The 576716-nt window shown below is 35.8% G+C and overlaps 1 protein-coding gene, 4 long non-coding RNA genes and 1 pseudogene across 9 annotated transcripts; 2 read left to right on the top strand and 4 right to left on the bottom strand.

The window, feature by feature from the left end:
* Positions 1-104850: 104850 nt before the first annotated feature.
* On the top strand, positions 104851-443683 carry BRINP3 (BMP/retinoic acid inducible neural specific 3). 5 transcript variants are annotated; one of them, XM_032466774.1, is made up of 10 exons: positions 109946-109956; positions 114873-114877; positions 120800-120809; positions 126506-126791; positions 268932-269122; positions 285763-285953; positions 316807-316912; positions 322036-322272; positions 379841-380063; positions 442149-443683. In XM_032466774.1, the coding sequence occupies exons 4-10, from the start codon at positions 126556-126558 to the stop codon at positions 443263-443265; spliced, it is 2301 nt and encodes a 766-aa protein (XP_032322665.1). In that variant the 5' UTR covers positions 109946-109956; positions 114873-114877; positions 120800-120809; positions 126506-126555; the 3' UTR covers positions 443266-443683. The 5 variants fall into 5 exon arrangements, with proteins under 5 accessions (XP_032322666.1, XP_032322667.1, XP_032322664.1 ...); XM_032466775.1 differs by lacking the exons at positions 109946-109956; positions 114873-114877; positions 120800-120809 and adding an exon at positions 104851-104981; XM_032466776.1 differs by lacking the exons at positions 109946-109956; positions 114873-114877; positions 120800-120809 and adding an exon at positions 106572-106655.
* LOC116659332 lies at positions 168667-174961 on the bottom strand. The gene is made up of 3 exons (XR_004314654.1): positions 174894-174961; positions 170139-170149; positions 168667-168676 (listed from the first exon to the last, which is right to left on the bottom strand). It is a non-coding gene; the product is annotated as an uncharacterized LOC116659332 (long non-coding RNA).
* On the top strand, positions 170907-193090 carry LOC116659331. The gene is made up of 4 exons (XR_004314652.1): positions 170907-171322; positions 191162-191169; positions 191925-191933; positions 193079-193090. It is a non-coding gene; the product is annotated as an uncharacterized LOC116659331 (long non-coding RNA).
* Positions 385044-386882, bottom strand: LOC102504394 (annotated as a pseudogene).
* Positions 391386-401770, bottom strand: LOC116656674. Its single transcript, XR_004314653.1, has 3 exons — positions 401565-401770; positions 397774-397776; positions 391386-391395 (listed from the first exon to the last, which is right to left on the bottom strand). It is a non-coding gene; the product is annotated as an uncharacterized LOC116656674 (long non-coding RNA).
* An 80357-nt stretch (positions 443684-524040) lies between the features above and the next one.
* LOC116659306 lies at positions 524041-541064 on the bottom strand. Its single transcript, XR_004314625.1, has 3 exons — positions 541055-541064; positions 537133-537138; positions 524041-524124 (listed from the first exon to the last, which is right to left on the bottom strand). It is a non-coding gene; the product is annotated as an uncharacterized LOC116659306 (long non-coding RNA).
* Between the last annotated feature and the right edge of the window lie 35652 nt (positions 541065-576716).

The raw sequence follows: 576716 nt of genomic DNA, 5'->3' as shown, positions 1-576716 counted from the left end.
AACTCTTTACTAGAATTCTTCACTTCCATATCCCAGAAATGCTCAAATTCAGCACATCTGAAAGCGAATTCATTTTCCCCTTATGCGATCTCCTTAGGAATACTGATCAGAACATGGTACTTTTTTCCCACTTAATTATACTTTAATTAGGGTTTCACCAGTCATTGATACTCAGGGTATCACTTTTAAAAGAGAACTCTGAGCCCAGACAATTTGAGTTCAAATCCCAGCTCCCATGTCTTTTAGTCTCAGCTTTATCTATATAATAACTACTATGAAAATTAAATATAAATATATCTAAGTGCTTTTAACTATGCCTGTAACATATAGGTGTTCAATAAATGTTAACTATGTTTGTTATCACTTAATACAGGTAACTTAAAATTTATATCAGAACCCTGGTTATATTGATTATAGTTTACTGGATATTTAATCATGCTTTAGTTAATTACATAATAAAGTAATCTGAAATTAACAGGAAGCACATTAACTAATGGTGAAATAATTAAGACATATCCCTTAAATCATGATGACTATTAAAATGCTTATTCACATTATTACTATTTAACATTTTCTTAATAAATGCTTGACCCTGAAATGAATAATGCAAAGAGGATGAGGTGGGGAAAAGGTACATATTGGAAATAAAAAAGGCAAAACTAACACTATTTGTAGATCATGTAATTATTTATATAAAGTAAACAAAAATAGCTAGAAAATGTAAAAAAAATGAGATTATATTAAAGTAATTAATTACAAGTTTTAAAACTAAAGTTTTATATATACAAGGAATATTCAAGTAGAAAAATAGGATGAGAACTCTAAAGCAGAATTATGCTACTACAAGAAGTTATTTTATTTGAGTAGAAAAAGTGGGTATTTTTATAAAAGATGTTGATACAAATGATTAATTTACTGTAAAGAGAAACATCAAAAACACTGAACTAATTTTAAAATCAAATGTTTTAGTAAAAATACAGGTTATACATAATATATATATACATATGGAAATAAGTCAATCTTGACTAGCAAATGACCTAAGAATAACATTGAAAGTGTGAATTAAGAAAACATAAAAATCAATAATTTCAAATACACATTAAAATTTGTTGTCACATGCAATACAGATGATGTTAAATAACACATCATCTATGGCACATGTTTCAGTGTCAACACTAATAATTCAGATTTCTTAAAGATTAATAAGAAACAGGAGGATACTCAAGTAAAAGTTACAAGCAATTAACAAATACACATAAAACTTAGACAAAAATATTACTGAAACACAGAACTGGAAAAGTGTGAGGAAATAGCTATTACTTAATTGCACTGAGAGGAGTATCAGTACAAGAGGGTTTCTAAGCAGAATTTTTGCTGATATGCTTTATAGCCTAAGTATACAAAAATCCTTAGGACTCAAAAGTATTAACTGCTTTTAAAGATTACCATTTTCTGGCCATACTGCCCAAAGCAATCTACAGATTTAATGCAATCTCTATCAAATCACCGAGGACATTTTTCACAGAACTAGAACAAATAATCCTAAAATTTATATGGAATCACAGAAGACCCAGAATTGCCAAAGCAACATTGAAGAAAAAGAATGAAGCTGAAGGAATAACCCTCCCAGACTTCAGACAATACTACAGAGCTACAGTAATCAAAACATCATGGTACTGGCATAAAAAGACATATGGATCAATAGAATAGAGAGCCCACAAACAAACCCACACACCAACAGTCGAATTAATCAATAAAGGGGGCAGGAATATACAATGGAGAAAAGACAGTCTCTTCAGCAAGTGCTGTTGGGAAAACTGGACAGCAACACGTTAATCAGTGAAGTCAGAACACTCCCTCACTCTGTAGAAAACAAACTCAAAATGACTTGAAGATTTAAATGTAAGACAAGACATGATAAATTTCCTAGAAGAAAACATAGGCAAAAACGTTCTCTGACATAAATCTTAGCCGTGTCCTCCTAGGGCAGTCTACTCAGGCAAAAGAAATAAGAGTAAAAATAAATAAATGGGACCTAATTAAACTTATAAGCTTTTGCACAGCAAAAGAAATCATAAGCAAAACAAAGTAACAATCTATGGAATGGAAGAAAATATTTGCAAATGATGCGACTGACAAAGGCTTAATTTCCAGAATGTATAAACAGCTCATACAACTTAATAACAAAAAAAGAACTCAATCCAAAAATGGGCTGAAGACCTAAACAAGAAATTCTCCAACGAAGGCATACAAATGGCCAATAGGCATGTAAAAAACATGCTCAATATCACTAATTATCAGAGAAATGCAAATCAAAACTACAATGAAGTATCACCTCACAACCATCAGAATGACCATAATTCAAAAGTCCACAACGATAAATGCTGGAGAGGGTGTATAGAAAAGGGAACCTTCTCATAGTGCTGGTGCGAATGTAGTTCGGTGCAGCCATTATAAAAAAACACTATGGAGATTCCTCAAAAAGCTAAAAATAGACTTACCATATGATCCAGCAATTCCACTTCTGGGCATATATCCAGAGGGAACTCTAATTTGAAAAGATACACGCAAACCAATGTTCAGAGCAGAGCTATATACAATAGCTAAGACGTGAAAACAACCTATATGTCCATCAACTGGATGAAGAAGTTGTGATATACAAAGGTATACTACTCAACCATAAAAAAGAATACAATAATGCGATTTGCAGCAACAGAGGTGGACCTAGAGATCATCATTCTAAGAGATGTAAGCCAGAGAGAGAAAGAAAAACACCATATGATATCACTCATATGTGGAATCTAAAAAGAAAAAAAAAAGGACACTCATCGACAAAACAGAAACAGACTCGCAGACATAGTAAACAATCTTATGGTTACCTGGGAAAGGGGATGGGAAGGGATAAATTACAGAGTTTGAGATCTACAAATGTTAGCCACTATATATAAAAATAGATTTTAAAAAAAGTTTCTTCTGCATGGCACAGGGAACTATGTTCAATACCTTGTAATAACCTTTAATGAAAACAAATATATGTATGTATATGCATGACTGTAACACTGTGCTGTGTACACCAGAAATTGACACATTGTAACTGACTGAACTCCAATTTAAAAACGTTAGAATACGCAAAACAAAATAAATACACAAAGATTACCATTTTCTCCTGAAATGGAATAGACAGCAGCCATTGAAATGATTATGTCGAACTACCTTTAAAAATAAAAGAGTACTTTTCACATCACACTAGTTAATTAAAAATCACATTCTAGTGAACTATATATAGGCAGAGTATAAACACATTTTTGTGGGGAAAAAAATATATGCATATAGAGAGAAGTCTTAAAAAACCTTCCCCAGCAGTCTAAACTTATTTGTCTATGGTGATAAAATTATTATTTATGTTATGCATTTCTTTATATTTACATCGGTCTTTTCTAATTTGTTTTGCATAGTGGACCCATTTCACATGGATTAAATTAAACTAAATTCTACAGTAAATAATTTTTATAGTATTTCCTCAGTCATTCTTACTTACACAGTACATTCTTACATCTTTTCATTGTATTGTAAACTCCTTGGATAAACAATTCTATTATTATTATTATTATTATTATTATTATTATTATTATTATTATTATTATTAATAAATGTTTCACAGATTGGGCACATTGGAAACTGATAAAAGTTACAGTTCCCAGTGTAAGAAGTACCTCTTTTATGTTTTCATTAAAAATGACTTATTCCTGCCTGAATGTGACACAATTTGTCTTTAAAGAAACCTAGCATTAAAAAAGCAACTTGAATGTATTTTTTTAAAAACTTCAGAGGACATTTTTCTATGTAATTCAGCATTTGGCCATCTATAAAACCACTGCCTTCCCGACTGTTGATTACATACTTCAATACTGGGCTAAATTACCAAGTGGGGTAATGATCATCACAAGAACTGTGAATGCCATGACTGGCAGAATCTATTTCCTATTAGTCTCTGAGTTTCATGACCTCCTACACTGCCTAACACCCAGCTAACACTTATTAAATTATTTGTTGAATAAATAAGGACTTCATGATTTTTGCAAGAACAATACAGTCACGGTTCATCTGCTAGTTCGTAATGCGGATTGCGGACTGGTACTTCAAATGGTTTCAAAGCTGCATTTTCAGAAAAAGCCATAATTAGGATATTCAGTGTGAAGTTACTAAAAATGTTTGTTTTTCTTTAAAGGAGGGGTATTTTTATTAAAAAAAACACCAATCCCTACAGTTCTGGTGACAGGAAGCATATCAAAAAACAACAACTAAAGTTATCTTAGTCAGCTTAACCAGGGTGACTCAGAGAACACCCTCAGTGCTCTCGTTAGAGGTACCACACAGATCCTCTCTACACTGTGTCTCCAATGGCTTTCCAGTAGCTGTTTAAATTAATCTGTGTGACACCATACCCAGGCATGTCATTGACATAATTTGGGCTTCAGGTCTGTAAATGATGTGCACCTCAGTCCTGAACCATGGAGGACATTCTGACCTCACTTTATGTAGGTTAGGTATTTTCCCCTCCAATGCAATATTTTAAAATGCTCTTCCAATTCACATCTCCATCACTTCTATCACATATTAAACTGCACCGTATAATTAGCAGTGGGTTTATTATAGAAAACAAGTTATTATTTTAATAGAACATTTTTCCAGTGGACCCCGTTGGTTCTCTTCCCCCTACCTCCATCCCCTTGGATGGCTTTATTCCTTTGATAACTATAAGTTTCAAAAGCTAAAGCTCTAACCTGTTCTTAGAAACAATGAACAGTACATATATGAAAATTTTAAAAATATGTGCAGTATATTGTATTTATATTTTTACATGCAATATATTATACATGTGCAGTCAAACTGTACCAATTTAACCTAATAAAATTGAAAACAAAAAAAAGAAATGCTATATTTTAATATTTTAATGATATCTAAGAGATATCCAGGTTCAATGTTCTCAATGTACCTTAGAAATCATAGCAAAAGATATGAATTTGTCAATCATCAGCTTGTCAATGGTATGTAAAATGTAAAGTGATAATCACTTCGGAAGAAAAATTTGGAAAATGGGGACATGTTTGAGCCCATATTCAGGCCAACATATAGAGAAGGAGTCAGCAAAGAATTTTGGAAATACTGGCCAGAGAGATGAAAAGAAATACATGGTTATGGGAATGTCAGAGGAGACAAGGAAAGGAAATCTTTAAGAAAATAAAAGCAGAACATAGTGTAGGGTGAGGCTAGAAATGTCCTTGGTTTACCAACACAGAAACTGTTAATTACCATAAGATGATGAGTTCATGGCAAAAGACAAACTGCAGTGGTTGATGAATAGGAAGGCATGAAGGGAAGGAGAGCCATGCAGTGGCAGCTGAAAGGGTATGTGGTTTTAGGAGAGGTTTTTAGATGTTTTGACTTTGCCTTTGATTTTGTTTGGTTTAGTGAAAGTAATCAAGCATTAATCTACACTCTGGTGATTTTTCCAACACAGTCTTTTCCTCAACCTCAACTCCTGAAATTGATACCTTATCCCTCAGCCAGACCTGAAATGCCTTACCCTCTCCCCGATAAGGCTCTTCAATTCCTTATCTAAAAAGTTCCTAAGTTATAACAGGAAGCCATAGGCCATAAATAATTTTCACAGAATTCATTCATTCTTTAAAAATGTTTCAGTTCTGTGATACTACAGTGCAGCAAGGGGCACAGGGAGGGGTTGGGGCGTCAAGAGGTCTATCAAATTGCTCTTACGCTCAGGAGCTCAGAGAGAAAAATACATAAATCAAAAATTGTAATATAATATACATAAAATAGATAAACAAGTTTATGCTGTAGAGCACAGGGAACTATATTCAGTATCTTGTAGTAACCTATGGTGAAAAAGAATATGAAAATGAATGCATGTATGTTCCCATATGACTGAAGTATCGTGCTGGACACCAGAAATTGGCAACATTGTAAACTGGTTATATTTCTATAAAAATACATTTTTAAAAGTTGCAATAGAATCTAAGCACCAATAGTAGCATATTAAAGTTTTTAAGGACGTGCAATTTTTCTTGGAGTTTCAGCAAAGGTTCACTAATGCGGGCACATCCTTGACAGAACAGGACTGAGCCACAGAGAGAGCACAGGGGGAGATCCCTGCCAGAGGGAGTGGCAGCGGTACCGGGACGTCTACACGAAAGAGCAGAGCGTACTCATAAATTCTGGATTAAAAGGCCTGGAAACTAAGGTTGCAGTTTGGAGGTTGGAAAGTGAAACTGAGACCAAATATGAAAAACCTTAACAGCTAAAAATAACGAATCTGACTGGCAGGTGAGTTGCGTAGAAGTTTGTCTGAAGAGGGAGTAAAGGTACGAGGAGGATCAGTGTTGTGTTTCTGCCCCACATCTAAAGTTCTAAGCAGAGGAGTAGAACGGCCACGCATTCAGTTTAGAAAGGTAATTCTGACAGCAGAGCTGAGAATGTATTATGAGGTGAGAAGACTGAAGGCAAAAGACTAGGAGTTCATTTTATCAAGTAGATAATGAAAGCTCAAAGCATTGGCAGTGGGAATGAGGAGGAAGGTGACATTTGAGAGATATTTATGAACTAGATTGAACAGACCTGTGTGACAAATGAATAAGATGGTGAGAGTGAGAGAAGTTGAGAATTCAGTAAAATTTAAGAACCATCCATCTGTGAGACTGATGCTCGATGTTTTCACACACGTGATCTCACGCATGTCCTGGTGCCTCTGTGATGTACAGGTTATCATCCTCACTTTGCAGGTGAGCACACCGAGGTCTGGGAAGGGAAGCTCATTTGCTCAAGATTTTATGGTCCACAACTGCCAGAATCAGTACTTGAACCCCACTGTTTCATTCCCCTCTACCTAGCTTGGTTCTTCTTTCTACTTTGAACTTCCTGACTTTCTCAAGGGCTACAAACCCGGATGGCTAAATAACACTGAAAGAGTAGTTCAATATATTTTAAGGAATAAAAACATGTCTATAGACTCCAAAGATGACTGAGTGCTTTGTTAATAACTCGCATCTGTACAGTGGGTGGCAGTACTCAAAACGCTAACACGCAGATTACCTAATGTGAGCCTCTGCACAGCCCGGTGGTTAAGTGAGGCAGAGGCTGGCTGAGGACACCACTCCCTGACCTACTTCTCAGCTCCTTCATCTCCATCACGCCTCCCCTGTTTTAGTCCATCACCCTTGGATGTTGACATTTGAATGACAAAGAGCTTCACAATTTTCACGGAATTATCAAATCTGAGAGCTGGACAGAGACTTAGAAGGTATCAAGTCCAAACCCCTCATTATAGTTGAAGAAAATTTGACCTGCTGAGAAAAATGATTCACCTAGATTCACAAACCGAACTCAAATTTTCAAATCTGAATCCCTTTTCATAAAAAGTATCCCTTTTTATAGTGAGCTGTCTCATTAAAATTATTCCTTCTTTTGCTTTTAATAGCATTGCTAATCAATTCTAGAATTTTTCCTGTTGAAGATATGTCTCTTAAAAAGGGGGCAAGCTTATTTTAGTAAAAGAAATTAAATGTTTTCATTTTGAGAGTAAAACTATTTTTTCCCCAAAACACAGCATTATCATTTTGTTCCATAAAAAATGTGGGTACTGCCTAGTAACCTGCTAAGGATTTGAAATACACTAATAACTAACAAGTGATTATCATCCAAGCCCAAGAAAATACCAATTAGTCTATAAACCCACATTGGTTGCTGGGGTAATTATACTTATTTGCATCTTTCCCTGTTTACACATTTGACTTAGCTTTTTGAAATTAGCTCAGTTTAAGTTTATTGTTTGAGATGGTCTGCACACACATCTAACTAAATTACAACTTTTGAAGCTTTCTCATTTTAAACTAGATAAAGCATTAACAAGGTAGATAAACTAATGAGGACCAACATACACAGCATCTAACAGAATGATTTCATTTCTCCTGAACAAAAGTTTAGTAGAAAATGTATATCGATTTAACCCAATTGCTTATTTAAATGTACGAGTTTGTCAGCTCTAGTTATATTTACAGTAAAATAACTTTCTAGGCTGTAGTTTCGATGGGAATATTTCCATTTGTAATTAGATATTACTAAAGTTTGCATTTGTTTTTATTCAGCATTGTTGATCACTTCAGGGAAATATGCCCTTTTTATACCGGTAAATTAAGGAAATAAATGATTTTAGGAGCAATCTTTCTCCCATCCTCCACTCATTCAGCAAGAGTCTCATTAAAGCAGTTCTGCTGACTGGTGAGAGAACACCAATGCCACTGTACTAAGGATCTAAAATATTAATTTGAATTTTGAAAAAAGGATTTCATACACGAACTACCCAATTAAACTGTCTCATTACAGACTGGATATTTTTTATGCAAGGATCAAAGTGACAGTCACTAGCAGCTAGGTGAGTACAGAAATAGTATTCCGCAAAACCAGAGCAATAATGATGTAGAAAACCAGAGGGCAAGAGAGTGAAAAGGTCTAAAGCAGCTCAAGAAGGTTTGTTTTCAGTCTCATTTTAGATTTCAACAAGACTCAGTACGTGTATGAATTTCTTTCACAAACAGCCTTTTTCTGAGTGAAACTGACTTATGTGAATAGTTGTCAGATGTGACATTTTCTGCCATTTTGCAAAAGTGGAAATTGCTCACTAGGGATGGAAGAATCCTTGGTAAGTTAAAGCTCAGAAATCGGTGTGTTAGAATCAGGCCTTCGATGCATGTCTTGGGAGAATTAGTTTAAGGATGTCTGAGAACTTTTCCTTCTCATGAAATAGGAAGATTAAAAAAGTTTCTAAACATCTTTTCCCCTATCTTAGGTGACACACATATTTAAGCAGCTTTTCTCATTTATTTCTAGGAAGTAGGCCATCTAAACTACACAGCTGCTCTATCTTCCTGCAGCAGTAAACAGGTTCTTCTAATCACCTTTGATTGCCTAAGTTTGCTGAAAAGAGATTATTTCTTTTCATTTACAACACACCATTTCTGGTCTGTGTTTTTATTACTTTACGAACTCTTTAAAATATTGATCTATCTTCATAAACTAGGATTTCAGATTAGCAACACCATAAAACATGTAATCTACTCCACTATCAACTAGTAAGTGAAAATTGTGACTAAATTTATATAATAATGTCCTTCTGACAATATATAATTATGATTAAAACTTAATACTTAAGGATGATCATTGCTATACTATTCATAACACAGAGGGAACACAAAGGTTAATGAAAAACATTAGCTGAAGTTAAGTATTCATATACAATAGACTATCATACAGTCATTGAAGATGATTAAATACAATTTAAAGCAAAATTAGTTGCAAAATTTGTATATTCTGTGACTTCAAATAATTAGAGAAACAAAATATATAAGAAAAATTTAGAAGAAAGCATGCCAAAAATGTAGTAGTATTCACTGCTAAGGGGTGGGATTATGAGTGATTTTTATGTTTCTTTCTGTATTATGGAATGATTATAATCCCTTGAAAATCAATCAGAAGTCATAAGAAGTTTTTAAATAATGAAAAAGGAAAATTAAAATATAACCCCCTCTCCCAAAATCAATGCCTGACTTTCCTTTTCATTTTCTGATTCAGACTCACAGCTTTAGATAACATCTATAGACCAATAAATGTCCAGTTAGAGCCATCTCTGAAATCCAGACAACCAATCTGGCACCTCAACTTGCATACAGAACAGACATCTGATATGCAACAAACACAGACCTGAGCTCCTGGTATCCCCTCCACAAAGCCTTTCTCAGTTAATGTCAACTCAGTTCTTCCAGCTGCTCCAGCCAAAATATTGGAGTCAGTTGTTTCTACACGTTTTTCATATTCTTAACCCAGCCTATCAGCAAACGTTCACTGCTCTATTGTTAACATTTAATGAGGATATGAAACCTCCACACCATTCTCAAACCACCATGGATTATAATCTAATAAATTTCCATCGATTTTTGTCTTTGCTCCCTTTACTCTAATCTGAACACAGTAGCCAGAGTGATGACATAAAGTGTAACTCAGTTCATATCAATGAATGAAATGTCTAACCATGTCGCTGAGTAGAGCCCAACTTCTTACCGTAACCCATAGGACCCTACCTACATAAACGTGGCCTCTAGTTATCCTTATGACTTTGTATCCCACAACTCTGTCTCATTCACCCCTACACAAGACACAGTGGCCCCCCTGCTATTCCAATAACTGGTAGACATGCTCCTTAAAGAGCTTCACTGACTAGTCCTTGTACCTGGAACTTTATACCCACAAGGTGATGGTCAGTATTATGTATCAGCTTGGTGGGGCTACACTTCCCAGTTAGCCTAACACTAATCTACATGATGCTGTGAGTGTATTTTATAGAGGTAATTAAAGTCCATAACCAGCTAACTTTAAGGAAGATTATTCTAGGTCACCTGAGTGGTCCTGATTCAACCAGTGCAAAGACGTTAAAAGCAGAGCTAAGATCACCCAGAAGAAGAAAATCTGGCTGTGGAGAGCAGCTTCAGCTCATGCACAGAAGTTGCAGACTGACCTTTCTAATGATCTGCCATACTGATTCCAGCTTTTCCTAGTCAGGCTCCACAATGACATATACCAATTCCTTCCAATAAGTATTTTAATACCTATCTCCTTCTGGTCTTTTTCTCTGGTTGAACACTGATTCACCAATTATCCACATAGGTATCACTCCTTTCATGTTTTTACTTAAAATATACCTTTTACTAAGATCTTGGCCACTCTTTGTTATATTTAACCTTCCCTTCCTCTGCTTTATCGTGATTCTTATCACGTCACTATTCATAATAAATGGTTTATTTTTCTTATGTCTGATTGCTCCACTAGAATATATACTCTGTGAGATGGAGATTTGTCTATCTGATTTGTTTCCATGGCATTTCTGTTACTTACAATGGTACCAAACATATAATAGTTGCTTAATAAATATTCCCTTAATGAATAAATCATGACAATGAATTTATACTTGATTACTCATTTCCACAGGTAGATTTTTTAAGTTTGCTTTCAGTCAATACACACTGTCACATTTTTCTGCTTTGTATCATGTATGCTTAGTAATACAGTCTCTATCTGTATGTTTGGTCATCCTGTATGAGGTAGTATTAAGGGCCATTTAAGTAGGTGACAGAGGCCAGGATTATTTCCTAATTTTCCTGGATCTGAATTAACTTCCTAAAGACTGCTTCTCTATTGTGAACAAAGTTGCTGTGGTGAGTACATAACACTACATGGGGCATTTTATGTAGTACCAAACGTTATTTTAAAAGTACTAATAATTTAGGGATATTTATAAATATTTAATTCAATAATTAATCTCATAGTATAACTCATAGCAGGCTAGTTTAAAATTGGATAGATATGCCATCTATTATAAAATTTATAATATGTCCGCTATGAATAAAAATACACTAAGTACTCGAAGTTCACAGTTGAACATATTTTTAATATAAGCTTTGAGATTATTAATACAAACGCTTTCTATTTTAAAGCTTTCCATTAAATGTGGCTTGTGTGGACAAAATGTTTTGTATGAATCCTAGCAAAAGAGTTTTATTCACAAGATCTATACTGGAATAATGGAAACAATGCCAAGTCAGAGTGTCACCATCTGCTGAACCATCTTCTTCTCTATTGTTATCTGATGAGACTTTGACCATTGTCAAATCACCTTCATTTCACCATCTTATATTATTTCCATCATTTCCCTATGAATCAATTTCTGTCTTTCTCTCCCTTCCCCCCCCACCCCTTTCACTCACACACACACACACATACAGAGGCACGTAATACCAAGTCACAATTTTGCATATATGATTATAACACTTGCTCTAGGCCAGAAAAAAACAATCATGAGCCTAATTCAGCTTAATGGCAGAATTTATAAATACATCTCACATCCCGATAATGGTTAAGTGTTATTTTGCAAGCACAAGTAGTTTCTGTGATTACTGTAACTCTAGCCTGGAAACAAAAATCATAAGTGCTTTAGATGTTCTAATTCCAGACAGTAATACTGGGAAATATGTTTGTGAAACAAGATATTCTAAATTATGGAGGAATTTTTATATGTAACTCACAATCAAATTTTGAAGTAAACGTTAAGATTGCACTTCCTAAACATGCATAGGGAAAAAATGTGAAATTATTCAAACTAAGCTATAATTCAAAATCCTCCCCAGATTTAGGGTCAATAAAATAAACCCTAGACAACAGCAGGACAAAATATACAATGGCAAAATACAGACTTCTTGGCCCAGCCCTAACTTAATTGACTGCTTTTTGACAGCAGAGAAATGCTTGCTGGAGCACTTTTCTTGAAAGTCTCTAAAATAACCCAAGTTTTGTTGTGTAACATTCAGTTTATTATGCTTTGAATTAGTTTAAAAAGAATATTTTATATTAATATTAAGAGAACTTCTTTTCCTTCTTTTAAGACCTAGAACCACCTCCTAGTTACACGTCCTCTGCTCAACAAATCCACACCCTTGGAGGCGAGGTTAGAATCTGAATGGTCAGAGCTTAAGGCATCAATCAGTTTGCACTCACAACTGAATGGCATGACTGGTTTTAAAAGAAGAATAAAATGATGGTAATATGTGGAAGGGCCCTCTCAAGGCCCTGTCATCCTTCTCAGCGTGGGCATCCCACAAAATGCAGGGCAACACATAGGTTATCTGGCGCAGCACCGAGGAGAGAGTAAAAAGGCCATCCCTGCTCTTGAAACCTAAATCTGACAAGAATATTTAAGCAGACGAATACACCTGCAATTCATCTCCTATCTGATGCTGTTATCTAATGTTTTCTGTACCAGGGACAGGTGGGATGGTCAAGACACAATTCACATATTCCTCACTGCAAGGAACTAATAGTAACATTCAAATTTTAACCTTATCCATTTACAGTAATTTCAAACACTAAGGGTATTTCTCTAACCTTACTATATTGGTTAGCTATCTTGCCAATTTTGAAGACAGATCTGTTACATATATTTTTTTAACATGGATTTTTTAAAAATTTAAATTATAGTAGAGTTCATATCATAAATATCATTTTACATTTTAATATAATGCATTTAAAAAAATTTTAAGCCCATTTATCTCCTTAAACATATGTTATGGCAAAAGAGGCCAGAGTCCCTTAGAGTTATCAGTCCTTTCAAAGGCCAGGCTATAAAGATAATGGTGACATAAAAATCAGAGGTGTCATAGAAAGTTTAGTGGGCTCAAATTTACTACTGGGAATTCTAAAGTAGAACTGTAACTCCTCTTTCTGAGTTATGGACAGAGAACTAAAAATATACCTTCTAGATAAAGGACAAATGTTTAAAGCTGACTAGAAAGGCTTTGCATGATACTGTAGCCCACTGGTTAAAAACCGCCGAGCTCCTCTTCCAGAGAATATGAGATAGTGTTACGCAGTGTATAATCGGAAATACATTCTCATTTACACTCCAAGAAGGAAGTTTATTCTCACATTCAAAGGAATTTGAAAATGGCACCACCAGTGAGCTGGCTCTGGTGATAACACAGATCCGGGGTCCTCGGGTGAGATAAAGAGACAGCGCTGCAGCTTCCAGTGGCCCTGACACTGAATAAATCCAGCGAGCAGGAAGTGGTCTCTAAGAACCCGAGTGACTTAGAAGTACATTGAAGAGAAAAAGAAAATTCAGACAAATACAAATTAGACAGAGTGAAAAGGACCTCCGGTTAAAGCAAATGGTACTTCGCCCTCGTGCAGAGTCGGCTGTGAAAAGCGCAAGCCCAGGAGCCACGCGGCTCGGGTTCTGATTCAGGCGATGACATCTGATAACTGTATCAGCCCAGGTCCCAGCAGGAATCAGAAAGCAGGCGCTAAAGGGTCTCACTGAAGGGAGTTTAGAGGAAGGGTTACTTTCAGGCGTGCAGGCCAGGTTAACCAGCGAAGACGGCAAGGCGCCGCTGGGCGAGCAACAACGGAGAGCAGTTACCGCCTCAAACCCGAAGGGAAAGCTGGACAACCCAATGCAAGATGTTACCATAGCCCAGCCAAGTCTGCAGACGTCACAAGCAGGCAGGGAGAGGCGCTCTGGAAGCACGTGGCCGCTGCCAGACCGACAGCCAAGCGGGACAGGCGGGGGGAGACGCAGCCACCCCACTGTCTCCTCCCCCCCCCCCATTTTCCTACCAGTTGTCACCGACAAAGCCCATGAGCAATTCTCAGGAAAGAAAAATTGGATCTGGGTGATAAAATAAAATCTAACCTTCTCCTTTTCCTCGGTGCTCAGTCTGGTTTCTGGCTCTCAGGGTACCCCGGGCGGGAGGAGGACGCGCGCCCCGCCGCGGGCGGCACGACGCCCAGCCCAAGATGGCGCCGGGCCCTGCGCGGGGACGCGCCGCCCGACCAGGTGATCCGGAGCCCGAAGCAGCGCAGCTGTGCCTGCCCCGCGCGCCCCCCGCCCCCTCCCTGCCGCCGAGATGCCTTAAAGCAGCCCTGCCCCGGGCTGTTGGAGAGGGCAGGTCCTTCAGAGCCCCAGCTTGTACCTCCAGTTTTTGATCCAAGAACGAAGCCTTCCATTGCATCTGAACCAAACTCTTCTATTAGCTCAAATGACACTGGGCAGAAGGACACTTGCTGGGGACCGACGTGGGAGGGTCTGTAACAAAGAGACTTTCATCAGTCACAGCAAACTGAAAGCCAGAAGCCAAGAGATTCTGACTGATAACAGTCCATGGCGATTGGTGGCCTGGGCAGAAAAAAAAAAGTGAATCTGGAGGGCGGCTCCTTGTTGGATGCTGGGTAGGGAACAGGGAAGTTCAATAAGTCTCTGTTTTAAGGAACAATGTAGTGCCTTCACCTGAAAGCAGAGACTTGAATTTAAACCTTCTCACCAGGGAGTCAATCACTTGTTTTCATTTCATCTTCTTCAGGACAAAAGCAGCTGCAGATTATTATTGTACAAATCCCGCAGGCCTGTGTTTCTCTCTCCAGATTTTTCTCATAGTTTATCAGTTGCAGACTAGTGAAATGGCTTTCTTGTAGCGTGTTTTTCACCCTGATTGAATTGAGTTTAAATTTGTAAAACTAGATTTTCCTTAAGCGATCCTTTATTTCTAAAATCTTGCCTCTTAAATAGTTTACAGAAAAGCCTTGCATCTTTGCAGAAAAGATAATCTTCAGGTGAGTCGTCTGGAAGAGGGAGAAAACAGAACCCTAACTCTTGAGAACACAAAATTGAGTCTAGGATAAGAAGCCAGAAAAGTAAGAGAAGGTGGACAAATCTCATGAAATCCAGGCCAGTCTGAAGGCTTGTGCCAGTCTGGGTTTAGACACTCATGAAACCTGATGGGTCTTTCCCTGGCCTCTTGGCTTTACTGCTTGCATTTGCTTTCAGTGGTGCTCGCCCAACGCTCTGCTAATGTTTAGTTCAGTATTAAGACCAATCCTAGTGTTAGGCAGTTAGATAGACATGAGCACCAGGGAAAGGGGAGAGAAAGAGGGAGGGGGCAACCCAGAAAATAACAGTACGCCTGCACTCAGGATCAGGGGCTCCAAAAACTTCTACTTCCTCTAAATGCAGGCCAGCAAAGAAGCCAGCTAGAATTGAACGCTGTAGCTGTGCAGTAGAGAGAAGGACCTGGTTTAACTAGACCCAATGCTCATTATACTGTAGTTATCACAGTTTGAGCCCCCTCCTGTAGGTTTCTCTGTATGCATCATAGGTAAGAACATATGTAAAAGAGATGGGTGTGCCTGAGCACAAGGAATGTGAGCTGTCAATCAGCCTGAGCACTCAAAAACCATGAGCTGTCAATCAATCAGTCCATCATGAAAATGCCCCCTAAGCCAGGATATAAGAACAGGAAAAACAAAAGAGCAGCACCATTTTTCCTCTCTCCAATGGACCCGCCCCCAGGTCTCAGGGGGCTGTACTGTATTTTACTACCTGTTTATTTCACTAATAAAATCTGTTTATATCACATTCTGTCTCTTGTTAGGAATTCATTTTTTGGTGTAACTAAGAACCAAGGTAACTTTTATTCCCCTCCTCCCAGTAACACTAGGAATGAAAAGAACGCCTTCTCTCACTCTTTTAGAGTTAATGAAATTAGACACTACCATCAGGATGTCAACAATCCTATTTATTAGTTGAAAAAAATCAAGGAAAACTCCATGGCTTACTCCCTCATTTTTTCTTGTCCTAAATGGGGCAGGTTATGTCTCTGGAATACATTTCTCTCCTCATTGTCATGTGTTGATAGTACTGATACCAGATTCCCCAGAAAGAGACCTGCCTATATTGTGAATTATCTGATCACTTACTTTGGGGAATTATGAAGATATAAAGTCAATGCACATCTTCCAAAATGAGTAGAATGTACCTTCTGTTAAGAAACAACATTTAACCAAGCAAATTTTAAGGATCTTACTGGCTTTATTCAATGGTTCATGAGGAGGGCATCATCTCAACCAGCAAAAAGGAAGGAGCTGTGAAGAGCTATGCAAAATGAAAGGCTTGTCCAGACAGAAGGAGGCAGGACAAGGAAGTTACTAGCAAAGAGTGACGGTTTCAGGCAAGGTCGCCTGCCTTTGGCGGATGGCAGAAATCTATCAGGCAGATCACCTCACTAGAGCCAACCAGCTAATTTCAGATTGACTGGTTTAAGATCCCACTCCTGGGAGAGGTTGAAACTATAACTTATGCATTAATTTGGTTTGGTCATATAGGTTTAGCATAGGTGACTCCATTTGGGGCATCTTGTATCTTAAACACTTCTTTCTTGCCTAATACTTTTGTATATCTTTGCTCAGTGTTTATGCTTAGTCTCCAAGACTCATGTCATAAATAGAAACAAAAGACTTCTATAATATGATGAGAAATCTTTTTCTGCTCTCACTAGGGGAAGTGATTCCTTTCTTTATATTGACTAAAATATCTGCATTTATTTAGTCAAATAATTATATTAATTTTAATAGTTTAAAAGGTTATTTTCTGTTCTTGCTTCTTCCCCAGAAATAAAGAGCTAGAAGGAGTATCAGTGTCACACTTACAGTGAAATAAGCCATGCTAAGGGTGGGAAGAATTCTATGACGCGTCTGTTATGCAGTCAAATGCTCTACCCCTGAGCTATACCCTCAGGTCTGATGTGTCTGTTATGGGGCAGAACTTAGGGGGAGGAGCAGAAACCACTTGAGAGGGTCTAAGTCTCTGTCTGAATCCTACTGGGCTAAAAACAAAAACCTTAATCTTGGCATTGGGAAGAACAATAAACACTCTAGTCCAGTGTAATTCACCATTTTAACAAAGTAAAGAAGAAAAGCAATATAATTATATCAATGGGTATAGAATAAGCAGTTGAAAAATTCAAAAATATTCATGGAATGAAGAAGAATTTTCTTAACTTGATAAACAAAAGCTACCTAAAAACTACAGCTGACTTCGTAACAGGTGAAAAACAGTGATTTCCCCATAAAAACAAGAACAAGGCAAAGATACCCACTCTCACTACCCCTATTTAGCACAGAATTAGAAGTTCTAGCCAGTGCAACAAGGCAAAAAGAAGAGGTGCAGGTACTGGGAAAGAAAAAAATGAAAGTGTCTCTGTTCATAGTTGGTGTAATTGTTTGTGCCGAACTCTTCCTTATCTTAAAGATGGTACTTTTTTCAGTTTCTGGAGAAATAACAGGCCCAACTTCCCTTCTGACTATGGTTATATTAAACAGATCACGTCAATGATAAATGTCACTACTATAAAAACTACTTAATTTGTAAGGAAATTCTGTTTCATAGATTAAAAATAATTGTGGTTGGAGGAGAAAAAAAATTTTCTAGAACAATAAATGAGCGTAGTAGGAATGCAGGATGCAGTCAACATAGAAAATCAATTGTATTTCTCTATATTAGCAAAGAATAATTTGCATTCAAAATTTAATAAGTGATAGCATTTGTAATAACATCAAAACGGAAAAATGTAGTTATAGATCTATGAATCTATTTTCTCTTACCTTTTCTTTTTCCCCTTTTTCTCTGGAGAACATGAAGTCCCAAGTTTTATGAACTGTATTTCCATAGTTTCCTTGGTGTATCATCTTGTTTAGTATTACGTCTAAATGGCCCTATAAGTACATTTAGTTGTTAGTATTGAAAATACAAACATCCATGTCAGTTTGTTTTAAGAGAGCTGTAGTTGATTTTATAATATATTTTATATGATGACAACTGCAAACCACTGAGAAGGCAATTTCATGAGAATTCAATAGGCTGCAAGTCAGTTTTTCTTGGTCTCTTTGCAAATATAAGTTCCTATTTATTTTGTCAGCCTTGTTTCTTTCCCATGCACAAAATAAAAACAGCATGGAGATTTTTAGGTGACGTTTGTAAAGCACAAACATTAAGATCTGCTGGGTGTAAAAAAAGGCATCCAAGTAGGCAGAGTTCAGTTCTTGTGAGCAACTCTTCAGTTTGACCAATATCAGCTGTCAGCCTTTTATTGTCTTTCTCTCTCACATATTTCTTCTCAATGTTTTCCAGCTGAAAACAATGCTTTTCTCTGGCATTCAGGTTAGACCTCCATCGAGAACAATGAAAAGGCTGGTATCTTTTGCTAGAAGAAGAAATAAAAGAAAAATGTTAGCAACAGGCCAAAATTGTGAATTGCATTTTCTATATCTGTTAAAAAAAAAAAAAAGGCAAGAAAGCAGAGAGAGATATAAATACTAGAGAATAATTATCCAGCAAGCCCTCTGCATCTAAATCAGCATCTTGTGACATTCAGCAATAAGGAATTTCAAGGTGAGAGGGTAAATGTGTAAATTTCCCAGATGGAAATAGGATAATACAAGAAGTGGGTTTAGCACAAAATGCTACTTTAAATACTTAAACCCTGAGAATTCTTGACTTCACAGGAAAACAGATCTGGATGATAAATATGGAAATCAAAAATGAAGCAAAGGGAACAGATAATACAGAAAGAAAAATAGAAGCAGAATCGTATAGAAAAAAATTATAATAAGCAAAAACGGTAATAGGGACTTAAGAAAATTTGAAAAGATGAAAAGTGAAAATTCAAAATAAAGGGACAGGAAGCATTTCAAAATGTAGACAGAAGTAATCAATCTACATAAATAATAATTTCACCAAATAATGTGTCAACAAAACCATGGCATGTCTTTGGGGGAAAAAATTCCTTTTTACTGTCACAGCACTTTATTCAGGAAAGAATTATTATAGTTTATAATGGTCTTAAATCTAGAAGAAGAATACTGAAAAAGAAGAGCATATGTGAACAAAAAATCACTGCTACATCCTTAGTAATACTACCTCATTAGTATCAAAGTTAAAAATAAGTAAATAAATGGAAGTGAACTTAAAGGACCTTTTGATCATGCCTACTAAACAAATAATGGAAACAACAGCAGAAAGCATATTTTTTTCTTCGCTTCCATTTCTCTTTAAAATGGGGCACAAACTCATCTGCTTAATCTGGGGGAAATCAGGGAAAAAGCCGATACATGCCACCATCAAGATATCTAGTAAAGCAACAAAATAATTTTATTAATTAAATGCCTGACGTGCCTTTATCATTACCCCCAAACATACATCAAATTTAGATATAAATCCCTTAAATACATCCCATGATTATGATTTTATAATGAAAGAATAGAAACTTGCTCCAGTCTCTCCTGGCACCGTGGACTGTAATTTGTTTTTGTTTATAATAGTTCAGAAAATTTCTTGTAGTATAACTACACTGTATTGATAACATAAATTTTAAGGCTATTGTCAAATTTGGGGAAAAAAAATCCTACATAATTCTATAAATTTTTTCCTTAAGGTCTTAGACATGATAATATTTTATAGTACTGCTCTATGTTGCTGCCCGCAAAGTAAAATTTTTGATACATTATATATCACATGGTTCCTGTATTAACCCAGGTGCTCTGAGAAGCAGATGCCAGGATAATAGTGCTAGAGATTTATTATGGAAATGCCTGTAGGGAAAAATGAGGAGGCAGTCAGTATCAGACAATGATGCCAGTCTGATCCCAAGTGAAGGAAAGGAAGAGAGCAGAGGAAGGTGGGATAGAAGTGACGCTGTAGTTCTAAGGAGAGTTCCACGAGGCTGCTAGCGAGTCATCCATCAGAGAGAGGAGCTCTGTGTCTCCCGGGGATGCACTTGGCCTTGACACCCCTGTCACACTCCGTCATTGGGAGGGAGCAGCCTGGGGAAAGTGAGACCTCAGTTCAAGTCCTGGGATGGATTTAAAGATGCAACCACGGAGCCATTCAGTCAGTCATGCCCCCTACAATTGGAGATCAGAGAGACACATTCTCATGGCTACCAAAACTCCTATCAAAGAAAAAAAAAGGGAAACGGATGCATGGTTTGTTTTTAATTGTTCTTTGTGTTCTATCTATTCCTGAAATGAAAGGACTTCTATTTTTATTATGCATCAATCAGAACCAAATCATGGTAACAGAAATATTCCCAGAAGCAGATGCTACACTAGCACAAATAGCAAGTTAACCACACATGTGAAAGAGATTGCAAAATATAAACATGAATATATGCTACTAACCCAAATTAAAAGTAAACTAAAATGTCTATTGGCAGCTTCTCCCAAATTCTCAAGGCCAATCCAGTATCACCCAATAGGAAGGAAATTTTGACAGAAGGGAAATCAAAGTGGAAAGAGATAATAGATCAAGATGAAAATATCTTACTTTTGTAAAGTTGATAAAAATATCTGACCATGTGAACACTTTCTTAGGGCCACTCACAAGGTCTTGGAAGGGAGCCTTGAAAATGGGAAGGCCTGAAGATTCATCTTCATTAAATTCATAGTTAATCTATCCCTTGAGCAGGTTAAATGTCTAACTAAATTCTCTTTTGAATTTAATTTTTAGAGGGAGTAAAATATGAGAAGTTAGAGTACTCAGAAAAGGGCAAAGGATCACTAGGTCATTGCTATGGGAAAGTGACTTGAGAGTCTCCGTTATCCAGTTCCTGATTTATGGAAAGCAGCAAAATATGTTGCAATAGTGAGATAAGCCTTGGAAGAACAGAAGGACAATAAACCGGTTCATGTGACTGCCAGGGCGTGAGTAATCATACAGTGGGTTTTAATTGCGTGTGTGCATGTGTGCGTGTGTGTGTGTGTGTGTGTGTGTGTGTGCAGTGGAATCTACAAGTTGTTCTGAAGCTCCTGCAGTAGGAACATCAGTTTTAACTGTGCACATTTAAATTTCTAATTGAAACATGAGTATTTCAATCCCTTGGTATTGTCCCCAAACTTTCCTTACTGAGTATTTTTATTACCCAGGATGTTATGACGTCTTCTGCTACTACATTCTACATGAAAGAAAAAAACTGAAGAAATAGAAAAGCTATGATAAGATGACAAAGACTGAAAGAATAGAAAGCAAATATTAAAGCAAAAACAGTGTTTTAATAAATAAAGTTATTTTATCATTATATAAATGTTTTCAAAATAATTATTGGAAAAGCAAAAGCTGTAAAATAATGGGTCAAGAGAAATTACACTGAAGAGAATCTCATAAATTAATAGGGTTGTGTTGGAACGGAATTTAGCAGTAATCAAAACCAAACTCTTCCTTTATACAGCAATATCCACTACTTCTCTTTGAAATTGACATAAACTCTTCATGAGCTCAAAATAACTTTCTGAATACAAGGGTTACCCATCCCTGCAGCAGTTTGCTTTAGGAGAATGTGGAATAAACTCTCAATATTAACCTTTAAGTTGATAGAAAACCATCTTCTTGTGAAAGTTTAAATAAAGTCTTTCTTAGAGACAGAGAAATAAGGTGGCTGACCCTGCGAGGCTTCTTCTAACCCCAGGAGTGTAAGCAATAAAAGAAGAAAAGATCAGAGAATTGTGAGTGCAAAATCAAGAGCTTCACTTCTATGCAGTGTTTCCATGGACAAAGTTCAGAAATAGAGTGTAGCTTTTAAAGGAAATATCTATCAAAATAAGGCATCTTTTAAAAAGATGTAAAACACGTATAAGACAGACATACGCCTCTCCAGTTTTATTCACTCTCACTAGAAAAGAATGCCTGACATACCTGTAGATCTTGGTAGCTTGTGACTGCCCATCCACATGTATGCTAGTCACTGTGTTGGTTATTATTTGTAATAACCACTTATGTTAAGGTAGCTTTTTTCCCTGAAATATCATAAAACATTTAATAGCTAAAGCAAATTAAATTTTATAACTTGTGTGGACATTTTTTTTATATAACCCAAGGCTTCTATTTCCATGAAGAAGTCTTATCCCAAAACCAAAAAAGCTGAATGAGAATGAAAAATTCGTGCTGTACCCAGGGCTCTTATTTCTTCGGTTATTTTATCACAAGGGGAATAACTAAAACAGTCCTTAAGGTACTCAAAACCCTAGTGGAAGATAATTTGTCTATGGGACAGAGGATGAATAGAAGAAAGATACGTTACTTCATCAGGCTCAGTCAATACCATGTTGATGGATTAACAGGTCCACTGAAAACACTGAAGTATTAAAATACAAGATTTCCAATGTATGTAGGTATTTCATAATCACAGAACACAAACCAAGGATTTTGAGTTCCACTCTGGTTAAGTTATATTTATTTGAGTATGCAATTGTTTCATGTTCTTCCAGAGCAAATGCATGCCTTGGTCTAACTATAATAATGAAAAGTTAAGAGAATTTACACTAGATTTTCCAATAAAAAATTACGGTGATAGATAAATTGACAGATTGAGATAGATAATTGATTGATAGAAAGAGAGACACAGAGGGGTAGGTGTATATTTAGATGGATATGTAGATACGAATGTAGACACTTAACCTAGATACATACACACATACATGCATAGAAATTATAAGTAGTTTCTGGATTAATTTAAATAGTTAATACCAGCCAATTTCAATTCTACCTCTTCCATTCAATTATATAAAGCATTTATTCTTGCCAGAATCTTGTAAGTGGGAACAAAACCCATTCCCTCACTCCAGGATATGGCCTCATACTCTATGCAGCCTTCATCAGCATGAATGTAGCTGGTAAGAGGTGAACGACTCCTCCTGGACTGGTAATTTATTCTTTCTATGCACTGCCCTCCCCCACCCCAATTATTATGTGAGATGAGCAGTGGGACTTGAAGTTGGGTCTCAAAACATCAACTAAACAAACAGAATTGCAGGGCAGCTCCCCATACATGGCCTGGTAACCAGCACTCTTTACAGAGTCTCTCCAAGCTCCTGTCCATCATACACATACACATGGTGAACCCTCCATCTCCTCTAGTATTATTTCCCCAAGCTATTTCATCAGATGCAGGGGATTGCTTATTTCTCATTAGCTAAACTATTTTATCTTCCATGGGGAGAAAAATTGGCAATATCAGAGGATACAGTATTTCTCTGAAAGATTACTCTGTCCAGGACAAACATTGCTTTTTCTTGGTAATTTTACGGCATTACAGATTTCCTTTCTGAACAGTGAACACTGCTATCACATATGCCTTTTTTTTTTCTTCAGTGTGGGTGGAGAAGAGTTGAAACAATACTCTGCAAAGAAAATGCTCAACACACAGACCAAAGTTAGCTTTATCTCTGATGAACCAAACCAAGTTTATATAATCATGACAACTTTAACACATGTCTTCTACAATAGAGAATTAACCCATTCTATCATTTTGGCAAAAAATGTTTTGGAGGAGTAATGTGTTGAGTAAAGACTACAATGTTCAGCTTAAACAGAAAGAAGTGTCCACAAAATAAAATAAACTGTTCCAAATGATTTCAGGTCAAACATCCAACAGATGCAAGACTAGAAAGTCTTGTGAATAGAGAACTCTGAAATGTGTATCTTGGTTTCACTTAAGTATTGACTCTACAAAAAAAAAATGGAAGGAAGAAAAGAAAGAAAGTAAATTAATCAATCACTGGTATCTTGATATCTAAACCAAAACGTGTTCGATTCCCAAATCTATCAGCTTAAAGTAAAAGTTTATTTGGTAAGCACGTCTAAAAGATGGTAGCTGTTCTTTCTGTTTTAATATTGTCAAAATATCCACTAAAATAATTAAGGAACAGACACGACATAGAGATAGTGATATATCACTTGTAGAGTAAATTCTCCGAGAAAGCGAAAAGAGGCCTACACAAACCTAGATGTGTCTGTGAAGAATCTACAAGTTTTAATAATAATGTAAGTCTAAATTAAATTCGCATTTTACCTATAGATTCAAATGCAGAATTAAACCTGATGGAGCAGGGCCTTTAGAAGAGTAACTGGGACATAGCACGCCTTTAATACATGTTAGCTATTTTTGATATTATTGTTATTTCAGGTTTGAAATCTTTATTTTTCTCATATTCAATCTATTTTGAAAGAAAAAACTATTTATTGTGGAATAAATTATTCCGTGTGCCTAAATCTATCACAATGTATTCATTTAAGCCAAAATACATCTTTCCTATGTCATTTATTTATTCATTCTTCCTTTTGTTATTTTCTTCTTTCTTTCAAACTTATACTGATCTGTTCGGGAAAGGCAATTTTTCTTAGCTTATAAGGATAAAAAAATAAATGTGACTTTTCAGCTTTATATCAAATAATTTACAGTTAGAAAAGGGAAATGTAGCAAGAGGAACACAAAGATATGGTTTTAGAATATGAGACAATTTATTAGCAATGCCTTATTTGATCAAGTCTTCCTCATGGTAATAAACGTGTCTCTTTTTATAATGGGAAATGTTTTATCTTCAAATTCCTCACTCTTTGTTTTGCAAGCGCACAGTCATATAACTGAAACAGATAGAAAAAAGAGATTTCTCATTAGGTAGCATCATATGTTAGGAGCTCTACATGACCTAGTTCATTGTTTCTGTCTCGATAAATAATCACTAGCGTTCTCTTTCTTCCAATGTTTCATGAAATTAATTCTGAATAAAGCATCCTTTCGTATTAATTAGCAGAAAGTAGGACCAGCTTGTTAAGAGGCGGAAGCAAAACTAGACATAAGAATACAGTTGGAAACCATCATTCATTAATTATTAACTTTCTAGTCCTGGACAGTTTCAAATAATAGTTTGCTCTCAATTACCTGGTTATTCTCATCTCTTAAATCCATATTATGTATTAGAGTGGTCTCTTCACTATAAAATACATGTATGACAGTGGCCTTTATTTAATAACTGATAATTGAACTTCATGTATTAATCATTCCATATACAATTACAGCACAGATCAATAGAATTTAATGAGCTCTATTCAGTCAGTGAAATAGCTATAAATTATTCATGTCTGAAAATGAACTGTATTAAGTTAATCAAGCCATTAGGATCATTTTCTAAAATAAATTATGAGACAAAGACAATATATCTTAAAAAATGAGCAATCTCTGCAATAAGATCTGGCACTCAGGTGCAGTAAGGACATTAGATCAAGTAGAAAATGTCAAATATGTTTTTCAAGTGCTTTAGTTCAAATCTATCACACAAATACAAAATACATATTATTTTTGTTAAATATTTTATGAAATATGTTTAGTATTTCTATTCCAGTTTCACAATTTTTTAGAGTGAGTTTGTAGAAGACAAGACCTATTTTTCAAATTTATACCCTATGTGCTTTTTAAAAGGCATCTAGAAAATATTAAAGTTGGTAGAAAGAATTATTTTTACTTAAAAAATTAAATTAATTCAAATAATAATGTCGTATTGTATCCCTCTTGTTTTCTATTTTCCACTTCACTCTGGGTAAATCTTCTAGATCTATCTTAAGATCTAGAGAGCTCAGGTTGTGACTGGGGTGGTCAGGGAGGGAAATAGAGTTAGTTTCTAATTACGTAGAAACGGGGAATCTAGTGAAGTTTTTTGAGCACGGGAGGGGTGTGTATAAAGTAGTTGTGTATTAGAAGACTTACCTGGCCAAGTTGTGTTGGGTAAATTAGAGGGAACAGAAATCGGACGAGCAGTTCAGAGACTGTTTAGATATGAATGAGGGTCTAGAAAGTAAATCTATTGCTACCTCCTAAGAAAAATCACCAAAAACAGCCATGTAAATAGATCAAACTAGATATTTAGACTGACGGAAAGAGGGAATATATTTCCACAAAGTAAAAAAATGTATGATCCTTGAATTAATTAAAAGTACTGAAAAACAATTAAAATGTTTTGAAGACAAAAGATAGTAGTTAAGCATTTTTTTTTTCCTTTCTTTTCAGGGAGTCTCTTTCGAAATCCCTTCCTCAATGGAAATTACTTCCGTTTCTCAAAATTTCCATTGGACACATCTTAAGTTTTGCTCTTGACATTCATTTCACATTTTATATAGTTAACTATTTTCTCTATATTTTATTTATTTTAATATTATTTTTCAACTTAAATATTTCTTTACATCATTTTTCCTTAAGATTTTCATATTAGTTTTTTATTTCTGATTACTTATACACACTCATTAAATAAGCTTTGTATGTTTTCAAATATGTTTGTAGAACTGTAAACTCTATACAATGTTCACAAAAGGAAAAATCTATATCCTCATCAATTTGAAATCAGGGTTTATTTTTTATTACTAATTTATTGGTTGGCAAAATGCATAAATGAATTAGTTATTAGAAATGTATGCATTTCTTCCTTAACTGATCATTTATTTTATCATTTGGTGTCTTCTGAACATTAGCAAAGAATCTCAGAACATGACATTTTGGTACATTTGATAGATCGTGAACTGCTTGCAGCATCACATAGGGTATGTTTCATCACCCACACATAATAGAGCTCATGCTAAATCCAAAGACAAGATCAGTAAGTCTAATTACCTTCAAAAAGTGGCCTCTGATTGTTTTTTATCGTGCTCTGTACAATTTAAGAAGGAAACAGAGCTGGTGTGGATACTACAGTGCCACCAACTCTTGCAGATCTGCATTGATTGTTTGTGTGAATAGAACTAGTATTCTCAAGGCATCTTAAATGCAAAGTAACAGAAACCAACTCTATGTTGATCAAGAAAGAAAAGGATTTCCAGTCAAGATGGTGGAGTAGTAAGACCACAAGCTCACCTCTTCTCACAACTACAACAAAAGCATAACTGACTGCTAAACAACCATCAAGATGAAAAAAGACTGGAACCTAGCAAAAAGATCTTCAACTAGAAACATAAAGAGGAAACCATAGCAGGACGGTAGGAGGGATGTTCTTGTGGTATAATTGGGCTCCATACCGCCCAGGTGGGAGACCCACAAGCTGAAGAATAATTAAGTTGCAGAGGCCCTCCCACAGGAGTGAGAGTTCTGAGCCCCCAGTCAGGGTCCCCAGCCTGGGTTTCTGACATTGGGAGGAGGAGACCCCAGAACATCTTGTCTTGAAGGCCAGCAGGGCTGAACTCAAGGAGCCCCAAGGAATTGAGGGAAACAGTGACTTCACTCTCTTGGGAAGCACATACAGAATCTTATGTATGCCGGGTCCAAGGGCAAAGGCAGTGATTCCATAGGAACCTGGGCCCAAGCAGCCTGCTGGTTTGGGAAGTTCTCCCAGGGATGTAGGGTGCAGCTGTGGCTCACCCTCGGAACATGAAAGCTGGTGGCAGACTTTCAGGGAGTGCTCATCTACATGAGCTTTCTAGGAGGCTGATATCTTGCTTGGGTCATTAGCACCAAGGCCTAGCTCCACCCAAAAGCCAGTAGGTGTAAGTGCTGGGAAGCCTCAGGCCAAACAACATACTGGGTGAGAATGCAGCCCCACCCATTGGCAGACTTCCTAAGCCACAGCCACCTCTAGACATGCCCTTAGACATGGCCTTACCCACTAGAGAACCAGGACCAAGCTCCATCCAGCAGTGGGCAGGCACCGATTCCTCCTGCCAGGAAACCTGCATAAGCCTCTAGTCCAGCCTCATCCACCAGGGGGTAGATACCAGAAGTGAGTAAACAACAATCCCAAAGCCTGTGGAAAGAATCCACAAACGCACTCCAGACTCTATCACGGGACCATCTGGACACCGGCCTTTGTGTACTGCTGGGACGCATAGGACATATCCCACAGAGGGCCACTTCTCCACGGTCCAGAAACATAACTAACCTACTTAAAAATACAAATAGAAATCTAAACAATATGAGGCAGCAGAGGAATATCTTCCAGGCCAAGGCACAAGATAAAATCTCAGAAGAAGAAATAAGTGATGAGAAGATAGGCAACCTATTCGAGAAAGCATTAGAGTAATGATGGGGAAGATGTTCAGAGAATTTAGGAGGAGTATAGATACACAGAGGGAAGTTTTTACCAAAGAATTAGAAAACATAAAGAATACCCGAACAGAGTTGAAGAATACAATTACTGAAATAAGTAATACACTTGAAGGAACCAAGAAGAGACCAAATGAGGTAGAATAGATAAGTGAGCTAAAAGACAGATCAGTGGAAATCACTACCACAGAACAGAAAAAAAAAGAAAAAAGAATGAAAATAAATAAGGATAGTTTAAGAGAACTCTGGAACAACATGAAGAACATTAATATTCACATTTTAGGGTTCCCTGAAAGAGAAGAGAGACTGAAAAGATCTGAGAAAATATTTGAAAAGACAGTAACTAAAAAATTCCCTAACTTGGGAATGGAAACAGTCACCCAAGTCCAGGAGGTGCAGAGAGTTCCACACAGAATCAACTCAAAGAGGAGCACAATGAGGCACACAATAATCAAAATGACAAAAATTAAGGATAAGGAGAAAATATTAAAATCAGCAAGAGAAAAACAACAAATAACATACAAGGGATTCCCATAAGGTTATCAGATGATTTTTCAGCAGAAACTCCATAGGCCATAAGGGAGTGGCACAATATATTTAAAATGATGAAAGGGAAAAGCTTACAACCAAGAATACTCTATCCAGCAAGGCTCTCATTCAGATTTGATGGAGAAATCAAAGGCTTCACAGATAAATAAAAGCTAAAAGATTTCAGTACCACTAAACCAGCTTTACAACGAATGTTAAAGGAACTTCTGTAGTCATCAAATCACAAGATGAGAGACACATGCACCCCAATGTTCATAGCAGCACTATTTACAATAGCCAAGACATGGAAATAACCTAAATGTCCATCAACAGATGACTGGGTAAATAAGTTGTGGTACATTTATACAATGGAATACTACTCAGCCATAAAAAAGAATAAGATAATGCCATTTGCAGCAACATGGATGGACCTGGAGATCATCATGATAAGTAAATTAAGCCAGACAGAGAAAGAAAAAGGAAAATACCATATGATATCACTTATATGTGGAATCTAAAAACAAAAACAAACAAACAAAAAAACTTATTTAAAAAACAGAGATAGACTCACAGACACAGAAAACAAACTTATGGTTATGGGTGTGGAGAGGGATAAATTGGGAGTTTGGAATTTTCAGATACTAACTACTATATATAAAATAGATAAACAACAAGGACCTACTGTACAGCATAGGGGACTATATTCAATATCTTGTAGTAACCTTTAATGAGAAAGAATGTGAAAAGGAATGTGTATATATGCATAAGCAAATCACTCTGCTGTACACTAGAAACTAGCACAACATTGTAAATCAACTGTACTTCAATTCAAGAAAGAAAGAAAGAAAGAAAAAAAGAACAGGATGTACTATAGTTACATAGAGGTTTAGACACAGTGCAAGTCAAGGATACAGTGGGGCCACAATGGACACTATAATAGTGATAAAAGAAATAAGTTGCTATTTCCCACCTATATTTCTTTCTGTATCTGTTTTTTTTTTTCCCTTGCTCTAAATGGATCTCTCCAATTCCAAAACACATGTTGAGAAGTGATCATGAATATCTTATAAATTTATGTCACTTCCATTCAAGAAACTATCTAATCTGAGGCTAGACTCTCACATTCTAGAATACAAATTCCAAGCAAAGAACCCTAATTGGCACAGCCTCCAGAGACTGGTTCCTTAGGCTGGTAGGCCTAACTCAAGGCTAAGTTACATTGTGCTACCCAGGCTTCCAAGAGCTGTTACAATGATGTGTAAATCTGCAAATGCAGAGACAGCCACAGAAAAGGTGTACATCAAAAAGGCCTGGATAGACCATCCACTAGTTATGTACTACAAAACTAAGTAGCTTCAATAACTTTCTCATTTTGGGGTATTTTTCAAGGAACCATTCCCAGATTGAGGTTGGTAGATCTTTATTTTATCCTGTTGAGACAGGAGGGAAAGGGGGAGGTCACAACCATTAAAAGAATGACATACAATTAGCACCAAGATGGCAGAAAATTCAACTCCCAGTAGACCTTGAGCTTCAGTGTATGCTCATTGTAATACAACAGCATGCTAAATGGCACTCCCACAGGTGCCATGACAGTTTCAAGGTTGACCACAAATGGTCAAAAAGTGGGTAATGGCAAAATTCCTGGGAATTCCAGCTGCTTCACCAAAGTAGTTGGAATAATCCTCCCACTTGCTAGCATATGACGTTACCGTAAAACCTAACAACCCCACAGCTTGTGGTCACTCTCTCTGGCCTTCTAGGATGACCTGCACTCTGCTATGGAGTATAGAACATAAGTCATCTGAATAAATCTGTCTTCACCCTACTATGGCTCACTCTTGAATTCTTTCCTATGTGAAGCCAGGACCCTCACATGTCCCAGGGACTCACCTGGGACCTGGGACATGGCCCTCCTCTCCTGCCCCATTTTTCCTGTATCGTTACATTATCAGCGTGAATTCTTGGTGCAGTGAGAAACCCAACAGTTAGGTGGATATTTCACCAGAAATCAGAAATTCTCAGAGAGCACTCAGATGTAAGTAAGCAACCTGGGTCCCTTTCCTTTCAAATTCAAACTAAATGTATAAAGGTAAATGTGAAAAATGTATAAAGCCTATGTTCTAAAACCCTTTGCAATCTAGGTATTTTTCTATCATATGATCATTCATTTTGAAAAATATTTTTAGAAAGAATTCAAATATTAAAATAATTATAAAGACAAATGCTTCCAGTAGTTTAGTACAGGAAAAATAAACTATGAAGAATAAAATTCTAAAATCAACTTGTTCTTCTTGATAAAAAGAATTTATGTCTAGGTTTAGGTAAGATCATGGACTCTGGGGCTGGACTTTCTAAGTTCAAGTCCCAGTCCAACACATACTAGATGCATGAATTTGAGGAAACAGGACAATTTGTGTCTCAGTGGTTTCAACTGGAAAACTAAGATGGCAGTGATATCTGTTGCACAGGATTATAGCAAACATTAAATATTTCATAGAGGGAAAGAGATATAAGTGGTGTCTGGAATATGGAAAATGTTCAATAAATGTTAGTAATTTCATTATGTTACTCTGATGAATTACAAATACATATAATCACCACTGATTATTTATTTAAGGTTCATTTCCACATATGTGTCCTTATGACATTTAAAAATAATCCTCAAAACTAAATATAGTTTATTTTGTCTTCCTCTCCCAAGCAAGCTGTCTTCCTCAACGATGCCAACATCGTGTCTGTCAGTACATTTCAAACACCAGAGTCATATCGTCATGTTTGTCTCTTCCTTTTTCCTTGATCACCATGTCATATGAATTCTATGATGATCACAGCGATCTTACATAGTACATGATACATCTAAGGTGATCAGGAAATATTTACCTAATGAATTGAGAAAAAATAAAAATATTTTTTTCCTCATTGTATCTTAATGCCAGTTTCCTTATGTAGATCTTAAAATTGACCCCAAAGAAATTAATGACACGAAGAGCAAGGTGGCCCATTTCCAATCAGTCTGTAAAAAACAAAAGGCACTTTCCAGAAATTCAATTTTGGTAACAGCTAATCCAAGAACTAAAGGAGGGGAAACAAGAGAGGGAGAACATCTCTGTCCGTCCCTCACTTTGGGCTTTGCCTGGGTTTCCACACAGATGACAAAAGACTGGTGACCATGCTGTGTTTCGTGGTGATTACAGAGCCTAATGAATGACAGACGGACGGGACAGTGAGAGCTCTGTAATGAGGGTATTCAGGTGACCGGCAGTCAAGCAGAGCCAGAAGCCCTCCCAGGAACTGAGTGCCACAAGGGAAGATTTGTCAGAAGGGACAGGGTTTTTTTTTTTTTTTTCTTTACCATTTCATTAAGTAATTATAAACCACCATTGTTTCTTGAACATTTGAACATTTTTATAGACTAATTTTTAAAAAAGGGTTCATCACTTTTGTTAACTGAAATTTGGGAAACAGAGTCCTGATTAAAATAAAGAGGCATGTATTTATTTGAGGTTTGTCAGCAGCCCAGCAGACACAGATTCAAGGAGCACTTGTATGGTGTTCCGCCCAACTACAAAACAGAGGAGGCTTATCAAACAAGGCAGAAACCATGACGGTGACAGTTAGTTCCATGAACTGTTGTATCAGGGGATTATAATTGGAGCTGGCAAGAAGGATGCTTGGTTAAGTAAGGATTGGCTGGGGTTCGAAATAGTTGAGTAGTTACAAAGGTAATAACCTTGAGACACAAGGTTGCAGCTAGCAGATGTTTTAAAAACTGGCTGGTGTCCTTGGGTTAGGTATAGTTCACAGAAAGTTCAAGTTCTCAGTGGTGCAGGGACGTGCCTGAGACCAGGTCTTCAGTGACCGCCCAATTCCATCTTCTTGGTTTGAACTGTAATTACTCCATTGTAATTTTAATTTATTATCACTTTCTATTCAAAAGACATTTCATGGATAATTATGTATCTAGTAAATACATATGTAAACTTAAGGAAATATAATTAATTAGGCTGGAACTATGTATCAATTATTCCACAGAGACATTAGTTGATACTTATTTAATTATAATGAATTAACTACTACAAAAATTAAATCATTGACCTATACAATTTTATAAGTTGTTCTAAGGGAACCAAGAACCAAGCATCGTAGGGGTAAGAAAGAGAGACATTCTCAATCTTTCAGAAGGTCTTTCTATAAGCAGTGACTGCCTGGGAAAGAAGATTATAATTAGAAGACTCTAACTTTAATCACAGGAAATTAAAGCCTAAATATTCTGTGTTCCATGCATGTAAATGGCAAAAAATTTTTTAAAGGTATGGTCCAGTTGTTTCACACATTTTAATAACCCACTGATCCAGCTAACAGGTCCATCCACACCCCTAGACTGAATATATTTGTAATTCCTAGGCTACCAATATTTTCACTGAGGCTTATTGAAAAATATAAGGAAGAATTTGAAAGAAATTGCTTTTTAAATTTTAAATAAATTGCAACAAAAATGTTAAGGAGGAGTATTTACATGTGATGTATAACACCTTATACACAACCTTAGGGAAAGAACTTTATGGGTGTATAAACCTTAGCTCAAACATGGGAGCTGGTAGAATTTTATAATACCAACAAGGACACATAAACAATGTTAAACTATTAGCTGATTCTAAAACATATGGTGCGTAGTACAGGAAAATTATCTGAAATGTAACTGTCGCACTCTAAGGAAGAAAAATTATGTCAAATGGGCCCAAATAGACAAGAAATTAGACATAAGTTTCAAGTATAGTTTGGTGGCAAAAATCAAATACTGTTTCAAGAAGCTTATCAAGCATCACAGTAACTTTTTAAAGGGTTTGTTACTTTAAATGAAATAGTCACACAAGGAAATAGACTAGCACACTCCTGACTTCTTTTTATCTTTATTTCCAAAAGGAATTTCTTTCTTTAAAGGAAACAGAGAACCAAACAAATATAGTCTTTTTCAGATGCTTCAGATTTGAATCTCTTCATAATGTCAATAATACAAGTTTTGAAATGAGTCCACACATTTAAATTCCTTTCGAAAAACACTGTGCAGGAGCTAATATGCCCTAGTAAAGCAGTCATCAATTTTATTCCTCCTTCTGTTTATGTACTATAGGCAATGCAGAGGAAATGTGAAAATTGAGATGCATTCCTCATGCTCTAAAACTAAAATCAACATGTTAGATTCTTCGACAAAAGAGTTGCCAACATTTTTACAAAGTTGAAAAGTTCAAAGCATTCATATGAATGCTGGAAATAATTTAATTAAACGTATCCCATAGTGAACAGATACAACAGTAACTTCAATAAATGCTTTCATTTGGCTTAGATATAGATTACCCCATTATCCAGCTAAATAAAAGTACAGTATATTCTCATAGCATTTTTATTTTTGTGTACATGCAATTGTGACAAAGGTAAACTGTGGCAAGAAATGTGCTTGATTGTTGGAAGAACAGCAAGGAGGAGAGGGAAACTGGACCAGTGAGAGCTGTTAGCTTTCAGGACCTTGATGGCAGCCTGTGGAAGGAGGGGATGACCAGTAGATTAAGAAGACCAGAGCCTTACGGAGAAAATTCAGCTTTAAAAACCACACAGAGTAACTCAATGCCAACTCTCCCACAAGAGTTTACAATTATGTCTTCATATAGAAACTGATTTGGACCAAATCATAAGAAACGCTTTCAAAATTACATCATTTGAAGTATTTAGAAGTTCTTAAAGGAAAATATGTGTAAAGCCAACCTCCACTTTCCTACATTTTTTTAAAGCTCACACATATGGCTCAGTCAGTTTATCCAACTCAGGCTTCTGTCCTTAAATCTGAAAGGGTATATTCACATGCTTACTAGGTGCCTTGTGCATTTGGCATTGATTTACTCCTCAAGTCTACTTCTTCCCTGGAATGTTCTATCTCTGAAACTGGTAGTGTCATTCATTTAGTTGATCCGGCCCCAAACTTGGAAACATTGTTGACTCATATCTTTCTCACATACTTAACAACTCACATAATCCAGCCTAAATGAATCGTAGCCTAAATCAAGTTCCACCTCCCCTGCAGCAAGAGGCTTCTCACTGAGTTCCCTGCTTCTGCCTCATTCCCCCAACCCCACGACCTGCCCAACTGCACACCAACCAACCCATTCTCCAGGTGAGATTATTTAATCTCCTGCTTGATATGCTTTTGGCTTCTCTTCTCACTGGGAATGTAATGGACATTGCCAGTCATGGACTTTAAGTCTCCACTGTGACCCTGCCTAATCCTGCTCACCTCTCTGACCTCAAATTCTACTGCTCTCACCCTGTCTTAGCAACTGCCAGTCTCCTTTCTGAAGCTTGAACACGGCCAGCACGCTCAGCACACTCAAGGATTGGTGAGGAGCCCCCCCTCCAGCAGATGTTACCACACTCGCAACCCCATCACATCAGGCCCCTGCTCAGGTGCTGTCTCCAGGAGAGGCCTTTCCTGATAATCCTTTCTACAACAGCACTCCTCTTACCTCCTTTCCCTTCATCCAAATGGATTTTCCCTCATGCGACCCTCATTGTCTGCTGTCATGTTGCTTTGTTTATTTGTCTATTGTTGCACATTTTCCCTCCAGGAGGACAAGAACATTGTCTTGTCTCCTGATAATTACTGAGCTATGATGGCTTAAGAGGTACTATAGATTGAATTGTGTTCATAAAAAAATTCATATGTTGAAATTCTAACCCCTGTATCTCATCGAAATGTGATCTTGTTTGGAAATAGGGTATAATTAGTTAAGATGAGGTCATACTGAAGTACAATGGGCCCCAATCCAATGTGACTGGTGTCCTTACAAACAGGAGAAATTTGGACACAGACAGACATACAAGGGAGAATGCCATGTGAAGATAAAGGCATCAGAATGATGCTTCTAAATGCCAAGAAATACCAGATATTGCCAGCAAACCACCAGAAGCTAGGAAAGAGGCATGAAATAGTTTCTTCCTTACAGCCCTCAGAAGAAACCTATCCTGTGGACATCTTGACTTCTCTCCACCAGAACTGTGAGACAATAAATTACTCCTGCTTAAGCCACTCCACCTGTGCTACTTTGTTATAGCAGCAAACTAATATTAATACTAACACCAATGAAAACTAATATATAATAATGGTCTGAGGTTTCAGTTTAGATCCATCATGACCTCTTTTCCACTGGCATGGATATATCATAAGGGGAGCTACATGACAAGTGGAAGAAAATATTAAACACGCCTAATAAAATACAAGACATTCCAATCTGGAGTGAACAAATACCTAAAATTTTCCCAAGTAAAGTAATAAGTCATTTTGTTTGTGTCCTTTAGAGGAGGTTATGTTTACCCTCATAGTTTCAACAGGAAGAACTGGAAATACTTTTGCCTTCAGGCAAGAGGAAGGTTAGAAGCTGGTGTTTTTTCAGAGGAGTAGAATGTTCTAAAATATATGTTATATCCTCAGCGCCCCACAGTCAAAGTGAGAAATAAAGAAGACCAATACATTGTTTAAAGGCCGACAGTAATATAAGACAATTACTCTTTGGTTACAAATTTTGTGTAACACAAAAAAGAAATTAATTACCTTTTCAAGCATAAAAGAAACATAATCATTTTGGAAAATCTAGAAATGAAGAGTATACAAATATTGCATGGTATAATAATAAATCTCACTGCTCATAGACAGTGTGATAATAATTGAATAAAAATAATATTTAATTGTTTTAACTATTGTATGACATATCTTATAATGTATGTTTTAAATGTAAACAATTTCTTTAAACATATGCCTATGAGTTTACATTATAATTATTTGAATTTTCCATAATGTGGATAAAGGTTATTTTAATATCAGGGCACTAAAATAATTGAAAAAGTGTATCAATTATTTTACATATCTGACCTGAAATTGCATAATTATTAAATTTGCTTTATTAAAAAAATAGAGCAAAAGAAAAGAAAATGGAATAAATATCAGACCCTGAGGGTTAATATTTTTAAATCATTATTTTTATGTAAAACAGAAATATTTTCCTACTAAAGGCTGATTAACTTCTTTTGGAGCAATAAGAAACAAGGGATACTCACCCTTTAAAGGACAGTAAGTACCGTGTCACTGTGAACAACTGTCTCAGTGCATCACTACAATGTAAGTGAAAAAATTAACAGAATTTAGATAAAACAAGAACACTGACTTAGAAGCATGACACACTATGGTTTACTGAACAAGTATGACTGTTCCCTTATTTTGGAATATATCAGATTACTCATTTTGAATTGAGAATAACCTGTATATTAGCAGGTAATAGAGGTCATAGTTTAGAATCTTTCATTAACCCTCTGAAATATTACTTCCATCAGTTTTCATTTTTATTAGCTTGAGTTAAATGCTTATTGACTTTTTCAAAAATAAAAATGATTCCATTTTATGTTGTTTCTCCTGAACATAAGCATAGTCAAATATAGTAGATATTCCTCAAAATTTAATCTAAGTCAAATTTTTATTGAAGTCAAAATAAACATCCCAATTAAACACTAAAGCAAATTCACATGGTGATGATATCCTTATGAGTATATATTCAATATATATTTAAACAGCAGCAAGTTTTCTGAGAGACAAAACTCCTTCAGTAAATGCTCAGTTTTCTACTTTCTGTCTGATTTATTTGTTATAGAGTTAGAGAGAAGCTCTCAAAATGAAACTCACGCAAACCCATAGACACACACCTACATCCAGAACAGAGCACTTTGGATAATTTGTTTTTATTTAAGGTTTCTTTCAAGAATGAAAAAAAAAAAAACCTTGAAGCTCTATCTTTGAAAATTTAATGGCATAAGATTTTTTCCTCATTTATTTCAATGTGTGTATTTTTTATCTGGCATCTTGATTTGTGATATTTATTGATGAGGTATACATATTGAAAGAATCAAAACAGAAGATGTGATTATTTTTATACATATTTCAAATAATAAGCCCCAACTAAAATACAATGACATTATTTATATTATTTAAACTATATATTTTGAGTTTTTTCATATGTAGTTAAAAGTGTATTATGCAGTGAAAAATAGATGTTTTGAATAATAAAATTACCTGTTTATTAATTTGATAGTATTGGCTAACTTAATATTTTAGTAATATATTTTTATCTGTAAAATTAAGGTAAATTGAAGATTATAGCAAGAATTGTATATCAGTTATTGTTGGCAGTAGTTTTATTAACATTAGCTTATCTACTCCATAAAATTTTTGTGTAATTCAAATAAAATCCTACCTAAGAATGCATCTTCTAAACTGTACACATTTTAGAAGTATAAAGCACAGGATTCAGTATGGACTGATCTGTAAAATCAAAATGATCCATATGACTTGGTCATTAATCATCACACTTTAGCAGAGAGTAAATGTACTAATGTTCTTCTTGGGCATGAAAGCATATTTAGGATGTGGTCCTCCCAACATTTAAATGCTTCTGTTAGCCAGAAGTGAGACCCCTAAATGAGGAGGTCCTCTAAAGTGTGGGTCCTTGCCTGCTGGCTGGAAAGCATTCACAGCTGAGGCAGAGGGACAGAGCAAAAACTGCTTTTTTATTTTTCAAAAGAGGAAAAGGAAGGAAAGTGCTCTAGCAGGGAGGAAAAAGGAAAACGCACTCAAGCAAGACAAAGGCGCTCAAGCCAGAGCTGTCAGCCAAGGTCAGCGGCAGGGACAACTCCAGCCCGGGTCGGGCCACGTGGACTTTTGTGGGACGCTTCCACCATCATGTCCTCCTTCTGGGTGTGATGGAGCCAATCAGTCCTTGTAGGGACTTTTCAGTTCTTATATGGGCTGTCCGTCATTGTCATCATGGCAACTGTCAACTGTCACATGGCGCTGGTGGGTGTGTCACTTACCATGCTAATATATTACAATAAGCTGATAATGAAGCTCAAGGTCCACTGAAAGTCAAATCTTCCACCATCTTGGACTGCCAGATGGTTTCCTTTCTGCAGCTGCCTCCTGAGACTTAGATAAGCCTAAACTGGTTTCTGGCTGAGGGAGTGGCAGCGGTACGATCCTGGGGGCAACAGTCTTAGTAACAAAAAGAAAAGTTGTTTTTAACCAGAATGGCTGCAACCTGGTGGACCCGGCATTTCCCCCAAAAAATATCTCCAAAGATTTTGTTCAGCTATTAAAGTCTTAAAGGGAAATCGGGGAATAATCTCAATTAATCATTGAGACAGGTGGTCCGAGTCCTTGCCATCCTCCAGTGCCTGCAGGCTTGTCTTAATCAACGACTTGAGTCTGTTATTCCAAGACTTAGGGAGGCCTGGGAGACCAGCTTTTCTATAAACAAGAGGCAGGGGTTGGGGGGGGGGTGGGCACAGGTCCTGCTCCCCTTCACTTCTGCAATTCATATGCAAAGACTACTGTTTTGTCGAGAAAATTCCCACTTTTGTAATGTTTGTCATAGGCCTTATATTTTCGAGGTAGATTTAACCTACTAAAACTTCTCACAAGTAATATGTTATTTCATGCTCCTAGAATATTCCCAAGGTAGGTAGGGAAAACATGGTGTGACAGTAAACGGTGGGTTATAGCAAATTGCTCCCATATATTTCCAAGGGCTGAGCTATTTGCAGAACTAATACGTGTGAAAGACTGTTGAAGAGCCTAAAGAACTTGGAACTCCTCCAGGTTGGCAAGAGTTCTTTCTTTCATATTGAATATGGGGGAAAACGTTGTGATATAGTCAGTCCAATGAATTCATACCTGTGAAACGAAGATGTTAACAGAAGCCAACTGCATGCTGGGAAAAGGGGAACCATATTCTGAGAATTTAAGAATGTTTTTCCATGATTGGGAAAAAAAAAAAAAAGATACTGAAGAAGTTAATCTGGGAATGCTGGTTACTAAACTGTTGATTCCACATGACTGGAGTCATCCAAAAGCATTTTCAGAGCATTGATGAACTACCTTTAATTCTATCTGTTTGTCTGTCTATCTATTTATCTACCATCTATCTCTCTATCCACTTGCCTTCAAATATCTATTTATTCAACAAATTGCTGATTAACTATTTCACTTCACAGATACCTTTAAATTATACAATCCATCATTGTAAATTATGATTTCTTTAAGTTCTTCTGGATATTTTCTAAGTTTGGAATGGACTGACAAAATCAAATCTGGGGACTTTAAATCTCATGGACATTCTGTATTTAATTTTTATACATCCGGGTCTCGCCAAACTGCATATCCCACCTGAACTGACACCCCCAGGTCTGTGATGGATCCATTTTATTCAAAATTGCAGAGCTACCATCTAAACCACAGGTTCTATGCCTTTTCTTCTGCATCGTATTGACTTCCGTAAATTTTACCATTTTTATCTGCTGTTTCACCCACACTGAAGTTTCTTTTAGCCCGTACTTGTGGTGCATAACTACATATTGGAATGTTGCTGCTTGCTGCATCTGAAATATATATGAGTGATGCTAGAGGTGCAGTGCCTTCAAATAAATGCATGCTCTCTGTGGATGTCTTATTTTTATAAATGGTGTTTAGCTTTACCATAAACTCTCAGCATGCTCCCTACCTAACTCCTTTCCTAATTCTAGAGGAGTTCATGTTTTATAAGTGTTTTACCAGCCCTGTTTGTATCAAACAGAAAGATCTGAATGAGGCTGCCCACTTTCTTCTTTTAAAGTGTTTCCTTTTTAAAAAACATTAACCCAAAGACTTAATAGTACTACTCATAAATCTATAATTCATGGTACTTCCAAAGACTTAATATGTTAATGTACTTTGATTAATTTTGATATCTTACAGGTAAAATAATCCTTTTGCTTTCTAGCAGATATTTTGCATCCAGTTAGGATAAACTTTAAAATTTTAAAGTGGTGATTCCATTGTTAGGGAATTTTAACCCAATAATCCAGATTATAGCCATAAATATTAAGAGAAACAATCACCTTTACAGGAACAGGTTGACTGAACATCATTAAATGATATTCTATGTAAAGATAATTTACAAGTGAATGCAGTTTAAAGAAGCTTCCCCCAAAATGGTTGTTTCCCCAAGAAGAGACTAATGATCAATTAATTTGCATAACTGCATAAGGGGGTTGTCCCATATCTTTTAAAAACTCATCCTGAAATGACTTTTAGAAATCAAATTCCTCCTTATAAAGGCTGTCAGATTTTTAATCTCAATTGAGTTTAGGAATAAAAACCCAGGGAGATTATTCTGCTATGATGTTATCTACAGAACTAGAAGGTGCCCGCTATACCATAACTTTTATCAACAAAAGTGTCTTTAGAGTCAATAATTCTGACTCTTTACTTTTCTTTTAAAGAAAATTTCGTATTTCTTTTACATAAAATGATTTTCTGTAGACATTTAACTGAATGTGCTTATCATAGTTAGACCTTTTAAAAAACTGCTTTGAAACAGACTTCTTTGAATAGAGTTTTAAATCAACATTTTATTAATATTTTTCAAAGTTAAAATTAAATGTAAATACTTTGTATCTTAAATAGTACATTAAGAAGAACACTGACAAGGGAAGGAAAAGGATGTTGCTAATTAAAATGAAAATAAAATGAAAAAAATTAAGGTATTGCAACTCCAAGGAGACTGAGCACAGAGTATTTATTCACGGCAGGACCCAACTGGCCATCATATTAGATTCTTCGCTACTTCCACTGCTGTAGTGAGACAGTCCTCAAATCACCATTTCGCTCTCTCTTTTTCCTCTTTGCTACACAACTAACTCTTGGTTGTAATTTCACTGAGAAATGATCCAAGCAGTACTTCAATGTGTGGAATGAAATCTGAAGTTGACATTCACTTCTCACTATGGGCCTACTTAGTGAGGTACTTGCTTCTCTAAGTATAATCGTTTAATAATTTGGAATGTGTCATTCTGTTTGTTTATCTTATAGACAGACATATACATGAAGAATACAAATGTACTTCTTTATGTATAACTATTGTCTACATTTCTCATACAAATTAATTTTGTTTGTGTGTGCTTATTTTTTTTTCTTTTTATAATCCACAGTGCTTAGAATTGAATTAATAGCACCAGTCCTATAGTAGGTAGTCCATAAAATTTATTGATGGAATTAATACTATCTAGTGAGTTCAATTGTTTTTAACTTGATAATACATCTTGGATATCTTCATATACAAGCATCTATAAATGCAAATAATGTTTTATGAATGGTTTGGGATTTCATGGTTATAAGTAATAGTTTATATTACCTTTCTGCCATTATTTATGAAGTGCCATACCATAATCCTGACATTATATAAGGCACTGGAAACACAGATGCAGACACAGACATGTTTTATCATAACACTCATATTCTGGGGAGTGAAATAGATAATAAGCAAGTAAACAAATAGAAAAAAAAATTCAGAGTGGATAAGTGCTATAAACAGAAAATAAACTCATTTTTTAAAATTCAAACATATTGCGATTATTTGACCTCCTTTTTCATAATTTTAAATGTAATATCTGTCCTTGCTTATCTATTTTGTCATTAAGAAAAGAAAGGTAAAGAATTGAGTTAAATAATAAGTCATGAACACAGTCATAGAGCAGGACACTCAGGCAACAGAGTTTCTCTGAACCAAGTAATCTGATGACTCTTCCGATATATGTGAATTACAATCAAAAGAACAAAATTTGCCTTTAATCTTCTTTACCGTATAAACAGCAGTATGAAATTAGCACACTGGGAACTCAGACATCACTAATGTAACCTTCAAACAACTATAAACATTTGACATAGTGTTAGAGTTTTATTCTAATTACTTTTTCAATGAGCAACATTATTAGAAAACCATGTCCATTAATATTTCACTTTGAAGATCACAGTAGAAATTGTATTCGCATAACACTTTCCCATAAGTGTTTGTATTTACACAACATCCATTATTTTCTTTCCGAATAAGCAGATTTACTGCTACCAGCACGCTCTAACTGTAAATAAATTTCAGTAGGGTATACAGAAACAGGAAATAAGATTCCTGGAACTTGGCCATTGTTTGATTTGGTCTCTTGTTAGAAGTAACATTAATTTGAAAGAATAGATTGATTGCTGACTTGTGGAAAATATTTTAGAGAGAAAAGTGGGCCGTAATGCAGCATCAAACTCTGCTGAATATTCACTGAAAATGAAAATGTGTATGCAAATGTGTAAAATTAATTATAGCAATTTTGATCAATTCCTATACTGTTTTCAAATTATCTAAAGTTAATTACATATGCTGTAAAATGAACAATATTTTAGTTTAAGCCAGCGAATTGAACATATGCCTAAGTTAACTTCCACCTCAATTCTCTCATTGCAATATTTTGTAGGTAATGGAGTAGCTACTACATTGCACACATGCCAGTAAATAAAATATTCTCAGAAAGGAACCTGGGACTTTTAGGGGGGTTTCTCAAAATATAAATTTCATTGTATTGTAATTTTTAAATTGGAGCATTTGTAAAATAATTTAGCAACAATTCATTTCCTATAGATTTCAGTCCACTTCTTTGATTAAAATATATGGTGGTAGGCAAAATAATGGCCTCCCAATCTTGTCCACGCCCTGATCTCTGGAACATGTGAAATTGTTACATGTCAAGAGAAATTAACATAGTGGGCAGAATTAGGCTGCTAACTGGCTGACTTTAAAACAGCACCATTATCTTGGATTGTCTGTGTGGGTCCAGGGCAATCACAAGGACCCTTAAATGTGGAGGACTGAACAGAAGACTGGGCTGTCAGAGTGATGTTGTGTGAGGTGAGGTAGATTCCGCCAGCCTCTGGAAAGACTTCACTTGCCATTGCTGTTTTTGAAAATGGAAGGTGGCTAGGAACAAAGAACACCAGCAGCTGGAAAAGGCGAGAAAGTGGATTGCAGAAAGGAACACAGCCTTGCCAACACCTTGATTTTAGCCCCGTGAGACTCATCTCAGACTTTTGACCTCCAGAACAAATAGCAAATTTGTATTATTTTAAGTCACCAAATTTGTGGTAAGTTGTTATAGCAGCAATCGGAAACTGATGTGCACGTGAAAATATTTAGTAAATAATTTTGAGAGGATAGATTTCATAGTTGATTTCATATTTATAAGATATGAAAACATAATCAGTATAGCATCAGATATCCTAAAAGTACAAATACTTGGTGGGGGGAATGAATAATCAAAAAATATTTTTATGCATGATATTACCTAAAGTAGTAGGGCACTTTGATTTTATAACATCTTATTTAAGTGTTTCTCAAAGTCCAGAGAATAACTTCTTAGACTGTATGCATATTAAAGAAAAAAATCATAACTTTGGAGTAAAAACACATCAGTTATTTTAAGATTAAACTCCACAAATACTAAATTTATGCAAGACCTCTCAAATAGGGAAAACACAGCCAATTTTTAGCATATTTGTGAAATAGGTTTTCCCGTAAACAAATATTGCCCCTTCTCTGAGAAGTTCTTTGAGTTTAAAACTTAATCCTGGTTCTTGAGTTGCATATCTGACTCATTGTACTGTATGTAGAAGGTGGCGTGAGAATATTTTACAGAAAGTCTAAATTCTTATTTTAGAATGACATAAGGACAATGTAAATGTAACTTTTTCTTATTTCTATTTAGCAGTTAGGAGATTTTGGACTATTTTTACAGTAAATATGTCTACACAAAATCTTTCCCTGCACAGAAGACTCTACTATGATGAACTCAAAAACATCTGCCTGAGTAAAAATTGGACTCCTTTATTCAACAGGTTTTTTAAACATACACAAGAAATATGAACAGATTGGACAAAGCACCTATATACTTGTGAAGCTAGTTCAAATATAGACAGGTAGTAAAGCATTCTAAGTTTAAGTAACAACAATGATTTAACGATGCAGGAGTTTGCCAAGTGCCTTTAAATCCAAGAACAGGCAGTTAGTTACTGGTGTGTAATACCCGCGAGGTCACTCCATGATCATCTGAGAGACAGAGCACGTTTATGTATGCGTTGGAGTGCGTTCAGATTTGGCGGAAGCCTCATCTGTGGCTGAGTAACAGACAAAATGCAATTAAATAAACAAGTCAAATATTGAGCCCATGGAATTACAAATCTTTAAAATTGTGGGAAATTGGAAGGACTCCAGATGAGATTGTATCTGAATTTACTCTATATACGCATGATCTTGGTAGCCGAGGAAAAACAGCTAATACCAGTAAATTAATTTCTTTCTCATGTTAAAGGTAGAAAAAAGGGAGTCTTTGGACCTAATTTTTCTTATGTGTAATATTAATTTCCGAAATCCTTTCAACATTTATAATTCAATGATGTATGGAGAAGGAAAGTGAAGACAAGATAGGAAAAATCATGTTTGACGTTCTTTTCAACAGCTCTTTCTTTTGGCGATTCTCTCATACGACAGTTGTTCTAGGCAGTGTGTAGCATTTACGAGGAAGAAATTATTAGGCATTTCCTATTGATAAGAAGGTAAAATTGTCTGACAACAATTTAAAAAGAGACCATGTGTTTTAAGAAAGAAAAATTGTTTGGCCATCTTCCAATAAATAATAAAAACATAGACCCTCTGTGACCCGTGGAAAACTTCCTCTCTCAGGGACAGAGAAGTGAACACCAGCTCACAAAACCCTGGAGACTCCCCCTGACCAGCAGTAACTGCACTTGTGTTAGGGATGACGCAGTTCACCGCCACTTTATCCTGCCAACGTTATTTGAAATGAAAGAAAAAACGTAAGTCAAGAAGTCTTAGCTATACCAGAAACTGACACAATGTTGTAAACTGACTATGCTTCAATAATACACACACACACACACACACACACACACACACACACACACACACACACAGTCATAGCTATAGGTTTTGGTAAAATAACAGAAATTAAGACCTTACTTCTAAGACGATTTTGAGACTAGGAAGGCAAATTCATTCCATCACTATTTCTCTGTTAACTACCATGAAGTAGGCTTCTTCTGTTTTGTTTTAGTTCTATTGGAAAGAGTACTTTACACTGTCAAGAACTTCCTTAAAATCTCTTGAATAGCAAAGGGAATGAACTTAAGTCAAAAATCTACATGCATGACCAGTTTTGCATGGGCTCAGAGGAGCCATGTCAGGCCTTGAACACACGAACGTGTGACTATCCATACCACATACTCTTTAATGTTCTCACTGTTTCTCATTTAGTCTACATGCAGCTACCCACGTTTTCTCCCCTGCCCTGTCTCCTCCCTTGCACATCCCTTTCAGTTATTCACTCAACAAATCCTTATTCAGTGGCCACAGAGAGCCGGACATACTTCCAGGCACTGGGCTACAACAGTAAAGTCACTATTAACAAACGTCACAGTAAATTATTGCAGGCAAGAATCATCCACAGTTGCTAAAATCAGTGGGTAAAACATGATGAGAAAGAGAATATTGGCATAGTTTCAAAGTACATCCTCAGAAGATACTAATTTGTTATAAAGGGGAAAATAGCAATTACAGTGAACAAACCTGGCAGCAACCACTGTAATCAAGTGATCAAAGCATCAACAGCAGTAACAAAAGGTGCTGGTATCAGGCACACTGTGATCTGATGCACTGGGGGGGTGGGGGGGTGGGGACATCATTTCAGCGACACCCTTGGCCAAACTGCACAACCTCAATCTATTGATGCAGAGACATCAGACAAACCCAAATTGAGAGACAGCTTGCCAAAAATGCCTGATTAGCGCTTTCAAACGTGTCAAGATCATCAAAGACATTCACACAAATACTACACGTCGCCACAGAATAAAAGTGACTTAAGGAGATATGACAACTTAGTGGGATCCTGGACGGAAGGAAGGTGTGAGTGGGACAACTGGTGAAATTCAAATATGTGTTGCAACATAGTTAATAGTATCGCATTCGTGTTACTCTCCTACTTTCTATAATTGTACTGTGATTGTGTAAGAAGATAACAGTTGGAGAAGTTGGGACAGGGCTGTGAGGACCCTCTGTGTAATTTATGCAACTTGGAGCAGGGGTTAAGCCTAAAATTATTTCAGAATAAAAAGTTAAAAAGAAAAAAAAGACAGCAACAGTGGATATCGAGCATTGACCAAGACAGCCTTAACATCTCCTTCAACTTGACTGCACTTTTTCAACAGACTTCCTCCTGACTCTGTGCCCTAACCTCCCTTTCCCCTTTTCTTAAATCATTTCCTTGAGAAAACTTTCCATTGTAAATGCTTGCTCTGCCCCTTTGAGATGTAAACTTTCTCTCAACCTCTTCCCAGTTTTATAACCTGCTGACCTGAAACAAATAGACTGCCAGTTATTTCTCCAGCAAAGATGGGTTTATTTGGGATCAGCAGAGAATTGCCACTCGGGGTCTACAACCGTGGCGTGCAAATTCCTACAAGGCAAGGGAAGGAGCCTGCTTTTACAGGGAAGGAAAGGAAGCTGGGAGGGCTATAGTAAATAAACAGTCTATGGCTTTCCTTTTTCTTTCTTTTTCTTTTCTTTCTTTTTTTTTTTTTTTTTTTAATGGAGGTACTGGGGATTGCGCCTAGGACCTCGCGCATGCTAAACATGCAGTTCTCCTGTTGAGCTATACCCACCCCACTCTGTGACTTTTCATTGCTGAATTCTTTTCAGGAAGGAAGAGTTTTTCTTCTTCCTGCTGGGCTCTGCTCTTGTCTCAGGACCTGAGAGCACCCATGTCTGGTCTCTTGAATCTATTTAATTGAGGTTTCTGTGTATTAATTTTTTACAAACTCAAGGACGTGGGAGGCATTCCTTTGAAATGTAGCCATCACAGGCAGTAGCTCCCCTGTCTCCTAGTCCCTGTGCGAGGGTAGGAGCTTAACTTCCCTAAAGGACACTTCACAAACTCAGGATGCCTGATCCCACTGACCCACCTTCTGCTAGGCCTTCCTGTGCTTGTCCACCACCTCACCCTAGTGCTTTAAAACTCCCTTGCCTTTGTTTAATGGGATTTGAGTTCATTCTCTCTCCCCTCTTGTAATAGTTTTCGATAAAGCCTTTCTTGTTTATTCAATTTGTCAGGTACATTTATTCTTTGACATTATTCAAGATTACCATTGAGTCTCATTTTATAAAACCATGATTTTATATAATTTTAAGATTTTAAGGGATGATGTTATTTAATTAATCTGGCATATAAATAATGTTTTATTTTAAAATTAAAATCTGAGGGGATAGGACATATGAATTTAATTTATTCTGTTTTTGTTTTAGGATTATTCTAGTGGAAATGACAGAAAAACAGGCTTCTAAGTAGTTCAAGATGTTTCACAATTTACAACCAGCACCCACCTATGTTAGGATTTTGTCCTAACAAAAATATTCTAACAGTACCTCCCTTGTCCTTATTTATCTTATAAGTGTACGTTTGTACCTTTGGACCACCTTCATCCAATCCCCACTCCTGACGCCTGCCTCTAGCAACCACAAATCAGATCTCTTTCTATAAGTCTATCAGTTTTTGAAGGAAAATTTACCTATAATACTACGCTAGTTCCTGTTACACAACATAGTGATTTGATATTTCTCTGCATTTCAAAGTGGTCACCACAATGTCTAGTTCCCATCTGTTACCATATGAAGATGTTACATAATTGCAGACTATCTTCTCCACCACCTGCCCTTTGCCTCCAACATCATTATTAACTGAGGAATGGCATTTAATATTCCTAACCCCTGTTTTCTTCATTTGTGAAAGGGGATCACACTGCCTATGTTGCAATATCATTTGAGAACACATTATACAAGTAAAGTAAAAACAGCACGATACCGATTTATGTATTTAACACATTGCAGTGTGATGCTTCCCTTTCTTAAGCTCTTGGAGAAAATTCAAGGCACATAGTAATTGCCCTTTGAGAATTGCTATTCCCACTGAAGTAATTATTTTTTTCTGTGTTTAGAGAGGTGACATTAGACTGGAACTTAATTAAGTAGAAAATTTTGGGGAAAAAAACCAGTCACTACATTATAGCATTGCCATGGAAAGTAATCTGGTAAATACCATTTATTGGTCACCATTAAAGAAAAACAATAAATTTAATAATTAAAATTTTGAGAAAAATGACAGTAGTGAAACAAACAAAAGCTGCTTAAGATACAAATGTTTGTTTCCATAAGTACCTATTCTTAAATGAGTTTTTCTTTTCAAACTTTCACAGTTATTCAGCATTCCTATAGTCCTATTACACTCTTACCAAAGTGATCCTGGCATTAACAGCTTATGAGGTAAATTTATGATTGACTTTATTTTGAAGTAATGCAAACATTCAATAATATGACTTCAAGGAAGAAAGTGCATTGTTTAGAGCATATTGGGTTCCCTCAGATCCTCATGGTTGTTAGAAATAGAAACAAAGCTATCAAGTCAAATTAATATGAGCAAATTTATAGAAATACGCTTCTGTGAAGATTAAAAAATTGCTTTATATTTCTAAGATATCATCACAGATAGCCTGCTTCCATTTCTATTTATTTAATTATTTTCTTACAGAATTTTTGTCTAACCAGGTAACAGGTGCATACAATGAAAGTCACAAGGAAAATAAATCATTCTATTTCTAAAAATGAATTTTCTTTATAAAATAAGGCACATAAAACCTGCAAGTTTCAGGACTGGAAGGAACATTTCCCTGTGTGCACAGCAACACCCTCAGGCGTGGGGCAGGGTATTTTCCATCTTGGGCTTTGATAAACTTCAACTTTGGAAGTCTTAAATCTAAACAAAGTCCAGATTTTTATATGCTTGGTACAGCTGTGCCAGGCAGGAGTTTCAAAACTACTTCCAGAAAAACTTGAGTGAAAGTAGAATAAAAAGAACGTAAGTAGCCTGGCTTATAAAGAAAGTGGTTGTGATGAAGCCAGGGAAAAAGGGCTTCCAAGGCTTTCTGGCCCATTCTACATGAGATCGCAAGAAGAGAGCAGATATGCGTGTCCATAGCTCTGTGGTGATCCTTCACTTCCCGGTTTTCACCCTAGCTCCTGGCGGGGAATACCAGCTTTATGCCAGAATATAATTTATCCTTTGATCTGTTCATTGTTTAAGTGACAAAAAAGTATCTTATCCCATCAGCTGATAGCTTTAGTTCCCTTCCTCTCAATTCTATTTTTTGCATGTAAGCCCTCATCTATTTCTGGATGAATGGCCCCAGAAATGATAAAGCCTCACCTTTATAAGATGAATGGCACAGAAATACACTAAAGCATCAATAAAAGCTTGCAATATTCTTATAAAAGTGTGCGTAGAGCAGTATTGGGGGAGGCAGGGATTCCTTCCCACTGTTTCTACCACTTAACTAGTAGAACATTCTTTCCTTTTATATTTATTATTGTTAATATTACATTTATGGTTCCATAAAATATCATATTTGAGGATTATTATCCATGACAATAAAATTTAAATAATTTCTAGCCCTTTATTGAAGGATTAATATTTTCTCAGTAAAATGATGGAACATTTTAATGCATTGTCAGCTTAGACATCTATCAGTGCTGTCAAATAAAACTATCTGCAATGATGGAAATGTTTTATAACTGCAGGGTCCAACATGGAGCTACTACCCACATGTGACTATGAGATATTTGAGATTTGGACAGTGCAACTGCAGACCTGAATTTTTTTAAATTAAATTTAAACAGCTACATATGGGTAGATGTTACAATGTTATACAGCATAGACAAGATCATTTTATGGGTTCTCTTATAATTTCTAATCTTTGAAACCCTGTCACAGTTTTACATTTATTTTTCTACTTAGGGCAAAATATTCTGTGTCCTAACTGTGAAATAAAATAACTTGTCTTTAAAAGTTTGACTTTGATACAAACAACTAAGCAAATAATTATAACTGAACAGTCAGAGTAATTTTTCTTTTATCCATATGAGGATACAAACTAAATTTCACATCCTCAGTTATTTGATTTATTAAAAGAAAGACTTTGTGACCTACTTTTCAATTTGCATATTGGGGGGAAAATCTTCTAGATGATTCTACCATATACTAGGACTTTTAATATGGTAGATAAGAACATAAAGATTGATTCTTAATTTATATATATATTACTAATTTGAATTGCTCCAATTTTATTTGATTGAGAAGTAACTTGAAGTCTGTGGTTTAACAGTTATTTTATTATGATCAATAGTTCAAAGGACTTACAAACATCTAAGTTATAAATATGTGCTCTATTATTTTACTGGTTACTGAAAAAGAAAATGAATTTTTAAAATGCAGAGATAACAAAAATCATTGTGAATAAAATAACAAGCTCTATACATTTAACATGTGCTTATACTCAAATACTGATAGAAAAATGTAAAAAATATAGGAATTGCTTTTAAATTTATGTTATTTAAATGAAAGTTCTACTTAACAGCATTGGTCCTAAAGCCTTCACCTTCAGTCCTAAACAGAAAAGTTGAATCATATCAACTCTTATCAGCCAGAAACATGCTAAAAAATATAATTTCTGCCAGAAAATGAAGAATGATGCATCCCTTACAACTTTCTCTAAACCGTTTACATTTATACAGCAGAACGCAAAAGTGAAAGGAGGCGGCCCTCTCTCCTGGCCCAGCCCACTTGCTCCGTTAATAGTTTTGTGGTCCTTTTGGACTTTCTTCTTTGTTTAATTAATTATCTATTTATAAATGTCAATCTAAGGAACGTAACTTGTATTATTTCCACAACTAAATACTATCTATTGTAAACCCTAATTCTGCTGGGATAGCGGAACCTTAAGTTTTAATCAGTTCTCTGTTCTGGGCTGAGTCTAAGCTCTTGGGTTTACTCTGTGTCAAAGTTCTGGCAAGATACCTCTATTGCCCCATTCTGTTCTCATTCCCAGTAAGCCTGTTCTTTCCATTCCTTCAATTTGATGGCACCACTGGGTGCGCGAGCATCACTGTGTCACACCAGGCCGTGCTTTGCTGTGACATCTGTGCCGTCCAGGACAGGAGCCACTCATCATGTGTGGCCACTGAGCACTGGAGGTGTGTCCAGCTGGATCTGAGCTGTGCTGGAAGCATCAAATATGTAGCAGATTTTGAACATGGAAAAAAAAGTAAAATAGCTCATCAATGATTTTTAGATTGACTACTTAGTGCTCTGAGCAATGATTACATTTGGTTATGTTGGGTTCAATGAAATATATTATTAAAATTAATTTCACTTATTTCTTTTTACCTTTTTAAGTGTGGTCACCAAAAAGTTTAAAATTACAAATGTGGCTTATATGATATCTCCACTGAACAGTGCTGAATCAGGTGCTGTGAGTCTAAATACACCGCACAGCTGGCTCCAGGATCTTGATGCTTCTATAGAAAACAGATTTAGGTCTACTCTGTTCTCAGTTTTCAGCATCTTTCTAAGCATCCTACTGTGTGTTTCTGGGAGCATCAGCCTGGGTAAGGGTGGAGACATGTACATCCACAAACAACCGGCTTGTCTTTACAATCTGTTCATGATTTGGTGAGTTAGGGTGAGAGCCCTGAGAAGGTTCTGTGTTACTCTTTATGTGTTCTCTCAGATATTTCTACCAGATTTCTTTCCAAAAACTGCCTAGGCTTTTACAAGTGAACGAATGATTGAATGCATGAATGAATACATAAATAAATAGCTTTGTTCTTCTATACTTTGCTTTATGTTCTTTCTCCTAGACTGAGAATGATCATACTGAATGGACGGGAGAAAGTGTAAGGAGAGAGAAATAATATGCCAGGAAAGTAAAATAGTTAACTTTTAAAAATCAGTAAGAACATTAACATAAAATGGGTATATAGCAAGGGAAGAAAACCAGGGTGTTTATAATAAAACATATAATAAAACCTGGGTAAAGCAAAAATAACAAAACGAAAATCTACAAAACACTGTAAATATTTATATATGTATTTTCCCCCAAATGCTATCATTTCATATACCTTGGTATACAATTAATTCCCTTTCATTTAATCATATGCTGTTGACATCTTTTTAAAGTCACTATTTATAGATCCAGTGTATTCTTCTCAACCACTATTTTTAGTCCATAATACGTGCACATGCACACCGTGTATCTTAGCATTTGGGAGGTACACATTGTTTCTACTAATTACAATCAATGTATATATTTACTGTACAAATAGTATTACACACATATTTGAACAGATTAAAAAAATTTTAACAGGCGACACTGAACAGTGTGAATTTGGATATAAAGGGTTTGGAAAACGAATTCCAACCCTTTCCATTCTTGAATTGAGCTACATTCCCAGTATTCCACTGGTCCAAATATTTTGTCTGGCATAGGTTGACAAAATGTGTGTTAACTACTTGGAAAATTCCTGCCATTACTGCCAATCTTTGAAAATCTTATCCAACCACAGAGTCCCAGAAATTTCTCCAACCATATATTGAGCCAGAATTGACAATTACTGTCAGCTGGCATGTGCCAGCTCACAGCCAGGACCCGGGTGGATTTGGACTGGGCAGCTGGGTCACTAGAACTTCAGGCCAACTAGCTGGGTATGTTTATCCTGGTCATTTCATTAGCCACAAAGTTAAGCTGCTCCCTGTCATTGACTTTTCTATACACCACTGATTGTATTAGGATGGGGTGTCACTGTATTTCTAGAAGACGTACTTGTGAAAATGAGATTGTAGGAAAATTGGTATCCACTATTGAATTTTGATAGATTAAAAAAACTGTTCTCAAAATATGTCTATAAATATTACTTTTGCTTACCAAACTTTTCCTTTCCTCCTCGTCTGCACATAATTGTATTTCTCAGTTTCCTTTACATGGGCCTGGCCACATCACTGAGTTCTGGCGAAGGAAATACGCACAAAAGGAACATGCATCGCTTCTGCAGATGAGCCTCCATTATATTTCCAAGTCGAGGCAGATTAAGTCATGGTAGAGTGGGTAGCAAGGTGGAAGGATCTTGGGACTGGAACAGCCATGGGGAAGACCACATGCTGATTGGATTTTATATATATAAAAAATCAACTTTACTGAACTACGGAGATTTTGGAGTTGTTATAGAAGTTAGCCTTTTGATGCAATAGAATGAATTTTCCACAATATTTCACTGGCCTTCCCTACACCACGTGAAGATAATCAAGCTAGAAATGCAGCTCAGAAAAAGAAAGAATCTGGTCATTTTAGTCTCCTTAGGTGAGACAGTACTGCTCTGCTTCCAACAAAACCTGTAAAGAGGGATTTATCTACATATGTGGAAAGAGTGAGAAAGGGAGAGAGAAAAAACTTCACTTTCTAAATGTTCATAACATACCTATTTGTCGGCACATAATTGACAGGACTGTATGATACCTATTAAAAGCAGTGTAACATGTTGATCAGAAATTTTGAAAAAAGTTTCCATTGGAAGACCTCTTTACTCCTAAGTCTGAACATTCTTTCATGTATTATTATTAAATTTTTTCTAGTGGATGATTTTTATTAATATGTAGGGTTTATTAGGTTTCATTCATTTGTTCAACTAAGATGTATGGTGCACACAATCTGTTCCAAATACTCTGCTAGCTGCTGGCGACAGGGCTCAACAACTCCAGATTTGTTCCCTAGTCACGTAGAGTTTACTGTCAAAGGAAGGAATGGAAAGAAGGGCTCAACTATTGCACTTCCTTAGTAAATAATCACTGAACATTATTCTTTGTGCTGGAGACATGATAGTGACCAAAACAGGCAAGGTCCCTGCTCTTACAGGTCTTTCATTCTAGTTGTGGTAGAAAGAAGATGAGCAAGTAAGCAAGTAAGTGATAAGGTTATTTCCGAAAGTGATCATTGTTAGGAAGAAAACCAAAGCAAATAACGTACTAGAAAATGATGGCTGGGGTGCGCATTATCAAAAGACTGATCAAGACAGACTGTTTGAGGATTTGGCATTTAATCTGAGGCTTCAAGACCAGAGGCAAAGACTTTGTGAAGATCCAAAAATAGGGTCTTTTGGAAACAGCAGACAATGAGCACAAAAGTTGTTCAGTAAGTTGGAAGTTTAGGAAGTGGTAGACCAGCTGAATTAGAAACTCATAAATAAAAAGGAGAGACGAGCAGGAGTTGACAAATAATTAGGAAGAAGACAGATCATGCTGAGACATGTAATCCAAGAGAAGGATTTTGGACTTTATTCTATCTTTCTTTTCCTATTTTCTATATTTCATTTATTCATAAGTTAGTTCTATATACCATTTGTTCTACTTTAAGTCAGGTCAAAATTTTAGAATATTTGTTGAAGTTTACAAAATTAAATCTAATTCGGTAGTTTGCATTAGGTGCTCCTGAAATTTCTCTAAGAATGTAGCTTCTAAATGTTTTATATTCACTAATAGTGCACATAAATAAAAATTCATGTACACAACTTATATACAATATACAAAATCTTTATATAACAAATAAAAAAACACATGTAAATGGATCATACTTGAAAAGGGCCTGGAAATATTTGAGTTTCAAAAAGTTTGGCTTCCACCATACCTTTCACTCACTTATAACACACACACACAAACACATGATAGATGTGTACATTTGTAATATATACATAAACTTACTGAAAACAAATGTAACATTCGAATAAATAATAGGAAAATCTATAGACGTTATTACCTAGCCATCTTCTACTGAATGCACATTATTAGTTCTATCTGGGATAAAGCCTGCTTGAATAGCTGGACCATTTTAGGGCAACAGACTTCGGATATCGGGCCTGTGGATGGGAATGATGAAGTGTGTTGTAAAAAAGATTTAGTAAGTCTCTGGGCAAAAGGATGAGTGGCCATACAATGCATCGGTATCTTCTACCAGCTGTCCAAACGTACGGGGAGGAACATATCACCCACGGTACTGACAGGTGCTGTAAAGCTAAGCTGCCCTTTACCAGTGAATGGAAAATAAGCCAGGCTGAAGAACAGACAGTGAATTTAAAGTATGTTTAGAGAAAGTCTATGAAATCTATATTTGTTTAACAAGCAAAATTACAAAGAATGTAATCTGTTATATTTATAGACTAGAAGAAGACTTTAATCGGACAAATATTTCAAACAATTTTATTGTTGTATTTATTAATGATATTCTTCTGTAATTCTTCTCTGAGAAACATCCAAAATACATTTATATACCACAAAATCTTTTCTGTGTATTGGATAAGTCTGAGCCCCTTAGCACTTAACTTTTCTATACTGAAGCCTGTGTCTACCAAGCATCTCTGTTTAAAATGGTCCATATTTAGTGTTTCAAATTAGCAGTCTGGCAATATATGTGTAAAATGCTTACTTTCTCAAATTTTATTTTTAGCTAACAATTTCACAATCATACAGGCATTATATTGGGGGAATATGCGCATGTTACATGTTGAATTTCCTGGAAACGTTTATGCAATAGGAGAGTGATGAAATAATGAGGAAGAGATCAGGGTTAACGATCTCAGGCTTTGTGTGTTTCACAGTGCTTGAAGAGGGGGTGAAATACCCTTCACCCCTAAAAGAGAAGCATAAAATTGTTCTAAGTAGTTTATTACAATGGAGCCAAGTTTTCTTTCCTTCAAAGTCAGTATCTCCAGAAAAGCAGGGGATAATGATAGTATTCATGCAATAAGTGATGGTAAAAATAAACAAAATAAATGTAAGAAAAATATAAACCTAGGTGAAAAGAGTATTTAAAATAAATATGAGCCAGGGGAAGTACAATTTGTGAGAGTGTAAGGATTCATAGATAAGTGGGTAGAAAGAGTAAGAGATGTGTAAGTCTCAAGACTTGACATTTACACTGTCAGTCTGTCCAGAAGACATCATTCAGGAGGGAAGGACACCCAGATTGTTGTAGCGGGCACTCTTTTGCAGCATTTGAACTCACAGAATGTCTAGAAAATTCTTAAACAGATCATTATTATCTCGCCTTAGGGAAGTATATAAATACATTGCTCAATTATTAAGTATGGAACATGACTCAATGAGTGAAATAAAAATTAGATGAATTTCAAGGTCATTTTGCTGGTAGATCATGGTTCTCAGAGATTAGGGAGTTAAATCGACGACACTAGAAAACGCTAATGTGATCGTGAAAATAGTAATATTAAAAAGTGCTCTTTAATTTCAATTGTAATGTTAGAATTATGACTATTAACATGAAACTTTATCAAGAATATTGTTTTATATCCCCAAATCAGAGAAGTATAAATAGACTACTAAACTGAATTGTTAAGGAGAATTTCTTAATTGAAAACTCATTCCGTTGACATGAAACAAGACAAAGGTGCTTTTTCATTATATATTAGCTTATGCTCATTTTTTTAAAACTCAGTTGAGAATGTTCTAGTACTATGCACAACGTACGGAAAGTGAGCAGTAAAGCCTTTCAGTGGGAAGCACACAGTTTCAAAGTCTTTATCCTAGAATCAGTAGTTTTGATCTGTTTGAGTCCCAGAGTCTAGAGGCTTAGCCAAGAGGCAGCTGGATCAAAGCCTGTCTCCCTGAACTATGTCAAAAAGAGAATGGTTAATCGTGTTTACTATACATGGGCAAGTAAGACACCAATAGCTTATCTCAAACTGATGAATATGAAATCTCTACAAGAACATGGTGAGAGAGGATATCTTTTCAAATATGATTTTTAATGAAACTGCCCTAGTATGGTATTTCAGTGCTCTCTGAAAACAAAGGGTATGATTTCAGTTTTATCTGTTTATTTGAATTCACCAAATATAAAATGGTTGTATGTGTGCAGATATTACAAATGTTGTCCAACTTAAATTCCTTTTTCTCAAAACCCTAAGATAATGTGTTTTTTGAAAAAACATTTTCAATTAAATCATTGAAATGGACACCTGCAGTTATAAATAAAATGTTTAATTTAAAAGAGTATAACATTGTCTTCTTAATTGGCAATAAATATCACATAATGCGTAATGCTCAGATTAAGTAGTTCTTATTCACAACACTAGTGGTTCTCTAAGAATGATATTTCATGGAAGCAAGTGAAGCAATTAATTGGTTTCTATTTATTAATCCACTTCAGATGTAATGAAAACATAACAGCAAACAAAATGTATTTCCACTTTAATCTCTGAGTGATGGTGATATTATTGTTGTATTCAAAGTCGTCTCGTATTTCTAAAAAATGTATGCAAATACAAAATAATGATTTAGATAAAAGTCCAAATTAAATCACCAGAGACTTAAACAGAAGGAATTATTTGTTCAGTGGAAATATATTTATTGATCTCATACTGTGCTTCAGACTCTGGGATAAGTTTGGGAAAAAAAAAGGTTGAGATAACGAATGTCCTAGCACTCTGAAAATTTTATTGTGGCAATTTTGAAATAATTTCATATCTATATTTGCTCAAATCTGTATTTGCAAAAGCTATTACAGGCTTTGTTTTGTTTGTTTCAACATTTTCCGTGTTTGTTTCACATTTGGAAAATCTTCCGTATTGTCACTGCTCTTTTCTCCCAGTAATTTGTTACAGGGAATATTTTTATTTATATTCAAATGACTATTTTTGTTTTTAAAATAACTTCATTGTGACAAAATTTACATCCCACAGACGCTTCTCATTTTATTTGTTCATTTCAATGAGCTTTAATAAATTTCCACAAACTATTCAGCTAATCCCCACTGTACAGTTTCCTATCATTCTCTTCACTCCAAAATGATCTCTCATCCCCTCCAGCCCCAGGGTGCCACCAAGCTGATTTTTATAATTTTGCTTTCTCAAGAAATTTCATAGAGCTGAGCTCACCCAACATGTACTCTTGGTTGTCTGCCTTCTAAATGAGGTTTGTTCACGTTGTTGCATGTACAGCCTGTTTCTTTGTATTAACAAGCAGTATTCCATTTTATTTCAGTAATGTTTTATAGTTTTCAGTGTATAGGAGTTGCATTTGGTTCACTAAAGTTTTGTTAAATGTGTTAAATTATTCCTAAGTATTTTATTCATCTTGATGTTATTGTGAAAGAAAATTTCATTTCACTTTTGGAAAGTGTAAATAGTAGATAGAATTGCAATTGATTTGTGTATAGCAATCACGTACCCCTGTTAAAGTTGCTTATTGGCTAATAGGAGGGTGATCGATCGATCCTTCCTAAATCCTTAGAAGTCTCCACATACAAGATCATGTTATCATTGAATAAAGGCAGCTTTACTTCAGCCCTCCCCATCTGTAGGTCTTTAATTTCTGTCCTGTGCCTTGCAGCACTGGCTAGCACTTCCAATGAAATATTGATTAGAAGTGGCAAGAGTGAATATCCTTATCCTTTGCTCCATCTGAGGGGAAAAGCACTCAGACATTTCCCTCTAAGTGTGCTGTTAGTCATGCATTTTTACTGGTATGTAGTTTCCTTCTCTTTACCTGGTTGTATATCAAGGTAACACCGGTCTCATGAAATGAGTGGGGAAGCATTTCTCTATGGACAGATTTTTCTGCACTAAATCAATTTGTTTCCTTGATGTAGATTCATAAGTCTTTCACCTACCAAATAAATTCATATTTGTGTGTTTCTAGGACTTTGTCTTTCTCGCTATATTTGCTGACATTAAGTTATTTGTCACAGTAGCATCTCATCCTTTTAAATGCCCTGGGATCCGCACTGATGAACCCTCTTTCATTCCTGATTTTGATCGTCTGTCCATCTTTGTCTCTGTCTCTCTCCTCTCTCCATAGCTTTTCCTGTTTTCTATTTTATCCCATTGATTTTGAAACTGATATTTCCCCCCTCCTGTTTAGTTGCGTCAAATTTGAGTTTTTCATTTTCTAGATTCATAAGGTAGAAGCTTAGATTAATAATTTTGAGTCTTCCTTTTTAATGTAGGTGTTTAAAGCTGAAATTTTTTCTCTGAACATTTCTTTCACTGTATTCCATTATATCCATATATTGTAATCTTTCATTTTCATGACTTTTTTTGGCAACTTCCACCTAGATTATTTAGTATTCAGTTATTTAATTTTTAGATATTTGGAGATTTCCCAGATTTCTTTCTGCTACTGAATTCTGATTTAAATCCATTGAGATTTGCATATTTTTCATAATTTTTAATGTAATAGATCTGTTTTATGGTTTACCATTTGACTTACCCTGGAGAATGCACCATATGCACTAGATAAGAACGTGGAATCCACAGCAACTGGTTTGAGTCATTGGTTGAGAAATTGGTTGGTTTCTTTTTAGCATTTTAAATATGTCATTCTACTGCCTTCCTTTTTTTTGAGAAGGCAGTTGTTTTTAATCACGCTGCTATTCTTTATACATTAGAAGCTATAAGCTTTTCCTGATTTCTCTTTGGGTTTCAACTGTTTGACTATTATGTGTCATGCTTTTTGTGTTTCCTGAACTAGGTCAGTAGATTTATGTTTTTCATCAAATTCTAGAAGTTTGAAATCATTATTTTATCAAATAATTTTCCTGCCATTTTTAATGTCTCTTCTCCTGGGACTCCCATTAAACTTATGTTGGAATGCTTGATTGTGTGCCATAGGTCGGTGAACCTCTTTCAATTTTTATTTAAATTTTTTTCTCTCTTGTTGAATTGGATATTTTCCACTAATCTATTTCCAAGCTGATTGATCCATTCTTATACCATTTCAAATCTGCTATTAAGGATACCTAGAGAATTTTTCATTTAAATCACAATATTTTCAATCTGCAGAATTCCATTTTGTTCTTTTTTCACAATTTCTATTTTCTGTTGAATCTCTCTATATGTTGGATCATCTTTAACATAGTTTATTTATTTTATGAAAATATTTATAATAACTGCTTTGCAGTCTTTGATAAATCAAACACCTGGAACCCTTCATGGTCCGTTTCTTTCGACTTTTTTAAATCTAAGTATTGGTCACACTTCCCTATGTCTTTACATGTCCAGTAACTTCTGTTGAAAACTGAATATTTTAGATAAGATATTCAGCAACTCTGGGTTTTTTTAAAGGTTTTTTTTTTTTTTTTTTTGAAGGTTGCTTTTTTTTTTTTTTTTTAAAGTAACTTGTCTGCACTTAAATTTCAGAATCTGTCTCTCCCATCGTGTTCAGGCACTTACTTAACTACATAGATTTTTAAAAATCTACTGTGATTTTTTTCAGCCTATACAGGTTGCCACTGTATTTGCATAGCTAGCTGGTCAGCCAATGATTTTGACAGAGATTGTGCTCAAACATCTTCTGCACAGCAGCCTTCTACCCTCTCCTAACCAGGTGTGAGCAGGGCAACACATTCAAAGTTGCCACCAGTTCACAAGTTTTCCTTGACTTCCACTTTTCACCATCTTACCTGGGGTCTCGTCTGCTCATGGGGAGTTTTCCTGTCAGCCAGGAGCACACAGGGAGTTTTGCTGAGTTCTCCTACAGCTTTCTCTTTTCTAGGATCTCCCTTTAAATGTTCTGCCTAGTCCATGGATTGCCACAAACCAAGACTGCAGTATATGTTGACTCGAACTATCTTCATATTGGTTAAATTATATTAGTTGTGCTTTTCAAAAGGAGGAGCCATAAGTCCCTTGAGGACAGAGACAACATCTCATCCATTTTTTTTGTAACAGTCTCTTATGACTACCCACCACCTTGGTACCTGACACTGAACTAGACTGTCTTGCTCAAATTTCAAAAAGGCTTCAGTGAATTCCTGTAACAGGAACACACTGATGCATGATAGATTCCTCATGTTTATCAAATTACGAATTCATGGACTTTTACTCTTTTTCCCCCCAATTTTGAACTTTGGAACCAGTCCCATGAATTTCAGAGACCAAGACTTATGGTCTCCAAACATTCATTCTCTATTTTAGTGTGATTGTGTTATACCAATTTTATATCAAGGAAACACTATCAATTAACTGGAACTTTCTAAAGGGCCAAGACTCTCGGTAAATTGTAGTTTCTCTGGATTGTGTGAAACCAAAGAATATCTACCTCTCACTGCCACCTAGTACCATGGAGGTCCCTGCTTATCCCTCACCAAGGAAAGATCCTGGTTTTCAAGATGCTCTCAGATAATAGCATTTGGAGAGTGATGCTTTACTGCTGCTGGTCGCCCGCGGGCTGTCTCCACACACAAAAGGTGAAACGAAGTGCACGCTATGGTTACACTCCTTAATCATAATTAGATACAAACACAACAGCAATAATAATTTTGCTTTCAATTCCTAATAGGCTTTAAAGTAAAGGTCATCCAAATTTTAGTAATCAATCTCAAAAATTTGCATATTACTTGGAATATATTCAGACAGATAGTACGCCTTTTATTAAGCCCAATCATTAAGGCCTCTCTGAAGATCATTATGAATACATAACCAACAATCTATCTTTCACAATACTTTTGGATTCTTAGAACCCAAGACCCAGAACTCAGACGTACACGAAAATGACAACAGAACTTCCTGAAAACTACAATGTGGAAAAAAATTTTTTCCTCATTTTTACGGTCAGCAACGGAATTCAGCACAATGTGGAATACTATTAGGACCAGCTACATGAATAGTTATAAATGATCGCAACAGACATTGTCAGTTCTCCATCCAGACATATCCTCTCCAACCCTCTTTACATCCGAGGCAGCCCTTTCTCTGCTTTGATGTGCTTTTCCTTGTGGTGGCTACTACCTGAGCACCTTAGAGCCCTGCTCTTGGGCTCCTAAGTGCCTGGAAATTTCAGTTACCTTAGGGCAGTCTTTAATAAATGGCTTCCGCACATTTCAGAACTCCCTTGCAGGATGAGCGGATGTGGCTTGAAATGAGACACTTGCGTGGCTGTGGCTTCTTCCTCTCTATTGTCCAGCTGTCCCTATACTATTACCAATTTTTCCTGGGAGCACTTCTGTGTAAGTTACATGCACAATCATCTGCTTCTTTGAGTTTGCTTTCCGGGACCCTGGCAATGATGTGTAATCATTCACAATGCGTATGCACTGGATGTTGCATAAACTCCAATTCATCCTCACATAGGGTATGTAGATCACCCACAACCTGGAGTTTCAAGAGCACAGTGCAGAATTTTTATCTAAACTTCACCATTTCCCATAAACCTGACTTTGCCTGTGTTCACATGCTGGGTGTCTGCTTCTCTGCTTCTCTGCTTGCTCCAAGTATTGCCTTTGAGCACAATCTCTGTTGGGTTTTTGCAAGGCTTTGTTCCTTCCACTATGTTACAGCAAGTTTTGTCTGTCTGCTTATGGGTTGCACATGATACTACATCTCATTTCTTCAAACTCTCCAACTAGAACATTCCAAGTCTACTATTTTTTTGTGTCAACATCTCCTTGCCACCCTTAGTTTGCCTTCTGCCTAACAGCGTAGAGGAGCTGTAAATCCCTTTTTGAGTATAATTATTTCTGCATTTAGGCAGAGCAGAAAAGGGATTCCCCCAATGTTTTTGAGCTGTAATCACTTTTCCATAAACATCTTCCTAGCAGGCTCCTCCCATGAACATTTATTGATGAAACCCATCATATCCAATATTTAAGGTAATAATGATTTTTATACTCTGAGACCATCACAGCATTATTGAAAACCTTTCCTCTAATTATCATCGGCAAAGTTAATTTTTATTAAGGTGCAACTTTAAGTTCTTTTGGGGACATAGTCTGTGTAAAAAGGTAATTGCAGTCATGTGTTTGCCTTGCAAATTTTCATGCCTTTCCACTCGTGTCTATTTCATATCCTTAAGATGACTGTGTGAACGTCTGCTTTCTCAAATTTGGTTTTTGACTCTGCAACCTCGTTGAAGTTTGAAATTACTAATGTTGCCACAAGACATTTTCCAACCTGGCTTCTCATTTACCCCACTTTGTCTTCTTATTCTGCCTCCCACTGGTCATTTCATTACTATGACCTTCTCTTCAACTCAACCTATAGCACATGGCAACGATTATAAAAGAGTGTTAGAAAGATAAAGATTTGGATTGGTATATATTACCAAATCTAAAATGATCACAATCAGAATATGTCTTCACTTTCACTATGTGTAGTTCAGTCAGAAACAGACGAGGCTGAGGTGTTTGAGACTTTACCACAGGTGTAGGTAGGACTGCCTCAAACACATAATTTAAGAGAACAGGGGCACTGGAGATAAGATGTTGAAAGAAAAAAACTCTAAAATAAAAAATTTATAACACAAAGTAAAAAAATTAGACATACATATTTAAAGATTTCTTTGGTTCTTTCTGCTAGAAGAGAAATATAAACCTCACTGAGTTTTCAGTGACTTATTTACATGTATACTTGTGTTTATTACACTGAGTAATTCAAAATGTACTTGTGGTGGCTTACAAAATTTAAAAAATATATAACCATTAAAATAATTATAAAACAGTGACTATCTATTTATAATGATGATATAAACGTATCAGAAACATAAGATACATTAGCATATGTTTCCAACATTACAGTGATGTGATTTTTTTACTTAGAAATCTATTTAGAATTCAGTGATCTTTAATTTAAAAATTTTAGAATTATGACAATAATTTTTTCTGATAGTCCAGATAGAGTACATCTGAAGATTACTTGCGTATGACAAATAAAGGGATTTTTTTACATAGACTTCAACAAAGTTGATTAAAAGAGAGTTAAATATTGAGAGCTTTAAAAGCAGAGGACATTTTGGAAAATTCTAATTTAAAAATTAATAGTCTGCAAAACTTCTAAAAGATAATAGGGGAGAAAAGTCTGGCTTTCATCTTTAGCTAAGCTGCTAAACAGACTAGAAGAAAAAAATCAATTTGAAATAATTCTTGAACTATACAGACTACGGCATATTGTCATTTAAGTGTGGAAAGTCCATTTTTGGACTCTCCTATTTATTTCCATTCCTTGTAAACACACACATAATGTATTTTTTAAAGAAATGTCTCTAGTGTGAAGATGAAAACTGCATATCCTAGAGACTCTTACATTATTAGAATAAAATCATTTAAATATCATAAAAGAGATTAAAATTGAAACCCACAAAAAGATTTCAGTCCCACAGAGCAGGAGGTGGTAAGTTTTGATATTTATGGCGCTCCCATAATGACTTCGGTGCTGAAATATATTACTACACTGTGGAGAGCCTTTTCTTATTTTGGTTTCTTTTACTCATTTACTAGAAACCTTCATTACAACTTGTCTTGTATTTTCATAATATGAATAATTCCCTAAAATGGAATTAAAACGGCACTTTACCAATTATTTCCTGATTACTTACTCAGTTAAGGACACTAAGGTAGACAACATGATAAATAAAACCCCTGTCCTGAAGGACTTATAGGACAAAGAGGTAGATTCATGTATCAATGAGATTTATGAAAAAGAGCTAACTTCCTAATCATGCAAAAGTGTTCATGTTGTTTTTCAAGGAACACATTTTAAAAATGTCAGTGGTATTCTTTGTGGAAGAAGATGAGGAAAAAGAAAACTTTTGTCAGGTGGAGGCTGCAGCTGGGGGGAATGGGGTTGCTGGCAAAGAAAGATAATGTAGGCAAAGATCAAGTGGGGGAAAATTCACAGCCCACAAATACTGAGTCAGATTCAACCGGCATCTAGACTACAGAGACGTGGTATGAAATGTACACACTATCCAGAGAGCAATGCACACTGCTCCCTCTCAGGGCAGCGGCCCCACCAGCACTGCATTCTGCCGTGGTCTCCTCTCATCCGCACTGTCTACCTGCTGTTCACAAACTGGATAGTGGTAGAAAAGAAAAAGTCGATGGAACACGAAAGGCAATGTATCCATTTAAAATTTTCTAGGGAGAAATAAGCACTGGATTGGAATAATAGCTGAAGTCATGGGAAAACATACAGCTGTTTAGGGACGTTGTAAAAATATAAGTAGGAATTTGTCATAGATTGGGCAAGGTGGGAAACTATGCAAATATGAATGAGCTCATGATGCAAACAGTGGGTAAAAATATTGGGAAAATTACATTGAGAACTGTATTTCAGAGAAAGTTAAGAAAGCAGAGATACTAAGGATTATTTTAATTTTAGGTATGATATATTTGAGATAGCACCTGGATATCAGTCAGTCTATGTACAGTGAAAAGGTCGAAGTGTGGGAGAGAAGTTGGAAAGGGAGAGTAAGAGGAAAATGTATTTATAAATATTGGGGAAATAATGTATGTCAGGGACAATTCTAGGTAATTCCAAATACAGAATCTCATGTGTTCTCGAAGCAGCCATGTAAGTGAGATGAATATCACTGTTCCATTCTTAATGTTGAAGAGGCTTTAAACTTAAAGTGGTAACTGATTTTTTCTAAAACATCAGGAACAGTAGCTGATGGAATCAACTCTTCAACCTATTTCCAGTTCCAACCTATTTCCAAGTCCATATTCCAACTGAAATATGTTTGAAATACATAGATTTTTGAATCATCTACTAAAGAGAGAAAATATTAAACTCCTGGTAGTAAATAAAGTCACCTTCAAGTTAATTAAAGGGTAATATAGAGAAGTAAGTGTTTGCAAAACTGTTATAATGACTGAATAAATGGGTTCCAGGGTGGACTTTTAGAAGCAACTTGCAGAAACACAGAACTCTCAAAAGGATGTGCATCTGAGGGTGACACTAGATCTATTATTCATCAAGATCACACCTGCATTCCAGGGATCAGAAGATGCTTCTGCCATCATGTCACCATCACAACTGCCTCTCAACAGCAAATAAGCTGTATAATAGACCCTGTAATGACACCACAGATAGCCACTATGTTTCTAAAATGTTGTTTCTTTATACATTTAAGAAGGGAAGAAAAAAGAGAAAAAAAAATTTAAAAGAGTGAAAAAGAAAGTAAACAACAGTGCTGCCACAGGTCACTGGGGGTGGCGGGTTTGAGATGGAAACAAACTTCATCTGTAGTTTACATGGTGTCATTTGTTACAGAGAGATTATATTATTTTTGCAAGTTTAAATCATCAAAAAAAGGTGAGTATGAAGAAAGTTTAAATATTATTATCCATAATTGTAGTTGAACAAGATATATAGTAAAGCACAGAAGTATTAACAGGAGAATGAATTCAGAATCTTGGCCGTAATTTTAAAGAATAATATAATGAAATGACTTTTACAAGTAAAAGATAAAAAATTATGTTTGTATTTAAATATTTATAGAATGTTAACTAGAAATTTAGAAATCATATAGTTAGGCTCTAAAAATCAACTCAAATCATGTAGGGAGCCTCCAATTTGCAGTTAGTTTAATAGTCGTGAGTTTCTGAGATTATTGGTACAAAAGCAACATTTTGTGCTCTGTGACTTGGCATTTTCACATAGGATTCTCTGTTCTACCATCAATAAAATGAGAATGATACTCATCTGTCTCATGGGGTTGATACAAGGATTAATTGGATAGTGTTTATAAAATGTTTTGAAGATTAAATGTGCTGAGCATTATTATGCTTATTACTTTACCACTGGCGCATCTGTTCCTCAAGGACTTGATCCATTACTTGGCGAGCAATCAACGCTTCCAATCATCCAGCCACGGAAAATACCTTAACTAGCAGACTGAGTCTAAAGTAGTCTCCTTTGAAATCGTCTTACTAAATAACAAGTCCTTTTACTGTATTTCACCCAATTTATACCATCTCCTTAGAATATTATTTATTCAGATTTCAAGTACCTTAAATTATTTCTCCAGCCATTATTTTGTCTAATTAATATTACTTTAGCATAATACTTGAGGAAGCATAATCAGAAATTTCAAAGGATTTTCAAGGAAATTTGTGAATATTAAAGCTGTCATTTAAAAAAATAATGCATTTATTCATTATTTTACTACAGAGATATTTCAAGTAAGTTCTTCAAACTTTTAGACAGAAATCCTGTCTTCATTCCCAAAGATAACCATGTCCACTTAAAACCTCCCTAAATTATTCTCATATTCATTCAAATATATATATATAATATCTTAATTCTATCCTAGGCATTGTTAGGTAGTGGCTTTACACAATATTTTAGAGACTACATTAACGACAAGAAACTGCACAAAGTTTGGAAAGCATATTGCAAAAACTGTAAAAAGAATGATATAGACAATATTCAATAGTCTCTCATGTCATGTAAGAAAATGGGGTCAAACTGATAATACATTTATATCAGCTGCCAAAAATAAATCCAGGTTTAAGACTTTTTGAGATTTTTTTCCCTAAAATGAAAATGATTCAATATAAATCTGTATTAATTATGATCCATAAAATTTCTGCTAGCCTCTTAACATAGCATCCATTTTCAGAGCATCCATATTCATTTTAAATGAAAACATAATTTATTCCATTATTTCTGTTTGAGTTTTCCACAACTTAAAAATATTATGGAAGAAGAAACATAAATACTGACAATCTCTTCAATACTTTTCTTTCTATTAACTCAAACAACTTTCTCATACATTTAATTTAAAATTGTACTGAAGTGGTGAGTACATGGTAACTGTGTATTTGTTAAAGGAATATTTGCTCATCAGCAAATACCGTTCTTCCCTCATGTTCTGTTGCACTATTAGATTTGCTTAGTAAAGTTTATAAAACTACTATTAATACATTTGGGGTACTATATACTTTACTTTCACAGCATGCAGTAAATAAATATACAGCCTCGTGTTTACAAAGACAGTATCTGTTAATAGAATCTAAGTCTACAATGGCATATAAAGTAGAAGACAGGAATTCACATCGACTTTTTATGTTAATCAAAAGTTTTATGGATATTGATTGTTAAACTTCTATAATGCAAAGCAAAAGTGACTAGTATATAAGATCAGAAAATATGTGGCTATCGCTCTTAGGATGTGCATTACAAAGACTTGCATACAAAACAGGATATGTTATTTAGGGTACTGTAATAGGCTTTTATAGATTTTAATAAGCTCTCCAGTTATATTTTATGTTTTTTCCTTTAAATGAGGTTACAGTGTTAGAAAGCCTTGGGAATATTGTTAGGAGGGTAGAATGTTCAGGGAATGGTAGGCTATAAAAATTCGATTAAAGATTCGCGCAGAATATGTGTAGACTAAAGGACAGACATCAGCCTTTAAGGGGAGAGAACAGAAGAGAAGCTAATTAAGGAGAATGAGAAATAATGGCGTTGTTGTTGAATTCGTTACCACGAAGATGCCAGAAAGGAAAGTAATTTGAGGGAGTGAGGAGTGGTTAACAGTGCCTAATGGTCCAGAAAAAAAAAAAAAAAAGAAAAGAAAAAGCCAGTCACATTATCTATAAACAGATTTTTAAATGAAATGTAATTGGTGACTTTGCAGTAAACATTGCATTTTGAAGTGAGGAAGGAAAGGGAAAGAGGAGTATGGCCTAGGAAAGGGAAGAAAATATAATGGACAAGAGAGCTGAGATACAGAAGTGCAGAAGTGGAGGCAGTGGGCAGAGACCACTTACTTTTCCAAACCATGTCAGCAAGCAGGAGAGGTGAGACAGTCTGGTCGTAGGCATGAAGCACTGCACGTAATGGTTCATTTTATGTGTCAACTGAACTGGGCCCCAGGATGGCCAGATGTCTTGTTAAACATTATTTCTGGGCATGCAGGTGAGGGGGTTTGTAGAAGAAATTAGCAACTGAATTGGAGAACTGAGTGAAACAGGCAGCCCCCTCCAAAGTGGAGAGGCCACATGGAATCCACCGAGGGCCAGAACAGGACAAAAATGAAGGGCAAGGCTGACTCGCTCTGCCTGGCTCCTTGAGCTGGAAAACTGACCTTCTCTTGACAGCAGCACCCCTGGCCTCGGGCCCGCAAACCCTGGCTGAAATCTACACCCCCCTGGCTTTCAGGACTTCAAACTGCACCCCGGCCTTCCCGGTTCCCAGCCTGCAGAGGCAGACCGTGTGGTCTAGCCTCCATACCTGTGTGAGCCAGTACCTTGGCAGATCATGAAAGTGTGATCGGGTATTGTTCTGCTCTTAGGGGAACCCTGACTAATGTAGAGTTGGGTATTGAGAGTGGTTCTAGAGAAGGAGAGTTTTGAGGATGAGTTTTCCAAATTGGCTCTGGAGTTTCTGGAACTGGTTCTCAAATGTATCTCCTAAACTCTGTTTCTCTGTAGAACCCTGACTAATATACTGAAGGTAAGCGGTGAGATAAGTCACTGAATCTGGGGAGACCAGGAAACTGAGCCGAGGGCGTTGAGTGGGCCAGCCACACAACTGTGAAGCCACCCTAAAGACCTGGTAGCTGGTCTTTTATTAGCGAGAAAGACAGAGCCCAATAACAGTGTCTTTAAAGGGTGACCCCTGGGAGCAATCAGGGTAACGCAAAGGCAGACATGTTTCTGTTCTGGTTGTGAGACTCAAAAAGGCACACTTACTCCAAAAGGAGGGTTGTGAGCTACAAGCATGTGTACTAAATCTCCAAATGCTAGAGTTCATGGAGTTTGGGGAGAGAAGAGAATCAGCTATTATTTTAAAAGACCAGGAAAACATTCTCCTCAAAAGGCTGCCACACTTAGTTACAACAAGGAGATTAATGGAATATTTTGCATCTAAGTTGAAAAAGCCAAAGACTTTTTTGTTTGGTTGGCTGCTTGATTGTGTGGTGGTTACCTGATCTCCAGCCTTGTTTCCCATGAAATAAGGATCCCAGTATGTGAAACAGAAAGGCTGATAAGCATGTGTTATCATAAGACAGTCTGGTTGATCCAAAATAATACTAGCAATTTGTGTGTGTGCATGTGTGTTGTACGAGAAAAATCAAGGAAAGTTATCTTCTTTGTCCAGAATAAGTTTAAAAGTGAGACAAAGGAGGTTCTAGCTGAGAATAACAGCTGATGTTGACAAACTTTGACAAAATATGCCCACAGAAGTGGGGGGAGGGGCAGAGGAGCTTACAAAAGTAAGAAATGTTTTTCAAATTTTTAATTATGTTGATACAAGCTCAGGTTTTACCACATAAGGAATCAAGGCCGTCGGTTCTGTTTCTCCCTGATTGTCTCTCTAGGCTAGCTAGCACCATACTGTCAGTGCTGGTGGTGACATTGTAATCTCTAGACCCTCATAAATACGTCCTGACTTTTTTGAACCTCCACAACTCAAGTAGAAGTTTGGGAAGGATGGAAATGGCAATAAAACCACTACATGGGTTTGACTCGTTCCATGGAAACAGACTTGTGCTCATCAGTTCTCAGTTGTAAATCTGATAATCGGCAACTTTGCTGGTGTCTTTGTGCCACAGTGACATTAGGGCAACAAAAGTGAGAGCGGTAAAGGGCATTACCAGTTAACTATTCCTACATAACAGATCACTCCAAAACTCAGTGACTTGAGACCATCAGCATTTATTATTGCTCACAAGACTACAGGTTGGCTGGGTGTTTCTTCTGGTCTTGCCCAGGCTCACCTCTGCATCTAGGGGCAGCTGCAACGTGGGGGGATGGCCCCACTGATAGTGACTGGGCTCCCTCTTATATTTTGAAATCAGCAGCCGTCTGCCTGGTCTAGGGTGACCTTGGCTAGGGTGGATGGACTACGTGATGTCTTATCCTGCAGCAGACTCACCTGGGCTTGTGCATCTCGTGGTTACTGAGGTCTGGAAGAAATACAGTAAACACAGAAAACTGCCTAAATCCTAGGCTAGAACCAACACATCTTCACTTTGGCCTCATCCGATTTATTCCAGCAATCCCAGAGCCAGACTCAAGGGTTACAGAAATAGCTCCCCACTCCTGATGGGAAAGAGTGGCTTCAATAACAAACAGAAAGAGATAAAGCATTAGGGACTTAGTTGGAGTAAGTCTTCTGTAGGGATTTAAGGGTGTTAAAGGCATATTAAACATCCTAAAAAGTTCATTGGAGCAAAAACCAACTGCAGTCAGGCAGCAGCAAACTGGGAGTGGTTGGAAATGCTTTGGCCCAGAGAAGGCAGGGGAAGGGCTTACACAGAGAAGATGCAGAAGCAAAGAAAGGAAATTGATTGGTCAAAGCTTAAAGCCTAGTTGACTGTGATTGGCTGTCTTTAGTGTTTTGATTTTGTAAACGTGGGGCAATAACAGGCTTAGATTTTCTTTTTCTTATGTAGTCTCTCATGGCATGGAACCCAGTCAATCTGATGGCTTCCTTGTTTAATTAACACAAAAAGGGGCAGAGTAAATATCCACCAACAGCTCTGGGTCAAAGCAGAACACAAGAGAACAGTCCACTCCACAGTGTCCAACAGATAAAGGCACAAAGTTAGCAGAGAGGAAGCTGGTAGACCCGTGGCAGTGTTTGGATAGCAGACAACTGTCCACACAGCAGAAAATACGGTATGAATGACCCTGCTGCGTTTGAAGGAAGCAAGGCTGCATTCTAGAATATTGCCATAAAGGCAAGAAAATGCCCAAGGTTCAGATGAAGATGATTACACCTCAAATGCCGTTAATATAGCATCAAAAAAATCAATAATGAGTCTCCTCTATTCTCCTCCCTAAATGTGAGTGGTATTTTCATGAGACAATAGACACTTGGCATGAAATTCAGAAGGGCGAAAGTATAAAGTGGAAATACTGCTGAATACAACTGGAGTGATAATCTGGTATGACTGTGAAATAATTGAAAATAACACAACTTAACTGGAAATGACCAAGTTTTTGTGTCACTGTGCATCCGAGAGAATCAGGTGCATAAGATATAAAGCGAATTCAGTTATGGAAAAAATAAGGTTACGCTTTTTAAGGCATCTGAGTTTCACACTGCAAAACCTTTATTTCACAATTCCACCAAAATTCTTATAGAAAGGAATCATTCATAAAATTGGTAAGGAATCTGGTGGAAGGATCTGCTGGAACTAGAAATGGCCAAACAGCCGTTTCTATTTCAGAACTTAAAAGAAGAAAATCACCCTGGAGTCTCAATCTTGGTCACAGACAATCTCAACTCGTGCACAGTTTTATTTATCTCTGTCATAGCTAATCCCAGTTAACAGAAAGAATCAGATTCAAAAATGACCTGGTGGAGAAGGGAGAGTGGGATGTAGCCATGCCACCAGCAGTTCAAACTAGTGTGACAACCCCAGGACTTGTATTAAGGTTTTTTTTTTTTTTATATAATTATGTAAAACACGTTTAGAGGGAGGTGTAATAATCCGTTTGTGATTCACCTACAATAACAGAGAGAGAGAGAGTCCCTGAGGTCTCCATCCATCCCTGTGGAAGCTCCGAGTGACACACAAGCAGCCTCTTGCAGCCTCTGCCATCCCCGCGTGTGTCCCGCGTCAGCGCAGAGCGCAAGGCTTCCCGGAAGTGCGGAGTGCATCTCCCCTGGTCCCTTACTTTTGCATGTTTTGTTCTTTTCTGTTACACAGTTCTCAGTCGTCGTCCTTTCCCATCTCTCTGTCGTTTAAAATACAATCTGATCGTTTGCATTTTACTCTAATAAAGACCTACTTATATTAATCTAAACTCACTTCTATGTTCAATTTCCTGTGATCTCCCTTGTTGTGTGCTATTATCAACCATATATTACTGTAGAAATTTAAGCCCATACCAGGCACAGAAGTACTGCTATGACATTTGCAATAATCCATTTATTTACCCTCCAATTTCTTAAGCATCAAAATAACCCTACAATTTAAGAGTAAAGGAAATCAAATTGGGTTATTTTCCCTTATTTTTTTCCCAGGGGAATGAAAAACTAACCACTTAGAAACAGCATGTGAGCTAGCTTATATGGCTCACAATTTGCACAATTTTATTAAACATCACTTCAAACCCTCATTATTTCCATGGATTTCAAACTATCAAGTGACCAACATCCTCACTGTTTCCATGGATTTCAAACTCTAAGTGACCAAAATTGCCAGGTCAGTGTTTTGGAATGGCCCTTAGGCAGAGAGCCATGCAGGTTATCAAAGGTAAAATGGGAACACAGAAAAGTCACTAAATTTTGACTGATTAGCCCATACTTTTAGGATGCATGTTTGCAACTCTAGCTGGAATCAAATCCCTGTACCTGTTCATCTATTCAAACATTCATCTTACCTCAGACAGCGGAGGAAAAAGGGGCTGTTGTTTTCTTTCATGTCTTTCTTCTGTCTTTTTTTTTTTTTTTTTTCCCAAAATAACACCAAGAATCCCTACAGTTCTGTATTTAAATGACTTGAAGAAAGTATGGAGAAGCAAGAGGTTCTCCTGTGCTTGGAAGAGGGCAAATTTCCAGAAAACCTCCACTAACACATTCACATACTCTCACCACATTCAGCGCCCTGGGGCTGTTTGTTCCTCTAAACAGTGGCATGAATCTGTCACACCTCAGAGCATAGAAACCAAAGTCTAAAAGCCAGTAACTCTGCCTTCCGACAGTGCAAAGTCAGTGGCAAAAAAAGGGGTGGATGGGAAGGAATCTGCGAATTCAAATGCTTCAGAAATGCTTCAGAAAGCCAGCAATTGGGTGGTGAGAGACTAGTGATTGCTGCTGCAAGCTGGGCTGAAAACAGTCTATGGTCCGAGTTTAATAGCCACTAACACATGACAGTTACATTACAGATCTGAAAGATGCCACTTAAAATACATGTGTTGAAACTGAGCTACAAATACTGTGTTTTATTACAAAATGTGTACATGTGTTTTATTTATAAATATATGTAGGTGATACTTACACCCTGATTTTTTTTCTTCTTTCTCTTTCTTACTTTTTCCCTTCCTTCCTTCCTTTTTCTTCTTTGTAGGAGGGATTTAAACACCAAACACAAAAGTAAAAACTTAAATCTATTCCTGAAGTGACAGGAAGCTATGTATTTACTAAAAATAATACAAACTTAATGTACGTTCCATCACAATGCTATGAGGGAGCCATCTCTGATAACTTAGATGGGAAAGGAGGCTAAAGAGTTTAGGAGTCCACAACTCTATAATACATTCCACACAACTCTGTAACAAAAGGGTTCAGGAATCCACAAACTCTCCGATCAGTTCTGTTCAAAAACAAGCGCTCAGCAGTTGAGAATGGGTTGAATTTGGACTTGCAGTTTGATAATTTGTAATGGGAAACAATGAATGAAATTCACATCTGAATGACTTGCAAACTGTGGAGAGTTGTCCTAAGCTCTCAAAGACAAGTTTTGTCTCTGAGAATTTCTGTCTTTCAATCTTCTGTCCTCTCAAGCCAGGTGAATACACACTGCGTCCTCCTGGCGACCTACCATTTACACAATGGTTTACGCAGCCCTGACTGCCTGCCAAGGTTTCACACTAAAGCTCCCCTCAAGACACCCCTTACCTAATTTCTAACCCACACGCCGTATCTCTGTTGGTTCTTGGTCTTGCTGTAGATTTGAATAAGACAGGACCAAACTGTTTCACAAAACTGTATTTTTCCCGAATCGTTCCATGTATCCATTCTTGTAGGAAAACTTACAGGATATAATTAAAATGAATATTTAATGTTTTTAAAAGAAATTTCCACTTATTTCCAGGTACCATAGAAAATTACAGAAAAATACCAGGATCCACATTTTTGGTAAAACTTTTAGAGCCTCTCATATCACACAGTACAGGGAAGGATGTTATTCGCAGTTACCATAGCACCATATGAGTGATGTATGTGTTTCTACTTGAGAGTTTATACAAAACACAGAGGGAGCAAACAAATTGAGGACTAGTGCTGACTGGATGTAAGGCAGTGTGCTGTGAAGAAAAAGCATAGATCAGAAGTATCACCAAGAGCATGTTTAAGGACTGCATGGAACACTCTGCAGGTAAAGTAAGATGATTAGAAGGATGCAAGCAGACAGGTGTCATGATAGTATTGCTACACAGTGGCTTAAAAAACCAGAAAAGTGTTTCCCTGAACCTGGCTTAGAAATGTGCAGAAAAACAGAGAATATGAAACCAGGATAATAATCAAAAGTATGTCACAGTGTTAGTAAATGCGGAAATCAGTGCTTGGCAAAAAGAATTTGACTTTGTTCACTGAGCTTTGTTAATGATAGAGAATATGTACTATCACACATATTTAAATATATACACATAAGAGAAAATGAAGACAAACCAAAAAACCATACCCCAGATGTCACTGTGAATAATTGCCAGACTATATCCACTATATTCTATATTTTTCATACCTATGGGGATAGAAATGCCAGTAAAGATATATAAAGTGAAATATAGATATGATTTCTTATTAAATTAAAAAATATATATACACATATTTTAATATAAGAAATATCTGATTATCTCATAAGTATATAGTATGGATACATCATTATGATCACATAATAATTTTTTAAAAATCTGATAACATTGCTTCTCAGCAATTATCCAAAATATGCATAACTAATTGAACTGGATTACCCAGGTATTTATTTGTGTTACTCTACTTGTACCAAACTATTTCTACTATCAATTTGAAAATAATGAAATGAAGTATTTTCTTTACACTAATATCATGCTTCCAGTCAGATAATTTTTTGCTGGGTGTTACATTTCAGCTCAAGATAATATTATAGTAAACATGAGAAACCACCAGCTATTCATAGAAGGATCTCCAGTTTTGGTCCATGCCTATTAAGTAAGCTAACATTTCTAGTCATCACTAATAATGACTTCTCAAGTTGATATATATTATGATTCCATTTAAACTTATAAATAGATTTTACAGGAATTATCTCAATTATTGTCTTACTCACTTTAGCCAATGGCCTTGGTACATCCCAGACACCATGGGAGAAGCATCTCTAATTCTACTTGAGGCCAGCCTTCCCAGTCTCCCCCATGGCAGGGGCTGTTCTTTGTGGCTTCAATGTCTTGTTATATACTGGGCTCTTCTCATCACTATGTGAAAATGTTTCCTTCACCAGCTGTGAAGGTGGATCTCACTGACTCTGGAACTGGGCTGCCTCTGCTTGAATCAGTTTCCCGACAACCACCTGTGTTGCTTTGTCTAGGCTAATTAAGAGTTCTTCCTCTTCCTCCTCCATAAACTGGGAAAACAGCCTACCTTTCAGGACCTGGTGTGGGTTAAATGAACAAATACATACAATGTATTTAGAAAATGCATGACGAATGGTAAACATTCAAAAAATTACTGAATGTTATTTATTACTATTTTTTAAATGGTTCTCTCTATTCATGTAATTATCATTTTGTTTGTCTTCTTTCCTTCAAAAGTAATTTTTAATTATTATGGCATACTTATCATGTCTACTTGTGTATCTTAGATTTGGTGTTTCTTTATTTTATGATCATTTCAAACGCAGAGAAGAGCAGCAAAAGTATTACAAAAAACATTCATGCATCCTTCACTTAGATTTACCAGTTGTTAACATTTGGCCAACATTTACTTTAGTGCTCATTCAGCCTCTTTCTCTAACATACACACACCCACCCCTGCACATTTTTGACTAACTTTTGCATGATCACACACTCTCTTTTTCTAATTGGGTTGAATAGGACAAAATTGCCTATTTTGTTCCTGGCTCTTCCCACTGAAAGAAACTTGAAACAATGATGCCCCAGTAGTAATGAGCATATCAAGTCCTTTACAAAATCATAAATTCAGAAATCTCCAATGCCCTACCTCACTCCGTATTTTTATCCTTTTCCCCCACAACACACAATACATTAACCACATGAGTGAACTATACATTGAGTGATGTATAAACACATATTGCTATAATGTTGATGTATGTTGAAATCTTGAATTTATACCGCTATATCTGATTATAAGCTAACACCACAGCATCTTTTCTTGCCTTTTCTTATTCCATCTTTTTTACTCTCTTGTATAGTGAGATCCCTGACTCCTAACATCAATATACTTACTCATTTGCTCAATCCTAGAGTACTGCCCAAATTCCCACACCCCAAGTACTATGAAAAGCAAGCTATCAAATAGAATTCAAGCTTGTTTACCATTATATTTTTTCTTTCCACTGAGAATAGTATTGGGTTCAAATTTTCTTGGGTTAGGCTTTTTTTTTTCTACTTTGATATAATGATATATTCACAGCAAATGGCAAAAATACGACACAGATTCCTGTATCCTCTTCACACAGTTTCTCCCAAAAGTACTTCCTTACAGAACCAGAAAATTCACATTGGTGCAACACTTAACTAGACAACAGGCCTTATTCAGATTTCATCAGTTTTTACATGCGTTCACTTTACACATTTACTTTTAACACAATAGCCACTTGACATCTAAACTTACATGCAATTACTTCCTCCAGGGAAGGCCATTCCTACCGTTGCTTGCTGGGGACAGGTGAAATGGATAGAGACTTTTCAGCCCCTATTTAGTTGACATTTACGTGATACTGGATATTCTTGACAATCCTCCTTTTCATCCTGCCTTTCTTTGGTTTCTGAGACACTGCTTTCTCTTTTTCAGTATCTCTTTCTCAGCCCTTTTCTAAGCATCTCTTCCTTAACCCTTCAAATGTCAGGATTTCTTCAGTATGCGTCTTTATTCTTTTTTTTCCTCCTCACATCACTGGCACAGAATAGAAACTCAATACATGATTATTGAATACATTGAAGCATTCGCTCTCGTGGAACACTGTTTTGGCACATTTACAGTTACAGTTTAAGTTTTTCAATAGGTGTTTTGAACACTAGCAACTAACAGTCCTAATATTAAAATTCAATTCTCAAAATTAGAGATGATGGGATAAATACATGCTGGAAGTGATTTTTTTTCATATAATAGTTCCTTTAATTCTGAGCTTTGTTCATAGAAACTTGATTATACAGCCGTCTGAAATGGGTTTGAATTCTCTCAACATTACTGTATTATTAAGGGTCCTGTTATTCTGGTTAAATAAAGCCATTGGTTTCCAAGTATCATCTGTCTGAATTCTGTCTTATTCCATTTATAGTACAATGGAAAAGGGTCTGAATGAGGTAAAAAATAGCAAAGTGAAGAGCTAGGAATTCAAAAACCCATAGAGACAGGAAGCCATCTTTGTGATTAGTTCAGAGTCAGAATCATTTCTTATTCTGAAAACTAACAACTCCCTCAAAATATGCAGTAAACTATGTGATTATGTACGTACTTAGAGCAGGTACTATGCGTGTTACTACTATTATCTACTTCATTTAAAAATAGCATTGCATCTTAAATATTAGAACATTATTAACATAATTTTTAAAATTATAAAAGATCTCTTACTGATTTAAAATAGACAAGGCATGCTGATTTACTAGAATGATGGAATTAGGCCCTGTGGTGCTCACATAATATATTTTTAATAAAGTATATAGTTTGCTACACAAATATACAAGGAAACCATTTTGTATAGTCATTCAAGGGGAAATCAAATCTACATGTCAAAATTGATGTATTTCTTTCTTCTCCATGATGGCAAACAGTGGAATATGAGTTGGAATACCCACGTATGCAGCTCTACACAAGTGAAGCGAAGGCATTAATTAATTGTAAGTTTCTTATTCACCATTGGGTTTAAAAAGTGAATGATGAAAGTAGGCATATGAAACAATATGAGCAAACATTAATTCTGATGATTTTTAAAATGAAAATATGTTGGAAAGAGGCTTAAGTCACTTAATATAAAGGGTTTATTAGCTCAAAATGCCCAAATACAAGGAGCTTTGTAAAAGTATATAAAAAAGAAAAAAAATTTTGATAAAGCTTTACTACAGGAAAGGAAAAGTTGATTGGCATTCTGTTCTATAACATTTTTTTTATCATATGAATTGGCTTCCATACATTGTGTAAATAAGAGGGTGATATCAGTGAGCACATGCTCATTTATATGCAGTCTTTTCCCAGCTAATGTTTTGAAGCAATCCTTAAAAATATGGAAAATCCCACAGAAGCCCTTTCCTTTTGTGTAAGAAGTAGCTAGTTGATGGGTTTGAACTGCTAAACTCCCTGAAGTCTCCTGGGAATGTTCATGTGCAGAAGAGATGCTTAAGGGCATGTTGCCCTTTATTTTGAAATAATGATTCATAAAAATTGCTTCGGCTGGATTTTGTTTATTAACTTTGATTAAACTTTTTTTTCCCATACAGGGAAACACAAGTCTCATATGTAAAGCTACAAAAGAATGTCATTCCAGGTGTAAATTCCAGTAGAGATTTAATTTGACTAATATTTGTATCAGGATTGTTAACTGCCTTTATTAAGGCCCTAATTACAGGGTACTGGGTTTTAAGTTATTGGCACTAACTCTATTATTCTCACAGTCCTATTTCTTGTAATGAATGATTTTTACACTGGAGGGTGTTCAGGAACTCATATGTAGCAGAAAATCCTGAAACATCTTAGGTTTGTCACATGTTTTAAATTACTAATAGGTGAAGACAAGATGAAGGGTCAAAAAACATCCACAGTGTCAAAACATAAGTATTCCAAGAAACATGCTAAACAGAATTAAAATGTTTATTACTGGCAAGATTAAAAATTTTAATAAGAAGTAAATAGCAGAAATGGTCATGAACTTCTTGAACTTTGACAAAATTGAAAAGTTGTCCTTTCTTTAAGTTGTAGCGTTCTAGCTCGCTGAATCAATTTCAGATTCTTCAATGGCAGTACAGTAACCATGAGTTTTCTTTCTTTCCTATCTCTGGACATTTTTCTCCCATTCTGTGCATTAAATAATTAACAGGTGCTCATTGTTTGACCAAGTTTCAGTTTACTTATGAAAGGAAAGTTATACAATAATAACTTGTTAGCAACTATATGTTATTAACTATAACTTGTTAGTTACTATATGCCAAATTAATAAAATATTTGCTTGTTCAAATGATGATTATAATATACCAAAATATTAAATATTTTTAATATCATGGAGACAAAGCAGTATATCAGATGGTATCATGATGATATATAGTGTAATGTATTTTGAGAAAATGCAAAGATAAAAATGCAAAAATTAAAATGTTTTTATGGTAGAATTATTTTAATAATTCATATTTTAACATTTTTTTCTATATTGTGTTTTAAATAATTTAAGAATAAAATGCTAAAATAATTTTAAGTTGCAAAGTCGACATTTTGTCAGCTTTGACTAGAGCTCATCTGCTCTTTAGAAGATTTTTTAAATCCAAAATAAAATGTTATACTGAACCATATTTGACATTATGCTAGCTACTAAAGAGATAACCAAATATAATAGATCTGGATAGATGAGAGATAATTCTCCGTAGGTAATGTTTTCTAAATTCTTTACGGATAATGTACTCATAGATTTTGAAAATGTACAGTTTATTACATATAATGATAATTATCAATATAAATAATGTTCTCAAGAGATATATCTTTTTCTGTATTTTCATGAATAGGCATTTTGTAAGGTACCATATGACTAAAGGCTTGTTTTAATTATTATAACAATATACCATTTGAATCAATGCCTTAAATGATGCCCTTTTAAATTTATAAGCGTTATAACTCTTTCTTCATATTTGATATTTTGGAAACCCCATTTTTTGATCTCTTGTCTGTTACCCATTCTTTTTGGTATAATTTTAACAACCCCTTGTCATTTCATTCATTGTGTAGAGCATACAAATTTATAATTCTTATATACTATTGGTAAATTAATTTACATCTATAAATTATCACTTAATTCCTTAATTTTTTTGTATTGATTTAAATTCTAATGTGGTAGATATTAACATAGTTATGTCACTTTCCTTTGGCTCATGTCCTGTGTGGTACATCTTTTTTTCATTATTTTATTTTCAAACCTTTTGAAACTTTCTGAAGGTGTATTTCAGCTATCTCCCTGTAAGCAGCTTATATTTGAGACTGCTTTCTTTAGATGATTTGTGTATTTTCTGCTCTGTAGAAATAGTTATGACGGCTGTCACCCATCACGCTCTCCTTGGTGGTTATCCTAGAAATTATAATGTACATACTTGACTTACAAAAAATTGACATTTTTACTTTTACTTTGTCAATACAGATTACCTTAGAATATGTTAACTGCTTTTTCCCTCTTAGTTTATATGCTCTTGTTTTTATTATACACGTATGTTCAGAATAAGACATCACACACACTGTTTCATACACTGATTTATTTAGAATCACCTGCAAGTTTTTATTTTCCATTCCTTTTCATTTCTATCTGCATCTCCAAGATTCCATCTGTTGTCATTTTCCTTCTGCTTAGAGAAGACACTCCAGGTGTCTCTGCAGGTCAAACATTCACTTAGTTTTTGTTTGAGGGATACTTTCAAGTAGGCATTTATTTCTAAGTTGGCGTATGTTCCTGTGTTGTGAGTGGCCATCTATTCTGGTTCAGGAATTTTACCCGTCTCTCTGTGTTTCTTTATGTCTGTCTCTCTCTCTTTCTGTCTTTCTCCCCTCGTCTCTCTCTCTCCCTCTTTTTTTGGCAGACTCTAGACTCCATGTTTTCCCCCTAAGAATTTAAAGGATATAAAATCTCTGGATAGTTTCCCATTTTTCCACCTCCTAGTCCAGAACTGGCAGATGATCTTGTAGAAAAGGAAGCCTCAAGTGCTAGACATTTCTCTCTTGCTTTTCACTTTAGTGGATGTTGTCCCTGTACTTTTCACTGCTTGTTAGCTCTCAGTGTCCTCAGGCAGATCATTACAGCTTTTCTAGCTGTTCTAAGTGGGAGCATTGGTCTGAAACAGCTAGTCTGCCCTTGCAGAAAGAAGTCCTTTGCCACTTGTAGTATTAGGTTGGTAAGATTTAGCCATGTTTCTAAATGTGGATGGAACCCATTAATTTTTACTGCTGTATTATTTGCCACTGTTTCTTTTTCAATTATCCTGGCAAAAGGCTTTTTAAAAAAGGGTTTTCTGTTACAAAGAGTGTGATTCTAAATATTTTTATAGATGTCTACTGGTGCATGTGGGCAAGAATTCTTCTACATAGCAAGCTTACTCTGTGGGAACACATGTGACTCTAGCCTCCAGAAAGGGTTTGCTTCCGCTATGTCTAGCAGCCAGAATGGGCTCCCAACCGCAGGTCATTGGGAGTTTCAGGCTCAGATTATCCACACTGGTGTCCCCAAGCTTTAAAATCTCACAGCAGTGTTCCATGTCTTGAGGAAAATCAGCCCCTTTGGATTCCCGCAGTTCTAGAAGGCTTGCCTGCACGCTGGCCCTCTGCTGCTCTGACTCCCTGCCACCATCTTCCTTCCCCACTCCTCAAGCCTGGAGTTCCAAGTATCTTGGCATCCTCCTCCACCAGCTCCTGCCTTTGTTTCCAGCCACTAAAGCCTTATCCCTTGATCATGAAGGCCTCACTCTGACACCAACCCTCCCCACCCCCTGCAGGGCACAGATCATGTTTGTTTGTTTTTAGGAGAATCCTTAGAGATCTTTCCTACCTTCATTATGACCTGAAAAATATGTCCAGTCTAGGTCTGGTTGTTGTGGAGAAATCCATAGGCATTTTTTCTATTATGATACTCCAAAGAACTGGCCCAATTAATCATCATCTTTACAAAGATTCCTTTTATACACACACACACACACACACACACTGTTCATCTCTCAACACAGCACACAGTTACATGTTTGTGACCAGGTCACGCAACTGAGCTATGGAAGAGCTATTTTTCAAACCTGATTCTTCTGATGTCTATACTGTCTTTCTGCTTCATAAATTCTGTGCTCTCAACATAATTCTTACATATTAAGTTCTTCAAATATAAATTTTAAGAATAAGCTCTGCTAGAGAGGTCAATAAACTCAATGCCTTAAGATTGCTGATTGAATTGATAAGGGAGGTTAGCAAACAGACATGAGGAAATTTCAATATCATCCTATTTCATTCTTTAATGACTTTGCAACCTTGGTAAATCCAAATATCTCAAGGAGTTTAACTAATTGCTTAAAATATTATATCCATTGTAACATTTGAATCACTGAATAGAGTTAAATTGTCTAGGCAAATCCCAAGAAATTGGATGAATAAATTAAACTACTCATATGCATAGCATATTTCAGTTGAAAGGCCAACTTGCAAATAGGATTTTATATATATATACATATATATAATATATACACACACACATACATATATATATAATTTATTTTAAAAAGGAAATATGTAACATTTAATAACTGACATTTTTCTGGTCTAGCATGCTTTGATTCTCTCTGAGTGCATCTTTTTTTGGTAACACTCATGCTAAGTATAGAATAATGCATTGTTTTGTCCTATATGGGATCAAGGTACTAATTCTATTAAATTGGTTAATATCAGGCATGTATTAATTCTAAAAGCTTTGCCAACTGAAGGAAAGTCTAGTGTTTTTTTCTCAGAATATAAACACTATCCTGAAGTAGAAACCACTGTCTGCTTCAGGAACAAAAATCCAGAGCCCTGAACATGGAGTATTTATGAAGAAACACATTATGGTCAGATGACGCATTCTTTCTCTGTGTAATGTTCCGTGGGCACCTGTGACTATTAAGCCCTGTATGGATTGTGAGTTCAGGAGACACAGCAGCAACTGAGAAGCCCCCATGTGCTTCAACCGACCCTTGCCCTTAATTGTAAACTCTAAGTGGCATATTAGGAATCTTAGGAAGTGTCTTTGCTACACAGGGAGAAAGGATGATGGGAAAGATAAGATGCAAGATGAGAATTCACGGCTAGCCCATAAAGTCAAGGGATAAGAACATTGTGGTTGACTGTGTGCAAGGCCACTGTTAAATTGAGCAGAATCAAGACTGACAGAAGACCCTGGGGTTGGCAATCAGTAAATCACATTGTGTTACATGCATAAGCATCAGAATATATTTTATGAAACATGCAAAAAAATAATGAAAAAATTGAGAGACACTGTGGGGAAGAAAGAAAAATATTTTTAAAGTATTTTGGAGTTAAGCTTCCTATAGTTTAAAGAAGATAAATGGCAAATATATTAATGTCAATAACAGAAAAAAATTTGTGATCTATATTGTGTTATATAATGTTATACATATGTATATACCCTGACCAAAATACAAAGATCAATATCCTTAGGTAAAGGTCAATATCCTCAGATAACATTATATGAGGTATAGAAATAAATCTGAATCTTCAACTCAGTTTTTGAATAATGACACTACCAATAGATTTTAAAAATAGAATTATTATGATTTCAAAAGGAGTCAAAAAAGTAGAGTAAAAGCAATAATAAGTCATAAGTCTATCTTTTAAAATGTTGTGCTTCTTAATAGGTTCACAGAAAAATTTACAGATGTGGAAACCTATAGTTTATAATAACAGAAAATTATTTTAATCTCTGAAATCTCTACAGAAACCTTTTTGTTCCAACAAGCATTTCATAAATGTATGGATCAAGTAACTTTAATGTATCATTTTACACTTATGTAAAGTACAGAAATATTTTATATTAGAATCATTTAATGGCCTAAAGCCATATTAATGTGATTTCCATATTTGTCTCCCAGACAAATTTTGATATTCCTTATAATTAAAACTGTTCTTAGTAATTTTTCTGACTTACATGAACTTAAAGTGTCTTTCCTTCCCAAGAAATAGCCTCTCCCCTTATTTGCTCACTTATTCATTTATAACTAATACCATCTTCTTGTTCTGCTGCTTATACAATAGTGGGTAGGTCCTGCTTCATGCTCTTAAAGGTCTCGAATCCTAGTGAAGAAGAGAGGGATACAAGCAGTCAACTGGATATCACAAGAAATAGATTAAAGGCAAGTAAAACACATGTCATTGGATAACCTAGCCTGGGAAGGATTTAGAAGTCTTAAAGAATGTAGAAGTGAGCCAAGAGAACATAGGTGAGACTTTCAGCAGAAAGAATACCATAAGATAGGAACAGAGTTAGAAACATTATCTGATGTTCAGGGGGCCACAAGGGATTTCCTTGTTAGTGGAACACAGAGTACTAAATAGTAAGCAGTCAGACCAGATGGAATTACCCTAATACTGAGATAACTACAGACTAACATCCTTTGTGAACATATATGCAAAAATATCAACATATTTTCAGCAATCTACATCCAACATAAAATTGATCATGAACCATCTATGAAAGCTTATTTGTGGAATGCAAGTTCAGTTTAATATCTGAAAATCAATCCATGCAAAACAGAATAAAGGAGACTCAAACTGACAACAAATCAAGGATGTCTGCATTTACCATTTTTATGTAACTTAGTACTGTAGGTCCTAACTAGTACAATATGACAAGAAAAAATAAATAAAAGTACACAGATAGCAAGAGAAGAAGTAAAGCACTCTCTGTTCAGAAATGGCATGACTGTGCATAGAGAAAATCTTGAGAATTCTACAAAAAAAAATTTAAAAATAAAAGTTCAGTAATGATTACAAGATACAGGACCAAAGAACAAAAATCAATTGTAAATCTGTATGCAAACAGTGAACAATGGGACATTTATTTAAAATTTTAATGCCATTTAAAGTGGAATCAAAACCATGGACTATTTGGGGATAAAATTAATAACAGATTAATATATAGCTAGAGAAATCAAGATAATTTTGTATTAACATAAGGACAGACATACAGAGGAATGGAATAAAATAGAGTTCAGAAATAGAGCCGCACATACAGGGTCAACTGATTTTCAATAAATGTACCACTATCACTCAGTTAACAAAGAGTAATCCTTTCAAAAAATGGAAATTAGATAGTCATATGGAAAAAATTGAACTTAAACTTTTACCTTACACCATATAAAAAATTAAATGGAAATAGATCATAGACCAAAATATAAGAGCTGATTTATAAAACTAAGACAACATAAGGGAAATTTTTTGTGATTTGATTATATAACTTCTTAGATAGAATGTAGAAAGCATGAATTAGAAAAAACTGATAAATCTGACTTTATCAAAATTAATGTTCCTCTTTGAAAACTATCATGTATGTGTATACATGTGTGTATGTGTGTAGCTGTATGTATCTGACAAAAATTTTGCGTTGAGAATTCTGAAAAAAATTACAATTGAATAATGAAAACAACAAAGATGAAAAAAAGAATTTTCAAATGGACAAATTATTTGAAAGGCCACTCAAGAAAACAAGATAGACAAATAACCAATTCACTCTTGATAAAGTGTTTGTTATTATTCATCTAGGAGATGAAAAATAATCCACAATGAAATAATTATTAGAAGAGCTAAAATTAAAAACACTAACAATACCATGTGTGGCTAAGGATATAGGTTTAGACACATTTATGCTGCTGGGACTATGAAATGGTACAAACGCTTTGGAAAACAATTTGACAGGTTACAAAGTTCAACTAAGAAATGTAGATCAAAAGCCAGTAATATTTCAGACAAAACCAAAAAATTTACAACCATATTCATCAGCTCACTTAATCCTGTGTAATTAGACTTTTTTACTAACACTTCTATATAATCAGAGTTTTCATTAGACTTTTAAAATATCGTACCCAGCTCAGCGGTATGATTTAAAAAGAAACCTGTACTCGGCAAAAAGTCCCTTTTATAAATCTTCTTGAACGTGAAGCAGTTTCGCAAAGCATTGGCTTAACTCTCTGTGAATGACAAAAGACTCCAAAAGGCAGGGTAAAAGATCTGATTATAATACTTTTGACAAAGAAGCTTAATTAAGTTGCTGTGACATACAGCATCTCAAGATAACCGGGACTATGACTGATAGCATTATACCGGGACATAATGCAAATCTCAGAAATTTCTAGACTGTCTATACAATTTCTAGAATGTCCACATTAACAACAATTTATCCATACCACAGAATCTGAGGAGGCTCATCACTTACTCGACAATGCTTCCCGTGCAATTCAACAAACCAACCAATCCTAGTCAGCTTAATATTTTTATCAGGGACCCTTCAAAGCATCTCAAAGTTGGCTAAAGGCAAGAGAATTTTAGTTAGAGCTTGATAGGAAATTGGCCAAAAATAATCAAAATTTTCACACAATCTGTTATTAGAAGCATGCTAAGTAAAGTTGTTCTTTTAACAGAGAGGAAACAAATCTCGTCCTTGCGCCAGCCTACTTTTAATAATAAAATCCATTTACCTAATTAAGTTTAATCTAATCTTAGTCGAACCATGCACAGAACACCTTTATTTAGGGGTCCCCTTTTACAAACCATCCACAATTTTCTGTATCCATATTAGTTTGTCCCTCTTTTTCCCCCATCTGGAAACAATCAGCTAGAGGACCAAATCACTTTCTTTTCGCTAAACAAAATGCAATTCCAAGCCTCATACTTTTTCACTCAAAACATATATCCTAATTTCCCACTGTATACTGAAGTGTTCCCCCATTATTTTTATTAGCTTCAATTACATATTTAAATTAGAATCCTCAACACTTAATTTCTAGTGAATGTTTCAGTGTCTTATTTCATTTGGGAATGACCTCACTATTCAACTACTCAATAAACTTCCATCATTCAACTTAATTTAGCACAACTCTAAAATTTTTCAAGTTCCCAAATATCTGGAAGGATCATTTTAAAGTACACATTCTTAAAACACAATTATTTCTAGAGTTTACCCCAAAGCTCTTATCTCATTTGCATTTAATTCACTTATAAGAATTTCATCATACCAAGTTAATTTTTTTTCTTTCTGCTGACAGATTCTGTAACAGAAAGAACATGAACTTACTGGCCTTCGGTAAACCTAGGTATTACAGACAATAAAAGACTTGTCCGTATTGATTATACCAACAAGCTTAAGCTAGCTTTAACATCAGATAGTAATTCAATATTGAATATTTTCTAGATCACATGCGCCTGAAATTTGTCCTATCTTCTTATTTATAATTAAAGTATATAATTTGTAAGCACTTACTTTTAAGTCAGTGAAATAGAGCTTATTTACAAGTTAATTTTTTCCCTAAAGACAGACAGGACCAGAGATCTCACAGTTGTTCCACTTGTTTTATGAAAAAAAAATTTTTTTTTTGAGAGCCCAAGTAGATCATCAAAAGCACAGGAAGAGAAATGCAAATTCCTCTTCTAACTGCTTTTACAAAACCACCTTGACTATTTTCAGGGATTTTTTTTCAGTTCCCAATTATCCATTAGACAATAATGTATGTGTCATTCCCTCACATTCCCATGCCTCACTTTCAGCAAAACCAGGAGATGATTTGGACTCAGGTACCAATGCGCGCGTGCGCACACACACACGCACACAAGATATAAACCAAATGGCAAAAGGCCCACCTTGATACAATAGCAGAGCCATCATGGGCCATTTCTCCAGATCTCAGAGAGTACTGAGCCTGCACAGTGTTACAATAAAAAAATATTTTCTTTCATTTATGGGAGCATAGCTGAAGTACCCCCAGTTTTACAAAATGTACCATAGGGGGTCTATCAGATGGAACAGAGCTCTGATCATCCACACTTAATTATTTATGGCTGATAATATCAAATACCAAGAAAACAATTCAAAATGGTCTCTCAAGGTCACAGCCCCAAAAGAGATTGCCAAGCAACACCCCATCAGTCAAAAAGGGAGAACCCCAATCAATACCCAATCAAAGATGAAGCTGAATGAGTGACCAAGGCCAGAAAGGCAAAATGCCAATCACTGCTCCACCCAAGGTGAAGTCCACACAGTAGGGAAGGACACCTGGTGTCATCACATACAAGCTCCGCTACTCAAAGACATCTCAACCGGCCAATGCAATTTCTGACACACACATACCAACAACAAATATGGCCCCACAAACAAAAGATCAGAGGAGATGTAGCCCCCAAATTCCACTTCCGCTCCCAGGCAGAGGCTTCCAAACAGATGGGTCCAGCTCTTGAAAGAGAACAGACCCAGAGTGGCTCCCAACGAGCCCAGAATAGCTCACTTCCCAGAAGGGAATGAGTACAGGCCGAGTGGGTAGAACCTTCCCACCGGGCACAAGCTGGCGTGGCTCGCCCTGAAAGCATGCACACAAAAACACAAACAACAGATAAGCTACTATCGCACAGACAGAAAAATCAGAGAAGGTGTCATCTCAAAGTTCCACTTCCACCCCTAGACAGAGGCCTCCAAACAGATGGGTTCAGCTCTCAAAAGAGAACAAACACAGAGTGGCTCTCGATGAACCCAGAGTGACTCACTTCCCCGTGGGGATGAGCCCAGATGGAGTAGAGAGAATTCCCAGCCTATGCGAGCTGGAGTCACTCACCTCCAGGCGACGCCGAGTGTGGATGTGGCTCCTGATATTCTGGCTTCAAACAGCCTCAAGCTCTGGCGGCCACGCCAGTCTGGGAGAGTCAGTCCCACCCAGCTCCCCAGGGCCAAGTGAGTTCCGGCAGCTGCTAGGATCCAGGGAAGTGGCTGCCCCTGGCTAGCGTCTTCCTGCCACGGGCACAGACTCCTAGGCTGGCTTTCCCCAAATTTTCCCAAACGCAAGTTCATGTGTCTGACACACAGTGAGACCAAACAAACTGAAATGTCAGAGTTTGGAGCAGAGAAATGTTTATTCCAGGGTAAGCAAGGAGAACAGTCACTCCTGCCCAAAAATCCCTGAATGCCCCGGAAGTTTGAGCTGACTCTTTTTAAAGCTGAGCCTTTTTAAAGGCCACTGAGGGAGGAGCGTCCCAGGGTCTGGGATCAGCTGTGCACAATTCTTTGATTGGTTGATGGTGATTAGTTCTTAGGTGCCGGAAGGTCTGGGGGCTACGTGCTCATGATAATCAAGTAGTTAATTTCTGCCAGTTGGTGGCAGCTTTTAGCATCTGAAAAACTCACGGAATCTGGGTGAGATCCTATTATCTGGGTCCTTCAGAGAGGAGCTACAGCAGAGGATCTAGGAGTGGGGTCTGTCCCAGGAAGTCCCCATAGGGTCCTGCTCGCTTACAGAAAGATGTCACTGCCCTTGTTGTAATCCTATTATTGTGTATTATTTTTAACATTTCAAGTCCTGTAAATGTTTAATCATATATTCCCATTGTGCATTTCATTGTTAAGAAATGCGTTTTTGCACTAAAAGGTTGGACAGATGACTGTGAGTCTGAGATACTAAACATGATAAATAAATGAACATTCTGTTCTACCTGAGTATTGAGGGTAGGACAGAAAGTTGTGAAACTGGCTTAGTAAATATATGCCAGTTGTTTCCTAAGCCATTTTAAAATGAGTAATCTACATAGCAGTTAAATATATATATAACAGTTCTGTGACTCCGTAAAGATTTTCCTGCAATCAATCAGTCAATCAACCAGCCAGTGAAATATGCTGCTGTAAGGAGTTAATTAATACAAAGACTACTTTAAAGCATGAGAGGACACTCTTGCTATAGCCCTACATAAAATAAGCAGAGTAAAATATTAGATCAAACTTTTTGAAATTTACATAGTATGAGAAAGAGGAAGAGAGAAAACAATGCAAAAAGAGCCAAACACATTAATTCAACAAGTTATTTATTCTGTGGCGTGTCATGCGTGAGGCAGTCTACGAGGCGCTGGGTACACAGAATGAAAAGGATATTTCCTCATATACTCTACGTTGACTACATTCAAGCTTAATTAACTTTCAGAAAAAAAGTACATCTTAAGTTTTCATTCTCATTCTGTATTTTATTCGTTATATATTTAAATTGAATATCTCAGAATTACAGGATTACCAAAAGAGAGGGCTATTCAATTGTGTTCGGTCCTGATGAAACCTGATACCTTGTGTGGCAGCAGTTTAAGTCTTGAGTGTCTTTTTGTCATGTAATGGTCACAAATTAAGAAGGCATAAAATCATATATTTTTAAAAACAATCCGCTGGACAAAGCAGCAATAAAAGAGGAGGTCAGAAGATGAAGGCCAGACTGGGAAGCTGAGTAATAAGATTCTGTGCAAAGGTTAGAAAATAAATTTACGGTAACTGGGGGGAAAGGGGTGGGGAGGGATAAACTGGGAGTTTGGAATCTGTAGATTCTAACTACTATATATAAAATAAACAACAGGGTCCTATTGTATAGCACAAGGAACTGTATTCAATACCTCATAATGTCCTATAGTGAAAAGAATATGAAAAGGAATATATATATATATAAAAATGAATCACTATGCTGTCCACTAGAAATTAATACAACATTGTAAATCAACTATACTTCAATAAAAAAGTAAAAAAGAAAAGATTCTATGCAAAGATAAACCTTAAACTAAGTAAATGAAAACATGAATTTACGGTATTAATAAAAATTAGCGATGATTGTACCACAAAAAATATATTATTTAATTTACAGAAAGAATCATTTTAAATCCTAGCTGGCTCAGTGCTTTTATCTATTTATTGTTGGACCATAAAGAATGTCGTCTCCTTTATTTCTCATAACAGCCTTGAACTGGGTCATATTGTTTCATTTTACGTACGATGAAACAGAAGCTTTAGAAATCCAAGAAACTTGTGCAACATCCCATAGCTAGGGAGCGGTGGAAGAAATTCCACTCTGCAAAGCTCCGTCCTGGACTTGGAGTTAAAACAGTTGAGATGCAAAGTTCAAGGTAACTGACTCAACATGGAAGTGCCTGGAGGACGTGGAGCAGGGGCTGAATTCCACCAGCCTTCTTCTTATTCCTCACACCACCAATCCTCTCCTCCCCAACTCCCCCCACCCTACATGGCTGAAAAAAAAATCATGACAGGTGTTCTTTTTCTTTTCTGTATGCTAACATTTAGATACATATATAGCTGTTTATTAAACTTATTTAATTCAAATGCCATCAAATTAATTCTTCAAAAGTATATAATTTGATGTTATAAATGTACTCAGAGTTGTGCAAATACCACCACTATCTATTTTTAAAAGCTTTTTATCACTTCAAAAAGAAATCTCAAACCCGTTAGTGGTTATACCCATTCCCCTATATATACAGCACTGTAAATAATATAGCATTATGCACCAAAAGGTTGAGATTTATTCATTTAAGTATTAGTTATAATACTTGAAAGATGTAAATACTACGTTATTGAAAAAATATATGATATATAAATATCTACCACTAGAGTAAGAATTTGCTTTTTTAAAGTTGAGAGCGTTAATAACGTTGAGATTTTTATAGATTTCAAACAATCTAAAATCCAGAGGGAAATATACATTTTTCTTTAGACAAATGGTAATAGGATCTTCATGCCCCCAGGGCAGATGTGAAGTCACATAATTTACATATTCAAATGTTTGAGTCTGAAGAAAACAAATAAGGTTAAAGTCTATTTGAAAAAGAGATTCGTGAAGAATTTAAACTTTATTCTACCTCAGATATTTTATATAAGATTGTATATTAATAGGATAGGAAAGATGGGAAATTTCTAGGATGGTGGAGAAGGAAATGCAAAGAGATAAAAAATATTATGACATCATTTCCATTAAGATTATAAATGGTATTGAAAATACAGATTACTACGGTAATTAGAATTACTTCGAACTTTATCATTTTAATTATTTCCGTGAAAAGTTAGTGTTTACTTGACCAAAACTGATCTCCAGGGAGCTGATCTCCTGGGAATGAAGTTGGCTCAGACACAGCCCTGAAGAAAGCCGACACAGTCTAGTGCCCAGACCGAGGCCTCTGATCCTGCCAGTGAAAGGCTTGTGCTTTTCCATCCAAAAATACTGGACTGGCAGGATAGGACTGGAGCCAAGATTCTGGCCCTGTTTTATTGCTATTGTGTTCTGAACCCAGTCCCACAGCAAGGGGGCACTTTAGCCGTCACCAGCTTAAAGGATCATGTGGCCCACGGATGAGCATCCCTCTCCTGGAGTGTGGCGTCAGGCCCCGCTAGACGAGGGTGCATGCCAGGTGATCAGGGACCCAGCCACCTGCTCAGTACACCTCCCATCTCTGTGAGTTTTCCCAGTGAGCACTCTTCCAACAGGACTGGCATTTGAGAACCTGACAATTTGCTTTTCTTTTTGGGAAAGCCAGCTTCACAGTCAAGTTAAGAATAAGCTATATCCACTTCTTTGAGAAAACAGAGTTTGTTTGTTTGTTTAGATCAATTTGGCTGTTAGAATTGCCAAAACATAAATGTTATAGTGTGTCTTGTTATTCCTTTTCTTCTCAACATATATATGCATTAGGACATTTAATTCTTATTTTATAACAAGCTATTTTTTATTAAAAATAAGAAAAGCTGCAAAGATTACCTGTTAATATTATCCTTTACTATGGGCACGCTGGTATTTAATACTCTAGTATGAATGTTAAGGACTGCTAACTCAATGCCAGGTTTACACTGAATTGAAAACCTAATTCTGCCCTTTATACACAATGCCTTTTCTCAGTTTTTAATTGATTATATTGCTTTTCCCTCTATGTCATATAACTAAAGCATAACTAAATCTGGAAAAAATGAGTGTATGCATTATTATATTTAAGAAATCTTTAGGGTCTCTAGTGTTGTCTATATAAATAATATTTACTTAAAAATATTTTGTGTCTTGCCTCTAAGGAATATCAATTGATTCCTGAGAGAATAGCAAATAAACTAATGATTCTATAGCACATATGTACAAATTTTTTTAAACATAGTATTTTGAATATTGTTAATGTATATTTATATTTTTAATATTTAGGAAAATTATTTCACTTACTTTATAATTTTCAAGAATTATTTCCTTTTACAACCCAGACTGAAAGTTTTTTCTAATAATTAATAATATCAATAATTAATAATCTCAAATATTTCTTAAATGTTTAATTATATATTAATATATATTAAGCAATAATGTGGGTAAAAGCATGAATCTTTATATTATTTCAATTACAGCTTTTCCTAGAACTCAATTAGAAGTTATCAAAAAGGAATAATTGTACGGACAATGTTCATAGATTTTTATGAACTGAATATTTGGTTTGGAAATTGAGGAAAAGCTGTTGAAAAGATAAAATTTACATGGGAAAAAATTAGACGATTACATTTCAAACCTCTTTCAAATATATTTGCATGATCATTTAAACCAACAAATAAGCTATGATTCTACAAGAAATTTACAATAATTTGTCAACTAAAATTTAATTTTAGATAGTCATTATTTTTCCTTAATCATCTCTTCATGACTATGAAGGTCATTACCTTCTAACTGTAGAAGCAATACACAAATTGGTAGATATTTTCAATGTATTGTAACTTCCTTTCATGTTCTCTACACTCTTTGAAGGAGAATTTCAACCTCAAACTTACTTTCCTCTTTTGCCTTTTTTTTTTTTTTTGTAGAATGGGCATGTGGCCTAAGTCTCACAATTCAGGCCTAATTTGAGATTTGAATTTAAAATAATTAAGAAAAGAAGCAGATACTTGGCAGAATCAATATTCCGATGAGAACAGGAATGGTGGCATCTGGCTTTTGAGGGTGGAAATTGTTCAGAGTCAGATGTTGAGCACCTACTAGGACATGGTAGATGGTGTCCTAGAGCATCACAGAGAGGACCACAAAGGGATATTTGCACTGAAATAAAGCACATTCTTGCGTGGAGAAGGATTCAATCTCATCACATAAGTCTACTATTTTTGGTCTAATGCAATAGGGTAGTATTTGTATATTTTATATGTATAGTATACCTTAACTCAAAAAAAACCCTTCTTTTTTAAACTCAGGAATTATTTCCTCTTTTCTCACTTAAGGGAAAAACAACGCCAATTTAAGTCCTGAATGTATTTCTTCAGTCTCAACTGGCTACATGGTGTGAAAGCAAAGTGCTTTTTGTTTGCAAGAGCTAAATATTAAAGAAAATGAATTTTAAAAACTTCCCGTTGAGAGCCAGATCTCAGTGGATTCACAGTAGAATCTTTCTACTTTAGCAGAGAATTTTTACTGTAATGTTTAGAATATTAGACATAAGGGCAGTTTTTTTTTTTACTTATGGGAAGTTAACAAAAGCCCCCTTGGCCATGGCTGAAAAGGAGAGGAAGCAAAGAGCAGAGCAAGATGGAGGACGCGTGTGAATAGAGACAATTAGAAATCTCAGAGGGGACGAATTCCTGGTCCACTTTTCTCCTGGAGTCTTGGAAGAGAACAGCTTTTGTTGGGAGCTGTGCACAAGGCAGCAAAGATTGCACTGCAGCATTTTGGGGAAAAAAGGGGCCTGAAGTAGTATCACCTTTGTTTCTCATGAACAATGTGTGTCATAGAGAATATCCAGCTTTTCCAGAGGGAGTTCATACTGAGCAGCTGCTCTGGAACCCAAGGAGGCCTGAGATTAGGATCAGCCAAGATTAAAATGGGGATTCTTCTCAATATGATGGCCTAAGGAAGGAGCATGACTTTGCAATGTCTGCAAAGACGAAAAGGTGGCTGGAGAAGAGTGACCAAGGATATAGTAGTAATAGACTAGGAAATAAAGAAAGATTAAATATTCTAGGGTCTTCTAAGGTCTTAGGATCCATGGTAATGATTTTGGTGTTTATTCTAGATAAATGGAAGCCATTGCACATTTTTAGTAAAGGAATTGCATGATCGATTTTCATTTTAACAGGATTACGATATTCTTGGTGTTAGGATAGAAAGACATGGTACCAGGGGAGGCAGAGCAAAGAAGATATTGTTGCAATAAGCCAAGTTAGAAATGATGGTAGCTTGGGTTGTAATGTTAGCAATAAAAGGGTTTGAGAAGTAGCCGAAGGCTGGATGTGTTTTGTACATGGGTTCAAGACGATTTGTTGATTATTTGGGTATGAGTCTGAGAGAAAGAAGTTAAAGCTATGTTCAATTGTTTTTCCCCCTATCTGTAAAGATGGATTTTCATTAACTGATTTGGGAAAGAATATAGGTGAAACAGGTTTGAGAAGGGGTTGGAGTACAGCAGCTGAATGTTGGACATGTTCACTTAGGATGATGATGATTACACTTCCAAGTGAAATTGTTAAATAGGAATTTGTACAGACTCTGGAAAGTCTAGGGGAAAAGATCAGCCTGAAAATACAAATTTGGGAATAAGTCAGTAGACAGATGATATTGGATGCCATGGAAATAAATGAGTTCTCCAAGAGATGGAGTGTAGATACAAATGTGAAAACGTTCAAAGACTCGATCTTAGGGAATTCAAATTTAAAATTTCGAGATGATGAGAATAAAGGAGAAAAAAATGACTGAGAGGCAGCAACCAGAGATATAAAAGGAAAATCAATTATTTTTTTGTCCTGGAAGCATTGATCACTGGTTTGAGACAGACATCCCGTGTGTTCCATTTATTTATCTCGTCCTCCCCCCACAACCCCCACCCTCAAAACCAAGCATTGATCAATCACTTACTGCTTTACCGTCTCTGTAGTTTTACTTTTTCCAAAATGTAACACAGTGCAAATCATACAGTACATAGCCTTTTCAGATTGACTTTTTTCACTAAGAAATTTGAATTTAAAAGTTTCCTCCAAGTCTTTTTGTGGCTTAGTAGAATACTTATTTTAATCACTGAATGATATTGTATTGTACGAATGTACCACAGGTAGGTTATCATTTTCCTTTTGAGGCACAATCTGGTTGCTTCTAGTTTAGGGCAATTAAGAATAAAGCTGCAGGTATTTCCATGGGGTTTTTAACTCATCTGGGTAAATATTAAGGAGTGCAGTCGATGAGTCATATGATAATACTGTGCTTAGCTTTGTAAGAACCTGCCAAACTTTCTTCCTAAATGGTTGTACCACTGTATTCCCAGCAGCAATGAATGGGAGTTCCTGTTGCTCCACAGCCCCTGACAATTTGCTATTGTTAGCTTTCTGGAGCTTAGTCATTCTAACAGGTGTGCAGTGCCATTTCATTTTTCTAATTTGCAACACATGATGTTGAGCTACTTTTCCCAAGCTTATTTGCCGTCTGTAAATCTTTAGTGAGATCTCTGTTCAGAGCTTTTGTCCATTTTTAATTTTTTTTTTTATTGTTGAGTTTTAAGAGTTCTTTTGGATGCCAATCCTTTATGAGATGTGTGTTTTGCACAGATATTTTCTCCCAGTCTGTGGTGTGTTGTTTCACTCTCTTAACATTGTCGTTTGCAGGGCAAAAATTTTTTAATTTTAATGAAGTCCAACTTACCAATTTTTTTCTTTCATGAATTGTACTTTTGGTATTGTATCTAACACAACATTTCCAAAGTCAGGGTCACCTAGATTTCCCCTTTGTTATTTTTTAGGAGGATTATAGTTTTGCATTTTATATTTAGTCTATGATCTATTTGGAGTTCATTTTTGTGAAAAGTATAGGTCCATGTTTAGATTTACTTTTTTGTGTATGGATATACAGTTGGATGCCAAATTTGGGCATAGGGATATTTGATAGGACCACCCAACGTCACAGGTGTTCATTCATTAACAACTATTTATTAAGTACCAGCCAGGTACAGAGGCCATTTTAGGTACTGGCAAGGACTGGAATTCCCCACTACCTTGCAATGCCCCACCCATTAAACTCCTTCATCTAATTTCTTCCCACAGGCAAAGCTGAAGTGTGCCCTGCACTGAACGTGCGGTCTGATGTTTAGTCCTGGATCAGAATGCTGTGGTTTGAGAATATCAGTGCAGCAGATTGCCCCCCATGGTCTCTTCCTCTTCCTCAACACAAAGATCGACTTCATTTTACAGCTTCCTTTGCAGTTAGATGTGCTCATAATAACTGTTCCGGTCAATGGAGTGTGAATGGAAGTGGTGTGAGCCACTTCGAGATCTGGCCCATAAAATCTCCTAAGTGATCCTCCACAATTTCTCTTTCCCACATTTGCCAAATGAATAGAGAACATCTGAGGACTTAGTGGAATACTGGGTCATGAGATGGAAGGCGTCTGGTTCCCTGAATCACAGTGTATCAGGTCTCTACAGCCACCCTGCTGACTCAACTGAATGGTGCATGAGCACAAAATTTAAATTTTAATTGAACAACAGGACACAGGACTTGTTAATGGCCACTTTAAAATTATACTGTAGAAAACATCTATCCTCCAGAAACTGTTGACTCTTAGCTCTAAGCAAACTCCTTCTCCCAGCAAGTGCAGGCAGTAACAAACTTCCGTGCTTCCAGAAGCTGTTAAATAATGGAAATAAGTGAAGCATATTGCTGAAAGGATCTCATGCCCAGGCTAGATCACCAGCCATTATCCAACTCTGGGTGTATTATTTTCTTGTGTTGTTGCTGTTGTGATACTGTCAATATTTGTAAGATGCTTGGGGTCCATGACTTTGGTCATCTTATGCTGCGCATCATCCTAAGGAGTCCTTGGCTTTTAGATGACAATTTGTTTTGTCTTTTATTAAAAGGATGATTGATTATGTGAGCAGAGTGTGGGATGGAGTCAAAAAGACCTTTATATTTATTACTAGACTCCCCTTATCCTCCTCCTAGGACATAAAAACTATAACTTACTTATTTTTATATCCTTATAACATTTAGAACCTTGCTGCTTATATATAATACCACCAATAAATGATTGTTGAATAAATGCTCAATAAATATTTGTTGAATTGACTTTTAGGCTTGGTCTCCTTCCAGTAAATACAAAATGAATTCATTTTATACGGTCTTTTAAAATTGCTTTTGTCTGTAAATTCGCATTTTCTCCTCAGAGGCAAAACTCCATGATCAATGAGAAGGACTGTTTTTCATCCTCCTACAAGGTATGTATTTTTTCAGAATAGGAAGTACAAGCATTAGAGAGATTTAGAGATACCAAGAGAATTGGCAATCAAGTAGCTTAGTTTCTTTTTATTTTCATTAAAGGGGTTAGAGGCCTTAGGAGTTCATGAGACACTAAAATTAATGATGCATCCTAATTAAGTAAATGTTCAGTTTCTTTTCTTGATCGCAATACTGTACAAAATAAAAGGAGAAAAAGATCAAATTGCTTCATATCAATCTTTTCATGAAAATAAAAATCCTCCCACTCGTTGTCAGTCATTCCCTTGTGGTCCCATTTTAGATCTCACATTTCTTTTCATACTTTTTCTAATTTTCATTGGCTTCTGCAATTAATCTTGTGCTTAATGCTTTTTCTTCAGACCATATATTTTTCATATAATCTTCAAATTTAGTGATTTTTATTCACTCTCTTACTCCATATCTGTATTTTTAAAAACCAAATCAGTCTGTATTGAGTGCTATTATGTGTAAGATTAGGCTCAGTAGTACATTCTAGATGAATACAACTACGTAATGTTGTAAGTTTTTAAGTTATTGGTTTATTTCTGGAAAACAGCGCTATGTCTGGTCCCCCACACCTTGGTTCCTTCCCATTCCCTGTATAACCAAGTTGGAAGAATCAACTTTGTTCTTGATGAAATCAAGTTTCATCCTGATGAAAGAAGATGAGTTGTTCAATAACTGGAGGAACGGACTGGCCATGAAGCAAGAGTTTACTGTTAAATCATAACATGACTAGAGAGGAAATAATATGCTACTTTTTTTTTGAATTCTTTGCTGAGTGACTCAGTTTCTTATCGCTGCTGTTTTAAATGACCTCAAATGCAGGTAGAAAATTTAAAAACAGAACATAGAGGAGACAAGATGGAGTATGATCTTGTAGGTGATTGGAATTATCTACAGTTTAAGTCTGTATTGTGTGGTTGAAAATAGTTTAGGGAACAACCCGATACACATACAAAAAGAACACTGAGAATCCTTCCTGAGAAAGTAAAATTACCTCTTGAAATGTTCCCTGATCATGGAGGGCAGGGGTGGAGGGGGGAGGGGAGGATAAAACAAGGCCCGGAAAGAAAAACGTTCGACAATGAAGAGAGTTAATTATCAACAAAATAACTCTGAGGAGACTGCAGTTTATTCATCTTTGTAATACTTTCTCTCTCCTTCATTTATTACCTGACTCAGTCTCAAAACCACTACTTGTTTTTTTGGCAGGTACTAATAGAATTTAATTGATTTAGAATGAATACCAGCTAAGAATTTAGGAAAGACACATTTAAAGTCCCTTGGGTTACTAGTATGGTATGACTACACTGATCACTTAATCTCTCTCGTTCTCAATTTCTTTATCACGATGAAATTAGACTAAACCATCTTTAAAGTCCCTTCAAGTTCCAACATACTTTTTTGAGATTTGAATATGTTGATCAGTTTAGCCACATATTGATCTCATGGGGTAGGCTGTGAAGATGCTGGCACACTTAGGTACTTAAGAAGTTTTAAACACTTTTAAAGAGAAATCTCTAAAACCAAAATTAGCACATAGCCAAGAGACTAAGATGAATAAATTTAAATATTCTAATGAGGCCATTTATATATGCATAAATGTGTGTATCATATATAACCCTTTTTTTATGCAAGGACCAGTTTGAATTTACTTATCTTACTGTAACCCATTTTTGTTATAAATTTGATTTAAGATTAAAATAATCTGAACGTATTTTTCTTCACAAGCAAATTGCTTCACAATTTCTCTAATTCTTTCTCTGGTATCTTGAACATTGCTTTCAGATTCGAAGTCTTAGCAGATTAATAGGTAAGAAATCTATTAGGTGGTACCTGTATACTTAAAAAGAAGGAAGAGCCGGAGTAGCAAACAAAAACATTACCCATAATACAAAATATGCTAAAATACCAACTGCAGATGTGCACAGATGTTATCCAAGAAAATACAAGCTCAACATAAAATTAAAATGTATAACTTTTGAGGGACATCTCAATGCAAACTGATTTGTACGTAAGGTAAAAACCAGCTAAAAGATATAAAGCCTATGGCTCTATTTGGGGTTTGATCACATGTAATCATATGATTTAATGTAGTATTCAAATGCTTATGTTGTTTAATAAACTTTAAGTGCTGTAAACTATTTTAAACTTAAGGAACCATGAGTCACAAAATTAATACTTTTTTATCCTGTACTGTTTTTCTCCAAATATTTAAAAGAACAGCAGCCTCACATTTTTTTTTCACAAATATGACTAACATCACATTTTGTAATTTAAATCAAGTTGGATCCTCAACAAATAATTCTATTTATTTGAATAACGAATTAGGTAAGTAGGTTTAGGGAGCATGTGGGAATTTTTGTATGACAAGCATACCATCTCTTTTTTTTAAAAAAAGGTTTTTCTTGTTTGTTTGTTTTTGAGTGAAGTAATTAGGTTTGTTTATTTACTCATGTATTTTAATGGAGGTACGAGGGACTGAACCCAGGACCTGGTGTATGCTAAGCACACGCTCTGCCACTGAGCTATGCTCTGCCACTGAGCTATGCTCTGCCACTGAGTTATACCCTCCCCCCAAGCACACTATCGCTGTATCACAACTATTAGGGCTTTTGTTTGTAATGAATGTAATTGAAGATAGTCATGCTCTTTATGTGGGTAGACCTCAGATCCTCCCAGCAACATCTGTCTCTCTAAAACACAGAGACATACACAGAAATCATCCTTTTGGTAAACTGAGATGTCTGGAGAAAAAGTTCTGCTCTGGAACATCATTAGGAATGGAATTCAGTCTGAGGAGAGAAAAAAAAAAAAAGTGAAACAAACATGTCCTTACTGAAATATTTTTCCTTTGTCAATTTGGATACTAATTTGCACAAATGCACAGTTCGCCGTGCAATTGTAATATCCCACCTGGCTATCTCTCTTCTGGAATTTTATACTAGTGATTTCTAGAAAATTGATGGCCTGAAATGAAATACTTCCTTATCAGTGGGATTTTAAGAACAGATATTTCAGAGGTCAGGGCCATCCTGTTTGGCTCAGGAATACATTTTGTGACAATCGGTTTATCCGTTATCATTAAAATGTGGGGGTCAGGGGTTTACAGTGGAAGGAATGACAAGGAAGGAAAAAATTTAATATGAATATTTCACCAGTAAAATCTATTCCATAAATCAAAATTGCAATGATTTCTCTTACAGCAAGTCTCCTGTAGCTGTTCACATCCCAAGAGGTCAGCTTTTACACTTGAAAAACCAAGTTCACACAGTTTGAAAGATTTGTTATTCTGCTAGTGACACATGACGTCAGCACAGTCAAGAGCACTTCGGGTTTTCCCCACTCCTGCACCTACCCTTCCCAGAATGGGGGTGCTATAGACTCACAACCACCAGGGGGCTTTATAAATTTATGGGTATCACCACGACATGCAGATACCTACTTTGGACGCTATGAATTTGTACCTGGTGCGAAAGCTGGAACAAGGGTGTACATGTTAGTAAGAGATTTCTATGGCTTTAACTTTCCGGGCCAAAAAAAAAAATGTGAAAAATACACATCCTCATTTCTGAAACTGAAAAAACTATACTCTATTTTAGAACATAATCAATGCATATGAAAAGCATAGGCATGGAACTACGACCCCAAATTATCTTCTTTTTTTCAGAAAGGAAAGAGAAGAAATAAGGGAGATGCTTAAACACCCGTTTGGCCAGCAAGCAGGAATCAGCTTTTTCTGTGTTTGGATTTTGTACGTGGGAAATTTAGGACCTTAGAGCCTTCATATTGCCTCCTTAAAAGTCCCCTACTTCAAATTCACTCTTACGTGTTACTGCTCTCCTCGGAAGGAGGAAAAGAAAATTTCCACTGACCCAGCTCGTGATTTACATACAGAGAGCAAATAAATGAATGGAGTGGGGGATGGGGCAGTGAGAAGCAATGTGTTTCCTTTTCAACCGCAGAAAATAAGATTACTTACCAAGAACATTTTTATCCAGGGCAAATGTTTATTCCTTCTATCACTCGGCGCCTCATTCTCTGCAAGAAATCAATTTCCACTCTACCTTTCCCTCCTATTTCTAAAAAAAAAAAAAAGAAAAAGAAAAAGAAAAAGAGAGAGAGAGCGCTCAGATAATGCTCAAGCTTCAGGGTCCAGAGGAAGCTAGAGCAGAGGGCAAAAGACTCCCGCGGCGCTCTTTACCCAGATCCTAGCGCCGAGAGCGAACCCCTGGGGAGGAAGGGAGCCCCTCTAAGAAGGGTGCCGGGGCTGGCGGCGAGGGGTTCATTTCACAGCTGAAATGTGAATCATCTGCAGAGAGAATAAGCAACCCCTCAGGCACACAAGCAAGTCCCTAGGGGAAGTAGGGTTCAAAGAGAAAAGGGAAGTTCCTGAATTGAATGAGTGAGAGAAAGAGAGAGAGAGAGAGGGAGGCGAGACTGGGATTTGGGCTTGGAGAAAGGATGGGGTCGTAGAGGAAGGAGGAGAAGGAATCAAACGAATCTTACCGATCGAGCAGGCGATCGTTTGTGCGGTATCGGGCTATGAAAATGGGAAGATAGCATTTGGCAGCCAAGCCGTTTCTGGCCCACTCTCCCTCGGTAACTGTGCAGGACGGAGGGGAAGAGGGTGCCGCACAGCCTGCCACCTGCTCCCCCGGGGGCGGTCCTCAGAACCTCCAAAGCTCTAGCTTCTACAGCGAGGCATTTGGAGCTGAGGTTTCGGACGGAAGTCAGTTGCCTTGAGTCACGGGCAGCAGGATTCGCCGAGGAAGCAGGACCTGGAAGGACTCCTGCCGCCGCCGCCGCCGCCGCCGCCGCCCACGGTCCCCCGGCCCCGTGCCTAAGCCTCCCGGCGCAGCGCCCCCGAAAGCGCCTGGCGACCCGCCGCCTCCGCATCTTCAGCCCCCAATGCAAATCGCGGATGATTTGGTCATCCTAAAGTGACCATAGTGGCTTATTTGGGGGGTGGTTGGTTGTTTTGGGCTTCCTTACTACGCCTCCCTCGGTGGCTGCGAGTGAGAGGGTTCAAGGGAAATCCTAGTGAAATGCACTGATGGAATACTATTAATCCTAGTAATAATGTTCCCAACGCAGGTAACTCTCAAAGAACTGAGAGTGGGAAGATCAGAGCAGGATTTCCGAAGCGGTGCCCTCTTGAATTCTCATTGGATCCTTCCCAGCAGCCTAAATCACTCTCGCTGCTCTATCTATCACGATGACTACAGCCTTGCTCACTAGTTCTCTCTTTATCTCGCTGTCTTCAACACATCCTTTTACTTCTCTTTGCAGATTTATCTGTACTCCACCTCCTGGTCTCTGGGGTTACCCATCTTCTATTTTTCCCTACTGTATGGGGCTGTACCGTCCATAAATTTTCACTTTGTCTGCCTAAGGATCGCCACAAATAAGCCCCCCCCCTCACCCCGCCCCTCCCCAAATGAAAAGCACCTCTTTTAATTTTGCTTCCCTTCTTTGGGGGTTCGTGGTTCTCCATGTAACCGGTTTTCCTTGGTTACATGCCACCAGGAACTGCTGATTATTTCAAAGTTCCACCACCCTGCAGCTCATCACTGTACCTTGATTTGGAAGATCATGGAATATCTGTTTGAATCCTGGATGTATTTTTCTCACAGTCACCTCGCTTCCTGAAATTTCCTCTGGTGAGTTACTCTCTTTATATGTTTTAGAAACTTATTGCTAGTGTTATTTCTAATAAGCCTTGTTTGTTTAAAAATGTGTCATTTCTTACATTTTTTGTCACTTTCAGAACTCATAGCTCTATGCAGCCGTGTTTATTAATCAATGTTATTTGCAATTGTGCTCCTAAGACACAGCCCATGTAATGAATTACCCCATCACCTTTTATATCCTTTATTTATTTCTGCCCTCATTTGTATTTCAGGGTATAGGAGATATTAACCCCCCCCTTCCAATAATGCTTCTTGGCACACATTCTTGTGCCATTTGAAAGGTCAAATTTTATATGTTTATCTAAGAGTGAGCTTAAAAGAGAGCTTCTGACAAATGCAGGGTCTGAGAAAGTTCACTTGTCTCTGATCTTCAGAAGGTTGTTCAGGTCAGTATTTGTTTATTGCAAGCAATTACATGGCTGAGGGAGGACTTTGTAAAGTGTATTTTTATGGGTTTAGCAGGATACTAGGCACTAAGCCACCGTATGGTAAGAGGAGGTGTGTGAGTTTTGAGTGCACCATTTTTTAATTTATTTTTTATTTTTATTTTTACAATATCCCAAATCACACATGGACACATTATTTTGGGTGTTGTACTTAAATTCAGGCATCACATTTGGGAGTATGTTTTGGATTTTGTGAATTGAGCTGGTGAACAGTTAATTGGACATGGAGTGCCCATTTCAGAGGAAGAGAGCTATCAGAAGAAAGCACTCATTATCTTGGTACTAATAATTGAAATTCAGGGACAGACTATATGAAAAATTTAATTGCCTCACTCTTCACACTTGTTCAACCCCCGCACTCAATTTTAATAAGTATGTTAATACGTCAGTGTTTTTGGCTTTTATGGATATTCTTCTGGGCTTAACTGACAGTTATGATTATCACTCCCCCTTTAAGTATAGGTATGTTGAGAAACATTTAAATCGTAGCTTTTACTTCACACATTGACAAGGACACAGTATTTAGTAAATGCCAACCCAAATGTATCCGTAATCTCTAAGTACTGAGGTTTGGAGTTTTTCTCTATGAACCTTCCCCCACCCCTCCCCATAAGAACAAGTTGCTGGTTTCTGTATTTCTGGTTATTGGGATGGATGGAAGTGAAAAACCTATACTGTTCAAGCTTTTCTTTCTTTCCTTTTTTTTTTTTTTTTTAAATTCGCGTAAAGAACTATTTCTGTCGTCATCGGTGGCTGACCTGACCACCTAAGTCATGCTTTTTTAAATTCAAAAGCCCTTTTCGCTTCCAGAAAGAAAAGTACTCCAGCTGCAACGTCACCCCATCCCCCAGTCTCGGGCTTCAAGGGCTTTCCCCCTGGGCTCCCAGCGAGAGAGCAGGGCTGCCCGCGGTCCGCGCCCCTCGGTGCCTCTCGCCCGTCACTAGTTTCCACCGGGTCTCCTTCCCAGTCTGGTCGTCCTGCCTGGCAAGTGCCATCAGCCTCCGAGACTTCAGCTGAAGAAACGAGGGCTTAGCATAATTCACCAATTCAAACATCCCCTTTGGAGGACTGCTGCCGTTGCGCAGGAGTGGAGGGAGGGAAGTGGGGGGTGGGAAAAAAAACCCCAACTTTCGGGGCAGCCAGATCTTTCCTTCTTAACCTAGTCTACTCCGGGAAGGCACAGACGAACGGTACGTAGGTGAGTGCGTTTTTCTCTGTTATAACCTGAAACTCAAGTTTGTGGAGGGGAGATGTGCTCCTGGGAGGCGTTAAGCAGACGGCTATCAACAGGCGACCCTGCCTGGAGGTTTCTCCGCAGCTCGTGGCAACGCCTAAGCTACCTGGGTGCAGGGAGCGCGGAGGACAAGGTCCCCGGTTGACCGGATGACCCTGGGCTTGGCGCCGGGAGTGGGAATGACCCGCCCCGGGAGGGACCGTGCCCCCTGCCCGCGCCCCGCAGCGCAGGCTCCGCACGCGGCCCCTGCAGCGAACGTGCGCCCGTGCGCCCGGGGTGGGCATTTGCAGCCCCGGAGCGTGGGGCGCGCCAGGGGGCTTCATCCTTGCTTGACGCTCTATGTCCAGCCTTCCCCCGCCGAACTTGAGCAAAACCCCTTTTCTGTGCGAGAGGCCAGATTTGGAATCCCTGATGAACACCCGTCTGCATTTGCATTTATTTACTATTTTTTAAATGAGCTGTACCTACGGCTCAGAAATGACGGCTCTCCGGCATGCCTGCTTTATAAAAATCTCATCGCGGTATTCATCCGTCTCAGCTGGGTTGCGAATAGCTAACTGACTTCTCAGGCTCCGTGTTAAAGTACTGCTGACCGTCACACCCTCTCTTCCTTCCCCAGCTGGCAGGCATCAGGAGGGTGGTGGGTGGGGGAAAGAAAGAGTTGGATATCAACTTGGAGCCAGAGGTTGGTCTGTAAGGTGGCTAGGAGCCGTTCAGCTTCTATACTACCCCCTTGCAAGTTAGGCTTTTATTTCTCCGTCGCCCTTTTCCGGAGGTGGGTGGGTGGGAGGTAGGAGGGTCTAGGACTGGGAGCGCTCTCCTCCCGCGTCCACGCGAGAGGGGGTGGTGCTTCTTGGCCGCCGGTTACCTCTGGTTCTGCAGCCAAGCAGTGGCAGAGAGTTTAAGTCTCTGATGGCTGTTCTCCTAGTCTCCAAGAGTTGAACCGGAGAACGTTCTACTTTGCACCAGGTCAGGAACGTGATCAGCCCTTTAGAGCAGGGACTTCCTTCTAATGGGCATCCGGCTAGGAAACGCTGGGGAGCTTCAGCCTCCGAAGAGAAGAAGCATGTTTCCAGCTGTGTGAGATGCTAACCCGGGGCTCGAAAAGAGAAAGAGGGGACAGGGGTTGCAAAATAACCCTACTGTTGCTTTCAAATAGTCTAGCCAGTCAAATATATGTAAGCAAAGAAGAAAGCACCGGGGCATAAAACTGTCACAGCAGCTTGGAAGACAGATGATTCCGATCTGGGGGACTGTTTCTTTTGCGTGCTGTTTAGATTTGGCATCATGCAGTTAAACAGGTAAGGACTGAATGTCTCTATTTTATTGATAATAGTATAACCTGTGGACCTCTCCTATGATAACTTATCCCTGTTTCACGGGCTGGAATATATGTATTTTCAAATGGGTCTGCTATGATGCATAACTTCTTAATATTCATATTCATGAACTATTAAACCATGAACATGCATTTATTTAAATGTTCAAGGTACATTTATTTAACTGTTTAACGGTGTTAGAAAAACCATAAGCTGGGCCAAGGTGAGAGGCAGAAATGGGGAATGGTAGAAGTCAGAGATAAGGATGGGTAACCCTGATGAAGTATGTAACATAGTTGTTGCAGAAATGCCTTAAAACATTGCTTATTGTTAAGGTCACAGACCTGTCTATATTAAGGACAATTGGAGAACTCGTTCAGAGCATCTTCACTTAGCAATTTAATTCTGACTTCTTGAGAGAAATGTTTTTTGGGAATTTTCATGTTATTTTCTCAATTTCCCCTCCCAAAAAAAGAAAAAAAAAAAAAAAGAAAGAAAGAAAGAAAAGAAAAAAATCCATGGGGTGGAGGTGGCTTGGGTTGTCAGACAGGATGAGAAAAGACCTTGCCTTAAGGCAATGCTATGTATGACCCAAGCAGAGAAATCTTTGGGCTTAGGAAACTAGTTGGAAACTGAAAAATAAAATCTAAACAAATTCTTAAAATTATGGAAAAGCTCCCATAAGTAAAGCTTTTAAAAATTCCAAGTTTTGTAGATGTATACTGTTGCCAGCCAACAGATTTCTTCCACTATCAGATTTAACATTCAACCACCCCAGAAGCAATTAAAATAACAAAACAATTTTATTATTTTAAATTGTTTTGTTATTCAAATTGTTTTGTTATTATTATTGAATTGTTAGGTTTTGCTTACAAGTTGAAGGAGTCTGGAGTCCCCACAGTGAAGCAAAAAATATTAATAAGATACAGTCTTAAAACAGTTCCATTTATTTCTAACAGTTTCTCTTCTCTAAGAAATTGTATTCTTTAATACAAGAAATATTTTTAGTACTTACGTTTATTGATGTGGATCCCTGATCAATAATTCTTCTGCTTGTAAGGCTCACTGGTAACATCTTGAAGAAATAGGAAAGATAACTGCAACTTTGGGTCATAAAATTGCAAAGTTACAGTGCTTTCCTTAGTTTGATGCAAGAGGTAGTTTTTACTCCACTGGAGAATAATTCGCCAATAAATCCAGTTCCTCAATTCTTTTGCATTTTGCCCTCTGGAGTTCTACTGCAGTGAACATGACATTATTATATATTATATTACATATGTATGTCCATTTTGGGGTGAGTGGAGAAGGTATTTATTTTAAATGACATTGCTTTGATAATGTTTTCAGATGAAATAGACATGATGCCATGTATGATTGATTTCATGTATCATTTAATCCGATAATATGTGATTCTAGCTTCTCATGAGGGATTTTCTTTTGGTAAACTCAACATTATCATGGAAATGTACATTTTTATAAAATACAGTCCATCTTGATTTTCTTCATGCAAAATGATTGGTATATTATGGTTAAGTAAATCTAATCTAAGTAAGAAGAAATCATTGAGACTCTAAGGGTGTGTGTGTGTATGGGTATTATATACACACAGACATATATGAAATTAGCCTTACTCCTAGATTTGTATGTTCTTTCAATAAAAATGGAATTTCTTTTCAGAATAGTGCCTTTGTGTATTTCTCTCTTCAAGTGCAAAGAACTCAACTGATAGGACTTCAGAACTTTGATGCTTTGTTATCAGCCTGTGCTTCAGTTTCCTCTATTACCTGTTATTTTGATTTTTTTCATATTATCTCCAAAATAAGCATAGTGACTAGAGTAAGCGCCTAAAATTTTAATAGTTTAGAAAACTGGATATTAGTATTCGAAGTTCAAAGTTCAGACACAAAGAGAAATGTAACACTAATCTTTGGCAAGTTTAGCACAAGGTTATCTTTTATTAAAATATCCCAAGGGTATTTGCATATTATGATTAATACTTATGATTAATGAGGCACTCTTCTAAGATTCTCAGTATTTTTCTCTTTACCTCTTAGTTGTGGATTATTGTGAAAAGTAGGGAGAGAGGGATCTGGAATTCCTTCCTCAGTTTCAGTTCCAGATCTACCTCACTAACGTGGTCCTAGTCAGATTTCTTGTCTACCTTTTATTGTCCTCATCTCTCATGTGGTTGAAAACCACTTCTCTTCATGGTGTTGTCATAGAAAAAAAAGGACATAAGAGATGAGGATGCTTTAAAAACACAAATGGTATGAAAACAAAATATATTTTGAGAAAGATACCGTTTATGTTTGATTTCTGTTGTTGTTGTTGGTTTGTTTTCTGGATAAAATTTTCTTTCCATGAAAGAGGTAATGTTGACTCTACTGATTTTTTTTTTCTATTTTGGCATCAAATACTTTTGGTCTATGTTGTTATGGTGTCTAATAAGTTTATGTAATATTTCTTTTGTTTTGATATTTTGTAGTTAAAAACAACCTGAGAGTACACTGCTTAAAGCAAATTAGTTCTTATTTACCTTATGTTTACCTTGGCATTAATGAAGTTCTGGGAGATTAGTTACTTTTACAAAAATAGTTGTTCTTGATTGACTTCGCAGTGTCGTTTAGTGAAAGTCTGATTTCTTCACAGATTTATATTATTAACTGGCTGATCTCTGTCAGTTTAATTGAAAAGAAGATCAACACATTCTCATGTAATACCTTTCATAATGAGAAAATTTGAGAAAAGTTAAGACTTGCAATTTCTAACATTTATCAACTCATATTGAGCTTACCAGAATTAATTAGGTGACATCTAGCATTGTTAGTGTTTTAATTTAGCAACTACTTGGGTAATTTCATTTAGACATTTAGTAGTGTAACTCTGACCACTTTCTCCAAGCACTGCTGTATGGTTTTATGACTCTAATATTTACAATCTATGAGTTCTAAAAGAGACCAAAAGGAAAAAAAATGTGTTTAATATCACTGATTGCTAATGGATGATCTTGGTTCTTAAAAGGAGGGGATAGTGTAAAGATGTTTATTCTATTCTATGAAAGAGTAAAAGATTCTCTGAAGGTGAAATTTAATCATAAACACTAATGGCCTTTCTACTGAAAATATATCTGCAAGTTCTGGCCCAGCTTTTTTTTTTTAATGATATCAAATGGCCACTCTAACCATTTTATATTGGTCATCAAATATCCTCATCAATAATGTTTTAAGGCTTTTATCACTATCATTTCAAGGCATATTTGATGGGTTATTAAGAATATTTATATCCAATTACTTATTTGCAGACCTATCTACTTACAAAGTCTCCATAGATAATTATTTCATAAGCTATGAATTAGCTCTTCTATACTTAATGTTGGAAATAAAGTATTCATGCAAACAGTTCTGGGATATTTCTCAATTTTGTGTTCAAAGCAACAAATCATGAATAACTAGTAGACACTCTAATTGATATAAACACAATTACAATTCTCTAACCAATTTCTTTTCCCCTAAGATTGAAAGATATAACTAATACACTTATAATGAGCTGATTGGAGTAGTAGGTATTTTATCTTGACATAAATAGTTGTGTTAATTTTTTAAAATGTTTATTTTATTTTATAGAGTTATAGTCAGTTTACAATGTTGTGTCAATTTCCAGTGTAGCACACAATTTTTCAGTTAGACATGAACATCCATATATTCATCGTCACATTCTTTTTCATCGTGAGGTCCCACAAGATCTTGTATATATTTCCCTGTGCTATACAGTATAAACTTGTTTATCTATTCTATATATACCTGTCAGTATCTACAGGTTTTGAACTCCCAGTCTGTCCCTTCCCAGCCCCCTCCCCGCGGCAATCACAAATTTGTATTCTATGTCTATGAGTGTGTTTCTGTTTTATTTTAAATGTTTATTTTTAATCAAGAAAGCATCAATTCAGATTTGAAAAAATGACATGCAGTCTAATAAGTTGGGAAGTCTTATAGATTCTTTTTTTTTAAATATTCATTGTTATTTCTTACACATAATGATTTATCAAAATTTTTATTTTTTAAGCTTAGTTAAGAATAGTATTTATCCTCAGTGTAACCTATTTTTACTTATAATTATTTTTTAGGAGGATTTATATTAATGTCTAAACCGTAATTTACTCAGGTGTGGATGCCTTTAAAAGCACCCAAGGCATGACAAATATCTTTTAATAGCTAATAAAGAAGCTACCATGTTATAGTTCCAGCAAATTAAATCTATAAAATACACATTTATTGATTAAATTAATAAATATGTTAACATTACATTCAAACGTATGGTAGCTCTCTGCTCTGTAAGAATTATAGTCTCATAATGGTGTGTTTCATTTAAATTCCATTATAGATTTATAGTGAAAGAATACTTATAGATAGACTTATTCTTCCTGATTTCTGTGAAGACCAGCCAACCTCATCAGGATTGAGCTGTTTTTTATTAACTTTTCTGGAGTCTTGCATTTTGTTAATTTTAAAAGCTATCTCTAGAATATTGCACTATTAAAAAATAATCTAGCCTTGGGAAGACCAGAATTAAGGAAGCATGCATTTTAGATTTTCAGTGTCAAACAGTGGCTGTACATACACACACTGCTACTTAATAGATTCATTAAACACTCACCCTCACAACTGAAAAACGTAATCTATAAAACATTTCAGATGATCTCCACAAATAGAAGCCAGTTTGGGAAAAGTGATGAAATCAAATCAAGGCGTAAATGTTGCAGGAGTTCGCTAATGTATCCTAAAACAAATCACATATGTTTACACAGGTTGCCTATCATGTGTTTTTGTAATTTGTTATATCTTTGATATGCATGCATTTTAAAGATGCAAGTATTTGTAACTGCTTTCAGATAATGCAATTTAATACTATGTGGAGAAGCGCCTCCTGTTGTAGCTAAAGTAAATATAGAACAAAAGTTAATTCAATCAGGAAGTTCCTGGAGTAGACAATATATTTAAGTGGCCTTCCTGTCTTTCGTGTGGTAACATTTCTGATGGTTTGAAAAACCATCCCTGTAAACATATATACAGAGATGGTAGAACAGTCTTTTTCAGAAGTAAACATCTCTTAAACATAGTAATGAACAAAATCTAAATACTTAGAAGAAAATCATCAAAAGTTGAATAAAATATGAAAGTTGTAAAAAATGCTCCCTTAAGGTGATTCAACCATACTTGTCTCAACATTTTCTTATATAACACCAAACATATTTTATATATATATATATATATATATATATACACACACACACACACATCAAGTCTACCTTACTCAAAACAGTTAAATTGAATGGCTTTAATTGAATTTACAGTAATAGCATTTCTGATTATTTATTCAGGCCTGTCACCGATATACACAATTTCAATACATTCTATAAACATGATAAGTAATATTTTCAAGATTATACTATGGAACAACGTGGAAGAAGATTAAAGTTTCCAAAATTGAATAATTTAGAATAAAAATGAGTAGCCAATCATGAATTGTCAACAGCAACAACTAGAAAGTATAGTTTCTATATTTTCTATTCCTTATTACTAATTTCACTCCAATGACGTTTTTAAGCAACTTGTTAATTTTAATTCAAAACGTGTCTTGAGGGGGAAGGGTAGACCTCAGTGGTAGAGTGCGTGCTTAGCGTGCACACGGTCCTGGGTTCAATCTCCAGTGCCTTTATTAATAAATAAATAAATAAAACTAATTACTTCCCCTCCAAAAAAGTCAAAAAATAAAATAAAATACCCCCCCCCCAAAACCTGTCTTGAGTAAGCAATTATGATGGAATGTGAATTTTTTGAATTTGTAAGATAAACTCTTCCCTACTTACTGGAAGTTTCACGATCACGCAAAAACAGCACCTTCATTTTTTAAAATATGACCTCAGAGGAATGCACCCAGTCTTCTCTGTGAATTGAAACTTAAAATTCATAGCTAAGAAAAAAGCAGTTCTGAGCAATTTAAGAAACACTCTACATGTCTTTTAAAATTATTCTTGAAGTTTCTTTTTTGACTGAAAGTACCAGTTTTAAGCATCTTCTCACCTTTGAGTGGAGACATAGCTTATGGATTTCCATCCCTCCTTCTCCGCAACGCACACACACACATTTTTGCAATACTTCTCCCCTTACTTGAGAGCTTTTAGATCAAGGACAGATTATTGACATTTTAAATGTATAACTATCTTTATATTTTTGCTAAAAGGTAACAGTATGTTTGAACAGTGACAAAACTGGAAAAAAATGACTTCGAGCATTCATGTTTCTTCTTAGAGTGAATTCTAATAGATTTTACTTTATATCTTCCATCTACCCTTGAAATGTGAACTTTTTTTTTTAAACACATCTCTTGTATAGCCAATGAAAAAGACACAAGAAATTACAATCATACGATGATAGGGCAGAATGAATGTGAAAGATCACTCATGTCATGATAACTTTTTAAATCTATCCTTAACAGCTTCTATTTAAGGAAATGAATTCTGATTTATAGTACGAAACAGCAACTCTGATATAAACTGCTGTGATGAACTATTAAAAATATTTCTTTCTCATCAACAATATTAACTTAGCAAAGGTAAACACAAGTTTAACGTCACATGATTCTTTCATCACAAAAGGGAGAACAATTTGACCTGCTTACTGTCTTTTACAGATAGATTTGCAAAGATCTAAGCTGAAGATAATTTATTTGCTCAGGATTTGAAACTGGAGAATTATTAGATGTTCATTAAAAATTTATCTACTACCAAATTTTGGTCTCTGATAAGTCCTGCAATATTGATTTCTATGATTATTACTTAGAAGGTATTTCCTGACCAGTTCAGATACATGATTTTAAAAATTACCATTAGTGTGTCCATGACGTGCTGGGTTATTAGCTCATATTCAACAGTCTTTATACAGATGTCCAATTTATGCATTCTTACAATATCCTTCAAAATCTGGCTGTTTCTTTTTCTTTGTTAATGGAGGTTCTGAGAATGGAACCCAGAGCCGCGTACATTCTAAGCACGCGCTCCGCTATTTTAGAAGTTAAAAGTACTGTATCGACAAGAGTGGTCCTTGACAACATTAAATGTTTTCAAAATTCTATGTTGGGAAATAATGGGGAAAGCAGGTGTTTATTGTTAGAAAAAAGCTTATTTAGTCAAGCTTGACTATATTGCCAAGACCAGGCATTAGAAGGGTAAGTACCATGGGAAAATATGTCAAGCCTTGCAAAAGTCCATTGCTAAGGATGCGTTCTTCAGTTAGAAACACCCCAAGTTCTAATGTGCTTTATTAGATGGTGGTTCAGAAGGCTTTGGAGAACAGCAGATAAAGAAATAACTACTTGCTGCTTGATTGGTTTGCTTGCTGTAGATCATGTCTTTTTGTAACGTTTGGTCTTTTTTTACAAAATATTTATTGGATGTCTGATCAGTGGTGTGTACTGGGTTTAAATCTTGGGAATATAACAATGAAAAGACATAACAATTGCACTTAAGAGGCTTATTTTTTTGGCTATTTGAAGTACGCTTTGTTGTAATTAATCCATTCAGGCAAATTTAATGCTTGGCCACTCATTTTATTTTCACACAAGGCCAATTTTGATAGTGTAAAATAGGATTCTCTTTAAGAGACGAGGGTTGTCAAATTCCTCAGTATAGAGATGGATCAGTAAAGAATGTATTTTCTACGGAGAGTATTAAAGGATAACTATTAAAGAGAAAAGGAGGAATCAGTATAGTTCCACAAATAAAGTCATAATAATTCTCAGGGTGATGATTTCATTGACATCTGATTGTGTGGTTTCCATTTGTTTATTTGTTTCAATGTTAGTTTTTTTTTTTTTTTTTTTTTACATGGAAACATTTCCTATGGGCTATACCTTTTGATTTTTAGGAATTAAAATTAATGAATAAAAATCATACTAACATTATAAGAGTGCACTTTACAAATTTAGTTTTCGTATTTTATCATGTATTTATTGAGAGTCTTCCCTGTGCCAAGTTCTTTTGTTGGTGTTACTTGTGTCTTCTTGGTGTTACAGACGTCTTAGTGGATAAAACAGCACAAATCCTTGCCATGTGTTGCTTATACTGGAATTAATTAATGTATCGTTACAGGAATTTCAGGAATTATTGCTTTATTACAGAATTATTTTCCTGTAAATTGTATGATCTCTGTAACCAGAATTAGCTGACAGTGTTTATAACCACACACTCCTACTTTGAAAAGTTTGAACAGTTTCATATCCTTACAAACAGATAAAAAGAAACTGAAGATTATTATTATGAAATTTTAGAAGTTTTTCCTGTGGCCTAAATAATCAGGATCTTTTAAAAACACTTTTAAATAATTTTACTAAACTTTCTTTTAAAGTTCTTTAAATGTATTATTTTCTTTGTATGGGACTTGAGAAGGTACACTCCTGTTTGTGTTTCTCCACCTACTAACTTCTAATTAAAAAGCTGATTTCACCTTCTAGGCCTGCTGAACTCCAAAGTAAGTTTTAGTCCCATTAGAGATCAAGAGATTTATTGTGCATTTGGTTTCTAAACTCTAAGATTTCTGAACTTTACCCCAGTATCATGTCTTATTCTTAGAATATGTCAGTGAGCCTTTATTTACAGTCATATAAATGCCTTGGCTGAGCAACAGGCTACTTGCTTTTCAGCTTTTACGCAGGATCATTAGAAATTAAAACAAACAAACAAACAAAAAAAAGCATTTCTAAAGCTTTGCCAAACTGTGAGGACATTGCCCATAGAAGTTGGGGTAAAAGGTTTATTATCTTTGTACTTACATGGATTTGTACATAGTATGTATTTTCAATTGACTGTTTCCTCAGATTCCCTTTAAATTTGTATTTATGGGACAAAATTCTTTTCCTGAGAAGAAGTATTTTATTCTCCTCACAAACTAGAATGCTTTTTTATTATTGGATCATGCTAGAAAAATTAGAATCATACTGCTGGTTATAGTAACTCTGTTAAATCTTGGTGTTAACATTATTTCCACTCCATCCCTGTACATAGATTATTTTAATCTTTATTTTAGGCTGTCTTCTGTTTCTCTGCTTTGGTGGTCAAAAATATTAATTATAATAGTTTTTTGAAGCATTCTTCTTATTTTACTTCAAAATTAGACTTTGTCATCTAAGTATACTAGTCTAAACCTCCTGCATTTGAACTTTGTTCTTTCATCTCTGACCACTCTCCTTATGAATTAAAATTAAGTATAACTTGAATCTTACCAAGATTTTTTTTTATATTATCACTTATGTTGAAACACTGAAATATTTTGTATTTAAAATGTAAAGAAAGCCTACGTGACTCTTGAACTTTGGGCTTTTGAGAATAATTTCTCCTGTGTTCCGGACAGAATTAAGAAATGGAACTCACTTTCTCTTCATTTTTTTCTAATCAGTTCCACCATTTAGGTAGTAGCACTTAACTTCCTCTTTATTGGTAGGACAAGATTGTATTGACAGCATCAAGCAGGAGATTAGTTCCCTCTGCAGTATATATTCCTCAGAGGAATACTAACCCTCATTAAGATGGAAAACACTTAAAACTGTAATTCAGAGGTGCTGTATTGCCTGATCAGCTAAATAAAATAAATAATGAGGAGGGCCCTCTGGAATTCAGGTTTAGTAGAGTTAAATGACTAAAAAGATTCACTTCTAAGGCCAGTTTTAACCTATACAATATGATTTAAAATTGGAAGCGCAGTTTTTTTTTTTTTTAAAGAATAGGGAAAGTGAAACAGGATAATAATAATGCATTACTAACGTGTTAGTATAATGACAATCTCTTGCTAGTGTAAGCAGACATCATGAAGCCTTCCATAAAGTTAAAAAAAAATAAAAAGGAGTTCAATTCATTGCATGTTCCGAAACCTTACTATGTGCATGGCAGGGTTAAGCACAGAGGCCGGCAAATCCTTCATAATCTGGTTATATGAACAAAGGAGTTTAAGAGGTTAGTAGTAGTATATTGTAAAATTTTAGAAGACTAATGGTTGGAAATCCATCCAGTCTGTAGTTATTTTAATAATTTTCAAACCACCATATTGAAAAGAATTTAAGATAGTTATTAACCCCCCCAAACATGTATCTTTAAAATTCAGAAAGAATTGCTGATTCAAATTAAAAGTGTGTTCTATTCTTTCTATGGTTTCTGCGTGGGTAACCTCAGGTTTCCGTGATGCCTGGAGTTGAGTGGTTTTTTTTTGCTTCAGGAATTAGCTCTACTTTTCAGCTTTTTATAAATTTGTTTTACTTTTTTTTTTTTAAAGAAAAAGTACAAGAATTATCAATTCATAAGGAAAAGAGAAACTTAAATTTTGTTTCAATTCTTAGATAGACCCAGTGGTAAACAGCATAGCTAAAAGTCAGAATGACTTTCTTTCCGTTTCTACATGTAACTCTCTATTTCAACAAATGCACGAAGATAAAGCAATCACTTCTCTATACTCCTGGTGAAGTACAGGAATGAGAGTGGCAAAATCCTACCTATATATATGGAATATGTTACATATTGCATAACATATGCAAGATTTTATAACTTGATGGATCTCTTGACATCTTTATATAATAAAATGCCAAATTCTACTCCATTAGGCTATTTAAAAATTCAGTACCTTTAAATAAACAATGTCTAGATTAAGTAAGAGCAATTTTAGGTCATTTGAAGTCTAAAATTATAGATTGTAACTAGAATTTAACTAAAGCCATAAATTATCATTACTAAAGTGATGATGTAAATTGTTGAATACTGGAACTCTCACTCTTTTGTATAATTTGACTACGTACTATACATAGGTTATGATCATTCAAAGATGAAAATCCATGTGTAAATGCATATAGGAAGATGATGTATTATTACGTTAGCCATACGGGTTTGAATATGTTCATCAAATTTAATAACTTGAGTTTAACGGCTGCCCTTGGAAAGCTCCACCTTTAAAATTGTTATTACATCTGGGGATCTTCCTTGCCAAATATTACTGTAACATATAATATGTATGTATAATTTTAGCTCAAGTCTTGAGTTTTCACACTATATTGTTATCTAAAATAATACTTGTTTAGAAATGATCCTCATCTTCTTGTCATTATTTGGCATGTTTGAGAATGTAAGAAAACTGCCCTTAAATGAAAATTCATCATTGTTTTTCAACAAAATATTAAAGTCATTTCATTCCCCTGAAATGATATTATGTCTCCCATTGTGAGATACCAACTCTATTTTATGTATGTTGGATAGCTTTTTTTATTTTAGTAATACTATAAAGCAAATTTTAATAAAATTGAGTAATCAAGCCTATTGGATTAATCTTGCCATGTCTCTGAAGAGGAGATAGGTAAATTAATCAGTCTGACCATAATTATACTTTTTAACCCAATAAATAACACATAATCTGAAAACATTAGTTTTCTGATTTTTTTAGTTTATAGTACATGTCTTAAAAAATATTACACTGAATCACATTTAGTTGATTAAAGTATTGTCTTTATTGAAAACATTAAATTATATGGAGCAGATATGCTTTGAAAACCCATAATATGAAAACCTATATTACGAAAACTCATAATATGTAGTTACTCAGGTCACTTGCTTATAATAGCCTGAGATAAAATTCTCCCATTTTAATTTTATTTTCTATTTTTATTATTTATATTATCCACTTTAAAATTTTATTTTGTTCAAAAGCATTTTATTAAGTGGCAACAGAAATCCTAATAAATAACTTCCAATATACAATTAGGTCTAATTAGGTTGTAGTGTGTTTTAACAGGGAGAGCATGGTTTTCAGTCTGATTTCAAGAGAACTGCCATTAAACCCTTGCTCTCCTGCATGTTTATTTACCTTGAACCTCAGTCATCTAAATAAGCAAACGGTGATAATGATATATACCACACTGGCAGCTCGGAGGTAAAATAAGGAAATACTGGCAAAATGGTAGGTATATCAAAAGAGCCCAATAAATGTTAATTTTGTTGTGAAGACAATAACCGTAGCATGCCATTTTCATTATCACTGTCTTTTTCTGCTCTTTCCCTACAGTGTTTGGAGGGACTTTGCTTAAAGTTATCCCTTCTAGTATATGACCTTCCAAAGGGGGAGGGGAAAGCTAGTCAACTGCTTTTTCTGTATTACTATTCTTTAAATTCAACAGTTGCAATACTATGTAACATAACACTTCGTGAGAAGAGGATTTATGTTTCTCATTCATTTGATCTACCTTTTGAAACCATGAATAATAGAATGTAAGTGAAAAGATTCCTAGTTTTTCACAATTATGTATGTGCTCATGATAATGCCTTGGATTTTTACGTAAAGCTAATAATTAATGACACTTTTATATACTTCTGAACAATTTTTGAATATTAAGAATGTTTTGCTTTATATTACTGGAACATGCCATTTAATTATGGTGTGAACACAGAAATCATGATCTCAGAACTCCATTTCTCTCTTTTCTCAAGTATCAAAGCCGTTGTCATCTTGAAGCCTAGCTCAGATGACAACTCCTCCAGAGACCTTTCTTTTTTATTTTCCAAGTTGAAGAAGTTTTCTTAATCTTGCCATCTATGTGACATTAATTACACCTCAGTTTAGTACTTAATCACCATTTATTCATTCACTCAAACAATACTTATTAAGCAACTTTATTTCAGGCATTTTGCAAACTGTACTCAGTTGTCGTTAAAATAGAAACAATGATTGTCCTTCTAAAACCAAGTCTAATTAGGGTCAGGGGAGATATGCAGGTGCAGAGACAAAAATATTAAAATAAATACGCAGTGTAAATGTGCTATCATAGATGAAGTAATGGCATCATAAATGATGGCCAGTCAGCCTGGAGGGGTCGCAGAAGCTTCGCTGAGAAAGTCACAATCTCGACTGAAGTTCACTGGTTAAGGTTGGGCAGGTGATGGGATCCAAGTAGAAACAGTGCTTCAAGTAGAGTAAACTGCACAAGCGAAGATCCTGAGGATGGGGAGAAAGTGGGGTAAATCTGTGTAACAACATTATGTCTGAAGCGTAGCTGATGTTTGGTTGATCGTAGTGGCGGCACACACGCAGGGGAAGGTGCAGATGAAGAGTTAAGCAAGGGAAGACAATTTCATGAATTTTTTAAAGTTTGGATGTTATCCAGAGGCCAAAAGTACAGTTACATAAGTGGGGGTAAAAGTGTTGTATGTTCAGACTGAGCTCTTTAGTAAGATAACTCTAGTTAAACGGACAGATTGGAGAGAGCCACATGGGTGTTGGGATGACCAATGACGAAGCTATTGTAGTCGTTCAAAAAGGAGGCAACGGTGGGAGGTTTGGGGGATGCAGGATGACCCAGTCAGGTAAAGAGGGTATGGAAGAAAGTGATAGATTTGGTTCCAGGATGCACAGACCTTGGGAACTGGCAGGTAGAGGAAGGTAGGATTTGGGCTTAAAGATCTGAGTGAATGGAAGTATCATTTATAAGATAAAGGAACAAGAGAAAAACCTGAAGGATGTTGAGTTTTAGTTGACAGAGGTATTTTTTTCTAACAGAGGTTGCCACAGGCAGTGTGTCCTGCCATACATAGGCTTCCCTCAATTAATTCTAAGTTTGTAAGGACAGAAGTGGCATTTTTAGTGATACCTGTGGTTTACCTCTGTCTCAAAACATATCAGAGTATTTCACATGCTGTAAATGATCACTAAGATTTTTATGCTTGCTGTCCACACTAAATAGGAATATAAACAATGAACAATGGTGGAGAAACTACTGAAAATTTACAGTTAAAATATATTTTAACTTTTCCCTTGTTCATTTACTTATACAATGTTATATTTAACAGTTATTTACTTCAGAGCTAGCATTTATTTCAATATATAATAAAATAATTACCATATATGATGTAATACATATAATAATGTGCTATATATTTTACTAGAATTTGAGACTATTATGTACTAATATACTTTTTAATAGAATTAAATGTATAACAATAAAGTGATTCTAATATTTATACTTAAAAGAATTATATATATTACATTCAATTATTTGTTTTTTTTGAAGCGGGGAGGCAATTAGGTTTATTTATTTAAATGGAGGACCTCATGCATGCTAAGCGTGTACTCTACCATTAAGCTATACCTTCTCCCAACATTCAATTATTTAGAAGAATGTGGCTTTTAAATTAATACAATCACTTTGGGAATTGGAGACTTTATTTTGACAATTCAACTTTTTATGCTTACAAATGTCAATATTTGTGATTACGAATGTTAAGAAATTATTTTATAGAGCAATAGTAGTTGTTCAGGTTGAGAAATTTGGAGAATGGGTGTATGACCTTGGCAAATGAGTCAATTTTCCTTAGATCCTTGTTCCATACAAAAAAATTTATAAGGGGTTGAGAGAGAGACAGACAGAGACTGACTAGAATATGTGGTAAAATATAAACAATTGGTGAATCTAGCTGAAGGATACGTCTGTTCACTGTACTAGTCTCTTAGCTTTTCCGTGGGTTTTCTATTTCTAAAAATAAAGAAAAAAATATCTTTGATGCAGTTATTTATGAAACTTCTTTGCATAGGCAAGATCCCAAGTGGATTTTACTCCCTAAGAAAATATCTTAGACATGTTAGCAGTAAAAGTCAGTCCAAATGCAGACATAAAAGAAATCTTAGAGCATGCAATGCTAATTGTTTAACAAATAGGAATCATTAACATTGAGATACCATCTCGTTGCATAATGAGATATGGTCTAAAAGATGAGCCTCTATAATATGACCGACAGTCTAAAGGATGGTAAGTCTGTGTCAGTGATTCATAGTCCTATTCTCATCTTTGTAGTTTCAGGTACACTAGAAATTCAGTTTTAATATGATAAGACATATTTTATAAATTTCAATATTTGATGAATTTCAAATACACAAGATAGGTCGATATTTTAGATAGAAGTAATGCACTGCCACCCTGGAATAGAATTATAGAGAGCTAGTGAGGAAGAGTAATTATGTACTAGAAAATATATACATCATAATTTGTGTGTTTATTATGTATTTATGTATTGTATTATATATATTAGTATATATGTAACATCCTTTTGGTGGGTTTTCTTCTGCACAGATTTTCAAGGCCACTGGGTATTTGTAAGTAATAATGTTGCATGAATTGATACTGTTCTCACTGAGTTTTATTTTGTGAGGAAATAATCTGTTATAAGAGTAGGCCATGTACTAAATATGTATTTTTAAATAGTGTGATATTTCAATATTTTTTCTTCCTTTTATTTTATGAGAATAAAATCTTGATCGATACCATGTTTTAATGAAACACCACTTTTCAACATGAACTCAAGTTTTTGTTTTGTTTTTATTGTTTTGTTGTTTTTTGATCTTTAATCTCTTTTATTTTTCATAACATACACCCTTATGTGTTCTGGAAAAAGTTGTTTTATTGACATTGTTATTTCCCTCATTGTTTTCTTAGGCACTTACTCAGGAATGGTGAATTCCTAATCATTCTGCACTATCCCTGCACTCCAGAGAGTAGAACTGATGAATTCCCTTGTCAGTTTAATACTTTTTGCTCTCTTTCATTGTGCTGCATGATTTCTTTTCCTAGAAATACCTCTAAGATTAGCTGTTTACTTCAGTAGTGACCTCCAAATGTCCTCAAAGGAACTCTGTTCATTCCTTTGTCACTGGTAATCTGTATCATAAAGTTATCATGTGATGAAGGCTATGCAGTAATAACTTTAAAATTAGTGCTCATATACATGGGTGATTCAAATGTTCGTTTACCTGCTTTTGTGACAAACTAGGTTAATAAAGATTCTTTCGTTCATGAATATCAAGCCTAATGGCCACTTGTCTTTCGGATCTTTGGAAGCCTAGACACACTAATATGTTAATGTATTTTTAACACTACATTTCTTCCTGTTTTGTAACTCTTCAAAGTTATTTCTCAAAGAAGACTTCAGTAGAACTGTTGGGTATCATAGTAGAGTTACTCTACGTCTCTTGAAAAAGACCTTATAAATGTAATTATTTCAACAGACCCCCCCAAATTAATTCAAATTTGAGCAGGATTGTTATTGCCTTGTGCCAATAAACTGTTCTTTCAGAAAAACTCATTTCTGAAGAGAAGTAAGAACATGTATCCATAGCAGAAGTTGAAGAAACAGAATTAAAACCTGCCACTAACATTTTTAGGTAGTTTCCCCTGTACATAATTCCAGAAAATCTTTGCATATGTTAAGATTAGGGAATATAAGGACCGTGAAACATCAACACATTTGGCAAAGACAAGAATAAAAGTAGTGGCCCTGGGTAATTATATATTGAAACATTACAGACTTTTAGAATAGGACCTTCAGTGCCAGCTAAGTCAGTTTGTATCCTACTTTTGTGATGTGCTGTGTCTTACAAAATCATGTGCTTGACCATGAAGAGTTGGGTTTAATTTTATGATATATAATTACATGATTTCCTACAAGTATGAACTATGCTTTGAAACACTCCTAATGTCCTTACCACATGCCAGGTACGATTCTAGCTGCTTTACATAAGAAAGTATAACCTTTTGGGAGCAATGATTAAGTGATGCTAGTTTGCATATATTTGATCAGCAGAATAAAAATGTGTGTTTCACAAATAAGAAATATTTATTAGTCATAGGGGGATTATTCTATACTATTACACATAATAATAATTCTTAGTTTATGAATGAAAATGAAATATATTGTTTTAAGATAAATGGTATGGTTCTCACGTCGGAAAAACAATACATACAAAAATCTATTTTCTTCATCAGAGTTGGAAGTTATGAGCTGAATCATTTGACAATGGTACATTCATATAAATAATCAATAGAGTTCCAGGATCTCCTAACTCCTAATCCAAAATCTTTCCATTATATGATATTGTCCTTTCTTATGATAAATCGTCTTTAAAATATCTTCACTTGTAAGATGTCGTATGTTGTTTACAGAGAGGACATTTTTTAACCATCATATTTTCAAATAACTACATAAACAACTCATATGATGGGAGCAAATCGTGTATTATGTGGGTATTGGTCCTTTTAATTGTTTAGTGGGTAAAACTGTGAATCTGATGACCTACGTCAGTCATATTGTATCACTGTTTTGAGATACTTTTTACTTGCAAAATTATTGCTGTATACCTCTCATATTGATATAGATCAGGATTAAAGTATGAGTTATAAGGTTATAACTAAAATCAAATTAAAATGATCAGTTCCTTTAACCAAACACCAGAGAATTATGGCAACTACAGTTGTTAAAATATTTTACTTAAAATTGTGCATTTTGATTGCTTCCTAAAGAGATTTTGCTGACCCCAAACACTCCCAACCAACACTTTCTCATTAGTCAGAATTTATATACTCCTTAGTCCTCTGTGTTATAAATAATAATATTGAAAAAGATTGGTGGGATGGAAAGTAAAACTGAATTCAGATATTTGTAGAATATTTTGTGTAGCATATAGACAGTGCATCAGCTGCTATGTGTAAAGCCATTTATACTATATCGCACTCTGGGATGGCACGTTTTGTTACTTTACTTTTGAATGCTTATAACATTAATGTATGTGTTTTCATAGTTTATCTATAATCTACGTTGTATTTGTGTGTGTGTATGTGAATTTTGTAAGGTGTGCCCACTGATCTTGTGAATAAGACACAGATGCACATTTAGATCTTTTAAACATCCTAGAAATAATTTAATTATGATTCTATTACACAGATAGGGAAGTTTGTCTCTGATGAATAACGGAAAAAATACCTGAGCAAACATGCATGCCTCCACTCCCACCCACCCCCACACCCATCCATCCACTAAATATAGAGATAGATAAATGATGGATGGATAAATGGATGCAAACACACACACACACACAACAATTATTTATTCATTTATATAGTCTTAGACCCACAGTTTTATTCCATCCAAGTTTATCTATATTATGGAAATAAACCACCTGTTATCTTTAACTCATTTTTAAAAACTTCTCCCCAAATAAGTAAATAATATACATGTAGTGTTAAAATTTATAATACACTTTATGAAATAATTAAACATACTCAGTATTTCTTTTGAAAGTGTCCCACGTTATAAAGCATTCAAGCTGGCACAGTAATTACGCGTGGGAAGTTCTGACCGATGCTCTCTAGGCTTTAAGGATCCACTGCATGATGCTGTCCTGACAAGACTTGTTAAGACTCACGTGACTTATTTTCCAAGTAAATCCAAAAAGGACCAAAGGATGAAAGATAGGCAGCTCTGAAAAAATTGATTGTGCTCTACTTAGTGTTCGCTTTTGCTATCATCTCATTTAAAACAATGGTAGTAGATTTTGTTAAAAAAAAAATAAAGAGTAGCCCCTTTAGCACCTTAATTGCTAGCGAAGCTAACTAAGGGCTAACTGATCGCCTGTGTATTTTGTCTAGGTGTTGAGGGACAGCTGAGAGAATGAAGGCTCTAAGTCCCCAGTGGAAGCATGGTATGGCGGCGCAGAGCTGGTGCTGAATTCTTCTCTCTGATGGCTCTATGGGAGTGGATGGCCCTGAGTCTTCATTGCTGGGTTTTAGCGGTTGCTGCTGTTTCGGATCAGCATGCCACAAGCCCCTTCGACTGGCTCCTGTCTGATAAGGGACCTTTCCATCGCTCACAGGAATACGCAGATTTTGTGGACAGAAGCCGGCAGGGATTTAGCACGAGATACAAGATATACAGGTATGAAGCAAAGGCAAAGCCATTGCAGAGGTATCTTCCTTGCAGGTTGTGGATAAATAAGTTTCTCGAAGGGAACGTTTCGGATGGGAAAGGGTTATTATCAGAAGGGTTATCATTTACCATTCACCATGGTCATGTCTTCTGGTTATTTAAAAGTATTTCTTGTAGATGCAGCTTATTATAGGAAAACTAGAAGATGGTGACCACTTGGCACATAACTCCCATTTTCTAGACTCCCACACTGCCTTAAAGTCAATTTCAATTAACCCATCATTTTAAATACCCTACATTTTAAAAGACCTTTTCTTGAAGACATTTCCTTTCCACCTTCTACCATGCTGCGTTACCTTTTTTAGCTTAAATGGAAATGGTTTTTTCTACTAGTCACTGAGAAGTTGAGTCATCTCATCCTTTTTTACTTACTGGGTAATTGTACATGCAGAAGCCGGAGGAAATAGCAATGGGATAAAAAGAAAAATGCGGATAAATAGGAAATGGTGGCAAAGGCCAAGGAAAAGGAGGAGATTGAGCTACGTGGCCTATAACTTTGCCTGCTCTTCTATATTTGATTCTAAATAAGCCACACAAAAGGAGTCATACAGTAAATCCAACAGACTGCCCGCTCCCCCCAGGCCCAATGAATCCATTCAATAGATGGGTGTGCAAGTGATTGCCTGAATGAATGGACTAGACTGCATTGATCTAAGCCATAAAGAATGTTTTGTGAAGGTTATCAGTTTGGTTTGTTTTCCATGATAGGGGTTTACGATGCCCAGTGATTGGTTTAGCAATTATGTAGAAGCAGAAAATAGTTTTGTATTTTTGTGACCATATCTATGTAGATACTGTTACAGAAATATTTTATCTTATGTTATATGTGCACCAGAGGGCACTGTAATTCTGGTCTGTCTGTAGTCTTTTATACAGCATTGTAGGAAATGTATAAACCCACCAGCAAAAATGCATACTTACAGAAGAGACTGAGGGTGCCGAACAAGTTCCATAAAGCATCACACAACTACACAGTGATTGCTGTGTGTGTGTGTGTGTGTGTGTGTGTGTGTGTGTGTGTTTAAAGATGAAATCCCGTAGTCCAGGCAGCCAGAGCACTGTCATAAGTCTACAAAAAGACTTACTCAATTTTTTTCAAATGAAATGACGAATATGAAAGATTTCCTTTCTGAAATGCAGCAGGAAACAGTCAATATATTATGATTTCAGCTGTATTCATTTTTACATGGGTTTGTGGGTTTAGCCAGCTTCCCTTCACAAACTGAGTGAAGCTACTTGAATTTAAGCCTGTGAGAAGGTCTTCGTTTCAGCACTCTGCAAGAGGATTTTTAACAGTCCGTCAAGCAGACCGAGGCCATGGCACGTCTCCATGACCTATGGGCATCTCTGTCGAGAGGTCTGAGGTGTTGTCTTGTGTGAGATTGCTGTGGTTTGGCTTATTGGTTGATCGGCTGTGAGTTGCCAGCATGGCTTGACGTATTTTTAGAGGTTCTAGGCTGAATGAAATAGGCATTATTTGGATCACCGCAGTGAAAGGTAATGGAAAGCAATGCGTTGGGGTTTGTTTGCAAGACTCATGTATTCCCTGTAGTCTTCATTGGACTCTATTCCTGAAGACCTTCAGTAGCCTTGTACCTCAACCTTCCTGTGTCTTTACCACTGTGGCTTGAAATGGTTTGATAAATCAGGGAATAAGATGTCCCTGTCCCCCTGCCCCCTTGCCCCCCTGCCCCCCTGCCCAGGTCAGACTACAGTTTCTGATACAACCTTTGAAACATTGGCTCATGATGCTATGATCGTTGCTGGTTGAATGGACAACCTAATGTACTCATGAGGATTCCTTTTGCCTTGGCCCCGTGAAATATTTCATCTGTCCAACTAGTATTTCCCCAAATTTCAGAGAATGCTATGCACCTTTCCATTTGATATTATGGATCTGAGTTTTTTCCCAATGAAATTGACCTTATTTTTGACATATTAGAGAATCTCAAATCCAAGAGTTAGAATAACTTTCTGATTTTTGGTTGTGCTTTTACTTTTGTTTTGAATATTTGTCTTAAAAATAATTCTTAGAGACTGTATGTTTCACAAATGTTTACTCTAATTACAGAATTGGTGAATATCTGAGACACATAGATGGAAAATTAGTATTTTTCCATATGAAGGCACTAGATTTATCCTTTTAAAAGACCACAGAATTTAAAAAAGTGGTCAGCCAAATTCTACTAGTGCCTGTTATTACTGCTGTAAGCTCCTTTATGCGAGGTATTGCATTGACATGATATCCGAAAGGCTTTAGTTATGAATGTAAGACATATTAAGCCTGTTAAAATAATTAGGTCAAATCTCTTTCAGTTGTCTGTCTTCATTTTATCTCCATCTCCAGCAACATATTTTCCTTTTCACCTCGATTATAACAATTGAACATCACCAGAATCATAGTCAGGGCTTGAAGAAAAAAAAGTACCTTTTTTTTTTTTCTTGATAGGATACATTTTTGTCAACTATCAAGGCTTATATTTAAAATTTGAAATTAAAGTGTATTATGAAGTATTTTTAGGTTTTATTCTGAAGCTGCATTATGACTTAAGAAGTGATTAATTTATGAGTAGATCATTGAATTGAAGGCCTAGCATGAGCTTGTTGGCACTTAAGTTGTTATTTGGTTAAATATTAAAAGCTGGGTTTTCAGCCATCTTTTAGCTAAAGATTGATGGTGGGGTTTAGCACAGGCATTTCTCACTTTTAAAAAATGCACTATGCCTTGAGAAATCCTGCCCGCTCTGAAGCATAGCAAGGAGCACACTTGGCCCCTTAAGAAGTTGAAGCCTTAAGATTGCAATTAATTATGTTCTAGGAACACCCTCAGGCAGTACACCCACGGCAAATGCATGATTTTTCCAGGCCATGGAAATCCTCATCCTTTTAATAAATTACAGATGCTCTGGACCAGGAACTCCCATCTAGTATTATCTTGAACCATAAATAGGAATTCTAAGATCAGATAGGGGGTGATATTTTATTCCCATATAGGAGACATTTCACATATGTAAATCTTCAGATACATTGCTAGAAAATAAAAATTGTGGGGTTTTTTTTTGTTGTTTTTCTAACTTCTATCATTCTTTGCTAACCACATTCGCAAGTGAATCAGGGGGAAATGATACTTTTTGCATAACTTTTAAAAATAATGTTAAGATGCGTTATATTGCTGCAACTTAGCTTGCGTCGTGAGAACAATATTTTTTCAAAGTAAAATTTGAGTGAGACTAGGAGACAATTGAGATAAACTCTGTTCGTTATTGGTCTTCTTGGTAATGTTCCCTGAGAAAAATCACATTTCAAAGATGACTTGGAAAGGGTAAGATAGCCTAGAAAAAATATATTTGTGGACATTTCTTGACGAATATAATCAAATAGTGTGTGGGGAAGAGTTAACTTTGAGTAAGTGCCTCTGAAATTTGGGTAGCCTTGTGAGAAACACAGAAATGTGATCTTTTCAGTGAAATGTTTTCTAAACATTTCAGTGGTTACAAGAATCAATGATTAGCAAACATTTTAATAATTAAGTGAGAGCAAACCTGATGGTCTTGACAAAGGTGATGCTTACCTTGGATACTGTCGTGAGCCCCAGCACTGTCATCACCTTTCTACTCAGAAACCCCAGATCTGGTGCCTGATAGGAACCGTGTGGCTCTCTGCTACAGGATGTAGCCAGAGTATAAACGATTGCTTTCTTTCTTTCCCACTCCACTTGGAGATGGTAGTTCCCAAAAATAGTGTAGTAGGTAGAGATTTTGCCAGGCAAGTATGTCTCATGCAATATGTGGGACATACTTACACACAAAAAAATCATTTGTTATTTATTTAAATCCTAATTTAACTGGTTGCCATGTATTTTGTTTGCAAAATATGGCAACTCTAGGAAGAAAGGTGATTACTGACACTGATGATTTGTATCGGTGACACGGGCTCTCAGAAGTAAATTTGGAACAGGAGAAGGAAGAGCTCAGAATGCAGTAAATAGAGTTTCTCATGGACTTTTTTGTTTAGACTGTCAGAGAAATTAATGCCAGTGTAAATCCTGCCTCAGATGAAGACAGCCACACATTGACAATGAAGCCCAAACCTCTACACTCCACTGCGCTCTCCTGCAAACCAAAGAGTGAATGGGAAAAAGTGACTCATACTCTCTGTCTCTAAGCAACATCTTGGTATTGATAGACCTATTTCACATGACATAAATAAAATAAACAGTCATGGCACCTTTGGGCTTGCAGTGTATGACTGTGTGCCTGTCATGTTGTGGGGAGATCATCCTTATTGAAGGAAGAAGGGAACAAATAAAAAAATGGCAGAATGAAAGAAATAAGGCTTTATCATAAAGATTTGGTGGAAGAGATGACCCCTCCCCAAGCGTATATACACAGGCACATTTTGCCTTATCAGTGGGTTGTAAGAAACTATGACAATTGCAAAACAAAAGAGATGGTAAGGAAAGAACACTTTGAAAACAAAAAGGAATTGGGTGAAGGTCAGGTACTACTGCAGATAAATTCAGCAACAGGAATAAAATCCACATTAAAAACCATTGCACATAGAGTTACGTGTAAAATACGGTTATGAAACTGCACGGAAATGTTAAAATACAATTCTTGGAGTTACAGTATTTAGCATTAAGTTTAAATCATCTGGATTTAGAAGCTTGGATGCTATAAATAAATACCTAGAAGAAGGGCCATGTTAAAGATTGAGTAAAATCTTTGAAAAGTTTAAGTGGAGATTAAGAAATTATATTTATTTAAATTCTGAAAGTAGGAACTGGAAAAAATAAGTTTAAATGTTATTGCAAACCTTAAGGGTAACAACAGGTGGATATAAAAAGCAGCATTATGTCTTAAATTTCCCTACTACATGTAAGAACAAACATAAAAAAAACCTAAAGATTAAATGAAATGATAAATGTAATTTTAAATAGTGACTGCAGAAAAATATAATTAATGTAATAAATGTAAGTATTTCAAACTCTAAAAATAATTATTGTAATTGGATTAAAATATTTTTTTGAATATGCTACTTATAGCAAAATTACCTAAAACAAAATTATATCTAACATAAAAGGTCATAAAAATGTAAAGAGCTATTCAATTCTCTTAAAATCCATATAATACTGTTTAATGAATAGTATATTATACTAGATCTTGTACAAGAAATTTAAAAAATATAACTATGAAATTTTAATTTACCATCCTTATTCTTCATGGATAAAATAGACCATAAAAAAAGCAGTGTAAGGTTGGGAAAAGGCAGGTAATTTAAGTATTGAATTCAGTAAAATTGTACCAATATATAGAATTTTGTGCTAAACACGTAACATACTTCATAAAAACATACAGGGGATATTTATAAAGTTTTATTTATTAAAAAGAATTCAAACACGATACAGTCCTACATTTTAGGGTTGTTGAATTCTTACCACATAGCCCTAAAACTAATTATTTGGTGTCTAAGTTTAAAGCAATTCAAGTATTTGCTCATGAAACTGAAAATTCAAAGAGATTTAATGGCATTAAGTATTATTTTATTTGCAAAGGTATTTAATACTATGAAAAATTCTCTTCCTACTCTTCCAGTTACAAAGTAAAACAAAACATGCAAAAAAGCCTCAAAACTCAAAAAACAGAAAATAGGGCTCATGATATTTCTATGATGTTACTTTTTTAATGTATAAACATGCAGAATAAAAAGACTACAAGTAAATGTTTCCAAATATAGCTCTGGTTGGAAAGTTTTATAGATTTTTTTCCCTTACGTTTTTCTATAATGAGCTAAATTCATATGATCAGTCAAAATTGTAAATGTCATTCAAAATAGTAAGATGAGATCTATATCAGGTACTTGAAAAGCCACTTCCAAATAATTAACAATAAAGTTATAAGAATTTAGCAGGATTATTTAAATAAAAGTTAAAAGTAAAGTTGAAAAATGAATTGTATTCACTCTTTGAGCCTTAGCACCTATTTTAAAAATAATTATAATAAAACAACTTTATATCACAAAGAAGAACTGAAATAAGCCAGAAGTTTTTATGGAACCTATATATAGTGTAGACAAGGAAAGGGAAAAAGATGGCGCTAAATTCTGTATATCCATTATGTGATTATATGTATGTCATATTATAAGCTTATTATATGCTTTATATAATTTATATATAATTCATACATATAAAGCATATTATATGCTTTATATGTATGTCATTCAATCCTCCAAACTACCCTAATTTAATAATTCTCAACTTATAGATAAAGAAAGCAAAAACAGAAGCCTGTTGCGCTTTTCTTTACCTCTCCTATCTCTGAACATCTGTCATTGAACTGACGAGATTGCTCTAAAACCACCTGTTGACTTTTCTGAACTATGAATGCCTTGAAGGCAGAGCCTTTCTACTTTCTATTTTATTTAAAAAATTTTATAGACCTTATTTTATTTCTGTATTTCTTTTGTCTTTATATTTATAGAGCAAGCTACTGGCTTTAAGTTTGGGTTGCTTGATTTCAAAGCCAACGCTCATCCTGTTGAAATTGTCCTCTCTTGAATGTCAGCAAGGAGACATGAATTGTTTCTGTCTTTGTCACAAACCAGCTGTGTTATCTCCGATTTCTTAATTAAGTTCTTAGACCTCAGTATCCTCTTCTGTAAAGTGAAGGGTGTTCTAGAACTCTACAGATCCTTTGAGTTCAAACATCAATGCCTATAATCCCAAAAACAAAATGGAAAAATATCAGAACAGATAGATAAGCATTAAAACAAAAACCAAGTGTGGTTAATTCTTCTATCTGCATTCTTCTGTCGTTTTCAAAAGCCACTTTTAAATACTGCTTTTTAAATAGGATCTAAGAATCTCTCATTATTTTGTGTTTGTGCATACTGAAACATAAATTTTGTCATAATTTCCCTTCTTCCCATCACTCCAGTTCTTTTCTATTTCTTATATGATATATTGAAGAGGCCATGGTGAGAAGAGTGCTGTTTTTCCTAGTTGGTTGATTTTCTATAAATCATTCCATTAGTCTGTTAACACACCTTACAGCACAGTAATAAATTAAGGAGAGTATTCTAGGTTGTGATTTTATACATAAATAGCCTAAATTAATTGAATACATCTACTCGACAACTCTGTTTATACTTCTCTAATTTTGAGATTAAATCACAATTAAAATTTTTGTTGTTCAGTTCTAATTCACAGTAAGATACGCATATGAATTCATACTTTAAATATCCTTTCGTTGACATTGGGAAAGTTTCAGTCAGGAATGAAACAGAAATATTTATTCAGGGCCTTAGGAATTAAAATCGACTTTCAGAAAAAAAACTAGTTCTTAATGGGGATTGTATATAATCTCATAATTATAAATAAAAGACACACTTTGTAACAATTAATAGAATTTGTACATAATATGTAGTCTAATACTGGATTCATGTTTGTTTCTATTAAAAGGAAAAAATGAATGGGACTCCTAGTTCACACAATTATTTACAGAAGAGGAAATAACAATTGTGGTTTCTCTGATACTCAAATAAATAATTTACTTGATTATTTCTCTCTCTCTAGTTTCATCTTTCCAAGCATTCTGATTCTTCACTGCTGTTGTCTCTGTGGTCCTCTTCCAGCTGTAATTGCCAAAATCATCAGTGTTGTTTCCCTCTGTTATCACTGTTCTGGGCCCCTTGAATTGCTAACATGCATTTTTTTATTGGGCACTATTCCAGAAATGCAAAGTTTAAAATTAGAGGCTACTTTTTCAGGGATTCCTTTGGCTTTTATTCTTGAGTGTGTGTGTATTGTGCATATTTAAAAGGCCTGTTATGAATAAAAAGTCATTCGCCTTATTTTTCTCAATGTAAGTAAGAAAAGGTCCTAAAATGGCATGTATTATGTCTTTTCTGTCTTATTATAAAGTAATTGCTATTTAGTTGCAGTATATAAAAATTTTTTCCAACTTTTAAAATATTAGTCATAAGATTAAGATTAGGATACTATTTTTTATTTTAACAAGCATATAAAATGAACAACAGTAAAAGATTACTCACCTTGAAATTGTACTTTCCAAAGTTAAGGCTGAAATTTATACTGTATATTTATGTTTTTTCATAGATTTTATTTATTCAATATCTATAATTAAATCATTCTTTTATCGAAATAGCAGGTTTTAACTTTTTTGAGATTACTTTTCCTGCAAATTGCTTATTTTCTCCATTATTTTCAGCTGGAATCATAATTCCATAATGTGCCCTAGGATGTAAAAATTATCCATTGAAATTTATTCAGCCTAGAGAAGAGCCTTACATTAATTAATTACTAATATTTGTCCATGAAATTTGCTTCTCAGATTGAAGTGATGTATGAAACACATAGATGTTCAACAAATGTTGGTTGAAAAAAATGACGCAAAGGATGTTCATATAGTCTTAATTTTCTTTGCACCTGTTTCTCTAAATAGTCCAGTAAACAAAGGCAATATAAAAGTATATTATTTATTGTATCAACAAACATAAGCAACTATTAATAAACCATTTTAGTTTAATTGAAAAAACTTATACCTTGATGGTAGGCAAAGGAGACATTTTCATGCTCTTTGATTGCTGTTAAAGAATTATCAAAGCTTTTCTGAATGTTTTGTCGATAGTCAAGAAACAGAGGTTTCACAATCTTTGGAAGTAGTCCATTTGTGTACAAGTTTATTAAGGCACCAGTACTTCAAAAACTCAGTATGTGTGTTTCACTGACATATGATTACATTTTGTGTCTGACTTTACGTGTTTTTTTTTTTTTTTTTGATAATCTCCCTCTTTTGCACATACGCACAGGATACTTGTTCTCTTCCTTTTTGACACAGCTGAACGAGGCAGAAAGAATGGCTTGTCATGCGTTTGCGTGTCCTTTTTCTAGCAGACACTTCCTTGGCTGCTCACTTAAATAGATATTAGCAGCTCGCTAATTAAACTGCCTCCCTGTCAGCCTGAAATTAGCGAAGGCTCTGGCTGAGGCCTTGTGTGCTGACTGTCTTGTCTTAAAGACACACACAACTATTAGCCCAAAATGTAATAAAAGTTAGATTTAAAGAAACACACCCATCTAAAGTTATAAAGTATTTCTTTACAAAATGTAATCCTTCAAAGATTATCCATTGTATAAAAAGTGATTTTTTTAATAGTAATCACTAAATTCGCTGCACATAGGAATGTTTTTCTATTTTTATTATAAAAATAAAAGGGATAATAACTTTCTTGAATTTATCTTTTCAGAAGGTAGAATTTTTAAAACATAAAATCAGACTTTAATGATTAAAAATGCCTTTAAAATTCATCTATTCAGATCAATGATATTTAAATCATCCTGTATAATCTTCTTACTGTCAAGTGGTTATTAACCCATTCCTCCTTCCATTTTTTCTTTATTTTTTGAAATTGAAGTAGAGTCAGTTTACACTGTTGTATCAATATTTGGTACACAGCATGTTTCAGTCATACATGTGCATACATAGATTCCTTTTCATATTCTTTTGCATTATAGGTTGCTACAGGATATTGAATATAGTTCCCTGTGCTATACAGTAGGACCTTGTTGTTTATCTATTTTATATATGCTAGTTAGTATCTGCAAATCTCCAACTCCAATGATTAAGAACTCACTCCATTCCAAGATAAGTGAATCAGCGGATGAACACATGTGACTCTTAGGCATGCCTTCCTGATGAAGAGCCAGAATTTGTGAGCTTGCATCTTCTAACCACTGTACCAAATCTACCTCTTTAGTGTTTATTCGTATCACAGTTCTCAGGCATCTCATTTATCTTCAGTTTTGTAGAAATCACACTGCATGCTCTTTGCGTGGTACAAATTGACTCTCCCACTGCCAAGAGCGCTGCGTGTGTGTCCATATCTCATTCAATGTTATATAAAAACATTTTTTCCAGTTTTATTATATAGAATTATTACAGTTTGACTGCACATACACATTATGTTGTATAAAAACATTTTTGACCCATTGGATGGGCATGTCAAGAATCTTCTGTTCCTGAACATTGTAATACAACATCCTGTTTTATTTCAAATGTGCACATTTGAAAGGAAAGTTTCCTATATCTTCCTTTGCATGACTAATAGAAAGTGTAGCCGAATAAGAGGAAAAATAGATTGCTCTCTCAACCACATCAGGAGAAACCCTCCAACTAGAAACATATCAAAGTTTTGTAAATGTTCAAAGCCGTTTATCAACAATACCAAAATCCCAAAGCTCTCAAAATGAGCCATTTTCTATAAATGTATGTGGCTTCAAAACCTGCCTGCCCTGGATAGACATGAGGCTATAGATTTAATTATACTTAATGCAAGTATTCAGATGTTGCATTTCAGAGACACTGATGTATTTGATTGTGGGTTGATGACAGACTTCACTGAAGATATTCCATGAGGTACACTATGTAACCTTATTTCCCTCTGAAATCTGAAAAAGTCTCAACTCAGATGCGTTTGACTTCAAGGGCTTCAAATAAAACCTGTGTCTCTGTATTAACTTCCAGGCTTTTCTCTAGCTCCCTCCATTAGGATATTAATTCTGACCGTGTTACATGCAAACAAGGAACAGTTGGATCGCACAAGGTGTGTGGCGGGGAGTAAGTCTAGGTGGGGGAGCTGGGAGAGGAAGGTCTGGGATGTGCTGAGTACCCGGGGCAGCTCTGAGGACAGAGGAATCAGGGCTAATGAGACGACTCTTCCCAGAGGGAGCCTGGTCTTGTGGGATCTCGAGAGTTCTACGGGGTGATGGAGGAGTCCTGGGATGGGAAACACTTTGAGTGCCCTGGGTCCCAGAGGCCCCTGTTCCCAGATTACCCCCGAAAGAGTCTGGTTCATACCATCTATCAAGCAAACCCCAACCTCCTGCACACCTCCCCAGATAGCACTCAGATGTGTTACAGAATCCCAGCTTATTCGTTGACCTATTAGGTTAACAATCCCATCTATGGAGGAAATTAAATGGATTTTCCTATTAGCTTTCTTTTCTAACTTTCTAAGCATGTGTAAAATTAAATCTAGGCCGTTCCTTTTCTTTTTGAGACATTGAAATTATATTCACAAATCCTTATTTTTAGGTTGTGACCTTGTAATCCTTGTACTTACTGAAAAGTTTTGAAATCTTTTTTTTTTTAGTTGACCTTTAATTTAAAGAGTTAAACTACTTATTTTTGGCATTATGTTAACTTAATCCTGCTCACATAATAGAGGTAAAAGCAACTGAGTAGGGTAGAGAGAAGATGAATTGGCATTACAGCACTGAAGTTCAGCATCTATCGATTACTTTTTGTATAAACGTATAAAATTATATCATCCATCCATGTCTCTTGAGTCCTCATCTGGTAAAAAGTATGACAGGAAATTCTATAAGTTTATTTCTCACTATGAGACTTCACTGAAGCAAAGTCCTTGCTGGTCTTTTTTGACAGAAGCTATTTCATAATGTTAATAATTATGTAGAATATTATCATGGAATATAGAAACTAAATGTAAATATGTCATAGAACTGACTGCATATTTTTCTTTTGGATCAATATTTGGATTTGTTTTGAATATAGTTCTGTGATTTAAAGAATTTTACTTAGTGAACGTTATACCTGAATATAAAGATCTCAGATTTTTCCAGGAAATAATTCCTGAAATTCATGTGTAATTTTTCAAGATGAATCATCCTAGTTGCTTCTGGAAGGAGAATGATATTGAAATAATCTGAGATACATAAATAAAAAAATTAAATCTGTTGGAAGGTAAAGAAATGTTCATTGTTGATGCTGCCGTGATAGTTTAGTTATTATGTAGTTTTAACAAGTCATGTGAATAGATTTCTTTTTATTTTATAAAGAATCCAAATAATGGCTTTCTGTAATCAAACTCGAAAGCATTCAATGAATGCATTTTACGTTATATTTTAGCTTTCAAAAATGACTTTGACATCTGCCTGAGCAACTAGTAGGCTAGTAAGATTCTTAAGTGTGATGTTATGTTAGCATATTTCAGATTAAAGCAGTTTGATTCAGCGTATTTTTCTGAAAAAAAAAAAAAACAACAAAAAAAACCAAAACTAAGGCATTCTGAATATCCTTTCATTTCCCCAATGGAAAGAAGTTCAAATGGGAATAAAAAATTTGCCCATGACACAGGAACTTAATATCTTGAGTCCTGTTTTTACCCATATTATGGACTCAGGTGCCTTATTAGAAGAAACAGGATTTATTGCTGGTATGATATGAGGTTTATATTATATTGCATGAGACTGAGATTCTCTCCCTCTCTTTCTGGCATCTTCACCACCAGAATCAGGCCCATACTTGAGTCCTTCCTTGGCAGTCTCCACATTTACTGTTTAGACCTTACATTCAAGTTACCTTCTTCCTGCTTCTGGCCTCATTTATACTCCTAAATTAGATCATCACGCAGTTCAACAACTTTCCACCATTAATTCATTCAGAGTACACACACACACACACACACACACACACAGATCTTACAATAGAAAATAATAATAAACTAGTATTTCTCCTGCTTTAAAACAGATTCTTTTTTATTGAGGTATAATTGATTTATTTTTAATTGATTGTATATATACTTTATTATATTAGTTTTAGGTGTACAGCATAATGATTTGATATTTGTATACACTGCAAAATGACCACTATAATAATTCTAATCCACGTTCATCACCGTACATAGTCACAATTTTTTTTCCTTGTGATTAGGACTCAGAATCCACCCTCTCAGAGCCCCCCTCCAAATGTGAAATACAATATTATTAATAGTTACCATGTTGTACGTTACTCTTGATCCGGTTTTTGACATATGGCTTATATTTGATTAAATATCAAGGAGTCTTATGCCTTGTTTTTGCTATTTTAAACTTCAAAATAAATTAGAATTGGAAACTCAAACCGCATAAAAACACTTTATATTAAGAGAGCCAATGTCAGCTGAAATACTCTTCATTTCTTTATTATAATATTCATGTGAACGTTATGCCTACTTATGAGCGACACATTATTCTCTCCTAGGAAGAGGGTGAGGTTGAGTGTGTGTAACTCACTTTTATCTTTATGTCTGTTTCCCTGAATTATTTCAGAGTCAAAGCAAAGAAACATACTCTCTTCCAAACCTCTCCTCGTCTGTGTTTACGCACATGCGCACACCCCTCTGAAAATCATACCGTTGAACAGAGTAGATAGAAGGTGTTATTTCAAATCAGAGAGGAAGAGAAGACCTGCTCAATTCCTAGGCAACTAGGGGGCAAAAATGAATACAGGTAGACCTCAAAATACTAGTGTTGATTTTAGTACAGTTTATATACAGAGAGGGGTGATAAGACAGAACAAGAGAAGAAGGGAAAGAGAGACAGGCTGTTATAGGGTCATCTAATGTCTAAACAAATGAATATATGGTTTAAAATTATATTTAGGGTCCTAGTCTACATTGTTTTTTAATAAAATTACAGTATTTTGGTTATTTTTTATAATTTTTGTCAAAGAATCTAAAGGTTGTGTCTCATATTATACAATGATCAAAAAATGTTTCTAAAATAACTCTTGGACTTCCCAGAGATCTTAGGGGTCATTAATTTAGAATCTCCTCATCTTACATTTTGAGTTTAGTGTAGTATCTTGAGGAGTGAAGCAAATACTTTTGCAAAACTACCTCTATATAATTGCAGCTCCCTAATATTTGTTTTGGCGTTATTTCTATAGTTGCACTGTATATCTTATGAAGAAAACATTATAACAAAATTCCATGGAATGTTATTTACTCCACCTCTATGTATTATATTGTCCACAAGTCTGTTCCTGTAAAATTCAATGGATCAGTTATATTTTGATATATTTTTAAACAGTTAAATTGTATACCAAGAAGTCAGTAAACATTTTCAAATATGACCATAAAAATTACTTAAACAAATAATAAGGTTGTTGAGTATTACCTTTCCAAAGTATTAACAACATGACCTGCTGATAAGACAAAACTTACACCCACCCTCATAAATGAGCGTCTCTACAGGAGAGACTTAATAGGGTCTCAGAGAAGAGAAGATAAAGTGGGAATATTACTGAGATTTTATAGTTTTGTTTAAGTGGGTCTGTCAATGTGGGTAGTATGAGGCTTGATTAAGATTGGATAAGGACCCTGGATATGATAATTTAGGACTAATGGACAGAGCAATGGGAGATTTTTGAGGCCAGGGGCTCAGAGTGTGGGCAATAAACTACTGTTTGATGCTTTCTATTGAAGAGTCTATAAGTCTATCAGGAGGATCTTGCAATGGACAAGACAGTTATTTGTCACTTACCTTCCTGGGTAAGAATTTCCTGGAATAATACAATTACGTTGCTGAGGATAATGTTTGCATAGAGGCGCCTGTGTCTTAGAACTCTGTGGTTTATTGGAGATGTGCAAAATGTAGCATAGAAAAGTAAAATAAATTACGTAGGCAGCAGGACCAGAGCCCAGATATTTTCACATATAGTGTGTCATCTTGGCATCTTGCTGAAGAAATCCAGTGATTCGCCTATATTTTTAATAAAAAAAAATTAATATGAAAAACACTGTGAAAACAAGCAGCCACTTTAAACAGCACTGATTACACAGAATGCTTTGCACAGTTCTCAGGTGAAAATTTGTCATCATTGAAAGGGTAGAATTTGTAAGACATATATCTTGTAATTGTTTAATTATCTTACAGAATTATCTGTGACTATCAGCTTTCTGAAAGCAAGTATATCTTGTTTATCGTAGATCCAGCATGGTCTTGCACATAATATATGCTCAATAAATACAATAATAATAAAAATAATAATAATAATAATACAATAAAAGCTTCCACCAGATTGCACTGGGTGTCTGTAGTTCATACCAAGTCATTTGCTTATTTGCAGCCAGACAATTGAGCCCACTGTCTCATGATTCTGCTTGCTTAATAAGAGTTTCAATCAACTGTATTTATTATATTTATTATATTGCACAGGGTGAATTATTCAGATAATTTTTTTAGGTACACTTTTACTTAAGAACAAAAATTTTTTTTTAAAGAATTATTAAGTACTGTTATTTGTCTCACATATTTGCCATTTATCATTCAAATAGCATTCAAATCATTCAAATCAAATATTAAGAGATGCAAATTTGGACCTCCTTTTTGCTCGTCTTTGGGGAATGATAATTTAGGCTGGGTAAATTTATCCTATAAGGTATCAGTACTGCTTATCCAAGAAGAGCGCAGGATTATTGGTCTTCTAGGAAAGACTGTTGGCTGTATAAATTTTGGGATCCTTAGCTCTGGAACTGTTTACTCAAGGATTGGTGTAAGTACACCAGAACAAAACCAAGACAAAAAAAAAGCATGCTGCTTCTGATTCAGTAATATTGTAATTCCCATTTATCTATATCGACCTAGGGAAATTATTTCTCAATCCATGCCTGTGTTAAAATATTGTTTTATGAAAAGTGTATGACTTGCATAGAAATATAAACAGGTACAAAAATTTATTTAACTTGTCAATTAATGGAAACTAGTAAGAAATTATAACTGGTTCAAAGAAGAATTCAATCAAGAATACTGAAATGAATTTACAAATAGATGCATAACTAGTTTTATGCCTTGGTGGAGAGGATAATTAATTGTCTTCCTACCTTACAAAAGCTATTTGCATGTCTATGAACAAGAGTCCTTTGCATTGCTGACAGTTAACTAAAACTTGCGAGCTGTGAAAAGCTCAAAGGCTCTGTATGGGAAGTGCAGAGTTCTCATAGAATACAATAACCTTGAAAGGTGTGTTTGGACTATGCCTCGTTTTCCACTAAAGATGCCCAGTATAATATTTTTGGTGTATTTCAAAGTCATTTATCTTTTGTTCCTACACTCTCTCCTGTCTCCACTTGGTGATCATAAAAATCTCAATGAGAGATCCTTGGTTGCAAAAGAGGCTATACCCTGTTAGGTTTGGCTTGACTGTTGACAAAGGTGCAGCAAGGATGTTAATTTTCCAAACAGACCTTGAATTTGCTTGCAATACTGGAGGCACGCAATATTGAACAATCATTAAGGTCACACATTTACTTTCTGTCTGGATAGGACTTTTAATAGCCTTGGCTGTTTGCTATCCCTATACCAAGACACCAAGTCCAAGAGACTTTCTCTGGTGGATTTCACTTGTAGTTCTTAACCTGACAAGAAGAAACCCTCCTTACCACCTGTAGGACTTGGAGGTTTCAAGAATTAGACTAATTTTCTTGGAAAGGCTTTGTGAGAACTGGTTCCACATGTACAACCACCATGTGTTTCTTAAACAAGAAACCTTGTTATACTACAAATATGACACTTCAGTAAGGTTTAGGTTATACAATTGATTTGCTGAATTAAATCCTGGTAAGAAAGAGGACAGGTTTTTACTGACCTTTGCAAATAAATATATTGCTGTGAAAAGAAAGGAGACAGCAAGAGAGAGTCTGAATTCTGAAGGGTCAGTGAGAACCAGATGTCATGGTAAAAAGCTTTATTTTAGCTTTCAAAAACATAAATTATGATATTGTTGTGGGTTAGATGGTTTAAGAAGACAGAGAGGTGACTTCCTTCTGTATCCAGAAGACTGAACATTGAAATAAAATCAATAATAAGCAAGTAACTCTAATAAAATTTTTCTCATCTCTTCATTTATTCCTATTAAATTATTTTTTTGGTCTGCTGGATCTTGGGTTAGCAGTTTCAGGAAGCTACATGCTTCTCTACTAAAAAAGTATTCTGAAAATTCTGATTGTCCACTGATAAGATCTGAGAGTTGTGTGAACAATGTCTATTTAGAACCTTTACCCAAATGTTTCCTTTTTTAAGTGTCAGAAGTTTCAAGTATCCTGTTTACACCTGTTCTCCAAGTCTCTGAGGCTGTTCCTTTTTGTTAAAGATACAGATTCTGGCTTGTAGTTTATAGCACTGTCTTCAGACAAGCATCAGAGTGAAACGGTATCTGTCTGTAGATGCTAGAGGTTTAAAATGGCTCCTGTTAGTTCATGACTAGTAATTTTCAAATGACAAGGAAATTGATTTTTGTGGCATGCAAATAGTAAAGCCATTCCAAACAAACAAACAAACATCATCCTATTTTCTTTATCTGAAATAGTCAAGGGTATAACAAAGTCATTATTCTGTAAACTAAGGAAGGAGGCCCATCGAATTGAAAAAAACTTTGCAACTGTTTAACACATTTCATAGCTTTCCAGGCTTGGGTGTTATAAACCAAGGCAATGGAATTCACTTTCTACTGTCCTTTATTATGCTTGTTCAATATTCTCGATCTGACACTTCCCTTTACGACGAATCTCAGGGCTTCCGGAGGTCAAAGCTAATTACATAATAATGCTGAGACATTATTCACAGTAATATCAGATGCACTCATCTTTCTATATTTAAATGAATCAATAAATATGTATTTTAAAATTTTCTCAGTTTTAATCTCTAGGATAGGAATTATTGATCATTATAACCCACATGGACGAAAGCTCTTTAGGACCCTCAATCAGTTCCAAGATGGGGAAGGAGTGTCATGCCAGAGCAACTAACAACACACACACACACACACACACACACACACACCCACATCCACCCAAGAGCCACTGCTTTAGGGCAAAATGAAATTTTCCTTGAAAAACAAAAGCACATATACAATTACATTGTTCCTGGCGTGGTCTCTAGCACTTACATGAATTATAACTTTTAACCGATGTAACCGACTTCTATTTCACAGAAATCTGGAATGTGGATAATTGAGAACTTCCTGTCCTACGCCAGCGTTTGGATAGACTAGCAAAGCACCTCACTCCACATAATTCTACTTCTTATAGTAAACACATCCCTTTTTCACTTTTCAAAAAAATGTGGCAAGACTTAACGTGTCCATTAACAGGACCAAAAGGTAAAGTTTTTATATGGTAAATATAAGTGAGTACAAATATAGAAAGGAATAATTACGAGAATAATGTGTAACTACTCACTGGAGAATTGGAGATCAGAAGACAGTGAATGGAATGAGATAGACTGACAGATGGGATACACTGTTCTGGATCCTGATCATTGCTGTAAGGGAAGGAACCTGGGAGACTGAAAGAGGAACGCTAGGAAGGAGGTGTTAGCAATATTAACAGTAAGGAGAGATATTTCTGAAATGTGATACTTGAACTGAGATCTCAAAAATGAGCATGAGCGATACAAAAGCTGTAAGGAAAAGGACCATCCCAGGCAGAGGAAACCACAGAGTTGTTTTTCAGAGGAAGGGCTTGGAAGACCTTGGAGGGTCAGATACTGGTGATAGATGAGTTCAGAGAGAGACCCAGAAGCTAGATCTTGGGTGTTTTGAGTGCCAGAGTTGAGTTCAGGTGTTACTCTAAATGCAAGGAGAGTTTGCTGATAGTTTACAACCAGAGGATAGTGGTTGATCCGATTTACTTTTTAAAAGATTGTTTGGCACCATGAAGATAATGAATTAGAGAGGCAATGTCAGTGGAAACAAGGAAAGCAGCTGTGAGACTTACAGTGGTATAATGACTAGATGAAGACGTGGATCCAGGGTAGTGATAGGAGACATACAAATGTCTCCACTTTGTCTACATCTGATTTGGAACAATATCCCTAACTTCGCAATCCCTTAGGAGTGATCCTGTTAACAAAACAGCATTTTCTAAAGCTTGTTAATCTATATCTTTTCCTTTTAAACAGTTTGATTTGATTATTCATGTTTATTCAATGGGTCATATAAAGTATGTGTTTTTCAACAAAATTAAAAGCAGACATTATTAGCTGTGTTCCTAAATAAACATGAACAAGTTATCTGATGCTGCTGTCCCAAGTACCAGATGTGACCATTATCTGCAAGTTGATAAGTTTCAACATTTGGAAGTTTAATGCTCAGCTTTGGCAGGTCTGTTATTTTCCTAATTCTCATAGCAGATTTCCACAGATGGATTAAAATCGACTTTGGCTGAGGAGTATAAAAACAGACTCACGTCTCTGTTTAGTCCTGTAGAGACAGAAGCCTTAATATCCACTTTAGTCCCACCTCTTCACGACTGACAGTAGAGTTGCAAGCAAAAGCAGATAGTTCTCATCTCATTCAAAAAGTGTCTGCCCCGAATACACTTCTTCTTTGTAAAACTGTAGGCACTGTTGACCTTAACATCCACGGCCATTGTTATTAAGCAAAGGTGGGCTTATATTAGGGAGTATCAGGGGAGCTATGGTATACCTTATGCAAGTCCAAGGAGACAAAGGGGAGGCTAGCTTTTATTAGGTTCTTGGAGGAAGTTGTTTTGAACAAAAGCTCATTGGAGGAGAAGCAGAGTCCGTGTGTGGCAATTTTACATCAGTGGCCAGTGATGGGCAGTTCTGTCTTTCTGTGGACCGAGGAAATCTTTCTTCCTGCTGGCCTTGTAAGCCGAGACAGGGGTAGGTGGGTGAAAACTCTCCCTTCATGGCTTCCCAGCTCCACTTTAAATCAGGTTTCCCTCATCCATTTTCACAATACTAAAACACTCACGGAGCCCTGGAAGATGGAAGTTTCTGATGGATAGTTGGTCAAAATATAACAAATTAAAATCATGAATTTCACCATTTTTTTGCATGTGATACAGATTCTGAATACCACCCATTTTGAATAGCCCAGAAAGGTGAGAAGATTGTTTCAGATTCATGAATTGTCAGCTGCGTATTACGGTTCTTAAAGTATCTTATTTTGGAAATAGAAGAACTAAATCTCTAAATGGCAACTGAGTGTCCCATTGTTTCCATCACAGTAGAAGTCCATGACTTTAATGTTGTGTTTAAGACTTGTGATATGTGTAATTTAAATCTGAAAGCCATGTTTAGTGGAGCATAATCTGACTTCTGTGTGAATAAGAGCAGTAATAAGATCTGGATACACGGCTTCTGTTTACAGAGAACTGCTGGCACTTACATACTTGTGAGTTGCAGTTTTGATTATTTCCAGTGTATCCTTCCCATTTCTGTAGGGATGAGCTTGCTTTGTCACTGTATTCTCCCATTACCTTCAGTACAGTCTCTTCAATGGCATCATTTGGTTCTTATTTTGTACTAAAAATGAATGCCATTAGGTCTCATGGGTTTATGTGCAAATTATTTTTGTTTTTGTTTTTGTTTTTTTTCCAATTCTTTCAGCAATGCAGATAAATGCTTGAATGACATTTCAGAAGAAAATGCATAATATTGTAGATGAATATTCATGTAATTTGCATTATCTGACAGAAAAAGAAATATAATTATGCAGCAGGAAATTCTTGAAAGAAATGGTGGTTTATTATAGTTTGTGAGTACAAGTGCATTCATTTTCCCATGAGATTTTTTTGAAAATGAAATACTAATCTTTTTCATTTTAATGTTATATTAAAATACTTATTTTAAAGTAAGAAGTTATAACATTTACAAAATATAATTTCTGTAAGAGATATGATCTTTTAAACGTGAAATATTTGAGTATGTCCTACGTAAATAGAACATCAAGTTCATTTAAAGTCAATTAATTAAATAATAGCCATGCTTATTTTATTATTTAGATAAAATCTCCATTAAAATTCCAGAAATATTTTTATTTAAAAATAATAATGTTATGAGAATTCAGGAATGTACTGTACTTTTAGACGTGGCTGCTCAAACCAACATTCTAGCTGGAAGGATAATACATACTGGGTCATAAATTCTCTATTTCCTGAGAACTTTCAGTAATTAATGTATTACCCTGTAGTTCTATCAGTCATATTACTCAGAAATCAGTTTTCTGAGAAAAAAAACCTTGTAACGTTATCATTTGAACAGAGTAAACAGAGTTGAGTTTATAGCACTATTAATTGGACTTCTTATAAATTACACAGTGGAGTTGAACAGTTTCGTTTTATAGATTGGCTTCAACAGCAAGAGCCACAACAATTGAGTTCCTTGCTTCATAAAGCTAAATTATGGCTTTTTGTCAATACTTCAGCGTTCCGCACTAGGAAGAAAATGTGGTATGCCACCGCTGCTTTTGTATCTGGTGATCTTTAAATGCCATTGAGAATCGGAAATCATCTCTTTTAAAATGGATGCAGTCACAAAGTTTCAATAAGAGAAATTCACGTACACTACTGAAATATATTTCAGTTGTACCATTTAGCTGTGAGGTTCTAAACAGCTTCCCTATGTCTGCTGGTCTTCCTCTCCCCCCAGTAGGGACATTCCAACTTCTGTCATCTGGCACAGACACACTCAGCCCCCTCTACACCTCGCAGCTTAGTGGAGGAAATGCAGATGGTGATAGCAGTGCGCTGTAGGACTGAGCCTTTTCCCCCCTGTGTTTTTCTAGTGCAACTTGAACTACTATATTCAGTTCTGATAACTGGGGTTCTATCTTGTTTCTAAGAGTAAGGAATAGGCTGTGCAGTCATGGTGGTGCTAAGATTTCTGCTGTGGTTTTCTGCCTTAATCCCAGCATTGGTATTTCTTTCTCTCACTTTTAAATCCTACTGCTGACAAAGTGGCAAATGAGGACCAGAACTGACTGACTTCAGATGTTTGAACGTCTTTTCTTTGTGTGATTCATCTAACCTCTGATAAAAGCCAAATTGGAAGCAAACATCTCTATTTGGTGATCAGTTGTTGCAAGGGAAAGCAGGAGAGATCAGACTAAAGTGAAGTCAGGTTTTGTTAAAAATGTCCCTAAACCTTCCAAACTATAGGAAAGTACCTGTAGACATAAAAGATCTAGAATCTTATGCTAACAGTTCTCTTGTAGTTGTTCTGTTCATTGTGTGTCCTTAAGACTATGAAAACATACACTGCTAACGTAACCCTTTCAAATATAGGTAGACAAAATTAAAATTAATTATAAGATTTTTCGCTAGTTACAATTAAATATATATACCAAAAAGAAATGAACATATTTCATATGAATTCAATCAGTGCTAATGGATATATGGTGAAAGTATGTCTCTTTCCTACTTTTGAATCTCAGTATACTGGCTCTCAGTTTTTTATAAGAGGCAACCACAGTTTCACTTTAAATAACCTATCATTTCTTTCTGGTAGTGGTTTTACAGTTTCCACTACATGTAAAAACACAACTTATTAAACCATTCTTCTAATGTTGACATTCAAATTCTTTGCAGTCCATGCTGAAGTGAAATACATCTTTGTGTATATATCTTTGTCCACATGTAATGTAATGCATATCAAATGGACATTACTGTAAAATAAATGTTTACTAGTGGCATTCTTAGATGAAAAGTTATATGCATTGAAAATCTCGATATTGCTTCCAATGACCTTACAGGTTAAAGTGATGCCTTGGTGTTTACATTTTTGTATTTGTTATGAGTGAGCTTACAAATCTTATAGTTTGTTTTGCCAAAAACCAGCTTTTCATGACTTTTGACTCTTTTCCCTATCTTTGAGCAACTTTCGTGTTTAAAAAAGTGAAGGGTGATTTGTGAAACAGAAGATAATGTTTCGAAAAATGGATAAACACATAGATTAATATATAAGATAAGAATTTTGAAAAGACGTGTTTTAAGGACTGTGCCTAGGGAGGAAAATAGATTTGGTGTTTTATCCTCTCACTCTTGACACAGTCTGCAGTCTAATTCCAAAGCGATCGTCTGATTATCAAATCTGGTGACCTCTTCTCAATTTTGTGACAGTGTGGGAGTAGCTAAATAGCATAAATTGAAAAGCATGGCCCAGGTATGAATTATGGTCTGGCTACTTCAATATCTCATAACCTTGAACAAGTCACTTAAACTCTCTAATTGTCTGTATTATTATCTGTAAAATGAAGATAATGATGGTGTTCACCTTTCAGGGTTTATGTGATAATTCAACTAAATAATGTGTGTCAGGGAAGCGCTCAGTCTAGTGCTTGACGTGAAGTAAGCCATGTTGCTATCAGTATGGTATTGACATCTTGTCAATGTACCATATGCTGCTCTTGGCCACACCCTAAGGTCTAAACGCATTTTTGCTTTTCATCTATAGTTATGTGTGTACCTGGCTCTCCTCCTGCTCCTCTGATAACTCTTGCAGCTTCTTCCCTGATCCTCTTTCATCTGTCTAATGAATGTCTCTCTTTTTGGAGGCTTTCATAGTAGATGTGAGATGAATGCACCCTAGTCACGGTTCTGATCATGTTATCCCTCTGATTAAAATCTCCAGTAGTTCTTCATTACCAGTAACCTGACATTTGAAATCCTTCTATGAGCTACTACAAAATTAAAATCCAGGGATATATTGTGCAAAAAAAGCACCAAATTTAGAACTGAAAAACCTTGGTTTGAATTATGGCAATTAAACTATGTATGCACTTGTTACAGGCTAGTTTCTCTGTCTAGAAAGCAATTTTCTGAGGAAGCTGTAACAGATCAAGGCGCATCAGCAAGAACTCTGCAGACATGCTATGGGGGCATCTAAATCTCTAGGAGATTTACTTTCCTAGTCTCATTTTGATGGTAACTTGAAGAAATCCATATACACGTACTTACCTAAATTACTCCTTGTAACTGTGTGCTCATGTTGACACCTGTTTTGGTGACGTGTAAGACTGATGTAATCGATCTGAAAATGGAACAAAAAGATGAAAAGACATGAAATAGGGGATATGATATTTTTAAAAGTATGTGATGATTGATGAGTTCAGGATGCCTGTTATCAACAAATCCAGGCAGTTCTGCTATTTTTCACTCCCTCCATCTGTGTGGTGATTCAACACCTGCGTTGCCTCAGTGGCACCTTCCTTGTTTCTGTTTCTGCTCTTGTCCCTTTATGGTGTATTCTTTTTTAAAAATTGAAGTATAGTTGATTTATAGTGTTGTATTAGTTTCTAGCGTACAGCATAGTGATTCAGATATATATATATATATATATATATATATATATATATATATATTCTTTTTCAATACAGGTTACTGCAAGCCATTGAATATAGTTCCCTGTGCTATATAGTAGGACCTTGTTGAACTATATAGTAGTTCCCTTGCTATATAGTAGGTCTATTCTGTGCATAGTAGTTTGTACCTGTCAGTCCCAAACTCCCAGTTTATCCCTCCCTCCTCCTTTCCCCTCTGGTGACCATAAGTTTGTTTTCTATGTCTATGAGTCTCTGTTTTGTCAATAAGGTTGTGTCATTTTTTTAAGATTCCACATATGAGTGATACCACATGACATTTGTCTTTCTCTGACCAACTTACTTCACTTAATGTGATAATCTCTAGGTCCATCATGTTGCTGCAAATGACATTATTTCATTCTTTTTTATGGCTGAGTAGTGTTTCAGTGTGTGTGTGTGTGTGTGTGTGTGTGTCTATTTTCTTTATTCACTCATCTGTTGATGGATATTTGTGTTGTTTCCATGTCTTGGCTATTGTACATAGTGATGCTATGAACATTGGGGTGCGTGTGTCTTTTTGAATTAGAGTTTTCTCTGGATATATGCCCAGGAGTGGGATTGCTGGATCATATGGTGAGTCTGTTTTTAGCTTTTTAAGGAACCTCCATACTGTTCTCCATAGTGGCTGCACCAATTTATATTCCCACCAACAATTGTAGGAGGGTTCCTTTTTCTCCAGTATTTATTATTTGATAATTTTTGATAATGGCCATCTGACTGGTGTGAGGTGATACTTCAGTGTAGTTTTAATTTGCATTTCTTGAATAATTAGTGATGCTGAGCATCTTTTCATGTCCCTGTTGGCCATCTGTATGTCTTCAGTGTATTTTTGACTTAGCATCCAGAAAATTTGTTAACAGAGAAGGGAAATTAAGTCATTCATTTGCTTCAGTGTCTCCAAAATTTTCCCATCTCAATCAAAATAGAAATTAAAACCAGCTGATTGATGTATGAGTATTAAATGAACTGGTAATCTTTGCCTTCTTGCTTTCCCTAGGACCATACCAAGCACACTACTTCAGGGCCTTTGCATGTTCCGTTCCTTCCCCGGGAATACTCTTGGACCAGATACTCATATAGTTCATTTTCTTACCTCTTCCTGTGAAGTCTTTTCACTGAAGTATTTTTGTCTTTTTTGTAAAGTCTTCCTGATCAGTTCACTTAAATATGGTACCATTACAAACCTCTGCCCCACCCTTCCCTGACTGACTGCTTATTACTTGTTTTGTGTCTGTCTTCCCCATTGTAATACTGGATCCTCCATTTGAATGAAATCTCCATGAATGGTAGGGATCCTTTCCTAGTGTTTCACCGCTATAGTATGTCAAAAACTTAGTATATTATGTACCACATGATAGGCTCTTAATATATACTGATGAATGAATATATGTACAGTAGCTAAAGAAGTATTTATCATCTAGCAAGTAGTCACTATGTTTTCTTATTTTTAGGATAAGTTTTAAAAAAGTTTTTAAACAGCTTTTGTCTGTGAGTTTTTATTTTAACAAGTATCCATTGGGGAATCCGATGGAGCATTTTAAACTGTGCTTCCAAAAGTTTTATCTGGAAAAGATTGAGCTTTAGAAGGGAGTGCATGTATTTAGGGAGATCAAATTGTTATTAAAAAGTATGAGGAAATATTAAAATCTACAGCTTCAAGGTGGTGGCAAAAATAAAGGGAAGATATCAGTGGTGTTATGTTTCAGAGGCAGAATCTTGTATTTTATCTTATCTTGTATTTTTGGAGTAAGGAAAGGAACCAACTGACAACTTAACCAAAATGATTGTGGTGGTAATGATGTTATTAAAAGAAATAGAGAATGAAAATGGAAAACATGTTTAATACCTTGAATAATTTGATATTTCATATAATAAATGTAATAGACATCAGGGGGACTGCTGGCTAATATCAAAGAGGTAAGTAATGAGGAGGTAGTGGAGAAGGAACCCTTGTACATTGCTGGTGAGAATGTAAAAGGGTGCAGCAGTTACAAAAAACTGTATGGATGGTTCTCAAAAATTAAAAATAGAACTCCAGCCAACCTAGGAATCTCACTTCTGGGTATATATCCAAAAGAATTCAGATCTTGATCTCTAAGAGATATCTACATGCGTATGTTCATTGCAGCACTATTCACAATAGCCAAGATAGAGAAAAAAACCCATGTGCCTACTGACAAATGAATAAAGAAATACGCACAACGGAATATGATTCAGCCTTAGGAAAGAAGAATGTCCTACCACTTGTGACAGCATCGAGGACATTATGCTCAGTAAAATAAGTCAGTTACAGAAGGACGATACCACATGATTTCCCTTACATGAAGCATGTAAAAGGGTCAAACTCATAGAAGCAGAGAATACAGTAGTGGTTACCAAGGGCTGGCTGGTAGGGAGAATGAGGAGTTGTCATTCAGTGGGTGCAAAGTTCTGGTTATGCAAGAAGAACACGTTCTAGAGATTGGCTGCACAACATTGTTAATGTGGTAGTGGCATTTCAGAATTTATTAAGAAGGCTGATTTCACGTTAACTGTTCTTACCGCAAAAGAAAGAAACAAAAACAAAATCCAAAAGACACAGGGGAGTCTGGGAGGTGTTGGATATGTCTGTTACCTTGCTTGTGGCAATGGTATCAAAGGTATCTGTGTAATGTTCAAACCAATCAAATTATATGATGTGTTCTTTCTATATCAGTTATACCTCAATAGAGCTGTTTTAAAAAATGAGAGGGTAAAAGCATATTTCAGACAACATTTGCAAGAAGCACTGCAGTGTCAAGAAGAAAAACGAGAGTGAAACAAGGTTAACAGAGACATTTTTAGCAGGAGAAAGCATGGGTTGGTTTTTGAGTTGTGAGGTATAATGGAGAGGATGTGATGGAACTGGAAGGCATCCTTTTCCTGTGTTAAAACCACAAAAATTCCCATTCATAATATACTTTGGTATCAATAGGCTTATTGACTTTCTATTACAGCTGTAAAAATTGCTGCTAACTCAGTGGCTTAAAACAACACAATTTATTATCTTACAGTTCTGGAGTCAGATAATGTAAAACGGGTTAGTTAGAAGGCCGCATTCCTGCTTAAGGCTCTAAGGGAGAGCGTGTTTCTTTACCTTTTCTTTTTATAATGATATGCAAATATTTTCCACACTCGGTAATTTGAGAATAATTATTAGGGTTAACAAAGTAATTCAAAAGTGGATTTTTTAAAAAAAATCAAACTTTACTGTACATTTAAAAATAATTAAATTATTTTATAAATGCAATTTAAATTCAACTGTTCTATGTAGTATGTCATAGAGTGATTCTTGTTGAAAGGAGGACTCTAAATTAATTTTACTTGTATGATTTATTTCTTCACATGTACCTGTAATCCTTCAATAGGTCTTATTTTTAGTATTCTGTGTTTTAATAGTAAATGTGTACACACAAACACAGAGTATTTTAAATAACTTGAAATTTAGGAGAACTCATTATTTTTATAATATGATATAATAACTTTTTTTCCTAATAATGTTAAAAGACAAAAGCACACTGTCCAAACAGTAGAGAACACAATGTGACTTGGGGTAACACTACTTCAGAGTGTGTCTATTACTCCACACCCATACTTGAAAGATACCGAAGTGTTTTCTAAGCTCATCTGAAAATGTATTCTATGTAATCAACAAAGTCTTTGATTTTAAGAGTCTAACATTTTCAAGCTGTAAAAAAGAGTAAACAAATACATAGATCAAATGTAAAGACAAGAGAACCCAATGGCAGGAAATTGAACATTTAGAGAGTATTTTCTTAGGTTCCAGGCAATAAAGTGGATATTTTATATTCATTGTCTCTTTTGATTCTGACACTAATCCTGAAATACCTTTTTTTAGACTTCCCTCCCCAAAACAGGTGTTAGAGAAAGTTAAGTAACCTGCTTACAACATAATGCTCTAAATGTTAATCCAAAATTCAATGTTATATGGCCCTCAGCACAATTTTTTTCTTTTTTGATTAATAAATTAATATTATGTGGATAATTGTAAACTAATGCAAACTATAAAGAAAACAGAATGATTTGATTATGGAACAAGGCTTGGTATAAATATTTAAATTACAATAATTCTATAAGCCTACCATCCAGAGACAACCAGATTTAACTTTTGCTGTATTCCCATCTAGTATTTTTTTCTGGGTATATTTTATATAATTGAGATAACGTATCTACGAAGTTTTTTCTGTTTAAATTTATAATACAAACACTTCTGTTATTACATTCTTACAGTCTTTATATTTAATAAATGCATTCAGTTTAATTAGATTGTATGCTGTCTTATAAGGTTATAAGAAGGTAGAATGATAGAAGCTACACTGTATGGAATAAAATTACACATAAATTGTATTATATATTAATGTTGCCATAGCAACACTTCTATTTTATTATTTTAATTTTATGAAGGAGATGGTATTAAGATGACTGAGAATACTTTACTTCTTCCCATGGAAATAATCCTGAAAATTATCCTTTGGATTTAGATAAATATATCAAACTAAAGGTTACGTATAAACGTTTACAGTCTTCAGATTATATTATAACATTGAAGAACTGTGTGCTTCTTCATTTTTGAAAGTTCACGTTATACATATCAGTATATAATTGCAGAACCTTTTTGCAGTACTGACGTTGCATGTGCCAATGCATTTAAATTTTTGCTGATTAAAAATAAAATTCTGGGCTCTTCGTATTTATTGGCTTTTCATAAAAGTCAGATTTATTGGCTTCCTGTTGAAATGAATACTGTTAGAGAGGAAGATTTTATTGCAATAATTTTGTTTGAGCCATTTACCTTTCAGAAAGGCACAAATCAACATTGTTTGGGTCTAATGGTTATTGATTTGGAAATAATTCTAGCAAGTATGGTTCTTTAAGGTCAAGCAAAGGTTTTGCCAACTTAGCTGTTACACCACAGTATGCATTGCCTGAGCCTCTTTTCACAGGATCTACTTTATTTGGTTTACAGTTCATATTTCCAGTGCAAGGGGTGAAATGTTAGTCTTTTTCATAATGCGGACAATTGCCTTGTTAAGTATGTTGATGCTCAGACTCGTGACAGAAGAGATTGTCATTATTTGCAAGTTAAAGATCCAAACTTCTTAAAAAAAAAAAAAAGAGTAATTTTGGCACTGACTTTCTTAGCTCAAGTACACGGTCAGATTTCTCCATTGTTTAAATAAACTGGTCACTGGAGCCTGATGGAAGATGGGAAGGCATTGTTCATTTATTTTTAGGAGCTATGCTATGCTAATTTTGAGATAATATCTGTGTATTTGCTAGCCATCTGTTAAGTTTTTAAGTCATTGATATTGCCTTGATGTTGTTAAATCATTGCAGTCCACAAGCATTGCTCTCTTTTCAACTCATTAAGACATTTTTCTAAGTTTTTAGTTATTTTCCAAATGTAGAAATTGTTCTACAGTGCATCTAATTCATAGGTTTCATATTCTTTTTCTGACCTTCAGGCTATCACCTTGCTGCTCCTCATTTTAAACTTTTTTCTTTCCCTTTCCATTCTAAGATACCTTTCTCAGGATTTTCCTCCACGTCTTGCTAGTTATTTGAACTGTCAGTTCTGTTTGTGTTTGCCTTCCATCTGATTTTTATTTTATTATTGCTATTCTAGTTCCCTTGAAGTCCTCCCTTATCTCATCCATCTTCCCTGTAATCTCATCTGTTTTCTCTCTCTGGCTTCTTCACCTCCCAGGTGTGCTCTTTTAAACAGGCCGTGTCATCTTGCATACTTCTCTGCATATTATTGGCAATACTGAATACTGAAATTTCCTTCTGATGCTAGAAAGAAACATCCTTTCTAAAGGTGACTTTCTAAAGCTAGCATCCTTGAAACTTTTGGATTTACTTTTCCTTGATCTGAGCCCCTCTATTGTCTTCACGTGCCCTAATCTTTAAGTTCTAAAAAGACTGATGCTTACAGATATTTCTCTTGTACCTGCTGTTGCCTTTCCTCATATATAAAATAGGGGGTAGTCTGATAGACAGAATTTCTAGACCAAACTTTCTATGAGCCATTTCGTAGTGGTGCAGAGTTGGAATGTTTTAAGCCATTGCATGGCTCCTTGACAATCTAAATTAAAAACATGTACGACCCTCTAAAGTCCCTATAATCATATATTTTTAATTGAGGTATAATTAGCATATAGCATTGTATTAACCTTAGGTGTACAGCATAATGAGTCACCATCTGTGTACGTTGCAAAATAATCACCACAGTAAGTCCAGTTAGCACCCATCACCATATATAGTTACAGAAATTTGTCTCTTTTTTTTCTTGTGTTGAGGACTTTTAAGATGTACTCTCTTAGCAACTTTCAAATATGCAATACAGTATTCTTAACTATAGTCACCATGCTGTGTGTGACATCCTCATGACTTAACCCATTGTGATACTGGAAGTGTATACCTTTCGACATCCTTCTCTCATTTTGCCCCCACCATCCAGCCTCTGGAAACTACCAGTCTATTTTCTGAATCTGTGATCTTGGTAGTTTTGTTTGTTTTGTTTTTTAGATTCTACATATAAGTGAGATCATATGATATTTGTCTTTTTTGACTTCAAGGTTCATCCGTGTTGTTGCAAATGGCAAAATTTTATTCTTTTTATGGCTGAATAGTATTCCATTGCATACATATGCCATATATTTCCATATATAAATCTTATTTATCCATTCATCCACCAATGGATACTTAGAATAATGAAGAAAGGGCAGTGTCTTCAAGAAATGGTGTTGGGAAAATTGAATCGCCACATACAAAAGAAAGCCACACTCTACACAATGATTAGCTCAAAACGGAGTAAAGGCTTAGATGTAACACCTATAATAATGTATTTCTAACAGTTTTAATCTCCTGCTCTTCCTAACTGTATTGTTTTTTGCAAAAGACCCTGCCTCCCATTTAAAAATGCTCCTTTGCCAAAATCAGGTTATTTTCTGAGACTCGATGTCTCTGAATGCATATGGAAGATGAGGAAGGAGCAGTGCTTGGGATTTTGAGTGACTAGACAGTAGTAACCATTAATATATTTTATTCTGGCCTCAATACTTTGGCTATGTAACAACACGTTTCGAAATAGAGTGATGAAATATCTACAGCAGAAATTAGGATAAAGGTTAAGACCCAAGAATTCTATACATTTGCAAGTTATCCTTTATGGAAAGAGGCAGGAGACATATATTTTTAAATCTGTCATAAGTTGGAACAAATCCAAAAAAGATCTCACGTACACCTAGTTAAAGAAAGAAATCCTGTGTATGGAACTCTCACCAACTAAGAAGTTAAATGTAACTTAATGTTCAGGATGCAAAGTCTGTAAAAGAACAGGTCGTGAACAGCATTGAAACTCGGTTAACACAAGCTTCACATTGTTCAAAATTGGGTGAAAGTGTTATAAAAATGATAAAATTCCTTTGAAAGAGAAATAAAAGCTGCCATAATAATAATAATAAAAAGTGAAGCCCTTGTGTCCAGCACAAATGCCAGGAGGTGTGTGTGCGTATGCTTTGTTTCTGGGATGGAAGAGTAGAGGGTAATGTGTGAAGTCAAAATTTGACAAATTCATTAGTAAAGAGGAAAAATCAAAAGAGAACATTTCATTCTTTTGTAATGATTTAATCTTTAAAATGGTTTAAGTTACGCCGTATTGGATGCATAAATATGAAGTATAAGTAAAACTTCAGTTAAAAGGATTGGCAATATCTTTTCTTGTCAAATTGCCAACTATGTAAAGGGACAATAATTTTTCGCATGGTGAGAGTAATTGATCTATCTGCTGCCAGTTCATAGTATTTATGGAGAGACACTTTTACACTATTATATGAATATATTTCAGTTTTTATAATGTTGGGTCAATACCCTTTCTCTGACTTTAGGCTAAATAAATAGAGAACTCAAATCAATATAGTGGATTTGACCACCTTAGGCTCTGATCCATTCCTAAGATACAGAAATGTGGACTAATTTGTTATTGCTGTTGTCATCGATGAATTAAAACATAGAGCTGTGAAAAGGAAATGCTCAGCCTTCAGAAATGAAGAGGGAAGCCCCATACAAGGGTAGGAAGCAGAAAAGTTAACCAACCTTTCATGACTAGATTCGGTGCGCCAAGGGCACGCCGGCGACAGGAATACATGCTCCAGACCCTCAGAGCTGGAACTGACATAAAGAACTGCTCATCTGAAAAAACAGTGTGAGGAGTCTGGGCTCTGGAAAAATTCCTCCCCTCCCTTCAACTGGGAAAGGTCGGTGGGAGCTTGCTGCCTGCTTGGGCCACACATGAAAATCGGCCCCGCTTCCAAAAACCAGATTTAAACACTTTAATATTTCAACAGTTGTTTCAATACACAAAGTAGTAAGCTGAAACAGGGTGATGAGACGCTAGCATTTAAAATTCTTCTGTAAAAGTGACTAGTTTTTACAAATGATTTCTATGTCCAAAAAGATTCTTTAATACTGAAAGCTATTTTAATTCAGTCAAAAATTGCAAATGTGAAATACATGCTTAACTAAAAATATTCCACATACTCTTTAGTTTTTAAATGAGGTTCAAGATGATAAATTCATTCTTTGCCCATCCCACTCCTCCAAAACTGGGCTTCAGCTCTTATTTCTGGAAACTAGTCTTAGGATATGTGATATTTATGGGTGGCAGGGGGATGTCACCTACAAATTCTAGAAACCCTGCAGCCGCTCTGGTTTTCACGGTGTCTCTAGTTACCTGTCCCATCGGGGAGTGTATACAGTGAGTTTCCAGCATATGTTCTGAATGTGTCATTTCTCATGTTAACTCCTCTACAGCAGGTGTCATTTTTCAGTGACAGTTAGCTTTTGTGGTTTCTGACAGTTTAAATACTTTAATAATGTAGGATCTAATTTTCTGGTATCTTTTCTGAGCTTTGTAAAGAATCTGAGCAATATAATCTTTCCAGTTCTAGATTATTTAATATGTTCATAATATATCTGCCTCTATTCTGCAAATCACTTGTCAACCAGGAGAGCAACAGTGCACATTCATTGGTATCATATTGGTCACAGTTAAGGGCTGCAGGCATAGTTCTAAATGTTCCACATATGGTCTTATTTAATTCTCAAATTCACATTTTCAAATTCTCAAGTACCTCTACGATTTTCACTGCACAGATTAGAAGACCGAGATGTAAAAATGTTGAGTAATTCACCCCAGGCCACACAGCTGTTATGTGGCAGGGCTGAGACTTAAATCCAATTATCTGATGAGATGTCAAGGCTACCTTGGGAAATGTGGACAGGAAAGGGGCACTTTCTAGAAATCAGTGCTAGATGGATAATTCGTTGAGTAGCCAGGAAGAGAGAAAGGGTAAAATGGTTTTAAAAATAGCGAATAAGGAAATAATGTAGAAGACAATCCATGAAAGAAACACAAATGAGTAATAAAAGTGGAAACTGGGACTTTGACCTGGTGGACATTGTGTTAAGCACTACATACTCATGACCACTTTTGACTTTCACAAACTGTACCTAGTAAATATTTCTTGGGAGGAAACTGAAGCTCAGAGACGTTAATTTGTCTGAGGACACTGAACAAGTGCGTAGTACTGCCTGGATTAAACTTACGTACCGTATTAGCTACGGTAGGTCTACAAAAAGTTCTCAGACAATTATAAAAGCTTTTTAAAGAGCATAACAACTGTTGTTTGCAAGAGTAACATACATTGTAATTAACACTTACTTTTGAAAAGACTTCACTACTTTGGACTCAAAGAGTTGGTGCTTTTAATTGTAGTGATTTTTCTCTTAAAATGAGTTTAATTCTGTGTGTGTTTGAAGATTCAATTTAATTATAATTGTGTGGAATTTTGGATTAATCTGAGACTTTATGCACATAAATGACATATAAATGTTAGCTAAAATTTTAGAAACAACTTTTAAATATTATTCAATGTTTTGTCCTTTAAAGAGCTATTTTCTTCCCTGAATGACTCTGGCATTTGCCTTGTAATGAAATTCCATATTTTATTACATTTAAGCAAATCTGACACATCTATAATGTGGTAACATTATGTTCTTATTTTGGTGATTGGAAAACTGAATTTTTTTTATTGCAATTCTTGCAGTATTAAACACACTGAGGCAGCCATTACTAAAAAAAAGCAGTCGAGCATCTTTATATTAGCACCTTAAGAGATTTTATTCTCTTCAGTGCTTTAAATGGATGAAATTAGAAAGTCAAGGTAACAATGAGGAAACTAAACATTTAGGTTGTTTCTTTCTCCAAATATGAAATTATCTATATTACTTTGAACACAAAAGCCAAAAGAAGAAGACAAATTAGGCATATATTCTGAAAATTTATGTTCAGCAAATTCACACACACACACCACACACACTCAAACTTGTGTTCAGGGTCTTCATATGTTATTAAATCAAATAAGCGAGGAAAAAAATTTGTGAAAACATCGCAGGCAGTTGTGATGGTCACAATGTATGGAGACATCAAATGGTGCAGATCAGGTCATGAGAATCATAAAGGGGATGCAGAAAGTTTTATGTGAGGATCAGTTGAGAATATTAGAACTTTTGAAGATAAAAAATTTTACAGACTACAGAATATGGACAGATATTTCAAGCCTTATGAAACCCTAATCATTATCTTTATGTTGTGTGGAGTCTAAACAGAACATGATGATATTTATTTGCATAATCACAGATGTAAATAATTTCAGGAAATGGATGTGAGGTTTATATCATGGGGAATCAGTTATTTTTCATGACACATCCCTTGTTACCTCACTTTATTATGGTCTTAGAATCTCCTTTAGTCAGACACATATTTAGTGATATATTTCTACAAAAAAAGTTAATAAATAATGTATAGATCCATTTTATGTGTCATGTTTTAAAAAGATTACATCTTCAACATTCATCAGTCATAGATGGACTAAGGAATCTGCCAAAAGCCAACGTTTCCCTAAAATCCTAGTTGCCCTCTATACCCCTTCAAGTAACAATAAGGAAGAAAATCTTGTTCAAGTACCCTGTACTATTTTTCATAAATAGACGACTCATCATTATACCATTGCAGTTGCTTCTAGCCCACAAAATAAGACATTTGTGATTTAAAAATTAGCAATTGTTGGGAATACATGTGAAAAATCTTGTGATTAACAGTTTATTGAATATGGTATGAATAATTTTATTTCTAATTACAATTAGCATTAGGATAAAGGTTTGCTCAGTTGTCAGTGAAATGGCTGGTACTAACATGAGATTTATGTCAGTCTTTCCATACTGAGAATCCTGCAACTTTAACATCTGCTAACGTCATGAAGGCAGGACACTAACCCCTCTGCACTCGAGAGGTTTTACCGAACAAGCTTGTTCTGACCTCTTTTTGGTAACTAAAATAGAAACCTTTAGATGGGGGAAGGACTGAAATCCCCTGGAAGCACATCTTTTTCTAACATCTTCCTTCCAGCTCTGCAGTCTATAAAATCTCAACTATCTTTGCTGGACCTTTGAATGAGATTGCCGTCATTACCTGAGTAAGCGACGGGATTTATGATGTTTCACTTTGAAAGGATAAGATTTTTGCTAAGGATGATTCTTTGATGACATTTTCTGCATTTGGGGGGTGGGGCAAAAGTTGCCATTTTTCTAAACAGAAGTTTGTCAAAACTTGACATGCTATTGAAATTATGTGCACAATTTGTATGTTAATTAGAAATAGTCCAGGGCTGAGATTGTGACCCTATCTACAAAATGTGAAAAAAATTTTGAGATAAAAAATTGGTCAGTTTGGTTAATCCAGGGTTACCAATGAATAACACTGCTTGATTTTCGCCTGCTTTGATCAGGAATCTGAGAACTCTGATCTAACTGCATTTACTACTGTAACTTTCCTTTTTCCCTGGGCAGTCAATCTTGCATCCTTTCAAGCTCTGACAATCTCCAGGCTTTTTTTTCCACACGTCTTCTACACCTGTTCAGGATGTACAATCAGGGACTGTAACACAAAGACCGTTGAGTGAGTGTGACGTGTTGAGACAATTGAAAACATAGTGGTGGCCGAATGATTGACAGAGGAGGTCAACTCAATTGACTGGAGAATTCTTAGCACTTCTGTGTGTATCCATCATTCCTTCGAGACACTAACACACGCTTCTTCTCGAGGAGCTTAGCTGTTAAGACATTACCACCTGCAAAGCCATCTGTGTACTTATTGAAGCTTATTTAAGATTCATATATAGATTCATTATAAAAATCTACTTCGGCCCCCAAATTTGGTTTGCTTGCAAACAGATTATACCAACACAGCTGATATTTGTAAAACCTCTCAAGAGAAACTGCTTATTTCAAACGTCAGAATGCTTTCAAATGATATTTGCATATTGACCTAGAAATATTTTCTTTTCTAAGTAAAGAATTTTTTTTCTTGTAGATGGCATTGGCTTATATAGTGGTATTTTGCGTTAACTTTTTGTTTTTTGTGACCGCTGTTCTCTTTCTTATTTCTTAGGAACCTAAAATGTGTGTGTGTGTGGGTGGCTGTGTGGGTGTATGTGTGTGTGTGTAAATGTACACATACTCCTTAAGATTTGGAACCATACAAAGAAAACACGCAAAAATGTGTGTGTGCACGTGTGCAGCGTTCACCATCTTTGTTCTCTTGGCATTAGATATCAAAATTTGGCACAAGATCTAATTACTTACTCCTCAAACAAACAAAAACCAAAATTTGGTACAAGATGCTTCTGTGTATAGTTTTATTTCAAATATCTACTCATAATACTAAAATATTTTTAAAGATAAGTTTAGATACACTGCTCATAGGATCGGTACTTGTATTATTCATTTTTAAACTCAATTATAAATATTACTAAACAGATTTTTTGTAAGTTTGACCAATAAGTTAAACTTAAAATGCTTATAGGTTTTGTATTTTGTCCCCTTGGAACAAAAATAATCAAATAATCAAAAATAATCAAAATGCTGGATTTAGTTTTCTTAACTCTGTTAATTCAGTAAGAAATTGGTGAGTATGCAGTGACTGAACTTTTACTTTTGAAAATTGGTTTCAGAGTTCTGAGTTTAATTTTAACTTCTCTAAATGTAATGCTGTCAAAACATTCAGTTTTTCTCGTTTTCCATTTTGATCATAAAGGAACTCAAGTAATTAGAATTTTCTAATATTTGACATTTAACTAGAGGATGAATATTGATTTTAAGATTTACTTTCTTTCTTAGGTAAGCTAAACAGCCTCTAGCTTACAAATAGGGTACTTACATGGAAAATACAGAACACTCCTAATTGTCCATGAACATTCTTTAATATCAGATCTCAAATACGTTACAAAGAATGATTTATGTTTAAAAGAAAGTCATGTAATTTAATGTTTCATAGAAAAAATAAACCCTCAGAGGTACTTTAATATAGTTTTTTTTTCTTTTTTATTGAAGTATAGTTGATCTACAATGTTGTGTTAGTTTCTGTTATACAGCATAGTGATTCAGTTATACATCATTTATATAATCTTTTTTATTATAAGTCATTTCAAAATATAGCACATAGTTCCCTGTGTGTGTAATACACATTAGGACCTTATTGTTTATATTATATAGGGTAGTTTGTATCTGCTAATCTCAAACTTATCCTTCCCCTTTGGTAAACATAAATTTGTTTTCTATGTCTGCGAGCCTGTTTCTGTTTTGTAAATAGGTTTATTTGTATCATTTCTTTTAGATTCCGCATCTAAGTGAAATATGATATTTGTCTTTCTCTCTCTGACTTAATATGATCATCTCTGGGTCCATCCATGTTGCTGTAAAAGGCGTTATTTCACTCTTTTTATGGCTGAGTAATGGTCTATTGTGTATATACCACATCTTTTTTAAACATTCATCTGTCAGTGGACATTTAGGTTGTTTTTATGTCTTGGCTATTGTAAACAGTGCTGCTATGAACATTGGAAGAAGGGAGAAACCATAACATTGAGACTTTCAGATATGGTGAAGTCAAGACTAATGAGAACTAATATGGAGAGTCACTGCACTGAAATAGTGGGGAATTGGGTCTACTTAACTGGAATAAACACCCAGTGCAGGACTGACTGCAATTCTGGCTTCTTCCAAAGCTTGTGCACTTAATTCTCTGAATTCAGCGAAGAAACTTCTGTTTTTACACTATGTATTTTATCTGTCTTGGGTCAGAAACAAGCTGAATAATAGCTATCATCTTGTTAACTTGCTTTCTAAAAGGAAATAATTATTTTTGTGAGATATTATAAAGAATGGTCCATCCATAGTTCTCAATATTTCTCCCTCGATCTTCTTTGTATTATCAAATGTCATATTCTTTTTTATAGTCCTAGGAATATAAGGTGCCTTATCTCATATTGAAATAACTTTTGCATTTTTAATGAGGACAAGTTGTCTTTTCTGAGTATTCAATATTTTTATATGGCTTGCTACTCAAATCATTCTGCTTTAACTTTAGAAAATGGCCAATTACTTAGCACTAAACAAAACAAAACAAAACAACCCCCCCCCCAAAAAAAAACTGGCTACCGGAAGGGCCAAATATGCTTTTACAAAAAATGATTGAGATGTATCAAAATTTTCAGCAGGTAACTTCCTGGCAAATACTTCAGTAACAACATGAGTATTGTATTAGTAATGAGCAGCATTAATTGTTAAATATCTATATGTTGCTGAGTAGCAGTTTTTAAATAAATGTTAATAGACATTAGGCATATTGTGTTGATCAAGTATACTTAGGGCTCAAGAAGAATTCTGCCAAAGTCCTTAATATGTATACTTAGAGTTTAAAAAAAAGCACAAAATTTGGAATTCTATACTCGATTTTTTAAAGGAAAATAAAATTCAATGATGTAGTTTTGCTTTACAGCCTTACCTCATAGCAAATTATCTTTTTAAAATTTCAACAAATAGGTATATATAACATTAAAACCACCTTTTAAGTAAGTTTTACTTAATTTGTGATTTCGTTTTCACAGGTTTTTCGCTGTATTTCAAATAATTGTTTCTGTTCCCTTGAATTTAGCGGCTTTTACACAATCCTGAAGTGTCAGTTTCCTAGCAACAGGAAAATGGGGATTATCACGAAACCAATTTTAGTTTCTGAAATAAGTATATCAATAGACCCTCTATTTAATCTCCCACATATAATTTCCTCTGGTTTAGGTACAATGATGAATCTAGAGAAAAAGATAATCCGAAATGGTTTTGCTCTGGAAGAAAACTCTACAGGTGTTTCATATTCAGAAATACAGGTTGTTAACCTGTGGCTAAAGACTTCAGTTCTGGAGTAAGACTATCAAAGTTTGTAAAATCTTAGACAAAACAAATTTATATTCTCTAAGCTTTAGTTTCCTTATTGATAAATGATAGATTATAATGATGTTTGGGTTACGTGGGATAATGACTGTATGGTACTTCACAGTGACTGGAGTATATTTACTGCTGAGTTAACCTTTGCATCATTGCTGCCTATCGCAAATTCATATCAGAGACACCTAACGGGACATGGGTAGTCATGAACGTCTGCGAACATTTGCTCCAAGTCTTTCAAATATTAAGCACGTGTCTACATTTTATTTCCATTTTTGAAACTTAGTGCAAATGACCCCAGCTATTTCTTTGCACACACAATGTGCTATCAGCAGTGATGCTTGGAACAGTCTTCTAGGGGCAGCAGTTACTCTTGGAATAAAGCGAAGTTCCTTCTCTCATGGTGCTTCTGAGCAAAGAGTGGCCAGGGACATGTAAGCAGTATTAACAGCAGGTGGATGTTTGTTAATTAGGTAACAACTGGAAATTGGGCAGCTTAAAAATAGGAAGAAAGCTATTTGTGCATATTCACAGCAGGGCTAAGAGCTATATCTTAGCTTTATATAATCGTATAAATATTTCCCTACTACAGATGTGGAGGAAATATAAGCAAATGTGTGTGTGTGTATATACACATAGAAGAAAGCATACATCTTTGATGAGGTTCATAGTTCTTGAGACCACCTGATAAGTTTGCGTGAGTTGATCATCATTTAATCAAGACTGTATTTTGTTTGCTATAAAAGTCAATTTAAAAGACATTAGAAGGGGACCAAAATTGGGTTTAACTTTAGGAACATACTGAACATGACTGAGACACAGTAGAATAAAATATGTAAAATAAACATAGAAACACATGAAAGGGAACGATGTTTGAAGGTCTTTTGATATGATTCATATTTGGATTTTCACTTCTCTTATGCTCATATTCATTTGTTAAGTAATCTTTTAATTTAAAAAGTAACAATTATATTTATACCAAAAATATTTATTAGTACGCTTGCTTAATATTCATTTGTGGGTTTTTTTTTTGTTTCATTTTGCCTTATTTTCTATTCATGATTCAATAGAATTGAAGTGATCAAATATTAACCATTAACTTATATAGTTTACAAGTTGAAGACTTATGGGTCTTCGATATGGAGGGTCCTATACTGAGTCTTGGCAAGAAAGTTTCCCTTTATCACAAAACTAAGATGAATTTGGAGTTAAAAAATGTAGATACAGATTTAATCCACCCTTGAAACAAATTGAATGCTTTTTGAACTAAGCACTTAAAATAAGAGCTTAGTCTGTTTATAGTCTATAGTTGGCAAGGAAGAGAAAGAGACATTGTCTTTAGTTCCAGGCAGAGTGATCTTACCATCTAATTGTTCTTCCTAGAGGGGTATGACTGGCAGCTAATACCGCAGCAGTGGTTCCTCTTCAATCTTGATCTGAATGCTTCTCAGTGACATCTTCAGTTGTTGGTTCTGTGGGTGTGGAAGACCCTTCCAGTTGTCAAACATTATCCATTCTCCCTTCTGCCTTAGGAACACGGTGCTCTCTATAAGACTACATTTTGCTGCCTCACTGCAAATTGGGATGGTCCGTCAGGCACAAGTGGATATAAGTAGGTGTAGCTCCTAAAAGTTCAGAGGTTCAGTGGGAAGTGTTTTCCCCTTTGCCCATTTCCATTCTCCCAGAGTGTTGATCTAGCATCTCTCTCTTATGAGGACCGCTTGCCCTTGGGAGGGAAGCTGTGCACTAAGAATGGCAGAGTTGAAAGGCAGAAGACACCTGTGTGGTGGCTTCTAGAACTGCTACACCAGCCCTCTGTCTCTTTTCTTCAGATAAATTTAACTTGAGAGAAGATAAACCGATAATAAACTGAAGTAAGTGAACTAGGGTCCCTGATTGTAGCAGCCAAATGCAATTCCTAACTGACGCACGGGAAAAACAGGTTCATTCAGCCTCAGATCGTTACTGATTACATAAATAAGAAAACTGCTTCAGGTAGCCATGCGACTTCCCTGGGCTCGATACCCTCAGGTACAGAAAACCTCAACTGTGGCACTTGATCCTACTTGGTTAGAAATGGGGAAATTCTGAGGTATACACAGATAAACAAATATTATTAATTTTTGTTTAAAAATGAAAATAACATTATTTTTATGAGAAAAGTAATACATGGTCATTGTAAAAATTCAAAAATACTTAAAATTATAAACCACCAAAAATCTTAATATTCATGTGTAAGTCCTGTCAATATATTTTCTAGTCACTTCTTCATGCAATTTTGGATATATATTATTTATAAGCTGACAATCTCCATTAAAATATATCATAGACATTTTCCTTGTTGATAAATATAGGTAGTGTATTGTGGCTTTGGAAACATACTACCCATCATCTTGATGGCTTAACACAATAGGAATTTAGTACTGGATGCCAGACCTCCAAAATTTAGTATCACTAAACTGAAATCAAAGTGTTGGCAGAGTTGTGCTACGTCTGGAGGCTCTAGGGGAGAATATGTTCCTTGCTGTTCCAGCATCTGGTGGCTGCCAGCATCCCTTCGTTTGTGGCCACACCACTCCAATCTCTGCCTTGGTGGGAACACTGCCTTCTCTTTCATCTGCCTCTCCCTTATAAGGACAGCCCACCTGGATAATCCAGGAAAACCTGTCCATGTCAAGATGCTTAATTTAATTACATGTGCAAAGACATTTCTTTTTCCTTATGGTGTAATGTTTACAGGTTCCAGGCATTAGGATCTGATATCTTTTTTTTTTTTTAAACAACTCTGTTGTGGTATAATTTCTGTACAGTAAACTACACATATTTCAGATGTACAATTTGATGGATTTTGATAGATGTGTACACCTATGAAACCACCACCACAATCAAGTTATCTTAACATTTCCATCACCCCCCAGGAGGTGCAAATTTTAACCTCCCAATTTATCCCTTCCTACCTCTTTTACCCCCTGGTAACCATAAGTTTGTTCTCTTTGTCTGTGAGTCTGTTTCTGTTTTGTAAATAGGTTCATTTGTGTCTATTTTTTAGATTCCACATGTGAGCGATATCATATGGCATTTTTCTTTCTCTTTCTGGCTTACTTCACTTAGAATGACAATCTCCAGGTCCATCCATGTTGCTGCAAATGACATTATTTTATTCTTTTTTATGGCCGAGTAGTATTCCACTAAGGTCTGATATCTTTGAGCAGTCTCTTAACAGCGGCATCATTGTTTTAAGCATTTTTATGAAATTGCATGTGTGTGTGTGTGTGTGTATATATATATATATATATATATATATATGATGCCTGAGTTTATCAATTCTCTAGGATAGACATTTAAGTCGCTTTGATTTTTGAGTTAATATAAACAAACAAAAAAAACACACACACGTATACACACAGACGTCTTTTTTTTTTTTTTTTTTTGGTTAAATCAAAGGATCTGAACATTGGCTTATCAAAGGATCTGAATGTTGAAATGCCAAAGCATATTATCAGAAAGCCCTTCAAAAGGGTTATTGGTGCACATTCAGCAGTGAGCAGAATTGAACTTCAAATGTACTCTGCTGAAGCTGAAATATTCCATTTGATTTTTTTTAGTCTGTAAAGGTCAGTGTGGCTCTCACTTTATATAAATGATTTAAGTACATTCTTCACTATGGAGTTGTTTAACTTCCTTCAACTTAATTGCAAGACCACTTGTAACAGGAGGGTATAACCCTCTTTTGGTTTTATATATATATATGTGTGTGTGCCTATATATCATAGGCATCTTGTCCAAGTGCGGTGTTTAACAGTGTTAATTGTGTTTTTATTTACAGTAGATGAATTTGCTTTCATCTTCTTTACCACAAGATTATATAATAATCATCTATATTGCACATGACAATTAACATCAGTTACATATTTAGGTGTTTAATTACCAAGTTATATGACAAACAGACCTCATCCCATCCTTCAGTTCTTTCCCAATCCTTATGAACTTTTTTTCTTCTCGGTTGGTGGCTTTTTCATTGAATTCTGCTGTTTTCAGGAATCATAAAATCAGGAACTTTGTGAGTGCTATTTCCAAGAATCGGTCCCGGATTTCCTGGACAGAGCAGGGGTATCAGGAGAGTACGCAGGGCAGGGGGTAGGGGGGTAGTGACCCTGGGGCTGTGGGATCAGGTGTAAACAGACCATGTCCCTTCTTCCAGCTCCATCTCCCATGTGTCCTGTGATTTTGTGAGCAAACTCATTTGCTTTACATTTATCCCTTTCACTTAGGTTTTAGCTTCCTCCCACTTCTAAACTGCTTTCTGAATTCCAAATACGTGTTTTAATATCTGGTCTGCTGTGACTTTATTCTCTGGTTTTCCATTTTGTAAATTTATACCGTTTAAAAAGTCTTACTGTCATTTTAGCACATTTCAGTAGGGAGAAAAATAGACACTTATTCAACAAACCCTGATTCCTAAAGTCTCCATTTTTGTAACCACTCCAGACTTCTGCCCCAGGCATTTCGCTGGAATAACTCTTGTTAAAGTCATTAGAAAATTGTGTCCAAAGGTCAGTTCCCTGTCCTCTCCTTACTTTACCCTCAGCAGCATTAGACTCTGTCATCAGACCCTCTTTCTTGACACGTAACGTCACTTGTCTTTCAGGACAGCGTGTTCTATTGGTCTCCTTGCTGAAACTGGCTGGTCCTCTCATTCCCCTTTTCTGATGTTTTGTCCCCTTCCTGACCTCCGGGTCTTTGAATGTTTTAGCTTCTGTCCTATCTTTCTATTTCATACCTTTATATCCTCTATATGTGATTTCATTTAATTTAATACTGTCTTCATGGCTCTTATGTGCTGATCGCATCAGATTTATCACCCAAACACTAACCTTCCCATGACTCCCAGCTATTTCTCTGTAGCTGTATTTATATGTGTGATGATGGACATCCTAAACTCAGCATGTTCAAAACAGAAAGCTTAATTTTTTCCTGCAACCGAAAACAAGCAAGCAAACAAAATTTAATCTGCTCAAACAAAACTTGCTCCTCAGTCTCTACTTCTTAGTGACAGCCGATGCCATTTATCCAGTTGTTCAAGCCAGAAACCCAGGAAGCCTTCTTTCCCTTGGCTCTCAAATCTGATCCCCAGTGGACCTTACAAGGTTAACCTTTATATTATAGCCACTTACCCCACTTCCAACACTGCTGACGTAGTCCAGGTCATGATGACATTTCTCACTTCTTCAGTCTGTTCTCTTCTCAACAGCCAGTGGAATCTGAAAGGAAAAGGAAAAGAACTAAAGAAGGAAAGATAGTCTTGCTGGATAGAGAATCCTAGGTTGTAGCTTTTTCTCATAGACTTACCATATGATCCAGCAATCCCACTCCTGTGCATATATCCAGAGGGAACTTTAATTTGAAAAGACACATGCACCCCAATGTTTTTAGCAGCATTACATACAATACTCAAAACACGGAAACAACCTAAATGTCCATCGACAGATAACTGGGTATAGAAGCTGTGGGATATTTATACAATGGAATACTACTTACTCAACCAAAAAAAAAAAAAAAAAAAAGGATAAAATAATCCGGTCTGCAGCATCATGGATGGACCTGGAGAGCATCATTCTAAGTGAGGTAAGACAGAAAGAGAAAGAGAAATACCATATGATATCACTTATATGTGGAATGTAAAAAAAAGACAAATGAAAGTATTTACAAAACAGAAACAGACTCACAGACATAGAAAACAGACTTACAGTTACCAGGGAGGGAAGAGGGTGGGAGGGAATAAATTGGGAGTTCGAGACTTGCAGATACTAATCCCTGTATATAAAGACAGATAAACAACAAGTTCATACTGTATTGCACATGGAACTATATTCAATATCTCATAGTAACTTATGGTGAAAAAAATATGAAAATGAATGTATGTATATTCATGTATGACTAAAGCACTGTGCTGTACACCAGAAATTGACACAACATTGTAAACTGACTAAACTTCAATTAAAAAAAAGGGAGGAAGAACGGAAGGAAGATACAAGAAAATAAAACAAAACAAAAGAAACCATTTCTTGATATTTTCCCATATAAAACATTCTACTGGTTTCCGTTACATGGCCCTCCATGCCTTGTGTGATTTTTGCTCCTGCCTGCATCCTTGGACTCATTTCCTATCATTCTCTCTTATTCCCTAAAAGGCTTGATTTTTTTTTTCTCCCCTGGATGTATCCATTTTATTCTTCCTTGGCCTTTCATAGAAACATGTCCCTTTTTGTTTCTCTAGTTCTTCGTACGGTCTGTTCCTCCCATCATTCTGGCATATGCAGCAGGTGCACAGTAAATATGTGTTGCGTCCATGATACTCAGTGTAATTCTCAGTTTCTATTTTCCAAAGTGAGATATTCACGTCAACTTTTTTTAAAGACAATGCTTAAAGAGAAATTACTTGAAACTTCTGCCAAAGAAAGATCAGTTCGTAAAACAGAATGGCAGTTTCACTTTTAAAAAAACACTCTAAAGTTTCTTTCTTTTAAATATATAAGATATACAAAATCTTTAAACACTAGATTGAGAAAAAAGAAGCTAAGATATTAAGACTGTAATTTTGAAGGCGGTGAAGATCTAGAAATGAAAAGATTGAGTTTTTTTCTCTTTTTCTGAAGTGTGGTATGCTACTTACAATGTTAATAAATCTATAGACATTTATATTTCTCCTATAAGAGAGTACACTAAAGACAGGAAGGCTTCTTCCATCCACTACAGAGTTTCTTGACCTCAGCACTGCAGTGTTGATATTTTGGGCTGGGTAGTTTTTTTCTTTTTTAATTGAACTATAGTCGATTTGCAATTGTGTGTTAATTTCTGACATATAACACTGATCCATTCAGTTGTACAAATGTATATATATTCCTTTTCATATTCTTTTTCATTATGGTCTATTACAAGGTTCAAATATAGTTCCCCGTGTTATACAGTAGGACCTTGTTGTTTACCTGATTTTATATATAGTCGTTAGTATCTGCAAATGTGGGCTGGGTAATTCTTTGTTTTGGGTGGCTGTCCTGTGTATTGTCAGATGCTAAGCTCCATCACTGGCCTCCACCCACTAGATGTCAGTAGCAACTCCCCTACTCCAAGCTGTCACAACCAAAAATTTGATGAGACACTGACAAATCTCCCCCGGGGGTGGAATCCCCCTGCTCCTGAGAGCCACTGGTTTTTTTTTTTAAATCATTTCGTCAGGCCTCGTCCAGCAGTGGTGTTGTGATCTACTAACTCATGTGGCTGCCCCTCGGAGGTTGCTCACTTACTCAACACTGTTTTGACAACCACAGATGTCTGCAGACACTGACAAATATCCTCTGGAGGGTAAAATCACCCTCATCTGAGAACCAGTGATCTAGTGTATGTGATAATAAAAGAGTTTAAGTATACTGCTTTTACAAATAAAATGAAAAGTTACTAGTAAATAAACTTCCACTGACACTTGTGCTGGGAATTCATCAGTAACATCAATCTTTTCTATTAATTCGTATTTTTGGCTCTTTAAATCAGAGCTTTTTAGAGCTAAAAGAGACTCTAAGAAGTATGTAGTTCAACACCTCCATTTTACAGTTTAAGAAATTTAAACAACAATAAAATACATGCATTTGATCCAAGATTACATGAAGAAATATTTAAAAAATAACATATCCAATATAATTGAAAGAAGACAAGTGTATCTATAAAAAAATAGCAAAAATTTTAAAAATACTTAAACACAGAACAAACATTCTAGTGAGGAAGAATGGAAGTAAATAAAGGGCTAACTTAATTATTTGATTAAGTTTTAGTTTAGTTTAGAAATTCCTCTCAGTGAAAGTAGTAAATTCTCATCTAATAAAAGATTATTAGTTATTCAAATGATGCTGATTTTTGGTTTTATTAACCATTTCTAAGAGAAATTTGTTACATATATCAAATATTTTTCAATTCATTATGCGCATTTGTTCCTAATAAAAACCAAAAGCATAACATTTAAAATACCTATTTTGTTAACAGCTTAAGCTAATAGTGTTTATATATCCTTATTTCCTGGTATCAAACCTTATGTAAATTGGAGTTTACATGCTTTGAATGAATATGCTACATGGCACATGAATCTCTTTTCTTGAATATCACTTCTTTCTGCCAGGGTTTACCAAAGACCTGGATAATAGCAGTGCCTTCACATTTGAACTATCGGGAGAGAACTTGATGTGCTAATGTAATTTATTGATGAAGGGGAGTGAAGTATTTTAGATTCCAGGTATAGTGTAAGGGGGCTGGTAGTCTGTTAGGTCAAGTGCTAAACCAGTACTCTGTTGATCTCCAGTTGAAAAGACCCCTGTCTTCTGTGGACGTGGCCCTCACAGTTGCTGGCAAAACTCAAGCAATGTGTAATTTTTTCCTCAATAACTTGCTTCGCTGCTGCTATAAAACTTGTTCTATAAATGATCAAAGGGATTCTGATCAAGGGACATGACTCATATCTTACACTGAAATATGTTAAGATCGGTTGTAATCTGGCATCTGATTTGCCCAAAGAAGAGCTTCAATAATGTTCAAATGAAACCTTTGACTTTGTACTGATCTCTCCCCTCACTTTCAGAGCTTTCATTAAAGTGAATTAGCCATAAAAGGTAACTAAATTAATTCCTCCATAGGGCTGTTTTGTAATTTTCGTTGGAACTTTAGAAAACATCTGGCAGAGTCAATTATTTTAGTTTTGGTTGAGTTTTCATGGAACACTTTTCTTCCCCCCTCCTAACAGAAATTAGGGCGAGAGAATCTAAAGCTTTTTTGGAGGAAACTCTTGGTTCGCGATGATAAAACTGTCTTCAGCATCCAGGATGCTTGCCTATTTTAAATTAACTGGATATACATCACAGCAGGACAGCATGTATTGCAGTGCATCTCAAAGCTGTATCAAGTTCTTGAAAAATAAGTGAGGGAAAAGCCAAACGAAAATGCATTCAATTTTATATCACTTGAGATTGAAATCTGATCTGTCAGGAGACTCACCCAGATAGTCCTGACTCTTGCACTGGTCTGAAAATACAGGCTTAGCAGAAACAGTAGTAAAATGTGATTTGTGTGAAGCTTATGAAACACGGTCCATAGCATATTAAAGGGTGATGATGGATGGATGATTACTATGAAACCTTTTATGTTATTCTTGTTGATTGCTCAGGAAGATGAAATAAAGTAGCCAGTGGAGCAGTTGTGTCTTAGAACTGGTAGCACAAGAATTAGTGGTGGAGCTGAGTTCAGTACCAACATCCGGTAACCATTTCTATATTTTTTACTTCTGCAACTGTACATAGTATTAACAACTAATAATTTTACAGTCCTTAGGAGTTTATACCTTACAAAATCCTGGTAAAATCTAATCGGGTTAGCCTAAAAAAGTCATTGGCTCTTATTTATTTATTTGTGTATTTATTGAAGTATAGTCAGTTACAATGTGTCAATATCTGGTGTGCAGCACAATGTCCCAGTCAAGCATATACATACATATATTTGTTTTCATATTCTTTTTCATTAAAGGCTATTACAAGATATTGAGTATAATTCCCTGTGTTATATAGAATGGCTCTTTCTATAAAGCAGACAATAACTTGGGAGTCAAGTTTCAAGATGTAAAAATGAAGAAAAGGGCAAAAGCAAGCTGCCTCAACACCATGAATCATCAAGTGTCGTTCAATGTTTCTAGGCATCCTGTGTGCCTCCATAACACAGTGAAAAAGATACGTTATCCGGGTGACCAGGCTTCAGTCTTATCCCTTGAGTATATGTGGATTCATTTTGTTACTTGGCTGTCCTTATGTAGTTATTGCATCCTGTGCACGTGGTAAAGGATGATTGCAAATGCAATCCTCAAATCTACTGTCAGAATTCAGAAAGCTTACACGGAAGAGTAAGGCAATACTATTGCATGTTTTTGCTTTACTTCAGAATATTATCTCTGGCCATTCCCTTCCTTCAGTTTGAATTCATTTCTCTGATTGTGCCTTGCTTGCTAATGTGATTCTGCACTAATTTATATGGTAAGCCTCCAAGCTGCATGCTCTGTGTTCCCGCAGCATCATTAGAGCTCAAACCTGCTCATTATTCATGCTAAAAAATGATGTGACATGTCGCTGGTTCTTTGAAAATATTTCTTATGACTGCAGAATAAGAAAATGAGGTATTATAAATCCTAAAATTCAGGAAATGTTGATGCAGGACATGGGTGGCCTTTTTAACCACTTCGATAAATTTAAGAACAGTTGCTTCCTTTTTGGTTCATTTATTTACGTATTTGGTTTTCTGCATTAGAAATACACTAGCTAATTTCTGTGCAGGATTTTTGAAAGCCTTTATGGGGCTTTATGGTGTTTATTTCATGGAAACCATTCAGCTTAAATCTTTAGATTCAAACTACTTTAAAAACTGGGGAAAATTTGTAAAACTTTATCCCCAGTAGTAAAATCACTGCTATTGTGAGAGAGGCACCAGAAAATCTAGAAACTTGACTTTAATAATATATAAATGGCCTCATAAAAACTATGTGTATTATTATGTAAGACACTTAATCTTTCTGAGCCTTAATTTGCACACCCATAAAATTGGGTTAATAATTTATCTTGCCTTGCAATCTCACAGGGCTTTTGAAGGGCTGCATGACATAATATGTATGACAGAGCCTTGAAAATGATACAGTGGTTTATTCCTTTAAGGTAACAATATTATTAATTGTTTTTTACAAAAGATTATGTTTTCGTCATTGGCTAACCATATTCGGTTTTTGCTGCTATGCAAATATGAAAACATTTTTAGTAACTGCTATTCTTCTCCAAGCAAAAGAAGTAAGTGTGTTTATAAATAACAGCATGCTTTATGAAGTTGTGCACATCTGCAACTTTGTTAAGAAAAAACAACCACATCTTGTTAGCATGGTTCCATTTGTCCATCAAACAACGTTGTTCTGAAAGTATAATACAGCTTTATGTTGACTATCAGGCCTGGGCCATAGTACTTCTTCAGTGGATTCATTTTCCTTCCTTTAGCTGTAACTTTCTCAATGGGTCAAATTGTTAATTTTGGCTTGCTATGGGTTGAAATTTTTTCCCATTTGGATTATTATTTGCAAATAACAAAACCACAGAGAAACTGCAGAATAGCTAGTAATCTGATCTAAAGAGCATGGATTACGGGATTGAAAGTCAGGAGTTCAATTAAAATTTGTACACTTTTATTTTTCTGATCAGATGTGGTCATTTGTGAAATTACATGGAGTGCTTATCACTTTCACTTAGGGCTTTTTGGAGGATTAAATGAGACAAGGTAGGTACGCTGGCACACTGTAGATTCCAAAGGAATTCAGATCTGTTTCACTCATTCTCTTAAAAAGCTCTGCTTGAAATACACGTTGTTCTCTGAGCCAACAACTTCTTTACTCAATTTTCACTTTATCATGGAGACATTTATCAAATTACACATGGAGATGGAAACGCTGATTTAAAATTGGCATTTACAGTAATAGAAGGGTTACATTAAAGAGAATTAGTATCAAATAGCCAGATAATTTAAAGAAAGAGCTTCAAAATGTGGAAGGAGCTCAATACTTGTTAGTTTATTTACAGAATCACCCTTTAGTTCTCCGTCTCTTTTAGAAAATCTATTTCTTATTCATACTCCGATTCATTAATATTTCGATTCATTCCTCATGTAATCATTAAATCATTCATGTACTCAGGTGATATTCAGTGAAAGTCCCTACAAATCTTGTTCTGTACTAGGCCGTGAAGATAGAATGAAATCGTTTGGCTCCTCTGTATTTGATCTAATGTAACATGATGTTGGCGTCTCCTCTTTGCATGCACGTTTTTGTCAGACATTTTGATCACATTCATTCTGTTTTTACCCTGTCAGAGAAATTGGAAACAGACCTGGGATATGCAGCTGCTAAGGCTTTGCCTTTTGAATTCAAGTGATTCACTCAGCAGAACTTAATGGGTTAACTGAATATAAATTTACTAATCTTTCCTGTTTAGCCAGAGAGCCACAGTTTGACATATACCAAGTTAGATTATTGGCTGTTCATTTCTTCATGCTTGTGTTTCCCTGGGCCAATCCAATATTCAACAAGTTTCTAATAATTTAAAGGTATAATTGGTTGGTTCAGAAAATTGTGTTTTTAGAACATTATGAAAAATATTTTAATAATAGAAAAAATCTAATTTTTTAAAGCATTAAATGTAAGCACATTTTTAAAGAAGTCATGGCAGGAAAGTTCAACATCACTTTGTGAGTATAGTGCCTTTTTCCTTTTGGGGAGAAGTTTCAAATTTTATCATTTGACTTGCTTTTTATAGAGGATGGTCAGACTTGAGCATTAAACTCTACATTTGTTCTGCTGAGTGCAGAGCTTGATTCTGTTTCTAATAAGTTCAGCATCAGTATGTAAACTTAGGACTTTTTCATCTCTTCTGTGAATAGACTGGGGGATTTTAATGGCAAGCATTCTTCTCTGGAGATGCCTTCAAAGATATTTTAACATAGAGTTTAAAAGGATTTTTTTTAAAGTAAATTGGATTTCTAAAATTGATAGTTGCTGTTAAGTATAAAGATGATGTAACTAATTTTAATTTAAAATAAGAAGGAGCTATTATAGACCATTAACATTTGAATGTTCATGTGTCTCAAAGTCTTCCAGTTGATGAATATATGAATATATTAATTGCATATATTGCTATAATTTTTAAATGGCCTGTAATTTCACAAATGAAATTATAATCAACTATGTAATTTTTAAAATATAGAAATGTATTACTTCAGTTTCTTTAAGTTAAATTCCCTTTTGAAGAAAAAAATATACTATAGAAATGATGCTTTATTGTCATACATACAGATATACATACCTGCATGACATCAGATTCTACTCAAGAATATTCCATGTGGATTTGTCCTCAAAACTGTTACTCTTCTAATGATGCTTGTGTACTAAGAAGTAAATTTAAATTGTGCAGATTAGACTAGTAAGAAACAAACATGACTAGTGAAAGCAAACAATTGGTTCTTTTTCCTCTACTCACACCTGCAACACATGTGACACTGAATAGGTAGGGTTTTTTTTCTTCATACCAAACAATTCTCTATTTTCTGGACAACAACTGGGGTCCTACAGTTCAATTATGACACTAACTACCTGGAGTTAATGCAGACCCAAAAGGTTAAGAGCTCATTCCCACTGGACTGTCCCATTTTGGATGCCAGTCGCAGGGATTGGATCCTCAGGTTCCCCATTCTTGTGTTGAGTTGGTTAAAAATGGGAGTTCCTACGGCTTGCTTCCTCTGGTTTGATAATTTGCTACAGTGGCCCTCAGAACTCAGAGAAACAGTTACTTATATTTACTAGATTATTATAAAAGATACAAATAGAACAGGGCAAGGTCTAGAGAGGTTCCAAGCCCAGAAGCTTCTGTCCTTGTGGAGTCAGAGTGTACCATTCTGCCGTCTTATGCATCTGCTAACCAACCCAGGAGCTCTCTGAACCTCCTAGTTTACGGATTTTTATGGAGGCCTCATCATGTAGCCTTGATCAGTTACTGGCTCCCCTCCCCGGGGGATAGGGATGGGGCTGAAAGTTACAAGCTGCTCATCATGGCTTGATCTTTCAGGTGGCCAGCCCCCATCCAGGAACACACCTAGTCACTTCATTAGGACAAAAGAGGCTCCCATCACCCAGGACATTCCAAGGGATTTAGGAGCTCTGTGTCAGGAATTGGAGCCAAAGACCAAATATTAGACCAAAAATGCTCTTAGCACCCCTATCGCTCAAGAGATTACAAGTATTTTAGGAGCTCTGTGTGAGGTATCAGGAGTAGGTACATTTATTTTACTAGGTAAGATTATAGTAGGCAAGATAAGTACCCTCTATATTATAGTAGGTAAGATGTATATTATAATAGCTAAGAAATAAATATATTTCGTATATATGTATATAAATATATGTATATTTCTTTCGTTCAGTGAAGAAAATGACTTTTTATTAATTAAAAGTATGGATGAATAATATAACATCAAATTGTGATGTTAAAGAAGTTTGCATTAAACTTACTGATAATTGGTAACAGTAAAATTTTTATTTTTAAAAATAGCATTATTTTGGCAACTACATATGTGTGTATAGCTGGCACACTTGGTTTGATAGAAGTGACTGGTCTTTTTTATTACTTTGGGTACATTTAACTATAATTAATAGAAATCTTGACTCAACAGTAGTTGGCATTGCTGCCTCTCGGACTTTGGTGCACTTGAGAATGTCATGGAGACCTTGTTCAGCCCACACACATCCATAGGCAGCGCTCCAAGGGTCTGATTTATTGGGTCTGGGATGGAGCCTAGACTTTACATTTGTATCCATTTCCCAAGTGATGCTGGTCTTGCTAACTCATGCACCACACTCAGAAAAAACTCTGGCTTAAACAAAAAGACACATTAAGCAGCCTGCAGGTTGGACACCCTCCAAGACACAGTTGAGCCCCAGGTTGGTGGTTTTGATTTTTGCCTTGTGTTTCTCTGCTCTGTGCTCCAGCGAAACAGGCTGGATTTGTCCTCAGGCAGCCTTCCCTCTGGGCCCCAGTATGACTGAGGGCCTCAGCAGAGGCAGAAATTTTCTGCGTTCAAATTCAGCAAAAGAGAATGAAAGCTTTCCCCGAATCATGAACTATCAGGTCTTTTGTAAGACCTGATGAGACCAACATAGGTCATGCATCTAACTATGAAAAAATAAATGCCAGAGAATGCCTGGTTAAAGCCCGTTTTCCTGCACCAATATTTCTGGCACGGAGATTAGAATTACCTTGACTGGTTTATACAAATCAGGGTTAATTTATGCAGCTGTGGGTAAGATCTGTGTTTCTGAGTCATATGGGCTGTGCCAAATGGGACGACAGTTAAACAAAAATCAGTGTTCTGACAGTGGAACGAAGTAGATGGCGCTGGCAAGCACTGCTGCCATTTTCAAATACTGACCAAAATGTGCTTACATACAACTTGATCCTTAAAAAGTAGAAGAAAAGAGATGTGACCAGTCACATCAAAATGATTGGTAAAATAGCTCTTTGACTAGATGGATTGGATAGTTTTTTAAATATCTAGAGTTTTCATTGTTTAATGCACAGTACCCAGTAACAAATTTTTTTAAGTTAATTTACAACATTAACTAATCAGGAGAATTGATTTTGCCTAACTCTCAACCATTTTTGAAAACCTAAAATATGTTGAGGTTGTCTTACATTCTTTCAAAATTAAATTATATAACTTATATTCCTTATTTTTAAGTTGAGGTATACTCGACATATAACATTGGTTTTAGGTGTAGAATGTAATGAATCAATATTTATGTATATTGTGAAACAATCACCACAATGAGTCTAGCTAACATCCATCATCACACATAGTTACAAATTATTGAACGATGAGAACTTTTAAGATCCACTGTCTTAGTAACTTTCAAAAATACAATACAGTGTTATTAACTATAGTCATGATACTGTACATTACAGTCTCAGGATTTATTAATTTTATAACTGAAAGTTTGTGCTTTTCGACTCGCTTCACCCCCTTTGCCTACTATCTCCATCCCTTACCCCTGCACCCCCCTCCCCACCTCCCCCACCCCGGGCAACCACCAATCTGTTCTCTGTGTCTATCTTGTTTTTTAGTTGTTTGTTTGTTTTTTGTTTTTAGATTCCACATGTGAGTAAGATTATACAGTATTTGTGTGACTCATTTCAGTTAGCATCATACCCTCAAGGTCCATCCATGTTGTTGAAGATGGCAAGAATTTTTCTCCATTCATCCACGGACACTTAGGTTGTGCACATGTCTTGGCTATTATAAATAGTTCTATGTGAATATAGGGTCCATCTTTTTTAGTGTTTTCATTTTCTCTAGATAAATACCCAAAAGTGGAATTGCTGGATCATATGGTATTTCTATTTTTAGTTATTTAAGATACCTCATACTGTTTTCTGTCGTGATTGCACCAACTTATAGTCCCACCAACAGTGCGCAAGGGTTCCCTTTTCTCCACATCCTCACTCACATTTGTTATTTGTCTTTTTGACTAGTCATTCTAACCAGATATATCTCATTGTAGTTTTGATTCCCATTTCTCTGATGATTAGTGATATTAAGTGTCTTTTCATATACCTGGTGGCCATCTGTGTGTCTTCTTTGGAAAAAAAAGTCTATAGCGATCCTCTGACCAGTTTTTAATTGGGTTTTTTGTTTGTTATTGGGCTGTATGAGTTATTCATATATTTTGGATATTAACCTCTTATTAGACATATGATTTGCAAATATTTTCTCCCATTCCATAAGTTGCTTTTTCATTTTATTAATATTTTCCTTTACTGTGCAGAAGCTTTTTTGTTTGATGTAGTCCCACTTGCTTATTTTACTTACTTTTGTTGCCTTTACTTTTTGTGTCAAATTCAAAATATCATCTCCAAGACCCATGCCAAGAAGCTTACTGCCTATGTTTTCTTTTAGGGGTTTTATGATTTTGGGTCTTACATTCAAGTCTTTAATTTACTTTCAGTTAATTTTTGTGTATTGTGTAAGACAGTGGTCCAGTTTTATTGTGTTGCATGTGTTTCTCCAGTTTTTCCAACACCATTTGTTGATAGCGACTGTGTTGAATCTTCAGATTCTTTTGGGTAGCAAAACACTATTAATTCTTCCACTATATGAGCATGGAGTATCTCTACATTTATTTGTATCTTCTTCAGTTTCCTTCATCAGTACCTTATAGTTTTCAGTGTATAGATCTTTCACCTCCTTGGTTAAATTTATTCCTAGATATTTTATTCTTTGTGATGCAGTTGTAAATAGGATTGTTTTCTTAACTTCTCTTTCTGATAGTTTGTTATTAATGTATAGAAAATGCAATAGATTTTTGTGTATTGATTTTGAATCCTGCAGCTTTATCAAACTCATTTATTAGTTTTAACAGTTGTTGAAGATAGGTGGTGGTATTTTGAGGTTGCTTTGTGTTCTTTAAAACTTAGGTGAATATGGCTTCTTTATGTGCCTAATTAACCTACATGAGTTAGAATTATTCAGTCTCATGATAATCTTTAAGATCCTTTTTAGATATGAAATTCTGTGAATCTCCATTGCCTAATAAATTAGAGGTCTGTTATAAATTCAGAATGACAAAATACTCTTTTCGGCTCCCTTTTCTATGCCGTACCAGATGTTTTTAGTCAAATCCTCACATGGATTTGAGATGACTTCACTCAGTTGTATCTTACATCTCAACCTTTCAGGATTTAGATGTCAGCAGTGCTGGGTGGTCGATAAATGCTTGTTATCTGAGTCAATGGACAGATACTGCAGAAGGTGGAAGAGAGAAAGTGTGCGATGGTGTAAGGAACAACGCGCTGAAAGTAATCAGACTGCTCTCTGATCACGAGGCCGTTAGGATGTGTGTCAGTGCTTTTCACTTACAACTCTGAGATTCAGTATTTTCACTGGTAAGACAAGGAGCAGCTGAACACAGCTGACCTCAGATGTGCGTTACTGTGCTAAAAATGAATGACTTAATCATGGCTTTTGTTCTTGATCCCAGAGAATCTAATATAGTGAATTTCAGATTAGACCAGGAGAGGAGTTTTTGTTTTTTGTTGTTGTTGTTTTTTTAATAGTCAGAGTCTTTAGTTATCTTATTCTGAGGTGGAAGACAGTCCCTCTGCCAGTTTTAGTACATGATACTCAACATGGGGAAACGCCATGTGATATGTGCTTCTTTTTTGTTCTTCTTGTTTGGATATTTACCAAGAGACTGGTTATGAACAGCAGAGCACTCCACACCTATTTAAATGTTTCTGTCTGTAAAACCCCTGGGAAATTCTAAATGAAAACTACTTACTGTACTTTATAAAGATATACTTCAGTTTCATGCCCACGTAGTGTCACATTCATTTCTAGCTTAAAGCTATTGTAACTTGATAAAGAGTCACATAGGATCACAAATTAGCTCCCCTGGGAAGACTTTCTATTTTCAATCAGGGACTTTAGTAACAGTGACAACAGCAACAACAAAAAACCCAGTATTTTGGGAGAACTATTTTCTGTCTTTGCTTTCTAAGAGCACTACTGATGTTTTCTGTTTATCGTTTGTTTGTTTGGAGGGGTAGATACTTGTTCTTCATGTAAGTGTGTGTTTTTAATAAAAAATTTTAAGTGAATCATCTTGATTCACATATATCTAGTATGTCTTAAGAGTGTTTCAGAATTTAGCTTAGAGATGAGGTGTTCCCTCTGTTAGGCTCAAAAGGCGTCAACAAGATAAATTCAGACAAGTTCCCATCCACAAAGAATTCATAGTCGCAGGCGGGAACAGGCATAAAAACAAACATTAACACTTCAGCCTGCCCACCGATGGTCCATGGCGACTCGTCACGTTATAAGAGAACAGCCAAGAAGAAGCGCTGGGCAGAGATAGATCGTGAAGTCTTCTTAGAGGAGTTTAGCTTTGAAGTCAGTAAGTTTTTGGCTAAGTGAGAATGGGGGAAGATGGGGCTGCAGAGGTACACCAAGAAGAAGAAGACGACATTCTACTTATGTGATCATCTTAATTTCCTCAGCTATTACAATAGTAATAGTACCTACCTCATCAGTGTTGTGAAATTAAAATGAAATAGAAACATAAAACATGGTACTTAGTAAGGAGTGAGTTCTTGATGAATGTGAACTATTTTTCTGCTTGTACTTACTATATTTCAGGAAATTGATGGAAGAAATGTTCTTTTAAATAAAACGATGCTGCTTAGTTAGCCTCTTTGTTAATATAAGTTGGATCTCTCTCCTTCTACAAATATATATATATATATATATATATATATATATATATATATATATATATAGAAAGATGAGATTTTAAACCAAAGGAGTTATATCCTTAACTCAAGGTATTGATGAACCAGCCACTAAGTTAATCCTCTCAAATAAAAGATTTTATGAGAACAAAATTCTCAAGCTCCAGTTTGCATAAGCATGGCTTGCACTTATGGTGATACAGATTCCCAGACCCTGTGGAGTCTGATTTTGTGCGCGTCGCCCACGACCTGGAAACGTGGATTTTTAGTTAATATTTTAGGGGATTCCGGTGCAGATTCTCAGGGGTTCATACTTAGAGAAATACTTACACTGAGTGGGTTTTGTCTCATTTTTAGCCCAAGGTACTGCATCCATCTGAAAATGAAACATTCTATGTCTAACACTGTGTTTCATGGGTGACATTCAATGCGGTAATAGGCTAGAAACCAACCTCTCTAGATTCACTTGATCCAGACCTACAGAATGTGTGTTTATCATTCTTTAAGCGGCATATTTAGTAGAGGAGATACAGTTATCGGTAAGGAGTAAACCTTCTGTAAAATTAGGTTATCCTGTCTGCCATCCATAACTGTGTCACCACTCCTATTAATTCAAATGTTCAAAGTAGACTATAAATTATCTACCCCCTGTTAATCAGATGTGGTTATCGATGAAGGTTTTAAAACTAATAGTTTATCCTCTTTATAAACATACGTAGAACCTTCACCCTCTTCATCTCAAAAGAAAATTGCCTGGCCTCTCAGTACTCAGGGATGTGAACTAATGTTAATGTTAGCTTAAGTGGAACATTAAATACAGGAAATTTGTCCTCTAACATTGTGTTGAGTGTCACAAATACAACTTTAGAGTTGTATTTAGAATTGAGTTGTTTTGAATTTATGTGATTTTTTAAAAACTGCAGCTTGGCCGATAGGGATATTTCAAAATTAACTTAAATCCTATTTTTTGTAGCTTTAAAAATACTTCCTTTAACCTTGCAAACTTAACTTCAAAAAAATCAAATCATCACCAAACAGGATATTAATCCAGTAGTATGGTATCGTTTCAGCAAAATATGACAGATTCATACATTTATTTTCTTTTCTTGGATAAAGACTGCAGAAATCATCTCATACATAAAAATATAGTCAATTCAGAAAATATAGTCAATTTTATGTGTATTATTAACTCAAATATTACAATATTATTTACTGCTGCTTTTTGGAAAGATAATTTTCTTAGTAATTTGTGGAGAGAATTTTAATAATTAAATTCACTTAATTAAATTACTCACATGGATAATTAATTATAGTCTTAATTCCATTCCTATATTCAAACTCCAAAAAGATACTCAATTCTGTTCCAAACTTGCTGATTCAGGGAGTACAAAATTTAAATTATAATTAGATCCGAGAGTTTCACTGTATTCTCAGCGTAGAAGGAATTAGGATATAGCACAAGGGAGGGGAAAAGTCCAAAACATATTATTTCCAGCCTAGGAGGTGGTGAATAATCAAGGGTGAGATAGGTAAAATAAGTTCTAATATTCTTAAAATTGTAACCTAAGGAAAAAGAATGCAACTTACTTAGGGGAAAAAAAAGTCACATTAAAATTAGTTGAAGGGTGACTCGTAAGGCCATTGTCATTCAGCAGATAAGTAGGTACCTAGTCATGGAAGGCTTAGTAAGAAGGAGGTATTCAAACCCAAACTGGCTGGTCCATGTCTGGTAAAGGGAACAGGATAAAGAACTACGCCAGGAACTATCTCCTTGGCCGCTGCGGTTGAGGGAGACAGTGTTTTGCTCTGTGTGGTATACATTTAGATTGCAAATTGTATACTTTTCTTATTAAAATATTACTAGTTTTTTCAGTTTAATTTAAAAATACTTAGAGCTGATAATGATTACTTGGGGGAGATGTAACTTTCTTCAGATGCAGGCTGATTGTAGGTTTAATCCCAGCATTGCCCATTTGCTAGTTTTGTGACGTTGAACAATTCATTTGAATTTATTATCTTCTGGGTTCTTCATCTATAAAATGACAATGATATTACTTGCCTTCTAAGTTAGTGAAGAGGATAACATAATGCATATTAAGAACTCTGCATCTTACCTGGTACATTCGCACCGTAAACGCCTTCTTATTTTTAGCATTTCTCATGCATTGTAATGAAAAGGAATCTGTAAAGTGTTTACAAGGGGTATATAGTGTGACTTTGAATAAATATTAGGAAGGAAAACAAATGATGTTCCTTTCATTATTACCTACAACCTAAAGAAAGTCAATCAACTCTTCAGGGGTTCTAGAAAGGAATTCCCCACAAATGAATGAAGTTTATGTAAGAACCATTTTTGACAAACTGATTTGAAGAGTGCAGGCAATGTCTTCCTTTAGAGGCAAAGTTTGAATTTTAATGAAAGTAGGCTTTGTAACCAAAACTACAGTTATCAGTAGCAGTGGTGAGATATAATTAAATATAAGAATTTCTATTTCTTAATATAATTATGTATTGTATCACATATAACTTAATTGTATATTATAAAATAATACATATATTTTTTTAAATTTAGATGATTTAATGTTTATTTTTTATTGAAGTAGAGTCAGTTTACAATGTTGTATTAATTTGTGGTGTACAGCGTAGTGATTGAGTTATATGTATGTGTGTATGTGTGTGTGTGTGTATTCCTTTTCATAATAGGCTGTTGCAAGGTATTGGATATAGTTCCCTGTGCTATACAGTAGAGATTTGTTGTTTATCTATTTTGTGTAGAGTAGTTAGTATCTGCAAATCCTGAACTCCTAATTTATCCCTCCACTCTCCCTTTCCCCCCGGTAACCATAGCTTTGTTTTCTATGTCTGTGAGTCTGTTTCTGTTTTGTAAACAAGTTCATTTGTGTCATTTTTTAGATTCCACATGCAAGTGATATCATTTGGTATTTTTCTTTCTCTTTTCTGGCTTACTTCACTTAGATGATGATCACAATCCATGTTGCTGCAAATGGCATTATTTTATTCTTTTTTATGGCTGAGTACTAGTCCCTTGTATATATATAGACCACATCTTCTTTTTTCTATCATCTAATACATATTTCATAAGTGATAGTTTGATAATTGTTAAATGCTTTCTTGGTGCAAAGACTAAGCATGGAGCATGAAAGCAATAGTATATTTAATTGCAGTATATCAGAAAAGTTGGATGACTGTTTAATAATTTTAATAAAAATTCAATTGTGTGAAAAACATAGTTAAAAACATACTTTTTCCTCTGTTGAAATTGTGTTTACAGAAACTTTGCTATTATGCAAGTGGATTTAGAAAAAATTACACATAGATAAGGTCACATCTCTTAATCTGTTCTCAGTTATTGCCTAATAAAACCATGTATTTAGAAGAAGGAGTTCAAAGTATGATTTTGATCCATTTTTACTCATGGCAACATATAACAATTTTTGGCAAAATGATAGGAAAAATAAATAAATGCCTGAATGTAAGCCCTTAATATACAAGATTACCACAAGCAGCATAATATGCTTTAATTTTACAAGATCTTGTACATTAAAAGAACTATGTACAAGAATTCCTTAGTGGGTTTACTAAATTGCTACAAAGCCATCTCTTTGAAATGGTGCAATTCTGGTATATTCAGGAGTCTTTTCCTTTCTAGAAAGCAAAAAGATTTTTCAGGGCTAGGCTGTGTATTACCCTGTCCACTTGATCCTGTAATTTAGTTGAATGCCCATAGAGTCTGCTTTAAAGTATGTAAACCTTTGTGTAAAAGAAATATTTAGGTAAACATAGCTTCTGTGGAAATGGTAAACATGAATAGTGAACACAGAATATTGCTATTTGAAAAAAGAACTATGGAACACAAAATACAGCTTATTCTTGCCTTTAATTAAATTGTGTTTTCCAATCTTCTGTGCCATGTTTTAGTTTCAATATCCAAGACCTATGATATTTTAACTACCTAATTTAAGAGAAAAATAGAGCCCCTGAGATTACTATTTGAAATATGCTGATTAAAGAAACCAGTGTAGTTTGCAATGATATAAATTTAGAGATTTTGCCTTTTTTTGTCATTCTCTGTAGAAAGGAGAATTCTCAATTAGAAGAAATGTACAAGGAACTCACTGACAGCTGAAATCAGTGTTATTGGAAATAATGACAATTTAATTGTACTACTCTGTTTAACAATTCCATTTTTATTAAAAAAGTAAATTATATTTTGTTTTGAGAGCTTATTAAACACTCCATAATAATAAGACTAAATAATCATAAGTAAAGAGTGAGGGAAATATTTTAAAGTATTATAAACTGTTACAGCAGTTAAAAACTTGACACTTTTTAAAATCATGTGCATGTTCTCTGGTTTAATTTGTTTCTTTGAATCGAGCTCAAAAACTAATTATAATGAGCAATTAACCTACCATATTTCACTTACCTAAGTGATAAGAAAATCAAAATACAACAGAATTAATGTTAAATATTTTGTATGGATTGAAATTCAGTTTAAAAAAATGGAAGACTTGCTGTTTAGTAATTTCTCAAGCCAAACAGTAGTTTCAACGCAGAGGGAAATTTTAAAATAAAATACTTAAACTATTTTCTTTCTACTTATTTCCTTTTCCCCTGGCTTAGCTTTAGGCTATGTGGATACATGAAAATGCTTCTTAAAAATGAAATTCTGCAGTGAGTGCACAAAAGTAGCCATAACATCCATTTGAGCATAATCAAATGCAAATCTTACCACCCATTTTCAGGGTAATACATGCACTCAAGGTTTTTCAACATGATTTTAGATTTAATAGTTCTGAGATGTGAGCTATAGATAAGAAAATTAATCTGAAGTATATTTTGAATTCCTCCTTTAGTTATATGATTTTACTGGATAATTAGAAGGGAACACAAAGGATGGGATTTTATATGACTAAAGTTTTCAAATATCAATTGCTATATTAAAAATAAATATATATTAAAACGCTGCTACTTCCCATGCATTGTCCTTGTATGTACTGCAGAAATGGATTCCATATATGCTTTATATCATAGGTTCTGTTCAGGTATGTGATGACAAGTACATTTGTGTAGAAATCTAAAAGAATACTAACTTTTGCTCATTAATATGGGCTACTGTGTTCCCTCTCCTCCCCATGGAAAGCATTCTTTACTATCAGAAATGGTCCCATCTTAGTGTCCCTCTTAGAACTACACCCAAATCAGAAGGCCATTATCAATCAATAAATTACATTGACATAAGTAATACCTCATTGCTATGCTGATCTTAAGAGAATTTTATAATCATTCTACTTAAACATACTGGTCCTTCAGCACATGCTACACATACACACACACACACACATACACATGTATGAATATACATATAAATGCATGCACATATATGCATATGTATAAATATATTTAATATATTTAATGCATTTATAATGTTTTTCAGTCCCTCAGTTAATGTTCAAGTAAATATTACTAATAAAACAAAATTGGAATGATGTGCTAGATATAAAATTCTTCTAATATTGTAATTCAAGAGTTTTCAGGTATCCTTAGGTCCTTGACAAAACACCACTCATATGGATAACTTTTAATTCAGACATAATTTGTTCCCATCCTTGTGACTTAAGTCTTAACATAACAACAAATAAAATCTAGTAAATAAGAATATAGCAAAAAACTCAAAATAATTAAATCTAACACAAGCATTTCATTACATTAATAGCATTTCTAAGACTATACAAACAATTGAAAATTCACAAAAGTTATGTTAAAGAAAGTCTTAAATTACTTTTTTTTTTCGGATCCCCAAGTTACTTTTCATTTTTCTTCTCTTCTCTTCTCTTTTATTTGCATTGAGAATTGAGATTTCTTTTCCTACAATGTACCCAGGTATTCATAGCATACATAGCATCAGAACTAGATATGGTTCTACTGGGATGAAGGTTTAAAATTTTTCACTCTTACCCTCACTGAAAAAAATATAGAAAATGTGAAAATGAAAAGGAAATGTGAACTATTACAGGTTGGATGTGTCTTACTTTTTCTTTCAAGAAACTTCTATATTGGGAAGGATCGCAAGTGACCTTTTCAGAAAAACCTTTTAAGCTTACCCTGCCCCCTCGACGTTGGCGTATAATGTATTATGGATAAGAAAAGCAGATTGCTGGGGGTTCCAGTTACACCACATTTGAGCTGGGTAACCTTAGTCAAGTTACGTCACTTTTCTAATTTTCAGTTTTTTTCCCCATCAGTAGACTGGGGATAGTAGGATCTACAGTGCAGATTTGTCAAGAGAATTAAATGTCACAAACTCTGTTTATACACTTAGTTACTGGCCCACAGTAAAGGAACTGACCATTTTAGATGATATTATTATATTTATACTAGTGCCATTATTAGGGGTGTAGTAGTATAATTTGGCAAGATTTATTAAGATTTTTTATTACTTTAATCTCATGTTTATATTATGATATAGAGTATGCAGATACAATATAATTTTAAAGCCCATTTTTAAGGGAAGTATTAATCATCTGGCAGCAAATCATTTTTGAAGTTAATCTCCAGAAGTGTCTTTTTAATTATGAAGTTTAAGGTGTTTGGCTAATCTAATCCCTTGTTCCACTTTTAGCTTCCTACCGTGTGCTGTGCTAACCAAGTAAAATTGCACTGTATCAAAGATTAGGGTTGTGCACACCTTACCATTCTCAGTAAAATATTGCAGAACTGAAGAATGGCTTCTGAAACCTAATGAGAGGTATCTGTCCTGTTTCCAGGTATTGAGTATAAAGTGATAAAATTGGCTGTCTTCAGTGCCTGAAGAAGGATGAAGACAGGAGTGTGTGGTCTCTATCATTGACCCTCATAATGTGGCAAAATAGATTCAATTTAACTTACAGTGTAGCCACAACTCAATCATTTCCTACCTGTAGATCACCACGGGCAGCCTTAATTCCTAAAGAAAAAGTGACTGAAAAGAACATTTCTGTATCCTCCGCTCTCTGAGAAACCTGTAAGGTTTTAAAAACATCAGCTTGATCTTTTCAAGTTTCTGTTTAAAAAGATCTATTTAAAAATCTATTGTCTTATATGAAATATAATTTTTGTTTTCTAATATTTAATTGAAGACTAGATATCTATCATGATAATACGTTGCGATCGTCCTATGGTTGACATAATATAAATGCTGCTTATAATTCAAGTTCAAATACTAATACTGAGTATAGACTGGCAATTATACGTCAACAAATGGAATCCAACATACATTTTGTTAGGTATCTATTCTGAAGCAGTCCTGTGAGGCACTCTGAAGTTTTAGAAATAGGTAATCCATATCCTCTTCCTTTCAAAAGCTGGTTAAGGATGTTTCCTTTCATCTCTGCAGGAACATTTTCATCAGCATATAAACATGCTGTTACTGGTCCTACCAATTAACAATCAGAACAGCAAAAGACTCTCTTGACCCACAACTGCCCATTTCTCTGCACTCAGGAGCAGTAAAACGCATCAGAAGAAATTTATATACATTTTATTTTTAATTCTTCTCCTTCCATTTTTCTCTTGTGTGAACCGCAGTTCATGCTTGGCTCCATGTGCTCACACCATTGAACCTGTTCATATCAAGATTGCCAAGAATTCTCATGTTCTTAAAATCAATGGTCAGTTGACTAATGTTACTTCTAATAATGTGTATTTTCATTTATTGAGGCCTTATAATGCTTCAAAGAAAAAGGTATGCTCAAATGTGCCAAACAATATGACTTAAGCTTATGATTTTATTTTCCCAGAAAACAGGAAAATATTTCTCTCAATTCATGAAATAGAGCCTCTCCTTCATGTCCTATGATTGGGCCAAATTAGGTCCTGTGTAATTTTCCTTAATGGTAGTCATTTGGACACTTTGTCCACCAGTTATTTAGCCTTGGTTCCTAAACCAGTTATTTGCAAAGAAATACAATGGTGTCAGTTTATCAAAATCTATTCTTGGAAGTAGGAAAAGAGTCTTTTTTTTTTTTTTTTAGATTCATGAGCCATATGGTATTTAGATATTTGGGTTCAAAAGTAGAATTCTACGAAGAAGAAATGGGGGACTAGAGGGAATGGATAGAAGGATGTGGTCACCTTAAGTAGTTTTAGATTCATTTTCCTTTTTTTGGTGAGGATTTTATCACATGCAAGCGTGTCATGTCTTGGCCACTCATCCAAATTTATAGCTGATTAAAATAGGAGAGATATTTATTAGAGCACTTGCATTTTTATTATATTAGTTCAATTTTTTCATCTTTATTTTCTGCTAAACAAAAATTTACCTGCTACGCGGTGTTCCTTCTGTCTAGAATGTGATTCTGGCCCCACTGTGCCTTATTTCTAGTCCAGACGTTAAGCCAGTCATTCATTTTTCACTGAAGTGATCGCTAAGAATCTACTTCTGTACCCAGTTCCCCGGTTGGATCAGTAAGTAATGCCTCCCTTCAGGGCAGCTTTTCCTGCTGTCTCCTGCTACACAATCTCATAGCATCCTGTGCATAGTCGTAGCACAGTTGCATGATGGTGATTATTAATTTTTGATGGATTTTCCCACTGGACTCCAAGCATAATGACTACGGCTTCTTACCACTCTATCACTAGTACCTACTTGTATTCGTTTTCTAGAACTGTCTTACAAATTATTACAAAATGGGTGGCATAGAACAAAATAAATCTGTAGACTCACAGTTTTGGAGGCTAGAAGTCCAAAATTAAGATGTCAGTTAGGGCCATCGTCTCTCTGAGGATCTAGGAAAGGGCACACACTTATCTCTTCACAGCTTTTGGTGGCTGCTGGGAATCCTTGGTGTTCCTTGTCTTCCAGACGCATTACTCCAATCTCTGCCTCTGTCATCACATGGTATTTTCCTTGTATGTCTCTGTGTCCAAATTTCTCTCTTCTTGTAGGGATACCAATCATTAGAATCTTACTAATCTAGTATGATCTCATTTGCAAAATCTCTTTTTCAAGGTTACATTCATGGCTACCTGGGTTTAAGACTTGGACACATATTTTTAGGGGACACGATTCAACCCAGCACCCTACAGTGTCTGGAACATAGGAAGTTCAGAAAATAGAATTGACTGACAGACTGACTTTTTCCCCCTGTGGATACTGAAATATATAGTAACTTTTCACATAACCTGAAAGAATTTAATAAATAAAGGTAATTTGCTATTCATTTTGAATGGCAACTCACTCAGATAATGAATTCCTTCAAGGTTTATGCTGTTATGTTTATTCTGCCTCTATTTGCACATTTATAATCAAGGAGCACTGATTACTTTGGGAATGGTTTATTTTACTAGTTAGTCAGCTCTTAATAATTATATACATAATTATATATGTGTGTATAATTAATGTACATACATATATGTGTAAGCAGACTTTTTTTTTAAGTACTGCTCTGACCACTGTGTTGAGAATTTACTTGAGTGAAGCAAAGGCCAAAGTGAGGAGTCCAGCCTGTGGCATTTCTCCAGGTGAGAGATGGTGATTTGGATTAGTCTTGGAGTGAGAAGTGGACAGTACGTGCACACAGTGGGAGATGTTGATGAACTGGAGGTAAAGTGAGAGAGAATTGTCAAGGATGACACTCAATGCTTTAAAGTCATTTCCTTAGAAGAGGAGAAAGTTACAATAATTATGTTTGGGAGAGATAATCAAGAATTTAATTTTGGATTTATCGAGTTTAAGATTTATTAGACTTCCATGCAAGAAATAGTGTGGATAAAAGAGAACCCTTCTACACTGTTGGTGGGAATGTAAACTGGTGCAGCCATTGTGGAAAATAGTATAAAGTTTCCTTAAAAAACTAAAAATAGTGCTGCCATATGGTCCAGTAGTCCCAGGCCTGGACTTACATCCAGAAAAGATGAAAACTCAAATTTGAAAAGATGCATGCACCCCAATGTTCACAGCAGCACTATTTACAATAGCCAAGACATGGAAGCAAACTAAACGTCCATCAACAGATGACTGGATAAAGAAGATGTGATATATTTATACAAGGCAATACTACTCAGCCATAAAAAAGAATGAATTATTGCCTTTTGCAGCAGCATGGATGGACCTAGAGATTATCATACTAAATGAAGTAAGTCAGAGAAAGACAAATATGCGGTATCACTTATATGTGGAATCTAAAAAAGAACTTATTTACAAAGCAGAAACAGATTCATAGACATAGAAAATAATCTCAGGGTTACCAAAGGAGAGAGGAGGAGAACGGATAAATCAGGAGATTGGGATTAACAGATACATACTGCTATACATAAAATAGATAAACAACAAGGATCTTCCCTACAGCACAGAGAACTGTATTCATTATTTTTTAATAACCTATAATAGGAAAAAATCTAAAAAGAATCTATATAAACATGTATGTATGTATACATATATAACTGAAATCACTTTGCTGTAAACCTGAAACTAACACATCATTTTGAATCAACTATAATTCGGTAAAAAAAAAAAAAAAGATTTATTAGACTTCCAAGTAGAGATATCCAGGAGTGTGTATGCTGCTGTATTGCAGCATACAGTTCAGCAAAGAAACCCAGGCTGAAGATACAAACTTGTAAGTCATCATCGTAAAGATGACATTTTAAAGCCAGGAAGCTGGATGAGGTCATCAAAAAGGTCAATGTCGACAGAGAAGAACAGAGGTCAAGACTAAGCCTTGAAGCACCTCAGTGCTTAGCGACTGTGAGACAAGGACAAGCAAACAAGTGCCACTGAGGAAAAGAAGCCAGTAAAGCAACACGGAGGGTACAGTGTCCTGCAGCTCGAGTTCTTTCCAACCATGCCTACTCTCTTCAAGGATTTGCATACAGTTTGCTAATATTTTTTTGAGGATTTTTTGCAACTATATGCAACAGAGATGCTGGCCTGTAATTTTCATTTTTTCTATGTAGTGTTTTTGTCTGGTTTGGGTATCAGGTTAATGGTGGTTTCGTGGAATTAATTTGGGAGTGTCCCCTCCTCTTCAGTTTTTTTGGAACAGTTTGAGAGGGATAGGTTGTGAGCTCATCTTATATGTTTGGTAGAATTCCCGTGTGAAGCTGTCTGGTCTTGGACTTTTGTTAGCTGGGAGCATAATCTATAAAAATACTGAATCAATCTGTTGCACACCTGAAACTAACATAATATTGTAAATCAACTATAATTAAAGAAAGAAAAAAAAAAGAATTCTCATTCATCTCAAATTGCAGACCTGTCCTCATCTTTAACAAAGAATGATGGTTTCTCGTTCTCATCGCCCTTCCTAAATTTTAGTATTCCAGAATTAAACACTGTTCCAAATTCATTTTGACAGTGCAGAGTATAGTGGGTTTATCAATTCCCGTGATAAGCACACTATAACTCTATTAATGCTGCCTAGGATTAAATTAGCTTCTGCTAGCTTGTCATATTATTTGCTTTGATTAACTGAAAATCCCCAGATCTTTGGCACATGAACTGTTTTCAAGCCAAGGTTCCTCTATTCTTTAACTTTTACTATTGATTTCTAGAAATTATGTCCAGAAATTTGCATTTATCCTTATGAAATGTCATCATTTGGTTTTATCCTTTCAAATTTCTGCTTCTTGATTCAGTAATCAAATAAAATAATTCTGGTTTTAACTAGGTGTCATATCCAAACTTGGTCAGCATACATTATATTTCTTCTCCAATTCATTGACAACAATGATCAGAAGAAATGAGGTCTGTGGCTATTAGAAGCCTCTGTGCAGATTAATACTGGTTCTTCCCACAACTGCTAAGAGGTGGTGTTTCTTGATGGTGGCGCTGGTATTTGCAAGGCCTTTATGAAATCAGAATGAAAAGTCCTGATTCTATTCTGGCTTTAAAAGAAAAAGAATTGTTTATTACGGCATGATTAGAGAATAGATGAAGCCATAATAAAATCACTTTCTCCCAATGGCATAGTTAAGAAACGGCTCACCATTGTTGACTGGTAGGAGTTGCATGTGCAGTACTTGGATAGTCATTTAATTCTTAGTAAAACTCTAAACTGGATGCTATTAACAGCTCTATTTTACCGGAAAGGAAGCTGAGGTTTCGAGAAGTTAGCACAGTGACTCTACAGCTAGTCTTCAATACGCAAAGGATGGATCTGAGATGTCAGTCCTGGCATCTAACTCCGGAGCCCCTGCGCTGATCCAGCGGGCGGTATGGCCTCCTTGCAAGTCAGTCTTTCTAGGGAGATCCGTGTGACACTAAAGCCACAAGGAATCTCTCTTCCAGATACAATTACTGTAAATATTTTCAACTGTACATTTTCACATTTTTGACTATATATCTTTATTTAGACATTAAAATATAAAACAATTCTTGCTCTAGGAATGACTTTAAAATCTGACTTTTTTTCTTTACTGGAAAACATCCCTTGAAGACATTTCCCTGTCACAGAGTGTTGAACTACAGCATTCACTGTAGCAGCCACTTAACTTATACTGAAAGCCACTAGCAGCCACATAACTTATACTGAAAGCATGGTTCATTATTTTATCCGTCTCTTCTTAGTGCCTAATTTTGTTTCTAAATATTTTTTAGGGAACTATATTCAATATCTTGTAGTAACTTATGGTGAAACAGAATATGGAAATGAATATATATATGTTCATGTATGACTGAAGCATTATGCTGTACATAAGAAATTGACACAACATTGTGAACTGACTATACTTCAATAACAATATATATAAAAATAAATGTTTAAAAATATTTTAAATAAAGCTGATAAAAATGTCCATTACAAAGTTGTAGCTATTACGATGTAGCAATTTGGAATCACATTTTTAAAATTTTATTCCAGGGTGCTCCAGGAAATAGTGCTATGATATAAGTGAGTTACTTAGATTGTGTTAAGCTTCAGGTTGCTTATAATTAAAGGCTATGGTTAACAGAATCAAATTCATAGAGTTGAGGGATGGATAAAGTAAGAGAGCACCAGAAAAAGCTTAGATTAGTGCCTGGATAACTAAAAGCCCTATTATTTTTACACTTACTTTTGTGCAAAGTATCTCATTATTTCTGTAGACTAAATCCCTGAAGGTAAAAGTTGGGAAACATAAAATAGTGATGGTTTTCTCATTGTGGTAGATATGTGAAATTCCTCTCCAGAAATATTTCACTAGAGCCCATTAAAACTTTACAATAGCGAAACACATTTAATTACATTGATATAAATTGGAGTTTTCCATTTTCATTGTTTAAAATAAGAAATGACATTTAATGTTTGATTTTCCTGGAAGATAAATATAATTCATTTGTCCTAGAATTTCCTTTTGCAGAAATAAAGTTTTCTTCTTATTTCATAAAACTTAAAGCAGTAAGTTCTTTTTGGATCCAGTTTTGGTGGCTGCATTGACATGGTCCCACTTCTGATAAAATGTTCAAAAATAAAAGGTCAAGAAAAAAGAAAGTAATGGTAAAACAATGCAAAAGGACATTGAGGCCAAGAGTCTTCCCTCAGTAAAATAATGTGGAGCAATGTGATATTGTATCTTTTCACATACTAATTCGGTGAACTTTTTAGAGCTGAAGTGGCTACATGTGTTTAAAGTGAGTCCCTGACCTCTGTATTCCCATAAACTGGTTAAGGATACCAATACTCTTGGGCTCTTCCACAAGGAAAGTTCTAGCATTGATAATATGAGAACCAAGAGTTTAAATTATCAGAAAGTTAGAGGCCATCAAACCAGTACCCCGATGCACTGTGTATCCATTTAAGGGTAGGAGCAGTTATAATGCTGCCTTTAAACCAATTATTCTTTTAATAACCTAAAGGAAACTTATTCCCTTGTAAACGCATGCTTAACTCAGTCATCTTTGCCCACATATGGAAAAGATTAGCTGTATACAAATGCTTTTCATCATCTGAGGTTTACTTATCCAAAATAACAGAAGAGAACTATTCGTATTGCTGTTTCCCAGTGATGTAGATGATTTCTGTTGTGCTTCCTTCTCTGTCCTCAGCCTCCCTCTGAACATTACTTAATTATCACGACACAAATATTTAAACATTTGCTATGTGAAATGTATACATTCTACTCCAAATATCACAGCCCTACTTTAAAAAAGAAATTTCTTGAACCTCATAGTAGCAACGATTGTGTGTCGAAACTCCAATTACAATTACAATACTTCCTGGAGCCTTGGAGTTACTCAGTAACAAAGGGCCTCAGTTTTAGGCTTTATTTTATTTTGATCATCCAAAATATAGGAGAAGCAATGCAAATGAAGTTTTTCATTTTAGGAAATGTAGTTTGTTTTGCAAATTAATATTTAATGGCAAGGCATTAAAGTTGGTAATGATTAGGTTAAAACAAGACTCTGGATGTAGGTAGCCTGACATGTGAAACTTAGCCCCGTTATTTACTAGATATGTGATGTTACTTAACTACTCTGTGCCTTTATTTCCTCATTTGTAAAACTAGAATTATACTAGCTCTCTCCTGAGATTATTCTAATTATTGAATGAATTAATACACAGTAAAATGCTTATAATGACAACTAATAATCACTTAATAATCCATAGATATGATGGTTTAAATGTAAAACTTGGGAGAATGTGAAAATACTTGCCTATAAGAATCAATAATAGTTAATATCTGTTTATTACTTAATACTTTAAGAAATGCTTTTCACAAATATTAGATGTCACATAAGCCTTTGAAGTCAGTGTTCATATTTTCAGTATATAGGTCAAGAAAAATAAAATTTGGAAATAGTAACTTTTCCAAGTTAAATAGATTGTAAAATGGCAGAGCTAGGACTTAGTGCCAGGGTTTATGATTTAAATTTACGTCACTCTTCATGCTTTATTTTCCTCACTAACGAAAAGATGATTTACTCTCTAATACTGTAAAATATGTGCTAAAAGTACCAGCAGATATGAATCTGACATAATTGAAACGTAGATAATTATTTTCTAGCAAATTTTTGGGAATGGGGCAACCATCAGAACTTAGTCAATAGTTCTTGCTAAGAGGGATCAAATACACAGATTACCATGATTTTACAAGAAAAATATAATATTGGAATTTAATCATGGTGCTTCCATCAAGTGAGCCATGATGCTTTCATCCTTCTGTGTGTGCACTCATAATTACAAATGTCATATTATTGCAATTGTAAGGTGGCAAATCATGCCTTTGATTAATCAGGTCAGGTTTTATTGTTATTTTAATATTAGAACAAGATATCGAGGCTCTCCTGAATCCAGTATTCCACTGAAAAATTTAAAAAAAAAAACACCAAAAAAAAAAAAAAACCAACCAAGGGAATTACTTTGTGAATACAAAGCACCCAGTTAGATATTTTCCTGGTCAAAATGAGATGAATAGAGGGGGGAAAAAAACGTCCAGGAATGGATGCGTGCCAGTGTGCTAATTTCAAGAGCCTCCTTTCATATGCCTGTTCCACCTGCACCGCTGAGAAGACACAAATCAATACCGTATCTATGCTGGGCTGTCAACTTGCCAAACTGAAGTGGTGAAAGCACTTGAGGAAATTCAGAGCGAGGCTGTGTCTACATGACTGCCGGGAGCTGGAAGGGCCGTGGCGTTTGCTCTGCCCGGATTGGGTTGTGTGCTTCGCTGACACAGCCTGAACCTCCTTAGCCACATTCATTTGGATCTCACAGCCTGGATGGACCTGGTGGAACTGTGCTTTGGCCAATTCAGTGGCCGCTCATTTGATCAAAGGAAATACATGACAATAGGGCATCTTTTAATATTTGAAAGCAGGTGAAATTCATTAGAAGGGCATTTGAATGATCAGATAAAGGACAGCTTTGAAGGGCATGTTCTGAAAGGACAAAAAGTTTAATAAACATGTGCTTGGCTTCAGCATTTGCCAGAGGTGGGCTGTCCTTTTCTCAGGAAGATTAAAAAAAAAATAATGCCACGCTCCCCTCTAAGTAAATAAAACCTGGCTCAGTGTGATCTACTGTAGAAATTTATAGTTTGGGCTTTTTTTTTGAAAAAACATATCACAGTACGAAGCTGAAGTATGAGTTTGCTAGGACTTCCTAAGTGAGTCCACATTTCTCATTTTCTCAGGAGATGAATATGCAATGAGAACCCAAACAATGTTTTCACTGGTGATGGTGTATTAGGACAGAGCATGTAAATCCTAGTTTTGTAGACAAGGAAAGATGTGACGGGATTTCTAAGTATGAACTAATCAGGAAAATTCAGGAGGCTTGAAAATAGAAAAACAACAACAAAATGACTCAAGATTCTTTAGAAGTATGTATATAGATCTTTTTCTTTCTTTCTTTCTGCTTTTGTATTTATCTCAACGAAAAGGGCAAATGGAACTGGAAGTTTCATTGCAATGCAAATTTGAGACGTCCTGAAGTCAAGAAATATTCTGTTTTAAGACAAAACAGTTAACATTAACGGAAAATGAATTGTCACATCTTCTCTGCAAGGTATAAATGGTCTTACACAATACGTGTACCTATGTTTGGTCTGTGTACCTGTAATTTTCTGCCACTACTGCTTATTCATGCCTTTGTACTTTCAAATTTACACATCATAAGCTTTACCCAGAGGATTCAAGCTTAATATAAAACTTTCTAACATGGAAATTGCCATATAAAATCTGAAGAAGTTAATTCCCACGTATTATCTGTATGAAAAGGAAAAGAATATTGAAATAGTCTTGGAAATAAGTACTGATCCATACACCTAGGACCTCCAAGATATTAGTGTGTGTTGGATAAAATTGGGTTCAAAGATGAATGAGAATTAGATGATGGATTTAATGAAAAATGCGCTATTCACTGCCATTCATTTACATTATTATTATTTGATATTTAATGAATCTCTGGTAGAAAGTTATGAATATTTTCATATGATTGAGGCCAAAATGAAGGTGGCTAAAAAGAAAACTCAAGGTCGTTGGTATACATGCATGTAACCAATTAAAATTTTAAAGAGCCAGTAAAGTTAGAGATAGCAATGTATAAAAATAGAAATAAAACATAAATACATGCTTATATTTTTCACCTTTATTTCCCTTGAAGATAGTACATGAGAGTCATATCCTGTAATAAAAATAATATGATTACTGCTCCTGAAGCTCGGTAAATAGGAATGCCAGTGGTCTGGGGTCCCTGAAAGTCCGTGCTGACTCAGACGCTGAGAACTTCGTGCATGTCACTAATGCATTTTTGGTGGAGAAAAAGGCCAGGGAAACAAAGTATTGCCAAAATGAGAACCTAGGGCCAACATGCAAAACTTTTTAAACAATAAATTTAAGAAAACAGATAATTGAAAAAAATGTAAAGCTTCTTTTATAAATGGGAGCATAGCTAGACAGGGAACCTGCTATGAGGTGGGAGTTGAGATGAACTCCAGCCATGACTCTACCTCTTATCAGTGTGATTCTGAACAGATTATCAAATATTTCTGAGGTTCATATTTCTCATTGATTAAAAAAATAGGATAACTGGATTTACCATCCTAACTTCATAGGTGTATAATATCATAATTAGGAACATGAAGTACATACATTATTGTGAGAGGTGGACTGGTAGGATAGAAATGAGCCTTGACTTTAATTCTTTATTTCCTAATTATATAAACTTGAGCAAATGGTTTTTTTTCTTGATGGTGATAAATTTAGTTGTCTGTAAAGTAAGAAAATTGGGAATAACAGCTCCCTTTAGGAGTTGTCACTATCATGGAGGTGGTGAACCCACAAACTCTGAAGCCCATTCGACCTCTAGATTGACTTATATGTTACTTAATAAATCTTCTTAATTCGTGTTGGGTTGGAGATGTTTTTATTGATCATAACTGATCTAATGCTCCCCATTTAAATGTTTTCTTGCCTCAAGTCTCTGTCTTTGTACATTTTTTCCTCTGAAACTGAAATGTCTTTCTAAGGAATCTTATCCAATCCCACCCATAGTATTAAGTATAAGTATTTACTGATGTAGACATGCAAGGTGTTTCTTCAGTTCAGATCTCTCTTTAGAAGACCATCCTGATTCTAATATCCATCTACTTTTTGACATCTTCTTTTGGAAATGAAATGACTGTCTCAAAATTAATATGTTGAAAATGGAGCTCTTGATACTCTTCCAGAAATTCTGCCTGCTCTCATTCCTTTACCATCATTCAGCTGCTTGCTCAATTTCAAAACCTGTGGATTATTTCCAATACCTTCTTTCCCCTCATTAACCATATTCAATCCATTAACAAACGGTTTGACATCTCTAATTCATCCATTTTACTCCATCCCATACCTCAGCTTCGGTCTAAGATATCACAGTATTTGCCCTGGACTATTGTTAGAGGCATCCAACCAGGCTCAGTAAATTCGCCTCAGAGGAGCCAGAATGACTTCTCAGGAGTGTAAATCAGATTACATCAATTCTTTGAATAGTAAAAATATTCAGTGTTTTGGTTTTTTTTTTCTGTTGCTTTTGGAACAAATTCTAAATCCCTTCCCATAACCCACAGATGTCTTCTTCCCATCTCTCTAAGCTTTATTAATGACCGTCTTCACCTCCTTATTGTCGGCTAACTACCTCGGCCTTCAAGCATCCTGTTCCAGTCTTTTCATTTGTGTATCTGATCCAGAATACACTTCCCTGGCTTTTCTCAGGGCTTTCTCATTCTCACCTTTCAAGTCAGCACTGAAATGCCACTTTCTCAGAAAAAATAAATCATTTCTTGGCTGCTCTGTCCAAATTGGATTTCTCAGTTACTTTTTATTTTCAAGTTATTTTACTGTGTTTTTTTTTTCCTTCCTAGCATTTATCTCAAGATGCACTATAAATAAGAAATACAATAACAAAATAAATTTTACCTTGCCTGTCTGTCCAGAATGTAAGATCCACAAAGGAAGTGTCTCAGTCTGACTTTCGTGCAACTATATTCCCGTGGCCAAGATCAGTGGCTAGCACATAGTGGGTTCTCAATAGTTGTTTGTTAATGAAGAGATGAATGGGAGTACACACATGTGTAAGACACAGGTGAAGCTCTAAAACAAGACAAAATGTAATGGAGAAGAGACGCACATATGCAAGTTACAACGTGACAGAAAGAGGATGAAAACACTGTTACGTGTAGAATAGCATAAGCAAAGAGGAGACGGGCCAGGTAATTCTGACTGAGAGTGATTTGACAAAACAAAGACATTAAGTTTACCTGAGACAAAAGAGCAGCTAGAACTTCTCCAGGAAAGCAAGGAGGAATAGGACTATCAGAGTAATAGGAGACAGTTTCCATATCTATAAGGGGGGCAAATATCTGGTGTGCGTGGAACCACTGCAAAGTCCAGTGTGGCTAGCATCACAGGGCCTGGTGAGATGATAAAGAAATGTGACGCAAATACAGAAAGTGAACAGATGCTGTAGGAAAACAGCGCTGGTAGACTTGCTCAACCCAGGGCTGCCACAAGCCTTCAGTTTGTGAAATGCACTATCTGCGAAGCACAACAGAGCAAAGCTCAACAGAATGAGCTATGCCTGTGGTGAACTGTGGCACCCAGGGGCACTATATGCGTTTGGGTGTGTGTTTCGTGTGAGTGTAGACCTGTCTCACCTCGGTTGTCATCTTAAAACCTGAAACAACGCCTCCTGATAGATTATATTTGCTTTATGTTACAAAAGAGTAAACAAAGGTTAAGCCGCTTGCCTAAGACGGTCACACGAGTGGTTCTGGAGTTGGAATTCAAACCCTGTGCAATGAATGGGTGGTGGGACTGGGTTCTTGGTCCACGCTGCGCTGCCCGCTGCCCTCTGCTGTCTGCAGCCTGCGGTCCTCCCTGCAGTTGAGCTGAAACAAGAAGGCGGAGCAGCGCCTTGTTGGCCCCCAGCGGAATGCCCACCTTTGCACAACTCAAATTTTTCCCTGCTCTGCGCATGTGGATGTCCCGGAATGACTGCAAAAAGGCCCCGAGTGTTAATTTTAAGGTTACAAATTCCAAATACATTTTAGCCAGCAGGCAAATCACATACAAAATCCGCGAATAGTGAAGATTGTTGGTAAATGCATTTGTAAGTCACCTTAAAGAATTACCCATCAATTTTTATTTTATTCAGTATTTTTTTAACCAATAATCACTGTTGAGTTCGATAAATCCCTCTCCAGTGTGTCCAAGCAGGAGATCATTTGAATTTTCTTCTCAGATATAACTACTGTGGGTCATATTAGTGAACGTCCCAGTATTTTCTGCACTTCCCTGGCGTTTTAGAGTACTCCTCTTACTTACAGTGTTCTTTAGATGGGGTCCTGGGATTTATTATCTAATATTTCATTTAGATTTTTAATTGCATTACAGCAGAGCTTGGTCTGTGAAATATTTGTGCAATATTTATTGTTTTTTCCTACTGATTTACATTTGGGCTTCACCAAAAAATTGTTTGGATGGAAATCTATGCTCTGGAGTAGTTTCAACGGCATGTAGAATTATCTGCTCTTTCCAACAGTCCGTTTCAGTGTGATTTCTGCTTTAGAAACTGACATTACCTGATAAACAATTGGTAAATGAGAGGGTTATTACAGGATAATGCAGCAGTCACACTGGTTCACACACATCTGTGGTGTGCAGCCCTAGATAACAGCAGCTGAAGGTCAAGTGAAGGTTGAAGGCTGGTTAATACAGGTGCCTTCATTCACCTCTGGTTCCAGGGGTGCTCTCTTGTTTGAAATGTCAAACGTTCGATTGACTTTACCTGGTGTTCTGCTGTTGCAGTGTTGATAACAGCTATTTCTACCATGATAATAATATATTATCATTCATTCTGTCACAGTTCTATAAAGATTACTCTATGACACTGAACTCTGACCTTGAGGTTACCACCGCTATAACATGACAACGAAATGTTTTTCAGTATCAGTGTAACTCAGTTGTATATCTCTTGTTTTATCAATAATGCGGATACTTCTGTAAATGAGAAAGCTGACTTGGCCTCAAATACCAACCAACAGTAAATTTCCAATCATTTTATCTGGTTGTTTCCCATCTTATGCACAGCGTCTCTGGACAAGGTCTTTTTGTGTGTACCTGTTGAAAGACACACTGGCTATGATCCTTCATGCCTCATTCATTGGAAAGCCTTTATTCCTTTTTTCCTAGTTATTTTCCTTCTGTTCTTCACAAGTCAACCCAAATCTCTTCAAAGATTTCCTTCACCTTTAAGATTTTGACAGTCTCTATATATCGTCCCTTTCTCTTTCTGACTGTCCTATTTGTGTCATTTATGATATTTTCACTAGAAATATTAGTTTTATAATCTTTGTTGAATACTCCTCTTCACTGAAAAAAAATGTAAGCTTCCTGAGGGCAGGGATCCCTGCACCCTTAGCACCTAGCAAAGTAAAAACATAGAAGGCAATGAAATCAATGTGTCCATCAGTGGACATGTGGATGAATGGATGGATGGATGCACACATAGCCTTTTCCAGAGCATCACCAGCGCCTCCAACAGAGTAGTCACCTCCGATTTCATGGAGGGGAGGCAGCCTCAGTTTCTACCGTGGGGCTAATGTCCTTCTCAGCATCAGTGATTTAGTGTCTCACAGGGCAGCTTTGATTTGGGTGAAATAACCTACGCATTCTCCCACGTCAGTTTTGATTTTAACTGAGGCGAAGGTGCTGCTGGCCAGCGGACTCCAGGCCAACTTTGACTCCCATCAGTCCATAGAGTCTTCAGCCAGATCTTTTAGGGCGATTCTGTCTGCAGGAAAATTAATACTCTACACGATCTCTTTGTTTCTCATTCCTTCCTTTCTCTCTCCTTTCAGTCTCTTTTTTTTAGATTCAGTGGGTTGGTAGCCAAATTTCAGTTTTTAAGCTTTACTATAACACATTAACAAAGGCAGTTTTGCAAGTATTATAATATATTATGTATTTAATATGTGTTAGAGTTTACCATTACAACTGTCACAAAACAAAATAGTTACATTTTGATCCATATTTTCACAGAGCATGACTGTTCTGTGTTCCTTTAGTTCTTAGCCTTTTGGTTGTCACATTTCTGTCTCCTTCCTGGGCCCCACCATCTGTATTCCTTGGTCTAATATGTTCCATGATATGTAGCCTGGTATAACTAACTTCTTACCAGATAGATTCATTTATATTTTCTAAAATAAAATGTTCGAAACATTTAGATAGAAGCATACCTTCAAGTATTATTTCAAAGTCAAAGCAAGGGCAGACTTCTGAAACTGGCCAGTTCAGACTTATGCTTGCTAGAGGTACCTATAGGGAAAAAAGAGTCATAATACTCCTTAGAAATTTAAAACAGAAACAAAGCAAAACAAACAATGGCTTAGATCATTAGACTCTTGATTGACAGCTGAGTGGGACGGAGATTAGTTTCCCAGAATCAGTCTGAATACCATTGAAGGTTTATCTTGAAATTGATGGAACGTTTTATCAGAAATGCTAATTTCTTCCGAGAAGGAGGTTGTGAATTACATTTTCCACAAAACATACAACAGATTTGAGACATTGTTTTTCCGTCACGTTCTGTTCTGTAGACACCCAAACACTGTGCTTCCAAAATCTGATTCATTATTTCTTCCCATCTGCCAAGCCATATCTGTACCTTCTCTTGTGTTCCCATTAAAGATTGTAGCCCACCATTCACTTGGACATCCATGGTAGAAATCTGGGAGTCATTCCAGACAATTTTCTTCCCTTCATCCATGAAATTCAAAAGATCTCCGTGTCTTGTCTCTTTACTTCTTACTTTTGTTTAATGCGTTCACTTTCCTTCATTCTTGTTGTTACTCCTCTAGTTGAGGTCTCCTTGTCCATGTGCCAGGGATTCACAGGAGCCTCTCACATGGTCAGCAGTAACCCCCTCACATCTCCCCTCTGTACTGCAGCCGGGGAAGCCTTGCACAAAGGAAATCTGACCCATTGTGTCCTACTTACAGTCCCTCAGAGGATCTTCACAAGCCACATACTGAAGTCAAAGCTCCTTAAAAGGCCTCAGGAGATTCACAAAAATCCTGTCTGTCTCTCTTGTAGCTTGCCTTTGCTAGTGTCACATTTTATTGTCTCTAATAATGTATTAGGTTCATGTTGCTGCCTAACAAGTTACCACAAAGTTACCAACTGAAAACAACACACACTTGCTATTTCTTTGGGTCAGGAATCTGGACTTGGGTGAGCTGCATCCCTCCACTCAGTTTATCATGAGATGGAAATCAAGGTGTTGGTTGGGCTCTGCATTCCTTTCTGGAGCTCAAGGTCCTCTTTCAAGCTCACAGGATTGCTGACAGTAGTCAGTTCCTTGCAGTTGTAGGACTGAGGTCTCCATTCTTTTGCTGGCTTTTGGCCAAGGCTACTCTCAGCTCCTTCAGACTCGTCTCACATCCCCACCAAGTGGCCTCGTCCACACGCCCTCTCACTCCTCAATCTCTCTTTCTTTGTGAAGGCCCCCAGTTCTGTTAAGGGCTTCCCTGATTAGCTCAGGTAGAGACCCAGATAATCTCACTTTTGCTGAATTCAAAGTTGACAGATTAGTAACCTAATCCAAGCACTGATACCCCATCCTGTTAACAGTTCTTTCTGGAATCAAAAGAAGAAAGAGGAAATCTCAGAGGCTTTTTTGGAATTCTGCTTTTTACCAATACTAACCACTTTGGGTTTTCTGAGAAGATCCATGCTTCTGCTTAGGCTCTTTCTTCTGATGAGAGATCTCTTCCTTACTTTTGGCTTCTGGTTAATTCTTACTCATCATTTGAGATTTTGCTTACACATAGTATCCTACAGAAAATAGGATTTCTCTGAATTCCCAGAATCAGCTAAGGCTTCCTCTGATACGCTGTTATATTACACCATATATGCGTGTCCCCTAGCAAGAGTCCTGTTAGCTTAAGGTTGTGTTTACTAGTTTCCATTCCAAGGGGAGACTATGAGTCAGCTCATGCCACCGTAACAAAACACCACAGACGACTGGGTAATTTAAGTAACAGACGCTTGTCTCCTCACAGTTCTGGAAGCTGGAGGTCTCAGATCTGGGCTGTAGGGTGGACAGTTTTGCATGAGACCTCCCTTCCTGGCTGGTAGGCTGCTGCTAGTCTTGCTGTGTGCTCACAGGACCTCTTCTTTGTGCTGGAAAGGAGAGAGAGCATTGTCACCCTTTCTGCAATCTTTATGCTCTCATATTGCTTTATACCCTTTCAAATAATTTAATTCATCAACTTCAACCTTGATTCTATCACTTTATTACCTGATTATTGTATAAAAATGAAGTCTATATTCCCTAACCTGATCTAGCTCCAGAGGTCCAGAGAGATACAGAAATCCTGGGATGAGTATCTTAGTTTAATCAGAACATTGCAGGATAACACACAAAATAGAAAGAAATGGATGTTCTATTTTAGGGGACTGGTCATATTAATCGTACATTTACAATGGAAAATAATGCATCCTTTGAAATGCTATTGTAGAAGATGATAGCATTGGACAACAATCATGCTGGAATAAGTTAAAAATCGATCTAAAGAAATGATATATGTTATTTATTTTCCTATCTAACTCCTCCACCCCCTGACATACACACTGTATGACCCTTGAGGAAAGGGCCTGTGTTTTATTCATCTGTGTGTCCTTGAAACCTAACTGACTGTTGACAGTCTGTAAGTCCTGAAAAATGTTTTAGCTGAAACTCAGTGGAAGAGACATAAAGCATAAAAATATTTTTAATAACTCAAAGGTATACACACATATTGCCTTATATTAGTGTGAAATCTTAAATGCCAAATAGCTCACATGAATTTCAAAGCAAGATTAAAACTATCAATGGAATTATAAAAAGAAATCCACTTTTGGGAATGGAAGGAATTCAGCTATCTCCTGTCCTCCTTCTAAGTACAAGCACTTTTCTCATTTTAAAATATTTCCCTACCTGTGTGGTTATAATGTGCTATGTTATCCCAGTTTTGTTGAAAGGGCCAAAATTGTTGCCTTCTTAAATTTCTTTGACCATTTTTCTTACTCTTGATTTATATAGATTTTATAGAACATAAATATTTATGTGTTCTGTTTAATGCACATCTGCAGGTGAAAAGCCCTCTAAAAGCCTGCAGCTCTGACAGCCAGAAGGACCTGGAGAAACAGTCCCATCAGTAAGAATAAACCGTTACAGTCCTGAGATTGTGTATTGTTTAGTTGTGGATTCCGTCACCCGTATGTTTTTCCTTTTTCCCGACTGAAGAGACTACTTGTTTCCTTGCTGTGGGCCCTATGGATTTATTTAAACCATTATCTTTTGACATGGAGAGTAATTTCTTAAATTAGGTTCTTGTTTTTGGAAATCAAAGCTTGAATGGGGATGATTCTTTCTGGCTAATATGTTGAATGGCTGTCACCTATTAAACAGATTTGAAAGAGTAAACACATAAGTAAATATAATATATAGCTTTATATTTTGATGAGACACACATAGACAGTAGATGGACCGACAGAGAAAAATGCTTATGACTAGGGACCTGACTTGGAAAGGCAGCCCTGCACGTCCTCATTGAAAAAATGACCTGTGACCTGACGAATGACTCAGATGAATCCCCTGCAGGTTGAAGGGAAGGGCATTCCAGGCAGAGGGAGTAGCACATGAAAAGTCCCCGAACTGTGGGAACAACTTTGTGACCATGAGTTTCATGGCTTAGTGTTTCAAATTCCTTCCCCGTGTTTCTTGGGAAATTTAAATGTTTTTCTGAATTGCAGCCCTGAGAACCATCAGTGGGGAAATCAAAAAGTAAGAAAAATTCACAGAACTAAGCAAGAAATGCCAACATATCGAGTCGACAGTGAAGGTCCATATTTTGGGGAACCAGGACAGTAGCAGGTAGAAAAGAAGTAGTCACAATCCATTGTCAGTCATGGTTGTAACTATGACCATGTTATACTGTGTGTTTGTGGCTTTGTCCATGGCTAAAGGTGAGTTCTTCTTGCAAATAAAATACATGTTAAGAAGTTAATGTACAGGGTGGGTGAGTATAGCTCAGTGGTAGAGTGCATGCTTAGCATGCACGAGGTCCTGGGTTCAATCCCCAGTACCTCCATTTAAAAAATACAAATAAAATTAAAAAATTAAAAAAAAATCAAGGATTCCCCCCAAATAAAATAAATTAAGTTAAATTATTTTTTAAAAAGAAGTTAACACATATAGCATATACAAATTCTATGTGTTCCAGGAGATGTCGAGTTTTGGAAGCAAAATAAACCCCTAATTTGGCAATTTTGTAAGTGACTCTGTGTGTTGTTGTTCATCTACTAGACGATCTGAATGATAAGTTATTCAAATGCTACCCAGTACTGTTCATTGGAGTTTTCCATTGTTTGATATTTATTATAGATTATAGTTCTTTGTAAATACTGCTAAGCTTAACATTTCCTTTCTATTAAGTAAACATTTTACATTTTCATAATAATAAACTGGAGATGTGAAGAATACTAGATAATTATTTATGATTTTGGAGGATGCCTGAGTAATTCTGAGAAGTTCCAATTTCTTGTTCACAAAATCTAAAGAATTTGGAAAGGCTAATATTGATGCACCTGAAATAGACAAGCCAGAAATAAGGAGAAACAAGAATATGTGGAATCTTGAATGTCTAGTTATGGTTTTATTATTATTATTACTTTAAGTGAAATGGAAAAAAACGGCCACATGTTAAGCAGAGGAGCAGTATGGTTAATATTTTTTTTTAGGTGATCACTGACTTCTATATACATGTGGATGGAAGGGGTACTAAACAGAGAAACACACTTGGAAGACTTTTTAGAATGAGAAGTAGCTATGACTTGAAGGAGATGGTGGCAATAAAGGTAGAGAGGAGTGGGCATGTTTGAGATATATTTTAAACGTGCAAGAAAAACATCTGGTAGAATATTAGAAATGTACAAGGGCAGGCAGGATATCCAAGCCAAGGAAATAGTGTGTGCTTAAGACAGAGGAGGGAACAAGTTACGAACATTAATTTTTTCAAAATTGATCAAACAGTCCATGTTAGTATTTAATTTTTACAGGACAAAGACTATATATCTTTATGTACATTCATTTAGTATGAATTTATGAAACACCCTTAAGGCGTCAGACCCTCTGCGAGGTGCTGCGCATTTCAACATAAAGGATGCGATTTTTGCCCTGACGCAGGCTTTCTGAACCTCTTCACTGTGACGTTTCGGGCTGGATGATTCTTTGTCATGGGGCTGAATGCGCTCTGCAGGGTGTTTAGCAACACCGGTGGCCTCTATCCAGAGAAGCCAGAGGCACCCCCTCTCCCAGCTGAAACCGTCAGGTGTCGGATGTTGCTAAACGTCTTCTATAGAAACGAGACTGGATCAGTAGGTCAGGATCAAGCCTTTAAGTGACTTGCGTGTTAAGAAATTTGGATTTTGTTATGAGCTTTTGGAGGAAAGAATGATATGGTTAAATTTGCATTCTAGAAAACCCAACTAAGAGCAAGAAGGTAAACTCGTTAGCACACTGAAGAGACAAAATTATTTAAAGGATCTTAGAGTGGAGATCCACATATATATATATAAGTACATATGCATCAAACAAGGAGAATAAAACATTTTTGATAGCCAATTTCATTTGTATTATTTTTGTAATATTCATGTTTCAGTTATAACTGCTTAAAATCAGAGTTTAGTTTTGCATAAGGTATCATTGTCAAATTTTAATCAAACCAAATTGTATCATTTAACGTGAAGCGATGTTGCTTAAACACTTCTGGCGTTATCCTACTGTCAAAAACCATAGTTTTATTAGTCAGGGCGGCATGAGTGATGAATTTTTGGCTTACAGTATTATCATGGCCACGTTTTACATCATGCCAGAGAATACTGAAATACAGTAACCTTTTGCCTCTTCACTCTGTGAATTCTGTATTGCCAATTACAGGCAATTTATATTCTTACGTTGCTGTCCTTCTTTCCGAGTTTGATAAGCAATGTATCTTATTATAAAAAGCCCACAATGTGTAAAACGTGGAATAGGTTTAAAACAAAACATGTTCTCTGGTGAAGAGCCTGCATATATCATTTTAGTTAAAATATTTAGTAAATGAAGGTTTTTAAAAAAATGTTTGGTTGTTCACAGACAGCAAAGATAATGCAACTTTTTAAAGTAAAAACCACCCATGTGTCTGCTCTGAGATCTGGATGACCCAGAAAATGTTCTATATGCAGACTTCTAACTTTCCTAGTTTCAAATGGCAATAGAAAGAGAAAGAAAGAGAGAAGGAAAAAGGAAAGAGGAAAAAGATTAGAATATTGTTTCAGTGTACTTACCCTTGAGAGAAAATCATGATGTTTATATCTTAGCACACATGTAATGAGGGAATGGGTTTTGTTGCTGCACGGTGGAGGAGGGGTGCAGAGAGATTACAGAATAAGACAGGATAAAAGAATGGTGTGTTACATTCAATATCTTGTAATAAACTAGAATGAAAAAGAATCTATATGTGTATAACTAAATCACTATGCTGTACGTATACAACATTGTAGATTAGGTATACGACAATTTAAAAAAATGATGTGTTAAATGGGACACAGGTTATAAATTAGTTTAAGAAGCTTTGAGACATTGCATAAAAACGTATTTTAACTTTTAAAAAATAACTGGATTACCTTTCCTTTTACTAGTAGAAGGGTAGATTTAGTAGACCTTTTTTGTGTGTGTAAAAGCTTCAGTCTATATATTGTTAAATCACTGAGTTTAACCATTTGATTATATGTAACACCTTGATCAGCCACTATTTTCTCAGGAGGGACGTTGTGGACATTTTTTTCACAAGACAGCAGTTTCTGTGAGAGACCATCCCTCTCTGAGCAGACTGTTTAGCATCTGTAGACCTCAAGTATTCACTCCTTCCCATTTGACACTCAAGACTTAATGCTCCCGTGAATTCCGAAGCTTCTCCCAATGGAAGAGAATCACCCAAGCAGATTAATGTTTACTGAATCCTAAGAATAGTGTTTAGCTACACTTTTGAAGGTCTATCTAAATCAAATTGTCTTTAGCCAAAATGATACATGAACCATATTATATAAAAGCTCTGATCATCTAAACTTTAATGTTTTCGACAGGGGATACATTTTTTTTTGACATAAATATTTCTTTTCACTTTTTCAGTTAGTCTGATAAATCATCCCTGAAATTTGGAGCAAGGTACAATGGTTTTTTATTATTGAGCGTACACTATTGATTGACTGCAAAAAAAAAAAAAAGTTAAGTTGTGTATTTAATATGTATAAAGATAGGAATTTTTCTTTGAAAAATGCGAAATGTTCAGGAACCTTTATATCTAACTCATTCAAAGTATATTCAAATCACTCTAGTCTAGAGAACCTTCAACTGTATTAATATATTAGAGATAAGTAAGTTTCACTTTTTATCAGTAATTCACTTATACTGATATGTTCATCTGAGAAATGGTGAAAATTAGATCAGTACAATAAATGCGTTTTTGAAAGAGTGTTTTTGTTAAGCTCTTATCCGTATCATGAGACTCCTGATCCATCTTAAAACTTGTCAGCCAAGCTGTGTGACTCTCTGCCAGCACACAATTAGCTAGAAATTAATGGAGAATTTATTCTTGTGATTTTTAATTTTTTTGTAAAATATGCTTAACAGGTTGAAAAACCTGAAATGATTATGCTATGTTCAATGAGGTGAAAGGCATATTCTTCTTCAAAATTGCATGTTTTTTATAGTCAGACAGTAATATATCTTACTAGTGTTCAATATGTGTTTATTTTGGAAGTGCCACAAAGTACCTTTATAGTATAAAGGTAGTTTTCTTCCAAATATTGCTTTGTCAGAATTTCATTCTTATGAATATGAATATTCATACATTATTGACAATATCTATTTGTAAAAGAAAGTATTGCAGAAGTGATAAGTATTTACAAATTGTAAGCGAAGTAACTGTCATAATGGCTTGTCATATATTGGCAATGTTTCCACTGTCAGTTGGTCTGCAGGGTATATCCAGTCGCTTGGGCTAAAAATCTGACATCTGATGAGAAAAAGAAATAAATGTGAAACACTTCTCCTCTCTCTCTTTTTCTCAACTAAGAAAGATTTTTATTCTCTAAGTAGCTTTCTTCGTCTGCGTTGAGCTGTAGTACAGACTGAATGTCAAAAGAGGCAGGCCTTCAACTGGATAGGGTTTTTCTAGGGAGCCCTTTCAGTGGTGGTGGAGACCAGGATGAGTGCTAGCCGGTGATCACCAGGTGCCTGTACACCATGTCGTTTGTGGATAAGGGCCCAAAGGTTGCCTTTTTTCTAAAATGTCAAGAATGACCGGTAATTCATAGCTACATTAAAAGAAAACCTAACTTCACAGTGGTTTGAAAAACTGGAGATTCATTTTTCTCTCTCTTGAGAAAGCCAGCAGTCCAGGGCTGCAGGCCATTGCTAGCTTAGTTCCCTTTGTCCTTTGACTCTACCATTCTAGTAGGTGGTGTCCATTGCTCAAAGTCATTTGATCATCCTTTGTGTTGCTGGAGCCCTGGTTGCTATGATATTATTCCAGGCATCAGGAATAGGGAAGTGAGGAGGACAAAGGGGGCATTGCCAGCGTGTTGTGCTTTTTAGGAGCCTTTCTGGGGATCCAGCCCACCAACATTTAGTCCACCAGTGACCTGTAGCTAAGAAATACGCTGTTGCTGGACATTTTGCCACTAGAACGTAGCAGTGGCGCCACATCAAAGGAGCTCTACAGAGTGTGAAACAAGACTCATGATGCCCTTGCACCTCCTCCTCTGCGTTAGCCCTGTGTTCCAGTGACCCAATAAACGCCACTGCTTGATGAACACGGCACTTCTGATTAGGGGTATGGTTTCATTATTTTTCCCATTTCATCTGAAAACCTCATGGTTTCCAAGTCAACTTCTGATTTTAATTCTGGCCTCCATCTTTTCCTTATAGTCTCCTTTTCTTTTTCCCTGATGGCCCCCCTTAGCCCTGCTCTAAGTCATGGCAGAGCAAGAGCTGCACCGAAGAAGCTTTACTGTTGGCCGCGCAGGGGAACAACTCTGGCTTCCATGATGGTTACACGATTTAGGAGAAATTCAACCTCCAGTAAAGCATATCTAGGCCCAGGCCGTTTCTTTCCCTGTTCTCTGATTATGCAGATGGGCAGACGCATATTCCTAAAACATGAAGTCCTTATGTTTCAAATTAAGAGGTGCCCTTCCTGACGTGTGTGGAAGATGCTTCCCGTGCCCCTGTGGATTATGTATGTGAAGAAGATAAAGCCCGACACCCAGTGTCAATGACCTTCAGAACCATGCTGTTTCACAGTCTGATGACAATGAACCAAGTAAGAAATGGACAGTAGTCTCTCTGGCCTCGAGCCTCTGTATCCCCTGAATGACCCCAGTAGAAATCACATTCTCAACCAGGGTAGACAGATTGATATCCTTAAACCTAACCCTTCCACTCTCTAGAACTCTCCCTCCATCCTGTGGATTTTGCGTAGTTCACCCAAGGACATTCCAGAAAATTATCTTTGTTAATCCTCCTGTTTGCCCTTCCTCGCTTCCCTGCTGACCCGCACCCTACTCTTATCCCATCTGTAACCTCTGCAAACTATTCAACAATTAAGAAATTAAAAGTAGGTGAAGTAAGTGGCTCATGAGCCTAAGAAGGGAAAATACTGTTTGGTTTGCTTTTTAAAAATGGAGAAATTGAAACCAGCTCAAAACCTAGACTAATGGTTACAGTCATTCTCTGGAATCAGTTGTCATTCAATAGCCATGCCTATTATTTCTTCGTAGACAGCTTAAGGTGTTGAATTTGTGATTATTTTTGCACTCGCCTTTCAGCATTTCACTTCATGGAAAAATTGTACCTACATAAACCCAGCTATTATATTTTATGGACTCAACCTATACATTCCTTATTATTTGTTTAATGTGCCTTACTATATAATGGGAATAAAATTAATAATGGTGTAATGTATTTTTTGAAAAACAGTTCGTTATGTGGTTTAAATAAATGTCTTCTTCTGAAGCAGGTAGGGAGTGGATGATCACTGGATTGAAGCATGTGTCATTCTAAGTAGCTGTTAGATAAGGTGAAAATGATTCCAAAGAGGTGTGTCTCCTACTCTTGAATACTCATAAACAGACTAAACTTGGAGAATTTAAAGGCAGAAGCCAAGCATAGACCAACAATCGGATAGTACCCCTCTGCGTGCAGGTCAAAATGGTAGACCCTTTGGGAGACACACAACTGCTTAGTATATTGGCAGGGTGATTCAGGTCGTAAATTATGGAGCATTAATGGAGACACTATTAACAGAGCAATAATCTGTGGACGCATTAGGAAGGCAGCTCCCAGGATTTCTTAGACAACCATTTAGAATGTGTCAGGAGAATTTTGGACATACAGTCACTGACACAGATAGGGTGGAAAAAAAGACTTGTGAGGTTTTTATTTATTTCATGTCAAGGACCCTGGCCACAGAGCTGACTTATCTGGAGATGATCAGCTTCTTCTCCAGTTTTCTGAGGTCCTAGCAGAATGCTTTGAGATTGATCGGACAGTATTTACTGGGTAGAGTCACAGAGACAGAGCCCTCTACTCAATTTACAGAGCTGGAAGCGTATGACCCAAACATTTATGAGGTCTTGAGGTCAAAAAAGACTAAGGCAATAATGTCTCAATTCAAACAAAAAGCCTGAATTTTCTCCCACTTTCTAAATTGTGGGTCTGCGAGCAGCCATTTCCTCCCTCTCTGAGCTCAGTCTTCCTGAAGGGCTCCTTGTAGTTTACTTACCTGTTGTAAGCTTGTTTTCCCTGTTTGAATTTTATTGAAAGTTGTGTAAAAAGCAGAGTGGTGATGGTAGTGTTGTGTGTGTGCCCCTAGGTTAAATTTCCAGTTTGGTCCACTCTGTTTTCTTTGTTAAAAGATTTCTGTTTCAACTCCTCCTCTTTTTGACTGCATTTCTGTCTTTTGTAGAAAGCTTCCATTCATGACCTCATTTTTTGCTTTGTTTGTGATCTAGTTACTTGGCCATATAATGTAAAAGATAAAGGGAACATTTTTCCTCAGAAACGTACCTCCCGCATCATAATCAGAAAGCTCTAAGCAAAAGAAAAAAGCATTAAGCAAGCTCTGCTTTGGGCGTCTGGTGGTCACCTTGCAGGTCATGAACACAAGCCTTCAGTGATCCTAAGGTTACGAGGGAAAAAATGTAAGAATAACCTTTCTGGCATTGTCAAGTAGAATGAGAAATTCACCCTTCTTTTTGCCGTTTTCTGAAAATGATTGATTTAGGGTGAAGTAAGTATGTGGGCAGTTACTTTTCAGCAATTTTGTGTTGAATGCCTGTTGTGTGCCAATATTGGGACTCGAAATGAAAGGTGTATAAGACGTGGTTCTTTCCTGAAATTCATAGACTAGTAGGAGGTACAGACATGAATAGGTTTTATTTTTATCATTAATGGCAAATTATCAACCAGTCCTTTCTTGAGACGTTTCCATATTCTGCCTCTAGAAACTATTTTGTTGATTTTGATTGGTTTCCGCCCTGTTGGCAGGGGTTGAATTTGAGGTTAGACACACACACACACACACACACACACACATGACCTAAAATGGTATAAAGCAGAGGCTTAAATTGACTAAATGGAAAATGACCCTTTTTTTGTCAATTAGATTTTAACTAAAAATCTTTGCAAATGCAATAAAGAGTGGGCTGCTTTAATAGAGTTCTATATGCAGATTCCCATGCCTTTCAAAATGCTGAATTTAAACCTTGGCTTTCATTAAAATTCTTTCAAGGAGCTGGAAGAATGTCTAACAAATACGTGAATTAAGAAAAAGCCAAACTGGGGGAGGATCTGACAAGTTGGAAAATTAATTTTTCTCTACTCTTGGGAAGCTATTGTGCTGCATGTAATTTCTTATTTTTTGAAAATACAGCATTCATTCCAGCCACCTCTAGATGATATAGAGGCTTTCAGTGTGGGTCTCCATTTCTGCTACATGTCATCTCTGCACCCTTGTTTGTATATTTTCCCTTCCCATGCTTGCATGGCATAGGAAAACTTATAATTTCAATACGTGTGTATACCCATAATGGGTACTCCGTCTGTTCTTTTAAATAAACGAACAGGTGGAAGCACTGAGCATATTGGAAGCCAAAAAAAGTGTAACATAGTGACTAACGGTGGATTCAGGCCACCAGATTCAAGATCCTGGACAAATTACTTAGTCCTTTAAGAACTCTGTCTTCTTAGATATAAAATTCTGACCTTCGTGATGGTGTGAGGGTTAAAAATATAGTGTCTAAAAGCTTTGACACATAGAGATCCTAGCTATTATAATGATAATTCTTACTGCCTTTGCTTGGGGAGGGGTTAGTGGCTTACATATAGCTAAGTATTTTCTTCCCTTACATATACTATTCTTATTTCTGATTAATTGTCAAAAATCCTTCCTTGAATCATATTCATTTATTGAGAGCCCTCTGTGTGCTTGTTACTGATAATGCGACAATAAAAATGTAAGACAGTTTCTATCCCAGGCTATTTACATTCTTCTGCGGAAGACATCCAAGCCAATCCTAACACCGTGTGATAAACGCTCCGATAAGCGCGAAGGCAGTTTGCACAAAGTTTCAGGTTAACCAAGGAGAGAGAATGACCTAGTCTTTGGCATTTCAGAGATCGCTGCTCGGGAGAGGGAACTCTAACCTGAGTTCTCAGTAATGAAGAGGAGTTTGTCAGGCAGAAAAGGGGGCACATTTAAAAAGGGGACCTCGAGGGAGAGGAAGCAGCCTGTAAAAATGTCCAAATTAAGAGAAATGGGCTAGAATTTTCAAATTCAAACCGATCAGTTCTTTTAGATAGATACTGACAAGTGATGAGCGTTCTTTGTTTGTGATTAAGCACAGCAACACCTGCGCCCTCAGGCTGTCACACAGTGACGTTATTTGGGATTCATAGATGATAGTATTAAAGATATTAATGACGAAAAGAAATACATTACTATCAGGATTTGTTGCATGTAACCAACTGAATCCCTGACATCAGTCAGTTGAACATTCTATAGCCATTGCTTTGAGGTGCTCCCCAGTGTTTTCTTATGGCCATGATATGACACATATGAATAATTATGCACATTTTTCTTACATATGTTGACAATATTCACCTACTTCAATTGAGATACTACCTTTGCCGTTTTTTTTTTTTTCTCTCTAGGTTATTCCCTTGAGTGGCCTATACAAAAATTGTTTTATGTCTAATCATGTCAGTGCAGTTGATGGTTATTCTTGCCAGTGTATGAATATCTGTTCTTACCTTTGAAAGTATATTAAGATGATTGAGCTGCTAGAAAGGCCACATTTTCTTACCTGCTTATGGTTCTAATGCCTGATACTCTGAAATGTGATCGTTTTCCATTTTATCTAATATTTCTCTATGTAGACCATGTAACGTAATTGCAATGTATTAAAATATGGACATTTAAAAAAATAAACTGGATATTTCTGCCATTACTGATGCTGACCATTTCCAGGAAAGATACTATTTCTTAAATATTTCAATGTTTAGATTAATTTTAGAACTGGAAGATACTTGGAAATGATTTTCAGTGAATGTTTTAAAGAAAAAAATGTTGTTTCACTTAAATTAATAGATTGTCCTTCCGTTTTTTTACTGTTTTAAGGGGACAGATGATAAACTGTTCCACATATTTTAAAGATTATTGGTTTTTCTCAGGGTAAGATATTCTGTGCTTGACTTAGTAACTTAATTCAATTCATGACAGATTTTTCAAATTAGGTTACCTTGTTTTATGAATAAGCTTCGGAACTTGCAAAATTTGCATAATTTTTTCATGTTTTCTAATTCTAAATTAACACTTTCTATTTTAATCAATATACAGTATAAATGAAAAAAGCTATATATAAGTTACTAACACAACTAATTATATTGTGTCTCCAAACAAAAATGGCTTTGAAGACTGAAAAGAAAGGAGGGGAGGCAGGAGGAGGAAATAATTTAAGATTCCCTAAATCCGTCTTCCTGACTCCAGTTCTTGGTTTCACTCCTATTCTGGGCTGTAAACGATTGTTTCGTTTCATGGATGAATTGGCATTTTTTGAGTTTGTAAAGTTTGAACGCTCTGGACTTGGAAATCTTGAATCCCTTCTCCAGAGAAGATCTAAGTGTCTTTTTCTGGAATGATTGAAGTACACAACTGGTCAGTGAGAGGTGGAGAGAGAAGCAGACTTACCGAGGGCCCTTCCAGATCTGTGAGTCCAAATGTTTACAATCTGCAAAGTGAATATGACATTGAATCTTCATCCAAAGGAACAAAGATCATGAGTAAAATACTTTGTGGGCTAATGGACTCAATAATATGATCTGAAATTCATACCATGATTTAGAGAATCATTAATCACTTGTGACAATTTTTATGACCATGTATGTAATGTATATTCAATACAATTATATTAAAGCCAATTATATAATTCACACAGTGCTCACTGCTTCTACTTCAAATTAGTGCTCTTTATCACCCTGTCATAATAGTCCCTTCTAAATTTCTACTCCCATAGGTCACTGATGGCATATAGGTTATAATAATGCTAAATTGTTCAAATATTTGAACTTTATCCTATGACTGGTAATAATTTAATACTATGCCTATTACTATCATTATTGAGCTGGGTTATTTATTATGCTAAACTTTTCAACTACTTCATAGCTAAGAGGTTCGTGTATGATTGATCATCAGTGAACATTTGATTTTACACATTCTTTCCTTTGTGGTCTCATTCTCATTACATTTTTCAAGATGAATAGGAGAGGAAATCGAGATTACCCCCCTCCCCCCAAAAAAAGCGTTCCCTAAGAATGTCATGATGATGAAATTCATCTTTTTAAGATTCTGTTTTTTTCAGAGAAGTTTTAGGTTTACAACAAAATTGAGAGGGAGATACAGATATTTCCCATAAACCCTCTGCTCCCACACATGCACAGCTTCCCCCATTATGAACATCACCACCAGAGTGGTACCTTTGTTTCCCAAGGATGAACCTACATTGATACATCATCATCTCCCAAAGTCCGTAGTTTACCTTAAGGTTCACTATTGGTGTTGTCCATTCTATGGGTTTGGATAAATGTATAATAATTTATATCCATCATTATAATAATCATGCAGAGTATTTTTACAGTCCTAAAATTCTCTGTGCTCTGTCTGTTGGTCTCTTCCCACCCCTACTCCTGCAACTTCTGATCTTTTTACTGTCTCCGTTGGTTTTTTTTCCCTTCAGAATGTCATATAGTTGGAATCATACTTTATGTAGTCTTTATACAGATTGGCTTCTTTCACTTAGCAACATGCATTTACGTTTTCTGCATGTCTTTTTATGGCTTGATAGCTCATTTCTTTTTAGCACTGAGTAACATCCCATTGTCTAGATATACCACAGTTTATTTATCCATTCATCTACTGAGGGATATCTTGGTTGCTTCCAAGTTTTGACAGTTCTGACTGAAGCTGCTATAAGCAATCTACACAGATTTTTGTGTGGACATATATTTTCAACTCCTTTGGGCAAATTGCAAGGAGTGTGATTGCTGAATTTCATTTTTGTTACAAATGATTGAAAAAAATACTGAGTAAAAAAACATGAACTGAAGATCACAGCCGTCTTCATCTGTTCAGACTGCTGTAATGAAATGCTACAGATTGAGTGGCTTACAAACAGCAGAAAATTTTTTCTAACGGTTCTGGAGGTTGGAAGTCTGAGATCAGGGTGCCAGAATGGTTGGGGGAGGGCCTCTTCCAGATTGCAGACTTCTTGTCTGTCACATTGCAGAAGGGGCCTCTTTGATAAGGACACAGATCCCATTCATGAGAGCTTAGCTGTCATGACATAATTGCCTCCCAGTATCATCACACTGGGCCCTAGGTTTCAACATACGAATTTTGGGGAGACATAAATATTCAGACCATAGCAGTTAGCAGACGATCACATCTTTACTGCTTGTATTTGTACTCAAAAGGTTTTGAGATGGTACTGTTGGGGATCAATTTAGCAATAGTAGCTGGGTCACCTTTTTTGTGTCAAGTTGCCTTGAGTTAATCATCAAGCTTAACACCTTTCAGCTATGTGACCTTAGAGTTTTTATGTATCTTCTCTGTCTCTCAGTTTCCTCAGCTCAAAATTGGTAATAATAAGGTGACAAACTCATAAGAGAAATAAGGTTAATGTACACAAAACAATTGGCACAATGTCAAACAGAAAATGCTCAAAGACAATAGTTACTCTCCAATTATATTTTCAGAGCATTCTCTTAATTCAGTAATGGCTGAAGGTTCTTCACAATTGAGATTGAAGGGCATCACGTTTGATCTTGGTGAACACAATGCCTTCACCACGTATCTGCTCTAACAATTCTCTGTTGATGCGTATTATCTGTGTATTTGCTCATGAACACAAGATCTACTCATAATATGGTATATCATTGCTACAGTATACTTTGTCCTTCTCTTATAATTCAATTATTACATTAAAATGCTTAGTGTAGAGCACAGGGAACTATGTTGACTATCTTGTAATAACCTTTAATGAAAAAGAATATGAAAATAAGTATATGTATGTATATGTATGACCAGGACATTGTGCTGTGCACCAGAAATTGACACATTGTAACTGACTGTACTTGGATTAAAAAACAGCTAGGAAGACAGTCTCATAGGCAATATGGATTTATGAGCAAGTCTGGGAGGAAAAGCTTATGCCTCTGGATATTAATAAGGAGAAATCTGCCCTCCAGTATGATATCTGAGTATTATTCTTCCCATTTCATTTTTGAGTGGAAATAATTTCATTATGTTATCCTTTGGCTGTATAAAGGGAATTAAAGGACTTATAAAGGCAGTTGTTGACTGACAGTGGAAACTCTCCCCCTTGGCAATTTCATCCATTTCCTTAACTTTATCACCTTTAATAAATTGAGTGACAAATATAACAAGAATAATGATAATGATAATAATAATAATAGTGCTTTTTTTCTTCTTTTTCTTCCATTTCCTCCCCCTCCTCTTCTCCTTCCTCCTTCTTCTCTTCTCATTGTAATGATGACAATGAAGTAAAAATATTATAGACCAGATATTTAAATAATCACTTTATTTTCATTATAAGTCGTACTCTACAGTACTTTTGCAAAATGCATGTTATCTTCCCATTTTGTATTTGAGTAAACCGAAGCTTGGAGAGGTTAAGTGACTTCCCCAAGATGCCACAGAAAGTAGCAGAATTCAGATTCAAACTCAGTTTAATCTGGTTTAGAGAAACATTTTGCAGCCTTTAGAAACTGCAGAGAGCACAGAAATGCACCCTCTGATCTGACTTCTGGGAAGCAGGCAGCCCTGCTAACAGTTTGACTTTACCAGGTGAGACCCATTTTCGACTTCTGACTGGTGAAACTTAAAGAAAATAAATATCTCTTGTTTTAAGCCACTAAGTTTGTGGTAATTTGTTATGGTAGAAATAGCAAACTAATACAATGCAGAAAATGGAAAGGGTTAATATTACTTGCTGACAATGGCCCACATGTATGTGTTTGTAACAGTATATTTATGTTGGTATTTCTGTGTATTTTTTTTTTTCCAGCTCCGTACCTTTGCTGTGTCTGTCTCTTTTTCCTATCTCCATTGCCATCTTAAAATAATGTTATCTTGTAAGACCAGGTCAAAAGACAATTCTTTGAAATCCAGAGTGATAAATTCTGTGAATGTGTATATGCAGTTTATTCATAGATTATTTTGTCATTGTTGCCACCAGATATTTTACATTATATGTGCTTATGGACTGGGTGGCATTAATTATACAATGAACATAACATTGATTTGGAGTGTTTTATACCAAGGAATTTGCAGAAAAATATAGCTTAAAGACCTTGTGCAAAAGAAACATAATGGGTATATAAAGTGTGTTAAATGTCATCGACTATCATGTGTGATCGGGCTGTGAGAGATTTTGCACCAATCAAATATGACAAATATTATAACAAGGATCCATTATCTCTTCTACTAAGATTTAGTTTGTGTGTAAGTTGTCGCATTAGGTTATGCAAGTGTCCTCCATGAATTGACATGAAAAAGGATGTGGTGTTTGCTAAACTTATCAAAGTGAAGAGCAGAAATAACCAGTGGCTGATTGCCTCCATGTGGACCGTGATGGCAGTTGATCTTCTAAGTTCCAGATTCCTGGACCACAGACTGCACCTTACGCTGCTGGAGCCCATCTCTCGGCTTTAGCAGATAAAAGTGCTGACATGTCCCTCTGCCCCTAACGTCTTAAATATAATTTTTACTCAATAGTGTGTAAACTGCATGAGAGCAGGGATTCTGATCTTTCCTGTTAACTGGTTTATCTCCTAGAGCTGGACATATCAAAAATAATTTTTGAACTAACAAGCGAGTATCAGAAGCCTACGTTGTCAGGATCTACTCACTTGGAGTCCTTAAGTCAGAACGCAGTCCACTCAGCCTTCTGTTAGAGAGTAACTGTAGGAGATGAACAGAGGGTCCAGTATTGGCGTTGAAAGGAGCACTGCCGTGGCACCCCACGTTCACATTTTTGAGAGGGCACAAGAGATTTGGTTATCTCCTGCCCAAGGAGGGCCCTAGTCTAGGAGCCTTGTGTGAAGGAGCGAATAAGAGCTTAAATGGTTGTACCCAGTATGGACACTGAATCTCTGTCTTCTATTTTTGGAACATGCTTGTCAGGAATACTTAGTCTTGATTGGCCAACTGATATGTTAGAAAGGTTGGTGTAAGTTGTTCATACTCAGAGCTCTTAGACTATTTCCCACTGAATTCTAGGGACATGTTAAAAGTCCAGGGAGAGAGAACCCAGTCCACATAAAGGCATAGCAAAAAGGCAGTGTTTTGAGCTAAAACAAAAAGTGGTGTCTTCAAGGACTTTATTTTGGGGCAGAATTCTCAAATACTTGATTATGGAATGGAGAATCTTGGCTCTTGGGTGGACAGCACAGAGAAGGACTGTCTGAAACCTGAGGTGGTTTGACAGATGTCTCCTGGGGCGTGTCCTCCAATTTCCTCATTCTTGATTGATAAGCTTTTCAAGTCCACGAGTCCTCTCCCCGTCAGCATTCACAATACATGCAGCTTAACTGAGAGGCCAGCCACGACTCCCATTATAGATTGAATTTAAAGTTTTTCTTATCCAAAGATTTTATTGATCTTTGATTTCCTCACGGGATACAGAACTGATATGTAAAATAACACAATGAGTCATTTTTTTAAAGGTGGTGACAGAAATGGCCATTTCTACTTCTCTTTAGTACTCAGGAATGGCGAATAAGTCTAGTCAGTCCAATTTCACTAGAATTTTTGTCATTAGACACCTAAGGCGCTGGAACAGTGGACATAGAAGTCTGGTTTAACTCAGTGTCCTTTGCTGTCTTAAATTCACACAGATACACAAAATATCAACAACAGTGTCTGTAAGTGTTGATCTAACACATACCTCAGCTAAGTAAAACATACTCACCGCTGAGGGCGAGAAATGGAGAACTGAAAGTGTACTTACGGGCTGACCGAGCAAAGGCCTAATTGAAGTGTATTATCAGAGAAAGGATTTGGTTAATATTCATATTTTTATAAAAGTGTGGGGGAGAGGTTGGCAGACAGGCCATAGACAGGGTCCAACACTGCGTGAACAGCTCGCGTGAAATCATCACACAGGAAACATTTCCATCGTTTCTGCTGTTGGGCTGGAAAAAGAGGAACTCCTGCTCACAGGTGTCCATTTACTCCTTAACACCATCCGTTTCTTTGCCTGACTGTCTTTTGCACTTCAGCTTAGATTCCCAAGCTACCTTCTGGTTTTCTCCTAGGCCACGAGCACAATGACTTGAGATGTGATTTTGGTACAAGTTGTACAAATATTGTTGAAAGTTAGGTGGGAGTCCTCAGTGGAATCAGAGTTTCTACCAGATAGAAAGGAAAGAATTTGATTTTGTGGGTTTTTTTTTTTTTTTCAATAGTCTAGGATTACAATCCTTTTCCCGAGATACTCTCCGTTTTAATGACACTGCAGGGCGATCCGCAGTGCAGCTGAGGCTTTACAAAGTGTCCTGTGAAGCTTTAAGAGCAGCAGGGACAAAGCAGATTAACCATTTTTAGGAAGCTTTTGAAAGGCCACTGTCCTAAGGAGGGGGAGGCAGATTGGTTTGTGGCGGAGCATTCTTTCAGGGTGACGGGCATGCTGCCTCATCTAAGCACTGAAGGCTGAAGAAAAATCTTCATTTTTCTTTTCATTCAAGATCAGCTATACCCAGCCTCATAGATGAAAACAGATGGGAAAAAATGGACAAATCTCCTTATGTGTTCTTGCTTGCACAATTTGCCTGCTTTAATCAGCTGTCACACCTTGGAACTATTAACAAGACCTGTTCCCTTTTATCGGCCAGAATACATCGCTGAGTGCCCTTTAGCCTTTGGGAAACGGAGGTTCCTCTACAAAGCCATTCTCCTTAGCTCCCTACCGACCATTTCTAAGTCTAAATTGCATTAAAATTGAGGAACTGTCATTATTTCCACAGAGCTCTTGGATAATGCCTACCAGAGAGAACAGGTAAGCAAGACAGAGCTCACCTGGAAAAGGTAACACCATGGCAGACGCACTGTAAACTGATACAGAAAAACAAGTACGTGTTTGCAATCTACTCAGCGTGTTCCAATTTAACATCCCTTATGTGTTGCTGTGTATCTTTTGTTTTCTTCACATATTCTGGTCCTGAAAATATGTTAACGCCATATATGTGCGTAATATCACAACTAGTGGCAGTGCTGGTATAAACGTTTATGTTAACGTATGAGAAATACGTTATTTTCTCTTCTGGACATTGAGAGCTGGAAGGATAAGCAAGCCTTAACTTTCCGTAGACTTAAAATTTGCCTCCTCAGTCATACAGTCAACATACCGAAAATGTATACTTCTCTCAATATCCAAGTTATAGAGTCCTTAACTTCCTCTAGTAATCTTTAAAAATTGTTTTAATACTTTCATTGAAGTATAGTTGATTGACAGATGCTATGTGAGTTTCAAGTGTACAGCAGAGTGGCTCAGCTATTTTCTTCCGATGATACTCTGTTACAGGTTATTGCCAGCTATTGAATATAATTCCCATGCTATATAGTAAATCCTTGTTGCTTACCTATTTTATGTAGGGCGCATCTCTTAATCCCATACTAATTTGTACCTCCCTCCTTCCTTCTCCCCTTTGGTAGCATAAGTTTGTTTTCTCTGCCTGTGAGTCTGTTTCTGTTTTGTATATGGATTCATTTGTATGATGTTTAGATTCTGCATATAAGTGATATTATATACCATTTGTCTTTCTCTGTCTGACTTACTTCACTAAGTATAATATTTTCTAGGTCCACCCGTGTTGCTGCATTTTCTCTAGTCGTCTTTAACTTTTCAAAACTAAACAAAGGAACACGTTACCTCAGGAGCTAGTCTTAGACATTCTGTTCTTTCTAGTTTTCGACTAGCCTCAGCTATCACAGCAAAAGGAAAGTTGTTCCTACTATATTCTGAAGTTTTCTGGCTCCTTGGAGGCTGCCTCAATTGCTTAAATCAGTAATATTGCTAACTTAAACTCACAATAGTTTCCCCTAGACATCAGGCCAAGTTTCTCGGTTTTGTTATATTTGAATTCTTGGATGAAGGGCTTATTATGTGAACAAAATGGAGTGATTCCACTTGGAACTGTCACTGCAGAACTGAAGAAATGGAGTCAAAACTAGGCAAGAAAAAATTTTTCGTGTGACAGGATCTATTTCATGTGGAATTATGACCAGAAGTAGATACTATCATAGTTAAAAAGAGATAATTGAAAAAAATCTGAGCATGACCTTCGATAGGTTCAAGGTCAACAGAAGACAACACACACTAGCAAGCTGACAGGCAAAGGAAACTGGAGGGCACTACTCAGGTTAGTTTCTTTTTTCTAGGATAAGAGTGAGTGTGGGCGGCAGAGGGAATCTTGGCTTCTTTTTGAGCATCTGGAAATCTAGCACATAGGCATACAGTCTTCAGCATTAAACATATGGTCCACGGAGACTGATCTCTCAGTTAGAACTTCCTCTCCTTCCAAAGTGCCTGCTGTTATTATTAGCATAACTTAATAATACATGTAACTCTTGCTTTTTGCTGGCATTCATGAAATTCTAAAGTCATTTCATCAAATATTCATTGTGCTCTTTGTGGGTGTTTTTCTAGGTAAAAACAGTTACAAAAAATGAAGGAAAGATTGAAGAGGTGGAGAGATGCAGAAAGAAAAAGGAAGGAAGGAAGGGAGGAAGAAAAAGAATCTTTTTCAATTTAGTGGAACTTTATTTATTACTCACTTTGTGAATGTGCTGTAGAGAAAGCACTTTTTGTTAGAACTTGTTACATGTGAGTCTTGTCTATGCTAGCTTTAATTTACACTCATATTTGCAGGAACTTATCTTTCTACAAACTAAGTTCTCTTTGTAAATAATATACACGGTGATATTTATCTTATGCTAACATTCTCATTAAATACACATAGGCCTTGGTAAGATTTACATTTTCTGGAGTAGAGAATAGTATTTTCATGTCAGTGTAGTAGCTGGAGCTTTGGATTTTTCCTTGTGCTGTTTTAGTTCCCTTGATGTTAGTGTTGATCTCTGTGGCTTTCTTCCAGGATCCATTCAAGTGTTCAACACCTAACATAATTTATTATAAAAGAGTGAACAAAAAACTGGGTGACCATTCCAAGTTTATTGCTTAAAGAAAGTGGGGGTGTAAGTTTTGCTTGGAGCCCCTTCATAGCATCAGAAGCATCTCAGTATAACTTTTATGGACCTCCCAGTTAACCCATGGCTACGACAGCAGATGCAGCATTCAGTAGACCCGTTATGCATCTGTGTACTACTGAGGTTGCAGAAGTTTCAATTCAAACCACTAGGGAAAATAATTATGGAATCAGGGACTACTGTAGCTTGATGGAATCTTAACAGTCATCATTTGTTTATAATGTTGGGAAGCAGAAATTAAGCCATTTGCCTGAATATATATCATACAGCTGGATTCTAAAATGCCGGACTTCCTACAGTGATAGGATTACTTCATTATCACAGAGTCCTCGTACTCCTGGGATCACAGTGTAGTTCTGTTACTTACAAGGTATCACATCTGAGAGGAAAAGAAGGTTTCAGCTCCCACTGTTCCTAGAGTTTGCGACTGGAATATCAAAGGGAAAAACCTTTAATTGTCAAAGTACATGATACAGACGAACTAGACAAGTTTAGGGGCACTGGCTCTGTAAGGATTTTTAAATCTCATCCATAATGAAGATTCCCCATTGATAACATTATATATTTTTTAATCTGTTGAAATCATTTTCCTGAGAATATCTTGAGTTTACTTTGAAAATATTCGGGAATTTCGATTCAGATTTATAATAAACCTTGAATCAGCCACACATTCTTTGAAATTTCCTAACCTTTTTTTGGGGGAAAAAGATTTTATACAAGCTTTGGAACAAAGAAGCATGTTCTATCCTCTTGTGCTGAGTATCCATCCAGCCTAAAATGCCTTCTTCAACAGTCTGTGGTTCACACCATTCAATACATAAGCATTTATGTATTATTAAGAAACTATTATGTTAGGTAATTTTTAATGAATGAATTAATGAAGTTTTAGTGTATAATAAATGCCTTATAAGTATCTTTAATACTAGCCTATTATTTATAACTTTGGGAATTCCTAAAAATCCTCTTTTTCTGGAATTACTCATCCTTTGAAGGAAATAGTGAAACACTTTAACTGTGGCTTCCACCATTGATGAAATATCCTAAGATACGTGTTTAGTGGTGCTGGTTGTGGATCTTCAGTTCATTCCATGGACTCCTGTTCCTGGTTTCTCTTCCAGGTATCTTATCATGACCTGCCAATTTTGATTCAGATCTTTCTGCTCCATTTTGCCCAAATCCTTCACCCAGTCTTCCCTTCTTTCCCTAATACTAAGTGATAATTATGGTTAACTAAATTTTCCTGGAAACTTACCGAAGTCAAAAGAAACATTAGGGAGAAATTAGAATATAAAGGAGGAGCTATCATCAAACTGGGTCTAAAATTTCAAAACTCATCAAGCCCATTGGTCACAGGAAGTCCCTTCCAAGAGGTCACTTCTCTTGTTTTTGATGCTTCCTTCTTTTGGTAGAAACTGCTATTTCTTCTTTCCGGATAGTCCTATCTCAAGAAATTTCCTGAGCCTGCCCATATGAGATTAGCTATCACCTTCATATTTAAGGGCTGCTGATATTTGCGTTTTAACATTCTTATGCAATAGTCATAGGAATTTAGAGACCTTTATTTCATACGTTCCATTTTCCAGAAAAATCACCACCTAAATGAAATAACGTTTACCTGAGAGATTAATTTGCTCAAACATAAAGTGCAGAAAGGGCCATGATCAATTTTCAGGGCATTTTCCTCTCTATGATAATATGTGGTAGGTAGAATGTGACATTATTCAAGAGTAGAAGAGTCATGTATCTCCAATAAATAAGAGAAAATATACTCTGGTTCTATTCCCCCCAAATCATATATAAAATACAATAGAACCCACAGACTATGATGGAATTAGAAGCTTTCACAATGGCATCCTTTAGGAAAGGCTTGAAAAGATACAGATTTTCTCTAAATTGTGAAAGAGGAAATTAAAAAAAAAAAAACTCGTGTATTTTTGACTATAGGTTTAAAGAGGGAAGAGTCCAACTCTTCAAAACTACTTGGCCAGGAGCCTTTGAAAACAAGAAATTCAAAGGGAAAGTGAAACCAGAGGACAGAATCAAGTTACTTATGCCACTCTGCCCTGTTAGTATGGTGCCCTTGTAGGGACCTAACCTGAAGCTTCTAGAATTTTAATTTTTTAAATTTTCATTTTTATTATTTGCTTAATTAATTAAAGACCTAGGTGTTCTTATGTGTGCATGTGAGGGGAAGTGGGGGGAGAGGACAAGTGTTCCCTAATAATAATATTGTGCTTTTTATAATACAGTGCTGCTAAACTAAGGAATTATTCTGGAAGTGAGAATCTCATTGCGTTCTTTATGGAGACTTACAAGTATCTGCAGGCTGCACAGTGGAATCCATAAGTAAATGAATTATATGTTCTTCAAAGGACAGAACTGGGATTAGTGAGTTGAAGTTAGAAAGAAGAGGGATAGATTTCAGAAAGATCACACAATATAGATCAGGCTCTGTTATGAGGAATCAATCTCCTTTTCCAAGGAATTGTTTTGAATAGACATTGATGCTCAGTTGCTGTGGATATTGTTAAGGTAATTCCTACATTAGAAAATAATCTTGAAGCTGTAATTTATATACATTTTCAACCCTATAAGCATTTCATAAACATAGTAAAAATAGTGAAAAAAATGCCTTAAAATGTGATGCTATAGTTTGATCATTAGAAATGAGTATTTAGTTCAACTCTGTTAAAATGTGCATATGCTGCCTTTATGCTATTAACTATCTTTTTTATTGAGATATAGTCACTTGACAATGTTGTGTCAATTTCTGGTGTACAGCACAATGCTTCAGTCATACATGGAGATACATGTATTCATTTTCATATTCTTTTTCACTGTAAGCTACTACAAGATATTGAATATATTTCCCTGTGCTATACAGTATAAACTTGTTTATCTATTTCATATATACCAGTCAGTATCTGCAAATCTCGAATTCCCAGTTTATCCCTTCCTACTCCCCTCCCCCCAGCAACCACACTTATCTTTATTTTGGTTCTGTCACTCTTTTGATATTTTAAGAAATTAGGATTTGGCCACCCACCACACAACTGTCCGCTAAGCTGAGTCATTAACAAACTTGGTCACCCTACTTACTTTAAGAGAAAGGCTTCAGAATATTAAATGTTCTTGAGTCATAGGTTCACTCTGTAATAGCTGTGTATTTAGGGATAGTTAAAAATTTTTTTATCCTTTGGTTTTCTCATCAAAAAATTACAGGGGAAAAAAGTCTACCTTAGCTGTTATGAGTTAAATGAGAATGTTTATACAAATCAATTAGTGCTGTCAGGATTATAACAAGCATCCAGAAATGTTGAAAATAACATTTGGTAACAGCTAATATTTGCTAATAATTGATATTATGATTATCAATAAATATACTTAGAACAAGTTAAGGAAAAGAACAGTTTTTTTTCATCTTTGTATCAAGTTTTTTTATACAGTTTTATGTGCAAAGAAGGTGTGAAATAGATTCTGTGTAAGAAAATGAATGCATAGGTATACGGATGGATTAAAAAATAAAAATGGAACAAATCACTGGAGAACCCCTCACAATGAAACATACCCAGATTGATGAGAGTCTTAATTCAGTGTCTTGATAAATTGAGAAGCATATATTCTATTTTAAAGCATCCTCTGGTTCATTGTTATGAACTACCCTTGGATAAATCATAGTAGACTGACTTATCACTGTGAAAGCGTGCCTTGTCTGTGATGCATGTAGAAACGTGACTATTTCCAATCAGTCAGGGATTGCCAGAAAGGAAATGTGAAATATGTAAGCAGGACAGGGCCAACAGAAGGGGTCTATTGCTTCCAGAAGGACTGTTTTCCTGGTGGCGTTCTACCAGAAGACATCACTGAATGCTGAAAGCTACAAGTTCAAGCTTGGTTACTCTTCCCAATGATGAGAGCACACTGTTGAAGGAGAGCTGGTTAGATTTAAATCCACAGTTCGAGCATACTGTGGGAGGTGGTCAGAGTGGACAGATACAGTGATCAACATGTAATAAGAATAATGAGTAGGTGGTTACCATACAGCACAGCAGTTCAGCCAAATATGAGTTCTTTGGCAATGACCTTCAAGTTCTCTCGATGACAGCTCCCTTTAGTTGGGGCAGTTTGCCCTTTGACACTCATCTGCCATACTTCCTCCCACCTTCCAGTAGTAAAAGAACTAAGAGATAAAGGACAGATGGCACCGTGCAAATCCACACAGAGAGACACACTCACATATGTACATTCATGTATTTCTTTTTTGACATATATGTTCCTTTTGATAGCATTAGTTAACACCTTTATGATGTCATATAGTTATCATTTCTTTTTTGTTGAGAACAGTTAAGATTTAGTCTGTTAGCAGTTTTGAAGCTTATGATGCAACATTGTTGACTCTACTCACTTTCTTATGCTTTAGATCTCCAGAACTTATTTATCTACTAGTTGTAAGTTTATACTCTTAAACATCTCTCCAGCTCCTCTTCAAACCCCACCCCTGATAACTACCATTCTGTTCTCTGTTTTTACAGGTTTAGTTTTTTTTAGATTCCACATGTAAGTGATATCATGCAGTATTTGTCTTTCTCTGTCTGACTCATCTCATAATGCTTTCAGGATTCATTCACGATGTCACAAATGGCAGGATTTCCTTCTTTCTCATGGCTGAATAATACTGCCTTGTGTATACACACCAGAAGTTCTTTATCCACTCATCTGTTGACAGATCCCTAGGTTGTCTTCGTATCTTGGCTATTGTGAATAACTCTTCAATGAACATGGGATATCACTTTGAGATATTGGTTTCAATTCCTTCAGATACATAGCCAGGAGCAGGATTGCTGGATCATATGTATGGGAGTCCAATTTCCAATGTTTTGAGGAACCACTAAACTGTTGTCCATAGTGGCTGCACCAATTTGCATTCCCACCAATGGTGTATAAGGGGTCTTTTTTCTCTCCATCCTCACCAACATTTGTTATCTCTTGTCTTTTAGATAAAAGCCATCCTAACAGGTGTGAGGGGATATCTCATTGTGGTTTTTTGGGTTTGCTTTTTTTAATTTCCCTGACAATTAGTAATGGAGAAGAGTTCATTGTTTTCAATGAGTTTTTTTGACTCATACAGGGTTGAGTTTTACAAAATAGTTTAGTTTATATTGGCTTTTTAAATGTTTGAATAATAGGATCCATTTTAGTAGTATAAACAAGATATGATAAAAATACTTTTGGACCTGGGCAGGGGGAAGACAAGTAACAAACACAATTTCAAAGGGACTCGGCAAAAGGACTAATTTTTTTTGAGTCTGTGGTTACACAGGCATGTTATGTAACTGGCTTCTGAGTCGATTCGTATGCCAGATTATTTGAGGATTATCAGGTAATTCAGGATGACTTTCGTGGGTGGCCTAGTCTTTACATCAGCACCTAAGGAATGCTCCCTTCTTACACATCAACTATTAGTTTATGATTCTGATTAAACATTTGCATGGACTTGGTATCAAAGTCTCCAGTATGAAATTTGAATATCTGCTTCCTAGCACCACCCCAGTCTCTAGAGGTCAGTGTAAGTTTCTTCTTCACCCCTTTGGAACATTATTTCTCAGTGTTTGGTGATTGTAGTTTTATTCTGTTAGTCGATTTGTCAGCAGAGTAGCAATAATATTTGAGATCTGGAATTTAAAGTAGCTAAATCCTTGCTCACCATAATTTTACTTTTGTGTAGTTTATTCCCTTTAAAACCAACAAACAATTTAAATATCATTTTTTAAGGAAGTTGGAACCACATCCAAAGCAATATCTATCTCTTTATTACTCAAAGTGACTTTAACATTTATTTTTTATTTCTTTCAGTATTTAACATAAACTTCTCTATGGCTATCAGTCTTTCACACAAACATGCTAGAGGTTTGTGACTTTCTTATATTTGTCCTACCAATGTACTTTTTATTTAATTTTTAATTATTTTATTTTAAAATTCAAGTACACTGAAAAAAAAACCCATAAATTGATTAATGTGATAGCCTTTTCTTTCCATCCTCTAAAAACAGTTTGTTATTAGATTTTTGTTTATTAAACTCCCCATGTTTTTGAATCTTTTTCCCTCTGGCTACCCTATTGATTACAACATACTGCAATTTAAAAAAAGCCATCAATATTGCTATTTTTTTAATGCTTCTTTGTGTCTCTTCTAGTTCCAGTTAGTTAGAGGTAATTTATTTCACTAAACTTATGACAAAATATCATCACGTTAATAACTGCTTTGTGGTTATAAAGTATTTTTATATGGCTAATTATATAAACATTGATATCTATTATTTAAAATATTACAAATGGTATTTTAGACATATTTGATAATTAGTAGCAATAAATATTATTGATGAGGTAATTTACACAAGTTTTTTTTTTCCCCAAAAAAAATAAATCAAGAGGAACACTTATCAAACTTTGGCAAATGTTTCAAGAGCAGTATTTGTCATCATATTCTGGAAACAGAATGAAGTACTGCACTTTTTGGTGATTTATCAAAGCTAAGTCTTTCCCCCCAGGATAGCTTCTTGGTTATTACTGATGACGTTCAGTACCTTCTCAGGGGAAAAGAATGTGTTAAGTGGCTTGGGGCGAAGTTGTTGGCTCCTGTGGTCTCAATCACCCCAAATTATACAGAGTATAATTTTGGAACCTGCCATGTTACTTTTCACCCTATTCATGTTTAACTCCTCCTTGTAAGTCTTTTTCTTTCTGCTTTTTAGTCTTGAGACATCACTCAAATTTTATAACTATAGATCACAGACTATAGTCTTTGTTTTTTTGTGGGGAAGTAATTAGATTTATTTATTTATATTTCAGTGGCAGTACTTGGGACTGAACTTAGGACCTCAGGCATGCTAAGTAGGCACTCTACCACTGAGCAATACCCTCAACTGAAAAATGATCTTTTTTCCTTGCTGCTTACCAAACCAAATTGGTGGCTTGCGTTATAATAAAAAACCACGTTTGATTAGATCAAGCAATTTCTTCCACATGTTTCGTCCACTGTTTGCATTGTGAAACCAGCTGAAAACCATTTCAACCATTCCTAATGTATGAATAGTCATGAAACAGTCATTTGTATTTATTTATTATTTATTGTTTGTCCAGAGTTCCTATCTATAATACCAGAAGCATGCTCTTCTAATAGTATATTTGCCTTCCTTTAAGCATGCTTTATTCATTTGTTTATTTAGAATTCAGGTTATTAAAACTGTCGACATACTTTTCCGAAAAAGGCTAAGAATTTATCACTTCGTACTATTATACACTCAAGCTGGGAAACTGCAGAGGGATTTTCTCTTACAACTTCTTACATGTAACTGAAGGCTTTCATTTGCAGTAATTATGCAGCTGTCTCATGATTCTGTCATGCTGCCATGTTTGTCTTGCTTTTTTGTGTAATCTCAGTGACATGAGTTATAATACTCAACCACAAAGAACAGTTAAATAACCAGTCATCATACAGATGGAAAAAAATCCTTGTATAAACGTGCCATTTTCCTTTAAGCATTTCCCTGAAGTACATGAAGTTTTGCTATCTGTTAAATATTAAATCATGTATTATTATTTTATTCACTCAGTTGGGTAAATCTCATCAGACTAAAATAAGTTAAACTACTCCATCATACTCCATTCCTCACGAGAAGACTTGCAATAGACAGAAGTGGTTTTTTTTTTTCCCCTCCTTTTGTAAATGTTATGGTTCTTAACATGCATCTCCATGGCTCCCGTCTGGCTGCTAAACATGTTAATTACATTTTAAGATCAAGTCATCATTTTAATCCCCAACCTTCTTTGAGACTGTGAACAAAGGACCTAATAGCCTTTCTGTTTTCTATCTAGTTTTTATGCTAACCAGAAAAATGATGATAATAATAATAAAATCCAATTTTAGATAAAAATTTGTGGTGGAAAAGTGGTTTTCCTCCTTACCTTTGCTCCTTATTCAGTTCTCACTGACCAGCACAGATATCTAAAAGAGTTGGCAGTATCATATGACAGCCCATCTGTGTATCTATGTACTTCTGTTGGTAGCTGATCTAAACTCCTAGAGCTAATTAATATGTTAAATAAGAAACTGTTTATGTTTTGAATTAATACTATCCTAGTAAAGATCTTGGATCCTCAAAGTATGACTTGGTCAAGTTTCTTAATCCTGATCTTTGCTTATATAAAAAGGTGTGAGTTACATCACCTGCATTTTAAAGGAGTTCATCAGATTAAGTGAGATGATTAATTTGAAGCAATTAATTACTGTTTGAAACAAAATGAGCACTCAGGACATGGTGGTGATGACAGTGATTACACAGCTAACAGCCACACAACTGCAGAAGAGGAATGTAACTTTATTTTTATCAGATTTACATTTCAACAGGAGTTTCCATTTGGCTAGATAGCAGAAATTTAAACTCAATTAATTCAGGATTCCTACTTTCCTCCTCTGAAATGGGTTGGGAAAGTTGACATAGCACCTAGAGGCAGAAGATGGGGAGGACTATTTCTGGTTATTGGGATCATCGTTGATTCACACTGGCACCTGCTGAAATGTCTTTACCACCATATTCAGTTGATAGAAGTCACTCTATGGTATTTCCCTTTCTCAGCCTTTAGGAAGTCACTCCTCTTTCTTCAGGTCTGTCTGCTTACTTAGTCACATCCATGCTGCTCTAACATGAATGAGAAACATTCTAATCTCTGTGGAGCACTCTTAGGTATATCTGCTTAAACACAGGCTGCTATTTTGTTCCCAGGCAAAGCCGAGAGCAAAGGGCTTCCCTAACCTTGCCATCTTTCCTGGATCATGTTTAAGGACAGAGAACTGATCCTCTTCACATTTGCCCAAACCTACTAGGACTTTCTCCCACTCCCTTCACCCCAGAACTGGGTAAGGTCCAGAGCAAATTTTCAGGGTCAACTACTGTATCTGCATGAAGTTTTCAAATTCCCCACTCTCTAGATGCATTATATGAAATGTCTTTGATTTAAAGAGTAGTTGACTTTATATATTTGTAGTTAATAGCTTTTAAAAACACTGTTTTATTAATTTCAGAGAAAACCCACCTAATCCCTGTACATCTTACATGTTCCCTCTATGTAACATGAAAACAACATACGTTTTTAAAACAAAATCTACTAAACACGATGGCAAGTAACAACTTTTCCAAATGGTGTGAAGTTTTCATACCACCATAGAAAAAGCAACTGTGTTTAAATATTAATAGTTCTATCAACTTCAGGTGAAAATAGGCTGCATAATTATTTTCATATAAAAATGCATTTAGGGCATCTTTTGACATCATAATGTTTCCAAAGATAATGAAAGAACAATTCATGAAAAATGGTAATGAATAAATAATATCCTAATTAGTTTAGTCAGTTAAAATATCAAACCAGTGGAATTGGAAAATTTTTATTGTTTCTTAATCAAGAATAATCTTTGCCTAATTTTAATGTTTAAGATAGCATTCATTACACATACTTGATTCTACCATTTTGTAAGATTTTCAAAATATACGGAAATCTAATTCTCCCTTGGAATTTTATTTTATATATAATTTATAAATAGTTAATGGAAATGTGTTGAGAAGGTATTTTGAGAGGTTTTGTTTTGTTTGTTTGTTTTTTTAGCTTAACTCAGAACATGATTGTTTTGTTCAAGTTGAGGGGAATAATATAACGGTAATGATTTCCTTCCACCTGTGATACGTGTCGTTGGTTATTGAGTTTATGGTGGATATTACCTTTGATTTATTCTTCTGTGATTGCGGACCTACCCCTGTTCGTCAGTATTTTGAGTCACAGGATTGGGAGGTCATGTTGTCTAACTAAGAAGTCCAGCTTTGCTCCTGACACATCATGGAAAACACTAAGATCTTTCATTATTTTTCTAAACATTTAGCTTTTACCTTAAAGGTTGACTTGTTATAAGCTCAACTTTAATTTGGCAATAAAAACATACATACCCAGGAAGGTCACAAGGAGCAAGATTTAAACAGTGAACTGTGGAAATTCTATTATTTATTTTGTTTTCTAACCATCTTTATTTTTCATTTATCCATTTATTTTCAGGGCATCATCTAAGTGCTTGGGCCAGTGCTCAGTGTCAGATATACAAAGAGAAATACAATAGAGTGTCTGTTAAGGAGGTGCTTAATCCTCTGGTAAGGGAAGGAGATACGTTTAAAAAAAAAAAAAAGACAAAGCAGTCTTGGGATAGGAACGATGATAGTGGAATTTGAAGTTGTGTTAAAACCCAAGATGAGGGGAGTGGAGGGGAAAAGATGTGCTAGAGAAGGACAGAGCCATGAAGAGATGAAGAAAGATTTAGGAAATACATGGTGTTCCTAGCGTCAGGAAGACGGTCTGAAGCCAGGTGCATGAGTGTAGGTCCTAAAGGGTGGATTTAAATGGAGGTGTCATATTCGAGCCAGTCACAGGCAAGGAATGTCCTTAAGTTCTGATTGTGATTATCCAGCCAGAAAAAGTCAGAGGGACAAGCAAGAGCAGGGCCATAGAAAGGACGAGAATTAATCATCATCATCACCATCATAATTATTACTATATGCTCACCAAAAGAATGTTTTGTTCTTCCTGGTAATAAGCTTTCACTCATTCAATAAGGTAAAATAATGAAACCTGTTCACCTAATCAAATGAGTGAAAGATACAATGAAACATATGGCTCGCTGATCATTTTAGGAAAGAGGAACCAGTCGGAATTTCCAGTTTCATAATTCAAGGATCAATTGGGTGAAGCATCTCTCCAAAAGGTTTAACCCTGACATACTCTTTATCTTTATTCTTTTATGCAAGAGAATAAAGAGAGGAGGGAGAAATTATAATAATTAAAAAATTTTTCTTTACTGCCGCATTTAGCACCAGACACAAGGAGAACCTTTATTCCATGGGTGCTTTACCCTGAGAAGCAGTTTGGAAGATTGAATTGCATGGACAGTTCATAACAATATACAATATTTAAAAAAAAAAACTTGATGGGATTATAAAATACTTGAGATAAATTGTTTCTCCAGCCTCATTCTTCTAAGCAAGTGAAGGGCAGATTGGAACAAGTCAAAAAATACTGAGTTTAATAAGATCTTCATAGAAACAAAACTATCAAACCGTGGAATTATATATCCCAAAGTACTGAAAATATTAAATATTTATATTAAAATATTAAATATTAGAATGGAGATGGGAGCTCAGCTAAAAATGAAGAAAGATTCTTAGGAAGAGATGCAAAGACAGGTATTACTGTATTGATTGTAAAATCCAAGAAGTCTAGCTTTAAGGTCCAGCTTAAGATAATCAATCTGAGCAGACGTTCTCTTGTTGAATTTTTTACCAATATAAAGAAAGTGGGAAGGTGTATCTTCTTTGCTTTCTTTATTTGAATAGTATTTTCATTCATTGTTTCAAAAATATATTGAGCATTTAAATTCCAGCCTTCGTGCTCAGAACTGATTTTTGCTTACACATGAACTCTGCCTGCATGGAGGAGGGAGACCAAATGTAACACATAAGTTATTTTATGACACAAGTAACAGAAATAGAGATATCAATCAATTGTAGCAAGAACAAAACAGGGCCAAAGATTTTGTCCATTGAGAACAATAAAGATTTTACTGAGGAGGAATTAAGGTCAAAATGTTACAAGGTAGGTATGATTTAAACCTGCAAAAGTAAGGAAGAGGGATGTCAGGGAGGGGAATGAAATGGGGAAAGGCATGGCTGTACGAAGGCGTGTGCTGTATTTGGAAAATGGCAATGGTTCAATGTGATTTTTTTTCAAAGTGACTTTCTAATGAACTAAGAAACTAATGAGTGGCAGAGAGAGCGCAAGTGAACATTCAGGAGCAGGTCGTTGATGGAACAAAGGACTTGAGGATGGGACAGGAGTTAGAGCTCATACAGGGTACAAAGTAAAAGGACATTGCCACTTTCTCTGAGGCAGGTGGGCAGAAGGGACTCAGTGGGAACGTTTGCAGACAGCTGGAAAAATGGAGGTAAGGAATATGAGAGGCTTTTTCCCTAATGTCCCCGATTTCTGCTATAAAATTGGAAGCGAGACCATTTGTGGACAATGCGGGAGCTCTGTGGAAGTTTGAGACAAGTGAGAAAAACTGAGGACAGCTGACTGACCCTGGTGATGTTTGAGACTGGGAAAGGTATAATGCTAGCCACATCCATTTTTCAGTCTAAAATTTAGCAAGAATTACTACGTGCCCTGCTTCAGCTAAAGATCCTTAGATGGGCTGCTGTGGAGAGCAGTTGCTTTTTGAAAGGCAAGATTTTAGCAAAATAAAAGACAATCGAACCATTAACAATGAACAATTTTTCTATATTGACCCCCTTTTTTTGCTTATATTGAGCACAAAAGAATGCTTAAATTGGTGAATTCAGAATGTATTTAGCATAAGCCCAGCAATTCTTTCAGAACTTACATTCAGGGTGAATATTATCATTAATATGTTTTTGCCTAAAAATACAATGGAATTCAGATTTTAGTGATCCCACACTGCAATTCTTAAGCTTTATAATGCTGAGTTTGTCAGGATTTACGAACATGATCGCTCTTCTATCTGAAACGACCTTGTTTAGGGACCTTGTCTCTTTTTTTTCTCACCCGTGTCCCCACTGCTCAGAACATTTCCTGAAACTTAAGTGCTCAAGAAATGATTAAAATGACTATAACTATAGCTGTGTGTCAATGATTTTGGAGAGTACAGATTCATCCCTGAGCTCCAGAACAAAATTACAGATGATATGGTAGATCTCACCTCCTCTGAGATGTCCCTAGTGCCTCAGGCTTGTAAATGAAAAAATGAACACCCTGTGTTCCAAAACTCGCTCATTATCTTGTGTGTCTCTGTATCAGCACCATCCGCTTTCTAATTTCTTAGAATAGTAGCATCAGAATTTTTTTCCCCTTTCCCTTTTGTACCCTCAGGTTATAGTGGCCAAATCTTACAGATTCAAATACTTACTGATTCTCTTATTTCTTTCTTTATTCCTGCTGCAACATGATGTTACTCATTATCTTTTATTTGGCCTATTAAAATAGGCCCTAGAAAATTTTCCATCCTATGATTTCTAGATTCTGCATTCATCCTTCATGTGGTCACCAGAGCCATTGTGGCTTAGTGCTGCCAGAACACAAGCTGCTCACCACAGCCGTCTCCAGGTATCCACTGCGGCCTGGTTCCAGGACTCCTTGTGGACACCAAAATCTGGATGCTCAAGTCCCTTTATAAAACGGCACAATATTTCCATATAACCTGTGCACGTCTTCTTGTGTACTTTAAATCATCTCTGGATTACTTATAATACCTAATACAATGTACATGCTTTGTAAATAGTTGTAAATACAGTATAAATGCTATGTAAATAGCTGCTATGTAAATCTGCTGTTCAAGCAAATTCAAAGTTTGCTTTTTGAATCTTTCTGGATTTTTTCCCCCCAAGCATTTAAAATCTGTGGTTGGTTGAATCCAGGAATGCAGGACCCCTGGGTAGAGACGGCTGACTGTCTGTATCCTGTGCTGTTCTCTCAGGTGTTAGTGTGTTACTTCTTTCCTGAAGCAACTTCCCTTCGATCTGCTCCCTACCTGGCATTTTCCCCCTGCCTTCCAGAACATCTGACTTCATAGTAAATAAACATCCCACACAGTAGCTTCTTTACCCTCTAGGGATATAATGCACACCTAGCACACCGCTGGAGCGCTCTCCCCTGCCGCCAAATCAAGGAGGAGAAGCTGATTCTCACAAACCCTTCCTTAAATTCACTTCCCTGCACCACTCCCATATGATTACTCCCTCGCTGTCAGCATCTCCACTGCCCTTGAATAAAGTCATCTGCTGTTTTAAAGCTTAAACCATCAGACCATCTTACCCCTGCCCCCTCTTCATAAGATATTGGCCGAGAGGTCATTTCATGACATTTACTCAAGACTGTATCACCATTAGGTCTTGACTGTTATCTTGGGCTAATTTAAACATCCATTTGGGCCACATACATCGTATACTAGTCTTTAACTGCTTTTCATTTTCAAGTGTGGTGACATTCATCTCCAGTTTACTTGAACAACCATTTTCTTGGTCACATTCTTGACTTCGTCTTGACCTAGAGCTGTTCTCCACTGGAAATACTAACTCTAGCCATCTGCACATTGGTCAACACATCAATCTTGTATTAAGCCGCATGCCCGTGCTCTTTTCTATGAGACTATGTCTCCTCATTCACACTTCTCCTGAAGAAGCTTGACTCATCTTCAGCTCAAACATCACTTTTTCTCAAGACTGTCCTTATAGCCTTTCTGGAATCTTACCTTAAGTTCATTCATTCTTCTTCTGTTTTTTGCATGGTGATGTTCCTTCAGATTTTACTATAATTATATGTGATTGTTTTAGCGCTAGAATACCTATTGGGCTGGAGGCAGGGGCCCTGTGTTTCATTTCTTCACAGTCTTTAGACCTTCTTTCACGGTCAACTTCTCGCTAATGCTTGATTACCCTTCCCTTTCACTCTCGACTCCTAAATCTTTAACACTAGTGTTACCTTCCTAAATACAAACATTTTGCTGCTTCTCTGCTTATAAGTTTTAAATTTTCATTTTACCCCTTGCAATTTTACATTCTATTTTTGCAACTACATTTTCTTTTCCTCTTTTCACTTCCAATAATATTAATAAAAACAAGAATAATAATCAACATACTCTCAGCTCTGGTTCCTGCACATGAGTTTCCTTCTACTGGTAAAACATTTTCTCCATTTTGCATCTCTTCTAGCTTTGAAGGTTAGAAGAACTTTTTAAAGGGGCTGAAGTGATTGCGTGCTAATTGCAACAGCCAGCTTGTACAAGAAATAATCGAAAAATTCCCTTTTGATGTCCTCCAAGACTCTTTACTCCATTATAGCACCTTTGCTTTTTCTTCAGACCTTTAAGCTCAGCTTGGACTTGAGCAGATACATGGCTTACAGGTGTCTGCAAATCATTCTTGGGCTCCAGACCTACAAGCAGGTCTCTGGTAATAGTGGCCAAGGAAAGACAAAACTGTGGGTGATAAAAAAAGTTCTTTACACACGAGCTCTCCTCACTCTTCTCCAGTTTCTCAAGATATTCAGGTTCTTACTCTCTAAGTTACAGTGAGCTAGTTTGATTCATCATAGAAATGCCGTGATTCTTATTAGTACATTGAAGGTCTCACTACAGGGATTTGTAATAGTCTTCTATTGCTGCTATAACAAATTACTGTAAACTTGATAGCTTAACACCACACAAATGTATTATCTTGTAGATCGGGGGGCCAGAAGTCCAACATGGGTCTCCTACTAAGATGAAGGTGCCAGTAGTGCTACATTTATTTTAAAGGTTCTAGAAGGAAATGAATTTCCTTGTCTTGTTTCGAGAGGGCACCAGCATCCCTTGCTATGTGGCCATATTCCTCCATCTTAAGCCCACATGGTCAGGCCGAGTCTTTCTTATGCTGCCATCTCTCTGATTCTCTCCTCTATTTTTAATGATCCTTTTAATTACTTTGGGCCCCCTCCCAGTTAATTCAGGATAACCTCTCTATCTTAAAGTTAGCTGAGTAGCAATCTGATTTCCCCTTTGCCACATAACCTACTTACAGTTTTGGGAGAGTAGACTGTGGACGTTTGGAAGTAGGGGCAGTATTCTGACTATCCCAGATTTTATTTCTCCCAGAAATCTTCCCTGACTCCCTACTCCAGATTATTATTCTTCATTTTTGTTCCCAAAGATGCATCTATTTCTAAAATTCAAATATCACTTATTATACTATAGATCAGAGCTTAAATATTTGTATCTCTACTGCTAGGCTATAAAGTGCTTGATGGCAGGGGCTGCATCTGCATTACCCGCTGTTGTAATGCCTATATGTATAGGAGTTCCTCCAGAAATAAGCTAAATGAATGAATGAATAAATTGTGCAGAAAGCTTAGACCTGAGGTTAGAGGACTGGGTTAAGTCTTGGCTCCACCAACTATGAGCTAATGAGATGGAAACCAGTTATTATCTCAAGTCTCCATTTCTTTATCTACAAATAACACAAAATATTATGTGCACTACCTTTCAAAGTTATCAAATTAGTAATATGAGCTAAAACATGTATGCCATGTTAATTGATAAGCATGCTAATGTGAAATGATGCGTTATTAAAACATAAATTGAATCTTTTTACTTCCTTTCTCAAAGGCCTAAGCATAAGGTTTAGTCTAGAAAAAATTTCAAATTTGATAGCATTTTATTAAGAGCCTTCATGATCTGGCCCGAATTGACCTTTCTGAAACTGTTTCAAATCATATCCCATAGTCATCTCTCTTTTTTTTTCCAGTCAATTTGTAGTAAACTCTATTCCTAACTCATGTCATATTTGATCATTCTCTATAAAATGACATTTTATTACACTTCACTGTAAAATGTCTTTTCCAAGAATACTTGTGGCAACTGCCCACTGTAGTCTCCAACTATAACGGCAACATGAGTGGCACTGATAACATTTACATTATTTCAAGTATGACATGAGCTGGGTGTCCATTACCTTTCCTGATCTTCACTATGCTTTTCTGAGTCTTGTTCCCATTAATCAAGGGAGAAAACCGGTGAAAGGAAGTTCCCGATGTCTGTACTGTTCCCTCCTTCCCAGAATAATCTTTCCTCATTTCTCATTTACTGAAATATTAATAATCTTTTAATACCTTCAAATGTAACTTACTTTCTTGGTTACCATTAATTATACCTTTCCCTGCATGTCCACAGAGTATTATTTGTGTGTGTATTTCTTAGGTATTTTATTCTCCATTAAAAAAGTATATTTTTGATGCAGTTTGATCCCTGATGGAGATCAAGGTTTTAAAATATATATTTTTAAATGTCAAAATGTCTAGCCCAGTGTTCTATATGTACAAGTCTCCCATTATAGGTTATAGTCCCATAAGTGGACTAGGTGGCTCTTAACAGCTCTTCCAGCTTTATTTTATTTTATAAAATTACATTTGATGGAAGAAAGGTCAGCCTAGACATTCAAGGACTTAGCTGTAGTTTTTCTGAATTTGATAATATGACTTGAAAAGTGTTTTATAGATTTAGTTTACGAAGTATCTACATAACAGAGGCATAAAATTCAAGCAGTAAGAGTCCGTCAAGGTTGGATGAGTCTGGGCCAGAATCTCACCTTTCTTAGTGTGTATTTGTGTCATTTACTTACTTATTTCCTTCAAACTATTGTACGTCATTTGTAATCTGCGGTCCCCATCTTAACATGACAATATATGTGTTAAAAGCAATTTGTAGATTAAAAATCAGTATGCAGTGTGAAGTTTGTAATGGATAACAATATTAATTATTGCAGGGGTACATTGGTGACTCTGAAATGAATGTTTTAAACTCACATCGAATAGAATGACAGTTTCGCTCAAGCAATAAGCCATATATTCCCAGGATAGGTTAGTATATTCACAAGTTGGCAAAGATTTCCAATTAAATGTTAGAGGCTATGAGAGAAATAGCCCTTCACATATGATGTGACATTTCCCCCAAGTGTCACTCATATCCTTAGCTATCTCCTATTCTCTGATGATATAAAATGAGGTTTAATATAAGATTTGGGGGTCAATATTTTAGAACTTTAATTTAGGAAATTTTATCTTGCTCTTTTTTCCAAACCTTTGTACCTCTCACATCTCCTAGTAACTTTGGAAAGCATCTTTTCAGAAGGAAACCTGAGAAATACTGAAAACACTTCTTAAGGTCTATTTCATTTCCTAATTAGAGACACACAGACAACTTAAGTATAACTGGATCTACAACTAAGGTATTTTGAACTTAGGAAAAGCTACATTATTTATTTCAACACTCTAGGGTGGGGTAAATGGATACTTTTTTTTTTTCAAATGCTTCTGGGGAGCATATAAACGTATTGTTAGAAATTCGCTATTTAGACTTGTCTTCATGCTTTGATACCATTCCAGGGTTTACTTAGCGCTTTGAAATGCATGTAACTCCCTTTTACAATGTCTCTAGATTATAGCCCATTTTCAACTATGTAGGAATTTTGGGGATTATTATTACATTCAGCTTTGCAATTACCCAATTCATAAATGATCATCATTTTCTATTAAGTCTTGGCACTGCTTCAAATGTGGTTAGTTACTTAAACATAAAAACGCTTTCATCATTAAATGTTTTCATTTACAAGGTGACCTTCGAAATCATTATCATGACTGGATTTTTCTGGACGGCCTTGATTTTGAAATATTCTGCCCAATTAAGAGAACATATGCTTTGAATTTATATTCAGAAAAGGTGATCGACATGCCTCTAGGCATGTGAGCGTTCATTCTCCTGGCACCGTCCTTGTACGTTTTGATGTTTTCCATCTTTATAAATGCTTTATGACCCATGGGAATAGACTTTACATTTGTTTTATCCCTCTTCTCTCTTTAGTTCCAACTTCTCTCTCTCATCTGCTCAGTGTCACCAGTTTTTTGTATCTTTATTTTACCTAAAAGATCAAATAAACTTCTTTTTATATGAGGAAAGCTTTGTTTCTTTTTAAAAATAAAACTATGATGATTTAGGCTTTCTCACAGAATAAAAGCAATCTTTATTCTATACATATACTCAAGATAACAGTAAAATTAATAGCGACATTCGGTTAATACGATTTTCCAGATTCTGTGATTAACTCATTAACATTACTCTTTGAATCCTCAAAACAAGTATCATTATTTCTATTTTAGTCCTATGCTTTTTGGCTTCAAACTCTTAATCATTGGACTCTGCTGCCAAACACTGTTTTTGTGTTTTTCCTCCCAAATTTTATTATTTACCTCCTTACCGTCTACCCTTCAGTCACCTAGAATTAATCTCTGTTCCACTGACAGTCCGTGCACTTTCATTATCTATGTCTGTGGATAGAGTCTTTCCCTTAACCTTGAATGCTTTTCTCACATTTTTCATATATGAACATTCTTGTCAGTTTTCAAGGTAAAGTTTAAATCCTCTGTCTTCCATGAAGCCTTCCCTGATAATCAAGATTAAAATAAATGGCCTACCTTTTCAAGTCACAAAAATATATGATACTGAAAACTAACACGTGAGACCCTTGGACTTACTGTTTTAGCTCATCGGCACCCTTGCTACAATTCTGAGTCCTCGAATCAAGAAGAAAGCACAGAGAAATAGAAAATGCTTGGGTTTGGAAATGAAAGGTATGAGGGTTTTAGGTCAGGCTCCAGCGTGAAGAACTCGCTTACCAAGTGAGTGAGACGTGAGGGAGATGGAGCGTGGTTAGTTCGTTCCTTCCCTAAATTATGGAATCCTGCCCATGGTTAAGGAGATACATACCTGAGCAGGTATTCATTCCATGTCTATTGACCTGAATGATACCCTTCCTGTTGAAAATGAAACAGCCATTTTACAGCACATCACGGGCTAGTCAATTCATCTACTCTCACCTTGTGTATTTTGAATGACCTGGAGAGGGAACGAGTAAGGATGAGTAACTGTGACTCATATGGTTGACTATGGTTGAGGATGAGCAATTAGAAGCTTTGGGTTAGAAGGTGGAGGCTTCAGGTCTTGTCAAAGAGGATTGTTCTGTGATTATTGAGTTAGAGAAGCTGGAGGAGGGGAAGAAGGCTGAGGAAACAGTAACAAAGGAACAGGTTATGAGTATTCAAACATGGCAAGCTACTGATACTGATTTTAAATGGCCATAATGGACGGTGGTCTTGGCTTTTCGAGGACTGCCCTTAGTAAATATATGCCAGACACTGCTAGGTATTTTATACATCCTGTCATATTTCTTCCCCCAATATTTTTGGTTGATAAGACATGTCAGAATGGTATTGAAGTCATTTTTAAGCATGTATAAAAGTGTATCAGCATTGAAAACACCACCAAACATGTATTTTAATTTCATCTTAGTGGACTAGCACTCAAATTACTGTCATGATTACAGATTAATGGTCTCAGAAAGCCTCTATGCTTCTGTAAACATGGATATGAGCTGTTAGAGTTTTTCTTGCCTAAATCAAAAGCCAAGAGGCAATAAAAAAATTCTTGTGCAATCAACTGTAAATTCTTTGCATTCAATATATCATCTTCTTCCTTATTAACCCTTCCTATTGTGGGCTTTTGCGTTTTGTTATTTTAAATAGTACAGTCACTTAGAACAGCAATTTTCTTAAAAAAAAAAAGTGAGTCTCAATATACTAAAAACTAAATGAAACAAATAAGAGAGAATATACAGACAACTGGAGGTTGGCTGCATTACCCACTCCATGGCTTCTGGCGGCTGCCCCTGGAGGGACTTCTGTAAAACTGGGCACAGTTTCAGAACTACTGTACTAGAAGATTAAAATAAAATGCAGGAGATTAATTTCAGGAGTATATTTCATTTTTATCCTGAAAATTAATTTTGAGATTTGAATTTTACTTTCACAACGAGGGTTAACAAACAATAATGTTTTCAGATTGGCAAATTATAATGAAAGTGACAGATCTTACAGGAGGTACAATTATTTTTTTAAGGAACATGGGGTAACTCCACCTTTATAGAGGCAATCTAGAAAGTATTAAAGGACCATAAAATCAGAGTAATTCCCTTCAAATAATTCTTTGGCAACAAGATCCCATTTTAAAAATTTCTTTCCTTATATACTGAATTCTGTGGTGCAATATAGAGCAAAACACAGAATAAAATTTATGAAATAAAAATCTTGGGTGATGGGTATACCTCGGTGGTAGAGCACATGCTTAGCATGCACGAGGTCCTGGATTCAATCCCCAGTACCACAATTAAAAAAAAAAAAAGTCCAAAGACTCGGTAATGAATCGTAAAGACCCTGATTTGTATTGTATAATGAAACAAACTATTGTAATTTTAAAAATCTTAAACAATGAATTTAATACCACTCATACCAGTCATTTGAAACTTTCTCCACAAAAAGATTTTTTTGTTTAACCGTAAAAAATATATCACATATGTGAATATGTTTATGTGGATCCTTCTTTTTTAAAGAGGAATTTATTTTTTTCTAAATAGTTGTAAAACACACATAACATAAAATTTACCATCTTGGCCGTTTTTAAATGTACTGTTCAGTGGTACTAAGTGCATTTATGTTATTGCTCAACCATCGCCACCGTCCATCTCCAGAAATTGTTCTACCTTGTAAAGCTGAAACTCTACGTCCATTAAACAGTAACTCTCCATTGCTCCCTGCACCAGCCCCTGGCAAATACCTGTCTCCTTTCTCTCTATGAATTTGACTACGGCCAGTACCTCAGATAAGTGGAATCATATCTTTTGTGACTGGAGTATTTCGCAGCAGAATGTCAAGGTTCAGCCATGTTGTAGAATGTGTTAGAATATTCTTCCATTTTAAGGCTGAATAATACTCTGTGGCGTGTTTATACCACGTTATCCCCTCATCTGTCCATGGGCACTTGGGTTACTTTCCCCTTTTAACTGTTGCTGCTGTGAACATGAGTGTGCAAATATTTCTTTGAGCTTTAGCTTTCAAGTTTTAGGGGTGTATACCCAGAAATAAAATTGCTGAATCATATTGTATTTCTATTTTTAATTTTTAAAAGGAACTATTATTCTGTTTTCCACAATGGCTGCTGGCTGAATATCCCCACCAACAGTGCGCACAGGTCAAAGGGGCTGATTTTTTCACATCTTCTGCAGTACTTATTTTCTTCCTCCCTCCTTCCCTTCCTCCTTTCCTTCTTTCCTTTCTTTCCGGCCTCATTACCTCTCTCCCTCCTTCTTCCTTCCTTCCTTCTTTCTCTTTCTTTCTTTCTTTTCTTTTCTCTCTCTCTCCTCTCTCTCTCCCTTTCTCTCTCTCTCCCTTTCTTCCTTCCTTCCTTCCTTCCATCCTTCCATCCCTCCTTAGTAAGCATCTTAATAGTTAAGAGGTGATATCTCATTATGGGTTTGATTGCATGTTGCTAGTGATTAGTGATGTCAAGCATCTTTTCATACTTTTCTTGGCCATTTGTTTATCTTCTAAGGACAAATGTCTATTCAAGTCCCTTGCCCATTTTGTAGTTGAGTTGCTTATTCTTTTTGTTTTTGTTGAGTTATAGGAGTTCTTTATGTATTATGGATATTAACCTCTTACAAGATACGTGATTTTCAAATATTATCTCTCATTCTATAGGTTACCTTTCACTTTGTTGATTGTATTCTTTAATGAGCAATGTTTTAATTTTTGTGTAGCCCAGTTTATCCATTTTGCTTTGTTGCCGATGTCAAAGATACAACTTTTGTCTTTATTGATGCTCCATGTTGTATTTTTCTGTTATTACTTTGTTCTCTTTTTTTGTCTCCTTTTTTCTTTCCTACTTTGATTTGTTATACTGTTTTTTCTATCACAGTGTACATCTAACATCTTTTCAGTATTTTGGGGGTTTCTAATGTAAGCATTTGAAGTTAACAATTTCATGCTTAGAACTACTTCAGCTGTGTCCAGTAGTTGTTGACATATAGCATTGTTCAGGTTTAAATATTTTCTTATTTCTACTTTCTAACATTTATATGTTTTGGCTTTTCCAGATTTTTACTTCTGAAGAATTCTAATTTTCTTGTCAGTTCAACAATTTTAAGAGATTTATTTTAGTCTGGCATATTTAATTATTTTCATGGTAGAGACAATCTATCATTCTGCTGTCACTGGAAACTTTGTTCATTATTTTTAATTGTTTTTCTGTTACTACTTTAAAGCACAGCTGTAAAGCAAAGGAAAAAAGGAAGCTGTTTCTAGACACAGAATTTTTTTTGGTAGAGATGAGCCATGCTTAGCATTACTGATGACTAAATATTTTAATTACAAAAAAATAGACTTTGAATTGCAGGAGCAAATATTGTAATACTATGATAATAACTAGTTTAAATTAATACATGATATTTCTTTTTATACATCAGCATTTTAAGTGCATCTATGTAGAAGGCTATTTGAGTATCCAGAGGGAGGTGAACACATAACATACTCACTTTGACACAGCTCAGACCTCTCTGAAATTTGACTAATAACATTCTCATTTTCAGAGACAATTTACAGATGCTTTAAATATGAGGTTCAGTTTACCACAATGCATTTAATTTAAAAAATCCTAAACATGTTTTAATACCCATGATGTATTTTAATTTGTAATTCATATTCTTAACTATTACTCCTTGACTGTAACCATGTCACTTACCCAAGCCTCATTAGGGCTTGGTTTCCAGATCCATAAAGCGACAAGTGCACTAGACAGGACACACGGTACTTTGCACTCTGTGTTTCTCAGGACCCTACAACGTTCATTGTTGGGGAAATCCGTACTGTCAACTATCATTTTTACTGTTAAGCAAGGCTATAAAATTTGAGCAGTAATAAAGATCAGGGTAATATATTATTATATAAGAGTGTCTTTTATTTAAACAGCCTAAAATTTGATGAATTTAATGCAGAGGCATTATCCCGTCTACCTCTGAGAGACGGCATTTATATAAGCCATTGTTCCTGACCTGGTCTCTCTATCTCAGTCTTGTGCCTAGCTGTACCATTGTACAGTGAATCTTGATTCTCTTGCTAAGACAAGTGAGCTCTGGCACAGAAACCCAGAGGGATTACACAGAAGTCTGTTATGCTACAAATTGATCCGCTAGATCCAGGTCATGGCCATTTGTTCTAAAACAGTCCAGCTCCTCCATCACCAGCTTCGGCTTTAATCCAAAAAGAATTCTATCGTTTTTGAAGAGGTAATTTATATTTTTCACTAGGTCATACTGCAGATCAATAATGAAAAACACATCTTTCTGTTTCCTCTCTGTTTCTTTTCATTCCTGTCATTTTGATTCTTGGCCACACTTTTCTCACAACCAGAACGTTTCCGTGGCCTCCAAAGTGGCTTATTTAGAGTCAGGTATCCCCTGGACTCGGAAGGTGTTTGCGAAGTGAAATAAGTCAGACAGAGAAAGACAAATACTGTATGGTGTCACTTACATGTGGAATCTAAAAAAAATTACAACAATCTAGTGAATATAACAGAAAAGAAGCAGACTCACAGACAGAGAACGAACTAGCGGTTACCAGTGGGCGGGAGGGTGTCACTCGCTACTGGGTGTAAGACAGGCTCAAGGATGTTTTGTACAACGTGGTGAAGGTAGCCAATATTTTGTAATAATGTAAGTGGAAAGTCACCTTTAAAACTTTTATAAAAAGCAAAAAAATTTAAAAAGAAATAAGACAGTGATAATCTGAAAACAACAGCAATGACAACAATGACAAATTCAGGTATCCGTCTCGATTGTAGTTATTGTTTTCACAGAGGATCAGTCGAATATTGCCAGAAAAGTAAACAAGCAAACAAGCAACGTTTGATTGTTAAGTTAGGTACATATGATATGATGGTACAGGAAATGTTTTAGTACGTAAGTCCTCGTAAAATAACATGACTGACGTACTGGCTATCTAGAGATGAACGTAATCTTGAGACATTTAAATGTGGAAATTTTTTTCCTCCAGAATTATATAAATTTAAAGCAGGAAATCAGAAATATAAAAAAAAAAAGACACTCACATGTGCTGGGTTTTATAGCATAGAAAATTAAGAATCTGAGTGATAGCATGATTTACTCAAGGTCATTCAACAATGTAGTGCAAAAATGTATGAGTAGAGAATTCTTCCTCTGTGCAGGTTTCTTTTTTTCAACTTTTTCTTTATCAGTTTATTCAATACAGAGTGTTACTTCTCTATTAGATGACTACTTGTTAACTTTTATGCAAATGGCTACTTGAATTCCTAACTTGTGGGAAAATTGCATTACCTATAATTTTCTTTTGATTGCTAGTTTTTTTTTGTTGTTGTTGTTGTAGAGTCACTTGCTTTTTAAAATACCCAGGGGAAAAGAGAAGATACTTATTGTGTCTGAGTCTGTAGTTAGGAGAATGGAGTCATCTTCCACCGATGGGGCAAGTCACTGGCGATTTTCCACTTTGCCAGATTTTCACATGTGTCACATGAATAACTGAATAATGACAATAAGCCAAATCCAGGAGCATGCATTTTAGTTGGGTGAATTCAGTGCCATCTGGGCTTCTGGCTTTACTGACTTTTAACTGACCTGATTCTTTCAGAAGAATCCTAATACCCAATTTATAAAATAGTTATTCAGTCTCCACCCAGAATGAGGAAGGCCACTTGTTCAAATACTTAATTTCAATTTTATTTTAAACTTTATAAATGAAATAAATGACTGCTTTTTGGCATTAAAGCTCATTTCTTTTCATTGTCAATTTAATAATCACATAACTATTCAACCTGATTTCTTAACAGTAATGTGTATTTTCTTACCCCTTTCCTCTCCAGCCTGTATTTCCTATTTATCTTCGTATCACCTAGTGGCTGCCTCCGATTAGAATATATCGGCTTTACCACCTTCAATACCACAGTCACCTTAACCGCACCTGAATTATTTCCTTCCTATGAAACGTTTTTGTTAAATTATCATCAGAAGAGTAATTATACAATTTCACTTACATTTCTATGGACATCAAAATATTAATGTTTCTCCAAAATTCAATTTTAATTATTTTCTGGGGATCTTCTTGGCACAATCTTCTTATTAAACTTAAAAACTTCAGTTCCATCTGCTGCTAATACTTAAACTGGGAAAATTAAAAGATGTTATCTAATGATTAGTGTTATCATTACGTCCTCCACCAGTACACAGTAATGCCTTGGGGTCCCCCCCCCACCCTATTTTGATGGTAATACGACATTTATTTTAGATGTTAAAATTTTAAATTTATATTTCTCTGAAGTTGGTTTATTGAAGCAAAGACTAGTAAAAGTCTACATGTTCAAAAATATTTTATATGCATCCTCAATTTTGCTTTCTAATAAACACTTAAAATAATATTCAGCAGAGAGGAGCTGAATATATTCTGCATTCTAAGAACATATTTACGTTGTCTTTGAATATGTTCAGCATTTAACTATTAAAAAGTGTTCTTATTTAGAGGAACTCTGTAGTCCTGAAATTCTTGCCTGTTTCTCACATTTATGGCCTGAGCAAGCAACAAGAGGATTCCTATCTCTGGGAGGCATGAGGAATATTTAAAATGTGAGAAATAAATAACTAAACCATGTATTATATATTATTACTAAGTCTCATACAGTATTTTTTTTCTGTTCTGGCTGTTGTAACTAGTTTTGTATTTTTTTTTTTATTGACTTTATTTCTTTTTCACAATGTGAGATTCATTTTCCTTATAAGGTGTTTGATAATCTTTATAACTTTACATTATAAAAAAACCCAAATTGCGTCTAACAAATTTATCACCAAAACCACTGTCAACATAGGAAATAGAGAGATACAGATATACAAACCATTCCTCTACAGATATAGAGGGAGAAATGTGGTTTTATATCAATATTTTACATAATTAAATTATAAATTTTGTTGGAAAATGCTTGGTTTTGTGTTCCCATTTTAACCTTAACAAATAGCATTTTCTACATAGCCGTGTGACCATTCTATAGATCCTTACAAAACCCCTACCTTTACATGAACACGTAACTCTCCCTCAGATTACTCCAATTATACTTTTACTAAATGAAATTGTCCATGTAATTACAAAGGGATAGTTTTTCCACCTGACTTTGTTTCCTCATTTACCACTTTTATATTTTTATATATTTCAAAAATTCTAAAAGCCTTTTACATGTTGTATACACATTTCTCTTTGTTTTATGTCCACAGATCTTGAGAAGGGTGTGTACACTTGAAAGGTCTTTTAACTCACCATTTTCACAGCCACCTGTATTAAAAGTTTAGTAATTCCTCCTTGCCTTTTAACAGGATTATTGGCCTCTTAGCAGGGTTTTGTATTTACAAATGCAATTATATTTTTACTATCCATTATACAATAAATAAAAAGTCATTTAAAAACATTAGCATTGTTATAGCCGTCTTGCTTCAAGGAAAATGTAGATGTAGTTTTCTTGATTTCTCTCACTGAGCACAACTTAAAAAACCCAGATATTAGACATAAAGCAAAACTAAGGAGACTTTACGAGTTGCAGGGAGGAAGGTGGACTGGCTGGAGACATTGAAACCCAAGCATTCGCAGGTGATAAGTTCCTAGGTTTGTTTTTTGCCTCCCATATTGCAGTTTTGGAATGAAAGAAGCCAGTAAACCAGAAACACCAATGGATGTAGACAGAAAAAAAAGAAAAAATAGCTCAGTAAGATCCTGCTCTCTAGCCAGACAAGCAGGAAAGGAGTTGACCAGCAAGATAGAAAAATCTTAGCTAGTAGTGGCTGCATATCCCAAACACTTAGAGGAAGCCCCTCTGTCCTCATCGCTCCCGTGTCAGCCAAGACGAGTGAGTCCTAGACTTTGACCCTCTCCAGGCTGTAATCAGGGACCCAACTCCCGGAGCAAGGGGTGCCGGGGAAGTCCAGGGGAGTGGGAGCCTGAACTCTTCATCCCTGCTGGGGAGTGACAAGACCCTCCCCCCCCCCCGGTCGGTGAAATCTACGTGTGGTGCCAGAGACGGCCAAATAGGTAAGAAGGCTGACCACAACCCAGCAGAAAGGAAGCAAGTTCTCGCCCCTCCAGCGTGGTGCCAGCAGAAACCAGGGGGGGAGCAGCAGCCTGACTAGCAGTACGAGGAGTATCGGCAGCTGGGACCGCTGCTCCTCACAGCAAGGGTGGGATTAGCAGATCCTAGTGCCGAGATGGACTCCCACCCCCAGCCCCGCCCCCCGCCCCTCTCACCGCCCCGCTCTGGGAGCCACTCCTTCCCTTGGGTGACAGTGGAGGTGGATGTCTGCTTGCACCCATGAACAGTGAAGCAGCGCTCCCACCATATAGGTGGTATCAGGAGAAGCCAGCTGTACGAGATGATTTAAATAAGGCCCAGTGTCTTATAACACAATATATCAAATATCTAGCTTTTCATGAGAAATCAGTTGTCATACCAAGAACCAGGAAAACCTCAACTGGGAATTAAAAAATCTGAATAGATGAAAACTGAGATAAGAGACACATTAGAATTATTTGAGGAAGATTTAAAAACACATATCATGAAATAGTTTACAATTATGAACATTTAAACAACAGGAAAAAAATAATGGAAACCCTCAATAAAGCAGGAGAAATTCTCAACTTCTTGATTCAACTTTTTTTTTCTTTTATAAGCAGCACAGTGTTAATTCAAGACACAATAGTGAGAGAATTTGATATGTTCATTTCTCCCTAGAGGGGGTGCATCTTGAAGGGTGATCCAACGGAAGTCTTTTAAGCTCCAAGTTAAATTCACTGAAACCTCCCCCTTCTCCAGGCCAGGCCGGCACTCAGAGATGGGCTGATTCGCGCGCCCTCTGGTGGCAGTGTGGAAAACTACACTGCCTTTTTATTTTCTCCTTTTTTGGTCACGTAGAGTGACTCTTCCTGTTTTTAGGTTCGTCAGTATTTTAGACCTGCTGATTCACTTCCTTTTCCTTGTCAATAAGGAAGTAATAATGGAAGCTTCCAAAGATGTTTCCAGCAGTTGTTACGTTTATCAAAGTACTGTCTTTCATTGTCATCACAGGTACATCTTTATGTCATTTCTTCTGTTTTTTTTTTTTTTTAAGCCTTTTCTCTTTTAATAGTTTTCCCCCGAATCCTACCCAGTTGTTCGTCCTCTAGGTCTGTTAGCACGTTAATTGAATATCACTTGTTTGTTTACTTTGCATACTAGTTAAGCTGCACACCTAATTGGTTCTTTCTGTTGTGATTAATCTTTCTTTTGAGATAGTTCCAGTTTGGGGGTAGAGTTTCTCAAAGGTAGCTGTTCTGTATTAAGTACTCCAGCAACCTGATTTTTTAAGGCAAACTTGGAGGAGAAGACATCATTTTAAAAAAGAAATCAGCAGGTTGTATTTATGAATTTATTTTTTTCTACATGCCTATTTTTCACTACAAGCAGTTGCATTAAATACCCTTTGTAGAATAACGTTCCTTTTCTCATGGTGGGATGTCTCCCTCTGTGCTCAGTGGTTTTCACCTTTTATCCTGGAGTCTAAGCTTCCCTGTGGATCTACAGGACTTCATTCCTCTCTGGAATCCTTCTTATGCCTTCAAGTCATCTTGGCAGCATTCAGCTTAGTGGTTGTTTGGGATAACAGATTTTCCCATCACCTTCCCAATTTCATCCTTGGATTCCCGCACCACTGTGGGGTGATCTCATGTAAGAATCCATTTCCTTTCTCACCATCTGTATTTGTCCCTCTGAGACTTTTATTCTTCGTACTACACTATGTCACTTAGGAAAGCAATGACCATAAATAACCTCTTTCATCATTTTGTTCTCACAATTCTACCACCCTCTTCCAAGAAATGTGAATTAATCCAAGAGTTCTTTAGCTCTTTCCACCTACAGTTATTTCTATTCTCTGTTTCTTGGATGACTGTTTAGTCAGGACAATAAAGGGTTCATCTGTAGCCAGCATTTTGCTTCTGTTACACTTACGTTAACCTCCATCAGTAATTCTTACATTCCTTCCCATTTGACTGATAGATTTTTTTGAGGAAAAAATCTATGAAGACAGGAGGACTAAGTGCCTGTTAGATAACAGGTTTCAGTTTGTAATCCATAGATTCTGAGGATAGCAGCCAGAAAAGGTAACATCACCAGTTTATGTTTCACAAGCTTTTTTTGTGTGTAAGGTGTTATTCTGACAACTCAAGCCTGATTCAAACTGAAAGGTTGTAATTTGGGGAATGAGTAATTTATACCTTGTAAAATTAAGATTATGTATTTTTCTGAAAATTTATTTTGTCATCTCCTTTCTATCCCACTAATCCTCTTTCTCTATTTTCCCCTCTTTTTCCCTCTTTTTTACACACAGATAAAAAGGTATCATGCATTACTATGAAAAGCTACCTTTAAAACAAAACTGCTGGTAATCTATGAAGAAGTAAAAGCGATTAATTGTGGTGTCAAACTCCTTGAATTCAAACTATTCCTGGGTTTACATCCTTAGAGAAATATGTGCACCAAAATTCTCTCATTTACCAAAAGGCAATAAGAAGAGCACATACACCTCACAGTGCAATAGTTTAAGCCTCATAGATTAATTGCTTTAAACACAAGTCTGAAACTATCATTTCAGATTTCATGTTGAGGTAAAAGTTGTTTGATGATCAAAATTTTAAATGATTAATAAGAAAATTTTGCTTTTTGCTGGTCAAACTTTAAACATATTACCTGTTACAGGGTAAAAAAAAAGTGACCTTTTAATGGTTTTAGGAGAGTACTAGTCAAAGTATATATTATATACTTATTTTTCCCCTAGCAGGATGGGAATTGCGTTTGTACAAGTCAGTGTCTTTCCTGTGTCTTCAGGCTGACACAGATGGAAAGATTGAAGATGCTCTTATAACTGAGAGCAGGACTCCTCGCCCGGAAGTGCATTAGCTAATGGAGGTCATGAGCACCACTGCAGGTTTCACTGCACTCACGGACGATGGGAGCTTTTTTCTCAATATTCAAGTATATGTTTTGGCTTTTAGTAGAAGTAGGTTTTCACGCAGTCCTTAGTGATTCTCAATTTGAAGCAAATAGTTAACTCCTAACCACCCCCAGTCACTTGAACACTCAAGGAGCCCAGCTGAGAAAGGCATTCTACGGTGAGCTTGGTTTTCTGTGAACTTTAGCCAGAGTGTGTGCTCCCAAGTCAGCAACTCGGTCACTTTTCTTACTTAGGTGGTTATTTCATTTTAGCTCAGATAACATCCACTCCTTTGTTGATGCAGTTGTGTTTATTGAGTGACAACTGTGGGTCATGTATCTGGGTCTTAAGAATATATGAAAAGAAGGCATAAGATATGCCTAAGGGGAACTTACTGTATAATGGAAGAGGCAGACGTTAATCAAATAACCACACAAATAAATATATTAAGTACTAGGAGGGAAAAGGATACTGTGTTAGGAAGACATACTACAAGAGGCCTTGAATTAGTGGGAGACAGAGTTGGTGGAGCAGATATGACAATTTCCCCACGTGTTAGTGATGTCTTTGAAGGGTGTATGTAGTGGGTGATAAATTTAACAAATTTATTTTATATGAATCCCAATCATAGAAGACAGGAGGACCACATGCCTGTTAGATAATAGATTTCAGTTTGTAATCCATAGATTCTGTGGATAACATCACCAGTTTATGTTTCACAAGCTTTTTGGGTGTGTAAGGTGTTATTCTGACAACTCAAGCCTGATTCACACTGAAAGGTTGTAATTTGGGGAATGAGTAATTTATACCTTATAAAATTAAGATTATACATTTTTTCTGAAAATTTATTTTGTCATAAAACACCAAATGCAGCCTCTCTACCGCATGTGGAAAGACATGAAGTTAATACAAGTGAAATAAATTATATGTATCTTAAACTATATAACCTACTACAACCCATTTGTATTTTCTTTAACTATACGGGAAAAATCATAACATTTAAGAGGAGTTTTCTTTAAGATATTTTAAAACTTATTTCAGAAAAAATATATAGTTCACTAAATAAAAATAAAATAATTTTTATTCTGGAAGATTTTCATTGAAAGATGAACACCTTGTATTCTCTGTCTCTAAATACTTAATTACTCTAAAAAATTCTTGATCTTGCCTTTCTCACCTGATGTTACTTGAAATGAAGAAGTATATAAAAAGTTTCAGTTTATTGCAAGTTCAGATCTTTAATTGGTCTGCCACCTTGTCATAATTCACGGTTTATGAATGTCTGAGTCAATGTTTAAGGGAGAGATCATATCATCATAAAGAAGTCTCAGTGAAATTATTGCTTAAATGTTTAAAGAGATTATCAAAACACAGATTAATTTTTCGTTAGCAGGTAACTGTTCTCTGGGCGTTTATTCCTTCTGATGAGTTATTATTTAACATTGTTTTGTGTCTGGGCCAAGAAAGACAATTTGCAGATTGTTTGAGTGTGGTTTTATTTTAAAAATTCGTTTGGAGTTAGAGGGTGTAGCTCATTGGTAGAGTGTGTGCATAACATGTATGAGGTCCTGGGTTCAATCCCCAGGAACTCCATTAAAAATTTTTTTAAAAAGACCAAAAAACTAATTACACCTCCAAAAAATAAATAAATAATTCTTTTAAAAATTTTACTCGTTAATTTCACTAAGGTTTATTACCTTGACCAATCGATCAATCAATCAATTTATCTATCTATACTGACATTCTGGAACAAAAATCAATGATTTCATAAGAGTACACGCACCAAAATTTACCATGAAGTAAACAATGCTCCCAGCACCATTTTAGTTAACTGTTACAAATTTTACTTCTTTTAAAAACTCTATAGTCAGTATTATTAAACATATGCTAATAAATGAAATGACTTTACATCAGTGAGATTAAGAACTTGCCAAAATTTATAGAGCTTTGAATTTTGTGAACTGATCTGGTCAAGATGAGATTTGAAACTTTTAGCTCTCTGACCCCTAAATCCATTCTCCTTTGAAAAAGTAACACTACCTCCCTAAAATATTTAAATTTATGTAAGAAATGTAAATGATTTTGCCTTATTAACAAGATAATTACTTTTATAATTATAAATTTAAGAAGATATTCATATTTGTTTATGGCTTTTTTCAGAGAGAATCAGAGTAGACATTTTCTTTTAGCTCAGTTGTGTCTGTCTCTTAGCTTGTCTGCCCTGATCAATAATTACCAAATCTGTATAATTATATGAATGTGATTGAGGAGTAATTGTGATGAGTTGGAACAGATGTTATACTATACTTTAGAAATTTAGGGAAAAAAATAAAAAAGCTTTTGCTTGCTACAGAATTCTCTCTCTCTTCAACTTAGAAAGTCACTCCTTGACAGCATGTATGTGTATTTTTACATCGAACCTTTAGCTAACACCTCTTGAAAGGCGCGGCTTCACTTAAAGCCTGGATCATGAATCTCTGTCTTATATAATATCTGCATGAGGATAAACATGTGGTACCATTTGAGAGAAAGAATTTGAAAGAATTACCTTTGGGAATGATGGCCGTGACTGTGATAACGGAATTCCGTGCAAGTTCCCTTAAAATCTGAATAAAACTCTATTAAACTACAGAAAATGGTTTAAAACTATGTAAGATAAAGTTAAATCATTTTCAGTTAGTTCGCAGCGCTAAAAATGTAACATAGGTTAAGAATTAGAGTTATACATTAGTAGCCACAAGCCAAGTCATTCTTTAAAAAAGTTCTCAGTAACCTCACCCCCATCTTATTTGATGTAATATTACAGTCAAATGGTTACAGCACCAGTGAATTCTTACTGCTTTACTGGGATGGGCAATGTTTTGTTGCAATCATGTTAATTTGGCTTTTCTGGTCTACTTTGAGTTTGGCAGCTCATTCAAAACACAATAGTCATGAACGGTGTTTCTCAAAAATCCTTCATGGAAACACTTCACCTAAGTCCTAATGGTGATTGTGCCTTTCTGCCAGTATTGTTTTGCGTAGCTTCATTCTGCTAAATTCCTAGCTTCATCCAAAAGTACCTCCCAAACTTTAAAAACCCTGCTACTGTTGAAATTTTAAAAATGTATTGATGTATGAAGGGGCAGGAGTGAAAGAGAGTGAATTCTCCACCCTGCCAACGGCTCAGCATTCAGCTGCTTTTTAAAAAACTGGCTTCAAAACTACAGCCATTCAGGCCATTAGGAACATTTCCCTCTTACTGGCCAAATGGAAAACAGCATCATTTATGAGACGTGGAAGCTCTAGAGAAAGAACGTGAAAAGAGCCCATTGTATATATATTGAATTATGGGGAACTAGCATTGATTATTAGTGGTATTTCTTAAGATCAGTATGACTTAACAGATTTAATTAGAAGGTTATTGCTACGGAAGATTGGCAAGTCAGTTTATAATTCTCATGCTGGATTTGCTCGCAGATTAGTGCTTGGGTAATACATTTTGTTTTAATATTCCGTTGTGTCTGCCAGTGCTAGTGAATATTGACAGAATTAAAATTGTAAGCCAACAAATGTAGTATTGTGAAAAGTAATGTAATAATAGCTTTTAGGGCTTTAGACAGACAACTTTATTTAGCCTAAATGAGCAGTTATCTAAAGATAAGTCTTTTCAGCAAGTGCATTATATGATTTTCTCAGTATTTTTTTGCTGCCTTTCCTTTTGGTATTGAGTCCAAAATAGCTAATAGCAATGACAACAGATTCTGTATTTTTTACGAACCAAATAATACATGTGTAATTTTAAAGAAATCACGGTGGTTAATATATTTTAAATACACTGAGTACCATTATGTATTCACAGAGAGCTTAAATGCTAAAAAGAAAGGTCAATGGCAGTGTGGCCATGATGTAACCATTATTTAAATGGAATTTGTTGATGTCATTCTGGTTTTCCAACCTTTTTTTAAATGAGCTGGGTAGGGAGAAAATTATAATAAATATTGTTGTAGAAAAGTAAACATGTGGGCACACACAGTAAATGATGCTTGCAAGTCAGAATTTTTAGCAGCAAACATATAGCTCTAATCAACTAATGGAGATGCCTTAGAGCCAACAAAAACATTTTCAAAGTAATGTTTCGGCTGAACTGGCTGCAGTCCATTTGCGTGTTCTACAAAATAGTGGGGCTTCTAAAGGGGCCGAGTTACATTAAACCCTAACAACGGTGCCGACTTCCTTTAAAGACCTCCAAAGGTTATGCTGAGAAGATGTTTATGTTCTGTGAAGGCTTCAGGTAGAATACAGCATTTAGTTAGATGCAGCAACGTTCTTAGTTAATATAAACAGAATGCATCGGGATGGAATCCTTAGATGCCTGTAGGTAAAACGCTCTCATTATGGTAATCATACCCGATAGCATGTTTTCAATTCAATTCTGCGCTCCATTGCTCTGTTTTTCCCAAAATGTGATGACTGTGTGGTCCAGTTCCAACTGAAGTGAATCTATTCTTAAGGAAAAAAAAACAAAAAACAGAAAACAAAACCCTGTGCCCATAAGTTTCTAATTTATGTACACCCATTCGCTCCTTATTGTCTTCTCAAGTTGCCCCCAAATCAAAAAACTCCACGTCAGTCCTGATAGATGAGATTATATTGCTAGAAAGCAACCAAACCAACTACTCACTCTGCCATCTTAGTAGCTCGACATGACATGACAGGACCTCTTTGTAGTCCAGGCCCTTTTTCATCCCTGCAGGGGCGGGGCTGGGGGATGGAGATTCCAATCATCTTTGTTGATCAAGGTGCCAGGCTAACCACACGTGCTCACACTTCAGTGGTCCAGGTAAGCCCCATGGTCACATTGACTTTAAAGAACACCAATAAATGTGGTCTTCTGGGTCCAGGTAGGAGAGACATCTAGTCTTTTATCTACACCTGCTGCTCGCAATGTGATGCTTAACTGTCCAGAGATGATTTCCTTCACTCAAAGGGCTCTTATCACCACTTTTTAGGATTATTTCAGTACTTTCTAGCTAGATTTTCACCAAACGTGTAGAGATTATAACACTGATCCTATGTCATTATAATACCAACCAAATGTGAGCGAAAATGAGAGATCTCAGGTCTCAAACCAACATTTACATTTTCTACATCAATTACACTTTTCGGAAGTACACAGTAGAAAGTGTAATATTATACTTCACCCTTTATATGAAAAAAAAAACTAGGAGAAGAATTTTAGATAAAGCTCTTAAAATGAAGAGAACAATTTGTGGTGGATGCTAACAATACTGTGTTTTTAAATCCATTTATTCATTCATTGGGATTTTTGATTGGTTCATTAGTTTAGTTTTAGTCTTAGTTTGGTGATACTCTCAAAGAGTTTGTCCTTCCCTTTTGTGTTGCATGACAGAGGGAATCAATTAATAAGATGGGATGGCAGAGTGTTTTGTCCCACTGAAATGTAGAAGGTGAATCGAGCCCATAAACTTAATCGAGGTTAACTGGCAGGTAATAAAAAGCAGCTGCCAGCTGAGGCCAGCTCCCTGGAAGGCTGTCCATAGTCTTAAGTTCTTTGTAGCCTTGTGAGGTGTGTGAATCTAAGGGAAGAGGAAACATGTTCCAAGTGAGTTAGATTAGGAACACTTATATCAAGGAACACTTATATCAGAGGGGTTATGCCAAATAAGCTACTGGAACCCTTGTATTTTTGCACATAAAAATGTTGTAACACCTTTAAATTGCAGTTTATTCTCGCGTGTATTTCGCGTAGTGTAATTTTTGAACCCTGAAGTTCAGAGGTTTTCTTCCACTCATCTATATGACTAGCAAGATTTCTGGTAGATGTGACAATAAATTGTAAACCATTAATAAATGTTCTCGTTACATTAATGTTATAAGCTGATTTCTAGGAACATGATTTGTCATAGCTCTTTCTTATGGCATCTATTCTTTGTCAAATTTAAGAGGAGCAAACAAAAGAAAGTTGCAAATATTTCAAGTCAGAATAGATCACAGGTTGGTATTATGTATTTATTAATTGTTAAAAAAAGAGAGGCTAGAATCGCACTATTTCAATATGTATTTTACACACAGTCTTCTAGCAAGGAATACTTTGCAATTAAGAAGGAGTTTATATGGGTTGTAAAATATCACCATTGAAACAGTCTTCCTGGTTATTTGAAATCCAGTTAATTCACTTAGCAATTCACATCTTAATTTATGAATATATATGTGTGAGTTTATAAATTTTGGTAATTTAAACCATTGAAAAATTTACACCACAATTTTAGGTTCAAGCTATCTTACTCTCCCTTAATGAAATTATAAAGTTTTTTCAGCAAATAAAAAAGTAAATGTTGCAGGGTAAAGTTTTAAAATTAATGAGCAACTATTATGTAGACTACGGTTTAATAGATAACTTCTTGGAAGCATTATAGTACTTTATACTTTACATCACAAAATGCTAAAACTTAAATATTTTACTTTAAATGCTCTCCTTCACAATTCTGAATATATATTTACATATGTATTCTACATATGTGTCACACACACACACACATAAATTCAGGTAAATTTCTATAGGATGGAAAGACATAACCAAAGTCACTGATGTTAATCAGGTTTGGAAAGATAACAGAGTCATTTTTACTCTCTTCTGAGGAAACAGGAAGTAATAAATCCAGTAATCTGTAATCCAGTGTAGCCCTACACTTACTGAAAAGGGAGCGCTTTGAGTAAAGTTTAAAATCTAAATACCGAATTATCTAATCCGTGTTCTTCAAAGTGAGTCCCCTGACTAGCAGGATTAGCACTGCTGGTTAAAACATGCGAATTCTTGACCTCCTCCTCCATTGTTCTAATGAGTCAGGAACTCGGTGGGGGGGGGGGTAGTTTCCAGGTGACTCTAATGGGTGCTGAGGTTTGAGAACAGTGCTCTTGAAAACTGGATCAGCAGATTTACAGAGGCCAGAGCAAGAGCTTCTCAATGAAGGAAACACCAAGCGGACTTATTTTCAGGCCAAAGCCTTACCCCAACTCTTCGGTGAATCTTACCTTACAATTAGCTTCCAAAAGACTGGATGGATTGTTTGGCCGCCAACTGTGCGCCGCGGGCCCGAATTATTCATGCTCAGAGACTCTGTCAGGAACATGCCTTTTGGTCCTGGACGTCTTTACTGTTCCTCATCATTCTGTGTAAATCTTTTCCGTGCCTCCCCACCACTAGGCTCTTTTATTTTTCTGTTAGCAATGGCCTATGTATCAAACACCAGCTCGCCCGACTTCCCCTTTCTGGTCACTTAAAATAAAATAAGGTCCTACTGTCCCCCGCCCTACCGCCTACCCCAGCAGGCTGTCTCAGCACCGATCGCAATCTGAATTTTAAAAAAATTTTATTTCGCATGTTTAAATAAGTTAATTTTGTTTATTTTTAAAACGTTCTCTAGAATGTGAATTCCATTTGGGATCTGCTTCACAGGTGTGTATCAGGCACGTTTTGGTACTGTCCTGCAGGCATTTTTTGGAGGCAACAATATAAATATGGCACACATTTGTACAATATTTAATCAACATTTTATTTGCTAAGTACTTACAAAGTTAAATAACACACCTAGGAGAAGTCTAGGAGAGGGAAATTCTTCCCTGTGGAGGGTATTTGAGATTTTTATCAGACCACTGCTCAGAAAAAAAATCTGTAGAGTTGATATCAGGCAATCCAGTTCACCATAGTTATTTTCTAAAGTGTGGTTAGGTTGACTTTAACTCAATATAAATGTGCAATTATTTTACGGTATAAGTCTTTTATAACCATATTTGCCATTTCTCTAATTTGACGAAATCCACCCATAACGTCATTTTGCATTCTTGAAAAATTGCTCATGAAGTTAAATTTCGGTTTCAAAATATGTGGTAAACAATAGTTATTATAAAAAAACCATTTATCTTTTGATCATATTTTTAAAAATTCTGCCGCAGCTCCTTAATATCCTTGAGGTCTTACAAGTTCCCGCTGTACCCTGCATGAAGAAAGGAATCATTAGAGTGATGAAAATAAATCTGTTCTTTTTCCAATTTCCATTGGAAAATGATAAAAGATTACCTTAGTTTCCTTTTTAAAAAAATAATTCTATGTTAATATTCCGTACATAATGAAATCATTTTTTATGACTATATCTTTCTTTGGGAAACAAGATCAGTGGAGGCTGTTGAAGTGGTTTATTTTTCCTCTCCGTGACTTGGTTTCAGAATAGTTCCTCCAGTTACATAAATGATATACAAACATTGCTTCTCCTGCTCATCGCACAGGAAGTATTATTACAAGCCAGAATCATTGTCATGTAGTGACCCCAGCTAAGCTACCAAGTGAACTTTTCAAACGAAAACATTCAGATAGATTATGTATTTATGAATAAAAATAAATTTGCTTTTCAGGGAGTTTGGCCGCTGGAAAGTAAATAACCTTGCAGTTGAGAGAAGAAATTTCCTTGGCTCCCCTCTGCCTCTTGCCCCTGAATTCTTCCGCAACATAAGACTTTTGGGACGTCGGCCTACCCTTCAGCAAATCACAGAAAACCTTATCAAGAAATATGGGACACATTTCTTGCTATCTGCTACTCTGGGAGGTACGACTCTTTGAAAATATTTGTGCCTGTGTGTGCTTGTGCATAAACCTGTGTCACTCGAGGAAAGGTGTTGATTAATCCAAATAGCTGCAGTTTGAATAATCCTGAATTTCATTCATTAACTTATTCGACACATTTATTGAGTTATTACTAAATATCTTGGATGGTGTTCACAGTGGTGAGGTAGACGATTATCATTTAGTTTCTGCCTGAAAGCAGTTTACAATCTAATAGCATGAATTAAATATAGACAGTTATTACACTCTATAATGCAAGGTAATGGGGCAAATTTTGTTTAAAAATTGATTAATGAGCAATCAAATCACACGTGGGACTTCTGGTGATTGAGAGGAGGAAAGGTCCTGAAGTAAACGTTGAAATTCTAAAATTACATTTAGAGAGCTCTTTTAACATTTCTGCCTGTGGTTGATAAATGATATGAAAACAGAAACAAATATCAATTAAGATGTATAAGGTGAAAATAGAGACTAATAACGTCACGTCTCCTCAGTGTGGTTTAATAGTAAACGCGTGTTTGATCATGCGATGTACAGGTCAGCCTTTTGAAAACACTGAAATGATTTGGGGGGAGGTGATGTGTAATAGGAAGGATATGACATTTCCTAAAACTTAAAAATATCCCAGAATTCCATACATTTAATTTTGGGTAGGACTTTAAAGAATGTCCAGACACTCCATTTAAAAATGGATGGTACTCTTTCCTCTAAGAAAGAGCACTGGATGAAATCGGATGGGAAAGCCGTGAAAACAGTGACTCCCTGCTCCCTTGCCAGCTTCTCAGTAAGTTTACGGAAGGTAGGCTGGTTCACACCAGTGGTGAGGTGGCATAAAAGGCCACCTGCTCTTCATTTCCCAGTCTTACAGGATGTGTCCTTTTTCGCCTTTACCTGCCAGTCCTGTCTGTCACCAAGTCATGTCAGTTTATCCCTCCAGAACATGTCCCATATCAAAAAAATTCCTGTCTTCCACCCAACAGTCCCTACACCACGTCACCATCATGGTTCTCCCAGAATATGCACCCACCACCAAGTTGTAAGGTCTTTTAAAACTTGAATTGTGTCAAAGCATTCCCTGTTTCAATCAAAATTAGCCACTTAAAATCCAAATGTCTTGCTGTGGTTTATAAGGTGCCACGTGAATGACCTGCCGCTGGCTTTCATCTCAGACCTCATCTTTTCTCCCTCCTCATTCATCTTGCTCTATTTTTCAGCCAGAATAAAACTTCACCTTTTTTCTGCTCAAATGTTAGTTTCTCAGAGAGTCCTTTCCAGGCCACCTTGCCAGCAGTGGTGCCCAAAGATCACTAATATTCTCTACTATTTCAAAATCTGACTATGCAGCCTTCTTAGTATTTGTTATGATGTGAAAATCTTTTATTTACTTGTTTCCTGGTTTATTATCTGCCAATCTTGCATATTTTCTTGAAAACAAGAACCTTTCCTGTATTTGTTACCACTTTACCCCATGGTTGTAATCGTACTTGGCACACGATAGGTTCTCGTGAAATATCTGTTAAATGGATAAATGAGTGGAGCCCCACTTTGCTAGGAGGCTGAGGCAACCCAGTCCACGAGATAGATGTCAACATGATGATATATACAGAGGATAACTGAGATCTAATTCAGGAAGAAGACTGAATGGGAGAAGCAAATCCAGAGGTGCAAAACGGGTCAGTTAAACAAATAGATTCAAAATTGGAGAGAATCAGGGCAAAAGTGAGAGCAGGTGGGTGGGTCTGGAGAGGGTGGAAATGGAGCAGCAGATCCCTGTACACACCAAAGAAACAAGTCTGCCATGTAACGTTAAGGAATTAAAGGTGGAAGATGTTGGGGGTCCAGGCAGACAGAAAAGACTAGCCATGAATACACACTCTCTGTTACCTTCCTCCGAAAATGAACAATGCTAAACTAATAAGATAAAGAAATCAAAGTTGCTGTTGAATCTTGACTCCTTTAAAATAATTGCGAGACTTTAAAAACTGTTGTAACTTCACCAAGTTTTAGTTTCTTTTCATGGAAAGGGAGAGAGTAACACCTGTGTGACGGCATCACGGGAAGATCAGTGTAAGCGTGGGAACGTGTCCTCGGCATAAACACGCAGTGCATTTCTGCTATTGCTCTTGGCATTACAGCAGTGTGAATGGCAAAACAGTGACAAAATATCCCTGTAATTGTGACAACTGATGCTGGGAGAGCTCTGTCTGTTTGGCTTAGTAATGACAATGGTTATTAATGCAATAAAACCTGAAGCAAAAGTGAAAATTAAATTATTTTTATCACATCTCCTTTTAGAAAGGTCAGTGGTCTTGAAACACATACTAGGTTTCACTACCACTGTATCAGCAGTGCAGAGTACCCAGAAGAACTTCAGAACATAAAATATATTCTTCAAGTAATAAAGGAAGAAAGGGACGGTGGGGGCCAGGGGTGAGGCAGAAGAGGTCAGAAAGTACAGATGATTCTCCAGGACATTTTTGTTCCGTAGTAGGAAAATTATGTTGAATTATTGATTTGTTTCATTGTTTTGGCATTATGGACGCCACATGGTTGTCTTGAGATAGTTTTTGTTTTATACATTTTTGTTTAAAGCCTTTGTGGTAAATCACTTCTTCAGTTTAATTATTGAATGGTGACAATATGCTCTCTCAAAATTAATTCATTTATTTAAAAGTCTTGTGCATGTATCTTTTTGAATTAGATACACGCAAAAGACTTTTAAATAACTGGAGTAAATTTTCATAGCAGCACTATTTACAATGAAGATGTGGAAGCAATCTAAATGTCCATAGGCAAATGACTGGATAAAGAAGTTGTGGTATATTTATACAATGGAATACTATGCAGCCACAAAAAGAATGAAATAATCCTATTTGCAGCAACATGGATGGACCTGAAGATTGTCATACTAAGTGAAGTAAGCCAGAAAGAGAAAGAAAAATACTGTATGATATCGCTTATATATGGAATCTAAAAAAGACACAGATGAACTTATTTACAAAACAGAAACAGACTCACAGACACAGAAAACAAAGTTATGGTTCCTAGAGGAGAAGGAGGGGGGTGGAAGGAGAAATTGGGAGTTCAGGATTTGCAGATACCAACTACCATATATAAAACAGATAAACAACAAGGTTCTACTGTATAGCACAGGGAATTATATTCAATACCTTTTAGTAACGTATAATGAAAAAGAATATGAAAAGGAATATATGTATGTGTGTGTGTATATATATATATATATATATATATATATATATATAACTGAAATGCTATGCTATACACCCAGAAATTAATACACTATAAGCTGACTATACATAAAAAATAAAAAAATTTAAAAAGCTTCTAAAATGTTAAAAAAAAAGTCTTGTTCAGTCACTTTCTTAAATGGTGAGGAGGAACGAATAGGATGGCCACCCTCACTTGCCTTCTGATCTCTGACTATTTCTTGGATTTTGTGTTCCTGGTGTTCTCTATTGGAATTCTTTTTTCTTTAAATGTTACTTAGTTTTCCTTCAGGAATCTCCCCTTTGGGTGATGTTAATAATTCTGCTAAAATGCATGAAATTATCTAAGTAGCTTAAGGATATAAACTATTTGCAATTAAAATATATACTAGGTTGATTTCAGGGAGTTTAAAAATTATTACTATTAAAATTACACTAAACCTTTTTTGTTGCTGTAAGTATATTTTAGCCTGGTATGTTTTACCTGACTGAACATGTAATTGTATTACTCCATTTCTTTAAAACTTGAGCAAATATTCGGTCTGTCTGACCTTAATTGACCAAGACTGAGGACAACTCTAATATTAACACATTGAGGATGTCATGTATGGAGGCAAACATTTCTAATAAAAAGCTAGTTATTTTGTAAGTAGATGTTTTCTAAGTAACTAGATCTTCAACTAAATTGAAACATTTTTCAAAACAAGTTGAGTGTAAAATACTCTCTACCAGTATTAAAGTGATGAAGAGGAAAGAAATGAAAAATGTCTTTTTTTCCCCCAAGAGTTATTTAGTACATCATATTATTGACTTAGACATAAAACATGGGATAGCATCTTTGAAGCCTTTAATAGGATATTTTATGATAGATAAAGCCAGTGATTGAATTATCTTCCTATAGGGAAAAATAAATTATAAAAAACCTTCTTCAGTATACATCATTTTCCCCATTTATTTCATCTTATAGTTTCCAGACTATTTATCAATATAGTAATTTAGCTTGCTTCTATTTGGGCTAATGCTATCTCAACTCCATCACTGTTTAAAAATCTAAAATAAGCTATTCAATTTGAGGAATCAATCTTGAAAAAGATTGCACTCCTGGGATATATTGATTCCTAGCTATGGAATATATTTCATGACTGTTTTTATAATATATTTCATTATAATACAATATATGACAAACACTGAAATAAAGTGTATCTGTGTACTGAATTTAGAAATATAAAAAAAAGAATGGATGGAAATTAAAAAAAAAAAAAAAAAAAAAAACCTCAAAATTGTTGGACTTACCAAAGAGAGGGAGGATGCCTGCTATAAAAAGTACCAGATCAGGGTTTGGGATCAATACAAAAAGACTAAGGGAGAGGAAAATTAAAAAAAAAAAAAAATCATTTAAACATTTATAAGAAGTTTATAACAAAATATTTATAATAATTTAAAATATGACCTCATCCTCATATCCAGAATTGCACAGACTTGTCCAACCAGTCACAGTCAAAGGCCTGAGCCACCCACAGTCATGTGAGAATGTAGGACCTGCTGGGTGAGACCTGGCTCTCTTTAGACGGAAGGGGGCGCTCTGCTCTCCTGATAGCACATCCTAAAGAGGAGGAAGAGCAGAGCCTGGGTTACTCATGCTGGTCCCTGTCCTATATTTAGCCTCTCTGTTAACTCACTGCACCTCTGTGGGTGGAGTCAGGATTGTGGACCTAGAGAGAGGACTGCTTAAGCAGAACACCTTCCCTCCAAAGTATTCTTTTCCTAATAGAGAGGGATTTTTTTTTTTTGAACAAAATTCATTCTAGGAGCAAATATATTTAGATTTGTTCATTTACAACTGTAAAGAATATGTTTCCTTCTGAGCCTCATAAAAACAGTTCCATTTTTGACCACTGGTTTTGAATGTGCAGCGTTTTAAAAGCCATCATTAAATTGTAAGCAGAATAGTTAACAATATTTTTTTTCACTTGCATGTTCATTCATGGCAATTTTCTCCTGCACATTCTTATGAGAATGTGTCTGTGGTTATCATATTGCTCAACTTAGGTATTTTGTCAGATATTTAATTTTGTTAAATACAGAAAATATATTCTTCATTGTTGGATTGAAAAAAATGCATGCTTGAGGTCCAGAGTAATACTACCTTACTAGGATAATTATTTAATATTAACGAATACTATCTTGGTGACTGCATAGTGTATAACTATGCCTGCAAGGTCATTTTGTTTAGCTCAAAAGTTTTATGATATATTTTCATGTGTATATCTCAATATGGTAGAATATTTAGATTTTTTTCCTATGTTCTTGGATCCTCATAAGTATAGGAAATCCAAATATCCTCACTTAATTTCAAAAACACTCAATTCTCAGTTTTCGCTATGCAATTTACATATATAGTATGCACAGACAGTTTTAAAGTCTTTGTCATGCATCACCTTCCAAAATCGATTAACAGCTGTCATTCTTATTTCACTTGGTCTCTTCTTAGGAAGTACAACTGCCTTTTGCTTTAGTTTAACTGCAACATAATAAGAAATTCACCTGCCAAAATATATGTAATTTATTTCCTAAGCAAATATGAATAATTACTTGCAAATACATGCAACTATTTCCTCTATTAGAATGCATATTCTATTTAAGAAAAAAGAACTGAAAGAAAGAAAAGAACTCTTTTCAGAAGCTTTTTTAATCCCAGGGAATTATTAAAATAATGTCCCAGATGGGGAAAAAAGACCACTATACTAGGATTTAAAACTAAATATTTACTCATACTCATACCACTTAAGATTAATTATGTCAATTCATCTCTTTGTCTCTGTCTCTCTATTCCTCTCCCTCATGTTTCTCTGCTAAATAAAATAAAAACTTTGAAATTAAAGTAATATGGCTGTTTAACTTTTAGTGGTTTACTAAGGCAGTTATCTATTAAAATGATTTGAACCCATGTATAAAAATAATAATTAAGATAACAACTGAAGAAAATGAAATTGAAATTGCTGTGTCCATAGATCTTAATAATGGCATTCCCGAGAACTCAGTCCAAAGATAAATGCTACGTTTTAGAATTTCATAAATTTGCTTATGTTTTTTTCTTGTTCCTTATGGCCCTTTGATAAGATAGAGATAAGTCACCTGCCCATTTGTTTGAAAAATACGTGCTGAGTTACCTATAAAAGCGCAAAGATTCAGGACCTACTTTAAAGGAACCTGTAGGTCACTGACACAGACAGACATCTAGATTGGTAATACGTTTTGCTGTGGTTCAGAGCCTCATTACTGGAGTGTGACCATGGTCCAACAACGTCAGCATCCCTTTGGAGCTTGTTGGAAATGCAGAATCTCCAAATCCATCCCCGGTGAATGAATCAGAATCTACATGTTAGCAAGATCTCCAGGTGATTTATCTGCACATTAAGTTTGAACAGCACTATTTAGCATATCTATGTAAATTTAGAGTGTATTTAACTGTTCTAGAAATCTCACTTCTGAGAATTAAGCTTACCAAAATACTAGCAGGAGTCTGTACCAATACAGAACAAAGTGTTCATTATAGCGTTGTTTGTAATTGCTCCAAAATGGAAGTAACTTAATTGCATTTCATTCACAGTATGTCCGGTTCCATCTAACCTTGGAACTACATGTTTCCAGTTCCCCTTTCTTCATGTCATTGTTCTATGCAGACTACCGTAACTGGGTAATTTTGTTCAGAGATTTTTCAGACTTACTTTTTGGGTGGAGGGGACTGTTAATAATCATAAGATCAGTTGCTTTCCTTTGGAGTGCTTTGCAAAGCGTATCATGTTTCTTTGTCAAAGCCGTATGGGCTGGTTATTTCCTTCCCATAATATCTTGCAGATGCCAATTGGTGTTAAGCCAACATGTCTGTTTTTTACTACCTTTATATATTTGGCTCTGCTCCTGGTCAGAGGTCTGTTTTTCTAGGATTTTCTTTTCTTCTATGTGATTCTAAGACATTGCCTTTTTTCTACACCACTGTATAAGTGGAAAGATACATATTGTCAGGATACACACCTTTTTAGCACATTAAGCTAGGGAAGAATGATCATTAGTAGTGAAAGGAAAGTCAACGCTGTGAAAAGTGAAATAAAATTTCAAAAGGACAATGATACTTAAAATATGGTAAAAACTTAGCACAAGGAATAATGTCGTCTGTTATTACCAAAAATAGGGTAACATTTTTGAGCTGAAAGGATACATCAGAAGTAAAATCCATAATTATTCTTATGCTATGTTTGCACTGGTTATTTCTGTGCAAAGGATTTCTATACAAATAGCAGTTTTTGATAAGTAAAACTGACACAAGAGCAGAGCAGATATTCACAATAAGGTCTTCAGGCATAAGGAGGTACAGGGACCAGAAAGACATTTGCCATAAATGCATGTTCTTTTGCTGGATGGAAAGGTATAGTCTGTACTAGCCCAAGGGCAGCAGCAGTGATAAAATAAATAAAATACAGGCAACATCCAAGAGTTAGCTTCATTGCAGTTAAAAAAAGAAATAACCTCAAATCTCAGTGCATCATGACTATAATGGTTGTGCCTCCCTAATATTATATGTTTTGATGGTGGATCCCCTGTGATTCTGCTGTTCATTCAGGGAATCAAGATTAGGAAGGCCATCTGTGGAGCATAGTGTCCTCCTGCTGAAGAGCAAAAGCAAAAATAAAGAAACCAAAAAAACAGTATAACTTTCTGATGCCTCTCAAAACTTGCACTGAATCATGGCATACATGGCTTGAATGTATTCCTAAACATTTTCATCTTCAATCCAGGTTAAAAGGGATCGTTCACTGTTTTCCTGACAATGGACCATTCATCCGTGTTATGTTGCATCCATGATTTAAAAAAAAATTACAGAGAACAATCTGCCACATCATCTTACTGATTTATCCGTAGGATTCTTTTACTCATTCTGTTATCCATTGTTTTTCGTTCTAACATTTCTAAAGCATTACCTCCATCCTCTATGACTGTCTACATGAGAATGCAAATTGAGAAAATCCAAGTAGAAACATAATAATATGAAAGTTCTTTAATTTTGTTTGTCCTGGACCTACTCTAGAGGACTTGAAAACCAGGACAGAAAAATACCTAATTGTGAGGTCCACAACATATCAAGGGTACCTAATCCTACCCTATGAATTAATCATAGGGTAACATTAAAGTCCTGATTTTTTTGTTGTTGTTTTATTGTCCTCTGTCTCTCATTCTCTATGAAAGCATCCTTCTCTGTGTGCTTTTAATGTCCATAAACTACCACAGCATTTTAGTTGTAAAAGGCACAGCTGCATGATTTCTTTGTGAAATAATCACATCTTTTTATATCTACAATCATTAATCCTTTTCACTTTCTGATGGGCTCAGAATGTTGAATCATTTCAAAATCACATTTAGTTTTTACAAAATTTGTGGATGTCCTTTGGCACTCATGTCATGCTTATGAGCTTCATTTGGTTTAAAAAATATGAATAAAGATGACATTTGAACACCAATTTTTTTAGTTGATTGAATAATACCTCCATTTTCAAATCTGAATATTGTATTTTTTTTCTTTTCATAGGAGTCTAGGTGAACTTGTGTAACTGAATACTTGAGAGAGATTTGCAATTAAAGTTGAGAATGCATTCTTCTTTCTTGAGACAGATTGTAAAATTCTCAAAGGAGATGAAGATATGAAAATCATGAAAGCATAGTAGTTGTGTGTAATTTTAAAAAATAGATAATTTGGAGGAAAGAAATAGGCTTATTTTCCACCTAGGTTGAGTGGCATTGTCAAAATATCTTAGCTATTTAACACTCTGTGATTTACAAAACTTGAAATTTAGCGCAGGCTAGCCAGCTTACATCACCTAGTTGTCTGGTCTCTTGGAAATAAGGGCTTAAAACAAAGCATTCATGAAAGAACAATTATGATCATTAAACTGCAGATTTAAGCTGCCTCACACACATCACTGCAGCAAAAGCTGTTGCCTACATGGAGTAATGTTCCACTGTGGAGAAGAACCACCAGCAATGTATGAATGGTGTCTCTTTATCTGGTTATTGAAAAGAATAACCAACTACTGTCTTTAATAATCCTATATATGTTGATTACATGTTCTACTAGAAAACAATTTTGACTAAGCCCAGGTTCCTGTGGTAAAATTTAATATCTATGAAATTCTAACTTATGAAAAGTTAAAAACCTGTCATTTACTGTGGGGCCCTAAAAAAAAAGGAAAGAAGAGGAAATCAGCATTTATTTTACACTGTTATACGTGCTCTGCCTGGCTCTATAGAGGAATTGTATTGTTTAATCTTCTCAAACAGTTGAGAGTGGGATATCGCGTCTGTTGTTAGAGATGGAAATGCTAGAGTACGTGTGACTTTACCCAAGTCCTAGAGCCAGCAGGCAGAGGGACCGCGGGCGAGAGCCGATAGGCCCTCACATGGACCTGACTCCAAAACTCATGCCTTCCTCTCTCCAATATCATACATCCTTCAAATTAAAAAATAAAAAACAATGAAATTAGTAAAAGTATATTAAGATTTACAGCATTATTTTTCCTCCCCCCCATCAAAAAACTGTGTTCTTAATGATGCAGGGAAAACAGACGTGGGGCGTGAGGAGGGCCAGGCTTCGGTTGAGCCCCGGGACGTGCCCCGCCAAGTGTGGGTCCTTGGCTTCGTGCAGGAAGGATTTCAAGAGCGAGCCCCAGTTGAGTAAAGGTAGATTTATTTAGAGAGATACATTGAAAGGCAAGAGAAAGGCCACAATGTGTAGGCGTTGGGTGCTCAAATTGAAAGTAGGTACACACTCCATTGAGAGAATGTGGGCTGTTTCCCCAATGGAGAGAGAGAGAGAGAGAGGCAGCTGCGAGGCACCATGTTGCCAGTTGTTCTGGGCTCAGTGGCTTCATATGCAAAAAGTGGAAGGACCAGTCTATCTAGCCTGGGGAAGGGGCTGGGATTCCCAGGAAGTTGGCCATTTCCCACTCTTTGACCTTTTGTGGCTAGCCTTGGGACGGCCATGGTGCCTGTAGGCATGTTATTCACCATGTTAATATATTACAATGGGCGTATAATGAGCTCAAGGTCTACTAGAAGTTAAATCTCCCACCATCTTGAGCCTCAAGGCCTCCTGGGGGTGGAATCTTTCACCATTTTGATGTTAATTGCTGTAGCATTCCTTGAATGGCTGTGCCCTGCCCTCTTCCTGTCTCATTAAGTCACTTAAAATAATTACTTTTCCAAACAATAAACAATTAGTAACATTGGCTTCCGTTTGTAATTATTAGGGATTGTTGTCTTTTTTCTATTTGATTTGATAGATTTTTATAATGAAACAAAATCTTAAAAAAAATCTTTCCAGTGTTTAAAAAGCTGTAAGAAGGTATATTCAGAGAAGTTTTCCTTCCAAAAGTGCTCCCTCCATTCTGATCTCTCCTTTTCCTTTCAGGTAAATAATGATCTAAGATATTGGTTAATTCTTCCAGTGTTTTTGTTTTTTCCAAATAAAAAGAAGTCCTTCAATATATTTGTATCATCCTCTTATAAAAAAAAAAATCCCACTTTGTGCAATCATTGCTTTGATCGTATTTGTGTGCAGAAATAATCCTCACTATTTTCTTTGGCTGCACAATATTTTACTGTATGTATGTAACGTAGTTTATTCTTATTGACTGGGCAGTTGTGTTATTGTACATATTAGAAAAATGCCACAATTAGAAACCTTTTACATATTTGAGCCACTGTTTCTTTGGGATAGATTCTTAAAAGTAGTACTGTGGAGTCAGTTATCACTCACTATGGCCAAATTTCTCTCCATAGTTGTAGCATTTGCAGTCGAGCAGCAATATATCAGAGGGCTGTTTCCTTCCAGTTTGCCAACAAGCTTGCCAACTTTGTCCAACTTTTGAATTTTGGCAAATTCCATAGTAGCGATGTGATGTATTAACATATTTTAAATTTGCATTTCTCATACTATTGGCATCAATTGAATATCTTTTCAAATTTATATGGGCCATTTTACTCTCCTTATCTCAACATTCTTTTCCTATTTTTTTTTTCCTGCCTGAATCTTACATCATTTTTTCCTTGATTTTTAGGAGCCTTTGGAATGTTAGCTGTATTAGCCATTTGTCCATTATGTACGTTGCAAACATCTCTCCCCAACACAAAATTTACTTAGGGTGTTTTGTGCTAGAAAAAACAAATATCTTTTTATATTGTCAAATGCATCTATCTTTTATTTAATTATTTTTGGACTTTTAGTCATAGTTAGGAATACTCTTCCCATTCCTGCATTTTCACTCATTTTTTTCTAGTCCATTGGTTTCATTTTATTAAATATTCACGTCTCCAATTTGTTTGGAATATCTCCTCAGATACAATTATATCCTTTATTTTGCAAATGGCTATTCCAGTGTCATGATGTCATTTATTAGAAAGTCCACTATTCCCCATTAAATTAATAGTCTATCCTTATCATGTACTAAATTTTAATATATACTTGTTTAAAAAATTTTTTTCTCTTCCAGTAGTCTATTTATGCTTCTATACTACACTGTTTCAATTATATACATTTTACAATATGTATTCATTTTAATTATATACATTTTCATGTATATTAAGGCATCTCACTCTTTCCTATTCTTTTGGAAAGTTTTCTTTCTGTTGACTTTCCTTTGATTATTTTTTCCCTAGAAAATTTATAACTATCATCACTAGGTCTATGAAACAAATGAAAATTGACATGTTGGTTCTTTAATAAGATTGCATTAAACTTATAAATTAACTTAAGGAAAGCTGATGATACACTTTAACTTGTAATATTCCTGTTCAGAGGAAAGTACCATGCCATTTATCAGTCTTTTTGTTATTTTCAGGAGTGGTTTTGCAGTATGTTTTGCCTTTTTCTTGGTATTTTAAATGTTATGCCCTAATCCATCATAACTTCTAACAAATTATTTTTTGTATATGTCAGTCTACTGAGTTAATTTTTTTATTACTATCTTCAATGTTACTAAGTTCTGTTACTTGTGTAGTAGTTTGTCCATTGACTTTCTTGAGTTTTTCAGATAAATAATCATGCTATTTGCAAAGAGTTCCAAGTGTTTTTTTGTTTTTAACGCTGTTACTCTAATCGCAGGTACTCTTGTCTATATTTGCATTTAAATATGTTTATTAGTGTGTCAAAAAGTAGTACCAATTTATTTGTCTGGCTCTGATTTTAATGGAAATGCCTTCTGGGTTTTCCATTAAATAAGATAGTGGCTTTTAGGTTGAAAATTAGATATATCTTGTCCTTTTAAGGAATTTTCCACTGACTCCTAACTTACTGAAAAGTAATCGGCAATAGGTACAAGTATTTATCAGGCACATTTTTAGGCATTACTGGCGATCAAAGTTTTTCTTTTTAGATGTGTTAATATGCTGAATTATATTAACGGTTTCCTAGTATTGAACCACCCTTGCACTCCTAGAATTATCCTATTTGGTTATCAGATATATCTTTTTAAAACTTACTGTGGGATACTGTTTACTATTGCTTTATTTATGATTTTGCATCAATAATACTAAATTGCATTAATGTTTATTGTTATTGTTATGTGTGTATAATCTTTTCCAGATAATTGTTCGATGTTATAGTCAATTTATTACAATTAACTAAAGTTTTCTTTCATTTCATATCCTCTGGGAACATTTTAAGAGATATCAGACTTTTTGATCTTTAGAGTTTTGGCAAAACCCCCCTGTGAAGCCATTTAAGCCTATTGATTTTTTTCTTTCCTTTTCTTTTTCTTTTTCTTTTTTTTGGTGGAGGTGTTCTGTGACACTTAAGCTTATTTGCAAAAGTTTTACAAAATAATATTTATTTTAAAATATCCATTTAGTTTACTTTGTTATTTAATTGTATAATTTTCTATCTCTATTAAAAAAGTAGATTGACTAGTTGTTGGTGTGTTTTTCTGGTTTTTCTCCTCTTCAAAGGAGCTGTTTTTTTATTTATTTGTTTTTTTCTACTCTTATACTTTTTTTTTAACCATTAGCACTAGCTTTCATCTTCTTAGTTACTTCTTTTTAATTTCTAGAAGGTAAAGCTTTTTTTTGTCACTTTTTTTGGTTTTAGAGTTACATAGTTACTTCAAGTATTTTCATAACCTACATAAAGTACGTATTTAATGCTATGAATATTTATTTGATTTCTATGTCTGTCAGTCTGTTTCTATTTCATAAATAAGTTCAACTATACTTCAGTTTTAAAAATATGAAAAAAAGGGTATTTATTTGAGCATGGCTTTAGCTGTGTCCCTTACATTGTATTATGTAATATTTTCCTCAAGTGTTTTTAGGAAGTTTGTCATTTTGCTTTCATTTATCCTATTATTCAAGAGTTATATAATAGAAATATTTTCCATGTGAAATGTCTTTTTTTATTTTGTATCAATTTTTAATTTTTATTATATTGCAGTCAGAAAGTGTGCTAAAGAAATCATTATTCTGACATTTGTTAAAAAACAATAAGGCAGACTTTATTCAGGGGGACTACCACAATGAAATTTTACAGTAGGGGAGAGAGATTGAGTTCAGTTCTGAGCAGAACCAGGAAAAATGGGGATTTATAGACAATGAACAGGGTAGGGGGGGTCAGTGGAAGGAAAATTACAAAGAAGTTAGGGTAATTTATTTTACATAGATATATATTATTGAAGTATAGTCAGTTTACAATGCTGTGTCAATTTCTGGTGTACAGCATAATGCTTCATTCATACGTGAAAATACATATATTCTTTTTCATATTCTGTTTTGCCATAAGTTACTAACAAGACATAGAATATAATTCCCTGTGGAATCTAAAAAAAAAAAGAGGACACTAAGGAACTTGTTAATGAGACCTAGCAGGATTCTTGCTGAAGGCAGACCAGGGTGATCAGACATCATCAGGGAGACGGTGGGGGAAGAGGAATTTGGTCAGATATTAAGGATGACCAGAGGTCCAAGGTAGGGGATTCTTGCTAAAGTCACTTCACAGGATTATTCCTAAAACTGGGCTCTTGAGAACATGCCCATGGAAGGAGTCTGGTCAAAATAGGCTCACAGGAGCCTGTCTAGAGTTTGGTCAAAGAGATGCCTTTGTCAAGGGATATGCTTTTTTCCTTCAGATTTTTTTAATTTACTGAGGATTTTAAAGTAGAATATATGGCCAATTTTTCTGAATGTTCTGTGTACTCCAGAAAAGAAGTTTTCATTCCCTTTTTATTAATATAAAGTTGACTATTTACTTATAAGATCTACCTTTTTAACTAGGTGGTATAGATCTCATTGTGACCTCTGTTTACCTCACTGGATATGTCCAGGTCTAGGAAATGTGTGTCGGCATCTCCTAACATTAACAGTGTATGTATATTTTAAACTGTATCTTACGTATTTTCTGCTTTATAAAAAATGCTGCGATTAAAGCAAATTTGCACGTTTTAGTCTTTAGCACAATTGAGCTTATTTCATTTTCTCTTTTAATAAATTTAGCCTGAAGAAATCATTAACTTTGCTTCCTTTTTCTTTTCCTGTATCCAGATATCTTTGTCGTTTTGTTTTTAACCTTACCTAATAAGATACATCTTTTGCTGTCTTAGTCTGCTCAGGCTGTTAGAGCAAACGACTACAGACGAGGCAGCTTCTAAAGGGCAGAAATGTGTTGCTCATAATTCTGGAGACTGGAAGTCTGAGATCAGAATGCCAGCATGGCTGGGTGAGGGCTCTCTTCCAGGTCACAGATTTTTCCTTGTCTCTTCACATGGCAGAAGGGGTAAGGAGTCTCTTATCTTTACAGAGGTGCTAATTCTACCCCTGAGAGCTCTGCCCTCATCACCCAGGCACCTGCTGCAGGTCACATCTCCTAATACTCTCATCTCAGAAGGACAGAACTACGACATAGGAATTTTGGGGTGCATGAGCATTCAGACCATAGCCCTGACTGCTTTATGGGTTCTTAGACTCTCATTCTTTCTGACCCAGGTGCAGGATGTCTGGGGACTGTGTCACAACTTGGCACTCGGGTAAATCATTCTCACATTCAACGATCTTTCAGAGATACGTTCACTCAGATTTCCTACACTACTCCATCCTCTTCTTGGGGGATAAATCATTGCTGCAGACTTTTTTCTTACTTTTCTATAGTATTTTACATATATGTTCCCTTTTTGCTTTCAGATGTTCCCACCCGAGAGCTGTTTATCATGCACATGACCTAATGCTGTTGATCATCTGACCCATTCATTCATAGTTCTGAGATCTTTTTTTCCCTTCAGCTCTTCCAGTTAGTCTGCTTGATTTCCAGAATGTATGTTGAGGTCCAAATACAAGCTGAGAATGTGCCTTTCCAGAATAACATTTTGACACCTTATTTCCAATATCAATTTACCTGATCTCTTTCAGAGAAGTGTGAACTGTCACTTAGGATGGGATGGTCACCTAAGCTATGTCATTTTAAAATTGGTATTCCTTTTACTTTGGAGAAGAAATGCAAACTCTTCTACTAGAAAATCTTATTTGATCTTTTATAAAACTGGCTTGCCAGTTTGTACGTGGGCATCATGCCACCTGAACAGATGGGTTTCCGAAAGAACGAGAGCAAGCTTCAAGTCTGACAATTATATGCTGGAAGAGTCCCCAAGAATGTGGAAGTCTGAGGACGGTGCGTTCTTAATGTTAAACTGAAATGGCATCGACACTTTTTTGTCAACATTTGAACATTGAAAACTGCAGCCTAATTGTGATATGCTTTAAATTTCACCTTACGGGTTCCATTGTCAAGTACCTAAAGCTTCCATGGGGGTTAGGGATTCCTATGGAGCATAATAATAACACACAATATTTTAATACAATGCCCATGTTTATCAAACCTCTGAATTTAACACATATATTTATATAACTATGCATATCTATGTTTTCTCTCCATTTTAAAGATACGATTGAAAACAGCTAATGTTTTGTAATATGTTTGGTCATGTTTCCGCTTGCCATGCTGATCTGTAGTAAATACTGAGTTTGTTTTACGTATTTTCTGATCTTAATTTGCTGTGGGGCCACCTGAGTGTTAGGTTTGTGAAACTATATGAGAAAATCAATAAAATCGACAGGAAATGTTCTGCAAAAGCTTGCTATTTGGTATTTACTAAATATGTATTAACAGCCATGAAAATCCCGGGTGCTTGTCTAAGGTACGTGGGAAATATTGGTGAATGACAAAAAAGTGAAATTCCCTGCCCGTTTGTTGTTTCTCCCTCTTTTGTTTCATTATGGCTGTAATCTAGGCTTCCTCACCTGCAGGTAGTTGAAGAATTGATTTTTTTAGAGGGAAGTGGAATAATGTACAATATTATCAATGCAGGAGAGGAGTCGCTCACCATTTTTGTGGACAAGCGGAAGCTGAGCAAACGGTCTGAAGGAAGTGATCCCAGCACCAACAGCTCTTCGGTTACCCTGGAGACGCTTCATCAGCTGGCGGCTTCCTATTTCATCGACAGGGACAGCACCCTTCGAAGACTTCACCACATTCAGATCGCATCCACTGCCATAAAGGTATGAGTACCTCTACCCTCAAATTAGGTCACACCACTGTGTTTCTGCCTCTGAAATGCTTTTCTATATATTTTCATGTCTCACTGACTTTAGCCACTGTGTCCTAAGAAATAATTTCATATTTCCTTTTGCTTTGAGTTATGCATTCTGTTTAAGATGAAACTGTGTCTTTTTTCATGGAACTTGGTTAACTTGATAACTGGGTCAAAGTGTTTTCATGTCAGAAGGTTAATTGAAAGGCACTTGAGTTGTGTACGTTTATCCTGGGGTACGCAGACTTCCTCACAAAGTGTGTATGGATGAAACTTTGTTTTAATAGAACTGATTTCTTTTGTAAAGCTTCGTATTTTATTGTGTGCATTTAAAACATTATCCTAAGAAGGGGCTTTATTAAGCTCGAACTGGGTCAGTGCCACAAAGATCATTAAGAAGTCTGGTTGAAGGAGTATTTTCCCTCAATGTTTTTAAGACACAGTTAAGAAGTACAAATATTTGTTTATAAGTTTCAAGAAGTCAGGCTACACCATAATCTAAAATTAGTAGATAAACCCCATGTGTTCACCACAGTCCTTTGCCCCTGACTCAGCTAAGGTTGACTTTGACAAAACTGAGACAAAGGGAGAATAAGGTACCTTTAATTTTCAAAAGAAACGAAGGGAGAGAAAGAGAGTAGCAGTGCTTTCCAAAACAATAGATGTTTTGACATATTTCTTTGGCAATTTAGATCAACATGTTATTGTGTTTGGCCAATGGCCATTGCAAAACTAACAGACCAAAGAATTGGCCCAGTGTGATAGTGTGATTCTGGACTAAGTTAACAAGAGCAAAATAAAACATAAAGAACATTTCTCAGTTTTTCAAAGGTAACATTTCATAATTAATGTATAAAGCAGTCATTAAATGTATAATTTTATTGCCTTAAGAGGTAAAATTAGTGTGCATGTACCTTTTTTTTCAGTTAATTAAAAGTTAATATGTTGATATGTTGAGAATGTTAAGAAAAATTAGCCCAAGGTATATCTTTTGTCCAAGATTGTACTAGAGAGAATAAAAGGTGACATGGAAATATCTTTAGCTTAAGGGTTATACACACCATGACCGCCTATCTTCAATATTGCTGGTATTGAGGTTGAGAAAGACATCTGTAGATATACGTTATATGATTATAGTTAGTTGACTTCAGACTGTAAAACTTATATTGAATAATCAAGTGCATAAATAGTATTCATGCTGTAGAGATAAAAATGTAGCCAGATGTAGTTAATTTAAAAATATTGTAAGGTAGGATTGTGTTGTAGGTACTTAGCTTGAGGTTGCTGAGAAGAAATAGGCTTTTTCAGAAATCAATTTCAGTGATATAAACAGTAAGTTCAAGTGTATTTTCTAATAGAAGACATCACTGTTGTACATGTGTTTATTATACAGTTATTGATTTTTTTTGCTCAGCACCAAGTAGAATTACACAATAGAGTTTTTGTACTCACACTAAGTCAAAAATATTCATTCACAGTTCATGTCAAAACTTAAGGAATATTTATGCATGCTTTTTTCTTCCCACAAGAGAAGTTATGTATCCTAAAAGGCACCTGTTTTAGTGGGCAGACTTGTACGCAGGCGTTGTTCGCACACCCAGATGATACACCGTGTGAGGATAAGGCTTCCTGAAGCTTATAATCTAACTGGGTGGTATAAATAAGCCAGCCCCAAAGGAAAAGTGACTTTTGTAACTGAGTGATCCAAGAACAGCTCTGGGGAAGAGAAAGGAGTAACCTGGAATGTGAGAGAGTGAACAGCCTCACCAGACAATACTCATTATCCATTCATCTTGGAAGTTCTAGAACATGTAATGGAAACGTTTTAAAGGGTGTGTAGAGTGGCTGGGAACAGGAAGGAAAATGGGACTTACATCAGGAAGAGGAAACGGAGGACAGCATGGGAATGACACAGAGATGGGTGGTAAAGACAAAGACACATATTTTGTGCTGTAACCCAGGAGAGAAGGAAATAAGGTATATGTCGCTATCAGCGAGATGGCTAAGAATGTAATCACAGGTACACAGGGATCGTAGGGGTGGGTGGGGGTGGTGGGTAATGGGGACTGGGAAAGAGGGGTGGGTGATCGGAACTTTCTGGATTAAATTTGGACCTGGATAGAGTTCTCACCGAAGCAGTTACAATTTGAAGTGACTAGTAATTATCTGGCCCAGGGTCAGCCGCAGTCTGGGTTATTGTGTGAGCTCTAGGGAAAGACTTGAGCAGATCTACAGGGTCCTTGAATTTCATGGACACTTTTATGCGCCTGAGCATTTTCCTGGGATGAGTATCTTTTATTTTCACTAGTTACCAAATGTGTCCCTACACAGATAAAAGATGTCTCACCTCAATTATAAAACTATAATTGCTTGATGTAAGTTAACAGGATAAAAGGGACGAGGGTAGTGGATGTGTAAGCAGAATCCAAGGGCATTCAGTGACTGAAAGCCTTTATACTTGACTAAATTCAATGCAAAGTGCTTTTTAGTATATTTGAAACCAAGAGATTCACATCTTTACTAAACCTCTGAGGGTTCAATGCATTGCTTTTAAAGATTTGCACTAAGGATAGCAAGAGCCACAATTTCTTTGATGAGATAATACACGTGTTTCAAGTGCCACATAGTGGACATTTCATTTCTTGAACAAAGGTATGAAGATGTCCATTGATTCACAGAATTTAGGAGACAGAGTATTATTAAAAAGTAAAGTCAAATAAGATCATTATCAGATAACAGCAAAAATATAATTAAATCTGCAAAATCATAGCTGCTAATTATCATGCTAATTCTTGCAAAAACACAAGAGTTGGACAAATACGGTTAACTATGAGCCAGTTTCTAGAAAATGGAATAGAACAAATTGTTGTTTTTATCTCTTATAATTATGGATGTAAATGTAGATTGCAGTTCATTAACACATCTGTAAACAAAAAAAGAATGGCTCAAATGCCCACGTAGCTTAACTAACTGCTATATTCCAATTAATGGCATTTATGTCAAATATTATTTCTCAATATAATTATTAATACAATAACATGTCAATTATAATATCTAGAGTGGTCCATTATTTTCAGAAGATTCAATTCAATTGACTCAAGTTATCTAAAAGATCACACTCACATATTCAGGTTTATTTTGAAACAGTTTTAATATTAAGCTTTAATACTGTGTGATTGACAATAATGAAAAATTAAAACATACATTTTGAGGAAATTTAATCTACTGTCTGATGTGGCATATGCATTTTTAAAAATTTCCTTAATACTCTGCATTTTAAAAGTCTGATCGCATGCAGAGAATAAAATTAAATTCTCTTTCAGAAACTATAAAAAACTTCAAAGAGCTAAGTTATTATTTTTCTAAAAAAAAAGTATTTACTATATTTCTGTCGTTTTTCTAATGTAGAAAAAATTATTAGAAAGACTTTTAAAATTATGGTGTTTAGAATTTTTTTTCCAACAAATTTAGGAAAAACACAAAACCAATACAATAAAATTAACTTAGAGGTCAATATTCCAGCTAAAAAGTCCATCTTCAAATGATCTTTTAGTGATGTATAGTGTACTTACGTGTTGAAGGTGATGTTCAGAAGAGGCTCCACGAATTTAGAGCTACATTTCTATTTCTACAATTATAAAAATATCTTGAATTAAAATTTCAAAAGCTATTTCTGCAATTAGGCCTGACAGTAATTTTCCAAGAAACATTTTTGATATGCAAATTATTTGACTTGGGGGAATAAAAGTAGCAAAACTTTACAATTAATTTTTTATTTTACTTCTGTATGTTCAAAAGAACTTCCTTTAAGAAAACCCAACATAAGATAATTTACATGTAAAACATTCGTAATAATTAGAAGTTTGCTTTCATATATTAGTTTTATTTTCAGGAAGGACTCTTTAATTTTTAAAAATTAAAAAAAATATTTTTATTATTTTTAAAAATTGAAGTACAGTCAGTTACAATGTGTCAATTTCTGGTGTATATAGCACAATGTCCCAGTCATACATATACATACATATATTCATTTCCATATTCTTTTTCATTATAGATTACTATAAGATATTGAATATAGTTCCCTGCGCTATACAGAAGAAATTTTTTGAATCTATTTTTATATATAGTGGCTAACATTTGCAAATCTCAATACTCCCACACTCTTTCCTGCATAACTGTAAGATTGTTTATAATGTCTGCAAGTCTATTACTGTTTTGTAGATGAGTTCACAGTGACCTCTTTTGATCTTTTTTTTTTGATTCTGCATATAAGTGATACCATACGGTATTTTTCTTTCTCTTTCTGGTTTACTTCACTTAGAATGATGATCCCTAGGGCCATCCATGTTGATGCAAGATAGCATTATTTTATTCTTTTTTATGGCTGAGTAGTATTCCATTGTATAATATATATACCACAAGTCCTTTATTCACTCATCCTGTCAGTGGACATTTAGGTGGCTGCCGTGTCTTGGCTATTCTGTTTAAAAGATAATTAATTCTTTAAACAAAACCACAATCAGTATATTATGAGATTTATAGCATATATAGAGATAAACATTGTGCCAACAATAGCATAAAGATCAGAAGTGTATTGGAAGAAAAGTTGACCCTTGAACAACATGGGTTTGAACTGCAGGTTCTACTTATAACAACTTTTTTTTTTTTTTAACAGTAATGCTGCAGTACTACACGCCCCATGATTGGTTGAATTCATTGGTGTAGATCTAAGGAATCAGAGGAACCATGGAGACAGGGGGGTCAACAATGAGTTATCCTTGTATTTTCTACTGTATGAAGGGCTGATGTCCTAAACCTCCCCTGCTATTCATGGGTTAACTGTATAAAGGCTTAAGGTTCTTGTATTATCAGTGAAATACTATAACTTAAAGGTAGACTGATCAGGGTCTATACTATGAACCTTGAAGCACCCACTAAAATAACAGTAAAGAGTTAGAGCGAATAGGACAAAAAAAGGTGATATAGTAGAATTATCTTAAAAATTAATTCAAAGGAAGTTAAAAATAAGAAAAAAGGAAGAAATAACAGATAGGGAAATAGGAAGCAACTTCAAGTAGAGAAACTTAAATCTAATAACATGAATAGTCATATTAAATATGAATAGACTACAGAAATAGGCACATTATAAACTATACATCAATAAAAAAAGAAAAATAAAGAAAAATAGTCCAAACTTTCCTATTAAAAGGCACATTTTCACACAGAATTTTATTTTTAGAGCAAGATCCAACTGTATGTTGCCTATAAGAAAATCACTTGAAATTTAAAAGTCATTTCACAATGATAACACTGGTCAATTAATCCAGAGGAAATAAAAATCCTAAATGTGGATATACCTAAGTAGCAGAGCTTCAAAATATGTGAAACAAAAATGATAGGAGAGAAGAATGTAATAGAGAAATCCGTAATCATAGTCAGAGCCTTCTCTCAATCTTTAGCAGAACAAGTAGGCAGGAAACCAGCAAGGGGGTAGTAGATTCAAACAACACTATCATTCAAGCCAAGCAAAGTATTAATAATACAAAGATATCCAGAAAATCCTCAAATATTTAAAAACTAAATAACACATTTTTAAATAGCCCATGGCTCAGAGAAGAAAGCAAAAAGTTCATTAGAAATTATTTTGATCTAAATATAATCATGAAAAATACATCAAAATCTGTCAGATTTCTGGAGGGAGATTTTGCAGCAAACAATGTTTTTATTCTGAAAAAAAAAAAAAAGTGATAAAAAATGACCAAATATTTCCCCTTAATAAACTAGAGATAAAGAGGAGCAATTAAACCCAAGGTAATCAGGAAAAAGAAAAGTAAAATAAAATGGAAATCAACAGAAATAGAATACAAAACAGAAAACAAAAACAATAGAGAAAAAATAGAACCAACTGCTAATTTATCTTCATGGATTTTTTTAGTGTCTCAATAAAACTGGTAAACATTTAGCTAGAATTATTAGGAATCAAAATGATGAATAAACAAATTCAGGAGCATCAGAAATAGGGTATCAGGAATGAAAGAAGTTAACACCAATACAATTTCTGAGTCAGCTTCCCTTGACTGTTGCCTGCCTTGCCCACTGAGTTCACACTTTCTTGCTTTTTTACATATTATTGTTACTGCCAAACATTGTCTGTAAAACAGAAGACACTGAAATAAATAATGTTTCCTCTGAAAATAAGCACGCCCCTTCCTTGTTAGACTTTTATTATGTGTGGCCAAATCAGCCTAATCTGGGATTGTGCTTTCTTGAAAATTTAATTCAATTTATTAACATCTGGCTTAAAACAGTATGAAGACAGCATCCGTAGTTTCCTCTTAGAAGGGCTTCAGATCTGGTCAAGAGTGAGATTCAGAGATTACCGCATTCTTTACAACCCAACTGCCAGCGTTCTGAATCACGGGGGATCTCTTGGGATCCGGCAGAACTGTCTCGGCTTCCCAGTCTTGCCTGGCCTTCTCCACACTGAGGGGCCACTGCCCTCCTTGCTACCCCGTCCCTAGCATCTGGGAGCGCCTGGCGCTCGGTGAGAGCCTGAAATGCTCCAGGGGCGTCTTTCCAGCTCTTCTTCCCACGCTGTGTCCTGTACGTGCTGAGAGCCGCAGCGCCCTGCCGGTTTCTCCCACAGCCTTGTGCGTGGGGGGCGCCTCAGGGAGGATTTCTTTCAGCTCTGCTGTTCTGCACCTGGCCTCCCGTGCGCTGTACCCATGCGCTCCGTGAGGGCTGATGGCAGCAGTTTACTGGGCGGGCGTGTGCTCAGTTCGGTGCTTCCAAGTATTTTAATCCATCTTATCAGCACTGACACAGCCATTAAACATTCTTCCTAGTTTCCCTTTACCTTATCAAAGACAGATTTATCCTCCTCCCTCTCTGCCCGAGCTGAGGGTATCCTGTTCCTTTCCTCCCAGAAAGAGCTAATCATTTTCTAAATTTTAGTTCAGTTACAGCATCCGCTGTACTCTTATAGTTAAACAAACAAACAAACAAACAAACCCTTTGAATTTGAGTTTACCTGACTTACTTTCGGTGTTAGGGTGAGAATGGTGGTCTCTAGTGATTTTCTACATCCTACCTAGAATTGGGAGTCTATTTTAGCCTCTGCTATTTCATTCCTATTTCTCTGTATCCCTTGCTAACTATGTAAATTTGTTCAAAACACTGTATTGGATTACATTAGCTTCTTTTCTCGTATAAGGTCATAGAGACTTCCTGGGGATATTAAGACACTTTAGGTTTTTATTTTGTTCCCTGTTACATTTCTAGCATTATTCCTGTTGAAGTCCAGGAGCTCCAACATTGTATACCTTTAGCCCCCTTGCCTTAAAGACTTTAGAGCCAGATCAGAAGCTCTCGTAGAAACCACCACGACTGAAGTTAAAGTATAAACTCCATTTCAAGATATCATGTAAAAGTGCTAAATGTTCTAAACAGTTCACTCTCGATTAAATTAAATAACTAGCACTCTCCCTCAGGGCAGAGTCTGCTCTTAGAAGCTGAACCCAAGAGAAAATGACAAGATGACACCTTCTCTGTGAGATCTAGCCAAGAGTATTTCAGAAGGAGCAGAGAATGTATAATCCCATCCTTCAATATCACTAATCACGTGGTTTTTTTATCCTTGATGGAAGATACTGAATGTGGGAGGGAGCTGGGCAAAGAGAGGGCATCAGGGGTACCCTGGATAATTTCTGTCAGTGAGATATTAGGCAACGTAAACTGCAGTTTCTCCTCTTAGTAACATCCAGGGCATCTTTCTTAGATTGAATATAACCAGTGCCTCAAGATTTCCAAAGTAACTCTCTATACATTGTGATTACTGTTACTATATTGCTATATAGTAAGTCTGTTTTATTGCCTAGTAAGTTACCTCCTTTATAAAAAGCAATTAGATGGCATTTTCAACAATATAATACACGTCGATCACAGTCACCCTGCCTTCACCAGGAAAACAAGACTGTCTTGGTTTTATTTTGTTTCAATACAGCTGTTGATATTAGATTGCTGAATTTATGCAAATCTTTGTCATTTAACCTTTATTTAGAGATGGGAGGCAAGGCTCAATAGCATTGTGTCAGAGATCATGTCTTTCTTCCAGAACCCCGAGTTAGAGTGTGAGAAACAATGATCTGGAACAAAGACTCTCAAGAGCAATGCTTTAAATCAAGACTCTTGAACTCCACTTCTTCCCACATATAAATTAAACTCGCAGTTTCCAGAGGAGTATAAAAGAGCAGGTGTCAAGTGATGTCCTCCGTAGAGGGTTCTTCTGTTTCACTAAACCCGTGATGCTTGCACACCAGTATTGAATAGACTGGTTACTCTGGCAAGTATTACCAGAAAAGCAAGATAGATATAAAAACCACCTAGAGGAGATATATATATATATATATATGCCCTTCCCTCCTGTCTGTGTGTGTGTGTGTGTGTGTGTGTGTGTGTGCGTGTGCATGCACACGTGTGTATGTGTTTAACCGGCAGTATTTATTAAGGGAACCCTGAAACCTTAACTGATCCTCTCCAATATTCCAGTTTCCCTCCATCTAATCAAGCCAACCTGATCTACAAAACCCAAATTTCCCAAGAATATAGAAATAAAAATCAATGTGTACATATTAATATTCCTGCAAAAGTTAAAAAACATTTAAAAGTACAGTAGAAAGGAAAAATAGAAATAATTTTCATAAGGCTAGGTCAAATATTTTGTTCATTTCACAAAAAGAACCTTTATTTCTTATGTATTTTTGTTTTCAAAGGAGTGTATGAATATTTCTACTATGGTCACATTTTGGAAATACAGGCAGTAACTGAACGTCCCAATTAAGTGTGTCCAATTGAAAAGCTACAACTATATTATAATTCCATGTGGTATGAGCTGATGTGAACTGACATTTAATGTTCATTTAAAAAATAGCTTTATTGAGATATAATTCATATAACATGGAATTTACACATTTAAAGTGTCCAATTCAGAGTTTTTTAGTATAGTCACAGATACGTACAAACATTGTCACAGTAAAATTAAAACATTTCATCACCTTAAAAAAACCCAAAACACTTCTGCTATAATTCCCCTATCATCCACCCATCTGAATTCAGCTCTAAGTAACCACTAATCTATTTCTGTCTCTGTAGATGCCCCTATCCTGAATTTTCATATGAATAGTATTATATAATATGTAGTCTTTTGTAACTATCCTCTTTCACGTGGCATACTGTTTTCAAGATTCATCTAAGTTGTTGCACAATTTAGTACTTTGTTTCCTTTTTATGGCTGAATAATATTCCATTATATGAATATAAGATGTGGTTTACCCATTCAAATAACTGATGGACATTTGGGTTGTTTTCACTTTTTTACTGTTATTACTAATGTTGCTATAAACATTTGTGTCTGAGTTTTTGTGTGGACGTACGTTTGGATTTATCTTGTATATATACCTAGGAGCCAAATTGCTAATTCATGTTGTAGCACTAACTAAGGAACTTCTAGACTGTTTTCAAAGCTGCTGCACCATTTTACAATAATGTGTGAGAATTCTGATTTCTACACTACCTTGCCAGTACTTATTATCTGACTCTTTGATTCTAGCCATAATAGTGTGTGTGAAGTGACACCTCTTGTGGATTTGATTTGCATTTTCCAGATGACAGCACTGAGCATCTTTCATGTGTCTACTGGTCATTTGGGTATCTTCCTTATAGAAATGTCTACTTGGATCCTTTGCCCATTTCTTAATTGGATGTTTTCTTTTTTACAATGAGTTGTAAGAGCTCTCGATGTATTCTAGATACAATTCCCGTATTAGTTACATAATTTGCAAATATTTCCCCTCACTCTCTAGGTGGTCTTTTCACTTTCTTGGTGATGTTCTTTGAAGCACAAAAATTTCTTAATTTTCAGTGAATCCAGTTTATCTATTCTTTTTTCTTTTGTTGCTTGTCCTTTTGACTTTATATCTAAAAATCCTTTGTAAAACCCAAGGTCTAAAAAATTTACTTGTATTTTTTCTGAGGTAAGAGTCCAACTTCATTCTTTTTATGTGGCTATCCAGTTGTTCCAGCACCATGATTTGAAAACTGCTTTTTCCCTATTGAATGGTCTTGGCATCCTAGTTAAAAATTAGTTGATCATAGATGTATGGGTTTATTTCAAGACTCTCAATTCTATTTCATGGATCTATATGTTTATCCTTTTGCCAGAACCACACAGTGTCTTAATTATGATGGCTGTGTGGTAATTTTTGATATAAAGAAGTATGAGGGTGCTTACTTGTCCTTTTTATTGCTGATTTGACAATTCTGAGTCCCAATTTCTTTCAACAAGATTTCAACAGGAGTACAAGTCTGAACTTATTTTGTAAAATTTATTTCTAATATTTTTTTGATGCTAATATGAATGAAATTTTTTCAATTTTTTTTACATTCTTTATTGAAATATAGTCAGTTTATAATGTGTCAGTTTCTGGTGCACAGCATAATGTTTTTAGTCATACATATACATACATGTATTCATTTTCATTATAGGTTACTACAAGATATTGAATATAGTTCCCTGTGCTTTACAGTAGAATCTTGTTGTTTATCTATTTTACGTATAGTAATTAGTATCTGCAAATTTTGAACTCCTAATTTATCCCTTCCCACCCCCTTTGCTCCTGGTAACTATATGTTTGCTCTCTATGTCTGTGAATCTGTTTCTGTTTTGTAAGTAAGTTCACTTTTTTTTTTTAGATTCCAGATATAAGTGATATCACATGGTATTTTTCTTTCTCTTTCTGGCTTGCTTCACAGTAGAATGATGCTCTCCAGGTCCATTCATGTTGCTGCAAATGACATTATTTTATTTTTGTTTATGGCTGAGTAGTATTCTATTGTATATATATACCACAACTTCTTTATTCAGTCATCTGTCAATGGACATTTAGTTTATTTTCATGTCTTGGTTACCATAAATAGTGCTGCTGTAAATATTAGGGTGCAAATATCTTTTCCAATTATAGTTTTCTCTGGATATATGCCCAGGAGTGGGATTGCTAGATCATATGATAGGTCTATTTTGGTTTTTTAGGGAACCTCTGTACTGTCTTCTATAGTGGCTGCAGCAGTTTACATTCCTATCAACAGTGTAGGAGAGTTCCTTTTTTTGCACACCCTCTCCAGCATTTATTATTTGTATACTTTTTATTGATGTTCATCCTGACTGGTGTGAGGCGATACCTCATTGTAGTTTCTCTTACAATTAGTGATGCTGAGCATCTCTTCATGTGCCTGTTGGCCATCTAGATGTCTTCTTTGGAGAGATGTCTATTTAGGTCTTCTGCCCATTTTTTTTTTAATTGTGTTGCTTTTATATATATATAAAGCTGTATGCTCTTTGTATATTTTAGGAATGAGTTCCTTGTCAGTTGCATCATTTGCAAATATTTTCTCCCATTCTGTAGGTTGTCTTTTTGTTTTGTTGATGGTATCCTTAGCTGTGCAAAAGCTTTTAAGTTTAATTAGGTCCCATTTGTTTATATTTGCTTTTGTTTTTATTACTGTAGGAGCTGGTTTGAAAAAAATATTGCTTTGATTTATGACAAAGAGTGTTCTGCTTATGTTTTCCTCTTGGAGCTTTACATATACAGTCTTATATTTAGGTCTTTAATCCATTTCAAGTCATTTTTGTAAATGCTGTTAGAGAATGTTCTAATTTCATTCTTTCGTAAGTAGCTCTCCAGTTTTCCCAGCACCATTTATTGAAGAGACTGTCTTTTCTCCATTGTATATTCTAGCCTCCTTTGTCGTAAATTAATTAACTCTAAGTGCATGGACTTCCCTAATCTTAAAACCTTTTCAGTTATAAAGACTTTCAACCAAATGCTAGGGAGAAAAACATACTTTTCTAGGTCTAGATAGTAAGTCAAAATCTAGACTCTTTTCTAACAATATCAGTAAAGCAATCTTTGGGAATGAAGGAGAAGAAGGAAAGGAAGGAAAGAAACAGCAAAAAAATATGTATATATATATATATTGATGCATTTACAAAATATGCCCACTGTGAATATAGAGGATGCCTTTTGCTGGGCAGTTAGGAATAATGGGACAAATTACATTAATTGAAATTTCAATTCTACTTATAATATGGAGAATTCTATTCAATTCTATTTATAACCAGAAAACAGGTAGGGTGTTTTTCAAGTTATAACACAATTTTAATTGAACAGAATTGTATGCATTGCTTGTTGTATTTATAGAAAAGTAAATGGCAAGAATCAGGGTTAAAATAATGATAAAATCAAAATGGGAGCGTGGAATCAGCAAGGATCATAATGTGTGGAAGAATTTAACAAATTATCGGAAACTTTTTTGACTTTGGCAACCCCCGATTTAAGACTAAAATGCACATAGTTACAGATCTCTTCAGAAACGTACTGGCCTTGGAGAATATGCACAAAACCTGGTCAGAAATAATTTTGTTGGTTTTTCAGGTTTTTTTTTTTTTTCATGACCCACCAAGATTTTCAATAGTGAATTCCTAGGTTTTAAAATTAATTTCACTGCTCATGTGTTTCTTTCGTATTGGACTTTTTTCCTACACGATTTTAAACTGATTCAGTTTACTCATGTCTCAAATGTCGCCCTATTCAGTATCATTCATTTAGTCCTTTAAAAAAATGTATAAATTCATTCAATAAGCCACTCACTCACTCTTTTTTACAAACACTGAACAATATGAATTCTTGAACCCGAATGCCTGAGCGTAGATCCCAGCTCCACTGATCCTGAGCCATGACACCTAGATACAATGATGCACTCAACTTCTCCTTGACTTAAGTTCATTGTCCCTAGAGTGAGGATCATGTAGATTCGTTATGAAGGTCAAATGAGTTAATATTTGAAAGGCTCTTAGAACAATGCCCAGCATGTAAAAGTGCTATAAAGTGTTAGCTGTAATTATTTAATATATAGTTATTGAGCTCATGTTATATTCCAAGAAGTAGCTTATTTATCTTCTGATCTCTCCAACCCAGAGCTCAGTACAAGATAGGAGCTCAGTAAGTGCTAACTGGAATTAAATGAACCTAACCCAGCGCGAGCAACATTGATGATGTTCTAGCAATCAGAAACTGCAGCAACCTCGGAGTTTCTGATTGCTAGAATTGGGTAAGTGGCTGCACCTATAGCACGGATGCTGAAAGAGATTTGAGAGTTTTCACGGGAACCCCCAGTAGGCTTTCATCTTTTAACATCCTCATGTATCTTCTGTCTTCGAGTAGCAGAATAACAGCTCTTCTAACAAGCAGAAAGAAAACTCAAAACCTCTTTTGGAAATATTTTTATTTTTAAATAAGAACACACAATTGTTCTTTTCCTTCGTAATGACCCTGTACGTTCCATTTCCTGAACTTCAGAGCATCAAGATCACAGCCCAGCGAAAGGAGGAAATCCCATCAGTGAAAACTAACACGTACAACTCTTTGGTAGAATCTCTTCATCTTTGAAATGCTTGCAGCACTAAGCATGGAACGCAGGCAGTACTGTACTTGGTGACTGACACTAAACGAATCCTTGTTGAATGTATTTTGTTGAATTTGTGAAAGACAGGTGCCAGTAATAAAGGTACTGAGAAGAAAAGAAAAATTGTCTTCCTAACTAGGTAGACTGTCTCTCTGTTGAATCCTTTATACCGTATAGCTGATTACTTTTGTATAGACTTGTGTTCTCTCATCCATTGAGTGAGTAGGAATTCAATTTTTTCAAAAGTATCTTTTTATTAATCATTAGTGTCTGAATTCAAAGAAAACCTACATTGATTTTCTTACGTTTCATAACAGCTCTGGGAAGTAAAGTAAGAATCTGTTAGTTGGGATGCGAATGTGTATGCATGGTTTATGAACTATCCTGGGTTTTTTAATTTATTTATTTTTAATTAATGATATATTTTTAGAGAAGTTTTAGGTTTACAATGAAATTAAGAGGAACAGCTGTTTCTCATATACTCCCTGTCTCCACAAGTGCATCACCTCTTCTAATATCAACATCCCCCAGCAGGTGTTACATTTGTTACAACTGGTGAACCTTCGTTGAGACATCATGACCCAAAGTCCACAGCTTACATTACGGTTCACTTTTGGTGTTGGACATTCTATGGGTTTGGATGAATGTATAATGACCTGTATCTACTGTCATGGTATCATACACCAATATTTTCACTTCCCCAAAAATTAGCTGTGCTCAGCTAATTCATCCCTTTCCTCCTCCTGCACTGGCAACCACTGATCATGTTACTGTCTCCATATTTTTTTTAAAAAGATAACAAATATCATATTAAGGTAAATGACAGAGAAAGAAGTTTACATTTGACCTCTTCCATATTGTTTTAAATTTGGTTCGTCTACCTGTCAACAAATGATAACCCATCATTGTTAGACATTATATGTTTCTTTCAGTTTTCTCTATTGAATGCCTGGGGATAGAGTTAAATAATTGAAAGAGAAATAGCCTCTTATTTGCCTTTTATCTATATGTTTGTACATGCTCCCTGTTTCAGTATGTCCCATAATGTCAGAAAAAGTCAAAAGAATAGAGCAAGGAAGAGCTCAGATTCTGGGGTCACACACCCCTGGCTGGAGTCCCAGTTCCACTGTGTACTGACTGTGTGATCCTGCTCAAGTGAACTATCCTCTCTATCAGTTAATCATCTGTAAAAGGGAGATAATAATAGCACTTATGGGTTGTCTGGCTGTCAGGCATGTTTGAAGAGTTAATATTTTTAAGGCACTTAGAACAGAGCCAGCACATATTAAATGCTATATGAATGTTAGCTTTATTAACCATGGCCATGATGACAAATACAAGGTGAAGCAGATAAACAGAGGACCCAGAAACAAATTCTAATAGTGAAAAACAATTTGAAAAAGAGAAGAACTAAGTCAGCATCCCCTTACCCTTTTCAAAAGAAGTTGATTATTAAAGAGGGAAACCAATCAAGGAGTAGATGCAGGCAGATGACTGATTAGAACTAAGCGACAATGCGAGTCCATTAATTGGAATTTATGAAAACTCACTAAACGTGAGAGGGAATCTGGGACTTTCTGATGAATTTATGTATTTCCACTCCAAATCATTCAGGCTGTTGGGAAACAGTGCTTTGTAGACTATTCCAAAATTCTCCTTTCCAAATTTCAGGGAATAAGCAGAATTTTAGAGGTTGCAAATCTAGACAACCTTCTTTTCATATGAGGTCAAGTTCAAATTTTGCCTAGTTTGTTATCATTCATAATGGATAATGAGATTATTAGATCTAGTTGTTCTTGACTTGCCTTTTATCTTTATAACAAAGCAATTGTTTTTTATGACTAAAGGAGATAAGAGAAAATTTGACACCCTCCCTCTTAAATTATAGCAATTTTTAGCTGGTTGAGAAAATGAGAAACCCTAGGAAAGATCATCTTCAAAATAAACCTTTTCTTACATGAACAAAAACTTAAATATTTGTAGTTTTATAGAAAAGTTAAAGGTATGAAGTATGGTATAAGAGAATAAATGACCTATATAGCAGTTTCTATCAGTTTAACTCAATGTAAGGAGGGCATTGCTAATGAATAATTGTGCATTTGAGATGCATTTTTATTAGAAGAAGTATTGGCATATAAGACCTCATGTCAAAGAAAGCCATCTGTTTTATGTATTTTGTGTTTTATCAACAATTGACACTATGTTGATGACTCCTAAATATGTACTGGAATTCCTATCTCCATTTTTCTTTTTCTTTTTTTTTTTTACTATCAAATATTGTAGTCAGTGCCTACATACGTATAAAACTAGAAGTCTCTGAAATGACTTACACCCAGGGACTGGTGCGGATATCAACAATGGTTTGATTCTCACACTGGTTTTTCCCGTTTGCTTCGTGTAGTCTAACTAAAGTACATCCCAGGCTTCTTCCACCTGTTCTTGTGACTGACGTTTTCAGACAGTGCCACCGGGCAGCAAACTGACAACATCGCAGAACCCAGACCAGTTGCAGGGGCCCGATGGGAACACCGTGAAGACACGTCAGATGGAAGTGAGACCTGGGGGCTTCCCGCAGTTCTTCCAGGCAGTCCAGAGACCATCCTGGAGGATAAAACCAGCTCTGAAAGCAAAGTAGCAGCCATCGTGCCTGAGAACCCACCGTCCCCTCTAACTCTTGCCGTCACCTAAATGTTTTCCTCTGTTTATAGCAATTTTTAATCAAATTCTAAATGATTCCCAATGAATCCTTTGTGTGCTGGTCTCTCTCTTTGTTCTCTGTACTGAATCAGCCAGTGAATTCTGCAGATTTCTCTGGTTTCCGTTCTTTCCTTTCCAGTCATGATAGGAATCTGGCTGAGCCACTTCCTACTGTAAAGCTTTCCCTGCTATTCTCCCTGACTTCATCTTATTACCTTTCTCATGCAGCCTGCGCACACTCTCAAGATAAATTCTCCACAATATCTTCCTGAACCAAAACCATAAAGTTGTTCGGCACTTGGAGGATTTCTTATTTCCTGTTCCGTCTAATGCCCCATGGAGAGGAGTCTCTAGAATCGAGTGATGCGGTGCCTCTGACCCTTTCCTGTTGAACCATTTCATCATTGACTTAAGTAAGGATATAAAGGACAGGCTGATCCAATTGGCGGAAATTGGAAGGGAAATGAATAGGCATCTGAAACCATGTCAGTAAGCTGGAGGACAGCTGATGCAAAACTACAGCATGTCATTGATATAAATGTAACGTTAAGGAAACATATTGCATTTTTTCCTTTAACATTCTAAACACTTAATATGCTATTCTTCCACCTTCAAACTTTAACATTTTTGGCCCAGGGAATTAAAGAAGACTAAGCTAGGTTTAAAAAGGAATTTGCAATGTGATCTATAATACCAAATTTACTCTATGCCACTTGATAATGGATATTTTCCGCATTCACACTGCTTAAGAGGAGCTCAGAGTTTAAGTGATTGAAACTCACTAGAGAATGTTCTGGGCAAAGAATTTATATTTCAGATCACTGCATTTCCCTCCAGCTGGACTGTAAAAGGCTGAGGTTAAATTACTTTTACATTCTAAAGTGCACTTTAAAGTGCATTAACTTCCTAACATTTCTGCCCTGAAATGCTACACTAATTTGATATTTGTCGTGTATTCTTTTTCTATCTAAACTAGACAGAAATCCGAGTTGACTTTAATTGTATTTTCTTTACTTTTAAACTACAGTCTTCTATTAGCAATCTTTGGGCACATAAATGGAAATTTTTGTCATCTTCAGAATGATTAGATATTTTCTTTTAAATTTAGAGGTTTCTTGGAGAAATATAATAATCCTGTCAAGTTTAAGATATATAGCATTAGTCACTTGTGACTTATGTAAGTAGAAAAGGTTGGAGCCTATTTTAGTTACATGCATGAAGAATGTACTCTCACCTTCACATAACTCAAAAATGGCTAAAGGAATTTCGTTCAAACTCTCAAACAAGTTCACCTTTGGTCCAAGATAAAGTTTGAAAAATCTCATCGAAAATGGAATCATGCCAGGAGAAAATTAATGATCTAAAAGGGAGCAAAATTTTTAAATTATTTCTTTTATTTTTTAATTAATACATACAGTTTTTACTTACTTTAAAACATTTCACTTTTCTTGATACTTATTTTGATAGAAGTCAGTTGCTAGTTTTTAAATTTGAAGCATCTAACAGTTAACTTTTTATTTTAATATGATTAGTTAAAACACTTAATTTCTATTAGTTGAATTAATAGATTTATAAATTAAAGCAAAACATGTACATAATATATGATCCTGTAATTGCTAGATGTAATGTTCAGTGCCCTATATCAGTGTAAGGTTACAAATTATCCAATTAACTGGCTTATTTGGTGAAGGTTTATTTAGTTTCTGTGATGTACACAACACTACTAGGTATTAGGTCTAAATAAATAAAAATGATATGATTTTTAGCCTTGAAGTATTTAGTCTCATGAGGTAGATATCTGGACAGAGAAAGACAACATTGCAAAAATAAATTTACTCCAAGGACACTCATTGATTCTTGTCTGAAAGAGTTGATACGAATGCTCAAAAATATCTGATCCAGGTCTTGAAGGATAAATAGCATGGGAATATCGTGGAGAGGAAAGTTCAGGCAGAAGACAAAGGCTTTAAAATGTGAAGGACTGTGGCATGCTAAAGAATTGTGGAGAGTTTCAGTGTCTTTGAATAACTGTGACTGATTTGTGAAGAACAGTGTTTACCAAGGTTATAATAACGTAAGTTGAGTTGTTTCTTCCCCTAGTTCTTTACCCAGGACTTTAGCATACCCTTTGCCAAATGAGTTTGTAGTTTCTCTGATGATACGTGGGGAACATTTTTCTGCTCCTTGAATGTTGGCCTTGGTCACGTGATTTTGGCCCATGGAATGTTAGTGGACAGGACACACAGGCTTGACATGTATCCTTGTGGTTAAGTGTCTGTTCTTGTGCTTCCATCATTGTCCTGTGAGAGACTTTCTCCAGAAAATCACTGTCTCTTTAGCCTGGGGCCTGGAATGAACTCTTGTAGAGCAGACCTGAGTCCACCGCCCAGCCAGGAGCCTGCGCTCAGTGTGAGCCTAGCCAGGCAGTTGTAAAAGACACACAAACCACTAACAGAAATCAAAATAGAGCAGTGATTGCACCAGCTAGTTGCTTGTGGAACTACTTCAAGGTAGTTAGAAAAATATGTGAAGAAAGCAAGAAGCCATCTGGGGTTCTGTAGCCATCTTTTGACATGTCAGTAATTTTGTTGTTTCCGTTGTTGTATGGGAAATTTATCAACATGTTAACTCAGAAACTATACTGGAGAGCTTATTAGATTAGAAAAGGCTAATGACCCATACCTAGTTCAGGATGTTATTGCAGTAAATAATGGAAGAGTAGGTAAAGGGCTTAACTCGTGTAGGAGCAGGAGAGACACATACGGGTCTGGGAAATTAGAATTTACATTATTGCATACTAGCCAGTGTAAGGCATGGGGGAAGAAGCTGGAAAAGATGAAAGTATTATATATACATCTATCTATCTATCTATCTGTCTATCTATCTATCTATCTATCTTTGGATGTCTTATACCTTTCTTAGAAAGTCTTATATATGAGTATTCTTGTATATCCAATGCAATTCCTATGGGTAGTTATCTAGGTAGTTCAACTATCAGATCTGTCAGCAAGGGAAAATACAATTCTGACATTTAGGAACTTTGCCACATTGTTAACAGACACTTGAATAGTACATCAGAGGTACACTCTGGAGTATTTAGTTCCTGTTTTATATAACAAGAATCTGTATTTGTATAGACCTTAACTATTTCATCATATATTACATATAATATGTATAATATATAGTAATATGTAATATACTGGGTGTTATATATAATTTATTTTCCCCTAGGTAATGCAGGCATAGTGTTATCGTCATCTATGAGAAAGATGTTGTGAAGGTTCGACAACTTCATACTTGAAGTAACACAGGTCGCAAGTGACAAAGCTGGAAAGAGAAACCGATTCCCCATCTGCAGTCTTTTTTCCCCTTTTCTGGCAACCCGATAGCTTCATTCTCTGTGCTTGAAAATTTTATCAGAACAACAGGGCTAAGCGTAATACGAATATTTTCTTTACGAACGTGGTGGGTTTTAGTGTTTCGTGAGGCGCAAGGTCACCAGGTTATACGTCTAAAGAGCACCCCCAGAGGTTCAGAGTTCCTGCGCCAGGAGCCTCGGAACCGGGGTGACTCCGTTGCCTGTGGTTTTGAGGCTGCGTTCAGGAATGCTTTCTGCCAGCGAAGCTCCGTGAAGTCCCAGAGGTACCACCGAGGTCCAGAGGTCCCTTTCCCTTTGACACCATGATTTCTGAAGGAAATAAATAGTCAGGAAGAAATAATAGAATGGAGATAAGGATTTGGGACAAAGTAATAGAAGAGGAAGATAAAGATTGCAGTGAGAGTGCGCTTTGGATTTTTATTATTTTACTTCTAAATTTATTCTGGGTAATACACAAACACATACTTTAAAAATGACTGGCTTTTTGTCCTTTCCAATTAATACTTCCATTAATTTTTTATGATAAAGAAGTATCTTAACTATAATCCTCAGTCTATGCTTCAACTAAAAATGGGGGAGAGCAGCACTGAAGGATATGATTACAGTATTGCTGACATATTTGTCCAATTATTGCTTTTTTTCTGGTTCTTAGAACTTTAATAACACATATGTAATTTATGTGGATTATAGCATTCCACTTTCTCTTATACAATTCTTTTCTTATTCATTTGAAATCATCTTAGTGCTGACTTTTAGTGATAATCAGTTCATAAAGAATTTGGACTCATCCTTTTTTTTTCTTTGTGAGCAAAGCCAATTTATTTTTTGGAAAAAAAGAAATGACAGCAGAATAGGTTTGTAATGGCCAGTTGAAACAAGAAATCCACTCTGTCTCTCTAATTACGCCCCAGTCTGCTGAGTTTTAGTCTGGTGTGCTTATCAGTTCTCTGGGCACCTGTTTAATTGGGTGACAAATGTGAGAGTATAACATTCTCTGTATGAAAGTTTAGCGAGTCTGCACACAGGCATTAGTTGTCCTATTATAATAAGATAACTGAAGTCAAAAGCTTTGGATATGCTTAAGGAATTCAGAAATATTCAATACTGCTGAAACTTCAAAAGACCCTAATAGAAAGTTTTACATTTCTAATCAGAAGCAATAAGAAATGTTTTAATAAGTAATTCAGAACAGTAATAGTAAATATGGAATTTCAGAGGAGTAATTAAAAATTTTTGGTGACAGTATTTTTTGAAATGAAGTAGTGGGAGCTATGGGAAATGCTATCATGCACCGACTGACTGCTACATTGAAGGAGAAAATTAAAAATAATACAATGAAAAATCATTTTATTAAATTTGGGACACAAAATAAGCCTATTCTATAGGCTATGCCCTGCTTCAGGATCCTAGTGTAGCAGAGGGTTTTGTGGCTGGCGTTCTGACAGTGACAGATTGTCCCGCGGTGAGCTTTGTGTGCACTTCCAGCCATGATGGACTGGCAGCACCCTTAATTCAGCTGCCACCGACCTCTAATATGGTGATGGGTGCTTTGCCTCCAGCACTTGACATTTGCATCTGCATATTTTTAGCTACTTTGTCCAAAGGAAGCAAAATAGATCATTCCGTGTGTAAGTGTCTGTCTCACCTGGAGCATCAGCTCGCAGTTAATGGCTTGGCTGAGACTCCGGGTGAGTACCAATTGGGCACATGGGGTAGGTTTAGAAAGATACCGATAAAATCAATGATACGACAGGGGTTTGTAAGTGAATGTTACCCTTTGCTCCCTTGTCCTGGCAGCAGATTTCATTTGTGAACTTAGGGGCATTTTCCCAGCTGTAGGTTAGAGTCTATAAACATCTTTGGTATATTCAGTCCAACTGCTTCTTTGCTTAGTCCAGCAAAGAAGAGAGAAAACACATCAAGAGAGAGGAATCACTTGGAGTGTTTGGATCAAGATGTACGGAAATTATTTGGGAAATGAATAAGAAAAACCACAGGAAACAGCCCGTGCATGTTCTTTGCAATTACAGATCAGTCTCCAAGGGAGAGGCAATATGGGCTGGAGACTCTTCTCAGTCCGTTTCTTCAATGATTTTGTTAAATTAAATGTAGCTTTTTGTGTAACTCCTAGTTTTGAATTTTCACTTACATAGGATAGCTGACAGCATCGTTGTTGAAAATGATTACAGAACACTATTAATTTTATATGATGATTTACACAAACTCCAAAAAATTAGTATTTGTATTTTGAAATTGTCATTGCGTTTTAAAGTTCATGATAATTTTAAGTAGCTTTAATAGCTAAAAGGCAATGAGATCGCAATTCCTAGAATGAACAACAAAGAAAATAAAATCATTCTTAATGTTTTACCTCTTCTGTTGACTTTCATTTCTAAGATAAATGTAACAAACGCTGTCTCATGTTACATCTATTTTTTCTATTGAGCAACAGAAAAGAACCCCTGGCGCCTGAGTTCCCTAAAATGTAATTTTTCAGGTCTGGGGGAAGTGGCCTTCAGGCCCGCGGTGGCACTAACGAGTGCGGTGGTGGCGTGATAACTCTTGCCGGGGTGCAGACGGCGTGCCGCAGCCCTGAACCGGATTGCAATCTGTGTTTGTTGCTTGTAGCTGCCCTTTGTCAGGGAAGCTTTATTTTGTTCATATTAATATTAAATACATCAGAAAGCTCTTAGCCCACTGTGGTGTAATAACAATATCCCTTTAGACTTCATGTAATGAGGTACAAGGTTACCGCTTATGTACCATCACCAGTTAAAGCTATCACAAGTGTAGCTTCTAGAAAAATATCAGTTTTCTAAATGTGTATGCACGTAGTTAGAAATCTAATGAAAGCTTTGTTTTTTTTTTTTTTTTTTTTGTTACAGAGTTTCTTGCAGTTGCTGTGATTTTAACCTTTGTGTTATTTAAAAAATAAATCAAAATCACATATCTGTAGGAGTGAGCTTATAGGTTTGGCCTCTCCAAGACCAACCAAGTACCACACATTTAAATTCCATGGTAACCATGTTTTATGCATAAAGGCGTCCTGATGGTGTGTGGCAATCTTGTGCTGACTAAATTGTGTCCAGTTCACCTTATTCTGTGTCACATGCAACGGACACTCTGAGAGCCTGAGAACACGCTTTTCTGGCCTCCTGTGCAAACTTTTTATTTTCACGTGTGCTCAGAGGGCACACACAGCCTTTCTCAACAGGTTTACGTGTGGGTGTTCGTGAGTCGTGTACATGTGTATCGTTTTGATTGATGATAACTGATAGGGTGTGAAAAACAGGTCTGCCAGAGTAGCTGGGCCTGGGCTCACGGCAGCGGGTACAAGTGGGAACTGCACTGAGGCAGTTGCTCTCCGAGAAGACGTAATCTGGTTTGTCCCTCAATTAAATGTCTGTCCTGTCTTTTATATAAGTCTCCTCAAAACTTAATAGTTTATTTCACATCTTATATTTTATCTGCATTGTTTCTCATTCCTTACGATTTATGGCTATATTATTTATGTTCTACGTGTTTCACGGATATAATACGTAACAATACTGTTTATGCGTATACACTTCGTTCTCATGTTTCAAGTCTCTTCCCATCGAAGAAACTCTAGATTGCTTTTCAAAATACAGTCCTAAAAATGAATGATTCTGATAGCTAAAAGTATGTTATCTATTGAAATTATGGGGGATATAACTAGGGGAAATCATTTTTAATATAAAGTCATTTGCATAGATAAATAACTCAGCAATGGTATCTGCGCCTTTACATTGAACTTAAGTTTGATTCCTGTCTGATTATGCTTTTCATGTGAAGGTATGAGTCCTCTGAGCATCGATTATATATCATGTACTATTTTAAACTTCCATTATATTGTTGGAGCAGGTTCAAGAAACAGTGACAATGTCAGATATATTTTAAATCATGATGTTAATCATGAATAATGCCCTGAGTATACTGTGTATTGTTGTGTAGGGATGCAAGAGAATTTAGCATTGATACCCTCTTGTATTTTTCTCTTGAGGACATGCAACATTTTATATGTAAATTTGCACTTATCTTACATTTACTGTAAGTGATAAAAATAATTTAAAAAAATTAAGTCTTTGCCACTCAAATATATGTATTCTAATATGAATATTTTCTGTTTGTATGCTTATTATAATTAACAAAGTTTGAAAATTAATTTCTAATTGAATATTAAGCCCCAGAAATATTGCAGCACATAAGGAACTGGAACTGTGTTGACTAGCCTTTTGACATTAGGTGCTTGGTAAAATTTTGAAATGAAAATTAATAACTGTCAGAGAAAAAAATGATAACAATACCTTTTAACTCAATATTTACATTTGAAAGAAACATCATCTATGTATTTAATTTCTAATTATGTACAATTTATTATGAATTATCATATATGATATCATATGTAATCAGTATCTTATGATACAATATCATGCATACTTAAGTATAACATATATTAGTGTATCTAAAATTTATATAGTTACTCAATAAAATTATGTCTAAGTATCATATATGCTATAATATCACATATTAATGATACTATATTATACTGTATATAAAATTTCACATAGTTATATGTACAAATTACATATTCTTTATTATCAACATTTCTAAAGCTTTTTGCTAGTTTAATAGCTTTAACCACATGCAATGATGAAAGAGTCTATACGTGCAGGAACATAAACAAGCAAACTGTTTTATGACAGAGTAGAAACTAATAAACACTTGTATGTTACTTTTTACAAGTCTGGTTTGGAGTAATTATAGTTTATAGCGGTTATATTTCAAAGCATTAATAAATTAGTACTTAGAATAAAAGCTAACTGATTTGGCCTTCATTCAAAGTTATATTAACCAGCACATTCATAGCAATATTTATCGTTCATGAGAATGACCCAAGAGACTACATCATTCTCATTGACTCGTACATCAGTCTGGATCAATTAAATTGTGGTTTATTGTAATTTTATTTCCAGAGAGAGAAACAGAGACAGAGACAGAGGGAGGACAGAGAGAGAGATTGAACCAGATTGATTAAGGCAAGCAAAGTTTCAAAAACCGAAGTATAGAGCTTGGAAAGCCAATCTGATGTTTGGAATGGGCATATGACCTGTAAGTCAGGCGGCTCAGGACCCAGTTCCAGCTCTTGTTTCACTTATTTGATGTGGAGCTAGCTCTGCTGCGCCCTCCCTAGGTTCCAGGTACCTCATTTGTGTAATGAGCTGGTGAGGCTGGATGATTTCTGACTCCTGAGAGCTCTGAAATTTATATATGCTGGCACTGCTCCATTTTCTTCAAGCGGTTCTCAAAAATATTAAATAAAGTACTTTTAAGTAAAAATTTCTAACTAAAATTAAAATATGTATCCACCAATTTGGTTCAGTTATTGAATTTATACCATATGCCAGGTGCCATGTGTAATTGTGAATATGACGTTTCCAATTAAATAAGTAAAAAAGACAAGGTAAACAGATGATTTTAAAGAAATTTTACAAGTGCCATAATGAAACATAAAGAAAACTTTATGGTAAGAAAAAGAAATGATACTAAAATGTCTTGAGGGTTTTAATTTTCTAATTCTTAGGATATTTACTCCTTTAAATAATTTTCTCCTCTTGTTTAAAATGTCATTGCTGTCACAAAGCTTTCCAGGCAGACCTATGGGGTCTTTTTCTGACACCATTATCATCATTAGGGTTTCTGTTTGGAATATATCTGTATCTCTGTCTATCTGTCTGTCTGTCTATCTATCTATCTATCTATCTATCTACCTATCTATCCTGTTGAAGTGCAGACAGTTACAATGTGTCAATTTCTGGTGTGCAGCACAACGTCCCATTCCTACATATACATAGATTATATTTGTTTTTATATTCTTTTTCATTAAAGGTTATTACAAGATATTGAATATAGTTCCCTGTGCTGTACAGAAGAAACTTTTTTCAAATATATTTTTATATTGTTTGGAATATTAATTATGGAAATTCAGTAAACTCTTATCTTTTTAATATCAAATACAATGATTGATTTGCAAAATATTTCAAAACCTTTTAGCCAAAGTGAACCTAAAATTAATTACCATTAGGAAAAATTGAATATTTAAATAGTTTGCTTATGTAAGCATACTTTTTTATTGTTACCTATAGATGAGTTTATTAGGAAAAGGCTGATTTCTTTTTCTCAGAGATAATTGTATTTGGGGGGATTATGAGTATCTACAAAGTAAAAATAAGATTGATGTATCATTTATATATCTGCAATTATAGAATAGGCATAATTGTAGCCTTGAAAGAAAACAAAATAAATATGATATTTTAAGATGATTAAAAGGGGATTTGATCTGATTAAGCAAGCTATTATATTAATAATCTAAAAATAAGTCGTTTGTTTTTCTTAATCATTCAGTGTCAGCTTTTAGCACTTTCTTTTTGCAAAATCATGTTAGAATAATAAATTTGAAAGGATACATGTGCAAAAATTCAACCTAGTATTGTGGTGTAGGTAGATGACTGATGGATAGACAGCTGACAGATAGATGAATAGATAGATCTATATAGATGTAGACAGAGATGACGTGGTGCTGGCCCTGATATAATTCATGTGGAGAATAAATATTAGCCAATTTTTAATGGTAAACATTTTACTGATACGTAACATACATAGAAAAAGTTACACAGCCATAGTGTTGAGATTGGAACACATTTGGGCCCACATTATCTATATAAAAAATAGAACCCTACCAGAACGCGGGAAGTCCCCCTTACACCCTCTCACCATTCCATGTATTCACAGAGAATGACCACCATCCTGGTTCCTCTCTAGTAAGTGGTAGTGTTATGATGGTGACCTGAGCATTGTCATTTAAGTCTATTTTCTTTAAATTATATGACATTATTATTTTTTGCCTGGAAATATTTTAAATACATAATATCTTGATTTTTATTTTATTTTATTTTTTTAAATTGAAGTATAGTCAGTTTACAGTGTTGTGTCAGTTTCTGGTGTATAGCGTGATAAGTCAGTCATACATATACATACATATATTCATTGTTATATTCTTTTTCATTATAGGTTACTACGAGATATTCAGTATATTTCATTGTGCTACACAGTAAACGTTGTTGTTTATCTTTTATATACAGTAGTTAATATCTGCAAATGCCTTAATTTTAAGATGACAAATTCTCTGCCAGTACTGCTTTCATTTAGGAATGTGGTGTGTTTTTGTTTGTTTACTCTTTTTTGTCCCACTGTTTTTATTATTTTCTTTCTTCTTTTTTTTGCTTGAGATAGTTTTTCTTCAATTAATTCTTGCTGAATTACTTTTATAGCTTCAGTGCTTTGCTGTGGCATGATATCTCCTTAAGAATGTGTAAAACTCAGGAAATTTGATAGAAAATAACAGATTTTATTTCCAACTGACTTATCTATACTCATTTTATTTTAACCTAAATAAACTTAAATTTATACTATTTGTTTACATAATTACTTCCAAGTCAACTCTTTGAATTAGGGGGTTTATTTATTTTTCCTTTATTCTCTGTAAAATTCTCCAACTGTAAAAATAATGGACAGTAGTTTAATGAAACAATATAGCAAGCATATAGGAAAAGCTGAAATGAAAACACAGGCTTTTTTTTTTTTTTTTGCCATTTCGCTATACTTTTATACCCTCTCTGATTTTTAACAATATATTTAAACGCAATTCACATAAGTTATCAATTAGAGAAGAGTGTGTTCTACTTTGAAGACAAATTTGTGCTAAATACATTTTGAAAAGTTTCGATTTTACATTCCACATCTGGTCAAACCATAACTTCCATCCATGTTCACTCCACACCCTCCTTCAAATTCCCAGCCCCTCAAGCACATTAATTTTCCTCGTGACATTCAGATAAAACCATGAATCAATGTAACACTCCAGAAAGGACATCATTTTGTAACCTAAAAACTATGTTCCCTATTTCAAGATCCTCTCACTAAGAGAAAAATGAAAACATTAATAAAAACATTTTTCCCATTCTATATGTCATTTCTCAAAACACTAAGTGCTGTCAGCCCTAGATTGTTTTCAATCTTAATCATTTTTATGTTCAGTTATTGAATAACTCTTCTTTTGTTATATTGTATATGGAGACCCCTAAATCAGATGTTCATCTATCATAAGAGGAACAAAAGTTCAAGCCATTTGTGGTACAACTACGTAATTCATTTTTGGTAGAGTTAACATCTCTTTAGAAATGTTTATATGATAAATTAGCTTTTAGTACTTGTTTTCATTTTTATTCCTTTCATTAGTATTGAAAAAATAAGTATAAACACATTTATTAGTGCTGACATGTAGAGTTCCTAAAATATAATACTGTTGGAAAAATAGGTTTGCATCATTGAATTTTACGGTAAATCAGGCAATGAGTCAGTTGTGAATGATAAAGAACAAAATTAAATTATCAGTAGGATATACTATATTTTTCTTATTGTATACAGTGAAAGGTGAGGGAATAAAATGATCTACAGATACAGAGATAGAGACACTCAAACTCTCTCTGAATTTATAACACTATTACTTATATCTCTGATTGTAGTCTCAAGAACACATGTAACTGAATATAAGGGACTGTCTGTAACAAGATTAAAATAATATCGTAACATTTATCCTCTTTATACAGTTAAATGTTTAGGATATTGCATACCAGTTTCTAAGATCGCATATGTCAATGAGTGTGTGCTTTAAGCCACTTTTATTTAAAAACTTTCTTAAAATGATAAATATTGGCATTAGTTTACATTAATTTGGTGTGTATGCACTGGTGTATGTCATGGGGCAATAGTTAAGCTCCTTGATCGGTCAAAATGAAGATGAAAATTATCTTACACTCTAAATATTTCCTTTGATGCCTTTAATCTTCCTTTTACTCGTTTGTCATTACTCATTTCTATTTAAATATTAAGTATACATATACATGCACGTACATTTGTGTGACACATATCAACATCAGAAATTGTTTTCCTAAACAAAATAAGGGATGTTCCGTGTCACCGTTGGAGGACAGTGGTAGAGGCGTGCACAAAGTCGCGGGGGTGTTACAGAAATAGTAAGCCATTGTCCCAATTGTTGCTATGTGCTCATAGTCAGTCTTGGTCACTCTAAGGGACTTGTTGTTTTGAAAATGTGTTGTCCTGATACAAATTATGCAGTCGCCCAGTGCATCTGAGCTGACCTGTCCATTGCCCTGTTTTTGATTGTCACCTGTAAGTTTTTGATGCCCAGAGTAATAATCCCATCTTTGATGTAACGTCTGAGAATTAGATCTGCATTGTCACTTCTTCTGCTGGCTATTTCCAACCAAGTGGGATTCAATGCCGAGTGCTCAAGACTAGGCGTCCTTACATGCCCTTCAGTGCAGCTTCTTTGGCCCGTGTTTTAATGCCACCACTTATGCTAGAAACTCCCGTTGCCTTTCCCTCCCTCCATCATGCACACTTCCAGGGTTTCATAATCTTGCCGGTTCTGTTTCGCAAAATCCATCTTCTTTGTGTAAATCATATTGCCACTGCTCCATTCAGGCCTTCATCACCTCAGTAATGGCCTAGTGGCTTTCTTGGTTTTGATTCCCCCTCACACCGTCCTCTTGTCTTTGTCTTGATACCCCTGGGCTTATACTAAGAACATAATATGTGCTGTGACTACTTCAGTGAACAGATGGGCAGCGTTCCCTGCACTTGGTGGAGCTTGCATTCTAATGAGAAGTGTCAATAATAATCACGATAAATGAGTAAATTATATAGCGTGTTAGAAGCTGATAACCATCCTGGAAAAGGTAGAACAAAGCAAGGAGCCAAGGAAATAATGGTTGAAAGAGGGAAACGTGGGAAGGTATATTCATTTAAAATAGGTTAGTCCAAGTAGTCTGGAGAGAGTGACATTTGAACCAAAACTTGAAGAAAGTGATGGAGTGAGCTTAGAAACGTTTTGAGGAAGAGCGTTCCAGATACAGGAACAGCAAGTCAAAACTCGTGAGACAGAATAACTAGTATGTTTGGGGAACAGCCAAGGAGCCAGTGCGCTTGGGGTGGAGTAAATGAAGAAATGGGGAGCGGTGAGTTCAGAGAGGGAACAGGGAGCCGGGAAAATACGGCATCTTTTTAGTCCTAGAAATGGCCCTGTCTTTTACTGGAGTGAGAGGGGAAGGCACTGTGGGGCTGTGAACAGTGAAATGAAATGATCTGAACAATTTTACAAACCATTCTGGTTCTTGAGAATATCTTTTTAAAACATAAAAATGATTACAACACTCCTCTGCTTGAAGATATGTTTGATTTTATAAAAAAAAAAAATCCTCAGGATAAATTTCTGGTCTGACCTAATCGATTAAACGCCTCTTCAACTCCTGATGCTATCCATCTCAAGGCACCTGTGGCGGGAAAAAAAATCAGTCTGCAATATGTGATTCCATAATTAAGTGCTATAACTGGGCACTGCAAACTATAACTTTCTGGAAATGGCTAAGTAATATAAATGGAAATCATTAAGGACTATTTTGTTGGGCATTTGAACATGAGGTTAATGTTGAGGACAGGGAAAATCAATTAGGCAAAGGGGAGAACGGTGGGATGGGAAGAGCGTTGTATAAGCAAAGGTATAGAATGAACAAAGTCCACCTGGACCACAGGCAGCCTGCCTGCTGGGGAGAAGGGGACAGATGGAAGCCAAGCAGATGAGTTTAGACATTGGTAGCACCATGAAAGAAGGGGGAGTTATAGATTTTTAAGTAGAGGAATAAAATAATAAAATCAGTCTTTAGACAGTAGCTTGGCAGGTGGCTTTGATTTATTGAGGAAAAATGAACAAACACAAAACAATTCTCATATGAGTCAAAACTTGCTCTCTGCCTAAAGGAGCATGCTCTGTCATATCTTAGGTGAAATTAGTGACCTTATATGAATGATGTTGTTGACCAAAGAGGGCTTCCATTATTTTTTCTGAAGATTGATGCCTGGCCAAAGGGAAGGAAATCAAATTGAAGATAAAGGGAGTTATTTGTCTCCTCTGTGCTTGGGTGTGTGTGTTGGTGGTGTGTATCAGATCCTAGACCTTTTAGTAATGTTTGTGGTCACATGTATAATATCAGTGTGTGACAACTATATTGAATCGAAAGAACAAAGTAAAGCCTGGTGTATATAATAAAGTTGATGTTTTGGTCTTCAGGTAACAGAAACACGGACGGGTCCCCTTGGCTGCAGTAACTATGACAACCTGGATTCTGTCAGTTCTGTTCTGGTTCAGAGTCCTGAGAATAAGATTCAGTTGCAAGGTATGTTGGTAAAATTTCATTAATTCTCTATGAGCCTAGATGACAGTTATCCAGTTGTGATTTCTTTCTTCTTTTTAAAATAAGCTGTATGTGCAGCACTAGGCTGTTAAAATTCTTATAAAAGGCTAATCCTTATTTTGAACTAATATAAACAGTCGAGACCAGATGAATGAAATGTTAAACTTCACTACACTTCTTAAATTGAGAAATCTGTAACAATTGAAAATTGATTGTAATAATATTTTTCTTTTATACAGTAATCATTGTGTCAGTAAGTAGCAATTTATCCTGAGGTCTGCCAGATCTTTGACTTTTTTTCCTTATAGATTCTGATTAAAATTGTAACCATATTTATACATATTATAATGTGAACTGTTGACATTTTAAAATACAATCTAATATGATAGTTAAGGCTATGTTTTTCTTCTGACAAATGTGTACCTGAAAATATATTAATAAAATATTTATATTTGCATTATTTCCATTATAAAGATAGATTATGTGATAATGGTGGTGATTTATTATCTTCATTCTATTCCTATATTTTGTGAGATAATTCAATAGAGGATTTTTTTAAGTAATAATTTTAACAGATGTATACTATATCCCAGATTGTTGTGGGTGTGTGTATTAGTCATTTATACCAGCAGGGAAAGCTTATGAATCCACACATTTTAAACAGGTACTAGTTGAACAAGTTCAGAAGTGCATTTGTGGTGAGACATTGTCTGTATTAAGTTGGCTGATCAAAGGGTGATTTTTCATTCTTCTTTAGTCCACCTTTTTAAATTACTTACTTCAACCTATATTTATATTATTCAGTTTTATATAAAAATGCTTAAAAGTTTTAGAAATTATTCCATTTTTTCCTCAAATTTTCAGTCTTGGAAAGTGTAACAGCATTGGGTTATTTAAATTTACCCTAAATAATAAATGAATTTCATTCATTTTGAATTGTATAAAAATTATAGAAAAAGTGCTTAAACATTTTAAACTTTAAATGCTATCCAATTGATCACTGTCAGTTTTAGATTTAAAGTCACTGAAATGTTGTTTTCTAATTTAGATAGAAATGCAGTCTATTAATATTCCTGGTAATAGAAGAAAATATGTAGGGACAGTGAAATGAAGCAGTGACTTCAAGAATAGAATACTCACACACACACACACACACACACACAAACACACAGTTTGCTCATTTATTGTGTTTAAAAGATGATATTGGATGCCAAATTGCAAAGATTAGATTCCACTGGTACATTTAGATACATGATGTAATATCTTTAAAAATGTAAACATGTATAAGGCAACAGATGACTTACTTCTGGTCTACTTAATATATGATAACAGTTTTAGACGGGAACTTTATCATGTTCGGGGCAGCCCTTAGTTTTACGCACTGCGTTAGGTAGCACATGAGCGAAGCAGCACTGAGGAGCACTGGTCAGCTGGTCATTGTCACTTTGTTATTTGTTGTGCTAGAACCTATATTTGTGAGATGGAAATTACAATTGATCTCTCAACAATTTCTTAAATTTTTAAAATATTTATTCAACAAATATTGCTACTTTCCATTTCTCCTCTCATTCTGGAGTTCCAACTAAGTGTATTTTTATACCTTTCAGTCATATCCCATATATCTTTTCTGCTGCTTTCTGTATTTTATATCCTCTTGTGATTTTATTATTCTGTGTTCAATAATTCTTTTCTGATGTATTCCAGTTTGCTATTTATCTCTTTAGCTGTGTCTAGTCTGCTGTTAAATCCATCAGTTACTTCATAACTCTAATTTATCTAATTTTATTTGCAGAATTTCCACTTGGTTATAATTTATAATTTCCAGTTCTCTGTCAAAATTCTCTGTTTTGTCATATAATTTTTGATCAGGCGATTGAAATTAATTTATACTTCACATTTTGGGGATGCTATATAGTTCTTGCTTATTTACATACTCATTATTTTTTTTACTGAATTCTGATGCTGTGCATGAAAATTTGTACAAATAGTTTAAAGTTCTTGATTATGTTTTCTTTCTCCAGAGAAGATGTACTTTTGTTTCCGATAGTACCTCAATCTATTTTTAATTGAGCCATTTGAAAGTATGCTTTAGACCTGGTAAAGCTAATTTTTGTTTGTTTGTTTAATTACTTTTTGGGTATATAGCCCTTCTTGATTCCAACAGATTCTGGAGAATTTTCTATCTTTATTATGGTTGGTTCAAAACTTCAATTTATGCTTTGCTAACTGGGCAAAACTCTGAGACAAAAGCTATGTTCCAATGTTTGGTTCACTCCCCACAGATTCTCTTCTTGCCAGGGTAGCTTCAAACGTCCTCACTTTCAGTGGCTTTTAGATCCCTTTAAATAGATTATTTTTAATATATTCTCTAGATTTTCTAGTTGTCGCTAGTGAAAAGATTAGTTTAAAAAAATAGTCCTCCAATACTGGACACATCCATATTTTACTCTGTGGCTTTCAGCTTGTAACCTTGACCTGTCTCACGTGCTCACTTTCATGGTGACCCCTAGGCGTCTTTGAACTCAGCTCGCCTAGCCTTGTCTCAGCACCGAGTACTTCTCTAATAACAGTCTTATCAGTACTTCAACTCTGTTGTTTCTCTACATTAAAAATACCTATAGGACAGCCCTCAGTCCCTCTGAGCTGTCTGGCAAGGCAATCGAAGCTTTCTCTCTTGGCATCAATTATTGCTCACGTTACTGGTCTAGCTATAACATTACGAAATTTGGAGTGGTCTGTCCCTAGGCTTCTTTCCCAGAAAACATTGTTATTTTTTAGTGTGGTTTTACAAAGTGTCAGTTTCCATTTTTTTTTTTTTTAAGAAATAAGTAGATAGATAGGTGGATAGATAGAAGCAGAGTTAAGACAACAGAAATCCTTGCATGTCTAAAACTGAACTCATCATTTCTTGCCACCAGTTATTTCTCCCTAAATTACTTTTCCGGCCTTCACTATTTCTGCAAAGACACTCTGATTTTTACAAATTGAAAATTGTAATGCAGTTATTTGGTTTATGACATTTTAAATGTTACATAAATTCTTTTTTTTTTTTTTTTTAGTAAAACTGAGGTTGAGATAATCAGTGAGTTCCATATATCTGGTCCACACACACTGCATACTGTTAACGGAGATGTTTTAATAAGTAAACGCTGCTTCCTGAGTCTCATTAACAGAAACTCTGACTTAGTCTGGTTTCTTTTTGTTTGTTTGTTTGTTTGTTTGATAGGGGGAGGTAATTAGGCTTCTTTATTTTTTTAGTGGAAATACTGGAAATTGAACCCAGGACCTCATGCATGCTAGGCATGCTCTCTACCACTGAGCTATACATTCTCCCTCCCCCCAACTTAGCCTGTTTTTAACATTAAATAGGGGTATTTTCAGAAGAAGTCACTAGATATTTCTGAAGTATATGCAGTAATTTGGTGACCCACAAGACTAGACATTTAAGAATATTTATAGCTTTGTCACTGTACTTGTCTAAAGACTCATTTGTCATAGTTCACCTGCCTTCCATCAAATGAAGTCCTGTCTAGTAGAGTCCCACTCCTGTCACCTGTTGCTTTTTCACCATTTCCTTAGTTTAGATATTTTTAGTCTCTGTCTAAACTAATCTTTTCCCTTTATATTTTCTACTTCCAAATAAAGAACCACTCAGAATATCCTGCAAGGTTAAACATCATTTTAATACGAGTGAATTAATTACATACACTTAACCCTGATATAGGAACCCCAATAACATTTATTTTTCTAAGCAACTCACTCATTGCCTTCTTATCGTTCATGTACATTGAAACAATACTAATACTTGCTATTTTCAAAAGTGTATTCCATAGTTCACTTGTGCGTGATGTTAATATATTATCTTATGCCACAAAATACCTCTCCTAATATTGAAAACTAACCATGTGTCAAATAATGTTCTAGTCCACCTTTTTTTTGAAAAGTTTTATTAATCTCATGAGCCTAATGTAATTGCTTTGCCAATTAATTATACCTAGGGCAACACATGTTGCTCAACTCTAGTAGGTATTAAGTGTGATTGTAGAATATTATATACCTCTATTATATTAAATTACTTCTTTTATTTTCTTTAATAAATTGCAAGTACTTTTAGGGCAAGGAAATGTCTCAGCCATCTTCATAGTTGTACTTTACCTAAAAATTCTCTTCCAAATAGAAGGCATTCAATATTTATTTGAGGTGAAATAAAATATGAATAATAAAGTAAACATATAAGTGCTAAGAGTACTTTTCTTGACCAATCTATGGGAGAATTAATCTGAAAGGATGAGATAAGTATAATTGTTAAGATATTTACAAAGTAGATTTTTTTCTTAAATGCTAATTCATGAATTTTATTAAATTAACCTGATAGATAATGGTCATGTCAAAAAATGATTGTTTTTGTTATAAAGGAAACATGTAAAAGTTGTAAAACTCAAATTTTGTAGTAAACAGCAATTAGATATTTACCCAATTTTCCCTTACTTTTACATTTATTTTTACCTACTGATTAGTTTGAATATTTAGTCTTTTGACTAGATTTTTCTAAGTAGCAAGAAATACTAAAATGTAAAACTAGTAGAAATCCCAAATACTAATTTTATAGGCTTACTTTCATTTTTGATATTTTCTTGAGTTAGCAACTGGACTAAATTTGCAGGTAGAAAAGCAATATACTGTATCACTAAGGCTGTGAAATGACTAAGTCAGTCTATCTGATAGTTTCCTTGTAGTCAGTCGAAGTGATCGTATGGAAAATAGGCTGATACAAAGTTATGTTGTTAATGGCATGAGAAAAACATTACAGCAACACTGCAGAATTCTTTTGCCTATATCCCAACCCTTTGTATTATGATATTTATGTAGGTGTGAGCTCATAGTCTGAGGGTAAAATGAAAATATTGAAAACTATTTGAAATCAAGTGGTGGGAAATGAATGTCTACATCTCTTTTCTAACGTGTAGGGAATTAGGTTCTATCTACATTGTATAAAACAGCCAAAAATTCTGATCAACTATGTCAAATAATTTGAATATTGTACATAGGTATTATACTCTTTTCTTTATCAAAGTGAACTTATTGTTCTTTGTCTGTTCTTGAAGGGCTGCAAGTACTCCTTCCAGACTACCTTCAGGAGCGTTTTGTACAAGCAGCTTTGAGCTACATTGCTTGTAATTCAGAGGGAGAATTTATCTGCAAGGACAATGACTGCTGGTGTCATTGTGGTCCCAAATTTCCAGAATGCAACTGCCCCTCCATGGACATTCAAGCCATGGAAGAGAATCTTCTTCGAATAACTGAAACCTGGAAAGCCTACAACATTGACTTTGAGGAATCAGGTAAGACATGTATTTTAATGTAACCCTTTTAAACTTTTCCTCAAAAATCGCTATACTGAAAGAGTATTTTACTCTTTTGGAAGAAATTCTTATGTACTTGGAATGAATTTATTCAATTTATTCTTATTATTGTTTCAAATGGACATGTGTATTGCTTTTATTACTGGCTATTCAGTATTTTTATTGAATTTGATTTGTATTTCTCTAATAATTAGTGATGCTGAGCATCTTTTCATGTTCCTTTTGAACAGCGTTATGTCTTCTTTAGAGAGATGTTTTGTTAGGTCTTCTGCCTGTTTTTTGATTGGGTTGCTTTTTTTTGATATTGCATTGTATTAGCTGTTTATATACTTTAGATATTAAACCCTTATGGGTTGCATAACTTGAAAATATATTCTCCCATTCTGTAGGTTGTCTTTTCATTTTGTTGATATTTTCCTTTGCTGTGCAAAAGCTTTTAAGTTCGATTGTGTACCATTTAGTTTTGCTTTTATTTATTATGTTTTCTTTTTACCTTGGGAGACTAATCTAAGAAACTATTGCTATGATTTATGTCCCAGAATGTTTTGCCTAAGTTCTCTTCTAGGAGTTTTATAATGTCATGTCTTATATTCAGGTTGTTCAACCATTTGGAGCTTATTTTTGCATATGGTGTGAAGGAGTGTTCTATTTTCATCGATTTCTATGTGGCTGTCCAGACTTTCCCAACATCACTTGTTGAATAGACTCTTTTTTCCATTATGTATTTCTGTCTCCTTTGTCATAGATTAATTAACCCTACATGTGTGGGTTTATTTCTGGGTTCTCTATTCTGTTCCATTGATCTATATGTCTGTTTTTGTGCCAGTACTATGCTGTTTGATTACTGTAGCTTTGTAGTGTAGTCTAAAGTCTGGAAAGGTTCATATTGTAATTCTTCTCTTGTTCATTTCTTCTTTTTCTTTTTCCTTTTGTGGTTTGATAGCTTTCTTTTGTATTATGCTTGAATTTCATTCTTTTTGGTTTTTGTGAATCTATTATTTGTTTTTGATTTGTGGTTACCGAGGAGTTTAAGTATGTTGACCCATAATTATATCTATTTGCTTTAAACTGATAGTCATACAAGTCCAAACACTTTCTGAAAGATCTACATGTTTACGCTCCCCTCCTCCATATTTTGTGATTTTGATGTCTTATTTTAGAATTTCATGCTTATCCTTTTGCTGTTAAATGTAGTTATGGTTGCTTTTACAGATTTTTTGATTGTTTTAAAATCTATGCACTGGCTTATTTAAGTGATCTTCAATCCTTTTATATATTTGGTTTTCCTACTGTGATTTTCTCTTTTCAGTAGATTCCTCCTTCTTTTTTATTTAGATAAGACCCTTCAATATTTCCTTTAGGGTAGGTTTAGTGTTCTTTAATGTAAATTCTTAATTTTTAAATTTTAAATTCTTTAATTTTTGCTTGTCTAAAATATTCTTTCCTCTATTCTAAATGATACTCTTGCTGGGTAGAGGATCCTAAGTTGCAAGTGTTTCCCTTTCAGGACTTTCAGTACATCATGCCACTCCATTCTGGCCTGCACAGTTTCCTTAGAGAAATTAGCTAATAGCCTTATGAAGGTTCCCGTGTCATTGGTTCTTTATTTTTCTTTTGCTGCCTTTCAGAATCTTCTCTTTAACTTTCGCTGTTTTAATTATGGTATGTCTTGGTGTGGGTCTGTTTGGGTTCATCTTGTTTGGGACCTTCTGTGCTTCCTGTACCTAAATATCTGTTTTCTTCTTTAGGTTTGAGAATTTTTTAGCCATAATTTTTTCAAAAACACTTTCAGTTCCCTTTTCTCTCTCTCCTGCTTCTGGGACCCCTATTATGATTAGGCTGGAATGCTTTATATTACCCCATATATCTCATATATCACTTTCATTTTTTTAAAAAATGTATCTTTCTGTCTGCTGTTCTGATTGGATGATTTCCATTATTCTGCCTTCCAGACCACTTATTCATTTTTCTGTGTCATTTAGTCTGATACTCATTGCTTCTAGATTGACTTTTATGTTGACAATTGAATTGTGCAATTTTGATTGGTTCATCTTCATAGTTTCTAGTCCTTTGTTACAGTGATCTACATTTCTACTGATGATCTTTCTTAATTCCTTTAGTCTTTTTATTACTTCCTTTTTGAACTTGTGGTCTAGCAGACGGGTGAGGTCTGCTTCACTCTTTGTTCTTTCAGGGAATTTCTCTCGTTCTTTTAGTTAGGAGTAGTTCCTCTGCTTTATCGTTCTACTTAACCTTCTCTATCTCTGTAAATTTAAGGGAAACAGTGGTCTACTGTGGTCTTGGAGGAGTGTTTTAATGTAGGAATGTCCCTGTGTAGATTGTGTCCAATATTTTTAGTTCAAGGGCTGGTTTTGGTATGGCATATCTTTCCTCAGAGTGTGATGGCTGTTATCACCTTGATAGGGGATGTGATGGGTGCTGTGGTGTTTAGAGTCTGCACTGGATGTGAGGCGGGGCCTCCTCTTTGCTCCGTGGCTGTCACTGCCCCATCAGGGGTGGGTCTACCTCCACGCTGGTGAGAAGCCCTGAGGGTTGGGTCCATTCAGGCTCCATTGCCCTTGAGTGCATTCCCTGCACCAAAGGGGGTGATTGCTGAAGCAAATGAAGCCTGTATGGTCACAGAGACTTATGAGCAACCAGTGTAAACATCCATGGTTCTGCTCAGAAACAGCCTGAGGTCATGTCCTTTCCTCCATTGTGTTTGTCCCAGATCTAGTGCAGTGTTGTGGTGAGGACTAGGGACTAGGCTGGGTCTGAGGGGTTGGGGGTTTGGGGTGTTGGCTGCAGGAATTGACATGGCTGTGCTATCACCTGGGACTTGGGCTGCCTCTGTGGCCTACCTTTCCCAGGACCTGTTCACCCCAGATCTGGTGTTAAGCTGTGGAGCAGAGTTGGCAGAGCTGAGGCACCCTTACTCCTGCCTAGGGCTTGACCACCCAAGAGTCAGTGCTTAGCTACTGGGTATTCTTAGGACATCGCCCTGTGCGCAGACTGTCAGCATCTGCCCAGCTCGCCCCGCACCCCCACGTGTGTGCTGACACTGGTCTCTGCATTTCTGCCTGGATCACACCCCCAGAGCTGTGGTCTGTCTCTGGGAAGCTAGACCAAATCTTTGCCCTGACCTCTCACCAAGCTGTGGTGTGGAGTGAGCAAGGGCATCCGCCCCTTCATATTGGGAAGCACAGTGAGGCAGCAGCTGCCAATGCAAGTCTCTCTCCGCTCTGATTATTAGCAAGCCAGCAAGTACGCACTCTGCGAGCAGAGTCTCGGTTTCTCCAGCCCTTCTAGCTGTCTCAGTGGACATCCCAGCAGGCAAGACCGCTCTAAAGGGCAAGGAATCTGCCCATGTGGACCTTCTCTTCCTTACAGATCCCTCCTGGAGGGCCTGTCCTGACCTGATGCCTTTTTTTTTCCCTTTCTACCTGGCTATACGGGGGTCTTTCTCACATCTTTGATTGTATAGGAGATCTTCTGCCAGTTTCCAGTTAGTTTCTATGAGAATTGTTCCGTACGTAGATACATTTAATGTGCTTGTCGGGGAGGTGAGTGCCACGTCCTCCTACTCTGCCGTCTTGGTCCCCCTCCTATCCAGTGTTTTACCAAAAGCACATATGGTACTTTGTGTATCTCTCTCTCTGGAACTTAGGCTGCTCTCAAGCTGACTTATTAGTCAGTTATAACAAGGAAGTCCTTATCTTTCTCAGTACAGACATTACCAGCTGATACCTCTGATGCCTTTCTGGACTATTCTCATGGCCCTTGAGTTCCACTGATGAGGCAAGATACAGAGAGAAATTATTGCGAATTTTCTTTACATTAAGCTGAATCTTATGAATGTGCACTTTCATATAACTACTTCTTTTTGAATCAAATTTAGATCAGTTTGGATTCAGTGATGCTGTGGGTTTTGTTGTTCTCATTTCTGAGTTTTTGTGAGTGCATATATGTGTTTTCAATACTGTTTCTTTTCGACTACATAACCTGTAATGCCCTTCATTTCAAGAAGCATTGAACTTTAACAAAAGATTAAGGATACCTCAACATGAAATTAAAATATTGATAACAGCATATACAATAATTCATGATAATGCAATAATAAAACCCCCAGAATGTGGTAAATATAATCATGTAGCATTTAGTCAGAAGTGTTGATCATGACTAACTTTCAAAGAAGTAAGAGGCCCTAATTGCCAAGAGGACAGATTTATATGCTTGAATGTTATAATTTTTCCAGTGATTCATTTAACCAAACACACTTAAAAAGTGACAATAAAATTCAACATACGTTCACAATAAAAACACTCAATTTAGGCAGAGAAGGAACATATCTCAACATAATAAAGGCCATATATGACAAGCCCACAGCTAACATCAGACAAGAAAAAAACATAATTGATGGTTTCAACCCTCACCCTTTTGCACAGTACACCATCAAATTATAAAATAAAAGGATAGGTAAATAAATTTAGGATAAGTTCATAGATTTAGTTTTTTTAAAGATTATTTCGATCAGAATAATGCCTACTAAATAATGCTCCTCAATTTTAGTAATATTTCTATTTATATAAATAGGAAAAACTTTCTAGAATCAAAAATCCTTATCTCCTTGACACTGTTGGAATGAATTTCTAATCTCAAATTTTGTCTTTCCTAATTTTCCCAATAGAATACCCAGAAGTAATGTATTAGGTAGCTAATATTTTATTTTTAAGTAGAAGCATCTGATAATTAAAAATAATTATGAAATACAGCACTCTTAAATTACAAAGTATAGTTGTCTTCTGAGGGTCAAACTTAAAGAAAAAACATAGAAACTTCTGTCTACATATCACAGTGTAAACCAGGGAATCTTATGAGCCCCGGATTTGTGGAACTCACGCAGGAAAGCTACCCCTGTTATTTCGCTTGGAAGGGATATTTTAAAAATCACCAAATGAACACTGGAGCTTTTATTTCCAGGTGAAATGTAGTAGAATGAAGTAAGCTAATATTTCTGTTAATAGTAACTAGAAAGTTGAATGATTTTTAAAATTGTATTTTTAAAGACATAATAGTTCATAAAAGCAACACCAACTAAATGGACTAAAATTCCTGGCATGAGATGTAAACTAGGAATTCATAGCTTTTCCTTCCTTCCTTCCTTCCTTCTCTCCCTCCCTCCCTCTCTCTCTCTCCTTCTTTCTCTCTCTCTCTCTCTCTTTCTTTCTTTCTTTCTTTTCTTTCTTTCTTTCTTTCTTCCTTCCTTCCTTTCCTTTCTTTCTTTTTATTCATTAATGTATTTAATTCTGTAAACAGAGGCTGAGGGCTCTGCGCCTCCTCAGGCTGAGAGCAGCTAATAGGAGAAAGAAAAAGCCACAAAGCTTCTAGTGGTTGTGGGGACGAGCGTGACAAAACTCAGTGGGCCTAAAGACATCTAGTTTTACCACAGGATATTTGCTGAATTTCAGATGGTGCTTGATGCCAAAGAACTATTCCACAGTCTGTGCAAACAGAATGAAGTTTACCACAGATTTTCAGGTGCTTAGGAGATCAAAACTCTCTAGAGGGAGAAGCTTGAAAATAAAACAAGCAAGGATGGAAAACCCTCGAGAGAACAAAGCAGTGACGCCGTGTTTCTGCAGCTGCTCTTCCCTGAGGCACATTTGTCAATCAGGACAGAGCTCAAGGCTGGGAAGCTAGGATTAGCCCCCGGAAAAGGCTGCTGTTCCAGGACAGAGGGATCAGAAGACAATTTTGCAGTCACGGTAGATTGACATGAGAAATTGGAGGCTTAAGGAGTTTTTAATATACGACCAGTCTCCTCTTTATGACATTTGTCTTAACCTGTGGCAGATGACTAACGAGATAAACTATAAGCCTCTGAATGATAGAATGGAGTCTTCTGCAGGGTTACAGGCCTGAAGTAGCAAATGCTGGAGGTCCTTAACTGAAAGTTCTGAAGGGCTGCACCCTAAGAAAAGGGGAGAATCAGAGGTAGACTGAGTTCTGTGCAATTACAATCCAGCCCTGATACATACAGCTCAAATCCTCATCCTAAGGCGGTGATCCTAAAGAGACCAGTTCTCTTTGGTGTCTGTTAAATATGAAGAGGGTGACCTCTTGAGGAGGAAAACATTTTCTAAAACCTCTGCCATTCTTTTTATACATGATGGACATAAAATTCTAATTTACAACGTATGTGAGCAGACAAAACCTCACGGCCAATACCAAGGAGAAAAGAAACCAGGTAGCAGATGTAAGACGATCCAGATACTGAACTTAGTTAGAACGATTTTCAGATAATGATTATTCAAATGTCAAAAAAATCAGAGGAAAGGAAGGATAAAGTAGATGCTGATATTGAAAAGCTCACCAGAGACTGGAAACCTCTGAAACTGGACTAAAGGACATTGTAAAACATAGAGAACGCAGTATCTGAAATTAATAGCTCGAAGCTCTGTTTTACTAGGAGTCTTGGCACAGTGGATAAATGGTGAGGGAACAGGAAGACAAGTTAACAGAACAGACAGACAGAAGCAGTGAGGAAAACAAATGCTGGATAAAGGGATGACAAGCAAGTGAGACACACATAAAAGTCTAACATATTTTAAAATTTGAGACACGGGAAAAATGGAGGGAAAATCGTGTAAACCACATGGAAAGATGTAGTGGATACAAAGGTTTTAAAACTGAAAACATACAGTTTCAACCTACAGATTCAAAGAGCACAACAAACACAAAGAAAGAGAAGGACAAAGAAAACTGCTGAGAGGCATAGCATTGTAAAACAGTTGGAAAAAAGACAGAAAAACGTATTCTAACTAGAGAAAAATAAGAAAGACAGTACTTTCATTGGACCAATGATAAGCCTGACTTATCAAAACAAAAACAAAACCAGATTTTGACATCCTTGAAGTGCTGAAAGAAAATAACAGTTAATCTAAAATTAGGTACCGCTCCACAATATTTTAAAAAGTGGACGTGAAAATAAAGATGTGTTCAGACAAGAAATGCTACATTAAAACATGGAAATGTAAAGGGGAGGAGGAATACTAGAAATGACAAATATGTGTAGGTATAAGTGAATACCAACTGTATAAAATATTAGTTATGATGTGATGTGGAAACAAAATATATGTAGGATCCCAATATAACACAATAGTGTAATCATGGGTGGTGAAAGGAAGTAGTTAATATTCTAAGTATTTCAAGGTCCTGGCATTGTGTAGGATGTGCTAAGCGATGTAATTTGCATTAGAGATAAATATATATTATAGTCTCTGGGATATCTACTAAAATAAAAAATATTTAATTAAAATCAATACAGTACAATAAAATACAAATTACTTAATTACTCCATAATAGGACAATAAAATATAAAACAGAAGAAATATCACCTGGGTCAAGTAGATCAAGGCAGTGGGAAGAGAAAGATTTGGACTGTCTTTTCGGTAAATTGCGTTGGGTCAGATATGATCCCGCTGTAATGGTTATTATATTAAATATTCTTTTTTCTTATTGCATTTAATAGTCTAAATAAAAGACTAATACCATAAGATTGGTAATTAATAACAGAAATAAGTTAAATAAGGAGACTATTTGCTGTTCACTGGAGACATGCTATGGGCATGGATACGCTGAGGTTAAGTGGTGGAAAAAGATGTGATTACTAGACAAAAAATCTACAGTAAATTTGAAAGCAAGATACATTGAAATTAGAAAACTATTTCCTAATAATAAAATAGTCAATCCAACAGGTTTGTACATCATAATTGTTAGTGTATATGAACAGCAAAATAAAACTTGCATCACACCAGCTAGACAGGCAAATAAGACTACTCAAGACTATTGAAATAAAGGAGAGAGGCTTACAATAAGGAAGGACGATTGAACTCAACCCCTCTGATACAAAGGGCACGAGGATTTTTAAACCACTGAGATTAGCTCATGGAAAAATACTAGAGGACATAAACGGGCAGGGTGGCAACGAGCTTAGCCCGTCTGTATTTGCTAATTGTCCCTTGTTGAAGTTGGTCTCCTAGTTTTCCACAGAGCCTGGGAGCTGAGTGTGCCCTCTCATTTTCCTTTGATGATTACAAGCCAAAAGGTTGACTCCCAGATCCTTGAGAAAGACATTTCTGGTTTTGTAGAAGATTTACGTCTTTAAGGGACAGAGAAATACTTTACAATTGCAAGTTTTCTGAAGGAAAGGGAAGTCAGGAAGAAGCCTGTTTAAAGTTTAGTGAAGCAGAGGGGAGTGTTGAGGCCCTCTTGCTCAGTCCCCAAAAGCAAGCCCCAGTGAAGAAAAACTGTCAGAACTAAAAGGAACAAAAGACACATAGGATCATAGTGTGAGGCTTTAACATACTTCTTCGACGGATGAAAGAACAAACAAACTGACTATCAGTGAAGGTTTATTGAATTTGAAAAGGAAGTGAACAGATTTGACTAAAATAAAATAAACAGAACACTCAACAACAAAAATGCAGAGTTCATATTTTTCCAGTGCTCATGAAATATCTACCCAGTTTTGCCATATGCTGGGTCGTAGTGTAAGCCTGAACAAACTCCAAGAGTTTGAAATCGTTTAGAATATGTTTTCTGACCACACTGGAATCCAGCTGAAATCAGTCACTAGAGGATCAACAGGCAGACTTCATCTGTATGAAGCTTAAATGCTAGGCTTCTCAATAATCTGTGAAAAAGAATTTAAGTCAAAATTTAAGTCAATGAAGAAAATGATTTAAAAAAGAAAATATGTTGAGCTGAACAGTAAAGAAAACAGGGCAAATCAGAACTTATGTAATGCAGGTCAAAAACTGTTTGGGGGGAAAGTCGTGGCCTTAAGGCATAATTTAGAAAAGGAAGTCTGGAAATCAAGGATTTAAGCCTTTACTGTAAATATTTCAAAAACGAATAATATTCCCTTTAATTTGAGAGGAGGAACAAAGACAACAGCAGAAGTTAATGTGATTGAAAGCATTTGGCAGATAGAGAAAATCCAGAGTCAAATGCTGGTTCTCTGAAAAGATTAACATATCTAATAATTACCAAAAGTAATCAGGAAAAAAATAAAAAAATATGCAAAGTTGTAATGTCAGGAATGTGAAAGGATGCATCAATAGAGATACTACAGAAATCGTAAAAATTATATGAGGACATTATGAAGAACTTTACAGCAATAATTTTACCAATTTGGGTGAAATAGACACATTTCTCCGAAAGTAAATTTACCAAACTTGACAGAAAAGGAGATGGAAAATTATTTATTAAGACACCATATGTAAAAGTAGCACAAAAATATCAAATATGTTGAAATAAATCTAACAAAAATGCATGTTTTAGAGATATAAAATATTTCTACACTGAAAAAGATAAAATATAATTGAGGAAAAAATGGGAGACCTAAGTTAAGGGCCATATCATGTTCATGGATTGAAGACTCAAAAGGTAATGATGTCAGGTTTTCCCCAAATGATCTATTCAGCACATTTCTAATAAAACATCTTATAATTCTTCTCCCACACCAGAATTGGCAAGCTTATTCTAGAATTTATATAGAAATACAGTAGACCTAATATAGCCAAGACCATCTTAAGTAGGGTAAATCTGGGATAAGATACTTAAAGCTCACAAATGATGAGAAATTAAGAATAGACATACTCTCCAATGGAAGAGAAGAGTGTACAGAAAATGATCTCCTGATTTATGCTTAAAGTGGCTCTACAGTGCAGAGGGAAGGAAAACAGTATTTCCCGTAAATGGTGCTGGGACACTTGGATGTCTATATGTAAAGAAAATGAGTCTTTGCTTGTCACACCGAAAAATTCAAACCCAGATTGATTTCTGATCTAAATACAAAGAGATAAAAAGAAATGTGAAAGCTTTAGAGGAAAGTATAGGAGAAGATCTTCCTGAATAAGGAAAAATGTCATGAACAGAATTCCAAATACTAAATGTAAAAGACAAAAAATAAATCTGAATACAGCAAGACTTAAAACTTCTATAATCAAAAGACAGCAGGTAGAAGGCACTCTACAGAAAGGGAGAGTGTACTTGCAATACGTTTGTCAAACAAAGAACTGCTCTGCAGACGATCTATAGAATTCCTTCTAATCAAATAAGAAAAATGCAGATAAAACAATAAAGAAATGGTCAGAATATTTCACCACATTGAAAAAGAGGAACTTCAAGTGAATAATGATCACATGATGAACTGTTCAGTAGCGTTAGTCATCAGAAAGAGGCAAAGTCATAAAGCAATCATGTGATACCACTACACATTTACCAGAAAGGCTAAAATTAAAAAGAAGAGAAAAAAGTAAGGAAGGAGGGGAGGAAGGGAATGAGAGAAAGAAGGAAAGAGCAAGAAAATAAGTGAAGTGAGAATTTAAAACAACTAGAAGTTTCACATAATAATGCTAGGTGTGTAATTAATTTCTCTTTGGAAAAAATATTTGGCAACAGCTACCAACGGCAAATGTTATCATATCCTATGACCCACCAATTTCATCCCTAGATAGAAAGCCAAAGAAATATGTACATCTTTGCAAAAACAGATATTGAAAAATGTACAAGAATATTCAGAGTAACATTATTCTTAATACTATGAAAGTAGGAACTACCAAATGCACATCCACAAAGAAAGAGCAAAAAATTGTGGCATATTTACATGATGGAATTCTATAAAGCTAAGGGAATAAGTTATTTATCCAGAATGATATGAATAAACCTCTCTAATATCATATTGAACAAACGAAGCTAGATTCAAATACATATCTACACACACACACACACGCACACACACAGTGATTTCACTTATATTAAGTAAAAAACAGGCAAAGTTGCGGTATGCTATTCCAAATCAGGGCTATGGTGCATTTACTGAGGCAAGGACTGATGTGATGGATGAGGGTCTGGGAATCTTCTTTGGTGTTATAAACTCCTGATTCTTTGATCTCAAGGCGAGCTACAACACTGTATTGGGTTTCTGAAAATCCTCTGGATTTACGCTTATAGCATGTGCATTTTACTGTGTTTATATCATAATTTAATTAAAAAACTTTAAAATGAGAACAAGAATGTTGACATCTGAATAATCTGAAGAACATGATCTCAGAATAATTGAATGAATCAATGTTTTTAAAGTTTATTACAGTGTTGTCTGAAGTCTGGGAGGGTTATTCCTCCAACTTTGTTCTTTTTCTTCAATATTGCTTAGATAATTCTGGGTCTTTTGGGATTCCACATAAAATTTAGGATTGTTTGTTCTAGTTCTGTGAAAAACGTCATGGGGAGTTTGATAGGGGTTGCATTAAATCTGTAGATTGCCTTGGGCAGTATGGCCATTTTAACAACGTTGACTTTTCCAATTCAACAGCATGACATATATTTCCACTTCTTTAAGTCATCTTTAATTCCCTTAATCAATGTTTTGTAGGAAAAAAAAAAGAGGGCAATAATGAACTCATCTACAAAACAGAAACAGACTTGCAGACATAGTAAACAATCTTATGGTTACCAGGGAAAGGGAGTGGGAAGGGATAAATTTGGGAGTTTGAGATTTGCAAATGTTAGCCACTATATATAACAATAGGTTAAAAAAAATTTCTTTTGTAGAGCCCAGGGAACTATATTCAATATCTTATAATAACCTTTAATGAAAAGAATATGAAAAGGAATATATGTATATACATGCATGTCTGGGACATTGTGCTGTGCACCAGAAATGGACACATTGACTATACTTCAGTTCAAATAAGTAATTAAATAAGGCTTACTACATGTTATATGCCTAAAATTATAGTGAATTTGGCAACAAATAATCAGAAATATTCAGCTGCCAGAGATTTTGAACTACTGGTTAAGAGCCAGTACTACTAATAAAATCAGACTTTTTAATCTTAACTCATATTTTGGCTGCCCATCTTAGGTTAAGCCTAAAAGCTGTTAAAAACCAGACTCTTACCATACTGCTTCAGTTGTGTTAATAATGGGAAAACAGTGATTTACAGGATACATCTATTTTCTTTCATGGCATCTCTGAAACTGTTTCTAATAATGTAAACTTTTACGTTTAATTGTCTGTTCCCATTGGTATCTAGTGTGTTTAGCCGATTCATATTTAATTGGAGGACTGATCCTACTGTGCTATAAATTTTATGATCCGTCATAGATCATACTGAGTTTTTTTTTTTTTTCAATTTCAGTGGATAGTTAAAGAATGAACCCAAACTTTTTGTGAGTATATTAGATCTTTAGTAAAATCATATTTGCTTATCCACCCTTGGAACTAAACAACTGATGAAATATTCTGTTTTTACTGGACTCCTTTCAAAACGAGTGAAACATGTGGATGGGCACATTTAATAGTTTTGAAAACAGTGGTTTTTTTGAGGAAAAAACTTCTTTGCCTCATAGAGATAAACAAAATATAAGAAGTAATGAGGCAGATACTGCACTGGGAAAAGATTTCTAAATTGTTCTCACCACCCACAGGCACCTTTCAGTTGATAGACTTTATCCTAAGTATCTTGATTGCAAGGAAGTGCACCAGCTTATTACATTTTCCGAATGATTGGGAAAGCAGTGATACTGTGTGTAAGCAGTTCCCTTGAATTCAAGAAGTTTCCTTGAATTTTAAGTACAATCCGTAGTTAACTGTGTATATGTATCTACACACCTAAAATTCAAGTCCAGGTGTACTCTAAATAGACACTACAAATTGGGGTGGCGTTTTAGATTCCTTTCAAACATTTAATTCAAATTAACTTGAGAAATTTTTAATGCAAATAATTAACATACATAAAAGTGATTTTTATTGAAGCAGAAGAAAAATCAGTTTGGATCAGCTATTTATCCAAATGCAATATGCATCTACATTTAGGAAATTCTTCCTTGAACACAAATAACAACGTAAGTGTGGAAGTACGTGAATTACAGCACACGTAGTAATGATACAGAACATGAATACCAGTTGCTGCACAGAAAGAAACAATATAGTGTGAATTTTATTGGGGCAGGATAACTTGTTTGCAAATATCTTTCTGTTGTGTGTGTTTTCTTTTATCACTGAGAGTAAAATCAGTGGATCAGATTAGCGTAGAAAGCTAAGCCATATTTATATTTGATTCCATATGATTCATTTTGTTCTGTTAAAAAAAAAAAAGGCCTGGAAAATATACCTTTTACAGCCTGCAAATGAAGTGTCAGAAATGTTCAAAATAGAATGTATTTCTATTTTCGTATCTTGCCCTCTGAGAGAAGTCCTAGTTGAAAGAACTATATTTAAACAAATCTCTCCAATCTCGACTTTTACATTTTCAAAAACAAATGAATGTTGTTATTTAATGGGAAACAATGATGCCATATATGGTACTGATTATAGTGAAAGAAAAATATACGATAAAAACATACGATAAAGATATATAGAGAAAAAAGGAGGCAGACAAAAAATAAACTTGCATGTACTTCAGAGAAGCAGTGCCAAACAAAAGCTGGATTATGTGTTGTATTTGATTTGATAAAAACAATTTTGTTGCCAATTACTTAGAAACAGCTTCTACCCAGATCTCAGTCAAGAATTCGAACCTAATGAAAAAACTAGAAGTTCTTGTAGTTTTACAGATATGTCCAAACCATTAAAACCAAAATTTATTTTAATTTCGATTATGCAACCATTTACCATAATTGCCAGAAAAATTAAGAACAGCTAAATAGATAGAAATATGGTATCTTTCTCATGATATTCTGAATTATCCGCAGCTCTACTCTGGATGAATAAGAAGCTTAACTATTTAAGCTATAACTATGCAATATGATGATACAAGTCATAAATAATCTTAAGAAAAAATAAAGGGCATGATTTTTAATAAAGCACAAATCTTTTAGAAATTTTTTGACATGACTTCTTTATTCTTTGGAAAAAATGGTGTTATCACTGGGTGTCTAGGAAAGCTAAGGTGTATTGTGTGCTGTCAACATAGATCTTTATCAGGATTGTGTCCTGTTAAACGTGAGGATACTCATTTGATGAACCAAGAATGGCAGGTGGAGGCCGCCTGGTAATGAAAACCATCTGGGTGTTATTTTTAGGGAACATTGTCCCTCTGACATTTAATCTGAAAATAGATGAACTTTCTAATGTTGTAATGGCAAAATGTACTATAAAAGTTGAGTTAACTTTATCTACAAACTTAAAAAAAAGTATTTCTTCTCATTATTTTTTTGTAAACTATTCTTAATTTTCTTTCTCAAAAACAGTTTCTCCCTCAGATGATATTTAACTGTCAGTTTACAGGAACAGGATATTTTCCAGGCAAAATATACATAGCTGAATAAAACATTTGAATTTTAGCAGCCCGCTTTACATTATTATAGCTTTAATAAAATCCTACTGTTCCCTCTCAGTTTTCTGTCTCTCTCCTTGACACTAAAGCATCCTGAATTTTCTTTGAGGAACCCCCAGTTCCATTCTCAGTATCGCACAGTGTATGGGACTGAGCTTATTCTGAGATCCAGAAATGCTCTCTGATTAATGCACACAAATCACAAGACTCCATTCCCCTGGCTACAGAGATCCGTTCAAGACAATAAAAATTGTCAGTGAGACTCAGAAATACATTTGCTAGGAGTATCTAGGGGAGACAACAGATTCCCTGTTTTTCCACAATAGCTATAGGAAGTGCTATTCATTTTTCTTTTTAGATATGAGAGAATGCCATAGTTAGAAGCACTTCTGAGAGCCATCTGGCAACCACAGCAGTTGCTTGAACCATGCAAGGTAGAAAATACAGTCTTTTGGTTACGTCATGAGCTGTTGCATCACTCCTGCTTCTAGCTTGCCTTGCCTTTAGAGTTTCAGTTCTAGGAGTCGATAAATTTCCTTCATTGCCAAGCCAATTTGAGATGATCTGTCACCTCAGGACAGGCTAGTAGTGCTGCAGAAATGAAGAACACGAAAACATCTTTGGATTATAACGTCAAAGTTTATTTCTTCCTCACTTGACCGTTGCAAGTTTGATCAGGATTGTGCTCTCTCTCCTAATCCCAGAACTCAGGCTAACCGAGCAGCCCCCATGTGGAATAGTGGTCACCATGGCAGAAAGGAAAAACAAAACAAAACAAAAACATGGCAGGATATGCATGCGCCAAGTCTTAAAGCTTAGCCACAAGGTGGCACATGATACACATGCTAAAATTTCATTGGCTGAAACAAATTATTCTTGCCTATATCAAAGAGGGCTTTTTCCTTAAGAGAGATCCTGAATATTTGTGAAAAGCTGTGATGTGGCCATGCCTCACTGTTCTGATTGCAGATATTCCATTTCCTCCTCTTCTCAGATGCAGAACACTCTCACCCATCCCCGAGAGAGAGAGAACAAAATCCCATTTATTGCTAAATCCAGCTGAGTGGTGTGAGATTTGGCAATCTCTTACTCCCATCCAGAGGTGGTTTCTTTTATTACAGAGAGCTATAAATCAAAAAGTAAGTTATTTATCCCAGATATATCATGCACCAAGGTAAAATAAGTCAGGATGACTGCAGTAAGCACGTCCAGCCAGAAAGGGGAAAACAAGAGACACAGAGCAAACTTAAGTTTGTGGCGGTTATGAAATTCCATCGCAAAGACATTCGGAAGGCCCAGAACCTGGGGATGGAAAGCACTACTTGATTTGTCCTCAGTTTTCCTCTCTGGAAGGAGCTCTCTTGTCTCCTGTTTACAGACTCCGACATAACGTGTGTTGGCTCTATTCCGTCATCCTCCACAGCCACCTTTGAGGTGAGAATTGGAGAATGTGCCTGAGGAATAGCTTTCTCAGTCTGCTTTCTAACCAAACATTTGGAATCAAAGGGCATTTTAAATCTTGAACTTTACATGCGTTTTAGCCAGAAGTCATGGTTTCTCTGGCATTACAGCTCACGTACAGATGTACTGGTCTTTTATCCATTGGAGGTCAGTCATTTCCATGGATAAGTAGTCACACACACACGTTTTTTCTAGATTTATTCTCCATGTTTGTTTTTTCATTTCTTTTCCACCTTATTTCCCGTCCTCTCTCCCTCACTTGAATCATGGGATTGTGTTAGAATCCTTTACTTGTGCCTTGTCCAGTTGAGACTAGTTACTGGGTCCCACACCTTTTGTTGGACAAACTCCCTGAGACAAATTAATTCATTCTGTGGTCTTGAAAAAAAAAAAAAAACCATGAAAACCAGACCCCAGATCTTATCCATGCCACGAAGCAGACTTTTACTTTGCATTGTCTCTAAATCAATTACTTTAATATTGAGAGTTGGGAAGTGGTTGTCTCTTTCATTTCCACCTGATTCATTGTTTCTCTATTTATTCCCTTTTATTTCTGCTTTCAGATGCACTAATTCTCTTCTAAGTTCAAAGTGGTATATCAGACACAAAATCTAAGTAATGCTACAGAAATGCACAAACACTTTCTTTAGAGGATGACATTATATTTGTTACTTGTTTTCCTCACACCACTGTCCCTGGTGAGTTGGCTGGAGAGTCTTCCTTGTCTCCTCCCTGCAGGACTTGGGTGAACAGTGCAGCCTCCACCTGGAGCTGTGTGTCGCTGTGACAGAGGGTGATGCTTTGCTGTACTTTACCAGAAGCAGTCAGCATCAGAACTTGCGTTCTGTTTTCCGGCATCTTCCCTGGAACTTTGCGTTTATTGGGTACATGGTCTTCATCCTCAGTTACCACAGGAAACAGTTTTCCCAGCATTTCCCCCACTGCTTCATGTGGTGGTCATCATTCCAGCCTCTGATAAAGTGTCCTGGGCACATCTACAGTCCACTAAGTCCGTGTCACAACTATAGGCTTTTGCTGTCTTCAGCACACTGGTCACCTCCATTTTGGCTCCCATTTCTGTGTAAGTCAAAATCAGCTCGGTAACAGGGCAACAATAAACACCCTTAAGACCTCAGATAAAAACAAAATTCATTTCTCGCTCACACTGCATGTCCACACAGGGTAGCTGGTGGCTTTGGACTGCATTGTCCCCACTCCTGATGGAAGTGTCACCATCTGGAGTGGTTTGGTCATGGAGGCAGTGGAAAGAGTGCAGTAAATCATCACTGGCTCTTATGTGAATTGCTGGGAATCAGTGTGAACGGCTGGAAAGCAGCTCACACTACCTGTGCTCACAGTTTATGGCCAAGTCTCATTTCACAGCAAACAGAGAAATGCCATTTTACCAGATGCCTAAAAGAGGATCCAGAATGCTTGTGAACAGCCATTATGTCAGCCACCATTGGCTTTTCAGACACAAGCAAGTAAAGACATCATATTCTAACCATATAATCTTGGATGGAAATGTATGTTTTGCTCTGGCTCTCTGAAGTTCCACAGTTTTAGCTGGGAAAGGAGATGCATAGGCTGTTAAGTGAACTTTGGCACATTCAACCCACTGACCCATAATTATGCTCAAATGAAATAGCTGAATGTCACATAAACAGGCTTTACCAGTAACAAGCTTTGTGACCACTTAATCTCTTAAAACTTCAGCTACCTCATTTGTCATTCAGTTATATTATTTGAATTAAAGGGACTAGATGTAAAACTCTAGTAACTGAATTTATTGTGATAATCTGGTCATTGGCTGTACATCGTTTATAGAGATCCTCAGCACCAGAGACTCTCCCTGTTCAGCTTCAGGAGTGATTGAATAAAATCAATCTGGTTTTTCACTGCTGTTTGTTCTGATTGGTCAGTGTTTCTGCTCTGATTCATCAATGTCTAGCTCTGTCACACTTAATATATTATGAATATCACCTTTGCTATAACCAAGTTGTATTCTGTACTTCAATTAATTTTTTAAATGTCATCTGAAGTAAGATGGCTGTAGAATGCCAGGCAGGTGTTTTATGTAGCAATTCCTGGTTTAGATCCCAGAAGGCTTCCTGCCAAATGCCTTCTACCTGTTCCAGTTTTGCCTGATGTATTCGCATACCTAGATCAGTGCCATCATCCCAACTATCTGAAAAGGGTTTTGATGTTTCTTGAGGGCAGAGAACATCATATTTCTTTTTATCATTACACAGGAACTAGTAGAGGGCGCCATGTTTAGTAGACACATTATATGTCACAAGATGCATTGATTGACTGATGAATGAGACAAGAAGATATATGTTTGGCAAAGACATGCCCCAGGTTTGGGTTCAGCCTACCTCATTAACTGCCTCTTGGAATGTCGCAGGATCTGCTGCACCATTCATCTTTTCAGTAGGCATATTCTAAAAACATTCTAAGAAACCAAAATACCTTACCTCTATGTTGTATTGTGTTCTCTTTTACTAAGGATTTATTTCTTCGGTCAATTCTAGCACTCAAATCTGAATAATAGCATAAACAACAGTCACATATTTCTCCTCGCAGTAATGTGATTGTCTATGTAAACACATCAGAACCCCTGAATCTAATGCTTTTTCCATCAGTTTAATCTATTTGTTGTGAAGAATTCTCTCTCAATATATGATGTGTTTGTTTGAAAACTATCATAGTCTGTATTTATTAGAACTCATAATTTGGTCAACTATCCAGTGTAGTCTGAAATAGATCATTCAAGGCTTTGATTCGGTATCATAAAAATAAAATAAACGGTGACTCCATTAAGTGTTTTATTGTTTGCTTTCTCATAAATATAGACTGCAGTAAACAGAGATTAATAATAATTCTAAGTATTGTGAAAAATTTTACTTGCTACTTACTGTGTGATTGATTTTATAGGAATATATGTGATGACTTTTCTAATGACTTTTGGGTCATTTTGATATTATTCATTTCAACTATAAATTCTGGGAAGCTATGACAAAGGCTCTCAGCACTCAGGGCATTCATACTTTCTATAATTACCTCATAATGGTCACGTAGGTTTTGTTAAAAATATTCTAACATAGCATGCTCAGTATTTTGTATGTTAACTATACCATTGTTGTATAAATTTAATTTTTAGACACTATCCCTTATGACAAACTTAATGAGTAGATTCATTCATTTTTCAGAGAATATCTTATTACTAACTTTCATCATTTTGCTAAGGAAAATGAGGTGAACTCTTCATGTGAGTGCAGAGTTAATTTTGATGTCTTTTACACAAAATTTTCTGTCGGTTATTTCACTGATATATATTTAAGTATATTAAATATATATATATTTAACAATATATGAATTTTAAGCTGGGCTTTCGGATTCATGCAGATAACCTAATTATGAAGCGTTAGGAATTAACATAAAGTCAAGGCATATCATAGGAAATTTTTATTTAGTCATAAAGTCTTTCAAATTAGATATGTAAAGTGTAGAGCAAAATTTCCACATCGCTTAATGCAATTGATAGATAATATAAAGTTGTTGGTCACGCTCTTCAGCAAAGAGAGCTGGGTCTCATCCTTCAGGAAACTGACCTGGCAGCACCCTGAGATACGGCCATGTGACTTGTTTTGAGAAAGGAAATGCGAGAGGAAACGATGCTTGTCATTGTCCCCAGGAAGCCTTTGAGGACCAGGCACAGTTTGAGAGCAGGCTCCGATGGCTTGTGTCACTGAAATAGGACAGTGGGCAGTGGAGCCCCAGCCACCCGAGTGGGCGTGTGACGTGAGCAAGAAATGTCTTTGTTGTTGAAATCTACCAGTATTGTAGTGATGTTTGTTATGCTGGGAAAACTTAGCCTCTGCTGACTTGCTTATGAGATTATGCCTTCTGTGTCATTGATGGCAAGAGAAACACGGAGACTGGTGTTATGATGTATTTATCTAATTAAAATGCAGCATTCTGAGACGTGTAGTTGGATCACTTTCTCCAAGAAATCATGATATTTGCTATATTTTCCGAGTCCATTATTCAGTGGGCCTAATAGGAAGTATATGGACCATTTAGATATATTTTAGACCTTATGCCCTTTATTTGTTAACAAAATCCTGCAGAGTACTAATATTACGATTGTATTTTGTTTTTATTTCGCAGATAAGAAAGCCAGATCTAACACATGTTAAGTCAGTTGTCTGACACATCTAATATGTGGCAGAGCAAGAACTCCAGCTCAGACAACAGTACATGGTTCTTGCATTATATACCAAGCTTTTTCATGAACACGTGCTATTACAACATGAAGGAATTCCTCACCTGTATGTCATAACTTGGATTAACTTAGAGAGTTGCTTGCTATGATCTAGAGGGCACAATAAGGCTCTTACAATCAAAACTGAATACACATGTAGGCATTGCATAAATTTAGATACATGAAGTGATGTCTTTTTTGTGTGTTATCTGTATTTATGTGAATTATGATATTGATAACTAATTCTTTATATTTTAAGAACTTCTAAATGCTGACAGTGAGTTTCCTATTTCGTCATTTGCTTATTTCATTATGGAATGATAGAAAGCTCTAGAGCCAAAAGAGATGGTGTTTTTATTTAGATTGAGCTGAACTCCATATAGGACACCTTCCGTCACTGTTAATATTTGCCGTCTACGTTTCAGCAAGATTCTAACTTTAAATGCAGTAATTTAGGCTGTTAATACTAACAACAGTACTTCTGAACTGCTGACTTTTTCTAAAAAAATCAATTTTTTTGTTATTATTCAAGTAATGAAATCAATAATTCAAGATTTTATGTACAATGACAACTGCACTTTGTGGAACATAGCCCAGGTGAGTCATAACAATTAGGAAATCTTTTTCGCAAAAAAAAAATACATTTCCTTTGGCCTCACCAGTGTCCTTTCGGCTTCCTCCGTCCTTTCACGGCGACACCTATCGCATGCACGTAGCATCCGCCATGTGGCTAAATGGCCTGTCACTGAGAGTCTCATTTGATTTTTGTTATCTTCCTAGTATGATCTTAACAGCTAGCTGTGAAAAAGAAATAACCCTTCTAATGGCGAAAGTCAGTGCTTCGTTTAGGAGTTGACAAAGTGTTAGTGGAAAGATCTTGAAGTTAATTGGCAGCCAACAAATATGTGGTGTTATGTCAGATTGTCAGGTAGCTGTGTTGTGTGAACTCTGAGCAGGTAGCCGCCTAGGAAGGTTGACCAGATGTGTCGCACTGGCTGTGCGCTATAACACACATAGGATAACAGGATTAATTTCCCCAAACACCACTGAAGTAGAAAGACACGCGTCAGCTCTTGAAAACTGACGGGTACTTGGCTGGTCGGTTTATCAAATCTTCTACCTTGTGAAGAATCTTTGGCTTCATACTGTTAACTGTTAAATACATAACTTCCAGTTCCAGTGATGGGGAGTCCAGTGCATCATGAAGCTGAAGGGTATGTGTTTGAGTGGATCTAATTATAAGATTATTCTTATTTAGTTTGAAATTTTACTTACTTCTCACTTTTCTGCAAAAATAGCATGATGTTCGCGGTGTGCTAAAGTGTGTACAACTTTGACTTCTGGCCGGTAGACTCAGTCTCCCTCTCTTTCCTGGCGCAGACGTCCGCTCTCTCTTCCATGGGGCAGCCTTCAGGTGTTTGCTACACAGCTATCACATCCGTCTTGTGTATCCGTGCTAGCAAATTTAATATTCCAGCTCGCTTAGATTATCCTCTGTTTCTAAACCATTAACCATTTTTATAATCCTTTTGGGATGATCTCGGTTTGTCAGTGGAATTCAGCACTGAACAGAACACAGTGCTATAAATGTGGTTTTATTCATGTAAAATAAAATAAGACCATTACCTCCTTTATTCCACACTAAGCATCCATTAACTTTTTGGCAACTGTGCCTCCACGGTTCCTACATACTGAGTTGTGAGCAAAATTTTCCAAGTATGTTCTGCATAATCTGCTGGGAAGTCACATCCTCTCTGTCTTGATCTCTCGCTCACACACGCACACACAGACTTTTTTTTGAAGTAAATGCTGAACTTCACTTTGTCTGGATAATTCTGCCATGGTTGCACTCCTTGAACTCTTTTGGGTTCTGATTGCATCATGGACTAAAATTGTCTTTTATGGTTGCTTATTTTTGTGTGTGTGTGATAGATTTTATTTTTTTAGAGCAGTTTCAGGTTTACAGCAGAATGGAGCAGAAAATAACAGAGTCCCCACATAGCCCTCCCCACCCACACACATAAACTCCCCTACCCTCAACATCCCTCATCAGTGTGGCATCTTTGGTTCAATCGATGAGCCAACATGGGCACATTATTATCAACCAAAGTCCATAGTTTACATTAGGGTTTACTCTTGGTGTTGTACATTCTGTGGGTTTTGACAAATGCATAATGAAATCAGTCTGTATGATACTAGAGTGGTGGCTACATGTCATTATGCATTTTATGGTTTCTTTTTAATTCTTGACTGTTTGTTCATTTTAGCAGAACAGGGCAAATAGGAGAGCCCTGCTATAAACCACACTAGGGTTTCCCTGGGATTTGTGAGGAGTTCCGTGTTGATTTTAGTAATTCCGTGGCTCTTTTACACTTCATTTTTGGTATATCTAAAATAACATCCCATGATTTCTGTGTTTCTACATATAAACCCATTGAGTAAAGCAATAAGCCCTCATTCAAAAACTGCTCACTTGCATGATTATTTTAGGCCATGAATGGTCTTGCTGTAGGCAATGGGTGAATTATCCCCTAAGTACAGATATATTTGGTTATCTTTTGTTGTCTTGTTGTCTTATTCTGTGCTAGGTGTCTAATTACCATTTGTCTTAAAATAAAGCTTTCCTATGGGAAAATACTATCGTAGCATTCCATGCTTCCTTTAAATCCTTAAGACTTATGGAACTCATAATAAAATTACATGATGTCATAGTGTGTTAACCTTCTTTCTGGGTTCAGAAGCAAAGGGTCATGAAGTGACATGTATAAAAGTGGGAGAGAAGGGATGTATCCTTTTCTTGGCTGCAGGCCCTAAACACAGTCTGGAATTATAATAAGCTCACACTAGGCTTTTTGTAAATGACTTTCCTTGGGTTCCTACATAACCAATACCCCAACTTTGACCCCATTGTTTATTCTCCCCACCCAGGGACATAGCCTGCTTCTGAAAATGCATAATGCCCAGAGTAACCTTTTAGCCAACTCCAGTTGCTCATATCAGCCGGAAGGAGCAAGGTAGCAAATGACCTCAGAAGCTTAGCGCCCCGCTACGGAGCACATTTCTTTAGCCGGTGCCCTGCATGTGCACGGCGAGTCGGGAGTCAGATGCCCCCTGCTCCTTTCTCACCAGAGACCCAGGCTGGCAGAACAGTCCCTCCCTTGAACAGGGGAGCACCTCCCGCAGTCATAGCAGGCAAGAAGGGACTGAGGGGAATGCGCCTCGGCTTCTAGAGCTTCTGCTCAGAAGTGGCCTACCTCGTTTAGGTTCACATTTCATTGGCCAAAGGAAGTGATATGGCCAATCCTGATTTTAATGCTGTAGGAATGTATTATTCATCCACGGGGAAGGACATCCCCAAAAAGTTACTGGCTACCGGTGAGGAGCCATAAAGGCTGTCACACTCCCCCTGAGAAACCTGGGCTCACCAGCTGCAGCTGTGTGCGGGTGGAGGAAGGAAAGCGACCAACCTGAACCAATCCACGCTTGATGTCCAATAACCCGTAGTTCTTACACGTCAGAATTATTTTCATTGCTAAGAGGGGTTACTTGTTACTCTCAATGAATCTTCGACTGTGGGGATTTTAGATTAGAGAAATTAACGCAAGGGAAAACCCAGGCTGTGCGACAGACGATAGTTTGGGTTATTTGACAGACAGACTCTGAAGCCTCCTCGTGGTATCCCAGTCTTCTAATGTTAGATTAAAAACATTAGAGATCAAATGGTGTGTCCTCCCCATTCAGTATTTGCAGTTCCCTTCTATAGCCCTCTGAACATGGCTGGAAAAGCTTCCTGAGGTGATCAGGTTCGTTATGCTCTCTGACTGCAGTCACTCAAATTTTTAGATAGAATTACATATTTGTTTTTATTCCTTAAGCCCCACCTATATACCTCCTGGACTTCTCTTCCTCGCATCAGTTCAACTTGTAGTATCTCTTCCGTTTAGTTTTGAAAGTATCTGAAGTGAAATAATTTATTGCCATAGAGGCTTCTTTTTACAGGCCAAATATCCCTCGTTACTCAACTTGTCCTTCTATTATGTGACTTCGGATTTCTGCATTATGACATTCATTATCTATTTTCAATTTTCCTTTTAAAGTTTGTTTTACAGACACTCCAGGTATAACCTACTCTGCCCAGAATAAGAAAAATCAGCTGGAATCTTACTTATCTGGAAAGTTTGTCCTGACTATTTTAAGTCTTGATGGGGTCTCGTTCATCAAGATAAAATTCGGTTAGCTTTTATTCAATACCAATTTGTTTTAATTAATTCACATTTGATTTCAAATTGATGCCAAATCTGAAATGATCTCTGTGTATCCAAGAATTTAGCATTTAAATTTTTTTTAAAAGAGTACAGTCATATAATGTAATTTGAAATTCTATTTAAATGCCCTGCAAATGTATATTATAAATGCCGATTTCCAATGTATTATGCTACTTCTGATTAGGTATTCTTATTTCTGTGAAAAATGTTCACCTCTGTTTCAGTTTGAAATATATTTCAAATTGTGCAGTAAGAGCAGCACCAGATAAAGTGCCAACATATCCTTACTTTCCATCCTCGATAATTTTTCTTTCTTTCCTGATGTCTTACTTTCTGCTAAAATGCATACTTATATTTTGAAGTCCTCAGATGAAATACAAGGTATTTACCATCAAGAAATTCTCTTAGGAACAACTGCATCTGTTCAACAATCTTTAAAACAATGCTTGAACTTCTCAACATTTTTAAATTCCAAGCTAGCTTTGATGATAACATTTTAGAACGTGAAGACCCTTCCCAGGAGGGTGGAGAGCTACAGAGGAATCTAGTTAGTTGAAACTGTTAGAAATAGATTTTTTTATTGAAGTATAGTCAATTTGCAATGTTGTGTCAGTTTCTGGTGTACAACATAATGTTTCGGTCATACGTATATGTACATACATTCCTTTTCATTTTCTTTTTTATTATAGTTACTGCAAGATACTGTTCCCTGTGCTATACAATATAAACTTGTTGTTTATCTGTTTTATGTATAGTAGTTAGCATCTGCAAATCTTGCACTCCCAGTTTATCCCTTCCCACCCCTTCCCCTGTAACGATGTTTGTTTTCTATGTCTGTGAGTCTGTTTCTGTTTTGTAAATAAGTTCATTTGTGTCTTTTTTTTTTCTTAATTCCACATATATGTGCTATCTTATGGTATTTTTCTTTCTCTTTCTGGCTTACTTAACTTAGAATAATGATCTCCATGTCCATCCATGTTGCAGCAAATGGCATTATTTTATTCAGAAATAGATTTTTTAAAAAGAGAAATACATTTGTAAGATGTGTCTTTTAAAAATGTTATTTGTTCTCTTTTCATCCTAACTCCACCCATATTCCATTAGAGAACAGACAGATATTCAAAAAAATCATTCTTGAATAAATATATATTTTCTTTAATGAATTATACTGCATTTAAAAGTATTATATCCTTGTATAACATGGGAGTTGTAACGTCATCTCACGTCAACAATAAAGTCTAGCCTGATAATACTCTTCAAGAGAGAGAATGATACATAAATTTGAGTAATGGAATTTTGCAGAGATCATCCCCACACAAAATCCCAGAAGACTGAACACAAGTCAATGCAGTGACACAGTTCAGGGATCATTAACCCCATAGGAAGATGACTGGTACAAATCGCGGCTGCCATATTTACCATTGCAATACCTAAGTAGATCTGTTAATGCATCGTATCAGTGGTTCTCTTTGCTGGGCAAATCACCCTCACCATTAATCACCCTTTTCTTCCATTGTTTGACAACAAATTGATCAAAATTTGTAGGTATTTAGCTTTGGGAACTATGTCAGTGCCTCAGTAGACATGTCTAATTTGCTAAGACTGATATATTAAAGTAAATGTTCCCCAAAAGTCTAAATGCCTAGGGAGGTGATTCAACACTTGTCCCCCATTTTTACACTGTGCTCTCTGGGTGGAGACGCACATACGAACCCTGTGATGCCTGAGTTCATGTTCTGCATACTCTCTTCCAGTCCAATTCGAAATTCATTCCAAGTCTAAAATTATCTCAAGATGCAAAAATAGTGTTTGGAGCCAGGCAGTGGGCGCAGGGAGACTGCGGCATGATCACAGACAGTGGCTGTTTATTGAGGAACAGGTGCTGAATGGGCAGAAGAGATATAAAATGATGAAGACTCTGTCCTTCCAGAACTCAAAAGCTGTCTGGGAAGAAACATGTTAACAAGGGGTGCCATGTGAATAGGACACAGGTAGACCCTGTGTGATGTTGGTGGACAGGATTAAAATAAAGCTTCTTGTGTGGATGAGAAGCATGAGGAAGAGCTTCTGGGGGAAGTGAACACTCGGCTAAACCTAGAAGGATAAATAGGGCTTAGCCAGGGCAACTCCTGTCATGATCAGAGATGGCAAGTTTATAAAATAGAAGATAAAATGTAGAAATGAAGCTGTCATTTTAGTTATTTGTCATGATGAAAGTTTTTTTATATTAAAAATATTGCATTGTATGCTTAAATGAAGCCGATTTTGTTAAAGGGAAGGAATGTGGCTAGATTTTCATTTTCGGCAAAAGGTACTTGGAGCAGACGAGTAGATTGCAATTATCAGGAACCTGTCACTTTAACTTTCCTCTTGGCCAATTTTCCTCCAATTTTTGACAGAGATGACTACCAGCATCAACTTAACTTTCTCCTACTGGCTTAGCCTAAGAGACAAAGAATATTTTTTCCAGTGTTACAGAAAAAGTGATGGATTGAGGTGTTATAGCTCTGATGTGCGCCATGTGAGTAACTCTGAACTAATGACTATTAATAACTCTGACCTAGTCAAAGGGGTGTGAGTGGGGGTGTAATGTTCTGGTTTACCAGACCTGGGGCATCTGTCTTCCTCTTCCTCATGCTCAGCCTTTGTGGTGGATAACGTGGGATTTCAGGATTATTCTTAACTCCATTGCACCCCCAGAAATAATGGAATAAGAGAGAAGAAAATGGATATATAACAGGATGAGCAATGAACTGCCTGTTAGATAACATATAATTTATAGTTCTGTCGATTATGACAATGGCCCTATTCTAGGCCTAACCCTGCTTGTGTTCCTTTGAAAGAGAATCGCAGTTGAGCGTGCCCTGGTCACTTTCCCAGTGGTTAGACTCCATTCACGGATGGCTCCCTTTAAATGAGTTAAGCATGGCCCTAGGCAGACTGAGGGCTAAAATTTAATGATTAATTCTGAAATGTAAAGTGTAATTTTTTTTTCCCTGAAAATTCTCCTCAGGATTAGACATCACCAGAATGGAAATAAACAAATTAAAAAAATGAACTACCATGTACTGTCGCCAACCACTGTGGGAAGAGGAAGGAGTGATAGGTGACGTACCTGAGCTCCTGACTGTGTTTATCGATCACTTCCTTTACCAGCTCACTATCAATACCTGGATGGGCGCTTCTCTGTTGAATTTCTGACTCAGGAAACTTATTATAAGTATTGACTGTGGGATATAAATACATGTTTAAACATTTTGGGAGGAAAGATGTAGGCTGTCGTTCCAGTTCCCTTCAAAGCTCGTATAAACCATCCAGAAAGTTACTAAATCTCACAATAGCTGAATAGCTATCGGGTGTTGGGCAATTTGATTGATTTATAGCACATATAAGAAGGCTACATCTACCTGCCTCAGCTGGTGGCATCGCTGTGACTGATGAGGGCAGGCTGATCGCAGAGGTCAGGGTACTCTTGTGCTATTGATGGGCAAGTAGGATTGTAGTGTCTTGAAGGACGAGCATCTCCTGATCAAGGAAGTGTGTCTGAAACTTGGAAGCCAGGGTCAGAATAATATATTAGTGATGGATGGTGATGTCTGCTTTATAGGGTTAGAAACTGTGACATTTATACATCTTGATTAGAAAGTGGTCCAGAAGAGTTGCCAGGGGACATGTGAGAGCCTCCACAGAGTCTGGAGCAGAAGACTCACTCTTACATCTTCTTGGTAACTGTCAACAACAGTTACTTGATGTGAAATAAACATGGACTGAGAACATTTGCCAAATTCCTAGGTATTAGTGGTGTGTAGCTGAACTTAAAAATAATTGATTGGAAAGAAAGTTGAAACAACAAATGCCCTTTTTCCCCCCAAGAACTTTGACTATGAAAAGAGAAAGAACCTTGAAGTGGAGGATTGAGGAAAATACAGAGTCTGGTTAACAATGTTGGTTAGAAAAGTCGCAAGGCCCGTTTCTTCACACCAAAGGGAATGCAACAATGAAGAGGAAAACTATTAATTAGCCAAAAGGAAGGGAATTATAAATTATGTTATAAGGATTTGGGACCATGAATGAATGAACACGGGCCTAGGTATATGTAAATATCCTTCCGTGAGACAGGAGAAAAAAGGAGGTCTTCACACATATGATACATAGGAAAATCTGAAGGAAGAGGAAATAAATTTGTCAATTTTTAAATCTTTTATCAAGAAGAGGTAGAAAAAGTAGGGTAATTAACAAGAGATGTCTAAAACCTTTACCATAAAATTTAAGTATCGAGTGGGATTATAAAACTATAAGGCTGTTATTTTATTTTCTTAATTGATGGAGTGATTTCAGATTTTTATGTATAAAGTCAAAAAAACTAGATGAACTATATAGAAAAAAATTTGTAAATTATAAAATGCTACGTAAAAGTTAGTTTCATTTATTTATCATTGATTGTTGTAAACGTTGATATTAGCTTTACATGTTCACTTCCCTGCGTGTGAGGTGAGCCTTATTTTAGCCTCAGCAAAATGTACGTTGGAGGTCTAGGTACATTTCATTGTGATTCTGCATATAACGCTCTTACACTATGCATGTCCTGCCACTGCCTATGTTGATTTTAGGGGACTAACACTTAGATGATTAAAACTTGTGTTTTGTTTTTAAACTGCGTGTTGAAAGCAAGCTGGGAATGGAAATAGAAAGTTTGCACGCCTCAAGTTCCAAGTAACCTTGTAAACATAGTTCCACATGTTGTTTTTACCGGAGAGCAATTTTGAATTATTTATGCTAACCATCTGTTCCTTGCATATCGTATCATCCAGAGCAGACAAATCTCATGGCCTTCAGACTTGAGCTACTACTTCTAGATGAGCAGCTGTTTTCTTATCAAAAATCCATACTGAAACTGTTTATCCTAAATTGGTGAATTTCATTAGTATCTACAGGGCTCCGGCTGAATTAACCTATTTAAACATCATTCTCCTTAAAAGCAGGTGCTTAAGTGGCTTATCTCAATTCTATCATTTTAACAATAGAACTTAGGGAAAAAAAAACACTTTACGTTTTCTGCTAAAACAAAATAATATGATTGCTTTCATTTATTATTGCTTTTCTTTATGAAAACATTGCACAGTTGTCAACATATGGTACTCTTGTGGCATTGTTTTAATCAGAGTGATCTCTGTCCAAAATGTTTCAAATGGAATTAACATTTTTACAATAGTTTAATTATTACAATTTTTAAAAGGATACACTTAAATAAGAATATTTTCTGATCAAGTCTATTAATGTCCTGGGGCTGCTGTAACAAATTACCACACTTAGTGTCTTAAAACAACAGAAATTAGTTCTCTCACAGTTCCGGAGGCCAGAAGTACAAAGTCAAGGTGTTGAGGGGGACCACATTCCCTCTGGGGGCGAATACCTCCTTGCTTCTCCCAGGTTCCGGTTGCTGCCTGCCCTTCTTGACTATGTCTGAATCACTCCCATCTCTGCGTCTGTGGTCACATTCCTTCTTCTCCTCCTCCTCTTTGTTTGTAATCTCCTTCTGTCTCTCCACCAAAATAACACCTATGATGGTGTTTAGAATACACACCAATAATCGAGGTTAATCAGCTCAAGAAAAAATTGCAGCAGATAAGTTAAAATGGCAAGGAAGATTTTATTACAATAGGAGAGAGAGAGACAGTCCTCAATTCTGCTTTAACGAAAGGTGGGAGAATTTTTAAACACTGGGGTGAGCTAGTGGAAAAGTACTGGGGGATGCATCAGGTGAGAGGTCAGTCGATGCTGATAGGCCATCGGTGTTTGTTAATTGATTATAGTTAGGCTTCTGTCCCACGGAGAGTGAGAGAGAGGGGCTCCATCTTCCATAATGATTATAATCCAAAGGGATGGTTCCCAGGTCCTTGAGAAAGACATGCCTGAGTTGTAAAACTGTCTGGAGGTTGGGAGAAGATTTCCATCTCAAAGAGTCAGAGAAAGAATTTATAAGTGCAATTTTCCTCAAAATAAATGCTCTGAGCAACGAGCATTTAGTCCATTTGGGCTGCTGTAACAAAAGTATCATAAACTGGGTGGCTGAGGAACAAATGAATTTTATTTCTCATAGTTCCAGACGCTGAGAAGTCCAAGGTCGAAACTCCAGCAGATTCGGTGTTTGGGGAGAGGCTGCTTGCTCATTTTTCCATCCACCAAAATAAACACTACACAGTAATCACCAAATACAATCACCAAAATAGTAAATAAGATTGCTACTTCTCTTTGTAGTTGGGGTTCTTACAAACTCTTGGAAACTCATATACTTGAAAATGTAAAAGCATTGGGTAAGCTTGCATAACACCCTTTGAATCTGCTTCTTTCTGTCTTACGAGACTAAGTTGCAGAAATTTCAGCTCGGGTGTCACATGTGACCTCTTGTCTCTTCAAATATCCTTTTACTCTTTTTCGAAATACTATTGTATGTTCCCAAATTTATCTTATGTTATAATCTATCCCTTTCTCCCCCATGTTGATAATTTTCCTCCAAGAACGCCCATCAGGTCATCTTACGTCAGTCATAAATCAGCCCACTCAGGGTTTCCAGGAAGACTAAAGAGATTCACAGATTCTAAACAGTTTAAACTTAAAGCACATTAAGATTGAGAACTTTGGGTCTATCAGGGACTCATTCATCTTTACTCTCTGTACAAATATTGTAAAGCTGACTTCAGAATAAAGCAGGTATTTTTTGAGGGGGACAACGGTTGCTTTATCATTCATCAAATGAAAATAAAACTTTAAAAAAATTTAAGCAGAATATTGAACAAGAAACTCCAAAATTATAGCAGCACATTGAAAATCTTGGCTTTTGGCTGTTATAATCATCTTGCTTCAGTTCTTCTTCACATAAGCCAAACCTAGCTTCTTTTACTCAGACTGGCTTTTAGAAATGGACACTTATTTATTTTTCTTAGACTATTTCATTAATTTTTTTTTTAATCTTGTAGAAAATTTACTACTGGTTCCGTTTCACCTTTTCCTTATCTTTAGGGCCATGTTTCTAGGGTCCTACAGAACCTCCAGCAAAGTTAATAGTTCTCATAATTAAAAGTCTTCCCTTCCTTTTGGAAGATGATGCTAATGCTGTCTGGGATCTTCTAGAGCAGGCTCGAACACCCCTTCCTGACAAAAGAAACCTTCCTGCAGACGGATAGCAAATGAAACACCGTGGTGGATACTCATGCAAAGAATACATACCAGATGGGATAACTGTTTACTTTTCAACTAAGTCTTGTTTAAGGAACATCATTTTAATGTTTCTCATTTAAGTAACAACATTTTCATGTTTCTTAGTGATTCAATATGCTAATCAGCACTATATAGATTTTTTTTTTGAAAAGAGGGAGATGGATTTGTTCTAAAGCTATTATTTGAAATCAAACATGAAGCTGAGCAGTTTAAGGATTATTTCCATTTACAATTTGCTTTTAATATGCTAAAGCCTTGTTTTCAAGCATAAATTTGAAAAAATGCTTCTTTGCTTTCTAAAACCTTGCTTTACAAATATTTCCTGTGAACATTTGAATAGTAGGTCTGCTGATAAGAGCATTCAGAGACATTTCTGAAATTCAGCTTCAGAACAGGTTTATAACAACAATGGGTAATAACTTGATTAGTGAAAAATTAAGTCATTTTGAGCTCAAATTTTTTTAATACTGAAGTTTGATAAACATTGACTGGAGCATTTGGCTTAACTAAAATGTTATATATACTTGTATCTTCAAATTTTTTTTTTTAATTTTCAAATAATGTATTTAACATAAATGTAAAGAAACACTTGTTCCCAAACTTTGCTTCATTTGCAACTCCCGGGATCGCTTAATATGGATGCTTGCATTTCATCCCTAGGTATATGGCTTTATTGGTTATGAGATGCAATCTGGAATGGGCTTGTCAAATACCCAGATGATGCTCGTGTGTACCAAAGCTTGACAAGAGAACCACTGCTGTAGAGAAATACGTTTCTTCATTGGAATTAAATGATTGATGACTGATAACTTCTCACTATCAAGTCAGGGAGGTTGCATACTAGAAATTAGCAAGCCTGTTTTTTACACGCAATTAAATATTCTTAGCTCTGATCTCCAATCCAGTAGAACTTAAAAGTATCTTCACTATCTCTTTGCTTATAGATCACTAGTTCATAATGCCTAACATTTTTTCTACTTGCATTTAAAAATTATTTTCCCCTAAAGATAACACTTGAAAAATTCCATCCTATTTCTTTTTAGTGAGAACAGCTTTGTGGAGAGCAAAATATATTTTAATGTAGTTAGATAATGACCAAGGTCATTTATAAATACAGAGATCATACCCTATTGAACACAAAGTTGATTGTGTAGAGTGATTTTTTAAATCTCAGTAAGCTCAATATAATAATTATTTTGTTAGAAAAAAGCCACTCTGTTTTTTTCCCACATTATATGTCTCCTTATAATTTGCTTTCTTTCGTGATTAAAATGATATTCTGGATTTTGAAAGGCAAGAATTTGTATGCTCTCCAATAGAAGAAATACAGGATCATTTGGGATAGGGGAGGGGCAAAAATTTTTTTCCCCACTCAAGACTTCACCCAGGAGTTTGAAAGCCCTGTGTCTGAAGAACACTTGAATCTGAGTCTTAAAACTGTCTATGCTTTTTACCAACTGCATGAGTTGTTGAGAATACAACTTAATACTGATTGATTATCTGTAAAATGAAGAAACTTACCTATTTAGAGCCAAACCTGTGATCAGACCCTAGGCTCATCTGAGGACTCCTTCAAAAATACAGAATCTTAGTTTCCTAGGCACATTGAAACCTAAGTCAGGGGAATTTGATATTTAAAATATATATATATATATATCTTTTTCTATTACCATCCCACTTTACCAAGCACTATTTCTGAATTTACAGAAATTATACTGCTAATATAATGTAAAATTCTGCCCAGACATTTTTTTTATTAAGTAAACTCGTTGTAATTATGTAATTTGTTTATGGAGATGTGAGGCACTAGAGGTTAAAATATGAAACATAGTTTGTGTCTCTGAAAGGAACTCAGGATAGTGCTTGTGAAGATAACAGGGTGAATGAATGCTGTGGCAGCACCAGAAAGGGCCGTTTATGGTCGCTGCACGTTTGGCCACAGCCCCAAAATTTAATCATCTACTGTTGCAGAAAATGTGGCCTTCATTATAGTACTTTATACACACTATTTTTTTGGCCTGAGTCTTCCAAAAGAGTAGGTGTTCCTCAAATGTATTTGAAATAATTTTACATTTACATATGTTTTTAAAGGGTATTTCTTTCATTGATAGACCAGATATTTCTCATTGGATAGCCTGAATTAACTCCATTATGTACGTATTTTTTACAGCTACATTTTTGGGTCCCAATCTTTGGATCTGAGTATTGTAATTGAATAGATGGCATAATATAAACTCAAGATAGTAAGAAAAGTACAGGAGAGAGTGATGTGTACAGTATTTCCATTCATTTGGTACTTTCATCTCTTTCATTAAAACACCCTGGAATCGAGTGGAGAGATTTTGCTGCACCAGCTCAGTCAGCTTTCTACCAATGTGAAATTTACAAATAAGGCAATATCTCAGAGATTCAGGTTTTTCTTTCTTTTTTTTTTTCTGTAAGTGTGGGTTTTAGATAATTAATGAAGAAAACTATTGAAAGATTTACAGTACTTTTTTCTCTTCCTCTTTCTAAAACACAGAGTTCAGCTAAACTCTGGGCACTATGTGTGAAACAATCATGAGACTCTAAAAGATGCATAAAAGATGGCAGACAGGCTAGAGATCACAGGGAGGAACAACACAGCCCTAAGTCCTATCTGTTTGTTGTTGCTGTTTCCTTTTCTCATTTTCTTTTTTCCTTTTTTTATGACCTTACTTGTCAAATAATTGGATGATGGAATCTCCAGAAACATGAAAACATCAATGGGTGGGGACAAAGGAAACCCCAAGAAAAGGCTGCTCTCTTTAGGCAAAAGGACCAGAAAAGGGACAACCTGGAAAGAGAGAAACTTTTAGACACCAAATGCCTTACTCCTGCCAAATGCCCCAGAAAAACGTGGAATCCTTATTCTACCCCTGCCAACAAAGGTCAAGTTGAGAGCCTAGATTTCTGCCTTCACCAGGCTGTGATGAAGTTATCCAAGCCCCTTTGTGAGCTGGTGTCATAAAAGCCCAAGAAGGGAGCCTGGACTTTCAGTGCTGCTGAGTGGTAGTGATTACCCTCACCTCCCTGGTGCCAGAAGATGCTTAGGGGAAAGTCAGGACTTTACCACTAAGGGAGCAACAAGACCAAAGCCCTGCAGGGTCAGAGGAGGGGATGCAGAGCAGCAGTGAAGCACCCATCCTCTCCTACCAGAACTTTATCAGCAGAGGTGTCATGGGAAAGCTGAGCTCCCTTCCCCTGCCAGCAGTAATGAAAAGTTCTTTTTTCCCAGGGGGTTCAATGTATGACAAGAGTGAATCTTGGACTTTGACTTTGACCTGGCATTAATAAAGTAATGCCCTTCTTCCCTCCTTGAGCAGTGTCAGAAGTGACCTTCTAAATCACATTTAAATAAGACCCAGTGGTTCCTCACCTGATACCCCAAAGGCTCATGTTTCAGTTGAAACTACTTATCATAGAAAGTACCAGGAAAATCTCAACTTGAATGAGGAAAGACAATTCATAGATACCAACAGCAAGACACTACAGATTAATCTGACAAGGATTTTAAAGGAGCCTTTGCAAAGATGTTTCAATGAGCAATTATGAGTATGCTTGAAATAAATGAATAAAAAATCAACATGATTTTAAGCCAACTGCTAAGGTTGAGGCAACACATTTCTCACAAGACTGCCTTAATTTTTGACACCAATTGCAAGTCTGAAAATTCCCCCCAAAACCACCCTCACTTTAGATAATTCACAGATTTACAAATGTCACTAAAAGCTACTATACTCATGGTTACACTTTATTACAAGAAAAAGATACATTTTGGTCAGCATGGAAATAAGTACACAGGACAGACTCCAAGGAATTGCCAAACTTGGGTCGTCTTTTGCCCTCTCCCTGCAGTCAGGATAGGTTACTTTCCTGGCATTGGTTTGTGACACTATGCATGGTGTATTGCCAGCCAGGGACTCTCCTCAGAGGGAGTTCCCTCTGTTTTACTGGGGTTCCATCCCATTGGCACAGTTGAGTAACTGATTGCCTATGTAGTTAATCTCAGTCCCCAGGTCGACTGATGCTATGTGACCCAGAGCCCACAGTACATAACATTGTCGATCTTTCTGGTGCCCCAGCCCCTCCCTAAATAACACTGTAGACTATTTGACATACCCAAGGCCCCCAAGCGAAAAAGGCACTCCGAATAGGCGTGACAGGGATTACCTCCTGGAAACTGAGAGCAGAGACCAGGCGTCTTTTTTGGCAAGGGTAAATTTTTTGTTATACACTCAGCAAAGAAATAAGTTATAAAGAGAAGACCTCATGGGAATTTTAGAAGTAAAAAAATAGAATAACTAAAACAAAACAATTGATAAGTTCAACAACACTATATAGAAGACTGGGAGATAGAACAATATAAATGACCGAATCTGAACAACACAAAGTAGACTTAAAAAATAAAATAAAAGCTAAACAGAGCTCTGGGAAACTGTGGTACTCTTAACAAAAAATCTTACTTTCTTGTCGTTGGAGTTCTGCAAGGAAAGCAAGAAGGAGAGGGTAAAAATTATTCTAAGACATAATACCTTAAAATTTACCTGATTTGGCAAAGGCATAACTCTATAAGATCAAGAAGTTGATAAAAACCCCAAACAGAATGGACACAAAGAAATCCAAACTGAGCACATCATAGTCAAACTTCTGAAAACTAGAGGCAAATTGAATATCTTGAAAACAATGGGAGAGAAATAACACCTTACCTAAGGGGGAATAAACTGAATGACTTCTACTGAAAACTATGGAGGCCAGAGGAGTTGGCAGGACATTTTTCAAGAGTTGGTAGAAAAGAAATGTTAACCCGGATTCAATATCCAGGAAAAAAATAAATATCCTTCAGGAATTAAGGAATTGCAAGCCATTCTCAGATGAAAGAAAATTAAGATAATTTGTCACCAACACGGCTACACAAAATGATAGCTAAAGAAATTTCTCCAAACGGAAAGGAAATCATAAAAGAAATAATCAGAACATTAAGAAGGAAGAAAGAACAAGAAAAACATTAGAAATAAAAGTACACACAGTAGAATTTCCTTTACCTCTTGGGTTTTTAAAACTGTGTTTGATAGACAAAAATTTATAATATTGTCTGATGTGGTTCTCCATGTACAAGGAGAAAGTAAGAAGATTATGTTATAAAAAGAGTAAAAGTTCTTAAAGAGGAGGTGATACTTCTACACTCTGTTCAAACTGAAAAAAATCTCCACACTAGTCCACTGTTACCAGTTATGTCCATGTGATGCAATACAGGCCTATACAAAGAGATGCTTTCAAATATCGTAGCTAAATTAAAATAAAATCCTAAAAAATGTTCACACAATGCCCAGAAAGGAAGAAGAAGGAAAACAAAGTAAAAACAAGGAATGAAAAACAAAAGTAACAGGGCAAAGTCAACCCTTCACGTATCGTCAGTAATTCCATGAAATGTAAGTGGTTCACTTTACTTGTATTAGAAGAGAACTGTAAATGACGATACTGTCCCTCATTAGGCGACTGGTTACACAAACTGCAGTGCATTCACACCATGGAATTCTACTGAGCAACAACAGAGAGTGAGCACTTGCATTGGTACAACGATAACCTGGGTAGATCTCAGGGGAGTTATGCTGAATGAAAAAAAAAAAAAACACTTTCAATAGCTCACATATGATCTAATTCCATTAGTATACCATTTTCAAAATGAAAAAAAAAATAGAGATTAAGAAATTGGTTAGTGTTTGCCAGGGCTTAAGGATGGTCAGAGGAAGAGAAATCCATTGACCATAGAGTGGAAGAAGCAGGAATTTCTCTGCAGTAAGCGAATCGTTCTGTATCTTGATTGTGGTGGTAACTAATATAATAACTTTTATAACAAACGAACACAGAACTATCCACATGCGTTGTATCAATGTCAGTGTCCTGCTTTTGAATCTGTGCTCTATTGACACGAAATGTCATCATTAGGGAACATTGAATAAAAGGTACACAGGGTTTTCTCTGTACTATTTTTGTTGCTTTCTATGAATTTTTCTTATTTTAAAATTAATAGAGAAAGGAGTTTTGTACTAAATAACTGTGTTAAATAAAGATTTTCTCATATTTAAATAAGATAGCTAATACCTTGACTTCTAAACTCACTGAAAAATCAGTTGGAGTTAGACTTTTTTTTTTTTTTGGTCATTTTGAGTAGCTAATTATACTTGATTTGTTAAGTAATTTCATGTGCTAACTCATTTAAACCGCACAAATCCTCTCAGGTGACTTGTGAGACTGTCTAACTTCGCTGGATTTCTTACCTGTCCTGCAACAATTCTTAGTCTCCTAAAAATATGTTCACAGGCCAAAAGGATTAGATTTGCTTCCCTAATGCAGACGCTAATTGCTCTGATCTGAAAGGATAATAAAACCTCTTTTATCACCCCAAGAGGGCCAGCTAGTTACAGCCCACACTCATTTCCTTACTTACGCCCCAAAGTGCTAGAAAGGCACTAGCCACTGTCTCGCAAGGTCTGTACTTTTCAACTAGGGGTGAAGATTCAGAATCTGGAGACACCCTAGGTGGTGAGACAATAGAGTAAAATTTGCAGCACAGAAGACCATCTGGTTCCTGGAGAAACTGTATGCGCATTCCAAAGAGCTGAAGTTCAGATTCAGGCCTGTTAGTTTCCAAGGAGACCCTTTTAGGTAGGGAGGGGGCAGCTGTCTTCTTTCTCTTTCTACGCAGAAAAAGCAAAGTTTCCTGGCTCCTGATCTGCAAGGGTATCAGAGTACTTGTGGGGGAAATATTTGTATTATCTTTCATCCTGTCACCCCAGAAGTGAGGACCGGGGCGGAGGAGAAGCAGCCACATTATTATCAGTTGCCAGGTATTTCGTAAGAAATCTGTTCCTGAACAAGAATACCTACAGTTCAGGATGAAATTAATAACAATACATATCACAAATCCCACATTACTCCCCTTTATAGGACAGATGTGTCACAGATAAGATAAACAACCTTCTTCAAGGTCACATGGCTTCTGGAGGGCAGTGCGGGAACTGAAGCCTAGATGGCCTGGCGTTAGAACCTCTTCACTGAACCACCATGCTGTAGTGGGGAAGGCAGCGATGCAATTTAACAAGATTACAAACTAATATTAGCTAAGGCATCCTGAGTCTTTCTCAAGCAGCTCTGTTTTTTTCTAGAAGGATGATTCGTTTTATATGCAAAGTAAATTTTCTCTTGTTTTCACTGAACCATTCCTTGGGGAAGTTTTTAATTAGATGGATGAAAATTCAGGATTCTTTTAAATAATTTAAAAGAAAATAGAGTATTAATAATTACCACGTCTTGTCAGGGACAGGACCTGGGTTGCAGAAAGTAGATGAAAAGAAAAGCCGAAGCTGGGTTGCCATTGCTATTCAGAGGCTTGGGAATATGACATTTAAGATTACAAACAGTCTCTGGGAGTTCTCAATATAATTATGTTTTCCTTATTATTTCGCAAGGGTGTTAATTGCCGACTAGTCATTAACTTCCCATGTGACTGTCAAGAAATGTAATCAATAGTTAGAGCAGAGGGACCAAGCTGTCCTGGCTTCTGTGACCAATATCCTCTTCTCACCCCTGGCAAGGTGTTTCTGTTTTAATAAAATGAACAGGTGCAAAGGTACGAGGTTACTCCAGAAAGCCACCAGCTAAATCAGCGCATCTCATACTTCTGAAATTAAAATATAGCCAATCATAACTTGGAAATATAATTGCCTCATTTTCAAACTTAAATACATTATAAGCCTCCTGCTAGTGCTGCACCTGGCAAATCTACTTATCAAAGTGGGGAAGGGAAGAGTTTGCTGAGACATTTTAAATATTTTGCTGACATTGTAGTAAAAGAAAGGAGAAAGGTGGGCCTGATCTAATTCCACCGATGTCTGCTCTGTATAGCATCTACTGTTACTCCTGTGAAGCCGGTAACCGAATTTCGTTCTGGGAAATATTTCACATAATTTTGTACAAAGTAAAACCTCCTGAATTTAAATATATTACCTTCCATATAGTTCTTTAATTTCCCGTGACTTTGTTATTACTCAGATATTGTTTCATCATTTAACTCACCCAATTTGTTGAATATTCCTTTTTTAGCAAGTCTGTTTTCTTTTATCTCCACAGCGGTTGCCAATACATGTATAGATACGGATATGAGTAATGGGACGGGGCTGGGAGGAAGATGAAATTCAATCTCTATCACAGTGCTGGCCAAACAGTCATAGATGTTCTCAGATGTGATTAATCTGCATCAGTAAGCAAGGAAGATACAGAACCAGTGTTCAGAGTTTTGACATCCATATTTTTACCTAATTCCTTAGGTGTTTCCTCTACTCTTTCCTAGATACTGTAAATTATAATAAGTATTGGAATTCTGATCGACAAAAATGAGTACTTGCAAAGTGGGATATTACAGTCAGGGTATACAAAAGACAACTACGCTGAATAAACAGCTTTATAATCCAGACGGTTATAACACTAACAGTCACAACCAAAACATACACATCAGAAAGAAACATAAACACATATTGAATGTTGGTCACAAAAAAGTCACAAATCTAAATATACTAAAAATGGAGAGACATAATGTGTGCCAAAAAGTACTATGTACTAGTGGTCATACATGCTAACCTGCTAACCTGCATGATATAGGAATTACAAGTCCATAGTACTATATGCAAAACTTTTGGAAATATGTGTTACAGAATTTATAATACTTCACCTTTTAGAATGATCATGTGACACAAATATTGCCTACTATGTAACATTTCAGCTTGTCTGGGACTTGCCTCATGTTGCTTCCGAAAAGATTTCTTTTCCGAGAGAATGTAGGTAAAATAAGGCTTGGTTGTCAGATTAACTATAAATTCTTGTTTGGTTTTTAGAGCTTCTTAGATTTTAGGATTACAAATACAGGCTTGTGGAATTTATTACCAATACTTACTGTTTTCCCTGTTTTGCAGTTATTTGGTAATTTGTAATATTTTCATTAGCATTATGCATTAAAGAGTTACGAATTATTTTTTCAAAATTATAGTTTCACACTGAGTCTTAAAATAATTACAAAGACACATATATTACATTGTGTCTGGATTTGTTGTCACTCTGTAACCTTGTCTCCCCTGAATACTACGGGAGCTGCACGATAGTGGTGAGATACTTCCGTGAGAAACAAACAGAAAACAAAGGTGATATTGGCCCACTGGCTAATTGATAGGTAGCAAGAAAGATGTCGCCCCATGTTATCCTTTGATCGTGCTGTCATCTGCAGTGACTGGCAAGCAATGCCACTTGCCTCGTGCAATTACAGCTCTAGTGAAAGAGGATAAAAAGCAGAGCCTTCGTGGTCTGTGCTGAAAGCTAACGGCTGTGTTTGGCCATGTGATACAGAAACAAATGAGCTCTCTTTGGGACATTGACAGGGACAAGCTCTCTTTGGGACATGAATGGGGGGAAAAAAAGTACAAACTTTTCAGGCCTCCAGACTTAAAAGAGCTAACTGCCTCTTGACTCCAAGCACTAAAAAGTTAAGAAACAGAAAGCCTGAGGGACACATGTTCGTGAAAGATCAGAATAAGGCTGTGGCCTTCCTTTAGAATCTTGACAGCTTCCAGGCAGTCAGTGCCTTTTACATCTAAGAGAGGCAGAAAGGCAAGAATGTGAAGAAATGTAGCAGATCTAAGAACTATCTCTGGAAAGATCTGTGGGTACAGTTATTGATAAAGAGGAATCATGAAAGGAAGACCCTCTCAGAAAGTAAAACCAGGCCAGTCAAGAAACTCTGCACTTCTGGGGTGAGGAGCCCTTAGGGTCTGCCCTGACGGGTTCCGGGGTGGCTGCTGACAGGAACTTCTCGGTGCCTCATATTCATACTCTCCACGGGTAGTAATGTTTGCTGTAGTCATTTCCCCCACGTACACCATTTATCTTACGTCTGGGAGGCAGATAACTCATCTTTTTAGTTTGTTGTCATGCAGACAAATGGGAGCCCTGTCTGAACTTGATTCACGATCACTTGGTCTTTGCACCTGGCACGGTGGTGAGATATTTGGGTCATCGTCCCTGGCAGAGGGCAGGGCAGATTCTGCATGCGGGAAGAAGAGGGGAAAGGGGTATTTGCTGAGTGGGAGAGCAGCTGCAGAGAGAGAAATGCTCACCAGATAGTCCATTTGCTCCCTTATTTTTTCTAGTCCTCTTGCAGTTACATAGTATCATGTGGCAGATTCTGACAAATAAAGAATAAGTGCAAGTAAATGGTGTCATTTATGGGCTAAGGCAAAAAACAATGAAAATAAAAACAAAAATACCTGTCACTTTCTCTTCCCGTATTGTGAAGACCAGGAAGGCTCTGTGTTCCAGGGTGTGCACTTAGAAGATGGCAGAGGTTCGGTGAGTCTGGGATCCAGCAGAGCCCACCAGTGATCCATGGGGCATGAATGTGAGCAAGAAATACACTGTTGTTGGTTTAATCATCTAGGATTTGGGGGATGGTTTGTTACAGCAGCAAAATGTCACCTCTCCTGACAGTGACAAGACATGTCAGAGATAGATTATAGATAGATAGGTAGATGTTGATGATAAATAAATACAGAGATAAATTTCTGTTTATATGTTCAGCGTCGTGTAAAGGTAAAATTTCATAGCAGTCTTTTTTGATGTTTCCTTAATACGCATTAGGAAAAAGAAAACTGTAATTTTTAATATATAAAGGATCTTTTCTAAACTTTTCTTGAACAATTATATTGAGTGCATTTGTGCAACAACATGTCTGGCTGAGGTTTAATGTTTCCATGGTTTCCAATACAAAGAATCATCCTTTGAAATTGGGAGTCTAGTTTTTTTTAGGATGAGCTAAGTAATGTGTTGTGAACAACCAAAATCCAATGGAACAGAAAAAGAAGTGTACTTTCATTGTAGTTCTTTGTGTTTCGCCCCAGCCTGTGAAAGCCTGCAAGATATTTTTAAGCCATCTATCTTTGGTAAATCACTATCGTAATGTTTGCATGATAGTGAAGCATCCCATTATTGAACATTTATTTGGGAGCTTGAAATATTGGTTCTATTCTAGATCAATCCCTCTGATAACAATTGCAGTAGGTTTGCAATTTGCTTTTTCAATTTAATATTGCCAGTGGTGTTAGACCTGCTATTATTTTTATTGCTTAGATTACTGTTGAAAATATTGTTGTGAGAAAGAAGTAATGTCGCCATGATTTTATTATGAGACCACTTTTCTTATACACAGTGCCAGGCGTCTGCAAAAGCATCAGGCTCTCAGGCCATATGGTATCATTTATATCTTTTATGACTGGCTCTCAGAGTCCTCCGCTAAGAATAGTAATGGTGATTTTCAGAGCTCTGATCATAGCAACTCACCACTGCAGCAGATCAGATAAATATGATGCTTCAATTTTGAAATTTGGCAGCACATTTCAGGGGGGAAAAAATCAAATGCTAACTGTTTCAATTTTGTCTCTCTGCCCCGTGAAATTCCAAGATGATCTATGATGAGAAAGGGCGAGATGATTGAAAGCGTACAGCAGCTGTTAAATTCAAACTCACATAGGATTTTTACTGTTGATGTTTATGTGGAGATGATTTGAAAAATGAAACATTGCATGTTCAATTCTTGGGGAATGAATATTCCGAATCCCCTTTCCTTCAAATAAGTAGCTCACCATCTTCTGCTGATAAGCACACAGAAGGTGATGTTGCCTTGTACTACGAAATTTATCCTGATTATTATTATTTTTTATTATAGTATTAATGTACATTATTACCTATAAAAAACATAGCTATCTTTATATTAACTACATATTATGGGCGTTTGCTACTTAATATTTAAACTTCGGATATTGCAGTTTATATTGTAGTCTTTAGAACGGGGTTTCTCAAAGTGTCATCAGGGGAAACCTTTTAGATACTTTTAGAAGGTCCGTGAGATCAAGGCCTTTGTTATAATATTTTGAGATGTCATTCCTTTTTTTTTTTTCAATTTCATTCTCTTATGATTGTACAGTGGAGGTGTCTGGAAACTACGTGGTCTGTGATATTGCAGTAAACTGAGTGCAGTAGCAGATACAAGAATCAGATGTTTTCTCTTAATACAGACATTAAAGAGGTTTGTACCAATGTGAAACAGTGCCAGTCTCTCCCAAAATAGTATCTTTTGCTTTAGAAAATACAGGTACTTTCATTGACATCTGTTGCTTATATGTAAAGGGTTAGTTACTGTTATTTTACATGAAATAATACATAGATATTAAATTTAATATGGTGAATGCCCATAAAACATCCCACAGAAACAAAAGCTCTTTGAGGTCTTCAGTAATTTCTAAGAATATGAGGGGCTCTTGAGATAAGACATTTAGGAACTATTGCTCTGAAGACCTGCATTCCCCACTCTTTCTTTTCCATCCTCAGTTACAGTGATCTGCATATTACAGGAGTGAGGCAGTAGTGCCAGGGCTGCCTCAGGCGGTGAAGGAGCTGAAGACCACAGTCTCTCTGTTGCTGGTGTTTTTCCTCATGGTGACATACAGCTGCCCCTGCTTCCGGTCTGCATTTCACTCAGGAGGAAAGGCTGAGAAGGGAGAGGGCAAGTGCCTAGATCTGAAAAGCAAACCTTTACCCACACAAAGTCCCCCACCACGCACACATACACACAAACACACATTGTTGCTTTTGTCACTTTGGCCAGCATGTTGTCACATATCCACCAGAGCCTCATAGAGTTTTATATTTGGACCCATTGCTGTGGACAGTGAAATCTACATTCTGTAAGAGGACAGTGGATGTGGGGGGAAGCCAGCCACAGCCGCTTCACCTGCCTTCTTCCTCTGAGCTTAGGAAAATGAAGCCCCAAAAAGTATTATGGGAATAAATAGGCTTGAAATGGGAAATAGTGTTTGCATGAGGCAGGAACTTGGGAAGTGAGGGGCTGAAGGGGATAGGCAGAGAATTAAGTAGCAAAGCCCTGGGATGGGTGGAAAAGCCAGAGCCTGTGACGGATCCAAGAGTCTGCATGTGTCTGGCCACTGTGAAGTGGGAGCCCGTGGAAAGGAATTTGGAAGTTACTGCTTCTGGGCAAGCTGCCTTTTCTGTGGAACCTGGTCCCGGTGTAGAAGCCACCATGTCAATGAATTTTGGAAAGAAATGTATGTGTCTGTCACATGTTCATTGTCATAAACTGAGAGTAACGGCTTCCATTTCATGGCCACCTTCTGCATCTCACACATTTCTCTCACTGACAAGCTCCAACCTGGAACCGTCCAAGTAAGAGGATTTGGAGAACGCGTTCTCAGCCTTGGACTGGTGATGCTGGTGCCAAGTTCATCACAAACAACTGAGCACAACTGCCAGCAGTGTGTAAAGTATAAATGTCACAGTCCCAGATGTTTCCATTTGGAATAGATAGACTAGGCATGAACAGTTGGAAGCATCACGCATTGTCTTAATTCAAAATAGTCAAGTTCCCGACAAACTTGAGTAATATTATGAAAAATGTATTGGAGGAACACACCACCAGTGAATCTGGTTAATTCAATGCAGAGGAAGAAAGCCTTCACCAAAAAAGAAATAAAAGGAACTAGTTTTAATCATGCCATGATAAAATAGAGACCATAACATTTCTTAATTCTACATATAAGCTAATATGTAAGTATCTGAGGACGGAGTTAATATATATTAGAATGTATTGATGTACACGCATATTTATAGGTTTATATAGGTTGTTACCATAGGCACTGACTCTGGTTTGTTGAACATTTAGACATGTTTTTCTTCTAGTAGCTTCTTCAATTATATGTGCAACTTCTGTGAAAAAGGAAAAAAAAAAGGCAGATTTCAATTGATTATCACAGAGGCAAATAACCGCGTGGTTTCCCATCCTGCCGAGCTGTGTGTAGAGACGTTCTGTGTGGCTGGTGGAGACGGCTTCTTTCTCTTGATACATTTTCCCTGTTACTTCTGTGTAGGAACTGTGTTGGTTCTGTCAAATGACTGTGATGATTTTTTGATAGTGTATGGAGAGTCCTAACTACTGTTGGAACTCTACTTGGAATAAACTATACCAGAATAACTTAATGTCCTCTTTGCTTGTACTTAATTATAAATTAGCCAATTTTACCATAGGAAATGGTGATTTTACTTACATAGTTTTAAATATTGTCTTGTTTGGAAATAGTTTCTAACAATTAAATAATATGTCAATTAAAATTATTCTAATACTTATTGTATATTTTCATGTGTATTTCTGATATCTAAAATAGTAACATAGTGTAAAAGACAGATTATGGGTGAAAGCTCTTAGTTGAATTACTAATTCAACTTTTCTGTAGACCTTGTGTTCATAGGGAAATCACTAAACTTCTTTGGCTTCCATTTTCATTGCTGAAAAGAAATTAAAACTATTGTAAAAACTGACAGTTGGTGCACAAGGGGAGGGTGGTCCCAGGCGTGCCTTTTCTGTTTCAAGAGAAAAGGTACATCCGTTGAGTATCACTTGCTATTTGAAGAAAATGAAGTAAATTCTCTTCTCGCCAGCACCACCCTAGCCCTGGATTCTCTGACTGATGGTGGGTACGTGGTCTCACATGAATTTGATCTCACGGTAGATACTGCTTGTGTATTCAGCAGTTTTTCCCTAGGTGTTACTTACAAGGTTTCATGCCTGGTGAAATCTAGTCAACATCTCTAAGTCATAGGTGTCATTTTAATACCATGTCCTTACTATTTAGAATTAAGACAATTAAGTACCTAGGAGAGTGCTTGATGTTTAAAAGATACCAAATGTAAATTTTCCTTATGCGATCATGAATACATACTTTCAGCTTTGTTTATAACCAATGATCCATATAAATTTTATTATGATTTGTTCTAGTTCTGTGAAACATGTCCTGGGTAATTTGATAGGGATTGCATTAAATCTGTAGATCGCCTTGGGCAGTGTGACCATTTTAACAATATTGATTCCTCCAATCCAAGTGCATGGGATATCTTCCCATTTTTTAAAGTTTTCTTTAATTTCCTTCATCAGTGGTTTATAGTTTTCTGTGTATAATTCTTTCACCTCCTTGGTTAGATTTATTCCCAGATATTTTGTTACTTTGGGTGCTATTTTAAAGGGGATTGTTTCTTTACTTTCTTTTTCTGTTAATTCATCGTTAGTGTAAAGAAATGCAACTGATTTTTGAACGTTAATCTTGTAACCTGCTACCTTGCTGAATTCTTCGATCAGCTCTAGTAGTTTTTGTGTGGACCTTTCAGGATTTTCTATATATAGTAACATGTCGTTGGCATATAGTGACACTTTTACCTCTTCTTTTCCAATTTGGATCCCTTTTATTTCTCTCTCTTGCCTGATTGCTGTGGCTAGGACTTCCAAGACTATGTTGAATAGGAGTGGTGATGGTGGGCATCCTTGTCTTGTCCCAGATTTTAATGGGAAGCTTTTGAGTTTTTCACCGTTGAGTGCTATGCTGGCTGTAGGTTTGTCATATATAGCTTTTATTATGTTGCGACCAATGACCATGGATCATTGCAGGATATTTTGATTATTTATCAATACTTGAAATTTACATACACTGTAACTTCACCACTTGAACCCCATTTATCAGTTTCTCATTCATAAATTAAGAAATTTATCTATTTTTTAAATGTCTTACTGCTGCTTTCAACCTGAAATCCATTTTTCCATAGTAACATTAAGGCTTAGAACTGTATACACATCTTATTTCAACTTTATTTTCCCACGTGGGTCACTTACAGCTTCATATTTTACATGACTAAACTCCGACTCTGCTTTTCCAAATGAATTATTCTATATATGTTTATATTTAGTTGCAACTGTTTCTTTCTGGATCTTGTCAATTTGTTAAGTCATTCAAGAAGTATACACTTAATTCACATCATGTATAATGTACTGTTTTCGGCTTTTGAAAAGGGAAAATACAAAGAAAAATAAAACATAGTCCTGCCCATTAGAGAAATATAAATGATCTCCCTTCTTTTAATACTTCTTTGAGACCACTATTTTTCTAATCTTTCTCTCATAGATGGCTCTGTGCAATGATCCCTTAATTCAAAATTGTTTCACATCACATCTCAATAAAATGAGCCCACCCTACTACAGGGTTATGAGATTGGATGTGATAATATTTTTGAAAAGTCTACCCAAAAAAAGCAGTCTATAAATGTAGGAAATAATAATTTTATCTTTCTGTCAACTTTCAGAGGAGTTTATGCTTATTAAGGCAGGAGCCATGCTTTTTTCAGACTTCTTTTGTTCTGGGCTCTAATTAATAACCATCACTTTGAACAATTGGCTGAACCTTGCTAAGGTGCTCTCCCTCCTCAGTGAAACACAGAGTATAATAGTTACCCATCTCCTAGGACTGCTGTAAGGATTAAATGAGATAACCCACTTAAAGTGCTCAGCACAGCACACAAAGAAACACGGAGTAAATTATAAAAAGAAAAATAATAGCTAGCATTTATTTATCACTAATTATGTAAAAAGCATTTTATGAGTTTCATGATAATTATCTAATTTAATCTACACAGGGAACCTATGAAGAAAGTACCATTATTATAGCTGCAAAAATTATTATTAATGTAGTTTTAGCAGTTAGCTAGCACAGTGATTGGCACACAGCAGACACTCAATAACTATCTGTTACACTCTTGTTGAACTCCAGACTCTAATTACATTTGAGGCCTCCACTGGCTGTATCAGTCAGCATTCTTGCAAGAATAGAATCTGACTGCAGCAGAAAAGGAATTTATGTACAGACATCAGATTGGATAGCTCACAGAATCAGCAGGAGGATTGGAGATTCTGGCTCAGAGGCTGTGCCGGGAACAATCCCTAAATCACACAGCAAGAGCAATTGCTTAAGGATATAAAGGAGCAAAAGAATGGGCACTCGATGCATCTGACATCCCAATACAGATCACTGAAGTCATCATTATCAGTAATGCTGCCAGATAATTCATTTGATGCCACGTCCAAGATCTGTACATCTCTGTTATTGAGGGGAGTTGGAGAAGCAGTTTCTTGTTCTCTGTTTTGGAGGAGATATCCTAATGTGTTCAGAACCACTGGACTCTCAGAAATTTCACTCAGGCATCAGATGCTTGAATTTCCATAAAATTTACTTGCAGTCCTTGCACATAGCTAAGGTATGGGCCAGGAGCCAGGATACCTGCTACTTGTGTTTTCCGTGTCTTTTCAGTATGATGCCATTAACCAAATATGTCCCATGACGTGATGAGATGGTCTGCATTCCTGTGAAGTAAATCGTAGCACAGAGGCTGAGAAATGATTTGACCCTTGAGTAAAATAGAAATGTTTCACTATTGAGTGTGACATACGAAAGAAAATTGCTTCCAGTGTTCCCTGTTTGCAATGATGGAGAAAAGAGTTTGTACCAGAGAAGAAACTTTGTTCCTAGTGCTGGGAGTCACGTCACCACATCTGGAATAGCAGTTTTAATTAGAGTTACTCTATGATTAAACGATCGCCAACCTGTGAGTTAATTAGGGATGGAATATGATGACTACTCTCAAAATTTTCAATGTTGAACAGATTTCTAATTCCTGCAACTGTGTCAAGCATAAAAAACAAGCAATATCACTTTGAATCTAGTCTTTTAGTAGGAGAAGGAAGCTTTATTTTATCCCACTTACCTTATAGATTTTACTAAATAGGTTAAGTTCTTAATAGGTTAGGGAGCCGATGCTCTTCTATTGTAATTCTTTGGTCAGGGACTGGGAAAATACACATGGCATGGGTTAGGGTCTCACTGGACCTGATTTGAGGATGCAAGGAAAACCCAATTTGCTATCTTATTTCTATAAGGCCACTCTCTGATTTATGGAATATGGTAGTATTCAGGAGCTCAAGGAATTAATTTACAAAGCAAAAGGGAGATTTGTTCTGCCTAAGCTGAGGTGCAGGAGCTCTGAGTCTTTGAAATCACTCAGGACGAGGGACAGCACTCTTCTCGCGTGAAGACTCAAGTCCAGCCTTTGTTGCAGACTTAATTTTATTTTTTTTTCAATTATACATATCAAATAGGACCTCACAGCACTGGCCCCATATTTAAGTCCTAATGGACTATGACCTTACTAGTAAACTCTAAAATTCCTGCAGGTTAGACCTTTTTTTGAGTAACACCCTGGACCTGTTGTCTACTACAATACCCATGTCAACTGTGCCTCTAATGGTTAATAGCTGCTAGTAAGTCAGTCGCAGGTGGACAATTGTATCCTAATTGAAATCAGAGAGCCCATCTGATTTCACACAGATTTTCACAGTAACTGGTGTCCCCATTCTATAGAATACAATGCTCATCAGAAGTGCTGGCAGGCATTCTTTTTAACCAATTCATTTAATGTTCTTTCTCCAATAAAAATCAGCAAGTTCTTGATAACCATTGGAAAATTAGAATAGTTTCAATAAACTTCCCTGAGATGTGATGGGTGATGAAAGCGGGGCAGGATGAACCCTGGTTTCCTAATAAAGGCCATTCCTTTGATTAAGATTGTCGCAATGACTGAAAACAGGACAGGACTAGGCTTGCAGAAGTTGCTGTTTCTTGGCGACAGGGAAAGCAAGCATTAGTGCTTTGGATTATTCTGAGTTAACCTCAATCCTCCCACATCCCTATCTGCCAGTTTCCAGGCTCTCACCCCTTTCCAGTGTCCTTTTCTAACTGTAACACAACAGATCTGGCAGGAAGTTAAATTCAATCTTGGGATCAAAGTTTGTTTTGAAGCCCCACAGCTGCAAGAGATAAAAGATCCCTTTAGCACAGTCTTTGAAAGTCTTCAGTACTCATTCTGTGCTTTAAGAAAAAAGAAGTGTAAGATTTTGAGCTCTTTAAGCAAGCCATCTTAATATAAAGTAACCAACTCACCCTCTGTCTTTGAAGTTTTGATGTTCCTCATCCGTTCTATGTAGACACAAACGCCATTTCATACAACAAGCTCTTCGCTCTAGCAGAACACAGGTAGCATTTCTGCTGTCAAACTTCCACCCTTCATGCTGTATGGATTTAAAAAGTTTTTTTTCCAACTAGTTCAGGAAACCAAGTACATAGTATCCTTATTGTCCACGGCAACTGTTCCAAACCACTTCTGATACCAGTACCTTTATCAGCCCAGGGTCTTGGCTGCAAGTGAGAAAACCAGGCTCTAGCTGACCTAACCTGATAAGGAACCTATTAAAGGATATTGGGTAGCATAAGGAAGCATCAGGAAAGCTGGGGAAGCATACTCTTGTGCTACATAGTAGGGATAAAGCAAAAAATCTTGCATAAGACTTATTTAGTGAGGTCATCATCACCATTAACTGCAGTGAACACTGGGGGACTGTGCTAAACGCTGCTTCTACTGCGATAAGCATACTAGTACCCCTTGAGAGAATTGCTCTAGGCATCCTCTTATTGCATCAACAGCTTAAGATCCAAACTCTGGGTGGGTACACGTGATTCCTCTAGCTTAGATGATGCATCCACTCCATAGCTGCAAGGGCTTTGGGAAAGTGAAGACCTGGGTCTTGCCCATTCTCTAGTTAGAGTTAGTTATAGTTCTAGCAACAAACTATAACTTGGAGATAACCATAGTCAGTGATAGAGATAAATCTCTACTTAGGTAAGTTCTCACGCATTTGAAGGGGGTTTGTAAACAGAGCAATCAAATTAAGGACAGATGAATTGTCTTGCCTACTTTAATGTAGAAATACGATGTATCTTTCAGAGAAAGGAAAAAGGGTCAGAAAAAGCCCAACCTATCTCTAGGCAGCTTCTAAGGAGTTAGGTTCTGTTTCTGATTTATGCCCTCGTGTACCTCTCACTTTGTAGCCTCATAAAATTGGCCAGCTCCCAAGCTTTTGAACAGGCTTGCTGCTTACTTCATGCAGCATTATAGTCCTCTGTCAATTTCAGTATAAACTCAGTGCCCGTGGCTGATAGACTGGTTTGAATAGACTTGCATTGATGTGTGGCCAAAGTCGTATTTGTGATTTACTCTAGAAGTTGAAAAAAATTTAAATACAGATCATTCAAATAGTCCCTTAGAAATGTTTGAGGGGGAAAAAAATCTGTAAAAGTTAAAAATCAACCAATTCTAGTCAGAATTATGGAGTGGGTCGAAACTTGCCTACTAATTGTATTCCCTGAAAGGTCAGACTGTCATTTCAGCCCTTGGTAACCATTCAGGACACTGACTGACTAAATTTTCTCTGTCTCTACCTTTCCCGTCAGCCCTTCTCCTCACTCACATTCCGCTTGTTTCTCAGTTCTGTATCTTACCTACTTAAGGCCTGCATTTCTGTAATGTCAAGGTCTGCAATTAATTTATTTGCAAGGCAAATCTGTGCCATTGAAAATCAGAAGAAGATGAAGAACACATACTATCTTCTTGGAAATTGTGGTTCTCAAGAAATAAGAAATAGCTTTATTAGAAGCTGTTCTGGCTGGGCAATAACTTTGAAGTTCAGTGGTAGATATAGTGTGATATTATTCATCAACTTGGAAGGTGGTATTTAGTATAGGTATAAACCTACTATAGACTAAACAGATAGACAAACTAATAAATGAAAATCCAGCCACAGAAACAGACGATATTTGCCATGTGTTCACGTATAGATAACGCCCTGGTATTGCATTCAGTATGAGGAAGTAATATTTGTCTTATTAACTTATAGATTACAGAAAATACGTGTCACGAGAATGTGTTATTCACGTGTATTATTTCAGGAAATCCTAGATTTACAAACATAAGCAGGTGACGTGAGTCTGAAGGTACTAGATCGGTAGTATCACAGAATGAGAAATGATTATTCTTTCTGTTTAAAAGCAAATGTGTGCATGGATTCTTCATATATATCTGACACCGTTTTTTTGCCTATTGCGTCCTTTCCTTTAGAGATGCTCTGTGTCTGTGTTCTTTACATATTTTGCTATATATTGTACAATATTTTGTTACTGCAGTAAAACTACCACTATGCTTTCATAACACTTAAAATTATTATCCATATTGCCTTGTCATTTCTACTGAAAGGATACTTTGATTGTGGCAATATGTTAACTGATACGTGAAGTGCAAACCAGTAGGCTTTTACTTTTATATTAACAAGTAATTAAACGATAGCATTTTACTTAAATGTCTGAAACGTTGAGATATATACATTGTGTACTCATAATTTAATAGTATTTTTGGACTATGTTTTATACTGATTCACAGTATTTTTCAAATTTTAGTAAAATAACACATTTATATGAGTTGAGAAAAACGATAAAAGCACAAGTTTTCTCCCTGAATCCTCCCTACCTATAATCCTACTTTGTAATGGAAGCAGCTTCTGTTTTCTGTATTTTGCTGGTTTTATAACCCAAGAAATCATTTCTCAATAAGACAAAAATATCTGATTGCTTTTCTACACTACTGAGGAAGTAAATTATATGCTCACAAAGCTCTATAAAATTTACAATGCTTTAGAACACCTTTGAAAATACATTCCAAAGCGGCTCTGAACAGAGACTCTGAATATATGAAAATGCATAATCAATACATCTGTCAGTGCTTTTCATGCTCATCAATAAAGGAAGAAACACAAATCAGGGTATGTGTATTATGGCTGGTTCTTTTATACCCTAAAAATGTTCAGTTCTCCACTCTTACGTATTTAATTCAACTTCGAAGCATGAGAACGAAGAGCATAAATATATAAATACATAAGATCAATATGTAAATGCGGTAGCATTAATAAAAGTTTTTTGCTGACATTAGAGTTATGAAACTAAAAATCATCTGCATTCTACACGCATAACTGCTCCAGTAAAATTTACATGAAGGATTATTGGGGGGATTGAGTTAATATTTAAAGCACTTAAAATTGAGTTCCTGCCAGAGTAAGAACTCTTGTTAACAGAGAGAGACCGAATTAATTTCAAAATTAGCCAATTAGAGATCAAGTGTTAACTAGAGTTTCTGTTAAAGGAGAGGAAAAAAACAACAAACTTTGTTCAGCTATTTTTAGAAAAGACTTCATTTTTCATGGAGGAGTAGTGGTAGTCTAGAGAGTTAACATGGTGCCAAGCTAGTCTTCCATCATTTATGGAAAGATGTCACCTACCCTAATTTTCTTTGCCTCCACAGAATTCATTAGCATCATGAATTTATTTCCCTTTGTATTATTCTTCCCCTCTTGTGAATTTGTTTTGTTAAGAAGACTGACTGACTAAATTCTTGCCAGCACACAGGATGTTTATTACCATTAGTATCATTGTTGTTGTTGTTTTGTTTGTTTGCTTCTCTATAGTCGTCAAAACTATGCTGAGCAAAAGCACCTAGTTGATACATACTTCACAGACAGGAATTTCCAGATTAATCTCTCTCTAATAATACAGATACTAAATTTAGTTCTTCTGGGTTATTTTTAAAGATACTAATTTGTTTTCTTTTATAAATTTACACCCCCCCCCCCCCACCAAAGCATGATTAGTCATTGTTTACTTGCCTTTTGAAAAGCAATAGTACCTTATCTTCTACCCGGGTTTGGAAATTGCTATAGGGTAAAATGTTATCTGGTATCCCTTAATCATTGTATTTTCTCTTCATAGTTTTATAAATCTCTAGACTTACATAATAATTCTAAAGTATCATTCAAATTTCATTTTTATAGTCTATGAGTATGAATTTTACTAATTGCCAAAAAATGGAAGAAAAGATATGCACAGGAATATTTTAGGACATTCTATTGACTTCTGAGTAGAATGAATTTCAGATACTAAGATGTTCTTTTAACATTTCAAAATATTTAATGCCATTTTTCATTTTTTTAAAAAATAAGATGAAAGGTTTATCCATCCATTCATAGACTGAAAACATCTGTGTGTTCTGTGCACAACAAGTGTCCATTAAAGAGTTTGGATGACTGTCAGTGGTGACTCCTGATAACTTCATAATGAAGTAATCATTCAAGTGTCACGTTAAAACTGTTTCATAGAAATTACATAGTGACGGTTTTCAGCTGGCATACACTATCACATACACATTGGTGAAACTAAATAAATTAACATATTCTTTAACTTGAATAAAATTTACTGATTTAGAAACATTCAGAATACTACCATAACAAACAATGAAAATAATTAAAATATGCATACTCATGGAACAATAAAGGCTTATCAAAGTGTTCAAGTAAAATGTGGCAGTGAAATGAATGATTAGTTTTCAAAGTAGTGGCATCTGCTCTGTGAATAATCCAAGGTATGCTTTCCAATTTCCATGTACCAAGTCTTTTATTCAAAGGAGAGAATTTCTCAAAAGAGACATATGGGACCAAACAGAATGTAAGGTACTGTGAAATTGGAATTTTAAAATGCACCTCTTATTTATACCCTGCTTACTTAAAAAATTATTTTAAGCATAACAAGTGGATATATCCTAAAAAACTTTTTCCCATTTTTTTTTGTTATAAAAAGTCCTATTTTTCCCCCTTGTTCTCCTGGTAAAAGTCCGTATCTTCAACATCCAAAAGATGCTAGAGGTCTGTATTTTTTAGCGCTAGAAGAAATATCAACTTCAATATTCATGAATATAAAATTCTGTTAATTGTTTAAAGGTTGCATTTTCTATCAAATTGATGAAAGAGTTTGGATCTGATTATTGAAATAACTAATTTACAAAATAAATATGAATTAATTGCTCTCAATATGTATATGTTTTAATGTAGTTTATTTTTCCAATGTGAATGACATATTTTAAGAAATGTGAATGATAATTCAGAGTTTTTCAAACACTGCATTAGAGACAGTGTCTACCTATAAAGAATAGGTGTTAACACGCCTTGTCTAAGTTCAGTTAAATAATAACACCCGTAACTGGCCATTTGAAAACAGCTATTTTTGAAGTGGATGTTTTAGACTAGCTAAATGATAATTTAAAACAACTGTTCATAACATTATAGAATTTTAAAGTTAAATGAGGTAATTATCTAGAACTTTCTATCTCATTTATAAAGGTGAAAATTGTGATACAGAGAGACAGAAGTTTAACGCATGCCATATAGCATTTTAATGGAAAGAACGGTAACTAAAATGTGGTTTGTCTCTTTTGCCAAATAACAGTCTTTAGCCATTGAAAATGTCTTCCAAATCTTGTGCTGTGTTAAGGTGTGGTGTGGAAACAAAGCCACCTAGGACATTGGAATGGTGTGACACAGTATTCGAAACAAATCTCTAAAACAAAATAAAATAAATCTTTTGAAAAAATACAAAAAAATTAAAAGTTTGTTTTGAATCCATGTTCATAGTATTTACTTCAGAAGAAAAAGAGGGATGGAGAAAAAAGGCTGTACCATCTTTAAAAATTATTTTTTGTGGTAAAATATATATAGAATAAAATTTGCTATTTGAACTGTACAATCCAATGACACTAGTTACACTCACAGTGTTGGTTGTGCAACCATCACCACTGTCTTTCTACCAAAAAGTTTTTATCACCCCAAACAGGAATTCGGTAGCTATTATGCAAAAGCTTCCATCTGCTCTTCCCCCATCCCCTGGTAAATTCTAATCTATTTCCTGTCTCAGTGAACTTGACTATTCTAGATATTTCGTATTAGAGGAATTATACAATATTTTCCCTTTTCTGTCTGGTTTATTTCACTTACCAAATATTTCAGAGTTCCTCCGTATTGAAGCACATATCAGAACTTCATTCATTTTTATGGCCCAATAACATTCTGTTTTATGTAAACACCACACTTGGTAAATCACTGATGGACAGTTGGGTTGATTGTATCTTTTGGCTCTTGTAACAACTATCTTTTATGTTTAGATAATTAATAGACTTTTCAGAAAATTATTTATCTTATTGCAGTGTCAACTTTTGTTCCTACTGTTGGCTAATCAGACGTTTGAAAAGAAGACAATTGTAGACATGATAATTATAATTTTTTTTACTGAAGTATACTCAATTGTAATGTGTCAACTTCTGGTGAACAGCATAATGTTTCAGTCATATATATACATACATATACTCGTTTTCATATTCTTTTTCATTATAGGCTACTATAAGATATTGAATATATTTCCCTGTGCTATACAGAAAAAATTTTGTTTTTTATATATTTTTGTATATAGTAGTTAATATTTGCAAATCTCAAACTCCCAATTTATCCCTCCTCACCCCCTTTCCCCCCAGTAACCATAAAATTGTTTACTATGTCTGTGAGTCTGTTTCTGTTTTGTAAATGAGTTCATTAGTTAGACATTATAATTATTGACTTGAAAACAAAAGTGAATATTGAAGCTTTCAATAAAATTCAATTTTAATTTTTTTTCTCTTTAGTGCACATTTAGGTTTTAAACTATTATGTCTTGACATTGGAATATGTTTAGTTACTAAGGAAACAGCTAGAGTACATAGCTGAATATTATATTCCATTATAAAAGCTTTCTCTTTTTCTTTAAGCAATAGTATAATCATTTTGTAATGATTTTATATATATATATATAATACTGATTTAATGATAATATCTGAAAATATTTATTTAATAAACAATACTTGGAACAGATTGTTAATACTAATGCTAGAAATAAAGGCTAGATTAGTGACCACTACCTATAGAAGAAACTTCAATACCATCAAATTTAAATACCATCAAAAGGAGAAGATGGAAAAATTAAGTTCAACTCAAACTTTTTGCCCAAACTATTTGCTTTAGCACACTTATTTTAAATTATCTTTTTCCATGAATGTCCTATTTTAAGGACAAAAAAGAAAACAAACATAAGCATAAAAAAGAATCCCATCTTGCTATTCACTTGCTACACACAAAGTAATAGGTTGTATTCGTTTTTTAACATTAATGTACTAAATGTGTTTTGGGATAAAGGGAAACTAATTGTTTTATTATTAAAATGTTCAATGTTGACAATTTTTTTCAGATGAATTCAAGTTCTTTATGAAAAGGCTACCCATGAATTATTTCCTCAACACATCTACCATAATGCATTTGTGGACAATGGATTCTAATTTTCAGCGCCGCTATGAGCAACTGGAGAACAGCATGAAGCAACTTTTCCTAAAGGCACAGAAAATTGTGCACAAGCTCTTTAGCCTTAGCAAGAGGTGTCATAAACAGCCCGTCATCAGCCTGCCAAGACAAAGGTAAGACATTTGTAGCAATGTAGACAACTGAGGACAAAGTTTTGACAGCTCTGTTGCTTTTCTGAATATAGGTGTGGTAATATACATAGCACAGTGTTGTTTATGTTATTAGAAATCATTTGAAAACAACATGTTGGCTTTAGCCTCAGAATAATTAATTGCTATTTTCCAGAGTTAATCGTACAATGGGAACACATGTGTTAACACTCACCCATGTTGTAGCATGTATCAGTAATCACATTTTGCTTATCAATCAGTTATTTGATGGATACTCATGTTTCCACTTTTTGGCTGGTCTGAATATTGCTGCTGTGAAGATTCATGTGTGGTTTTTAAATGTGGGCATATGTTTTCAGCTTTGTTGGATATATACCTAAGAGTGGAATTGACTATCAGAAGATAATCCTATACCTAGTATTTTGAGGAACTGCCAAACTGTTTCCAAAATGGCTGTAGCGTTTTATATTTCCACCAGCCATGAGTGACAACTCCAGTTACTCCGCATCCTCACCAACACTTGTTATTATCTGACCTCTTGATTATAGTCATCCAAGTGGATGTGAATTATCTTCGTGTGTTTTTTTTGTTTACATTTCGCTAGTGACTAATGATGCTGAACATCTCTCCGTGTGCTTATTGTCCATTCAGTATCTTCTTTGGAGAAATATCTATTTGAATTTTCTTCACTCATTTTTAATTTACTTTTTATTTGCATTATTGAGTTGTAAGAGTAATTTATATATTTGGATGCCATTTCCTTATCAGTTGTGTGATATATAAATATCTCTTTCCAGTCTCTGGAGTGTCTTTTCACTTTCTTGTCTATCTCTTCTCCCCATCTGTCTGTCTGTCTGCCTGTCTGTCTGGTCAGTCTAGCTAAAAGTTTGTCAATTTTTTTTCCTTTCAAAACACTAACTTTTCGTTTTCTTGATATTCCTTTGTTATTTTCCTGTTTTATTTGATTCTTTCCACTGTAATCACTATTTCCTATTTGCTTTGTGTTTACTGTAATTTTCTTTTTCTAGTTTCGTAGAGAGAAAAGGTACGTTATTGATTTGATAGCTTTCATCTTTTTTAATACAGGCATTCACTGTTCTAGATTGCTCTCTAAGCGCTGCTGCTAAGCTTTGTTATTTTACGCATCCTGTAAGTTTTCTTATTCATTTCATGCATGAGATATTTTTTATGTTTCTATCTGCATACTTCCAGGGAATATTCCCTAACAGGGAATTACGGCTGGAGAAAGACATTGTTACCTAGTTATAGTGAACTTTATGCTCCATGTGCATGAGTTAAATACAGTTATAAACTACTGAAGTCAGTGTTTCTACCCTCAACGAAATAGGAAATTCAAGACAATGGGATGGAAGCAAATTGATACATTTGCTTATAAACATGTTGACTAGAGGGTTTCTTTTAAACAGGTACGACTAGAGTTGGATATATATGGCTGAAGCTCAGGGGAGATCTGAGCGAGTAAGACGGCAGTTATCAGTGCATGTGAAATCATGAGATCTGAGTATAATACCATGCAAATATGTAGACAGAATCTGAGAACATGTTTAAGGGGTGACAGGAGAAATGGAAACTATAAATGCCCAAAGAGTGGGGTAAAATATATCATGAGAGACACATAATTTCTAGTAAAAATAAATAAAACTTAAACATTCAAATGTGTCATTAGAGTGCGAGATTAAAAAAAAAAAGCAGGAAACAATCCAAGTTGGGTGTGTACAGAATAAATAAACAGGCAGCATAGCATAAAGATGTATTATTTGGAACAGAATTCAATAAATGATAGACATAAATGTTTTCCAAAACTTTCTAAATTAAATACATCAAAGATAGCGAAAGGCTTTTCTTTACTTTCTTTTTTTTTTTTTGATTTAGCTTAATTCCTATGTTGTCTATTACTTATCACACACAACAAAAAAGTACAGACTTCTTGCTGGATGAAAGATTTTACTGAATTTGGATTTTCTTCCCATCACACAGTTCTTTTACCAGGAATGTGAGATTTTGTTTCTATTTTGCTTTTATTTTTTCCCCTTTAATACGATAATATAAAATTACATTAGGGAAACAAAAAGATATGTACTAGAGGCTGTTAGTGGAATACAGTGGGAAGGAGGCTGGAAATGTGTGGTGTACCTTTTCAGAAATTTTTGAAAGAGGAACCTGGATAAGCAATGTCAGTGATTCACTTCTGTCAGAGATTCTGGTTTTTGCTCTGCCTTTGTGGATTGTTTTTCAGCTTTTCTCTTGAATTTATCCACCCCAAGAACTTACTTTCAATATCTAATATTCAAAGATCTGGAAAAATAAGGAAAAACAAACAAAATAAGACCTGCAAAGTACACCTCCACTAAGATTATTTCTTGACACTTCCTGTATGATGGTGGGTGGGCTGAAGTTTTTCTTGATAAAGTAAAATGTAATTCTTCTTTTTTACAAAGCATGGCCCTCAGATCAATCTCACCAAGTCTGCACTGCTGTTGTCCCTCTCATGAATTCACATGAGATCAAAATCCTTTTTCTTATTGAAGTAAATTCTAAAGCCTGTGATAATCTGGCTTCTTGGAGGCAGTCAACTTTTGTTGCTAGTCTAAAATTTTTGAGATTATTAACCATGACATATTCATTTTACAAGAGGACGATAATTATAGGAATTATTAAAAAGTATTCATGTATAATTCCTAGAAAGTATCTCAACTATGTAAATCATGTCTTATTCACAGAGCAGTCAAGGGTCCATAGCAATATTCCATTTAAAAGTCCATTGGTAACAACATTGTAAAATGACTTTAACTCAATAAAAAAATGTAAAAAAAAAAAAAGTCTATTGGTAAAGGCTTAACAACCAACTTTCTAGAGGGGGAACACACCTTATCAACTTTTGTAGTGTAAGTATTTCCACCATGGTCAACTTCAAGCTACCAAGGTGTTGTCCCTGCACGTGGAGTTGAGCAGATCTGCACAGTTGGTTCTTCTGAGGCAGTACATGCAGGCTGTACCACTAAACACTGATTAAAATATTTTTATGAAGTTATTTCTTGTTTATTAATATTGGAAAGTGAGATAGGATGAAGTCACTTCTCTAAAGTCACAGAGAAGAATGAGTTTAGCGCTACGTTATTCTTTATCTGGGAACTATGTCATGCGCTTCCCATACATGCTCTGTAACAAGAGTTAGACACTGGCATATGGTCCAATCCAGCCCTTACCTGTTTTTGCATCAGCCCATGAGGAAAGGCTGTTCCTTATAGTGTTGAAAAAAATCAAATGTAGAATAATATTTTTGATTGATGAAGACTGTATGGAATTCATATTTCAATGTGCGTAAATAAAAAAGTTATGCCTTTTTTTTTATATATACCATTATGGCATTCAGTCGCCATGGAGAGACTGTGTGGTCCTGAAATCCTACAATATTTGCCGTCTGGCTCTTACAGAAAATTTTTGCCACCCCTGTGAGAACTTACGGGATCTTGCTTCCCTTCCTCACTGACCACTCACCCACACCAAAGGGTTGGTGGACCACTCCTTTGAGAATGCTCCTGTAAGTCAATTTCAACCCCTTCTAGCAGACCTGGAAGACAAACTGTGGGGCTTTATTAGAGGTTACATCCCTTCTTCCTTTACTTCTCTTTCCTTCCTAATGCAGCCCCTGCACATGCTGCATCACGCCTCCCCACCTCCCATGAACCTAGGATGAATATCAAATGAATGTAAGTGGAAGGAATGCCTGAAACTTCTCAATTGCACCCTTAAAGAAAAAAGAATGCACACCATCTACTTTCTCATCTTCTCCCTGGCTAAAATGCAAATGTGATGGCTAGAAATAAAAATTATGACATGAAAAACCATGTTAGATTAGTAAAGCCTCATCTCTTTGAAATTAGCATATCACTCCTCGATGGTTTATATCTGTATTCTTATTTGAGAGAAGATGAAATTGCAGTTTTTCTAAGCCAATATTATTTGGCTTATGTTGCTGCAGCCAAACTTGCATCCCAGCTAATAAAAAGACCTTACTCTGTGGCCTCCAAATCCTTTAATATTGCCGAATTTGTGATTTAATTAAAAATGGCATTTATATATTAATACAAGGGAATTTGCTGAGAGCAATTTTATATGAAACTTGCGGGGGGAAGGCAGGATATTAATTTTCCTTACATTTCTGTATTACAGAATTTTTAAATTATTTTTTGTGTTTCAACTGCTCTGTGATGACTCACAGGCTTATGCTAAGTAATAATGAGTCAGTAAATTTAAAGGGTTTAATATTTAGATATCTTCGATGGGTTATTGAGAAATGTGAGAGAAAAAAAAAAAAAAACCAAACAAGAGAGAGCAATTATAAAGTACCCAGCACAGGAAACGTGCTTAAATAGTTATTATTTAACATTTACAAAACAGAAAAAACACTATTTTGATGCACATGCTCATTCTAATTATGTTAGTGAATTTTCTGCAAAATGTGTTTTCATGTGTTTCATAGTCGAAATGAAATTTGCCGTAAAGATAATGGCATAAGTGCCATAAGGAACACATAATTGCTTGTAGAGAATAATTCTTATTTGATTGGATTCTGACTCAAGGGAGCCAGCAAGATGAATTTTCAAGGAGAGAAGAAAAAGAAAAAAAAAAAAATTAGTGGGTGTGCCACACCCTTCTTGGTACTGGGCCACTTCCAGACAAATTTCCAAATAGGCAAACTTGTCCTTTCTTTCATGCTCCTTCCTTTCACCTGGGTCTTGGGGTGACCTGTGTTTCCGCTCCCATGGCTCTGAGATGACCTTATCTTCTAACTATAATGCTCTTACTTTGACTTTCAGCTCAGAACTCATTTTGTGATTTTTCAGTTTATTAGATCTTAATGGATATTAGCTGAAAATAATTCTTTTTTTTTTTAAACAGAAGTTGCTATGGGTTTATTAAAACACTTCTCTTAACTTAAATATGCATAGCTGGCTCAACACATCATCATGCATATGTTATCACGCATTCAGGAGAGTATCTGAGATTTATGAGGACGGGCTTCTCTTGCGGCTCAAGTCGATTTCAAATAATCTCTTTAAAAGTCTGAGTAATGATGCAACTTATACATCAGGGATTTGCCCTTTTCATTCCCCAAGGCAAAATATCCACTTCTGGGAGAAAAATCCATGGTATAGAACAAGAGAAATATTCTTCTTTTTAACAACTGGGAAGCTTGAAAATACTGTACAGGAAGGAAGGTGGACCAATCTGACTGTTCTTTCATTTTTTCTGAAGCAATTGCCAAGATTTCTGTAGTAGGATTGAAGGTCAGAGAAGTAACACCTGTAACCAAGTTCATTGTAGCTTTTTTCGGCTTTGGGTTTGTTTCTTAGAGACAAGAATCTTCACTGTGTATGTTTACCACTCCACAATTGGAACCACAAGCCACATACTGTCCATTCCTAGATGTGGCAACGCTTAATCCATATAAACTGTCATCAACAAATCTGTTAAGGCACTTCGTAGAGTTCACATCCCAAACATAGACTTCCCCATCCCCTGAAGAGACATAGACTTTCTTACTGTCTGAAGAGAATGTGGATGCTGCAATCCTTCCATTAGTTTTCATGCTACCAAATAGTTCTTTAGTCTTTATTGACAACAAGTGAAAATACCCAGCAACACCATTAATAAGCAAGAAGGACGCATCTGGGGAGACTTCGAAGCTCCGCACTATCTTCTCCTTCAAACCTCTTACTTGATGCACAGGAATTAGCTTCTCAGCCAGCATATCATAGACATAAAAAAACTTCGCTGTGAGTGCTCGTGGCTAAAACGTCTTCTCCATTAGCACTGAAACAAGCCTTAAAGATTGGAAACTTTTCCAAATAGGTGCTCTGAATTTTAGGATTTGTTTTTCCATCAACCTGGAAGAGCGATACAGCGTTATCCAGTCCAGTGACCATCACAACCTGTGCACGGGGATGGAACGGCACAGACGAGATCCGAACAGTGGTGGGACGTTCAGCATTAGCGTGTTGGCAGTTCTTCATCTTCAAGATTCCTTTAGGAAGAGTGACTGATGTGGACAGGAAATTCCCAGTCCTTTGCAACAAGTCATCTTCATCCTCTTCACTTTCATCATCTGGAGATGTTTTCCGTCTGTTGGTCTCTGCCCAGGCAGGTACTCCCCCCATGGCATGCTGGAATTCTTCTTTCAGTCTCTTTTGTAGCTCGTCTTCTGAAAGTTTACTTTCAGCAGCATTTTTCATCCCATCTTTCTGAAAACGATTGTTCATCATGTCAACCATCTCCTCCTCTTCATCTTCTCCATCCAGCCAAGCCGGCTTCTTTAGAGGTGGAAAATTATCTTTTGCTTCATTCTCCACTTGAGCCACCTAAGCCTTCTGTACTTGACCCCGTGGGCCCCGCAGACACCGCAGCAGCGCGCCCTCGTCTTCCTCGGCGTCGCTGAAGGCCGGCTCCTCCCGGCACCGCCCAGCGGCCGGCTGGTCCTCCTGCAGCGTCAGGCGGCTCCGCTGCCTGGGGAGGAGCCGGCTCTGCCTCCGCCGCCGCGCCTGCCATCGCTGTCCGCTGGGAAGAAAGCGCAGACTTTCCCGGCGGCCCGCCCGGCCCCCCTCCGGCTCTCCGGGCCGGTCTCATTCGGCCCGTCCTTGCCGGTGGCATCGTTGTGTTTGAGAAGGGGCACAGGCGCTCACGTGGAACCTCATTTGAGAATAATTCTTTTAAAGCAAGTTCATACTTAGGTGTAACAAGCTGTTTGTGATTTTTAAGTAAATTACATGCCATAGAAGTCTTCATTTTAAGGCATTTTAAGCAGAGCAAAAATATTAAAATAAAAATATGTGGGATCATTGTGTTGCTCTTTGTCATGGATAGAAGCTCATATGGAGCAATCAAAGAGCTTGTCACCTTGAAATTTTGTCTAGAGTGTGCTGTCTGCAGCCCACAATGTATACAGGAAAGTGGTCCAAATTCAAACTGTAGAGGCTCTCCTTTCAATAATGTTAACAGAGTCAAAAGGCCCTGCTCCTTTTGGAAATTATGTGGACTTATGTATATGTGTTTATTTGCATGTGTCTGAAAATAGTACAGAATGAGAGGTTATCAGTTCATTACATGTTTTCAGTAAAAATCTTACAGTATTGCTTTATCCTTCCTGTAAGTTTGTTTATTCTCTGACTTGAGGAAAAGGAAGCCAAGAACTAAGGGGAACAGTCTTGAGTATAAAATATATCCTAACATAGATCCAAATTAGAGAGATTTATTACTTTCTTTTTTTTTTTTTTTTTTGGTATGTTAACTGCGCAAATATCATTTCCATACCTGCTACTACATCTTCATGGCATTAAAGCAGTCTTCCTAGAAAGATTGCATGTCACTCCCAGATACATTTCCTGTTGGAGTCACTGGCTTAAATAGTCAGATTTGGAAACAGTAACAATATAGACAGCTCCAGGGAACTACCTTAACACATAAGTTAACTTTCTTGAAAGAAAGCAAGTCTTCTTCATAGACTCTTGGAAATAGAGTTTATAACGTGCAAGATTAAGACCCCTTTTCCCAGCACTATTTGAAGTATTAGTTTGTTTAAACAATGAGAATCAGTTCCTTCTTTGACATTGTCCATAAGTTTGTGCCACAGAGGGCGCTGGGAGTCTCTGTTCTCAGTCCTCATTTTCTCTTCCTAAGAAGTGGATGATAATCCTACATTGTGTTCCACTAAATAACTTGCATCTTGTGAGATATTAATATTTGTTTTCTAAAACAAGTACACACATACTTTTTTTTTAAAGATCTATGTCAAGTAAATTTGAAGACTATAATTACTATAAACTTTGCTTGGACATCTACAGTGTAAATTTGCATGCCAAATATTCTATAATGTGCTACAAATAGAAAAAATATATTTGTTTAAAAAGAGATTTTCCAGAACAAACAAACATTTTTACTCCCTAAAATGCCTGTTAACTTCTCAAAGTATACACTCGGAAAACACCTTACCACCATTTTTAATCCAATATTTACAGTTTCTAGAATTGTCTGCAGTTATAATGCACTCACCCCAATCACCATGAAATATTTGACAGTCACCTTGAGCTGAAAATGATTTTAGAAGATCTTTGTTTTCTCAGTTTCTTAGATGGTTTCTGAGTGCTGGGGACCAGTTGTTGGCAAATAATTATTTTAATTATGTTCTCAGAAAGACTTCACTACCTCATCTCTACAAAGGAATAACCTGATATGGTACTACAAATTAAATGCTGATTTGTTTCCTAAAATACATTTTGTCACATTTGTTTTTTATCATCTTGAACCTCTGCGATTTTCATCCCAATATTTTGCATGAGATGGAGGGTTACATTAAAATCAACCCTTCCTATGATGGTTAGTGTATGATATACATGAAGTTACATCTCAGAGAAAAAAAAGTTACAAAGAAATAAACTGATTATTTGTTGACATCATATTAACCATCAATTATTAACCACATATGGGCCACAAAGTGAGAATCAGTACAGATTTCAAGACACTAGTGTTTCTCCCCAAATCTTATAATATTATTGAACATAAAATTCTTACAATAGATGCACTTTCAATTTTTACATATATTTAAATCAAGGTTGAGAATGAGTCACATTTGAATCACTACTAAACATTTTTATTTATGTAAGTGATATATATATGTTCACTCGCCAAAATAGGTAAGAATCTGAACATCACCCACTATTGGGATGCTGTGATGATTCTGTTATCTCAAATGAGAAGCCCATCTTATAAATCAGAATTATTATGTTATCCATGAAACTTTCCTCCTGAATCCTCCCCCATTAAAATGTTAAAGTCAGAAGTAAACATCATGATGTTGGTGTGCTCTGACTAACTGAAAGCAGAATAGAATTTCAAATGTCTTGTTCAGTAAAAAAGATGATAGTATATGCATAAAAAAGGAATGACACTCAAAGCATTTTCTCATATTATATGAAAGTCAGGTTTTATACATGTAGAGTATAAATATAGAAGCTTCAGTGTGTGTAGATAAGATAGGTTATATCAAAACTGTCACTCATAAATGTATAGATAAGAGTATTTGTCCTAAACTCCTTCCCATTAGTTTGGTAACACCTTGTAGAGGTGGTGAGTAATCTTTAAACTTAGTGTATTTTATAATCTTCAAACTGAGGACAAAAAAAATAGCTTTCCTTACTTCCTTTCATCATTATTTCATTACATGTATTTCTTAGATGTATATGTATGTATCTGTGTTTATGTAACACACAAAGGGATGCACATATTTAGCAAGTAATTAAAATGGTATGTGACCAAAACTCAGAGTTCTTCGAGCATTAAAATAATCTATTTTCTAAAAGCAAATGGCTTTATGAATCAAGAATGGAAAAATTAATATTAGGAAAGATATACCCCAACTTAAATCCCTTACACTGGGAAAGAAAACGAACTAACAAACAAAAAGCCTTTGAAGCTCTTCATTTGAGGCAGCCACTACAAGTTATAAAGTGTGTGAATTAATTTCAAAAATCAATGCCAGTTAAAATCAAAATCCCCTATCTCAGAATCCAGATGCACTTCAGACAGCAGCAAATAGAGCAACACAAAAGAACACTGATGTGTCAAAAGAACACAGGAGAAAATGAAGGTCAGTTTGTTGTGGTTGTTCTATTAAACCCAGCAGGAAGACTTCATGTAGGGTTCTAAAAGGAAACACAAAAGATCAAGTCTGCAGTAGTATCTTTTATTGAGCTGAAGTGAAATTAGTTCGTACAAGCAGAAAAGTTAGCTTTATATAAACAAATCCAAAAACAAAATAGTAAGGATATAATGAACGCCTACCAGTTTTAAGGGATATATATGTGTGTTCATATATGTGTTCTCATATTACCCTACATACACATACACACACAAACCACATCCTGTACTATATATTGAAGACGTAAAGAGGAAACAACATGATTGTGATCTAAATACATGACTTTTTGTTTCATAATGTCATCAAAATTCCTGGTGAAGTGAACAAAATATCACTAACTAAAGTTATGGAATCATCCATTCAATAGGAAGGAATGTGGAGAGATTTTTGAAAGATACACTGTAGGAAAGAAACTGGAGTGAAGGTAAAGCTCACCAGTTTACAATTTACCACATCAAGTGAAATAGTGACATAGGTAGCAAGCAGAGGAGATGCTCAGTGGAACCTACCATTAGCCTTTAATGCAGAGCCACAGAAACAGCATGACAGAGGGTGATGATCTGGGGGTTGACTTGCTGAAGAGAACTGTCATAATTTGCTAACTTGCATTAAGCACAAATTATGAGTGGAACTCTTCTAAGTGCTTTACCTGTTTTTGCTCGTTTAATACAATGTTACACAGTATAGGTAGTGTTATTACCCTAAAATTACAATTGAGGAAACTGAAGTTTAGATAATCTAAACAGTTTGCCCCAGATGACTCAACTAGTGTAATTCACAAGATTACTCAACTAGTGATGGCAGAGCTACGTTCCAAACTCAGGCAGTATCTGTCTACAGTTTGGGTTCTTAATCCCTACACCCTGGTGCTTCCCAGGTTTACCATGTTTGTTAAAATGGGGTTTCCAGCTCCTGCTCATCCCTCGTTGCTAAGGAATTTGAGAGGATATTGAATCTATGCAAAAGCATGAAGTCATGAATTGGAATACTCGGAAAATAAGAAAGGTTTTGGAGGATTACAAAATGCAATTAAATTTCAAACTAAGAGAAAGGCAGTGGACTGTTAGAGAAAACCGAATTGGTTTATTAGAAGAAAACCTTAAGAAACTAATCCATAACTGTAAATAAATAAAGGGGAGATGTAATTTATGGGGGGAGAAGAAGAAAGGTACATGAAGAGCATGGAATTTCCATAAGGAGAAAATTGCCTGTGAAGGAGAAAGGGGTGGCGGGGAGAGGCACTATGTTTCTTATCAGACTTGGATCCCCATGAAAAAAGGACAGAGCGCTAAGCAAAACTGATAAAGAAGGACGGCGCCGTGTAGTAGTTTCAGAGTTAACATCAATCATTTTTAGCTAGTCCGTTTCAGTTTTTCCCAGTTCATCAAGATTTGGCACATTTTAAAAACCAACTGTTTGAGTGCATGGACGTAAAAGGAAGGACAAAAGCGTGCACGGTGGCATCTTCCTCTCACGGCTGTCTGCAAGAAGGGCAAACACAGCATTTGTCCCTCGGAGATAAGCCTTCTTTGTCTCTGGATGGAGGTAACCGAAGGCAGCCACAGCTCGAGGATCTTCCTGGATCACCGTTTGTCTTCTTGAATTCCCGTCGTTCTTCCGCTAGAGCGAACCAGGGGAGCAGAGCCCCTTGTCAGGACTCCATGAAGTTTATCCGTGGGAAGCCAAGGCAGCACGCCGGGCTGTCACCGCGAGAGGGAAGCCGGCTCCTAGCTCGTTTTTTGTTTTGTTTTTTTCCTAGCCTGTGACAGCAAAAGAGTTTTTATTTTTCTTCACTGGAAATGTAACCAAGTGAACATGAAAGAAAAATGGAACGTACAGCCCTGAAATACTGAAGCAAGGTAGATCAATACAACAGTGTTTTGAGAGGAAAAACGGTGTCTTAAGAACGCTAGGCCTAGTCGAGTGATCTCCTGTATAAGAGAAAAATAAAGCCATTACATTATGCAGCGCTTCAGATATTATCATCTCCAATTGTTTCATCTGAACCTATTACTTATTAAATCAAGAGGTTAATAGAGTAATTAATTTAAGAAGGTATATAAGCTTTTTCCTAAAATTAAGAAAGTTTTCCTTATTACTTTTAAGATCAAGAAAAGAATATTCACTATTGCTTTTAGTAAATAATGCTACTATTGTTTAGGAAGTTCTGCTAGTAAAATAAAACTTGAATATGGAATTAGTAAAAATAAAGATATTAACATTTTTTTAAAGGGCATGATTATTAGTTGTAGAAGGCGTTATTATGTATCTGGAAAGGCTCCAGGGAATCAACTGGAGTAGAAAACAAAACCAAACCTACACAATATCCCTAAGAAAATGAGTGAAGTTGCTAGTTGCAAAACGATTAAATAAAAATCAGTAGCCTTTTAATAAATGAGCAAAGCCAGTAAGAAAATGTAATAGAAAAGAAGACTACATTCACCAGAATGTCAAAATGTATAATACAACCAAGGAAATGAGCTAAAACAAAACTATATAGGATATTAAGGGACACTGTGAATAAATGAAGTGCTTAGTCATGTTTCTGAATGGAAAAAATAAACTATTTATAAAGGTAATATTTTCCCCTCAAATTAATATTATGCAATTTAATGCATCATGACTCAAAATTTATCTGGAAAAAACAAGTAAGCAAGAGTGATAAGTAATATTTTAAAGGGTGTTAATGCTAGTAGACAGGCATCACTGGGTATTAAAATCTATTCTGAAGGAATGGGGTGGTGTTTTGAAAGTGTCCTGACTACCATGAATAACCACTACAAATAACTTTCACTCTCTTTTTCCCAGTTTCTGAACTGTATGTGTGAGTAATAATAGTACCTACTTTAGAGAAGTATTATGAGAATTAAACTGGCTTTTATATGTAAATTCCCAGCATTTATTAAAATCACTCAAAAAATCTCTTTATGATAATGGTACTGATGGTGGTGATGGCGGTTGTGACTCTACAGTAGTCAATTAGTGTAGAAAATACTATAAAGTCTAGAAATACACTCAAGTATACGTAACAATTTGGCTTATAACTGTAGCAATCCAGGGCACGTGTTTAGGAAAGCGCATACAAACACATTTATTATAAGGTCACATTAATATCCTGATCTGAAAACATTTTGAAAGTAGAGATTTATTAGGCCATTTAAAAATAGTAATCTAGTAGGGTTAAATATTTTTAAGTGAAATTTTTGAAGTGCAGGTTTTTTTTTTTTAACGAAATTCTTACCTAACTGGAAATTAAGCAATCCACCCCTAGATAATTGTTGGATGAAAGAAAATCCAAAGGGGAATTCTAGATTCTAAATTCTAGAGAAAGCGTTAAGAAAATGAATACTTCATAACAATATCTATTGGAACATAAATTCTGGACTTAAAGTAAAATATATTATTTTTAAAAAGCTTAACTATGAAAGAAGAAAAAATTAAAAATTAATGTTACTTAGACCTTATAACCATTCATTTTTTTCATTCAACAAATAAATATGTAATGTCATTTATAGGCACAGAAGGTGCATAGGCCTCCAAAATAAAATTGATTGATTGATTGATTGATTGATTGATTCCCTGGAACCTTGGAGTTAATGTTTTAATGAGGCGAGAGAAGAAATAAACAGGCAAATTGATACCTTACAGTATTTCTCTTACTCTGTCCAGCTTATTTCACTGTAAATAACCCTCCAGGTTTACCCATATTGCAAATGACAGGATTTCCTTTTTTTAGGCTGAATAATATTCCATTACATATATATGTGAAATTTTGTTTACATGTTCAGTTGTCAACAGAGACTTAAGTTCTTTCCATAACTTGGCTATTGTGAATAATGCTGCAATAAATATTGAAGTACAGCAATCCCTTTGGGATAATTTTCTTTCTTTTGGAAAAATGCCAAGAAGTAGATTTGTTGGATCATATGTTAGTTCTGTTTTTAATTTCTTGAGGAATCTCCATACTGTTTTCCATAGTGGCTGTACCAGTTTACATTCCCACCAGCAGCGTGCAGGGGTTCCCTTTCTTCCACATCCTTGCCAATATTTATTGTCTCTGGTCTTTTCAGTAATAGATACCCTGACAAGTGATGATGGTTTTGATACGTATTTCTCAGATGATTAGTGATGTTGAGTACCTTTTCACGTACCTGTTAACCATTTGAATATTTTCTTTGGTTACATGTCTTTTCAGGTTCTTTCCCATTTTACAATTGAGTTATTTAATTTTTTTTTGCTATTGAAATGTAAGAGTTCCTTGTATATTTTGGTGATTTGGGAATCCATCCCTCAGACAGCAGCTGAAATATGACTTCTGAGTGGTCCATTGCTGAGCCAATTTCCCTTTTTTCGATGTTGGGGAGCATCACATTTTCTTCATCTGGCTTCCTCTGTTTTATTACCTGTTATCATCACTTAATTAAATTGAACTGAGTGGACATAGGGTCTAGAGCAACAGCAACCCAGGATGCTTGATGCAGTCTTGACGTGGAGTCTTGCCGAGCTTCAGAAGCCAACGACCTTTACAAAGACACAGTCGTTCATCCTCTCCCACTCCTTGCTGATGTATAATTCCGTGAGATTTTCAGGTTTGAAAATGTTTTCAGCTTTTTATTAAACAATTTTTTTGCAAATCATCTTTAATTTAAACAAAAGAATGGATATCTAGCCTTTCTCCCTCTATTCTTTGCTCAGAAACCTTAGATCTCTCAAGCCAAAATTCTAAAGCTCCAAAAGGTAAAATAAAATTACTTCCGGACTTTGAGGAAGCCTTTGTTGGTAATAGTTATTCAGACATATGTCCAGTCTTTCCTTTTATCTCAGATCTCTTTAGTATAGCAAGGTCATTTTTTTAAAATTGAAGCACAGTCAGTTACAATGTGTCAATTTCTGGTGTACAGCACAATGTCCCAGTCATGCATATACATACGTATATTCGTTTTCATGTTCTTTTCCTAATAAAATATATTCCTGAAACAAAAAGTGAACATTTTTAATAGCTAAATTGTCTTCATACTTCAATTCCATGTTTAAAAATTTCCATTTGTAAGTTTCATTTTCCCAAGTCCAAAAGTATTTTTGAGAGGCTGTCCTCTCAGAAACTACTGACGGTTAAACAGTATTAAAACAAAAACCAAAACCCAACTCAAATTTGTGTACAATGTCATTGCAGTTTTTCAGGTGGCGTCTTCCATGAAAACAAAGGTCAATGTATACATGTTAAAAGAGATTTTCTAAAAAAACAGTAAGGTGAATTCTGTCTTTTCTTTCCCAAAGCCAACTATGTAAAAATTAAAATATTTCTTAGCTCTGTTTACTCCAGCCAGGTTTAAATTCTCAGCTTTCTGGTTTCTCAACTAGAATGCTGCTAACAACATGTTTCTTTCCCCATAATAAATTATGTCAAGTATCATTTTAGATGCTTATTGACTATTCATACGTCATTTTCTGTGAAATGTATGTTTAAATAGTTTGTTCATTTTTTAATCGAGCATTTTATTTTTTTATTATTGATTGTACTGGTTCTTTGCACATTCTGATACAAATATTTTCTCAGGTATAGCACTTGCGAACATAGTTACGCAGCCTGTGTTTTGCCATTTCATCTTCTTAATGGTGTCCTTTGAAGAGTAGATTTTTTTAAATGTTGTTGAAATCTAATTCATCAACTATTTTCTTCTATAACTAGTGCTTTCAAGTTGTAAGAAATCTTTGTCAACCAAAAGATTGAAAAGATTTTCTCCAAAATTTTCTCTGGGAGAAGAGTCTTTTTTAATGTTTCATATTTGATTTTCCACTTTTATACTCACTTTTTATATTTATTTCTTACATTTTTAAAACTTACATATGTACGTTTTTCATGACTGATATTATATTCAATCCTCCCATTAACTCCTTGAAATGTGCAAGGCAGGATGTATTGTTCTGTTTTACAGATAGGGAAAATGAAGATTAAAGTATTAAATAATATTCAAAAGATGATACTGTTAGAAAGTGGTGATGATAAGTCTAGAATAGCCTTTGTCTATCCAGTTGTCTCTCTACTTCAGACAATCACCTCCAAATTCCAGTCTCCATCAAAAAGATGTGCATTTAAATTCCAGGCATAAAATCATCTTTATTACTAGAAAATAGCCAAGAGGTATAGCAATTGAGTATAGATAAAGAAATGGGATGTTTTTTATGTAAGAAGCATCCAATCTATAAAATATATTAATATCTTAATAGCAAAATTTGCACAGGAGACACAAACCAATTGGCATTTGATATTTTCATTAGTGAAATAAATTAGGTACAGTATGGAAGAGTTGCTGAATTTAAATTAGGAGACTTGTGAAAAGCTGGCCTCATTTAAAGCGACACGGCATTAAAATGCTAGAGCAAAGGGATCCTTTCAAGAGTATTTATAAGAGAGCCAGTGTATCACTCTGCACCTGTTGTTAAGAGGAGGTACAACTGCTCAAGTCCCAAATTGAATTGGCTTCAAAGATTTTAAAAAATAGCCTCTCTGTTTGTAAGTTTCCCCCTCTTGTGAATAGCGATTTGTCTTTTACAGGGGAGGAGTGGAAGACTACAGAGGCATTCTCTGCAGGAGGCACCTGTGAAACTTGGCAAACTTAAGGGTTTTAAGCTGCTGGTATGAATAGCTTTACAGTATGTGGGTAAAGAGGCAACCAGTACTTTCTGATGAATGAATCCATGGAATGCTAATTTTGTTATCCCTGAATTGTGTGACTAACTCAACGTTGAAGTGTTTTGAAATACAGTTCACTTCATCTCACCAAGTTTGAAAACATACCCTTCGGCTTTAATTTCAGCATTTCATTTTGTGAAATGTTTGTTGTGATGATGACAAAATAGCAAAACTAAATTATGTTTGGCCCTAAAATTTCTGGGTTTAGTAAAAAAATTAACCCCTTGTTTAATCTAAAATTAACTTTTGTGAGTGTGGTAAGACCAATAGTTAGTAGTAGGTTTATAAGCAGAAATATAGTCCCATGTCTGGCACATTTTTATACAGTATAGCTAAGTAACCAGACATCCCAGATAAATTACTTTTTCATAGCAGGTGGCCTCATTGCCAACAATAAACCTATAGTATTGATAGTAGTATCATATATAAGAGTAGATTTTATAACGTTTAATCTCTATAAGAGTCTTTAATTTACAATACAATATACAATATAAGGGTCCCTATTTTACCATACAAGTGCATTTTAAAGTGCAAATCAATATGGTTTTCAAAATTAGTGAAAATGCTTATATAGGGTTACATCAATACAAACAACATTCAAAAGAAATAAAACTGAAGTAGAGAAATGCTTTGGCCATGTAGAACAAAATATAAAATATTCGAGTTAGCCCAAGTTGGATACTCTTTTCCTAATATCTTAAACCCTATTTCTTCTCCTTATTTGCTTGGTAAATTTCTACATATCTTTTGAGACTCAGTTGAAATATTACCTCCGTTCCTGAAAATTTTCCTTAACCACCTTTCCAGCAAGTTAAGAATTGCCTTTTCATGCTCAGCATTCTTCAATTAAGACTTATAAATTTTTTATTACATTTATTTGCTTATGTATCTGTCTTTCCAATAGTGAGCTCCTCAGAGACATGGATTGTGTTTTACTTTTTGTGTAACCCTTCTGTTGAACATAATAAACACTGAATACATAGTTACAATAGATAGAATCTTGGGTATAAAAAAGACATAGATAACATTATCTGTCCATTTCCTGGGAAAAACATTAACTGTGTGGACTTATTTAAAGCATGGCATGGTGGCAGATCTGGCTTAGCAGAACTCTAGATATCACTTCGCAATCAATTAGCATTTTCTCTCATTTTTTTACAGTGACTTGAAAATGTTTACTGTTTTCTTCAAGTCAGCCTATCCACCTTTCCTTCTGATGATGCTTCCTATGAGAAGATTTGGTATGATTTGCTTCACATTTAAAATATAAATAAAATAGGACATCACATGACTTTGCTAGTTACATCCTCTTATGTGAAAAAAAAAAGAGTATCATTTTTTTCTGTAATGCAATCTTTTGACATTCATCCATCTCTTTTATTTAATGCAGAAATTTCATCTAGGCATGGTAGGTATATTCTTTCTAAATCTAATGTTCACCTCTGGTCTGTATTTTCATCGCACTCAGTTATAAGTTTATCTCTTTAGGATTTTTCCCCCTGTCTTCACTGATTCATTGACTCTAAACCTAACATTATAACTAATCAAGGTCCTTGGACTCTTTAATTAATAGAAATTGATAAGAGGCCAGAGAGAAATTAAGGCAAGGCTTTATTGGGACTCAAGGAAGTGACAACAAGTAACAGGTTCCCTTGTTCACTCCCCGAGGTGGGGCAGGCTGGTTCCTTCATGAGGTGAGAGTAGGGGCGAATCTGTGGGTTGGGCTGGATGGATGGCTTAGGTGGTCTGCCCACCCCCTTGGTGGTGTGTGTGCAGAGATCACATGTAGTCGCCTGCTTTTGTTCTAGGCACCTCAGAAGTGGCATTTGGCTTTTAGCTCTTTTGTATCTTGTGGTTCATAATTTGCCCCAACTGTGCGTGCTTGCAGTTATTTTCAGTCCCTCTTAGTTTCTTTGTGTTCTGCTGCTCCAGGAGATGTTTGTCCAGGTGCAAACCCTGCAGTCAAGGGTGCCAGGTCCCAGGTCCCAGCCTGTCTCAGCACAGGGTTTCTAAATTCCACTCAGTTATGAATGGCCTTTTTGTGGAACTCCAGCTCTGTTGGCCTGTCCCTGCTGCTCCCTTGAAGGCGTATATGATTCAGACTGAGACTCTGGTCTGACAAATCTACACACAGTCCCCTCTGCATCTTCTTCATCCTGCGCTCAGGTTATTCATTTATTTTGTCCTTCCCCTGATCCTCTGGACCCAAGGAAGGAATTGGCTGTTCTGCCGTTCTGTCAGTCTTTCAGAGGCCCATCTTCCTCTCTGTTGCTGCTATCTTTGCAAGGCTACACACAGCCAGAGTTCTGCAAGTGTGCAGAGAGACTGCTGCCTCCCTGAGCACTGGTCCCAAAGCTTGACAGGGGTTCCATTACAGGCCCCCACCAGTGCCACCTATATTCTGGCTCAACACAGGGGACAAAGCATGAAAAGTGACCAGCATCTGAGTTCTCTGGGTTTCCTTTCCATTTTCTTCTCTGGGGTAGGCCACCAAAACTGTTTCTGACTCACAGGTGCATCCTGATATTTCTTGTTTAATGTTTGAACTGAAAATTCAATAATTTAATGTTTTGATTCTTGACTTACACAGTAACTTCTTCTTTACCTCATTAGTCAAAGACAGTTTTGCTGTCTTCATGGGAGAAGAGATCTCAGAATACTGACTGGGGAAACGTTAACACCTACTCATCTAGATATTGTGAGGATTTAGAACATCTAAATTTTATTGAGTATTTACTATATCCCAGCCACTAATAAGCATTTAATATGATTATATACTCAACTTAAATTTGGAGTTGATTTAATCAAGTGCTCTTTTAAATTAAACTGCTTAATAAATGCTTGACATATAGTAGTGCTCAATAATTGATGGCCATCATTAACCCATATACATCTCTTTCACTGTTCTTCTGGACTTCAGTTTGCTTCCTACTAGTATTTTGGACAGGTCTGTTTAAATTGATTCATGAGTAAAAATTGAGGTAGGAATAAGTATTCTCCTCAAATTACAGGATTCATGTAGATTATTTGAAAAATGTGTGTAAAAATGAATTAGATGATAGAGCAGAATTAGTAAGTATCCTGAAATTGTAAGCGCATGTTAATTCAAATTTCAATGATGACAAGTATGATTGAAGCATTATTTTATGGAGTTAAGTATTTTGATGAATAAGATTGTTCAAAGAGGGAAGATGGGAAGAAATGTTAGGAGTATATCCCAGTAATGTGTTAGATAAAGCCTGCGACTAGTGCATTGCCAATGGGAAGAGAAGAGAAGGAATCTATCTGACACGAGCTGAGTTGACAAGTCATGGTGGCTGAATATATGTCCAGAAGATGGTGATTTTTGTTAAACAGTTCTTGTTGGACCTTTGGGTACATTGCTAATTAAATCAACTTTCAAAACTTCCTTTAAATCAACTACATTGAGTTGCATTTTTAAAAATTTAAGCAAAATTAAAGGAAATGAAAAAAAATGGTAGTAATATAATATTCTGGAGATTTCAGATAATAATATTTTTTAATAAGATTGTACTCTACTAGAATCTCTGTCTTAGAATATTTTCTTTATCATTAAAAAGACAGGAACCTAAGGCTGTGCCTCTTATTGTAATTAAATGAATCAAAGATGTACACACACACATGCATACATGTGTGTGCATGTCTATCTTAACTGTCATTATTTCTAGACTTAATTTTTAGTTCATTTCATGTTAATTTTGTTCTGCAGGAAGTTAGCTATTATAGTAATGTAGGTTTTTTTTTTATACATTTATATATTTGTATAGAGATAACCAAATTAGAGAAATACACAGACATTTTAACAAAGTAAACTGTGAAGGTGTATACTGCATTTTATCTTACCTTTAATTGTAATATATTGTAAACATTCTAAAATATTCAAATGAAGTGAAGAATGTAAACTACAGCAGAAGCATTTATTTATTTATTTATAATTTATAATCTATTCCTTTCCAAAAATCACAATTTGAGATGAATGCTTTGATGTTCTTGTTTATCCTGAGGCTGTAATCTAAAATCAAAGTGTTAGATGCAAATATCATTGGTCATGACATTAAATGCAAACATATTTGTAATTGGCGTGGCAATTGCTCTCTCCATGGAATATGAAGCATACAATCATGATTTCTGGTTACTCCTACAATATTCCCTTAATTTCCAAAAGTGGTTTCTGTTGCCCAATCATAAGCACATTCATAAGCACACCTCAATTAAGTGCAACCACCACATTATAAATAACACATTTCCAAAACCTCTGGAAACTAAGTGTCATCTTCATAGCACTAAAACTAAAGAAGCCCAAATTTGACCAACAAATGAAAAAAATACCAGAGCTTGATTGGAACAGGGAACATTCCCAGAAGCATTTCCATAAAAGCGCTCTGTGGAGAGACTTAAGCAAAACATTTATCATTTAAAGACATTTTATTTAAATATTCCATAATGGCAGCATTACTGACGCTCAATTTAAATTGAGAACTTTTCATAGCACCTCTTATGGATTAATTCCCAGATGCATGTCTAGTGACAAATCCTAGAATGCCTTGTGGAGATTAATTGAAGAAAGTCCACGTCAGTTTCTTACAAAGATTTAAATTTCAGCAAGGCCAGAATCTGATCAGACTAGGCCTTAGCAGCTACTTTTGATGTTACTTGAAGTATATCCATTTACTACTCTAGATGTCAGATCTTCCCTGAATTCCATGAGGATTAAAGTAGATGACCCACATCACTAAACTTGCAGTAAAGAGGACCTGGGACACATCCCGTGCCTGGCTTTTTCCTAGCTTCCTCCAGAGGGTTGATGTCCTGCCTAAAGGCTCATGCTCCAGCCCTCCAGGACCAGTGATCCTGGATGTTGTCACTTCGCCATTACTCCTCGATTTAATTTGTGAGCATTACAACAAGCATGGGCTAAAATATATGTTCTCATTTTATAAAGCAGATCATGTAATTCCATTCCCACCCATTTGCTCTGGGATAAAATCAGAGTACCTGCTCTTGCCTGCTTGGTTTGTATCACTCCTACCTGTGTCTGGAGCCTCTTCCGGACCACACTGTTTTTAATCGCCACCAGCCACCCTTCCTCAGACACACATGCCCAGCACAGAGTCTTTGCACATACTGTTCCTTAGGCATGTTCCCTCTCAGTCCCTTTCCCTGCCCCTGTAGTACAATCTACCTGTACTTTTTCACCTTTCACAAATATCATGTTATATTGATTTTTGTGATTGTTTGATGAACCTCTTTCTTTCTTGTTAGATAGTAGCGCCCAAATGGCAAGGACCATTTCTTAATTGGCTCAATAGTTGTCCTCAAACTTTAACTTGCTTTCTGGAACAAAGAAGGTGACCATTATACCAATTTCACCCAGAAAAATAAATCTTTTGGGAGAGGGAACATGATCTGATTTAGGTTTGATGTGTTGTTTCTGAGAGACACATTATTGAGGGATTTCTGTGGACCAAACACTGTGCAAAGAACTCTTCATGTCTAAGCTTGTGTAATCATTGTGGGGAAGGTACTGTTATTATTCCCATGGCCATGGGAGGAGGTGGATTCAGAGAGAGGTAATTGTCATATCTGATGTCCAAGAGCTAGTAAGAGGCAGAGCCGATGGGACCCGGCACTGGTAATCTTAATCCTATGTATTATAACTCTGGGGAAGGGGATGTCTGTCTATTATAAATTTTCTGAGAACTCTATTCAGGTTATCAGAGGCAGCTTTAAGTGATACTCATTTTTTCTTTTTACAGTTAATTCTCAATAATGTTCATGCTTCAAGTGTCTCATTTAAGGTAACTGACCGAACACTCACAAGACTATTTTAAACATATGCTTACATATTTCCCATCTGTACTACAGTGTCCCCATCCACTTAATGGCTCAAATAAAAAACATAAGAGTCATCCATGTTTTCGCTGTCTCCTTCATATTACATAGGCCATCCAGCAACGAGTCTTGTTAGCTTTCTTCTAAGTATCTAGAATCCATTTGTCCAGGTGTTTCTAGCCCAACTGCTCCCACCACTGCCTTAGTGACCATCACATCATCCTGAAGCTACAGCAATAGCTGTGGTATCACAACGCCTCTACCTCCTTCCACTTCTGCCTTCATCTTTCTTTAAACTCACTCTCCACACAGCAGTCAGGATGCTTTTCTTTGTAAAAACACACACATTTTTTTCTTGCTTGCTTTCTATTTCACTTTAAGGCTGTAATCCAAATCTGCCTCCTAGGACTAACATAATCCTGCTTGATCTGGCCCCGGGTTCATCACTCTCCACTAACTCATTACATTGCAGCCCCACTGATCTTCGTTATCCCCTTCATGCAGAGCCAAAGTATCTGCACTCTACTTGGAATACATATTCTTTGCTCAGCTTTGCAAAGACAGTGAATTCTAATCATTCGGCTCTCAGTTCAAATATCACCTCCACAGAGAGGCTTTGCAAGGCTCCCTTCCAATGGTAGCCTGTGTGCCTTACAGTCTAACACGTCACACTCCTAATCTTTTCATAGCGTGTGAGCTCATTCAGTATTTTCTGTTTGTTTATTGTTTCACTTATTTATTGAGAATTAAATCCACAATTAGACTGTGACTCTTTTTCGCTGTTGTATTCTTAATTCCAAACTACAAGAAACAGTGTAACTGGTTTTTGTTTGTTTTGTTTGATCTGTTCAGTCTAATTTTGATGGAACGTAGGTACAGAGATTTGAGTTAAGCATTCACACAGCCCATAGTTGTAATTTTCCTTCTATGCCAAGACCTTGTCTCACTTTATGTATATATGTATTATATTTTTCTTTAATCCTTTGCCCTCACTTCCGTTCTGAGGGATGCCCACTCTGTTGGACTTGATATATGTCTTTAAATGTGGATATATCATTGTAAAATAGGATGATGTTCAAGTATGCATGTTTAATTTGCATTAATTGTATTATACATTTTGTTTCTTACCTTTTTTTTTTATCAAACATGTTGTTAAGGTCGTGAATTTTCCTGTGCTTGTAGTTTTTGGCTTCTGATTGTTGCATAGTATTTTATACTTTGCACCCACCATACTTTGCACACGTTCCTGAATTATTTGCACCCAGTCTCTCCCCCACACCACCACACACTATACCTCAGTGAACATGCAGCTTCCTGTTTTGCCTCTGAGAGTTCCTCTGTCATGTGTCCTCAGTAGTGGGGCTTCTGAGCCATACACATTTTTTTTCAATAAGACGTAGTAGTTTTTTTGGTAAATATTTGTCAAATTTATTACTTTAGCTCTGTGTAATAAGCTGTCTTACATTATATTTTTAAGTGAATAAATATAAACCCCCACCTAAGCAAAATCTCATGCTTTCTTAGAGAATATGTTTCTAGTCTTACTATAAACTATAAAATGTTAATTATCTGTGGCAGCATAACAAATTAAAATTTAGCAGCTTAAACATTAAATATTTATAATTTCTGTGAGTCATAATTTGGGGAGTATCTTAGTTGGGTGTTTTTTTCTTAGTCTCTTGTAAAATTAAAGGATGGCCTGCAGTCATCCGAAGGCTTGACTGGGGCTGGAGGCTGCCCTTTCCAGATGGCTCACTGACAAGTCCATTCAAAGGAATTCTTAATTCCTTGGCAGGTGGGCCTGTCAAAGTGCTTATTGAATATCCTCCTAATATGTTAGCTCACTTCCCCCAGAGTTAGTGATCCGAGAGAGCAAGAAGGAAACACAAAGCTTTTTTATGACTTTTTCTCAGACGTTAAAGTCACTTCATTTTTCTATCTGTTATATGCATATCTAACCCACACTCAAGGAGGAGAGAATTAAGCTTCACTTCTTGAAGAAAGGAGTGTCAGAGAATAAACTCTGAGTAAATATATGTTTATTATGTTCTGTTTTTAATTCAGTAAATCACATTAAATACCTACTTTGTGCTAAACATTTTGCTAAGAAATGGGAGAAGTAAGATGAATAGTCAGGGTTTGGGCTACAACTGGATAAAAGAAAATGTGATACAAACGACTTAAAATGCAATCCAATGCAGATGTATTCAAACACATTCCTCTACAACCCAACTTAATATAATTCAAATGGCTGAGGTCACACAGTCCTTCATGACACAACTTGACACAGTACATTGCATAACAGAAGGGTGCTGTTAACCTAGGTAAAATTAAGCTAATGCAATTTTCACGATGGAGTTATATATATCTGTCAAATGTAAAGAGTGATTAATTAGGCACTTGCCAGATAAATCACCCATCTTTAGGTGGTTCTAGTCAGAAGGAGCATCCTATACAATGTCCAGAAGCATGGACACTGCTAGTGTGTTCAGGAATCTATGAGTATTAGCTTTTGGCAGATTTCACATGTAGGTCCTGAGTACTTCATGGATTTCACACTAGACACTGTCAACAATTGATGCAGGCAGTTAACAGACTTTCTTTTTGTCTTAACACATTGGCTGTGATGAGCAGTTCAAACATTTGTTGTGCACTTCGCATACTTTTTTTAGTCATCCTCACAATTCTGTGTTGTAGGTACTATTATATCTACTGCAAATGACTAACCTCTGCAAAGGCAGTTGTAAATAACCAATGCAGAGCACTCAATCCAGCAGTGCCCAGGTATACTGTAGTTTAAAGTTTCCAACTCATAAAATTCAAGAAGAAAGAAGGTAAATAAAAGTGAACCTGGAGGTGGGGCAAGGTCATGGAGGGCTTTATAAGCCCACAGTGTGGAGCCTTCTGAGCAGGACGGTGGTACCACCATATATACTTATTAGGTAGTGCACTTTGGTGATAGTGTAAAAGATAGATAAAAGAGATTGAAATTAGGGTCAGGGGATACCCAAGCAAAAAACAGTAAAGATTTTCATCGAGTAAGGGGATACGTAAGAGACGCATTTAAGGTATAGAATAGACAGACTTTGGTGATCAATGGTTGTGTGGGGATGTGCGAATCAGAAGCATGAGAAAGGCGTGGGCTTCTAGCTTGGCGTCTGAGTTGAAGATAATTTACTGACTTAAAATAGTCTCAGTGGTTGAATGCGATGAAGTAGATGATGTCTTCTGTTTTATTACTACTATTTAAGGGGTTTTTCAATGAGAAGATTTTTACATTTCTAGCTAACCTCAGAATCATCTCATAAATCTTCAGTGTAGGTTAACTAATTATTTTTACAAGAGAGAGTCACAAATGTTTTGAAGAAAGAGAGCAAAGAGTTTAGACTCTTGATGGCTCAAAGGGTAGCCTGAAGGCCAGGCAACAAGCCTGGGAAGGTTTGCAGAAATATGTTTTTTTATGGTTTTTAAGGAAAAAGTCACACACACACACACACACACACACACAAACAGCTCAAAGATCTGAGTCAGCTCTTTTATTTGCTCAGACAAACCTGTGAATTAGATAAAGTAACATGTCTAAAATCAGACAGAAACCTTGATGGCAGAGCAGAATTGATATCTGGACGTGCTTCTAGAATCCTTTGCTGAAGACACACTTGCTCCGGCACCATTTTCCCTTGCTTGACAACTCCTATGCTTGAGCACAATTGCTTTGAGATTCCTATTCAGAAATGCAGAAGATAAATCCATGCTTCCAAAAGAGATGTCTTTCACAAAGGACTTTTCTCTAAAGAACGGAATTTTGTGCACCATGTTTTAAAATTAGGACTGGCTGCCTGATTCACATACTAACCATCACTGTTTACCTCTTATTCTACCTTGATTTTATATGTATAATGTGCAAATAGCATTCCCTATGTTATTCATTACAGTGTATGGAGTTAAATGTGACCACTTTGCTATAGATCCTCTGTGACTTTTGGGAGAAAATGCTAGAGGAATGAGAAAGACTGCTAAATAGGCAGCTACAAACCACCTTTTGTTTCGTAACATCATCTACAGTTTAAATGTCTTCATCATGTCAGTAGCATTCTCCTGCTTCATATCAGGCTTGCTGCTCTAAACACAGCTTGGCTTACTGTCCTTAGTGTTCGGAGACTGCCCCTGTTCTTTTTTAATGGTACTTAAAAGAATGTAATGCTCTGATTATCTACTGCATGAATTACAAGTATCCCCAGAACTGGTAAATAATACAGCACTACAAACTCAAATTATAGTTCAATGCTTATTTGCATGTAGATGACAAAAAAATATGTCTCTCTGTGCACTCTTGATCTAAGAGACAATAAAATTACTATCATTTCACTTCAAAAAGATACTTCTGTTGTTAATTACTGGCTGAGCTGGATAAATTTTAGAATTGGTTTATAAAGAGAGGAAACCATCAGTCAGAATAAAAAGAATGAAGGAGAAGGGTTTATTATTAACCTTCTCACACTTCTGTGCCTTACCTTGAGCTTACCTAACAGACAATGATGGAGTGGCTTTGTGTAAATGAGATGATCAAACAAAGTTGAATTTGATTTGTTTTTGTTTTGACAGAAATTAAACTATGTATAAATGGAAGCCTAGTAGAAATTCTGTTTGACTCCCCTGCATAAACATGGTAGACTTACCCAGTCGAATCAGAATTTTTAAGTGTTTGTTCCTGTGAGATACTAATCAGACACATTTAGAGAGTTTTTACGATATTTTGTATCTTGCACTTTTTTTTTGTAGAATTGGTATCGACAGAAAGAGCTTCTTTGATCTGGTATAAGTCAAGCCTTGATAAATGAGTAGATTCAGCAAGGGTTTGCCGAACGCTGGCTGTATGTAAATGCTTTATGCGCTGTCACTCTGCCCCACGTATATCAGAAAATTGGTTTGCATAGTTTAATCTTTGTCCTGATTATCTGCTCCTTCAGGTATAGGTAAAGCCATTCCAATATTCATTTGTCGAATTGGTAAGCCATGGCAAGTATCAAATGAGAGTTAATATTGGGAACCTATTTTATTAGCAAATAGCATGTGTTGAACATGGCTTTGTATCCTGTTTTGGCAGATGTGGGGCAGAATTCTCTTCTAAGAAATTTCATTCTGGACACAAGTTGGTATTTAAATTCTGTGAAATAAGTAGATAATGATAACCTGTATCCATTAACCAACTCTTGTCCATTTGATACAGACAAGCTGATTTATCAATTAGGAGCTTCAAAAAATAATCTGTGGCAGATAGAATTGAATTGTCAGTTATGTAACATATACTAGCCCCTTGACAACTGTTTGAAGAATAAACAAATTAAGTTATTAAATTATGAAATAACATAGTTAAAAGCCATTTTAAAGTCTAGGAAAAGAGCTAACTACTTCTTGGGGACTTACCACGTGTTTATCTTTTACATGTATCATCTAATCTATACACTGTGATGGTTAGTCTTATTGGACAGCTTGGCTATGCTATAGTACCTTGTTATTTAGTCAAACAATTTTGGGAGAAACAAAACCAGATTGTATAGCTTGAGACAATCTATATGTTCAGCATTATAAAAAGGAAAGAAGACAGGATGAAAACCGAATGCATCTTGGCAGAACTAACATTTAATTGTATCACTTAGAAGAAGATTGATCTTGTATTTTACAAAATGTTTTAAATAACCCAATCTTTTGCACTCCATATGAATGAATAACTAAATATGTTTTTTAATACTTTAATACTTCAAATTAAATTATTGACTACATGTATTTTCACTAAGTATTCTTTACCTAGGCAGGTAAACATAAAATGAATTAATGTTATCCAGTTTCAAAAACAAAAGACGGAATAGCTATTCAAATGTATTATGACCCCTTTAGTTGAGGAAAGAAAAACAAATGCATATAAAAAGATTTTTTCAAGTATCAATTTAGATCACAGTTTATTTGAAAAGACTCATCATACTGCAAGTTACTCATTTATGCACATTTGCAGTTTAATCTCATATTGTGTACAATAATGAAATTCTGTGAGCTTATGTTTCATACTTTTAAGAGATAAATGAGTTCTGTTTCTGATTAAATTCAATACTTTGTTTTCATAAGAGCCACATCAACTCTCTTAATGATTATCCTTGTAATTATGTGTTAAATGTTTGTTTTCTTCCCTGTCCTGTAAATCCAGTGACAGTAGAAAATGTGTCTGTGTTCCAGGTTGTTGAATCCCAGCAGGCTTTCTCTTATGGCAATGTACATTCCATAAGGCTGCAAGGGGGAAGACAGGTAATAAACAGTCTACAAATAGATGCAGAAGATAATTTCAGATAAGATTGAAATCTGTAGAGAAAATAAACAGGTAAATTGATATGATTGATTGTGGAGATGAGTGCTATTTTTCACAGAAGAGTCTCTGAAAAGGTAAGATTTGAGCAAAGACATGAAAGATGAGAAAGAGTTTGGCCATGTAGGTCTGGGGAAAGGACACAGCCAATGCAGACACTGAACATTGTCTGTAGGCTGGGAGTTAAAAAGAGCTAATAATGAAGTGTCCTGCCTTCAGTGGAAAGTAAAGATAAGTAAATGAACAATTATAACACCGGATGGTAAGTCCTATGGTACAGGTATGTTAACAGAATATATTTCTTGGTTACCCAGAAAAGCACAGAGGAGAGGCAGTCAGTGCAGACTGGTGGGAGGAAGAATGTGGACTTGACCTCCCTGTGCTACAGTAGCTGTTCCTCTAAATTCAAGGTGACCTCATGGAAAGTGCAGAAATATAATTGAATAAAATCATTATTTTTTAATTTTAAATCAATATTTCTGTGCAATGAATCATTAAATGGATGATTATATTTTCAAATTCTTCTTACGATGGAAGAATTACTGTCAGCTTGAAGTCAAGCAAAGGCTCGGTATTCAATCTAATTTTGTCTAATAGTCTGCAGGTAAAATTGTCTGTTCATGTAAACTTTTCAATTCCCCAGTCGAATCAAAGTTGTTTGTATTGGGTAGGATATATGATAAAATGCTGTGAAGAGAAAGACTCAAAGATGACACAGGCCAGAAGTATCTTTCCCGCTTATGTAAGTAACCGCGTAGGACTCTGAAGTCTGGTATGATGGTGTCATGATGTTAGAGACTAGAGAGCCAGGGTCCTCTGGCTGCTGCTCTGCCGTCTTCCACACTCAGCTCTCATCTCAGCGGACAGCATGTCTGTTTCAGCTATCACCGTAGTGACTCCATTCCAGCAGCAGTGAGGGAGAGATAGGAAAGAGCCCATACGTTCCTTCCAAAGCATGACCCAGAAGTTGAACGTCTCACCCCTGTTACAACCCAGAGACCAGAGCTTATTCTTAGGTCACTTTAGCTGCAAGAACGGTTAGGGAAGATGACCTCTGGCTGAGGGATTACATACTCAGATAAAAAGTGTATTTCTACGCGAAGAAAGGAAGAATGAATATTAAGAAAACAAGTCATTTCTGCCATACCATTCCCACTGTGATTTTAATTTTCATGTGTTAGATTCAGTTCTAGAAATGCAGCACATTTTTAAAGATACAATCAAATGAACTGTGCAGAAAATCAATTACATATTCTGAATAGCTATCTCATTCTCACTGCTTTTGCCTTCATCATTATCAACAAAGGCCTCATGTTAATAATTGTTACAAGGAAATGTACAGCACATTCTTTAAGAAGAACAAATATATATTTTAAAAAGTTTAAAAGCGAACAGATTTATGTGCTGATCTACATATGTTTCTATGACATTTTATATTACATATATATTGATAGCTCTTTACTTTTACTTCTTCAGAATGTGCTTGATGGTGGAGATCTTTATTTTATTTGTTAATGCTTTGGGACAGCATGACCTTTATTCAGTTCAAAGGGCCCTAGTTTAGAGTCTGAATACTTATGTTCGCGGTCTTGTTCTGCTACTAATTATCTGTGCGACCTTGGGAAATTATCCTTCCCAATCTAGTTTCAATTTTCTCATCTGCCAAATGAAGGGGTTGGACAAGGTGATCTCCAAGGTCCTATCCTGCACTAATTTCCATGATTCTCTGACTCATGGTACACTGTGAATGCTGATCTAATTAATTTTCTTAGTCACCTTCATGACACTCAATAGAATATATTTTCTCATGATGTTCAAGAGTTTGAGTCGTATATCTGTAAAGATTCCAGTTAAATATAAACACTAATTTTGGCTTTCCTGAAAGGCCCAGAGTTGAATTGATGGTAATGTACACTAATTGCCTGAGACGACAATTTTCTTCTTTCTTTGTTCTTCTTCTTACATCAGTTTTGCACATCTCTGCCTCCTCTGATAAGCTATGAAATAGTGTCAAATTAGTTTTTATACCTATAGTGTTACATGCAAAGCTTCGTGTTCAAAACTATTTTTTAGACACCCAGCATAAACCAATGAGCTTTCTAAAACAGCTTTTAAACTGTTGAAATTGGAATGGCATCGTTAAATACCACTGTGTTTCATTTTCATGTTTCATGTTATTTTCAATGTAAATCATTATTTCCTGAGAAGCTTCTATATGTTATACATTCTGCTGGGCTCCGAAAATAAAACCGTACGATATTGTCATTAGCCCTCAAAAGCTTAGCACCATTTGGCAGCTCACTTAGGGCATAGACTATATAAAAGTATAGAGATACTTTAAGTGACTTCAGAATCACCAAGGGTTAGGGTAGCTGAAGGCAGCTTAGAGAATCTCTACTGGGTTTGTCCATTAATGTAAAACCAGGACTTAAGCAAAGTTTGATGCAGTTACCTAAACAAAGGGGTGGAAGTAAGCCTATTTAGCTAATAGCTGATAATTTGAAGGGAGTGTTTAGGGATGGATAGTAAGGTACAAATTTCAAGCACTGCATTTGAACAGACACAGGGCCTGGGATGCTGCACTGGGAGCTTGGCAATGAGGACTCACTTGTTTTTTTTCTCTCCTGCTGAGTGATATGGATGTTCAATTAGAAAACAATTTTTAACAATATTTTTAATAATATAATTAATAGATTTGGTGGCATCATGAGTAGAGCTAAGAGACACTGAAAATGATGAAACAATAAAATTTAGTAAATAACTGTATAAGAAGGAAGTGTCAGGAAGTGTGCAGGATTCTGAGATTCTTTACCTCCTTGCCCGCTAACCTGTGAGCCTGTTACCTTTCACGGGTGTCGATAGAAGACAAGCCTCTCCTGAGTCAGAGACAAAGGACCTTATGACTCACTGCGCAGAGCACATTAGCATAGTTTACATCAGCTCCGCTCACCTCCAGTGCACACGGGATGAAGGGGTGGGCAAGACGGATGCGTTATCTGTGATGGACTTTCATCCCAGCTGAGAAGCCCGGCACCAAGGGCCCAGCACCTTCTGAGAAAAAACCAAGTACCGTAATAATCAGTAAACAAGCCAGTCCCCCTGCCCTGGGAGGTGCCTGGTTATGCCACAGTCACCACCGTTGGGCTGTGGTCGCCTTGCCCGCGTTGGCTGCCTGTGTGACCAGCTTTAGAAACTGCTCGGTCTCAGGAGACAGATAAGCTTGCCGCCTGGCGCATTCAGCAAGAATGTTCTGAGGAGCTCAGGATTCATGGTGAGTCTGTTCCCACAGCGGGAGAATTCAAAGTGCATGGCCAGATTTTCTGCATGGGACTCTTAGCTTCTGAAGAGCATGGCCTCAGATTCACTCATCTTCACAACCTCAGTGCCGGGCACCGACTAAGCCCTACCTACCTCTGTCTTTACCTGTAACTGTGTTAGTTTCCTAAATTACCGCAAACGGAGGGGCTTAAACACAAGCAGGCACTTCTTCCTACAACATTCTGGAGGCTAGAAATCCGAAATGAAGGTATTGACAAAGCCAAACTCCCTCTGAAGCTCTGGGGAAAAGCCCCTCCTTGCCCCTGCGGGCTTCTGGTGCTTTCAACAGTTCTCGGTGTCCCTTGGCCCGTAGCCGCCCCACTCCAGTCGCTACTCTGTGGTCACGTGCCTTCTTCCTCTGTGAGTCTGTGTCCTTGTACCACCTCCTCTTCTGTAAGGATACCAGTGCTTGGATCCAGAGTCTACCCTAATCCAGCTTGAACTCCTCTAAGATGAACTCATTACATTTACAAAGACCTTATTTCCAAATAACACCACATTCTGAGGTTTTGGGTGGACATGAAATTTGGGGGGGGCATTATCCATCTCAGTATAACATCTATACCTCTAACCAGAGAGTGTATGAATGAATCAATATGTAAATGAACAAATAAACGAATGAATTCAAGACCATGTCATGTCTTGAGTATATGAATGAACATTGGATCCACTGTCAGAAAATAATATTTAAAAAATAGGAGAACTCAGTATTAGACATGCTGAGTTCAAGTTGATAATGAGACTCTAAAAACCCACAGGCATTTGGAGGAAAGTTGGTAATGACTCTCCACTGTGTCCTATGCCATGTAACATATTATTCTCCACAACAGTATCGTCCTAGTGTTTCCCTCCATTTGTCCATAGTATATTCATTCTGCAATCCTTGGTCCACATAACAGGTCTCTTTTGTTTTTTTCCATCCACATGGTTTGTATTTTTATAACTCCCATCACACTTATTAGCATAACTTGTAATTTGCTTTTTGTTTCCATCGTATATTTATTACATATGTTTATGCATTTCTAGCGTAATAGGCACTTGGAATTCACAAAGAAAAAGTCTCCTATTTATTTTTTTAATACTCCCTTTCTCAGTTTCCTCACTTAATATTATCCAAAATGATGCCAGACACATAATTAGAACTTAATAAGTACTTACTGGCTAAACTTTCACATTTATGCTTATGCAAGTTTTCCATAAGTAAACTAATTCAGGTTTTGTCTGCATTTTAACACATTCCAAAGCAGGGGAACAAGGTAATAAAAAGTTTAGCATTTATTTACAGAAATATTATTGCCTTTTATAAATAAATGTATACAAAGAGCCGTTTCAGTAGCATTATCTGTGCACATTGATTTTAAGCATCATTGGATATTCATCCAGCTTTGCTGTTTAACACTCTGTATACTGTCTGTCTTTAGGTTCCCTGAATGTGTGCTTTATCCTTTTATTTGTACAACTTACCTTGTTCCGTGCTTTTGGTTCTACAAGGCTGCAGTTCATTTTTGTTTTGTTTTATTTTGGTTTTATCTTTAATGTTAATATACCATTTTCATCCTCTTTGTAACCCCAAATAGTGAAACACATTTTATTATATTCTTGGAGATAATGCTGGTCACAGTCTGCCTTTAGCAAAGCAGACTACAGTTCCAGCCCAGAACATTGTGTGTCAGATTCAGAAGGAGGTTGTATTTCAAGACCTTTTCTTCTGATTTGCAAATTTGCCTGACCTATTCATCATTCCATAATTTTATTTCATGCCATTCTCATCTTGGTTGACAACATATTAACATATTGTGTTATAGTACTTCTTGTTTGCATTTTCCCTAATTTATTTTCAATTCTGTATGATATGTCATAGTTTAATTTAATCGGTTTTTTTTTTTTTTTAGTCTATGGACTGAGAAATGCATTATCAGTGGGCACTGTATGTATATAATTCAAATGTTATCTCTAACAGGTATTTTTTGTGTATAACTAGTTTTAGGCAAATTCTGCACTTAATAAAAACTAGGTTTGTAAAATTTTATGTATATGCTTGCCATTATAAGGAAACATTAATCATAATGACACATTTATGTGTTCTAGTTGATAAACCAAGTGTGTTCTTTTTTCATATGTTGTATTTTCTAATACACATGTCCCAGGTAACAAAATATTGTCTAGACCCTTTTCATGGAATGGTAAAATTTTACTTTCAAATATTTCATCTTGCATTGACTGCAGTGCAATAAGATTGCAACAAAGGAACAATAATACTAGAGAGAGAGAAAGAACGGGGCTCTTCAGAATTCTGTATTGTTAGAATTCAGAATCTCTAGCTTCTTATCGCTAGCCTTTGTTTTTTTTTTTTAAATATACCTTTGTAATGACCAGAGAAAGGAGTTAACCTCCTTTCCCTAAAAGATAAAATAAATTAAAAAATAAAAATATCCCTGATCTAGCAATTTGAAGGAAAGAGATAAGGAAAGGCAGCAATGAGATATTTACTTGTGAGATTTGATGGTGCTGAAAAGGAAGAAACTTTCCTCTACCCTTCTAGGTTCTACTGGCTGGTCTAAGAATTAAATTGACATAAAACGGATTAACAGGAGAAAATCAAACAAGAGGTTAATAAAATGTATACGTTGGAAAGACCCAGGAAAAATGAGTAACGTGCCAGAATGACTGAGACCCTCACCTTAAATACCATCTTCAGCTCAAGACAGAAGAGGATGTGAGGGTTTGGGACTTCAAATGGGAGGGAGACAATTGACAGGAAGATGGAAAAGCAAATGTTTGGTAGATAAATGCTGAGCCTTGACAACGTGACACACAGTGGACTCTGATCTCTAGGCCCTGCTGGAGTTTCCTTCACAAGGCCTAGTCCATATTTCTTGCAAATGTGGCTCTATTAATAGCTTTATCCTGGGAATGGGCCCACTATGTAAATAAATTCTTTTAGGCAGTTGGGGGAAGGTCAAAGTTTCTTTCTGAGTCTTTTGGGCCTCTGTTGTTTTCAGCTCAAAATAATCTGCATGCCAGAGAAACATTTTGGGGTGGCAAATTTTGTCCCACTACAGTGGAGTCACAAACTGACTCCTTAGTTTATTGTGAAATGACAAGGCTAGCAAACAAGGCTAACAACCAATGACAAGGCTGCTCTCTGAGGATCAGTGGACACCGATGGCACTGGCCCTGACCACTCCAGTGCTGAGGAGCCAGCTGCAGGGGGTCCACAGTTGAGGGGTTCATAGGCAGCACAATGTCTCAAATGGTACTAATTCCAGATGCTGAGACTTCCATCTAGAAAGTTCTATTACACAAAAAGATGTATGTAAGTCATTAATTGATCAAAATAAACTACAGTTAAATCTTGTCATTGGTGCTTTCTCTGTCTCTCTCATAATTCCCCCCAGTAACATGCCTTAACAAAGCACAAGCCAGTTACCTGAACTACAGACATCAGCGTTCAGTGTAAGTAAACTTTTTGGATCATAAATGGTTAAAAAACAAAAGAGAGGGAAGACAAAAAATGGTTAGCCTAAAGTAACACCTTAAAATTTAGAAACTACTGACATGTAAAAAATGTAAATTTTTATAGTAATTCTCATAATGGTAGAACAGAAATGAATCTGAGTTTTATGTTCTTTGTTTAGCAACAAACCAGAAAAGTATAAACAGCAGTTCTCTTTTGTTTCTCTTCTTATGTCAAACACAAGTTCAACAGATTCTGAAAGTTCAGATTTTAGCTGTTTTTATTAATGTAGAAATATAGCTATGTGTAGAAACACAGGTAAGCAAATCAGAAAGACATGAGACAGCCTTTTGGAAGCAGCTTTGAACTGATGAATATGTCAGAAATTAAAAAAAAAAATCTCAGCTCAATAAGTGTTTCTTGAATGAACAAATGAGTGAATTTGGTTATAATTTAGGTTTTCTCTAGCTGCTAGAAAGTTTGTCCCTGTCTCTTCTTCCTCAGTACTAACTACACTTTCCACTTTCATGTACAGACAGGTCTTTTAGAATTGACTGATCTTTTAATTACCTGAAGAAAATGCCATTACCTTTTACTGCGCCTTTAAAAAGAAGCTTTTTAGTTTTACGGAAAAGTGGGATTAAGCAGTGCAGAAGAGTGTCATATCGCCTGTTTAAATCCCAGCCCAGCCGTTTCAGTGTTCATGTTCAAAATGACTTCACTCCTTATTGTAATTCACTTTCCTCATCTGCAAAATGGGGAAGATAGTAGTACCTATCTCAGGTTCGTGTTGAGTCTTAAATGAGTTAATAAAGCTAAAGTGTTTAGAAAAGTACGTGAAACATAGAAGGCAGCTGGTATTAGCCACGAAGGCAAAGCTAAGCCCTCACAAAAATACTCATCTATTACAAAGTTAAAATAAAACACTAGCTAATAACAATAATCAATGACCATGTTATGCACAAAGTAATTCTTTTGAAGCTAAAATTAAAGGAAAACTTAGTATTAGTTTGTAGTTAAGCTGAGACTACAACCAAGTACTTTCTATTATAATAGGCAGCCTTGGTATTATATTTTCCTAATTACCTCATTTGAATTACAGGCTTTTTTTTTTTTTTTCCTGGATGCAAGGGAATGCATTTTATAATAAAAGAATTACAAGCAGTACAATAGTGCCTTTTGGACAGGGGTTTCTCCCATCATTTTAGTCATCAGTCTACTCCTAGGGTTGCGCTTAGGGAGTAGAAAGGCCTTTGCTCTGTCCCTACTTTGCACTTAACTCGTTACCTGTCTGACCTTAGGAAGGTTATTCAGCCCCTGAGTCTCAGTAATCTGCTCTGGAAAAAAGCAGTGTTAATAGCATTTACCTTGGAGTAGTGAGCGTTCTATGAATGTGTTTGGTGAAGTGCCTGAAACAGCCGCTTATTCAATCAATGCGACATCCCTTGCTCTTCCTGCTTAGAGGCCACGTGAAGACCCGCCCCTACCCCGCCGCCAGCCAGGAAGGGTTGTGTCTATTGTAAACCCATTTCTTAACCTAGTTCCCGCTGTAATTTTTACTGTATCACATTTTATTTTTATTTGCACAGGCGGAACCAGAAATCTAGGGTTAGACAGAATGATCTGGGTTTTTTGGCTTAATTTCACTGTTCAGGCCATTTCTTAATGAAATTTTTTTTGAGACAATCACAGAGCATGGTGTGGAAGCTGAACTGAGCTGTTTATACTATGTGAGTGTGAGTGTGTGTGTGTGTGTGTGTGTGTGTGTATCATCTGAGGGCACAATATTAAAACATAAAAATAGTAAATATTCAGATTCACTTATAAAATGTCTTTATACCCTCTGGCCCAAAACACAGTACACTTGGATCTGATCACATTTTTGATGCCAACTTTTGTCTACAGGTAATTAATTAGGGACAAGGGAGCAAGTTAAAGAGTGCCCTGAGGAATTCATCACTCAAATCCATCGAGTGGGATATTTTACAAAACTTGGTCTTATTTCCAAAAAAGCCAGTGCCATCGGGAGAAACAAAGAAGAAAAGACAGAAAAAGATTTAAGCTGCCTAACTACCTAAGAATATAGCCTTTTTGGATCCTTTTTTTTTTTTTTTAAGAATTAAAAAGAATTAATTTTAGACTTTCAGGGAAATTTGAAATGTGGCTTGGATACTAGTCCGTGTTGATGAATCATGGTTAATTTCGTTATGTGAAAATGGCAATGGTGATTATGTAAGTTACTATCCTTCTAACATTTTAAATTTTGAGATGCATATAGAATCACATATAGAATATTTGAGTAGAATGACATGAGATCTGAGATTTGCTTTAAAGTCTTCCAAACCACCCCTCCCCATAAAAATGGAAGGGGAGTAGATAAAACATGCAAGATGAAATGGTAGTTGTTGAGGCTGGCTAATGTATACCTGGGAAATTCTCTACTGTTTGTGTGCATTTGAAAACTTTATATTTAAAAAGTTATGAAAAATTAATAGAAATTGAATGTAGGCTCCTTAGGTCTTTTCAGACTTTAAACAATTATTTGCAGAGTGGGAACGTTATACATTAAACTGTATGTATTGTTATGTGCACATTTTGGTTTGTACTATTGCAAGATGTTTGTAGAAATTTGTTAAGCAAAAATGTTTAAAGATTGACACTACAACTATAAAGCCTTTAACAAGATGTTTCTTCTTAGATTAATTTATCCTGAATAACAATGAGACAGTTAGCTGTAATGCTGAACAACTGGATTACAAAAGGATTTAGTTCTTTTAGTTCCCTATTCTGCAAAGACATTATGTTGAGAAGGTCAAGTATATTTTGCATAGAGTAGTAGTTTAAATACTGAATAGTGGCAGTTGCTCCTTTTCACCAACTATAACTTGATTTAAGAAGTAATAATCTTTTTAAGTTGAAGAGTAACTGTGAGGATGATGATGTTCCTATACCCAAAGCACTATTTTTTTACAGTCCTATTGAAAAACAGGAGTCGGTGTGCAGAAATGTCCAGAACACAAGACATTCAAATTCATTGAACAAAAAGAGAACATGATAGAAACAAAAAATATTTCAGGTGCAAATAACCAAGTACTTTGATAGCTTCAACTCATCCCTTCAGTGTCTCTTCAGGTAAACTACTCTGTAAATAAAAACACACATTTCTCTCACTCTGTTTTTGAATCAGAAAATCTATTAAGAAAGGTAATGGAAAATGGGTTCCTCTGAAATTGTTTAATCCCTTTAGAATATTAACACAAGCCACTGACATTGCAAGAATACATGAGGACACTTACCCCAGGGTGGGTATCCAGTTATATGGTAGTCATGCTCCTCTGACTTCAATTTGTCAAACAAATAACAGAAAGGACAGCAGGTGTTTTTGTCTAACCCCATTGGTTATGATTAGAGATATTACAAAACTATGAAAATTAATGTTGACATACCACTTTGAGAGCTAATTTTCTTGTGTGTGTGACAGGCCATAGCACGTCTGAAATGTGTGTATTCCCACTTGCCAGAATAACACATTACTCGTTGGAGTCTTTGCTTCCAAAAGCAGCTGTTGTCTACTTCAATCAATTTTCAGCTATTAATGGTAGCTTTTAACTATATTTGTGAAAGGCAGATACATTCAATTAGTATTTGTCAGGAACAACGTGGCATTTACTCTGAGGAGAGATTTAAGGCTGCCAGAATCTATTGTAACATAGCATCGTGTAGATAAAAATGACCAGTAAAAGCAGCACTGTACGCTGCTTTAGGGGACAACTTCATTTTTCCTCTGATCTGACGCTATAGAGGAGACAGTGAATGATGATTACCTTTCGTGGTAGGGAATGAAAAGACTAAGGATCGAGTGAATGGATTAGCAAAGTTCAGACGCACCACAAAACCCTCTAATGACCTCTCTTTCTCGTAACTTTGCTTTCTTTCTCAGAGGATTCCTCAGAGAAACATGCATTTACTTGACATCTCATTCTCCTATTAATGTGTAAGGAAACCAAATAGAAATCTACATAGAATGTGTTTCGAAAACCAATTTCGTCCACCATATTTTATGTGTAATTAGAGCCATTAAAATAATCTGAAGTGGTAAAGCTTTAATAAGAAATCACATCACATTGTTTTCCCACAGTGATCACTGACTATGACCATTCGGGGCTTCTCTCTTAGTCTCAGAGACTGTCCACATCTCTCTGTCCAAAAAGCACTGAGCACGAGGGACGGGGATTCCTAAGTTATTAATGTTTTATTTGTTTAACTTTGATTTCTAGGGCTAAGATCATGCAAACACATAGATGTTTCTTTCCCACATTATTCTTTTTAAGAAGCTGTGGAAAACAATGAACTCCAACATGGATGACAGAGCAAGAGATTTTTCACTATTGGATGAGAGTGATATCCATTTACTTTTTAGGGGAAAAGCAGCTGGATACTATCCAGACATGTTATGAGAAGCTGGGATCTAGAAATATTTGTCAATGTTTGGGGAGAAATATCTTCAAGGGTCGATCTTTCCCTTTGTGCTTCACATTTGCTTTATTCTAAAAACTTTCCCCCACTAAAAATTTTATTTCAAATATCCCAGTGTTTGATAAAAGAAAATGAAATGGAGGGGAGTGTCCATTGTTGAAATATTCTAGGGTCAAGAACAAAAGGGAGAAGGAATGGGTAATAATTTTCACGTCAATATGTTTCTGCTTTGCTGAGAAGCGTACTATGTCTAAGAGAACCTTCTGTAAATTGAACAGACTCTGCTTACTTGTGTCTACTAAATATGCTTCTCACTTTACAAATTTTCTAAATGAATCCATTCACTCTTCAGCATAATTTATTGAGGGCGTACCATGAGCCAGATAGTGTTTCTGGGAATACAACCATAAACAAGTGAGATAAAGATTCCCACCTTCACTGAACTCAACAGTCTGGTGAAGAAAGACATTTAAAGCAGAATGAAATATTAGAGCTAGAAGGAAAATGAAGCAGAGAAGGGGTGATGGGGAGGGCTGGGGTAGCCAGCAATATTAAACAGGAGATCTATGAAAACACTCAACTGAGAAAATGATGAGTTTAGGGATTTGAAGGAGACTCAGGAGGAAGCCATCCAGACAGATGATCCAGGGAGTTCCAGGAATAGGAACTCACAAACGTAAATGCCCAGAGACAGGAGCCATCTTGCGGTTTTCAAGAGAAAGTGAGGGAGCCGGTGAAGGTGGTGTGGAGTGAGAGAGTTGGAGAGAGGTCCTGGGGAGCTGTGAGAGTGGTGGAGGGGCATGATTCTGCAGGATCCTAGAGGTCCCACTAAGGACTTCTACCTACGCTAAATGAGATGTTTGGACGATTTTGATCTGAGAAGCAGTATGATTCTTCTTGAGTGTTAGTGGAATCACAGTGAGTTCAGGAGAGACCAATATGAGTATAAATACATGTACACACAGTGTGGCAAACTTATTTCTAAAATAGTTATGGAGAACAGAAGATGATTGTTTCCCTTTGGAACATACTACTCGGCTCCGATGAACAGACTTTTTATAGTTACTACAGACTAATGTATAGTGACTGACATTTTGAGGGGTATTGTGTTAAGTATTGTTAGTGTAAAAACATAGAATTATTGAGACTTCAGGTAGAAAACAGAATACTCAAGCTGAAGAGAAACTTAAAAATAGTCTAGTGCAACCTAGTCTGTGCTCTAAATGCAAAAAAGCTGATTCCCAGAGAGATTAACAGTGTCTTCAAATAACTTGGATTTTTAAGTCCCCAAACCAGGGTCTGCACAGGTCCCATTCCAGATTTCCGCCATTGCTGTTCCATTGTATTAGCAATATAATTTTAAAAATGTGCCCTATAATACGTATACCCTGTTTGTAAGTGAGAAAGTGTTTCTACTTGATTCTGACTGGGTCTTAATCAACTCTACTCTTCTGGAATTCCAGGTCAGAAAATGAATTAACGTATAAAAACATACCAAATGTGTACCCTTAAAAGTAAAATATTTTGTTAACTTCATTAATTATCACAATTCTTTGAGAGATATTTGGTTTGTTGTTGTGGTTGTTGTTGTGGCTGCTTTCCACATATATTTTAGATGGGCTGACTTTTTAGCAGAGGAACTGATCGGCTGATTTGGGACTCTATGTACGTAGGCACAGCCTGTGCCACCTCAACCTGTATCCTCTCTAGATAAAAACAGGATAATCTAAGGCATCTTCCCAAGGTGTTTAAAGTCATTTTAAGAAGAAGAAGAAGGCGGGGGGAATGAAAGGATGGGTAGGAATATGAGAAGCAGCAGAAGAATTTGACACAGTCGTTTTTAATGTTTTTCTGAAGAAAACACACTCTGTTATTTTCTTTTAACATGAAAAACTATGCTTTGAATACTGAAGTGAACATTGTAGGTTTGATTTAATCTGAGGTTCTTCCCTGGGAAATATAATGCTCCAGCACAATTCTCACCAAAACAACTTAAGGCATTGATACATGATGACAAGTTTCTTTCAATTTAGACAAATAGCAAGAGGTTGTACTTCAGACCGTTTACAGGAGTGATACATGTGGGAATGAACCAAAGGGAGAAAAAAACATTTCTTGTAAGATTCCAAACACTTGTTAGGAAGACTCTAAAAGGAAACTTTTGGTTCCCTGGAAGAGGAAGAGCATACATTGGATTAAAAACTCCATTATGTATTTATTGGTTTATAGATTTCGCTTCACAGTCTAAAACTGTAAATGGATCCTCTGAAACTTTTCAGTGCAAAACCAAAAAGCATTGTGAAGTATATAGATACAGTATTCTGCTTGGCTTCTGTGGTGCTGGAGTCAAGGAATTCATACATAACATGCTCATACATAGAAATGCTCAATGATTTCAACAGCAGTTCAGTCAATGACCTTTTATTATTTGAAATTTAAATCCTCAGTAAAGTAAAAAGAGAATGGGAAGAAATCTTGAATAAACTACTGCATTTAGATAAGGATGTGATTATCATAAAGTCCGTATTAATTACCTTTCCTGTGTTAAATGCTGAATGAAAACAGTTTGCTCGGATTCATTTTCCAACAGGTTTATCCTACAAAAATGCAAAATCTGGTGGGAGATCTTCAGGGTGTGGGGCCTTCCCCTAACAGGTTGGTAGTGAGGCAAGGGGGTGGAGTTCTAGGAGACTCAAACATCAGCCTTCTGGTTCCGACCAGTTTGGGGTCCTGTTGTGATCAGCCTGAAGTTACCATCTTCCACCTGCGTGGGGCCTTAATTCCTGCAGAAGAACTCAGACCTGTGTATCTGATTGTTATGCAAGTGCCCCAGGAGGAACCAGGATCCTGCCCTCTGGCTGCACTATTGTTTCTTGACTACTTTTCCTTTGTTTCTGCATTCCCTCTCTTCCCTAAACTAGGACACGTTTGAATGTGCCCTTTGGAACTCAGGGAAGGTCTAGGAAGCTGAAAACCTTTTTCCTATAAATAAGAAACCAGGCCACATGGAAAGGCTTTTGTGGAGAGCCTCACAGTGTCCTGCTTGGTTTCATGTTTACGTAATAATTTAACTTCCAGAATCAGAAGCGAGTTTGTTTTAGCCCTGAATCCACTTTGTTGCTATTGTTCTTTTTTCTTTCATGGAAGATCTTTGTAACCTGAATATCTCTTCGTTATAGTTCCAGACAGAAACTGAGGTGTTTGTTCTTATAGGAAACATATATGAGAAACCAAATTACTATCATAAAATTTAGTTATCATGGAATGAGAGCAAGAGACTTTTAATTAGCTTTCATTAGTTGGGGAAGAAGAAAATTTTCTCTACCCTTCTAGGTTCTTGTGACTGGTCTAGGGATTAAATTGACATGAGACAGATTCACAGAAAATCAAATAGAAGTTTAGTAACATGTATAGAAGAGAGAGACCCAGGAAAACAGTAACAGACTAAAATGGCCCAAACCCTCATCTTCAATACCATCCTCAGCTAAAAAGCGGATGTTGGGGATAGTGATTTGGGACTTCAAAGAGGAGGAAGACAATCCTCAGGGAGATTGGAAACTAAATATTTAGTAAGTAAGTGTTTACTGGGCCATGCAGACACAATGGACCACAGAGTGTACTCTGAGCATTGTTTTTGGGTGAGTTTGAGGTTAACAGGCTGGTGCAGGGTCTTTTTTAAGTGACTACAAATCTAAGAATCGGTTCCCTTCAGTTTTGCTGTGCATGAGCTATTTAAGAGTACCTGATAAGAGTTCTTCCACTAGGTTTGGAGAGCATCCTTTAAATGATGTCTTTTCTGGTGTGCATAATCTCCTGGTTGCAGGTCGTGGGACATCTGATCTTTAGTCAAAGATAGATTGCTATGATAAGCTTCAGAAATAAGCTTAGACTCTCGTTTTCATAATTAAACTTTATAATAATGGAACAGAGTAACAAGGATCCATCTTGGAAGTGAGTCTTAGGCAGGAAATACTGAAGCTCAAATACGATTAACAATACTGGAACTTAATATCCATTGAAGCATAATTTTCCTCTCTAAAATTATCCTTATTTCTACCAAATAAAGCCAAATTTTCTACTAAAATGCAGCCTAATTTGTTTGCAAAGTGAGTGGTTTCAGTAAAGTCAGCCTGATTATTTACATAAGTGTAATTGATCACATAGGCTCTTTTAAATTGCCTTTACTGGAAATTTTCATAAGGAATATCAGATTGAGTTTTTAAAAGCCTTCTCAAGGTTTACAAACTATCTTGAGGTTCCTGCACCTGCCAGGAAATGGCCTATTATTCACCTGATAAGACTTCTGGGAACCCTATGAACAAACAAACAAAAAAAACCCAGTTATTTTTCCAAAGGGCTTTATGGCTCTGTAAAGTCCACTTTAGTTTATAAGGTGATATATCTGATTCTATGCTTATTCTTAAATATGACATTATAGTCAAAGCCACAGTAATATAACCAATGTTTTCAATTCTGGAGGGATCAGGTAGAGAGAAAAGATAGATGTTTCAATTCTGTTTACAAAGGTGTAATTTATCATACTGCTGTAAGTCATAATTAGCTTAAGGGGAAATGTTTTCTTGTCTTTGGAAAACAAAGATTAAAAGCTAGTAATATTTCAGACAAAAAGTCATAAACTATATCATCCAACCTTATGTAACTAATCCTTGTTGATCTCGATTTTCTGTTAATAGTTTAATGAAACCATCAGATTTTCCATTAGAATTTTTAAATTTATTACCCAGTTCAGTGGCAAGATCAGAAAGTTATCAGAAACCTATACTTTTCAAACAGTAGTTTCCGTGAATCTTATAGAAGATGAAGATTTTTGCAAAAGCATCAGGGTAAAGCAATAACTGTCTTGTAAATGACAAGACTTAAAATGGCACACTTAAATGTCTGTTTACAATGCAACTGTCAAAGAAAGTTGGTTATTTCTGTGACATAACTTTTTAAAATAATAACTAGAATTATGACTGAGAACATTATACCAAGACATATCCAAATTTTAGAAATTTCTAATAGTTTCTAAAATGTTTCTATTAATAACATTTATCCATGCAATACAACCTAAGAAGGTTTATCACCACTCATTTGATGATGCTTCCCACATATTAACATACCAAATAAGCCTGATTAGTTTAAAATCTCTCTTTGAGATGTTTCAGATGGTCACATGCTGGACATACCTGGCCACCCCCAGGACCTTCAGGGCCATGTACAGGGAGAGCCCTCCTCCCCAGTGGCCCCAATAAAAATGAGAAAAAATTTTTTAAAAGTCCACTTTTAATTCATTATATACTGTTCTGTTAAAAATATTTTCTAGGATTTTTTCCTTACGTATTTATAAGTGTAAAGTATAAAAGTAAGGAAATAAAGATTAATTAAATATGTTATTTTAAAAAGTCCCTAAGTTAGCTAGAGGTCAGAAGAACTTTATTTAGAATTTGACTTGATGAAGTTCATCAAAGATATCAAAAAGGTTTTAAAACACTTGGTCAAATAGGTTTATAGACCACTGGAAAAAATACTCTTCACTTAACCAAAATGACAATAAAAGATTTCAAAGGCAAATACAGAAAGTTTCAATAAATTATAGAGAAACTTTACAATCTGTTATCAAAAGCAGATAAATATCCCAAGAAATCTTGCTCTTTTAACAGAGAAAACCAAATTCTAATTTTATACCACCTTAGCTTTAATATTAAAATGTATTTACTCAATTAAATTTATTTTAAATTATCCAATCCTGACCACATATTAAACTCTTTCCCAGTGTTCCTTTTTCACAAACCTTCTATAACTTCCTTTTTTAGGTTCAAACTTTGTCCTTTCTCTTTTTCTTGCTCTTTTTAGCCTCTCTTTAGGACAAAATTAACCTTTCTTTTCCTTTAACAAAATGCATTTCCATTTGTCCTTATACCTTCTTTTTTCCCCTGCATATAAAGATGTTTTTCTTATTAATTTTAGTGGTTTAATTAACTATTTTAATTAGAATTCTTAACCTTTAAAACCTTAATTTCTAGTGAAAACAAAAAAATAAGCAATTATAAACTGTCTTTTGCATTAGCATTCTATAGAATGGCAAACTTATAAGTACTATACAAAATTTTGAAAACGTGTACTTTCTTACAGAATATGTCTCGGTGTGGCATCAAATGTATTTATTACTAATCCTAAATATCTTTAATTTTTCTGTAAATGGAAGCCTATGCTCAGTAATGAATGTTTCAGTGTCTTACTTTATTTGGGAATGACCTAGATATTTAATAAACTTCCATTATTTAACTTAATTTAGCAAAACTCAAAAGTTTCAAGTTACCAAGAATCTGGAGAAACTATTTTTAAATAGACATACCATAAACGTAATTATGCTTAAAGAATTCACCTAAAAGCTCTTACTCCATTTATTTCTATTTAATTCACTTGTTTCCAACAATTATGTTTAGATAACCCATGGAAACTTTATGAGACATTGAACCAAGTCAGCCATCATCCCCCATTTTTCTCGCTGACAAATTTTGTAGCAGAGATAATGTGAACTCACTTGAGTTCTGGTAAGCCTAGGTACAATAAAAGTATTATACTTAATGTTGATGACTCTAAAGACATGTCTATGTTGATTAAACCAACACATTTAAACTGACTTTAATATCAAATATTAACTTAACACTAAATATTTCCTAGATCACATGAATCTGAAATTCATTTCGGTTAGTTTTTACTGTACTTCTGAGAATTTACAAGAGCACTTATTTTCCTTTAAGCCAATTAAATAGAGCTAATTTACAGCTAATTTTGGCAATACCATCCAAAGGTAGAGCAGAGCCATCTTCATGGAATATTGGAGAGGGGAGGTTTTAGAGTTGAATTAAGAAAGATAAAGTGGAGAGAGTGGGAACTGACAAAACTTTTGATGAATTTTGCTAAAAAGACAGCAGAAAAATTGGATGATATCCTAAATAAGAGGTTAAATTAAGGAACTTTTTAAATAAATACTCCCAAGTTATGTATTGTAATTTAGACAGAGGTACTGCAGTGATTAAGAAAAAATGATTTTTACAGGAGCAAAATTCTTAATAGGCACTGGAAAATGGGATTCAGCACCCAGTAGATGGTTGACCTTTTGGGGAAAAATCAGTGGAAATTTAGAATATACATATGGATTTAAATGCAGGTAAGCTAGTAGTTTTACTGATAAAATAATAAAGAAATTAGCTTCTGATCATTGTATTTTCTCAGTTAGATCAGAAGTAAAGCCAGCATATGGGAGTGAGAAATTATGTCCATTTAAAAAGAAATAATCATGTGCAAAATATTCACCCTTTAGATAAAGAGTCCAAAATGACTGGGGTAGTATACTGGGATTAACAGGCAGCCCTGAAGCACCTTTTGAGGTTGGGATTACGAATTTAAAGTGAGGCCAGTTAGGATGCTTGTGTGTTCAGCTGTTGATATGTAGCCATGGAGTAAGACGAGATTTGGATTTAATCAGGGTCAGCGTCTTGACAAGCAAAAGCAGGGAACTGAAAATATTTGCAAAATTTTTGTTAAGAACAGAGGTGACAGAATCCAACATGGAGAAAGGTGAGAATAAAAACATAAGTGGGAGGCAGATGTTGAAGATACTCGAAGTTGTTGACTATGAGAATGGCAGGGAGCAGAGAGACCAAGGTGTTAGATGGAATTTCTGACTGGATATTGGAGTCACCAAGAAATGAGAGCAGAAGTGTTGATGGACGAGAAGATAAGGAGAGAGTGATCCTTAGTGTCCGTCATCACTTTTGATAGTAGATGGGTGTCCGTATTTCTAAGTGTAGGAGTGAGATTATATCCTGCGAATTTTGAGTCCTAGTACAGAGCTTCTTCCACTCACCTATGGAGCTATACACTTAATATTCTATGTAATTCTCCCTATAGTCTATGTAAGGCTTGGTTTATAATCCATCTCACTGCTATTCAGTAGTTCACACAGCATGCAGAAAATGTGCGTATGTGAGCAGCCTGATTCCTGTCTGTGTGCTCACTGGGCAAAATAAGAGGGGCACATGCTCACCCCGTCGCTCTCATTCCTTCTCCCACTTGGTGTCACTGGGAGTCACAGGCAGTGCCTAACATTTACAGTTACTAGGAACTCACAAATGAAGAGATTAGAGTTTTAGACTTTGACAAGAGAGATAGGCAAAGAAATAGAGGACTCATTTTTATTTTAATAGGAGAAATTGCAGCTTGATTACAGAGGTTATGCCTAACCCTTTCTAGGTAATTCAGAAAATGCTTCAGAGTGGCAGCATGTAAAATGAGTTTAAAAAAATAAGCGGCTATGGTCAGAGAAGGGTTACCCCAAAAGTAAAATATCATAAACTAGATAGTAATATGGAGATATAAAAAAATTCTAAAGATTCTAATTTACTTGTGGTCTCAATTATATAGCTGTTATATTTTGTATAGTTATGTGAAAGGGAAACTTAAATTTTAATGTAATTGTGTTTAAAACTTAGTCGAAATTAGTCATCTAAGTTTATTTACGAGTGATGATACATTTCCAAATATTTGAAGCCTTCACAGATATCTTTTAGTGATTGACATCGAATTTAATTTCATTTGATCAGATGATATAATGTGTAAGAGCCAACTTTGAAAGTTTCTTGACAGTCATTTTACAGCACAGGTTTAGTCTGTATTGGCAAAGATTTTGTCTGCAGTTGCAAAGCAGTATGCATAATATATTTTGTACTTTTTGTTAGTAATTCTCTGTGCTGGATGATGAATGATAATGCTGTTCAAAACTCCTGTATCCTAACCCTTTTTCTAATTTATCTATTTTATCTTTTTTTTCTAATTTGTCTTTTTTCTAATTTATCTATCAGCTATGGAGAGGTTGTGTTAAATCTCCACTTATTGTTTATAATATTTTTTTTTCTTTTCATTCTTTTAGGTGTTTTGCTTTGTTACCTCCCTCCCCTGTGCGCCTGAAACTCTGCTATTGCATCATGCAGTTAGGATTCTTTTATTCTCCTAATGAATATATTCTTCAACACTGAAGAAAAAGGCGTCTCTTTATCTATGGCGGTATTCCTTGCCTTGTAGTCTGCTTTGTCTGATATCAGTGTAGTCGCACAGGTTTCTCATCATTAGGATGTGCATTCTGTGTTTTCCTTCACAGTTTTTCTTTCAGTTTATCTGTGTGTTTTCAAAGTGCTGCTCTTATAAAAAGTATATGATTGGATCTTGTATCATAATCCAGTCTGATAATCTCTACTTTTTGATAAGGATGTTTAGTTTATATATATACAAGCGGTAAGTGAAATAATAGGGCTTTTATCTATTATATTGTCATCTGTTTTTTATAGTTTATATTTTTGTCATTTCTTTGTTTCTCTTTCTCTTGTTTTCCCTTAATTAAACATTTTAATATCCCATTGTAATTCCTGGATATTTAGATATACATTTATTTGTATTTTTTTAATGACTACTCTAGGATTAGTTAACTTGCTGAGAATCAATTTTTTACCACTTCATGTAAAATGTAAGAACTTTCCATCATTATAGTACCATGTCCTTTTGCTATGGTTATCACATATTCTAGGTATGTTAAACCTCACAGTGCAATTTTATAAATTTTGCCTTAAGCATCAAGTTATCTTTTACAGAAATTAAGAGAAGAAAATATGCATGTACTTCTTTTTTATTCTTAATGAGATTTATTGTTTTCTTTTTTATTACTTTCTAATTTTACAAGCAATTACATGTTCATTGCAGACAACTAGAAATCCATAAAAATATAAAGTAAAAATTAACGAGCACCCATAATTCTCCCTTCCTCAACGTTACAATCATTCTTTATGTTTATTTACATATTTTTCATCGTCTGTGCTCTTTCTTCCTTTCTCTTGATCCAATTTCTGTTTTTCTTCAGTGTGCAGAATTTTTAAGTCATTTTTATAGGTCAGGTCTTCTTTGGACAAATCCTTCTTTCTTTTTTTTTTTTTTTTTAAACCTGAAAATCACTAATAGGTTAAAAAAAAAAAAAAACAATAATAGAAACCTCAGTTAAATAGAGTTGGGAGGATCTGTCAGGCCCTGGACAGTAAGAGTTCAAAAGGAAGAAGAGGCTCCTCTTCTTCCCTGGCAGGGACTTGGCCAATGGAAAGTCATGGACTCTTTGTTTCCTATAGTGCTCCCAGCTCCCTCTTCCCCTCTATGAAATTGTTCTCCTTCCCCTGTTGTGTGGGAGACCTGCGCTGGCTTGCCATGGTTGCAGACCACAAATTGCAACTCTCTGATGATCTTGAACAAACTCAGCTTGACTGGAGAAATACATGGCAGTCTATTTGTTTCAGGTCAATATTTGTCAGTGAATACTAATAATGTAGGCCATCTCGGGATCTGTCTCTATCAATAGCTTTGTCTCTTTGCTGTGAATTACATTTACTTGCCTGTTCACAATTCTCGTAATTATGTATTATTAGATTATGTAGATGATATTTTTTATTGACTCTGAAGTGTGCTACTTTATTGGACTAATGTTGATTTTTAATTTGGCAGGCAGTTTTATTATTTGTTGATTACATGGTCTCTGTAGATATTTGGTTTAACATTTTATTACAGTGAGTCTGGTTTAGTTCAACACTTAGTTTCGGGCTAATCTGTGGTCTTGTGACAATCTTTACTACAAAGACGTGGCTTTTCTGATATTTGAGTGTAAAGCCAGAGATATTTACCAAGCCACTCTACCTTGGAGATATCTAAATTGCAAACACTGTCTTCTCTGTGATAGGCGAGAAATACAGTCTCTACTAAGCATTTCCAGTCTTTCAGCTTTTGCTTTCTGATTGACTCCTCAACGTCTGCCTCACAAATGCAGAGGTGGGGAGTAAGTCATGGATTGGAAGGGCATTTATTCAGGATTCTCTCTCTTCTTTGTTTTCTTCTTCCAGAATTATTTCCCTCAGTTTACGTCTTCTCTGGTAGCTCCTCATTTCTATTCTTTACACACGAAGCCTTATGAGTGTGCAGTGTGGTTTCTTTCTTTTTTTTTTTTTTTAATTGAAGTATTGTCAGTTGCAATGTGTCAGTTTCTGGTGTGCAGCATAATGTTTCAGTCATACATATAAATGCATATATTTGTTTTCATGTTCTTTTTTCATTATAGGTTACTACAAGATATTAAACATAGTTCCCTGCGCTATACAGAAGATGTTTGATGGGCATTTATCCAGAGGGAACTCTTATTCAGAAAGATCCATGCACCCCAGTGTTCATAGCAACAATGTATACAATAGCCAAGACGTGCAAACATCCTAAATGCCCATTGGCAGTGTGGTTACTGATTGAGTTTCATCCTCTCCACGCTGCCCAGACTGGGGAGTGCCCTTAGAGCAAACCCACACGACTGCAACGCTCAGCCTCTCACTTGGCAGTGGTCCCTTCCTTAAGGTTAAAAACTCACTTAGCTTTTGACTGTTTTGGACATTCTCTAACTTCTGTAACTAGTTGTTTTCCATTTTGTTCAAATTTTATAAATTATTATTATTGGGAGGGTTAATTGAAGACAAGCTACTCTGGTATTACAGATTTTCAATTTAAAAAAAGAAAAGCTGTAGGAATTTTCATTAGAATGGTATTAAATGTAGAAATACATTTGTGGAGAACTGATATCTTTCCTAATGAATCTTCCTACGTGTGATACTATGAATGATTTACTTACACTTTAATGTCTTTTAAATTTATTTTTTACATTTCGTCACCTATCATTTTTGTTATTTATAATAAACCTTTGTTGTATATAACAAGAACCATGGGTTAAGGATTATGTGAATAGGTGTGTATTTTTATTTACTTACTCTTTTCGGAATTTGTTGTGCTTCGTGAATCTCAAGATTTATGTACTGTATCAATTTTGGAAAATTCTCACTTCTTATCATTTTATATGGAATTTCATCTACTTTCTCTATTCTGTGCCCCTGGAACTCTGATTAGATATTTGTCAGTTTTTCTAATATTATCCTCTTGATATATTTTCTATTTACAATCTCTTTTCCTGTCTGTGGTGTATAATTCGGTATCATTTTCTCGTTTTTCTTTAATTCACCAGTTTTCTTCTCAGCTTTGCTAATCTGCTGTTTTACCTTTAATGAGGTTTAAATTGAAATCATCACCATCACCTGCATCAAGTTATGGTTATTATTTCTTTCTTTTTTTTAAGATTTCTTTGATAACCCCTGGTGCCTTTCTCATATTTTACTTTATGTTGAAATTATTTAAATATGCTCCTAATAATTGACCTTGATAACAAATAATTCCAATTTCTTTCCTTTTTTTTTTAACATTTTTTATTGAGTTATAATCATTTTACAATGTTGTGTCAAATTCCAGTGTAGAGCAAATAATTCCCATTTCTTTAGTTGATGCTGTTAAGATTCTGCTTCTTGCATGTTTTTCAGTCTTGGTACCCTGGTTCCTCTTTTCTCTGTTTTCAATTGTGAAATTCATGGTCAAAATAATTTCATCTATATTGATCCTTCAAGTCCTTTACAAAATGTAAAAATGTGCGTTAGAAAATATAGATGTTTCATTTTGCCACAATAAAACAATTTTGGAGCACTTTAAAATAAATCATTTTCATTGGTGCTTTCAAATTTGTAGAATATGTATTTTCTGCTAACAGTGAGGCCAGGTCAGACACTCATTTTGCTCCCTCCCTTTTCCAGACTTTTTGTTTGCTCACTCGTCAGATTGTTTTGTCTTTAAGCTGACTGAGTGCGTAGTGTCTGTCTTTCCAGCTTCATGTAGCGGGTCTCCAGTTCAGCTTCTTGCCTTCCACGTGTACTGGACTCTGTTTCCTCCACCCTAGATGGCCACCGAAACACCCACATCTTCCTGCATATTTGTTCTTTTGCTTCAATTTCAGCCTCTGAAACTTACTCCGTCTTTTTTTCCCAGATCATAAGTACATTCAAAAATACTGTGCCAGAATTATTCAGCATTTTGTGCTGAGGAGTTTTTAAAAGTATTCCCTCTGACATTTTCCCACAAACATAAACCCATAATTCAATTCTGGTTAAGTGGCTTTGTCTAGAGGGGTTGCGTGAGGGGTTGCGTGAGGGGTTGCATGGGCAGAGGCTCTGCTGGCCTCTAGGGGTTCCAGTGAAATGACACTCGTTCTCTTCTTCCTGAAGAGCTTATACTCCAACTAAGAGAACAAACATGCAAAAATTGCAGACATTATACTGAATGGTATATTTTAGTTGAAATAATGAGATAAGAATCTATAAAATGATAACAAGTGGTTGTACATGGCTTAATTACAAATACAGTAAGGTCGATAAATCATATACCCATTCAAAGAATTAAGCTGTTGTAAGTTAGATTGTTAAGAAAAAACTGTAGAGAGTACAAATGACTCAGTTTGCGTCTTGAACTGGCTAAGCAGAGGAGAAAGGACGTTCAATTCTGTAACAAGAAAATTCACTGCGTTGAAATTGAGCATGCCATATTTAGGGAGGAGAACAGGAGAGCCCATGGAGAATAGATTATAATAGAGTGCTGAACGCTATGTACTGTCTGTAACAGGCTTACAAAGTTAGGCAAAAAATATATTTTATATGAGAGATATTGCGTATCATGCAGTAAGAAATAGATCAATTTTAAGATTAGCTTAGAAGTACATAAATGTGATAAAATGACAAAAAGAGCAGGTGCAGGACCTTCAGAAACTAGGTCTTATTTTAGCTGAGACAGGAAGGGATGAGTTGATACCCATCATTGTAGATAAAAATGATGATTGTATTAAGAAAGAATAAAAAAGTTTAGAGACATTCAATGTAGAGAGATGTTTATCACACAAATGCATATCATACACAGTTTATGCCCTAATTGTGTTCCTGGTTATGTGATTAGATGGGCATCAGACTTGGACAAATCATATTTTCTTTATTTAATTGAAAAATATGCTTCAGATATAAATAGCATTAAAATTTGATTCAATTATTTAATTTGTTTCCAGTGTCCAACAAGAACATTTTATTGTTTTTTATGACACGATGCAGTTAATTAATTGATGGGAAATTGGTCATGAAACATACTTTAAAGAAAAACAGAAATGAAAACAGGGTAATATTGGAAAATGTTTCTCACTCACTAGATATCAAGAAAACCAAAATGAAATATCATAAATAAATAAATATAACCAAGGATGTTAACAATTTAGCATCGAATTTCCTTTTTTAGCTTTTTCTCTTTTTTGTCCATTAACTTACTCATCCATGTCAAATTTCTATTTAGTTTAAAACTTGAAAGTCAGAGATGAACAGATCTGTGAAAGATAAAGTAAAATATTCTCTTTATAAATATTTTATTTTTAAAAATTCTGTATTGTTTAGATTTTCAAATTTGGATCCATCATGCACATATTTTAAGACTAATAAAGTTTTGGGAGTTTGTAATGGGAAAACTTAAGCATAAACACTGTAAACTGATTTAGGGAGCTTATGATAATAAAATGGTAAAGTAAACAAATATATCTTTTTCCTCACAGCATGTGTAATGTAATGAGGGATACAGATAATTGGATAATAATGACTTGGTGTAATGAATATTACGGTGGGTGAAAACTAGGGTGTTATAAAAGTGCATAGGAAAGACTTGATTTTCCCGTATTTGCAAAATAACTGCATTTGTGTCAATATTCCTCAATTACACTGACTACTTCATAGACTGAACATGCACATAATAAACACTTTTCAAGTCCTTTTCACTTAATATCTAACATGATTTAGTGAGCAAACTATTTCAGGTTTTGGTAGTTTTTGTTGGAAAATTAAATGTGGATTCTTTTTGTTTTTGTAATATATCCCCTTTATGTACAATAAGGTAATTGTGTTCTTCATGTGCCTCACACTGCACACCCGGAATGTCGACTTGTTTCTTTTCAAATGTTATAAGTAGAAGAAAGACGTATCTATCGATTTTTCTTAAATTATAGTACCAAATGCAGCACAGAGGTGGACAGAATGTTTCAGTCACTGCTGTATAAGAGGTCAGCAGATTTTTCTGCTACACCCTTCAGCCTAATGAACTGCAGATTTGTTGGACTTTTTGGATTGATGTTGTCCACGTGATACTTTTTAGTCTTACTGTCTGTGATTTTGGTGTCATACCCCCGAAACTGCTGGGAGCAATGCAGACCAGGTCCCTTCAGTTCTCACTTACTAGCTCACTTACTAGCTTTGACCTTCTACAAGTTCTAATCATTTAAGCTTTTTACAAATCATGTCCTTAAATATAGATGGCAATAACAAAGGTCCTTACTTCGAGGAGTAGTGAGAATTGTGAGGGTTAAATGAAATAATTCCCATAATGATACTGTGCACTTGATAAAATCTCAGCTCATATGATCTTTAAAATATCACCTACATCTCCTACTGCTTCTCTCACTTTTTTCATCATCTTCCTGCAAACCAAAATTTCCAGTAGATACTTAAATTCAAGTTCATAAATTAAAACGTGCCTCTGTATGTAAGTGTCTGTAGGTTTATAGGTGTGTATCTATACACAATGTTTCTTTGGGAGACTCATAGCCAAGGGACCTTTGACAACGATATTCTTTTTCTCGAGGTGTGATACTATTTCCAAGAGTAAGACTGTCGTGTGTCTGAACTGTCAACGTGAGCCCCAGGTCACACTGCCGAAGCAGAGGTGGACAGAGCCCCAGAGCAGGAAGAGAGCAAGTGACAGACTATTGTTTGGTGTTATCTGTCTGTGACTGAGCTAATAATCAGTTTATGATCGTTTAAATGGCTGTGGGCACTTAATCCCAAATTCTTATTTGGTTTAAAGTATTAGGGTCTGAGAAGAACGGAGCTATGAAGGCTGAATTGAATAATGAATGAAATGAGTAATGTTTAACTTAAAAAATAGATGGAAGTGGTATTGTTTAGATTTTAAAATTCAGATCCACATTGCACAGATTTGGAGAGCAAAAAAAAAAGGAGGTTGAAATAAGGGACCTTTGAAATAAGATGATCGGTGCTCAGAGAAGATTTAACTGTGAGAGGAGGTAATTGTTTTCGTATCAACATATGTTCTTATACCTCAGTGTAAACTGTCCTGCATCAGAATATATGCCCCAAATTTGAAAAATATTGTTTTTTGCAGCTTTTTGAGAGTTTCCAAACTATCACAAAAGCCATACGTATAGGGTTTTTTAAAAAATTATTTGGTGGGTGGGCAATTAGGTTCTTTTTTAAAGGGAGCTTCTGGAGATCGAACTCAGGACCTCGTGCAGGCTAAGCACGCACTCTACCACTGAGCTGTACTCTCCCCCCACTATATGGAGTTTTAGATATAGTCTTGATCATGGTACCGATAACTAAGTCTATTTGATAAAGGTGAAATGCAGAGGTTCATTGTGATATTATGCATCTAATGCATGAATTGTTGAAGATAAAATGACATTTTCCATTTTCTGGAGGTAAAAAAATTTGTAAAAAGACTGCGTGCAATGCTGTTTCTTTAAAAGGTAACAATTCGTCATACCAGTGATAATAAGAATTTACATTTATTTACCATTTATTCTGTGCATGGGCACTGGTTTAAGGTTTTTGGGTTTTTTTTTTTTTCTGCAGTTGTGCCTAATTCTTACAACCACCTATGTTTTATGCCCATTTTACATATGAGTTAAGGGAAACAAGATTCAAAGTTGATAGTTGAGCTCCCAAAAGGTGATTGAAGCCAGTACAGTGGACTGTCACTCAAGAACCTCAACTTTATATCACAATTAAGAGTTGTTTTGGTTTGATGTGGTCCAGCATGGCAATAAATAGATATTTTTCCTAAAGTCATTTGTTAAGCAATTTTCCTCACTCTACAACACATGTTAAAAAAAAAAAATTAGATTTGCTTCTCTGAGTCTGTCTTCGTTGTCGTATGTAGTAGATATGTAACAAAAAATCATTGCAACTGTGAGTCTCGGTGTTTTTCAAATTTTAAAATGGGATTCAACTTTAAAAATCTACTGTGAAGAATTAAAAATAAAGAGTATGAAGTGGCTGACCCATGATCTGAGAGAAGTCACTGAATAGTTACTACTACTGTGACAGTAGAATTCATTTATTAAGGTTGGCTTTAGTGTTTGGTTTACCCTTCTGTGCATGTGCATGCTGAAATGTTCTATTGTAGGGTTTGCACGTTCAGCCTCCAGGGTGACCACAAGGCCCCAGGTGCATGTTAATTCCAAGTTGTCTGGTCCTGTCCTCTCCCTACAGAAGTGTGAACTTTTCCCTGTCTTCTCTGGACATATTTTTATATGTTGATGGCGAGCTGGTATGTCAAGAGCCCGTAATAGCTGTTTGGGTTGTTAATTTCCATACATAGGAAACTTGCAGCCTCTGTGTACACAACAGTTGTCTGGAACTGCGTGTTTTATATTTGGCACTGAAAAAACATATTAAAAGCACAACAGCTGGACCTGATTTTTGAAATACTGTTGGTATAATACAAAGAGAAAGACAGTTGCTAAATACATACATCGACTTCTGCCTAAATCTCTTTACCATTCTTTACTGCACATAAAATAAATTTAAAAGCTAAACAAGACCCTGCGTGATCTGGCCACTACTTACTGCACCGTCTATTATTACACTGATACTGTCTTCAATCCAGCAGCACTGCCTTTTGTGTATCTCCTTAAAAGAAGACCTTTCCTACCTCAAGTCCTCTGCACATGCAGTCCTTTGACAAGACTGGCTCTTTTTTTTTGTGAGACTGAATATTTTAAAATGAGCTTCCTGGGCGCTGCTCCTCGGGCTTCTTACAGTATGTCTGGGAGGGGACCCAGGAAGCTGTTTCACCAGTGCCACTTAACATCACTCAAGACTACGAGGACAAGACCGTGTCTTAGTGGGTAGTCTTAATAACAGGAACACTGTAGAGATAAGCATTTCATTCATATTGTTTCATTATGAGCAGCTACCATGTTTGAGACCCTGTGATGGTGAGGTTTGTATGTTAACATCATTTCGTCTCAACAACGGATCAGCAAGGTGAACCCTTAAGGTTCACAAAGCGAGGCATATTCCCCAGGGTCACGCAGAATCAAAATCTGAACCAATTTCCTTGATTCCTAAAACTTTCCCTCCAAGTTAAAAGGCTAAGTGACTTACCCCAGGTCACAGGGTAATAAAGCCTGACCCAGAAATCCCATATTCATAGTCCCAGTCTCTTTTGACACATAGTGTGTGTCCTATGGAGAACAGCAGGCTTTAAATACATAGAGAATGCTACGGTTGAACAGAGACAACTGAACTAAATGTACATCTAATCTTCTCAAATTTGTACACCACCTGATTTCTGAACTATAAACATGCTATAGGTTTTTTGGCTAAGGATATTTTTTTCTAAAAGTTTAACTTAACTCCAGAAGGTATTTTCCTTTTTGTAACGCTGTCCCCTAAAAGCTTTTTTTTTAGAAATTGTCTTCAAAATGCAAACTGACTTCCTGATAGGTGGGGGGGTTCCTGAACCCCCTGAGGTGCCCCATATCATTGCCACGACCACGTCAATGGCTTTTTCAGCACTGTCCTCCCTTAATTTCTTTCTTCTGTTCTTCTATTATCCATATAGTTCTTTCACTTTAATTTTTTCTCTCCCTCCCTCCCTCCTTACTCCTTCTCTCCCTCCTTTCTCCCTTCCTTTACTACCTCCTTTGTTTAGTAAATATTTATTGAAGTGCTACTAAGTAGGCGTCAGGAACAAGGCCACCGATTTGATAAAAAGCAACAAAAGGCCTGCCTGCCAGGAGTTCATCTTTCAACATAGCCTCCTCTCTCATAGCCCTGCAGGCCTCAAATAGTTTATGTGAATAGAAGTCATATATGAGAATAAAAAATGTCGCATTATTTTGTTTTAATGTTTGGGTATAAAAGGAAACAGAGTTAAAAAAAATACTTGCTACCACCTAATTTTAATATTGAAGACATTTCAAAAATTGTTTTAAAAAATTTTTAGAAGCATTTACATTTTACTTTATCAGGAAAAAAAAAAAACCCTACATGATCTTTGGGGTAAGTGAAAAATCCACAATCCTGAAATTTGTTCCATTTTTCTACTTTTGACTATTGCCTTAGCCAAGGTTTTTCAAGGAGTAAAGAAAAGGCTGATGATTGAATTTTGTTCCTTTAAAAGTCTATTCCCTACTCATGAAATGCAGTAAAATAGTCAAAAGGTAGTAAGAGGGGAGAACAGACAAGAAGCAGCAAGGAGGAGAGTCCACACGCCAACTCTTCCATCCCAGGGACCGGGGGCTTTGACAGTGAGCAGAGTTACCAATATTCATGCATGACAAGCTGAAACCCATGAAGCCAGAACGTGTTCCTTCAGTAATGCATCTGCGGGGACGTGAAAAGGACTGGAAGAGACTGAAAGCTGGAAAAGGCATTGCTTTTCTAAAGTGTCCACATGAGTCTTTCTACAGTGCCCTAGTTTGTGAGCTCTGCCTTTAGCCTTAGGTCTATTTATCTCCCTTTTTGTTTGTCCTTATGATTTAGAAACATGATGAGAGCTTACAGTGAGAGACGAATTGGCTCAGGTAATTTATGCTTTTGTTCCAGGGAAGAAAATATAATCCATATAGGATATATATTTTCTATGCTTTATAATAGATAGATATAAATAGAACTACAGAAATAAAGAGAGAAAGAGGGGAGAAAGGGAGAGAGGCGCATAAGGAAGGAAGGAAGGAAAAGGAAGGGGGAGAGAGAGAAAGAAAGAAGGCATGATGGAGTGAGATTAATTGATGGAGAGAAAACTGATAAAATAAATATATCAGTAACTGCAGATAGCAAATCAATAATAATTTTTATATTCTGAGCCTGAATACAGAAATAATGAATCAAGCTATTTCCTAAACTAGAAAAGGGAGCTTTTTGCACATTTATTCTGTGTCAAGGAAACAAGGAAGCAGAGGAGAGGAGGAGGGCTACCCAGAGAGAGATGTGTGCTTCCCCGAGTGCCAGACCGCCTCACATCATTGCTCCTTCACGACCCTTGGGCCACCTTCTGGGAGAGGTTTTCTGAGAACTTATTTTAAAAGTATCTTGAGAACATTAGAAATGAATTTAATAGGTGTGCTTTCCCAGTCAGTGTTTTTCAGTGTGGGCCATAATTAAGAGGAAAATGTTTCATGTTTCAGGGTTGGGTTGGGTTTTCCTTTCCTTCTGGGTCTAGAGAAAACAGTTACATTTAGGGAATCTGAAAAAGAAAGGTTTTTCTTTTTTTTTAATATACAGATTTATACAGATTTTTATATAGATTTAATTGTGAAAATGTCAAAATGTATGTGGTGTAACTCCACTTCCTGCAGCTCGGGAGCTAGGTCTTCACAACTGTGTTAAACCTGCAGTTTAAGGCTTTAAATTTCACTTCAGGATATGCTTATTGCAAAAATGTTCCTTTAATTCATCTGTGCATTTGATCTAATATTCATTAAATATTAGAGGACTGTAATCTCCTGGAATTCTGCTAGGTGGTGGATACAAAGCAATAAACCAAGCATGAGGATTCTAGAAAGCTGGGTATTATGTTTAACAGGATAGATGGCGTATAGTACACAACATAACACTTTAAGTGGAGAAGGACACTACGACGACAAATAAGTAAATGTTCTAAGAGGGGAAAAAAGGAGTTACTTAATTTATTTGGGATAACAGGGAAGAAGAGCTTACTTTAAAAGTGTTACATTGTAAGGGGAGGATGGACAGGGACCAAAAATGAATATATAATGTATGTAGCTCAAATATTGTTCTGAATGTCTCAATCCATTGCTTTTACTGATTATTTACACAGATTAATACCTGCATTTTACCGGGATTCATCACATACAAATTCTTTAAAATGGCAGCAGTATAGTAAGTCTAAAGGATTGGAGTACAATATATACAATATATACAATTTGCAAAAAATCTGAGGTATACTGAATAATGAACATTGGAAAGGCATCAGAATACCCAGAACAGACACAATTTTTGAGTGTCTGCTCTGACACATGCACTGTACAATAGTCTACACACATCCTACACTGTGAGCCTATTTCTCACAAGAACTCAGTGTGGAAGATGTTACTGTCTTAGGCCACTCAACTTGTCCACTGCCATGCAGCTACTATGAGAAAGCTGCAAGATAAACACAAAGAATTATCTGATCACCCAGTCACACACTTTTCCTTCTTTATTTTACTGAGATTTTAAACACACTAACAGAGTCTGAATAATGTGGGAAAACAAGAAAAGTAAGATCTTAAATTCACATCGTATTAGCCTGATTCCTGGATATAAATAAGAAAAAAATCTTAATGATGCAAATCAAACACATTCAACTAACACACTTAACTCTTATTAAAAGAACTTGCCGTTGGTTTTAATAAGATATTTTCAACAATTTTCTTGAGCAGCCTGTAAAGATAAAAATCAAACATGTTTTAATAATATTTTCCCTCTCAGTGGGTACTTGTGCTTTCAATGTTGATGAAACCCTAGGATATAAATCCATTGACTGACAACTTAGAGTTGCTTCTTTTTCTTTCATTTTTATATTACTTTCTATTTAGGCTTCTTGCAATATCAGTGCTCTAGGAAGCTAAGAGTGAATGAATGAACAATCGTCATTTATACGCTAATTTTGCTCTCGGTATTTGATGATAAATCACTTTTATTTCCTGTTGTTGGCTCTCATTTCCAAACAATAACCAACCCGATTATATTCACAATCAGCTTCCAAGTACACTAGTGAGATGGCACACCATCTCTTCAGAAGGGATTTCCAGTTCAAATCAACTGTATCTATATCTAAACTTGTGCAGTGATGGATGAAAAAAAATATATAAGTATATATACATAAATATTATAAAGGTACATATTTATGATTTTTCCTTTATTTATTTTTAACTTTTCTTAAACCTTTTTTTTTTTTTTAAATAGAGGTACTGGGGATTGAACCCAGGACTCTGTGCATACTAAGTATAAGCTCTACCATTGAACTACTTCCTTCCCCCTATAATTTTTTTCAGCCATGAACTATATGGATTTTCTGTCTCGAATAGCTGGAAAGGAGCTAAAAAACTCATAGGGAAGCTTCAGACCTAAGATGACTTGCGTGCAGGACACACACACACACATAATGTCTTTGTATTTATAGGGGTTCCTTCTGTTTTGTATTTCTAGAACCTCAACCTACTGGCTCACTCGCATCCAGTCTTTTCTTTACTGCAACGAGAACGGCCTCCTGGGCAGCTTTTCAGAGGAGACGCACTCGTGCACGTGTCCCAACGACCAGGTGGTCTGCACCTCCTTCCTGCCCTGCACGGTGGGCGACGCGGCCGCCTGCCTCAGCTGCGCCCCCGACAACCGCACCCGCTGCGGCGCCTGCAACACGGGCTACATGCTGAGCCAGGGGCTCTGCAAGCCCGAGGTGGCCGAGTCCACGGATCACTACATCGGCTTCGAGACCGACCTGCAGGACCTGGAGATGAAGTACCTGTTGCAGAAGACGGACCGTCGCATAGAGGTCCACGCCATTTTCATCAGCAACGACATGCGCCTCAACAGCTGGTTCGACCCCTCCTGGCGGAAGCGGATGCTGCTGACCTTGAAGAGCAACAAGTACAAGTCCAGCCTGGTCCACATGATCCTGGGGCTCTCCTTGCAGATCTGCTTAACGAAGAACAGCACCTTGGAGCCGGTGTTGGCTGTGTACGTCAATCCCTTTGGAGGCAGCCACTCTGAGAGCTGGTTCATGCCTGTGAGTGAAAACAGCTTTCCCGACTGGGAGCGGACTAAGCTGGACCTCCCCCTGCAGTGTTACAACTGGTCTCTGACTCTGGGGAACAAATGGAAGACGTTTTTTGAGACCGTGCACATCTATCTGAGGAGTCGCATCAAGTCCAGCGGCCCCAATGGCAACGAGAGCATTTACTACGAACCTCTGGAGTTCATTGACCCTTCCCGCAACCTGGGCTACATGAAAATCAACAACATTCAAGTGTTTGGCTACAGCATGCACTTTGATCCGGAGGCAATCCGGGACCTGATCCTGCAGCTGGACTACCCCTACACTCAGGGATCCCAGGACTCAGCACTTTTGCAACTTCTGGAGATAAGAGACCGTGTAAATAAACTCTCCCCACCCGGCCAGCGTCGTCTAGATCTTTTCTCTTGCTTGCTTCGTCACAGACTCAAGCTGTCTACTAGTGAGGTGGTGAGGATCCAGTCCGCTCTGCAGGCGTTTAATGCCAAATTGCCAAACACCGTGGATTATGACACGACCAAATTATGTAGTTAACCATAAATGTCAAGCACAACCCAAAATCTTGAAGGAGTTTTTACAGTGCTTTTGTGGAACAGTTTATGTTTGGAAGAGTAAATTTAAATTGTCTTTTCAATATCTGTCTTATATCAGTCAATAACATTGGATGGCAATTTACACACATGAACTTGCTGACAATGAATATATTATACTGCAGTTTTGGTTTATGAATGAAATAAATACTGACACCCGTCTAGAAGACATTCTACTTTTTACAATAAATTTCATTTGTAATTTTATATGTTCCGTGGCAATGCTTTTGTGCATTACATCCTCTAGAGGGAACATAAAAAGATACCAATAAAATTTTGTAGCTGAACAGTTATTAAAAAGAAGTGCTGTGGGATTCCTTTTTTCCATGAAATGAGCTCCATTTTGATATAGCTTGTTAGAACCTGGGGAGAATTCACCAAGTTGTTTTAATGGAAACATTTGAAGGTCCCTTTCAAGAACCTTTGGGGAAAACCGAACTAGGTAGAAAGTTTAGCCTTCAGTTGTATTTTTATGGTTTACAGTGTACTGGCAGTGCCTTATTGGTTATCTTTACTTATAAACCATTTCTAGAGACACCATCATTATTAAAATAAACACATAAACTTACTTCCCAACTAAATATCAGAACATTTTGTCAAACAAACTGAAAAGTCAGTGTGATTATAAGTGTGTCATAAAGTAAACCCTTCATTTCCTTAGTAAAGTGCTTTGTCATTCTCTTACTACATTCTGATGACCAATGAGCAGCGTACTCTGCGCAGTCATTCTCATTCCAGGTACTCAAAGCCTAGTTATTCCAACACCTTACCAATGTCAATAAGATAACGTTTCAGGAATTCACAAAGTATGTGTTGGCATAAAATAAATGATCAAATAACTAACCAAATGTAAAAAGACATTTATTTACCTCTCAGAGAAACTGCTATTACAAAGATATATTTTGAATAGCAAGTACTTTCAATATAAACTAGCTTTAGTTCAAATTTCTGGTTTAAAATCCCCATATTAAAAATAAAATAAAATAAAATAAAATTCCCATATTACCATGGTGTAATATTAGGTATAAAATTAATACTTTTTTTATCTATGAATTTCAATTGCATTCTTATTTAGATGTATGGATGTATCTGTAAAGTGTGGTTATGATATTTATCAGTCAGCTCTTGTCTAAATAGTTCATACACATTTCTTGCAATTTAGACAAATGCATTACTCAGCCCAGCTTCCCTGCTGAGGTCATGAAGTCATTTCCCAGGGCACAGAGAAAGGAACCCATGACATGGATAAAAAAACATGACTGATGACAAAAACAGCACACAGACATTCTGGATTCTTGAGCTGCTTGTTTTCAATTCCAAAGCATTTTAAGGACAGATAGTCCAGACAAGTACTCATTTGATCTACCAGAAGTATGGCATAATTTTTCCACCCAGTATCTTAGCTGATTTTCTTTCTTTATTCACCTGATTTTCTTTTTTTTACTTTCACTATTGTAGGTAATTTAATTGAAAATATACACAGTTATTAAACACCATCCTTCTGGTATCATAGCAGATAGTCTATTTATTTAATTCTGAGAACGCTAGGTTATAGATTATTATTCCCATTTTCTTGGTGGGAAAAACAAAAACAAACAGAGGCTCAGAGTGGGTTGTCAAATTCCCCAAGATCAGAGACCAAAAAGTTAAAAGACCAAGATTCCAGCACAAACTTTTCTGGAATGAATCCGTCCTTTTTTCATTGCACTGCTGAGCTTTAAATGAACCGTCATATTTCTGTATTTAATCTCATTACATGCAAAGATTTATGGTGAAACAAGACTCGCTTATGAAATTGAGTTCTAAATCATTATAAAACACATACCTTCACAGTACACCTGAGTAATTAAATAAAACCAGAATATATCATCCAAAATCAATCATCCACAGAATGACCAAGCTTGTCAAACCCAGACAATACATTTCAAGAGACATTTGCTGTAAGTCAGGTTTGCCACTAGATTTTTTTTCAGAATCATATTGGAGGCCCAGCTGTCCAGAGCCACTGAGACCCAGAAAGCACCTGATCAACACACGTGGTCACCAGTGGACCCAGAACAACAATCGTTCCTGGAACTTAAGGAAAATGCCAGCAATGCTACTTACTGTATTGCTCAGCTCTGCCCTGTCTGGCTTATGAGAAGCTCCTATAGACGCAGGTAAGGAAGTACATGTTTGGGGATCGCTCCCAAGATTTCTTGTGCCTGGGTGTGTTGGCACAAGAGTCCTATCAGGTAGGATCAAATCATCTTAGTTCTAACTCTCTTGCTAACACTGTCAGTGAGTCCTTTATATATCTGAATCTGCTTTTCCTCTGAAAATGGACAAGTGATACGAATGTCTTTCTCAGAATCTTGTGTCTAAGGTAACATGAATGCAGTATAAATAAACCTACCAGGCAAACCCTAAGCGCTATACAGATTTAGAGGATCAATGATCAACACCTATTTTTATATTTCTATTTCTCACTGATTGCTAGCTATTAAGTCATGTCCACCAAGCAACAGACAATATAATCTAATTTAGGGCAACATGTGTTTGTCAATGTATGAAGAAAGTATGCAGCTCACAAACATTTCATTTTTCCTGAATTTGCCTATATGCAAACACTTGTGCTCATTTTTGCTGTAAGAATTTTAGGGATTCTAATACAAATAACTTCACTGTCAAAATCTTATTTAGAGCAAAAAGTTGAAAAATATGTATGTAAAATCATGTTTTAAAAGATAGGGCATTTGATTTGTTTTTTTGATACTTCTAAAATAGGTCTCTAAACTAGGAGTTAATTTAGCTTAGTCAATTCAATGAAACTTAAAATTCTGAAAATTCAATAATTTATTGAGAATACTGTTTTTTTTTCTAGGAGCATCTCTTATTGCTCTTGCTATTTTGATAACTATCATTAGTTTGACTTGCATTCCTATCCCTGGAATCTCAAGCTGATTTTCTATCAAGTCACATCAGCATTCAAATGATCCCTGTCATCTCAAAAAAACAAAACAAAACAAAAAACACTGAAATAGCTGATGGTCTTCTCCAACTGATATAAATAATACAAGAAAATTAATTTCCCTCTCTTTTTTATGATTCTTGTCAATATATGAAGAAATATTTTGGAAGGAACCAGGACCATATACTTCCTTCTAATCATAAATGTCCCTTTTTGTAAATGAGCCCCCTTCTTTTTTTATGAAGGATATTGTAGGTTTCTTCAGTTTAAGCAGACCAAAATTTATCTACTTGAAGAAAATAAATCATTTGAAACAATGTGAAAACAAAATAAAACTATATTTGCTAAAGTAGGGGTTACAGTATCTAGGAATTCAACTGGAAGGAAAGTTGGATGTTTTGGAAACAGTAGAAAATACAACTTTTCAGTAATAAACTTGGCTTAAGATTTTAAGAAACTACACATAGGTCTCCCAAATCAATGTGCCAACTGAACATATTAAATAAATCAACCTTAGAGAAATTCTGATAAAAATCTCATTCTGATTTGGTACTGGGCTCATTTAATTGGAGTCATAATCCTTGAGGAAATAGGCATTTTTCCCTCTGGCCATAGATAAGGTGTTTATAAATTGAAACCACAGAGTCAAAGATGTTAAGCTTGTGGTATTTGGCAATACCAAGTGCAACCATCTGAGGGTTTAAAGCCTGAGAGTTACCCTTTGTCACGCCCAGTCATTGACAGTCCACCTGCCTCTTCTCTGTCTATGTCATCAGTTATATTTCTATCTCCAGGCTTTCCTGGATATAAAAATACAAATTATAATTCAATCACCCATACTGTCCCAATATTTGGTAAATATGTCTTAGCTGAAAATTTTTACAAATATCTTCATTCCTTTTACACGAAGGCAACATTAGCTATTTTAATGCAGATGAATGGCTGATGAATTAGAATACCTGTGTCAAATCATTTGATATTGAGAACATGCAGCCAAGTGCGGTCAGTTAGTGCATATAAGTGAAATTCAATCCAAAGCAAAAATTCCACACTTGAAATGATCTCATGGGCTGGCAATCAGACTAACCATTTAATGACTGAAAGTACTGTTTCATTCTATGATTATACAGTATAACCACCACATAATAGCTACACTACATAATCCTTGATTAAGTAAATATCTACTTAGTACTTACAATGAGTAAAGCCCTGTTCTGGGGGTATAGTGAACACAAAGGTTTCGAGGTAACACAGTGACCTCACCACGGGTGTCTGACTTGTCTCTTCCGCCAATCAACATTATTATGGTCGTAAAGCAGTCCCGAAAGGGTCTTCAAAAGTCCAAGAAAAAATAAATCAGAAAAAAATGAGCCCATAAAATGGATCTGTAGCAAAAATAAAGACTGTAACACTGAAAATGTCTGCAGTAATATATTTTAAAATTAATTGTATACTACAGAAAACTGAAATCAAGTTAATCCTTTTACACAGAAATATTTAAAGAAGTATCTCCTGCCTTGATGATTTGATATTGTTTGTTTCCTTTTGGCAGGATGGTAATTAGGTTTATTTATTTATGTAAAGGAGGTACTGGGGATTGAACCCAGGACCTCATGTATGCTAGGCATATGCTCTACCACTGAGCTATACTCTCCCCCAGCTACATAGATGATTTTGAAATATAATTTGTTTGCTCTTTTATAGTAATTTGGGCAGATTCTTTAAAATATATCCACTCCAAATTATTAAAATGAGAGAAAAATATGTAAAATTTTTCTATAGAGTGATTATACTCTACATATATACACATATGTTATATACCTGGTATTTAAGAGATTCAGGATAATTAACATAAAAACTATTATAAAAATAAGAATAATAAATGTTTAAAATGCTTCTAAATAAATCGTAAGTGGAGATTTTAGTGAGATGTAAAAAGACTCACTTTTTATAGCAAAAATATGCTAGTAAACCCTTATTTCTAATACGGTTGGCTATTTCTCTGACTGGAAGTTGGAAAAGTCTTTAAGACTTTGCCCACACTTCCTCTATCATCCCAAGGTTGATAGCATCCTCTGCTTTTCAGTTTCTGCTTAATTTGGGGGCTCTGGCAATATCTCCTGCTTTTTGACTTGGTAGCTCCGCTTAAAAGGATAGTTGAATAGTTGTTTATTTAATTTGTCAGTTTAAAGTGTTTATTAGAGAGCTTTTTTTCCCCTCCAAATCACTCAATGTGCTATATTGACGGAAGTCCACAATTCACCTTCTTCCATTGTTCCCCTTGATACTTTTTCAATCCATCCTCCACCCAGCCACCAGAGTGAACTCTTAAACAGAGTGTTAGAATATGTATGTTACTAGAAGTTTCATAAGTATGAATCACTTCCAAGTAAAAATCTCAACTCTTAAATAATGTATCCTGCAAAGCACTGTTACAATACTTGTTTATTCCCTCAAATTTATCTTCTTCTTTACCCTAGGCACAAAGCTTTCCAGTTAGATCACATTTCCTTGCCTCTCTCGTAGGTAAGTAAGTATGGTTATGCGTCCAAATTCTCACCAATAAAATGTAAAGGGAGATCGTACTGACAACTCCCTCCCACTTACTTAAATTTAACCTGGGCTTATTCATACATTCCTTCCTGCCTGTGAGTGGCCATGAATGGAGCTACCTGGAAAATCATGTTTCAAGGACGACTGAACCTCCAACTATTCCTGAAATGAATATTCTAAGCAGAGCCTACATACCCGTCCTACACATTACATAAGAGAGAGATGAGTATCTCTTTTTTGAGTCATTCCGTCTTAGATCTTTTAAATTTTTTGTTCAGCTTTCATTCTAATACAGTAACACATCCTATACATTACTTTTTCTCCAATGTATCCTCCAATTGAATATCTAACTACTCGAATGTATTTTTATAGTAATGGGCACAAAATTTATAATTTACCAGAAATAATATGGAAATTCTTCATCTATTCAGTAATTTAGCAGGAACCAGTTTTTTATATGAAAGGTGAACTTTATACCCTTTTATGTCCTTACTATTTTGCTGTAATTCTTTTGATGAAGCTTTTTTACAGGTATACCAAGTAATCAAAATGACCATTAGCTACCTTACACTGTTGTACTAGCATATAAAACATAGTGATTATCTTGGCACATAGGCTCGTTTGGCTTTCTACTGACTCTATATTGCTATAATTTTTGAATTCGTGTCACTTTCACAAGCATCAGCCTATCATTTGGGTACCAAGCAACACATGCAATTGTTCTAAGCCTCTTTTTAAAGAATGTGTTACTTTTAGTGAAGGTGGTTACAGAAAGAAAATGATGACACCGAATGTGTCTAAATGCAGACCTCTTTTTTCCAGGAGTGATGGATCACACCGAGTGATTAGAGAAAAGGAGATTTTAAACCTCTGTAACATATGGTTTGATCAAATATGATTTATAGTTATGAAAATACAACTCCACAGGACTACGACTCATCTACTTTTGCTGATCATGAGCCAAAAATTTTGGAAGTATTTTCTGATCTTTGGAAATGTTTATCTAATGTTAATATGACCAGATCAGGCCAGTCTCATTTTCTTAATGGCTTTGGTGGCATGCATCTCCCTAAAACTGAAAGATTTAAATTGGTTTCTGTTCTGTTGATTCAGTTATTGATCCACATATTCATTTATTCAACAACAGCAAAAAATACTAAACATCAACCATGTGCCTGTCCTATTGCTGGGTTCTGGGAATGACACAAAGGAAAATTCAGACAGTGTAATTGAGTTCACTAGATAAAGGTAATATTCACTCTTTCCATCTTTTTTAAATTGAAGTATATATAGTTGGTTTACAATATTGTGTTAGTTTCAGGTGTACTTCAAAGTGATTCAGTTACACATATATATGTGTATATATATATTTCAATTCTTTTCTATTATAGTTTATTACTATTATATTATAGGTTATTACAATACATCTATTATAGTTTATTATATTATTATATTATATTGAATATAGTTCCTTGTGCTATACAGGAAGTCCTGTTGTTTATGTATTTTATATATGGTACTGTGCATCTGTTAATCCCATACTCCTAATTTATTCCTCCCCGCCGACTTCCCCTTTGGTAACATTAGTTTGTTTTCTATGTCTGTGAGTCTGCTTCTGTTTCATAAAGAAGCTCATTTGTAATATTTTTTAGATTCCACATATAAGTGATATCATACAATATTTGTCTTTCTCTGTCTGACTTACTTCATTTAGTATGATAATCTATCCAGAAAAGATGAAAGCTTTAATTGGAAAAGACACACGCACCCCAATGTTCATAGCAGCACTATTTATAATAGCCAAGACATGGAAGTAACCTAAGTGTCATCGACAGATGACTGAATAAAGATGTGACAATATTACTCAGCAGTTAAAAAAAAGAATGAAATAATACCATTTGCAGCAACATTCTTTCCTTCTTTTAGTATTAGAAATCCTGAGTTTTAGCTGGCATTGGCTACCAGCAAGATATTACATGCTTTAGCATTTCTTGGGACAAGTTGTGGTCGTATGACCAAATCCTGGCAAATAGATGAAAAGAAGTAATGTCTGGGTCAATCTATTAGGGCCAATTGCAAATTTGCAGGGTTCCATGCAAAATGAAGACATGGGGGCCTTTTAAAAATTATTAAGAATTTTAGGATTGTGACAATAGGGAATTAACCCAAACATGAGGCTCTTCGAAGTGTGGGGTCTTTGGAACGTGCCTCAGTGGCACATCCCTGAAGCTGGCCCAGTATTCTCTTAACAGAAACATGGTTGACTTGCCCTTGTACTTTTCTCTCATCCTTACTTGCTGGGATACAAAAATTACGTAGGACTGGAAGAGCCATGAATCCAGATAGAAAAGCCATGTGACGAGAAATGAAACAGTGACCCCAAATCCTTGGACAACTGCCTACTCCTCTGCAATGTTAGCTGAGACAGAAACAGAAATCTGATGTCAGATGTTGTCAGTCTTAGTCCCTTCACTATAGACAATGCCAAGTTACATATGTACATTTTCAAAGGAACACCTTATAAATTTGACTCTATGTTATTTCAATAGCCATACAGTTAATTTTTCATTATCATTATGTTTAATTCCTAGAGTTATAAATTAAAGCTGACAAGGTATACTGGATGGAATGTTATTTATATAAGTGATCCTAAACCACCTTAAGTATGGCTAAGCATATGCTCATTGTACCCTGCTTTATAAAGACATGTTTCTCTGATATTTGCTTTCATCTAATGAATCATTAATTTCATTAATTACTGTTGATGTCAGTTATGTCAAACTGTTGATACATATAAAATTTACATACTGTTTCCACTTCAGCTGACTTCATTACTCTCATTATCATCAGTATCAGAAATTGTACTGAATACATAGCTTATTCCAGGCTGTTATGATATAAGGAGATGATATAAGGCATTGTCATCCCCTTTGAAGACAATATAGTCAAAATTGTGTGAGCAGAAACATGTTCCTTCTTATGTACTCATACGGATGGATGGATGGATGGATATATAGACAATAGGTAGACAGCAACACATTGTGAAGAGTACATGGAAAAGGGCAAAGTTTTAATGTAGTAGTTTATTTAATTATTTATTTTAACAATAAGACCCTTTTTTTCTAGCTGAAACACATGCAAAGAATACGAATTAATGCAAATCCTGCTCTCTAGCTGAAATCAGGTTGAAGTATCATGTGGGAAGCTAAGTCCTGGTCATTCACCACCACCATGGACCCCTAAGAACACAAACATATGACACAAAAACTATTATTTTAATAATAAATTGCAGCCAAGAACTCTCATTTTTTTGTGTGCTGAAATTTTCTTGCCACATGGAAGCTACTCACTTCCTCTACGACCTAGGCTTCTCTCATATTGTATCTACTTGTGTTTAAAGTTGGAAGTTTTCAATTTTTAAATTTCTATGGCTTCATTTGCAAAACGATTCAAATAATAGAGCTCTATTTGGGTGAAAGTGGTTGGAAAATATTGATGGTGATGGTGGTTGCCAGCTGAGCCTTGAAATATGAGTAGGACCTTAATCAACAGGGTGTGAGAGGACATTCCACATAAAGCAAATGCCATATAGTTGAGGAAGGCAAATATATATCCTGGGAACAAGAAATACATGTGTTTCTCATTGCTTGAAAGTTTTTAATTTTCACCTTTGCTCCAAACACTTTGATTTTGGAAGAGTAAACACTTTTTTAAAACATTGATGAACATAGTGTGTTCACAGAGATTTAAAAATTAATGACTCCTTCCACTGGCAAGAGTTCCTGTACACAATTAGATGTATTTGGCACTTCCCATCACAAAGCCACAATTAAGTCTGCCAATACAGCAGTTGCTAAAAATCATAATGTCTGTTGTCCCATGAGGACAGAAGAGTGAGATGGAATAGAAAGAAAATATAATGAATGATTCATTGGGTTAACTTGCTTTGTAAAATAAATTAAATTCCTGAAAATTTATGTTAGTCATGAATACAGGGATTACAGAAAAGTGTACCTAAAATGTAGAAATCATCTGCCTTTCAAAAAGACGAATTGCTAAAATCAACACATAGCAGATTTGTGTCTTTTAAGAAATTTTAATTAAAAAAATTTCCAAAATCAATGCAAGAGAAGGCTGTAGCCTTTTCAGTGGCATTGCCTGTTTACAAAGAAAGAATGTCTCAACAAGAGCAAAGTTGACTATGTGGATTCTAAAGAAAGGGGAATCCAAGAGTCGTAATTCATCTGTAGTTTACCACCACGACCTGATCAGGCAACTTCCTCTTTCAATATTTCTTTTCTATGCTAACATTTTGAAACATGTTATTCCTGATAAGTAGCTTTAATATGGTTTTATTGTTTTTTTCTTTCAGTTTTCCAAAACTAGTAGGGTTTTTTTTTAATTGCTATTGACTGAATGTTTGTATTCCACCAAATTCATATGTTGAAACCCAGTCCACAGTGTGATGGTGTTTGGCAGTGTGGCCTTTGGAAAGTGATTAGGTCTTGCAGGTGGTGCCCCCATGAATGGGATTAGTGCCCTTATGAAAGAGGCCCCCACAGCACTCCCTCGCCCCTTCTTCCATGTGAAGACACAAGGCGAAAGTCAGTTCTCTGTGCACCAGTATGCAGACGCTCATTAGACTGAATCCGCCTGTGCCTTGGTCTTGGACCTTCCAGCCTCCAGATCAGTGAGAAATAAGTGTTTGCTTTTTAAACCACACAGTCTGCGATATTTTTGTTATAACAGTCTGAACTGAGACCTGTATAAAGTTGGTAAAGTTTCTTAAAATCACTTGTGTCTTAAAAATCATAAATTTAGCTAATACCCTGGGTGATAAATAGAGCTGCTGTATGAGTAACAGACATTTATAACAAACTAAATGCCTGGCATAGTTCTAAGTACTCTGCAAGTAGTAACCCATTTAATTCACAGAGAAACCCCGAGAAGTCTATTTTTATCACTGGCTTACAGATTGAATAAACCAAGGCACAGAAAGGTAGAATAATTCACCCAAGTTCACAGAGCTGGTAAATACTAGAACTGGGATTTAATCAGAGGCATTGTAGCTTCACTGTCAATTTCTTTAAAAAATTGCAATATGGTATACCATTTGTATTTTTATATATATCCTTTTTAGCCACTTTATTCATGATCTCTATTTCAAGAAAATTTTAGAGACCATAAGTGAATCATGTCGTTAGGTTCATAGCAATAATTTTAGCAAAATTTTTAAGTGTATTAATAATTATCCATCCTCTTCAATTACTTCATTTGTTGCACCTGTGTTTTTTAAAATGATAATTGAGTGTTTATGCACGACAGTATGAGAACCCTGCAAGTTAATTTTCCTTTAGCCATATGCAGATTACTGCATACTTAATACTATGATCAAATTACTTTCTCAGATACTAACCATGCCCTTGGGCCCTTATTCTTAATTTCTTTCTTTCCAGCTCTTCTGTACTCATTCATTCCATGGCTTTTACTTGTTTGTTTGTATTCAAAGCACAATTCATATTCATATGAAGTGAGTAACAATATTATTTTTCCTGTAGCTTCTGTAACAAATTACCACAAATTGGGAGATTAAAACCATTTAAATTTATTTTCTCCCCTTTCTGAAGTCTGAAAGTAAGAAATCAAGCTAAAATCAAGAAGCTGGTAGGGCCACACTCCCTGCAGAGGCTCTTGGGGAGAATACGTTCCTTGTTCCTTTGAGCGCTTGGTGGCTGCTGGCAGTTTTAGCTCCTGGAAACATCACTCCTTTCTCTGCCTCTGACTTCACACTGTCTTCTCCTCTGAGTGGGTAGTCAAGTCCCCTGAAGTGCTCTGAGAAGGACCCATGTGATCCCATTTAGAGTTCACCTGGCTAGAGGGGGAGGGTGTAGCTCAGTGGTAGAGTGCATGCTTGGCATGCACAAGGTCCTGGATTCAATCCCCAGCACTCCCTTTAAAAACATAAATAAATAAACCTAATTACCTCCCCCCAAAATGAATAAATTAACAGAGTTCACCAGGCTGACGAGGATAATCTCAAAATTCCTCCTGTAATCACGTCTGTGAAATCCCATTTTCAAATTAGGGTAACATTTACAGGAATTAGGACTTGACATTCTTCTAAGCTATTATTTAGCCTACTGTAGTAACGGAAGGAAAGTCACTAGGAAATTAACGCGTGGTTTTCTTATTAATTGAAAAGTGTTTCTATGAACATAGGCCCAGTGCCTAAGAATCCCTTACATTTACCCAAAATTCAAGTATTCAAATGAGGTCAGGATTATGGCTTCTAGACTGACTTCTAAATGTCTGGACAGATAAAATATATGTGTAAATGTGAGTGTCTTCTATTTTTAATCATTTAGTTCTAAATTATCCACTCACTTACTAAAATTTTTATTGTGGTAAAATACATAAAACATTTAGTTTACTCCCAACTATTTTAAAGTGTGCACTTCAGTAGTGTTAAGTATATTCGCACCTTCATGCAACAGATCTCTGGAACTTTGTCACTTTATAAAACTAGAAGCCTAATTTATTAAACATTAATTCCCCCTTCCCCCACCACCAGCCGCTTCTGCTTCTGTGATGTGAGGACATTAGATTCTTCATACGAGTGGAATTACACACTATCGGTCCTTTTGTAACTGACTTGCTTCACTTAGCGTAGTGTCCATGACTGTCTGATCAGAAGTGGTGTATTCCATCAATGGCAGCAGAAGTAAACCTGGCAAAAATGATGAGGAGTTTAGTTTTAAGCATCTTGAAGTTAAACTCTAAGGAAACTTTCAAGTGAAATTATCTAAGGGGTATCATGATATGTAGATCTTTAGCTCAACCTGAGTTGGAAATAGGTATCAGATGTCACACACAATGACTGGTATAGAGCCGGAGGCACAGACGAAATATTACAGAACAAGTGTGAGTCATCAAACTGTGTCACAGATGTCACTCTGAACAAATGTATAAAGAGAAGCTATAGAACAAAGAATTGGTGACAAATAATTTTTAAAAAGGGGAAAAAAAAAACTGGTTTCTTCCTGCAAAGCAGTAGGTAAAAGGAGAGGTTGCTCAGTAGAGCATGGCCATTGGAGAGCCGCTCTGACAAAGACTGTCATACTAATCATCTTAGCTATAGAATGTCCACTGCATAACCTGATGGGATTCGTCGTTACTTAAGGAGAGAATGGATGATGAGAAAGGAAAGGTCGGAAAGCATAGTGTCTTTTTAACGAAGCTTGACTATGTTTTCTGGGCTAGTGATGAGTCTAAACTCGCCTCCTAGTATCTTCACATGTGCTGTCAGAAGTGTTCGATGAAGATTTGCAGAAGCTTTGAAATACATCCCAGAGAAATGCAGAGCCGGAGCAGGACGTGGGATGAAACATATGAGAGTATCTGCACATCTTCCAACGTACGTCAGCTCTCATTACTTTGTAGCAATGTTAATGTCTTCCCTGGTCTTCGGCTTCCTTGGCACAGCCTCCCTGCCTCTCAGCCTTTTGAGAAAGACACTGAAAATAGAGTACCAAGAGGAACACTTAGCTCTTAAGAACTCCTTAAGAAGGAGTGGGATGGCTCCCTTAAGTAGAAGAGGGATCATGGTGAAATTACTATTGCAAAGTTGTACTTTAGACCAGAAAGTACATGGTCATCCACGTGCACATACTGCGCTAAGGAGCTCGAACTTGTGGGAAAGATGAAGGCACATGAAGGAGAAAAAGGAAATCAGAGATTTGAGGAAGTGAGACCATAAACACAAACATTGCTGGTTTAACTACATACAGTAGTAAGATTTTGAAACAAAACATAATAAAATTAAGAGTCTCAGGGAACTCATTAAAATATAAGTGGGCGCCTATGGATACATCGAGAGTGGTCCTAAGGAGGATGGAAGTGTTGGTCCAAAATCAGTGTTGTTAAAAGACAGGGTTGGATTTGGAAGAATTGTATTATCATTATTATTAAAGTGTATTTTAGGTGATTCTTGACTTGGTTATGAATGTAACAAGCTTCAGACCATCCATTCTCATGGGCATGAACAGACTGAGTGTAAGAGAGAAAAGTTACCAGGAAACAAAAGAATTTAAGAAGGGCTTGAATCATATTTCTCCCTTGTCAAATTTTTACACTATACACATCAATAATTTGGTACATTATCAGAATGTGCAAGAATTTCTAAATGAATAAAAATTTCATGACAGTTTATTTTCAAAAGAATTCCATCTACCCAAAAAAGGTTGAACTTGTTTTCCCAGAGGCATCATAAATATATATGCCTCTGTCTTCACAAAACTTAGTGAAAACTCAAAATTCCCCCATTAAGATTGTGTATCTATCTTATTTAAATGATAAGTGGAAATGAAAAATATTTTTATGTTACTTACTTAGGAAGTTTTCTGTTTCCTAAGTTTACTTTTTTTTCTAAATTCCTGTTAAATAACTTGCTTTTAAAGGGAACCAGAGAAAGTAGATTGCCCATTTTCATTTGATACATATTGCTTGTTATTTTTTTAAGCCAAGCACAATGTTATACCAAAAACTGGATGGAAGTTTATTGATGACACTGAATTGATTTTTAAATAAACCCATAGGACCAAAACATTTTCATAACTCTAACTACAGATATTAAAGAATCCCTTTTGCTATTTTTTATCATCTTCTAATAGCCAATACTTCTTTATAAAAGCTTGAAATATGGTATGAGGAAGCTCCTTTTTGACCCTATGGAGGTAAAAATATTTAAAGGTTCAATGTGGTTTTGCAGATTTCTAGCAGCTTTTGAACATTCAGAGTTGCTAGGAGGCAAGCTAAGTAAATCACCTTTTTCAAGCTAATGAAACTGTGATGTTTCACAGCCTGGAGTATTGACATCTGCATCACTGCTGGCTACACAGAGGGCAAAACCTAGGGCTGTGTTGCAATGACCAGGAAACTTCAAAGGGAATTCTAATAGGAATAAGAGGAAAACAGAATTAGGGTAAATGAAGTGGCAACTAATACTGGTTGAAATAACGAAACAATGAAGCAGAACTGAATTCCAAATTGTGGATACACAATTTTGGTGTTTTTAAATAACTTTCAAAACACTATATTCTTTTAAAATAGTTTGTTAAGCATATAGAGGTCATCACTTTTGCTCATTCATATTATAACTTAATGTGGAGGTGTATTTATAACTGAAAAAAAAGTGGTAAGAAGTGTGTATTTTTTACTTGAGTGAGAATAGTCTTTACTAGTAAAATATTTTTGCTGCTCAAAATATCCCCTGAAAGCATCTATCAGAACTGCAGAGTTGAAGAGTCCAGACAATATGGATTTAAAATTCACCATTTTATAGTAACAGACACTATTTGATAGGTCTACAACATTTACTTTTTGTTTAAACTGACATTTTGTCAAATAATGTGTCTCAATCAAAGAAGTGTTAAAACCTTGATAAGGAATATATTAGTTAGTGTCAATATATTGGCATTTTGTTATAATATTGGCAATAATTTCAACTGAGTACATGGAAGTTTATTTTTTGTTCAGGAAACAATGTCATTGGATGTCCTTGGTCAGTGGGAAGCAGTCCCACAGGTGGCCCGCAAGCCTGGTTCATGGACCAGACTCCTTTCATCTAAGGGATCTATCAGCCTTTAGGGCCTTGAAATGCTTTGGATCAAGTTTGTGAACAGGCTCTAAGCTTAGCGAAGATAATCTCTACTACGTAGGATAGGAAAGTATTTAGGACGCTCACACATGAATGGAATAAATACAAAATATAACACAGAATAATAACCAAGGACTCCGCATAGTGTTTCCCACATAGCCAGAATAATACAATTCAGTCTTGCTCCTGAATACATAGGTGAAGACTTAAACTAGGACTCAAGCTCAACTAATTACTTAAACAAGAAACACTCCTTGCTTAAATGGACATCATGTCCGATAAATTAAACCAGGACAAATAATTTAAAATTTTAACTTGAGGCCAACTATTAAATCTTCACAGTTTTACTTTACATTTGATGATATTGGGAAGAGTTATGTAATGTAGGACTCTGTAAAGATCACCAAATGATTTGCAAGAATTAATGAAATCATATTATCTCATAATGATACGGGTTTCAGAACAGTTAGGCGTATATATGAATACACAAGTACAGCCACACACATACCCCCCAAAACTCAGTTAACCCGCCATGTATTTCTATTAATAATTTAATATAATATTTTTCTAGTAATTTGTGTCTGGAAGTCCTGCTTCACAGGTACAAGTTTTGCTGACCCTCCCACTGTGTACACCATATCAGTTTGTTCAAGAATAACTTCCATCTGGTCAGTTTATATCAAATACAAAGAATTCTCCTTAATCTGCATATATTTGACCAAAGTTGAATTTTTTTCTGATGAAATTTGAATAAGCACATTGTATACCTTTATTGTCACTCTTGATTATACAGGATTGATGGGGTTCCCAGAAGCTTAGAACCTGGGGATAGTCTCTCTCTCTCTTTCTCTCTGTCTCTCTCTTTCCACCTGTAAGTCTTTCTCTCCAGTGTTCCAAAATTTCGTAGCAATCTTTCTGCCTTGGTGTGCTGTGCACCTGAAAATCTTTTACAATATTCAGATGTTCAGCTGCATGACATTCAGTCTTGGAAATTTACTTCTTTTTTTGGTTGATAATATCTTCTCTGATTTCCTTCACCTTTCCACTCTCTCTCATTTTCTCTTTCATCAGTTTTCATTCATCAACTACTTCAACTGATACCTCGGTGAAATTAGTTTGAGTTAGGAGTGAGAAGCTGATTACTGACAATATTTCCCTTACACACCTTGAATGTAATGATGATCAATATTTGTGGAACAGAATGGGTCTGGGATCTGGGATAAAGTCACTCTTTACAAAAGATAAAATTTCTGCGTTTTTTTTTTAAATTTCACATAAAAATCATGAGAATTATATAGAACAGCCTTTGAGTGGGTTGCAGAAGCTGTGTGACTAATCTGCAATCTTATGGAATTTCCTAGCTTAAAAGCACTTAAAAGGAGCTTGTTAAGTTAAGAGGTTGGCACTGCAAAGTCCAAATTAGTGTGGATGGCGGGGGAAAACACATGCAGTGTGTGATCTGAGAATCAGGTAATGGAAATAAATCATGGAGTAATGGGGAAGATATTACTTAAAAATCAAATTGTGAAAACAATTGCTAAATGTTTTATCGGGTAACTTCCAGATAGCGTATTTCATAGTTTACCCTATTTCTGCCATGTTTCCTTATTTTTAGAGACATAGTACATTTATCGTACTTCTTTCAAACTAACAATTATATTTAGGGCTTTGAATTTAGAACTACTTCACCTGAAAAGGAAAAAGAGAGTATATTATTTGTTTTAATTAACAGTGTTTTTAAACACAAGTTTAGTCTATGTTTCTAGGCTTAAGAGCATCCTGTAAAATGACTGTGTGATATACTATCAGTTAAATGCCTTATATTATCTCTCCTTTTCTATTATAGTATATAACATGCAGTAAAAATTCTTGTTGAGCAAACTTTCCATGCATTCCTAATTATTTCCTTATAATGAATTTGTAGAAAGAGAATAGCTAGATCCAAAGGCATGAAGACATTAATGAGTTTCCAGATATATGGGAAAATTTGGCCTCCAGAAATACAATATCAATTTATTTCTTACACTCAGTGAAATTTGTACAAAAACTTTTATAATATTGTTATTTTATAATTGAAAAATTGAAGTTCAATAAAAGCATAAATATTAAAGAAATTATAACTTTACAGAGCTAGAAGTAACTTAATTTAATGAGATCACTTAATTCTGTTGATGTGACAATTGGGTTCAAAATCAGTTAACTGAAATGAGTAGTTATATGCTACTGAGGAAGCAGAAACATATCTGAAATCTAGGTTTTCCGAAAAAACTCTAAGTTCCAGTATTTCCTTGATATAAATTTTGTATAGAGTTTCAAATGCCAAGCTATATCGTGTCGATATTGCAGAATTAGAAATGAAGTAAGTGACATCCTGGACCAGTGCTACCATGAGACTGTATTTTTACAGCTCAAATTGATTTCTTATGATATCTATCCTAGCTGACAATTTGAATGAACATCTTGATCAGTCTGAGAAAACAACGGGGCTGTTATTTCCTAAAGTGACTAATAGTTGGGATCAGGTTGTACTTGAAAGGCTAATAAACCTTGTGAGATAACACGCCTGGCTATATTTAACAGACCTCATTATTTAACAAGATGTTTGAATATGTGCTGTATGCAGAAGATAAGAAGTGATGTGACTCTCTTTTTTTTTTTTAAGAAGTAATAATTTATTGCAGACACTACATTAAGATGACGAAAGTCCAAGGCTAGCTTTGGCTACATGTCCAGAACTCAATCAAACATTTTTATCTGTTGCAACTTGTAATCTTTGCCATACACATATTTGATGTGTATTCCTTCAAAATAGTTTGATAGTATTTTCGGTTAAAATTAATCCAGCTTCTGGATGTCAAATCACGTCCCCTGTCAATAGAGACAATTTTACTTCTTCCTTCCAGTTCTGATACCTTTTTGCCTTGTTGGAGCTTTTGACAAGCTTCTTCCTCTCCATCTTTGGCCACTCTAAAGTGGCAACGCTCTTCATGCTCAGGAACACAAGCACACAGGGATGTGCGCATGCGTATATACAAATAAAGGATTGTTTCCTTTCTATTTTATAAACATTGGATCACTCCATATAGAACTTAGTATTTCTTAACAATGTAACATAGAAATTCTTACCATTCACTAGACAAAGTTTTGTCTTACTCTTTTCAGTAAGTATAATTGATCTTTGTCTAAATCTTGTACATATTATCTTTGCATTATGGTAATGGTATATTTTAGTTTTTGATACAGAGCTCTGAATATAAATGTACTTGACCAAATTGATCAAACACAGCATTTTGACAAATTATTTAGTAAACCCTGCATCTGTGATTTTAATTTCTCTTTCAGTGGAAAAATAAAATCTAAAACTATCACGTGAACAGTAATGGTAATAGGCTTTTTGGTCTGCCAGTGTAGTTTCTCTAAGTCTCTTGTTCTTTGTGTGTAAAGTGACACTTCCTCTCTCAGTTTAATGAGTTTAATAAAACTTAGTAAAAAATCTTTAAACCTAATGAAGCACTTTAAAATGCAAAACAGAGAAAAATGAAGATTGGACCGCAGCTATAACCACCCTCCCCAACATGCCAAAAAAAAAAGAGGAGGCAGGTTAGAGCATAAATTTATCACAATGAACATTGAGAGGGAAACTGAAGCTCTCTTGATGAAATATGTAGTGTTTTCCACCCTTCACTGAGAGAAAGCTATTCTGAAATATAATCTGAATTATATGTACACAGATAGATAAGCATTTACATTGTATTTTACAATGCTGCGTACATTTAAAAGCTCTGCTGCACAAAACTTCACTGAATAAATTCTTGTTTTGTGATATGTTATGACCGAAAAGAGGTTTGAAGTTTAAGGTGCTCATGCATGGCAGGATGTTAGGGATTCCAGGAGACTGTACGTGGTTAAGGTTAAGCTAAAAGCATTTGGCATTATTACAGAGTTTAAAACCCATTTGCATGGACGTTTCTGAAGTTCATATTTCCACACAATCTCTCTTTGTGAAAGCATCTCTCTTAGATTGAATTTACAAAGAGATTGAATGCCATATTAAAATAAATAAATAAAGATAGTGAACAGTGACAATGAAAGCTACATGAAGATAAAAAATACCTATAAGTCATTTGACTTATATGAAACACTAATAAATCAGCATAAGGTCATATTCTGAGTTACAGATTTTTTTAAAAGGAATACTAATTCTAAACTCAACAAACAAGATCGATAAAGTGCCTTAAAGTTAAATATATGGCTTTAATATAATACAAAAGTTTTAATTAGTGATGTGGTGCTAAATTTTTAACAGTAATTACTCAGCATGGTTCTGGAGATAAGTGGCTGACTCCCAGGTCTGCACTGTGTGGTCCTGCTAAATAACTTAACCTCTGAAACCTTAGCATCCTCACTTGAAAAATGCGGGCTATTACAAATCTTCCCATCTACGTTGTTGCTTGGGGCACCCTGTGAACTCACAGACATAAGATACTTTAAAATTGCAAGATCATGCACAGTTTAGTTGCTGTTCTTGTTATTATTTTTCTCCATTTCTGCATAGTAACAAAATATATGCGATGCCTTTCAAGATACTGTGGAGCAATTATGAGCGTGTTTTATGTCCTGGCTTTGTGAACACATTCTCTCTTTATGAACAGAGAGAGACTGAAATATTACTGCATTGTCTTTTAATATATTATCCTGAGCATGATTGGCCCTTAAATCAAGCTGTCAGCAAGTATTATCAGTATTTGTCTGAATATTTCTATTTTTGCCATGGATATTCAGCAGATGAAAAAGTTAATTTGTAATCACTGACATTTAGAAAAAAAAATTTAAACATTGGGATCGATTAGGGTATTGTTCAACAAATAGCTTCTCCACTTCTCCTCCCTTTTGGAGAAAAGTATATTTTCCTGTCCAGGAGACTCTGGGCTCAGCCATGTGACTTGCTTTGGATAATAAAACGAGAGAGAACATTATGTGAGCAAAGGATCAAAGTGCACCCTAGCAAAAGGATTTTGGCTTGCATCTGGGTTCTGGCCATCAGTGATGAAATGAACATCTTCCTGGCGATGGCTGCTGCTTCAGACTGGGACTCAGACTGAGACACGTGCAGAAGAACTCAACAGAAACCTGGGGCAAGCTCAGCTGGCTCAACAGCCTGAAACAGCCGTGCCGCCAAGCCAGCCTGGATCAGCCGAAGTGCAGCAGGAGGCCCAGGAGCTAGAAGTACGTGCTTCTTGCTGTTTAAGACACTGATATTTTAAGAGTTTGATACTTTAAGGTGTTGCATTTCAAATGATTGTTACTACATAGCACTGCAGCCATAGCTGGTGGACACCAATGACTAGTCCAAATGTCCTGAATAGATAAGTGGACTAAACTTTTCGTACATAGAAGATGAAGGCTGTGTGTTGGAAGATAATTCTTCATGGGCCTAATACTTTTGTACATCTTATGAGTGGAAGCACCCATAGCTTTTGTTCCAAACTAGATTTCCAAGTATGTTTATATAGGAAAGAGCCATAGAGGACAGCTAGACTAACTTGTTAGCTTGCAAGGAGAACAGAATCCTAGACCTTTCACAGTCTTGACAACAAGACCAAGCTCCAAGGGTTAGAGGAAAAGGTCTACATGCTAGATCTTATAAATCTGCCAATTGCCCAAAAAACCCATAATTGTCATAGTTCTGTGCAATTAATCAACATATCAATAATAACTGAAAAACAAATTATTACAACAAATTAAATCTGAAATATAAGTGGGGATTTTATTATATATTATATATATAATGTAATATGTAATTGTAATGTAATATAAAGTTATATAATAATGTAATATATATAATGTAAAAGAGCACTTTCCATATATATATATCCCTCCAATATTTAGAATTATATATTAAATATATAACTCCTTCTAGTAGTAGTTTGGAACTAAAATTGATAATTTTCTTTTCAAGTACTTATTGTTTAAGGAGACTCCCAAAGTAAGCTTGCTTAATCATCTAACATTACATATTAGTAAATTATACAAGATGAAGGATTTACTGCAGTTTCAAACTCAGATACAATGAACTTGCCAGTTTGTATCAATTTGCTGAGATTGGAAATGAGAAAGAGAATATTTAAAGATAGAACACCAGTTCAAACAGCAATTTACAAATTACGCAGCAGAGCGTTATATACCTATTGCATTATAGACACAGCCCCCAAGACTTCAAGTAAGTAATGTTCTCAAAGGAAATGTGTGAAAACGTTGTTTTTGTGTATATTTACTGACAGAAGCATGTATGTTGTAGAGTTGGCATTCCCAGCTAAAGATCTCCTCTTGTATCTAATTTAATTCTATATTTTAAGCTTATGTTTTTGGCCTGTGCCTTCTCTTGGAACATAGCCTTCCTGCGCATGGACTGCCATATTTGACAAATAAGAGATCTGTTGAAGCAGCTGCTCCGTATTTTGTGTTACAAATGTCAACAATGCTGTTTCTCTGCGTGATAAAAGATAAATGACTAATGCCGTCAAGTAAAACACATGGATGCGGTGTGTATGATCAAAGACCCACATTTTGGAGATTAAAAAATATAATGGTGTTTTTGAGGCATTCATTGCTTATAATAATGGCTAAATGCTCTCACTGATTATGATTGTACCCAGATAGGTGTATTGGTTTGACTATTACATCATGACTGTGTCTAAATCCCTGAGTCAACCCCCAATCCATCAGTTACCCAACCAGAATTTAAGCACACATTTTGTTAAGAGACCAGAAATGTGTATATAGAACACTTTAGTACTTAAGATTAAGTAGTATCATTTAAATGCTTACCTCAAGAAGAAAAAAATATTACCCATGAGCAGACAGACCCCCAGTGAACAATTTCTTCATATTCTTCAGATGGCTATAAAGATGCAGCTGCTCAATGTTAATACAATGAATTACATCCCTCTTCTCCCGTCTTACTATCCCCAATTACTCCATGTATTATTTGAGCATTATATGACAGGAGTGAAAGCCAGGTCCAGCGGATGTTTTTATTGGTAAATATAGTCATGACAAGACTGAATAGCCTTTATGTCTTCTCAGGCTACTTCAGTGTCCATTATTGTCGTCATGAGCAAAACAGCAGCGGGCTATAGAGAGGCCGGCAATTATCACCCCTCACTTACCCGTGAGAACAGCCGGGCTCGGAGAACTCAGTGGCTTTCCCAAAGCCCCTGCAGTAAGTAAATGGTAAACTAGGAACTAGAAGCCTCATCTTATTATTTGAAAAGCAGTATTATTTCCACTTATTCTGCTGTGGGTGTTGCCATATCTTACCTTTAGTGTGAAAATGAAATTTTTAGAGTACGTTATCTTCTAAAGGATGACGTTCTCAAGATGGCAACGTAGTTCGACCCTGACATCAGTCTCCCGCACAAGAAGACCAGTTAACCACTATCCACAGAGAAGACACCGCTGTGGAAATTCTGGAATAGGGCGGTGAGAGTGAAGCTCCCCACTGGAGCACAGAGGCTGGGAAGGACTGTATCAGAAGGGTAAGCGGACCGGCCACCTTCTGACCACCCAGGTCTCACCCCCACCCCCAGCCCCAGGCTGGCACAGAGCCACACCGAGAGGACCCCATTAGGCCTATTCTTTTTTCCAGTGAGAAGGAAAGCGCCCCAGGTAGACACCCAGCTTCCCAGCACTGTGGGTTGCTTCCCAGGGGGCCCACGCAGGTCTTGCCTCATGGGGATCCTGGGGAGAATCTGTGGGGCTCCTTTTTTTCTTTTTACATGCGAACCGATTTCTTTTTCTAATTTATTTAGGACAAACACATTTGTTACCATTTCTATGAGAAAATGTTACTTTTTAGGTAGGAACCTGGCATTGCTAAACATCGTATTAAATTGGCTTGGGGGCATGAAAAGGGACATAAAAGATGAATTTTTCAGCTCTAAGGACATCCTTCTTAACCAACATTTGATCCTGAAGTTTAGCCATCTCGGACTGTTCCACACTGGACAATTGTTTAGTTTTAGAGTAATTCTGGTATTTGTGGCCTAAGCAGCGTTATCACAAAATGTGAAAATGTCTATTTTGTGCTGGTCTCAGTCTACCAATGGGAATGCTTGCGACTGGACTGGCCCTTGTGGTTCTTATTACGGCTGCAGAATGCCTTCAGCAATAACCGTCAGGGAATTTTGAAAGAGACAAGGTTGGAGGTGAGAAAGAGAGAGAGAAGGAGAGACGGCAAGAAAGAGCCTGGGGTCCTGCTTTAATTGGGGTCAAAGTTGGGGGCCTAGGGTTTTACTAGGGTTCACTCTTTATTGGTGAATTTAAAATATAAGAGTAGGAATTTAAAGCGTGGGAAGAGAAAAGCAAGCAGCGCAAATGGTCAGAAATCCAAAGCAACAGTGATCTCGAAACCAAGGAGCCTTAGGGTGGGGTTTGCCTGGCTCTTCACCTATTCCTTCGACTGGCTGCGTGTTTACTCCAGATAGTTAGTTCTCTTCGAAGTGAACGCTTTGACAGTCAAAGCTTAAGTCAGGCACTTGCATCATCAGAAAACAAACAAAACACACACACACACACACACACACACACACAAACACACACCTGTCAGAATTTACACTACAATGATTTTATGTGGGAGTGTATATTCGACTATTACTTGGTTTTTCTTGGTGGACAACAGAGCATTTCAAATCGTGCAGTATAGAATTTCTTCAGCTCAAGATTCTTTTCTGTTGTATCTAAACATCTTCAATTCCATTTTCCTTGGTCCTCCTTTTTAATCAGTAATATAAATAATAATATAAATAATGGTTTACTGCATCTCCATTTCTGATATGTGTTTCTGTCATTTCACTGGTTCTTTTAATCTATTTACTTTTTTCTCTAAATTCTGTGTGTTCATTGTATCTTTTACATCACAATGATTTTTTTTCTGTAGTTCAGTCTCTGATCTAAACTTCTAATAATATAAGATGCATTCCAAAAGTATTTTTAGCTTTTTAAAATATGTCCTTACCTTGTTTTTTTTTTAATTTTTATTTTTGAGTCTCAGTCTTCCTTTAAATTCAGCTGTCTTTTTGTTAGCTCTTGCCCTTTCTTTTTTCATACAATCCATTCTCTCAAATTTCATACTATGAAAAGCAGATTCTTTCTAATATTTATTCTGTGTTCAATTTTAAATCTATTTCAAAATACAGCAGTTGCGTATTGAGAGTATGACAGTTGCACTTTCCTTTCTTTCTGTCGTAGGTTCACACCATAATCCCCATTCTGATTTTTTGTGTTATTTTTCCTGTTTCTACATCTGCGAATGATGAAAGGACTCTTCAGGACTGCTGTTTTCCCTAAACAGGCCTATGGATTTCCTTATCCTCACTTCTTAAATGTGTGTCTGCTTTAAGAATCCTCCTTACTGACAATGTATTGGAGGCTGGTAAACATACAGAGCAAACTCTCTACTATTTTTGCAGATATGTGTTTAACATCTAGAACAGCTCCCCTGAAGAAGCCTCTATTTCTTTTCTCTCTAGAAATGTTCAGGAATAGATTTCTTTTCTGAGTAATATGAAGTAGTCTGCAGTTTTGGTTGTATCTCTTGATTTAAAAAAGTACATGAAAACTAAACGTCCCAGAGTATGTTGGTACTAAAATGTATTCAGCTCTAATCTCTTTTCATTGTGACGATCCACATGGGAAGTGACTTTTCCTACGTAAACTCCAGCTTTATTGCTAGGAATCGATTTCCTAGAAACTTATTTACTAGGGAAAGAAAGGATGCAATGGTCCTGGTGACCCTAAAAAAAATAACTAATTACAAATAATGCTGCAGTGAACTTAGGGGTATATATATCTTTTAGAATTAGTGATTTCTTATTCCTTGAAAAAATACTCAGAAGTGGAATAGCTGGATCATATGGTAATTTTTTTTTAAAACCACAAAACTCTTAGTATATACCAGTGTAGGACGGAAGAGAGTGGGGCATGGGGGTTAATGAAGTTAGATATCTGTAAGATACAGAGATGTAAAGGAATTGGGTGACTAGAATAAAATACTCTCCCATATTCCAATTCATCCTTCTTGCTCTGCTATTTCCCTGAGGGTACCTGTGATGCACTTACACTAGTTCCTGGCAAGTTGGTACACTGTCGACATTGAGACAAATAGTCTGAGACAAGACTTTTCCACTTTCTAGCAATTTCTAGCAGTAGGACCCAGGATAAGTTATTCTTCCTTTTTCAACCACAATATCCTTGTCTGTAAAATAATGCTAGTAATTTCATCTACCTTATGAGGGTTATAAATTGTCTATGAAGGTTAAATGATCTAAAACTTGTAAAATGAGCAGTACTGGCACACAACACGTTTTAAATTATTATTTTTTTCTTTCTTTTGAGAACTGAGTTTTCTAGACTTTTTAAAAAGTATAGTTGATTTGCAATGTTGTGTTAGTTTCTAGTGTACAGCATAGTGACTCGGTTAAATATATATGCTCTTTTTCATTATGGCTTATTCAAGCTATTGAATATCCTTCCCTGCGCTGTACAGTGGGACCTTGCTTGCCTATTTGTATACAGTAGTTTGTATCTGCCAATCCCAAACTCCTAATTTATCCCTCTACGGCCACAAGTTTTAAATTATTTAATATTTGTTTGATATATAAATAAATATCTATCATAGTTATTCCACTCCTTTGTCAGTGATACGTGGAAAGTTAGAATCAGATTTTTCTCAGTGGTATTTAAAATCAAATATCTAACAGACACTTACTGACACATGTATTTAACAAGACTTTGGTTCCTAACATACAGTTTTTGTGTTAGATCTGTCTACATCTTTCAGATATTTACCTGATTATTTCCTAAGAAAAATTCCTGAAACACAAACCCTCTAAAATGGTTTTCATTCCTTGTTGAGTTATGGCTCATATAGAACAGCCATTGTAGCACACAAGGTAGTGATTTTTTTTTCTTTCTACTTTCTGCAGCGTATTTTTCCAAACAGAAAATTATTTCATGTGAGACAAACACAGGATGAGGCTACATACAGAGAACTGTAAATAGAACGTATGGGATCCAGAAATGTTTTACAGAGATATTCAGGTGAAAATTCAAAATAAAGACGTTCTCCAGGGAGTTCATGATATCAGTCAAAACCACTTGGTAGAATGAAATATTATTTGGCGCTCTCTTTTTCAAAAATTAAGCATACCATATATTTATCATTGGTACCAAATTCCTCTTATATCCAATTCTCTCTATTATGCCTGTAAATTCATGTGTATATAACAATATCTTTATTTAACTGGTCTAAAAAAACTTCAAAGTATCATTTCCTGAACCTGGTATGAGACAATTATGCTCAAGTTTTTCTTTTCTCTCTTAAGATCTTTGAAGCAAACTTTTCAAAATTGTTTTTGGTTTCTTTGTTTCTTAATGAAACTGCTAATGAGAGTTTTCTCTTAATAGTTGTGTAAATCCTGTTGAAGGCATATAATGTCAACTCTGTTTATTCAGATGAGTCCTATTCAATTTATTTTAAAAATCTAAAGACATTCAATTATTGATGGTGTCTATATATGCAAATCAGTTTAACTGTTCTGATAGAATTTACCAGTCATTAACCTGTTACTAAATGTGTGTTTGACTAAATTGCTCACTGAATCTCTTTTATGGGAAGCAAAATCAGGAGAGAGTTTTCACCCATTTTGTGTCCAGGACCAACTTCTTTGAATAGTTCTAGCATCCTTAATTTTTTATCGTCTTATTTTTTCTTGTAAAGATACATGAAATCGTTTAGTAATTAAGGTCACTACAAAATCCAAGAGCTGCTAGTAGAAATAGCTTATAAAGGCATGTCAACTTGTCAAGCAAAATTGGGTTTTAAAAGCTAGACACTCTAAAAGAAAAAATTTGAGGGAAAGCAGTATGTTACCACGGAGAGTGAAGATGGATATTAGAAGGCATCTCAAAATAGAACATTTTTTGGAGAACTGTCTAGACTCCAGTCAACCTCATGGGTTCACAAAATTGATCTTTTTCTAGCTTTGGACTGTTCTGATTCAGCAAAATTGACTGAATTATAGCTAAGCCAGAAGACCAATGTAGAAGGGAAAATGTAATTTTCAAAGAATTTGTGTCATTTGGCAAGGACTTTATTTACTGAAGATAAATTTTCAACCAATATTTATTAGGTTCCTACTACATGACATGCACTGGGCATGCACTTAAAAAAAGATACACAAGTTCTCTACTTTCAAGTACATTTCAAATTAACTGCAATATTGACTACTATAGTACAGAATTTCAGGAGTTTAGTGTAACATTGGAAAAAATCAGGTTATATAATTTAAGCTTTAATAAAATGAGCTGTAAGAGCTCAAAGGATATATCTCTACCACAGAGATATGCTTATAAAACCAGTTGAGTCCTTGAGCCAGGATTTTGTCCAGTATCATATTAGAGTGCTGACTGTCAATGTGATTTATTTTTTTAAGACACAAAACACATTTGAAAAGAAGATGTGGTATATATACATACAATGGACTACTACTCAGTCAGAAAAAAGGAATGAAATTTTTGCCATTTGCAGCAACATGGATTGCCTTGGGAGATATTATGCTAAATAAAATAACTCAGACAGAGAAAGAAAATTATTCTGTGATATCACTTATATGTGGTATCTAAAAAATACAGCAAACTAGTCAATATAACAAAAAAGCAGACTCACAGATATAGAGAACAAACCTGTGGTTACTAGAGAGGAGATGGAGGAGGGGCAGGGCAAGAATAAGGAAGGGGTAAGTGGTACAAATTATTGTGTATAAAATAAATAAGCAACAGGGAATATAACCAATATTTTATAATAACTGTAAATGAAGTATAACCTTTAAAAATTGTGAATCACTATTTTGTACACCTGTAACTTATATAATGTTGTACATCACCTGTACTTCAATTTAAAAAAAAAGAAAGAAAAGAAAGGTCTAGCATGTATCAAAACAAAGCACAACAAAACAATAGTCTTCCATAGCTGTGAAATGTTATTTCTTCAGCAGTACACAGTGATCCTCGTTGAATGTCTTCAAGTTCACATTTGAGTATCTGTGAGTGTTCCTGTGTGCGCCTCAAATTGGTCCTTTCAGCTCTGTTACGTTACCTGTCATTTTCTACCTTTCCTGCTCTGCTTCTTGTGTATGAAGGTGTGTCTGTTTTTCTATTGCTCCCCATGCAAAAAATAATAGCTTTACCTAGTATCCCACCAAGATATTACTGTTTGTAGTACTCTGATTTGTGAGCTGAGATGACTATTATGTAATGCCATCACGCATCACATTGAAACCACCAATTCCCAATGTCCTTGCCCACCCAACTACTGCGTGGGATGTTCAAAGCTGCAGGTAATGACTTCTGTACTTACTATTTCATGGTTTTAAATTCAACACATTTAACTCTTTCTTGTGTGTGTGTGTGTGTGTGTGTGTGTGTGATTACATATTTTTGTTGCTGTTCTTCCACTTCCAACTATCCCACCAACTCAAAAGCTAGAGAGCGCCATTTAGGAGAATTCTATTCCATACTTTTAGTCTCCCAGACTCCTAAAAGTTAACTGTGCACCTTCAACCTCTCTGTCCTGTCTCTTTCCCCTGAGGCTGCTCTGTTCTACATGTAGCATTGTAGGCTTGCACTCTCTGGACATTTCTGAAATCTAGCATAAATATGAATAATCTCAAACCTAGACTTTTGCTGTATGACAATTACCTAAATTTGAAAATTTTTTATAAACATATTTCAATGCTTGGAGCCATTTATCACTTATAAGTTGATTTGCTGTAACTAATATGATTTGTTATATTGATTCAAGGAAGAATGGAGCTATCCAGAGGGTATCCTCCAGGCAGTGGCTGGCTCGTGTGCAGCAATATCACCCATCATCTACAAGAAAGAGCTTTTTACTAAGATCTGGGTCAGGGTGTTTTGCTTGATTCACACATGTGGTTCTTGCCTTAATTCCAAAGTTATTTTTTTCTGAATGTATAATCAATGTTAAGCCATATCACAATGATGTAATAATAATGCAATGTCTATAAAGCATAACTTGCACTTTCTTATTCTAATCAGAATACCAAATTAAATAATTAGATAAAAATCACAACAATCTCTCAAATGAAAGCCAAAAAGATTTTCTCTGAAAACAGTTTGAAAAGTTTTTGTTTATTTGACTATATAAAGATACAAAAAATTTTCTCTAAAACTAGTATTGACAATATTTAAATATCAAATATCAAACTGGAAAGAAGTAATTGTAGCATTCCTAAAAATTATAAATATCACCAGTGCAAAAAATGCATTCTTTTTATTCTTTGTTTCTGAAATATTGGCTTGCAAATCATAGGCCCTTGACAATGTTTTTTAAGACCAACATTGAAAAAAATAACCAATATCAAAAGAAGAAAAATTAATCAAAGGATATTAACAGATAGTTCATGGGAAAAGAGAATAAGATATCAACTACACATATTAAAGGATAATCCTTTCATCCTTTTGCACCCCCCCCCCCACACACACACCACATACAGGTGTGTGCTCATATGTGTAAAAGAAATTAGGAAATACGGCTCTCAGAGAGGATAAGGCAATTATTTTAAAGGTTTTATGGCTCCACTTTCTTTTTAATACTTACAATGACCCAAAAGGGATTCTGCCAAGGCTAGATGGGTGGAGGGGAATTTATGGAATCAGGAAACTGCTCAGAGAGCCTTCTCAGCCGTTCCTGGAAGAGGCTGTGCGTTGACCTGTGACACTGGCATCTTCGTAGCTGCTAACTCAGAGGTCTCCGCCCTTTGCCCTTCCTCTTTCCTGCAGGGATAGACACTCTTCTTTTCCTTCCATTTTGGAAATGAACTTCTTACCCAAGTATTATAAACTAGCTTACAAATGAGAAACCAAGAATCAAAGAGCTCCTCTGACCATACAGTCTGTCTTTAGAGGAGAGTTACTTAAGAAGAAAAAAAGGGTTAAGCTTAAAATAACAAAGTATATGAATTCCACTGGTGAAAACCAGTACTTGGACAATTGTGACATGTGCTTCCAGAGGAGGATTGCCTGATGATGGTTTCTGCAGTTTGCCCTAAAGCTGAAAAGAACTCTTGGTCGTAAATGTATTTTTCTTAGGTAGCATTTCCAGCCCCCGAGAGGCAATTGCTAAGAATTCCTTGCAGGTGTCTCAGAGATTACAATAAAGACACACAAGACTGCTGCTCTTAAGGAGTTGACAAAAGATGGCTAGAAAAATAATACTGGATACATCAGAAACTAATGCAATATTGTAAATCAAGTATACGTCAATTAAAAAATAGAGTTTAAAAAAGTAATACTGGAAAATGCTATCCTGCTTTGTGTGTGAACTCTGACATGTTAAATGTATCACACATACCTGTACAGTAATGATTAATGGAGATTATGCTAATAACCCTAGACCTAAATCTAAGCCTGGGGGTGGATAATTTACAGAAAACATTTCTTTACCAAAGAATGATCTGCTGAAGAAATTAAATGCCTTGATAATGTCTCAAGAAGCATGCTAGATTTTATTTCTGTGCTCTAGCATTGGACAATGTGATTATAAAAACATTTATGAAACATCATTTATGCTAACATACTAACATAACAATAATATGAGTCATTCTTTTTTTAACGTGATGAATTTTCCTTCAGAATTTGACTGAAATAATTTAATGGAAGTTTGAAAACAGGACTTTCACATGATAAAAAAAAATCTAAATAGTATTAAAAAGCATGAAAAACTTATTTTTTCAGAATTGTATTTTGCTTTATGGTCCACATGATAAAAAAATCTAAAGACTATTAAAAAGCAAGAAAATTTTATTTTTTCAGAATTGTATATTACTTTATGGTCAACAAGTGTTTGTCAGACAATGTATCAATAAGACAAACAAGTGAACAAGTAAATAAATATAGGCAGAGTAATCATACATATTATAGGTAATATTTGTTGAACACTGGTTCTAGAACTGAATAATATTCAAGAGCTCAGAAAAGGCAGGAGGTTCAGACATTTAACGGCTCTAATATTCTTCCTTGCTGTTTAAAAAAATATATTTCCTCTGGTTTCTTCACTTTTTGGTCCTTTTTCCTGCCTCCCCATCTCTGAGTGGGCATCAGCCTAGACCTCTGGGCTTTCCTTAAAAGGATCCACATTAATTACTTCTCATCAGCATTCATCATGGTGACAGCTCCTGTTAGCAGTGCTGTTTATTTTGTTCTCACCTTTTCTGCTGGGCTGTCAAATGGAGGAATTTTATGGTTCTTGAGGGAACAATCCTTCTCTATGACCAGCCTGCTTTGAGAAAAAAAAAACAAGTGTTTTCTTCAGTGTTGTACTGGCTTTGGTAATTCCTTGTAAATGAAATGGCACAAATGTAGCAATTAATAGTCTCCTTTAATTGAGTTCATTTATAACAGAGCAGAGTTAAACCAACCAAAAATCCATTGAACAAAATCCTGAACTTAAACAGTATTTCAAGTGCTTTTCAAAGATGAGAAAACTTACATTGTCTTCTAAGGATCATATTCGTATATTGCTTGACCTAAACTTTAACTATTTGTGTTTAACTAAATATTTAAAGTAAAATTAATTTATTTAATTTATTATTTCAAGCTGAACCCTTTTTTTTTCTTTCTAAATAAATTTTTCTCTAAAGACAGACTGTATGGTTATTTTAAAAGAACTGTTTGATTCTTGGTTTCTCATTTGTAAGCTAGTTTATAATACTTGGGTAAGAAGTTCATTTCCAAAATGGAAGGAAAAGAAGAGTGTCTATCCCTGCAGGAAAGAGGAAGGGCAAAGGGCGGAGACCTCTGAGTTAGCAGCTACGAAGATGCCAGTGTCACAGGTCAACGCACAGCCTCTTCCAGGAACGGCTGAGAAGGCTCTCTGAGCAGTTTCCTGATTCCATAAATTCCCCTCCACCCATCTAGCCTTGGCAGAATCCCTTTTGGGTCATTGTAAGTATTAAAAAGAAAGTGGAGCCATAAAACCTTTAAAATAATTGCCTTCTCCTCTCTGAGAGCCATTTTTCCAAGTCTCTTTTACGTGCACGATCGCACGCCTGTGCTGAGCCGCACCAGCTAAAGCATCCTTTGTTCCATTACAGGCACTCTGCCTTTTCCCTGGCTCTTCCAGTGCTTGTTTTTTGTTTGTTTGTTTATTTGGTTGGTTGGTTTGTCTTTATTGTTGTGCAGTTTCATGACAAGGTGTTTAAGTGCAGAATTCTTGTTTTGTTTATCTTTTTGTTCATTTAAATGCTTGGAAGTCATTCATTTTCTGACTCTTCTTCCGTTCTGGAAGTTTTGCATTCATTGTAATTCCAAAGTTGCCTTTCTACTATTCTGTCTATTCACTTCCCTTCTGGAATTCTGGATCCATACGTAATAGTCTCCTGTACTTGTTTCTCTGACGACTGACAGACTCGCTCTTTAATAGTCCCAGATCTGTGTGGGGTCTCTTCACTAACCGCCTTTCGTGATCTGCTCCCAGTCTCTCCCTCTTATGCCACTCCCAGGCCTCAGGTTACAGGCCCTAGAGATTGTCAGATGCCCTTGAAGTGAACGCTGGCTTAACTAATTGTATAATATTTGGCCTTCACATCATTGCTGGACTCTAGATTTTCTTTCAACCAGGTTCTCAAAAGTAAATTTTTAATGAACGCTTTAGTCAGCGTTGGGAGTATTTAACTTCTCCATTTCTTTAAATGAACTTCAGTCTCTAAATGTTATCTGGTCACGTTCTGAAATACCACATCTCGTTTGGTGTGTGTGTGTGCGTGCACGTGTGTGTGTGCATGCATGTGTGTCCCATTCCAAAGGATGCAGAAGCTGTGATATTCTCAAAGGGAAATCTACTTTTTACTATATTCCTTAGTAAAATTAAAATTTTCTTCTATGTCCTGCCTATGTCTTCCCAAGTTTAGTTTTAAGGACTTGACAGTTTGTTGTATAGTGAGTGTGATATTATCTTCAATTACACATTGATAGAGTTATTCTATACAGTGTTCCTAGTAGGCCCAGAATGTACGTGGCTAACTGGCTCGTAAGTTTTCCTGAGTGACCGTGTCCATCCTTTCTCACGGCCAGGTGTCCAAGGGGTATTCATGCTGCCTTGCCACCTAGCCTGCATCTCTCATGATATTCTATTTCTTTGGCGCTAGTAGAGTCTACCGGTAATTTGACACGTCACACCAAAGTCTTCTTTTTGGATATTTTAAATTGCACTTTTGAGAGAAGTAGATCTAAGGATGAACACGTGTCTGTTATTGCCAGTATCCAGGTGGTGTTTCATTTGACAATTCTAAGAAAATACAAATTATGTATATAGATAAAGAAGAGAGCATAATAGATGAGAGACACACGTTTCTATGATAATCACCCATTTGACAAATTCTACTCTCGTCCTTCGTGAAATTTTGTTATGTGAGTTCACAAAATGATTTTTATTGATTAATTCTTTCATTTTGCTTAAGCTAATTTAAATTTATTTCTGTTGCTTGAAGATGGGTACTTTAGAAAAATCTGTGCTTTTAAGGAAATGATCTATTTGGTCATTGTAATAAAAATAAAGAAAATGCTCACCCAAATTCTCCACACCTACACTCATTGTTCTTCTCACAATAAGAAATATGAACAATGCATGCAGTGTTCAGCATCACTTACTCTGCCCCTGATCAGTTTATTGCCTCTTGGCTCCTCTTGGCTTTCTTTGTCCTGCTTTGCTGTGCTTGAAGTGGGCCTTGTAACTATTCTCCTTTGCAAACTGGCGCGATGTCAGGCTCTGCGCATAGAAGGTGCCAGAAGGACACTGAAAGACAGCTGGGCATGGTTTTTCTCTTCTGGTTCCATCATTTGTTACCAATGATTCATTTTTTTAGAAAAAAATTATATTATTAATCAATATTTTAAAGTCTTGGATGACTTGAAAGTCTGAATCATCTGTGGACGTATTTATTTTTATCTTGATTATTAGCCATATTTTCTGGACTTTTTGTAGGTCCAATGATTTTGTTTTTAATGGTTACTTGACATTTTGTATCACAACATTACCGAGCCTCCTTCAGACGTTATCTTTTCTCCACTAGGGGATAGCTGATTGCCCCAGTCGGTTGGGCATGGAGCCAAGACTCGGCTAGACTTCTAGTCTGGTAAGACTTACTGTACTTTGGATTTATTCCCTTTCCTTGAATGTGACCCTGTTGGGTTTTTGCTTGAGAACAGGCTGGCTCTGGATCTGCAGAGCCCTGAGAGACCATGAAGCCCAGGTCTTCCCCTGAGCAAATTCTTAATCTCTTATCCCTTTACCCCTGGCTTAAAACAGTGGCAGAAGTCTCAAGGGGCTGCCTGCTAATGTGTTTGAGGCAGCCACCTCCTCATAGTCTGTCTCTCAAACACTGTAAAGCTAAAAAGATTTCATGCCGACTTATGAGATCAGACTGCCCTGGAAATCAACCAGAAAATAAGGAAGCCCAGAGTGGCATTTAAGTTTCCTTCCGTTTTCAATTCACCACAAGGGTCCAATGAAACACCGCTGATTCTCTCTCCCACAGCTTTGGCCCCTTTACTGGGGGCAAACTGGTACCTCAGCTCATGCTGACAATCAACAAATACTTCCTAGGGGAGAAAACGGCCAGCAGTCACCTGGGAAGAACCCTGTTCACCACAGATTTCATATATGGTGAAACATAATTTGTATACTTTATCTGTCTTTCCTTACTAATTTTTGTGGAGGTGGTGGAAACGGACAATCTACTGTATGCAATCTGAAAGTGAAAGATTAAAAAATTTGTTTTTTTCTTTATTGTATTGTATACATATATTTATATACATGTGTATATAATTAAGTGTACACTTTTGAAAACTTTTGGCAATTGTATATGGTCTTGTAACCATCACCACAACTGAGGTTTCCATCTCCCTAAAATGTTTTCCTCCGCCTCATGAAAGATGGTTCCCTTGGTATATTTTGGCTTAGATTTTCTCTTAGTGATAATTTTGTCTTCTTATGTAATTTTTTCCTCAGTGCTATCTACTCTGATTTCATAACTCTGTATATTTCTAGTCTAAGTTTTTAAATTTCTGACTTGCAATGTCCTGTCATATCTTTGATTGTTTATTTAATTATAATTAATTAATTTTGAAGTACCATGTTATAAATGTCCTCCCCTTTGGGGCTGGATTTTGAGTAGTGTTTTTAGTAGCTCATTAGTATTATCTCCTGTTTTACTCTTATTGTATCTTTCTATGGTTGATGCCTGCCCTTTCCCATTCATTTTGATTTGTGCTATTTTGCTTTCCTGGATCAACAATTACAAGTATTTTTAAAGAGAGGTCAACATTCTAGATACCCTTTCTCATTGGTAGTTCAATGCAGTTTCTTAAATACATGACACCATTTTTTTGATTGAGATGTTTTGGTGAATCTACTGATTTTGTGATGGGACACTTACTTTTCATGTTCTGATTTATTCTCCTTTTGTTTTTCACCATCAAGCCTCTAAGTGCTGCCTTACTCTTCCAAGTTTCTCTCCTCTCCCTCAAAAGTAGTGTCTTCTAAACACTATTGTGCCTGTGAACACACTTACCACATGAAGTCTTTAGATCCCTTAGTAGTTAGCACTCTGGTCCACTGGCTCTCAGACCACTTCTCAACATTTCCTCTCTCTCGGGGTCAAAACTCTTGCTTCTGCAGGTGATACTACTCATATATCCACCATTAGGACTCTGCTGTATTTTTCTTATTTTTACTTATTTACTTAATTTTTCCTGACTCTATGTAGTGATGTGGAATTCAGTGTAGGCTCTGTTGTTTTCAAATATTATTTACATATATTGTACTAGGGTTCTCCAGGGAACAGAACCAGTAGGATATTGACATAGATGGATAAATAGATCTATAGATAGATGGATAAATAGATAGATCTATAGATAGATGGATAAGGGGGGATTTATTACAAGAATTTGCTTACATGACTATGGAGGCTGAGATAAGCCATGATCTTGCTATCTGCAGGCTGGAGAACCAGAAAAAATGGTGACATAATTAGGTCCAAGTCTAAAGAAAGACGTGAGAAACAAGGGAGCTGCTGGTGGAAGTCCCAGAGTCCAAAGACCAAGAACCAGGAACTCCAATGCCAGAGGGCAAGAGAACATAGATGTTCCAGCTCAAAAATAAAGATAGAGAATTCACCCCTCCGTTGCCTTTTTGTTCCAGTCAGGCCATCAACGGTTTTGTTAGGTAGTTAGATAAGTGGGGGCACCGGGCAGACGGGTGGAGGGGAGGGGGAGGGTCTGGGAGATGGCGCTGTGCCCGCCTCCAGCACAGAGGGGCCTCGCTGCCTCTAAATGAGCGCCAGCAAGAAGCCGGCTAAGACCCCACAGCCACAGCTGTGCGGTAGCGGAAGGAGCCGACCCAGACACAAACCAGAGTTCGCTGTGTTATAATCACCATCGTGGCTTAGGCCCCTCGTGCGGGTTTTCTGTGTGGACGCCACGGGTGAGGACGTGCTTAAAGGGACTAAACACGACTAAGCGTTCCGGGGACACGAGCCACCAATCAACCGAAAACCCACCACTAAGCGAGGATCTAAGAGGAAGGGGAGACAAGAACACCGCGAGTCCCCCTTGAGTCAGCCCGCCTCTTGTTCTTGGAGGTATATTCTTTTTCTAAATAAACCTTTTAAAATCTCTTTGCGACACAACGCTTTCTGTCTCCCTTTTATAAACCTCATCTTTCAGGTAAGACAGGAACTGTTGCCCTTTGGGTAACAGTTTGGATGAGGCCTCCCCTCACATTGGTAGATCTTCTTTACTCAGTCTAGTGATTCAGACGTTGACCTCCTCTGGAAACATCCCCACAGACACCCCCGGAAAGAGCACTTACCAGCGATCTAGATGCCCCTTGGCCCAGCCCAGCCGACACCTGCCATCAACCAGCACATGGAGATAAACACACATTTTGAAGACGTCTGCCTCCTAGTTTTGTTAGGAATGATTTTTGGGAAAAGGCGGGAGATTCGTTTAGACAAATTCCATATTTTTGAACCATTTCCTTTGTTTTATTTGCATGTTTGGCAGTTTATGCCTTTACCTGACAAACCAGCTCTGACCTCATTTTGACTTCTCTCTTCCACAGTATTGCTGATGTTCAGGCCACCCACCAAAATATATAAACTCATTGTAGTCCCAGAATCTTTGTATGTCTTATTGCTTCTGCCTGAATGCTCCGACCCTAGATCTTCATGTACTTAAATCCTTCTCATCATCCAGATCTTTGTTCAAATGTCACCCTTTCTGTTTAGCCAAATGGGCCCCCATTTCTCAATTTTTTCTACTTATTCCTTCCCTAAAACTACTCTCTCTCCTTTTCTTCTGAACACTTGCCACTCTTTAAAAATACATTGTGTATACCTTTGTCTATATATTTACAGCCTGTCTTCTCCAATACAGTGCTGCTCAGTGGGAGCAGATACCAGCTCTAATTGTCTTCCCAGCCCCCAGAATCATGCCTACACATAGTAGATTTGTAGCACATACTTGTTGAATAAATAGTTTTGTCAAATTTGATTTGATTTTTTTTAGCCTATTTATGTAAGGTAGTTCTCTGAAAAAAAAAAATGCATTATTTCACCAGAAAGCTGTGTCAACACTGCATTCCATTTTGGTTTATCACATCAGAAGGATGCTGTGTTCTGGAAGGAGGACGGCCAGATTGAATCGAAACTTTGAATTATGATACAATTTATAATTTTGGTTCAGACATCACCTGAAAGTTATTTCAACTTCAGTCATTATCAGTAAAAAAGTGTTTTGTGTCCTTCCGACCTATGTGTAAGTTCAGAGGGAGACTTCCTGGCCGAAAAGCATTTCTTGTGATGTAGGGGTTCTACAGTTCCTCTGCGTGATTTCCCTCTACGTGCAACTTTCACTCTGCAGGGAATATTATTTACCCAATATTCTTTACTCTGCCACAAAGCTGTACGCACTTTCAGGAAGCTCACTAACAAAGTATAAACATAACATTTATCATTTCACAAATGTTGTGCTTTTCTTTGAAACCCTTTCTCTTTAAACTACAACAAATCTTCGTCTTTAAAGGTCCATAACAAAGGAAAAGAAAACTGAAAATGAGAAAGTTGTGCAACCCTCTGGGTGCTCTTCCTTTGAGCTCTGTTGGGTTCTCAATTTTCCTAAGATGTTTCGACCAAAGGAAGAAGAAGCAATTTTGACTGCCCCTACTCTGAGTGGCATCCCTGGGGCAGAGTCCCTTAAATAAAGGGAGACAGAGAGAGGGAGCACACTGGCCATGGCATGCTCAAGTCTACACCGTCGGCACTATGCATTTTCATTTGTCATTTCTGAGAACAGCATTCTGCAAAGTCCGTATGCTACCCTGTAGGGTCACTATACAGATATTACACAGCTAAGAAAATTCGGAACTACTAAAGGACAATAGCTTGGACAATAATTATTACTTGAGAAATTTCATAAGGAAAAATGTAGAAAATGTACATTAGTCAACGTAGATGGATATAATTAGCAATTTGTGCATGAGCCTCCTAATCGACTACTGTCAACATTATTGGGTGATGTAGTTCATATATTAACTAAATACACATGTATTTCATTGTAAACCACCACTAGTAGAAAATCCGAGGAGCCAAAAGGACACACAGTATATTAGCTCCCTCGGTAATTGTCATGACAGGATTTTTACATATAAAAGTATAAAAAGAAAACTAAAGTCACTCACCATTTCTAACATTCAAATACAATAACAATGAGAAGTTTTATGTCAAAGGCTGGAATACAACCAGATAACGTGACCATGTCTTCCTCCTCGAACTATTTTCCTGGTATTTTTCTGACATCTCAGTTTTCCAGTGCTCCTAGCCCTTTCATCAGAATTCCCAATTAATCCGATGCTCTTATTGTGACTTTGTGCGTTCTGACCTCTTGCAGTTTGTTCATGTCATTTCCTTTATATTGAGAGTTATAAGCTATCAGCCTTTTTTTTTCCCCTTGACTAACTCAGTAACCTCCTGTAACAGACGATTAACGAAACTTTATAGTGATGTCTAGTCTTCCATAAAAGGGTTGAAGACTATGTAAAGTAATGAAATATGTATTGGATACTAAACACCCTTTCATTCTACTTGTGGCAGTCCTGGTGAGCTTAGCTGCATAAAATGGGCACCACCAGGCAAAGTATGTCCCGCCATGAGAGATACCCAACCATGATGGAGTCCACATGAACAGAAAGACACACATATATTTTTTAAGGATAAAATCATGACTCTCAAAAAAATGTAAAGTGGAACACACTTTAAAGTTTTTATTAGTGTTTTTTCCCCCCACAGGGTATCCCTCTACAGAACAGAACAGATCACTTCTCTGCCTATAGAAAAGAATGATTTTGCATTGCTATCATACAAATTACATACAAATTACAAAGCTATAAAAATAGTTCCCATAAAATCAGAACGAGGTAACCTGGGAGGGTGTGCTACACACAATGCATAGATTTCCATCAAAGCACAAATTTTCACCCGCAAATATAAGAGGAATAATAGTAAGACAATGTAGTTAATTCTGACAGATTAAAGACGGAGTAAAACAGATTTCTCAGAGGTTGCTCAGAGGTTCCACATTTGGAAGGCACATGATTAGTATGTCTAGGATGACATAGAGTTCTGGTTTACTATGTGGAACCTTTCATACTTAACTTGGGTTTGGATCACCAATTTGAGAAAAGCAAAAAAGCATTTTCTATTTTGTCTGTGAACAGATGAGATGAGATGAGGGGACGACTGAGGCAATCACTCTACATTAAGAATCAAAGAGGGTGTACGTTCACATAAACTATTAGGAAATTCACCCTTGGCCTGTGGCCCAGAGCACATGCCCAGAATTTTACAGAACCTTTTCTTTGGAATTGTTGCCTCCTGTTTTGGCTTTCATGGGTGTTTGCCCCAATCTGTTTGATGGAATTAGTCCAATTCTGAGTAAAAGCGAGGAGGCTGACTTCACATTTATTGTTTAATCGCCTCACAGTTCCTCATCCCTTTGGTGGTGGACGTCTGGCCTGCAGGTGCCAACAGGGAAAGGGAGATCACATTCTCTCCAAATAACACCATGTTCTAAACGACAACTGACGTTATGAGGCTATTCAAGCTAACCTATGAAAAGCATAAAAAGGCAATCAAGTTAGCTTGCTAACATTTATAGTAATATTCTTTTCAGAAGACTGAGAAGCTGACTCCTCAGTATATTAATGCACAATTCTGACAAGGAACATGCAAATACTGAAATGTATACTTTCCGAAAGATCAAGGCGTATAGATTAAGGTCCTCATAGCTTGTACTTAGGATTACTTAAAAATTTTTAAAAATTATAGTCTAAAGAAAGATAGTTATTTATACTTAGCCATGTGTGTTATCATTTCTAGTGTATTTCATCTGCATCGTTCACAGGGTATAATGTTTATCTGTATCTTCCCATTGGTGTAATTCTTTATTTTAGCAAAATAAAACCATCAATCAATACCACTATAATATAAATGCAATTACATAATGCTATTTGAAGTTTGGTTACTTTTCCTAAGCAATATTCCATAAGATCCATTTTTTCCCTCTTGCACATTTGTATATAAGTTTTTTTTTTACTAGACTTACAGAAATGTCTTAAAAATAATTGTCTCTCTTTATGATATTTGTTCTAATACTCTTCTTGAAGATTAAAATGCAACTCATTCTTTTCTTTTATTCCCATTGTGGTGGTTCCATTGCCTAAAATTGGATATTATCCAAAAAAGCATCTAATGAAATGCCTAAAGGTAACAATATATTTGAATGATTAGGATAATGTCGGATACAAACATAAAAGTGCACTCATGTTACACAAGCCAAGTTTTTTTTTTCTTTCTGCTCCGTGCATTCTTTATAATTTTAAAATTTGTTTTTCAAAGGACAGTCTTCAAATTTTTTTTAAATTTAGGCTTTAAAGGCCCCCTTCTTATTTGATGAGTAATGGTAGTATTATATCCATATGAATACCTCTTTGCAATGCAGAGATATATGTTCTGTAACCCTTACCTACTTAAGACTCTCCAAAGAGTGACATATCTAATGACTCTGTTGTTCCTTAGGGATATTCTCGTCTTCAACCACAAGTATTTAATCCATTAATGAATATGCTAAGATAACAAAACTATACACCTGACTAAATTTTATGAGACTGTATTTCTGTTTAAGATTATCTATCAAACAATAAAATATTTCAAATAATTATGAAAATAATTTTATGCATTGTCTTTTATTAGAAGAAGAGTTCCCTATTTTATGAATGAAACAAAAATAAATGGAAGTATCATGTTATCTTTTATTTGTTCAACTCTCTGGAATAGGTTTTGCAGTGATTTTAAAAATAATTTAAAGATGCATTTTATTTAATACATTTTTATTTTATTAAGAATTTTATTTTGTTCTATCCAATGTTGACAGTTTTGTGAACAAAATGCTAAAACATTCATTGTCTTTTCAATACTATTGTGCTATTTATAATAAATAAAGTTATAGTAAGGGACTACGGAGAAAGTATTTTTATCTTTCTCCCCAGTTAGAGCTTTCTGTGCAAATTTTACTGAAACTTGGGACCTGAACTAATAAATAAGTCTTGAAAATTAAATTATGACTGACTAAGTAGAGAATTCTAGATAGAGATTTACCTCCAGAGATGTCTACGATTCAAGGGGGATAAGACATAAGACCACGGAGGTATCCCAGAGGTTCTAAAGCTTGGAGACAGTAGTTTGATCTTCTGCCTAGAAACATGCATTTATAGTCCAGGATTCTTTCCTTTTGAACTTCCAAGAGAATTGTTTATATTAGGAGCAAAAGGTTTCTCTTCATCTTTAAGGAAGAGAGGAGGGGACAGCTGACCCACTGCTATATAATCCCCTAGATTTGTATTTTCTAGGTCTTGTCTACAGCACAGGCTCTGGTGCATGTGGATGTTCTGCTATCTTGTTCTCAGTATGTTGCCCTGAAAGGGAAACGGGCTGTGAAGAACGAGCATGGTTATTGGGTGTAAGTGAGTAAAGATCTGCTTTTCTCCAGAAACCATATGTTTGCATTCAGGAAGATATTAATAAATACAGACATTAAAAACTTTGCACACAGTCATCCTAAACAGATTATTATTTTAATATATAATGGTTATGGAATGAATGTTTGTTTTCCCTGCAAACTACATGTTAAAACTCTACCCTCCAATGTGATGGTGTTAGGAAGTGGGGCCTTTGGGAGGTCATCAGACTTAGATGAGGTCATAAGAGTGCAGCCTTTATGGTTGGGATTATTGCCTTTATAAGATTCGTGATAGAGCATGTTTCCTCTGCTCTGCTCTCTACCATGTGAGGGTACATGAGAAGGCAGCCAACTGCAAGTCAGAAGAGGGCTCTCCCCAGAACTCAGCGATGCTGGCACCCTGATTTTGTGTATTAGGCAGCAAGTTTGGGGTATTTTGTTATAACAACCCTGATTAATACTCATCATTAAACCCCTGAACAAAATATTTCCAAGTCTCTAGTTAATACTTAAATGTTCTACTGCTAACTTGTCTTTGAAACCATAGGAGTGATTATATTTAAACATCTATTAGATCTCAAAAAAAAAAAAAAAAAAAAAAAGCCTGCAACAGCATGATTCCTGCTCAATAAAACCAAAGTTCCGTGGGCATTCATGAATTGCTGAAGAATTTTTACATATAACAGAGTAACTTTCAGAGCTTCCAGAAAAGGATGGATGTATTTTAAAATATTAATTAAGCTGATAAAATGTGTCAATGATTTTTGGTGTTCCTGAGCCTCAGCGGGTCTCTCACAGTTCCCCATCATTTCAAGGTCAATTTCTTGCAGCTCACAGTTCCGCCACTGTCAGAAAGCAGGCAGGGTTCAGCGCAACACTATACCTGTTGCTCTTACTGAGTTCTTCTTTTGTAAGGGCAGAAACCATTACCATTCTTCCCACGTGGCCACATACCAGAAGTCAAAAAGATAAGGTTAAACTGAATTAACACACATAGGCTCAGAGAAAAATCAACCATCATAACTAAGGCTTGAGGCAGATTTTCATAGAGAGATTTTACTACTAGTTAGTACTGTATATTACGGACAAATTCAACTAAAGTTGTTAAGATAGAAGAAATAGATATTTGAGAGATTCTTTTGGAGTTTATATGGTACCGATTTATTTTTTTTAACCAGTGGCCGTAAATTCAAACAAGTTTTAAGTAAGACAATTCAAGTGTTCCCTAAGAATTTTTTTAAAAATCAGTATTTTGAAGGCCAGTTTTTAAAAGTAACAGTAGAAATGGTAATATAAAATTTAAAACATAGATGCAAAGCCACTTCAGCTAGAAGTGTCCCTGGATACACAAAGGTTACAGAAATCTGCATTTGTGATTCGGAGACCATGTGTGGTTGGGTGATAGATTTCCTCAAGCAAGAGTCTGATTCTTTACACTGCATGTGAATTTCTGTATTCCAAACTGTCTCTTCCATAAATTTGACCTGCTGCATCTTTTGATGCTGAAAGAATGAGAGCTGTAATAACTACCTCAAAGACAACACAGCCTTCCCTGGAATTACTGCCAAAACCATAGGACACGCCATCGGATCTAGGCTTGCGGTTCCACGGACAGTATCACTCTCAAAGGAAGAAGCCGTTGATCCACACTAAGTCACCTCAGGTGAATTTTCTAATGAGGTGACAATGTAGATGCAGCGCCTGTTCTGAGCGCGACACGGGGCACAAAGTGCAGACTGGGGACGACGTCCGACAGTGGCATTGTAAGGAGAGCAGACGGCTAAGAAAACACAATTTCTACAATCATTTCAGACTTGTGACTTTTAAGTCTATTTGGCATGATTATGTAAATTTAATTCCTGGGATGTTCATTGGGAAAACCACGCCAATATTTTCCATTCTCTGAAATAATCTACCAGTTAGATCACAGACAGGTGAAGGTTCACCACGGCATAAAGTAGAAAAAATTTTGCCTCTGCAGTCTGCTATGTGAATGTCACAACTGACTGTCGACGTAGAACTTTTAGACATTTAGCCCCGATTCAGTGCATTGCTCAGTAAAAGAACTCTGTGCATCATATGCTTGTTTTATTTATCATTAAAATATACTTTCATTGCAAAATATATGCATCAGCTTGCATATGGGAATAGACACAACGTTTTAAAGCTGAACTTTCTATCAGTCAAGGTAAAAGATAAATTGTATCCTGAAAATAGTTTTCCAGATAAGGGGCTTAAAAATTCTCTTTATAAATATTGGTCTCAGTACAGGATGATCAAATTTGTAACTTGTGAATCTTAACTCATCTTCCTATTTGCTATATGTGAAAACTGTACATTTTAATCAACATGTTAAATATGAATTTATAATATATTATATATTTATATTACACAGTATACTATATTAATATATTTACATATATGATATAAATACATTCATTAAAATATATTTATAATATATAATGTAATAAAGTGCATTTATCAGTACTTTTGTTGATTTTTTTTGTTCTTAACTCTTCATTGGGATTCCTTTGCCTTACGATGCCTTGTTTGCCTGAAACTGATATTCTGCCTTGCAAACATTTTTGCTCATTTCAAAACTTGGTTTGCTCTGCCTCCTTTAATACACACTTTTTCTTATTACACTGTATTCATTTTTCTACTTTGCCACATCCCTGGATTTATTTATAAGTAACTGTCATTTAAAAAATATATGTATATATAGAGTGTGTGTGGGTTCTATTAAAGAAAAAACTAAAAGACACTAAATATTTCAGGGAGCGAGACTACTAGTTACTGTCAGAAGGATCTGTGGCATAGAATATGGGCTTTCTTACCCAAAATCACACCTGAAGAAATGATGGAAGCAAGAAGAGAACATGGGTTCAAGAAACTAATAGAAACAATGAAGCACACACCCCGATGAGGCGTGGTGACCGGGGCGTGTGGGGGCTGCAGGGCTGCAGGTGGGACCAGAGGGCAGCTGGGTGAAGCCCTGGGATCAGGTTGAAGAAAGGCTTTCAAAAATTGGCTCTTGCTTCATCTCCAGTGCTTTGGGACAACGACTGCCTTTCCTTTTGCAGCAGAAATCAGCAGCAACAGCTGGTGGTGGTGTCCACAGGTTAGCAAGGCAGGACAAAAGTTTTGGTGCAGTAAAGAGTTGAGCGTAAAACATGCTCACTGTCCGGAACTTTGGCTTCTTGAGCTGTCACTTCCCCCTTCCTCTCAGGGTAAGTTATTCCCAGGAAATGGCTTCTGCAGAGGCTGCTACTCCGTAACAAATGAAAGGTGAAACCAAGACCAAAGAGGGTCACCTGACAGCTCGGGGTATGGAGGGGGTAGTACTGAGGGGAGGACACAAGGGGGAGGGGTCACACTGGACCGGGGGTGCCTGGGGCCGTCACTTCTCTTCAGACTCATGGAGCACAGCCTGTTGCTGGACCAATCTCCTTATCTACCAAGAGCGCACAAACTCATAGACCGAAACTAAATACCTAAAGAGCATGAATCCTTTAAAGACATATAATACACTAAAGAACGTATTCCCACAGAAAGGGACTTATTTGAAGAGAAAGGCAAATAATTAAGATTATTTCTTAAAAGGGTGTAAGGTGGAATACTAGCAACAGAAGACAAAAGTAAGAAATAAAAAGACCGAAGGGTTGGACGTAAAGGGAGCTTAGAAGTTGCCCTTCTGTTCCTACAACAGGTGAAAAGCTGAGCAGGCTGAAAAATCCTCAGCTCATCTTGCTTCTGTGAGAGGGGAGGATGCAGGGCAAATCACGGACCCCGAGATTCGAGAGGTAGACAAATCCACGGAATCATGGCTTTTTTGTTGGGGAGGAGATAATTAAATTTGTTTGTTTGTTTAGATGGAGGTACTGAGGATTGAACCTAGGACCTCGTGCGTGCTAAGACTGTATTCTACCACTGAGCACACCCTCCCCGCAAGGGAGTCATGGCTTAACGGGGCAGAGTGATGTTAGCTGAAACTGTGTTAAAGGAACCAGAAAAAAAAACTTCATCAAATTTAGAGCAGAAGTCAATGAGACTGATTGCACATACTAACTAATATATATAAAATAGATAAACAACAAGTTCATACTGTATAGTCAGGAGACTGTCCTATAGTAACTTATGGTGAAAAAGAATATGAAAACGAATATATGTTATGTTCATGTATGACTGAAGCATTATGCTGTACACCAAAATCTGATACAACATTGTAAACTGACTATAGTTCAATAATACACACACACACACACACACACACACACACACACACAAAGAAGTCGATGAGATTGAGAACAGGAACAGGAAGCCTTACTTGATTCTAAAGGGGAAATAATATTTTATAAAATGCTTAATATTTTCTATCTCTTATTAACAAATAATACAGTGATATTCTTGCTGATGATCAATTAGTTTTCTCTCTGTGGTTTTCATAATATATCTTGAACTTGGTACTAACATATGTATTTCAACTGTACAGTGAAGGCAGGCTTTCATCCTGATAGAAACCAGCTAACCAACTATGATTTGCCTAATTAGTATAACAGTGAAGACTGGATTTCTTAATTGGGTTATGTGAAGGAATCATATCATTATTAACAAATATTGCATTGGCAAATGTAAATTAGGAAGCAGAGTATTCCAGTTTTCATTACCCTTTCTGAATACGTAAGATTAAATACACGTCTCTAGGTGAAAAAATAACAGATGTAATTAATAGTCAGTTGATAATACTTGGTAAATCATCTTTGGTTTACTTCCCAGAAACTGGGATGTGAATGATTCTGTTGGCACACTAACAATTCTGCTTTTTGCCAGTCAGTTGATTTTCAAATCTTTCCTTTCAACAAATTGAAGGAGGATACTATTTGTCAGCTAGTATCTCATAAAAAAAAAGTATTAATCATATAGAATTTTGCACATAATTTTTAAAAATTCAAATAACTCAGTGACAATTCTATAACAAAACTAATATACCCTCTTCCATTTAGTTAAATGAACAAAATGTTTAACACTGAAAATTAATTTTGTTTAAAAAGAAGTTAATTGCTCAGTTCAGTCTATCAGTGTGTAATATTCATGAATGGGTATATTATGGGCCAGGAGTATCCATCTCATTAAGAGGCATATTTTAATAGAATTATAATTTTTGTTAAATAAAATTTATCTCAATCTTGTAACATTTATTATTATGTAATATATATTTTGTCTGTAATAAAATCATTATTTTGATCAATTACTACTACTAATAATTACAAGATAACTGAATGTGGAAAAAATTGGGGGTTTTACGTCCAATGGAAGAATAATTAAGTTTCAACTTATGTACTATTTTGCACAGAATATAATAGAAGGTGAGTAATATTCTGATAGGTTCATAATTAGAAATTTGAGTCCAGTGAAAAAAAGGAGTTATGATGACAGCTGTACAATCATAGCAGTGTTCAGATTCCACTGGATATGTTTAAAGGTATTGCAACAATTTTTATTGTACCAGTATAGTAAAATGATGTTGTACATTATAATAAAACAATTCTATGACTAGTGACAGCTTTTGTCCCAGACTCTCTTTCCAAATGTATCTGTGTATCGAGTAGCTTTGGAAGATAGAAATAGTATCTCCCTTGGGGACAGAGTTCACATTGGCGTCCTGAGCAGTATAATAAAGACAGTATCTTCCTCTAGAGCAAAGATTGGGCAGATTTGCCAGACTTCACTGGGGGTTTCCTATTGTCACCGTTTCTTAGCTGTCTGTGTAACAGCCACCAGAGCCCACACCTGCCCTGCTCCTATAAGATTTACAAACTTGAAGCTTGAGCTTTCTGCTCAGCCAAGAGGAACAACAATCTTTGTCAATGACTCAGGAGTCCCATGTTTTCTGCCAGTGTCCGTAAGACTGTGCCAGCTTGCAAACAGGGTAAAATATTAGACCCTTTGAAGTTCTTGACAGATATATTTATATTACTTAAAAGAAGCAAAAGTATATACCCTTTACAAATATTTATTCAAATGCAATGAAATGTTTGGATCAGTATACAAACATGCATACTCAAAATGTGAAGACTATTGCTACAAATTTAATTTATTTGTCTTATAATTGCTTGCCACATTAGTAGATTTTAACCTGTAGGAAGATAGGGATCTTGTCTGGATTTTTTTTTTTCTTATTGCTGTACCCCTAGTCACTGCCTGCATGCACATAGTCAGTGTTCCAAGAATCTATGTTGAGTCAATGACTACTTTAATCAGTCTGCATTATTTAAAAAAAATTTAAAAGCCAATATTTTAGAGATTTAGAATTTTCATCTGTGAAAGACATAGGGAAAACTTAAGACTTATGCATACAAATTGTGTAAATTCATGTAAAATTCAGTGAAATGATAGACTGAACTTTTGGTGGTGCCATTTTTCATGAACTTGCACAAAACACTAGCAGCCGTTTTACTTAAGGAGATATTTTGGGTTTCAAAAATGTTGAGATGAGTATGACTGACTGATCTGTTGCAAAGAATCAGAGTTTATTTAACTATGATGTGTAGCCATCTTGAAAACTTGATGGGGCTCCAATCTTTTTTCATAGTTTATTTTTCTAAGATTTTCGTTTCCATTTTTGTTTTCTAAAAAGCCATGTAATTTCACCTATTTTGTAAAGATAAGTTTAGAACGAATGCATACCATATAAATAAACACAATGGCAAATAGAATCTAAGAAATTATATTTTTATATAGGATGGATGATAATTAGGTAGTTTTAATCAGAGAGAAAATCTGTATTCACAAAACATTCTGAGTTGAGTTGCAAAAAAGAGTAACAGTAAAAAAGAATTCCACTTTTCTCTGCTTAGTAAACACAGTAATTAATACCTCCTGCAGAATAACCTGTAAATTCACAGTCTCAGTGGTTAGAAAACCATTATAAACCTAAGAGAGAAAAAAACTGACCAAATTTAACAGTAAAGAAAACAAACATAATACTGACTTCATTAGCAAATATAACCCCTACATCGATCTTCTTCCCGGCATCTAGTGATATAGTTAAGAAAGCACATTTGCAAATGTATTTGGCATTTTTGTATATCTATCTCTTTATTGATATTTAAACATAATTATTCTTAGAATCAAAATAGTTTTAAAAGTTTTGCTCATCAATCAAAGTGGAAATTAGGGAGAAGGCTAAAAGCCTACGATAAATAGTAGCTCAAATTGTATCTATAAATCATGGCTAAGAAAGAAAGGATTGAATGCTCCTGGAAACAAGAGTTTTTTATCCTCAGCGAGTCCCTGCAGGGGACACCTCAACATACACTTGATGTGGATACTGAATCCTTTCTGTGAACAAGTGAATTATTTTATTCCCTTGGCATTCACCTGCAGAAATATGTAAACACAAAATCACAAGCAACTTACGCAGCACAATTGAGAACTTAAAAAGTGTTAAGTATAGAATATAGATAGCATGAAAATCAGGTAAAATTATTTAAATTTCTCACTTCTCTTGTTCCTTTTTCAGATTCATTAATAAATGGCCTTGCCCCTTTGGGTTCACTGCCTCTACACAGCTCTGTGGACAGATGGCTACGTATTTCACTCTTGTTTTATGCATTTAGAAGAAAATAGAGTTGCTTTGACACCATAAGATCACATTAACCAAATAATTGGGATCGAAAACTCCTTATGAAAAATAAAGACGGTTACTATGCTATTACCCTGTGCAATGAGCTCAAGTATTTTCTCACATTTCTCTTTTCAGTCACAGTGATTCATAAATTTGTTTCTGCCATAGCAGGAAAGTTATCTAACAAATATTTGGGGACATTGAGATAAAAAGCTTAAACTTCAGCAAGAATCCAAGGAATAGCTTTAGGGAGCACCTGCATAATTACAATCTCATCAACAGTGCCAACGAGCCCAGAAAAACTGAAAATTGAAGAGAAAAATGTACTTCTATGCAAATTCACTAGATTGCTGTTCTTAAATCCTTTCTTAAAAGAAATTCAAGATGCAGCTTCTAAAATTTGTTCAAAGTAGCTTAGATATTTCTGGTGGACTGGTGGGAGCAGCAACAAAAAAGCGGCCTTAAATGAACATAAATTTCAGGTACATTGAAAGCAATGAGTTAGCTTTTGAGGGGAATGATAACTTTAAGAAGGAAGGCTTCGGGCAAAGTACCAATGGTAATATCTTCTGAAGTAAAATTTAATACGTCGAACAGATCATTTTTTAATATGTTCTTCTCCAGGCTGCAAGGTTATTTTGAAATGTATTTATGAAATGAAAAATATTAATAATGGTTACAAAAGATATTCACATACTGAAAATTTTCCTTGATTAAAATTTATATGTGTAAACTGGCCATTAAAATATGCTACAGTACAAAAGGACGAAAGTAATAGGATAATATTTTAAATAACATTAATGTAATTTTTTTCCTTTTAAATGGACTTTATGTTTTAGAGCAGTTTAAGGTTCACAGCAAAACTGAGCAGGAAGTCCAGAGAGTTCTTGCATGGCCCCCGCCCTGCTTCAAACACCCACAGCCTCCCCCACGACCAACATCCCGCACTGCAGTGATATATTCGTCACAACTCATGAACCTGCCTGGACACAGCATCATCGCCCAACGCCCACAGTTTACCATAGGCTGCACTCCTGGTGGTGCACATTTTATGGGTTTGGACAGATAAATAATGACATCTTGTAGAATAAATGTATGAACATTTGGCTTTTCTGATTACAAGTGCCCAACAGTAAGCTTTTGATTACTAGGGTGTCCATTTTAAAGACGTCCACTTTGAATAAACATATGGACACCTACACAACTAGATAAAGAGCCAGGTCAGCCCACCATGAAGTTCCCTTTTTAGAAAGTCCTGGGTGATCTGGACCCCTTGAGAGACCCTGCCAGTGCTTCAGTTCTGCGCTTATGTTCTAGATTCGCCAATAAAGAGGGAACCTGAGAAACACCTCGTGTTCCACCCTCGACCCCAACAGAAGCAGAACCCCAGGTTTTCTCACTCTCTCTCCCTCTCAACACACACGTCACTGTGTGGCCCCAAGACTATCACTCCGACACCAATACAAGTTCAGACAGTTCCACGTCCCCCTCAGGTCTGATCATTCCCACAACTCACTGAAATCAGTTATATTCATGGTTATGCTTTATTGTAGGAAAAGGATTCAAGGTCAAATCAGCCAAGGGAAGAAACACATAGGGCAGAGTCCAGAAAATCTACCAAACATGGAGCTTCTGGGGTCCTCTCCCGTGGAATCATGGGAGGTGTCACCATCTCAGTGTTGGTGTGTAACAGTATGAGTGCTGCCAGCCAGAGACGCTCATACACACCCGCGTCTTGACTGAGGCTCCGTCACGTAGGCACGGTTGACTACCCACATGGCTGTCCTCAGACTCCACACTCTCAGGGGGTCAAACATACTGTGTGACCCAAACTTCCCTCCAAAATCACATTGTCAGCATGACCCAAGATTTCTACCCTAGAACACATTGTTACTGCCTGGCTGACCAAAAATCTCAGGCAAACAAAGCTACTCTTAGCAGGCATGACATATCAGGAGCTGGGAACTTAACTCCCATAAACCAAGGCTAAAGTCTAGAGAATAAGACAAAGAGATGAGTTTAAGATGAGTGTAAGCAACAGTGTGCTGGTAAATGTTTAACAAATTGTTCTCCAAAAATATGTCTGTGTGTGCATGTGTGTGTACACCCATTTATGGATATTAATTCAACCAGGATACTTTTGCTGATTCTTTCCCAAAAACCTTGTGTCTGTAGGCAGCCCATGATCGAAATTCAACCATAATTTGACAAATAGGGTTGCACCACAATTCACTAACTTTTTCCAGTAAATATGTCATCATTAAATCTAAAATATAATCTAGTATTAATTTCTCACCCATGAACAAATTATTGCCATTAAACTGAAATCTCTCTCAGCGTCAGTACTGAATGCAATAGTGTTCCCATTTTAGTTTTTGTATAGTTACAGGTACTGGAACATGGTTTGATTTGACATTATCTAATAATGTCTTTTTATTTTTAAGTTGGCTCACAAAACTCTTTAAAAAAAAATCAGGTAAATTCTTGTGAGTTGGCATCTGTCAGCTCCATCACATCCTGACTGCAAGGTTCCTGCCTGAGCTACCCCACAAACGGTGGCAACATTTCTTGAGATGATGAACTTGGTGAAGTAACAAGATTGATGGGCAGTGGGGATCAAACATTTCTTTGGGACATTTTAGTTACAATTGTCTGTTAGGCATAGCTTCTAATTGTCAATTAGCTGCAGGAATTCAGAATTTAGTAGGAGGTCAGGACTAGAGGTAAATTTAGGAGAAATCAGCACATAGATGCTACTTAGAACCATCAGTGCAGATGAAAAAAAATCACAAATAAAAAGTGAATAGAGCAGAACAGGGCCCAATAGGGCCCTTGGTCTGAAGGTTTCCTCTTTGGCTTGCAGATGGGCACCTTGTTGTGACCTCACATGACCTTTTCTCTGTGCACAAACGGTGTAAGAGAGGCTTCTAATGTTTCATACTCTTCTTACAAGGACACCAGTCCTATTGAATTAGGACCCTACACTAATATCTTATTTAACCCTAGTTACTTCTTTAAAGGCCCTGCTTTCAAATATGACTATCACATTGCTGGTAGGACTTCAATATACAAATTTTGAGGGACACAATTCAGTCCATGACAAGGGTAAGATATTAACAGATTTTCAAGATTCTTGTACCTAAAGGATGTGTTACCTCTCTTAAAAATACAAGGAATGGACACTCTATATCCTATATAAATGCCATAGAATTAGAATCTCTAAAATGAAAGAAATATCTACTCATCTAGTCCAGGCGTCAGCAAGCTACGTCATGTGAGCCAAATCTAAGCATATTTGGCAGAAAAAGCTTTATTTAAACATAGACTGCTCATTCATTTGTGTGTCATTTACAGCTGCTCTTATTGCTACAACAGAGTTGAGTGGTTGCCAAAGTTACTGTGTGGCCCACAAATCTTAAAATATGTACTTTCTAGCCCTTTACAGGAAAAAGGTTACCAGCCCCTAACCTATTCTATATGACTCAGTTCACAAAGAAAGGAAGCTGGAGTTTAGATATGCTAATTAAACTTATCAAAGTTTATGGCACCAGCTTCCAAGATGGCCCTGAATGATTCTCACCGCTCGGCAAGCTGGCCCTGGTGTGGGCTCCTTCCACAATGAATCAGGGCTGGCCTGTGTGAACAACAGATTACGGTGAAGGAAGGATTATGGGACTTTGACGTTAGGCTGTTAAGGGCATTTAATCTTCTTTCTTACTCTCCATCAGGTTCTGGGAGAAGCCGAATGCTATGTAACCAGGACACTCAAGCAATTTTCTAGAGTGATCCCTGCGGAGAAAATCTGAACCTCTCACCCACAGCAAGCACCAACGTGCTAGCTGTCTCAATTAGCCATCTTGGTAATGGCTCCTCCATTGCAGTAAAGCTTTCAGATGACCACAGCCCAGATAATACTGGACTGCAGCCTTATGTAACATGCTGAACCAGAATTGCACAGCCAAGGTGCTCTAGAATTCCTGACCCACAAAAATTGTGAAAGATATAAGTGATTACTATTATTTTTTAAGATGCTTAGGCTTGAGAGTGATTTGTTACACATTTGATAACTAATATAATATCATAGAAACTTTGTTGTTAAATATATCCATTAAGTAGAAGAAGAAGAAAAAAGACTAGAAGGTTTGTGTTGTCATGTTTTATACTTGTCTTTATCATTTAAACTAGATATATCAACTGCAAAATTCAGGTCAAAAATCTGCTTTGGATTCAACTAAAAAATGTTGCAATGTGCAGTCTTAGGGTTTCTTCACTTTATCTTGAAAAATTAGATATGAAAATTTTTTTATTAATCAGTAATCATTAATTAAGTACTCTATTTGGTAGTGTGAAGTAATTGATGGAGAATATAAAATGGTTGTTCTAGCAAGATACTGGTGTTACACCAAGAAGTATATTTGGGAATTTTGTAAGGATGGGCTTTAATCCATATTCTTACTACTGATTTCCAATTTTTTTCAAAACACAAAGAACCTATTTACAAAAATAGCATTAAATTTAGTCTACTACACTTCTTAACAACTTGACTGAAACTTAGAATTTCTTCTTTATATTCAGTTAGATACAGAGAGACAAAATTAATTTATAATGCCTAGTGCATTATTGTTGCTCAGTAAACATTTATTTTGGGAATGAGAGAATGATTCATTAAATCCATTCAAAAAAAAAGAGAAAATTATGCATAGTCTATAGATTTTTCTATTCTTCTGATTTTATGGAAATTAAACATAAAAAGACATTTTTTTCCAAACGCTTATATACATTTATTAAATTATTCTATGAACTTTTTACTGTGGTTGTTTTGCAAAGCTCAAAACGACTTCAAAATTCTGGAACTGAAGGATCTACACATTAGATGTTTTTGCCTGTGTAAGAGATTAGATGGAGAAACACACACACGTGCTTTTGCAGCTATTTTTATATGTTTCCAAAATATCCTGGGTCTCTAATTCTCTTAGTATGGGGTGTATATATTTAGCATAATTTAGTAATCACACTTCCCCCTTCAAAATAAAGAGTCTGGAGCTCCTACTCTATATAAGATGTTGCTCTGTGCTCTGGGGGTGATTCAATCATAAATAAGAAATGGTTCTGACTCTCAAATATGAGCCGATAGGGAGAAGTAAAACATGAATACAAATAACTCAAAGACAGTAGAAAGTGATTAGAGCCTTTAGGGAGCTATAAATTAAGTGCTATCAGAGTACAGATGAAGAGAGTAATTCTACATAGTTGGTGAGGGAAAAGACATAGATGCGGGTGTGTCATTTCATTTTTAGAGTTTGAAAATGTGGAGTTGGGGGAAATGAAGAAATGTAAGATCAACAAATGCTTTGGAGAAATGCAGAAGCAAAGACATGTTGGCAGAAAGAATCCTGGAGCATAACCAGAGGCTAGGCAGCAACTGAGTTTAACCTAATAAATGTAGAGGAGCTGGTATATCAGCTCTGGACAGATATTAAGCACCAACTGTTAGCCCAGTGAGTTTTATCTCCTTCTTACACATAGTAGGACACCACCGTTGAGCTGACTTTCAGCAAGTTTACTAGGCATTGCAGTAAAGAGTTGGGCAGTATGGAAAACAGTTAAATCTTTTTTCATGATAATTTAGATAAAAGGAAACAAATCTTAACTAGAAGCTTACAATAAAAATGAACAGAAGGGTACTAGATGCCAGAGGTAATTGTCTTTGTTAGAATATTTATTTTTAATGACTAAGTTGTCATGGATATGGAGATAATACACAAAATAAGTCACAATTTTACATAGAAAGTCAGCTGATACACTTTTTGTATTTTAATGTCTTGGCTTATATTAATGGAGGGAACTTACAAAGCATATAATAATAGGATTCATGTATAATGTGAAAAAAGTAAAGTGGATCCTTTATAAGGAATACTCAATGTGTGGCTAGGTAGGCATGAGAGAACCCAGTCACAACCGCCAGGACGACAGAGCTTTTTCTAGCCACAGGTAACTGAGCAGAACGTTTCATCCAGGTAGCATCTGACTGAGAATTAAGTCATCACAGTACAGGTGACCTGAGGTTTGTGGAGGGGGTGGGGTGCAGCACGTTTGCAAGGAAATCCTTTTAAGCATTTACAAGCTGTGTGTGAGTCTTCAGATGAGTTCTTTTTGTCTAAAATGTAGTTTCTATACGTTCAAATTAAAACAAAAGTCCTGATTAACCATTTCTAATATGCATGTGAGATTGATACAAATTTCTTTCAATGTATTAAAACATAAGGTATTTGAGATTTGTAGATACTAAATACTATATATAAAATAGATAAACAACAAGGTCCTACTGTATAGCACAGGGAACTATATTCAATATTTTGTAATGGCCTACAATGAAAAAGAATATGAAAAGGAATATATATATTATATATATATATATGTATAAATGAATCACTATACTGTATACCAGAAATTAATGCAACATTGTAAATCAACTGTACTTTAATTAAAAAAAAAGAAACAAAAAATAATACAATGGCAATGAATAGACAATTCAGAAAATTTTAGAAAATTCAAGATGCCTCTGTCTTTGGATCTGTGCCTTGCCTTTGGATATGGAAGAATTGCAGGTTTTGAAAATCTAATGTATTTAAAATAATTTATAATAAAATTTTTAAAAGATACAAATGAAAGTGAACTTTGTCCAACAGCTCCTTTATTTTCCTCTGTTAAATAAGTCCCTTGTGATCACTTAAAATAATCAAAAATATAATATTATCTTCCTCTATTTGTAGAGAGCAGTATCTTTACCAATGGAAAATGACAGTGAGGGGGAGAGAGAGGTAGAGAAGAGAGAAGAAAGAGATTGTTCTTTTCTCCTTTCTTGCCTCTTTTCTGAAAGTCCTTAGTGAATGACTAAACCAAGGCCAAGTCAATGTGAACAACTGGATGTCTTCAAGGCATGGCGATCCAGTGAATTATTTATTTTATCTCTCTGTTTTGCATTTCAAAGATACAATTTAAACATTCGAGTACCTATATTCTTCCTCTCCAACTCCCAATAAATGCTCTTTTTAGTTCAGGAAATAAAAGAGTAAAAAGAGAAAATAAACAAGTTAATTTTAAAAATCTACTTTAACTTTTGTAATCCAACTTTGTAGAACCGGGAGGCTAATGTATCTTAAAATTAACAATATGGAGAGGAAAACATAGTTTATAAACTGTCTAAAATTTAGAATGGTATCGTATCAAAACAAACAAAATATCTTATGCTTTCAAGGTTAATGTAGCCTTTCATGTGGGATAAACAAGTATCAACCGGAGACAGCTAATTCCAAAATCTGAATCAAGATTGTGCTTTTTAAAAGCCACACTCAAATCACTTGTCATTTTTCTGTTAAGCTAATTTGTATTTTCCGAGCTGCACTGACACTTGGAATTGGAAGAACATTATATATATCACACACATGCACTTATACCCGGCAGCTGCTGCTGTTCATAAAATGTGAAAAATAAACAAGGCAAACATGTTAGTTGACTTTTAAGAAGCTATGGCTAGAAACAAAAATTAAAATTCTTTGGTCATCTCTTTTCTCTTGTTAACGAGAGAAGATGTAATAAAAAGTAGTCAGTTTATTATAACCTCTCCCCCCAGTATTATTCTACTACTGGGACAAGTATTGATTTTTCACTTGTAAGCATTCAAGTATTTCTAAATACAGTCTATGTTAGAAGATTTTTTTCTGCGTAGTCGAATTCCAAAAACTTTCTCTTGAAATTTCTGTAAGTGCCTAATTTCTATGTGAATTGCATTTCTATAGAAATAACACATTTAAAATATGTCTGTTAAAATGTGTTGCAAATTCCATGTCACATTCATGGAATAGATTTGTCCAGAAATCTGCTAGTAGTCTAGTAATTATAGCCTTGTGGATTCGAGGGCATGGATTTGAAAGTTCAAACTGTTTAACTTCAAATTCTGACTCTGCCCTGACTCTGACTTTGGGCCAGTTGCTAAATCTCCTTCTGACTTAAAATCTTAAGTCTAAAATAAGGGTAAGGCTGCTCAAACCCTCAGAGAGTAATCTCAAAGATTAAATGAGAGGACACAGAAAGCGCATGGCACGGGGCAGGGCACATTTTCAGTCTTCAGTAAATCTTAGCTTTTGCCATTTTCAACTTAGGCCAGGGAGGTAGGTGATAATTCAGGGAATTTCCCTGATTTTAAATCATAAAAGCTAAAATTGTATCTATTCTCACGTGTGGAATAATCATCCACTTTGTCGTTGGACAACTTTAAAGAGAGAGTAAGAAGCATTGGCTTCATAGTTTAAATTTATTTACTGATTTTAGGAAAAGAAAAAGATAATGTTTTCCCATAGATCAAAAAATTTTAAAGATATACTCATAATTCAAAATACAGGGTAGAAATAATTTATATAACATGATTTCACACATGAGTAGGCACCATAAGAAGAGAGACAAGAAAAAGGTGGTGCCAGGACCTCTTCTAGATAGAGGGCTGGGGAGATTTTCTGTGGAGGCAGAGTTATGCAGACTAGACTGAAGAAGGGAAGAAGACAGGTAGGACCTGGACTGTGAACTGAAAGGAAGAAGCAAACTCTGAGGCACATATATCATCCCACATATGCATCTCCCGCACCCTACAAAATAGGATGCGTTTGAAACAGTCTGTCGCTAGAAACTTTTACTGATTCCAAGTCAGAAGAATGAAAATGTTAAAGATATCTGGCTTATTGCTAAAAGGCCAAAAGTACCAGCTTCCTTTTGGCCACGTTGTGATCATTCAGGCATCAAAAAAGAATTATAACTTTAGGTTATATAATATATTGAATCCATCAAAAACCATGAACAAACCATAATACACAAAAAAGTCTATATGTAATTTATAATGTATAAATGTAATATATAACATGTATTAAATGTATATAATGTATAATAATTATGTAATATCACATACTGCATAAAAATATAACATGATATAGAATATGCTGTATATTTTCTTTTAAAGGCAAAATATGACAAAAGTAGGAAATAGAGCCCAAATCAGGAATAACTGGTCAGTATGTGAGTAGTCATAACAATTGCTACAAGTATTCGTCAACACCAATATCATTGCACTGATTATTGTTGGGGAGGAAGAAATTTTTCTTTATCCTTCTAGTTCTTCTGGCTGGTCTAAGAATCAAACTGATGCAAGGCAGAGTAACAGGAGGAAATCAAACAAAGTTGTGAAGAGACCCAAGAGAATGGAGTAACTAGCCAAAATGGCCCCAAAACTCACCTTAAATGCCATCTTCAGCCAAAGACAAAAGAGGATGTTGGGGGCAGTGGTTTGGGACTTCAAGGGAGAGGAAGGCAATTCACATGGAGATGGAAAAGTAAATGGGAAACAAATCTTTGGGAAACAAATGTTTGCTGGGCTACAGGATACAATGGGACACAGAAAAGAGTTTTAAGGAACAGATTTTGCTAAGTTCCTCCCCGTCTACACCCCTAGTTAGTGTCTATGGTAACAGCTCCCTTCCCGAAACAAGTCTTCTGTCTACATTCTTTTAGGCAGTTAAGGGGAAGGTCAAAGTTTCTTCCCTAATTTTTTTTTACATCTTGAATGTTTTCAGCTGAAAATAATCTGTACGCCAAAGACATTTTGGGGTGGCAAGTTTTGCTCCTCTACGTGTAAAAATCACTCCCAAACTTAGCAGCTTAAAACAAGGGACATTCATGATTTCAGTTTCAAAGGAGCAGGAATGTGGGGGTGCCTTATTAGGGTCGTTCTGGCTCATGGTCAGGTTGCAGTTACCACAAGCCCTGACCACAGCAGAAGATCTGCTTCTAAACTAGCACCCATGATTGTAGGCAGGCCTTAATTCTGAGGATTGTTGGACTGAAAGCTTCTCAGTGACTCCTGGCTCTTGGCGTTTCCCAAAGTGAGATTTCGTCAAAAGAGAGCACATGATGGGGCAATCAAGACGGAAGCCCCAGTGCTAATTTATAACCTAGTCTCCAAAGTGCACACCAGCACTTCCACTGAACTCTAATTGTTAGAACAAGTCTTTAAGTGCTGCCATACTTAAGGAGAGGAAAATTAGGGTCCATCTGTTAAAGACAGAAATAGAAAATAATTTGTGGACATGTATTTAAAATCTGTGAACTATTAACCAGGTGACAAGGAAAAAAGGGGTAAAACTGGATTTTCCAAAGATTACAGATTAACAAAGTGATCTAAATGGGAAAGCTGACTCTGTGGACATAACACACTGTGATCTGGGAACTGAAACTTAACAATTATCCTGCTAATTAGAATGAGCTACTTAAGAAAACTGGCAGTTTTTCAATAGTACTAACTACCAGGCCGATAGGAAAAAAATGACCCAGTAATGTCTGAAAGGCAGAGTAAAAGGAGGCAAGAAAATATAACAAGCTTTCAGGAGAATCACACTTTTATAAAATCTAGGAGCTTAAAAAAATCTATTAGTATAAACACAGAATTTGACTATAGCAAGCTGTAGGTTTAGCCTTGCTAGCAAGTTCTACACCTTCCCCCCAGATCAATTATTTAACAAGCCATGACTTAAAACCTCAGCTTGGATTTCAGTTGGGTCTGATATGGTTAATATAACCCCCAAATTATAGGGGAAAGTATGTGTAAATGTACTGAATTCTGAGGGGTATTAGAACATGTGAAGATGATGTAGAAATTAAAACTTGGGTATTGTTTTCATATAAATATGTAATAATGAGTACTGTGATATTTTATTTTTTTACGCTTTATCTGCTTTAAGATATTTCTATATGTTCTAAAAAACAGCCATGTTAAATGTATAATTATAGACTAAAACTTCAGATGGCTTTTATTTCCTGTCAGCAATTATTTTTTCAAAAAATTATTTTAATTTTACCAATTTTAATCCAATATGGCATAAGTTGTGTTTAAGTAGATAAAAAACCATTTATTAATAGATTTACAAGATTTATAAAGAAACAGAGACTCTGTAATCAAGAGTAAATACTTCTCTTCATGATCACAAGACTCAGATGTCAAAAATCTAATCAAGAGTTTTGGTAGCGACTGGATCTATACAATACTTAAATAAATGGTCTTGTTATTAAAAATAAATATTGTGGATGAAGCTCTAGAAAAGGAGGAATGAAATCCCGAAGGAATTTATATAACCCTTTTGGGTTAGACTATTCATATTTATTATTTAGTTTCCTTTGAAAACTAACAGCTTGATCACAAATATGACCAAATTATTTCAAGATTATAGCTATACAATGAATCAATAATGTAAGTAACCCTATATTAATTCATATTGGTCTTTAATTTGGTTGCTATGGCTAGTCTTTTCTTGCCATTGTGCCTGTCCTTTTTTCCTATAGCCACAGCCTTGGGCCCTTTCTCATCTGAAAGCTTAGAAACACAAGTGCATGCATAATCTTCCTGGGGTGTGTTTGTGCATTTTCTCTTTCCAATGTAATGAATTCATTCATTTTTTTCATGTTGCAACTAGATTAAATAGTGCAGATAAAATGAGTTCAGTCTTTCGATACGCCTATTGCATTGCTGAACAATCTGGTACATTTCAAAAAGCTACCTAATTTGTAAATAATTACTTGTTTATTATGGTACAAGGAAACTGCTGACCATTGATACTAAAAGAAGTCTTTCTGAGAAAAATATCTACTTTAAAGTAACGCAAGCTACAAAGAGCGAATAAATACATTCCGTTTGGTGATGGATACAAATACTCTAAAGGTAAGAAAGGTTATCACTTAAGAGCCATTAAGGGCTAAAAAAGATAGTTTGCTTATTTGCTTTTTAAGCAGGAATCAGCAACAAGCTTAAGCTTTTTGTAAGGTAAACTGAAACAATGCATTTAATACGGTGAGCAAAATGCAAGGCACAAGGTAAGCATTCAAAAATGTTCATGCAACTTTTTAAATATCGTAATCAAAGAAAAAGGTAAGTTGTGAATCGTGATGACAGATGGTCACTTTCTCAGAGCTAAGTCAGTTGGTCGTGGACCAGGATGATGAGCCGCCCACTGGGATAAACGCTAGACAGAGTACATCATTAGGTAATGAAAGGATGGAGGGCGTTGAGCTGGGGGGATTTCCAACCCTGGCATGGTGAAGTTATGATGTTTAATTTTACTTTTGCTACGTCCTAAGAATCCCATTTTGAAGTATAGGAAATGAGGCATTCACTAAATACATACGCGAGGGAAAATTTACAAAGGACTTGGAAGCCGTAGGAAGAATCTAGCATTTGTTGAGTTTGTATTGTTCACATAAGCTCCCAATTCTTTTCCATTGCCTTCACTAAAAATTAGATTCAATAATCCAGAGGGTTAATTTAGTGCAAGAGTTTAGAACTTCCGTCATGCTTCTGTTAAAAAACTAAGATAGAGGACTCCTAGGTAATATTAGGACTAATAAGAGAATTCAGGAGGTAACCAGCCTTGGCAATCAGTCAATGGGGTGACAGATGTTACAGCCAGATGGCCCTCGCATCTGTATTTTTTTAAATGTTTAATAAAAAGTTTAAGCCTCACGACATGATGCCATTTTACAGAAATAAACAAGTATGGCCACAAAAGCAAACAAAGAAAATCCTTGGTTTACTAAGATACATGCAGGTATATATGACCACAAGGGGAACTGGGTACGAATTGGAAAGGAGTAGGCAGGAGCGTAAAAAACAAAATGAATTTAAATGAAATAAAGACCTTGCAAAACTGTTGACGATGCTCTGCTATGCACTGAGGGGTGTGATGAACTCTCCTAAATGTCCCTGAAGTCAAAATAGGAAGAATGATGCGAAGGGGGCAGGAAAAACAAGAGGGAGGAAGAGAGGGAGAGAGGAAAGGAAGGAAGGAAGACCCAGTACCACTCCCTTCTTGGAAAGAGATTTCCACCATTTATGTCTGAAGGTAGAAATTCTTTGTCTCCAGCTTGAGTAGCTATACTTCACATTTTCTGAACTTCACATATGAGATAAAATGCATCTTAAAAATATGAACCTAATTTCTTTATCTGCCAATTAAGAAATTCTTCCTGGTACAAGAAGTTGCAGGAGAGAGATAAGATTGTCTTGAAAGGTACTACTTTAAGAATTTGAGCTGGGTTGTTCTGCTTTTTGGAAGGATATTACCAAATTACATAAGTTTTGATGTAATTAATTTATTCTGAGTGACACCTCAAAGTCAGAGTTAATTATATATTTCTCTCTGTCCAGATGCAGCCTAGATAGATGGGTGATTACTAGAGAGACAAGCTCCTCTTGTTTCTACAGGTAGGTGTGAACATTATTAGAAGCAACCAAGTGCAAAAGGAAATACGAAACTCATTAAAAAGCGCAGAAGCTTGATTTCTAATAAAAGATGTCAGTGACACTTTACCCAGGAATAATTTCTCTCATGTGGTATCTAGGCCTGTACATCTTCCAGTTTTATTTTTACTAACAATATACTTTAATGTTTCATGTTATTGTAGGTCTCAGCAAACCCTGAGTTTTCTCCCATTTCCAACCCATGAAGATGCTATTGTAATGAAGTACCTGACTGCCCCCACAGCCCTCCCCGTGGTGCCTGGTCTCATTGACCCTGTTCTCTCCTGAGTCACACATCACACAGAAGAGGCCTGCTGGACAGATGCTAGTAAGTTATCAGTTCAACGCTGATTATGTCTTGCTCCTGGGTTCCTTTTCCACATTGATTGCGGTGATTCAAGGCTGGGTTTCCGTACCCAGCTCAGCTGTACTTCAGACCCAGCTGGGCTTCTTTTAAAGACTCGACATCAGAAATAGCTGCTGCTGGACCACTTTGATGGCCATACTTGCCTGATTGACCCTGTCATAATCCTTCAGATCTGCTTAGAGAAAATGCCTTACATTTTGAAACTCTTTATAAAACTTGATTAATGTAATTACCTCTCTTCTATCCTCCTCGCACTTAACTCGAGCTCTAATTTTAGATCTAGTTTTTGAACTCCTGGCTTTGCGACCCTGTGTATGCATTGGAAAGTTGTGCTGAAATGTTCATGTTTGTGGCTGCAGCTTTATCCCCTGCCTCACACAGTGTCTCGGTCGATGCCTTCCACAGTTCCTGCTGAGCAGTTAGAGACTGAGACACAGGTCTGGATGACTTCGTTCACTGCATTAGGGACTGAACGAGAAGGATAATACTCCGGAATCAGCAATGACTGCTAAGATGGAGTATGGCCAGTAAGCTAGGAGGCATTCATTGGACTTGGCAAAGGTAAAAAGAAGTTACGTCATGAAGTAATGGCTGTTCCTGCAGGGAATCACTAAAGACAATTCAGTGGCAGGTAAAATCCGCAGCTCCATTGAGTAAGTCAGCAGATGCTGGCGCCTCTCTCTGTAGGTAGCTTAACAGTGGTCTCCACTGTGTGATTAGAGAAAGATGATGATGGAAAAGAACAACTTTAGTACCTGAGCAGCTGGGGTGCTAGGCATTTTGCTCCAAGTGGACTTCAGAAGCAGAAGCTTCTAGCGTGAGCCAGTTATGAGAAATTGGCTACTTGTTAGGGATTTGATCTCAGGCGCAAGGCAAAAGCTCGGCTAGTGGAATTACTGCACGTGTTTTAGAGTCAGATAAGAAGTGAGGGTGAGTTAATATTAAATGTCAGAGAACCAACTCAACTTAGATTTCCTTAAGTTCCTCTCACTCAAGCCAGATATAATTCTGGGGCCTGAAGTGTAGCACTTGGATGGCAAGTGATAAACAGCATGATAAAGCCAGGGATTTTTATGATTTTCTTCTTTGTTGTGTCTCTTTCCCTCTACAAAAGTATTTGACTTACAATAAGAACTCAGCAGATACATACTTAATGTTGAATGGCTAAGCCGAAGAATGGGAGAAAGTGTTTATAGGCTGAAGAATTAAGAAGGTCCTCACACAAGTGAAATTGCTAAGGATAAATGCTGTCCATCCAACCATCTCACTGTGCATAATAGTGCCTGATAACGTAGGCCAAAGGCCACAAATAAATGTTTGATATAATGTATAAATACCGCTTTTGTATCTGCAACTTCGCAGTACAAAACTATTCAAGCATTTTAAGCTACCAAATATATATTTTAAAACATTTATGAGTCATATAGAAAGTATAGTAAAATTAAAGTCATGCGTGTTTTTCTTTCGGTTTCATGAGTAATGTCAAGAGAAAACAATCAAATTATTATAATCAAAAATTAAATCTCTACTGTCATTCAATTAAATCTCTGTCACGTCGTGAATCTTTTTACCAAATCACCTAAACCCATAGGCCGACTAACAATGCACATTTGCAGGAGCAATGTCTTGATTGAAAAAATGATTATTTAAGTTATTAAACGAATCAGTCAGAAAAATGTTTTTCCCATAAAAGAAAATTACTTTCAGGAGCTCTCTCACTTAGACACAGTGGATTTTTTTTTCAAAAAAAAATTTCAATTCTTCTCTGTCCAGTATTTCATCATCAATTTTTATTCTTACATTGAAAATAAACAGGAATTATATATAGACCAGTTTTCTGTTTTTACTTATTACTCACCTGTCTGACATCAAGGCAGGGATAAAACTTTAACAAAAGTAATCACTTGAGCAATCTTTTCCTTTACAGTATAATAATCAACTCAGTTGATTTAGTGCAAAAGTCTACTATTTTGGTTGATGTTCTAGAGACAGAATAAAGCGGTGAGTGGGAGGGCAACATTTTCTAGTTGTAATGCTTTTATTTTCTTTGAAAGTGGCTCTATGTTACCCATCAAGTCACATACAAATCTTTTTAGTACTTATGAGTATAAAAGAGAACGGAGAAAAATATTGTCCTTTTTTTGCTTATTTGTTCGTTTCAATTAGTTCCCTGACCCAAAGGCTGTAATAACGGGTTTGTTTGTTATTAAACAAAAAAGCACGTATTCATTTTTAGGGGAATGAATATTTTAACATTAGTGGTCTTTTCTAATTGGTAGCTGCCCCACAATTTTGTAAATATGCCCCCAGTGAAGTGAGTAAACTAAGAAACAGGACATGTGTGCATTTAAAAAAAAAAAATCTTGTAGAAAGTGTATAGTTTCATGGATTTGAATTTTGACTGCCAGGTAATAGCAATGTAACTTTTAATGTATTGCAAAAATCTTTGAGCCTCAGATGAGTCATGCCTTTTTTTCCAAGATTAATGTAAAGAGAAGCTACCGCTATTGTTATTTTTACTACAGCATACTTTACATCAATTCTTTGACAACTTAGTATATCAGCATTTTCCCAAAACAGCTTTCTCATTAATGTCTTGCCTGATATTTTTCAATAATTCTTCCAGTCATCCAGGCTCAAATTCTCCGATTCATCTTTAATTCCTCCCTTGCTCTTTGTAGGTGACTTGGCTGACAAATCATTTAAATCTACATCTTTCCATGTTAACGCTTGCTCGAGTCTTTCTCATCTACCAACGCCATCACTACTGTGTTTCCAGTCACAGTTTGGTACCGTGTCATGTATTCGTTCTTACTTTGCCTCCTGACATTTTTCTCATGTTATCACAATCCTGTGTGTAGCAGCCTGTTTTAATTGTTCTAAAATGTGTCTCCCTAATCATCTAATTCTTCCACTCCTAAAATTTCACTAGTTTGACACTATTTAATAAATCAGGTGCAGAATACTAATTTACTACTTGAAATCTCACAGGAGACAGTCCGCAGTACATGCCCAACGTATCCCAGTGCCCATGAAATGTACTGTATGTACCCACATCAATTTGTCCTTACATCTCTTCTTGCATGTCACAGAGAACAATAATTTTAATCTGAAGTCTCTAAAATGATAATATTCTATTACCATAACTTCCAAAGAGGTTCATGCATAGTGGATTTTTTTTATTTTTGGTTTACAGAGAATTGCATAGTTATCTAATTTGCTAGATTTTTAAACTCCTTGAAGTTGAAGTATATGTAAATATCACTTATATTCCTTAGCAAAAAGTTTCCTGAAGGTATCAGGCACGCTACATTTTTATTTCATTCCAACAGAGCATTTTTATTTATGTTGCAAGTAAGTTTTATTTACATAGTCACTTTCTCTTCTGTTTACTATGTTGAAGAGTAACCATAATGTCATTTTATGAAAGGAAAGAGAGCACTACTTATGGTGTTATACATTCAGTCCATTCCATAAACATTTTTGTGTTGGGGGGCTGCCATGGGGGTTGGGGATAGAAAATCTAAAATGCACCTTCCTTAAGAGCTTAGCCTAGTGAAAAGAAACAGTCACAGTAACAAATCAAGGCTAAACTATCATATTTTTCATTCAATAATACGTACAGGAGAAGTAAAGACCCAAATGAGGGAAAAATAAATGCTTTCGGCATGGTCAGGAAAGTTTCATCAAGAAGCAGTGTGAGGTGAGCCTGAAAGGAACACGCATATTCGTGATAGACTAACGTCATTTGGGAAAGACACGGAGATATTCTAGCATCTTCTAGAAATATTAAATAACTCAAAAGGCCAGGAGATAAAGTCGAAAACAGTTGCTGAATGGCAAGTAATAAGGCTGGCGAGGTGCACGTGGTCACCTCATCAAGGATGTTAATCAACATGCTAGAGAGTCTAGAAATTATTATCCTCTAAGCCATGAGGGTCTCTACGCGGATGTGGAAAAGGCCTGGATAACGTTTACGTTTGAGGAAAAGTCATGGTTAACTCATCAAATCGCTTCTACATTGGCTAATGTATTCATTCTGCATTTGAAGGAACAACCCCAAACTAGTAAATATTTTGCCATCACTTTATTCTTTTCAAAGCAGCTCCATCCTTCTCACCTTGTTTATGGACTCGTGTAACGTGAGGGCAAGAAGCCAGCCCTTCTAACGTCTCACTCACTCCTCCTGAGTGGGGAAAGGGGAGGCTCATAAAGAAAATTACAAAACTACATTATTTCTTCAACATCTCGAGCATAGTAAGTGCGCGGTTGTAGGTAAATTAACTTGTTTCAGTAACGTCACCCTGACCTTCATCTTGTTCATATTTTACATTCTGGTTTCCTCTCACTTTAATGTGAGTACCTGTGATGTAGGAAAAAAATAAATGAGAGTTAGACAACTCTGATTCGATCATTTTCTCATCTTGGCTCCGCTCCTCGGGCTTTGCACTGCTCTGCTTATGGGCTTGCCTGTATCTTGTCCCTGCTTGATCCATATCTCAAACCCAGGTTAAAAAAGTCTGAAATGATTTTTCACAGTTCATGGGTCAAATAGGTGCCGGCTAAGTTTTCATAATGAAGTCAAGGAACCCACATCTTAGGCAGCTGTCAGACACGCTCTGAGGAAAAAAAATGTGGTGAAGGAGAATGAAAACTGATACAATGTGGTCTTTAAAAAAATTAAATGAGTTTTTTTTTTCCCCTCTGTATGGGGATGCTGAAGTACAAAATAATGCAGTGACTAAAATGTAATTGTATATAGCATCCTAATTTCCCTTCCTATTTTCACCACTTATATTTATTTGAAGTCTTTGCACCTAGGATCCTTTGTCATCTCATTAAAATTTGAGGACAAATGTGGGATAAATTTGCATATATGTTTATGTAGACATTAATGTAAGTACAGTAAAACTCAAGAAATACACTATATACAGAAAAGACAGATAGTAAAATACACTATGTACAGAAAATCACTAACAATTTCTGGTGATGTTTTGTTGATATTTGGTGATATTTGTCCTTTACATATTAGACAAGAGGTCAGAGAATAATGTCTCTTCTTCAACCACAAATAAAATGTAAGTTCACACGTTACCACATCTGCTTTGCAAGCATTGGAAATTGTAGATTGAGCAGCAAATAAGTACTACTAAACATTGATCAAATGTCTCTACAAAAGGAAAATATTCTAGTGTCAGGGAGTATGACTACTGAGAACTTTCTAGACAGCCCACGCAAACAGTTTTGACTTTTTATTTAAAAAGGCATACATGACTGTTCTAACCTGTCATGCTGTTCTGAGCCTGCTCACGCTCCGAGTTCTAGACACCCTTGAAACCAGTCTGACCCATCTGCTGTACCTCTTTACTAGCTTAATTAGTGAGGCCATGTCTGAATAGCTTTTGTGGCCAGATCATGGGTCCATATTCCCTAATACTTAAATCTGCCGTCTCATGGTAATTCATCATTTGAGACACAGAGCAAACAGGGTTACTCTCCCTAGGTAAGCTTTTACAGAAATAATTGTGAGCTGCCTAGTCATGCCCTTGGCTTTAACGATGCTCAATTTTTGATCTAAAACTTCAGTGAACATCAATTTTGAAACCATTTCCAAGTACACGGAGAAATAGTGTTTGAAGCTGGGGACCATAAATTCTCCTTTAGATATTTCTCTGTTCTGGCTAGATTGAGTAGGATTAAAGGGGGCAGCCATGCACTCAGGGTTAAATAAAAAAGGTGTTACACTTGAATGGTAATTTAGGTAGGACGGATGTTTTTTGCAATACAGATGCAGGAGTAAAGCATGGCAGGAAACTATTCAGTGGGGAGGATAAAGGGAAATGATGCTTTAAGCCTCCCTGACCCACAAACAGAAAGAAAAGCCACTATTAACTGAAACCAGGAGCCAGTGTAAGGCAAGGGACAATCAGGATGTGAATCACCCAGGTAAGTCAGCTGCAGTTTGTTTTCATTCAAAGATGATGAATGTTACAACCAAGGTTTAGTTAAATGGTTAGTGAAAAATATTAAGCTGGATTTTAAAATAATATCTATTACTGATGAACGCAGATAATCAGGTAAATGTAAACTAAAACCAATATGTAATATACTTTGCACATATCAGATGAAAAAATAAATAAATTAGAAACCACCAAGTCAGAATCGATATTGACCAAAATATTTTGGAAATTAGTTTGGCATTATAAAGATATTTAATGATTTGACATTTATAAAAATGGTATTATACCATATAGACATATACTCCAGCAGATACTTTCTGAGAATGTTTAATAATATAATTTATGATAGAAAAAAAATTCCCTAATATTCAGGGGCAGATGAATGGAAAATAACGTGACATAATGGACCGTCTGCATATCTGGCAGGCTTTGGTACCTGGGGCAGGGGAGGGAGTGATGGGGAATTGTCCCAGAACCCATGCCTTCCCCTGCAAATATCAGGGGACAGCTGCATTTATATATTCTCATTTAGCAGAGTAAAAAAGAAATCATCTACTGCTGTATGCATCAATACTTTTAATAGCAGGTGTGTGAATCTGAGGGGGCAAATTTCAAAAACAAGAAAAACTTTGTAATATACTATTTAGTGATAAAAATATATATTCAAGCAATGGTAAATACAATATTCCAGATAAATGTCACTGGAAGGAGTGGGGTAGTCTGTGGCAAGGTAGTAACTTTTGAGTGGGGCATAGAAGTTATAAAATACTTCACAATTCTGGTGATCTTAAGGACAGTAGCTTTTTTTTTTTTTTTAACATTTTGTTTTATAATTTATACATGACTTTGTTATATCAACATTTCATGATTCAAAAAATCTTAAAGGCTATAGATCCAATACATAGAAGTGGTTTTGTATTATTAGGAAAAAAAAAAAATCTCAGCCCTGTTTCCTTCTACTTATTGTACTAAAAGGAATGATCCTCAAGCTGACAAATGTAGAAATAAAATATAGTGTTTTTTTTTTTTTTTTAAGCGAATTGAAAAGGAAATTAGATCCATGGGTTGATATGACAAGCCCGGGTTGGATAAGACTGCCTCTGAAAATACTGTCCCCGACTTGTTTATGGAGTCTACTGACTGAGGTGGCTGCATCATAGGAAGGCGGAGGACGGCACTGATGTCGCCCTGACCAGCTTGGCTGGCTGTTCCAGAGTTTTGCATCTGGATAGAATCCGAGCAAATATGGATATTGAGGAGGACCTCTTTCCAGTTTTCTTCTGAAAGCCCATTTATGAAAACCACATTTAAAAAATATGCACCACAGGTATGTCAGTATCTGACCCAGTGTGTTAGGAATCAATCGAGTTGTGGTTCTAATTACGAAATAAATTTAGGAATTAAAAAGAGAAGGCTAGAATCAGACACAGCAGGAAATCCCAAGAGCAAAATGTTCAGGGATGACTTCAAGATAACCTTGCTTGGGGCTTTTGGGAGAAAAAAATGCAAAATTGGGGCAATCTGCATTTTTCCTTTTAGACTTCACTATTTCAGAAAGTTCACAACAAATATAGGATAGAAGTGAATTAAAAGAAAATACTAAATAATATGTACGTGACATAAAACTTTGAGGTAGGAAATACGTTGCATCTCTCAGTTTATCATCCTTTTAATGGAGCAATTTTAACAACATACCTGCTTTATTTCTAAATAAAAAAGTTTACATTGCAAAATGATTATAAATCAATAAAAAATGTAAAAAAAAAAAAAGTTTCCAAAGCTATGGGTTGGCTTGGAAATTTTTTCAAGAGCGTTTTCTCCATATGTTTATTATGTGTGAAACAAAAATTATGTCTTTGAAAGGATTTCACTTCAAGTGAATTGTTTGCTTCATTTACAGTTGACTATAAAATAGATTCCATGTATTTTGAAATGGAGTCATTGATTTAACCATCTAGGTATCTGAGCTAGTGAAATGATATATATTATTTTGAACTATAACAGATCAGAAGATTAAGTAAATTATCAATAACATTATTTCTCTATGATATGAAATAATAATATACCACTGCCATTATTTAGAACCAGGTTTGTTTATTTAGAGGTGAATTTATTAATCTAAGAATTAAATACATTTAAAAGAATATCTTATGAAAATAGATGTTTTTCTATTTACTTATTCAGCATAACTACAGATTTTCTGTATTTTCAAACAGTTTGGTCATTTCTTTTCTGAATCAACTGACTTTAAATTCAAACTTTTACTATTTCTGGTGGATTATTTTATTCACTGTAAGCATATCATTTAATTTGCTTATCAAGATAGTACAACTATTTCTATAGATAAGCCTTATGGTTATCTCTAGTCTGGTAAAAGCCACTGTTGTCTTGGAGTCTCCAAGGATTTCCCTGAGTCCAGAATTTGAGAGTAACGATTAGAAAAGATTTCAAATGGTCTTTAAAATTTGTCATTCCCAACATAAGTCAGGGACCAGGCTGCTATAAACTTGATACAAACTTAAAAAAATTTTCTTAATATTTACATATATTTTGAAAGCATACCATTCTTCTGTCAATAGTATAATGTCTCTGTTTTCTAAATAAAACATTTGTTCTTAACTTTAAAAATTTGGGGAGAGGTTTCCATCTAACCATAATCCAATGTGTCTCAGTTTTATAAAGGAGTTCTTATTAAGAGGATATAAGCTATAGCAAAGAATCTAGGAAGAGGGTTTTAGATCAAATTGTGTACAAACATATTGGGGAGACAGTGATGAACGATAAGAAATGTTATTAATGGCAACCAAGCTTACTTTTGTACATTTTTCCAATACATCGTCCAGACTGCTCTAAAATTCTGATAGCCCCCTATTTAAAATCAATCATCTGCTCCTCATTGCTTATCGGGTAAAACTGCATCCTTAAAAGCCTTTATAATCTGGTTTCCTTGCCTCTTTGTGTTTCTGCCACATACCTTTTACAGGCAGAATAAACCACATATGACTCCAAAATTGTATCATCCTTGAAGCCTTCCTGTGTTTTCCCATGCTATTTCTTCTGCCAAGAACTCTGTTTCAACTCTTGTCAAGTCAACTACTTCAAACTAATTTTTCAAGATTCAGCTCAAACTTTGCTTCCTCCTGATAATTACTTTTCCCTCACCCCTCCACAGGATGAGATAAATGTCCCTGATAGATATTTTCCCTCTCTACTAACCTAACAGCATGTGAATAGCTCAGTGACAGCACATCCTACCTGAAAATGTATGACATTCTTGTCTATTTTCAGGGTCATGCTTCTTGGGTGGTTTCAGAAAATCAAACCCACTACCGAATGATAAATCTTAGTATTATATTTAAAATAGTGGTTGGATAAATCTAAAAGACAGTTCCAAATAAAGAAACCAATAGACTTTGATGGTAAAGATTTTTGAATAAATGTATTATGTCTAGAATAAATGCTTTAAAATTATCTATTCATATCGTCCCACTTTTAAATTAGGTTATTTCTATTTTATTATTGGCAAATATTTTTTAAAATATCAACCCTCTGTTGTTATATTTGAGGCAAAACTTTACAAGTTTGATTTTGTTTTTTAAATTATATTTATTATTTTAGATGTAACCAATATTTTACATTCTATGTATTCAAATTTACCTGTTTATATTTCAGTTTTATGTCTGGGAATATTTTTCTTATGTTTTAATTAAAAATGATTAAGTCTGAAATTAATTTTGATGCATTTATTTACTGTCCTATCCCAAACCATTTTTAGCAAGTAGAATTTCAAAGAGAACAGATAATGGTGAAAAGAGTTTGGGGTGGATATAGTCCAATTATAGAAAGTGAATTGAGAAAATTTTCTGACCAATAATGATACAATATGATTGAGAATATAAAATTTACCTAAAGGTTATTAAGTGGTTAAACTAAAAAAATTTTTTTAATTAATCATATGATGTATTAAATATCAAAATTATTATCCATGCAAGTAGAAGGTGATGAGATATTGAAGGTATTTGAAACTGAGTATAATAGGTCCAAAACTGGGTTTTAAGTAAATCATTTTTTAGGTTTGTATAGATTATTGCAGAATGTGTGTAGAACATGGAATCAGAAAGATCAGTGCAGATGTACTTGCATTTGCCATATCGAAGAAAAACACAAATCGTCTGAATAAATGAAAACTTCCATGTGCTTTAAAATTGGGTAATCAAACATTATTAAACAGTATTGCTGTGTGATAATTGTGCTAAATATTAAGGGAAATATGATACATTTTGCGTTTCTGATGTAATACCACCATTTTCTCACTCACAAAACAAGAATCTGGATGCCATCTTTGATATCTCATCCCCTGCACTCTTCAGTGTCCCTCAGACTCTTCAGTGTGCTTACAACTATCCCTTGATTTCCATTCTCAGACGACACTCCCCAAATTTAGATTCTTACTGTCTCTCACAGAGACTTTCATAGCAATGTCAGCAGGGGTCTAGCGGGGAGGCTGAATCTGCTCTGCTCGCAGTAACGAGGACCTCCTCCTGCAGGAATGGAGGAGCCAAGTGGGGAAGCTCTGCTTCCACCGCCAGGTGGTAGGATTGAGGCGCTGCCTCCTTCCCCTACAGGTGCATCGTAGGAGGTTGGATAAAACAGAAGATTTAAATAACATACGAAGTCTCATAACATAATATTCAAAATGCCCAGGATGCAAAAGAAATAACTTCTACCAAGCACCAGGAAATTACCACTACTAGGAAAACACACGAATGCCTAGGTAGCCCAGAGACAAAGACAAAAAGGGAGTTTCTGCCTCTGGAACAAAGCAGCATTCATCAACAACGTTCATAGAACGCTACCGGGTGCTGTAATGTATGGAAATTCAAAATCTCACTCCTCTTAGCATGTTTGGCTTTTAAGATCAAGCTCTGGTAATAATTATAATTTTGTTCCAATAATATATTCGACGTCAATACTCTATGAAAACAGAGAGGATGTAATCACATGAAGAATTAATTTGCAGAGTGTTTCGAAGTCTCCTTGTTCCAAAATAATGTTGTTACTAGTTCTAGGACCTGCAGTCCAGCACTGTCTTGGGTCTACTGAAGGCGACTCAAATGAATAAACACCTAATTAATATCAGACGATTAAATATATGATGCATATATTTGAATTGAGAAAAGGGGCTGCTGAAAGGTTTAAATGTACCATGTTCTTAAAAATGGTTTTACCTAACATCTAGAAACATCAGTAGGGTAATGAATTATTAAGAGAACTGTGACCAGCAAAGCATAGTATTACCTTGTATGTGTCATTTTGATCTCTTTTTATAAAAAGAGATCTCAAAATGTTATAATTTATATTATTTCATTTGCTCTGTACCTCATTCTCAAGGCAAATAAGAGTAAATATGGTATAAAAACTACAAATATCTGTTTAAGAATTCCATTTAAAATCTTTTATGTATCTTTCTTCTGACAGGTTATATATATGTATATTTTTCATGCTCTGAGTGAATACTTGATAAAAGTTTGAATAAATATGTAACCATGAACACCATGAACATAAAGTTCTGTGGAGAACTAGTGAATTTCTGTAATATTTTCTTTATTACATTTAACAAATATACAGATAATGAGAAAATGTTTTTTAATTACATAGGTCTTTTCCATAAGTCTTGTGCTTTGAGACATAAAGGAAAAATAGAAGGTTCAGGCTCACCCCTCATGATTAGTACAACATATATAGTATAACACGTAATTCTTAGGTAGACTGTATCGAACCTGATAAACCAAATACGTAATTGTAAAATCAAAGCACTAGATTATCTGATATTTAAGTTTTACATAAAGATGGATAGGTCAGCACGAACCAGACAGAGTAAGTAACATTTTATTCCTTCGGCAAATTCACTTCAGATGTACACAGTCTTCACCTTCAGGCTTACATAAGTTTTTACCAAATAGTCTTGTTTGCTAAACTTTTTAAAAATATAAGCAAGATTTTTTTCATTTATCAGATAAAAAACTATTATCATAAAAATGGTCCTTCTTGAAGTATTATATAAAGGTTACTTAATAAGTATCCTAAACCTTTTAAAACTAAAGGCTTTTGAGAGTTATTCCAGTCAGATATCTTTATTGGGAAAACTCAAAAGTGAGATTGTTTACTTGATGGGAATGACCCCGTGAACTCTTTGAAATGAATGAAAGAATATAGATAATTGTGTTTTACACTCACAGCTATAATCCGCGTTGTGTACAATCGACTTAGAACTGCTATGGTGTTACATTACAGTCTATTTTATGCTTAATGTTTTCATTCTAGCTTTTCTAAATTTCTCTGCTTAACAATTTTAAATTGAACTGTAAGGTAACAGCATAATTTAGGTTACTGGAAGTCAATTAACTCCACATGGTACTTGAGAAAAAAATTGGCTTATACAATTGCAATTTGAAAATGAAAAGCTTCATTTTTGTTTGTAAAGAGTAGCTCACATCAAGGACTATTATTCTAATGGAATATATTTTTGGCTTCAACATAGCAGAAAATAAAGATCTTTTTTTTTTTTTTTTTTTTTTTTTCTCTTTTACGTTGTTGACCCCACAGTGTCCCCCTCGCTAAAGAAATTTCCACAAAGTATTGTAGCGTGTTCAATGCTTTGGGTTGCTTTAGGGAATATTGTTTTAAAAAAGATTAAACCACTGATGACTTTAGCTTTTAACCTCAGTCATAAATACAAGTACTCTACAATAGCCTCACAATTTAAATGCAAATAATCTTTAAACAAAACTAATCTTGAGGGCTTTTGTATAGTGAATGATAAATGGAAGGGGATTTTATAAAGTGTGAGAGTGAGCAAGCCTAGTTTCCTTTTCACATCAATCATCTCTCCACATGGATCAACGATTAAAATAGCTCAGCGCTTCTGAGGGAGTCTGGGAAAGCAAGTTCATCATTTAGCTGCCCGCGGCGTGACCGTGGGGAGAGGTGAGCTGATCCAAAGGGTAAGTGTTAATTGAAAAATGTGTAAAGGAAACTGAAGCTCCTTCCTCTAGGTCTGCTCACCTGCAGAACCAAATCCGAGTTGTGCCCAGAAGGCCTGAGAGTCTCGTCTAAGACAGCACATGCCTGATACAGAGAACATAGACAGTTATTATCATTGAGCTCTTTATACTGAGGAAATGAACTTGTCTTTCCCAAACATTACTTCCAGTGGAATTTTGTGATAATTAAAATAATATTATTTTGCATATTTACATACATCCAACAGAGAAAGAACTCACCTTCAGTTATTTTCATTGCTCATGATCTTACTCTCTATAAAACTGTACATTTAAAAATAGGACTTTCGTGTTCAATTATTTCCTCTTACTTCCCAGGACTTTTTTGAGACATAGAGGCTGATGGCAAATAAATAAAAGGACTGAAAATGAAAGAAGATGATTACTTTCTTTACTGAAAGGGTCTAAGCTTCTTAGTGAAGAAGATGATTTCAGGTCTGGGGCAGGGAAAGGACACACTGATCTTGGATTATTTTGCTTTTTCAAAGGAAGGAAGGGTTCAAAATATGGTTGGGACATATGTAAAGGACAAAGGAGCCAGTTGGAAGGGGCAACCACTGGCTAGATAATAATGGATAATAATCTAAATTCATACTGACATGAATGAAGAAATGAATGAATGAATACATGAATGGATAAATAAATAAAGGGAAAAGGGAGTTCTTCCTTATAGAAGAAGATTAGCTAAAAAATGTAGAAAGAATTAGAGAGTCAAAAAAAAGAATTAATAGATGATAAACCTGGCAGGCCAAAGCTTCATAAGTAAAATCAGTTACTAATTAAAAAAAAAAATCTTAACTTTATACTTAGATATTTGGTTGATTTCCTTAGCCAAATCATCAAATTAATATGACTATATCAGGACAAGTTAACATCACGTGCTTCTGGATATAGTACATGGAGAAGAACACTAGTCACGTTTGTTGAAGACAAGTCTGAAAAAAGAATTCATCCGTGGTTTTCCAAAATGCCAAAGTCAAGGTGGACAAAGAAGATTTGAGGAAATATTCTGGGTCAAAGAACATGACACTGGCATGTAATTTACAATAACAGACTGAATCCCTAACCAGGAAAGAAATAGGTACAAAGGACATTATTGGGACAATTGGTGGAATTTGAACAGGAACTGTAGATTAGAGAATATTATTGCATAAGTATTAAACATTCTAGATTTTGAAAATTGTACTGTAGCTATTCCTTTGCCTTTGGAAGAATACAATGACCTTTTTCGATCTAATGGGATATGACTCTACAATTTACTCTCAAATGGCTCCGGAAAATTAAAACATTTATAGCGTACACACTCATGCACATGTGTGTACACTTATACAAACAGGTAGAAGGAGAAAGAGTGGTAATAAATAAGCAAATGGGACAAAATAGAAATACTTGGTCAAACTGTATAAAGATTTTATGGCAGTTTTTGGCAATTTTTATATTAATTTGAGATCATATCAAAATAAAAAGTTACGTGCAGTGGCGGGTCATAGTTCAGTGACAGAGGGCGTGCTTGGGTTCAATCCCAGGACCTCACTAAAAAAATAAGTAAATAATTTGAGAAGTTGTGAAGCTATAACTGAGGATGGTACTACTCAAATGAATTGGACGAGATGAGAATTTACTGTTATTACAGACTCGAAGGCCGTGTTATCCCCATATCTCCAAGAACAGTGGAAATGAACGCAAGGGTTGTATCAATCAAATTGAGTCTAAAATGGACACAAGCATCTAGAACTGTTTTGATCAAATATTTGAAACAATATTGAACTGAATGAACAGATGAAACATTTAAAATAACTTCATTTGTGATTATTTTTATTATTTTTTACAACTGTGCTGCACTGGCGATGTGTAATACATACAGAAATAAGTCTTATAAAAGCCTCATTCAGAAGGCGGTGTTTCTTTCCTGGTTTAATCTACTATTCGGCATCAGTATTTGATTATGATGGTGATGTATAATATATAGTCCAGAGGGCTACCCAGAAAAACTGCTGGGAGTTTTTTAGCTCTGGACGTGGAGATAAAAAAAATTATGAGCATAATGGAATGAGCAAACTGAAGAAAAAGTAGTTACATCTTACCAGTCATTTAACTATATATATATTTCTAAAGGATTTAGAGTTTGGTTCAAATATAAATCTATAGTTTCTCTTCACAAAGAACTAGAAAAACTCATTAGCTTATTTTTACTGGGAGAACAGATTTTTTTCCGGTATGGTCTGAAATCCTTTACTTCCATATTTAATGAATTTTTTTATATCAGCATTTCCCCCTCGTTGGTGGTATTTCAGTCAGTAAATTATTTAACAAATAATTACTAGATCCTTAACTGTTCCACAGGAATAATTAAATAGATACTGATACAGCTTCTGTTCTGGGAGTTACAATCTAGTGGGAGAGAGATTTAAGGGGAAATTGGTGTTACGATATGGTTTTCTTTCTTTCTTTTTTTGTTTTAGTGTTTTTAATTGACGTATAGCCAGTTTACAATGTTGTGCCAATTTTGGTGTACACCAAAACTGATGTACAGCATAATGTTTCAGTCATGCATATGCATACATATATTCGTTTTCATATTCATTTTTATGAATATGAAGGGATAAACTGGGAGTTCGACATTTGCAGATACTAACTACTTTATATAAAATAGATAAACGATCAATTTATACTATATAGCACAGGGAACTATATTCAGTATCTTGTAGTAAACTATAATGTTGTGTTGTAGTTTTGATTCTTGTCTGAGGTTTTAGTACTATTTGCAGGGCATCCATCATTACGTGTGTGGTGGTTTAAAGGTAACTTTATAGTGTCACCATTCTGTTTTCATGAGAGTTCTTTCTCCCAATAAGATCTTTAAATATTATTTTTGCTTTTTAACCTGGAAATGACCCACCTGGATTTACATTTTGTTCTTTCTCTAATTTGTAAAGTTTCTCCCTCTGCCTGTAATGTTATCAATTTGTGGTAACAGGGAAAGTTATATTCTGCCTAGTTTTTCAGAAAAACTTCCCTCCTTAGTCAGAAACATACACACGCAAAGGCAGCCTATTAACATATTTCTGTCTGTATCACCTGCTACCCCACCAGAGCAGCTCCGGGTCTCCTTTTTAACCCTTTATTTTCTAATACCATGCAGGCCTTATTATTACATCACTCCCCATGTTCCAAATCAGCAGCAGTTCCCCACCATGTACAAAATACAGTCAATAAAGTTCCATCATCTGCTGTTCATTTCCTACCTTGGCAGTCTCTTCCATCTTTTAGGAAGTAGTTCAAATACAATTTCCTCTCTGAAATATGAAATCCTTCCCAAATGCATTCCTCACACTTAACTTCTCTGGAGCATCCTGTGGATACTGTAGAGGAGGAAAAACCTTTTCTCTACACTCTTAATAAGCATACGTGGGGCTGGCCAATTACACTGATAAAAGACAGTTTAAGAAGAGAAAAAGCACATACACTTTATTGATGTTAAAATTTTTGTATGTATGAAGCTTCCCAGAAAAGAAGTGAGAACCCCAAGACTCAGTTAGACTCAGAAGGTTATAGACCTTTTTTCAAAAGCACAATAGAAGAAGAGACTACACAAGGGAAAAGGGGTTTGGGCTTCTAGGGGTGGTACCTTTGAGGCAGGTAAATACGTGGGCTAAACTAATGGTAGATAAGCCTTGTTTATCCAGACTCAGTGCCTTCTCCATCTCCGATGATAAGGATTCTTCTCTCATTCCTAGAAATGAGAGGGGTCACCTTCACAAGCAGAACTTAAGCCCTGCTTTTAGGTGGATAGGGGAAACTCCAAGAAGTCTTTTGTCTTGCATCTGTTGAATCTCAAATGTTTTCAGCTTAAAATAATTTTTACACCAACTCTGAGGCTCTAAGTGGGTCCCCACAATACCTGTAGTTTAGCACATGTATTTCTTGATAATTCTGTGTGTGTATATTTTTTCTGCACCTTGGAATTGTGGGAGGGAAACTGATCTTTGCATACGCTCTCTGCACCCTATCTTCCCTGCCCACATTGTGCACAACATGTACTATGATGCCTGGAACAGAGGACGTTCTCTTTAAACGCATGTTAATAATCAAGAGCTTTTTGTAGCCTTGATTATGTCTTTACTAAGTAGAGAAAGTGTGAGAGCTGGATTCATACAGGCCTGCATTTGAATTGTGACTATAGAACTTCTGAGCTGAGTGGTCTTAGGAAAGCTGGTATGTATCGGAGGACACAAATTTCCTGATATACAAAACAGAAGTAGTGATACGATCTTCCTTGAAGTGTTGCTGTTTGACATGCATAAAAAATAATGGTAAAAAATTCCAAGGTGTAATGGAGCAGCAGAAGGCAGGCCAGCCATGCATACCTAGAACAACTAGGAAAAAAAAACCAAAACAGGTAAAATATAGAAATAACTGTTTTGAAGGCAGCTGGGAGCTGTTGGAGACTCCAAAGAGCAGGAGCCTCAAAGAGGCAGGAGCGAAGTGACCCAAGAAGGAAACAGAAATGAAGACAGTTACCCAGAGCAAGGGAAAGGGCAATGATGAGGGAAAAGATAACTGAAGATGGACTGAATATTAACGATACAAAGCAATTATAGCTCTGTTTCGTGGGGGTTTTGTAAATATAGATTTAAAATGTCTAACCAAAGTTATACAAAAGGCATAGTGCATGTGGAATTAAAATGTCTCAAGGTTCTAGCTTTGTTTTGGGATGGATGAAAGATATATTTTGTATTAGATAGGATGGATTGACAGCATACACTGTAGGGTAACAAACGATAACAAAAGAATAAACAATTCGTAAGTTAATAGAAGGGAAAAAGGTAACACTATACTAACTGCTTTCGCTGTACCCGGCACAGGGTTAAGCGTTTTAACATAGATGAGTTTATTCAGTCCTCACTACTATTCCATGAAGCGGACACTATTTTTATTCCTGTTTAACAGATGAGAAACTTAAAACATTGAAGTAGGTACTCATCCAGCTTCACGCGGCAAAGTAAACAGTGGAACTACAAATCAAAGCCAGCCCATGCTTTCTTGTGTAATTACTCAGTGGGACACTGAATATTTAGACTACATAGGAGAGAAAGGCAGATTTACTGGAATGCCATGAGATGACTCTATCAATTTTCAGTGGAATACTCTTTTCAATACACTGGATACCTTTTTACAAACTCATTGTAATAGAATGACTTCTGTTCTCTTAAGCAGAGATGAACTGATACTTCAGATATGTTTTAGCCACTGTGTGGAGGATGGATGATGATGTCAGTCAGTAAAAAACAGGTCCACCGGCAAAACATTTAATAAAGTGTTTCTCCTTGAATGTTATGATGGTATCACGCCTTCAGAAAAAGAAGATTGATGTGGAAACAATATCACTCTTTATACTTCCTAAACAAGGACTTTCTATGATGAACACAATTTAAAAAATATATATATTTGTAAGTTTCTAACATCAGTATATAAAAACTTCTAGAGAACACATCATACTACAATTAATACTAATGGCTAATACTGATTAAGTGTGCATTATTATTCTACACTTTTCTAAACCACTTGACATTTATAACTTTATGTAATTCCTATCATAGTGCTATAGTTTGTTATTTTTATTATTCTAGTTTACAGATGAAGAAACAGAGGAACAGACATGTTAAGTTATTAGTCTAAAATTACACAGGTAGTAGGTGGCAGCTCTGGGATGAAAGGGTCATTTATCCGTGATCTTATTTGAAAGAGAGTTTAAATGTAGATGAAGCATATCTTTCTATATAAAATACTCTTTCAAAGAGCTTTCAGAGATAATAGAGCTTGCATGCTGCGTAAGTCTGAGTCAACAAAATGTTACTGACTCTGTAATCTCAACTCAGGGTTTTCTATACATTCCGATACTCTAACTCTGTATCTTTTCTTTGCATCATCTGTCTGCTTTAATGATGAGTCTTGTTTTTAAAAAAAAAAAGTCCCTTCACTTCCAAAAGGATAATCACTAAAGGTTTTTACAAGGAATTCTCATTAAAACCTGTGTCAATTTGTCCATTACTTTTATGCCCTTAGATTACATCTTTGTTTCATTTCATTATTAAAAAGATTACTGACTGCTGTATTCTCTGCAAGCATTATCAATTATACAATCAATTAAATAGTAGAAATTATAGGGAGAAATAACTCTTTTAAGATAGTCACATTTCTTTACAACTGGAAAGCTAGGTTAACAATAGAAGAACAGACTGTACGTCATAAATTTCCATTACATTTTTTCCTGTCTTTTTATTCATGTGTTTAGACAGTATGCTAAAATGAGCTCAGTTCGTTCAGCCATGGAGCAAAACTGCATTTCCAGCCTTGAATTATTGTGCTCTCAGAGGAGACGGGACACTTTCACTTTTTTGCAAGGTAATCGTTTTTGGGGAAACTATGTTTTTACACTATCATATTCTACAATAATGAATCATTTTATATTGAGGAATTGATGGACTATTTTTTAGTGATTCATTTGGGACTGCCTGGAAATGACAAATAAAACCAATCAAACATAATTGCAGATGGAACAGTACATCAGAATTTTAGATATATGCATGATGTTGGCACGAGCATTTGAAACAGCCCAGGTTCTTTATGTTCAGGTAGCTCTCACTGCCTCAGTAACTGTCTGCTTTTATGACAAACAAAGACACGAAATGAGAAGCTTCATAATTAAAATGTCTAACCATCCAAGTGCTTTCAGCGTTTTACTCAATGCATTACATTTCCTTGTAAATTTGCTGAAAGAAAAGATGGAATAATAAAATTAAATGTGAAGAAGTGGAAAAAAATCTAAAGTCTCAGCTTTATGAAATCTATGAAACCACATAAAATTAACCAGTGACTGCCAGAAAGGTTTTCATCTATTAATGGTTAGAAAAATCTGCCAGGCGTATACAACTTTTAGAAAAATCCTAAAATTGACCAAAATATTCTCTGAAACAAAATATCCCATCAAGATTGTCAGCCAGCACTATTTCTGTGGCATTTTCTGTATAGAGATTCCTTCAGATAATAAATGATTGCTCTACTGTGTTTTCAAAAATGCTGAGTGCAATATAGGTTAGTTATATTCAGAACACAAACTATCAAAACTAGCTTTCATCGCTTATACAGACACACACAGACTGTCTTCAGAGGATCAGAGGGTTCTAGAGAAGGACTATTTCCCCCAAGAAAGCATTTATTATCACAAACTGTAATTCCTCCTGCTAATTTAGATTGTTTGTAAAACACAAATGTATCAAAAATAGCACAATTAACATGAATCAAATCAACATCAGGATGAGTTATTTGAAAAAAGAATCTTTTTAATGGAGAAAGAGCCATAACACACACACACACACACATCATGACACAGTTGAACTGGAAAATTACTCCTATAATACATGAAATATTTTGAAAACACAGGAATGAAAACATTAGAAACAGCTTTACCATTTATCCAAATTCACACATTACAATTACTTGTTTAAATATGAAGTTTTGCAGTGTTAGTTAACTGTATAAACATAATTATGGTCATTCATTGTCCATAAAATACTACGTGTATGGATAAGTACCTCGATCAAACACCAAGAAGGAATGTGTTTCAGATGGCTGATGGCAACCACAGACTGCATCGAAGGGACACCTCCCATTGCTGCAAAAACATTTAATGACAATGCACTGGACACCCTAAACTCCAGTATCCAAAAGGAATTTAGAGGGAGAAACATGAAAAAAAAAATATGTAAATTTATGGAACATAGACCATCTTTTCACAGGAGTAAGACAGCTGGAAAATTACTTGAAATTTTATTTTAGTCAGTAACTAATTTAGTCAGGAGAAACAATCTCCAACATTGTTCTTTAAATATTCACAGGTGAAGGTAAACGTTGATGTAACTATAGAAAGTTCATAAAAAATGGATGGGGGGGAGGATTTCCTCACACTAGTTTATATAAACTATTTAACTTAAAAGATGTAGGAAAGATTTCATCTTTTCTCTGAGAATAATACCAATCAATTACAATTATGGTTGTCATTAATTTATAAACCAATATATATAAATCAAAATAGTGAATATTTTTCTCACAAGCTGATGAGCGAAAAGTGGATTTAATTAGGAAGAAACTAAAATCTGTAGAGAAACTGCCTTAGAGAAAATCTCTAAGAAGAGATTTATGAGGATTCTATTAGTTTATAAATCTGAGGATGCCAGTGTTTCACGATGCTAAACTGAGAAACATATTATTCACATTTTTCTTCTCAGTTGTACTACTGATGTATTTTTTACCCTTAGCCCCTGAATGTGATAGCCAGCCTCCAACATGGCTCCCATGGTCCTTTCCTCCTGGTAGTCTCCGCCTGGAGGCCCTTTCCATATTACACCAGGATTGGCCCTGTGTGACAGGTAAAAGATGGCCAAAATGATGGTATGTCACTCCTGAGATTGCCTGTCTGGACTGCTGTCTCTTTTGGATCCCTTGCTTTAGGAGAAGCCCACTGTGGTACCATGGGCAGTCCCACGGAAAAGCCCACATGGTGAAGAACTGAGGCTTCTGAGCAACAGTCAGCAAGGACCTGTGTGAGGCTTCCCACCACCAGGAAGCAAATGCAGAAGGAGATTCGAGAGCCAGGTCGAGTCTTCAGATGCTTGTAGCCTCAGCCTACATCTTGAGTGACTTCAGGAGATCCTGAGTCAGAATTATCTATCTGAGCCCCTGCCAGATTCCTCACCCTGTGAAACAGCGTGATAAAATAAATGCTTGTTGTCATGATTTGCTGAATTTTGGATTAACTTTTATGCAGCAATAAATAATACAAAGAGAAAAGTAATTTCAGTCAGGTGAGGAAGGAAAAGGAATAGGGGAAAAAAGAAGGAAAATGCATGTTACATAAATCCCTGATGTGTGTAAGTGCACAAAAACGTTCCAATTTTCCTAAATAAGGTAGCATGATTTAGAGGAGAGAATAGTACAACTTAGAATAATAATAATAATAATAAATATCATAAATCTATTACACAAGTCCTAAAACATTTGTGAATTACACATACCTACCTGTGCCATCCTCCCATATTCTGTCCACAGAGCTTTTTTTTTTTTTTTTCGATGATCATAAGTTTAGTGAACATCCGTCATCTCATACAGGTACAAAATTAAAGAAATAAAAAAAAAAATTCTGCCTACATGTCTTGCCTACAATGGCATATTGTGTTTTATACCTGTATATGATTTTATCACTATAAATAGTGATGAATACCTATGGGTGTATGTCTGAATTTATATCAATATATTGTTTACTTTTGTTTGCTTTGGAATTATAAAGTATCATACTCTATGTTCTTTTCACTTAACATATGTTTCCATGTGTCATCCATGATATTATATCATCATATTCATTTCCCCTGTAGAATAGTATTCCAGAGTATAAGGATATCAAAATTTTAATTACCCACTTTCCATTCATGGATATTGAGTTTGTTTCTAGGTTTTGTTATGACAAATAATGCCATCGGGAGCATTCTTACAAGTCTTCTGGTCCATCCCAGCAAGAGTGTCCCAGGCATACTAGAGCCTAATTGTGGGGAGGCTCAGATTTACAAGACAATGCTGAATTGTTCGCCAAAGAGTTACATCAGTGAACACTCATTACCTAAGAATAGAAATTCTCAGTAATATGAAGTTTCTCTAATATTTGATATTGTCAGATTTTTTTTTTTTTTTTTTGCCGGTTAAACAATTGTAAAATGGAACCTCACTGTGGCCTTCACTCTGACTAATCATGAGCCTAAAGAGGCTGAGCAATTCCTTTGATGATTATTTCTTTTTTCTGCTGGGGGATGCCTGCTTATGACATTTGTTCATTTTTTGTGGGTTTACATGGTAGATCATTTGAAAAACGACCCTTGCAATTTTTCTTATCCTAAAGACTTTTTGCCACTTCTTCCAACAAAAGTTAGTGTCTATGTCTCCTCCCCTCACATCTGTGTCTGAGTTTGACAAACAGAATGAGACAGAAGAAATGCTGTGTTTCTTCTGTGCCTAGGAGGGCCTTAACACCTCCCTGTCAGTCTCTCGGAGCCCTAAACCATCATGTAAAGAAGCCTGACTACCAAGGTGGATGGAGAAACCACTTGGAGAGAGGATCTGGAAGATGTGAGATTAAAATGAGAGCGTCCCAGCCAGTCAAGAACAATTGAGCCACACAAGAGCAGGTGGCTGAAATGTGGTCATGTCATCTGGGACTTTTCTGGGTATGTCTCTCCGTCCAGGTCAACGCGATGCAGCCCAGAGACAAGCGACCACAATGGCACACTAGGTTGCAAAGCCATGAAAAAATACATGCTTCTTGTTTTGATCCACTATTAGGTTCTGGAGTGGTTTGTTATATAGGAAAAGATTATTAAAACAGACTGTCTTCCTATTACATATATTTATAGATGTCATTATGTATTATATATATTATATATTATTATTTTATTTATATATAAACTAATGTTTTATTAGTTGTGAGTTGCCAGTATTTCCCCAAATCTATAACTTGATTTGTCACTTTAAGATATTTTTGGATGAACAAGTTTTTGAACTTAATACAGCCACATTTAAATGTTTTTTCTCTAATAATGAAAACTTTTTATATCCTGTTTAAGAAACTTTCTGTCTCCCAATATCAAAAATACATTCATCTGTATTTTCCTTCAAACACTGTAAAGTTCTGTCTATGAAATTTCAAGCTTTAAGCTGTCTGGGTTTGAATTATGGATCTGTTGTGATGGAGGAATTCAATTCCATTTTTCTTCCATATGGATAACAGATTTTTGTTGCTTATTTTGCTGCCTCAGCTCTAAATCAAAGTGGCATATTTGTGTGGGTCTATTTCTGGGTTCACCATTTTGTTCTTTATGTCAATTTGCCTTTCGTTGTACACTTTTTACACTGTCTGAATTACTATAACTTAAAATAAGTCTCTGGATTTAGTAAAGGCTTTTCTTTCACACTTTTCTTCTTCAGAAAGATGTGAACTACTTACAGTTCTCTGCTATTCTATATAAATTTTAGAATCATTGAGTGTGTAGATCAGTTTGAATCTGTGGAGAAGACATGGCATTTTTATGATATTCATTCATTCTATCTATTGATATGGGTATATCTCAGTGTTTAGAGTTTCAATGATTTTTCAGTAGATAGACAATTTTCTGTGCACAGGTCTTGCACGACTTTTGTTACACTCATTTCTAGGTATTTATTTTATCTTGCTATTTACTTCTACTTCTTGTTGGTAAACACTATTTTTTCTGCACATTTTCTGATTTTGATCCACCATACTATTTTATTCTGTCTTCTCTAATACTGATAATATGCCTGTGTTTTCTTCTGTTCCCCATGAAAACAACCACATCAACTGCAAATGACGATTCATCGCCCTCTTTCTAATCCTTGTGCCTTTCTGCTTCTCTTACCTTTGCTCTGTCACCTCCTACACTGTTAATCAGGTTAAAGAACTTTCTCTGGATCGCAAATATTCTAAATATTTCTATCTAAGTATTTCGTAAAAAAGGATTAGGTGTCAAATTTTTTAAACTTTTTTTATTTAATAAGATGAGCATAGGTCCTTGTCCTATAATTTAGTAATTGTCTCAACCATCTACTGATTTTTAATTATAATACGTTTTTGTTCTTTTTTACAACTTTCTATTTTCAGTTTTATTTCCAAATCTGTTTCTCACATTTTCTCTGATGAATGTTTATTTAAGAAACTGCCTCATTTGTTTCTTTAAATATTTTATACATAATATTCTCTATTCTGTGAATGATCTAGACACAAAGAATCCCTGGAGTTAAAATTAGTTGTTTAGTGTTTTAGAATTTCACTCATGGTGGCTGGGACTCCGCTGCTTGGTGAGCTTTTTCTGTGAATGCACTGCTTTGCCTAAATCTGAATGGGTTCTGGATCCTGCATTGAAGCTTTTTTTCCAGAGAAGATTTGTTTTTACTGCTGACTCTTTTTTCAAAAAATTTTAATTAATTTATTTTTGGTGGGGGAGATAATCAGGTTTGTTTATTTATTTTAATGGAGGTGCTGGGGATTGAACCCAGGACCTTGTGCATGCTAGGCACACATCCTACCACTGAGCTGTACTCTAACCCCTTAGTGCTGACTCTTAAGTGATTATGTCTCAGGTTCAACTTCTCTACTTTGCCCCTGTTCTGAGGTTTAGTAGCCCCAAACTCGTTATTAGGACTCCCTCCTGGGGCAACCCCATCACTCCTGGCTGTTTATGAGTCCTGAAAGGCTCCAGATAGCAATTAGTACCCTTTTTACTCAAACCCATGTTACCAACTCAGGTAAAGAACCCAACTTCTTTCCTGGCTGCCTTATCTCCTAGTTGTCCTGCTTCATGGTCTATGATGTTTCTCACCCAAATAACTTTTATTTGATTGAAGACACTCCTTAATTTTAAGAACTTTACATGGATTTTTTTTTTAAGGCTGACAAAGTGCTAATTGAAGAAAAATGAGGGGGACGCATGGCAAGAATACCTGCCAGTGTGATCTGGAAAGTGTACAATTTTAGCCAGCTGTTATTAATCTTACAAGCTTAAACCAAAAAAAAAAAAAAAAAAAAAAAAAAGATACCTCTCACTGATGCTGTACGGCCATTGATGGCTGTCAGGAGGGTTTGAGTGCCCTCAGCAGTCACTCACAGATGTCAACTGAGAGACGCTCCATCTCAGTCAGTGCTACTGTGATTTTGGAAGGAGGGAGAAAAAGAAAAAAATGGCCCCATGATGACACGTCAAGTTTTTGTCTATAGATATGATACGTATCATGTCAACTCATGTTTTATTGGCAAAATAAAATCATATGGAAACACCTTAGTTCAAATTGGTAGAGATATTCTTTTTTTTTTTAATTGAAGTATAGTTGATTTACAATATTGTATTAGTTTCAGGTGTGCAACATAGTGATTCAATATTTTTACAGATTATACTCCATTAAAAGCTATTACAAGACAGTGGCTATACCTTCTTGTGCTATACAATATATCCTTGTTGCTGGTCTGTTTTATACATCATAGTTTGTATCTCTTAATCCCTACCCCTGATTTGCCCCTTCACCTTTCCCTCTCCCCTTTGGTAACCACTAGTTTGTCGTCTATATTTGTGAGTCTCTTTCTGTTTTGCATACACAGTCATTCATATGATTTTTTAGTTTCCATGTATAAGTGATATCACACAGTATTTGTCTTTCTCTATTTCAGTAGGCATAATATTCTCTAGGTCTACCCACATGGCTGTAAGTGGCAGAATTTCATTCTTTTTAAGACTGAGTAATATATATACATATGTGTGTGTATACACACACACACACACACACACACACACACACACACACACTACATCTTCTCTATCCATTCATCTGTTAATGGGCATTTGGGTTGCTTCCATATCTTGGCTATTATAAACAATGCTGCTATGAACACTAGGGTGCACCTTTTTTTTTTTTGAATTAACATTTTCATTTTTTTCTGGATACATACTCAGTAGCAGAATTGCTGGATCATATTGTGTTTCTATTTTTAGGTTTTGGGGGAAGCTCCATACTGTTTTCCACAGTGGGAATTTACATTCCCACCAACAGTGTACAACATTTGCAAATATTTTTTTTCCCACTCAGTAGGTTGTCTTTTTGTTTTGCCAGTGGTTTCCTTTTCTGTTGTGAAAGCTTTTAAGTTTAATTAGATTCCATTTGTATATATTTCCTTTTATTTCTTTTGACTTAGGAGACAGAACAGGACCCAAATAAATAAAATAAGAAATGGAAAGAGATGTTCTGCGTTACTGAAGTGACAGCCCTGCACATTTGTGCATAGCCCTAATGGATAGAACATTCTGTCCTTCTTTCATCCATAATATATTGGCCCTTCTCAAAGAAGACAACCCCAAACCCATCACAGCACTTCATCACAGCTCCACATTCAGGTTATTGAGAAACCCTTGTTCCTGGTTGCTGTCTCTTCCAACCTGTAACTCTTTGAATTTCTGCTTTCATAACAGCCAACTGTTTTCCGAGCTAACTTACTTCTTGGTAAGTGCCTTAAATCCAAATAGTCAAAGATACAATTAAGAAATGCTTTTAGCAACAAGGAATTATCAAATTTAACATCTTGCTAACAAGGAGCAGGGAATTACAGAGATCAATTTTTGATGACGGCTGCTCTGAATATAATTTCTCTACTAACCTATCCATGAAAAGTAAGATACTTAAAGGGCTTAGGGAATGCTCCAATTAACCTTAACTTATGTAATATTTAAAAGGACCTCTCTGAGTTGAGTTAATTATTATCTTTTTGATTTCACTCAATCATATTTCATTTTGGGAGGTCAATGATAACAGCCTGTCAAATGAATTGAACCAACATAATTAATGATAATCATAGCTTAAATTTCTTCTTCCCAAAAGAAGCTCTCAGTTTTAAAAAAGGAATTTTTTTTTTTGTATTTCTTGAAGGTCCTGCACAAATTTTGTATTTGGAAAAGAAAATCAACTACATATTTAACCAATTAAAAAACTTATAGCTGTAAATTTGTCTACTTGATTTTTTTCTGTCTTACACTTCAAATTATACATTTAACTTGAGTTTGTCATTGAGAATTTAAAATTAATAAATATGAGGCTGTTCAGGATTTAGGTAGTAAGTATACAGTACATGTGCTATAGATAAGATTACAATTCTTGTATGCCTCATCCATGTGTGACATATCCAGAGACTAAAACATCAAAAGAGGAAAAGTGCAAACATCATGAAGTTTAATAACATAAACTGAATTTTATGTAATGTATCTACCTCTGTTTTCTTTTTCTCTTCATTGCTGCTTATTGACTCTCCACATGCTTTGCATACTTTGATGATATACTGGACATCATGATGAAGGAAGTATGAAGGCTCTGAGATTTTATTTTCATGGTGCCGCCTCTTTCCTCCGTTGGGTAGACAGGGTGAGGTCCACTCACCTCATTCTGTTCAGGCATTGGGCTGGCCTGGGGCTCATTGATGTTTTGGTAAATGTAAATTTCCTCTGCACCGTCTATATCTGGGTTGCCCCTGGGTGTGGCCTCTAATTTCTTTTCTTTTTTTTTCTTTTGTATATATATATATTTTTATTGAAGTATAGTCAGTTTACAATGTGTTGATTTCTGGTGTATAGGATAATGCTTCAGTCATACATGAACATATATATATTTGTTTTCATATTCTTTTTCACCATAAGTTATATATATATATCAGTTAATATCTACAGATCTCAAATTCACACTTTATCCCTTCCCACCCACTTTCCCTCTGGTAACCATGTTTGTCTATGTCTGTGAGTCAGTCAGAATGCCCATCATTCAAAAGGCCACAAATGATAAATGCTGGAGAGGCTGCGGAGAAAAGGGAGCCCTCCTGCAATGTTGATGGGAATGTAGTTTGGTGCAGGTGTTATGGAAAACAGTATGGAGATTCCTCAACAGACTAAAAATAGACTTACCATATAATCCAGAATCCCACTCCTAGGCAGATATCCAGAGGGAACCTTAATTCCAAAAGACACCTGCACCCTAATGTTCATAGCAGCACTATTTACAATAGCCAGACATGGAAACAACCTAAACGTCCATTGACAGATGACTGGATAAAGAAGTTGTGGTATATTTATACAATGGAATACTACTTAGCCAAAAAAATAAAATAATCCATTTGCAGCCACATGGATGGATCTGAAGATTGTCATTCTAAGTAAGCCAGAAAGAGAAAGGAAACTACCATATAATATAACTTGTATGTGGAATCTAAAAAAAAAAGAAAGAAAGAAAGAAAGAAAAGACATGATTTCTGAAAGAGTACCTGACATATCTCCATCTCAATAGCACTGAATGACTGACTGAGGGAGGTCCAGCTCTGTCCTTTACAGGTTCCCAGCTCAGCTCTCCAACCACCTACCTCACCCAGCCTCAAATTTAGGCAAATGTCTTGAAGAGGTGAGCAGCAGAGTGCTAGGGGCAGCCCACTCTGTTATATATATATATAAGAGATAATTTTTAAGTATTTATAATTGTACTTTTGCATTTTAAACCAAGGAGTATTTCAATAGCTTGTAGGGAAAAGAGTGTAATGAAAAGAGCCAGCAGCTGGCCTTCCAATTAAGAAAACAGTAAGTCTGAACTCAGTGACAAAGAACCAACAACCTAGTCTCAACAAAGCAGCAAACAAAGCAAGAACTGTAACAGATGCTGTTTTCAGTATTATCAAACACTCTGCACAGAAGAAACTCCCTTGAAAATTTAACAGTGAGAACATGCCAATTTTTGATTAATTCAGATTTTCCTCGGCTCTCGAGAGCTCAAGTAGAAAACCTACTAGCCCCTACGGTACTACAAGTAGAGCAATGATCAGTAATTCAAAAGAAATAAAACCCTGAATCCAGATGGCTATAGGGTAAACTATGTAAAACTTCCAAGGAATGTGTAAGTGTACTCATTAAAAGGCCTTTCTTTATATATGATGAAACAATATTTTACTACCTACCCAGCAAACAATAGCGTTCAACATCATCTCTAATGGCTTTAGATTTCTGCCTACTTAACATGATTCTCATGAACATGAGACTCAACATGATTCTACTGCACCAGTTTTAGTGGAAAAGTTCACCTATTTGCTCCTTCATTTAAATGCAGTCTTTCAACATGTTGCATTGTGTGTGTGCATGTGTAACTATTCAAGGATCTAATTAAAGTTAAGATTACTCGCTGGAGAGAAATGCACATTTGAATTTACAAAGCTTTATGCAAAATTATAGGGGATTACTTTACTTAGAATGACAATCTCCAGGTCCATCCAAGTTGCTGCAATTGGCATTGTTTTATACTTTTTATGGCTGAGTAGTATTCCATTGTAGAAATGTATCATAACTTCTTTACCTAGTCATCTGTTGATGGACATTTAGGTTGTTTCCATGTCTTGGCTATTGTAAATAGTGCTGCTATGAACATTGGGGTGCATGTATCTTTTTGAATTAAGGTTTCCTCTGGATATATGGTGAAAAAGAATATGAAAATGAATCTATGTATGTTCATGTATGACTGAAACATTATGCTGTACACCAGAAATTGACACAACATTGTAAACTGACTGGACTTCAATAAAAATATATACATTAAAAAAATTATAGGGGATTTCCTGAACCTTAAAATTTTTACCTGGCTTCTAAAAAAGCAAGGACCTGAGGATAAAAAGAAAAGCTGCCTTATAGGCCAACACAGACATGAGAACTTACTATGATATAAAAATCACATTTCAAATCAGAAAAGATGTTCAATAAATTATGCTGGAAAATGATGAGAAAGCATATATCCATTACATCCATACCTCGCACTGTGCCAAACATAATTCCTGATGTATTAAAGACCATAAACATTTTGAAATGAATAAAAAAAGGAAAATATGGAAGAGCAAATATATGCCTTTGGACAAGGGAGGATTTTTTTCAAGAACACATGAAAAGCTAATGTTATGAAGGGAAATATAATAAATCTGAATATATAAAGATTGTATACCTTCTCATGGGAAAAAATGACTATAAACAAATTTTAAAGACTATTGGTTCTCAAATAGAAATTATTTGCAATATTATAACAACCAAATGACATCCAGAATATAATGATAATAATATGATTCTCAAAAGAAAAATAAGCAAATGTTTTAATGGGGCATTTCATAGAAGAGTTAATACAAATGAGCATTAAGCATATGAAAATACAACTGATTCTATTAATTATTAAGAAAATCAAATTAAAACAACAATGAAAGAGCACTATTTTTACCCATCAAGTTGTCAAACACTAGAAGCTAAATATTAATATTGGTATGTAAGCAGAGGAAAAAGAGAAAATCTTACATTCAATTAATTGGTTTATGTACTATTCTAGCTATTTTGGAGGCCAGTTTTGTGATAGTTATAAAATTAAGAAGAATGCACATATTTTGGCTTAGAAACTCTGTTAGTGGGAAGTATGCTAGAGAAACCTTGCATATGTGCTTGATATTTTTATAAAGATGCTCATTGCAGTATATTTTCTAATGACCAACCTGAAATCCATCCAAATGTCCAAAAATTGAGGTAGTGTGGTGAAAACTATGATTCAATCTATGCTTCAGTTAGAAAGTGGAGGTAGCCTCATATTACTGGATGTAGATGGATATTTGAACTGCACAGCTCCACTTACATATAGATTTTTTTCAAGAAACACTGCAATGCTACATGGTCCATGGTTGGCTGAATCCCAGAGAACCTGGGAACTGTACATTAGGACAAACTACTATTAAGCTGGAGATTTTCATCTGGTGGGGGATGGAGTTTGGCACCCCACCCCCCATGTTGTTCAAGACTCAACTGTATATTAAATTTAAAAAGTTGCAGAATATTAGCTTGAACTTAATACCATTCAGTTTAAAGAAGGCACATAAATATTGAAAGAAACTGCACATCTATGTTGCAAAGAATAAATAATGCACAGAAAAGAACTTGGAAGATATGCAACAAAATGACAATTGCTTGGGAGGATCCTTAGATTTATTAAAGTAATATTAGAATTTTTTAAAAACAAGATATTTTAATATTGCTGTTCAATTAAAATATTATATTTTGTGTATAGCCTAGTACCCATTTGAGAAAGTTAGAGGAATAATGTGTAATGATAGAAATGTTACCATGAACCCCAATATGGTACACATCTGAAACACTGTTATTTCTAGAAGGCTTAATATGCTCTTGACAGTGTGTTGAAGGCTAAACAAATGGAAAACTTAATTTTCAACAACTCTGTAAGTTAGGACCTCTTTTTACAGATGAAGAAATTCATGCTTGTGGGTTTAACTGTACAGTGTTAATCACAGAGAAATCAACGATGGGGCCAAGATACAAACTCAAGTTTGTCTAATTTCCCATTAAACTCCTGGTTGTTGGCATCTATAGGTGTGTATAAGTAAAGAAGACATTTGGGATTAAGTTATTTTCAATTTATAATAATTTTTGAGACCTGAAAATAAATTATTTGAAGATATCCTAGACAAAGTTAAAAAAAACACAGATGAGAAATGTATATATGAATAAGGGAAAGAAATTATGAATTGAGGAAAATGTTATAATTGGATTTTGAAGAAGTTTGTTCATATATATTTAACTTCTTATTAAAATTTCTAAAAGTAGATCATAATATAGGTCAAGCTATTGTTAGCATCATTCAAGCTAAACATCTATTAATATACTCAGGAAAATATTTTAAGGTAATTATTTTATTATATATTTTCAGACAAGTATGTATAACTCAACAAATTAAAAATAGTTAATGGGAGTAATAAAGTCAAGGACTATATGAAATATTAATAAAAAACTAATGAAAGCAATATTTAGACATAAAGTGCTAAGAAAAGTAAAATAGTTGGGTATATAAAACTGTCATTTCTGTAGGTCAGAAACAATTGAATATCAGTGATTTCATATGGTTCTACTTAATATTTTAGAAATTATCTACACGCCATTTTGAAATTATCTACTCATGTCTTGTGGGAGGTTATTATTCTGATTGCTCAGTGGCCATTTATTATATTTCATTGATTTAAAATTATTAAAAAATAACTTCAGTTCCTTTTAAGAAGAAATTCTCTCAAGAACATTAGCATAAAATTAGATTCCATTTTAAAAAGGCAGTCTAAAGTAAATTTAAAAATGATGAGATCTAAAAATGTACAAAGTAGGTGTAAAACTTATTCATAGGGCAATAAAGCCAGAGAATTTAAGATAGCAAAATTATAATTCCTGTTAGCAAATACTGACTATATTAAATAGTATTACTCACATATAGAATTTTTATTGGAAGGTCTAAGATCTGCTAAGAAGTATAATATTTACAGAAAAGAAATCAATATTTCTTAGATAACAATTAGTTTGTAAAAATTACATATAAAATTATTTCATATATATTTTGACCATTTATCATATATTAGAAATTATGACTGATAACATTTTATCAGGACATACCAGATTTTATGAATTCCATATCATTTAAAAAATATCTGTATTTTAACATTTATCCATGTAGTATAAACTCAAAAAGCTTATCACTCATCTGACCATGCTTCCCATGTAATTTAACACACCAAGAGTAACAAGGCCTGTTTCTCCTTTAGTCTCAGGGATCACAGGTGATTAAAGTCCTAGGTAGGTCACTTAGCCTCTCAAAGATACAGGAAGAGAAATAGTGATTCTCTCTAGAAATCTAGTTTCCTCTAATTGCAGATGCAAAAACCAGTTTTAGAATGTCCAAGAGTTTCATCTTGGCCATTTTCAGGGATTTTTTTCAGTTTCAAAATAGCCAATTCTGTTATAATCAGTAGCAGCAGTAGACAATAATACATATTACTCACTCACATTCACACGCCTCTCTTCCAGAACAGCTTGAATCAGCAGTTACCAGGATCCCTTAATAAAGGTCAAAAGCAGGAAGGGAGAATAGGATTCAAACTCATATATTGAGATATTTATGCACACACCCAAAATAAAAGCAAAACCAATTCCAAAAGGCTCACTTTGGATACAATAGCAGTCATTAGGGTGCCACTGTTCTCCAGATCACAAGGAGTCTTGAGGCCAAACAGTGTTACCATAAGAACATCATTTTCTTTCATATATGGCAGCATTAGTGGAAGATCTCCCAGTTGTGCAAAATATGTTCCCAGGAGACTACAAGATGAAAAAAAGCCCTGGTTACTCATACTCTTATTATTCACAGCCAAACAGCAAACCAGTGCAATGCAGAATGTTCTCTCAGGGCTGTGGTTCCCTAGACCCAGAAAGGGAAATTCCCAACCACTGCTCCATCACAGGCAGAGCTAATGTGACAGGAAAGAATACCCTGCTGTCATCAGAGTTCGGAGTCCAAAGACGTCTCAGCCAGCCAGTGCAAATACTGATACAGACACACATAAGTAGAAAAAACATGGTCCCACAAACCAAAGGTCAGATAAGGTGTAGCCCCCAAATTCCACTTCCACTCCTGGATGGAGGCCCCCAAACAGATTAGCCCAGCTCTCAAAAGAGAATCAGTCCAGAGTGGTTCACTCTCTGAAGGGGAAGTGAGGCCAGATGGAGCAGATAGAATTTTCCTAGCCTGAAGGCAACTCACCCCCAAGCGATGCCAAATATGGACCATGGTTCAGGACATTTCTCAGCTCCAAAGGTCTCATGCCAGGGGGCCAGGGCCTGTTAGGGAGAGGCCCTCTGAGTTTTCCAGAGTGAAATGAGCTCTAGCAGCTGCTGGGGACTCAGGGAAGGGGCTGCCCCCAGCCAGGGTCAAAGCGCCACAGCCACAGACTCCTGGCTGGCTCATCAAAGTTATTACTGAGCCCAGGTTTGTGTGCCCAGTACACCGTGAGGCCAGACTAACTGAAATGCTGGAGTTTGGAGCAGAGAAAGGTTTATAACAGGGCCAAGCAAAGAGAACAGGTAGCTTGTGCTAAAACCCCCCAAACTCTTGGATGATTTTCAGGGAGAAGTTTTTATAGGTGAAATTTGGGGTGAGGGCTGCTAGGTGTGTGACTTCCTTCCGATCATTTGGTGGTTAGGTAAAAGGGACGTCATGCTCAGGCTGAAGTCAACATCCTCCACCTGAGTGGGGGCTTTGGTTTCTGCAGAAGAACTTAAAGATACAGTTACATATATCCCTTGAGGAGGAAACTTCAGGACCCTACTTTATCACTGCACTATTGTTTCTTGACTGCCCCTTCTTTATTTCTTGCATTCCCTTCCTTCCCTGACTACCAACTGTTTGAATCTGCCCTTTGGAACTCAGAGAAGGTCTAGGAGGCTAAATGACGCCTATTTCCTACAAACAAGAAACAGGGGACACAGAAAGGATTTGTACCCACGAGGGCCCCACAGGAGGGCCCAGTTTCATTATGACACATTACAATTATTCAGTTTGTCACATGCACGGCCACAACAAACTGGAAATCAGGATGGGAAAAATAAAATCTAATCTGGGTGGCCATGAGAAAGCTAAAATCTTACAGTTGCATTAAAAGAAAAATGGCCAAAGGGAGCAATGAAGAGTTTCTGCTACATCCCCAATGGACTGTCAATCAAAAATCAATAAAGCAACATACAGAATATATAATGACCATATCTAATATATATAATAGTCATATAAAGTATATTTATAGGATTGATACATGCTATTATATTTGCAAATGTGTGTGCTTCTACATGGGTAGCTGTATATATCAGCATGTCCTCAGAGTTAGATTATGGGTTGAGTGGAAGGAGAAATTGAAGACTTGTGTATTTTCCCTTTAGACTTCCATACATTTCTTTTTCAAAGATTATATGCTACTTTGCTAACTTAAAACAAAGAAAAAGAAAAAAATACAGCCTTAATAGACTTAATTGGTAAATTAGCAGTTTGCACTGATAACTGATACATCTTAATGAAATGAAAATGACCTTGAAAGCAAATACCTGAATGTTACACCTGCTTTTACTGTTTATAATTTAGGATGTTATTGTAGAAGTTGGATAGAAACTCAATGTTCCCTTTATACATATCAAACTAGGGTAAGTCGAAAAAGGATGCTGGAATTCTTGCAATTTGTATAAGGACTCATAAGCCCTACCAGAAGGAAAAATTAAAGTCAGTCAGTGATGTTCCTTGTTAGCAACTGAGTAACATTTTTCTGAATTGTCTAGATCAGTGATCTTTGGAACACGATCTTTGTGGACCAGCAGCAGTAGCAGCAGCAACGCCACCTGAGAACTAGCTAGAAAATCATATTCTTGGGCGCCAACCCGCTCCTATTCCATTGGAAACTCTATGGGTGGAGCCCAGCAATCTGCCTTTTTACATAAAGTTCTGCAGGTGATTACAAGGCAAGCTCAAATTCGAGAACCACTGACCTAGATAATTACTTCGCCCGTTTGCTTTGTTTCCCTTCTGCAAACATGTCAGTAATTGCTATGGAAATGTATTATAATATAGTCAACATGCAATTATCTCTGCTATTCAGGGAGCAGGATGATTTGAACAGGAGAATACCCTGGATAATGCCCACATCTCTCTTCAGCTGCTAGTTTCAGACTCCACCCACCCATAATTTTTTTTTTTTTTGCCAGAGCCCCTAATGAGAACTGTAATTGACTGACTCTCCTTTCAGCCCTTTTTTCCTCTCCTGCCCACTCTCTGGTGAAGGTGCTAATGAGCAGGGAAGTAGCCCGAAGGCAGACAGCAGGAGGGATAAAGGAGGAGTCCCTCTGAATATTTGAGAATATATACCGCAGTATCAAAAACAGTTTTTAAAAAACTCTTTCCTGTCTTAAAACTTCTTGGCATGCCAATATTAAATTCACTTTAAACACTTTCTCACAAAAATTTGAACTGTTACAGTGGTACTAGTATTTTCTCAAGATGACTGTCTTTCCTTCAACTACTGGCTGACTGCCTGCCCCTCCTTTAGTCCTGTTTGACTAGTTTCAATCTTTTCCCTCTATAACTGCTATCAACAAAGCCTCCTTTCCTTCTCTTTATCTCTATAAACTTTCATCTCCCTGTTCAATTGGCTTTGAACGCTAGTCTGTAAACCTACTTAAAAACAGATGAGAGAGAAAGGAAAAAATAACACAACATTAAATACCAAGCCACCGCTATAGGTCTAATTCTAAAGGTGTTCCAGGGTTTGAAACATCAAATAAACCTCAGTTTGAAGGCTGTTATTTGGCTTCTCTGTCTGTATTGCTTTCTGCAAAGTGGTAGCGAGAAAAAGGATATCCTTTTAGAAAATTCTATTTGTGATTTTGACTGAAAAGAAAAATAAAAACCCCTATTGTCAATATAGTCGTAATAATGCCGAGCTCTTCCTTTTCTATATTCTTTTGTATTTGATTCAAAAGGTAACACTTCCATAAATATTATTATTATTATCTCATAAATCTTAAAAATGACTTTGTGAGCTTCCCTAGATGTATACTAGTATAGCAGATCGTTTATCATTTAGTCGAGTAGAAAGCTGCGGGTAAGATCACTGGCACATTTCCCCTCATGATATTGATGACATTGTTACAGTTATGAGCATTGATGCTGAGGTCATCCCCACTGTCCACATCAATACTTCTATACTAACCCCAATTCTCTTCCTACAAGGCTGAGCCATGCGCCGTATTTGATGTGACTTAGCTTGTTGATCTTTCTTAGATGTCTTTGTCGAAATCAAAGTAAAACAGGAAATTGCAAAGATTCCCAGTCATTTGATCACTAATGTTTTCAGGGTTTACAACACGGAGTGTAAACTTGGACACAGATACCACGGACAAGGTCATTACCAAGTCTAACCTAGTGTTGCTTGCATCAGGACTGTGGTCAATAAGTCGAGGGAAAAGTTGCTGGGGCAAGGAAAGCCAGCAGACCAGACCAAGAAGGTGGTAGACTAATGTCCCAAAAGACCATCTTGCCTGAGTTAGAATTCAGGCTTATTTTATACTAAAAGGGGAGGGAGCAAAGTCAAACATTTCCTGGTTTTGGACAGTCTCTGGAGGGGATGTGTTCATTTCCTCCTCGTTGCAGTCATTCACAGGTGTGCCTGGTCAGGATGTTTCCTGTGGCTGCACAAAGGTATGATAGAAAAACACTCATGACCTGGGAGGCAGGGTTCCCAGAGATGGGCCATTATGTATAATTTAAGCTTACAGGCAACATCCTTTTAGTGATTAACTTGTAGCAAAAGCAATAGAATACAAAGGTTAAAATAAAAGGAACAGATCCAATATGGAGTCAGATTTGTTCTTCCCTATTACAATGTTTCTGTGTAGATTAAGATAACTACTTTTGTTTAAAATTACATTAACTCTTCCTCTTCAAAATTGTTTCTTTGAGAAGATCTATGTCAATGTTATTAATGTTTAAGATTAGTTTGAAATTTTAAAAAATAGAATGATTTTCAAATTATTTTCGGTAGTTTTCGTTGTTTTCAGCCTTGTCTGCTAACATTGAACTTGAATTCTGATAGTCAAAACAATTGGGGGCCAATTCGGGTGAATAAAATAAGTCGTCAAGTAGAAATGGAACATGACAGCACAAGAAGAGAAAGGCGCTCTCTGGTGTTTGTGTAAACAGAAGCTGAAGGCAATTCTATTTTGGTCTTCAGCAGAATTAAAGGACTTAATTTTGAGCTATGTTTTCATTAGTTTCAAGAATTGTCTGACTTAGCTATGCACTGTAAGATTATTGTTAAATTGTATGGCAGATGCCACTTAATGGACTGAATTATATTAAATGTATTCTATTTTGTAATATAATCAATCTCTAAGCCACCCCATGCCACCATAACTGATGGAGAGCCCTAGAATCGGCAATACATCCTGTCAAGGATGTTCTCTGTCTCAGTTTTTTTGGGAAAAAAATGTTACTAATGACATTCTTGACTATGGGAAGTTAAAAATGACAACATTTTGGGAAAATTGAATTTTGCTCTTTATACATCCATTAAATCTCTATTTTTATTACGTTATCTGTTGTACATGAAGGAGAAACATATTTGTCTAAAACAGTTCAAGACAGCATATTTGATACCATTTTTAATCTCTGAATTTTAAATAAAGATATGTGTGTTTTGCACCTGTCATCTGACAGAATAAACAAATGCAATAATGCATTTTTAATAAACCAATATTAGTTTTGCTGTTAAATGTGTGCAATCCTTACTCTTTAAAGCCAGCAGCTGTTCTCACATAGCAGAACTGCTGTCAGACTTAACGAAAATAATTCCTACCATTTCTAATTCAGGCTTATCCGCATGCTTAGAGTGTTGCAAACATCTGGGAACCCAAGGTTTCTGTTATATTTAAATCTAAATCTTGACTGTCTTTTAAAAATCCTCTAGGTCTTGAAAAGAAAATTCTTTAAAAATACTGGTATTAAAATGGCCGTTATATTAGAGACCAGTTACTGTTGCTGAATACAAGCTACCTGAAAACTCAGGCGTAAAACAACCTTTTATCATGCTCACTGATTTTGTGGATCAGGAAATCAGACAGGACACAGCATAAGGACCATTTTCTATGCAGCTTGGCTTCCTCACAGCCCAGCAGACTCAGGGTTGCTGAACTTCCTACATGGTGGCTATATTTGTACCTTCTTACAAATATATACTATTTAAAAATATATTTGTATCTTCTTACAAATATATACTATTTATTGCTGTGTAGTTGGCATATAAAACCTGTACGTATTTAAAGTGTATAATTTGATAAGTTGTGAAATACGCATAAACCCCTGAAAAAAAATCACCAGGTCAAGATAAAGACCATATCTATCACCCCCAGAAGTTTCCTAGTGCCTTTTGCTCCCCACTTAACCCCTGCAGTCTCAGGTATGTTAATCTCCATTCTCATTATAAATCAGTTCGTGCTTTCTGTAGAATTTGGTATGCATGGTATTTAGGGATGCATGTTGCATGTATAGAATGCCCTATTTGAAGAAGAATGATGAAAAATTACAATCCATTCTTTAGTAAAGCACCTGTATTTTGTAATGGAAATAATCAGTTTTATTTTGACAAACTGCAGGATATTAATGATATTATAATGCCAAGAATTCTAAAGATTAATAGAAAAAAATGAGACTACTTTTTAGTGGGAAGAAATCTAAATAAGATTAAATAACATTGACATTGTATTCAGTAGAAAAGATCAATATTTTCTTCATTTCTACATGGTACACTACATAACACACATTAATTCCTAAGAAAATTATATTTTACTAAATTAAAATGTGTTGAATGATCCATTATACCATAAAAATTTTTTAAAAATTGGCTTTTTTTTTCCTACTGAGCATTAATTTCCATCCTTTATTTTCTTCACCTTCCCTTTAAAATAAGCATTGGATAGTCAGATGGAATTCAAAATCTTTAGCCAACCTACTGCCTCACTCCCTGCCAATTTCTCATGATCCCACCTTTGTACTTACAGTAGAAGCACATCACTTTTTTCCTAGGATCTGTCTTATAATTAATTCTCTCACCACTACCCTCTTATATCAAACGGTTTACTTAGTATTGTTTAGTGAACATCATAATATGTCTCATAAACATTCTATTACATAACCCCTCCACATTATTTGAAGTTATTTTCTTCTTACTTGGACTACTGTACCCAGGCATGCCTGCAGTCTACACAGCACTATTTTGTGAGTTAAAAACGGAAATCTCATTTGTGCTGCCAGAGTGCTTGGCTTGGCAAAGGTCATTACTTTCTCTAATGAACCAACTCCCATCCCAGACTATCAATTTGTGCCTCCTGTCTTCTTAAAACATTAATGAATCCTTTGACCTGGTTGGGAATGCAAAACAAACCTAAACAAAATAAGTAAGTCCTCAAATCAAGGTACTCCCACATTATATTCTGATTTTCCTTTCCGGCTCTGTTTACTATTTTTCTGCACATAACATATACTTCGGTCTAAGGAGGGTGCAGTTGAGTGCCTACAGATGCCAAGCAAGGAACTGGATGGAATGAAGGTGGTTGTATCAGGGGAGAAAGGAGTCAGGGTTTTCTAAACTTTAGTTTTTAAGAGAAATCAGAAATCCATTACCATGTGAAATTGACAAGCTCTTAATGTTAGTAATTAATTCAAATATTTAAAAAAAAAAAAAAAACTATAGGTCAAGAGTGGAGACAGGCCTAGGAAGCATAAGACTACTCATAGTTAATTCCTGGAGGCATCCTTACTTTCCCACCTCTTTGCCTTTTCTCAGGTCAGTTTCTTTCTCTACAATGCCTTTTCCTGTACTAAAGTCTTTGCTTTAAAGCTGGCATTCAAACTCTTCCACTTTAATGATTTAGTCTTACACGGGGTTTATTTTTCAGTCCTGGGGTTGGGGGGGTGTCCCAAATTGTGTGCTCAAGTGTGTGGCAAAGCCACAACAAAATCACAGGGTACCACAGAGTACTTTAAATATTGGAGAGCAACACAGCAGTACGTGACACCTTTCAGGCTCCATGCAAACACCAGTCTCATTGTGAGAGTCAACCATGATCTTTTTGGTCACATCGCACATACACAAAGTTGGGCTTTTGGCAGTTGCTGCGATGCCAAAATCACTGAGGAAGAAGAAGGAGTATAATTCATGTCCAATCTGATTCTAAGGATTGAAAAGTGGTCATACACTCAACAAGCACATAGCCTGTTAGTAAGTCATTTGGTTATTGAAGAGTGACTTTCAATTTTAGTTCAAAGGTATTATATGTTCAAACAGATTCTAAGTTGTTAGGATATAAATATTTATAAAACTGTTTAGAGTTAATAAATTGAACTGTTAGGGATTTTAGCCCAATGGCATTGGAAAAACTGCTTTGAAACTACGAAGTGTGAATGGCAACTTCTGTTTCTGCACTGACATGGTTTTAAATGTAGAATCCTTTGAGAAATCTTGAAAATATTTGTAGTGAAGTATTACAAAGATTCCATATGAATTTTAGAATTTTTTTTTCTATTCCTGTAAAAAATGCCATTGAGATTTTGATGGGGATAGCATGAATCTGTAGATTGCTTGGGTAGCATGGATATTTTAACAATAGTAAGTCTAATTCACAAAGTTTCAGCTGTGCAAGATGAACAAGTTCTAGAAATCTAATGTATAACACAGAGCCTGTAGTTAACAATACTAGATTGTTAACTTAAAAATATTTGTTTAGAGAGTAGAGCTCATGTTAAATGCTGTTACCCCCCCCCCACACACACACACAGCATGAGGGAACTTTTGGAAGTGATAAATGTGTTTATTACTTTGATCTTGGTGATGATTTCACATGTGTAAGCCTATGTCTAAACTCATAAAATAGTTTCCTTTAAATACATGCATTTTTGTGTGTGTAACAAGGATATCTCAATAAAGCTGTTAAAAAGAAAAAAATTTACATTTGAGGCTTCTGGTTTGTAGTGATTCCTAATTTCCTATTCCTCAGGTGTCCTTATGTTTGTCAAGTAGAAAGGGCTGATGGATACAGTTGCAAGGATGATAAAATATATTTTTTAGCTACTTTGGAAGATTCTTATTGCAAAAAAACATGCTCCAGAAATTAAGCTTTGCTAGCATTGGAAAACTTAATAAGAGCATTGGGAAGTAACTTTACTGCAACTTTTATATGAAACGCTAACAACTGATAATAAAAATGTTAGCATTTACTTTTCTCACTTCAGCAATACTTCTGAAATTACTACTGCACAGCACTGTTACTACAGCTACTATTATGACTGCTAGCACCACTGCTACTGTTACTACATCCAGAGAAGATTGAATAGCAATGTAACATATATTTATGCATTCAAGATTAATGCGTCATCAAGGTTAATTTCTTATGTAGAGGATGGAGATGTGAGGTAGTGAAAACTACAGAAACACTGCTTGCGTTGTGTGTTACTTCATTCCTTCATGTATTCATTGATCTGACTGACACGTAGGAGAATCTAATATGTGCCAGGCAATGTTTTATGCATTAAGGATACAAAAGTGAACAGAATATAGAAGTCATAGCATCTAGGAGGTGTATGTTCTAGTTGGAGAAACAGAAACTAGAGCCAGTAAGTGAGAGCTGTCACGTGACCCATGTAATAAATCATTTGTGAACTCAATTACATCAAAATAGCAACTAGTAAAAAGTGAGGCCACTATTCAAGTGCAAAGAGTCTGATTCCACGGCCCCTGGAGAGGGAAAGACCCTCTTTAAATGTCCACCACCCTCATCTATTTCTTTTAGTTACTTGAAGGTGTCAGAGACTTAGCATTAACATGGCTTTCTCTGATTTTGTGTTTTGCTTGAATTACTAACCAGGTTCCTTCTGTCCATGTCGGTGGCATTGGTTCCCTTGCCAGAAGTGGGGAGTTCCAAATCCAGGCTGGCCATCAAATCCCTGTGCAGTCACTGCCCACGAAGCCGGAAGGTTTTCAAAGTTATCTTCAGCCACTTCCAGGATGCCAGAACCTATTCTGCTGAAGGTAGCACTTATATTTTGTATTTTCAGTGCTTGATAAAGATATCATGAAGAACTTATTTTAGTTTTAACAGATCTGTAATTTCAGGTTTTATTTTTTAACCTAACTAGGCAGATCTTAAAGCTAAGATTCTGATAGAGGATACTGAAAAGGCGAATGAGAATAAAAGTAAAAATATAAATATTAATATTTCTTCAGAACAATAAATTTCAAAAATACTGTCAACGATAAAATGTAACTAGCCATTTGTTCTCTAATAACAATCGTTGTTTACGTGAAACATTGTTAACTTGAACTTACTCTTCCCAAATCCATTCTAATAAATCAGTCTGTGTCTGTCCATCCCGCTGGCAGTGCACTATTTTAGATGTGTATTGACTTGTATCTTGGGACTGAAGGCACACTTATGCTTGTAACAATGGGAAGGAGAAATGCTCGACCATTTGTGTGCAATTGTAAATATGCAGGTAAGTCAGAGTTTTTTAGAAATGGGAAACACAACTTTTCTGCCAATGTCTGAATTTCAGAACTTGTACCATAATTTCACTGAATCTTAGCTCTTTGTGAGTAGTTTTAAGTATATTCTACTAAGAAAAATATTGCTCTCAGACTGTAATAAATACAAGTTAAAACATTCATTTTTATATTTAAATATATTATATTGGATTATACTATATCCCACTTTATCCCTCTCTCTACATGGGTAGTTTTTATGTGCTAAAACTTTCACTGAAGTATATTCTGTATAAATACCCTGGAACCTGGCCACGGAAACATGAATTTATTTAACACTAGAACATCCCAAGGGACATTTTACTCTGAATGAAAATAATACCTACAATGTTACAATTTGCCCTTAGTTGTTGATATTTTAAATACTGCATATTATACCAAGGCAATATTTTTAATGAACAGAATAGGTGTAAACTCATATTTATATGATAGTTATTTATACTCCATAAAAGCATTTTCTTCTTAATGCTTATTTTTTCTTCCACAAATGAGAAAATTGACTCCGTAGCATACTCCAAGTAAAAATGATTTGTTAAGCTACACGAAAGTATCAAATATTTTCTCAGAATTTAACAGCCTTTCCTTTTCTGATGCCTTTTATTCAAATTTAAAATTTAATTGTAATAAAGACTAGAATCCCCCCTGGAGATAGTGGCATTGTTATACTATTTATTTGAAAATAATTCATCGTACGAGATTATTCATATTTTGAGTACAAAGAAACAAGCACTTACTTGGTTGATTCAAAACCGAACCTTCTTGTTGAATAGATAAATGTCTAATAGCTCATAAATATTTATAGATTCTTAAGCAAAGAAACACACAGAACCTTGAATTTTATGATCACAGTTTTGTTAACAGTTCAAAGGTTTCACGTTCTCCTTTGAGGAACCAGTCTCTGATCTAGTTTTGAAAAACTGGGTAAAATAACTTATATTAAATTTTAAGCAAATAAGGATTTTTTTTTGCCAGTAAAATTTAAGCTGCTTTGGTTCTATCACTTGTGCTCCCTGGACCTGAAGAATGCCCTGTTTAAATTTTTATGCTGGAAATGTTTTTAATTTAATTTTTGTCGTTCTTCTAAGACTGTGGCATCTCATGAAAGCTCTTACAAGTTTCTTAAAGAATCCAGAAGAACCAGATGTATATTATAAACTTCAAAGGAAACGTGAATACAATTAGATACCAAACAAGTAAAAATAAATTAAAAGTAGAGCACTAAGGGATCCTTTCAAACTTTTAATGTGTTTAATGCCTCTGTGGATGGTATTGCTTTCTGCATGCTTATGTCTGAGAATAACTATCAGATGCTCTGATACTTACTTACTGTTTTGAAAGAACAGCTTTTATAAATTATGAAGAATTTTCATCAAAGGTAGTATTAGCATTAATTTGTAGCAACACTTTAGGACATTTATCTATTTAAGCACTAAGAAAGTTCTAAATTAAAAAGAATTAACAACGTTGACTACTGTAGTTATTTTTGTGTGCTGTGTGATGTGGGGCCTTACCATGCATGGTGAAATGTTTTTTCTGTCCTTGATTTTTGTTACAAACTTATGCAATATTAAGAAGTGATTTCCAGCCACTAATGTGTCTAGATTTCACACTTAAAGGCTCTTATGTATAAAGAATACAAACAGATCTAGAATCTTTTAAAAATTAAATATCTAGGTTACATTTGTTTAACGATCTTTAAATTTCGTCATTTTTTTCTCAGCTTTTTTTTTTTAAGCTAATAAAGATCCATGATCAGTTTTCTATCATTTGCTTCATTTGAATACTTTGGATGATATGCATAAAAGAACTTGTAAAGTAAAATATAATGCATATAGAGTTATCAATATATCTTATTGGGTACCAATTACATAAAAAAATCATGAGAAATAAATGACGCAGCAAAATCAAATGGCCTGTCTGCTTAAAGATCTTTTGTGAACAACACAAAAAAGAAGCAAACACAACAAAAAAACTATTTTGAAATATGTGAGTTTTCAGATCACTTATTCTAAACCTGCATGCTGTTTTTATCACATTTTTAAAATAAAGGGCTAGGATTTTTCCTTTAATTTCATTTTTAAGCCTATTAAGGTTTCTTCATAGGTTTCTGAAAATCATAAGGATTTTGTGCTATTTTTGTTCTCCTTAATTTGGTGTTACATTTCTCTTCAGGGTAAGTTTTTCTATTAGGAACAACTTTACCCTTAAGCTTATTATCTGTTTGGTATTGAACACTTCAATTTTAATTTTACTAACCAGTGCATTCAGAAAGCTCCCTCCAACCTTTTTCAACTATACTAAGCTATCTAAAGCAACTTGCTTTCTCTAAGAATTATGCTAATATTTTACTGGCCTTTCTATGATGTAGGTTCAGATATGAAAAACATCCTTAGGGTTCTTGCTACATTTGCATTTTTATTCCTAAGAATGGTCTACAATTTTTATCACATTGTATTATTAATTGATTTTTTTTCTCTATGCTTTTTATATTTGGAAGAACTGTTGTAAATATTTAGGTCTCAGTCCCAACTTTTTGTTGCATTAAAAAATTACCTTGAAGATTCAGGCATCAGTGATGACACAGTGATACAAAGTTGACATAATCCCTGGTCTGACTGGACCACAAGTGGATACTTAACCTAAGCAGAACTTCCCTGGGACTTGTGAGATGACCTGGCACAAATGATGACCAGGTCAAACAAAAGAGAGAGAGAAAAAGATTAACACATCCATGCATTAACATCAGAGCTGCTGTTATGTGGCGGGCGTTAAGTTAAAAAAATGTTTTTAAGGTAATAAGAGTATATACTTGTTCCTTCCCACCAAAAATATCTACCAAGAAACTTATATAAACTACCCTAACTGAGCAACTCATAATTCAACAATAAATGACTGCCTTATCAACACTCTTAACAGAATCACATAGGGAAAAATATAGTTGGATTGGCAAGGAATCTCAGGAGAAATTAAAAGTTTTTTACTTGTTTTTTTGGATCTACATTAGAATAACCTACAGTAAGTTACATGAGGGGCAAGACTTGTTATGTATTGTTCAACAGTCTGTCTTAGGCATCTATAAAAATTTAATATATTGTGTAATTTTAAAATGCTTTCTTTCTTTTCTTTTTTAGTCCATTCTCAACGTCTTCCTTCCACACTTCAACAAACATTTCTTGATCATATTAAGTATGAAACAATTTGTGAAATAAGAGGTAACAGAACTTTTACATTTTTTCCAATCTTCAAAGAATGTATAATCTATTGAAACACTGAGAGAGAATAAAAATCATCTATGTTTGAAAAAATTATGACAGATGTTAAGTAAAAATATTTAACCTTACTTTTCAAGTTTCCATGTGGAGAACCCCAAACTTACTTCCCCCTGACATTTGCTCTTATTCAGGTGTGGTTTATAGAATTGGTGAATGCAGGAAGTGGAAATTGATCCACTTGGCTCAGGTCTTTTCATCATTTATTTTTTCTTTCAGATTTTAATGGAGAGAGCTTGCATTCCCTACAACGCCATTTTTAAATTTTACAGAGCTAATCCCTACAGGAGGAGAACTTCAATTCAGGTAGATCAGTGAGCGTTTAACTCAGAGACAAGTGTTGGCCGATACACTCAAAATCGTAGATGACGTTATATGCTACTTTATCCCTATGTCTATTCCTAATTACTTCTTGGACAGAGAAGAAAAGGTGCTATCTAGTAATCCTTTAAAATGTTAACACCTGAAATGTTCTGTTGGATATAACACTGTTGATGAACATGCTTTTAGCTCAATTAAAGATGAGTTCAGTACAATCATTTAGGAGCTTCTGGCTTCTGATAATGAAGAAATATCTCTGTCATCTTAATCATCCCAAAATAACAATGATGAAATCAAGAAATTATAGTTAAGGGAAAAAAAAACCTGTTTGAAAATGCCATAGATGGACTAAAAACAGGTAGAAAATGGAAGAAATCTATCACTGAAACAAGGGAAGTGCAATTAATGAGAACTTCAAGTGTGGACATTTACTGTGAGGCACTTTCTAATTTGCTAGTGGCTGGAGGGTCAGAAAACCAGTCTTACTATTTTGAGAGGTCAAGAGGTAGACTTTGAGAATGGAAGGACAACCAGAAAGTTGAGTGTGAGGTGTCCAGGAACAGTAGGACCCAAAGAAGGAGTGAGCCCTCAAATATGAAATAAAACCTGCCCAAATCCTTGGTTTATTACTAACCTAAGGTGTGTGTGCCTGGAGGAGACTTCTTGGAGACCCGTAAAAATGCAACAGATGGAAGCTGCAGGGAAGACTGGAGCTTGAGTCTGTCCAGGGTAATTTTGTGCAAGAACAAAAATTACTCTTTAGAGGAACATAACAGAATTCAGAGTCTAGAACATATTACATACTATTCACAATGTCCACTAACCAAACTCATTAGACATGAAAAGATACAGGAAAATCTGACCAACATGAAAAAATTGCACTAGATATAACCTAATTCTGAGATCACCCAGTAGTCACACTCAGCAGATAAGGACTTCACATCAACTAACATATATTCAAGGGTTTACAAAATATTGGCAGTGTGAGCAAAGTGATAAGGAATCTCAACCAAGAAATAGAAATGTTTAAAAATGAAAATTAAGGAGCTTAAAATATAACAACCAAAATTAAAAAAAGAAATCTATTGTTTACTCATTTTTATTAGTACATAATTTTACCACCATATGTTTTCTCTAAGCATTAAATATACTTCATATATTTTGATATTTTGTGTTTTTATTATCATTATTTTTTTGAAATCCTGTAACCACTGTTTGTATTTCTCATTTTATCAAATAATTGGTCAGTGGGATGTCTTTCAATTACAAAGGGAAAGCACTTTCCTGTTTCTTCTAGTTTATGTTCAGGTTTTGTTTGTAAATTTGTATCTTGTAGAAACTGCTTTTATTTATTTTTGCTCTAGGATATGATCAATTTGGGAAACATTCCATATGTGCTTGAGAAGTTATAGTCCTTGTGGTAGAGTGTAGTATTTGAAATACAGTGGACCCTGAACAATATGGGGGTTTAAGGGAGCAGGCCCTCCAATACAGTAAAAAAAAAATCCATGCATAATTTATAGTCAGCCTTAATATAATATATATTAATAAAAGTGGATGTGGTTCCATATCCATAAATTCAACCAACCTTGGATTACATAGTTTAGCACTGTAGTATTTACTATTGAAAATAATCCACTCAAAGAAAACCCATCTAGTTCAAACCAATACTGATCAAGGATCAACTGTACATCCAAAAGATGCACTTTTATTGTTTTTGTCTAGATCTTTTATTTCCTTTCTTATTTTTAGTTTACTTAACTTGTCTGATTCCAAGAATGGTATGCTAAAGCTTTGTTGTAAATGTGGCTGTTAATATTAGAAAATGTCTTTTTTAGGCCTAATTTAATGCTTTTGGCAATGAAATCTACTTACTCAGTTATGAGGACTGCAAATTTGCTTCTTTCTTTCTTTTTTTCTTTCTCTCTTTCTTTCTTTCATGGTATTTGTCTGACAAATCTATCTTCTTGTCCATAATTTTAGTATTTTTAATCACTCCATTTTAGTTCATTTCTGGGCATATTTGAAAATATTTTTTCTTCAAAAACAATTTACACTCAGTCATGTTTTTTGATAATGTATATTGGTCTCACTTCTGTGTATTATGTTATGTTTGCTATGGTTTTTTCACTCTTTCATTATTTTGTTTGCTTTTTAAAATTGCATTTGTCATTTGGGAAGCTTTATATTTTGATTCTACTAGTTTTCTGGGGTTTGTTTGTAATACTTTTTATAATTACCCTAATCTCTGATTTTTCCATCTTAATCTTTTACTATCTATTAGTTCTCAAAGTAATCCTTTGATTCCTACATAATCTAAAGAACAACCAACAGTATTATTTACTTTCCCTGTTAACTCCTCCCCCTTTACCTATGTTGCCCTCCTCTGTCAGACGTGGAACGCTCATGTCTGCTTTCAACTGATGGGCCCACTATGTATTCGTCTTGGTTCTACAATTAAATAAATGAAATGTTGAACATCAGTTTTCCCACTTTTTGTTGGGATAAAGGCTATCTTCTTTTTGAACCTATGGGAAACACACAAGTGTATATCATCCCCTGAGTTGTAGCACATCAAAGCAATTTTCTATGGTCTCAATACCTGAAGGATAATGTGATGGATAAAACATTTTTGACTGGCACTTTTCCCTTAAGTAATTAAAAAAATTCAGCACTCTGACATTAGTCCAATTCTCTTGCTCTCATTGGGAGAGGAGAAAATTTCTGATTCTCCCTTAAACTAGTCTATTATTTCTTTTTATCCATAGCATGTAACATTTTATAACATAGTATATACTTTAGTTATTTATTATTTTCTTTTATATTTATATGTATTGTCTGTTCCCTCCCCAGTGGACTATAAGCACCATGTATGCTACTGTTGTGTTTACTGATGTGTTTACTAGAAAAATGCCTGACATATAGTAGGCACTGAAAAAATATTGAATAAAAATGGCCATATATTACTTTGATACATTCAACCACAATAACAATATTCAATTCTCATTGTGAGAAATTTGCATTTTATAAGTAAAAAAGGGGAAGAATACCTACTAGCTATGAAGTCTTAGAAGTAATACTGTTAACATTCAAGTTTAAATTGGCAGTAGAAATGTTTGAGGTTCTAGATCTTTTTTTTTTTTTTTGGTCATTTTTTAGTGGTTGGAAAAGAAAAAGTCATCTCTTCAAATAATTTAAATAGTACTTCAATGAAGGAAGTCTCTGCAATTAAAAAATGTTTGAAATTATCTTTCCAGAGTGCTTCTAGATACAAAAAGATCATGAGAAATATTTTCTTCTAGAGAGGTAAGCTGATTCTGCTCATATTTTAAATTGCCTCTTCTATTTTATCTAGATCTACCAGATCAAAAACTATATATTGATTTTTTTTAAAAACTAGAATCCAGTCTTATTGTACATGCCATTCCAACTACAAATGGAAGATTTGTGCTTCTCAATTTGTCTGAACTGCTATCTAGCAAGCAAGAATAAACTTACTAACATCTGTTCAAAGCAGTAAAAAATTTATGACCAGCATTGGCCCAAGATGGCAGTCTGTTGTTTGAAAGAGAAAACTCAATAAATGAGCTGAATAGTAGAATCAACACAGCTGAGGGGCAATTTGGCCAGCTACTAGATTGAATCGATGAACTCTCTGAAAGTGATTGATCAATCATCCTAGCTTTTACAGTAACCCCCTTTTCCTCCTGCTGATTTAGCAGCATGAGGAGACAGAAATGGCCAATGGCAGCCTTGGCATCTAATCTAGCAGAACCATGACTATGTTTCCTGGCGGAAGCCTTTCCCCCTCGGGAATAGAACTCACTGAGCCCAATATTACAGGAATGGGGGTTCTACTTCAGCAGAGTTATCTGGCTTCATAGTGAGAAAGCCATAGCCCAATCTCTTGACTGCTGGATCTGTACATTCTAATCATAGGAGAAAGACCATCAGATACTACGTACTAGCTTAAGACATATATGACACCATCAGGAACGCACCATAACACTAAGGATTTTATTTCTCCAAGATGGCCTTATAACTAAGACTACAGCAGCCTGTCCCACAACTTTCTCAAACAACTGCTTCCGGTTGATGAAACATGTAGTTGGACCAGTGAATTTGTGGCTGTGAGCCAATTTCTCTAATTCCTTCACCATAAAACATGTTCTTTGATAGGTAGACATGCTCCATGAGTTACTGTGACAATGGATACAGCTTTCTGTAAGTTTCTGAGTAGTGGGGCTGGCAGAAACACTGTGGGAAGTAAGGAAATTCTGTACCTCTGTGGACACATATTCCAAACCATTGCTCTCTCCATGATGCAAGGAGTCCAAAATGATCAACCTGTCAGGAGATGCATGGCTGGTACTCTGCAAAATATGCCATGTAGATTTTGTCATTGGCCTCTGTCATTCATAGATTGGGCACTCGGCAGTGACAGTAGCCAGATCAGTTTTGTTGCAAAAATATCATACAGTTGATCCCATGCATGGCCTCCATCTTTGTCATCATGGCCACTGTGTATACGTCCTTTGAGCAAGCACCAGGACTGGGGAAAGAGTGAGTAGTAACATTTTCTATCTGTTTATTGAGAGCCTTATCTACTTCATAAACATCCACATCCATTGTACTGGGACACTATGCCATTTTAGATTCAGTTTGAATAAAAACCCGAAGCACTGTAATGGATAATTCTCGAAAACAGCAAGAGGCCATTGAAGTTGCAATGCAATTCAGGTTTCAGCTACTTTCAAGGTAATGGGCTACATGGTAAGGCCAGTGAATTCCATGCACACTGAGCCCATTGCTACCCCTAGTTTTCTGTAAAATAAGTTTCTTGGTCATAAAAATACATCATTTTGTAGGTTCATGATGTGGTTTGAGCAAAAGCATTGTGGGCAAGAAGACAAATCCATATCCAGAGTATCTTTTCAGGAAGGAAAACTCGCTGTGTCCTTCCTTGGTAGAACGGGTCCGATGTAGTCAACTTGCCACCAGGTGGCTCACTTTTTCCTCCAGTGAGTATTTCTACCTTGGAAGCTTATGTTGGCAGGCGGGGCACTGAGTTAAATTAAGGTTTGAGCACTGTGATTCATTGGGAGAAAATGAGATACACTTTATTCTGGACAACCCAATAATATGCCTATCACCTGACTCTTCGTCTCCTTGGTCCACCTACTTTCTCCTCCTGGTGAGAAGTCCTTCTCCTCCAGGCTTGCTTTTTAAATACAAACCGACCAGTTGAGAGTTCACATCCCCGACCATCTGCCTATCAGGTTCTCGTACTCAGGCACCGTAATCACACCAGAACCAAGCACCAGACAGCTCAAAACAGCCCCTGCGTCCCAGAGCTTGCTGAAATTATTGAAAATTGCCAAATGCCAAACTTAAGTCTTCTTACCCTGCCTCACCTGTTCCTTCCCAAGGAAACCACAATAAAGGCTCACCCCTCCCCCCCACCTCATGACTGACCCTGCTGTTGCCCCATGTGGCCCCCTATGACACGGTGAGCCCCCTTCTCTGGGGCTCTCAATATAACGAACTATCTTTTCAATGGCAGTTTTCTCCTGATCTGTTGGCTTTACTGTACCTCAAATTTTCCATGAATGCACAATATTTTAAAACACAGACCCAGGTTATCTTCTGCAATTAACTAACCATATGGACTTCCTCCTGGGGCTACAGTTCTGAAGGGAGAAAGAGCAGACAGGCCGAGTCCTTGCCTTGGAAGTCTGGGCCACCTGCAGCGGACCCGGACGCCGCCTGCTGAAGAAGCTGGTCATGGACATCCCACGTTCACCTGACGTATGCTCGGGGAATTGGGTAACAGCCGGCTCACCGTGGGCAGCTCAGGTCTCATGGTAGGTCAAAAGCTGGAAGGCATGCACCAGAGCCTGGGAACAAGCTGCAAGTTGCTCTTCAAAGTCAGAATACTTCTATTCATGAAACTACATGATGTACTTCAGTGTCTTGAAGTTCTGATAAGTAGCTCACCCAGAAGGACCTGCCGAAGGTCCCGTGCAGCATCCCGATCCTGACTGGCCGGTGTGCAGGTGCCTGAATCTCCGGGATCACATGAGCAGGCTGCAGAGAGACTATCACATGGTCCTGTCTTACTTACTCTTAGGCTTAAAACTGGCAGATACATATCAGGAGGACGCAGTCTTCCTCTCCTGCATTCCAGGGGTTTATCTGTGAACTGGCTCATGTCTGAAAATGTGGTGAGCAGTCATAACTCTTCGGGGGTGATGCAAGTCTGGTCTCTGTTCACCTTTCCTAGTGGATTTTGATGATACAGTGAGACTTTGTCAAGTAAGGCTGGTGTCAGATACCCTCCTGTTTCAGTCCTAGGGGCTGCCAACGTCTCTTTAGGAAAAAAAAAAAAAAATAAAGCAGTTCTGGTGATTGCTCTGGCCCTACTACTCATTAGAGTGACTGTATGTTCCTGTATCCAGTAGTTAAATGCAGCCACCTGACCTCTGCTTGTCCAAGATTCCATCATTGGCATTGAGTTCAGAGAGCCCTTTGCAACAGTGGTATTTGCACCCATCATTCCTGGCCTACAGAGAACTAACACTACCAACCCTTTCAAAGATGCCTGTACTCTCTGCATCAAAGAATTTCTCAAAGGCTTGATAAGACCTTCTGGACTTTCCCAGAGACCTAGTTAGGGAGCAAGAAAACAGGCTGAACAAAGTAAATCCATACTATCATTTCTATTTCCCTAAGCTTCTATATTGAAGTTTATCATCCTTAGCATTTTAACAAGAAAGATTTGGCATATAAACTTTCTTTAATATAGGCCACAACTGAGCCCAGATTTCAGGCAATGGAGCAAAACTCTCAGCTGCTGGAGCTACACATTAGATCCAAAATTTCTTTGGTCAGTGCACCTATGAATACAAATCCAGCCTGACTGTACATTTCCTTCACTAACATTTTAATTTTAGGTGTGTGTATATATTTATATAACGTACATGTATATACATGTTATATATATTTATAAACTGACAAACTTCATAATTCTTTGGTTATATATTCTTTGGTATGTGTCGTAACTCCTCCTGGGGCGGATAACATTCAGTCGACTAGGAGACGTCAGAATGCGAAACTAGTCATATAATTTGCTTCTAGACTTGAGGCTAAGAGATTTGGCAAGTACATCAGAAGCTGCTCCTTCCTGCAAAGGAACTAACTGAGGTGAAGTCCTCGCAGAGTTTTCAAGCAAGAAGACACGAGCGTCCTCAGACCGGGCTGCTTCTGCTGAAGAGACAGGCTTGACCGAGTGGGAGGGTTTAAGGTACGTGACTTTCTGAGCATTTGGAAAATTCTGCCCATTTGAGGTCCCCATTTTCTCTTAATCTGCGTGCTAGCATTATTTTAGGAGACTATATAAGACTTTTATTTCATCTTGTATTGTAATCACGATTCAAGTACCAACTGGATCACACTTTAGGTGTGATTTTTAGAAATCTCAATCCTGTGAGTTCACGAAAAAAAAAAAAAAAGGATTTTTCTGGGAAAGCCACAGAAAATTTCTGATTCCTTACTTAGAGCTTGAGTTGGGAATTTAAAGGGCCAAGCTAGTAATTTTCTTTCTCTAAGTTTTTAAGCATGGAGACAAGCAGAAAAGCCATTTCATATTATTTGTCTCAATTATTTCCCCTACAATATTCTATTGTAGCAGCTACCTTGTCCCCCCAAGCCTTGCTTTCTCTAGATCTTCAAATCTAGGTAGCACTCACTAGACGTAATAAATAATGATTTGCCAAGACACTTCATGGGCCACCAGTGTCCAATTTACTTCTGACAGTTGCGGGGAGCCTTCCTGCTTTTAAATCTATCACATCACAGAACCAACTTCAAGTTCCTATCACCAAGTCCCATTTCCCAGATCTACTGTCAGTACCAAATTTCTGTCAGTTGATGTTTGGTTCGTAAAACAGAGACATTCTACATAGTAAAGGAATAAAGAAATTTAGTAAAGGCATTAGCGCATTTGTGAATACGAGAAAAACTAGGAACTTGATAGTTTAGAAGGAAAGATGTAATCTTGGCATAATGAACAGACATGAGCAGTTTGCGAAATGTCACTGGGAAACTAATTCTCAAGACTCTGGAAACTGCTGACTGGAGACGTCGCTGTATAGCTTGTCGTTGCTCATTTCACTGACCACTGGGATCTCTTAATGATGCTCTCTTCTCACTTGCACCTCCCAGGCCACTCTCATATGGAATCTTAAGGGATCCTTGGAAATGTAGTTTCTGGCTTCTTTGAAAATCACTGAAGTCGTGAAAGGTAGATGGTACTGATGTAAACTTGGCCGCTGACAGCACAGATTTGCACATCTTCTCGTTGGATACCCACCATGAAGGGTTCCACCACACACCTCTCACCGAGACTTCCTGTCCCCCATCCTCCATGCTCCTAATCAGCTGAAAAACTCTTAGCCGCTGCTAATGATTGATACTTAAAGCTGTCATCCCAAATAGTGTAAGCAACGGAAGGTGGGATCTGCATGAAATTCTGTCCACTGAAAGGCATTTCTTGCTCCGCAATCTTTTAGGGACACTCTTTGCTTCTTACTGTGTGTACACTGTAGCAGTCAGACAATTCCAGCTAGTACCAGCCCATGGGTGAAGATTATCTACAATCCAGGCTTATCTTCTTTTTTGCCCAATTACCTGGTCAGAGTGAATTGCCCAAGGTATGTGGGTTGGAGGGAAGGTTGGCAAAGCTGCAGGAGTAGATACCATGGGATTCTCAGCCAGCAGCTGTGAAGTTTTGGCCTTCCAGACTCGATGTTGCATGTACGATTTCAATTTTACAGTAGACTGCTGCTGTGCATGATCAATTTCATGATCCTGTAGATTAGATAAAATTTATTTCATGAGGGGAGATTTAGGTTGCTTTATGATTGGTGTCCCTTGGACCTGTTTATAGTCTCTGTTGAAGCACAGCAGCAAACCAGAAGCTGCTTTTCAAATGGAAAAGCAGTTGGTTTGTACTACGTGAAATCTTCAAGGGTCTGAGCTAAGATTTTCCTGTTGTCCCAGGTTCTACAAAATAGAACTGTAGACATTTTCAATGCCAACAGCCAGTTATATGAAAAGGATGGTAGTCTGGCCCTGTCACAAAAGCCTCTCTTGAGTTTACCTAGAAGATGGGTCAGAGCAGCATACTCAAACATGTTCTGCGTTGCCTCCTAAATTAAAAACATTTCTGTCGTACATTGTGCTTTTTCTCTGCTTTTGGGTACATAAGGTACAGCAACTTTATCTCATCTATAGCTAGCAGACTGAGGAACAAAGCAAGCAGGATCTGTCTAAAAATCTGCTTTGGGGGCTAAACAATTGGATGTGTCACAATTTGAGTTTGGCACTGGCAAGCTTTTGAGATAACAAATCTCAGCCTATGTGAAGAAATAACTTAGAGGTCAATATACTGAGGCCATCTTTGGCTCACTTCTGTAACAGCTACGTTATAATCATTGTCCTTGCGTGTTTCAAGTATTTCCTGATGAATCTAATCGCCGTCTTTCACCCAGGCATACAGTAGTGCTTCTAGTTTGTTTATTAATTTGGTAGTTGAGAAGTTGGGGGTAATGTTACTCAGGAATCTGTACTTAACTGTTTCTTGAGTTCATTGGTAAAGTTAGTAATACAAGGATTTGGTCAGTTACTAAAATTATCTACTCCCACCGTTCATTCTGTGCATAGAGAAATAACTGCAGTTGCTCTAAAGTCACAGTGAGATAGATTTATCCCAAGACTGCACCATCACCAGACATTTATAAGCCCCAATCTCACTGGTAGGAAGTGAGGTTTCTGCTCTTCAAACATATGTGTCATGAAAGCCAGCATCTTGTAACTCTTGAAAGGGGAGGGAAATTCACTTTTCCCAAAGCACGGAGCCTCAGTAAATGGCATCGAGTTCCAATGAGGAAAGCTCCGGGGGTAAGTCATGGCGTCTAACTATTACAGCGTCCCAGCATCCTTCCTCAAACACTTCTCGCCTCCCTTCAATTCAAGATATCCTTGGCTAAACTAAGTATGGGGACTGGATAACAGAGTTTGAATGCCCACTTGATCCAAGTTAGTGTTTTTTCCGACTAGGCATAACATTTTGCACCATAATATGGCAAACAACTCCACTACTATAAATCCGATAACCATTTCACCATTGCCACAAATTCCTGCAAGTTGCAAAACACACCTGATTATCCTTTCATTCCTCAGTTGGATATAGTAATTGTACTATGTTAATGGCTCCTAAGCATCTCCACTTATCTACTGCAATAGCTTTCTGCTATTTCTGTTGATGGCAGGAAACCTAAATCCTTTACAACTTCATAGCATAATCTCAGAACAATAGAGAACAATCACTGCAGAGCTATTAAGGATGCTCCTTCTCAGTAATAATTTTTTAAATATATCTTCTCAGCTTCCCTTCATGTTTTATATCTATAGCAGCACTGCAGCATTCTCAAATTTTAACATATTATGTTCATTACAACATTTCCACTTCTTTAAGACTTTATACTCCTTCCACGATGGATGTCATGTCATTGCAAACTCATTTATATTAGACCACTGTTGATGCTGGGCTTCAAACAGCCATCCTAGCCCTCTCGATACGCCTGCGCACTTGGCAAAGCTGAATCACTACTTGCTAAGCAAGAAAGCATTTCACCACGAAGTGTTACTATGACAGCTGCAGGTTCTTGTATATATTCTTCCAATATTGGAGAATTTTCTATGGTTGATGGACTGAGAAAAATTTCTTAAACGATGGCTTAAAAATTATTAAAAATATTATGTTGCCTTTTTCATTTAGTCTGTTAATTTATTAGAGACGAATTTTCAAATGTTAGCTCTACTTTGGATTTCATGGATGAACCACATTTAGGTTATCATTACATGTTCCTCCTCTCGTTCTGACAATGATCATTTGTGTCTTCTCCCTTTTTGTAATTTTTTCCTTGAACAGCCTAGCTGGGTTTGTCAGACTGTTTTAGAAAACAAGTTAAATAATATCTGTACATTTAATTTTAAAAAATTTACATTTCATTTTTAAAATTAGAAGTATTATTTTTAAACCAATTAAAATATGTATTAGGCTTTTGGATAGGCAGATTACATTAAGGTATAATTCCCTTAATGTATGAAAATTAATCCTCTGATTTCTCATCTATTTTGTAAATATATTTACATTTATATGTGAATGTTTTATTTTATTTTTTTGATTGCCAAGTTTAAAATATGTTGAACATATGTTAGTTATAGGGAAAAGCATTATGCTTATATATTTTTTGATATTTTAATCAAATTACTTTCAAATGCTTATTCATATAAATGTATATACATATAATACGTATATGTATGTAATAATCATATGTATAAAATCTTTCTCTGCATTTCCAAAGGTCACCTACCAGCACTGTAAGGGATTACTGTACCCTGGCTGCGAGCTGATTCTGTCTCCAGGAGACCCAAAATACACTGATTCACATTTTTAAAAGGTTTAATTTTCCTACCATATGAATTTACCTGTCTTAAGTGTGACGATCCACTTTTGGCTCAAGTCTGTCTCATAGTGGGCGCACTGGGTTCACAGACCTGCTTTGTGTTTTTCCTGTTTTCAAGGATGTAGATGAAATAAGAATTGGGAGAACACTCATTTTGCGCCCCCAAGATGAATGGAGCACGAATTACTACAGTAAGAAGGGCCAAGTGAAGCCCCCAGACGTGGTCTCTCTTTTCAGAATATTAAACCAAAGCAAATACTATTTCTGGAAGAACTGGCAAACTTATTGCCACAACAAAATTTGTTAAAGATGGATCAAGGAAGACTTCTATCACTGCTTAGCTGGCCTGTTGGGACAGTGCAGAAGTGCAAAGAACTTAGAGAATATTAATGAGTTATCATGAACTATCCCATGCTGTTTCCAATCATAGTTACTGTTTGAACCCTGGTCTCTTTACTAGAATAAATCTCTGTAGCCTCGAACATCTGATGTGTAGCTGTTGGCATGCTGCTCTACAATCGTGGTGATTGGACTAGTAAGTACAAAGTGTTAGATGCTTTGATAACACACACATGTGTGTCAGAAGTGGGAAATCAACCTCCTTCCTGTTACCAAAACTGTAACAATCTAAGACCCAACAGCAAAGAGAAGCCACATGAAAGAGTATGAAAGAGTTAATACAGGAATTAACAGCTTACAGAAATGTTAGAAAGATTGCAAGAAAAAAAAGATCATGAAAGCTGACTCTGAAATGCAAGGAACCCAGCAGTACATTTCAGGAAAGCTACCAGAGATCTCAGCCAGAAGCTCCCAAGAACTATCGTGGAAACTGCTGTGGTGCTAAGAGTCTACGTGAAACTCTCACTAATAATCTTCATGTGCAGCAGCCAAACAGGTAGTTCCCCAGCGCTCTTTGAAATGATGCAGTGAAATCTCCCATCTGCTCGTTTGTCTGGCTGTGACAGCCTCCAGAGAACAATGGCTTCTCCTGTCTTCCAGAGCTCACACAAGTGTCTATCGCTGGCAAATCTAACAAGGAAGCATATGGGGAAAGGAGTTTTGGGAAATGCAGAGGAGAACTCAGAAAGATGTGTTAGTGATGCCAAGCTGACAGTAGCCAACTCATCACAACTTGAAGCTAAATTACCTCCTTTTGCAAATGAAGAAATAACATAGATAAGTTAAGCAACTTTCTCAAGGTTACCCAGCTGTTAATTGGCACAACAATTGCTTTACTTGTCTGTACCCTTCACAAGATGGTAATCTCCCTCTGACACTGAAGCAAGGGTCATGTCTTGATCATCGATGTAGACTAAGGTACTAATTTCTTGAACTCATATTGTTTATACTGAAGGAGGAGCTATAGATTTTAGTAGTTTATCAGTTGTCTCTCTGCATGAACACAGATAAACCTATTCTGTCCTTTCCATATTTAAGTCTACTACTAGCTAGTTTTTCTTATTACCATATCAATAATTTCACACTTTTCATTATAATATTAAATAGTAGAGGAGCTACTGTAGAAGGTTAATTTTTAAGAAGTTGCTCTAAATATATTTTATTGTAACAGATTAAGTCAAAAGGTAAACTTTTATTCTTTCTTTAGAAGATGGTTAAAATTGGAAATGAGAGTAAAAATATTTTAAATATCTTTTTTAAATATCCTATTCAAATTTTCATGTGTTTTTTTTTTTTTAGCAGAGTCAAGTACAAGGACTGGGAGGGAGCTCCCAGAGTCTTAGGAGATCCTACAATAGAAGCTTCTAGATTCTGTGGAGGGAGTTTCTGGAGTACTTGAGCTAAGTACTGTTGGATGGATGAATAGTAAATTATTATATAAAAAATTGCAAATGGTGCCAGTATTTTGCATTTGCAACATAATATGCTCATGACTTTTAGAGTATTTTCTTCCTCTAAGAAGTATCTAAGAAGTGCTTTATAACAAAATTTCATTACATTAAATTAAAATTTTTGCATTATTATTTCAGTATGAAAAAAGCCATAGTCTCAAGAGAATGTTAACATTAGCTTTAAATCATTCCTGTAACCATTGACATAATATAGCAGGCACCATCCTATTATATGGCAAATGGCAAATTTCCTTTTCTTATGTTATTAGAAATTATACAGTATTTTATATATTTTAGACTTTCGGTTAAAACAAAATATATAAATGTTTATCAGTTTAGAAGTAGTATATGATGGAATGTTGACAATGAATACTTCTTTGCTTTTCATTATTCATTACTGAATGACATTTAGTGAACATATTAAATGATGTGCAGTGTAACTGAGAAGGACATTAAAAAGTCTGCAAGCATTTTCACAGATATGTCTCATGCACCTTGTAATAGGATAGGTGTTTGCAGCACCACTTCACTTTTTTTCCCCTCTGGGATTTACAATCCATTACTGGCTCTTTGAGATGTCCCAGCATTGTAAGGAAAGCTCCAGATTAAGGAATATGTCAGCATTTAATCAAGAAAAGGTCAGAATATTCCTGAATATTTTACATTTTAATTTAGGAGGAAACATACATGTGATTGTTGAAATGTCTCTCAAACAGCGAATATCCCAGAAAGTTCAGGTTTTTTTTTTTTTAAGTTCCTGGGTTTCTTGTGGCTCACTGAAGTGCTCATTTCTTAAAATAATTCTCACTTTCTACAAAGTGAGAATGCCATGCTGAAGAGAGTGGATTATAAGCTAACTGAGTTGGGAGACCTTTAAAATGCTTTAAGCAAATTGATCAGAAAGAATGTCTACTACTTTGTTTTTCAGATCCAAAAATATATATGCATACATATCTGTATTATACATATATAATCTAGAATATTTATATTAAACACATATAATTTACATAATTTTCTCTTTTCCTAAAGAATGTGAGTTCAAAAAGCTAAATGTACATTTGTCCTTTATTGAACTTGGGCCAGAATTTGCCAAGGCATAAAAGAAATCTGTCAAGTCTAACTTCCTCAGTTTACAAAAGAACAGATAGAGGATCTGAGAAGTTCACTGAATGTACCTTTGGGAACAAAGAGAAGTAAACTGCAGGGTGAAGAATAAGCACAAAGAACTTGAAATTGTTTATAACAGTTCCCCTCTGGCTGCGGAAAGATCTGTTACTAAATAAAAACAGAAATTTTATCCGGAAAAGAAACTGTCAGTCATAAAAATTTTAAAGGCTGTAATTTCCTAATACATAAATTATTTTATAAATGACTAATAACCCTTAATACTTAGAATAAGTATTAGCTCACACTTGATTGGTAAATGGTGAATAATATTAGTATAATTCAGAAGTCAAGTTGTTTGATATGAAATTTTTTTCAGGTACATTAATGTTTTAAAGCTGGGGTTGACAAGCTTTTCTTACAAGGAAAGGTCAAGTACATAACATGAAAATCTTAAGAATAAGCTAAAAATTCTATAGAAGTGGCCTTGTCTCATAGAAGTGGTAGCTGTTTTATTGCTTCAAGATCTCCTTTGATTCGACTGTTTTAAATTGTTTGTAGAAGATGAGAGCACAGATGAGGACAATGTGAAAACATTTCTTCCATGTTGAAAAAAAAAATGATGAAAGAGTAAAACATATCTAGGATCCAATAGTTTAAAACGTCGATGACACTGGTCTCTTTTGGAAGTGAATTCCCTCAAGCACCCACATTTGATGGAGGAAGCAGGGTTCAGGTTTTAAGGCTTCTAAGGATGTGATGCAGGGCGTGAAAGCCAGCGCGTGCTACCTGTGCTACTGTTTTGATTTGGATTCTCGTTTTTATAGTTGTGGAGTTGCATGAATTTTAAATGGTCTGCTTCTAATCTTATCTCTTTTTCTGTTTTCCATAAGCCTTCCTATTTCAGTGTGCAATTTAGCCAAATGTGAGATTATTCAGGAGCACCTCTGTAGCATTACAGCAAACATGTTTGTACATGATCCTTAGCAGGGGGCTAAAAACTAAGAAATGCAACGCTAACTTGTCAGTAGGTCTATAATAATTAGTAGTCTTCCTCAGTCTTCAGCATTGTCTGCTGGGACAACGTCTCTACCAGTTACAGTTGTTTAAATTCTCCAAGTATCACCTTCAGTGGAACTTTCTCAAGAAGGTCTTTTCAACCTACACCATCGATTTTAATCACATGGACTCTGAAATCAGAATCTTTTTTTTTTTAAAGACCACTTACAAGATGGTCACATTAGCTAAGCAAGACATTTACCTTCTCTCTGTTTCTATTTCCTCGTATGTAAATTGGGGGATCATAATAGTAACTAAAATTGTTGCTGTGGATATTAAGTGATTCAATATATGAAAAGAACTTATATGCGTACTTGACACATATAAAGCATTCACATTTTAGTTTTAGCGTTAGTGCTGGACTTTTCACATTCATGTTTATTAATTTTATCTGGAATACACACACAAGCTGTACTGGATCAAAGACGGATTTATTATTACTTCACAGCAAGTATATGTGTGTCCCCCCATCTTCCTGCATGAGTGACTGGAAATCCCACAGCAAACCATGAGTAAATTATTGGTCTCTGCTTATAAAGTTTCCTCTCCATCAGAAAAGGTCTTCTCCTTCCTTGAGTCCTTTGAGATGTGGGCAGGATTTCTGTATCTGTGTGTCTTAGCCTTTGAGACCTAGAGTCATCTCCAAGTGTCTGGGCCTCATTCCTCATTGATATAAAAACATCTAAGAAGATGATGTTCCAGTCTCCCTAGGCACCTTGTATACTTAATTTAGGGACCTGGTTCGTGGCTGTAAGTGTTTGGGCCTCTCCAGGAAAAAACAAAATAGACATTTACTACACTGCTGGATCAGCACAATTAACTACACAAATGTCTACACACCTCATGGCATGTGAAAATCTTTCGGGAAGCTAGGACTTTTGATAAGAACACTGAGAAATTCAGAGAGGTTTTCTTTTTTCACGATTAGTATTAGCTTGAATACTGGCATTAGTACGCATGGTTATCCTATGCTTTTATAATAAACTTCTGTTTCATAATATTTACTGCCACTGCAGTTTGATATTTATGTTTATTATTTTTGGTCAAATGTGTATATAAACTACGTGGTTGTAAACTCTGTGGGGATCACGGAATGTTTTGTTCACTCCTTTGTCCTTGGCAATCAATTCAGTGGCTGACAGAGGAAGAATGTGCCTGTTATAAATCTCAGGCCATGAGCTGTCTTGATTGTGCACTGGAAAACGCAGTGCTCCGGTTGAAATTGGCATGATTGAAATAATGAATTTTTAAATATTTTTACCTGGGCAAATAATCATTTATGACTTTCTTATTTAAAAAGCTAATAAATATATCAATAATAAATATATCAATAATAAACATATGCAGGATTTATAATAATCTTCATTAAGGACTCAAAGGAACTCAATTTTCTCCTATTACTTATATGTTGTTAAATTCATTAAAATATGCCAAGTGTAAATCCAGTTTATTATTGCATCCTATACATAGTTCAGTAATTAGCATTTAGTAGTTGCTCAATAAGTAATTGGCTGAATGAATTAATAAATTAGGTAAGCAGCTTAGTTTAAATTTAGCTTAAACTGATTGAATAATGTATCAAGATGCCTTAAATATTTAAATAGTCATCATTAATAATTAATTGTTAGTTTTATTTACTAAGGTTATCCATTTTGTTTCACCTTATTTTACCATGTCAAAGCTGGACCAGGTCTCTCCAGAATGTATACAATTATCACCAAACAGATGTTACTCTCCTTTCTACTTAGACTACAAGATTTTAAAAGCATTTTCATTAAAGTTTACTCTGCATTATGAAAGGACATTTAATTATGTGCACAGCTTGATGAATTATCATAATGTAAATCTATTTTCAGCACCCCCAGATCAGGAAATAGTGCAGGAGAAGCAACATATAAGGCCCTCATGTGCACCCTCCCAAAATCCATACCCTTCTCTTGCTCAAAGAAAACCACCATCCTGGCTTCTAATAGTGTAAATCACTTTCCTCTTTACTGAACCTTATACACAAAAATATATAATGTATTCTTTTGCTTCTCACCTCAATGGCACAATAGTAAGTTCGTACTACAACAAATAAAATGAAAAATCCATCTACATGTTGCATGCAGCAGCCGTCATTTCTACTTATTATTGTATGGTACGTATGTACCACTGTTTATCTAGTCTACTCTTGATGGGTAATAGGATTGTTCCCAGGTTTGGGTTTTAATGATGACACTGCAATAAACATTCTTGTCCATTTCTTCTGATGCACATGGATGTCTAATTCTGTCAGTTACATACTCCCAGGTGAGGAATGGTTGGGTCACAGTGTATGTATTGGTTTAACATGGAAAACGATGTCAAAGAGCTTCTAAATATCCCTTTAGCAATTTACAGTCTCTCCAGCGCTGCAGGAGAGAGCCAGTAGCTCCCCTTTCTCACCACCACTTGATACTAGTGTTTCTTAATAAAGCCTTTCTGGTTGTCTACGGCAGCATCTCACTGTATTTTTTATGTAGCAGTTCCCTGATCACGCTCGAGGTTTAATACATTTTGTGTGTGTGTCGGCTAAGTGGATTGCTCTTCTGTGAAATTCCTGATAGAGCCCCCTCCATCTATTTTTCTACTCGATTGTTTGTCTGTTTTCTTTTTGTACTATTTATTTTACATTCTACATGTAAGCTCTTCGTTAATTACACGCATTACAGATTTGCTCTCCCACTCTGTAACTTTCCTTTTTCATTATTAATTATGTTGTTTCATGAACTGAATTTTTATTTAATTCAGCCCAATGACTTATAGATTAAGTGGCATAGCCCAAAGCCTGTGAAAAAGACATTTTATCAGGTAGCCTTAGTGGTTACCTCCCAAGATATGAGGACAAAGGATCTAATCTTACTTTGGACAAAGCTAATCCTTTACTGCACACATAGTATACCTTCAAATTCAATAAATTGTATCCAACTTTATTCTTCTTTCATCAAGATTTCCTTTGACATTGTTGGACCTTTGAATTTTCACAGAAATATGAGTATCCACTTGCAATTTTTCCTAACAGACTTTGCTGGATTTTCTGAGCAAAAGTGGAGATGAAGTAAGAGATTTGATAAGGAAAGCTACAGATTTTTTCAAAAATGTTCCTGTTGCCTTTACATTTACGTGAAGTTTAAGGAAGAAGGAAATTAATATAGAATTTGGAGACTATTTTAAGAAGGAGTTGATGTTTTAATCAAGCTTTAAATAATGGCAAGTTTCAACATCTTAGGAAATAGAGTAAACACAGTAGTCAGGAATATGACATAAAATGACCTTGAAAAGTTGTTGGATATAAAATTAATCTCAAGGGCTACAACCGGCATTTATGATACTAAAATATTTAAGCAATTTGAAGAGTCATAGAACACGGCAAAACCCTCCAAATACCATCCTACTGTTTGAAAAACCTGAATAATACATTTAGTGAATCAACTCAATCATAGGGCTCACTCATACTTAACGTCACGAGTTATTCAGACAAAGTAAAAGAACAAAGGGAAAGGCATATCCAAAATATTAAATAAATTTCATGCAATTATTTGTGGAGGCAATGTAATCATTTTGAAGTATTTGCAACTTTTATGTAGTCAATCTAATTATCAACAATTTGTGTTGAACTTACCAAGTGCCAGGCGCTGTTCTTAAGCACTTGTTAAATTTTAACTTCTTTAGTGTTGGTAACAATCTTATGAGAGTTATTGAGAGACATATTTTTCTCCATCCACAACACGGTTAGTGTATGCATCTCCTCTGTGTATAAATTTAGAATACTGTGAGCCTGTTTCTCTAGTTAATTGGGTATACATACAGTGATCACTGGTACATTCAGAATTTATTAGAAGGGCAGGAGCTCTTGGTTTCTTGTCTCAAGAGCTAGTGCAGGGAATTTGGAGATCTATGAACCTCCAGAAAGTTAAATTACCCTACATGCTACCTTTAGGGACTCTCTGAACACACATTTTCAACCTTCCAGAAAGAGCACACAGTTCACTAAGTCTGCAGGCAGGATTGTTACTTTACATCGTCTACTATGTGATTTACAGGAATTACTGTTCCAACTGCAAAAAGCACTTGAAAAGTATCTGAAATTACTTTTCACACAGGGCTGTGTATTTCTCTACCTAACTGGCAGCACGCCGTTCATATAAACATATCTATGGTTGTGTCAGTTCATGCCAAGCACACTGGGACAGTGAGAGAATGTAATCTAGATGAAAGAGAATTTCACCTGATTCTCAAGAGTCCCTGCTCTCCTGTAATGCATGAGCAATCACGGTCAGAATGCTGTAACCTGCACATCATCATATCTCCAGAGACATCGGGTTATTATAACAGAAGGGCCTGAAGCTTCTTTTATTCTAATAAGGTCTTTGTAAAACACCTAAATAAATGGCTGGTTAGTGTTAGGTATAGTTGGGTGCTTGTTAATTATTATTTCTGGAAAAACAACTTCAGCAGAATAGAGATAATCTGGACGCATGTTTATGTCTGCTTAAGATGAATGTTGACATAGATATTCAAAAGGGACACTATTTTTCAAACAGAGTGTAACTTTGTTCTTACGACCAATGTTTAGAGGTTTCATGTCTAGCTTACCACATTACCTCGACTTCTTGTTGGTTTGCAACCTCCTTGGGTGATTCCTCCTTGTGATCTGAAACTGGCCTCATTGTTCAGGGAGCAGGGAGGGCAGAGGGAGACCAAACATAGAGGTAGGAATCTCTTGATTGACAGGAACCAATTTACAGTAAGTGGGGGAACTTGCTGACCAGGTTTGTCTTAGGCAGCTGCAAGGCCAGGAGATTTCCCCATCTGCCAACCACATCTTAAAAGTTAACTGGGCTCCGTCAGGTACCCAATGCAGGTGGTCTCAACACCACACTTCTGTTTCAAGGCTGTGTCTTGGAGCAACTTCCTGGAGCAGAGAAGATGCACTGAATTCAACTTATAAGGACAGGAGTTGGGTGGGTTGGGGACCTCCAATTCACAGGGTCTACCTTTGGGGTCAACTGGCGATCATGTTTTCCTGATGGCCTCTTCCAACACTTCTTAAGATAAAACACTTTCTTTTTAAAGCATTTTTCAGGAGAAGGTTTTTCTACATTACCTCTTTTAATCTTCACGCCTTAGCATACTTTATCATTCAGTTCAGTAGGGTGGAGTATAATTTTGAAAAAAGTGGCTCAATAACTTTATGTTTTTCTCTCTTAGTAGATACTATGTTTTTTAATTAAACAAAAAAATATTCTAAGATCATGTGAACAATTTGTTGCTTTGTATAAATTATATACTATACACTATATGGATAAGATACTACATAATTTTAAGTAACTTAATATACCTTTTTAATATAGCCAAGGCACCACACATTATAAGGTATTTTTATTGCAATTGTTCTTCTTTCTTTCACACAATTAGCATAAATTGCACTTTATCATGAAATAGCCTCAGTATATGACTTGATAACTTCAGAAATTACGCCTATGCCTTGCGTCTATTTGTACAGTGTATGCTTTCTATATAGTGCTATTTATTCCATCACATTTAGGTCCTACATTTCTGGAGGCTGATTCCTTCATGTCATCCTCTTAGGACTGGCACCACTGGGAGCAAAAGAGAAAACATAATCCTCCTACCTGCCTAGAACTGGATGACTGTTTTTCTTATTATGTGGATGAAGTGACAGAGAACACTGCTATGCTGGAAAAGCTGAATGAAACCAACTCAAGAGAATTAAAAAATTAAAAAGCCAAAGGAAACTCCCATGTTCCGTGTTTCTGATCGCTCTCCTTATTTTGTTTACAGTCCTTCCTAAGGCCCGACTGCTTTTCTGTTCTGATATGCTACATCGCTTTTCATTTTTGAAAAAAAAAATGCCCTGTGTTTCTTAAGCCAGCTCAAGTTAATTTCTATTGCTTGAAGTCTAAAATGCCCTAACTAAAATACTGCATTATTAAAATCATGAAATTAAAAGAATAGTAGGAGAAGCAAACTGTACGAGCATGTTCAGGCGTGCATTTTATGTAAAAATCTGTGCTAATGAGAGGGATTATAAAAGAAGTGGAAATTTGTCATGCAAGCAGTGTGTAAGAGTTATCAGAGGAAAGCACCAGGAGAATCAGCAATTTCTGAAAAACCCAGAGAGTTCTCTGCCCACATATAAAGGGGAAAGTCTCTCCAGGATACTTTTATCCAGCATATGCAGTTTAAACATGAAGGATGGGTGGTTTATTTGACAAGAATTTTTGATAATGAAATTTTAGCATCTTGAATGCAGAGTAGGATGCTCTGAGTGACAGGGCATGTGGAATACATTTTTATTTAATACAGTGTTTGGCTGGGGAATTCAGGTTACTGATTGGCATTTACGTGACTGAAAGCTATTTTCTGGATTAATAATTTTAACAAATATTTATCTGATTCCAAGAACCATTTTATGTTTGGGCAAGGTGGCCTGTATCACAGGAGAGCCATTAGGTTGTATCTTTAAATTGCAGCAGTTTATTGCAGAATATGAACTGAGATATGTGTGAAGAAAAAAAAATTAAGAGTTAATAAGAGCTGGCAGTGGCAAGATGACCTTAGTGATCAAACATGTGATGACCAGATGCCAAAGGAAATTGTAAGAACCTGGCTACAGTACTTTTGAGAACACTAAAAAACAAATCAACAAGAAAGCAAAATCACAAAAATGCCTCCTTTAAGATGATTAGTGAATTGCTAAGATTTAAAATATCAAGCAGTAGAGTTGAGCGCTTTCCTCTTAATTTCATATGTTTTTAACAAAGCAATTAATTGCTCAAGCTCTGACAAATAATGTATTTTGATCCAAGGAGTTTGGATTTTTTTCCCATAATTTAATGCAATTTTTATTCTTTTTGAAATTTTCCATATATAAGAGATATGTTGTATTTGTTTGATATTGTGACTTCATCAAGAGAATTAGGTCTGTGTTGTTTACTGAATAA

The sequence above is a fragment of the Camelus ferus genome, chromosome 23 (genome assembly GCF_009834535.1).
Source record: "Camelus ferus isolate YT-003-E chromosome 23, BCGSAC_Cfer_1.0, whole genome shotgun sequence".
NCBI classification, from domain to species: Eukaryota; Metazoa; Chordata; class Mammalia; order Artiodactyla; family Camelidae; genus Camelus; species Camelus ferus.
Note: the sequence above shows the minus strand (reverse complement) of the source record. Positions and strands in the feature narration are given on the sequence as shown.

Bases quoted from the DNA above. Each gene is read 5' to 3' on its own strand.
- BRINP3 (XM_032466775.1), top strand. From the start codon at position 126,556: ATGGTATGGCGGCGCAGAGCTGGTGCTGAATTCTTCTCTCTGATGGCT. The intron at 285,954-316,806 runs GTATGAGTACCT...TTTGGTCTTCAG, and splicing joins TCGCATCCACTGCCATAAAG to GTAACAGAAACACGGACGGG. The intron at 316,913-322,035 runs GTATGTTGGTAA...CTGTTCTTGAAG, and splicing joins GAATAAGATTCAGTTGCAAG to GGCTGCAAGTACTCCTTCCA.